The sequence below is a fragment of the Buteo buteo genome, chromosome 4 (genome assembly GCF_964188355.1).
Source record: "Buteo buteo chromosome 4, bButBut1.hap1.1, whole genome shotgun sequence".
NCBI lineage: Eukaryota > Metazoa > Chordata > Aves > Accipitriformes > Accipitridae > Buteo > Buteo buteo.
Genome location: NC_134174.1, coordinates 30,345,171 through 30,881,150, shown reverse-complemented (window position 1 = coordinate 30,881,150; position 535,980 = coordinate 30,345,171). Strand labels below are relative to the sequence as shown.

At 46.9% G+C, this 535,980-nt stretch overlaps 20 protein-coding genes, 2 long non-coding RNA genes and 1 other non-coding gene across 52 annotated transcripts; 10 read left to right on the top strand and 13 right to left on the bottom strand.

Moving 5' to 3' along the window:
• Window positions 1-4,563: 4,563 nt before the first annotated feature.
• Window positions 4,564-21,269, bottom strand: NUDT13 (nudix hydrolase 13). 4 transcript variants are annotated; one of them, XM_075025432.1, is made up of 10 exons: window positions 20,929-21,269; window positions 17,620-17,672; window positions 14,685-14,765; window positions 11,994-12,133; window positions 11,235-11,342; window positions 10,757-10,863; window positions 9,712-9,837; window positions 9,377-9,488; window positions 8,584-8,738; window positions 4,564-8,018 (listed from the first exon to the last, which is right to left on the bottom strand). In XM_075025432.1, exons 5-10 carry the CDS (start codon window positions 11,338-11,340, stop codon window positions 7,824-7,826), a joined length of 801 nt encoding a protein of 266 aa, XP_074881533.1. In that variant the 5' UTR covers window positions 11,341-11,342; window positions 11,994-12,133; window positions 14,685-14,765; window positions 17,620-17,672; window positions 20,929-21,269; the 3' UTR covers window positions 4,564-7,823. The 4 variants fall into 4 exon arrangements, with proteins under 4 accessions (XP_074881533.1, XP_074881535.1, XP_074881531.1 ...); XM_075025434.1 differs by lacking the exon at window positions 14,685-14,765; XM_075025430.1 differs by lacking the exons at window positions 17,620-17,672; window positions 20,929-21,269 and adding an exon at window positions 13,030-13,141 and having other exon boundaries at window positions 14,685-15,107.
• On the top strand, window positions 20,781-58,233 carry P4HA1 (prolyl 4-hydroxylase subunit alpha 1). 4 transcript variants are annotated; one of them, XM_075025429.1, is made up of 15 exons: window positions 20,781-20,900; window positions 28,265-28,381; window positions 29,280-29,376; window positions 31,918-32,069; window positions 34,526-34,663; window positions 36,909-37,148; window positions 38,355-38,545; window positions 39,085-39,261; window positions 41,953-42,023; window positions 49,315-49,414; window positions 51,013-51,066; window positions 53,130-53,195; window positions 53,736-53,804; window positions 54,524-54,620; window positions 55,092-58,233. In XM_075025429.1, the coding sequence occupies exons 2-15, from the start codon at window positions 28,294-28,296 to the stop codon at window positions 55,160-55,162; spliced, it is 1,611 nt and encodes a 536-aa protein (XP_074881530.1). In that variant the 5' UTR covers window positions 20,781-20,900; window positions 28,265-28,293; the 3' UTR covers window positions 55,163-58,233. The 4 variants fall into 4 exon arrangements, with proteins under 4 accessions (XP_074881530.1, XP_074881528.1, XP_074881529.1 ...); XM_075025427.1 differs by lacking the exon at window positions 51,013-51,066 and adding an exon at window positions 50,896-50,949; XM_075025428.1 differs by lacking the exon at window positions 41,953-42,023 and adding an exon at window positions 43,151-43,221 and having other exon boundaries at window positions 20,782-20,900.
• LOC142030038 (uncharacterized) lies at window positions 45,152-64,618 on the bottom strand. Its single transcript, XR_012650072.1, has 9 exons — window positions 64,505-64,618; window positions 63,003-63,154; window positions 59,229-59,359; window positions 57,390-57,514; window positions 55,076-55,282; window positions 54,441-54,714; window positions 53,712-53,796; window positions 51,656-51,721; window positions 45,152-45,291 (listed from the first exon to the last, which is right to left on the bottom strand). It is a non-coding gene; the product is annotated as an uncharacterized LOC142030038 (long non-coding RNA).
• PLA2G12B (phospholipase A2 group XIIB) lies at window positions 63,224-77,522 on the top strand. Of its 2 annotated transcripts, none has more exons than XM_075025437.1 (4): window positions 63,224-64,830; window positions 71,137-71,213; window positions 72,826-72,991; window positions 75,561-77,522. In XM_075025437.1, the coding sequence occupies exons 1-4, from the start codon at window positions 64,455-64,457 to the stop codon at window positions 75,677-75,679; spliced, it is 738 nt and encodes a 245-aa protein (XP_074881538.1). In that variant the 5' UTR covers window positions 63,224-64,454; the 3' UTR covers window positions 75,680-77,522. The 2 variants fall into 2 exon arrangements, with proteins under 2 accessions (XP_074881538.1, XP_074881537.1); XM_075025436.1 differs by having other exon boundaries at window positions 71,137-71,225.
• A 2,924-nt stretch (window positions 77,523-80,446) lies between these two features.
• Window positions 80,447-105,507, bottom strand: OIT3 (oncoprotein induced transcript 3). Its single transcript, XM_075025425.1, has 9 exons — window positions 104,930-105,507; window positions 100,826-101,200; window positions 100,239-100,349; window positions 96,191-96,313; window positions 93,146-93,268; window positions 88,210-88,370; window positions 87,168-87,583; window positions 82,620-82,719; window positions 80,447-81,127 (listed from the first exon to the last, which is right to left on the bottom strand). The coding sequence occupies exons 1-9, from the start codon at window positions 104,991-104,993 to the stop codon at window positions 80,939-80,941; spliced, it is 1,662 nt and encodes a 553-aa protein (XP_074881526.1). The 5' UTR covers window positions 104,994-105,507; the 3' UTR covers window positions 80,447-80,938.
• Window positions 105,508-111,210: 5,703 nt separating this feature from the next.
• MCU (mitochondrial calcium uniporter) lies at window positions 111,211-208,248 on the bottom strand. The gene is made up of 8 exons (XM_075025435.1): window positions 208,048-208,248; window positions 126,084-126,153; window positions 121,775-121,945; window positions 120,716-120,820; window positions 117,388-117,548; window positions 116,693-116,896; window positions 114,425-114,541; window positions 111,211-113,193 (listed from the first exon to the last, which is right to left on the bottom strand). Exons 1-8 carry the CDS (start codon window positions 208,177-208,179, stop codon window positions 113,116-113,118), a joined length of 1,038 nt encoding a protein of 345 aa, XP_074881536.1. The 5' UTR covers window positions 208,180-208,248; the 3' UTR covers window positions 111,211-113,115.
• Window positions 208,249-215,583: 7,335 nt separating this feature from the next.
• MICU1 (mitochondrial calcium uptake 1) lies at window positions 215,584-323,281 on the top strand. Of its 8 annotated transcripts, none has more exons than XM_075025417.1 (14): window positions 215,584-215,648; window positions 216,731-216,821; window positions 227,770-227,931; window positions 240,259-240,442; window positions 247,298-247,460; window positions 257,096-257,139; window positions 270,151-270,216; window positions 271,445-271,559; window positions 282,484-282,566; window positions 287,647-287,844; window positions 305,924-306,061; window positions 312,359-312,467; window positions 320,197-320,286; window positions 322,368-323,281. In XM_075025417.1, the coding sequence occupies exons 3-14, from the start codon at window positions 227,771-227,773 to the stop codon at window positions 322,526-322,528; spliced, it is 1,512 nt and encodes a 503-aa protein (XP_074881518.1). In that variant the 5' UTR covers window positions 215,584-215,648; window positions 216,731-216,821; window position 227,770; the 3' UTR covers window positions 322,529-323,281. The 8 variants fall into 8 exon arrangements, with proteins under 8 accessions (XP_074881518.1, XP_074881514.1, XP_074881516.1 ...); XM_075025413.1 differs by lacking the exon at window positions 270,151-270,216 and adding an exon at window positions 259,503-259,577; XM_075025415.1 differs by lacking the exon at window positions 270,151-270,216 and adding an exon at window positions 259,503-259,577 and having other exon boundaries at window positions 216,731-216,830.
• A 1,151-nt stretch (window positions 323,282-324,432) lies between these two features.
• On the top strand, window positions 324,433-343,428 carry DNAJB12 (DnaJ heat shock protein family (Hsp40) member B12). Of its 4 annotated transcripts, XR_012650071.1 has the most exons (10): window positions 324,433-324,583; window positions 328,238-328,412; window positions 329,784-329,929; window positions 333,082-333,267; window positions 335,299-335,378; window positions 336,542-336,651; window positions 339,714-339,886; window positions 340,930-341,081; window positions 342,325-342,375; window positions 342,474-343,428. XR_012650071.1 is itself a non-coding variant. In XM_075025423.1 (9 exons), the coding sequence occupies exons 1-8, from the start codon at window positions 324,451-324,453 to the stop codon at window positions 341,049-341,051; spliced, it is 1,125 nt and encodes a 374-aa protein (XP_074881524.1). In that variant the 5' UTR covers window positions 324,433-324,450; the 3' UTR covers window positions 341,052-341,075; window positions 342,474-343,428. The 4 variants fall into 4 exon arrangements, 3 of the variants coding, with proteins under 3 accessions (XP_074881524.1, XP_074881522.1, XP_074881525.1); XM_075025423.1 differs by lacking the exon at window positions 342,325-342,375 and having other exon boundaries at window positions 340,930-341,075; XM_075025421.1 differs by lacking the exon at window positions 342,325-342,375.
• Window positions 343,429-347,613: 4,185 nt separating this feature from the next.
• On the bottom strand, window positions 347,614-349,152 carry DDIT4 (DNA damage inducible transcript 4). Its single transcript, XM_075025412.1, has 2 exons — window positions 349,022-349,152; window positions 347,614-348,774 (listed from the first exon to the last, which is right to left on the bottom strand). Exons 1-2 carry the CDS (start codon window positions 349,116-349,118, stop codon window positions 348,299-348,301), a joined length of 573 nt encoding a protein of 190 aa, XP_074881513.1. The 5' UTR covers window positions 349,119-349,152; the 3' UTR covers window positions 347,614-348,298.
• Window positions 349,153-354,848: 5,696 nt separating this feature from the next.
• On the bottom strand, window positions 354,849-361,776 carry ANAPC16 (anaphase promoting complex subunit 16). 3 transcript variants are annotated; one of them, XM_075025410.1, is made up of 4 exons: window positions 361,710-361,776; window positions 359,827-359,984; window positions 357,556-357,630; window positions 354,849-355,680 (listed from the first exon to the last, which is right to left on the bottom strand). In XM_075025410.1, the coding sequence occupies exons 1-4, from the start codon at window positions 361,763-361,765 to the stop codon at window positions 355,565-355,567; spliced, it is 405 nt and encodes a 134-aa protein (XP_074881511.1). In that variant the 5' UTR covers window positions 361,766-361,776; the 3' UTR covers window positions 354,849-355,564. The 3 variants fall into 3 exon arrangements, with proteins under 3 accessions (XP_074881511.1, XP_074881512.1, XP_074881510.1); XM_075025411.1 differs by lacking the exon at window positions 361,710-361,776 and adding an exon at window positions 361,182-361,263; XM_075025409.1 differs by lacking the exon at window positions 361,710-361,776 and adding an exon at window positions 360,067-360,324.
• ASCC1 (activating signal cointegrator 1 complex subunit 1) lies at window positions 361,516-402,177 on the top strand. 6 transcript variants are annotated; one of them, XM_075025403.1, is made up of 10 exons: window positions 361,516-361,579; window positions 363,393-363,514; window positions 364,767-364,866; window positions 365,772-365,869; window positions 367,316-367,494; window positions 374,805-374,941; window positions 377,182-377,301; window positions 381,295-381,419; window positions 383,307-383,386; window positions 399,385-400,188. In XM_075025403.1, the coding sequence occupies exons 2-10, from the start codon at window positions 363,406-363,408 to the stop codon at window positions 399,499-399,501; spliced, it is 1,065 nt and encodes a 354-aa protein (XP_074881504.1). In that variant the 5' UTR covers window positions 361,516-361,579; window positions 363,393-363,405; the 3' UTR covers window positions 399,502-400,188. The 6 variants fall into 6 exon arrangements, with proteins under 6 accessions (XP_074881504.1, XP_074881508.1, XP_074881503.1 ...); XM_075025407.1 differs by lacking the exons at window positions 361,516-361,579; window positions 399,385-400,188 and adding exons at window positions 361,833-362,397; window positions 402,016-402,177; XM_075025402.1 differs by lacking the exon at window positions 361,516-361,579 and adding an exon at window positions 361,833-362,397.
• A 1,110-nt stretch (window positions 402,178-403,287) lies between these two features.
• On the top strand, window positions 403,288-409,211 carry SPOCK2 (SPARC (osteonectin), cwcv and kazal like domains proteoglycan 2). The gene is made up of 10 exons (XM_075026858.1): window positions 403,288-403,737; window positions 406,151-406,196; window positions 406,496-406,610; window positions 406,705-406,807; window positions 406,899-407,007; window positions 407,101-407,220; window positions 407,321-407,539; window positions 408,179-408,241; window positions 408,386-408,523; window positions 408,619-409,211. Exons 1-10 carry the CDS (start codon window positions 403,516-403,518, stop codon window positions 408,762-408,764), a joined length of 1,281 nt encoding a protein of 426 aa, XP_074882959.1. The 5' UTR covers window positions 403,288-403,515; the 3' UTR covers window positions 408,765-409,211.
• A 423-nt stretch (window positions 409,212-409,634) lies between these two features.
• TYSND1 (trypsin like peroxisomal matrix peptidase 1) lies at window positions 409,635-412,059 on the bottom strand. The gene is made up of 4 exons (XM_075025400.1): window positions 410,687-412,059; window positions 410,459-410,592; window positions 410,178-410,363; window positions 409,635-410,074 (listed from the first exon to the last, which is right to left on the bottom strand). Exons 1-4 carry the CDS (start codon window positions 411,958-411,960, stop codon window positions 409,863-409,865), a joined length of 1,806 nt encoding a protein of 601 aa, XP_074881501.1. The 5' UTR covers window positions 411,961-412,059; the 3' UTR covers window positions 409,635-409,862.
• A 242-nt stretch (window positions 412,060-412,301) lies between these two features.
• On the bottom strand, window positions 412,302-417,699 carry SAR1A (secretion associated Ras related GTPase 1A). Its single transcript, XM_075025401.1, has 7 exons — window positions 417,604-417,699; window positions 417,014-417,088; window positions 415,624-415,743; window positions 415,013-415,078; window positions 414,246-414,349; window positions 413,691-413,822; window positions 412,302-413,032 (listed from the first exon to the last, which is right to left on the bottom strand). Exons 2-7 carry the CDS (start codon window positions 417,069-417,071, stop codon window positions 412,916-412,918), a joined length of 597 nt encoding a protein of 198 aa, XP_074881502.1. The 5' UTR covers window positions 417,072-417,088; window positions 417,604-417,699; the 3' UTR covers window positions 412,302-412,915.
• Window positions 417,700-417,986: 287 nt separating this feature from the next.
• On the bottom strand, window positions 417,987-429,638 carry PPA1 (inorganic pyrophosphatase 1). Of its 2 annotated transcripts, XM_075025398.1 has the most exons (11): window positions 429,508-429,638; window positions 429,269-429,333; window positions 426,312-426,365; window positions 425,748-425,867; window positions 423,650-423,736; window positions 423,215-423,341; window positions 422,577-422,704; window positions 420,958-421,043; window positions 420,662-420,731; window positions 419,490-419,529; window positions 417,987-418,325 (listed from the first exon to the last, which is right to left on the bottom strand). In XM_075025398.1, exons 1-11 carry the CDS (start codon window positions 429,569-429,571, stop codon window positions 418,294-418,296), a joined length of 873 nt encoding a protein of 290 aa, XP_074881499.1. In that variant the 5' UTR covers window positions 429,572-429,638; the 3' UTR covers window positions 417,987-418,293. The 2 variants fall into 2 exon arrangements, with proteins under 2 accessions (XP_074881499.1, XP_074881500.1); XM_075025399.1 differs by lacking the exon at window positions 419,490-419,529.
• A 285-nt stretch (window positions 429,639-429,923) lies between these two features.
• Window positions 429,924-432,384, bottom strand: NPFFR1 (neuropeptide FF receptor 1). Its single transcript, XM_075026857.1, has 3 exons — window positions 432,092-432,384; window positions 431,157-431,256; window positions 429,924-430,806 (listed from the first exon to the last, which is right to left on the bottom strand). The coding sequence occupies exons 1-3, from the start codon at window positions 432,279-432,281 to the stop codon at window positions 430,035-430,037; spliced, it is 1,062 nt and encodes a 353-aa protein (XP_074882958.1). The 5' UTR covers window positions 432,282-432,384; the 3' UTR covers window positions 429,924-430,034.
• Window positions 432,385-435,355: 2,971 nt separating this feature from the next.
• Window positions 435,356-443,956, bottom strand: LRRC20 (leucine rich repeat containing 20). 2 transcript variants are annotated; one of them, XM_075025396.1, is made up of 5 exons: window positions 443,781-443,956; window positions 442,337-442,486; window positions 440,505-440,672; window positions 438,192-438,290; window positions 435,822-435,959 (listed from the first exon to the last, which is right to left on the bottom strand). In XM_075025396.1, exons 1-4 carry the CDS (start codon window positions 443,860-443,862, stop codon window positions 438,235-438,237), a joined length of 456 nt encoding a protein of 151 aa, XP_074881497.1. In that variant the 5' UTR covers window positions 443,863-443,956; the 3' UTR covers window positions 435,822-435,959; window positions 438,192-438,234. The 2 variants fall into 2 exon arrangements, with proteins under 2 accessions (XP_074881496.1, XP_074881497.1); XM_075025395.1 differs by lacking the exon at window positions 438,192-438,290 and having other exon boundaries at window positions 435,356-435,959.
• Window positions 443,957-444,505: 549 nt separating this feature from the next.
• On the bottom strand, window positions 444,506-444,577 carry TRNAE-UUC (transfer RNA glutamic acid (anticodon UUC)). The gene has a single exon. It is a non-coding gene; the product is annotated as a tRNA-Glu (tRNA).
• A 100-nt stretch (window positions 444,578-444,677) lies between these two features.
• EIF4EBP2 (eukaryotic translation initiation factor 4E binding protein 2) lies at window positions 444,678-448,323 on the top strand. Its single transcript, XM_075025397.1, has 3 exons — window positions 444,678-444,847; window positions 445,599-445,775; window positions 445,867-448,323. Exons 1-3 carry the CDS (start codon window positions 444,709-444,711, stop codon window positions 445,896-445,898), a joined length of 348 nt encoding a protein of 115 aa, XP_074881498.1. The 5' UTR covers window positions 444,678-444,708; the 3' UTR covers window positions 445,899-448,323.
• A 4,072-nt stretch (window positions 448,324-452,395) lies between these two features.
• PALD1 (phosphatase domain containing paladin 1) lies at window positions 452,396-475,062 on the top strand. Of its 2 annotated transcripts, none has more exons than XM_075025393.1 (20): window positions 452,396-452,546; window positions 460,212-460,409; window positions 460,550-460,652; window positions 460,826-461,005; window positions 461,079-461,243; window positions 461,376-461,536; window positions 461,703-461,778; window positions 462,464-462,612; window positions 462,703-462,799; window positions 462,908-463,012; window positions 465,916-466,011; window positions 466,238-466,372; window positions 466,990-467,106; window positions 467,196-467,375; window positions 468,056-468,253; window positions 468,623-468,763; window positions 469,234-469,305; window positions 469,503-469,643; window positions 473,098-473,253; window positions 474,701-475,062. In XM_075025393.1, exons 2-20 carry the CDS (start codon window positions 460,225-460,227, stop codon window positions 474,848-474,850), a joined length of 2,607 nt encoding a protein of 868 aa, XP_074881494.1. In that variant the 5' UTR covers window positions 452,396-452,546; window positions 460,212-460,224; the 3' UTR covers window positions 474,851-475,062. The 2 variants fall into 2 exon arrangements, with proteins under 2 accessions (XP_074881494.1, XP_074881495.1); XM_075025394.1 differs by lacking the exon at window positions 452,396-452,546 and adding an exon at window positions 453,278-453,348.
• A 1,611-nt stretch (window positions 475,063-476,673) lies between these two features.
• On the top strand, window positions 476,674-478,670 carry LOC142030020 (uncharacterized). Its single transcript, XR_012650069.1, has 3 exons — window positions 476,674-477,007; window positions 478,046-478,163; window positions 478,513-478,670. It is a non-coding gene; the product is annotated as an uncharacterized LOC142030020 (long non-coding RNA).
• A 9,329-nt stretch (window positions 478,671-487,999) lies between these two features.
• On the top strand, window positions 488,000-527,710 carry ADAMTS14 (ADAM metallopeptidase with thrombospondin type 1 motif 14). Of its 3 annotated transcripts, none has more exons than XM_075025390.1 (22): window positions 488,000-488,884; window positions 489,356-489,777; window positions 496,838-496,994; window positions 498,245-498,441; window positions 506,314-506,397; window positions 508,059-508,215; window positions 513,296-513,401; window positions 513,567-513,710; window positions 514,446-514,578; window positions 514,716-514,829; window positions 516,411-516,559; window positions 516,786-516,961; window positions 517,786-517,919; window positions 518,127-518,250; window positions 518,390-518,470; window positions 518,627-518,790; window positions 520,323-520,488; window positions 521,635-521,767; window positions 521,892-522,099; window positions 522,484-522,610; window positions 523,052-523,162; window positions 523,856-527,710. In XM_075025390.1, exons 1-22 carry the CDS (start codon window positions 488,812-488,814, stop codon window positions 524,212-524,214), a joined length of 3,519 nt encoding a protein of 1,172 aa, XP_074881491.1. In that variant the 5' UTR covers window positions 488,000-488,811; the 3' UTR covers window positions 524,215-527,710. The 3 variants fall into 3 exon arrangements, with proteins under 3 accessions (XP_074881491.1, XP_074881490.1, XP_074881493.1); XM_075025389.1 differs by having other exon boundaries at window positions 518,387-518,470; XM_075025392.1 differs by lacking the exons at window positions 488,000-488,884; window positions 489,356-489,777 and having other exon boundaries at window positions 496,301-496,994; window positions 518,387-518,470.
• A 1,053-nt stretch (window positions 527,711-528,763) lies between these two features.
• On the bottom strand, window positions 528,764-533,775 carry LOC142030482 (steroidogenic acute regulatory protein, mitochondrial-like). Its single transcript, XM_075026718.1, has 8 exons — window positions 533,744-533,775; window positions 532,334-532,503; window positions 531,941-532,063; window positions 531,039-531,184; window positions 530,330-530,488; window positions 529,328-529,512; window positions 529,019-529,112; window positions 528,764-528,865 (listed from the first exon to the last, which is right to left on the bottom strand). The coding sequence occupies exons 1-8, from the start codon at window positions 533,773-533,775 to the stop codon at window positions 528,764-528,766; spliced, it is 1,011 nt and encodes a 336-aa protein (XP_074882819.1).
• Between the last annotated feature and the right edge of the window lie 2,205 nt (window positions 533,776-535,980).

Genomic DNA, 535,980 nt, shown 5'->3' with positions numbered 1-535,980 from the left:
ATGCTCCAGTACAATATCATAAATATTGGAGATTCTGTACTTGAATGCATGGAATAAATGTGGATGAAGGGTATGATGGCTATGCCATGTCCACATTTGTCCTCCATTGGTGTTGTATAAGTTACTTTGTCAGAGTACTGGCAAGTTGGACAGGGATTAGAGATGGACAACAAGAATTAGGAAGTGTAAAGATGCTGCTAAAGTTCAAGGAGTTTGCACTGCAGAGGGGTGAAGTGGAATGAAATTGAGTTGGACAAATCTACACCGGAAAAATTGGGGTAACAGGAGTTCTTGAATCTAGCAGAGAAGGATAACCAGCAGGTAGCAGTGAAAAACAGGTGTACTCGAACCTTAAAAAAGGCTTATGTTTTAACAGGGAAGGTAATTAACGCTAAAGCTACATAAAATTCTCCACTGATGAGTCGTTAGATCAAGTTTAGATACTTTAAAAAATAATTCAGTTTCAAGAACATGATCACATTGAAATTCTTTTGTGGCCTATACTATACAAAAGGTCAAAACAGATCAAGGGACTCTTCTAATGTAGTATGTGAAGAAAACTTCTAAGCTAATGTTCAAAACAAAGCTGCTCTTTTGGAAACACATCAACTGATCTTGCTTCTTGGATAATGATACTTTTCCATCAATTGGACTGTTACTTCTGTGGGGCTGTACTTATTCCAACTATTTACATTTGTTTAGCAGCTTCACAGTGGAGACCTTCAAGACTCTGGAATTGCTCACAAGAGAATTTGCCATCGAAGAATAAGCATTTCCATGCTGCCTCTTCCACTGCTTTGAAGTAACATATGAGGCATTTCTGCTTTTAATTTTGAAAGAGGGTATTTTTAGTGAAGGAAGCCTGATGGAATTAATTAGGGAAGACAAGTGCAGTGTGGTTCCCTTTCAATGGATTGCTATCAAAGTTTTCATTATATTCTAAATGAGTTTAACTAGAACTGCATTCCAACACAATTTATTCACTTTGCTCACTTGAGCATCTGCCTTTCATACAGCCTTGTTCATCCTAGAACTTCTGACCCTTCCCAGAAATAAAGTTTTCTTGTTGGTGGCTTGATCCCTGTAGCCCCAGTTCTGAATGGCGTAGTTGTTGACTGGTATGTTTCAAGCAAGAAAACAAATAATGGATCTTTCATCTTCCATATATGAAATCGGAACTAAGCCCAGGGCACAGGGGAGACCTTTAACTTACTAAAACTCTTCTAAACACCTGGGCCATTTGTCTGTTGCCACTCTTTCCACCGCCCAGCTTTATGGAATAGTGAGGAGCCTAAGAAAAAGGGTCTTTATTTTCTCTGTGTTAACGGAGGGTGTAAAGTTCATCTCGGAAGTCAGCAGCCCACTGGCTAGCAATGTTTCCAGTGTGACTCCAACTTCTTTCTGGTCAGTGGGGAGGAGGTGTTGTTCGAGAGGAGTGTTATTTAAATACAGCTAGCTGTGTTCAAGTGCAGTTTGATGTCAGCGATGCTACCTGCTATTTGAAGTCCCTGTGCTTACACCGATCTCCTGCAAATAAACTGTTTTCAGTGTTCTTGCCGTGTAAGTGGATGTTAGCTTCCCCTGTTGCCATGACAGATCACCTCCCTGCACAACACTTGCCTCCTGCCTTTCCTTTCTAACACTGCATTACAGGAGTAACAGTTATCTCCAGGGCATGTGTTAGTTGCAGCGGTGGAAAAGCATTCTTTATGAAAGTTTGTGCAGCTCCTGCTGTAGCTACTTATCTAACTCATATGAGAAACTGGATTTTGTTTTTAATAGCAGTGGGAGTCAGGGCAGGCCCTTTGTACCACCTCGGGATCCCTTGGGATGCTGCAAAAGCTGCAGCAACAGCTGCCCTCCCTCTTGCCTTTTACATCTTTGGAATGGAACACAAGAGCATCTGGTCTGGCAGGTCTAAGATGGAAATGTATTTCTTTTTCCAGCTTTGTTTATTCCCCAAAGAAAATATCACCATGGAGGGCAGCTGGGGTTCTCAGCTGAAAAAGCAGAATACAGAGCTATTGAAAAAACTGGATTGCTCAAGAATACAAAAAGTCAGGGGTGTGAAGCCTAAAACATCACCTCAGTTGATATGCATCAAGTGTGTTCCTCAGCCACCAGCTGAGGAACCTGATCAACACCTCCTGAGGACAGAGAAGGTATCCTATTAAAAATTTGAGGTGCCAATAGTGGATAATTAATTCAGTAGCAAAACTGTGCTTTCAGGGCAAATAACTGAGATTGCTGTTGTGGTCGTGATTCAGTTTATCTTGTCTTTGAATTCTTACAGTAACATACAGTAGCAACCTGTCCTGTTGAAATAGGATAGAAACAACAGGCAGATGTTGCGATACGTGCTGGCTATGTTTCCAGGCTAGGACACTGTCTTGTGGAGTGCAGTGTCATGGAAAAGGGTGTCATGAACAACTCACAGGTTTCTGGTGTGAAACTGTAGCTAAGGAGCAAAGTAATTAAGGGAGGGAGAAGCATATCACACTGTGTGTTACTCCTGTGTGAAGTGTGGGTTGCTGTTTGGAACAGAGCCTGTACTTAAGTGGGTCAGCACTCCCAGATGAATATTCACAATTTTGCAAGCATACAAGGATGGGAAGTGAATAGCAAAGCTAATGTGAAGGTAAAGCTCAGTTTATTCAGAAAAAAATATGTAGTGACTTGACCAGTGTTGCAGGTAGGAGGGAGAAAATGAGGTATTTCCAGTAAAGACTTTGTAATTTGATGGGGAAAAAGGAGTAATGACATCCAATGACTGCAGTGATGTTAATCTAAATTAGTTCAGACCAAATCTTTTTTTTTTTTTTAAATTGATGAGGGTTATTAACCTTACCTGCAGTTATAAGGCCATACAGTTAGTGCTGGAATATAATCTAGTTTAATTGAGGCATTCTCCATGTTGCGTACTAACAGCAGCCATATTTAACTATCGTATTTCCTCAGATCATTACTGAGTACCCCTTGTGACTGTAGACATATTTTCTTTCACTAATAAAAGCTTCCCAGGTTTTCATTGTGCAGACAGATCACAGTTACTGAATTTTGTGCAGTATCTATTTGCTTTTGCTGTGTTCCTGTTAAACAAACTGGTCAACAATGTTTCATAGGTAAAGCTGCATAGCTGCTCTTGTCCCCATCCAACATACATTTAATTAGCACCCTGACTGCAGTGTCCACCTTTAGCATTTATGAATTTTCAGCTTCCTATTCCTTAAAAGACCTTGTTGAGATTCTTAGACTTATTAATAAAAGTGATGTATGCATTTACTTCTGTCCCTAGCCTAAACCTCATCTTTCTTCTTTTTCTGCTTCTATTAATATACTAGTAAATCTTCTGTGTCCCTTTGCATTATTTCCACTAATAGAAGTAGGGCCTTCTTTGCATTTCCTGCCATTAGAATGACCTTACTGTGTATCACTCTTTTCCCCCAATCACTTCAATTCTTATTGAAAAAAATCTCTTCCTTGCCTTGCCTTCTAACTTCTGTTATTTATCTCTGTAGCTGTATTTTCTTTAAATGTGAAGTTTTGTGGAGAATGCTATAGAAAAAGATGCTATATACAGTTGAGCATAGGGACCAGTGGAGAAGGGTGTTGTGTCAGCATTTTCTGTTCCTGTGCCAATACTGCTCTCCCTGTGAGGGAGCTGGGGAGGCTTTGTGTTTCTGTTCCTATGTTTGTGACGTGTTTGTGACAGCTGATGCCAGCTTCAGTTTCTCCATGTAATGATGATTCTGGACATCACTGAGTGAGTGCACCTGATTGTCTACAAAATACCACTGATGGGTCTTAAAGAAAATGCAAGTCACACCATTTCCAGATTAGCAACCTGGCCTCTTTGTTTTTTTAACAGAAGTAGTTTTGGAGGTGCTCAGCCACTCCCAGGTGTATGCATTGTTGCATGAATGATATCTGGCGATATTTTTTCCCTTACACAGCTGCTTGCCATCTGTTGCTAAGTTGAAAAGTGAACAAGTTTTAAATGAGAGCTGAAGGCTGGGGCTGCTGAATTCATTGCAATAGTGCTTCAGACTGAAGCACAGGAATTTTGTGTAATTACAAGTTGTTCTGACAACCTGTCCCTTGCAGCTGCCAGAGTTGAACTGCTCATGGTTACTTGAAAAATGATTACCTGAAAAATGACTTTAACACAGTCATGTTGTCAGGGCATTCCATTAAGTGCTCATGTCCTCTCAGGCTAAACATCAGATTCAGCACGTGTCCACCATGCCTCAGAGCATGTTTTAAGGTGAAGTAATTTCTTGATGTAAGAGCTTCCTCCTTGACCTGTAATGCTGAAGTCAAACTTTCTGCCATTCACAATGGATGAGCACCCCGCTGGGTAGGAAAATGCGACCTTTCCATGCAGCAGCAGAGCAGCCCAAGGTGATGGGAGAGCATGTGGTAAGTGAATTGCCAATCCACACCATTTCCAGGTAAGATTTTTCTGAGCTTCCTCAGTCAGACATAGACAAGTTGTATTATTTGGTTTGGTTACTCTAATTCTCTGCTGGCACCTGTTGGAGATAAACGTAACTTTTATGCCCTGCTGCTTTTGGCATGTAGGTAGAATGCTGCTCTGAACCTGTCTACATTGCTCTCCAAAAAGCTATTTGAAATTAATCAGATGAACATTATTATTTTATAGCTGCCCATGTATCCTGCTGACTGGTAATACTTATAAACAACCAGGTTGTAATGCCACAGGCTGACTGCTTTTCAGTGGTAGGTCTTGCTCTAAGTCCCAAGTCCTTGCAGTCTCTGAAAGCAGTGGAGTCTCAATGATTTATACAAGCCAAGTGTCCCCAAAGACGATTCATTTAATGGATGTGGTTTTGAGAGAAATATGTTGCTATGTCCCATTCTGCCTGCCTGATATCTTTTACATGGGAAAGCCCTGCTGTGTTTTGTTGAAGAAGCATCTTCAGAGGAATTGCCTCTTTCTTTTTCCAGGTCACCTGCCTTTATGGAACATGTTCTGTCTTGACTGCAGTGAGTATTAATCAGGCTTCAGCGAGGTTTCTGAGGCAAATGCAAGAGAGAACAATGTCTCTCTCGTCTTGTTTTTCTGTCCTGTTCATAGCTGTGTATCGCCTATAATCGTTCCTGCTTTCTTAACATCAGGAACAGAGGCCACCATTATTGTTTCATACCTATGTCAGAAGGGTAGGGATTAAGGATTTTATAAAACAATTAAGCTTAAAATTTAAGGCTCTTCAAAAACGTGATGAGAATATTGCCTTGTCATTGCTCTTGCTCTACCAAAATAAAGTATTTGAGTAGATTGAAAAGACTTTTTTTCTTATTGATAATTAAAAGGAACATGCAGACATTTAAAACTGTGTTTTAAAAGATGAGTCACAGAAGCAAACAAATGAGAAAATAGCTTTGCTTTTCCTCTAACATTCTTCTTGTAGAAAACGGGCAGTAACTGATGAAATCTGAAAAAGCCTGGTATAGTCAGAGTATTAGGCAAACTGTGACTCTTTTAAGTATTGCCCTGAAGTCTGTGGATATCTAGCAGCTTCAGCCTGGGCAGTGTCTGGCCCACCAGCATTGAGCAAGGGGGCAGCAGTTAACGATTGCACCCCCTGTGACCAGCCTGACTTCTGCTGTGGTGCCCACATCACCCCAAAGGGACACCCTACCAAGACAGGTCTGTATCAGCAATGTAGAAGGGACAGTTCAGGAGGAGCTGGTGTCAGTCTCCTTTCAGTTAGAGCTCACCGATAGCCTGCAGTTTGACATTAAAAAATATAATTTGATAGGCAGGGTAATCCAGTGTTTCCCAAACACAGGTGAATTTTCTCCGATGTTGAATCTGATCACACTGCCACTGGTTTGACAGACATATACACTGCAAATATGTACGGTAGAAGTACAAAAACAAAACACAGAAAGCTCAGATTACTGCAGAAATCACACAGACATTCCTCCTTTCACTCACAGGTACTACCTTTTGCTGCTTTTACTTCTTAGTCCTTTTTCTGCCACTGGGAGAACAGATCTTGTGTGGATATTAAATAGTACTAAGTACATCGAGCTAGATGTTGTACACTGGAAGCAAGCTCAGGGCACGTTAATGAACTACATAACGGTGGAGTTGGGAAGACGTTAAGGAGAAGTAGGAAAGAGGATGAGAAGCAGGAATGTCTTGCTGGCGGGTATCTAACTGTTCAATATCTTCTGCAGAGAAGGAGAAGAAGGGGGTGAGGCTGAAAATGAAAATGGCAGATTCCAGAGATGAGAGAGGAAGAGGTAAATGCTGGGGAATTAAAATGGTGTGATTGGAGTGAAAGCAGGACGAACTACTACGAAGAGAGGCAGTGAGACATGTTTCAAAGGAAACTGGATGCAGGAGTGTTGCAGGTTAGTTCAGTGGTGTGTGGGCTCCTGTGGTGTGTCTGGCTGGGCTGGAGGGGAGGAAGCAATGCCCTTAGCTGTACCAGAGCACATTCTTACCAGGATGACTGACAGATCAAGTTCACAAACATGATAAGGCATGCTCTGGCTCATGGGTTTTATTGACTGAGAGTTAGTGGGGGTGGGAGAGGTGTTTGCACATGCCGCCATGGCCTGAAAGAATCCCCTCCCAACCTCCTAAAGTAAAATTAACTCTGAGGAAACAAAGCATGTCTCAACGGTGTGAGAAAGCTGCCTTTTTTTACTTACTGCTTAGGTGTCATGACTCCAGATTTTTACCACTGCTTTTTCACCTACAGTGAATCCTAATGGTGGCAGTCAATGATACATTCCTGTTCCCCCTTCAAGTATCTGTACTGACAGCTTTGCAATCTTGGCATTTGAACTCTGACCAAGCAGGCAGAAAGGACTGTCGGCCTGAATCAGCAGGAGATTGAACATCCTTCCATCTGTCTCTTTTACTAAGCTTTCCTTGCCCAGACTGTCTCTTTGTCACTCTCCCTCTAGAGAAGTGACACCATTTCTTCAGTAAAACAAGACCAGCTCTCCAGGCAAGACTTTTGGCACACGGTAAGAGGCATTGTGCCTCTCAGGATTTTTCTCTGTCAGAAGTGCAGTCCTTGCAGCAGTTCCTCTCACCTTTGCATTATCTGGGTTCTTCTAATATGCTTATATGTAGGTTTTGCTCTTCCACTCTCTACCACCAGATAGCTCTGTTCTCTCTTCCTTGGGATGGAAGTAACACTGTCTTACTGGTGGGGAAAGTGGTGCCTCTAGAGATATTTTTAGTTGCTCAGGTATCTCAACAAAGTAGGACCCCACTTAACATTTGCAAAAAAAAAAAATAGGATGTTTTACATGAAACTGGAAGATTGAATGGGAAGGGGAACAGAAGAAGCGGAGAGTGTACAGGCAGTGGGGGTTTTTTCCATTTTTTTATAGTTCTTCCAGATCCATGTAAGTGTGAACACCGAAAGGCATCGCTGTCGCTTTTTTTTTTTTTCTGTAAAAATTGTGCATTTGAAATCTATCCAAGGTGGATAAAATGGAGGAAAATGGGACACAGGTGCCAGGGGCTCATGGTTCGGTTGCTTGCTGGGCAACAGCAGCAGCTGTTCGCAGTAAGTTTGATGTTTTGGAACTAAGAATTTTATTGTACATTTACTGCAAGTCATGGGATCTCAAAGGTGATCCACTGTACATGGAGTTGTCTGAGGATGATCAGTTTAGAAGTGGCTTTGTAGGTCTATGTGTCTGAGTGTAAGACTGCCATCAGCCTGGTGCTGTCTTCACTGTAACGCAGACTTTGGCCTTCAGTAACTTTGGAAGCTTTTCTGTCGAGCTTTTGTAGTTCTGGTAGAATCACAGACTTGATTAAGTCATGCCTAAGCCGGCTGTGAAGTTTGCTGCTTAACCCACTCACAAATCAGCTGGTGAGCAACGGCCTGTTTGGGAGGGAACCAGGGTAAAAAACTACCATCATCTTGCTTTGAAGATCCAGGCTCTCTCTTGAGACCCTCCATGATTTCCTCCAGAGCAAACCAACGGGCTTCCTCTAGTTCCAGGCTGTTCATACTGATCTGGAAAGAATTGAGAGTTCCTTAAATCAGATTTAAATGTGGGCAATGGTACCTGGCTTGTTCTTGTAACCGCAAAGATTCTATGCTAGAATGCCCACAGAGCTTTATCCATGCCTGAATTAAGTGCTGACGCCAGTACAGGAAGGGACATTACTATCCACCAGTGCTTTGTTGTCTTGGTTTCCTTAGGGAAGTCACAAATCAGGCACTGGCCTGCAAAGTACCAGTGGCTGAGCACAGTAATTAACATGGCAGAATCTGCATGTTCTGTGGCAAGTATGATATTAATACCAGAGAGCAACTCCTCTGCAAAGTTCAGAGGAAAAAAATACAGGGGTGTTGGGCTCTGGGCTTGTATATATACAGTGACCTGTGCAAAATCTGGCACGTTGCAACAGAAGATACGATTATTTTGAAGTTTTTTCTTCACTTGTAGAGAAAGCCAATAGAAAACTGCATTTAGAGAGGATCTGATGCTCTCCAAACTAAACATCTGTGGACTGAAAGAGATTTTGCTACATAAGGAGGGCAGTGAAATGCCTCAGGGAAACCCGAGTCTGCTCACCTCAGCCTGGTGTGCTCTCACCATCGCATGACAAGCTATTAGTAAGCAGCTGCTGGGAAAGGGCCAATGCTGAGAAGCTGAGTACCAGAGTGACTCCACCTCCAGGCCCACCTCTTCTGCCACCTCTCGCCGGACTGTCTCCTCCACGTTTTCACCTACAAGCAACCAAAGTTAGGTAAGGATGGCCTGGCCTCAGGGCAGCAAACCATGGCAAAGAAAATGTAGGCACACTCATTTCTGAGGTGTTCCAGCCCTGACCGCACACGCAGGAGCTCTGACTGTGCTGACCTGGAAATGCTTGTCAGCAGGATGCTTAATTAAATTCATCAACAATGCTTACCTCCCTTAAACAGAGGCATCAGAGACATTTTTAGCTTTGTCTATATACAGCTGGTGGACAGAACAATGCTGCCTCTCTCCATCATTTCCCTTTTTAAGCTATTTTCCCTCCTGTAACAAGAGGCCTGTAGTTTTTCTTCTGAGCCAGACTGCACTAGACACAAAATGGACTAAAAAAGTATCCAAAGTTCTAACCTGGGGAGTCTTATACTTCTATTTACCATCAGGGACTAGAGCAACTGCTATATACCCCGAATTCCCATTCTCTTCAGATACATTCAGCTATTTTGAATTCTGTCTGAATGGCAACACCGATCTATTTAGATCCACTATGTTTTATCCTGATACCGTCTATGTTTCCATCCTCATCTGTGAACAGGCTTGATGTCCCCCCCATTCTGCCCCCACACCCTGCATGTCTGAGGCCACCACACTGGATCAGAGATTGCCTTACCCAAGTCACAGAAGCCTGACAGACTGCTGTACATCCCCTGGGGAAATGAGGGCTGTCGTGCAAGGAGGCACCGGCTCCCATCAGACACCAGGGTGATAACCGCTGGAGACATCTAGCAAATGCATCAAAAAGCAAAGCAAGGAGTTCAGACCAAACAAGTAACTGCAAATTGTTGCTTTTCCTAGCTGGCTGGGGGTCAACTGGATGAACACTACAGAAAAAGTACCCAAAGCACTCCTGCTGCCTTTTACAGGTTCCCCTCCGTGCAACCCAGCAGCATTGGCTTGTTGCCACAGAGACCCTGTGTTGCTTACCTTTGCTGTTCACATGCTCACCTGTGGATAGTAAATTATTCCACTGGCATGGCAGACACGCTTGCTGCCAGCTATATTTTTCTGAGTGGGCTGCCCAGTTTTGCTACAATACTGGTGGGAATCGTGCCACCGAAGAAGGGACTGGGCCTGTGAACACCAAGAGAGAAACACAAATCTTATTTATACCTGGGTGAAAGAAATGATTCAGAGCAGTCTCCCTGAATGATACATTGCTGTCTTCTCCCCAGCATGCAGTCATGTGGATAAACTCTGATTATGTTTGGAAGCCTCAGAAAGGTAAACTAAGTACGGGCACTGGTTTGAAAAATGGCAGATTCTGCAGTTGATGTTTCATGCTTCTTGCTTTAGCATCCAAATTTGACCATGTTCAGGCGAGGTGGGGAAGAGTTGTTCTTTATTAGGATATAGTGGGAGTAGTAATGGGAAATGAACTATTCTAAAGAGCCTCCAACCTTGAATACCTTCTTGAAAAATAGACCAAGCACCACAAACACTATAGAGCAGGAAAGGAAACATCAGCTATTTCTACTTATGGGTCAGGACAGCTGATTTTCACACACAGGTCTTTTCTTAGGGCTTCCAAATACAGGGCATCTGCAGAGGAACAGCTTATAAGTGAGTAGTTTTAAAAGAGTAGCTCTGAGAGAAGATCTGTAAGTTCATTCTTGAAATTCAGTTCACCTAGAAGATTACAGAAAACTAGTGCCTGACAGTTATTAAGATGAGGACAAACTGGGATTGCTGTGACTACTGATAAGATCAGTATGTTTGACACTGGACATACAGCAGGTTGATGCTAAATGGCTAATTACTGCGGTCATTTTTAAGCCACTTGTCTGTTTCTGTTGCAGCTTGCTTTTGGGATTGCAAATTTGGGAAAACCGCTGTAATTTATAGTGTGTTTGTAATTTATAGTGTGTTTGTACTAGGTCAATGAAAGTGTACAGTAAGTACTTCCACAATGCATATTAAATCATAAATCAATATGGGACATGTTAGATGTTAGAAATCACAACTTCTTAAAGTAAAAAATCCTGTACAATACCGAAGCCAGCAAAGGAGAATCCTTCCCGTCCACTACGAAGAGAGCTTTCCGTAAGTCAGTAAATGATCCCTTGAGTTCAGACTCAATGACTGATTTCTCCAAGGCTCCTGTTTAAAAAAACAACAACAACAAAAAAAATCTTTGATCTAGTAAATTGCAGTTATTGTCCCAACTTTACGCCCTTCATTGTTCCGGTATACAATTTCTGGAAGTTCCCATGGAAGTGATATCACATCAGTGGTGACATTCCCAAATGTTGTGACCTGCCAACAGCCCACCTTTACTAACACACGCGCAGGAACAGCAATGCAGTTCTGTGGCCCTGACCCGCCATGCTCACAACAGCTCCTACAGAGACTCAACTGAGTCCTCTTTGGCAGTAAATGTTCACCCAGCAAGGACTAACGATGCTGCCTAGGCAGCGTCTTCATCTCAGTGCATCAAACATGATGCTGACACAGAAGAGGAGTCATCCAACCTAAATCCAGGGCAAAGAGTGGTACGTGCTCGTCTGAACAACCGATCAGCACCGACTTCTCTATCCACTGTTCAGTCTCTTTGAATTTCTCCAGGATCCTTTTCATCTCTAGACAGCAGGGGAAAGGGGAAGAAAAACCTGTGATGAAAGCAAATTCATACAACCATGATGCTCTGTCTGCATCTTCAAAGCACACGCAGTCTTGGCTTAAGGCAGGGTGCCCATGTGAGAGAGGGGACCAGACAAGCAGTCCCACCTGGATGGAGACTGAAAGTCTGGCTTTCCTTCTAGCTGTTGGAAGTGTTGACCATGTGAAGCTACAGATGCAAATATTGTAATGCTGGGGGAGCAGCTGTCCATTCTGTTTCTGTCCTACACCAGCCAATACCTTTCTCTCAAAGAAAACTTTTCCTACGTAATGCCAAATAACCTTTGTTGGTTAGACCTTGCTTGTTTTCCTGCCAGCCCTTTCTCTTCAAAAGGCATGGTCCCAAATGTTTAACACTGATCATCTCAAAGCAGATCAGGTATACATTGGTACCGTGTGCGTGTGAAGAGCATGAGCTTGTGTCTGCATGCCCAGGTTTTCACTCCAAATAGTCTTTGGTTGTTAACAAATAGTGTGCTACATATAGCAGGATGTTCCTGCACAGCTTGATAGATTTTCAACCCCCACATAAGAGGTTGCTTATTGCAAATGACTGTGTATCATTTCAGCTGTGTGATCCAGGAGGTGTTTCTTTCCGGACACCCGCTTACCTGCTGCACTGAGCTGTGGTACCAAATATTTCTTCCCAACTTGCTGCAGGAAGGGGGAGAGATTGTGAAAGAGGTAGAAAGCTCCTGAGGTCTGGGCTTGTCTACAAAGGCTATCATCTTCCTTTAGCTCATTTAAGTATCTGCAGTGAGAAAAGAATTGGGAAGATACATTCGAGATCATGTTGAGATTACCTGTGTTACGCTTATTTGGATGCATTTATGTTGCAAAGAGCAGGGGCGCTGAATGGACAATACAGATTTTATGTATTCCACACGCTTCTAGAGTTGTCAAGAGCTGAGTCTACTCTTTGGTGGGCTGTAGCCTCTAGTGAAGGTGCTCTGTGGCAGAAAATATTGCAATACTTACTACCACACAAGCAACTTCAAGTCTTGGACATCTGAGAAGATCAGTAACCCAGTCTCTTAATCCAAGAGGTCTGCTTTATAGACATGAACATTTGTGTGCAGGAAACCTTGATCTTCCCTTTTATCCCTCCAATCTGGTTGGCTCCAAGTCCTGTTCGGCAAGGCTACTGAGCAGTTCAGATGTTGAATACGCTTCCCATCAGGCTACATGCATTACTGCAGGGTACGTTCTACCTGTCACACTGACGTGAGGGGTAAAGACCCAGCTGAAGTCTTAGGGCCCAGCTGGCCGGGGCCTGTGTTAGGAAAAGCAGTCATTGGAAAAATGGTGTCAGGATGTGCTTCTTTCAGACTGTTTGAAGTAGTATTTAAAACGAGGTGAGCAGCATCACTTCAAGTCTGCCTTGTATTTTAAGAGATCTTTAGCTAGGACAGCAAGCACAGGCATTCATTAACAGAGCTTCAGCCTGAGAGAACCAGTTCTTATCAGTGGTGAAGCGAACAGAGAGATTTTGACTGTTACCAGCTTGCATAACATTACTATATTATTACTGAACTGTTAAAAGATTAAACCCTGGGTTAGATTTAGGTAGGGCTGCTTGTGACAGTGGACACAAGAGTGCCAAACTCTGGCCTTCTCACTGTACACAAGAATCAGATGAGAACTTACCTCATTTTTCTAACATAGGTAGAGTGTAACCTGCAGAAGAGAGAGGAAGCTCTTCTATACACTGCTTGATAAATCGCAGCCATAACCAACACCTACAGGTAGCCGTCTCTGCCTAAAGAGAAGCATAGAATATAATGCAGCAGCCCTACAAAGTTAAGTTTGATTTAAAAGGTGTAATAACCCACTGCCACCAGAAATCTCCCTCTCGCAGAGTCTGCAGTATGCTGGCATCTGCTTTCTAAAATTATCACTTTGGCCTTAGTCTCTAGTCACACATCAAACCCAGTTTCAGGCAATTTTTAAGACTATTTAAAGATACCTCAGTTTGTTTCCATCTGTTGAGTGTGCACAGGTCTTACAGACATTGCTATAAGACTAGGTTAAATGTTCCTGCCCTAAACTCCTGTATCCCTGGGGAAAAGAGCAGTGACGGTGGCTGCTCTCTTGTTTGTTTCCTACACTGTTGTAACGGCCTTGATCCAACTGAACATCCTATTGCAGCACACAGTAGATCTGTGGGAAAGGCACTGATGCCAGAAGAGAATGAAAGACAAAATATCAGCTGCGGAAGAGAATTCCCTGAGTTAGACGAGAGACAGCAGTTGCAGCTGAATTGGATCATCTCCAGCCATGAATGTTTTTTGTGCCAAAGGATCCTACCACATTTTCAGCTCAGGCAGTCAGAGACTGCAGTTTGAACTCAGCTTCAGGATGTCAGAAAATAGCCAGAAATGCTACCATCTCTAGCCTTCATCTGAAACAAAAATTATCTGTGATTCACAATCCTTAACGATTATTTTGAATATTTCACTTTTCAGCCACAGAACTCGAAGCCCTTTAAGGAGGGAGTTAATGTTTGCTTCAATTTACAGACATGTAAGCAGTGCCAAAGAAGAGTCTGAGAGTCCTTCCTCTCGGTAAAGGTCAGTGATGGCTCCCAAGCCTGAGTAGAGGCTCCTATCTCTACGAGGAGGCAGTTTCTGTAGCGAGCAGCGTGGAGGCTTTGCCTTGTGGCTTCTGACATCTCTGCTCTGGATTCCTCTTTCCCACTGTCTCAGCTGAGGGTGGTCTTCACCGGGATGATCCCTGGGGATAGAGGGGAGCCAAGCCCACTGTGGCAGCTGCTGGGGCAAACATCAGCGTCCCTGCTCGGCGCTTCAGCCGCAGCAGCGGGAACTCGGCACGCTGCCAGCAGGCTCAGGCAGACGCACACGAGGACGGCGACTGTCGCAGAGACCATGTCTGAAACAATTTTGTGGTGTGATGATTACGTGTCCGTCGCTTCTCCGCCCCCACGTCTCATATAGACTAGTGTGTGAAAATCTCCAGCACAGCAGCGAATGGAGGAGTTCTGCACTTTGCTCTGGAATGAGCAGCAGAATGTGACGGGGGTGGGGACAAGAGGAATAGCTTGTACCTGCAACGATGGAATGAAATGCAACATCTGCAGGCGCTTAACTCTTCCTTCCTTCCTGGGAACCACAATGCCAGATTTTGGTTAGGATCATTGAAAACGCAGAGGTGGAGACAGTAAAAACTTGATCTCAGGAGGCCAGCCCAGACTCCCCTGTCTCGCCTGTAAACCTCACCTACGCTGTACAACTGCCAGGAGTTGGACCTAGGCCAGCCATTCCCCACACGTTTTCCCCACTTACTGCGCTCTGTGCAGAAGGGAGTGGTGTCTGTCTCCAGCTATGAGAGTCCCACGATGACCTCGGTTAGAAGAAGCACTGCTCCTACAGCAAACAGCAGAGCAGCTCTCTTACTGGGTCCCAGTCGCTCTTCCCCCACTGGGAGCGCTGGGAAATGTAGTTCTGCGCAGGCTGCAGCTTGGCAAAGCTAGATGGCTGTCTGCTCCGGATTTTGATTAACTTCTGGAGTTAGTGAGGCTGCCCGAGAGTAAACTCTCTTTTTTTTTTTTCCCCTCTCCCACCACCTGCTTCATTCTATCAGAAACCCACATGCTGTATTTTGTCAAGCAGAAGTTACTATGAGAACAATCCTACTGCAGTAACTTGAGCTGTTTTTAGCAGAGGAGTCTCTTCCTGTTAGTTTCCTTCTCTTTTTTCTTTTTTTCTTCTGAGCTTCTCTGGTTTTTGTATCAGTAACATAACAGCATCGTTTAAAGTTACGGACCATTATGCCCTCAAACAGGAAAATACACCAAGAGCTGTATATATCTAAAGGATGGAGCTGTTCAGTGTTCAAGCACTCAGACCCACAGTTGAATTTGTAAGTGAATAGCTCTGATCAGAAAGCACGCTTTGCCAAAACAGATGTCAGAATAATGACAAATTATTTTCATGCCTTTGTAACTGAACAAACAGATTCCTTTCAAGTACTGAAAACATTATTCTGGGCTGGAACCTACCTGCCTATATTTAGCACAAAGAGAATTTTATAAACATATGAAAGTAAATGTTTTCAGGGCAGCCTTTTGCTTTTGGTCATGAATTGAGACATTCTAATCAAGAATTCACGTCATGTAATTTGAGAGCATAGCTTTTAAAAAATAATAAATAGAATGTGCAGGGAAATAGCACTCCTGTTACCAGCATTACTTACAAGTTCAGGTTTAATTATGCTTGACCGCTATTTGTGTGCTTCCTGAAACAGAGCAAGCCCAATTTTATTAATCCACTAGGCTAATTGGATTAATGGACAAAACACATCTTCCCTTAATAAGATAAAGGATTGAAATATAATCTCTAAGGGAAGTATCCACCCTGCTGTTAAACTAATAGACTTATTGACCCTAAGTGCCCCCAGAAATGGATCTTGCAAGAAGAGCTGGTTTTAGAGGGAAGCAGTTGGGGAAGATATTTGGGACCTCAAATCTTGGGACAGCCTTTCAACCTTCTTTAGCCCAAAGCAACCCATCATTTGGTAAGTGCACCCCCATCCACATGAAGGATTAAAAGCCAGAGCACTACGCTGCAGTGTGAAGACTACTTTGAAGGCAGTGCAGTGCTGTAGCCTCTCATTGCTATATGCAGCTGAAAAAAACCCATGGATTAGCCCAATTGTGTATAGCTGGCCTCAGTGCTATGTGAAGCTATGCAGAGAAGACAAGATTAGAGTCACTTCTGTGACTGATCTGACTGGTGGGAAGCTATGCAGTTTGCGAGAGATTCCTTGTGCCTTCTCCAAGGGTCCATACACCTGCTTGTGATTGCACATTACCCAATTAAATATTTCCACAGTATATAAGCAGGGGAGATGATTCTGAAAATAACAGAGGCTTCCTTGTCATTTATTCACATAATTATTTAATTTAAGGAGTACAAATATCAGTTGTCACTTTGGCACCAAGTTACTTCTTTGTAAGTATTTTTGAGCTGGGCTCTGAGTTGTGTGAATCGCATCTATAAAGTGTTATTTGTCCCCTGCAGATACTGTACTCCATTCGAGACGCAACCCAGTGAGCAAAGTGAAGGCCTGGCCATGCAAATGCATCTCTGACAGCTTCCTGTAGCTTACTAATTTGAGTTTTGGCAGGCCACCAGAGGAAGTGAATCCCTGAGACTCTCCTGATGCACAAAGAGCAAGCAAAAGGAGCAGGCAAGGAGGACACGAGCAGTGGGAATGAATCCTTGTGATCTCTTACATGGACAAGATTGCAAAATAGGCAAATCTTTGGTCCTATGTTGCTAAGTTTTATTTATTTTTTTTAAATCTGTGTTTGTAAAATACTCATATTGGTGTTAGCAGTTAGTAAAAGATTTTTCAAGCCAAAGAAGTGGCTGGAAAATGTAATTCTAGGCTAATAATGGTTATACTAGTAATCTTGTTTTTTCTTGCTGATCTGTTTTGTGTCTTTCCAGCTGCCCCCAATAAGCAGAAACAAGCATTAGAATTGCTGACAGCTGGCCCTTGCAAAACAACTGTTAATTGCTTTAAATACATAAAACTAGCAAACTCACATTGAAAACTTATGGTCAAGCCACAAGAAACCTCTTGGTAAAAAAATATTTCTTTTTTAGGAAGACCCCAAGGAAAGACAAACCACTTCTTTAAGGAGAAAGTTAATGAGTAGTCTTTCCCTCTATCATTAAATTTTAGATGCAAACTAACCAAATCTGGCTTTTCTCTAAAGTTAAGACTTGTAGTATATATTATGCATATGATAGACTCCTACAGTTTTCTCATACTCAGGGCGGGGACCTTGAAGGAAAGAAACCATCTAATTTGGTACTGCTGAATACATGCTGTGCTCCTAATGCTTGCCCAGTGTAGTGGAGACACTTTAACTTCATCCGAACGACGTTTTAGTAGGATTTGCTCATTTCAGCTTATTGGGGTAGCGTGTGGTTTTTTTGCCTTTTCCCCTCCCTGTTGCTGTTGGTTAGGGAAGATCCTCAAGCTCTGGCACTGATTTGCTGCACTGCACAAAATAACTTATGATAGGATCCAGCCTCTTGACTGCAGGTTATGACTTCATTTTGGGAGCAGACTAGCATCGTTTGATTAATGTGCATGAAAATATATGAGGCTTCATCCCTTTACAGAGCATAAACTTAAGTTGTTAATACACTTTAAAAAGCTAAGCAGTACTGTGAGCTAACTTGTTATGATACAAAGATGACTCACCTGTGTCTTCAAACACTGTATGCAGGTCACGGCCCGTCGTCTCCAAAAGGATACTGAAAAACAGGAAAAGGTTCAAAGAGGACAAGTATGATCAAAGAGTTGGAGCACAGCCACTGCCAGGAACTAGGTAGGCTCTGATACTTCAGCCCGTGTGAGGGACAGGTACCAACTGTTCGCTTTCTTATCCCATGCAGGATCCTGGTTAATCAAATCTAACTACCTGGACCCGCATTCCCAGTGAACAAATGGAATTGGGTGGTTTTCCACACCCTGGCTAAGGGATGGCGCAACTGCCATCCCTTAGGTAAAGGATGTTGTGGATGCAAAACAGTTCTAGCTCAAGACAGGAGAAATACTTAATGGGGAACTCCATTGAGGGTTACTAAATAGACAGACCACATCAGACTGAGAAAATCCCTAAGTTAAAAGTGTTTGGAGGCTGGGACAGTACTCCAGGCAGCACGGGTTAAATGAAGCTTTGGTGTGAGCTACTACAGTTGTGTTCTTATGAGGCCTCTCGTGCTTCATTCTTGTTTTAGATGGACCTTTCTTTTAGTATCCTTCAGCTTAGGGCCTATGGAGCACTTCTACAGGATTGCTCAGAAAAGGAAGCATGTTGTTAGGCTTGCGCTTGCTAGAAAGCAGTCAGTGTTTCTGCTAGAAAATACACGGGGCTCTGCAAATCCTAAAGAAAGTCTGAAAGCTGCTTGTTCTGCTTCGGTTCTCTCTCAGGAGGTGTTCCTGTTGCACTTGTTCTTAGAGATAGCACGTGCTTCTTAACAAGGTGTTGACGTAACAAATTGCTCTGCTAAGGCCTGCTTGAAGCTGTCCAACCCCATCAGCATTTGATAGTGGGTGATAACGCACAAGTCCAGTGACTATGCCGGAATTGAGGAAGGCAGGAGAAAATGAGTAAGTGCTCTCTACCTAACTGGCAGAAAGTATCGACAAGGGGCAGAAACAGATTCATGGAGCAACATGATGCCATGACTATTGGAAACAACTCTTGATTTGATTGCTTGGTAGATGCGAAAATCCTGGGCTCCTTTTAGCAGAAATTTCTTTGCCTTCAGCCCCATGCTGACCAGTACAAGCGAGCCCACTACTAAACATGCTAATAAACTTGTTGTTCTCCACTGTCTGCCTTACTTTCTAAAAATATCTGAAGAGTGCAAAAGATGTTGAGAAGGCAGTGAATCTCGCTAGAAAGAATCTGATTGCCTCTACAGTGTGTGAGGTTTTGCCAAATCTCTAGAAGCTGCTGTTAAATCTCTGGCTAGATATTATGGACTCTTTGGATAATAGGGCTTTAACTAGATGCCTCAGCTAGAAGCTTGGATATCATTCCAGCGTTTCCTGCTAGTTGTAGGAGTTGTATTTCTGTTGGAAGACGACCAAAACGAGAGGAAGGGAAGGCTTATTTTTTGACGGATAGTTCCACTAAAAACTGGCCTTCTTCCTGCTCTGGCGCAGCAGCGCTTGCAGTACTGCCGATGTAGTTGGCTATGTGGACACATCTGTGTCCACATCTGGATAAGAACTGACTAAATTCATTTAATGTTGTTGTTTGTTTCTCATATGAGATACATCATATCTCGTAGTCTTCCCCAAAATGGGGCATAACACCCGATGTCATGATGTTTGCTCTTCAAAAGACATTGCTGAGGGAGCTGAAGCTGAGGCAACGGTTTAGGTACAGGGAAGAAATCTTAGTTATGGATCATGCTGCAACCTCTGGTTACCTCTTAGGAATTAGGTGACTTTAAGCCAGTTGAAAGTAGCCCTGCTAAAGAATGTGCATTAGATGGGGATTTTGACCCCTGTTACGTCTTTGCCAGCACTCTTTAACTGTTGTTGTGAAAGCTTTCCAGCTAGGGGTGGCCAAAAATGTGTGTCTTAAAAGAAGGAGGATCACAGGCTGGCTAAGCAAGTAAGGAGGTGATTCTTCATTTGAAGCCCGTGTCTAAAAAGAACAGAAAAATTGCTTATGAATGTCCCCGATTCTAACTGAAATGCTGGAAGTACAACGAACAAATAACTAGTTTGTTTATGAACTCCTAGAAAACAAAGAACGGTCAGCATAGACCTGTCACAGAAAGACACATCCAAGCAGCTTAACGTCTTTCTGTGATAGCCAAGAGCTCTCGTGTGCTGGAGAGGGGTGAGAGGCGATCCGCTTCGTGCTACAGCTTTTGATACTGCCTCGCAAGATGCCTTTGGGGTCAGCCAAGTTCAGGTGGAAGCCTCAGAAAGAGGGGAGGCTGCTTCAGAAAAGGCACTTGGTGAGGGTACCGTCAATCTGGAACCATCTTCACCTGGGTTTTGCAGAAGACTAGCGAAAGTTTTGGCTACCAGCAAGGACTTGGATGATGGAACAGAACGTACGTGGTAAAATATAGCAGATGACGCTCACTGGAGAGCAGGGGGCGTGAGGTTGGTTTAGAATCAAAATTATCCGTAGAAATAGTCAGAGGTAAGTGAGATGACCCTCAGCGAGTGTTAGCTGTGACACGAGGAGAGGAGAGCTGGCTCGCTCCCAAAATGAGAATCGGGGCAGACAACACCGAATCGCGCATCCAACATGCTGGGGCTGGTGAGGCCTTGGTGGCGGCGGGGGTCCTGCCCCGGGCTCTGCCCTCCAGAAAAACCCGTCTCCTGGGGGGAGCAGGGGGATGCTGCCGGGGGTGCCTGTGGGACTCCGCCGTCCTGGCAGCAGGGCAAGGGGGCGGGCAGGGCTGCGGGCATTTTGGGGGTCTTTTCTGGGAACTTTTACTGCCAAAATGACACTTTCGGCTTAGTGTTTCTCACAGTTTTTTATCGTCCTGGCGGAGGTTCCCATTTTCGACTAATTTCTTTCCGCCTACGTGGCTAAATAAGAAAAAAACCCCGCGTTTTGGGGTGTTTTCCTTGCCGGTGGCGACCGAGCGCTGCGCTCTCCGGGCCGGGAATGGGGGGGGGGGGGACGACCCCGAGGGCCGGGCGCCCACGTGGAGCGAGGCCGGCGGCGCCTGCGCAGTGGGGCGGCCGCCGCTGTGACCAAGCTCACGTAGCGCGCCGGGCGCCCGCCCGCCCCGCCCCCCCCCCGCCTCGCGCGGGACGGGGGGCGGGGTGGGGGCGTGGCCTGGGCGCCTATAAAAGCCTCCGCGGGGCCGGCCGCGCGCGCGGTCGGTTACGCCACTGGGCAGCTCGCGGCTGGCCGTTACCGGCGCCGTCCGCTCCGCGCCCCGTCCCGTCCTGTCAGCCGCCGCCCCCCCCCCCCTCCACCCCCCTCCTTCTCTCAGGTGAGGCTCGACCGCCCGCGCTTCTTACCGGCGGCGGCGTGTGGGTGGGTCAGGGGGACGAGGCGGCGCGGCGCGGCGCGCCCTGCCCTGAGGGGAACGTCCCGGTCCGGAGGCCGCGGCGGCCGTTACGTGGGCGGGGGTGGGGGCGATACGTGGCAGTGCTCCGCCGTCCGGCCTTCCCGACGAGGGGCCGGTGCCCCGGCTCTCACGGCCGTTACGTAACGGGAGCCGGCAGCCTCCGGAGGGGGGCGGGAGGGCGCCGTCGCGCCGGCAGGCAGGGCCGAGGCGGCCCGCCCGGCTTCCCCGCGGCTGGTAGACTAAACAGTGCCGCCTCCTCCTCCTCCTCCTCCTCCTCCTCCTCTTCCTCCCGGGAGCCGCAGCCGTGCGGCCCGTTCCCTGCGCCCGGCGTTTAAACGTGGCCGCGAGCAGCTCGGACATCCCCGCCCCCCGCCTTCTCCCGCGGGGGTGCGCGGCGCAGGTGGGGTCCCACGCCGGCTTCGTGGCACTTCCCGGGGCTGCAGGGCACCCTCCGGGAAACCGGCTAGTCGGCGTCTTTCCAACCGGGGGCTGGTGCTGCTGTATAAAGGGAGCTGCGTGCCGCTGATGACCCGTTTGTTTGTGCTGCTTCGGGAGGTGAAGAGTGCTCGGGCACCGAAACCATTTCGCGCTTGGGTGGAGGGATGGATGGATGGAAAGTTGCTTCGCGTAAGCACAGAAGGGGCTGTGCTGGTTGTCACACACCGTGTTTGTAACTACGGACGCTGTGTGTAGTAATTACATCGTGAGGAATGAGGCTTATCTTGATTTCCTGCTCTCTCTACTACGTTGGGTTGGATTCAGCCAATTGCATTATGTGAAATTTTGCATCTAACTTTGCAGTAAGCTATGCCCTTGAGCAGGTATCTCGATGGGCTCTAACCTGGCTAGAAGGAAAAAGTCCCAACATGGGTTCTTGAGGATGCTGTGGAATGAAGAGAAAGTAAAAATGTCATACATGCTTAGAGTAAATCTTCCTTCTGAAAAGCTGGATGCTCTTAGAGGAAAGATTCTTCAGGGTTACAAAGAGAAGGTATCAAAAGGATAGTTTCATGCATGTTTTTTCTGCTGAATTCAGTAAGAGGAATTGCAGAGGCGCTCGAGTGCTCAAGTGTTCACCTGTTTTGGTTATGTAAAAGATTTGGTGCTCAAGGTTTTAGTAAATGAAAGAAGCTCTCAGTTTCAAGAAGTAGATAAGTGTTAAATGCAGCTTCTTACAGTGCCAGAGACTATTCAGCTAAGCATGCATACAGTACTCTGGCAGGGGTGGAAGGTAAAGGTAATGAGTTCCCAGTTTGTCTGGGGGGCGGAGGCCTGCTTTTGGGGTAAGAGATGTTCTCTGTCTTACCGTTCTGCACCCGTTACTACTTTTGGATCATTGCTGGATGCATTTGAATGTCTTGAACCATACTGCAAAGCACTTGATTTGACCTAGGGTACTCTGTGCTGCTTCTTAATTATATGCTGACAGAACCAGTACTGCTTTTTTTTTTCTTCCTGTTTCCCCCCCCCCCCCCCCCCTTCCTCCTGGGACTGAAAGTAACAGGAACGTGCCTAAGTCTTGTTATGCTAAGAGTGTTAATTCTGCCATTTAAGCACTGATTGTGGCATAGTTAGGCACATCTCTTCTAGCTGTTAGTTCACATAGAAGCTGAAGAAGCAGCCCTGTTTCATGAACTGCTGTCCAGTGGCAGTGCTGTTCTAAGCAGTTCCTGATCTGTGCTGTTCACATGGGGTGGTACATCTGATAAACTGAATCAGAAATGAGTGTATGGGGGGAAAATCACTACCTCACCTCCAAGCAGAAAATAGCTGATGTGGATTAGTTCCCTTTGCTGATTCACTGTGTCTTCCCTACACATGATGGGTCATCTACTAGCAGAGCTGAGGTGGTAGTGTGGAGACAGGAGCTGCTGCAGAAACTTTGGTTGAACAACAGGGTTAGTGTGTGCATTAGAGCTATGCATCGAGCCAGAAGAGAGAGCAGCTCTCTGACCTGCAGCGATTTAAAAATTTTTGCATAATGAATGGTTTTAAAAGCTGGCATTTAAAGCTATGTTTTTGAGGCATGCACAGAGATTAGAAAATACCCAGTACAGTTTGAAAAACATAAATGACGGATAATGAATAACACTGTGGAAGAATTGAGGATAAATAGAGGTTTATGGGAGAAAAACTCCGCCTCTGCATTGAGGTTGGTATAGATAAGGAAACTTTTTTTTTAAAGTGGTCGGAAAGAATATACTTGTTGAAAAAACCTTACTTGATAAATTGTGTCTGTTTAACTGAGGAAAGACCCTAAATAAAGTCTGTGCTGAAACAGTATCTTTGCTGTCACTTGAGCTTGTGTGTTTCTAGGCAGTGATCTTGCAATAACTTCAGAACCACTTGCTCTTCCCCTCGAGAGGAGCAGGCTTTCTGCTACTGCAGAACCACCTGCCGGGCTACAGCTTCAGCCTAAAAGAGCTTTGATCTGTTACTGTTTTTCAGCTGGTGATCATTGGGATTGTCCTGGTTTCTTTATAATTGCTCTTAATATCTGAAAACATTCTGTATATCTCTATAGATATTCTGCTAATCCTTGAGCAGAAGGATAAATAGAACGATAGCCTCCTGCTTGTTGTGTCTAATAAGATAAGTCCTCCGCTCCATCGCCAGTGTTCTTTGTCTTGGCTTAGAAAATTAAAACAGGTGGGCTCTGAGAGGGCTGTGTCCATTCAGTCTTAGTCTGGAAGAAACCAAGGTAAAACTCCCTTCAGTTCCTTGGGTACAAATCTGTGTACAGACACGCCTGCTCTATAGTCAGACTCACGAATGTTATCTTCAAGTTGGCAATAAATGATACTTAAAACACGTCACCAACTTGACTTTAAAACTGATCCTCATCTCTTGCTGGATTATATTTTATATATACAAGATTTCTTATATTACAACTTTGTCATTAAAAAGAAGCCTAAAACATGCCATGTTCTTTTGTTAGCAGCAATTCTAGAAAATGTTTCTTCTCTCCCTGCTTAGATCTTAATTTTAAAACGGCCTTTAAATATAAAGTGCTAGAGAACTCGGGGAACTGGATTCTAATGATTCTGTCAAGTGAAACTGTTAAGCAATGATGACACCTAAATGTTCTTGGTACTTAGTACTTACTCTGGGAAAGTTCTTCCCTTTTGAGTAGTATTTTCAGTCCCGTTGTGTCACGAGACTATAATGTGAGTTGTCCTTGAGACAAGAGAGGTTTAGTGCAGTGAGCAGCTATAATTTCTGGTGCTGTCCTCTTCCCCTGCTCCCTAAACTCAGCTCAGTTTAATTTTTTATTTATTTATTTTATACAGTGGGATACAGTAAGGGTTGTGAGAGTGGACCAGTATTTAAATCAAAAGGTGAGGATCTTGGTGATACAGTTTTGACTCCTGGCTTTGCAGCAGACTTAATTTTAAGTAGGTCACTTATTTCTTACCTAAATAAAGAAACTGTTTTGGAATTAAGTTAAAGCTATTCCAGAATAATTACATGTTGAAGTACCCCCTCAGTTTCCATTTTCTACCTTGTTTTCTGGATCCTGGTAAGCACCTGGGAGCTTGGAAGTGGCAGTGAGGAGACTTATATAATAAGCATCTTCAGTTAAATGCTTCAGTCTTCCGTCACCAATTAGCATGACCTTGATTGTTATGAGGTTCTATCGCTCTCTGCAGTTTGTCTTAACTTCACTTTTTCTTCTGCTTGCGTGGATGCTACAGGTACGTCTGCTCTCCTATGACTCTTGCACGTTGTTTCTACTTGTAGAGCAGAGCTGAACTCTTTAAAAGTCCTCAAAAAAAATCCGCCTCTGAGTTTCATCATTTGAAGTGGCAGTTGTTGTCTGTCCCTGCTGTTCGGGGAATTCTGTGCTGTGCTTGGCAGTATCATTTGTCTAATTGCTGCTTTGTTTTACTTGCATCTACATGTTTGTTCTTTGCTATTTTTTCCCATTCATTTTTTTTTTCTGCTCTACCATGTTTTACTGTTTCAAAGCTTAGCAAATGTACTTCTTACTGGAAGTCGGGAAGCTCCAGTGTTAAAGCTGTCAGCTGGACTCCCACTTCTGTGTGTAGGTAGTGGATTCCCTCCTCTCTGAGATGTTCAACTGCCATCTTTGTGTTTGCCTGAGGGACTCGGCTGAGGAGGAGAGTCAGACTGACAGGAGTAATGTAGAGAGGGTTTTCATCTTGTTTTACTTCATGTCACTGACAGGAAGAAATTAAGCCTACTTATTTGGCAGCTTGTGTGTCTAAGAGATTTCCAGCATCTATCTTAAGTGAGCTTTATTTTCTTTGATTTGGGAACCTGTAGCTGATCCTTCTGCAGTAGTTTTGAAAGCCGTGCTACTTAGCAACTGCTGTTAGGGCAGTGAAAGCTTGGCTGGACGCTGCCTTGGGCTTTGTTTCCAGCTCTCTGAATTCCGTCTGGGAGGGAAGTAATCTTGGGTGGCTGAAAGCTATTACAGGAGTCTGAGTCCTTGCAAATGACAGAAAATCTGGAGACTGCAAAAGGAAAGAAAAATGAAGTTGGAAGTGACCTCTGGACGTCATCTAGCCTAACCTCCTGTTTGAAGCTGGCTGAGCTTGGAGGTTAGGTTAGGCTGCACATGGGCTTGTCCCATTTAGTTTTGAAATTCTTCCAAGAATAGGAAATCCAGTTTCTCTGGGCAACCTCTTCTAGTGCCTATCTGCTGTCACTGTGAGAAACTTTTTCTTTGTACCTGCTTAGAATTTCCCTTGTTGCTATTTGTGACCATTACTGCTCACTCATTCTGCTGTATGCCTGTGAGGGTGTGAGGAGGGAGTAGGGTTGCAACTGCATTCAGAGTCAGCCCAGTATTGGAGCAGGCCATAAGGGCAGGTAGAGAAGAGGAAAAACTGTGTCCAAAACATGCTACTCAAGCAGGCTTTAAGGCATCCTTCTATCGTGTGAGATGGAATATTGTCACCAAGAGCCGTAGGTGGAGAGGAGACATAGTTTTCATCACCTTTTTGGTGGGTTTTTTGTTTTGTTTGTGTTTTAGAAAAGTTTCATAGTGATTACTAGTAAAAAGTAAACTTTCTGAATCTTTCCCTGTGTTTTACTGGGTGCAGTAAACAAATAGCTTGATGAATTCTGAGTCCTGATAATGTTGGCAAATATTTATCCTATAGTAGAACTGTTCGTGTTTTGTAATTGATTCACAGATGTATTGGCTTGAGTGCTGGATGAGCAGGAGGCACTTGGCTTTTTGCAGAACAAAATAGGAATTCAGCAGTGTTTTTAATAACAGCGCAGGTACACATCAGCATCTTGCACATATGGATACAGATTCTTTTAAGTAAAGGGTGAAAGGAAATGTGCCAGCCAGAAAACTTGATTCCAGATGTGACCCATTAATTTACAGCAATTACTCAATTGGAGTTCTTGTTTAATGAGACTGACATTAGTCACAGAAGAGGTAGGTGTGGTTGTATAGATCTTACCAGGATCCCTGGTTTATGCTGCAAACTAGGTAAGTGTTACAGGCTGGCTGCAGGGTTGTATATTTGTTCATTGTGTTTAGGGCTGGAGTTTCACAAATGAATTAAACCTGTGCTGCTACCGGAAACAATAATTTGCTTTCCTTTGCTGTCTTTGGCTGCCAGTTCCTGCTTCCAAATTTCCCTCTTCTACTGGCATGGATATTGCATGACTATATAGTGAACTGTATCAGAATTGAACTTAGGGTGAAGTGAGCTTTGGGAGGGAATTTTTTTAATTAGTTGTGTTTGAAATAGGCTGATTCAGCTTGTTGCCTGGCTGCCTGAGGAGGGGTAGAGCAAGCAAGGAGGAGGTGAGGAATGCTGCTGTGGATAGCAGGGCTGGTTTAGAGCATTGGAGAGGCTGAGGTGCCTGACTCGACTGGGGAAAAAGCAGGACTCCAGGCTTCCCTCTCCAAATTTTTACTTTACAACTTACTTTCTGCTGGTGAACGTGTCAGAATGTTTCAGCCCTTCAGTTGTGGTTGTGCAGATTTCAGATGATTTACAAGAGTTGGAGATTGTGCTGTTTTTCCAGGCTTGTACGAGTTTCCTGTTCCTGTTAGTGGCAGTGAAACTGTGCTTGCCCTGTCCAAGAGGCGGTTCACAGAGCCAGTAAATCTAACCCTGAGTACTGCTTTCTGTAGTGCTAGAGGTGGAACAGAAAGGAGGGAACTGCTTCCTGACCATTCAGGTGCAATATGAGAAGAGATCCTGACCTCTGGAGTCAAGGGAGTGTTTTCCTGTTAATACCTTCACTTGTGGATGGGATAATTTTTCTTTGGGTGTGACTTTTGCACTTCCCTGATTTTGTTTACACCTTCCGTGTGCGAATGGCACACCTGGTTTTATGTTGTTTGCTACCAGTACTGTCAACTCAATCAAAAGCATATTGCTTTCTTTGCTAAATAGGTCGAGCCACTTTGTAGCTGGACTTGCGTTGTGATTTTTTTTTTCCCTTTTCTTTTTGTTTTTCTTCATTAGTTGTCTTACCGTTAGAAGACTTGTAAAACAGTTTCTGTTAGTACATGTGGTTGTTTTCAATTTTTCTGAGCAGATGGAATACATGAGAGTTTAAGCTTTTGTGTTTGGGAAAAAGTAAATCTTGTGAATTCCAAGGCAGCATACTTTTAAAGTATGCAGTAGTGAGGAAATCCTAGTCTCTTAAAAGGGTTCAGTATCCTGAAAGCCTGAGAGCTTGGCAGCTGTTTGTGGGAGAAAGCACTGCCTGTGAGCCTGCTATGGACTTATCCAAGGGACTAACTATGAACCAGCTGACAGAAAAGCCTTTTGTATCAGGTATGGAGGCTGGCTTCATGATGGTGGCAGTTGAAGAGCGGGAGCATGCAAGTAACTTGGTGGACTGGTTGTGTAGGGTTTTCATTTAGACCTCTTCCACTGGAGCCTTTCTGACTGATCAAAGGATGCTTTTTTTTTTGTTGTTGGGTGGATGAACTCAATAATATGTATTTTAACTTGGTATTATGGTTTTTTTCAGTGTTTGATCTTGGGGATTTTGGTGCTTTTTGTGAAGCAGCTCTATCTGCAGTGTGTCTTAGGTGTCAAAAAGATGAAGAGTGCTTGTGAAGACCCTGCCTCCAAGCTATTCTTTTTTCTTTTACCACACAAGACAAAAGTATAAGAAAGTCTGCAGAAGGGCATCAGTCCTCTGTGAGAGCTGCTCAAGCTTATCAGGATTCTGCTACCTCAAGAACTAGTGGCAGCCCCAAGAGAATAAGCTGTCTGTTTTGAAGGTAGATTCAACTGTCTGGTGAGTAGGGATTTTTACCTACTTTGTTTCTTTCATAGGTACGTGGTGAGGTGACAGCTATTGAACTATGGCATTCAACAAGATTTGGTATACCGTAGCCCTTGGACTTCTGCTGCCTTTTTCTTACGCCCATACGGACTTCTTCACTTCCATTGGTGAGACATGCTTTGGTGTATATGCTGTATAGCCAAAAGAATGTCTTGACGGCTCTCAAACCTGATTCTGCAATGATGTGTTAATGGCATCCAAGGCTTTAATTGGTACAGAACTAAATCCATTTACTAGTTCTTATGACCTTATTGACTTCCTTCTTTTGGGAGAGACATGCTTTGAGTTAAGTCAGTCCAGTTAGTCTAATGACCCAGGCTAGGCTTTGTATTCATCATGTATTCTTATAGGTATTGTATTTTAAAGAAAATTTTGGTGTGGACTGTTGCACATATGTAGAAGCAAGTGAAACAGCTGTTAAGGATACATAATGATACCAGTATGTCAGTGTATTCTCTCCTGGGTTCTGATGGCCTGTGACACAGCTGAAGATGTGGACTGTATCACTTTGTGATGAACCAGTTCAGCTGCCTCTTTGCAGGAAATGAAGCAATTATTAATTAGTAACAGAGTCTGTTAGGGGACCTATTGAAGTCATGCAAGTAATCTTAAAAATAAAACACTGGATTAGTATTGTGTATCAAACATGAAGGCTTTATGTTTCTGTAGCTTTGTCTTTATTTGCTCTACATTATGTATGCTTGGATGAAAGATTACTTTCTTGCGAGCTACTTCCTTTTCCAAATGAATCCTAAATTAGTTCTAATAATAAATATGTGATATTATGTTAATTTCCATGGCAACAAGCTTGGTCCAACATGAGATTTTCTCCTTCAAAAAAAATAAAAGGCAAGAGGCAAGAAGCCTTACCTAAATTCTTCTTCAGGATTGTTTAAGCAAATGCAGAAGGACTTTGGGGAAGAAAGAGTTGAAGAGGAGAAGAAAGTAGAAGAGAGGAAGAATGCCTCTAATTCTTAGGTTTTTGGTTTTCCATTTGTTTTCTAGGTCATATGACAGACTTAATTAATACAGAAAAAGATCTGGTGGTGTCACTGAAAGATTACATCAAGGCAGAAGAAAGCAAGCTGGAACAGATCAAAAAGTAAGTAGCTTGTTTCATAATGCCAATAGTTAATAATTTGAGTCCACCCTTATGTAAAAAGTGCTTCCCAAGGCTGATTAAATTTGTGGAATTTTTCCTCTGAGGCAAGGCTTAAACCAGCAGTTTTTGCTGGGTTTTTGTCCTAAGTTATTATCTCTGAGCCATTGCTTTGTTTTATGCAGCTTTCTAACGACGAAATCTAATCAACACCCTTTCTGTATGATACCTTCACTTTGGGACTCCTGCTTGCTCGTAATTCCCAAGGGGATGTAGTTCTTTGAATGGCAGTTTGCTTAGTGGAAACTAAAACCCAAGAAGTCTCCAAATGAGCGTTACAAGGACTGCAATGATATGCTAGATGTAAAAGTGCTAAAAGGCGTTCATGTGGCCATATTGCACATGAGTGGCTAATCAATGAATAGTAATAACCCGCTACAAGAGTGGAGTCTCTTTCTATGTGCTATGTTTAGATTTAAAAGTGAAATAAAGCAAAACAAATCTTCTTTACTGCTTTTAAAAATAACAAGAGACCTGACCATTGCCATTACTGTGTTGCTCGGCTCTATAGCTGTGAGGACCAGAGCCCAATATGTCAGACTCTGTTGCAGCTAGGAATAAAAATTTTGTATCACTGAACAGGATGATTTCCTGGCCTTCAAATATGTGTATAAATCTGTCATGAGGATGTTTAAACAGTCTTAGAGAGATGCATGAATTTTATTTTAGCTGTTGTGGATTACATTCTACCATCCAGGACTTTGGTTGGACTGTATTTATTTTTATCACTTAAAATACAGAGTTGGAATTGCTGACAGGTTTGGAATGTTGTAAGTATATTCTTTACAGCTACAAATTAAGATGGGAACATGCTGACTGGATATCCAAAAGCATGTGAATACAGCTTATCATATGAGCATTGCAGCTCTGTTTTTATTATATTAGAGGTGCTCGCTGTCAGGTTAGACAAGTTAAAATAACTGTCACAGAGAGATGGAAGAACCTGGAAAAAATGCCAGCATCGTTTGAGTTTGTTGGGCTCTGTACTTTGGCTGAAGGCTATTGATAACTTGTGTTGACTTAAACTCAGTGAAAATTGGTGATTCACTGAAATGCGGAGGATGGCTCATGCCTTGTGGGTGGCTTGTGGTGGAGGCTTTTATGAAACAGAAACTACTTGAAAGAAATACGGGCCTTGCAGTTGTGGCTCATGGTTGCAGTGACTTTCAGCTGCTCGTTAGGTTTGATAGTCATGCAGTGGGAGATATATGATGGATCTGACTGTGTGCAACGTGAATGCGCAATTTGTGAAAATGGGTTTCAGTCTTCAGCTTGCTAGAAGCTGGAGTCCATGGAATCACTTTGAGTGCTCTGTTTTGGAAGGAACCCCTTCACTCACGTGGCTGCTGGCAAGAACCCAAGCAGGGGCTGTCAGAGCGCAGGAAAGCAACTAAAGACAGTGTGGAAAGAGTGAATGCAAACAGTGGCACATTTAACGGTTTTAAACCTCTACCTGTCTAAGGTAAAGCAGGCAAACTTAATTCAGGCATACTGAATTCTGGAACAAGCTGAATGCCAGCTTGTGTACGGACTTCCCTCCAGGCTATAGATTTTGTATTTGCTTTATATTGGTGTTGATGTTTGGTATTCTATGTGGGGTGTGGCTTTTTAAATGTTAATTTATCCTGTTTTCAGGGCGTTGTTACACATCTTCATGTTCTAGATCTGCATTGTTTTGGATAGAGAGGGGAAGTTTGGTTGTTTTGCAGACATGCAGTAACACAGCACCGGTGCTTATAGCATGACTGATGTGCTTCCTGACTTGAGACTGGAGCAGACTCCCTGGATGTTTCCATTAAAACCACATGTGAACAGCAGTAGTTGTTGAAAGGTGTGCTTGTTTCAGAGTGCATTGGAGTTGTGAATGGCTTGTGTCGCTGACAGTGTTAAGAGAGGTCTGTGGAGTCAGAACTGGAGCACCAGAAAGTTGATCTGGGCTCCTCATTTGGGACCGTGAGAACTACATGTTTCTCAATACAAGCTTACATTATGGAAGGCAGTTTTGTGGTGGGAGGCAAGGGACTTATCATAGATTTAAGAGTGTGTGTCTTACAGTAAAATAATTTAAGGCAAGCATTGGAATACCTTTTTGTAAACTTTAGAAAAAAGAGCATTTAAAAATAAAAGATCAAACGTGGGTGAAGTGTTGTTTTTGATTAGGCCTGCGTGAAAACTCATAATGGAGCTGCTGGCATACTGCATTTGGTATTTGTAGGAAGGAGTTCGTTCAGCAGCATTCCAACAAAGACCACAAGAGCAACGTGAGATGTAGGCTGCAGCTGAGGAAGATTTAAAAAAAAAAAAAAAAAAAAAAAAAGGCCCTTTTGTTCTTTCTAGGAGAGCTTTATATGTAGGTAATATAAAAGCTTGCAATTTGTGTTGAGTTTTGTATTAGCGAAGACTGTTGAGTAGCTTGAAATCAGTTTTATAGTGTGTTGGCAGACTTTTACAAGAGACTTTAATGAATGTATATTTTCACTATAGATGGGCAGAGAAATTGGATCAGCTGACAGATACCGCTACAAAAGACCCAGAGGGGTTTTTGGGACATCCTGTAAATGCATTCAAGTTGATGAAACGGCTTAACACAGAGTGGGGTGAGCTGGAGAGCCTGGTTCTGAAGGACATGTCAGATGGTAAGTGTGCCTATAGTAAGAACAAGGATCCCATTATAATTGCATTTACTTGTCTGTCTTTACATTGCATTACTATGTCTTTCACATGTCATGGTTTGATTAGATTTGTAAGTCTGCTCTTGAGGTGCCTTCATAAAAATTAACTCTGGAAGGCCTGCCATTTTGCTGTCGGTGTGCTATCATTTGAGCTTTATAAAAATTTCAGAAAACTGTGATGTTTAAACTGAATAATCTCCTTGGATGCTTTAAATTTTGCAAGGGATCGGGGCTTGCTTCATGTACTCTCCCACTTCCATCAAACTAGTATATTAGGAAATTTCATCTCTAAGTGTGATGACTCCATTGAACAGAAAAAAGGGGACGAAGCTCTTCTGAGTACAAGACATGTGAGGTTGTCTGTGTACGGTGAAGTGCTGTTGCTGCTGATCTGCCCAGGGTTTTTAAGGTGTGATGGTTCAAAACCTGAATGTTGGCCGAGACTGAGCATTTGTGAAACTGATCTGAATTAGTGTAAACATTTTGCTGCCTCTTTTCTTCAGTAAGAGTAGAAGCTCTTTGGTAGGGAACAGGACATTAAAAAGTTGACTGTGAAAGACACTTAGCAGCAAAGAAGCTGGGACTATATTTGACCTGTGAGAATTTGTCTCAACAATTAACTAATACCAGGTGTAGGTTTGTAGTAAGAAATAGTAAAAAAGTGGAGCTTTCATAAAAGACCCAGGGTTAGTCTGTGATAAGGATTCAGCGCATTCAGCTTCCCTGTTGCTGCTACGAGGGACTAAATATGCCAGCTGAAAAGGCTCTGCACCTGCCAGCCAGAAATCTGGACCAGTGCCTCAAGTCCTTCTTCTGAATGAGAAAAAAAGAAAGAAAAAAAAAAAGTGGACTGTTTTGTTTTAAGAAAATTGTCAGGAAAAAGGGAATTACTGGGGGAAGCATAGTGGAGTAAAAGAAAGGATGCATGGGAGTGAAAGGATATGTTATTTTTTCAGAGCAGGAACACCTTTCCATAAACTAATAGAGTTATCAGGTTTGAATAGTTAAAAAGGACTACTAGAGTGTGGCAAAACCCACAGATTTGGCCAGTTCATTATTTTTTTGATGGTTTTGCAGCTGAGTGTTGCATACTATGCTTTGTCTGGGTTTTGGTCATGCTGCTTAGTTTTCTACTGGTGGATGTTAGATGAACTTAACAAACATCCTATTGGCACTGTCCTCAGCACGGTAAAGCTTGTTGTGCTTCTGGATCTTGGGACAAAAAGAGTTTGTTGAGCAGGAATGTTACTTTTCTGAAAATGTCAGAGTGGCTGTCATTTTGTTCAAACTGAGGTCCTTAAGGTGGACTTCGTTGATGCTGTTCCTTTTGGTGACTGCGTGTACCAGGATGCTGGTGCTGCCCTCCTGGCTTTCTGGAGTCCTGTTTCCCTCATCAGTGTGAACAGCTCGCCATCCTCTTCACTGTGCAGAAGCAGAAGGAGAAAAATAGCATCAGATCTCCCACTGAAGAGAGGAGAACACACTAGCTCTACTGGAGGGCCCTTCAAGTAACAACAATAGCAGTGGTTGTGTGCGCGTTCACCAGAGAGGAGTAGGAACTTTTCGTAACAGGGGAGATGATTACATGTGACTAATGACCGGGGAACAGTTCCCAGAGAGAACGTTTTTTTACTTCATAGAACCTGCTTGTCTTCTGTTCCGTAAACATCACCCTGGTGCTTCTTTAAAAAGCCCCCAAGTTTTTCTTTTTGATTGTTCCTTTGCTTTCTTTTCACAAAAAAAAGAAAAAAAAAAAAAATGCTACCTTTTCAACACGTGCTTTGAGTTCAATTCAGTTTTGTGTGAAGATGGATCTTGAGAAACCTTTTTAACTTTGTGTGTTTCTCAAGCTTCTATGTAAATATGTTAATGCCCAAGTCTGCAGAAAGCATTTAAGTTCACAGTGGCTTCTTAGTTGCCTGAAGTCTTGTCAAAAGCTGTTTGGAGTTAAGCCATCAGCATTTTTGTTTTTTGTCTTTTTATTGACCAGCCTTAATCTTTACACTGCTATTCTTAGCACTGTTTGGTTTTTTCCTCTTCTAAATTATTTGTAAATTCCATGTTACTAAATGAAAAGCATTTTTTTTTTGGAAGGCAGATTGAGTGGAATAGTTGGAAAACTACCAATATATTATCTGTAATGTTCTCCATGTAGGGGTGGTCTTTGTGTTGTATGTAACTTTTTTTTTTTAACCTGTTAAGACAAAAATAGTTTCTGCGTGAAACCACAGGGGTACTCCTGTCCTGTAGAAACAAACCTATGGTGTTGGTTGCTGCTCTGCAGGGCTAATAGCTCTTCCTGACTTATTAGTGGCCTTTCCTGAAGTGTTAGCTTTCCCTGGAGTAGGGAGTCATTTCATGCATAGAGTTTATAGAATTCCTGGGACAAAGGAGGCCAAGTGTTTCCCTGTCTTTCCCAGGCTTTATCTCCAACATGACTATCCAGCGGCAGTTTTTCCCAAATGACGAAGATCAGACTGGTGCAGCGAAAGCCCTCTTGCGGCTTCAAGACACGTATAATTTGGACACAGACACCCTCTCAAGAGGGAATCTTCCAGGTAAGAGTCATCAACATTATTTTCAGAAGACACTGTGAGCTTTTAATAAATGTCCTGATTACAAAGCATTTAACTCTGTTCTATCTTGTTTAGCTGTGTAGTGTGAAGGTAACAATAGGAAAACATTGACCCGCTCTGGGATACTGTTGGGTCTGTTGCTGTGGTGGTTCTGTTGGAAGCTACATCCACTTGGCTTCCCTGCTTGGTGGGCTTTCTTCTGCCAGCGCACTGCCCAAGTGCGCACAGATAAAATGCACTGCACAGAACACAAGTTTCTTTCTGAATTGAGACTCTCCTTTGTCCTGTCATTCTCCTTGCTCAACTCATATGCTTATTTCTGCTTGTGCTAGAATTTGAAAATTTCGCACAATGTAATGCTTTTTAACAAAACAGTTCTATTATTTATTTTCCGTTTCCTTCTCATGGATAAGATGGACCTTTCAGGTTGAGAGTGACTGAAGTTTCTTTGAGCTTAAACTTCATGGAGTGTATAAACTGAAAAACAAAAGACAGAGCGCATACACAGACTTGAGCTTATGTGGCATTACCTGAGGTAGTCTTTAATAGGTTTATGTGCAGGAGAAGTCACACTTGTTAGAAGACTCTTTCTCTGCTGAGTTTTCCTTGTTTCCTCTGAAAATAGTACTGTGCCAACTGGCAAAAAATCAACTCTGTACAATCCATCTGTGTTTTTGCAAGCACTCATTGTGGTCAGATGCCTAATAAAATTAAGGGTAATTGGCTTTATATGTTATGATGTATAACCTTGCTTTTGGGTTTAGTTCAAGGCTGTCTCAAAGACCTACAGATTCATTCTAATACAGTAAGCAGTTATTGTTTTCTTAAAACAGCACAAAAATACAAGACGAAGTGCTTCGGATGGACTGTAGTTTACTGCTTCTTTTGAAGCAATAAGCTGTCCAGACTGTGTGTAATGAAGTGTAATTGCAGAACCTGAAAGCTCTAGAGTATAGAAGAGAATAGGTTGGTCTCTTCAGAGCTCTGGAGAAGAACATCCCATGTTGTCACTTGTTTGTGCTCCTTGTCTTCCTTCCCAGGGAATTTCTGTTTGGCCAGGTCACCAAGTTTTGATCAGAATCTTAAATTCTGTCATATCGTTTATTAATTCTCTTTCCTCCATTACAGGCTGTGCTGTTTCTTTATATTAACTATCAACCAACCCTATTCGATGATTGCTTTCTTAAGCACCCTTTTGAGTTGCCTTTTCATGTGTGGATGTTATGTTGCTTCAGAATGGACCAGGCTACGGCCCTGCAACCTGTTACTCATTCCAGGGGATATCTCTGTCTGAGAGCACTCTGCTGCCACTGCACCCAATTCCCTAATCTTTGTGTTATTTTAGAGTTTGCAGCTTCAGGCTCAGAAAACTGAAATCACTGGCCATTAGAGGATGGACCACAAGGTGTTTAATTAGTGAGCAGAAACAAAGTTGGCCTGTGGGATACTGCATTTCATGGCCTGTCACTTCAGCTATTTAATCTCTTAAGGCAGGTCTTCAACAGAAGAATTCCCTTGTTTGAATGCAGCTGTAGGAGCTGCTATTAGAAATTCAGGGTGTATTAAGATGTAAGCAGGAATGTAATTTTAGCTGTAAAACTGGCAGGTCCTGTTTCCTTTTTACAAGATTAAATCTGGTTTTTCATTGGGCCTTAATTTGCAGTGGCAAAAATAGGAATCTGTAATTTGCTTACTAGTGCTTTAATCTTTCAGAGGTCTCTTCGAATGTTTCTAAAAAAGACTGATTTCAAAAATCTTGAGCAGCTGGGCATTTACATGTTTTCTTTTTCCTCCCCCACTAAGTTGTCACTAACGAGATGTGCTTCAGTAACGTTTTGAAAGCGATAATGCAATGTCTTTGAAAACAGATTTCCGAAACTTCGTATTTGGCTTACTATTGCTCTTGCTCGAAGTGTTTGGGGCTTTGAAGCAGCAAGGTTTGTTTTATTTGATTTGATTTGATTTTCTACTAACGGTAAAGACATTTAGCTAGTTGCCGGTATTCTGGCGATGGAAAACTGCATGTAACAGCTTACGTGTTCTGCCAAGGATTTACAGGCTTTAGGTACTTAAACTGAGTCTTCAACAAATAGCCACTACTGAAGGGAGATGTTGAAGAACAGAAAGAAACTATGCTCTGAAGAATAAGAAATAACTGCATGTTACTCTGAAGACTAGTCTGGAATTCTGTGTAAATTCTGTTTGGTTTGTTTTGGTTTAAATACAGGTGTGAAGCACAAATCCTTTTTAACAGCTGAAGATTGCTTTGAGCTGGGAAAGATTGCCTACACTGAAGCTGACTACTACCACACCGAGCTCTGGATGGAACAAGCTCTGAAACAGTTGGATGAGGGAGAAGTGTCTTCTGCAGATAAAGTCTACATTCTGGACTACTTGAGTTATGCCGTGTATCAGCAGGGGGATCTGGGCAAAGCCATGATGCTCACCAAACGCCTTCTGGAACTGGGTAGGTGAAAGAGAGATCCGCAGCTCACCACGATTTAGCTCCATGTTCAAGCAGGTGCTAGCTATGGATTTGTACTGAGGAGCACAGTCTTGCTTGTGTTTGGACTTGTATATGGGTTTTTAAAATGGATTATTACTGGTGCTACCATTAACATCTTGATATGTAGTTTTCAGTAAAATAAGACTTGTACTACCATAAATCGTATTTTGCTACTGTATTTTAAGATAGACAATTATAGTCTCAACTACCGTGTCAGAAAGTGTCTTCTTTATGGACTGCTCTTTTCTATTGAAGTATTTTCTGCCTCCTGCCACTGTTGCTTTTAACCACTTACCTGTCTTAGTAATTACTGCCTGAAATTTGGTTCTCTTACTGAATCTTACTTTCCTGTGTTGAGATTACTTACCCTTAGGTACAGGCAAGAACAAAATTAATGAAATTGAAACTAAACTGGTGATACCAAAATCTCTGCACATTATTTAAATGCACATTAAGCATACTTGAGATGAAAAACTTGGAAAAAGTAAGAAATACAGAGTGCAATACAGCGAGCTAAGATTCTGCCTGGTTTATGAAATATGAAAAGTGTTTATGCTTCTGTAAATATTCCACTGATTGACTGTGTAAAGGATGCCATGGGAAGTTCAGAACTAATATAACAAAGGCTAGTGAGAACTGTTTATTAATGAACTGATGCAAATTCTTTAAGTTTAGTGATTGTTAAAAGCTTTGTCACTGGAAATCTTAATTCCCATCAGGGAAGTCTTTAGGTTTGAAGCCCGTCACGCTGTCCCAGCTCTCTCCCTGACCTGTTTCCTTGTCTCTCCCTCTCTGGTGAGATTGGCTGGAATGGCCAAACCCTTTTTCCTAGCACTTGGACTCCTGTGCCTACTGAGGATCCAGGCCTCACACTAATGAATTTCTTAACTGTGAATGGGTTGAGCTTAGCCCTGAAAGCTCATTGTGTGTTTACCTGCAGACAAGTAAGGATACGTGCGTGCCGCAGGCTAGCATCGCTTCCAGCTTAGCGTGGAGTTCTAGCTGTCCTGTGAAAGCCTTCAATCCAGGGTAGATGTTTCTGATTTCTATTTCAGAAGCAGTATTGTGCATCTGTTTTCGTTTTCTTTTTGTAAATAGCCTTATCTGGATACTTCTTCACAAGTTGGCAACTTACCAGTGATAACTTGTCTGTTTGTTTGTCAATAGATCCTGAACATCAAAGAGCAAATGGGAACATGAAATATTTTGAATATATCATGGCTAAAGAAAAAGAAGCAAATAAGTCCAGTACAGACTCAGAAGACCAGATGGAGAAGGAGACTGAGGTTAAGAAAAAGGATTACCTGCCCGAGAGAAGGAAGTACGAAATGCTGTGCCGTGGGGAGGGTCTCAAAATGGTAAAGTGGAGTAGACTGTTTTCAAATGTATGAAACCAACTGTAACAAAACAATGTCAAGAATTTGTATGTGGTGTGAAAGCAAGGAAGTCGTTAGAGCAGTTGGCTCAGTGTGTAGAACTGAGGATTAGTGTGCGTTGGATTCCTTCACCCTTTCATTCTGTCCCGTAGACAAAAAGTAATACTGCCGCAGGCACTGCTGACTAACTTGGATGCACTATGTAATTGTAATTAATTGAATAAGGATGTTGGAAGTCTAGTTTTACAAGTGGAATTGAACAAGGGTGATTTTTTTAGTGATGAAATTATTTTTAATAGGACTGTGTAGAGGACTGCTTGTCGCAGTATTACAGAGTAATATTAATGTGCTGAAAGTAGTAATTTCTCAAACTTAAAGCATCTCTTTAACTTCTAAAATAACATTAGGATAGGGGAAGTGAATTGTTCCTGTCTCTTGTTCTCAGGACATCTTCTGTTTCTTAGTGATATTAACATCCTATGCAAGTTCTCTGATTATCTCTTGCTCCACCTTGATTTCAGACTCCTCGGAGACAAAAAAGACTCTTCTGCCGCTACTACGATGGAAACAGGAATCCTAGATACATTCTGGGCCCTGTCAAACAGGAAGATGAGTGGGACAAACCTCGAATTGTTCGCTTCCTTGACATCATCTCTGATGAAGAGATCGAAACTGTGAAAGAACTAGCAAAGCCAAGGGTAAATGCCTTGCGCTTCTTTGCCTTTTGGAATCTTAAATTTCGTGGGTAGTTTTCTGTGTGAGTGTGTGTGATTCTGTCTCCTTTTGAACGCAGGTGTGTGTGCAGCGTGCTCACACGTTGCTTTTCTCACCTTGTAGCTCTTGGTGACGCTCTTTGAAGGAGACAGTGGGGAAGCTGGAAATTCTGTGTAATTAAGAGAGCCAGGTAACAGCAGTGCAGAATTGTCAGACTCTTCCAGCAGACACAATTTCAGTGCATGCTGTTTTGGATAAGGAGGAGAATGTTCTACAACAGGAAACAACCGTACTGCAGCTGGGTTGCCTTGAATTATACCTGTCATCTGGTTTTGTTTGGTTTTCTGGTTTTTGGTTTTTCTTTAAGTCTGTATTTGTCAAAGTTATGACATGGAGAAGAGTGCCGTCTAGGGAAAGGCAGCCATTCCTCTGGTCCTGGAATGCCACATTATTGTATAGACAAGAATGAATGTTGTAGTTTCCATTCAGTATAAAACTGATGTCTGTCTCCCAGGCTTTGAAGTTGCCTGCAGGTGAAGGAGCTTTAAGAGGGCAGTAGTTAACCAGTGGTACTTAGCTCCTTGTTCACACTGCCCCACTCATCAAATCCTATTTCAGAAACCGGATCCGAAGTTTTTGTTTCTGAATGCAGAATAATCCAAGGCAGCTCAGCTGTCAGAGTAAACAGGAGTGCCCAAGACAAACAGCAAATGGATCGAGTTGCCTTCAGTATCCAGTGGGCATAACTCTGCATCTCAAGATGTAGTTACATTGATTTGGTTTTCCGTCAGTTACCGGTTACTTCTACAATAAGATTTAAACTTGTAGCAATATAATTTTCCTGCTTTTTTTCTTTGTTTTTAGCCTAAGTGGCTTTTTGTCCAGAGAGAGTTGAGCAAGTGGAGGTTAGGAGGATAAGCGCATTAAGTATAGGACAAACTGTTAGCTTGGCCTGCTGCAAAGTAAACCGTCTGTGGGTTATACGTGGGCACATCAAGGATGAGGCCGTCCTTGGCTGCTGCGCTGAGTACTAGGTAGCCTGGTGGTGGTTTTAAAGCTTCCTAAAGGTTGATGCGTTGTATTGCTGAGGTAACATTCTGAACTGTCAGCAAGAAGTACCAGCAATTCTCTTTGCTTACCTGTGAAACATCTCTTCCTGCTCTCCTGTCAGGCAGCCTTGCTGCAGGTCTGAAGATCAGAGTCCTGGCTGTTTGTCTGTGGGTGATTAAGGCGCTTTGCTGCTGCAAAAGCTCTGGCAATTATGTCTGTGGAATATGACTGAATCACTTCTTTATGGAGCAGAAATAAGTCTCAGGACTGAAAATAAAAACCTGTGAATGTCGTGGTTTTCACTTCCAAACTTGCTGAGATAACTGTTTTCCTATCAAATGTTTGGCTTATGGTAAAGACTTGGAGATTCATAGTTCATTAATGTAGAAGCGTTGGTATGCGGTTAGTGTTCCGCATATTTCCTATGGCCAAGGCCTTGCAGGGCTCAGTAACGAGCGTAGCCAGAGGATTGTGGTTTTTGAGACTGAAAGGTCATCTCCTTCTTCCCGATGCTCAGGATGTTGCTGTTGCTGCCTCTCGGAAGACAGCGCTGTCTGATCTGTGCCCAGCCTTCTGCTGTGCTGGTGGCATAAGCTGGCAGGATGAAGCCACATTATTCAGCTTCGGGAGTCTTGCTGGAGTTGCAGTTTGTGCCTTGATTCTTCCATGTGTCTGTATGGGATGAGACAAGGAGAGGCAGCGTTTTAAGGGTTCCCAGTACCTTTCCTTGTTAGTAGGCACGGAGAGGCCTTGATTTATTAAGTTTATTTTAACAACAGAAAAATACTTCCTCTAATTGTTTGGGACTTGCTATGCCATTTTGTGCCTCTTCAAAATTTGGGCTCTGCAACTCAACCTTTGTGGTTATGAACAATAGAGTGTTCGATAGCAAATGAACAGAGTTAAAGGGCGCACATAAGGCTCAGAATCGGAGTATTAACATAGATGGGATGGTGTCAGTGGAGCGTAATAGAGGGAAACGAAGGCCTTGAACCAAGAGTTCTTACTCTGTGTAACTTAGGAGTATGATGTAAATGTGTCTGTGGACTGAGCAATCAGTTTGTTTTAGCAGTCAGTGTTAAAGGAATTCGGTGCTACTTTTGGTATAGAAAGAATCAAAAAGGTAGGGTTTTACTTGTGTTTTGCTTATACAAGATCACATTGCCTGGATTCAGTTTAACCATAAAACTCATCTTACGTGTGCAGGATAGAGTGCTAACAAAGGACTGTTTGTACACATGCCATAATATTGTACTGTTTTCAGCAGTTGTTGCAATATGAAGGAAATGAAAGTTTCTAGTTTACTTTATTCAGACAACTTCTTCTTGCTACAGAAATGGAAACGTTACTTCCTGGAAAACTTGATCTTCTCTAACGCTGTTTAAAAAAACAACCCCAAAACTGCTAAAAAACCTCTCTTCTAGTAAAATTGGAGACTCTTCCTCCTTCCCCATCACCGCTTTATGAATTTCCACCCCCTTTGTGAAAGAAAAAACACCTCAAAAGGTGACTGGGTGGCTTGCGTGCGGCTTGCGTGACATTTCCCCTTAGGCTTCTGAATGGTCGGATTGCTGTGATGCAGTATGTGCTTTGTAATGCAACTATTCTGATGGTTCGCTTCACAGCTGAGGCGAGCCACCATTTCAAACCCCATAACAGGAGCCTTGGAGACGGCACATTACAGAATTAGCAAAAGGTAAGAGAGCTCTATGCCAGATGTTTTGGGCCTGTAATGAGTGTGTAGATTCTGCTCATTATGGGGAAAAAAAGAGGTGGTCTAAAAAGACAACTTTAGCTTTGTAGTCCACCGCTTTATTACATGCAGATCCGTAACAGGCTGTTACTGCTGAGTTTCTCAGTCTCTTCCTTCAGCTAGAAGTTCTGGGGGCGTGTTTTGATTTCTCCTTTTTCTGGTTTGGGTCACTTTCTCAGTGTGTGTTCTCAAATGACAATCTGTACAAGAAGCAGGTCTCTACAATCGGTGTAAAAAATATGTGATGCTACAAAAGCTTCAGCAGAATCTAGATTTCTCTTTCGTTTTTTTTTAATATTCCCTTCCCCTTGCTCTTCTCACCAACCAAAAGTTGTTCTCCCTTTCCCTGTAAAATCTAGCAGACCACCTGAAGTGCCTTTACATGTGTAAGAGATGCTTCAAGTCGGTACTGTGCGTGGCATGCAAAGCCCATGTTCATTAGTCACGCAGTACTCCGTTGTCTGAGATAATCCCCTACTCCTGTCTGGGCTCTTTTACCTCCTACTGACACAAATCTGGCAGAACACAAGCTCATTTTCACTGGGCTCCTGGTTCTTTCCAGCTTGTCTACTAAGTACTACAAGTCTTGAATTTAGCCACTGTTTTCCAAAATTGGCTGGCTCTAAAACAAACGACGCGTCCCCTGCCCACCCACCCCCCCCCCACCTTCCCCCAGTTTTGGTAGCGGTGATTAAAGATTGGCCGTGCATTCCATTGGTGTTAAGCCAAACTTCTGAAAGGAGTTAAACTTCTGGATGATGAGGAATTGTCTGTGAAACTCAGCATCATAAATTACTTGCAGAAAGTCTCTAGTTTAAAACAAAAACAAAAAAGGAAAAAAAGAGAAAAAAAAAAGGAGGAAAAAAGTGAAAGGACAATCTAACCAAATTTTTCCAACCAATTTGTTTTGATTTGGACATGGCAGCTACAGCTTCTGTTGCCCTTCTAATATTGCTAATTTAAGAGCATTGCATACCATCCAGACCAATCGGAACCCTTTCAAACACCTGTGGCTTGGCAAAAAAGCAGCCTACGAGGTGGGTAAGCCCTTGTCCTTTCTCTTTTTGTAGCTGAGCCGTGCTACTGTTCATGACCCTGAGACTGGGAAACTGACCACAGCACATTACAGAGTCTCTAAGAGGTAAGGGGAATGTCTTCCAGAGGTATATCCAGTCCAAGGAAGTCTGTTCTGGGATTGTATTGCTTCATCTCTAAACGTGGGGCAAACAAGGACTTTGTGTAACCTTTATATTCCTAGCCTCTCTTTAGAAGAAAGAGAATGGCCTAAAGCAAACTGAGCTGTCATATAACAAAGCAAGGCGTCTGCTGAAATAGAGAATAGTTCTAAATGTTAGTGGTAGCCAAAGATGCAAGTGCCCTCTTTTGCTTAGCATGGCTCATCTAGTGCAACTAATGTACTAAAATGTTAGCGCAGCGCGGGGTTCTGCTTATGCTAACAAGCGGTGGGAAAGGCTGCCTGTGTAGCTCAACTCTACCACTAAACTTCAGTGTGGATACTTGCTGCTTAAAACTAGGCACTGATGAGCTGCTATAATTCATGGGAATAGTGCTAATTAACGCCAGTTGATAATTTAAAAGAATTTCCTTGTTTAAGGGATTGAACGTAGTTGCTGCTCTAATAGAAAACTAGTGTTCTTTCAGCTTCCTTGAACAAAAAACCTGAAATTAGAATGGCTAGTAGCTCAAGGGTTTTTATTTAGCTATGAATTTCTTTAAAAAGATAAAGTGCTTCAGAATACTGGATCACAAGTTGATTGATTCAGGAATGATTATAACTCTCATGAAAACTAGAAAATCATTGTAGCTGAAGTCTGATCCTTAAAGCCACGCTTGTTACAAGTAGTGGCAAGTTGAAAATGTTTATACATTGACAACTGGCTTGCACCTTCAGCAGCATGCAGATCTACTTACTCATCAGAGCGCATGCAGGTAGTGGGAGTCCTCTGGAAGTTGTCTGGGGAGCTCTGACATGTTTGCTCCTTAAAAACTACCTCCCCAGCCCCCCTCCGGAATGACTTTAGTAACATACGTCTTCCTGTTTAACGTGCGTTGCTGCATTTAATTTTTTTTTTGTTGTTTTTAGTTTTAAGGTCTGTCCATGTCTTACCTACCTCGGTTATCTGTGACTGCGTGTTTTAAAGAAAGCATTTATTCAGTCTTGGGATTTGTCCTCTGTGGCACAGACCACTCTGGGGCATTTACTTAAGAAACTTGTTAATCCATTTGAACATACCCTCAAGGTTTCTATCAAACTTGGTGTGATAATAATAAGGATTAGAGAAGGTGACCAGATCACTAATTGAAATTGAGATGCATAATTGGCCCTTATTTAAGTAGATAAGCCTTACTAAAAGAACTCTTTATTTATAGTTTTGATATTTCATTAGTGGGAAGTGTTATGCCTTGAGACTATTGCAGATGCCATAGTCAGAAAAAAATAGTACTAGAGAATACACACCCTTCATTAAAAGCTGATTCCCTTGTCAATGTGTGCAGCTGATGGTGCAGCCAGATCCTGTTTGCCATCACCTTTTCATTGGCTTTGTGACATGACAAAATAACTGTTTCTCCTAGGGCTTTAATCTGGAATTAGCCGCATGCTGTACCTTGCCTAGGGACTCTCTGATAAAGTGTAAGGGCAGCCGTTGTCTGTGAAGTGCCACTGCCTCCCTGGTGCAGTGTGCTGCGAGCCTGGAACAGAGCCTCCTGTCTAGTACCTGGTGAATGAGACCCTTAAACGTTTAAGGTTTGGAGCTCAAAAAGGTGGGACTTCCTTCCAACACGGCTAAGGAACTCACAGAATTCAATCAGAATTTACCGAGCTAAGATTTTTAATTCCATGTCTCACTGGAAGCTGGAATTAGAACTGCAAAGAAACACGCAAGTACATGGGTGGACAGCACATTGCGAAGTTAGCGCGGACAATTTTTTGAGGGTGGAGGGGACTTCCCTTCTCATGCTTCCCCTTGCCTTTGCATTCCTCCATGTGCACATTGTTTAGCCTGACACTTCACGCTATAGTGGGAGGTAAAAGCCACCCTCAAAAACCCCAAAGCCCAAGTCAGACTGCTTTTAGAAGGATCATGTTATTAATGCTGGAACGCTGAACTTGTCTCGCAGAACCACTGGTAGAAACATCTTTCTGTTAGAGCTGTTTGAGCTGGTTTGGATTCCAGATGAATCATTGCTCCTGAAAACCAAAAAATGCTTGCTTTATTTTTTCAATAGATGACTGCTTTCCCCCTTCAAACATTCTTTCCTAGCAAATGCACTTCTAAATTACAGCATTCCCCTCGTTGAGAAGACTACTGTTCGCTGTGCAGTACGTGGCAGGCTGTATAAAAGGGGGCACCTTGCCAGCAGTACGAGGAGCACCATCAAGCCAGGCTGTGTGCAGTACCAGAATAAACTCAGCCACTCTGACACTGCTTTTAAAGAAGCTGCTTTTTTTCCTCTCTCCTCCCAGCAGCCAGTCGGAGCTTGTAGTATATCATGTTAAAAGTTTCCACTTCAGAAATACCAGTCTGCGCTTTTCTTCGCTCCCTGTTGCATCTCTACTAGTTCTTTTTTACATGCTAAGTACATTTTAGAAAGGTTTTAAACATAAATGCCAGTGTTTCGTGTGACCAATGACTGTTACAAAAGCAGTTGTTGAAATACTCTGCTGCGGTGCTGGTGTAGCTGAGACTACTAAGGACATACAGCCTTTGTAATGTCTGGTCCTGGACCGACTTGTGCAGTTGGAGGAGATGAGCTTTTGGGCTATAAGCCCTTGTATATCACGTAGCTCTGGACAGTTGTCTGTTTTTTCCCCTAATATACTGCTTAGTCTAAAATTATTTTTGCATATATAACTATTGTGCTATTAAAAATTTCCAATAAGATGCCTGATAGAGAATTACAAGAGGGAGGAGTAAATGTAATTACTGCTAGCTGTTTATAATGAATATAAAAGCTGTTAAAAGCCTGACCTCGGTGTGAGGAAGAAGAAAAGCAATCCCCCAGCGTGAATTCAGCATGCTAATGAGATTCTTTCAATTTCCGTAACATACTAGTTTAGTTCATGGGTGTCTTTTTACAAAGCCACGTGGGACACCAAAATACTATGCCTTTGTAGTCAGAGAATTGGGGGTTTGGTGTGGTAGTTATTAAGGAAATATCAAATTGTCCTGTAAGTCAAGTCACCCACATCTTAAACTGCCATACTTATGACTTACTTCCCAGAAATAAGATTGTCCCTTTTTGTTAGGAAGTTTTCTGCCCCATAGTGGACTCATAGGTGTCAGCTGGTCAAAAATCTAACAGAATGCTGTCCATGCAAGTTAACTTGTCAGAGGAGCAACTTAACAAATGTACATTGAACCATGCTGAACCTTGAACTGTACATACATTAAAAGAAAAGAAGTTTGCTGAGCATAGTTTAAGGCTGTTAATTTCGCATCACATATGCCACTGGTGAGGGAGCCTTTTTTTTTTTTTTTTTTTTTTTTGGATAGAGAAGAGCAGGGAAAAAAGATTCCTTTTTGTGAAGGAATACCTGCTATAAATGGTCTTGAATGAGGCACATGCTTACTTTGTCTGCAAGGGATTGAGGCTAAGACCTAGCAACAAAAGAGGAGAAGGTAGGGACAGGTGGTTATATAGTCTGTGAAGGCCACTAGGCAAAGCCTGCAGTAACCAAAGGCCCTTGTTGTGCATCCTAAATGCAGCAGGCACAGAGATCTCCTCATGCTGGACAATTGGTGCAGGGTTCTGCAGGCCCTCCTGAGCTATCCACCCTCATGGAGGCACATTTCATGACACTCACAGGGTTAAATCATGCTGTAACCCCTTCACAGGAAACTATTCAGCACTACAGCCCCCCCCCCCCCCCCCCATTTTTGTTCAACAACCAGCAGACAGGCTGGCACTTGGAATATGGTTTCAGTTCTGTTTCCTCCACCTTTCATAGACATTCTTTGTATCCTTGGGCAATTAATTTTATTTCTAAAAAGCATATAGTACTTTCCCTTCATGAAAGGATGCAGTATTCTCCCTGTTGAAAGCATTCATTGCAATTTGACATAACCAATATAGTAAGAATGCTTGCTTTTTTCTTTCCTTGGGTTGGCGGTGGGTTTTGTGGGTTTTGGGGTTTTTTTGCTTAAAGCCTTTATGGACTGGACAGAGGTAGCTAGAGCCTATGCTTTGAAGCTGATGGCTGTGCTGGGGCTTTTCTTGTGTGTGTATGAAGTGTGAGGGCAGGATTGCTTCCGAGTGTTACCTGTTCAACACGGCTGCATATAGCATGCGGCTGCATAGCTGCGCTCTTTTTGGTGGGGGGAAATGCTTCATGTGAGTAGTCTTTGCATTCGCCTACCACTTTAAAGAAGGTTGCATTGTAACGCTTCCTTATACTAACTGTTCAGAAGTGGATGAATCTGTATGTGTTTGTGCCAGTCTGTCTTGAGAAATCTTACTTAGAGTTCATTTGTCATGTAAGGAAAAAAAAAAAATTGCTCGTAGAGATTCTGTAACCTGTGTCAGTGCCTTGTGTCATGTGTCATGCTACTGTTCCTCCCATGCAAAGTGTTTTGGTATTTCTTTTTTAAATACAAATTTTGTATTACAGACAACAACCTTCATTTAGCATAGATGTAAAAGTTCATTTGAGTAGAAATCCTATGATACTAGGCTCTGAGCACAGGTATGTCTGTCCAACAGTCTTGTAAGAGCAGCAGGAACCAATGATGAGCAAAAAAGGCCGAGTCAGATGCTAGAAAAAAGGTAGACCTAGCTGTGTCTCTTTTCCTGCAGAAAAGGGGGGAGGGTGTCCAAATCATCAATATTAGCATCCATATTAGGGACTAGCAGTGGGGCTGCCAACGTAAACAGAGAAGAGGACCAGGGAGGGTAGTGAGCATGCCAAGAGAGGGAAAAGAGGAGCAGGTCAAATGAAGGTGCAAAGGCTAGAATGGAAGGAGTAATGCAGCAAGAAAAACAAGCATCATGGAAGCAGATGAGTGGTTTTAAAAAAGACAGGGGCTAGATGAAATTGATACTTTTTTCCAAAAAAACCAAAATGTTTACCTTGTAAAGAAAGAGATGAAAAATGCCTGTGTGTTTGTTTACATGTAAGTGTTCATGGCTGGTAAGGGTCCAGCAGGGATGTGCAGAGCTGTGGTTATACTAAGCTTGTGCCCTTTTCTGCCAAACACAGCTCTTGTGGGTGTGTGGCCACTTCTGGATGATGCAGCTCCTGCCCAGTCATGCAGCTTTCGAGAACGAGCAACCACTTAGAGGAGAAAACACTACACTGGGTCCGGGTGAAGACAGGGATTGTTGTGTAGAACTGCTCCTGCACCTGTTCCTTCCTCTGCTGACTAGTTTGCCAGTTATTTTAAATGCAGTTGTTCTAGCTGAAAAGTTCTAATTTACAGTAGGAGGCAGACATTTTGAAGGTGCCTTTGGAACTGTGAGGCTGACCTTTCACCTTTCTATTTATAAAAAAGTAAATTAAAATGGGTTGGTTTGGGTTCTGCCCCCTTAAAAATCACTGTGTACCCAAAATGTGTGCTAAATACCAAATCCATAATCGGCTGTTCTGGTAGAAATTGTTCAACAGGGAAAATGGTAAAAAGAGTTTTATGCATTTGTTTGTTTAATTGTTTTCATAGCAATTTTTAGTACTGTTGCCCAGGTAAATAATGTGAAAGGAGAGATCACTGAGCATGCTTGCCTGTAAGTGCATGACATGTGGAAGAGCTGAGTTAGACTCACGTAGACTCTGTGTATGCTAAATAAACGCACCTAGTCCTTTTCCAAATGTTGTTACTTCAAAATGCATCAGATATGGGTTCTAAATTAGCTGTTTGGAATGAGTAAGAGCAAGTGTTTTGTCCACATTTTAGAAGACAGCTTGAAGCAGATTTCACCGTTTGGAACGTTTTCTTCAGTCATTTGGTAATCCAGGATGGGAATTAAGGCCCTTAGTTTCTTTAAACCAGCATTGTGCTTGTTCTTTCTAGAAAACATGTTTATTAATTAAATGCAGGCCTTCGTAACACCCTGGAAATATTTCTGATCATCCTACCAAATTCTTGAAAAGTAAAAAAAAAAAAAAAAAAAAAAAAAAAAATCAAATTTGAAGTAATTCTAAATGTCACATTTGTACTACTAGCTCACTGTCTATTACTACTGTATTTTATTTTGGGTTTTTTTTTTCCCCACTTAGTGCTTGGTTGTCTGGCTATGAAAGCCCTGTGGTATCTCGCATTAACACAAGGATACAGGACCTAACAGGACTTGATGTCTCCACAGCAGAGGAACTACAGGTAAACCCTTAGGACAAGTATGGTGGTGGTGAATGTCCATTGGCATTTCATTTTGGATGGCTTTGAGTGCAGCGCAGTGCTCACTGGGGTAGTGTTGGTGAGGTGGCCACAACAGCTCATTCAGCCCAGGGGGGCAGCTGCTGTGATGGCTGGTTTGATTCGAGGCCAGGGGAGGAATGAGTGAGTGAGGGGCTTTCGTGCAGGGAGGAGGAAACAAAGTTGTCTTTGCAGAGTAGCACTTACTTTAGTGGGAAATGGCTTTCTTTTGCTGGAGGGAAACAGTAATAGCTGAAACTCCTCATGCTTGTTGAAGTGAATGTGTAACCCTATTTTTTTTATTTTACTTTTTTTTCTCCATACTAACAAAATGTGAGTTTCATTGCTGCAGGGTCAAACCTTGCTGCTGTGGTGATAGTGAAAAGTTTAGCTTAACTGATCTGTAGGGAAAGGGGGAGACGATGGGTGTTCAAATTTGCCATCCCATCCTTGGTCCTGGCAGGCCAACAGCATGACTGGTATCTCCATAATGTGGGAAAGAAAGACTGACTGTATGTGTAACTTGAGTAAATTTTATTTTAGAAGTACTTCTGTTCATTTGCTTGAGGCTTGAGAAAGCAGGACACCTAGGAAGCAGTTCCTGAAAGCTGTTGTGCCTCTGTGCTACTCTGTCAAGACCCCGATGATAAAATGCCCAAGCAGCTGGTTGAAAAATGGGGTTATGAATACATAGAAGAGATGGCAAAAAAATAAAAATCACTTGGCAAAAAGGACAGTGGATGCTCTTTATTGATGTAGAGATCAAAAAGTGATTTAAACTTGAACAATGTTAGAAATACCATGACTATTCTTGAAGATAATATAACCTGTAAAGTTTCTATAGAAGGAAAATATTTTTCTGCCCTGGAGAAGTACCAGATTCCTTACCCCAGAGTACACTGCAACTTGCAGTGCCAGTCTCAGATGTGCTGCTGCTCTTGTGGCCAAACATCCTAGGGCTCCTTGGAGCCTGTGGCTGTCCCTCAGCTCTCCAGGAGTTTCAAAAGTTTCACAGTCAGGTTCTATGGCCTCAAAGTCATTAGATCAGACAGTAGCAGGCACTCAGAAGTGGGAGAATGTCTTTACCCATTCAGCTGGGGGCAAACAGAAGAGCTTTCAGGAAGGCTGGCCACGGGGAAGGGCAAGTTCAGCTGCAGCTTTGCAGTCAGGAACTGCAAAGGCAGGCTGAAAGGCTGAGACCCTAAAGCTCAGTGCCAGGTTCTGGCTCTTGTACACTGATGAGTAGTCTGGGTGCAGTCAGAGCCGTCTGTGTATAAAGCCAGCAGGACGTTGCTGCATACAGTACAGTTCAGCTGGCAGAGACTTGCAATTTCCTATGGCTTGATCTTTAAACTTCATCTGTCAAAAGGCTGTAAATGGCAGTCAAATTCTTGTCTGGGTAAAATACTGCTTTACTAGATTTTGTGCTTCTCCTTTCACTGTAGGTAGCCAACTACGGAGTAGGAGGCCAGTATGAGCCTCATTTTGATTTTGGAAGGGTAAGTCCTGTTTTCTGTCTCCACCTCTTTCTTCTTCACAAGCACTGTGTTTCTCTTTTTCAGGTGGCAAATTATGGAGTGGGAGGACAGTATGAACCCCACTTTGACTTTGCACGGGCAAGTAAAGAGATGGAGGAGAGATAGACACCTGGTGAAACCTGGGCCTCTTGGCTGTGGCACCATTGTTACTCTTTAATGTGTATTAAATTTTGTAGCTCTTCAACTTTTCTAATCCATGTTAGTGGAGAAAGCCCTCTAAACCACCAGCTGAACTGATACATGTTGTAGGCATTACAGAGCAACAAGGTTTTTCTTCAAAAATATAATTTAAAAAGAATTATTCTGAGATGACTGATAGTTCTTAACAGAGCACAGGGCATTAGCTTTATTCTAAAACTGAGGAAACATTTAGAAATACTCCAGCTGGCCATCGTACTGGCCCTGGAAAGCCATTTTGTTTAAAAATCACTGAAGGATATACAGCTAAACTGTATAAAAAACTTAGTGTATGTCCCATGCTCCTGACAGGTGCAGCAGATGATGGTGGCATCAACTAACGTGCATCCAGGCACTGAAGCTGGAAGCTGCCATAGCTGCAGAGCGTTGTGGAGTAAGGCAAATGCGGCTGCACGAGTGAGAGCTCAATGCCCTCTTCTTATGAAGAAGGCTTTGTAGGCAGCATAGGAAAACTTGCATTGCAGCTTACCGTGTAGGCTTGTGATGTGGAGAGAGAACTCCTTTCCCCAGGGCCAAGATGCAGGCATCTTGCATGCTGTTGAAGAAATTTTGAAAATATAAGTAAGAAGTGCTCTGTTACTGTAAGTTTACATGCTGATTGCTAGCGGACTCCCAAAACTGGAAGAAGCTTACCAAGGTCTTCTCATCTTCGCATCCTTTTTTTTTTTTTTAACTTGGTTTAAATTCCTGACCTATTTTTATTGCAGTGTAAAATGCAGACTGTTGGAAATAATGCCACTGAATTCAGTTGGTTATTTATTGGGCATACTTACATATGATTTAACACCTTCACATTCACCTTACACTGTGATTCCAAGCCACCAACTCTTAATCAGAATCTCTGCTCTGTAAGCACATGCTCAAAAGCATTGCAAAGGATTAACAGTTTTTGTTTGGAAATGAATGCATGGGTTAATTTTGGGAGCAAGGATGGCTGGAATTGTAGTGCACACAAATAGTGGTTACAGGGGCTGGGTTCTAGAAGTAAAAATAGAGGTGTGACAAAAGTTGGTATCATAACCCATCAAAAGGGGGGTTTGTTCTTTCTGTCAAGTGATAAAACCCGTTTTGGTCATGAAACAGCTCTCTTGTCTAGTTTGTTAGCCTGTTACAGGCTCTGGCTCTGCTGAGGTGCACTCGGCTTCCTCCCTCCCCCCTTCCTAGCTGTAAGGAAAGAGCAAGGGTGATGGAGTGTGGCAGGGAAGAGGACACAGTGCCAGGCTGGTGGTGTTGCAGCCCCACTACCCGCATTTTCATGTGTTTAGGCAGGGACCTACCTCACTCCTGTCGAAAGCTTCAGGAACAACTGCCACAGACACTCTGTGGATGGGATGGTGTGCTGCTTAATGAACCGCTCCTTGGATTTTTAATGGCACTCTAAAATGCCTGTGTGCCAGGGAGCCAGCTAGGTTGAGCAGTAGCCTGCCTGGCACAGCAGCTAGCACCTGCAGCTCCAGCCCAAGGTCAGAAAGGCTGGAGCAGGAAAGGGGGTGAGGGCCACAATGGCAGAACCACCCCGCAAAGGAGCTTCCCCTGGGGCATGCTTGGAGCCACCCCCGCGGTGCAGTGTGGCTGCCCTCCCTGTTGCTTATCTTGGCCAAAGACAAGATGGGGTGGGGGCAGAGGGGATAAGCGAGTGTAATTAAATAATTAACTTTGTGGCTGCAAAGAGGATTTATATACTCATTTTCAGACAGTACAGCTGTTCTTACCCATTAGCAATTTGGGCTTGTGCCCTCCCTGTCCTACAGAATTTTAAAGTGCCTGGTTTATTTAAATTAATAGATACACTGATATTGCATTCTCCCCTCCTTCCAAATAGAGGGATTGAATTAATTTTTCTGCATGAGTTTGTCTGCTGCTGGCTCTGCAGCTGTATGTCACTGGCTCCTCTCAATAATCAAAATGAAATGCTTATTAAATCTGCTTGCTTTTATTCACAGAAAGATGAGCCAGATGCTTTTAAGGAATTGGGAACAGGCAACAGAATTGCTACTTGGTTGTTTTATGTAAGTGATATATTTCTGCTATGTGCTGGTGCCAAAAATATCTATCACTGCATATTCTATACTGTTGAATGATTTCATTACGGGTTTTTTGGTTTTTTGTTTTTGTTTTGTTTTTTTTTTACTGAAGTGACTTGCAAATGAAGGCAGCCACTAACTTAGTGGTAATATATGGGGGGTATCTTCTTACCATAAGTCATGGCTCTTCCATGTGTTCTGAAGGGGTTTTTTTTCTCTAGAGTTGAGCATCAGCTTAAATTACTTGACTGTCTATTCATTTTTATATCTTCATCGGTATTTATAGCATGCCCATTGCCAAAACACTTCAGCATGTAATGTTCAGGGACGAGGCTGGCTGTTGCGCTTGGAACAAAGAGGGTGGGTTTCAGCCTTTTTTAAGGCTGTTAATCACGCAGCCTTTGCTCGCTAACTGGGAGGTAGAATTAAGTTGTTCCGTAACCTAATTCTATTTTACTAAAACGTGACGCTTAGGCATGTGTCAGCTTCCAACTTACTTACCTGTGCCTTTTCCCACCTTTCCAGATGAGCGATGTGTCAGCAGGGGGAGCTACCGTCTTTCCTGAAGTAGGAGCTAGTGTTTGGCCTAAAAAGGTAAGCAAGGTTTTTTTTTATCCAGTGTAAGCACTCCTCTCTCCACTGACTCAAAAATATAACAAACAAATGTATTAAATGTTTAAAAAGAAGCTTTGAAATGAGTGTATATAAAGAAGATGAGAGCACCATTCATGGGACCACAGAGGTACTTAAAATTAAGCAAAGCAACTGGAGCAGTACTGGTGATTGCAAGGGCCACTGATGTTCTGCGTGTTAGTGCATAGTTTACATTCTGGACTTAACAGCTTCTAATGCATAGACTTTGCAAAACATTACAATGCTTCAAAACACATTTTGAAAATACTCAAATCTGGAAGCAAGTTTAGTCTTGAGGTGGCTGTAGGGAATTCTCCCTGAAGTTGTGTGTTCCTGTTATGTTTTTTTCCCCCTCAGAAGGGTCACGAATGAGTTCTGTCTTTGCTGGCCTGCTGCTCATTTTTAGTAAATTATTATCTTGCTTGCTAAAACTGGTCAGTTGAATTAAACTGGCTTAGGGTTTAAAATAAATTAACAGCCAAGAATATATAGACACAGAATGAGTCAAAGGAGACTCACTCCTTAGGAAAGCAAACGTTAGAATATGGAAAAGAGCCTTCAGTTTAAAAGGAACGTCTGAAATACAAATACACATACCTTTGCCCTATCATTAATTAAGTTGGTGTGAAAGCACATATGGCACAGAGCACAATGCTGAGGGTTTCCGCTGCAATTTCCAGGGAACAGCTGTATTCTGGTACAATCTTTTTCCAAGTGGAGAAGGAGATTACAGCACACGGCACGCAGCCTGCCCAGTACTAGTGGGAAACAAATGGGGTAAGTATGCCTCACGTTGTTCTCACTGCCTGTGACCTGGAGGTCTGGGGCTTTGTTGGTGGGTTGTCTCGGTTTTCTTTTTCCTCTGGACTTCCTGGTGGAATAAAAAGCAGCCAGAAATTAAGTCCTTTATAAAGAAATCTACTTCATAGCTAAGCTATATCTACTGCTTATCTCTCTCTCTCCATACATTATGTTACATACACTAGCATATTTTATTTTATATATATAGAATACATGTAATACTATATCTACTTCAATAGTCTTGTGTAGTTTTGCAGCATCTGGAAGGTTTTTTCCCTCTTGGATCTATTAGACCAACTTCACATTACTTTGTGTGTGTATAAAAATACTTTAGAAAATTAAGATAATCCTGTGCTTAACTGAAAGCTGGCCAATAGCATGTATTTAGCTTAAACAGAAGCATGAGCTAACCAGGTGCAGTGATAGAACACCTTTATGTCTTTGCAGTATCCAATAAATGGCTTCATGAGCGGGGACAGGAATTCCGAAGGCCGTGCGCTTTATCAGAGTTGGAATGATGCAGACTCATCCTTTGTCTCTTCTGTATTCAGTTTGTGTAAAATGCACACATCTCCTACAGTTTACAATTGACTAACACTCCACTACAGGTTCAATCTTCAGCTACACCGGTGTTTCATCTGTGGACAAAACAAACATGCTTTTAGTTCCCTTAAAACATGCCCTTAAGGTTTTATGAACAGAGTATATTAAGGTCTATGAGTGTTACAGAAAAAAAAAAAGGACAAAATACAGATCAGGGCCACAGCTAACAGTGGTGTTGTGTGTGGTGTTCCCTTCACCATCGCCCCTCTGATCAGCATGGAAAGCCAGTGATTGTTCGCTCAGAGTCCTTCTCGCAACTGCCAGTTGGCTAAGGGTGGGATGATTTAACGGGTGGGCTCCCTTCTAAGGAAGGCTGAATTAAACCGGTTCCTATTCCTCAACTTCCAGACATTCGACTCCTTGCTTTCCCAGAGTGCCTGACCACTACTCTTGAGATCTGTGGGCATGGTTTGTGTTTCTCTGGGGAACAGGTTATTATAATGTTTTAGCCTGCTTCTCCACTTCCGCAAAGGCCCCAATTTTTAAACTGTCTTCCTTCTCCGCCTCTGTGGGGAATTTGGCTCTTAACCTTGAAAATGTGAGCCAGCAGTTACATACGCATAGATGAGATGCTTCAGCAGTGTTGCATCAAACACACCTGCATCAGAGCAGCCTGACAACAGTTGCAGCTTGTCTTCCCTCCATTTTTTTCCTTTAATATTTGTCCACATAAACAAAGGCTGCTTTTATCCTGTCTGAGTAGTCAACTCTTAGATCTGTTCCTTGGGCAGTGGGGATGGGAATGTTACCATCCTCATTAAACAAAATAATTGTGCCTTAGGACAGTGGAATTTCAAATTGGTTATGAGACTTCAGGTGATGAGGTAATACAGAGTCCTCACAAAATGCTCTCCACCCTCATCCTCCCAGTTCTCAAGGTGGTGTGAGAAATAGATGGCCTATTTCTAATCCTAAATCTTTTTTAGATGTGTATTATTTCCCAAATGTTTGTTCTTTCTGCCACAAAAGCTGCATGCAGGCCGCAGCAGCGACAGGCCGTTAGTCACGGGGTGACGGTTAGCAGAGGATGCCAGAGAAGGTGCCTGCTCTGGATGGTTTGGTGTTGCTCACCTTGCAGAGGCCGCCTCCCCTCTCCTTTAGCTGTTGCTGGCACTCGTGAGAGCCTCCAGAGGCTCTGGTGCTGCTCACTTCAGTGCTGCTCTTCCCACGAGCCAGGGCTGGAGCTGTTCCAATTCATGCCACCCCCACAGAAAAAGTGTCCCCAAAGTCAGCGGTGCCCACACTGGAAGAACCCGCTCAGGGACTTTCAGGGACCTTAGTTTGTGACAAGTCATCCATACACAGAGATGAAGGTGAGACTGGGGCTGCTGTAGCTGTTGAACTTTTGCTCTGCTCATCAGATTCCTGCAGGAGGACTAACAACTGCCATCCCCACTGCCTCACAGCACAGGAAGAGCTAAGCCGGGTGGGGAGAGTCTGCACGGGGGGGGTTCGCTTTCCTAAGCCATTTCTCTTCAGGAGTGGGATTTTTAGCAAAACGTCTAAATACTCCACTAGCATGAGGATAAGAATCAAAGTGAGCTGCACCAGATTCTGCCTAACCAGTCTGATCTTCTGGACAATGACGGTTTTACTGATTTGGGGGTCAAGCCTGAAGTCTTTACCAAGGGAAAAATTCCAATTCTAGTTAATTGGATTTTCTGCCTCAATAAAATCTTGAAAATTGAGCCAAAATGTAGATGAAACCAACTGTTAACGTGTTAGAAATACCTCTGGAATACTGAGAATGCAGTTTAAGGTACTATAGTTTGAGAAACTGCATACTTTCAGAAGACACTTTAAAACCTTTTCTGGAAAGTGCATTGTTAAATTTCTACTGAGCCTGTTAGCAATGGGACCTACGTAACTGTTTATCCTCTAGCCCTGCACCTTCTTGCATTTTGCCTGTGCTTTTGGCAGATGTGAAACCAAGTCCATCCAGCACTTAAGAAAACAAATAAAAAGAAAAACCAGAAGTAGTTCCACGTCACATCTGTACTGCTCATTTATTCAAAATAGCTGGTACACTAGAGCAGTATCTGATACAGAGTCACCAAAGAAATGGGTTAGCAGAGCATATTTTTGATCACTAAACTGTAATCATTAAAAAAAAAAAACCACACCCATAATATCTCTACTTACCTGCGTTTTTTCACATGGTGTCATTCATCTCCATTCCTAACCATGGTTTCCTCTTTCCCATCTGTTTTACTTTCTTAAGCTCCAAAAAAAGGCAACCATGGCTGCAGGTAAGTCCTGCTGCTTTCCTGCAAGTAAAAAAATTGGTGTTAGGAGCCGTACCTTTGGGACACTAATTTTTCTTGGTAGCTCCGAGGCATCTATAAATGCTGCCTAGTTACCAAGCACAAAAAGAAATCAATGTATTGCCACCACGAACACGTTTAGAAAACAGCGTCTGGTTTTGCTTTTACAGAAAAGCTGGGTTTTTTTCTGAAGGGAGCAGAGGAGTTACTTGACACATTAAAACAATTAAAAGCTAAAAACTATAGAATTTACGTAAGGTAAAAGAGAAATACTGAATAAAAAGTGTCAGTGACTGCTTTAGGTACTGCCTTAGTGGAAGAAAACACAATGGTCTCTTAGACGTTGCATGAAGAAAGGAAGGGTTGAGGCTATGAGAAATCACTGTTTTGTTACATTAAGCAATGGGGTTGGTTTGTTTTTTTGGATCTCTGTTCAGCCAACACCAAAAGATGAATGACGAGCTTGAGAGAAGTTGTGGAATGTCTGAGGAATTTGCTAAACAGTTACCTCCCTCGCCTCAACTACCATTGAGTACTTCCAGTGTTAAAGAGCATTTTAAGAACAGTCTCTTAAGAGGCATTACTTGGGGACTAAAAATGGTTTAGTGCATGACTTTTTAAAGCAGTGAACTACTCAATGACTTGCAGTTCTTTGGGGAAGAAAAATAGTTTGTCTTTTGACAGTGGAAAATTTCACTTGGTTTAAAAAAAAAAAAAAAACCCTCAAAACTAAAACTCAAGTCTGCTGAGGCACATCAGACCAAAATGTTCCAGATTATTAGAAGAGAACGGGTAAGCTTATTTTTTTAAACTGCAGACAATCTGTATTTCCTCTTTCTCCACTGCAGTAGCATTCACGCACCTAACAGTAAATGTGTAAGGGATTACACACAGGTGGTGCTGCTGCTTTCTGCCTTACCCCTTCATTTCTCAAAAGGGCTTTTGGATCAAGAGCGTGGCTCCTGTGTCAATCTAGTTTTGTATTAAAGATGATTGAAAACTGTTTGGCTCACAGTGACTGACAATTGAGAAACTGCCTTACTGTTAAATTTTTTGTAATGAAGTTTTTAATGTAAAAAAAATGGGCTTAAAATAAAAGCCACTGCCATTAGCAGTGAAAAATCCTCCACATCAATCTCTCCTCGTATATAGCTGTTTTAAATCTGACCACATAGATTTTTATCACCAGATGTGTTTCCTGGAAAATGAGCTCATTTGTTTCACTTCATAATCTAGGCAGGCAGGTGCAGAAGATGCCCATACCACAAACTGCCATTGAACACATTCTCAGACCCAAACTTTGTGTCTCAGCTGGAAACACGCAGCACTAACGGACCACAAAAGGGGAGGGCAGATGGGAATGCTGGGCTGAAAGCATGTTGTGCACAAATATTTATGAGAAGGAGCTGAACTGCTCTTGGGGAGGAGTGTGGCTCAGTCCCTTTGTCTCCCTCATGCATTAGATTTATAGCAGTAGGTGGTGTGGGACTTAATAGTGACATGGGAACCGCACGAGCTCCTGGCTTGAAACTCCAAACAGGCACAGCAAAGGGTCAGCTGCTAAGAGACCCTTTTCCAGGGATGACAAATACTTCCATTTCCTGAAGCCGAGAGGTCAAACAACTAGTCATTCTGAATAGTTCTAGGGAGGAGAAGGAAGATCAGACTCTTCCGCAAAACTGATACCAGCAGCACGATGCGGGGACGGAGCACTTACTTGCTTACTTGCAGGAAGGTCAGGTTGGTGTCTTCCTTAATCAAGACTTTTGCAGTTTATACACTACAGCTGTTCCTGTGCTTCACTCTCAAAACAGGGGAGCTCATACTTCATTTGTGGTCATTGGGAACCTGCAAAACAGCATAGCAAGGGCTGGTTAGAAGCCTTGATCCTTTTGCCTGCGGAATGGAGCCTTGCCCTGCTGATGGAGCACTTGGCTTGCATTTAGGGAACTGCTCTCCCTTCCCCATGCAGCCCACAGACACAGCTAACATGCTCACAGATTTGGCAGCCATGGGGTAGGAAATAAGTCTAAAGCGTACCAGCATTTTTTTATTTTGGAAACGTGAATTGATTCCATCCCCAGCTACTCTGTGCATGCTGCTAACTGCTCCCATGCCCCTCTCAGCATGGTGGGCCAACACCAGGAGACTGCGAGCAGCGGGATGGCTCTGTCCTTTCAGAGGATGGGGCTGCTCATGCCAACCCTCTAAGCTTTTTGGGGTGGTTGTGGGCTGCCTTCCAGCCTCTTGGCCTGGGGCCACCGCTTCCTTACCCCAGGCCGGTAATGGCTGAAGCGGGGCTGCCCCTTTGCGAGTAGGTGTGAGGCTCGTGCCACCAGCCTGGCCACCAAGCTGCTGTTACCAAGCCAGCAGCGCAGGGGCTTCAGCGCAGGAGCCTCATGGGGCGAGATGCAGCTCACAGCCTGCCCTTCCGAGACAAGAGAGGGGCTGCCCTACCTTCTGCATGTGGCCTGAGGCACCTGCCCAGGATTTGGGGGGGGGCCCTAGGTGGCCTTTGCCCCCTCCCATGGAGGAAGGGCAGGATTGTGGTTCAGCCCCACGCTACCCATGACCAGTGCTTACGCACTGTGGCTTCCCACCACCCTACCTGGCTATCCAGGGCTCTTCCAGCACAGCTGCAACTGGACCACGACCACGGGGGATCATGACCATCAACCCCGCTTGGGTAAGAACTAAAGCAGTTGCAGCTAAACAAGGCAGGCTAGGGACAGGGGTGGGCAAAAAGGCCTGCAGATTGCCACAGGGCAGGACAAGAGGAAGAGAAAAGAAAGGGTCTGACAGTATCGGCACCTACAGATGGGGGAAGGCAGCACAAGGCTGACGTGATCTGTCCCAGGACTCCTGGAGAGACTGGATCAGACCACAAACTTGAGCACAGTCCCCCTGAGGGAGAGTCTTTAACCACCCACCCATCCTCCTCCAGCTGCTGGACTCTGACCTGACCCTGTGAGGGACTCGGACATTTCATCACCAAGCTACATTTCTCGTTCCGATAATCAGTGGCTCATCTGGCTCCTGAGCCAGGCTTTGAACCAACCACAGATTACCCACTAACCTCAACCACCAGCTGCCTATTTCCCTTGCTTAGGCTGTGCCTAAACATCGACCAGCAACTCATTGAGCTGGCCAAAACGGACAGAAAAAGGGCTCAGTCCCTCAATCCTCTGTCCTCCCCCATGTCCCCAGCAGAACACAAAGGGAAGGATCCTGGCAAAGCGCGTGACCACGCATCTCTGCCTATGACAGCGTGCTCTGAAAAAGAAATGCGCAAAAGGAGCTGGACCAGCCCTTGCGCTTCCCTCCCAGAAGCCGAGCCCAGGATGCAAGGGTCAGCGTTTGCTTTGGTGTGGCTGGTAATGCAAAGCCAAGAGGGTTTCCAGCTTCATCTGGGACGGGGTTTGCTGCCATTAGTGTGGGGGACACAGGCACACACGTCCAGCTGTGTTGCTGCAGGATGGGTGTCTGCCTGCGCAGTCAGCTCTACCTCCCGTTTGACAGGAGCACGCTGCCAACAGTCTGATAGTGTCATTAGGAGTGAGTGACTCATCACAGCCCGAGGGCTGCTCTATATTTAAGCATTACCGAGTCAGAAATGAATGCACAGAGTCAGGAGCTGCTTATCCTGAGGTCAAGACGAAGTTCAGAAACCAGTTGTCAGAGTTCACCATCATGGCAAACATCATCTGTATCTCTCAAATCTTTAGAGAGACAAAAATTGGCATAGGGAGGGGATATTTGCAGCCACAGTGGGTCAAAGCAAGGTCAGACAGCCTGCAGGTACCTGCTGTGCTCATCCACTTCAGGAAGTCCTCACTTCTCCAGCTGTTGAGCCTGAGCAGCAATTCGTTGAGATAACTCTGTGTGTGGGGAGGTGGTGTGTAGCTTTTGTTAGTTTCACTCAATCCTACATTTTTCCTGGTCTTCAGATCTTAAAGTTTGGGTGAAACCAAGCTATTTGGAGCTGGACTGAAAACATCTCGAGAGACCGGGGTGGTGGTGGGAGGAATGAAGGAGAGTGACTCATCCCTGGTGCAGGGCAAAGGGGCTGCCACGTTTTGGGAAAGCAGTTAGACTGCTTTTTTATTCACAAACTTTTGCTTCAGGTCCACAAGTGACGAACTAGCAGGGAAGTTTCCAACTCCTCTTTTCCCAGGCTCTGCACTTTGCCAGCTGCTCCCCCCGCCCTGTTCATCTTTCCTAACTAATTCCGATTGATTTTGCAAACAGCCTGGGCTCCACGCTCTGGCCAGAGCCACCCCCTCCAGGCTGCATGTCCTGCAAGGCACAGCATGGACAGCTCATGCAACAGTCACTGTGTTTTGCATCCTCTGCAGTCCTGCTGGCATTTTTTCCCTCTCTGTTTGCATTCAGCAGCACATGGATCAGCCACCAGGGACTAGGGATGACGAAGAAAGCCATGTTCTGGAATTGCCTCCAGAGCAACCCTATAAGGCTCCACATAAAAGCACAGCACCAAGCACAGCCACCCAGGGGCTCTACACAATGTTTCCAAGCTATTCCTAAATATCTATTTTGCTCTTTTTTACATTAACTTTTGCCAGGCTGTTTCTAAGGGCGGGGAGCACTAGGGCTGCAAACTGGCACGTCACACAGGACAGTGATTCAGCCAACAGACGCACAAACGGCTCCACTCAGTGCAAGACACAGCGTGGGACTGCTGAAGCCGGTCTTCCCTTCGCTGCGGTTCCTTGACAACAAATTCCAGGGACAGCAGCCCATTTCCACCCATGACTGACAGACCAGTACCCAGCACAGTCTGCACAGCAGGACAGGCCTGAGCTCTCCAGTCCTGCCCTGCAAAGTGCTCCTGCAGGGGAGTCCTCGCTTCACGAGTGTCCCTGCTGCTTTGTGCCAGTGATGACACCCTGTTCTAGAAAGGCTCACTAGAGGCAGGGACTTGCTGGTTCCCAGGCTCCAGGCGACAGACCATCTAGTAGCAGCCTGGCACCTCTAGCTCAACCCAAAACATCACCCTAATTTCTCACCAGGCATTACAGTGCTCCCCCTCCTCATCTGCAGCTTGGACACTGCCAACCTCCTTTCCTAATGCTCTCTGCCTCTCTCCTTGGGTTCATCTTCCAAAAGAAAAAGCTGGTTTGAGTTTTCCTTGGGACCTCCTGCACACCTTACATGTCCCCTCATCCAGTAACTCAGCCAAGCTTCCTCCCACAGGCTGGGACAGCGGTGCGCAGCTCTGGCTGTGTAACAGCATTCAGAGAGGCACCATGCAGGTATCAGCTGAGGCTGTACAACTGAATTGCCTCCAGCTGCTGATTTGAGGGAACCCTCACACCCCCTTCTGAGGGGCACTGAGCATGAATGCAGTCAGTGGTGGGCACCAGAACAGATGCAACAAGAAGGCAGGAGCTGGCTCCAGCTCCACACCATTTCACAGGAAAGGGACTAACCAGCTCGTTTGCTCCTCTTCCCCACTTCTTCTCTGACTTACCTGTCTGAGAAACCAAGGCTTGGTCTGTGGTCCCTCCTCTTTATCCCATGTCTAGAGCACATAACGCACGGCCGAATACAGAAAGAGGCTGGCAGACAGGCGCCACAGAGCTCTGGCGCTTTGGAAGTAACAATGCAGTAGGGCCGAGTCTCCTGCAAAACAACAAAATGTCAGAATTTGCACTTATGTTTGCCATATATTTGACAGACCCACTGCCCAGCTCCCCCTTGCCCTCTCGAGAGTCTCCACTTGACAGCCTGGCCACTCAAACGACTGCTGAAGTTTGCCGTTGGAGTCCAGCCAACAGAGACCAGCAAATCTGCCGATCAGCTGCAGAGCAGCTGTTTCTGAGAAGCACTGCTGTGCTGGGACACATCCGAAAAGCTTTCCGAGAGCAGCCGGAGCCTTCCCATGCTGTCTCCCTTCCCTATTCTTTATCAGTGGTTTGTGCTGTCTTTTGCTGTTGGTGTTCGTTTGGTTGTTTTCTTTTAATGAGTAACTTCTTTGAAACCTCCACCAGCTGTGCAGGCCCCCCGGGTCCTGGCAGGCCAGTCCCACCCCAGAACCAGGACCTGCAGCTCCCCTACAAGCCAGTTACCTGCCTTGGGTTTCGGTGCCAGCCGTTCCTTGCTCTGAGCCACCTATACTACATGTTTAATTTGGCAACGCTGGCATCACGCAAAAGCCGTAACAACCAGCCACCTAACATCAGCCTTCAGGAGTCCCATCAAAGGCAAATACTCATCTATGTCATTGATCCTATAACTGGAGGGAACATGCCAAGGTATTGCCCTGAATGCGGTATTTCTAAACCCAAACTACACCTAGCCGCTGGATCAACCCCCACCAGGCCCAACAGCACCCTCTAGCCATAGCAGAGCAGGACACGGCGCTCTCTGCCACCCTTTTCTGTCCTGGACGTGCTCCTGCAAGGGAGCCTGTTCTGGGCGCGCAGGCGTGGAAAGCCTCTTCACACGACAAGCGTGTCAGCCCTGTGGTCCCACAAGTTTTTCTAGGAGCAATCCCCCACAGCAGCTAGGCTGGCTGGATGTCTCATCCCACCCCATTACGTGCCCAGGAGGCCTAGGAAAAAGACAAGAGGTGCTCCTCAGTCTGCTGCTGATCTATTACTCCTATTGCCTGAGCAGCAGAAATTTTGGACAAAGAGACACTCTTCATCTCCCAACAGGCTGGGGAGAGAGTGGGGAAGCCCATGCAGCAGTGCCTTGGTGGGGCAGGCGGAAGGTCTCCCGTGTGCCATACAACCTGGGCAGACAGACCCCGCTCAGCACCCCAGGGAGCAGTCCCTTTTGGGGAAGCTGAAGCCCTGGTGCCGCAGGGGCTGAGCCTGTTCCAGTGGGATTGTGCAAACTCAAACCCCGGTGTTTCTCTGCAAGATGAACTTGGTCCAAATCTCCATGGTGCACTTTGCACTCTCACTGTGGTGACCTCATGCCAGCTCCCTCAGCAGTGTTTAAAGTCCAGGGGAGAGGCGTGCTTACCTGCCTCCTACACACAACAGCTCGCTCGCACTCCTCCCTGCCTGCACATCTGCCTGGACAAGGGCTCCAGAGCCTGGATCGGAACTGCAGCATGCGGCTGCTTTTTGAGGCAGCGGTTTTGTGCCTGACCCTGGGCTTAGGGCAATGCACCGAGGAAACAACACAGGAGAACACCGTCCACCACGCTCCCCAAGCAGAGTCATCCTACTCAGAGTGGGGCATCGAGGCCATCCGGGACAGCTTTGAAACAGTTAACAGCTACTTCGACTCCTTCTTGGAACTGCTTGGGGGAAAAAACGGCGTTTGTCAGTACAGATGTCGATATGGTAGGTGAACCTCACTCCTGCTGGCTCCTCTCTCCTTGCCCTTTCCCCTCTTTCCCTCTCATATGGGAACTTGCAGCACTCTCCTTCCCAGAGACCACAACCAGCTCCTATCCGTGACCTGACCCCTGCTATGCTTGGCACAGAGAAGTCACTGCAGAGAGTCACAACTTCTCTGCTAGTGCCAGCACAGAGACACTGAACCCTCATCTTTCCCTCTCACCAAGAACAGTCTGATCTTGAAGCCACTGCACTGTGTGCAAGGGGACAAGAGGAGAGGACACACGGTTTACAGGAAGGGCATATATGTAACCAGGCTGCCCAGCTGCCTGGACCCCTGGAGAGAAGGACCAGGGTAGGCAGCAAGGCCCCAGAGGGAATGACAAGCAGCCCATGCAGACCTGACTCAGAAGGGGTTGTTAGTATTGCCAGTGGCCCTAATCTCAGCAACCTTCGGAGTGTCATTATCCAGCAGTTGCGAGTTGGCTAATAACGCGGGCTGGAGGAAGGGAGATAACAGGAAGGTAAACGAGACCTGCTGTCACCATGGAGGAACCTTTAGTACTCAAGGCAGAATAAGGCAGCTGCCCCTTGCCTTGGACTTTAGAGTGATTTACCAAAAAGGAAGAGTTTGGTTTGTCCTAGGGGCAGGACAAAAGGGGTGACATCTCAGGGAGAGCAGGGCAGGAGGAGCACAGGCAGGGCAGGGGACTGGGCATGCAGAGGTGCGGCAGGGCAGGCCTCTATGGTGCAGGTCTGTGGGGCGCTGGGCAGGTGGAGGTACAGGCAGCACCAGCCATCAGCAGGGTACCTGCTGAAACAACCTGTTTGGGAACAGCAAGGAGGTTTCCTACAGACTGTGTCCTCTCCCCAGCCTCCTACAACAGTCCCCACAGCAATAACTGTCCTCTGTCACCTCAGCCTGCTCATCCGCAACTGCCCATCAAGCGCTTTTCCCACAGCTTCATCCCACGTCCCTAGTGACCACCTGGGCAAGATGCTTGTGAGCACAGTAATGATTTCAACCCCTCTCTGTCCCTGAGCATTGGTTTTCACAGACACAGACTCAACGTTTTGGAGACATCCCACCGACTCAGTTTCATTCGGCATGCATCCCATTTCTTCCAGAACATGGGCTGCATGCTGCGCCTCTCCAGCCTGCGCAGGGTGGTCTGTAATGCTCCCCCACAGATGCAGCTGGACAGAAGCAACTCCTGCTCCTCCCAGGCCAGCAGCGAGGGTGCCGACAAGAAACAGATGCCGCAGGGCTGGGACCCGAGCTCCCTGTCAGGGTGAGAGGGAAGATGGGCCACCCTTAGCCAAAACGGGGCCACAAGGAGAGTTTAAAATCAGCCTTAAAGTTGTTGGGGTTTTTTTGTTTTGTTTTTAAATAATGTGTATATATCTGTCCTCCCGTTCCCGGTAGCTCTGCTCCCAGGGCCCCATGCTAACAGCAAACAGGGAGCAGCAAGCCAAGCACCTTAGCCCCACAGACCTGCAGGGAGCCAGGCATCTTGGCCCATCACCTCAGTCCCACAGTGGCCCTGGTCCCTCAGCCCAGGGTCCCATGTCACTCCCCAGCTAGGGCTGCCTCTCTGCAACAGCTCAGGAGGGCCACGGCTGCTCTGTGGGGCCCACTGGTGGCAGCGTGCGCCTTGGGGTGCAGCATCTGGAGGAGGAGACATCCATGCACACCATAGCATCCACAGGATGAGGCCATTTGTCCATCAGGCAGCCTGTCCTCAGGCCCACAGTGTGGCAGCCCCCCGCTGTGTGCAACAACCTCCCTTTAGGTCCACACCACGCTTCAAATTCAGAGCGGAAAGGGACTGGCCCTTCTTAATGTGAAAACCCCTGGCAGTGGGTATAACGTGGCTGGGACTGCAGTGTGCCTGGGCCAAGGTTTGCGAAGGTTGATATTCAGAGCTCATTTCAAGGAGCCTCAGGACTCACCAAGTCCTGGAGAAGTTGTCGCTCTTGGGCGCATCCCAAGGTTAGGGCTTTCCCTGCCCCTGACCGCGCTGGGCAGGGGGAAGAGCATCTCCACAGAGCGGCACAAATGCCTGCCTGCTCCCTGAGACCATCCTGCATCTTACTGGAGAAATGTTTTACCTAGAAAGGAAAACAAACAAGCACATCGTTAGCCCTGTTCTCGTCCTCTGCTGAACAACTCATTGATCACCGGCTGAAGGAGGAAACTATTGAAACGCTGCCTGTGCGCCTCCAAGGGTCTTGCTGGACCCTTCCGGGACCATTTGTCCATGCTGGTCTCTGGCACGGACATTGCAAACTGCAAGGGGAGGGGATGCAGGGATGATCCCAAACCAGTGAGACCCAGTCTGTGCCCAGAGGAATGAAAACAAACCATCTTTACCATCTTCCTGCTGAATTGGGGCCCGGTTGCTTCTTCCCCAGGCACGAAGCAAAAATTATGCCTTCTACTTTCTTTCATTTCAGCCAAGAGACACCAATAATAGCTTATTTTGCCACGATAAGAGGTCAGGACTCACCTGTGATTGCCACATCCATCTTCAGCTGAGCATGTAGCACTTGGCTGTTCTGGCTGTAAGACACTCCTCTTGATTTTTCAGCTGCTAGTGAGGTCTGAAAACAAACAACTTGATGGATTACTCCCTCAAATCAGGACATTAGGGTTACACCAGCATTTGCTGGCAAATATCTCCTCCTACTACAAAATCTCTCTGGGCATCTCAGGAGGGGAAACAGCCTGAACTGGGGGTAAATCCTTCAGCTGATGGCTTCCTTCAGCTGCCTGGCCAGGCAGGACTTCAATGTTTTGCTTTGGTCCTGAGGGGCTTAAGATGAGGAGGCACATCCACGCTGTGGGAACAGAACCTTCAAAGTCAGGCTCTCCAACGCAGTGCTAAAAGGCTGTGGTAAGCATGGGCAACGTCTGTTCAAAGCCTGCTTGCCTGGGGCAGAGAAATAACAATGGACCACTCAAAACAGCAAGGACCCCCAGGACCATCTATTCACCCAGAAATACATTCACTTCCCCCTGCCAGTGTACCAGTACTGCAGTGTCTGAGACCTCCTGCATTGCCAGCAGCTGTTCTAGCCAGCTGGCTGTTTTTCCAGTCTCTTGGCATGGCTATAACAGCCGGGAGATATTAAAGTGCATCAGGGAAATTCGCTTCCCATTAGAAACTCAACTTCAGTTCTCCTCTAAGGCCGTGCCAACAAAGCAGTGCCCTGAAATATATCTTTTTCCAAAGAACAGGCTTCCTCAGCAATGCTGTACTTCTATACATCAGCATCGCTCTTCAGCACGTGGCTGTGCAGGTCCTGCTTTTCTTGTAACTGTATTCTGGTATCCCTCCCCAGTGATGCCCTGCAGCCAAGCAGACGGACCGCAACAGGCCCCTGTTGAAACACAGCTAGCAAAATAGCCAGTGTGACCCACCAAGTCCCTTCCCCCCATCACAGATGTGCCTATAAGGATGGGCAAGCAATAAATGATAACAAGAGCACTGAGTTGATGCTCATGTAGAGCCAGGAACACCTGTTATTTCCGCTTTGCTTTCGTTTTCCTGTTAGCTAGAAAACAAGATGTGGGAGAGAGGTTAACTGTGGCATCTTGGACTTTATCTAGCTGAGGAAGAGTTCATAAAGGGGCACTTTACAAATGATTAAGCTTTGTTTTTCAGAGAGGAGGGGGGCAGGTTTCCTACAAGGGCTCATCTTGGAGGCAGTTCAATGTTTTGTTGATCACCACAATTCTCATGTGAGATTTTTTTTTTTTCATCAGGACAACTTTCTAAGACATTGTCACAGTAACTTCAGCTTTGTGGAACGTTTTCTCTGGAAACACAATTATCTCCATATCCCCAAACAGTCTCACTCCTACTCTGACTTGCCACCTTATCCCACTAATTGACATGTGCTGCAGAAACATAACTTGTCATCAACGTTACAAGCAAGTCATTAAAATTTGACCCCATCCTGCAAAATCCACCTTGGATTTTGAACTTTCCTCTGTCTCCTACCTCAGTTTGAATTCCGAGTCCCAATTCTTATCCCCTGCCAAAAGGGCTGCTAGGCTGTGAATTGCATGGAGACCTGGGTACAGCCCTCCTCTCGTTATATTGCTTGGGAGCCTTGGGTTATAGATTCAGCCCATATATAGCCACAATTCCTTCTCTCAATAGCATAACCACCAAAATAGCGTAATGTGCAATGTGTCATGAACTCAGAAGTTACTTTGTGTCAGCATACCTCAACTGACTTGAGTTATGTTTTGGTGCAAAGATAATCCTATAATGACAGTGTGCTGCAACCAGCTGATTTGTGCTCTTTGCCTACTGTTAGCTCTACCTGCTCAAAATAACAATGCCTTCTGCACTAGAAAATTACATCTGGAGCATGAAGCAGATGTGGCCTATTCAAAAGGGGCCTAAAAAGGTAGAAACACAGTAGTAACTGCTCTACTGAGAAATACCTTCCCACACAAATGCCCTCACCTGGTGGTAATGTCAGCTTGAGAGCTTTATCTTGGCTTGCAGACAGCTAAATCCTTGGTGCATACTGCATTTCTGTAGGGTTGGAGAAAATTGGCTATTGGCGTTTCACAGCTGGACAGGATTTCAGTTTGTTGTTTATTTGTTGCAAATCTGTTGTTTAAACAAAACCACTCTGGCAATTTTTAATTTAGAAGGTGCTGGGAACATTCCTACATAAGACCTTTTGAGGCATTTGGCTGTGACATCTTCTCAAGAGCACAGCAGATTTATGGTATTTTAGGTACCTTGACAGAAAAAGGGGGAAAGCGTCTTAAACGATTATCAGTGCTGACAAGAAGAAAGCAGTGAAAATGGAGTTTAAAAGAACCCAACCCTGCCTGAAGGGCTAAATCAGATCTATTTTATGTCTATAAAAATTCTCTAGAGGTGCTCAGGGAAGCAGAAACTTAACCCTAGAGGTGATGGACTTACAGAAGGCTCAGCTCGCACATGTTTTTGCTGGAGCATTCACATGGCTTACAAAGTTTTCCCAGAGCAGGGGTCAAATACCTTAACACCTCACTCTGCATTTGAGATTTCCCTTTTATAAACCCAGCTGGGACAGAAACAAAACAAGCACTGAACACACATCAAGGGGACAGTACAGAGAAACCCGACTCCATGAGGGGCAGTCGCCACAACTCCTCCAGGGGAGAATCCTCTCCCACCTTTAAACAAGCCCCTTGCACAGTGGGCTCAAGGCATACAAGCAGCCTGGTGACTCATCCTCCCCAAACAGGACGTGTAAGGTTAGATGGAGATGGGGGTTGAGATAGGGATGAGAGAAAGAGTATCAGACAGGGCAGAGAATAGATGGATCTCCTTTCCACGTGGACAGTTTCCAGCTCAACCCTGGGCACCCACCCCTCACACCCACAGCACTCTGTCAGCCATACACAAAGCCCCAGGACAGGCTGGCAGGCAGACAGGAGGGCTTGCGCACCTTCAAAGCAAAGTAAAATAGATTAAAGAGCTGCTGAAGCTACTGTTAGTCCATTGTCTGCTGGACTCTTTCTACATCAGGTAAATAATTATTCATGGAAGAAATTCTTGCTCCTCTACGCATATTAAGAAGTATACTAAGGGAAGGCAGAGATAAAGGAAGAGAAACTACTGGCAAAATGTGGCAGTGCGTCACCGCATGCAGAAAATGGACCAAGCAGATCTCCTCCTCAGAGCAAGATCAGACATGCAAGGTCTAGCACAATTTTGCAGAGATCCATAGCACACCAACACTCCGAGAATGAACTGAGGGTGGAAAGCAATCCCCTTGCTAAGCTAGTAGTTCAGCTAGTAATTTCTTGGAGGAGTTAAAAACCCAGCTGTGCAGAGCTCTCGGGAAGCACGTGAAAAATCTCCTAGGAGATTTGGGAGGTCTGAGGCACTAGCTCCAGCATGGAGTGCTGCTCAACTGCAAAACCCCACACTGCAAAGGGGGACTTGCCCATGTGTAAGAGCTGGGGAGAGTCTCAGACCTAGGGACTGGACTCAGACCAGCTTAAACATTTGAGAAGCATCTGGGACCCGGTGCACATATAACACAGTGCTCCAGTAGCCATGCCAGAGGAGTTGCAAGCTAAGCCAGGCTGTAGAGCCTCGATAGGACTGAGCTGAGAGCAGAGCCAGCGTCTCAGCCAGCTCTGGTACCTATCCTTCACTCCTTGCAGCTCCTGGAGGAGAATGAAGTGTTTGGGGATGCAGACCGAAAGGGAGATGCCTGTCACTCCTTGCTTTTTAGTGCTACTCTTGGGAAGATCGGCTTTCCTAACATTCTTCCTTTCTTTCTCAGGGAAGGCTCCAATGCCGCGACCTCACTACAAACCCCAGGAACCCAATGGCTGTAGCTCCTATTTTCTGGGGCTCAAGGTACCCGAAAGTGTATGTACTGCCATACCCACCATTCACAAATGATGCAATTCTCTAATCACAGTAACCAACTAATAATACTGGGGAGGGAAAAGGCTTAGCTGTGCTATACAGCTACTGTGCGATGGCTTCTCTTCGCAGATGAAGCCAGAACTCGGGAAAAGGGAGAAAATACCACTTATGTGGTGTTAGGGGACATGCTGTCTGCCTGGGACTACCATGAGTCATGGTTGCCTACTGACGGCAAGCAAGGCAAACATGTCAGTCTCAGCACTGTCTAACTGTCAGTCAGGGAGGTATTAAGATCTCAAGTGCTAGTGGCAGTGAGACAGGAATCATGTAGACAGGAGTTACATTTATGATAGACTGGCCTGTTGCTCTGGTTGTCTCAATAGGTACCAAAAGAGAAAGTTTCCTGAGCAGGTTAGCACTAAGAGAAGAAAAGGGGATACCTGGCCAAGCAGAGCACCAGTGTGGAGAAAAGTATTTTTATCAAGGCCCTGAACAATCCCATGCCCTTGTGATAGGACAAGGAACACGTTCAATGCCGGGCAGCTCAGTGACATAGCATAATGTTCAAACAGCAATACTCTAATGCATTCTCCGTACCTGGCCCTTTGTCCCCCTCCCATGGTTTTTGCCTCTGCCAAGCACTGAAAGAAACCTGTGGGCTTTAATGCTGCACCCACTTGTTAGTTTAAAGGCAATTAATGAAATCATATTGGAATCACCAGGAAAAGCACTCCCAGGAGGCTCTAAGAGCAGGAATTACTATTCAGCTCATGCATTACTGCTGCCCATGGAGTCTGCAGCAATTAGGCAGATTCCTGCTCTGAAAAACCCTCTCTTTACAGCCCATTTTTCCTATTAGATTAGTTCCTTAAACTACACTTCATTGCAAACCTTGTGGGCATTTCTGCAGTACCTCCTTCTTATACAGGCAATCATGAGCGCTGAGTGCAATGAAGAAACAATTAATCTCCTAAATATTACATGAGGAAGGCCAAAAAGAGGAAGAATTTATAACAAGCTAATGAGTCCAGTCTCTCCGGAAGACAGGCCTTCTGCCACATCACCCCCATTGTTATTAGCTAAGCTTGCTGTTTACCTGCGAGTAGAACTCCCCTGACCAAGCATTTGCTTTGTCCTTGGCCTCACTCGTGTACCTCTGAGAAATAAGGCATTAATAATACTTAGAGCAGATTTATTAGGCCAAGAAACAGGACTTGTCAGATTGTAGGAAAAGGAAGAAAGAGAAAAGGAGCCTTTGCCACTGCTAGCAAGGACAGGAAGCTCTCCGATGAGCTCTGACAAATGAGAACTAGCAAATGATTGTGGAGGAGCTGTTTCCCACCTCTCTACCAGAGGTTAATCCCCGGCAACAGAGAGAAAATAAGGGAATGTCGTCTCCCCTGCATTGGACCTGCACTACTGTTGCCACTTTCTTCAGACAGTGAGGGAGAAGCATGTGTTCCCTCCTGGTGCCCCAGCTATCAGGGATAGCTTCTGGAAAAGGAGCCAGCTGGGCTCTGCAACACCTCACCCATTTGCAGCTATTTGAGTCTGAGGCCAGGACGCAGCTAAGCGACATTTCTTTTCTCTCTTTCCTCAGCTAGATTTGGGCATCCCTGCCATGACCAAGTGCTGTAACCAGCTAGACATTTGTTACGACACCTGCGGGGCCAACAAATACCGCTGCGACGCCAAATTCCGCTGGTGCCTCCACTCCATCTGCTCCGACCTCAAGCGCAGCCTTGGGTTCGTCTCCAAGGTGGAAGGTAGGCTTCCCGGCTCACATCCCCTATGGAGGGAAAGAGCAATGGCGGGGGGAAGGATATGGGCAGGGATCCCTTTCCTTGCCAAAAGAAGCAAAAATCGGCAGCAGGGAGCAGCACATCTGTCCTGTGCTTGTCACAGATGGGTCAAACGTGAGAACACCGAGATCTGCCCCCTCCACACACACTTCTGTCCCAAGACTAGACTCCTAAAATTATTTACATTTGGAAAACATTAAAAACACGCATAGAAAGAAAAACAGCTAAATAACAAAAAAACCCTAGAAGCAATTCCTTCAACACTTGGATGCCCTCCCTGAGAGTTCAGACACCTTCATGGGAGACCAAAAAGCCTTTCAGAGCCAATAAGCCACACACTGCAACCTGTACATGGCCAAGGACCAACAAACTGGGAGACCCAAAGACAGGGGCTCTTCAGGATGTGGTTCACAGGTAAGAGATGACAATAGCACCAGGGACACACCACAGCGTGGGTGGTGGCTGAGCCAGCGCGGGGAGACCTGGATTGCTCAGAAGTCCCCCATGCTAACAAAGTTCTAGTGACCTGTCAGCAGCTCAAGAGCTGACCTGGTTTTGCCTAATTTTAAAAGCCTCAGTCTGCAAGTTTGAGAAGAGCTTTTTATTAAAGGCTATATTGGTAACCTCTGTGAAGGTTACACATGTGATAGCCTAAGCCTGCCTCTTGATCCTCTGTGCCAACATCAAGCACCTCTGCACTGTGTGAGGAAGAGGAAACATCTACCCTGCCACTACCAGAGGCCAGCCATGGCAGGAAAGCCTCCCTCAGACTGCTCCTCCTGAGACCATTTCAGAGCATCCCCATCCTCTGTAAGGCAGGTATCCATCTCTTGCACAGGAGCTGTATAACAGTAATGCAGGACAGGCAGAGATAAGACCTTCCAACAGGAGATGACACTGAAACACTCAAAGCTATTTACAGGACCTCTGGTCTGAAAAACTGGCAGAGTCTTTGAGAACAGCCCATTCCCAAAGCCGAATAAAACTGGTGGTGCTGCTAAGTTTATCACAGCTAATTGCAGCCAGCCCCTCTTAGTTCATCCCCACTGCCAATACCCTGCTGTAAGGTATAGTTAAATATGCATTTGTTTTCCAAAGGTGCAGCCTGATTAGGACATGTGGACAAGTCTGCATGATACCAGTACTAGTGCAGATGGCTTTCTGCCTCATCACAGATAAGTGTTTGGAAAGAGTGTCCAGGCCAGCAAGAGAAATCAAAGATGTGGACTGAGCTAGAAGTGCTACAGGCCAAGTACAGCCAATCTTTCATGGTCACCCTTATCTACAGGTCCTTGTGCAGCCATCCTCTTCCTATCTCTTCAGCTTTTTCCCTGCCAATTTTTCAGATCCCTCCTTTTTCCTTTCTGCCTGCAGCAGTGAAGCAAACAGATAGATCCTAGGGAATTAAGGTGGAGCAGAGCCAAGCCACCTCTGCCTATAGTCAAGTAGTACTAGATTCCTCCAGCATCTCTGTCCTGGTTGCCGCAAGAGGCACAAGTAGTCGCTAACGTGAACGAACTTCTGAGCCATCCTCTCCTCCCCTTGCTCTGATTCCTCTTGCCTTGTGCTCTATACCTCCCATTCCCTGTCCTCAGGGCTGCTCAGAACAGCTCCTGTCACACAGTCCTCCTCCTCCACTGCCATCCCTGCTCTTATCTGAGATCCTTTCCACTGAGTCACCAGGAGTTCAGAGAAAGCAGGCAGGGAAGAGCAGCTACACTCCCTTCATGTGGGCACAAACATCCCAGCTGCAGCAGTGCCAGTTAAGCCTCAGTTTTCCCACTGACTCACTACAGCCTCTCCAACCAAGCAGACTCCTAAAGTAGCAGGAGCAGAGCGGGGTGCTCAGAGAGACTGAGACGGGAGGAGACAGTCCTGAAGGCAAGGCTTTCCCAAATCTATTTTGCATACAGCAATCAACGTTAATTGTAATGTTGGTAGTGAGTAAACCCTAAAAGACCTGATATTTAACGTATTTATTTATTGACATAGCAGTTGACAAGCAGTTTCGGGCTTGTTTCTTGGGAAGAAGAGGGACTAGTAGTCACGCAAACAGCTCTGCTGTTGCAACTGCAGTAGGATTTTTCATGCTGGCTAGCAGCTAGCATTATAACTCCCAAAAGTAGAAAAGGTTGGTTAGTAGTGGCCATAGGCAAAACTGAGGAAAGACAGAAACAGGAAAGACAATACTGTAGATGTCTTCTGGGAAATCTGCTTGGTAAACAGTCTACTTGCAGTGCCCCAAATGATCCATCAACCAGAAAAGTCTAAGAGAGACAAGGAAGGAGAGGGTTAGAGGGGAGAGAAGTTAGTGCCAGATTAGTGCCACCCTAGGGAGAAAAGAGCCCCCAGTTCAGCAGAAAGGAGCCTTCGGATTTATAAAAATGCAATACCCAGAGAGATGACAGCCCATGCTTCTAACTGCAAATAACACATAACTCAGTGCTGGGCTTAGGGTAGGGTGCTTCTACCCAGCCCTCAGATATCCTAGAGTGCCTGTTACTTACCTGCCTGATCTCTTCCTTCTCCACAGCTTGTGAATCCATCGCAGACACAGTGTTCAATGCTGTCTGGACCCTGGGCTGCCGGCCCTTCATGAACAGCCAGAGGAGTGCCTGCATTTGCAACGAGGAAGAACGAGATGAATTGTGAGGAAGAGCAGATGCCCGGCCTCCATGAGCCTGCTGCCAAGCATCCCCTCTCTGATACCACACTTCAGCGCAGTGATTTCTATCAGCTCTCTGGCCTAGCCCAGGATGGGGGGACCTGCGCCAAGCAATACACATCAACTACAGCTTTTGGACAGAGGGCTATGAAAGGGGAGACAGCCTGTGAATATAGGGCAGTGATGCCTGCTGTCCACCACAGATGCAGTTCAAGAGCCCTACCCCTTTCCAAGTCCATCAGCCTGAATGATCCAATGCCAATTTTCTCTGCAGACTGATCAGGAGAGGCAAGCAGGATGTAGCACTGGTTATAAACAAGGGGCTTTACTTGTTTGTTTGCCTTAGACACACAGGTATTAGCTCCCCCCGCCCCTTAACTCTCTAATTTGTGGCGCAAGGCATTATGTTTCTGCAACCCCTGAAAATCCCAGTCCATGGACACACTATTTACATTTTTCTACCACCGGTGACAGACCAAAGAGGAGGGGTAATTTGCTTTCAGTATGTTGCTCACACCCATCCCTGACATTTTCCATCCTACCGTTACACAGCCTGACAACTCTGTTTATTTAAATACTTGATGGATCCTAAACTGATTTAAAACATCCGGGGATTTGATAAGCACGAGAAGGACTTTTAAGTGTTTGTGATACAGGCACAATTCATATTTGGGCAGAAAGGTGCCAAAGCCCATTACATCTGACATGAAATCACAGCACTCTCCCACAGTCTCAGGAGGGGGAGCTGCTTTTCTTTTACAGCGTCATCCCGATCTATTTCATTATTTTCCTCCTATATCATTTAACAAAGTTTTTCCCTTAGGATCCCTTTTTACACAAAATGGCTGGATATCCACCTCCATCTTTTGCATGAGGGAAACAGGAGGCTCACATTTGCCTTGGATGAGAGATTCAAAATCCCAGAGGCTTATCTGTCAAGGTGGCAGAGCTTACATGCTACCTCTGTGGGGCAGAAACACTGCCAGCTGAGGAACGATCAGCAGCCTCAGACAGCATTCTTCCCAAAATATGGTTAATACTTCCATCTGTCATCAGGAGCTTTTATTGCATGCAAAATTAGAATTTAAAGTGCTATATGGAATTTCATCTACATATAACATTTGCAGACAGCTTTCATCTGTGCTTCTTGTTGAAAGGAAGTTGCTACTGGGTGCGCGTGCCACGCCACGTAAATACTTCAGCGTCTTCTGCAAACATATTTATGGTTATGTTCTTCCATCTGCCACAGAAAAGTTAAGGCTACAGAAGGATGATTTAACAAGAATGGAAAGAGCCTGTCTTAGTTACTTTTCTTCTAGTTTGCGTTTAAATGTATGCGCGGAGCTATGAATTATTTAAGCCCAGTATTCCCGTTCTTGTCAGTTATCTTTGCTTCACAGTGAACAGCAATGAGACATTTATCTGGCCCCAAACAGACTGAAACAACAAGACCCCACTGGTATTAAGACCAGGAAAATGGAAGTGACCGCATGAGGTGTACTGGGATGTTTTCCATTAAGGAAGACCTTAATTTACACTGATCAGATGCAATGACATTCTTTCCTACCTGTTCTAATACCACTGGAGAGTGAATACTGCATTGCCAAGGTTTATTGCAGTGTGTGTCTATCAGAGCATGAGACTCGACAGACAATCTTTACTACCCATCTAAGAAACACGTATTTTTGGCCAGGGATGGGAAGGAAATATTCCTCATTCCAGACACTTCCCAAACTGTGTTTCATTGGTGAAACGGTGGCCATTGCCAGTTTTAAATGTGAGCATACTCTTATGATTAAATGTCAAAATAAAAAAAAAATAAAAAAAAAACCCAAAAAACAACCAAACAAAAAAGTATCTTGTCTAAGCTCCATAGCCAACTGGCTGGCAAATGTCTTAAAGCATTTTATAGTTCAAGTGATACCAGATTAAAGCCAGGCCAAGCAACTGACAACAGATGATGCTATATGCTGGAGAAATTGAAGAATTCTGAACAAAAGCTCTCTATCCAGATGCTGATGCATTGGAGACACCGCTAATATAAATCATAATTTCTTCATGCTTTCAGACCACCATTCATCCCAAAACACTACAGACTGCTGCACACAGGGCAGCTACTGAATAAGTACATTTTTCACTATGAAGTTAGGCTGTGGTAATCTGAAAAACCTCACGAGCAGCTCTGCAAGGAAACTTTTGAACCTTCAAGAAGTGGCAGTGACTCAAGAAAACCACCGGATAACCCTGCGTAGGAGAAAACCAGTGCATGAACTACAGTAAAACTTCTGCATCCAAACTAAAAATTGCATCCCCTCCATGCTGCTCCTGCTACCCAGTGGTATACAGCCACTAAAGCAGCTGATCATGGGATTCTCACGGTCAATGCACAAACCTTGGGTCATCTTCACTTCCACCCTGCTCGGAACAGGAAGATGACACTGTGCTTACCTGATGGCTTCCTGTTGACTTTGTGCTTTGGCAGGATTATTTGCAACTTTTGCTGATATCAAACTCATTCGGCCAGCGTGCCCTCTCCTAGTAATGGTTCCCCAAACAGCAATCTCTGTGTTTCTACTGAGAACATAAAAGCAGGGACTAGGATGGCAGGTAATAGGTGTTCATTCCTGTCAAACATTTACTTTACATCCTAATAGAAAATGAGGTGGCACCAGCCAGAACATACAAACCACACACATTGGGCAGCACTGATGCAGCTTGGACTTTGAACTATGGTTGGCAGTGCTGGTCGGACCTTCAGGAGCACTGGTTGGGTACGTTGCCTTCTTGCACACACAGTGCCTGCTTGTGCAGTGTGTTTTGCTTCCACTCTATGGCGTGGCAGATTAAATTAAACGTACAAATCCCTCGACTCTCTGATGAGTTTGGCCTTTGATTTCATGTCCAGGGTGTAATGCTGACAAGGATGACAGATGGAAACAAGAGGTAAACTAGGGAGAGCTAAAAGACTTTGAAAAATGGTTTTGTTTGTGCCTAGGAGCCATCCTCTCTACATCAGAGGAGGAATGGCCACTGGACAGTGGCAGATAGTAGACCATCCTGCTTGGAGGGCAAACTGAACACCTTCCCAAACTGCTCCATTCACATGGCCACACAAACCAGTGTTTCCTCCTCATTATTCTTCCATATTATTTAACTAAAATGCTGCAGAGCAGAAAGGCTGCTTCATATGGATTTGTCAGGAAGAACCAAATAATGTGCACAATATCTGAAATAAGCCAGAAAATTAACCTCTCTGTCCACCACTCCCCCATGTCCCTTTCACACAAACAGAAAACACCAGTTGCGTCTCCAGAAGGCACCAGCTAATTAATTTCATTTTCCAGCTCTTGTTTTATCAAAACAAGTATATTTAGCAGGGGCTGCCTGAACAAAGAAGTGACAGTGGGAAATTGTCCATGTGGTCCTAATGCAGACGTGAATCAGCAGAACCAGGAGACGCATAGCAATGCAAGAAGGCGGCTTTTTCATTCCTTTTTCTTTCACATATGGTTAGATAACACATGAAAAGTGTCTTTCCATTTACACCTACTTATCAGAGAAACATTTTCATTTATTGTAACACACACACACATGCATATTCCCAAACAGGAAAAGCAGCCATGAAGCTATTTAGAAAAATCATGAAACTCCCAGCCCATCAAATGCCCACTCCTCACTGGAATCTCACTCACCAGAAGAAATAAATCTGTGAAATGGAATATTGCTGAGGTGATTTGTGACTCCCTTCTAAATGGTCCCTTCAAACGGACTCCCCATCCATTTGAGAGCAGCAACAAATTTTGCTTTGGCAGCAATTTGGCTGCTTCCAACCAAAGTAGAAAATGGCTGCAGGCTAGGGGGACTTCCAGCACACCTCCAAACACACAGGACAGAGCTGCACACTGTGAAGCTTCTTGCAGAAAACCTCATAAACACACTGCAGTGCCACAGCCAACAGTGGAGACTAATCCTTCCTTTCTCACCCTCCAGCCCTGCCTCTCCTATTTGTCCTTCACTGCTCGCTGAGCCTCCTTCCTTTCACCCCACATTTCTAATCCTTTACCACACAAGCACTCTTGCTCCTGAATGAAGCCCAGAGGAGCCTGAGCTAATCATCCGTTATATTTCCTTTGGAAGGAACTTGACGGCCCAAAGGGATTCCTGACAACCATGATGCCACCACCATCACCAGTAATTGCGTCCCTAGCCAGCTCCAACCCACCAGGAGACTGTGAATGCACAGTCACTCAAACAACGCTGCCACGTCTCCTGTCACCAGGCTCACTGGGGACAACCCTGTCCCGAGAACTATCCACATTACAAATGATTGCTATAAATACTTAATGTGCGTTCCTCTAATCCCTTTGTCAGAGTCATAGCCTCTCTAGACCAGGGTAACTTTCAAACAAAGACTGAGTAGCAGCACACTTGCGAGGGAGTGGTGATGGGGGGGGCAGGGAATGTATTTATAGATGTATAATGGTCTTTTTCTTACAATCAAGGTGCTATAGCACTTACAAAAGGCACCGCATTTTTGGTGGGGGGAGAAGAAGGAGAAAAATAATGATACACTAAATGCAAGAGAAAACACTTAAACTGCATGCATTATGAAAAGACACTAAAAAAATTTGAGTTTTATTAAATACCTTTTACTATTTAAAAATAACATTTAAATGTGCCTGTGATAGATCTGAGCTTTAGCTGCCTGTAATGACAACTGTTTTATAGCTCCAAGGAACTTACACATTGAGACATATATTTTTATACATGTTTTTATTAACAGTCATCCAAAATCTCAGCACATCCAAATGCTTCAGCATCATTCACAGAACTGCGTAGCAAACACGTTCAGCTATGATACTATTTGTATTGTCTGATGAAAGAAGAGCTTGAATAACATTTGTTTAGTCAAGGACAAACAGTCCTGTGGAGCCTGCAGGTGGATGTAGGGAAAGACAAAGTTGGGTAACACTTCAGGCCTGCAAAGCAACAGGATCCCTTCAACTGAAGGACTGTTTGGAAGAAATGCAGGTAAAACCAAACTGTTCTGCGGTCCAGGTTGCACTCAGAGGGCTGCCTTGTGTGCCCAACATACTTCACAAATAATCATCACACGGTTAGAGAAACAAGTCCTGAGGTTCAAGTGGGGCTTTACCAAATACCTCTTGTTTCTCAAACCACCACGAAAGGCGGCATTGATAAGGAAGGTCGGTCTCAGGTGGAGATGCTGTTCCAGTGGGTGGGTGTTAGTCATCAAAATCGATTCTGATGGGGCCACCTGTCAGGATGTGGTTTGCCATGTGAACAGATTCCTCCTCCTCCTCCTCTTCCTCCGTCTCAGCCGACCTGCGCACCCGTCTCCGGCAGCCCTGGGCACAGCGAGAGCTCTCATCCAGCGCCCCGCACACGAGGATGCGGCAATGCAAGAACACCTCCTGGAGGGTGGTGAGACAGCAGGCCAAGTCAATGCGCAGCTCTGGGAATCAGACTGGCAGTGCTGCCAGCTCTCACAGAGCATGAGTGACACCATTCCCACAGCACAGCCATTTCTGTCCCTGCACCAACAAGGTCCATATCCACCATTGCCATCCACAGCCAAACTGGCTGCTCCATCTGTTCTCTTATCTGCCCAGGAGATGGCACATTTTCCAAAGTGCCTGGCTGAGATCTCAGAGTATGGCGTCTGTCTGTTAGCCAAGGGCTAGACAGGGAGTATGAAGGCATGAAATGATCCTCCAGAAGAAGGGATGAAAATGCCAGGATTAAGCTTGGAAGAGCTCGCATGGACTGGTAGGAGGAGGCCAAGAATGCATGAACCCTTACAAGGAGATGGACTGATAGAAACGTGAAAGAGAATTTGACGTGAGCTGAGAAAACATAAAGCTAGGAGACTGAGGGGCAAAGGAGGAAAACGCAGGTTGATGAGGGACTAAGACTAGTAGTTGATGGGAAAAGTAGAACACAAAAGGCAGGGAGACAGCTGCCTTTTCTTTCTGCACAGTAAGGGCAGTGACAGGATTGCTGCTCCCTGCCTCTAAATGACAAGGACAGTAAGCAAGATCCCTGCAAGCAGCAATTCGGAAAGCAAATATTTGTGACTGTTTAGTCAATGGTGAGGTTTGAAGCAAAATCCATTGCACAGGCTGGGAGGATGCAGGTTGGAGGCAGCAGTGGCAATCAGACAGCCGAGTAAAATCTCTGAATTTTGAAAGATCTCATCCGTTTTAACCCTATTGAGGCTTTCCAGGAGCTGGAGCGGCACCTTTATGCCTTCTGGAGCAAGCAGCACTGGCTGAGCATAACAACAGTGACTGAAAGACCTGATTTCTTCTAGCACCGACAAGGAAAGCTATTTGGATTAGGAAAATGGCATTATCCTTCAACTGTCCTCCCACTACAAAGCTTCTGTCCCAGAGTGCCACCAGCCTGGATGGCCTGGTTTCACATTGAATTAAACAGTATGGTGGCCTTGTATCTGGAAAGCAGGCATCTGTACTCACAAGAGCTAGAGAAGATATAAGGTTGAAGAGATTCAAAACTATAGACTGTCTTGTTTTAAAGATAGGACACTGTGTAACCTGCCTAACTCCCCAGGTTTCTGTTTGGTGACTAGGAACACTTTTCTCGCCCAGCATACAAGGGTCCACTAAGACTACCCTGGAAAAAACAATGCTTTTAACCTGCTATGGCACTGATGTTCCACAACTGTCCTTCATATTGTATTTAATTTGAGTTGTTTTTATCACTTTCTCCTAAAGTAGCTGTGTCAGGCTTCTGAAAGACACAACTGCTGGAATAGGCACAAGCAGCATCTGCCTTGGGCCAACCATTCCTCCCCTTCGCACTCTAATACAGTCAACTCTGCACTGAGACTCCTCGGTCAGATCAGAGCTGATGCAATACCAAAGAGGTGTGTTTTGAGCTTACCTTGTTGTCTTTGCCCACAAACTTGAACACGGGAACCTGGAAATGCTTGGCAAGATGATCCTTTGACGTGTACTGCTTCACAGAATCATCAGAAACGCAACTGAGGAAAGCAGAGGAATAGGCCTTTAATGGTTTTCCCAGAAATGGAAAAAAAGAGAAAAAACATCCCAGCCTATTTAACCAGAGAAAGGAAAGGAGGGCTTGGCTCTCTCAAGCTAAGCTACCATGCATGTTACTTCCTCTTTGGCCACCAGAGAAAATTCGGGAATGATGGGGAAAAACAACTGCAATGATAATAGCATCTCCAGACAAAGAACAGCTCAGCAGCAGAGAGCTGGCAGGATGCGGTCCAGTCCCCTCGGCAGAGGGACTGCCAGAGAGCTGCAGGCAAGTTTGTCCTCATTTCACCTTCCTGTGCAACAGTCTGCAGTGATCAACAGAACTGTTATACAGCATATAATGTATTATGTACTTTCCATATACACGTATATATGCACATAAATCATGTGAAAATGAAGAAGCCTGTACCCACATTACTAAAATATCACAGATGATGAAAACCACAACAATCCAGGTTTACTTTGCTTTACATCATTTACATTTTTCTTCTTGCTGGACTTGGTCAGACAGCTCAAATTCACTACGCTAAAATTCATAATTTCAATTTCTCCATCACTAGCAACTATATGATCATGCAAAAGGTCTTGGAACTGCAAGAAAATAAACTACTTGTATAAAAAGTTACATTGCAGGTGCAGTCAATTTATAAACTATTACAGCCTGTTTAGAGTTTGACAGAGAAACAGCAAGACAGTAAGTTATGGTGACTTGATAATTACTGCTGCCTGTTGCAAAGCCTTAGGCATTTTGAGAGGCCCAAATGCTGCTGTTATGTTGCATTACAATGCAGCATGTCCTTTCTAGCAAGTTAATTCCAGAAACGTGGACTTTGCAAGATATTAAAAAAAAAAAAAGTGGTGGTGGAAGAGACAAGAGGTAACGGTGTGACAGCTGAAAGTCCTACTCTTGCAGCAACCTTTAGCTTCCATCTTTACATCAGAAATATGTAAGCATTATTAGAAATGCTAACATTTGACATGTTCAGCTATCAAACAGCAGCAAACTCCCCACCTATATGTAGCTCCGCTTTCACTAGAATGTATTTTTGGAAATCTCTATGCTGTTCAGCTGAGTTTGTTCCATGGGCAGCAGCCCACTGCAATCCCTCCCAGAATCGCCCTTCTGCTACATACAGTAGAGCAGTGTATGTTCATGCCAGCACGAAGCATTGGTCTGACCCTAGCATTATTTTCACCACCATGTATTTCTGTAGCTTTTCTCAGCCAGTGGAGGTCATGGTCTGAAGGGATATCCCTGTCTGCAGCGTTGTCTAGTTAACTCGCCTGGGAGGCAAGTACAAAAAACCATCTGAGGGGAGCTAATAAATTAACATTGTGCATCCAAAAAAAATTGACACAGATTCCTCCCCCTTGAGGCCAAACACTAGACTTTACTAACTTGTTTAGGATAAAATTGCTTTTAGAAGTAGCATTCCTGAAAGCATCTTATTGTAAAGATTGACAGTTAAAGACTTCCCGTAAGTGACTGGCCAAGCTTTGGGGCCATAAGGTCAACTCAGGCATGTCCTCATTTGTGAGCATACGAACTGTCATGATTCTTGGATACTGGCTCAAAACTGACTCCTAAATCCCAGATTCTCCAAAGGTCCTCCACACCAGTGGCAGGAAACCTACTGGTTTGGGGCTAGGGAGAAGGAAAATGGAGTAACAACAAGGAGGAACCAGGGATAAATGGAGCACCTACCATGGCCCTAAGCATGCTTTACAGAGGGTTCCAACAAATGCATTACAGCATGACAAAAAGAGCTCGGAAACCTCCTGAGTGACAGGGATGAGCCTGTTTGCATTGTGTGTGGGGCCATACCATGTCCCACCTTCCTAGGAAACCCCTGACCCTGCTTCCTACCTTAGAAAGGTGAGAAAGGGCAGGGAGTACAGATATAAAAGGAAAAAGGGTGACCCTGGTTGGGACAGAGGGAAAATAACCCTTTCCTGTGCATAATGTGCTTAAGTTAGGGGAGAATACAGTGGCTGTGCCATGGGAGCTATGCTCTGACTCTCTTACTGAGGGGTTGCAAAGTAGAAAGGATGGCTTGGAGAATAAAATAACCACCTCAGCCTACAAACAAGGGGCAGCCTGAGGTGTAACAAGAAGAGCCTTGCAATGGAACTACCTTAACCACACCATGCTCAGATAAATTGCAGCTCCTCACACATCAGATTACAACAGATTGCCCTCAGTGACACGACCTTGCTCTGGATGCCCCATAGAGCTGCAACGTTTATCTCCTGTGTAATAGGTCAAAGCCTTTTATTTATTTTTGTTTTGAGAAAAGGAAGAACAAGATCAGGAGCAGGAGAGCTGCTTTGAGGCTGGCTGGCTGGGCTAGCAGCAGTAGCAGCACTACAGTGTATTGCAGAGACAGCGGGGGGGATCTGGGAATATCCTGATTTCCAGCATGGTCACATCAGCATAGGGAGAGGGCTGAGGAGTCCCACAGAAGGTGACTCCCACCTCTTGCCAACTGGAGATGGCAGGGGATTTACAAGGAAGAAAGCAGGAGAGAGAATTTTCCCATCCCTCCATCTAAGGTATATCCCCTCAAATTTACACAGTGTTTCCCTCTGGAAGCTGCAGTTAACTCCTGCAGGTCTGATCCTACATAATCAAACTGATTTAAAAATCTCATCTTTATTGCCTTGGGCTTTTGGGGCTGGGTTGATGGAAGGAAACTGGGTTATTACAGTTCCCTGTTTGGAGCAGGGACAAATCAGCAGTGTATTCAACTAATTTTACTTTTTAATTGCTGCAAGCACACAGAGACACAAAGAACTCCAGTTAGCTCAATAGCTCATCATTAGCCTTTGGTCTAAGTGAGTGCTTCAATTTAAATACAGCACAGGGCACAGGGGTTGGCATGTCTGGGGACACTGGGGCCTGCAGTGACTGGCTGGAGAGTGGAGCAGGCTGGATAAGGCTCCAGTCAGCCAGCTCCAGCCCACTTTTCCTTTCAGTGAAGTTTTAATGCCCTCTGCAGGATAACAGTACCAAAGGGGCTGCTAGTGCCGTAAATCCTCCAGCTAGTGCTGTGGTGAATTCAAGAGATGACATTTTCTGCCTTCTCCCTTCTCTATTTGGCTCAGATTTTGGCCACTGTTTTGAATCCCATCATTTTCACTCATGATGAGAAATGAATGAATGTTTGGAGCCTTGACTCTGTGAAGGGTCCACAGAAACAGCCAAAACAGGGAGTCAATAAATCAATCCTTCCATTCCAAATCCGCCCAAACCCCAGAAATGTCAGGCACAGAAGGACTGCAGCCTAGGATGGAGGGAGAGCAAGCTAATGCTGAAACCTTTGTCAGAAGGAAATTCAAACAGTATTTTTGTGTACTGTACACTGCAGAACGCTTTTGCTACAAGACAATCACATGGGACTTCTTGTCACCAGCTGTAACGGTGGATGATTTAGCCTGGCAGCTGAGGAAATAATTGTTGTCCTCATTAGATGGTTTGGCAGACAGAATACAGGACTTATATGAGCACAGTCCCTTGACTGTCAGGCTATGACACTTGGGTACATCTTAGATATTACTTTGGCTGGACTTTCCTCCCTAGAGGATAGCAGACTGGTTCCCAACTGTGACATTTCCACAGCATTGTCTGGTTAAGCTCCCAGGCACTGCTGGATACAAACACTCCACGCTGTCATGTTAGCGCCCAAACAAGTGTCTGAAAACAGGGGTCATCTTAGGAGCCACAGCAGAGCCCACAGCAACATTCTCCAAATCTCTGATGCAAAACCCATTACAGTGAACCCACAGATCTGCCCTGAGTTTTTTACTAGCATATCCTAGAAGATTACTAACCCCAAACACCTCAGAAAATTACAGCCAAACTGAGAGACCCTAAGCTTACTGCACTGACAGGCGTCAGAGAGAGCAAAGCAAGAAGTGCTCCTGGAGCTCCAACCAGGACCAGCCATGGAGTCTTCTGGCTTCCACAGTCTTCTGGCTCACGCTACAATAAGGCCATTATGGGAAAATTAAGAAACTTGCTCCAGTTGCTGTGGTAGCTGTGTGGCAGTGGCACACAGCCATTGGGAGGTTCTGCCGATTGGTTTGGCACTCTACAGGCTGGCAGAGAGAGGATATCAGGAAGGATATCTTTTGTACAAGAGCCAACTCAATTATCCACAAGGCTAGTTACAGGGAAATATGTCCTGTAAAGGCTGCACTTGGAGTAACCTCTTTCACTGCCTCCCACTGTTTCTCCCAATCACTTTTTATGGGACAGGTGGTTTCAGCTTGATGGCTGAAAGGCCTGGCTGCTGGTCATTGCCAGGAACACAGCAGACAGGCTGCTGTGGAGAAGTGATAGCATTTCCTGCATCACACAGGCAATGCAACTTAGTCCCACTGCCAATGCCCATCTAATAGCTAGCAAGAGCGGGAACAGTGAACTCACCCATCTTGAATCAGGTAGTACTTCAGGATCTCATCAATTTTTGAGGTGGGAGTGGCAAAGCAGCTCTCTACCAGTGTCTCTAGTCCATTGACATGTACCAAGGGTTCAATCCCAAAGTACAGAGAGTCCCGAAGCTTGAGGGTGGGAAGAGCACCCCTGTAGGGTTCATCAAAGTCTTTGTCTTTGAAGATCTCAAGAGTGAAGGGAAAGATGCCCTGGTTGCGGCTCATGATTTCCAAGGGAGAGTTCTTGAGGTTGGGCACATAACCTTCAGAGATGGTGTACCGGCGTGGGAACTCACAGGTCACCGGGATCAGCAGCTTGCTGGTGCGGACAATGATGTCCCCATTGCTTCCTGGAGTCTGCTTTGGCAAGCCGGTCACTAGATTGGTGGCAATGATTTTATCATTTATTACCTGCAGCAAAGAAAGGAGTTGAAGGGAAAGAGGACATTATTGAGAAGGACCTCTCTGAGTTCAGACTAGCAGCTGAGTTTACCTTTTTCAGGGAACTCAGACATAAACTAGCCACTGAAAGTCCAGCTTGTGAATTTATATGCTGCAACCTGAAAGATGTTCATCCTTACCTATGAACTAAGGGCCTCTATGAGTTTGCTGTCAACTTTGATGCACTGTACTTCTACATGAAGCAGAAGAATTTGCTTCCAGTTGCTACCCATCTGCTAATATGAGCTTTCTGGTTCCTTACCACTGCCAGCATAACCTTTGAAACATTATTGAGGGACCAGATTCTGTCTCAACAGGAGGGTGAAGAGTGACACCACTTGCACTTTCTGCACCAGAATGATGGTTAAGCTGCCTCTGTGAAGTGCTAGGTGAGTGGAAAGCAGTATCTGTGCTGACAGACAAGCTCCATCCTACTTTAGGATGCCACCCCAGGTCTAGTCTGAGGCCAGCTGCACAGCAACACAGTAAAGTGTTCTGATGGTAGAGTTAAATCAACTTTATTCCCCAAGTAAGCCATAGCCAAGTCCCTGAATCTGAGAGATCTCAAGAGACAGGAGAGCAATGGGTATACATACGTCTACAACAGTGCCGCAGGACTTCAAGGAGAAATGGATGTTGACGTGAGTGCCATTGGATACTCCTTTGCACGAAGTGTTGATGAGGGAAAGGTCCAGGCCTCCAACCAGATCCTTCGGGATGCTCACCTCAATAGAGCTGGACTTGCACAGCACTGGAACTACAAGGAAAGTCCCCAGAATAACAGTCTGCACAACACGTCTACCAGGGAGCTGGGGAAGGGCTATACCAATTATTATTGGGCAAAAAAAAGGGGGATCATATGCTGCATTTATGATTACTATCGTAAGATAGTAATCTAACTACCTATCTTGTATTCCTACCTACACAACAAAAACCTCCTGAGCTACCACTGCCCCAAATTCTCCTGGCGCAGCAATACCACAAAAGATGACGAAGGTGACCGTGACACTTGCAGCAGAGACTTAGCTATGCAGTATTTCCAGCTATACTTAATACTCAGCACAGGTTTGATTGATATCTTCTGCACTGCTACGTCCTGGGAAGAGCGTTTCCCAGATATGGATATCAAATTCACAACACCCCAGGCAAAGCCATTTTTTAAGACCCTTAATCAGATTTTACATCAAACCCAGAACATGTCAAAACAAGGCAGAGTAATTCCATACAGATGCCGAGCTAAAATGGAAGCACCTCAAAACGCCATAATATTTTTATAAGCAATAAATGCAGCTCTGACAAACAAACCCAGTTAGCTCACTCATTCTACCTCCTTCCAACCTTTGAATTTTAATGCAGATCTCCATGTGAACTTTTTTCAATTAAAATTCCATTACATAAGAAGCAGGAGAAAACATAGAGATTGGACAAAATGAAAAAGGAATAAGAGGCAATAATCTTCAATAAAAAAAGTAATTGCTATATATATATTCCTTGGGTGTATACACATCTATTTAGTGAGATACAGGACAAGCGTACTGGTGCATATATTCTGGTCTCTTCTCAGCCAGAAAAACAAACCCCTTGCAGAATTTCCATTTATCATATTTTAAAATTAGATGACAAAACTTTTTGCAAACATAGTAGTTCCTCAAGCTTTTTCCTAAAGTTAATTACAGTCCCAATCCTTGACATTCATCTGATCTGCCTTCCCTTAATTTTGATCATTAATTATATAATCCCAGATTCTGGATCTTGCATACAATGCACACTGCTAAAATAATGCCTTTTGCCCTCCTTAAAAAAATTCTCCTGTCCCAGCTAAGGTACTTGTAACAGCTACTGAGTAACTGCAGGGAATATTTTTTTATTAAAAGTTGATCTTTTCAAGGTGATATGCTAAAATGTATGCAGTGTGCCCAAAGCAATATGCTCTCATAATGACATTGCTGGTTTAGAACAGAAAATTAAAGAACTAAGCGTTACCTTAACTTTTCCTCCATCCACAGGAGGCGGCAAGCAGGAATAACAGAGCATGTCAAATGGCAAACCTCACAAGGAGACAAAGGGACTTTGAGAACACAGTGCAATGCAGATGGAGATGAGCATCCTTTGGAGAACCAACTGGCTCATTTTGGATTTAAAGCTTCACTGTTCTAGTGACTCCTTGATGAATAAGAAAATGTAATGGTTTTATAATGGTGTAATTCAGGGCAAGATAGTTTGGATCCTAACTGCAGTTCTCCAAAGTTCAGGACCAATTTGGTTCAGGCTATCTCTGTTTCTAAATGTCTTTGGCACAAAGGGGAAGAAAGAGGACACACCCATTTAACCTCTGCTCTGGCATTGCAGGAATTGTCTGTGTGCACTCCACCACCTGGGCACAGAAACAAGTGAATGAAACCTGTGAGCAGATCCACTTTTGATTCAAGCCAAATCATTACTATTTGGGAAAACACTCTGGGAAACTCTTAAACTATCTCAGAGCAACTGGTAATTCAAACCACCCTAGACATTTGTACGCAGAAGAGTAATCAATACTGAGAACAGTGTTTCAGTTCTACCAATTTAACAGTGGTGCTGCAAGCAGAGAGACTGCATGCATCAGCATGATTCAGCTCTAAGCAAGCCTGATTCCCCCCAAGACAGACTGCCAGCAACAGCATCATAGGGGGACCTGAAAAGGAGCTGGCAAGGTAGTCATGACTATATGTAGACATGTTGTTCCAGGGCAAGCTGTGAGGTCCCGACTGCCAGGACTGAGATGGCCAGCAGAAACGAGTTATCCTGGGTGCCAAAGAATCCACTTTTATTCACAACTTCTTGCAGCCGTTCAGAGACCTGCACTCTCCTGACTTGCTGTCCACATCCATCTCTTGCATCCCTGCCCTGGGCTCACCCCACCCTGTGAGGCTCCCAAGAGCCTCACCCAGTCATTGCCAGTCAAACATTTCAGTCCTTCACCCTCATACACTGCAGAGCATCTCTAAGTACTGGGAACGCCTCCCCATTACCGCTTTAAACTCCGCTTTGCACCAACAACCACCAAGTACCCTGACCCTGGTAGGAAGCTTCTGTGGTGATTGCAACGCTCATTTTGCTGTCTGGTATCATTGGCACCATGATCCTTGCCCAGCCGGTGGCTCCTTCCTTGGCTTTTTAAAGTACAGCTGCTTGGAGCAGAGGTTATCTTTTTGCTCAGACTGCTCAGTAGAATAGGCTCCCTAGTGCTGGGAAACCCTGAACCACTGCTACAAACACAAATAAACTACACCACTGTACCCTGCATAGCTGCACACAAGGCTTGGGCATAGGAGATGGGAGAAAAGCATTTCACCACCACACTTCAGAAAGAGCTGGGGTACAGGATGGTCTGCAAAATTCCAAATACTTCATTGGCTGGTATCTTTGTGGGAAAATTGTAACCAAGACTGTGATTTCTGTGCAAGATTATTAATGTTTGTTTTGAATGTAGAGACAGTGCACAGGAGGCTGCAGATCCAATTGCTTCCGGCAACTGTGCCTGCCCTGCACTGTTAATTGTACCACTATAAACCTGATTAGATGCCATAAAAAAAATTGTGTTGTACAGTTCCAGATATATTCTGTCATATCTGCTCAAAATTGCAGACCACTGCATGGGGACATAAATTCATGAAATGCAAAAGAACAAGCAATTTTGCTTTATTAGATGCTGTATCCTGAGCCCCAGCTTGGCACCCGGCAGTGCTGCTGCTCTCATTAGCAGCCTCAGAAGAAGGAGAAACACTGGCTGAGAAATGCGTGGCCTTCTAACCCTGCTGGGGTTGCCTCAGGGAGCCAGGATTGAAGAACATTGCTCTTTTCTGGCCTGTATCCATCAATCAGACCTTCAATCAGGAAGTATAATCACAGCTCTTGGAAATCCCCATCTCCTCCTCTCTACCTGGCTCTGCTGGAGCAGTTAAGCACTACTGAATCCCAAGTGTGCAGTGCTCACCCTTGAAAACAGTGCCCCACATTTCTAAAAAGCTTAAAAAGAAGAAATTTCGTCAAGTAGAACCATTCCAACTTACTCTCTGAGGCATACCTGCCCTGTTGGCTACCTTGAAGTCTGGATCTGTTCCTCTCACTGATGTCTGGGCACTTTGTAATACATCAGACTACAGGAGATTCTGAGCACACCAGGTAACACCAGCTCACTCGTATTACCTAAAGCCCAAGTGAATTAGCCCATGACAGTCTCCCTTTCACTGCATTTTAGATCCTGCCCTGGCTGTGGCCTGAGTCCAGCCCATTAGCAAATTCCCATGGAAATGTCTGAAAGCAACCACACAGGTTCTTCATGGGCCCACCAAGGCAAAACACATGCAGAGAGCTGTGAGGTCTGTCTCTACCAGGGCAGTAGTGTACCTTCTCCAGCTTTGTGCTGAGCCTGAGAGGTCCGAGAAGTGACCATGCAAGTCAGATGAGGCGCACCAGAGAGCATTACCTCTGTCTGCCTTTCACATGCCCACACAGCTCTCCTTAACACGCAGTTTTGACCAAATGTCCCTTCAGCAGCGGATCATAGTAGACATCTCTGTAAGACACACAGGCTGTTCGATGCTTTCAGCACCTCAGGGGCTCAGCTAGCTGTGGGATTATGAGAACCAGAAGAATCCTGGGTACAAGTCCTGGATTGTAAAAAGTCATTGCATGAGGAACTACAGACCCCTCTGCTTAATTCTCAATGCCCTCAGGAACTTCTCCCTGATCCTCTGCTCCTTGCACTCACTGCTTGCAGAGCTAAATTGAGCCCTGGAAGCCCAGATGTATTTGGAAAGGAAATCTCACTCAGCTCTTGCAACCCAAACCAGGAAACATGTTTATTCCATATGCATGCTATAGGTGCGAGTCGGCAAGGAGGACTCCCTGTGTACAGGAATGGAGTAAAGTTCAGATGAAAGGTCTTCCAAGGATAACATTGCCCTTGCCTCTATGCAGCAGAAACAACAGTCAACTTTCAGATGCTATCTTGGGCACTTTTCCAAGGGACAGCAGAAACACCTAGTATCAGAACTAGCACCCTGCTTCAAGACATCAGAATGCTTACTGGAATGGCTACCAAGATACTTGGGCAAAAAAAATGCCTCTCTCTTTAACCCCGTTCTTGGAAGGGACTGAACCACTTTAGCTGAAATTTCAAAAGCTTAGTTTGAAGCATGGAAAATTTCAGCTCTAATAGCATAAATTTGTCAAAGGCATACACAGCTGAAGCAGAGCAATATAATAGGAGATGTTAAGCAATCTTAATTGTAAGTGAACACTGCCAAAACCACTTGTGATGCAAGATGCACCCAGCTGGGTCCTGCATCTCTGTTCTCCTGCCTGGTAAAAAGAGCAGTATCTCCAGGCTCTCAGTTTTGGATGATCTGTCATTAACAACAAAGCTCCATTAACCAAACTGGAAAGGACAGACTAAGAGAACATGACAAAAAAAAGAAGAAAAGTTCTTTCAGACATACTTTTGGCATCCAGGGAACAGAGGCTGTCGGGGACATTTTGTTGACCTACCCTGGCAAGTGTGGTTGTCTTCTGACAGAACAAGACCCCTCGGACATTCACATTGGTATGTGTCTTCCACCTCAATACAGGTATGGCTGCATCCTCCATTGTTATTGTGACAGCCTTCGATTTCTGCAAAAGCAAGAAAAATCAGCACACCCTGCTCCTCAGGCAGCTGTGTGGCAGCTATGTAGGCCCCAACATATACTCCTGGCTGACCAACAAACAGTATGACCAACACAGAGCTCAAAGGCAACAGCACGGTGAGAACTTGCTTCCAAGAAAATGCGGTGGAAACCTATTTTTAATTGTACAATTTCCTGTGTTTGTCATTTCACCATGAAGTTAACGAGGAATTCTGTGGAAAAGCTTACCAAATTAAATCACATGCTATAACTGGCATACATAAGAAGGCTGAATAGGCAACCTTCAGCTTGGCCCTTTCTAACTTCTGAGACATCCTCTTAAACTAAATTTTTATGTTGTTTCGTACTTCAAAAAGGTGGGAGGAAAACTTCTGCCATGTGGAATCATACTCACTCCATTAGTCATCACCAGAATAAAAGCCCTGAGATTAGCAGGGGAGGTGCCTTGGGGAGGACATGAGTCGCAGGTAGCCAGCTCCTATTCCCATCAGGGAACACCAGAGACATGATGTGCTCTTTGCCTGGGGGTTTCCCAGCTGTGATAGAGGTGGGCATACCGGATTCCTGCATCCCCTTTGTAGGCTGAGGATGAAAATATGCTCATATGAGTTTGTTCAGCAGGAATTCTGCTAGTTTGTGAGTTTTAGGCTTAGAGGTTGGCTACCCTGAGGTGCATTATGACAAAGAAAGAACACAAGTTCATGGTGTAAGGTCAATTCCCCTCCTAATTTTCCCCTATTTTAAAGTGCAGAGTTGAGAGGGCAGCACAGCTAATTGGAGGATTTTTTCATGTCTTTTCTTACACCTTTTCTGTTCAGCTGAGGCAATTCTATGAAGATCTGAGTTTTCATGTAAAACATATTCCTAGGCACTACAGCTGCAGAAAAGAGCCTGAAAGGTCATCCAAATACATTCTGAAGATTTGAAAAGCTAAGACAAGTAAGGCCATTTCCAGTTGTTATTGACTTCCTATTATAAAGAAAATAACAGAGTATCATGATTAAAAAAAAATATTTACTGCTTGATTTTTTTAACCCTTTGGGATGAATACTGCTAGATGTTCTCAGTAAAACGATAGTACACATAATATAAACAAATCATAAATACAAAATATTTCTGCCAAAGCCTGCCATCGGAAATGATTGTGTGGTTTTCACTGAGATGTAAAGAAAAGAATGAAAATCCCATACTCAGTCCTACACATTGCATGGAAAACAACAGCCTGAACACTCCACATGAGTCAAAGTAATGGGTAAAGCATTATAATGGAAATTTTGAGGTACTCTTAACCTTACTCAGCCTCACCAGCTCATGTCATCAAGCTAAATCTTTTGCATTTGTTCTTTCTAGCAACAGCTGTGAGGTGGCTCACAAGTAAATCACATACTCTAACAGCTCACAAAGCTGAGGGCACCTCTTTAGAAATAAAACTCACTAACAAGACTGTAAAAATCCCTAGCAGCGGTGTTAAACTCTTGAAAAGCACCATCCTTCTTAAAGAAGGGGAAATTAAATGATATATCAAAGGCCCTAAAATCCAACACTGGGAACAGCAGAAACAAATGAGTTTCCAAGCACAGACTATTCCAGCCCTGGCAGAAGACTGCAGTGCTCAGGAATAAAAACTGCCACATAGCACAGCCGGTTTATGTGACACCCCACCAGCCCTGTGCTGGATGTGGAAGAGATAAAGCCCACAGACCACTTTTGGCCCCACACAGCTTAACAAGTACTTAAAGAGCACGCTGCTCAGCAGCTTTCCCCGGGGAAGTGTCATAGTCTGGATGAGGCATGTTTTAGTAACAGAGCTGAGAGAAGAGATTTTCACAGAAGTGAGATGAAATGTGCTTTGGTATCAAAGAGGGGGAAAACAGGGACAAAAACTGCAGCTTGGCGCCATCTGTAAGTGAACCATAAAGGGTGGAGTCCAGCCCAAAAATACAATGGCAATCCCTCTCTCTCCCTGCACCACAGATGTCTGCCACACAGCAGCAAACGTAAGGTTGCATGCAGGCTGCAGATATATGCAGTTCTGGCAATCAGATAGCTCAAAAGTGAGGCACATCTGTAGCTGTTATTCTTGTCTGAGGCCCCACAGTATCTGTGAACATACAACACTGCAGCTTTGCCTGCGAGGGGGCACAGTGATCTTCACAGCTGACCACAGAAAACATCAGGCACAAGTCAATTTTTGCTGGGTTTTCATATTTCTGTTCAAAGATGTTTGTACATTGTTAGTGACAACAGATCAAACTTACAATTTGGTGTCTAAGCCCCTGTTACGCTACCAGTCTAAACTTATAAAGGGTTTTCAACCTGGATGTGCCACCACTGGGAAGTAACTGTAGCAGCTGCACACAGCAGAGCCCGCAACTAACCAGCTAGAAAAATCAAACAGTCAAAATGCAGCCCTAATCTCAAAACTAGCTTCTGTTTACAGACTGGCACCCCCCCCTCCTCATCTTTATCCTGGGAGGCTAAGTGACCCTCATGGTCTAGTCTAATGTCATGACATTACCCCATACCTAATGCTAGCTGTCAAAAACCAGCAATGCTAAATCTGCCCCTGCACAATTATCATACAAATCTCCAGAGCCAAATCCCAGCATCTTCAGCAATAACTAGTTCTGTCTGGACAACAAATCTTCCACATTCACTGCTGCCTCTCCCCCCCACGGAGATAAATACAAGCAAATCCTAACAGAAATGAACAAGGCAGGGAGAACAACGAGGAGACTCCTCTCCGCTTGATTAGAAGAATATTTCAGTAACAACCCCACTGGCAAGCACAGAAGTGATATGAATGACATTTAATCCCAGCTGCAAGGAGCCAAGAGAGAACTAGCACTGCAAAGGAAGGGGAATGATTTATATCGTTTCCAACAGACTGCGATAGCTGAAACCTCACCTTCACAGGTTTTTCCATCACTTCCCAGTGTGCGCCCGATCCCACACTCACAGCGGTAGGAGTTCTTCAGGTTAACACAAAATTCGCTGCAGCCTCCGTTGTTCTGCTCACATTCATTTTCATCTGAAAAAAAACCCCCCACTGTCATAATATGCCCCCTGGTAAACACACAGCTGGCAAAAAGGGGCTGCTACATGGGAACACTGGTCAGACTGTGGACTGGCTTTCCTGACCTCGTGACCTGGATCAGGGCAACAGAGATGAGTAATCCCACTCAATGCTGAAGACCGCTGTCTACTGACAGTAGCAGAGTGTTTTGCCATGCTGTGTCTACCTCAGGAACAAAGTAGACCTGGAGGGAAAAGTCACATGCACACAGCAGTCCTTTCGGAGTGAAGATGGACACAGTCCCGCTGGGAAACTTCCAAACTGATTCCACACGCTGGGGAGTTCACGTTTTCATTTATCTTCTCATCGTAAACTATTCTCCACTCCACTCACAAAGACAGTAAAATGGAGTTAATGTGACTTCACTGCACGGTAAAATTAGGTGAGGACCAGAATCAGTCGAAAATAAACCATGTCTAGTTTTGTATCACACCTGCCACTGCTACACATGGCCAACTATCCTACAGCAATTTTAAATGGTTCACCCCTTATTTCAAAATAAACACACAAGAATGAAAACCAACTGTAAACACATAAACAAAGCTGAAATCAAACCACAACATTTTCATGAACCCCATGAAGCTTCACCAAGAAGAGACATGTCATGAGAAATTTCATCATTTTGTCTTCTTGCCCCAGCTCTGGCTGCTCCCTGCAGCAGGCAGCTCAGGTGTTCTTGCTGAACAGAAATGTCAGCTTACCATGGTGAGACCTAACCAGGGCATTGGTGCCACACAGGCCATCACAACCATTAGCTGCTCAGACTCTCTGTACTGAAGATGAGATGAAGAGCTCAGTTCTGAGCTACTCCCCCTGGGGACTCAGCTCCTCACTGCCCCATGACAGCCCTCCCTGCTCGCTCCTCTGCAGCGTTCCACAGAGCTGTGGCTCCTACCTTTACAGCTCAGAAGAAAGGGAAGTGCCTGAGCCGGCATCTCACAATTTCTGGAGCAAACTCTGGATAAAGGTTGCAGAATAACCTTGTAATAGGACCAGACTGAGTTTTTATAACCTAAAGGAACATACCCATGAACAGTACCTGTGTCACATTTCTGTGCTGGCTGCATTCAGCTCTAGATTAGAGCCCTCCAGGGTACTGAGGGTATTTATTGAGGAAAAAGCACAGCAGATGCTTTTGAATCTCTTGGTAAAGCTCTGAAAACTCCTCCTAATTTTCCGTTTTAAAGGGTAAAGCTCCTCTATGTCTGTCTGCCTTTTTTTTGTTTTTTTTTAAGGTACTTTGTTCTCTGAGATTCTCATTCTTCAACCTGATTTAATCTCTGTGCAAAAAGTGAAGAAAACAGAGAAAGGGGGACAGTCATTGCTATTGCTGAGCCACAAAACTAATGATTTCTCTTAGGCAGGCCAGAATGCTAAGGTTATCAATCAAGGTTCACATGGGGTTTCACCAAAACAGTTTTGAAGTTACCATTTACTAGATGTCAGAAGCTTAAAACCAATAAAAAAGAAAAATACCATTTTAAGAGACATGTCAGAGATGAGGTTTCTTAGGTATAAGTGGTCCCACACATACACAGTACCCACAGCTTGCAGCTAGTGGTGGTGTCTCCTTCCGCAAGCAACGTGAATTGAATATTTCTAGCCAAAGAATTGGCTGGTACCCTGCTTTGGGAGACAGGAAGCATGTCCAGGAGACACACAGACACTTCCCTTTTCACATATGTGACAGGCTCCACACTTTGCCTTCTAACAATGAAACTAATGCTGCTTAAAAACAGAGGGTGAAAAGGGAAAGGGCTACTGGCAAAGGCATAGAGATGCTGTTAGAAAGTTTTAGAGCTTGGCTTGGTCAAGGGCTGTACCCAGAAATTCACCTTGCCGGTCCTCAAAGTCCTACAACACAGAGCAGATCTGTCCCTGCTCTTCCACACCAGTGACAACCAGCACTTCTGGGATACAGGCTGGTTTTCTTGAGACTGGGAGAGCACTAAAGTGATTTTAACCATGGCTTAGTACAACATGGATCCAGGTATTCAAGAGGTCAAAGGCAATGCACGAGTTGATGGGTCCATGACGGAAAGTCTAAGACCTCATCAAACCCCTAAGTAAGTTTGCAAATGAAAATATAACTTAGGATCAGCGGTTTTACTCTGGGATTCAAAGCATATGATGTACTGAAGGGAAGTCAGCCTAGCACAGGGAGGTTCACAGACAAGACCTGCTTAGCGTTATTGCAGCATCTTCAGCCCCCGTCTTAGGGTGAGCTGGGAAAGGAAGAATATTCTCCATATAGGAAAGGCTAATACAGATTTGTTTGGTTTCTTGAGAAGGCTGGCACAGTTACTCCCACAGATGTGATTGTGCAATTACTCAGTACAACAGAAAGTCATTAGAAAGATGAGCAAGCCATACAACAAGTGAGGCTGCAGATAGGTAAACCAGTGTGATTATTACAGCCGAAATGTTGTGCCATCTGGTTATCATGAAGAGAAACAGCAGTACAGAAATCCTGCCTGGCCTGGCCATGGGGGGATGAAGGCAGCTGCAGCACCTGCAGACAGGCTCAGGACTCCTGCATGCCTCCCTGCTGCAGGAAATCCCTACCTGTGAGCCTGCCACACATTTATTGAGTGCTGGTGCTTGTCAAAGATGCTTCTGTGACTAGAAATCTCACGCAGAAGCAGCCAATAAATGCTTTTAGTTAGCTGAGACAGCTAAATCAGCCAGTTGGCTGCAGAGATGTGGAGCAGCTTAAGCAAAACCCTTCTGTAGAATCGGTGTGAGCAAGTGTAAACCTGCAGCAGGGCCAGGCTGCTCTCTCCACAGATTGTAATGACTGTGGCCCCTACCCTGACGCCCACAGACACAAGGAACATGAAGAAAGAAACCACCCATGCTCACTTTGTCAGCTGTAGTCTGTATGGAAGAAACTAATCTGCCACACAGTCTCCTGGACGAACTCTGCTTTCAACTTCTCCACCAAATGAAGTCACAAGGACAAAGATAAGATCCCACTTCCCCCAAACACTAGCACCCCTTCCTCCCTCTACATCACTTCTTCCTATCCATCACTGTGGCTCTGCAGCTCCCCAGCAGCCACCCCTTCCCAGCCCCTTGCATTGCCCCACAGACCATCTTCTTCCTAAGACCTCGCAGTCCAGGTGCTCTCCTCCCAGCACCACACGAACTGCCACAGCCATCCCCTCCTCAGAGGTTCATGGGGATTCCCTCACAAATCCCTGAAGCCCTCATTCCCTGATCTGCTCTCACTTCCAGCCCTCCACCTCCTTCCTGGTCTTCCTAGTCTCTGCCAGTGCAATCACCAAGTGCCAGCCCCCTGAATACCACCTTGTCATGCTGCCTAAAGCCACTGAGGCTGTGCTGCAACTTACAATCCCTTGGCTCTCCTCAAGCCACAGGCCCTGGACAATGCCCTACAAGGGCAGTACGTACAGTGAAGCTTAGTGTGTAGCCCCACACCAGCCAGCAAAACTTTTATTGGAGAAAAGAGACATTCAACAGAGTGGGTGAGAAAAAATCTCTAATGACAGACTGCACAGCCATTCCTGAATACCAATGAGACTGTACCGTGATCTTGGAAAGAGACTCTGCTACTGACAGCAAAGCTGCTGCCTCCAGTGGCTGGACCATGCAGAAAGCAAATCCAGTCTCTGTACATGCATAGCTCCAGGGGCACCAGAATGTATTCAGTCATAGGATGTCATATCTCACCCTGTGGGGAGAGATGGGGAACCACTTACAGAATCAAAGATCTGTTCTAGGCAGCAAGGGGAAAAAAACTCCTCTCAGAATACTTTTCCTTTTTTGTACTGCTTTGTAAGACAATAGATTGACACATGAGCAACGAAACAAAGGGGAAGGAAAGCATCAGTAGCTGACAAATTATTTCCACCCTTACCAAGACATGTCTGTCCATCAGGTCCTAGTGTCGTCCCTGGGGAACATGTGCAGTCACCGGTGTCCAGGCAGGAGCCCTGGCAATCCACCACATCACAGATGTCATAAAAATCTAGGGCATGACAAGAATGTTGTCAGCACAAGCCATTGAACATGCAAACAAAAATACTGTATTTGTACCATCAGGTTCACGCCCTGCGTCTAGTCCATCAGTTACAGACCTAGCCCACATTAGTAAAGCTGAAAAGAAACAATCTAGCTTAATTACTGTAAGTCAGAGATGCAAATTTTGGCTTTGGTAGCATGCCAAGACAAACCACAGGGCCCACAGAGAGCATTAAATCACCGCAGCCAGGTCAGCTATGGAAGAGTTCCGCTAGCTGAACAAAGGCTAGAATTCACAGAGATGAAACTGTCTAATTGATTTCATATAGACAGGCCACCATCTGCACTGCATCACCTGACATGCTTCTGGGTGAGAAAGCCAGAAACCAGCCACCACCTCTCTCAGGGATATGGATGCTCACTACCGCTCCTGCATCGCAGGGATGAAGGGATTTCAGAAAAGCAATCTCGGCAGTTACTTACGCCCACAGTATGCATGGAAACAAACGCTAGGCTTGGTTAAGTGATACACGTAGTACCCGCCCGGACACGCCTTGACATCAATTGTGGTATTCCAAAGGCAGCAGTTCCCATTGAAGCTGGCACAGGCTTGGCGTGGGACAATGCCATCCGACTCTCGCGGGTGGCTGCCGTTCAGCCAAATGGGAGCATGGGTGCCACAGTGGTTCTCCGGGATGCAGAAGGTAGGCATAGCATCGCCAGCCATGCCAGTGAAGCGATACCACTCCCCATCAATCTGACTGTCACATGTCGGCTGGCCGTGGGAACCATTTATCTGATGATCTGTGTTCCTCCAGGGCTCATTCAGGCTGATGTAGGCAGAGCAGGGGTCCAGGGCTGAGACATGCAGCAAGAGACAAGAGAGAACATCTGGTAGATATCAAATCAAGTTGTTACACTGATAATTGCAATGAATGCAAAATAATTTCTTTTTCTATTCCTGACTGAACAGAATCCTTGTGATAGATAGAGATCCCTGGGGAGAAACAGCGATACCAGCTAACTAACCGTCTTATAGAAAATTCTGACAGCTCAGCTTAAATGTCTTGGAAGAAAACATAAATTAACAAAGCTCTCACAACATTATGCAAGTCTGTTTTGCTGTTCAGCTGCTGTAGTGTATGACAAAGGGAAAAAAAAAAATCTGAAATCTGAAGTCCAGACAGCAATTTTGCCATAGGAAATACAGCCTGGGAGCACTTGATCTAGCCTAGGACATCCACCCTTTGTTCAAGTACCAACTGAGCATCTGCACGCCCCTCCTGAAGTCACTGGTAACTCTACCACATGCCTGGAGAAAAGGACCAGACTTCAAACAGGTTATGCAGTGTCTCTCAAAATCCATCCACAGCCAGTGTCAGCCCTCACAGTTGAGTTGCCATAACCACAAGTCAGAGATCACCTTGCAAAGCATCAGTTACAGGTGAACTGCAAGATATGCAACAGGAATGCTACATTTAAGGTGTACAGAAAGAAAATACTCCATTTCAATTATCAGACCCCTATATAATTGTAAGCAACCTCTAAGAATAATTTATCAGCTCCTACTCATTTCAGGGTACAATTTTAAACAGCTAAATGTAAAAACTGCTCTCCCAGATGACAGTGAAGTTGATCTATAACCCAGCAGGCCATCTCTAACCAACAGTGTATGCTTAGAGAGGTAATGTAGGAGAAAGAGACCCTGCTCCATTTACCTGTGGCTTTGTTCTCCACTCTCTGCCCTACAACTATGTACATTTATGCCAAGGTGAGTTGAAACAGCTGTAACTCAAATCTGTGTAACCTGTAAAATTCTGCAGCAGGGTGAAAGAGGTAGCGGCCCCCTGTATTTAAAGATCCACTTAGATGTGCCCTGGTCTCCTTCAGAGACTCTGTCCCCCACTTCCCTCTCTACCAAATGCTAACCACCTCTACGATTCACAGTATCTAGTGTGGTTTTGTGTGATGTTGCCACCTCCCCGCATCTCAAATAGCTTCCCCATATCTTTTTATTTTTTACCTTAAAATCTAGAGAACATGAAGGTTTGAATCAGGACCTTCTGGGGAGCAAAATGTTCAACTCTACACAGTCATGTTCCTTGCAAGCCCACAAACCCTCTTGATCTCCACAGGAGATCTTTTGTTTGTGAGTGTAGTGAGTGTTTGTGAGGGCAAGATATAAACACATGGACCTCCTGGTATGTGCGTGTCTGTTCATGCAGTGCTCAAGGAGCATATCCTTTTTCAGATGCCTTTCTGAACCATCTGCAAACAATTAAAACCTAAGAATACCATAGGGAGAAAAAAAATGAAGAATTGAAGCGTTCATTACACTTTCAGTCTTCTCCCAATTAACCCTGATTTGGCAGCTTCCTCACTGAAAGTCCAGAGGTTTCATTTTCACTTACATTTAATACCTGATTAAGCACTACTTACCCATGACTAGCTATTCCCTATTAAGCAAAATGAATGTTAATAATGTCTTGAGTAAGGAAAATTGATTACCATTTCCTAGAATTCGGCTAATAAAACCAATCATTCTGATTAAATGCATCTCAGACTGGAATACTTTCTACTTGCCACATCACATTTCTTTTTAAGTTCTAACATTGCTCTCCATTTTGTTTTGTTTAAACAATAGGGTGATGCAATTTTGGGGGGGGAGACATTATATTGTTTCTATTAGAATGCTCTGGATGCAGACAAACTTTCTTGGTTCATTATTTTGATTTGCTTTATTGACTTTAAAGTGGGAACTACAAGTGCTTCAGCGAATGGACTTCAAGTCACCCTTATTTAGCTGCATCCGCTGTAAATATCCGTCCCATTGACATGCGATCTCATACCTTCTCACAAATGTAACATCTCTCTTGACAAACATCCTCACACCTTCCTCAGCCATAGACATATTTTGTTTGGCCTCAAATCTAGCATAAAAGGCAGGAACAGCTGCCATAGTCATGAGAGTGCTGCAGAGCTGCAAGCTGGCACAGGGAGTGCAGGTCTGGGTTACAAAGGGAATCTCTAGTGCCATAATTCATGGGATATGCAGAGGAGCAGACTCACTCCCACCACAACCAGCCTAGTTCTCCTGAGCAGCAGAGGGGGAACGCAGCAGGAAATCTCTGATGAGATTCACCAGGCAATCCCTCATGAGCTCTTGATTTCACCTGCCTCTCCTTGCCTCCCCTCACCCACAGACAGCAGCAGCACTGTTAAATCCCATCCTCCAAAAGCTTTCTTGACTTCTTGCAATAGGAAAAGATAGATCATACCTTTTCTCTGCACGCAGCTGAACAGAGCTTCCTCTGAGCTTCCTCAGTGTAACTCACTTGGTTTCCACAAGATGATTTGGTGTGGCCTTAGGGTGAGCCACTGACTAAGATTAAAAGGTTTTTGTGCTGTTAAAAGCCAAATGAGGTGAAGCGAGGAATGCCCTGTCAGCTTCCCAGCTGGGCAGCACCAAAAATACACACTCTTATTAGCTGTCATATAGTATAATTAACTTTATGAAATATCCTTTGTAGATACACTCTGAAAACACCCATCTAGAGAGATCACATTTTCTCCTAAACATTCAGAAGATAATTTAAAGACAAAATTTACTGAGATGAACATGCAGTGGCTCAGAGGGAGCCAGAAGGCGGCATTTCAGGGGGATGGGGTAGCGCACCCTCACATCTTTCATTTGTCCGAGAGCTTCAGACAGGAGTGAAGGGGAGGCAAACAAGTAGAAAAAGCAGACAGTGCTCTTCCAGACACCACACTCTCATGGCCACCCTCAAACTGCCAGCACTGCCCCAAGCCAACCTCCTCACAGACACCAAGCAGTCTTTAACAGCACAGTTTATTGAAAACTAATTTAAGTTCTTAAGAAAAAAACTCCACAAAGACATAGAAGCAACCAATCGACCTCTCATCTCCTCCCCAAACAACGAAAGCATTTGAGTTATGTACAAGACATATAACTCTCTCCAGCTTGCTCCGGTTTTCATTTTTCTTGGCTCAATTTTTTCCTCCCCAACATTTCTTGCGTGGCCTGAGCAATTCAGCCTAACAAGCGTTAGCTATGAAGTAAAGCTTTTCAATTTGTAATCTTGATGATATCATTAGTTCTCTAACTGACATGCTAGCATATATATTAGATGACAAATCAGACTCTGGCGAGCATTCATAAGCCCACCATTCTGCAGAAAGATTAATCCCGTGTGTATTGTGTAACTGGAGGTCTCTGCTCTGGCACGACTAAGCAATGAAATGAGTAGCACTGCATTATGACACTAAATTCAGTTAAGATTTGTCAAAGGAGCAGGTGAAAAAGTGGCATAATATCCACTCAGAGTCTCTCCTCCTAAGGAAGAGCAAAATCCCACAGTGCTTTGGCAGTAGAGATTCTCCCAGTATGGGAGGCTTCACGCTCTGTGACAGAAAGATCTTTCCAATTGGAAGGAATTTCACACCACCTTCAAAGAAAAACGGTATTTCTCACATCTTCCAGTCTTTCACCTAAGAACACCAAGGCTCAGCACAAACCTTAAAGATGGCAAACAGAAATAAGCTTGAAGGCAATGCTTCTTTACTCACCCATCAAAGACACTGGCTGCAACTGGATGACAAAACAGATAGAGAAAAACAAATACTGGAACATCCCACTCAGCCAAGGAACAGTTACCACTCAAGTAACAGAGGCTTGAAAGCCCTTGCACACGCTGTGGGTCTTGCAGTCCTCCTCTCAGTGGAGCTTCTGACCTCAAGCTTTCTGAAGAGCAAGTGTGATAGCTCTCCTAGAAGTTTATCAGAGGAAGAAGCTGAAGGGATGTGGGGTACAGCTCCAGCCTTGACCTCCACAGAGCAGCTCTGCCCCTTATTGACAACAGAGATGTACTTACTGATCAATCTTGTTTTTTGGACTCAACCCGCTATTGTTTTCTAGCTTGACTGCCCCACAGTGACACCTCCACTATCTTATCTGGAGAAGAATTCTAACCAGGGACACCCAGACATCCTGAAGGGATGGAAAAGAAGAACAGATGGGTGCTTGTTGTTATCTCCACTCCTTCCACAAGTCATACGACTTCATGACTCCCCACAGGCAGAAAACACCAGCTAAAGAGCCTTAACTGCAGGAAATAGTGGCCAAAGGAGGAGAACTGACCCTTCCGAGCAAAGATTGCAGATGAGTGCTTGGAGCAAAGCTACAATGGAAACATCAGTCAAAGTGAAAGACTGGTGTCCCACAGGGAAATAAGCTGTTCCTATGCTACACAAAGGCCCCTTTCACTCCTGATCACACAACCTGACCACTGCAGCAAGATTATCAAACAAAGCAAATAAAGATGTTTTCTGCAGCAGTCTAATGTTCCTGTCTTTAAAAAACACAAAACCAAACCAACAATCAAGAAACCCGACGTTACTGAGTTAACTTCCATGCAAAACTGAGTAATTGAGAAGCTCTGTCTTACTGGTTCAAACCAAGGTTTTGGGTTGAGTTGCAGGTCATAATCACAAGCTCTGGCTATAGACAAGATGTAGCACACTGAAATCTGTTCTCTACTAATGCAAACCAAGCACTATGACTGGCAGTGATGTATACCAAGAACAACACGAATAAGCAGAAAGGGATCTTCCCTCTCATCCCACTAGCTGTAAGTCTTATTATAAAGAATAGATTTAAAGCTCCGTTTTTAACATATACATACGTATACACATCTACAGTCCCTCCCTGCTTATGAACAATGATCATACAGTTCTCCTACAGGAAATAATTTTCAGGCACAAAGTTCTTCATCAGCAAAGAGTACAGCTAAGCCTGCAGTAATTGCACAATCAAGTGAAGGCATTTCCCTATTTCCTTTGCACCTTGCATTTCTGCAGCAGACTGGCATAACAAATAACGTCAAGGCTGACATGCTAGCTTCAAACCCCAGTAGGAAAACCATGACTCTGTTATTTTCATATTGAGTTTGCAAGAGACAAGGAGTTGGGTATTTGCCTGCTTTGTAGAGATTGTACATCACAGAAAGATCTCGAGAGTCTCTCTCTGTCTGGGTGTTCCCCTGGCAGGGAAGTACAATATGGTGCTCTGCTCCACCCCAGCAGAGGAGTCTTTTTCAGTGGTGAATGACTCTAAAGAAAAAAAAAAAAGAAGCTTTATAAATGACTGTCATTGCTCCCACAAAAAAAAAAAAAAAAAAATCTCTGTGGCTATATTGTGCTGACAGCTGTGCAGTACCAGAAAAGTTTTTTCAACAACAGGAAAGGAGAACAAATTCACTATGCAAAGCTAGCAAGGCAGATAACCCTCAAAAGGCGATTATCTGAATTCCCAGAAGAGAAACTAAAATTGAACGGAAAATAATACAGCAAGCCACAGGAAGTTATATTTTGCCATTTTCATTGAGAGGTTGATTCATACTTAAGATCCTGGGTAAATAAAACTGACAAGCTTGAATTGAATTTTCTGTTTGTGTTAGATGTGTATATTTCTCTGAACCATTTCATTACCAGCTACTTTTTTTTCCTGTAGGTGGTATATTAGGCCTCACACTAGTAATGTTTTAACAGTCATATGTAAGTGACTGACAGCTGACAACTAACAAAGGGAAATTAACTACATCATAGCAGTTTTGAGCCTCAAAGACATCACAAACAGGCCCTATCAAGTTCTCCAAAATGGATTAAAACAGGAGATGCCCCAGCATTCCCAGACGTGACACTATACCAAATCACTGTAATAGCTAGTTCAAGGAAACAGTCTAAGGCTGGAAAAGATTCCATGTGCTGCCTCTAAACATTTTTGGGATCCACAGGAAAGACAAAGGCCATCTCAGTCTTCCAGAAGAAGCACCAGCAGAGGCAAGTCTTGTATCAGGACTTTCTCTTTGCTTTGCAAGTTATTTCAGGTGACATATATAGCTCCAGTTCCCCCACAAACAATAGTAGCCTGTATCAGCATAGGCCACTACAAATCTATGCCTCAAGGAGCTAGAGGGGAAAGAGGGAAAAAAACCCCAAACAAAAACCCCTCCTCCAAACAGGCCCTCTAGAAGAAAGGATACAATTCTAATAGAGTACTCCAGATGCTGTAGTGTTATCAATTAACATGTATAATATGACTGAAATAACCAGGGAGCTGCTAAAGTCCTGTGTACAGCTCTCATCAGTTAATCTTTAAAATAGGGAAACAGTAACTAGACATGATTTAGGGTTTAGGAACTAACTATCAGACAATGGGGCTTTATGTTTATATCAGAAAAGATAATGGATTGTGGTCTGGTCAATAAACCTTGAAGAACCACTTGGAACTGCCAAGAGTAGGGAAGAAGTAGGTAAAAGGTAATTCCTACAGGCGGAGATTGCAACCACTGACTCATTGACCACCTACTCAAAAGATGACAATGAAGAAAGAAGACAGAGTAGCATGCTAATTTACATGAGGGGCGAAGAAGAAAGAACCAATAATTAAGGAAAATAACAATGAATATAGTTAAGTATATGAATGTGAGGATTTTTGAGACAAGGGTGTGCTGTTTTGGGACAGGCACCCATTCATGCACATCAATGAAATCAATTTGCAAATACCTCAACTCTGTGTGTTATTGGCTTGCACACCAGGTAAATGGACCCCATTTGTGGGACAACAGTAGGGCCTGAACTTCCCAGGCAGATCTGGTAACTCTGTTGTTCCTGACCTCCACTTCCCCACGCTGAAGATGAGCGAGCCTGACTTCCCAAGAAGAATCAGGATCAGGTTAGTATTTCTTCAAAGTAGTCATCAGTATGGGTTAAAAGATAGGAAGAAGGAAAGCAATATTAAAATAGAGGTCTGGGATTTTATTTTGGTACCCAAGAGACAGGATCTTCTAAACCTGCTGCTGTCTAAGTCTGGGTACGTCTATTGTTAATGCAAGAAAGGATGCTAATTTTGCAGGTAGCAACCACACTTCTTGCCCCTCCCAGAGATTTGGAGGGCTTTACCACCTTTAGACAAGGAACTAATTCTTCAAAGCATTAGCTAAGCTGGAAAGTCTCATAGTGTTAGTAATGTACTAAAGATGCTTTGGTGTTTGCTGAAGCTGGTTTTGTCTTTGTCAGAGCCTTCTCTCAAGACACACTAATGTCTGATGAAAGCCAGGTGTGTGAAGAACAGCTCTTGGTGCAGGAGTAATTCCTGCAGCCTGCCTAGAAGGAACAGGCAGAAGAGCTAATCAGCACTTCCTGCCACTGAGAGAGAGGAGAACCCGACACACACAACAGGATCCCTGTCTGCAATTGATTTGAGGATGTATGTTCACAATAAGCCTTGACAAGCTGCTGAGATGAATTGCACATATGTCAAGGACTTAGAGATAGGCCTTGTTGCTGTAAACAACTTGTCCCAGGACACAGTGCCAAGGGAAGGGCTGTTGAGATCAGGGAGTGTACACAAGTTTGGTGAAGTATGAGCAAACTCAACACAAGAAATAGTAAAGCACCAAGACCCCACTGAAATCAGACAAGTACATAACTCCTAGTGAAGAGCAGCAGTTATTTCCTTTCCCTTAGCGGAGCCCTGTGATGCAGAACTTGGGTGTTCTGAGAGTGTCTTTTCACAGGTCTTACAGAACACAGTGTATTTTCCATGATCCTTAATTTCTACATGGAGGAATTAGGGCATAGACAGCATACACACAATTGCTAAATTAGTCAGGGGCAGAAACAGGAGTAGGACCCATCTTTTACAGATCCACAGAGCCACAATGACACAGCATAACATCAGCTTCTCCCATACTTCAGGGCTTAAATAGACTGCAAGTTTAATTTCCATTCCTGTATTTTACTTTTCACACCTTTAATGTCAGTATAGAAATAAAACTGATTTTTTTTAAAAGGGAGTAATTGGAATCTGTTGGGATAGGTAGAAAACCACTTAAGATATAAAAATCTCCTTCCTATGTGAAAATAAAGTCATACAATCTGGCACAAGGCAGTTTGCATTTACAACTCCACAAAAAAACCACAGAGGAGATCAAAGAAATCGTTCCACTGGCTCAGAAAGACAGGGCAACTTGGCCAGCTTCACTTGACTGACATAGTGCCAAGGTCTGACAGCCAACAGCAGCTTCAGAGCATCATGCAAGCCCTCTTACACATGGAAGTGTAAGAACTTGCAGCAAGGTGATCATCATCACTGCCTGCCAGGTAGGAAGGGTTACAAGGAAAAAGAAAAAGGGTTTCTTATTTGCTCTTCAGGAAAAAGGAGCCATGAAGACCTGCCCTGCAGAGGCTTGCAAGGTAGACCCTCACAGACATGGCAAAAAGGGAACCTAACACATTTCTCCAGACAATTCTGAACTTGATATGTATTTATTTGAAAGCTCCCTCACAGAAAAAGAGGGAAAAGATATTAACCAAATGAATAACAAAATTGGTAGAAAAAACAGCATCTGAACACTGCAATGCACACTGCTGTTTATCCTTTATAGGGTCTAAAGAATGCAGTGTCACATTAAGATTCAAGCAGCACTGCCTGCTCTTAAAGTGCTGTCCAGTGGGACAGGACCCTATTACCTGCTTGGCTCCTAGGCATGAAATAGCTGCTGCAGGAGAGTTTGTTGATGTTCATATAACAACAGTGTATATCAGGAGAGCAAACAAACATCACCATTCCCTTCAATGTTGCCATTCAAAGGCAACAAAAGCTGAAGCACTGAGATTTGAGTTTGAGGTTTGTGGCATGTCATCCATGCCCAGCAGAGACCATGTGTGCACTGGTGGTGCAGAGAGAAGTAAGCAACCTTCCAGGGGTACAGACTAACAAGATCCAATGGACAGCCCATATTTCAGGGTACAGTTTTAGACTCATATTTTACTCCTTTTCCCACATAGTCTCTAGAACAACATTAAAGCATGTGCAGGAACAATTCTGTCACAGCATTTTCTTGCTTTCAAAACAGGGATTGTGGCACTAGATATCAAAGTTTCCAGTTCTTCTGGATGCCAAAATGGATGACTTCTTATGCAACTGACCGAAGTAATTTGTCTAGGGAGGGCAGCAGCTTGTCTGTACACAGCAACAGACTAAGGGCTGCTTGGAGGAAGAGGGTTTTGTCAGCACTGCTGAACTAAATTTCAACAGTGATTAAAGGTAGGTCACATAACTAGCAGCTTCCAGCCCCTCCTCTCAGACTTCAAAAATCACAAGAGTTGGCTGTTTTAAAAACTGGCCAGTCATGGATTTTTTCAATTTTTCTTTTTTTAAGAGTCAGTGGACATGAAAAAAACCTTCTGGCACCAAACATCTCATCCTAACATCCCATAAAAGTTAGGACAAAGTACAGTCTGGCAATTCCTAAAGTTAATAAACAAACCATACATCACCATGACAAATCAGGCCACAGCCATTCAGAGGCCCAGAAAGAAGGTAACAAAAGCTCAAAACATCAGTTCTCCTCTGAAACAGCTCTTGAATGCAATACAGAAATACACTGACACCACTTGGTACCTTTTAGGTTGCTGGGCATTACACACCCATACATATTCTTATCCTGCAAGCTGCCGCGTATCTCCAGATTTTGTCAGCCTCCACATGGAGCTACTATGCTGGCCAAACAAAGGCAGATCTTTGTTAGACCAAATATCTCTACCTCTACCTCACCACCTCAACTGCTCCCAAGATCCCTGTGTTACGCAGCTAGGCATGGCAGCAAGATCTCCATCCGAGCTTCTTCAGGAAAGCTATTATCTGCATCACCATGGCCTCAGTGATGTAAGGTCAAGAAGAAACAACCTAAACAAAAAGAAATGGAGGAAACTCAGGAGACAGCTGCTACACATAGAATATTCTCCTCTCAGCTGGGGAAAATAACCTTATTCAAGAGCACCGATTCAAAAATTGAATAGTTATTTATTGTTCCAGAAGTACATTGCTCTTTTATACATATTTCATAAATGATACAGGATTTTACACATGTTCAGGTTTTGTTTTTGTTTTTTTCTTTTTTTCTTTTTTTTAAAGAAGGACTTTTCTCCATGCTCCCTCCCTCATCCCAAACACACACCAAGGATTCAGCTACAGGATGGTGTTCATTTTTTTCCCTTTAAAACTTACCACACAAACAGGATAAACCAGATAAAAAATAATCACACAATGTAATTAAATTGAAAGACAGAGGAAAAGGGGAAGGGGAAAAAAAAAAAACAAACTAGAAACATGCACCCATTCGGTCCAACATGCCATTGAGTGAGAAGAGGCAGCAATCCCAGCTATGTTTCCACATCCACAAGGCACCTGGCATCTAATTAATACTGATTTGGTTTTTTTTTTCCTATTTGTTTTAAAACATGGTTCTCCAAAAAAACAGAAGCCTCTTTCCATGACACAGTGAGGAGTAGTAGTGAAACATCAAAAAAGCAGCCAGCCTTTTTGTATATAAAGCTTAGTGCCTTTCTCCCACCTTCATCCTGTCTCCACAGTATTTATCAGCAGGATGCTAAAACAGACTGACATGCTTTGAATGAAGAGATGTTTTATCTGCTTAGAAATCAGCCAACCTTGGCTAGAAGAGAGGGCAATGGGTTGACCTTCCTTCCTCTATTTCTTTTAGCTAAGAACAAAAGATGTCATTAGCCACTCCTAAGAAATTCTGACCTGGGGATGCAAAGTTCATTTAAAGCTACTTAATTAGGGGAAAGTGCTAGAGAACTGAAGTAGTTCTGTGTCTTGCACTGTAAGAGCCCCAGGCTTTCAAAAAGCCTCTGGGCAAGGAAAATGCTTTGACCATATATGAGACCTTTTATCCCATTACACAAGCAGTCAAATATCAAGTTTAATTAATCCATGTTCCAAAAATGTTCATTTAGAAGCAGGAGTCGTGATTCTGTGACAGTTTCATAATCCTGTAAACCTTCATAATTTCATAGTCCAGGTGGCTATCAGATTTGGGGTAGGAAGAGGGGAATGTCCCTCCCTTAAGACTGAATATAAAAAATCTCTCATGCAATGCTGCCATTGATTTCTAAAAGGAGCTCAAGGGCATTGGGACGCAAAGTTTATATAGTTATTATGGAATAATCCAAAATATCAATTATCAAATGTTCAGAAGAAAACTCATTCCTTCTCTCACTTGGCTACAACCAATCTGTGCTACAAATAAGCAAAGGAGGAAGTCAGTGGAGCACATGGGGTGGGCTGGGAAGGGGAAGCTCACGGTTTTCCAGTAGAAAGCAGTCTTGTAGTAACTTTATAAAAGAGACCAGGTTTGATCAGAAGTGTGCGTGTTAATGGCGGTGGAGTGCAAGTTCTGATCACCAGCCATAGCTCCAGGTGGCTTGGATTCTTTGTTCTTTTTTTTTTTTCTCCCTTTTTTTTTTTTTTTTTTGAGAGAGAGAGAGAGAGAGAAAGAGATCTGAATCAGGTAAAGGAAAATTTAAAAAGCTAAGCAGGCTGCTGGTGCCTTATCAAGAGGCAGACCCTGCAAAGCTGGAAGAAGACAACCCTACATCCCAGCACTACATCCTTTTCATGAACACCCCCAATCCTGTATTTGTACACAATCGCCATTCAGACAGTTTTTTAAAGGTGACTGTTTGCCAAGCCCTTTTCAGAACTAACATTCCACAATGTCCCATCTTCAGATTTAAGAGATTCCCCCCCTGCAGTCCTTTGTCTTGATTAAAGGTAAAAACCCTCCACCCCCACACTACCTCCCAGCTTCCACCTGCAATGCTTTAATTAAAAAGGCAAGAGCTATGAACAGGTTTTTTGCCGGGGTTCAGAGCTTCTTTGCTGATCAGTCCTTTTCATCAATTTGCTGGATGGGCAGGTGAACCTGCAGTGGATCTCGAAGCCTCTTAAGGTCCAATTCTGCCTAAAAGTAAAAGACACATTATAAAGAACAAGCTCCTGATACACCTTCCCCAATACTGCTCCCCTTGACAGAATGGAAAGCTTTTCTGCATTTCCTTGTTTTTCCTGTACAGAAGTGTTCAAGAAGTAAAATGAAGTCACAGGCTTATCTTTGGAAAAACCATTCTCGGCAGTTAGACATTTGCTCTGTACTTCTCTAAACTTGCCTATGTGCAGCCACTTATAAGGAATATGGTAGGAAAGATTTGGTCCACAAACTCACTGGAACCAGGTTGGGGTTGTTTCATTTTGTTGGGTTTCGTTTTGTTTGTTTAAAAAAAAAAAAAACAACAAAAAACAAAACCAAAACCAGCCAGATTAATGGGAATGGTTAATTCTAGAAGAAAAACTCCATGAAGATACCATCCAAGGGTACCTGTATTCAACATGGCATGAGAAAACCCAGAGATCTTTCTTGGTTTTCTCATGAAACCAAAAGAGCCTAGCCCTGACCTCCCTCTACTCCTTGTGCAGCTCCTTCTCCAAGGCAGGGGGAGAATACATCTTACCCTGGATATCCTACACTGTCATTTCCAGAGTCTGGGAATAAACAGACAATGATACGGAGCAGTGAAAAAGAATGTGGTAGCTCTGCTTTTTTTGCTCATGCCATCCTTCTGCCAAAAGGCTCTCAGAAACACAAGGAAAGATCTCTACCCGACTCCTTTGTTGAACAGATTCCACAATGTGGACAGTCTGCCAAAAGTGTGCCTCCAGAATATGAGAAATCTGTCCCCATCGCCTCTAACAATACAGCTAAATTTTTTGAACATTATTTTCCAGAAATGCAATGCAGTGCACTGAAGTGCTATGTCAGGAAGACATGAACTGAATGGATGCAAGTCTTCATTCCTTACTAAATCCATCTGGTGTGTAGGAGCTGAGAAGAAAGGAAATCTTGAATTAGGCTTCTCTGAGGCATGAAGTGCCTGAAGCAACTCAAGATTTACCAGCAGTTTCTAAAAGGCCCTTACAGATAGATATAGGCAACTGTTTCATGTTAATTTACGCATCCAGCAGTTCTATTCCTGGACATATCAAAGCCAATTCAGTGATTGCACTGGGGCTGTAACAAGAAAATGGGCTGAAAACTTAAGATACATCCATTCTTGTTTGAGGTGCTTCTATTAATAGCAGCTAAGAGCTAACAAGCAATAATTTCTTTGTCTTATTTCTGGAAAAACTCTTGTTACCTGAGCAATTGCATCCTTAAGTTGATTGTATTTCTCTAGATCAAATCGTGTCTTTTTGGCTCCTTTATGGAAAAATAGTAAGTACTGTCTGTCTCTGGCATCTGGATAAACATATTCCTAAAAAGAAAAAAGGAGAAAAGATAGGAACAAAGCCACAACAGGATGCAACACAGGATACCATTAGCACAGTATTTATCAGGTGTGTTTTGGGACGACAACTAGTTTCTGTTAGTGAAGGCACAAGACCAGACAGCATTGTCTAAGCTCACCCAGTGTGGTGGGGTGACTCCAGCCAGCATCTAAGCCCCCACTTAGTCAGTCAGTCACTCCCCCACAGCCAGATGGGGGAAGACAATCAAAAGGGCAAAAAAACCCTAGAAAAAAAGCCAACCTTAAAAGCCAAGATAAAGACAGTTTAATAAGTGAAGAAAAAAAACCAAAAAAACCAACCAACCAACCATAAGAGTGATGCAAAAGCAATCACTCACCACCTCCCACCAGCAGACCAATGCCCAGCCAGTCTCCGAGCAACAGCTACTTTGGAGAAAATAATTTCCCCACCCCCATTTATTGCTGAACATGACATTATATGGTATGAAATATCTCTTTGGGCAGTTCAGGTCAGCTTCCCAGCTGTGTCCCCTTACAACACCTCACCCACCCCCAGCCTACTCCTGGGGGGTGGGTCAGGGAGGAACAAGAAACAGAGAAGGCCTTGATGCTGTGCAAGCACTGTTCAGCAATAGCAAAAACTTTGGTGTGTTACAAGACTGTTGTGGTCACAAATCCAAAACACAACACCATACCAGCTGCTATGAAGAACATTAACTCTGTCCCAGCTAGACCCAGTACAGTCAGGCATTTGCTTCTCTACTAGTATGTTATGCTCCAGCAGTGAGTTACCATCACCTCCCTCCTGTCCTGAATGTGTGAATCCTTCCATGCAGAGAGAACAAAAACTAACACATTTCAGGGTTCCGATACTGACAACTTTGTGGGGAAAAAAAAAAAGCTTTAAATACTGGAAAAAGCCCTTCTAAGATGGCCCTTGCTCTCTTTTTCTTAAGGTCATAAACATGCAATGGCTAATTAAAGCAACAATAGATGTGAGAACAAGAACCCAATACCACAGCTTTTGCCAAGGATACTCTACTGCAAAAAAGTCACAGCTCTTTAAAGCGTGCAGATAACTCTGAGCAGAAGAGCTGTTAACACCAAATCCCACATAGCCTCTACAAAGCACACAGGTCTGCCTGCTGAAGTTAACTCTCCCTCGCACTGGAACATCACATAGCCTCTGTGCCTGGTATACATCCAACAATTAGGGCTGTCAGGTGGAGAAAAAACCTGCATTCAGAGCCATACCACCCCTGAAACAGAGAATTTAAGGTGTGGCAGAAGAGGCACTAATTGATACAGACGATGATTAAAACATCAAATCTGAGTTCAAACATGGCAGAAGTTCCAACAGCACTTGGCAGAAACTACTGAGCATCCCTGACAGGGGCACGCCTCAGGCCCTGAAACGATGCAGCTGACAGACCCCTGGGACACCACACTGGAACACCTGCAGCATCTGTCCTGATGGTCTTGTGACAGCAGAGACTCTTTGAGCAGTCCCTCTCTCCCTCATTATTTAGATGGGATTATGAAGTTTAAATGGCAGTGATGAAACAAACCATGTACTAGAAAATCCACACAGAGTCTGTCACAACTACAAGGATCCAGAGAAGGATCCTTCATCTGCATGGGAGGCCAGATCCACGAAACACCTAAACGAAAGTATTTCCAACAAGATCCCTTAACCTTTGTCCCTTTAAAAAGGCCAGCATCTCCTGTCAGAGAGATGGGCTTCTTTGAAATGCAGATGGTACCTCATGCACCCACAGTTTATTTGGGTTCATATATCACAGCACTTGGGAGGCCTCCGGTGCAAGTCAAAGTGTGTGAAGCTGCACAGGTGTGCATGCAGAAACCATTACCTGTCAGTAGATGAACCTGTATAGCTAAAGCAGTCAACCACCCAACATACACATAAGCGTTTATGGTAAGAGAACCATGAAATCAGCAATGACCACCACCAGAAAACCCACAGCTATACACCACCATCCTGGACAGCACTAATTAAATCAAGCCTCATCTAGGTTCTGACAGGATAAGGAAAAGGCAAAGCTACATCTAACAGGCACAATTTTGCTATTTTTCTAGGGAGTAGAGCTCAAAGAAAGTCTTCTACTGAAGTGTCAACGTCAGCACAACAAGTCCTACCTGGCGAGTCATTACGAAATAAGCATACATTGCCATGGCACTACCATAGGTGATGAAATAGGTGACTGGTTCCATAATGTCCCAAGAATACTCCCACCAGGTGAGGCGGGCCAGAATCCCAAACTGAGTGGCCATGTAGGCCAGGCCTCCCCACAACACCAAGGTTGTCCTCTTCTCTGCTTTCCTGCTGAGCTCCATCCTTACCTGCCAAAGACAGAAGCACACACCTTGTATTCTCAAAAATAATTATGTTAATATCATTAAGAGATAATGTAAAAATAGCACCTTGTATTTATATTAATATTAAGAGGTTTGAAATTATTAGAGTGGTTTGATATGATTAGAGTCTAGATTATGCAGACAAATCTAGACTTTTCCACCAGTACCTTGCCATCAACCATATTTTACTCTGAACATGCTCTGAATGCCTCACAAATATGTTTATTTCTCTATGTTCACAGATGTTCTGTTGCATTAGTCCCAGTCTTTATTTACTACCAAGTTCATTTCCAACTATATAAAGCAAGGAAACAAAATACTTCCACTGAAACCAGAAACAGACCTGGCTGAGTACACACTCAGCACATCTTCTGCTTCGATGATCTTAAAACTATTTGGAGCATGCCAATTAAAACCTTGAAATAAATTTAGGCTGCATTTGGAGGATAAGTAAAATACAATGAGAAACTTCTCACTTTTTCTAGTGGTGCTAGTTGCTCCTTCAATTCCTCTAGTCTCCCTATCAGCTCCTTCTCTTTGTTCAGCTGGTGCTCCTCAATGCACAAGGCGGTATACAACTGCTGAACCAATGTCTTGACATCATTCAGCGTTGTTGCATTTTCATGGCTTAAAAGCTCTAGAAAAAAAAAGAGACTGCTTTATATGCATGTATCCACATAACTTCTCATATACTCTTCAGAAACTTCTATTAGTCTGCACAGGAAATGTATGAAACTATCTTTTCAACAAAGAAGCCTTTGGAAGAGCTCCAGCACACTAAGACAATATGATTTCTTCAAAAGATAACCAGGCTTTATTATTGGATATTCCTAAAATTTGATAAGAACAAGGAAAAGAGATACATACTGTTAAGCTTGCCAAATATCAACAGCCACTTCTGATCCATATTTATATACAAGACTCAACAAAGACAAATGAACAACTAAACTAGTATGATCCATCACACCAGCTGTCAAGAAACAGCCAGAATTCAGACTACAGACCATCAGCAACCATAGTTATTCATGACAGCAACCAAACATCTTGGGTTAGTGGTCCAAGAACATGCAGTCTTATGATAATTATTTTGAGTACCAATGCCAGGAATTGTTTCCCAACACTTTGTGGGCAACCCCCTGCTGTACTGCCTACAAGGCAATGAAATTCTCCCTCACAGTATTTAAATAGAGACAGTAACAGGGCCACTAACTGAAACTGCCTTTGTCCCCACATTTCAACACAAAAAGGTTTCCTAAAGGAAATCAATTTGTAAGAGAGTTGTGACTACCAGTACTGTATCACACACTTTGTATGGAAAAAAACAAGTTTCATGTTAAAGCAAAAGAACTTGACATTAGCCGAAATAAGAATTTTTTTAAAAAAATAATTTTTGTAGCATCCTGGGCTCATACCTTAGGTTATCTTCTCAAAATATGATTTTACCAATGCATAAAAAGCTGTGGACAGCTTAAGTTTTAACACTAGCAGCTCAAGGGAAAGAAGTGACTCAGTTGTCCATGCCAAGGCACACAAAGCACACCATATCCCCCTCCTGGCTAAAGGGCTCCTGTTCCATAGGAACACATGGATTTATTTTTTTTTCTTCATAGGGGAAGTGACAATCAAAAAGTACTTGCTGTTTAAGATTACAGTGTTCTGGCATTTCCATTTCAAAATACCCAGGGTGATTTTGTAAAAATGGAAAAGCAATAGCTAAAAAGTTTAACAGAACTAACCTCAGTGCCTATTTACGAGCACATTCATTTTAATACGAACTAACTATAGAAATCTCCTCGGCAAATGAATCAGAGGCAGCAATTTCACGTAACCTAGGTGATCCTAGAGCTCACCTACCAACACACAATGGGTATATCATACAAGCAACCTAACCAAAAAAACATACTGACTCACTGACACAGACTTTGCTTTCTCAAACATTAGGTAAGCGGGATGTATGAATTGCCTTACCTTGGGACAGCAGTTTCTCCAGTGCAGAAATGGACACCATGTTTGCATTCTCATTTAGTTGTATTAAAAATTACAGACTAGACCAGCTAGGCTGGATAGCATCACCTGCTCTCAGGCACTAATAGTTAGAAGAGATACCTTGTTAAAATCCTTACTCCACTTCTCTGGCCTATGATGCCTTACAAGTGTGTGAAAACACCACATTCAGGACACAGAGAAGTGGGGTGACAGAGCAGAGAGTAACTTTTTTGTGTGTGTGATATCCAGTGATTTAGATACCCAATCTTAATGGAGAGTTTTCTGTTTAGGTGCTTTTAAGGAGTTTGGAAAAAAACATCTCTAGGGGAGGTCAGTCTAACCCACAGATAGGGGACAAAAAGCACCTCACCCAATGCTGTACTCCCAGTTCCAGAGCCTCCCACATACTAAGGACGGGTGCCTGCACAAAGTTCCCCAAGTAAGAAATATCTTTTTTACGTGGTATTTTTATACTGTGAATAGTAAAATGCTAGAATACATTTTTATTATTTTCCTTGCAAAAAGGTCCTTGGAAGCGAACTACATCTACAAAGGAAGATGGCATATATCAGCAGATCTTCCTAGAATTCAGCCACCCAGGGTAGTCTCAGACCCAAAAGATGTGGTCAGTCTCCTGAATTTTGATAGATCAACTTGCTTTAACATGTTGCCTTATTCAGACTGGTCAAGACAGTAAAAGGAACATTAACAGTTCCCTCACAGCTTTTGCCTTATGAACGATTTTGTTCATTATCTACTGCTTGAAGAGAGGCATAAGAGAGGAAGGCCCAAACGCTAGGGAAAACATCCAGACAAATCATGGATGGTATTTCCACCATCTGACTTCAACTGAACATACAAGACAAGTTATAAATCCTTCCTAATCTGTTTGCCTGTCTACAGGGCTAAAGATTCTTTTTAGAAAAATACCGCTTGCAAAGTTCACATTATTGCCTGCAACAATAACAGAACAGTAAGGTAGACAAAAATCCTCCACTGTGAACCAAGCAACAAGCAGATCAACATTTCCATATCTGGTCCTTTTGGTTAAGTCCTCAGAAGGAAGTATAGGCGTGCAAGAACCTGGTGCTTTATGAAGCCTATAATGTTGCCTAGGATAAAGAGTAGACAGTAGATGAAAATACCAAGTTCCTGGCTCTGCCAGTAACCCTGGAGCATCTCAAAAGCTTCTTGCAAATTTTCACATCTTGAAAGTTACACAACTGTCCAAAGCCCATTATTTAAAAAGATTTTCTTATTAATTCAAAATAGGTTGGTTTCCCTTCCTATTTGATTCTTAGTCATCTAACTTTCTAAGAGCACAGTCTCATTTATTTCACTGTTTGTCAGCTAACAAAGTTTCAAGGTTTATTTGCAATTTTCAAAGTATCACACTTAAAAGGAAACAATGTTAACTATCAAGTGAGGGAATCATTTATTCTTCCAAATCAGATAATGTTAAGTTTCAATCTAATTCCCATTTTGTATTGTACTCCTTCAGAATGAGTTATATTAAATTACTTTTCAGTAATTAGAAGAAAATTTATAAAAATTTAGAAATTAAAAGAAATTACATTTCTTCATTTATTCTTCTTACAGGGGCTTTGAGCAGAATGAATATTTGCTTTTCATCACTGACTACTCTGATTACTTGGATATCACTAAATTGGACTCCAAGAGCAGGATTAGAAACTGCATGGTTTCCTTTAGAAATAACTCTTCACATTCTTGAACAAGTTAATAAAGCATGCTGCAATTGAACAGGGAACTGCATACTGAAATTTATTTCTGACGTTTACCAGAACCAGGCTGGTTTACCTCTCTTTGGTGGTCTAACATGGTACGTGACATCATTAATGATCAGTTTGAAGTCATCCAGCAGAAGCAAATCTATGCCTGTGGAGGAGGCGACACGTGTGCCATCTGTAAGGCAAAGAGACAACTATTAAACAGTAGAAACAAAGTACCTAAACATGCTGTGGTTAAGTTGTAATGCCATTCCAAATCCAGTTGTTGGACTTCTACACTTTCCCACAGACAATACTCTTTGTCAAGATGGAGATATATAGATATAGATAGATAGATAGATAGATATACTGGGAGACCTTATACGGCAAAGACTAGCTGAGCTACGTATGCAGCAGCTTTTCTACATCTGTGATATTTGGGGTCATCTTATAAAAAGCAGTTCCTTTCATCCCACACACTTTTAATATTTTACTATGTTTTGCAAAACAATCCACTTAAGTGACCTTCATCTCTCTCCACTGGCATTAGAAATTATTTCAATCTCTGGTATTGGACAGCATTGACATCACTAACCTAGCGAACACCTCCCTCCAAGGCCAAGACTTAAGAAAATAACTGGCTTTGATGGCACTTCCATAAGACATCCTAACAATGTTTCAGAGCTTTGGTGGCTAGCAGACACAAAGCAATTGAGCACAACAGTGAAGTAAGACATTAAGTGAAACATGACTGAGTTTTCATAGCTAAGCAAGATACCATTTCCCTTGTACCACCTTTTACAGCCAATTCCTTATAAATCAATTAGAACCTCTACATCAGTTGCATAGCTTGCATCTTCCCTACTAAATAATAGGAAACTCACCAAAATCACCTCCATTAGGACTGAAGTCTGTAAGCTAAGCATCAGGAATGTTTTCCTGCTCCTTCACTACAGTCAGATTTACTTGACAGACCTAACAACACAGGGATAGCTAACAATAGTCTTACCCTAGGAATGCCATTTCTACCTTCTACTTTTTCAGGAATGTCAAAGAACTCACACCATAGCAAACCTTTACTTGAAAAGCAAAAAGCTGGATGAAAATAGCTGGAAAGCAAGTAAATCAATTAGTTTGTAAACAACAGTACCTGCTGAGTAGATTGCAACCCGATCTATTCCTCGGTCCTCTGCTTGCAGCTGTTGCAAGAACACACCAACAGAGTCTGAGATAGGTTTAAGCGTGAATTGGCAACGTTCACGCCGGGATGGAAGATTCACAGAAATCACAGGTAACCCGTTTTGGTAAACCACTGTTACTTCTACAAAGAAAACAAAAACACAAGTTTATCATTAAAAATTAACAGATCTTCTCATAATAGCTCTATATTTGTCCCATGGAGAAAGAGGTAAACATGGTTATGAGCTGAACATAAAACAGACTTAACTTTTGGTTCATCTTTTATCAAGAGATATGTCCACCAAAGAAAAACTGAGTGATGTCTGAGGTTTTCACTCTCGTTAACTTGGCAGTATCTATTAAACTTTCTGTGCTTTGTGGAAAAGTAAAAGATACTTACTCTAAGCACAATCATATTTATACTAAAGGCAACACGGTATCTAAGAGCCACAACATGGCAGCACAGTACATTTTGGTTAGTTTTTGAGAATAGCAGTATTTTGGACCATATAAGACAAAACACTGTGCAATGTATCAGGATTTATAGCCCAGAAGACAAAGGCAGACTGTGTGTATTAGGAAACATCAAGGAAGGACCGACTCAAACCTTTTTATTCTTGTTTAGTTCTGGTTTCCTCCTCTTTGTCCTCAGGCAACAAATATTTAAGGGAGCAGTCAGGAGTATGAGGCTGTAGGAACAACACTCTGAGTTTAAGCTTCAAGGTCATTTCATCTAAAATTCATGGGATTAATACACTTTGTACTTCAGAAGATAGACATTACTTCTTAGGTGTAGATAAAACAACATTTTCCATTTCTTTAGTGCTGTCAGGAGCTTTTTGAAGAGCATTCCTAAGGATTTCAGCACACCTTTCTAAAATTTATGGTAGTAACCTGTATGAACTGTAAGCTAGCTATTATTTTACTGCCAGAAGGACAGCCCACTCTGTGTGCTTCAGGATATCCATACATAGAAAAGAGAAGTTAAAAGTTCGTATTCCCTAAGCCATCTATTGAGCCACAAACAGTCAAAATTTCCCCCAAATGCAGCAGTTGCTAAGATATAGCAACACACCTAAAAATGATTCACTTTGGATTGCTACGTATTTTTCTTATGTAAAAATGTAAGGTGGTCTTTATTGCACAGAGCATTTGCCATGTCTCAAGGATTGTGCAGTCGCACCCACCCACACTGCATCTGGCTTAGTGTTCCCGCCTGTTGTAGCTTTGGCCAACTACATGAACCACACTGTCTACTTAAACTCATCTAACTCATGTATTGACATGCCAAGTCAATTTAAGGAGCTACCATCAAAATTAGTTCGTTAAAGTAGCCTATGCAAGTTAGAAATAGAAACAAATAACGTAATTTCAACTACTGAAGGGAACTATTTCTCAGCATGCCACTATTCAGAAAGTTTTGCCACCAACAGCCTTTATACCTCCCTTTTCAGTGGTTGCTGCCAGATGATGAACCCATGTAAATCACAGGATCATTTGCATATTAGGACAAGTCTTGGGGCAACATGCCATTCTTAAAAGGGATGTTCATGTATGTTGAGAAAGGATGTACCAAGTACACTTTTACAAAGCCAGAAGAGTTCTCTCAGGCTGGTGAGTTGACTGTCACATGCCTTCATAAATTGAATCAAGCATACACAAAGGTTTTTTCCCCTCTTCCAGGGGATTGCTATCCAGTGCTGACAGGGGTCCTCGTGTCATCTTTAAAGACTAGGTGGAAGCAACCAAGTACGGATATCTAAAAATGACTAAAGCATCCCAAGAGGCCCCAGTATTCGGAAGCCTATAAATGCCTATTCTCAAGACTCAGACACCTGACAGGACTTCAGTAGGTTTAGTGTTTCAAAGATTAAAACTCAGAGACAACAGTTAGATATTTACTGAAAAAAAATAAAGCAAACTGCCTATTTGTTTGGACAGTTAGACAGAATTTCATGCCCCTTATCAGCAGCTATTATGACACCAGCTATCAGATTTCTGCATTCTTTCACTCAAGTATTTGAACAAGAGACTGCTAAAAAATAGATTAGCATTACCTACACTTATGATAGCAGGCTCAAAAGGAATGATCAACATGTTTAGAAGCTTAAAATAGCCACTTAAGTATTGAATTCATTAGTTCTGTGAGCAGCATATACAACATTAACTTTTGTTCTGCTTACATAACCACAAGACATGAAAAACATTCTTTACTTAAAATGCTACCTTGATCATACAGGCAGTAAAACAGTTTATCGTTGAGCAGAAGAGATAGCAATATTTACACCAACACTTTTCCATGTATCCCCATTGGTACAACACAACAACCAAAGCTCCACAACTGCCAGCTTTGGAGGAAGTGCCTACCAGCACCAGCCCTGCCACATTTTAACCCTCCACAGACCAGATGGAGACCAGTGATAAAGGCAATAGGTCAGGCTGCACTAAGAGTCATCAGCATTGATAGCACACACAAAACCTTTCTCAAGGATTTCCAGCTTAGGTGAAGTGTTAAAAGACCAAATTATTTCCCTTCGGAAGACCGGCTCAGTAAATCTGGAATTACAACTGGTTTATGTTTTCCTTACAAAAAGCTTGCACAAGTAATTTTCTAGCCTAATTCACCAGTGGGGAAAGTCCATAATTCCAGTTTGATCTCATCACCTCCCACACAAGTAATGTCTGGTCAGATTTTTACTGCATTAGCAAGGGAAGAGCTCAGAGGCAATTAAAAAAAAAAAAAAAGAAGGAAAAATCCAAAGGACATGTCAATAACACAAACCTAACAGACAGCAACAGACAGCTCCAGTAAAAGTTATTAACACAACACTGCAATACGGCTGTCTGCCTTGCTCTTGTCTGCTCTGACAGCCCCATGGATTGCCTGCATGAGGGCAACTACAAGTTACTAAGTGCGCAAAGCATTTTAGCATTTCACTAGTTATAGAACTAACATTTTGGCTAATCTTCACTGATTAAAGTTTAAGCCAGTATTTAAATACACAGGACAAATAAAAGAAAACAATTGTATAGAAGTGTATTTCACTTTACAGACACCTACAACCCGGCCAGGGATGCTGCTAAATAAGACCATGGAGGATTTTAAAAGCTTTACATGCTATATTAAGCATGAGGTTGCTTTGAGGTATGAATTCCATCCAAGCACCACAAAGTTTTGACTCAACCATATGTGCACCAGTAACACTAGTCATAAGTATTTTCTAAAGATTTCTGTTCTTGCATTAGAACACCTTAAGCAATACCTTAGGCCAAAACAAAATAAAGTAAAAAAAAAAAAAAAAAAGGGAGTGGCCAAAGAAGTCAGTGTTGAACATTTACTACTGGTAAAGGTGAAGTTATTGGAAGAAAGAATGAGAGAAATATTCAAGCACAATATGAGGAAAGATAAAAATCAAATCAGGCAAGTAGCTACGCACTTACACCATCCTCTCAACCTTACATGTGTCCTCTACACTTCTATCTATTCAAGCCTTCAGGTTTTTGTTTCGAATTCTCCACAGCAGTCATGTCCTCTTTGTGTTTGCACACACTCACTATCCTGGCAGGGGAAGCAATTGTGCCAGAACCTTTTACTTTATTAGCTTTCAGGCTTTATTAACAAGCCTTAACGAGGAGAGGATCCACTAACCACTTGTCAGTCAGCATAAGTGCTCTAGTCTTTGAGCACAGCACGCAGATGTTAAGCAGGCAGTGATCTCAAAGCTGCTTGTTTCCTCTTTGCATTCTAGCATACTGAGATTTTAGAATTTCCACCAGTGCATTCTTTTGCTCTATGACAACCTTTTCAAAAAAGCTTAATGTCTGAGCTGTCCCAGAACTTAAATTAAAGAACAAAATTGCCTTGGCTTCACAGCTTATTCACTGCAGCAAACAGTGCTTTCAACCGTTTGAGCAAGTAGCTGGTATGAACTGCACTTTTGTTACATAAATAAAGTTAACAGGGAACACAGTACCCTGAAAGGTAGGCATCACACAGACCTCACGGCTACATCAGGCAAAAGCCTGGCAAAAAAATTTGGACAGTTGCACGCAATTACATCTTTCTTTATAAAGCCTGTCCAGTTTTGTAAGGACAATTATTAGAAAAGTTGACCATGTCCTTAGTTATTCTTGACTGACTTTGTTCTCTGTCACTTCCTTAGTTCAAAACTGCATTACCTCCTAGCCAAAAAAGCCTCAACCGCAAAAGGGGTCAGGGAACCTGATTTAAGTTAGTGAATTCCAAAGTGAGCCAAGAGTTTCTCCGTGTCAATACTCACCATCAGAGGGCACTACCGTACTGCAATAGACCACTCTCACACTCTGCCAAGGAGAAAGCCTCTGATGCACCTAGGAAAGACAAGCACAGCAAAAAGGACAAATGTTCAGTGCCGCTCGTCTGGCAGAATCACACCCCAGTGCCACCTCCTGTGTCCCGTCCCCGTCCCCCGTCGTCCCCCCCCCGCCATCAGCTACCCCAATGCCTGCGCTAGGCATTTCCTCCCATCCGCCGCAGGGGTAACCACAAACCAGGAGCGCCTGTCAAGAACAGCCTCTTCTCTTACCATCTGCCACCCAGTAGGGTTTCCCCCCTCAGCCAAGTTCACCTCTACACACCTCACTCTTAACGCACGTAGTTTAAAGTGAGACTGTATAACAGAACAGCTGTGATTTTATTTTTTTTTCTTCCTTAATGTAAAATGTATTTTTAAAGCCACATGGAGTTAATCGGTTTTAAGAAATCAATTTAGATTACTACACAGGCATGAAAAGTGGAAATCACATGAAAGCATCAGTCTTTAAAGGTTAAAAAAAGTTTTAGCCTAACAGTGGGAAAGGGTTAAGGAGTTGTGGATTAAGATGTTCATTCTCTTAGGTCGTTTCCTGTGCTGACGCTTTTTTTTTTCCTGTCTTTGCAGAGCGATGGAAGCCAAACTCTATGATACAAGTAGTAAACGTGCCTGCTCATAGAAGAACAAACAGTTCAAAATAAAAAAAAAAAAACTGTGATACTGAGCTATTTAAAAAAAGAGCCCAATAAGAAGAAAGTGCATGAATGGTTTATATGTTCTGCAACCTTGTCAAAGGACTAATTTGTCAATGAAAATCTAGAATCAGACTGATTTAAAGTCTGGCTACAGTTAGTTACATACTAGTCCACTTACATACTAACCTCCCCCCCAGCACTGAAATTACAATTCTGGCACAAAAAAGCCCAAATTTAAAAAATAAGGCACAACACCACCTCTCATCTGTCTACAGTGGTATATATTTCAGTGACTAGCACTCAGATTTTTTAACAGTTGCAGTCCAATATGAGCATTCCTATGGTCTTGGATTTTTTTTGTTTGTTGATTTCTAAAACACAGCTGTCAAACCTGCATTTCTGTAAAGGTATCTCACAGGTAACACTTGTTTTTTTATGTAAATTTCTAATGAAGTTTGCAAACAAAACCCAGGCTGTTGATTATTTCTCTGCCAAATTGTCCAGACCTCCATATTTGGCGAGGTTGCCTTCAATAATCTACTTAAAATAGCTTTATCTGCTAACTTCACTTTTCTTCTGAAGTGGGCTATGCAAATCGAGGATAGTTTCAACTACAGTAGTCTTTCTTGAAAGCAGGACCTATATGGCCCAGGTGGCCAGTGCATTGACAGCTCTGGTAATTCACTCTCATTTGTGCTGTATTTACACTCCATTTTTCTCAGTCTTGACAATGAAAATAAGTCAAGTCATTTTCAAGTTTTCTTCCTTGCAACTGCATTTTCAGCTTCCCACAGTCAAGTCAAACAGGCAGCTAACAGGAAAAGAGAACCAGGCATTAAACCACTGTAAGTGAACTTAAGTGGGAAGAAGCTGCGTGTTTCGGCAAAAGTAATGTTTAAAAAAAAAAACAAAACAACACACAACCCTATGTGTTGGGAACCAAAGGGCAAATTTGCCTATTTACATTTGAAAAACGGCAAGTCTTCCAGACTGACAAACATCCATGTGCTACTGCTGAGCAACCAGGAACTGGCTCCCCCCCCCCCGAAGAAAAACAGGTTTTAAACTCAAAAACGCCCAAGCAAAACACAGATACAAACTCACATACTTGACAAATCAGGTTCTGCTGTCTTGGCATCACTTATATTATGAAACAAGTCAGAAGCTTCAATGATCAGGAGCCATACCACATGTAAGCCAGTTTTCAGAACCAAATTTTCCCTGAGAAGGGGAAGCCTTTATAGGAAGTTTAAAAAAAGACCTTTTCCTATTTGAAAGCAGCAACTTCAATTTTAATCCTTCTAAAAATAGCATCAGACCAGATACAATAGTGAGTGGGCAGAATTTACACAGCAAGACACAAAACCTTCTGTAAGAGAGCACTACCACAAAGCACTGTTTATATACTTACTTTACCCGATCCAATGGCAGAGCTGGCACTTTCAGATAGGTACATTTCACTGCTTTACTCTTCCCTTTTACATGGCATTAATCACCTATTTTTTAAATATTGCACATCAAGTGACTACCTTTCTACTAGATTTGCACGGCAGCCTAAAAATTTAGTAGCAGTTTTTAGAAAATCCTAAAACCCACTAAACCCAGAGTTATCTCATTGCAAAATGGCTATATAACTGAAAGATATTATCAGCTAGCATCTGCAAAGACTCTACCTTAAGGCCATGAGTATTTCACAGGTATAAGCTAACTCCAGAAGCCTCCTGCCCTCATACAACACAGGCAAGAACAGGGGAAAAGGTAAAATGGGTTGAAAAAGAGGGCACGTTAGGTGACTCATCAAAAAGCTAAGGTGTCCCCAGATTCAACCTCTTTGACAATTCTTTCATCCTGATTCAGGTCTGAACCAACTATTTCATTAACCCCACAGCAGTATGCTGCCATTACATTTACAGGAATAGACACTGGTTAACCTTTACATATCTGTCACTCTTGCAGTTCTGAACTGCGCCTTGTGATACATGCTGCTGTTAGAAATTTCTTATCTAAGAAAACAGTCTCTACTAGTTGGCAAAAGAAGAAAGGAACAAATGCACTAAAAGTCAGCAGAGACCTAAATCCCATCTTCTGCCATCCAAGGTTAGCGAGAGCTTAAGGAATCATCAATCATTTTTATTCTTGAAGGGCCGCTGTTGTTTTAAAATTGAGATGGACACAGACATCTGAACCCTTTACCCAACGTCTGCAATTCAACAGCTTTATGTAGATATGTGCCAGCAGGCTGAAGCTCAGGACTGAAGCAGTGTGGGACAGAGAAGAAAAACTTATCTCAAGCTTTGCTGACCAGATCTCATGGTTGTTTGCCTGCAGACAGTCAACAGCTCACCACTTCAGCAGCAAACGCTGAATAACTACATCCAGGTTTCAGTTGAGTCAGACTTGTCCACTACTTACAAAATAAACGATACTTGGAGTGTGAAAAGCACCTAAGCCAAACCACTGAGATCAAACGCTTTAAGCATCAGAGTAACTTTCCGGGTCTCAAGAGAATATATGCAGGAATTCACTTTTCACATTCATTTGATCCTTCGTTTCCCACCTTTGCAGTAAGATGCACGTTAAGAGGCTTGGCGTTATGCAGCAGCTTCGCTCCCAGAATGATTAAAAGAGCAAGAGAAAAAAAAAAAATCCCAGTCCTTTGTCTAAAACACTTCCTCCAGCCTTGTCAAGGTCTATATTGGACAATCCAAAAGTAACAATAACAGCATCTCTGTAGGTCCTAACGTAGCTATCTCTGTTCTACATGGGTGACAAAGTTAATCAAAGCCGTACTGGAAGAAACAGCCTTTTAGCTACCAGCAAGTGCTCTCTGATGGGAAAAGAGGGAGCAATCTGGTAGAGCTCATGTTCTGCACTTTATGTAATTATCAATAATAGAATGGTAAAAACTTTTGGGTACCAAGTCTCCAAACGCTAATTAAAACCAGAAAAAAAGTTGTACAGAAAAAAAAAAAACACCTCAAGCATGGAAAAGGTGAATATCTTAATCTACAACACACATAAAACACGCTGCTAACTCATTACCTGGAGTACCAGTGCAGCAAAAGCTGCAGAGCTTTTGTGAAAAACAGAGCATTCTCCATGTAAAAATTTCCCACCATGAGTGAAATCTTTAACAGATACATTTGCAAGTGCCAGCTGCAACATCTATTTTACAATTTCTGAAGGGCCTCCTCCTTTAAATGAGGCTGCTTTAAGTCACACATGAAGCAGCTCACCTTTTCCAACAAGCAACCACTATTTTCCTTTCTATCCCAGCTTTCACAGCATGAAAAACTGAATGTCTTTCCTGGCTCTAACACTGGTTATCCTAAAAACTCCTGGCCAGCATCTCAGTGACAAAAATTGCTGTGAGCTTTCCTGAGCAATCACAGTAACCCAAACCACCCACCTCAAAAGTGCTGAAGAGCTCCATTTATCAATCTTTCCCTCACTTCAGGGCTCCAACTACTTCTGCTCCTGTACTCAGCCTGCTACATTTTGATCTCTCTGAAACAGTACTTTCATCATAAGTCATTGGATCCCCTTTCGTCCTCCAATTTTTGCTTACCCCTCACACCAGCTGTATGTGCAAAGCAGAAAGACATAGAGCAAAACAGTGTCCTGGCCAGAAATCTGCTGTCCAAGCTCCATGATGTGTAACTTATCAAAACAACTAATATTTTTGCACCAGTGCGTAAGCTCCTACTGGATTTAAGTACATAACAGTAACTGTGGTGGATTGACTATGGCCAGCTGTCCAGCCAGCTGCTCTCTCGCTCCTCTCCTCAACAGTATGGGAAGATGCAAGATGAAAAAGCTCATGGGTCAGGATAAAGGCATGGAGATGTCTCACCGGTCACCCTCACTGGCATAACAGATTTGACTAGAGGAAAGTTGATTTACTGCCAATTAAAGGAGATAACAGTAAGATACAGACAGAAATTAACACACCTTCCCCCCACCCCACCCCTTTTTGCAGGATCCAACTGACCCCTTCATTGTCAACTCCATCCCCCACGTTGAGGGGTGCAGGAGAATGGAGGATACTTCTAGAAACATCCATGCCACAGCCCATGAATAGCCCATGCTGGAACACAGGCAGCAGGGGAGCCTCTGCCTCGACACCTGGAGCGCCTCTCCTCCTCCCACCTCCATGCTTGCAGGGCTGTTCCTCACACTATTTTCCTCATTCCTCCCCTTTTTCCAGCATCTTTCCCCTTTCTTACCTCAGATTCTCCAAGGCACCACCAGCAGGGCTGAGGGGCTGGGCTGTGCCCTGCCAGAGCCTAGCCAGAACCTGCCCGGAACCGGCCAGAACCAGTCTGAGGCAGCCCCAGCCTCTCCTCAGAGACCCCTCAGTCCCTGGGCACCCAATATAGCAACTATTAAAGCAAATTTTGCAAATCAAGTCATTCACATATGAACCAATGCAGGGGTCTGAGCGCAGACAGGACCTTTTCAGTCTTCCAGCATGAAGGATGCCTACAGCAGTCCCTCATGTGGGTGTGAGGACAGCAAGGAGACGGGGAGAAGACATGATGGCGGCCCTTATGCCCACAATACCAGCAAAGAGGGATCCTGCTGCTGCCAGCACCCAGGCACAGCCCTGCTAATTTCAGATGCCTTCTTCAGCATCCTCCCTGGCTTCCTCAGAAACCTCCGAAGAGATAAAAATGGGCTAATCTGGCATCAGAGATCTCTGCCTGCATCTCTCACCCCCTTCTTCACCACCTCCATTTGAGACATCTGGACACCCTGGCCTGCTTCCAGGATCATCCTTTAAAAAAAAAATATTCTCAATCTTCCTCTGAAATTAAATCCAACTCTACCAGGGATTTGTTCAACAGATCAGTAACCCTGTATGGAAGACCTTCTCCAACTTCTTGCTACAGTCTCTAGATACATTCACATAGTTAATATTACGTGAAGTGTTTCCTTCAAGGCACACACCGTGCTTCTGTTTGAGAGCCTGGTACGCAATAAAACAGCATTTGCTCTTGCAAGGGTAGCATTCATACCACACCGCTTTGCTGCCCTGCAGCACGCTGGCTTGCAAACCCCCCAAACATTTGACCAGAGAGGGAAGCATAGCGGGGAAAGCCCTTGTACCTGGGAGCCATGCTCCTGCAACATGCCTGCAGTGAAGGCAGGAGGAGCCCCACACCCGAGCACAATTTTCTCCCCAGTTTCCAACAAGTCCAAACTGCTGCCTTTTTAAACCATACACTTTGACTCCCAGGACCTGAGCACTTGCCTCATTAAATATCACTGGCTTGAACTCATTTCTTTCTCTCTTTGCCAGTATGCCCTTGCTCACATCCCACTTGAGAGGTCAGATTTTGCCCTGAAAAGAACATTTCACACCTGCTGCCTCCATGGGGCAATGTTTCTGTGGATGAAGGTCAAGCAAACAAGAACCTGTCTGAACTATAGTGCTCTTCTACTCCTCTTTGGTTTTGTTTTTCCTTTTTTTCTTTTAAAATCAGGCTGAGGAGATGGACACAGAAAAGGCAGTGCCAGTAAGAAGTGGGAAGTGTTCATCTTGGCATTTGGAAGCACTTTGTACGACCTACACATTAGCAAATGGTCTTCATTTGTCACACTTCTCCTTCCTGCCTGAATTCTCTCTTCTTCCAGCATTAGTACAGAGCTTCATCACATCTGCTAGGAAAGGAACATAAACAGGAGGTAAGCTATAAATATTCCCTTCTCATCCTGCTTCCTTTGCCCATCTGGCTAAAAAGAAACAGGTAATCCACAGTGTCCAGGAAGAGGTAGGGGCAAGAGCAAGGAGATTCATTCTTGACAGAAAATGGAAAGAAGAAAAAAAAAAAAAGATTAAGCAACTGCTCATTGTTCATTGTGCCTTTCTCTCACGTGTTACTGCTGCTGTGGAGATGCTACAATGATGAGTCTTATAACAGGAACATCGCTGCTTTTGATGGCTTTGATAGAGGCTCTTGGGGGCAAGAGAGGGAAGAGGAGGTAACCAACGGGAAAAAGTTTAACAGACATTTTAAGCACATTGGTCAAGCAGTCTCTACTGCCTTAAACAGGTGCTTCCCTTGACACCATCCACATGACTTTTCCCCCAACAAAAAACCCTCCAAACAACCACCCCCCGCACCTAAAACCTTTTCTCAGTCTATATTCTTAATTTTATTGCAAATGTCAACAGCTTACAGGGAATTACACTATTCCTACTTTACCTGAAACATGTGACAGCCGCAGTACATCAGACTGTCACACTCCCTCTTTCATCCAAACTTCTCCCAGTCCTTCCTACCTCGAGCAGGCAACTCAAAGTGGGGCTGTAACATCTCCCCTGCAGTTTATGATGCCAGATCACAGTTTCACTATGAAAACATTTTTGCTTTACTGGAGCAGGATGGTTTGAATTCTATTTCTTTAATACAGCCCTCATGGTTACTAAAAAAAAGCTGAGAATTTTAACTCCCTTACATTCTTAAGGCTTGAAAAACAAAACCCAAACAAAATAGCATGACACATTTAAGCCTGTGTCAGCTTTGAAACCAGGGCACAAAACCAAGGCAGAGCTGAATTCCTTACCCTAATTTCCAGATTCGTTACTTAAATCTTCCTGAAAATGATGGTACCTCCCTTCTAAAATTAAAGGGGCTGCCAATCCTGGTTTAAAAAGCAGTTTGAAGAATTTAGTGAGTTCTGATTCCACCGATTTCAGGGTTCATGATTTTGTCTCCCTCAGCCACTCACAACTGAAAACTCTATAACCAGAGAGAAGAAATCAGATGGATTCCCCTCAGTGTTTCCCCCAGGGCAGTTTGCTGTTGTTCTGTTGTTTAAGTTTCTTTGTTCTTCTTTCTCTAGCACTTACTAACCCCATTAGGCAATTCCTTTTGTCTTTGTTATAGCCAGTTTAAAAGAAGAGCTCTTACCCCTCTTCTCCCACCTTGCCACCATACTGCATAAAGAGCTTTCTGGTGAGGAAAGAGCAGCTTGCTGACACATCCCTGGCACTTAGAACACCAAGAATGAAACAATAAGCAAAGTTATGAAGTGAGATTTCCACAAGTGCAAGGAAATTCCTTCTACCACAGTATGTGCTGGGGAGCAGCCAACTCTCACTGGTTTTCCAGGGAAATAGAAACGAGGAACCTTGCTTTCAGCTCTTAAAAAGAAACAGCAGGCTACTGCAGACTTTGGAGTCAGCATCAGCATACGTACAGCTTCAGAGAAGCTGCACACTCAGAAATACAAAGAGGTACAACATTCTGCAAGCCACAGCAGCCCAGTACATCCCAGTACTGGGGGAGTCCTACACCATCAATTCCCTCCTCATTTTCCTGCAGGAAAGAACACCACGAAAAAAAAATCTCATCTCTCTATCTAACCTTACCTGGGTTTGGTCCAAAAAGGGAACTGGTGGAGCAAAACTGTAAGTTGACTTTGTGGAGGAGTGCGTGAGACAGTACGAGGTAGTTCTTTTGTACCCATAAAAATCACATCAAGTCAGTCCAAGCACTAAAAAGAAAGAGTAGTTCCTTCTCTCAGATTATGAGCCTTACAGGGTAAACCTGGAGACTGAATTAGCTTTAGAATTTAACCCTTTATGAGGCCCTTATTTGGGAAGTTTAAAAGTATTGGCCAGAAGTGTCAGATAAGTTTTACATATACTCTCCCATTCAGACGTTCAGGTCCTAAGACAAAACACATAGGTTTGCTAAATGACTACAAATACCTGTGGCCAATTAACATTGGCCAGGTTTCTTCTGTAAGAAATACTAAAATGTAGGACATTCAACTTGGCATACTTCCTTGCTTTCTACATTCAGTTTGCATCAGTTCACTATGAGGTGTGATTAGTACAGTAAAGATTAATCCTTTTGCTAGTCCAACACAAGTCTTATCGTGAAGCCCTAGAAAAATCTCCATTTGATTAAGGGTGGATGCCTGACATTTTTCCCCTAGACATGCTATCTTCCATAAGGATTGTTACTGTGCAACTCTGGCTTATAAATTACTTATGTTCCCTGGCAAATCATCGCCATACAAGAACAACAAAATAAAACAAAAAAAACCTCCAAAAAAACTATGAGTATTTTAAAACCATTAAAAAGCATTGTTTCATTGTGCTACCAGACCACAGATCACGGAAACTTACACGCAAACTTAATATCCCTATATGTTAATGTTTAATATCCTTTACTTAACGATGTACCTTGTACCTGACCATTTCACAGGATGGCCTCCCACCTCCACCCTGAGAGAGGAAATGGTGCAATGCTCACCTACCGTGTGCCAGAGATACATGTCTAGAGAAGGCAACTCAGCAGCAGTCAAATGCAAGTGAAAGGCAGCACTCTGCAGACATATCTTTATTGACATACTAATGAAGTGCAGTAAGAACACAAATATGCTTATTGTGAACCTAATGTTTAAATGGCATGTTAAATTCAGTTTTGAAGGTTTCCCAGTTCAGCTTTCCTCAGCTCATCTCACCTGGCCTCTCTACGAGAGGAGGAATAGGAAATGGGGGTTGGCCCCTTCCATACAGCACAAGGAACAGCCACATGGTACCCTGTAGCATTCTGTGTAATGGTTTGAGAAACACAAACTTGGCAGTATCTCCCAAGGTCCTCAGCACTGTTGTGTTACAGTTCCACCCAGGCTAGCGAACGCACAGAAGAGCCACTTTGGTCCTGCTCCTCTGGAAGAGGCAAGCATTTATTATTTGTGGGACTGCCTCCCAAAACCCCGTGTTCCCAACCCCGGCAGCAAGTGGGTCTGACTGGAACTCCAGTGCCTGCACTGACCACTTCATCATCAGTCATCTCTGGGAAGATAAAGAAGAGACACCAGAGATCAAAAGGTTTTTATTTAATTGACCATTGATAAAGGGAATGACTGTTCCCGCATCTCCTAGTAGCACTCACTAGCTCAGAGCTATTCATTTCAGCATCTCCTGCACAGAATTACTGTGCTATGAAACTGAACAACATAATTATATTTAAATGCATGAAAGCACAACAGAGGCACTAACAGCTAATCAAAATTTCAGGAAAGCTAATAACTGGAGTCGATCATTTCATCTGACAGCTAGTGCTGTCCTCAGAGCAAGCTCAGTCATGTCCATCACCCCTTCAAGCTGAGCACCGTGGGAAGAAAGGCTGAACACCCTAATAAAGGGCTGCTTCTCCCCATTTGGTGCCACCTCACAGCCTGCAGCCAGGCCCTCGTCAGCACCAATTAATTCTGTCACTTGCTGGACCTCCCTCCTCTATCTTGGGGAAACTAGTTGAAACTGGGTTTATGGGCACATGCACCATGCACAAACACACCTTTAGTTTATATAATGATTAAGTCAATGCATCTAAGTTAAATCACTAGTCAAAGAACCTTAAAGAAAAACAGACCAAAAAAACTCTCCTACACATTTTCAATGGTTGTCAAGTTATCCACTGCCAGTATATGCAATAAACTAGAATTATAGGGGAGCATTACGAAAGGAGTTCCCAAACATTTGGTTCCTTTTTGGTTTAAGTATACTTTTTTCTACTAATTCTATATCATCCAGATCACAAGGATTGTTTTTGTAGAATTTTAATTGATTCTTTTATTATTATTTCAGCTCAAGTATTTTTCTTTTGTTTCAAAAATCCAGAACGTGACATTTACTGTGTTTATACCTCTAACCATCTAAAAATTTCTCTCACAGAAACTGTTGCAGCTTCATCCAAAGAATAAGACACAAGAAAGATCCAACACAAAACAAATCAGTTTTCAACGGCCAGTCCTGAAAAGCTGATTTGAACTGCTTGCCCAATTATAATCCATAAACCACACATCAGATATATGCTTGCAACAAACGGTTTGCAGTTCACACTTCTTTGTAATATGAACACTGAGGCTTAATTCATATTAAGAGACTGAGAAGCCTTGGAAACAAACCACTAGAAAATGACCATTTTTCTAATCATTAAGACCATTTAAGAATCAACAGCCCTGGGAAAAGAGATTATCCTGGGAGAAGGGGATTTGGAAGGGAAAGTAATGGGATTTCTTTGGCTAGGTCACTTACTTAGAGCTTTTCCAAATCAAACTGGGTTTAGTATATTGTGATAGGTGTTCAGTGGCCCAGAAGGCAGCAATTTACAATTTGGCTCTGAATTATACAAGCTGTCAGAGACACCTTTTACAGTTTGTATTTTCATTGACAGTCTCAGCTAGTTAATGAAAACTGAATCATTCTTCTAAAGGAAATTAAATATACACGAAACAGAGCAAAAAAGCCTCCGTGGAAAAACCACAAAGGGCCAGGCATCAAGGTAAGGACTTCAAACATACGTTTTCAATCCAAGCAAGGAGACTGGCTCCACTCACGCAGAATAGGATACTCTCCATGCCTTCTTTCCAAGAACCTTTTAAATGTTTTTTCACTGCAGCAAATAGGCCTGGGAACCAGGACTTTTCCTTTGATCCAATGCTAATTATTACTTAAAGTTCTTTCAACCTTGAATCCCAGGTTTTTTCTCCTCTATGGGGATAGTCTTAAGAGGCCAAAGAGCCCCCATCTGCCACCACACAACTGTACCACCTCACACACACGTCCACAGCCTGTGCTAATGCAAGTTGGGTAAAGGCCCCTCAATCTCCCAGATACATACACTTCCTTCAACAACTTCACCCCCTGCCTTGGTGTCAGATGGTGAGCAAAGAGACAAAAACCATCCTGCCCACGACCACCCAGGCAGTACAAATTGTTACAGAATAGCCACAGCACTGGAGACGAGTTACACTTTTACTTGGTCATGCTGTCTGAATTACAGGGACTTCAGGTGTGCAAGTGAGAAGAGGCTAAACACACCAGAAGAGTTATCAAGACCTTCACCAGAACCAGTCAGTCAGTTTGGGTCATTTCTTAACAAAAAAAAGCTGAAGTCTTATACACTGAGGCCACTTCCCACTTTAAGAAGCAATCATCTTAAAGCAGTTTCCATCCGAGTCTTGCTGTAATCTTATTTTAGCTGTACTGAGTGAACAAACAGTGGACAGAACAAGTTTCCACAGCCGACGTACTGTTAGGACTCTGCTTTGTTCTCAAAGCTTATGAAATCTGCTGGGTTCACAGTTCTGCAGCCTTGTACTTGCACCGAGGCACAGCTTGCAACCATCTCCAAAATACATATTGGCAGACTTAGAAGATCCATACATAAAGGAAAGGTGATTCAGGGTTAGGACTCCATTACAATCAGTTTCTTTCATCTCTGCCTGCTTATGCTACTTTGCTGATGGGTGAACTGGATCAAAACAACTTGTAAGTGAACCACAATTAGCTGTCACAGCTGCCAGAGTCATGATTATTTCTAACTGTATCTGCTAAAAGCTTGCATGACCAGAAATATTCTCATGAGACATTGAAAGCAGATTCCCCTTTTCACAGTATTTTGGTTTTTTACTATAGACAAAGCTTATTACTAAACCAAGACAGAAAGCAGAGAGGCATTACCAGTTAGGAGTTCAGGTATGAGGCCCAGACACTTCCAACTAAATAGTTTATATTTGCAGAGACCAAGTCCCCTGATAGCACTCTCAAACTGATTTAGATAGCACGCAAAGCTTCAGCTTTCTCAGCACAGCAGTGAGAACACATTAGCCTTTGAGAAGGCATTAAGAGAAGTACTAAAATAGCTGGCTGTAAGCAGTGCAAGTGGCTGTCCAGCTGAATGCTACAGGCAATTCCATAAAAGAGCTCTAGATGCAAAAAACAGAAAAAGCAGTAGGAAAGCAGACCACTGTTTTAGACACACAAACCAGTAATACTTACATCAACCCCAGATTAAATGTAAAAAATCGCTAATTTCTGAGGGAACACCATCATGATGGAAACCAAAAACATGCACAAAGCACGGCTTGAAAAGCAGTAGAGCTAGCAAAACTAGGAACACAGGTCATGGCCTTGCTACAACACTGCATGGCAAAACAGGACACTGCACCAACTGCAAACGGTATTATTTCAGAAATATTAAAACATAGCAAATCCACTCAGCCAGAGTACATCTCACATGAATGACAAGAAGAGGTGGTTTATCCACAGACAAGCATGATTTCTGTGGTGGCATTTGGAATAACTTTGTGCTATTATCAAACAAAAATCCTTTTACCTTGCCCTCTCCTATAGTGGTCACAGTCTATTTCAATTTAAAAAGGCAAGAAAGCCATCTCAACATTGCACTCCTGTAATTCAAGAACATAACTATTATCTTGGGGGGGGGGGGGGGGAATGCATGGGAAAAAATTAAGACCAAGTTACAACTGCAAGTGTTTGAATGCAGTCCGTGAAATCACACATGGGTGGTGGGCAACTGGCCACACCCTTCTCATCTTAGGACAAATGTCTTCTCCCCATTAGAAACCAAGGAAGATTCATTCCAATATGTCTACAGACAAGAGCAACAGAACTAACTTAAGTTCACTGGATATTTTGGGAGCACTGAGAGCTTCTCAGCATGCAACAGCTCAGAAGGTATTTATGAAGTTAAGCTGCACTGGCAAGACTGGGAAAACACTGGCCTGCTCCAGCCTTTCTGAACCAGACCTTCACCAATTTTAAGTTGTCATGAGCCCCTACTTGCACCAGGGGGCTGCTACCATCATATACAAAACACATTTTAACTCTTTAATCACAACAAAGAGATACAGTAACAGTTTTACAGGCCACAATGTAGTCTGATAGCAGTCATTGGTTTGGAAACATTTGTAAGTCAGACCTATTCATCATGGCAGGCCCAATTTGTTATTAATATATACAGTATATTTAATAATAAAGAAGCAAGTTTGACAGACCAATATCACACAGTAATAAGTCTAATCAGTAATAACTGCTGTTCTCCTCGCCTTCTTCCTTGCCTATTGTAGAAAGGAAAGATGGGTTTAAATTTAGAGCATTTAATTTAATGAGTTTGACACCACAACCCTTTGGATTACCAAAGGCTTGCTAAAACCTTCACCCTCCAAACCACTAAAAAAAGTCAAAAATACATTATCTCCAAGACTAGTGAACAACCACCACCCTTTTGGTTTTGGGAGCTGGTGGGAAAGCCCATTGACAAGTTGGTTGGAAAGCACATGGCAGTTGAGGGGACTTCTGGGAGAGAGAGTTTTGACACACACATTTATTATTCTTAACTAGGCTAATCTGAAACTCTTGTTTTGGAACTCTGCATCTTCCAGACAGAAACTCTTGCCTAAGGAATAAAGAAAGATTAAACACCTGGTTTCACCAAAGGAGCAATATCACTAGAAAAGCACCCTGTACAAATCACTCCTCTTACCAAAGTATCAGATGTCTATGTAATTTCCTTGGACAGAGGCAGCTTCTATGATGTTTAAAACCCCTGAAGCCCCCAGAAATCACAGCAAAAAGTTAGAGGACTCCTCGTTCCTGGTGGCTGAAAGCCATGAGCACGCAAAGCCAACTCAACTTCACGCTGTGGTACTGTTACTTCGCTGATCTGCACTACAGATATCATCAGCATCACAGTCCCTTGCTGCGTACCAGGAAGTTGGTATTAGCTGCAGGAGCCCCTGCGGACATTTCTTTCACAGCCACCTCAATTTTACCAGGTCACAAACATGCCCCTGCAGCTTTGTAGAGGTCCACCTCGTTCCCTTTTGGGTACTGGGAGATTTACAGCAAGGTGCTGTATGACTGCCCTACTACCTCCCATTTAAAATAATTAACGGGAGAATCAACACCTCTGTCACTTGCTAGTTTCGGCAGTGGCTTATATCTAGGTAAGAAAAACAAGTACTTGTGGACTTCGTATAAAAGGAATTTCAAATGATAAACAGAAAGAAAGCCTGCAGAGCCAATAACAGATTTCAGTAAGCTTTCCCCACACCATTTTCAGCCCAGCAAGAGGCTTAAAATGCTCATTCTGGTCTGGCTAGAGGTAACTCCCACAAGTGCCATGCTCACCTTAATGGGGTGACATGAACTTCCTTTTATGTCCCAAACCTTCCTAGAATTGCATTTAAATGCAATCTCTTTCCCTGTTTTCCTTCTCCCCCCATGAGCCAGGATTTCTTTGATTCTCAATGTAATTAGGAGATAATTTTAACTCTGCCACTAGATTGATTGCACTGGTGCTTAACCACACTATATAAGCAAATCATTAGCTGACATGTGGTGTCTTTTCCATCCAACAGAGCAATGCTCAGTTTTAGCAGGGGGGCGGGAGGCACAGGACTCCAGAGAAACAACCACCACTGATCCTTAGATAGCATAGGCATAAAACTACAGCTGTTAAAGCACTGCTTGGGGAACCATATACACTTCATCATTAACAATGGAGGCAAGACAAGCAGCTGTAACTTTAGTCCAACTTGCTTGGCATACCACTTCCAAGGTCACCTGTGAAGGACAATACAACAGCTGGACATTGGAACCACCACTGGGTAACTTCAGCAGGACTAGCATACATAGGAGTTCTAACAGCCAAGTAGAAGACCATCAATTTTCTGTACTTGAGCACTGACTCTGCAAAGAGCCTTCCTACTTCATTTTTACAACCCTGAAGTCTGACACTTCCTGTGACATGTTCTAGTCAAGGGTATTAGCGCCCATCAGCTCCAACTCTGAAATGCTGCTTTACACGTTTATCACATTAGGAGCAAATATAGCACATTCAGTCATTCACTGTACCTCACATCTATTTGGAAGCAGACTAATTCAAATGAATACAAAGTTAGACAGTACAGTGTCTAGCGAGAAGCTTATTTCAAAAACCACATGACAGCTGGCTAAGTTCTATGAAGGGAATGTTTTTCCACCTGTTCCACCTGGCAAGTCCTTCAAGGATCCCAAATTAAGTAGTTAAGTCAACAGTAAGAAATCATTTAACAAGTCATTGTGCCCAAATTAATTGTCAGAGCATCAAGGAGTCATAAACAGGCAAGTTCAAAACAGCTGTTTTCTCCTTCCAGGAAAACCTTCTGTCCAAAACACAAGTGCGCACAGAGGAACCATTTTGCAAGTCTGTGACACCAAGGCCTTCTGCAACAGCAGCCACAGCTACTAGCTTTGCCAACTACCTGCTCAGCAGCTGCTTCAGCAACTCATTCCCTCCACACCTTGTCTCCAAACCACTAAGACTTTCTTCTTTGTTGGTGTGAGAATGAAAGACAGTTACAAAGTCCGGATTTTGTAGCAGTGGATTTATAACGACAACAGCAGACATTTTACAGTCCGGCCCATGACTGAAAAGCACCTGAAAATATAGAGCCATTTCTGAGCTGTGAGTATCTTCTTTCAATCAGATCCTGTTTGCTCAGCTGAGCTTCCTCAAAATTCATGTCTACTTTGTTCTACATGAAATTTCACCTAGTTAACCTGGTTTGATTCTCACTACATACGTTGCAACCTAAGAGTCTAATGCTATACAGAAAGAGCAGACATGCAAGCCTCCATTTCAAAGAAAGATGGGCCTGTGGAGTTCTTGGCTGACAGTGGAAACAAAAGCTAAGCAAACATATATACCTGAACACACACACCTGCACAGCATCTGTACAGCAGCAGGGCTGACCAGCTTTCTGTCTTTACCAACTGCCAGAGTGACACAAAATTTCTTTTTAATGGTGGACCATGTGAGAAGAGCTGGAAACATAAGTTCACTCAAGCAGACAAGGGTCCCTAATTAGCTGCCTTCTGTGCAGTAACTGGCTTTGTCTGGACCTCGAGAACAGTAAGAAAAAAGCAAAGATCTTGCTTATAGTGAAGGCTGAGATAATAATGGAGACTAAACTAGTGTTTGCTCTTCACAGAAGGCACATTTCACAACAGCCATTTGGGTGACTGGCACCTTTTCTTTTCCTCTCCTATGTGCTACAACACCTGGGAACAAGAGGAATCTGATACAGAGATCAAGCAAAGATATGCCATATCCCTTAAAAGGAATCTCATGTGATAGAAATCACTAAAGTATTAACACAATGAACACTTCTTATACTATTTTACCACAATGCAAGAAAAAACCCTCCAATGTCTCTTGCAAGCCAACCCTGGGAATCTTTTTTTCCCTACTTTTGCCACAATAGCAGAGTTTACAGTCCTAGACCATGGAGAAGCAGCTAACCTGGTACAGCTAGGGTACCTAAATCAAACTCCAGATGGGCTTTTAAAGGCCTCCTTTACTGACCTGACCTTAAAATACAACACAGACTGTCAGCACTTTGCTGATCATTGCAGCAGCTATTTGCCTTAATATGTCGGCTAAGTACAGTTACCAGCACTTCACAGGGCAGGGTGTTTGAGCATCTCTGTAGAAGTCACCATGGCTATCTTAGAAGTGACCACTACAGCCATGGAACAAACTGCATGAATAAGAAAGCATACAAAATCAACTCGCTTATTTTAAAACTGTTGCTGACAGCACATATGATTTGTGTAGTTACAACAACATTTTGCAAGAGTGGTAGCGTTTCGAGCTTCTGCCACCATCATTTCTGCAGCCATCATCTGGTAGCGGCATTAATAGCTATCAACAAGGACAAGATGAATAGCAAATTCATGAGCTACCAAAGATTGTACTATTAGGGCAGCTTATAGATGTCCAGTGCCCTTAAAACTTGAAAAATTTTGTAGAACCCTCCCACAAGCTGAAAAAGCAAAGTTTTGGTTTTTTGGCATTTTTTTAATTATTAAAGAAAAATTAGGGGCTTCAGGTAACCTTAAAGCATTATAAACAGTAATACAGCAAACCAAAAAAATCCAAAGATGAGCGAGAGGACTATTTTACTATAAGTTTATTTTTTCTGAACCAGTGCATTTGTACTCCTGATTTTTTTTCCCCCTTAAGGAGAACACTGTTCAGTTTATTACATGTAGCAAGCAACTGATACAAGTCATGCACACATACAGGACAAGAGAGATTTTATTCAACCAGTTCATACATATTTCAGATTGTAATTTTCCAGTACTTTTTCCTGTTTTTCAAACATATGTTGCAAACAAGCAGCAAAGACTTCAGTACAAATTAAACAAATCTTTACAGTTTGTGTGGCATCCACACCTGACACACAAGGTGTCTAAAGTTGTAGTCATACAGCAGTTCTGAACAACAGGCCCACTAGTGACCAACATAAAGTGGGGGGTAATTACACTTTCAGATCAGTAGCCCATTTCATTGCAAAATAAAACAGTGACAAGCACCTTCAAAGCACCCATACATGTCTATGGGGTACAGGCAGCCCAGCAGAAGGGGTCAGTTCCTACCAGCACTGGCTCTGTTGTCACCCTGAACACTTCCACAAGCTCTCTGTAGCCGAAGCTAGCAGAAAGCAAAGATCTTTACGGAGTGCTTCCATCGCATCACAAAACCCCAGCTGAGTCCTTAAACCCAACAACATAACCATCTTTGAAAGGCAGCGAGCGAGCAAGTTTTGAACTTGACTAATAAAGCACTGTCATCAGGATTTATTCATCATATCTTTTCAGAGCAAACCTAAAATACAAGTGATACATGGCTGGGCTATGTCACATACCAGGCAACCTCACACATTACATTTGCAGCTGTTTCATCAGCTGTCACCAGTCATCTATCACTTCACATGTACAAGGGAGGCTGCCCTTACCCTGTTTACCAGCTTTCCCCACCCACACTTCTGGCCTCAGCATCTTCAAAACACAGTTCATGACACCATGTACTGTACATACCCTACTAACATAAGCACTTCATGCAGTCCTCCATACGGACCGGGAGAAACAAAAAAACTAAAGCTTTCTCTTTATAAGTGCACAACTGGTGAAGAGTTACAGTGTTAGCATCAAAGTGAAAACCTATGTAGTTTTGTCAAAGATTAACAGTTTTGGCTTAAAATTTGAGTGGAACGTGCCTCTGCTAGTCACGAGTTTACAGAATAACATATTTAAGAGCTCAAATCACAATGCACAGGGAAAACAAACTGCACTCCTGGAAAAGAAAGAAGACAGAAGAGGAAAGGGAGTTACTTACATGCAGAAATACTAAGGCGCTCTGAAGCAAAAGGCTCAGGCACTTCATTTTGTCTTTTGAGGATTTTGTTTGTTTGGGGTTTTTTTAAAGCTTTTGGGAGAAAAAAAACCAAAGCAGTGGAAAAAAATTTTCCATACTGCTATGTCAGAAGTGGTGGCTTAGCTGCAGTTCTCCAGGAGCAAACTCATGGTGGTGAAGCATGTGGAAGGAAGCAGATCCACAACACCAGACTCAGTAGTATGAAGTGAGTATGAGACACAAGGATCAAAACCAAACTCAAAATGGAATCAATTACTAAATCTCAGGTACAAACTTGAAACCCATTTTTTATATGGCATTGAAAATATTCATTTGACCCTTAGCACACCTCATTTCAGCATTTTTTTAATGCAAAAACATGTGTAAATATCACCCCCATCCTCTTGCACAGAGCATACGGCTTGAATGCTTTAAGGAACGCAGCAAGGGAACCTGGAACCCATCCTCTGGGAGCAGACAACAGATCACCGATAAGCAGCTTCAGCATTTCTTTTTCACTAGCACATTTGCACATCCTCAGCAAGTGAAAACCTCCCCTTCCAGCAGGCTGTCTTCTGACAGCCTTGCCAGTTATTTTATTCATGTTAAGCTTTTCCTTTTCTCAGATACCAGCCATACAGTATTTTAACATTTTAGAACTGCAAGTCAAATTTACCAGAGGAGAGAAACCAATATCATCTTCCACTGTCCCAAGTCTCCAGTCATCTGGACTGTACTGTGTTGTTATCAGCCCAGTACATCCCACAGCAAGGTGCCACACACCAGTATCACACACAGTGTGATGCTCTTGACAGGGTTTCATAACATCCACCCTCTTCAGGTGTCCTTGCTGCCTGCCATCCGACCGCTCATTGCTCTTTATTGCAATCCAGGGAAACTTCCACAACCATTTCCTTATAGCAGCAAGGCTGAGAAAAATATTTTACTGAGCTGTGCAACCTTCATTAGCTTCTTGGCTCACAGACATAAGAAAAGTTATCACTGGCTCATACAAAGATATCCAAGGGTATTTAATGCAGTTAAATATTTCTGGCACAGAAACAAGAAAAAAAATTGAAGCGTTTCAATGCTTGGCTAAATTTGCTACAATAGTTGACAAAGAACTTTCTAAGCAAGTTCATCCGTGAGATCGCTGCTTTGTGATGTACATCAACAGTTTGATTAATCACAAAACTATTTTCAAGGGCTTGCCAAAAATGGAGAACTAATAGAACAGACACTGCAGAACAGTTCCCTAACACAGGCACACAAACGTAAACGCACACTCATGTTCTGCATCCTCCTGCATAAAGAGCCACTCAAGTGTGATCTCTGAATTGAAAACAATTTTTTTCCTATTTGAAGTAACTTACAAGTGTAAACTAGCTGTGTCATTTCTCAAGTGGTCACTGACTTACTCTCTACAAGCCCCTGTTTACACAGCACTTAAACTACTCATAAGGTTCTTTCAGATAAAAGATTTAATGTAGGAAAGAAGAAAAAGAGGTAATTCAGGTAAAAAGCAAGTGATTTATCCATGCACCTGCACATGGAAAGTGTTCCTCCTCCAGTCAATAAACTTCATTCCTCCTTAGGAAGGATTTGACACACATATCAAGACAAATAGATTATCCAACTCTGAAAGCAGGAAGTACATAGGTCAAAATACACTATCCAGCTTCAAATCACCATTTTTATTGTTGCCTTGCTCCCTATAAAATAAACTTCCATTTTATACTAAGGGGGAATTCTCAGTGCTACCAGCTCTTGCTTTATTCCCCCAAACTCCTCATTCACCCTTAGCCATCCTACTACCCACCGTACAAGGGTATGCTGCCAGGACATCGCTATTACTTATGTTAAACCTTCCAATATTTATATATTCTGTTCTATATGATTTAGGTTTAAGCTCTACATGTAGCACTCCTTGGGGCACAGCCCCTCAGGCTGTTGCATAGGCCATGTGCATAGGAGGCAAGCAACTGCTGTACTAAGCAGGATAAATTGCAGGGACAAACTTCTTAAAGCAGTTCTATTGCCAAAAAGCATAGTATAATAACCTCAGATATTAGATAGTCTTATAGTATCAAAGAGATGACTCATCAGGATAAGCCTAAAAGGAACTGGTTTTCTAATATTGCCAGGAAAAAAAAAAAGGGCTGTGAAAGAGACAACTTATAATCCTCAAATATAAGTTCTTCTTGGTTTGCTTTCCCATCAAAACATTGCATTTTGATGCATCAGTGGATGCTAGATCAATGCAATCCTACTCTTCATGTCTTCAAGAAGTTATCTTCCAAATCTGTCTGGGAATTGTTTAAATATTACACAGGCTGAAGAAAGAATAAATCAAACCTAACTATTGAAAACAGAGGTCATTTATCTCTCAAGATGAGAACAGAGACAATAGGCTATGAATAATGCAAAAGAGGTAAGATGGAAAATATTCAGTTCAGTCTATTACCTGCAGCCTGAAAGGGGTACAAAATAGTTGATTAAATTGGAGAGCAAACACTCTTCAACCCAATTACTGAATAAATATTATAGAGCAATTTTTCTGTTAAACTTTTGGAATTCATCTCCTAGCCTGCATTTCACCCAAGGACACTAGGGGAGGGCAGCAGGCTATAAGCTTGTGCTTGCATTAGAGAAAGGCTAAAGCTAACAGGATGTTTTGAGCAAAGACTTCTAAAAGAATGTGTGCCCTTTCAAAGGCAGTAGTCTGAGAGGGTGCACAAGGTGAGGGATAAGCATTCATAGGATATACTGGCAAGCTGCTGGTCATGCTTCTAACAATTGCTGTGAGGCTACAGATTTAAGGAAAAGCAAAAGCTCAGGTTTTTCCATAGCTATGACACCAGCAGCAATTTGCCACCCCTCTGTGCTATACGCTGCATGTTGGTACTGCTGAAAACAAGGCTAACACCCAGATGCATTTCAGTGCTATGTGTTTACAGCCCCTCTTCCCATAACCAGAGCTAAAACAGACACATCCTGAAAGCTGACAGTAATTTTCTACTCACTTCCCCTGGCAAGTTTGCTCTTTGCCAAGGCCATAATCCTCCCCAGCAGTTACCACCCTTTCGCCTAGCCTTCAACCGCGGTGTCATTTCACCTTGCTGTGTTCACCAATACAGGCTTACAAAAACCTAGTTAAAATTGGCACACTACTTAGCAAGTTAATTTCTTACATGTAGCTTCAGACATCTGTTGAAGAGAAAACCTGAAGTTAATAATTCTGATTGTGAAGGTGTGATTTCAGGTGCTGATTTGGGAAAGCATCCTCTCCCCCCCCTCCCCTTTTAGCTGTTGAATAAAATTAGAGCCCAGAGAATGGATATCACAGATCATTTAACCTGCATTTGTCCACCTCATTTAATCTCATCACTGTACTCTCCAGCCATTCCAGTGAGTATAATGGGTACCACAACAGAACTGACACCTGATAATGCCAAGCTAAATCACTTAAACTATGATCCATGTTATTTTCATGCAATTTGTTTCAGAGAAGGATTGGGCACATAGTTAGCTGAGCAACTTGAAATTCTGGAAAAGTATTCTTAATTGCTATTTGAACTGTAAAGGAGGTATTTCTCAGCACCCACAGGAAAAAAGAGCAGAATTCGTGCAAAGACAGAACCTAGCCTGGATCAGCAGGTGATCCCTGCCAGTGCCTCTATACACTGCCCGGGATTATGGTACTATCAAGACTTTAGGTATTTTTCCTTGAAAGACCTATACCTATGAGGACCTTCACAGTAACTCTCAGCCTACATTTAGAAGGGGAGGGAAATAAATATGTTCATTAAAGCTGATCTTCGCTCTTACAAAACAGTTTCAAATTACGACTTCTTAGCCCCATCTTTCACCCCAGCCCCAATACTTAGAAGCAGCAAAGATATATCTGGAAACTGAAAAAACTCCAATCTACATGAACTCAGTTACCTTCAAAGGCATGACCATGATAAAAATTAAAACATGTTGAAGTGTGAAAAGCACAGAAAGGAAAAGGAATAAAGCTTCAGTGTAGGAGTTTGGGAACAGCAATTGATGTTTGGGTCAAAGTTTTAGTTGGAGTTCTTAAAGATTAAACAATCAAGAGCAGAAAGGTTAGTTATATCCACTTTTAACCAAGGAAAAAGTAAATGTTAGTGGATTTAATCAAACCTGGCAAAAACTGCTTACCTATTCTTTGTGGTTGGTTTAGCCATACTGCAACACAAAAATTAGTTTGGGGATGTATGACTTCAAGCAATTTCAAGAATCTCTAGTCTCTAGCTTCAGCGAGTCCAGTCACCAAGCAGGAAAACTCATATAAAATAGTCAACCCTAAATACATTCACCACTTCTACTTTATGTTCCTGAAATGCCCCTCATGTCCAGTGACATGAGGTTTACCTACACTGAGGTGCATCTATCCAACTGTGTAATCATTGCTCCCAGTTTAGTACTGTGCTTATTATCTCAGAAAATACACAGCATGTAAATAGCTATGTAGTTCATATACTTTCAGATATATTTAAATGAAAGAGATTTACTAAATATGACATTTTTATGACTAATTCAAATTGAAGTTGAAATATAAATATCCAAGTCAAATGTAGCTACCTTAAGGGTACTTTATAGATCAATACTCTGAACACACATTATTCACAGCATTTAGGTTAAGAAATATGAAGCTACTGCTAACTGTAATAATAAATAGACATAAAAATTTAGCATATGTAGGCTAAAAATCCCACAACCAGGTATTTCTGAAACTTCCAGGATACAGGAAGTCTCATGTCTGACTTCCACTGAAATTGAAAAGGAGCAAAAATCAACATAAGTAAACCTATTTGCCTTTTAGATGTCTAAGTATCTAAAAACCTAGTCCAATATACCCCCTGATTTTTACAGGCAGTGTTAGTTTAACAGTTGGACTTGATCTTAAAGGTCCTTTCCAAACTAAATGATTCTATGATTATTAAGTTTAATTTTCATACACCAGCAAAAAAAAAAAAAAAAAACAACCCAAAACTAAAAACCAAAAACAACCAAAAACCCCAAATGGACCTAAAGAATCAGGAAAGCTTTCTTGCACAAGAGAAAAGAAAAGCACATACACCTGGGAAAAACTATGGAATATCTGCATTTCCTGCTGCAAGTACAGAAAATATATTTAACATAATATACGCAATTCTGACTTTCACAGACTGGAGAGTGATCTTAATGATGAAATATAATCCCTTCTCCCAGTCTGTATTTTAAAAGCAGCTCCCCTTTAAAACATTAACATTTCAAGGTTTATGAGCATATAGTAATTAAAATAGACTTTGGCATACTTAAGGCTATGCTTATATTCCATCAAGAAAGAAATTCAATAAAGTTAACATGCACAAAAAGAGATCTTAGGCATCCTTATCACAAAATATTCAAAGCCTAAGACCTGACTTCTGATTTTGACAGTCAATATCTTGCATTTGGCTTTACCTGCCTTGTGATCAAAAAATAGAGCTGTTACTGCCCAAAACTAAAGAAAAAGAAAGACATTTCACTCTGGCAGAAGAATTCTCTTGTGAGAAAAAAAAATAGTCATTGCCTGTTTAATTCCACAGAAATCAGCTCTTTCGATTTGGTACCCTCCCAAACTTTAATAAGCAAGCTGACATCTTTCAGTAGACCCATTATCCCATCTATCCCACACTTCAGACGGTGACTTTAAATTTAATGTCTGCAAATCCTGTGCAAAATCTGCCAGCGATTATGCTAAAAGAATGATTTAGAGGTTATTATTATTATGCTAACTGCATCAGCATTAAGCATGCTCTCAAAGCCAGCCACCCCATTCATGCTTTGCTTAGAGCAAGCAGCATGCCACTCTCTATGCCCAGTACTTTCTCCTTTTGGTTGCTTTCAGCAGTGCTAGAGACCCATAAATAAAGAGCAGGGAATCCCAGTAATACTTCGGGCTCTGTGATTGCCTTTTCTGCCAGTGAGGCTGATAACTGGAACAAACGTTTTCGACTCAAGGCTACCTCCTCCCTGCTACCAGCACATGAAGGGATGCAAGCAGGAGAAGCCCAAAAGGAAGACACTTTATTTCTACATTACAGTTTGGAGCAATGTCTTTCTTGGGGGAATGACTCACCACTCAGATTTCATTCATACTGAGTGCCCGTCACTGGTTTTATTTCATCAAGGACAAGCAGTGCACGTACAAAGCAGAGGCTTCCCCCACTCTGAGCTGTGCCCTGGGGAGAGCTTGTCCAAAATGCTCAGGGAAACTTTCTGCCTGTGCTAGCAGCATCACAGGAAGCACGAGGAGCCCACCCTTGTGTGCTGCCAGCCAGCTCAGCAGCCTTGCTCACCCAGGCAACGCTGACCCATGGTTAAGGCTACTCAAAGAACCCATTTTCTTCCCAACTTGGCACCAGACTGACAAATCCATTAAAATAGTTTTGGATTCTGTCAAGAGATGCCACTTGAAAAGCATTACTGTAGTTACAGTGGTCAGCAGGTACAAAGATCTTGGTGAGTGGACTGAGAAACACAAGGTTTTGAACAAACAAGACTTAAGTTTTTGGGGTTTTAAATATTAGTTATCTAATAGTGATTCTAGAGACTGAATCTCTCATTTTTTCATCTCAACATAGAACAGTCTTAGAGATACAGAAATTTCTAAATGGGCTAGCTTCATAAACAGCAGCAGCACTGCTCCCAAAAATTCACGACCTGTCCTTACACCAGAAGAGCAAGGACCCAGTAACAAGGACCTGCCCAGTCCAATGAGCTTCCATTCACAGTATAGGTGGCTCTGACAGCAGAGAATGAATAAATACTGTAGCATGATAGTTCAGGCATTCACCTGAAGACAAATTTGTTTGGATCCTATCTATAAACAAGCTGAAATTTCTTGGGGTTTTGTTGTGGTTTTTTTTTCTTTTAAAGCCACAGGTGTCTTGCACCCTGGAAAACTAATCGAACTGCTTCACTACAGGAAAAATCAGAAGTACAAGATGGCCTCAGTCTCTCCAAAAGGCTCAAAGCACTGTACCTGAACTGCTGCAGTGAAGCATTTTTTGCAAGTATTTCCTGAACCAAGCCAACTCTGTCAACAGGTTGGCAACTTTTTTTTTAGATTAACATTGTTTCCAAAAGAAAACACAGTCAAGGGGTGTAAGAATCAGAACTAGACTCCCACCCTCAAGACACTTCCACCCCAAGTCCTGCTTTTTGCCCATACTGCTCCCAGGTTGAAAAATACAGCTTCACTGTTAAGAGAAATCACAAAACTTTCCTAATGCTGCTGGTGGGTGGCAGTTACACCAGCAGCACTGGTCTTCCATGGCAAGGTACCTTCCAAACGTTAGAGTCCAAAACCTCAGATTGTACACCACCACCTAACTCTGCCCTTGGGAAATACTCTTCATTTGGTACTTTATTATTACATCTGATATGTCAGCGTCATTTTGATCTTTACTTGCTTACATCTCACATAACCCACAGTTCTTCTCCCTTCACATTAATTTCCAAGACACTTACCTTGGTGTTCTGCAAGATAAGCAAGTTCAACCCAGAATCATGCCCAACAGTGCAGCCAATAGGAAATCCAGGGAATCCACACTTCATCTGCCTCTTGGGGCTGCATTTTAAACAAGACTAAGCTTTGGTATCGACGCGTCCCCTGCATCCCTTTCCGAGTCTCCGCTGCCTGCTTGCCAACACATTCCCCACAGGCTGTCAGCATGTACCATCCATCTCGCATCAGTCTTAAGAGTCTGCACAGCATTTTACTTTCAAGGAAGCTTTAGGGGAGAAGTTTCCTTGGACCAGACAATGCTAACAAAAGCAGATTACAAGTCCCGAGTATTGTTACTATAAAAATATACCTTAATTTACTATTCAGATGAAGCCTTGTGACTACCAGAGTGTGATCTGTTGCACTACCTTAATTAAGGGAACCCCAGACTGTGCTGCTGCTGAAAGGGACTGCCTTCCCAACTCCTGCCCACGATGGTGCTCTGCTATCCTCTTGTTTACTCAAGCTCAACCATTTTTTTTTTCCTGCAGGGACAGTTATCAGCTGGATAAGAGAATCAATAAAACTTGCTGCCTAGCCACGCAACCTGCTGTTTTTCCTGCTTGTAGCATTTGCAACTGGAAGATGAGAAATACCCCATCATCCTTGCTTGCATCTGGAGCTGACGTTTTCTTTCTAAATAGAAATTAAGGCTAGCGTTACCAGAAGCTTAACCTTATTAAGCACTGTACCACTTGTTGGCAGATCTTTCTTTACAATCATCCTCGTTCCCCAGTGAAAACCACAGAAGCATCGCCAAAAGTGGCAGCTGAAGCTTTGATGGCTTCAGCTGAATAAAGCTAAGAAAACTTAAAGCCCCAAATACAGTGTTAAGGAACCAGAAGTACTCTCTTCTCCAGGAGGGGAGGACATGAGCTCCTCAGATGAATTTTCTAACTTTACTTCCATAAAAGCACAGTGGTAACTTTCAGCCCCCACAAGGACACTGCCACATGGCTGGGTCAGACCTTTGTTTTCTCATACTTAGAGAAGACCCCTGTACTAATCAGCTATAAACATCCATTTCAATAAAAGCTCAACTATTAATTTGGGGGGTTTAAACTCACTCTGGAGTCCAGGCAATACACAGCACTAAGACACACAGAGAAAAGCTTATTGGTTCTCATGGAGTCCAACATCACTTTGTAATAAACCCAAGTCTGCAGCCAAATTCATCTTTCTTCAGAAAGACACACACATTTTCTGTGAGCATCTAACTCTCTTACACAGAAGGAGACTTGTCAATGCTGCAATCATCTAATCGAAATCTACATTAAGTAGCCCCTTCAGCTTGCTTCCCCCTCCAAGTTCAGGGTTACCTTGACACAAAATTAACCCCACACCCTTCCCCTCTTTCCCCAATCCAATTTCCCACTGTTCAGTGGGCAGGAAATGCAAATCACCTGTCTTTCGGAGGAACTGAAGTAAGGTTATCTGAAAAAGCTACTGAATTTCTACTGAAGAGATGTGTTCTGTCCCATTTCAGCTGTCTCCCAAGGCTCATCTCCCCCTCGGCTAACGTTGTAGTTATGTGCTTTATAATAGCTATAAAAGGCAGAAGGTCTTCACATCCAGATGCTGGGACTCAGTGCTTCAGGAAAAGAAGAAAGTAGGATTTGAAAGACTGCTAAATCTGCTGGCAGCCAAGTAATGTAACTCATTACTTATGCCTACTCATTTCTGTCTGCAGGTGCGCACTAAGATACCAGTTTACCATAAACCTCTGAGGAAAACGCAATTGAAAGATACCCAGCACTTAAGCACTGACACATGAAAAGTCAAGTAATTTTCCTGTGCCTCTGCTTTTCACATCAGCTATAAGACTCAAGTTTTCCAGTAGGACAAAACACCTCAAATAATTGTGGACTCAGTGCCATCATTTGAAAGTCAGTGCAGAGTCTGCTCCTGAACAAGAACAGAGATGAAGTCATTTGTACAGCCACCATATATCCATCAAAGTAGCCTCAGTCTGCATATGTATTACCATGTCCCAAGACAGTCAACCTACATCTATTATTTACAGCTGTGTTCCACACCAACAGCTGCAAGACTCACCCACTACAGATTCTCCTGCTTTGTAGCAAATGTTCTTCTCTGTTTTCTTGAAGCCCTCTGCTATAGAAGGGGGAGAGCAAGAACCACAGCACACATTCCACATCTCTCCAGCCTTCTCAACTTACAGTGAAGTCATCCATTTGCACACCACTCCAGCTTTAAGATCCAGGCTGCAGTACCATGCCAGTCCTTCCACCAAAGCAGGGCTGCTCCTGCCAGCATGCTCATCACCTAATGAACCCTTCGTGCTGTTGAACTTAGGGCATTTTACTTTGGGGAAAAGAGCATGCCAGCATGACAGTTGACCCCAAGTAACTAGCTCGGGCTTGTGCTTTTAGAAGCCAGATTTCTAGAGGAACAACGTTCTAAGGTCTCAAATTCTCACTGTGCTTACAATAAATTAAGAATGCTTTCAGTACGCCTCCAAGTGGCTTGCTTGCAGGGTGAGCCAAGGGCACATTTCTTCTGCCTCATTTCCTCTTTCAGGTCACAAGCTGAGAAACTCTGTTAAAGCCAAAGAAGTTAAGAAATTTTGATAAACTTCAATCTGAAACACCAATGCAAATACATACAAACCTCTGGCTAGCAGCCTATCCTCCAGTGCAAGACTCACCCAAACTGTTCAAAGCTTTTTGTAAGTAACCCTTTGAAAACAACCGAGTCCAGCAATTGTTACACTGTGCGCTACAGTAAGGCAACAGACTGGCTTTGGGATCCTCAAGCCAAAAGCAGACCTTCTTTCATTTGCCATGATTTGGTGCATCTGACAGATTTTGCTCAGTAAAATCTGAGGAGAGGTGGAGGACACCTGACCTCTATTTCTTCCTGGCAAGCAGACCATGTAGAATGCATAACACAAACTGCACTCAACCATTTAAATACCAGAGAAGGAAGAAGTCTGTTTTTATTAAACTAGAGTATCCATTCCATCCAAAAGGAACCTGTTGAAGACAAATAATGTTTCTTTTAGTAAGAAAAATGGTAAGCGCAGCTTGTATATAGTCCATACAATAAATCACCCAACCCACGTCCCTGCTAGCCATTTACCCGCTTTGGTACTATACACATTCTTGGTATCTGCTGGAGGCAGGAGGCAGAGTACTGCAGCTTTTAGCAAAGTATAAGAGTACTGGTTCAGTCAGCATGGACTGAAGCACACCACCTTTCATATGCTGCACGGACAAAAGTTAAAGTTGTAGTCCTAAGGACAAAAGAGCAGAAAAATCTTTCTCACTCTCTGCTTCCCTGATTCCATCCTAGCAGCTGTAAGCACCATAGATTTTTTTCAATGTGTTTTTGGCAACATTTATTTAGAAATTAGTGCCTTGTTTGGAAAATAAGGCTCATGAAAGTCCTTAACAGGACCTTTCTTAGATTTCTAGCTGCAGAGAACTGAAGTTCAAACTGGTGACGTGTTTCTCACCCCTGCCAGTAACTACCAGAGAACCAATACCACGCCACCTCACTCAGCATGCCTACTGTGCAACCGTAGCACTGGTTTACTTTTACCACCAAATTTCACAGGCTTGAAAACACACAGACCAACCTTCTCTTCCGCATATGGGGCAAGCATCCACGCTATGCTTAACCTACATCCCTCATCACCAATAGCTGTTCCTGCACTCAGCGCAGCAAGCCCAGACAGCTGACGCACAGAAAGCCCACCTCCAGGATCTCCAGAAGGATTCCCTCCTGCCCAGGACTGTTCCTTCACTGCCTGTAGCTCTGCCTGACCACAGCAGCAGGAGTTACCCTCTTCCTTGGGAAGGGGAACAAACTCTCCTCCTGTCCCAGGTTATCATTCCTTTGCAGTTTGCACTTCTGGGCCCTGGGAAGATGCTCAGGAGTTGATCCATGCTGCAGTCACATCTTGCTTGATATTTCACAGCTCGGAGAACTAGTTCCAACTTTATGTACAGAGCAACCTGCATACAGCTTTGTGTTTCAGGAAAAAGCATGAAGAACTTAGAAAAAGATGCAAGTAGAAATATTCTTACTAGCAGGGATTGTACCGATTAACCTGCATCTCACGTCCAAGAATATTTGGCCACAGTGTGTAGAAATATGTAGCACATTTCAGAGAAGCTGGTTTCCTCAAGTGTACAGCAGTTAAATTTACATTGCAAATGCCTATACACATGCCTAAATTTCCAGCATAAGTTTTTCATACATGGTCTATCTGAAAACACAACTAGAAGCTTCCCTATATAAATTGAGCATTTTTTTGGTTAAAAATCAATTTTCCTAGTTTTGTTTAGAGGGCTGACAGTCTACATAACTTTCAGTGTTGTCATACTGAACTCCCTCTTGACTGGATTAGAAAAGATATTTTTCTTTTTGTATACCAATGCCTTCAGCAAAGCCAGTAGGAAACACACAGGTATTGATGGTTACATCGGAACCATCAAGAGCTGAATCTGAACACAGTAGGGCTTGGCAGAATCACTAAGACCTGGGCTGATGTTCAGAACACCTGAAAATTCATACGCAGAGGAACTGAACTGAAATCTCAATATATTCTATACAACAAGGTTAGTCTGAAAACAGTCCCACACCAATTCTGATATTTCTAGAGTAATTTTTCAGTGCAGATGCTGTAATTTAGTATCTGCATAAGTGATACTGGTTCATTCCTACAACCTCTGTTTGACACTTCGATTTGTGTTTCAGGTAGTCTAAAATCATACACAATCATATTTTGTCTGCAGAGAATAGAACTGAAGTCTAGCTAAGCAAAGGGCTACAGAAAAATTATCTAATTTCTACAACACATCATCAGTAACACACAGGACAATAGCCAAGACAGTGATGCTAACATGCAGGTGGGCAATAATCTAATTAACACTGACCTGTTCTTGTCTTGCATTGCCTACAGGTCAAAATATTTGACTCGCTTTGAAAAGCAAGGTGATCTAAAAAACGGCTGTTCCGGGAAATCCCTACATATAATTGCTTTAACCAGCCAAGTCACACAGCAAGGTTTGCATCTCAAAATGAAGAATACTTGAATGAATACAAAGGGATTTCCATTTAATGCGCACTGCACAGGAAGCAAGTCTTCATGATTAAATGCCTCCCTTCTCTCCCTGCTCCACAGACTCCCAGGATAATTAACCCTCTGGGACAAGAGCACTCAAATCGCATTGTTCCTAAATTCACTGATCAAACTAAACACACTGAGACCATCTCTTTCAGTCTCCTTATCACATATGTATTCCCTCTTTTAAGAAAGGAAGCTACTTGTTAGCAGGAGGCTTTCTAGTACAAATTTTGCTACTCCAGGAGCAACATTTTCAACAGTGGTTTCTAAAAGCAAAGCATAATCCTCTCTTTTTATACTATTCAAAGGGGGCTTGCTTTAGAGACAAAGGACACCCCAGAGGACCCAACATGGGAAATTAAGTCATAGCTTTCAGCTGACACAGCCAACAACCTTGCCGCAGGAGCCTGAAGGTTATTAGTAGAGCATCAGCAGCAGGGGCTGCCTGTGTCCACTGCCACTTGCTTTGCTGAGCAGGAGACAGAGATGGGAGACACCCTTGCTGGATGATGCAGCTCTCTCCCTGCATACTAAGTGGGAAGGTGGGGGACGAGTGATGTGGTACAAGGAATCCCAGCTCCCCCGGCAACGAGATGCCTTTGCTGAACACAATTCAATAAAGCAGAATAACAGAAGGCTTTGAAATTAAGTTAAACTTAATCTCCATCTCTTCCGTTTCCTTCCTCTCAACACTGCTAGCAACTGCCGCTTTGGGGAATTACCTTTGCTGCAGGGAACTCCCACATTAAGCATCAGAAGCACAAGGCAGTTCCGCAGTCTCATTTTCAATAGGCTGCGCTCTGTGTGTGTGTGTTAGGGGTTCCCCTGATGCTTTGAAATGAGAACCTTATCTCTGTATTGCATTTACAGCCATAAGCAACTGCAGAGAGGTACAGATGTACAAGAGCAGATCAGAATATTTTTATCATCAACTCCCCCAGTTCTTAGCGTACTACAGCAGGCAATACCAGCAGATAAATTAGTATGTTTTTACACTCCTACCTCACCGATTTTCTGTTTGGAAATTTGCTCCCAGAAGTAATTACACTGCTCTAAGAGCAAAAGCAAGAAAATCAACAGAATACCAGAAAATTAGCGTATAGAAGAGATAGTGTTGAAAAAGCAGTCGAGCTATTTGAGACTGCAACAAATTACCCACCCAAAACTATGCAGAAATTCTTCATGTAGAAGTAGTTTGCATATTTATATAGCATAGATAAACTTTGCAAAATTAGCCTAAAAATGTTAACCCTTCAAGATCCTTTGCATTCACCCACCTTGCTAAACAGAGTAATTTTTCTCTGTGAAGGATATGTATTTACCTAAGTGCAAGCACAGTCCAGAGTTGCATTAATACGACGAGTTATTCCTGCAGAAATCATTCAGCTCTTCTATGGCAGCCCAATGCTTCTACTGTAGCTACTGCCGCAGAACGAAATCTTTGTAATACGCTACAGTATTTGCTGAAACTAAGAACTAATTCTTTTTTGTCTGGTGCACCTATCAGTATAACATCTTCTATCCACGTGTAATGCTAAGCAGTGGAACTAATTATGGAGACTACATGAAAGAACCAACACAGGTTTTTTTCTGTTCTAACAGATGTCTTGTCCTTCAAAAACCTAAAATAATCAGGCTTGAGAAATGAGAGTGTTTTTAACTACAATCAGAAATTGGGATTGGTGGGCAGAGTGCTTTAATTCTGAGACACCAACAGGGATTTTAACTAAAAAAAAAACAACCAAAAACAAACTTACACACCACAATCTTTGCAGTAAATAGAGAGTTCCTTGAGTTTTTACTTTCTGTTGAACATTCATGCTCCCCTCAGAAGCTCATTTCTCCAACAGGAGAACTGAACAAGCATTACTTTTCCTACAGTTGCTGCTTCACCAGCCACAAGAGTGCCCGAGACCTACACCAGAATCCCCTGGTCAGGGAAAGAGTGAGTCATGCCCCAGACCGTGTGCTCAGCTCCAGGCAGAACACAGCGACACGACATGAGTCCACGAGATTGCATCAATGGCTGGTCTACTGCATAGCAACATATTGTACTCTGCAATTAATTCATTCTGTATTATTACTTTTAATTATATTTGAGATGGCTATCTGTTTCAACTAAGTGAAGATGCTAACATACACAATAGGTAAGGGTTTATGTTTACAGAATAACTCAAGATTTTCAGCAAATCCAAACAGAGAAGTCCAGATTTCCCACCCCTGCACACCGTCTGCTTTTGTAATTTTTTTGCAGCAGATGAATATTCTTAATATCAGAAGTTTGGTTCCACTTCTCACGCTCAGAGGAACTTCACCGCCTGCCCAAGCTAGCAGCTACATTACACCTGGTACCTGAACTTTCCCACTGAATTTCATAGGGCTGAAGTGTTTGTTGCAGACCCACCCAGGGTGTTCACACTTGAACTGCACAGCTCAGCACTTCTCTCAGTAAGCTCTGTGCAGGAAGGCAGCTGTGATGGGGAACCTGAGCAGTTAAAGGGAAGGAAACTGAGAATGCAACTTCTTATCCATATTCCAGCTGCAGCAGAGCGCAACAGGAAAAGCAGAGGTGAAATCACATCTTAAACAAAGATGCAACATCAGTCATTTGGACTGTTATTTCAGTAAACTTATCTGGAAAAAATCAGCCCTTCCGTGTATCACACCTACAACAAGCCCAGGAAGTATGTAGCCATGCAGCCCCTGCACCTCACCAAATCAAGCAATGCAGCCAAGAAGGTCTCTGCATTTAGAGGGTGCTTTTCCTTGGCACTTCCCCTTTAGGCCAGAATCCCCATCTTCAAGGAGGACAAACCTCTATCTTTATCACTTGCTGCATTTAAGACAGAAAAGGCGCAAGAATGGACAAACTTGAAGACCCACACAGAGTCTGTGTGTACAGCAAATACAGTACATGAGACCACTAACTCTCCTCTCCCAAGAGCTAAATGCATAAACCTGTAGGAACTGTCTGGATCTAGTACTCACTCTCTCCCAAAGTCCTCAACTCATTTAACTAAAGTACCATTTCTTGAACAACAAGCACCGATATTAATTAAACAATTTACCACACTTAACACCTCTCCCTATGCAACACAAGAAAAATGTAGGCAATAGAACATAGTGTGTTATGACGCACAAAGTTTCTACCTGTCAAGCACTAAGCAGCATCCCTCTACAGGGGTGCTCAGCACCTCAGAGACAAGGAGAACAACAGGACACAAAAGGAAAAGCTGCAGACAAACCACAAAATTTACATTTTATAACTTAAACTTGGTTGTTTATTAGATACAGGAATATTCTGCTCAGTGTATTTATCCAATATCCTGTTACATACTTAGTTTTAGGGACACCCGGGAAGAACGGCAGCATGACACTGATGAATGGGTAGATGTCAGCCACATTTTTGATACCACACATGCAAAAAATAACTTGAGAGGCAGGAGAAAAGTAGAACGCTTCTAATCATTCTTCACAAGAAATAACGTGTCTCTTTAGTCAGCTGTGGTACCACTATGAAGAGTGGATAATACATATGCACAGTATCAATGAGTTAAAGAAAAATGCATATGCTCCATGATGAGTTCACTTCTGTCTATATTAAGTAATTTTATAAACCAGAGAAAAAGTAACCACAGTCTTGCCCTCACTCTTCCTCCAAGGCTCTGCTATATGATTCCCCTAAGGACAGCAGCTTGCTGGCTATTATGTAGCAGGGGGAGCACATTTGCAACAAAACACTTCGTCTGTATCAGAGGAACATTAATATCACGCAAGTAGAGGGAAAAACTCATGTATTTCAGTCTGAAGGTTGCATGACAGGCAGCAAACATCTGAGTGACACTATATGTTGTATCTCCCTAGCTCTGTTCCCTTGCTTACAAGCTGTTTTCATCGTTCTTGCACGTTCATGAGAGCGCCGCCACCGAGCTCTAAAGCGCATGAGAGCGCAGATAGATCTGCTGCTAGCCTTGTGTTCACAATTTCACTCCCATTCTGATAGCAGCGAGCCATGTTTTTAGGTTATGGAGGTGGCAGGGCTTGTAAGTGCAGACAAAAATAAACTCATATTCACAAGCTCATAGCAACCGACAATGCAAAAGTTTTATTGAAGCTGCTGTCAAAACATTCAGTCCTACGTGGCCTATGAATGAAAACACAGCCCCTCTCTTCCTTATTAAAGAGTGGTATGGCAAGAAATCTAAGACTCCCGAGCCTCAGAACAAGACATTTCAGTGTGCAGATGTGCAAAAATGGGAAGCACAAGCTATAGCCTCTTGTGACATTTAATAAAATATTTTCTTCCTCATATCTTCAAGACCATTTATGAAGCAGAAATTGATTTAAAGAATCACCTACCTCTTCAACTACTAATTTTGATATGCATTTAGGAAAATCTATGCCAGTACTGAACAACCTCAACCACCACTATCCTTTCGCTTAGCAAACACACAGCCACAAGACCTGCAGCACAATGCTATTTAATAACTTAACAGACCTGAGTCTAAAACACTTTCCTTCCAACCTCAGAGGTGTTTCCACAGTCCACCTGGCAGAAAACACTGGATCTTCCATGCAATCTCAGGGAGAGGAAAAACCACATTCATTACTCCAAGTCTACACCACTTTTGCTATAATTGTCTCTGAAGTTGACAATTACATGCCACTGTTTTGAACTTCTTTTTATCCTGAAGTTACAGATTTTCAGGAATGATGTGCAAACAGAAGTATAATGAAGAAAAGGAGACCCCATGACACCTACCCTACCTGAGCAGGGACTCTTTTGCACTAGGTAACATACCTCAAGGGTATGCTGCTCTTTCTCCCACAGGCAAATTGCGATGAGATCAGTGTACTCCACCAGCATTAGAAAAAAAAGCATTTTCCCTTATAGAGTAGAATTGAACTCATAGTGCCACTGGAGAAAGATTTCAAACACAACAAAGGGCTAAAAAATCCCATCCAACATAGTTATTAGAGACCTTGCGGGTTTTTGCAAGATCTTCACGGGTTTTTTGCTCAACTCCAAATTCTAATGAGCAGGCAAGAAAGACATCTCTTCTTTGTTCCCATCTCCTATGACTATTTTTACATCACACGAGTTCCTAGCTTTGCTGTATCAGAAGCTTGCACTGTTTTATTATCCCATCAGGGCATCTGTATTTCAGGCAAGAAGCAGCCTCTGAATTTATCTCACTCCCTGTTGCGAGACTTAACTAACCTCAGTTCCTTATCATCAGGAAGAAGACTCATGAAAGCATCGTTCCTAATATTAAAGCTTTTTTTTTCTATAATAAAATGAGGGGGTAGACATGTTTTCCACTTAAAGCGATGCTTTCCACAGCAACAGGCACCTCCTTTGACAATGAAGGCTGTGAAGTAGAAGTGACAGTGAATCTCACCAATTCATTTCCATGATGTTTGAGACCCTAGACATCATATGTCCCTAATGCTAAATAGGGAAAGCCCTACTACCATGAGAGCCAGCCAGGGCTTATCTCCAGTGAAACCAGCTGAGGTTTCAGGTATTAGCATAATAAAAGTTTCTTGAGTCATTTCACTGATCGAAGGTTGTTTTATCTTCTCCAGGAAAGCGTCTAAAATGCAACATGAACACCTTCATGGGAAGGGGTGGGGGAAATGCAGGTATTTATTTCCAGAATACTCAGAGTCATCTTCAGGGCTTCACTTAGCTGAGTGAGTATATTTAAATGCCACCTGCTCATCCTGTAGTGTTGATGGACCTCTTCTGTCACAGAGATTGTGATTGCCCAACAGATACTCCCATTGCAAGCTGGCAGCCTTCTAAGGCAAAACTACAGGGCACAGAGGAAAACGGAGATCAGGACTCCACACACACAGTACCAGCTTCGTCATCTTCCTGTGCAAGTGCAGCCATGTCAACCACAAGTTTTTTTAGCTCCATGCCAACAAAATTCAGAAGTCAGTCACAAAAAACAGTCAAGAATTTGTCTTAAAAATAATCCCCAAAGAGCCATTTGGACAAAGGTCAGGTAATCAGGATAATAGGAACAAGATGACTACGGGATATCTCTGAGGATTATAAACTGCTAGCCTTTTTATAACTCCTTAGATAGTGACTAACTATCACCTGGAGCTGGCACTATTCTTTCAATCAAATCCAATTCAGCTACAGCTCTGATGTGAAATTTTCCTGGGTAGGCAGTTCAGAACAAACAAGGAACAAGCAGCTTTTTTTAAGCATTATTTCTAGCATCTTTTTACTATGGCTTTAAATGGAATATCAAAGATACCAAAATATTTCAATCAATAGCTGTGAAAAGGAACATAGCATTTTGCGATACAGCTAAAAGGGAAGAACAAAAGCATGATTTTTTTGGAGAAATATTTACAAGAGAAATCTGTCCAAATAGATCTCCACACGGCTAAGTATTCTAGGCAATTAAACCTTCTTGTTAACCAAATTGTATGCCAAGTTAACTTGGACAACACTGCTGTAAAGCTTGATTGAACAACGGGTTTTATATCCATCATTATAGAAAGCCTAGCTCTATTTAAGTGTCTTTTGCAGGAGGCACTTCAATTTGACTTCCCAACATGCATGCAAGTCAAAGCAGAGGCATTTCACACAAATTGATGCCAGCTGCTATCAGCTGTCTTACACAGACATTATAAGTGAAACCATTTTCAATGCCTTACAAATCACCTTATAGACATTTCTAGCCCTCTAGAGAAAGGGCTAGTTTAATACTAGTGACTTGCATTAACAAAGTAACCACCCCCATACGAGATTTTGGTTTCACTTAAAGATGGCGTAACAGATACATAGCTAAAAGATGATGATATACTCAAAAAAAAAAAGAGACAGACTGCTTTATAGCTGTAGTCTCCCATCTCAGCCAAATTTGAAGGATTAGCTCCGGGGGGAGGGGGGTGGGGGGGTGGGGGGAGAAGGAAAGTGTTCAGCACTTTTCCTCTTGCATACATCCACAGTTGTCTGTGCCATACTGCCTTTATCCTTCTAGGAAGAGACACTCCATCCACTTCACGTGCTCCGTATGACTTGCACACGCACCAGAAGTGGTTTCCATTAGATCTGCTCTGAAAGCACGTTAAGCATCTGCTCTGTGCAAGCTGTGTTAGCATGACTACAGACTGTACCAACACACTTCCCGCTGCTGCACTGGCAACCTCTCCGAGCACCTGGGGACCTATTACTCTTCAGGTCAACCCCATGTACTTTGAGACAGGCACACACAACACACAGCAGTGCCAAAACAATGTCTTTCAAGATAGTTATAAAACAAGCTGTGTAGAACGGCAAACGCCAGAACACACCCTGAATTATTTTGGTGTGGGTTTGTAGACTATTTTTAGCAGCATACTTGATAAACATTGTACATTCACATTAAAACCATCTCAACTTAATTCCCCCATCTTGTGATACCCAAGGGATGACTTTCAGAAAACAAAATTCTCTTGTCATGCATTTATGTAGGGCAACTTCACAACATATGATATGATCCATTATGCTGGCTACAATGTAGTCAACATCTTCAGTTCTTCTACAAATATCCAGATTTTAAGGCAGTTTTTCCAGCTCGTACAGGAATGTCAACTTTCAGCTCAAACAGTAAAGCAACAGTTTTCAGTTCTTGTACTAGTACAAACAAAATATTCAAGTCAGCTCGATAAGAATGATTCTTATGTCATCCATTTGTTCCTCATTACTACAATCCCCACAAATCAGGCAGTTATACTCGAGCCATCAGCACCATGGTGGAGTCCCAGCACCCCATGTCTACCATTTCTTTCCTCCTTTGTAAGGGAAAGCCATTGCTTTTTATGAGGCTGTCAGATGAAGATGAAAACTGTTCAGTGTCAAGTGACCTCTGGAAAGCTTGAAAAAATGGTCTTGACTTTGGTGGAGATTCACTTCAACCCTGGAAAACACCGAGTCTTCTCAATGCTTATTAAAATACATGGAAAATAACAACACCCACACATGGCATGACTGTGCCCTAAAGCCAAGGGATTTTAGACTGCTCATCTTACTTGGATATTATTTTGGGGGGGAGGTAGTATCTAATTGTGCAGTTAAAATTGCCAGCAATAATCTAGCAACTACCTTATTTCCACTAGTTATGTACAAATAAAATCTCTGAAAGGACAGTGGAAATTCATTTATGGCAGTAAGTTGTTATCATAAATACTTGGGAAGCAAAATCTTAGGCCAGGACTGTTTTGTTAAGCAAATAAAGCTGAAGTAACGCTCTCCTCCAAAGACCTGACATTCCATGTTTGCAGGGTGACCAGCCTCACTCTTTCGCATTTCAGGAGCTGAAGGACTATCTTGATGTTGGGAAAAACAACACCGTGATGCCAGTTTTTGAGCTGATGAATTTGAGGAGTACTTGACTGCACTTTCAATATCTCCAAGCACTTTGTGCCTTCAGGCTCAGCCTCAGGTGACATGAGCAGGTTAAAAATAATCTTTTGTGAACTTGTTTTCTTCTTTTAATAATGCCTGTGATATGCAGGAGAGCAGCAGCAGGCTATGTGTACACATCCTGTTATGTTTGGGGCAGGAAACAGCATTGGGCAGAGTACAGATTATTCCCTTCTACTGTACTCTCCCCTTCTTCACACCAGCCATGGAACATGAGGATCCATACCTTCAGATACACAGCAACATGTGTATACATTACAGACCATAAACTTCAAAACACATAATATACTGCAGTTAACTCCTAGGCAAGATCTGTCATTATGTGAGCAAAAGCTCTTTCTCTGGCTTGCTTTCTTAGACTGTTTGATCACTCTAATGGTCTCATATTATGAGGTAATGTCAGCAAAACTGCAATTTTACTTTTCTTTTCATTAAAGCTTAGAAAGCCATCCAAGTCCTTACCACGTGATATTCTTTGGCTCCCCAGTGGCTCAGCTCAATACTGAAAGCCAAGCTTAAAACTATCTAGTACCATTAAAAAAGTTCCCATCAGAAGGCATTCCCAATTTCCAGAATGACTCGCCCATCACTCTTCAAGCACACTGCTAGCATGGAAAAGCCAGCCACAGTCCAAGACAAATTCCTACAGGGTCAAAGATACTAGAAGCCAAATTTCTATGCTGGGCAGCTGCCTGCCGAGCCAGATAATGATCTTTCTTTTAACATACTTTATTATATCTCCTATTACAGTCACTTTCTCCCTCTGCAAGGATTCATATGAAGCTATTTGTCTCAGCTAGCCATTTCCTTCCAAGCATGAATATACTTCTCCAAAGACAGCCTTTTAAAGAGAATATTTTTTAATTCTATATAAGGGCCAATAGCAAGTAACACACCAGAGAAGCTGTATATGGCAAAATATAAAGAATGCATTTAGCCCCTCAGTTTTGTCTTTTATGTAAGCAGCTTATAAAGAAGCAAGTCTTTACGTCTCCTCTCATAGCAACGAGGACGGGTTATCAGATCTATTGTTTTCTGGGCTGTCCAGGATAAAAAGCCCTGCCCTGAATATCCTACAGTTTAAAGCTACAGTCAATTCCAGTACAGCTTGCAAAATACATACCGTGGTTATTTATACTAAATATACTTGATGGAGCTCACTTCAGGTAAGCTGTTCCTGTCAACCCTGTAAATTAAGCCATCTATAAATCAGATTACAAGCAGTATTAGTGCCATCCTCACTCAGTATATCTTTAAGGAGGAGAGTTGTGTCATGCTTTAATCATTTTCACTGCAGACACAGAAGTAGGAAACTAACATTTTAAGAGACTGAAGTATTTCCATATGCAATTTGTGAACCCTGGGGTTTAGCAAAATAAACTGCATGTAACAAAACTTAGAATAAACAGATTCAGAAACAGTACTAGCATTTCATTTTGCATTTGGAGCTCAAAGTTTACCCTTACTGTGGTAGTGTTGTTGCTTTAAGACAGAAATAGAAAAACAGGCCTGATTACGCATTTTCTTCAATAAATAATGCAAAATGCCTACGCAGTTCTGTGAACAGAGATTCAAACCCAGGTCACTTAGGTAAGCATCCCACCTACTACAGATACACTATAGAAACAGCTCTTCCAACAAATAGCCATACCTGCTTTGCAAAACCAAGACCCAGTAAATCTCAACTTTACCTTACCATCATTACTATCAGCATTTATAATTAATGACATGCAAAAAGAACTTACTATGCAAGTCATTATGGAAAAAAAAGCGTACGTTTGGAAAGCATAGCACATCAATTCCACTGTTAGCAGAACTGATTGCATCTTTGTTTTTACTACACCCAGTTTTATGTACCTATGCCTAAAAGAAATCTTTGTCCACTGATAAAGCTGCAGAGAATTATAAATTTTGGCTGCAGGAAGAGAAAGTGAAAAATTTTTTTCAAGGGAAGGGGGACAATATGCCTCTGAAGAATTCATAAGCCAGTTACACAAAGTTACAGCTGCTGCTCTTCTATGCTTGCTACTCCACATCCTCAGGGGAGACAGAGGATTACTGCAGGATGTTTTGATGAGCTAAATATTAGTCAGCATAAGTATTTAACAGCTCTAACATATGAAATCAATAGCTTGACCTGTATTCTAAGCCACACTAGTCTTGCACGTTGTCAGATGTGCAAGCCAAAACCATCACATTTCCACAGAGCCCCTTTACACCAATTCAACAGCACGCCTGAAGCACAAATGCAGCAGCGTTTGCATTGCTTCCCTCTTCACAGCGAGCACGAAAAGGTACATGCACACCTTTCTCTGCTAAAATGGCTGGAAAGGCGTCTTGCCACTGGTGTGTTGATGGGCGAGACAAGCAAACTGCTAGACCAGGACAGCGAGGCATCTATTTTTACTGACAGCCTCATCTTTATTAACTACACATTAAACACCAAGCATTTTCCTACTCTGTCATCAAGGAGAAACAGCCAAAACAGAGAGTAGGCAGACTTCCAGCAGCCCAATTTCAGTGACCAAAGACTTCTTGCTAGGTATCTTCAAGACACACAGAGCCAAGAATATAATGCATAAAGCCCATCTTAGCAGCATTTATGGCACACAGCTAAAACACTCCCTCCACAATGCTGCGTGCAATAGTTTTAGAAGAGGGAAACAGATATTTTTTTTTTTTTTTAATTTGGTCAGGTTACTGACAACCATAGGAGGGCATGGCAAGAAAGTAGTTTTCTGTTTGGTTAACCACCATCTAATACCATTAAAATTTAAGAATTCGGTGATGCCTTTAGTTAACAGGACTTAAGCTTTTTTATAAGTAATGCTCAGGTTACTTGTTTCCTCCTAGTTTCATAGTAGAATCCCGAAGTCTCCACTTTTTCTTGTAAATGATTCTTTATAGCCTCAGCTGTTCTGGGTAGTAGCATATAATCCAACAAGTTAAAGAAAAAAAATAATATAACATCAAAAAATCAAGTCTGCTAAAACACATGATTTTTAGGATGACACCATGGAAAAAAAGTCACCTCCCTTTTCCTCTCACATTCCAGCAGTTTTTGATCTCTATTTCAGGCAGTCTTGGTACCTCAACTGACCTGCATTTTCAAGTGCAACAAATTTATTCCAAAACAGTTCAGGGATCCAAGATTCCAGCTAATTAGATTTTTTTTTTCTTCCCCTACACAGAAAAAGGCTTTCTTCTTGTCTCTCAGGAGTAAGAGATCATATCTAGATTTGTCCCCAGGAGTATTCTTCCAGCATATGCTTGTTTCAAAGCAGTAGAAATGATGAAATAGCAAGACGCATTATAGAAAAAGCAACTAATATGAGAACTGGACATTACACCAACTATTAGACTCTGCTGCGTTTCTCACATGGCACATCAGTTCAGGAGCTGAAGACAGTCAAAACCATAGCTTGGAGGCAATGCAGACAGCTGCTAACCTGAATTTGAAGTCTTGGATGCAGTACCTAAAGCTGGAACATTTTTATACCTTTTTCACTGCAGCATGCCAACCAGTTTCTTAACAACAAACTCTGAAAGCAGGAGACAAAATAACTGATATGCTGAAGGCATTTCTACCGTCTGTCTATTTTCTCAGTGTACAGAGCCCTGTAACGGAACTAAATACATTAAGGTCTCAATTTGCTACACAGCTAAAGTGTCATAACAGACCTTTAATAGAATGTTAACTCACAGTATACTATTATTTGTTCCTCAGCATTCTACATCACAATTCATGGTTTTCAGGGTACAATTTATTATTCCATTTATTCAATGTAATCAAAGCCTCATGGTATGTTGCAAACCTGTACCACCTTTTTTTTTTTTATACAAACAGAGAGTAAGTTTGTAGACAATCTGTTGACCCAAGTTAAACATTTCGGTTCCTACAGTATTTTACCTCGTTTTTTAATAGAAATTTTTGTTTTAAACAGCTGCAGACATTTTTCACAGGATTAGAATGTTACGTGCTTTATTTTAGAAAGCATTACACTAAATTAGCCACTGCACATTCAGCAATGCCACAACATCTTAATTTTTGTTCACATCTGCTGATGCAGCAACAGGTGTGGGGCAGTGCCCAGGCAATACTATCTACTACTACTTGCACAATCCATGTCACTCCCAGAGCCACGATAAGCCTCTCAAACTCCTGCCAGCACAGTGCATTATTCATCAGAAGACAGATCTTTTTATAGATACATTATCTGAACAACCAAAATTCCACACACTCAACTCTTCCCGTGGAACTTTTGCTAGATGATTTTAAACCAAGATGTACAAAATTGTGAAGCTTGACTAAAAATACTTATTATGTACAGTACTGTATAAGAACTTAAAAGCCACAAGAAAGTGTAGTATTCACAAAAATCAGTATAGCATCAGGAAAGCAGTTTAAGAAATGAAACAGAAACATTCCCTAGACATGCACCAAAGGATGCACAGGTAAAGAAACAGTTCTCCATTGTTATTCTACTAAGTTCTGCACAGCCATTTTTTAAATGCATAGAGGCTTACTGCTTCAATTCCTCTGCAGAACCTCCAACTTTCCACTGATAGCCCAGTAATAAAAAAGACCTTGGCAATATTGCTTCTCATCCCCACCCTTTCCCTGCAGGAAGATGACAAGCTTCCAAAGGATAGCAAGCCTCCTGTGTCAGCCAGAAGCAAAGTCTAGGGACTAAAGAATCAGCTATCATCTCTGAAGTACAGTTCATCGTAAGTCATCCGAGCAAAAAAACTTCACAGCAGAAGGACTGGGCGAAGCTCTAGGAATGCAAAAAGCCTTTCCCATCCTTTTGATCTGTGCATAGAAGGCCAAAATGACTTCAGAATCTTGTTAGATTGTAAAACTAAAAAATAAAAGATGTTCCTTCAAGTATGGATTATATACACTCAATTTAGAAAAACCTATGTTATCAGCCAAACAAAATTCCTTTCTGTCCTCAGGAGAAGAGAATAAAGTGACTCACCTTTGCTCACAAAACACAAATAAGAACATTCTCTACTTTTTGGGAAAACCTGTCTGACTCCTCATCACTTACCTCAGTGTTCCAAACTTTGAAATTATTTAAGTCTGAATTGGGGAATACCACCATATGGGCGGAGAAATAAACAACAAAAGCAACAGAGAGCAGCACTTGAAAAAGCTGCCACCTCTCACAAACACAAGACACACCAACAATTACATGGAGAGGAAGGAAACAGAAGTGTTATCTCTCGTGAAGATAAACATTTTCTCCAAAAAAGTGATGCATCCTTGCTCTCCAATCAAGAGAGTAATCATACTGGGAAACAGAAGGATGGAAACAGTGGTTACAGTCTGAACAAGAATTTACAGTCTAGCACAACAGGTATAATATCCAAAGGCTAAGTATCTCTGGATTAAAGCACTTACCAAGCAACAACATAAATAAAAACCTTGAGAGACTATAGAGTTACATTTGAGAAAAAGGGTAGAGGGTCAGGGCTACTCCCAATTCACACAGTTTTCTTTAACACCAACAGGCCAAACCTGTGCTCATGCCATGATGCTGAGCCCAAACAAAGTTGCTTTGACAAAGCAAGCAGGGCACACCAAAGGCCGCCCTGCAAACCTCCTGTGTAGGATCCCATGTGAGGCTGACTGCCACTGCTGACACGCCTCTGACCTGAAGTGCTTTAACACCCTCCCCAAGGTTCAAATCTGCCAAGGAAAAAAAAAAAAAAGATGTAATAACACAGCTATTTCTACATGTTCCTAGAAATAACCCAACCTGGTGTATTACACCAAGGCTTTCAAGGCAGCCAGTGGAAGATGCAATTCCAGGGGAGTTCAAAGTCTCAATTCACAAGTCCTCCTTTAAAGATCAAAGATATTTACTGTTGATACCAGAGCATCGTTAAGGTGCCAACTCTCATCTCAGGCAACACTCAAGGATCCTTCATCACTTCAAATTAGAGTAGTGCTGCATGATTGACTCCAACTTTTAAGATGCTGAAATTCATGACGACTCTTACAGAGTCCTACTGGAAATACTGACCTTGTTTCTCTCCTTAAAACCTTTCCTCAGCAGAATCATTATTTAAATTCAGAACTGGCATGAAACTAGAAAATTCTCCACTCTTCAGTGTTGACAGGAGCTCTGTTTGTCTAAACAAGTCTACCATACACAAGGGTTTATTACCTGACTTACCAGCACACTATCAAATGACCTGGCAGTCATCAGGTTGTACGGATGTTTCCATTCTCTTTAGAAAGGTGGAAGCACAGCAACATTAAGATTTTTCAGTAAGATTAGACTAGGTTACAGTGTCAACAGAAACTAGAAGGCATCATATCAGAGAAGTAGTGATGACCTGGAAGGAGAGGGGGAGAAAAGCATTACTATTATCACATCCAACACAAAGGCTATAGAAACACAGGTCAGGGAAAATGAGTGGGAAAATCACCACTGAGGGACAAGGACACCAGTGATTGGGACTGAAAGAACAGCACCTGTCACCCACAGCAGCCTCTTCCCCAAACTGCAACCATTCTCCAGAAATCCAACACTTAAGGGATGGACGGTTCCTCAGAGGCACTCATCATAGCATCTGGCTAGCAGGTTTCTTAATTTCATCCTACTTATTCACCTGCTGCAAAAACCTTTCCTTGGCAAGTTTTTCCTTATGCAGAGACCATACAAGAGCTAAACAAACCAGTCTCAATCCTTGAAGATGACTAACCCCCATTTTCAATATAGCAAAGACAACTCCTGTCACAGTATAGAGACTGAAAAGACCAAGATTTACTTCAATGCAGTAGTTATTATTTGGCACAGCTATAGAGAAACAATAAAGACTGCTACTAAAACTAAGGCACACTAGCACAGCTCAAACAATTGAGAGGTTTCTGTTCCTGCTGCTATGGTGAAGTAAACAGATTAAAAGGTTTGAGAGTTATTGAATGTGCATATTGAAGATAACTACACAGAGCAAAATGTACAGTTAGTTACTAACATGAGTGTTTTCCACTTGCCAAAGTATTCTCATATAAATAGCACTACAGGATTTTCCAAGTAACTATTATTATGAGCTGAAACTGGCTTTGGCTCCTATCTTCCTACCTGAGCACATGCATATATCAACAACTTCTATAGTAATTTGCATGGAATAAACCACTTCAAAGGACTTAAACACGGGCCCAGGAGAAATTCCTTGTGAAGAAATGAAGTGGAAGTTGTTATTAACATATCTTTAACCCAGGAAACATAGAAAGTGAGAACCAAAAGGAAAGAAAGCAGCGGGGTGATATCGTGACTAAATATTATTTGTTTGTTGCCCTGTAAGCACCTTGCTCCAGCACAGTGCTTCTCAAAAGCCACCCCACTGGTTCCACTGCTCTGTTTTGCCACAGTCATAAGCATCCATCCTAGTTAGGATGGGACAGGCCCAGCAACAGTTTGCTGCTTCATTAAAAGTCTAAGCAACAACAGAAATGACTGGATCAAGTTAGACTTTTTTTCCAATAAAGTCTCTTTAGAAATATGCAGTGCTAAAAGTCACTGAAGACTAGACATTCAACTTCCTTGAGTATAAAGCCTCGCTAGCTCCCCATCTCCCTCCCTCGCATGCTAACATGCAAAGGGATAAAGGGCTCAAAGATAGGGGGACGTAATTTGCTTAAGAGCCAGAGGGGGGTGGCTTACTAAGGCATGGTTTACCAATTAGTAGATGTTCTGGAGTACTACCTAAAGCATGTATGTCATTTCAGGCTATTCACAATACCTGGCAAGACTCTCCCCACAGCAAGAAAAGTTATATGCAAATGTCTTTTTGATTCAAAGCTCAGCCACCAATTAAGCTTCTAATACACAATGCAGTGCCTCTATAAAAACCTCAGTATCCAAGACTGCAGAGTTAAGTCAGCATTTAGCTCCACAACTCATTGCAAGTATATTCCAGCTGGTAAAACTCCTGACAGTCAGATTAGGATGACTAGAAAAAAATTAACCCAAGGGTTTTCTACATGGGGACACAAGCAAGAAAGTTAACCAACTTAGGGCCATTTTGGTTTAGAGCACCTTAATTGAAGAATTACATCAGGCTTAGTAACACTGAAAATTCCAGAGGCTTAAATTCCTGTTCAGACACCACAGTTTAATCCTCACTCAAAATTATTTCAAAGTTACCTTTCACCAAGCAGCTCATTAGAGACAAGTACTTAGATGATCAGCTGCCATAAGACATGAAAAACTCCTTGCTATACACAATAGGAACTGGATGCTGCAGAACTGAATTGAATCTCTTCTTCAGGAGGTTTTTCCTCCAGGAGACAGAAGCTCAAGTTGCAAGATTAGTCATGCCTACATAAGCACAGGGACAGTTACATACACACTACTGAAGTGGAAAGCCCAAGATACACAGGGACAGTGTTCCAGGCTCCCCTAGAGAGGAAAAAGCCTTCCTCTCAGCAAAGAGGAGAAAACAGGATTTTTGAAACCCTTTGGATATAGCTGAACCATTAATAACATTATTTCTGCTATCGGATACCTTTGAATCAACAGGTTTTTTCTTACTCTTTTTTTTGGGGGGGGGGGGTAGACATTAATGTTTTACAAGAAGCACCCCAAATCCCAGGCAAATTACCATTCAGAACACCCACTGTGTGTGTGTGTGTCTGTATATACATATAAGCTTGCTATTTTGAAATGAAGGCTGGAAACTTGCAAGCACCTTTGTCACCATGGTTATCTGCTCAGAAAAAAAGAACTCCCTTCACCACGAGTTTATGTTAAGGTGAATTTGTCCCAAGGGAAAGCGAGAGTGGGTTTTGGTAGGTCTTCTAACATTTGTTTTCTTAATCACTCAAGTGTTCCCGAGGCTTTGTGGAAGAGGCACTGCATTCATTTCCAAATGCTGCAGCCCTCCGGCTACAATGGGAAGAAAGAGTGCACAACAACTTGAAAAAGATTTCAAGCTCAAACACGGAAAGACAACACTGAATACATGTACGCTGCTATTTTATCAAGCCTCAGGTCTCCCACTGCCTGTCGTCTCTTCTGCTTCACTGTTACCTCAAAAGAAAGGGAAATTAATTACTCAAAGCAAGGAAGACTAGATACATAAGAGCTCCTAATGATATCCAGATACCTTCCACACTACCATCCTCACAGACAAGTCATCTCACAGTGAAGGGGGGGTGGGGAGTAATATACCCAATTAAGATAAGATGAGGGTACTTGTCTTTAAGTAGGTGTAGTTCACTTCCCAATTACCTAATGCATTGCACCTTTAGGTGCCCAAAGCACTAATATTTACCATCTCACTAGATCTCTTCCTGCAGTGCATTTATTTTGGCAGCTCCATCCATTTACACCAGTGGTCTAATATTTACAGTTCTGGGACATGCACTGTGTTTTTCTGAGTGCGGGGGATTGCAGGAGACAAGGCCCTCACATTGCTGTTTTAAGGCTAATTCTGTTGGAGTGGGGTTAGGGCTTGTGGTTGGCAACACCGTGAAGATTCTTCACTACAGCAGGCAGTTTACATTGGTTTAAAACTAGTGGGCCATTGCAATCAGTAATTGCCTGCAACACTAGCCTCCCTTCAATAAAAGGGCTGTCTTTGCCAGAAACACAAATGCAGTCTTTAAACAAACAAGCACTTCGATCCCCATTTCAGATACGGCCATCAGGTGCGCGCTGAAGCAGAGATACCACTAGCAACAGCTCCAGTTAGTAACATTTCTATCCTACAGCCTAAACTGGTGCCTTCTGCAAGGTTGAACATGGCAAAACACTTGCCAGACACTGGAGAGAAAAGAAAAACAAAACAAAACCCCCCACACAGGTAAGTGTATAGATATTTGTTATTTTTAGACTTAACTTCCTTGCCTGTGGGACACCATTAGCTATTAGAGTTTGTCACATGCATGGAGAAGTGCTACTGGTCTTACACCAAAGGATGGGGTTAAGAGCTCAATGGCCAGCTCAGGTCTAGCAGGGGAACAGGAGATGAACCAGCAGAAATCCAGGGCACAAGAGACCCGCACAAGTCCTTTTTTGCTGAGCCTGGCCTGGTGAGCACCAGAATTGCAGAGTGCCACCACGACTCAGCCAGAAAATTCTCCACTCAAGTTGCTCACAAAGCAGAGGAGCTCGTCACTGGCCTTGACTTCAACCTTTTGACAGTTCAAAAAAACTCCCAAACAGGATATTCAGGTAGGGCTGAGCAGACGATCACAGGAAATTAATTTTATATTCTGCTAGAGGGAGTGAAGCAGCTTCTTTCCAGCTGAGAGCATATAATTATTTGGCACCAATTGGCTACATCTCAGAAGCTACGACAGCAGCCGAACAGTCCATTTTAATAGGGTAAGCCTATTTTCCCTTTGTCTCAACTCTGTTGGTTTTCAAATCCCAACTGCCTGGAAAAATGTAAGTTGGTGGGATGATCTGGGGCCACGATGACCAACACGACATTCTCTTCTGTAGAAACAATTTTGCAATGCACCAACTACAGCTGGGCCAGGCAAGCCACCAAGGACTTAGTAGGGCAAGAACCACAGCACAGCCCAGGCTGGAAGGGACCTCAGAGACCCCTGAAGTTATTTTGCTGGTTTACTACAGCATGAACACTGAGTGTAACAGCTCAAAACACATCTAGCAGACTCTGAAAGGAAGAGTGTTTGTCCTTATCTGAGGATATGAAAAGTGAATGGTGACCGCAGCTTTTATCTCCCAAAAGCAGTACAACTAAGTGTGTGGATTGTCCGGCTCATGGTTCACAAATGAGTTTCACCATGTCTAGTGCACACAGGTGACTCATGGGGGGTTACAAAAGTGACCCAGCCTTGGGTTGCCTTGAGGCCCTGTCTCTCTGCAGAGACAACTCACGGGGAGCGGTGTAGACCACTTAGCCCTGGGTTGTCTGATAAACCCTAAAGTAAACAGGGCAATGGCTGCACCATTCAAAGAACCAAAACCTGAACTGAGCCTTGAAATCCCTTAACAGATAGTATGCCCTGAGTCTCAATCCAACCACTATCCAGTTGCTGAGGAAGCAAGGTAAAAAACAACCCAAAACCTGGAGGGTTTCAGCTTCAGTTTCAAATGACAACCTTGTGTATTCAATCACAAACCAATGAAGGAAAGATAAGGGGAAACTCCACTCAGATATACATAATTCATTTAGGCCTATATCATAATCCACTCAGACACAGTCATACACACCATTCCACAAGTCAGGGGATAAAAACTCTAAGATTCAGGTTGGAAATGGGGGAGTCACTTCTCTAACTATGCAGTTGGCTTGCAAAGGAAACCATTCCCCCCCTTGATCAGGACCCCAATCAAGGTAACTTCCCTGAGATTGAGAGCCCATACCTGGAGGGGTAAGCAAGTATTGTTTATGCTTTAAGTTTGTAAATGCGTTTGTGGTTGTAATAATGTACTACTCTTGCCTTAAGAAATTGCAATAGTGCATTCCTCCATTGTATCTGTAAAACCTGCGATAGTGGCGTGTTAAGTCTGTAAGTGAAGTTCAAATAAGTTATTTGCTTGAACGTTGCAGTTAAGTCTGTGAGTGAAGTTCAAGTTTTCTGCTTGAACCTGGCAGTTAAGTCATTTTCCATCACACTAAATTAAAAACCCAAAGCACCCCATTCTTAACTGTGCAGTGAAGCTCAATTGAATCTACACCTAACTGCTTTTACAAAAAACATTGTTACACTGCACTAGAAAAGACTTACACTTCTAATAAATGCATCAAGGTGTTCAGAAGAGATTTTTTTAACAAGGATTATCCCAACTACTACACTTGACTCAACTGCTAGACCTGATATGGCCAATGACAGTGACATCCCGTTAGGCCACATATTTATATTATTTCTGGGGCCATGGGACCCTACAGATTTACCATGCAGGCAGCTACCATAGAACAGCCAACAGCAGCATTTCTTCTGCCTTGCACTACATAAAATGTCATTCACCATTTTCAAATGTTGAGATGGTGCAATTCATACCCTCCCATTTGTTTCAGAGCCCAGCAGATAAGAATGAGAGCTTGTATCATCACTCACAACAAAGCAGCTGCCTAGTCACTGGTCTGCAGTAACACAGCCCAGCTGCACCAGTTTCAGTTGGTACTGTTGAACTTTTCATCCTAATACTCAAATAGAAGGAAAAACTGGATAATTGGTCATTGGGACATATACAAAAAAATTGCTATAATTACATAAACTCTTCCCCCATACACATCTATAGGTGGAATTTTAGCTTCTGGCCAACACTATTTAACCAGGGACAAATTTCAAAGCAAAGTCTGACACTAACCCTTTTTCTTTTCAAGATGAGGAGTCTCAAATAAGGTTTCCTGTCCAATATATTTAGAGATGTCATTGTTTTTCCAAGCTGTTTCTAATGAGTAATTTGAGGGGGAGGTTGTTTTGGGGTTTTGTTTTTTGGTTTTTTTTTAGAATCATAACTAGTTATGGCCTCTCTATAAAGGGGAAAGAGGAATTCAGAGCAAGTAGCTCTCATGCCAGTATTTCAAAAATAACCAACTTGCATAGTCCCAAAAGCATTCTTATGGAAGCTCTCCTTCAGAAAAAGGCCTTTAAAGATCACTGCTGTTTTGACAGCAAGATCCTTATAAGGATTCAAACCACACAAAACATTTTATACCAAGTGTTAATTGTAACATAAATCACTAAGACCGTGTTGAATGAATGAAAGACAGAACCGAAAAATTCAGGGAGGCTTTGGGATCGCTAACTTTCAAGCTTCATACCAGAGATACCAGGGGATTTTGGCAGAGCTTTTGTTTTTACCTAGACACACACAGTTTTTGTAAGAACAAGCTCTGTGCCCAACGAGCTCCCAGACAGGGATGCAGCCAGTGCCTGGGAGATCAGCAAGGAGTGACCAAGATAAGGGGTCTCTGCTATTCTTCAGAAGCTGGACACCAACCTCCAGATACATGTACTGCAGCACACATGTTTCCTGAGTATTTATAATGGAAGCAAAATAAAGAAGCATCATTTCTAAGAAGTGACATTAGTGTGAACAGAGCGCTACATCAACGGGAATGCTTATTGCAAAGTTAACCAGGCTGCACAGTTCTTTGACAGTTTGACAGAGAGCTTGAACTCTTCACCTATTAAAGCCACTCAGCACATATAACTGCACCTAATTTTTCCTTTCCCCTAAAGCCTCATATCCATAACAGGCAAGATGGGTCGTCCCTGTACCTTTACATGGCTAAGAACCAGCATACATACGCTACGCAGTGTTAAGGGCAACGATGCTTTTAGCAACAAACTCTAGACAGCCTCCCTAATATTTCTATTTCTCTGCAGCTTTACGAGGAAAACACTATGTGGTGTATTTATTGCATTCCAGTTCTGCTTCCCAAACCTCTAAGGAGAAAACTGGCTGGAGAACAGAAAAGCACAGGCACTATGAAAACACCCTATGTGCCCATACAGTTATGTACTGTAGTCACTTGCGCACCCCAGACGGTCCTCATGATAGGAAATAAAACAGCATTCCCCTTGTTCCAAAGGGCTCAGAGCTCCCATGCCAGACATCGTGTAACCCAACTATCCAGCAAAGGGTTCCTGTAAGGAGCACTGAGGAAAAATGAAATCTCAATGCATGTTTTGACAGGCTCTTAACACAAGCTAGCAGGAATATATTAGAGCAATATTACTCATTCTGTCATCAGTGGAGCACTTCTGATCCAGAAAGAAGTGAAAAGCGGTTGACTGCAGTATTACAGATGATCACCCCCACAATTTCCCCATGAAGTAGCAGCATCCCAGTAGGTATAGCTGGAGCCCGCCAAAAGTGTCTAGTTTTACTAGAGTGACATTTTATCAAGCAAAAGAGTTTGCTTGAGCAATGCATGGTTTATAACACCAACTCTGAGGTATTGGTAAGAAACAAGATTATCTACAGATGTCACCTGGTCATTTCCTCAAAAAAAAGATTACCTGGTCCTTCCATTTCAAAGGAAAGCTAAGGGAAGACAATCTTTAAGCAGCAAAGACAGACCAAAGCATCACAAAAGAAAGTAGCATCACATGCAGACACGGTCACCACAGCTTGCTTGTAGAAGACAAACCAACATCATAGCAGTCCCCTACCAACCAAGGGGCTAAAAACAGTGAGAGGGAGTAGGGACAGACTTCTGAAAAGCCAATGAAGGACCGCAAACTGGGTTAGAAAAAAGCCGCAGCTTTCATTTTAAACCAAGAATCTACTTTCATTATGATTTTAAACACTTAATGGGAAAAGGACACAACTCATTAAATGGTCAAAAACTAGATAAAAAACTGTATTCAGACCGACAATCTTTTGCTGGAGTTCCAGACTTCCATTACATTTTTGTGCAACACTACATTAAGCTCTACCAAATACCACAGCAAGGCACGTAATAACTCATTTCACTTGTCAACAGTTACATTTGGACATATCCTATCTTGCTAGAATGAGAAACGTAGTAACTTGCATTTCCTTTGTCACCTGTTATTTCAGAGACAAAGCATTAAGCAGGATTAAATTATGTCATTTTTGCCAAAAGTAACAGCGCGATTATAGCCACAGGGATTCACAGAGGAAATCCATTCTCCACAGGATTTTTCTGTGAAAAAGATGTTAAGCATTTAAAAATTATCTGTAATACGTAGGTGTTTCGCACAAAGTTCCACACTTGGGTACCGAATTTGAATTGGAAAGCTCCAACAGCGCTCAGTAGTAAAATCTGAAAAAGCCTCTCTGCTTGTCTTTTAGGAAAATATTTTTATGTATGCAACTTAATGCTACAAAAGACTTCATTTTGTCTCTCAAAAATATGTTTAAGAATAACACTTGCCCTTTGCTCCCCCCCCAAACCTGAAGACCACATCAGTTAAGGAGCTTTTAGGAGCAATGGAGGAGGAGGAAGGAGGAAGGAGAGAGAGGAGCTGATCCACAAGGTTCATGTCAACAGGATCCTCAAGGCTGCAAGCATCTACAACGTTCATGGATGTGCCAGGCCTTTTATTTACAGCCGCTGCAGGACGTCTGGAGAGGGACAAGAGAAGTACTGATATTTCTGCCTTAGAAACCCAAATAGCAGCTGATCTACAGCAAAAGGCAAAAATTAGTCAGGAGACTGCTCCATCAACAAGCCAGGAACAAAACTGAGGGGGTGTACGCAGCTGTGGTTCAGGTACTATATAGTACTATCATGTCAGCACAACTCTTCTGTCTCTTAGATGACTTCCTTACTCAGAAGAGAAGTCTGGATCCATCTGTTCCCATTAGAGTGTAAAACAGCTTGGTGTGACCCCTCTACAGCTCTTTATTGCAATGCACATCTGTTCTTCCTCTATTCGGCCTTCCCATCACTCCAGCACTGTAACACCCCCCCCACACACACCCCATGCTACCAATAAAATCTATATATCAAAAGAAGAAAAACACTTTCCAGCTGGCAACCATAGCCTTACCATTTAGTCCACGTGAAGTTCTAGGAAAACACATAAAGCACAAGTGTTTGAAATAGCTTTCCTATTTCACAGGTGCTGCAAAAAAAATCCCTCTCCCACACAACTCTTCTGGCTACTGCAAAATCCTGCTAAACCTGAATTAGACAGCAATTTGCAGACAGCCATAGAGCACTGACAAGTCCTGCACTGCTCCCAGGCTGCTGCATCAGCTCTCAAAGTGCTCTCTGGCAAGCAGGTCTGCCTTTGCTTCTTGAGGACACCTCTTGGAACATCCAGCAGATAAACAGCTTGCCTCTACTCCTCTGCCCATCACAGCATCCTCAGACATAATACCTTGCCACTAACCACTTCCAAAAAACTGGAGACATCAAAGAGGGAGGAAAACCAAAAAGATCTGGGATAGGACAGGTCTCATCGGTACAGGGGACAAATAAGCAGGCGAATAACCCACCTGGAAGCATCAGCTTAGCTGGTCAAAATCTGTTACAGCCAGGGATTCCATAGCACTGCTCACTCCCTGATTGTCTGTGATTTTTTTAAGCTCAAAATAACACTCAGTCGCTAGGTAAATCATGAAGCTGCAGAATTCATATTCCATGTACAACCCTGTGTCCAACATCATCTGGCTCTGCATTTATGAGAGACAGACTTGTTTGAACAGAGCCAGATTCATATGCTTCACTTGTGACAGTCTGCAAACTAAGCTTGGTACTGAGTTCAAGATGGCTCTAGCAGTTGTGACCCTCGCCCAAGTAGGGCATCTCTACAAGTAGAATTTATCAAAAAGATTATATTAATGGTAGGGGAGAAAAATCAACAGCAGCACTGAAAAACAGAGATCATGGTCAAGTATTACTACAGTTGCACCAAAACTCTTACACAGTACATGAGTAAAGTACATTTTTTATCCCGTCTTGTATTTCAGGAACCCCTCTACTGTAGCAAGGTTTACAGACCTTGCTAGAACCACCAACAAAAGCTGGAGACAAGAGCCTATGGAAAAGCTTCTCTCAACTCACATCATCAATACCTACAATCCTGCCATCTGCTCAAAGTACACAAGAGGAAGCACCATGAGCTAACATCGACCTGGAAAAAAACCCAAACCCACACAGGTCTAAACAGCCTCACACTATATACATACACACAAATCTCTCTACCCATTGATAAAGGTCTCTGCTTTTGGTAAATTCGCAAAAGGATAGGGCTATAGAGGGATGAGGCAGGATACATCCTGCCTGCTTATCCTGACCCAGCCAGTAGCCCTAAGGAGATGCCCAGGCACACCTGTGATCACTGCTACTATTATAGATGTCTAATCTTGATTCTCATTAAAAAAAACACTAAGAAATCCATTTGTAGTACATGCAGTTTTATACATGCTTTCAGGGGCAGAAAAAAAAAAAAAGACCAGACAATGCCTTCCAGGAACTAACATCCTGACCAAGATTAGCAAGATCTACAGATAATACCAGTTCTCTCATCCCAAAGAATAATATACTCTGTAAATTATGTAGTCATAACGAGCACACAACCACAAGTGTTTACCATCACCTTCCTCCACACATTTATCTGAAGACAAGTTTAGCATTGAAATAAAAGTATGGAGTAAGCAAGGTTAGTTCAATCAGCTATAGAACAGGTATTTAGAATCTGTTTTTGAGAGCATGGCTGCCAAGTTCATGTATGCATTTAGCATTAAAATCTCACAGCAATGCCAAATTGGTCCTTTGCATATGAAGTTACAGAACCGGTTCTCACAAGTTTAGCCTTGAAGGAAATGAACTCAGGGTAGCCTAGAGGAACTAAGTGAACTTATTCGAAAACCACTCCATCTGCTTCCTGTTAAAAAACTTCCCTCTCAAGCCATTGGTATGCGAACTACGTGTATTACTTGAAAAATCACGTTTTGCTTCAATTTTGAACAGGTCTCATATAGCGGGGGGGGGCACCAAAACCAAACCAAAACACTCAGCACAGACTGTCAAACTGAGCACAGTGCTTACTTTGACCTGAATAAAGCAAAACAGAATCACAGCTGAAAGTCAAAATTTCTTTCCTGCACTTATCCCACTGTCCTGCCCCCAACCCTATCAACTGTATTGGGGATTCTGACCTGAAACATCTCAGTAAGGAAAGATAACAGGAGAGAAAGAAGAAAACCTTCTATATTTGTAAACTATGCATTATCCATTTAAAATACAAATGCTTTGTTATTTGTGCTGAAACCAGACTAACTAAAAAGAAAATGATTTTGCATCTGTAACATCAAAACCCAGTCTAACATTAGGACACCACCTTGCAGTTTGGTATCAAGAACATTTATTTTAATCGAACTCATGCTTTCATAACCCCATCTACTGCCAAAATCTACCACAAAAGCAAGGTAGAGAACAGACAATTCTCTAAAACATGTTTATTTGGGTTTTTGTGGAAAAATCATTCAAAACAAGTTCACTGAATAGAAGCTGACCCAGGCACTTGACCTGCTACAGAATATCAGCCAAGTCACTTGTTAATCATGGTAGTCCACTAGCCTTCAAGAAATAAATCTACCTTATATGAAACAAAAGCATTAAGTCCATCAGATATCTGAGAATATTTCTTGCAATCTAAGACAGGAACAGACACAAGCCATAAGAGACCTGAAAGTCTTGTTCATGAATTCCATCACTAACATTTGAACTGGTTAGAAAAAAAATAGGTTGCAGGTTCATGCTACAGATTTTGCATGTTTTCAGACTGAAATGGTTGCATGAATGGTTTTGCATGTTTCTGCTCAGCTGCATGGCACAGAACAGAGCAAGAGACTCATAGTTATCCGAAATACACAACTGATGTATAAATACAGGCCCAACCTACAACTTCAGGCTATCAACAAAATGTCAGCACACTCCCTGTGCTTTAACCATTCATGATAAGCACATAACAGATGTCACAACGGCAAAGGCTGCTGTAAGGCAGTACTGAAGGATGTATGTAGGGCATATTGAGTTAATCATCACAGTACTCAAAGGTTCTACAAGTTTGCCAGATAAATACACATCAAATAATGCCAAGAATGTACATTCATCCTTCAGCACCGGTCCTCCTGCTCTTGCTGTTTATAGACTTCAGCAGATGTGATAAAGCTATAAAAGAATTCCCTCATTACCACCTGCTCAGCCTTCAGTATACTGCATATCTTCAAAAGAGGAAAAAAACACCCCAAGAACATACATTTGCCAAACCGGCTCTAGCTGATGCGTGCGACATTCTTCTAACAAAATAGTCTTCTTACCACATAGTATGCGACTGTGCCCACACTAAAGCCATAGGAAGGAAATCAAGAGTCAGGCACAGTTACAGCTAAACTAGAAAAGCCAGTTTTAGCTGCCATTTCATCATTTTTCTTTGAAAAATGTGGACAGTCAATTTGTTTTAAATCACCTATCAGGTCAAACATTAGGAAGGTGAATAACTTGATTGTTAAGACCCACCATGCTGTAACACAAGATGTTTTTCTGCCCAGCAAACACTGCTATCTCAGAAAAAACCCAATGACTTCCTTCCATTTGGTTGCCTGTATTGGAAAAAAAGTGGGGTTTTGACAGGCCTCAGGAGGAACATACTACCACCTCCTTTCAGCATTCAGAAGCTCAACAGCCATCTAAGGCAGTATTACAACCCGGAGAAAGACAATTATGGCGACAACAATTCCCCTAAATCTGTCTAAATACCTGCAAAATTATGCCAACAGCTAAGAATGAAGACTTTAAATAAAAGCTTGCACTTGGTCGAATACCCAGTCAGCTCACCAGCAAGACAAGAAAGCACATGCTCAAGATGCAGCGAGTAGTTTCTAAATGAATGCAGTTATTCAGCTGTAAGCTCATTTCTGCAACAACGGTAAGGTAATACAGTAACCACTACATATTACAGCTCTGACCACTGCACCCATCAGTTCCTGAGTCACAGGTATTCACCACCTCATCCTCAGCTTTAAGCTGAAGGGAACTCCTACATATGGCTACATTCATGGGGAAATGGGATTAAAAGATTCAGTCACTGAATTAATAACAGTGTTGACTTAGTAGTTGTATTAATCATCCTGTTGACTTCAGTGGGTCTCAAAATACTGCACCATGCTGAATAGAGACTTTCTCATTCTATACCTTTCACTGACTTGACTGCCTGTGAACAGCATCAGAGCTCTAAAACACAATTCAATGATAAATATGCTTTATTAGACTTAGAAGTGTTCATATACTGTTAAACTCTCATCAGAAAAAAGTCAGAGGCATATGATGAAATGAAAAGACTGGTCTCCATATCAACCTCATTCAGAAACAGTATGGCAATTTCCCTCACGAGCAAATAATGAAAACCTACAAAATCACATCTTAACCATAATAATTCACATCCCATTCTGTATTACTACTCAAAAATTCATCAGTCATTGCTAACCTCAAACAAATAGAGATTAATGTCACTTTTTGAACAAATCCCATCTAGTTCCTCCCAAATTATTTTTTGGTCAGTATTCCCGATAAATAGGAGGATATATCCAATGTAGTCAAAACCCTATTGGACCTCCAAATACAAGGTGCAGTTTTTTAAGGTATTCTCAAAGCACATTAACAGTTGCACCTTGAACAAAACTTTTAAGACCAGCACACAGAGAACAAAGATTTTTCTTTCTGCCTTTTACATGTTATGTAAAAAGCCTCAGAAGTTCATTGCCATTAACAGACACTGAAACTTAAATCAATGATCATATTCAACACCCCTCAACATACTTCTAAGAACTGAAACCTATACAAGACTTTCAGGTTTTTACTTTCATGCTGGTAGCCAAAAGCATGAAGATCAAAATGGTAAAATACTGAAGAGATGAACAAAAAGATAGCAGTAGAGGACAAGTAATGTGGCAGGGGTGGAAAGGATGTGGTGAAGAACCTCCCTAGCAAGGCAAGAGTTTAATTAAAGCGTAGAAAGAACAGTATTGCCAAATTCCAAAATTAAATTATTTTTGAATAGAAGTATACAGTCCCAGAACACAGGCAGTTCAAGACAATTGAAGATTTTGTGCAGTGGCATTAAAATAGGACACAGGAAAGCAAAAGCAGAGCTGTACATTGAGATTTGTTTTGTTTGAAGTCCTAAATCCACGCGTGAACCAGATAATATTGGGGCAACACTAGTACCTTCCTCACTGACCTAGGCGAGGGCAGAGAATTCACTCAGCACATTTAAAGACCACATCAAATAAGGGGAATGTCTGATACACTAAAGGGCAAGGCTATCACCTTGGGCATCTCAGTAGGTCAGATGAATGGGCAAGCAAGCAGCTCAGGAGGTTCAAATCCAAATGTGATTATAACCACACCTTATGCTGCATTAACAACTGCAAAACTGCTTCCCTCTGCCTGCAGGTTATTTGCCTTGCGAGGCCACACCTGGATAGCACAGTTCAGATGAGCACATCCACAGTATAGCAGAGAAGTCTGAAACTGGAGAGAGCCCAGGAGAAGGTCCACCACACAGTCAGGAGTCTAGAGCATTGGATGTATAAGAGACTATGGTAGAGGTACATATAAAGAGAGGCTAGAGGCTGTTCAGTTTGGAAAAGAGACTGCTACATGATCCAATCCATCTCCTACTACCTAAAGAGGACCTGCAGGCCAGATGGAGCTGGACTCTGCTGGGGGTTGCATAGCAGAATCTCAAGATACAAATTGTTTTAACAGACTCCTCGTTGGCACAAAAAAATGGTAGAAAAATTACCAAGTGAGCTGTGCAGGACCAGAAAAAGGAAGCCCAAAGAGGCAGTCAAATTTCCATATTTGTAGGTTTTTCAGAGCACACTCAGACAAGGCCTTATGCAACATGATGTAGCACCAAATCTAGCCATGCTCCAAGTAGGTTAAAGTTGCCAACCTGCAGAGGTCCCCTCCAATCAAAACTACCCAGCCATTTTCACCAACCATTTAGGTTCACTGCTGATTGACATTCATAGGGAAAACACGCAAAAGGTGACCTTCTTCCGACTTGAACACTGACAAAGCCATGGTAAGTATAATTCAAAATATCTTAACATCCTTCAAGATGATAAAATTGTCAATTCTAGATATTCCTAATGTAAAAACCCCCAAAATTTTGTATTCAGACACCTACACATTGCAAGCAAAACCACCACCCACCTGTGAACACTAGTTTTTTTTACCTAACAGGTGTGATTAGTTGATAATTTCTTTGCCTATCAGAAGATCAGCTGCATCTGAAGGTCCTAACTGGATGCAATTTCAGCTAAGCAGCTGCCTATGGTTTAAAAACCACAGTACCACCCCACTGATATTTGGATTTATCCCAGTGCCTTTTAAACTGTTAATAATCTGCCTGCACATTTTACTTCAGTTTTCATTCCCTCTAACATTGAAGTGGTCACACTGCTACCAAAATCTCCTAACATCATTCAAATGCTGTGTCCCATGCTCAACATCCACAGCTTCCATGCTCTGCTTGGCAGAAAAAGAAGAAAAAGGAAACCCAATTTCATGTGCCCATTTTGGAGAGGGAGTATCTACATTCCTAAGTTAAATCATCTGAGATGAGCAAACATGTACACCTGCAGTAAGCTATCAACACTACCTGTTGCTAACTCAATCCCAGTGGGTCATGCAGTTATTAAACCCTGGGCTTTTGTTGGCATTACTTAATCAGAAACTTCCAAGAAATCCCGCCCATGTATATCTTGTAAAAAACTTAATTTTACCAGGCAGTGCTGAAACAGGCAACATTACTACTAGCTCTAACAATAGGGAGGACTCCTCATCAGTTCTTGTTAAGGTGATTAAATTTGTATGTAAATTAATTTACTCTTTCTATACAAGATTAATGTTCAGTGTAAGGCAAGCTCATGGAAGACCTGGATTTTTAGATTTCTGCTAATACTTATTCCTGCAGAAGCTGCGTTCCTTTGTACTCCTGGTTATGCCTGGATGGTATATACTTTCTTAATGCCCCACAGACTGGCATGATCTTGTTCCCATTGGAAAAAACAAGACACATAAACCTTCAGGTTATTTAATTGACTTGAATTTTGTCATTAAAAAAGCAATTTAAAATTTTTAATAAAGACTTACCCAAAACATTTGCTCACAACATTTGTTTAGACTTCTGTCTCTAGGAAAATCCAGATAATCATGCCTACACAATTTTGTTGAAGAGTTGACTGCAGAATTATTTAATATTGACCTATTTGGTAGCTTGAAAACAAAAAATAAAACTGACTTTCTAAACAAGAGGGAGGAATTTATAATTTTGGATCAGATACTCAGGGGTTTGGAACAAAAAAATACTAAACAATGAGCGTTTATCTGTTTATCAGTGGAGGACTTTTTACTTCTGCAAGAGCTATAGATGATATTTCCCATCACACATCCAGGAAACATCAATCAAATGCAAGGAAGAAAGAAGGGAAAGAGGCTAAGTTTTTCCTCCCACAACCCTTCCGCACACATAGGCTTACTGGGAAAAAGATTCTTTAGCCAGAGTTACTTGATATATGCTAGAAAAAGCCATTATACATGAGCAACAGAAGCAGAATATTCACCCAGTTGCTAAATAAGAATTAAAAAGTGACTATTATGTTAGTAAGCCACAGACCCTTTGCCTCTGTGGGAACACGTGGCTTCAGCCATGGCAAGTCCCAGCAGAAGATAAAACAAAACTTTGTTAGCCGTGTGTATAGTATACATATATTCATTTAAACTCCTTGTCATTTCTTTAGGAAGCACAACTCCCAAGATAAGTTACAAGAGAAAGCACCAGCTTTTTTTACTCAAAACTCCACCCAGAACCAATTCCACCATGGGCAGACGCATTAGAAAGCAGTCCTACAGCCTACCCCATACAGAGGGCACAGCTAGGGATTTACAGCATGTGCTCAGAGACCTGTCTGTCTACCTTCGCACACTCAACATGGCCTTAACACTCAGCTTTCCTTTATTACAAGTTCGATATAATTCTCTGTTTTACCCTAGCAGATAGGATGAACATCCATGTTCTGACAATTTTTTTTAAATTTTTTAACACCATACCCACCAACTATCACACACAATCCAACGAGCAGATAGAAATTGGTTGGCATTACCTTTACTTACTTCAACCAACCACTTGCATTCTTGAAAAAGCTATCCTTTGTCCCTTGCCCTGCCAATATAAAAGGCTTATTCTGATCTAAGCACACACATAACCACCAAGACATCAAGTATTGGTTGTAAAGCTTCCAAATGTTTTCTCCTGAATTAGAGATTTTTCATGAAGTTATTATAAACAAGGATAAGAGGCACTGAAAATACCCATGCCACAGTTCTCAAGTTCGTCATACACTCGCTTTGAGGTCTGGGGAAAGGCTGGAGGAGAAAACAAGGCTTGCAAGCCAAAACATTGTTTCCCTCAGGCAAAAGTCCTGGTGGTAAACGGTACTTTTTCCTCTACAAAGAATTTCTTCCTTCCCCCAGCCACTGAGCATTCATAACACCCCAAGCACTGGCCCAACACTCCCAACATATAAAGATTAGAGGACTTAAAATGCCAGATCATTACAACACAACACATTAAATAACTCGGAAGGCTAATTCAAGCAGAAGCCCAAAACCCTCTAGTCAGAAATAACACACATTACTCACCACACGCTCCATACTGAGGAAGGGGAAAACCAACACAACACCGGGCAAGATGGTAGTGTTCTTGCAGCCTTTTTGCTCTGCTCAGCCTGTGCCCGCTGCCATCCCCCAGACTCATCGGGGGAGCCAGGGTCCCTTCCACAGCTGCTCCTCGTCAGGCTGTTGCACACACAGCTGTTCCTCATGCACCTAACGGGCACTAAGCCCCTCCAACCACTACAGGGGGAGAGGAACCCTCTGGGCCAGGTAGGACTCATCCCTCCAAACCCACCAAGGTCAGTCTGCCACTCTCTCTCCAGCTGGTTTTGCTTTGAGCACCCAGCAAAGCTGCTCCAGGGACAGAAAAATCCCCCTATTAGGAAAGGCAGACAATGGGTAACAGAAGGGATTGCACTGTGTTCCCCCCCCTTGTTATTTGTATTTATTTCTAAAAACCAATCCCCTTGATAGATTAGCCAAGTTCTTAACTGGTTTAATCTCCATCCTAACAGTTTGTGGATTTTTGCCATAAAACATAGAAACTTACTAAGAAAAGGTTTACTAGACATTGCATGGAGAAAATACCCAGTTAAATGCTGCAGTGGTAGAAGAGGCATACAATTTTGGAAGCAATATAAACTTACTTCCTTGTAGGTGCTGGAAAAGAGGGATAGCTTCCCCAGCTGGTAGGCAGTTCTGCCCTTCAAGCTTCCTGCACTTTTCTGACGCGCACACAAATTGCCTACTTTCTGCAGCAGCAACCACCCTGGCATAACTACGTTGCATACAAATCAAGCTCTAACCCTCGTGCTACCGCAGACACAAGTACAGATTTGACACCAGAAAGATACTTCCTAAAGCACAACAATGCTAATAGTATATTTGAAGGGGTGATTTTTTTTTATTGCCATGCTGCAGAAGCAGGCATGCCATCAGTTCAAGGAAAATCAACTGCTGATACAATCTCTGGAAAATACCATTATATATCATGTACTATACATCTATAACTAGTAAACTTAATGCTAATTACATTTTTTTCATTTTGTGGTATTAAATAAAAATCCATTTCTGCTTATGCCTGGCAAGCCATGAGAGCTGCATAAAAAAGCCCCGTACCAAATTAGCCTGGCATTGGTCTGTTTGTGCACTCCCATAGTCAGGGATGCTCACCGACACCAGTCTGATTTATGATAAATTTCCTTCTTTCCAGCTCATGCTTGCAACACGAACTACTCCGCATCCCAAAGGCAGTTTTAAAATCAGAACAAACAACCAGTTTAACATCATAGGTCAAGTTTCCTTCAAGAGGTCCAAGAAGCATGCCATTTACTTAAGTAATGGCTCAAAGGTCGCCAATCAAAGGGCAGAGATTCTTAGAAACTAAATATTTACTTACGGAAAACCTGAGAGAATCCCCACAGCCGCTTCAGCCTTCTCCGAAAAGCTCTTTTGCATCCAGACAAGGAAGGATTCATAAAGGTAAAACATCTGCCTGCACAGGAACTGCAGAAATTCCTTCCTTTAAGGCCTCTCTGCCAGCAACAGCTACCGAGCCAACGTGAAATAAGTTACACCAGCCTCTTCCAGGCAGGGTCACCCTGCAGCCGGTGCCTTTTAACCCACACTTACTCATCCTAACAACCTGGAGAACAGGCAGTTGGTCATTCTGCATGCTTTTACTGACAGAGGAATATGCAGATGCCAGTTTTTGCTAATGAAAAGCAGATATGAATGCCTTCACACCTCTAACTCAAAAAGGGAGATCAGAGCCATCCTCCAATCCAAACATTAACATCCCCACAGTAAAAAGATACAAATCAGAGTGTACTATAACTGTAACCACAAAATTGGTGAGGTTGTGTACAGCCCAACATTTCCAGCTTCATGAGGGATGCCTTGCAAAACAGTTCTTTGCCAAAAAACGCTTTCAAAGAAACCAAGAGAGGACAAAAAATTCATGATGGCCCTAAAACTCAAAAAATACAAGTCATTTTCCACTTGCTTGACTGTGGAGTCAGCAAACTGTAAAGAAACTTGCACTTAAACTTCCCACTGTACCAGTAGAGACGGGGCATTTGATCTCATCTGAATTTACAAAACAACAAGCAAGCCAGAAATATTTGATGCTGAACCTCTGCTCAGTTCACTGCAAGAGATTTGTGAGCAATACTGATGGTGTATCCATTTAAATCTGTATTGCAGCAGTCTGACGGATTACTGTTTTACTGACAGTAATTCAATGTTATTTTCCTAAACTAGGATAATCTTAACATAAGTACAGTAAGATAAGATGTTTGGAAGTGCATATCTTCAACTTTGTGTTCTGAATGAAAACTGCCCCAGAAGTTTTAGGCTCCCCAAAAATCTCTCAGTAGTGCTCTAAGAATTAGAGTGGAAGTAACAGTCCTTTCCTAAAATTATCATCTGTGTAAAGTCTGAACAAGATGAGTCAACAAACAATGCTCTAAAACATAGTTGTTCTGGGTTTGGGATTTTTTTTTTTTTTTTGCTATTTCACATGTATTCTTTTACAGCTTTTTCTAATTATTAATCAAAACTTAATTTATAGACATGTAAGACTGGTAGTAACCAGCATGCAAAGACAGATTATGGCTTGTGCTGGATTAAGTGGACATTTTATACCACTATGTACTCTGTCTGGGTTTGTGTTGTAAAAACTATACTTGGTAGAAGACAGAAGAAAAGTGAGAGGACAGGGAGAGGTGCAAGTAAGACACATTCATCATTGGAGGCTCTAGAGTGGCAAGTCAGCACGTTATATAAAATTAATCTTTCCAGCTACTGGTACTTAGCTTTTTCAGCAAAGAAGGCATTAGTCACAGTCAGTAGCTCTACAGAGAGGCACAGCATCTCAGAAACACCAGAACAAGCACTAAAAAGAAAGAAGGACTGATGTACAAGGTGAGATTGTACCTCGTTAGATACGCACCCATTTGAAGATACAATAGAGGGCACACCAGTGCCAGTAACAGCAGCAGTAAGGGTAACTCCAGCATCACAGGGGCTGGAAGGAGCTCTTAGCAATCAAAAGAAATGGTGCTCAGTCGACTAAATAAGTCACAAGGAACATTCAGGGGCCTGTTTCAGAGATCCAAAGGCAATTTTAATTTAAGTAGCAGCTTAAGAGGAAAAAAACCTCCATATGCAATAGTTAATTCTGTTCCACAGGATCTGTGGAGATTCCTTGGAGTGCTACTCCAAAGGGAGGAGGTCCTGTACTCCAAAGAAAGCACTGGACACTAGATTACGACTACAAAAACTAATGCTAACATTCATATGGTCCACACTGCAACATAAAGGTGTTTCTGATAAAACCTCTTGCCCTGGCAGCAGAATTCACAGTTGAGGAACTCACGATGTTTCCTATGCAACTAATAAGAAAAAAAGAAAACGAGCAGCTTTAGTAGGAAAGTGTCACACTGCTTTGTCACGTGTTTTATTCAACTTTATTATTCTAAATTCTACCTGAATATTACTTAAAAGCTGTTCATAAAGCAAATATTTTTATGAACACCAGCTAAAGCTGACAGAAAAGCATATCAACTGCTCTGTCACTCCAGTCACAGGAGGGCATCACGAAGGCATACCTTCCTGTCTCCTCTCTTGAGGGCACAAGGGTTAATATACTACGTTCAACTTTTGAGCTTCATAGCTCAATCCTAATTACTTCGGAGAGGGAAAGATAATTAATGGCTGATCAGAGCTGTGAGCAGAACAGAAACACGTGTCTAGTCAGAGACTGGCTATTTTTCTCCTATCAGATTATTTACCTGCAAAAGCCACATCACAATTAAGCCTGCAAACAGCAATTATAACTGTTAAAAGTTAAGACTTACGTTGGGTCATGTGTAAGGCTGTGCTTCTTCAGACTCTTTTGAAAAAGTGCAACTAATAGACCCACAATAACTTGGTAGTCTTATTCTCATGGCAAGGATGAAGAAAAAAAAAACCACTTATTGTTAGATAAAAGCCTTAGCACAAGGGAAAAAAAAAAAGTTTATCATTATGAGTACCCTATTAAGCAAGGGGGAAAAAATAACGTTGCAGCAACAGCACTAGAAAGACCAAGTGGTGAGGAAGAACAGCATCTTTGCACCAAAGGTACCAGAATATAAATCAGGAATATAAAAGAAGTCACTGAAGTGCTTTGATGTGCCATCAAATTCCTGTACTTATAATAATAATGATAGATGGCAAAATGGAATTGGAACAGATGACAATAGTTCAACTGCATCCTATTCTTCATCTACTTCCCCCCCCCCCCCCATTATTTTTTATTTTCTGCCTGGAACTCTCCTTCCCCTCTAGCTTGGAAAACAACTAGCTTCCCAGTGAGTCAGTGAGATTTATTTATACGGATCAGCAAGTTATCAAGTTGACTTTCAATACTGCTCAACTTGAACTTCATTAGCTGATTTTAAAAAGATGAAGTTATTATACTTAAAATGTCCTTTCAACATGTCTAATATTTTTCAGTTCTGCAATGAATTATGTAGATATTTTTCATGGTGAGAGCTGGAAGGATTTTACATTCAGTAATATACAATAAATCAAAATTTCTTTACCAAGAAGTTGGACAGATTTCTAGTGCTTCTCTCATGTTTATGTACTAGCTCTTCATGCATCTCAGTCTACAGTAGAGGTTGAGGGACTCTGCAAAATAGCATTGAAGTAAGAGAGAAGATACAGTAACAACAACAACAAAACATCTTTTCTTCTGTTTTGACTAGTTATATTTCTTCAGACAACAGACAAGCTAGGGGTAGATCTGTTCATTTGTACAAGCTTCAGGCTGGAAAGCTTGCAGAGACTGCTAATGAGGACAGGAGAAGCCTCACGTAACTCAGTGATTGCCATGACTGACAATTAATATTAAGGTGCAAGCTTCATCTCAGTGCAGAGATAAAGCCAGAGCTGAAGAGCTACAGCTGTAAACACAACTCGTAAAATGTGAATTCTAATTGCTTTAAATTAAACAAGTTTCATGTGTATTACTTCCAGTGCTGGTAAGCCAAGCCTGTCACTAGCAGGTAAGTTTAAGTGTCTTCAAGTGAAGCATTTCAGAGAATGCTTTTTCCAAGGCAACTCATTGCCAAAATAACTCATTTAGAAGTGTTTTAAACTACCCCATGCATACAAATGGAGAAAAAGGGAAATACTTTTGAGAACTAAATTAGCCTAACCTAAAACCAAGATTCATGGGATACTAGTTAACATTATAAAAATGAAAGAGCCCTAAACTTGGAAAGTATGACAATAAACGGTTGAAAGCTTTTTTTTCTTTTCTTTGTTTTCTTTAGAAAAACCTTGAAGGAGGCAGAGTAACAGAGCTGGAGTGCACTAAAAAAAGTTACCAGAAAACAATCAAGGGGTTTTTTTGGTGTGTATTCAGTGGAAAGGAGGTAATGGCTTACTTGTTAGCAAAGGCAATTCAGTAATGATAGACTTGAGTACTGATATGCATCCCTAGCGAGACACAGGTTGCCAGTCAGCTTACTCAAATACCTATATAGTAGGGTGCCCACGTACTTTAGGGTGTCTTGCAGCACTACAATAGCGATTCAGCTTTCTTCATGTGCCTGCAAGCCATGTATTTCCACATTCCCAAGACTGTACAAAAGCTTGTAAGTGTTTATGAGTCAGAATCCTGCTTGAGGCATCATCAGCTCTAACTTGTGGCTAGAAAGATCACATCCTGAAGGAGGCAAATAGAGCTCTGTACTGCCATCAAACCCGTATATTAACTAGTTCGGAAACACCGTGAACATGAAGATACACTTATTAATTGCTCATAGCATGGCAATGCGGATTCCATCTAGTGTAGAAATCCACACAAATGATGTAAATACTACCTTGAAAAGTACCATGGTACTTCGACATTGTAATTCCGAGAACAAACAGCCCTCAATGGTGTACTCTATTATACAAAATATAAGGCTAATCATAGCAATTCAGCTTTATGAGTGTTGCCAAATCTCCTAAATGTAAGTAAAAACATGGATAAAAGTGTTTAGGATGAGTCAATTACACACCTACATCTCTTCGAAGGACAAACCAAGAAATTAATTACATCTGACTGACCACAATGACAAACAATTCCTTTGGAGAAAAGAGTGCTTGTTTTAAATCCTGAAAGCAACACTGTTCTATGCTTATGTGTCCTTGTCTATTCTTCTCCTCTTCACCAAGACTTGAGTAATTCAGGGGACACTCAATTCCTAACCTTGAGGAGTAAGACTGTATCAAACTGGAGTCTGATTAATTTTCAGTCCAAGACAAAAAAAGCCTGAATCTCTCATCTGAGCCACCAAGAACAGTTTTTACTTCCATGCTTGCCCAAGAAGTAGGTCATGAAAACAGCAGCTCCACCAAACTCATTGCCCTAGATCCAAAGCTCTGGGTGCTCCACTCAAACTGAAGTTATGTGTTACCAGCATGTTGGGACAGGAGAGAGAAGGATGTCCTGAAGCAGATATAATGTGTGCATCATTGACTGCAAAAGGGAAAAAGCATGATGCTATAATTACAAGCAGACATTCAGCACAAGAAAAGGAGCTGCTATGTAGAGAAAAACTGAATGGTGTGCAGGAACAGTCAACAGAAACAACCCACCTTTGGAGAAAGATAAAAAACAACATCTGTTCAAAACGCTATTTACAAAACAATTCATTTCACAAGTGCCTGTGTGGTATTAATGCTTTTTGCAAAATCCTTACTTAAAGCATCCTTGCCAACTCAAAAAAACATATCTGCATAGTCTCATATCCTGCCCTACTCAATCTAGCTAAATAATGAAGAGGAGTACTTTGTGAAACTGTTTGTTTAAAATTACTCTCTTGAGCATTAAATGCCAAAAGGAAATATGGAAATGGTCACTCCTACACACAAGAGTGACTAGCTGATTCAAAATTGTGATTTATTTTTAATGAGTACGTGTGCAAATCTGAGTCATGTTCTTTATCTTTGGACAAAATTATTCTTAAGATAAAATTAATCTTGGACACCATCACTCTATTCAACTTTGTGGTCAGAGAAATCCGTGGCTTTTTGGCTTCAAACCAAAGCTCTGTTTTGCAGCATCAGCTTCTTGTTCCTTAGCAATCAGACTCGCATCACCCCACCAAGCAACTAGGAATGGATATTTCAACATGTGTAGCAGTTTCTCCCCTCAACACCACTTTTCCAGGTGTCAAAAAAAAAACCTTTAACAAAACAAAAGCACAAAACATGTCTGCAGTGAGACTCTAACTGGAAATGTTTCAAAAGCACTCTCCTTTCAGAGCCTTGCTTCATCTGTCTGGCCAGTAAATTCTGTGGACAATATGGCATTGTAACACGTTTTTGAAGAGCACAAGAAGTTCTAGCAACAACCCTTTTAAATGACAAAAAAACCCTCTATTAATGAAAAAGCTTTTCAGGAAGAAAATTGCTGCCTCAAAGCAGCAAAGTTACCTCCGATTAACCAACCTGGTATTTTGCAGCAGGAAAGCTGCAAGTACACCAGGACGTTCGATCTCATGTGATGCTGCAGCCAAAATGGAGTCTGGATATTCACGTAATACTCCTACTGCCTTCACTTGCCTGGAAATAGGCTCAAGCAACATACCCTCTGCTCCCTCAGTCCTTCCACGTGATGCACGGCACTGACCGTAGCCTGAATGAAGGCCAAACAGCACTCCTCCATAAGTTTTCCAGGCAGTTCATAAAGCACAAGAGTGGCTCATCTGGAACTTGCCACAGGAAGGGAAAATCCTTTAATATATTCTTTTAATTCAAAGGGGAGTATTTGGAGCTTTTTTCATTACTAGCAGTATACATTGCTCGTAATACAACTCTTCTTTCTTATAAAAGTGACTAGATTTGGTTCTCTTGAATCCCTTACACCCAAGTCCAAGTGAAGAATCCTACTCTCCTCTTAAATGCAACATCCTCAAACTTGGAGGAAACCATACAGCACTGTGCTAGTGTAATTTTCAAATCTACTAAATATTTAGGCAATGGAATTTCTGTTATCACTACCTTAGAAACAAGTCCCTTGATAACAGGAATAGCCAAGCAGCAGTCTCCCTTGGGAGCTCTTTATGCAGCAGATGTTGTTATGCATCACAAACATGCCATGCTCCGTTATCTGATGAAATGTTCAACTACCCCTTTCCCCTCCGCAGGAAGCCAAGAGGATTTCCCAAGTCACATGATAAATTAGAGCACTTTCATTCCAAAAAAGGAACCACATTCCCCCCCTCCCCCCCCCCCCCAGGAAATCTCTGCACTTTTTCAGTTCACTGTTATTTCAGGGAGAAATTACTTTCTCTGCCAGCCTTTCTTCCCATCTATCCCACACTCAAGAATCTGTGATGTTTCAGACAGGTTCCCAATTAATTTAAATGGCTTTAAAAAGGTTACTGCTGCATTGCATAGTGACTGTGTCTCAGTTTTGTCTAGAACCAGAAAACATGAATGGGACATGGTATATCAATTAGTTCTCAGTGTTAAGCATTACATACATAATAATATAGTAATCATACAGGAAAAGTTCTATACAAAAACCATCATCCAGTCCCCAGCTATTGCTTTCTAACACACAAGTTGAAAAATTCCTGTGTCATTCTTGGGCTATCTTGGAGAGCCCATTTTCTCTTAAAAATCTTCGTCAGAGTAGTATTTAAAATTGTCACTTTTGGAGGTACTTTGGCCCTGCAGAAAACTCACTATCACTTAAGTCCAAACATCTAAGAAAAATGACATGGGTAAACTATGAGGATGTATTGTAAAAAATTGGTTTAAGTGGAGAGAATAACTCTATTTCCTCTTACAATACTCTGTCACAACCAGTGTCTTTAATTGAGACATACCTTAGAATCCACTATTCCGATTAAATTTCACAACCTGCATTCTGGCTGATGAATATCCATTTGCTATTCATTCTACAGATTTCAGCTGCAAATCAGAAAGAACGCAGCATCACTAGAAGTAATTTTTGGCAGAAGAAAACCAGGGCTTAAGACAGTTATCACCATGCCTTAACAAGGGGGTCTACAATACATAAGTCAAATGACAGGTAGGCGTACAGATGAAGGAAACCATGTAGAAGCGAACAGCAGCTGACAAGGAATAGAGTCACGGTTCAGCAGACACCGCCAATTCACGTTTCAGCTGACAGTGAGCAAGCCCATATGTCAGGAGAGTACCTCCTGCTCATCGGAAGCTATACCTTGTACAAATCATTGACAAAGCCATGAATTTACAAGGACCATATGTCAGGTTCTAACTGAACGGTTCTTAAAGCTGCTCTTCCAGCCATTTCCAAAACACACAAGTCTCAAATGTAGAAACATGCCATATCCATTACTACATTTACGGAACACATTCTTCCTTAGCAGCTCCAAGGTACAGTAATAATTGACATGAGCTCCTCTGAATAAACTCACTGTGCAGCTTAAGGAAATATGACATTCTTTGTAACAAAATAAAACAAGGAAAGCTTTGCCTAGCTTGGTGCTTTTCAAGGTAATATGGTGATGCAGAACAGGGAAAACATGGAGTAACTTCAGACTCTTTTCCAGCAACTGACCTAGAAAATTGGAGGATGAGCTGGGAACTCCCCTCACAATCTGGAAGGAAAGGATAACGTTTGCCAGCCACTGACCCTACAATCACATTATACATGAACCACTCAGTGAGCTTCCCCACCTGAAATTGCATGCACATTGATCCAAGAAATCCAGTTATTTTGCATTCCTCCTTCCAACTCATCAACTAAGATAAATCCAGCAGCAAAGGTGTCCTCACCTAACTCCACGCTCAGGTGCTCTGCAGTGAGCAGCTCTGTGCGGTACCCATCTGACAGAGTGCTCTGGTGTCCCCAGCTCCGGCAGACATACAGAGGAATAGATGCTGCTCCGAGGTACATTGCAAAGCCAAGGCTTACCACTTTTGCCTGGCAACCATTCTCCCTCACCCCATTTCTACAACCTCACACCACTTTAGTCTACGCAAACTTTGGATAACAGAAGGCGCAGCAAGCTACATATATGTCTTGGGACCTGAGTGATGAAAGCAATCAAAATTGTTACCATAGCATTATTCCAAAATCCTCTCAAAACAGCAATACTTTCCACAAAGCTTTTCTTAAACCCTATAAAACTTCTCAGGCTATGACCTCAGAATGAATTATTTTATTCCCAGCAGGCTGCAGGAGAGAACACGAGACTGACAATCACCCAGAGGGGTTTTTTTATGGTGGTTGCCCCCTGGTAGAGTCTTCCTAAGTTACATACCCAGGTGAAATTCAATTTTTAATTATTCCAATAAACATTTTCAGAGATTTGAGAGTTTTCTTGTTGCATAGCAGTCCTTTCCTCCTGGGGAAGGCAACAGAAGCAAATCGCTGAAGCAAGCTTGTTTGCCACGTTTCTTCCCTCTCCTGCTTATGCAAGTTGTTCTACATTTCCTAATTCCTTAAGAGCTGCCAAGAATGCAGAAAAAGATAGCGGACATGCCTCGTATTTTACATGAGACATAAGCAATACCCCATAGGCTTGCCCTACTGGAAAATAATTCCACATCGCATTCAAGTGCTGCATATTTTCATCTTCATTAAAATGACATCTCATTTTGATGACCAATTGAGACCTTAATAACAGGAAGAAAACCCTTTGCCAAAGCTTTAATAGAAAAGGGACAAGTCATTTTCTTTTCATCATTAAATACTCAAGGACAAAACAGTCCTTAAAGCCAGATCGCTCTAGTTCGCCCTCGATAAGTAAGTACCGAAATATGATGAAAACCACATCAGCAGTATCACAGGTGGTCTCTCACCCAGAGAGCACTTCAGAGGTTAGAAGTATTTCTCCATGGCGAGCAGAGAGCACACAGTTTCATCTAGCAAAATTTGTCAAGGACAGTTCCTCATCCCACACAGGGCTATCAGAGGCCATGGGAGCAGAGAGAAGCAGTTGAGATCTCAGGAAAAGTGACCAACAGCTGACACTGCAATAAATAAATAAGGAAATTAAAAAAAAACAACAACAAAACAAAAAAAAACCAAAACCCAACAAAACTAAAGCCACACAAAATCTAAAACCATTTCTACATTTCCATGGACCTACAAATAGGACAATAATTTAAATTACAGATTTGTGTCATCTCAATGCTATTTTATAGAACGGCAAACAAGTGACTCATCGCACAAATCTGAAATGAAGTCATAAAAGTTACGTTTTACCCTCATGACTGGATGGGACCTAATCTCACAGAAAGTTTCATCTTTAAGATTAGTATAAAAACAGCTTTAGCAAATAAAGAACAACAAAAAAATTTTTTTTTTATTCTCTTTCTCAGTCTTGACTCTGGTAAGGAGAGCTATACCTATCCTGTCTAAGCACAGCTGAGAAACACTCCCTGTATTGGAAAAGAGCTGTCCTGAAATGTTTATATTAATGACTGGATCAACCTTAGCATGACTGTAACTTCTTTTCCCATCACAGACCCTACATACAAAGTCTTGATTATTGCCACAGGCTGAGTTATAAATTAAAAAAAAAAAAAAAAAAAAAGAATTATCATCAAATAATTGTAAAAAAAACGCAAACAAACAAAAAACCCAACCCACCCCAACATCTACTCCTTTCCATATAGTGCTCCCCTTTCACGAAAAGAGAGGCCCGGAAGGGTGTTCTCTGCACACTACAAAGTAAAGCTTTTTTCCTATTCACTGAACGAACGGGCACATCAAAAGCTACAAAATGCCTTTTTTTTTTTTTTTAATTCAGCCTCCCTTCAAAACCTCTTTTGCTTTGTAAGAATAAGTACGATCAAAAGAAAGTTTTAGCCACTTTCATACATCAAAAAATGCTCACTGGTGATCCCCCTCTAAGTTTTTGTTCGTGCAAAAAAAAACCCCAACACAATTTAACCAAAAAAAAAAAGCTAAAAAGCACAAATTTTTCAAATTAATACTAGTATTCCACTGCCCTATAATTAGTTAAGGGCAGATTTCCTCCTCTCATTTGAAGCAAAAACATTGAAAAAGTTCTCTTTCCTCCTGAACCTTTCAAAATCGCATTGAGCCATAGCCTTCCTTGTGACAGTAAATCCGGTATGAGGCAACAGACCTTGCTTCGCCTTGCATTTTAATCAATTTAGCCAGCACTGGAGTGGGCAAGTAGCAATAACCGCTACAAGAAATTGTTATGTTTTTGCCACCCTTTGCCAGGGCAAGGCAAGCAAGGAGTCAGCGCGACAGCAAGTGTGTGCACATGGGAAGGTGGTGAGGGGAAGAAGCAGTAGAAAAAGGAGATTTGGTGAAGAGACCCATCTTTATGGTTAAATCAACTCTTCTAGGGCTCCCTCAACATTATAAATGTTCTGCTGGGTTGGTATTTACTTATGCTGCAGGTCAAGCCACGCCTCATCTTGACTTCAAAAGTGACACCAGATGCATTTCTTCCCAGCGTGCAGCATGCATGTCGCTGCTCCTATGCATGTCCCAGCATGGGAAACATTACAGGTCAGGGTAGGCAACAAGTGCAGCCAAAGATCTGGCAAGAAGGACCATTTTATGCCCCTTCAAACCACTGGACAGCCACCAGTTCTTCAGCTTTTTAATCATTTATTTGAAAATTACAATCAGCAGTATGCAAGGTCATGAAAAGAGAAGTTCAGTTAATAAAGCAGTCTGCCAGTTTCCATCCTCAGCAAAAATACAGACACCATACCAAAATATTCTTCCAAGTCTCACCATCCTTGCAGCCAGTCATTGCTGCTACCTGAGTTTTGTAAGCCCCCAAGCTTCACCTTTTAAATAAATTTGTTTCAAGAGATGGGCAACAGTAGGGCAATAAACCATCGCTTGTGACAGCAAGGGCTTGAAGTGGTTACTGGGGCCCACCAGGGAAATTACTACCACACTACTGAGCAACAGCTTCTCTGGAAGTTGATGCTGCAACAGTTTCAACCATAGCATAGAAAAAAAAATAATCACCAAGTACACCTTGTATCTGTGCCAAATAAAGGACAGCTTCAGCACAAAGTCCACTGCATCCTCCTCCTGAGGTTTCTCACATCCCAGGACACCTTTCCTCAGCACAGAGTCCTCTCGTCTTTGCGGGATAGACTCTCTACTGCATCCTCAATACAGGGCTACCTGCACCAAAATCCTACCCGGCTGAGAGGACCGATTGACACAGGTAATCCTGGTCCTCATCTGGAGCAGAGATAAAAACCTGCAGGTTGTCTGATACCTACTTGACATTTGGCTGCAGTTCAGTTAGGTTCAGTTTTTCCTTCTTAGGCTTAGAAGTCATCACTAGGAGTCATTATTCCTGATCTACCCAGAATTGCCAGGATTAACTGCCATAGGGATGCCACATACAGCCGAACCCTTGATTTTCTACAGGTATTTTTTCCAGATCTGAACCAGCTGATTATATTCCAATCCAACACAACTCAACCACCAGCTACATGCACTAAGAAACACAATAACAAGAGACTCTAATCTTTGTAGGAAGAAAGCAATAAAGATTAGGCATTCAACATGCAAAAACGAAGCATTTTAAGTCCTTTATCTACCACCACATATTTGAAAAACGTTCATAGCTTACTTCTTTGTGAACCTTTTTCGCAAAGAACTGCTTCCCAGTCCCACCGCATCTCAGCGGTGCAGAGCTCTCGCCTTTGGCAGCTTACCCACAGCACCCAGAACAAGTAGGAGTCAAAGAAGAGGCTTCCCTTGCTTCATAAGGAAGTTTCCTCCAAGGAACATCCACTTTAATTCTCTCTCCACACTCCTCTGATGGCAAGCTGTCTAACAGGAAAATAGCAGCAATTGTTGTATTAAGCACTAAAAATTGCTGCAGGACAAAGGCCTTAATTAATAGGTAGCACCGTGATTTATGGCTGGTGTGCTTCCCACCAGTGGATATCCTAGCAAACACTGCTAGACTGAGAAGTGCCACCTAATTGCCCACCAGGGGCCCCATCCCCATCCCACTCCTGTTGCTTAAGAAGTCACTGCATGGGGTTCGTACCCCCACAGCACACCTTGTAACAGTCCCTGCCAACCAGCACCAGCCACTTCTACTGCTTCTCCGTCCTTTGCCACTTCTTGCATGTAGCTAGTGTATCAAGAAACCACACACAATGCTTTTATTCCACCCCATCTTACTTGCTGATACCAACTTTTGCCATTTCTGGTCTTCCCACCAGCAGAAGTTACCTTGACCCAATTAACCAAACTGCCGCTCTCATCTCCCGTCTTCACGTGTGACCTCCCAGCAGCGCATCAGATCTCCACAGTTCCCTCCCAACGAGGGAGCACATACAGCATCCATTTAAAACAAACACCAATACTACTGATGTTTCGCTCTACGAACTATTCAGCCATACTCATCTCCAAAGCTGTAGCCACCCACTCATTCTCCCTACATTACAACACCCCCCCCCAGCGTACTTCAGCAGTTTCTCCACTGCAAACGTGCTTGCTAACTCTCTCCCCTCTCCTCCTCTACAAGGCTTCTTCCACTCTCACATACGTGTAACAGACTGGGAGAGTGGAAAGAGATGCAACCCCTGATACTTCTGCTATAAGCCCATTTATTCAGCTCTGTCATATTCTTCCAACACTACGGACTCTTCAGCCCCACTTTCTACATGGTTACACCAACTCTCTCTCCTTACCCTGCACAGTCATCCTGTGAGGCACAACATCATCACTTTCAGAGGGGAAATTCACAAATATCAGTAAACACTTCCTCCTGCCTGCTTCTTCCTATTCTGAAATCAATAAGTGAATTTCTCATTCAAACTTTCTGCATGCTCGTCCCAAGATCTTTCACACCCTGTGATAGTGTTCAGCTAGGACACAACATGAAGACTCATTGTCTCCTCCATAACCCCACATCTACCCGCTGAGCCCACCGACCTTTCCCAACTCTCAGCTTTCAAAACTCTTAAGCAAGCTATGAATGCTTCATTCAAGCCCTATGTCTCCCAGTATTATTGTATTCCCATCCAAGCCCTCATAAACCAAGTCTTTATTCAAAAGTTCAGACCTCCTTGCCCCCTCTACTGTTTGACGTTATTACAGTGTCATTCTTCACACTTTACCCATCTGGATGGGGGTTTTTTGTTTGTTTTAAAGTACTGTTCTCTCACAGTAGTCTGGTCAATTGGTCCAGCCTCTTCCAGCATATTTTATATCTCTTTTGAAAGAGCTCATCCATAAGACCATTTAACATTTCCACCCTATTTCAAGAAAGCCCATTTAATTTATCACCTCTGCTAAAAACCAGCCATCCTGAGAAGCGACCAAGTAGAATTTATTGTACTAAAAACAATACCGCACAGACATACCTCATATAATCACTTTATTAATTACATCTATGTTACACAAACTCTTCCTACCTATTTTCTAATATAATCTATAGACTCAGGAAGCTTATACAGTCTGGTTCCATCAGAGAGCAGGATCAATTCTTCATCAGTCATAACTGATTGATGCAAGTCAAACCTGTCCTAACCACTTCCAATAATGAAGATTGAACAGCTTTCCCAGGAAATAATTCAGCATTTCACTACACTTAGTGTCAGTAAAAAGATTCCCAGCACCTAACCAAATCCCTCTTCTCACACTGTAAGCCCATTAGTTCTTCTCCTACCCAACACAAATTTTCTGTTTCCTCTTTGCAGCAACCTCCTTTCATTTTTCTCTTTATTATGAAGAGCTCCAGTTCCTGTAATTTCTCCTTGGAGATAATTTATTCTAGGATTCGGCAGCTCTCCGGTCTCTACTCTCTCCCAGTGGTCCACATAGTTTCTCAAGTGCAGCGTGATGGAAAGGATAACTCATGTTTTCTGTGAGGAGATAAATAGGCACATTACAGATGCTGTCAAAAGGAACAGTTAGGATACTGGGTCCCGACCTGCTCACAGCAAGCTTTCACTTGATCGCTAGGTTCACAGGGACACTTCACCATTCAACACCTACTGAACTGACTTGTGTACAACCTCCCTATTTGAAAAGAAGAAAACCCCCAAAACTAATCACTGCAACACCACAAGTGGCCAACAGCCAAGCTGCCAAAAATCAAACAGCATAACCCAACCGGTACTAAAGCCAGAAGAGCTTTCTAATCATCAGTCCATGGGACAGAAGCAAAATCTTGCTCCTTCCCCAAGCACCTGAAGGAGCTGACTTTGACAATACAATTTTAGCGTGCTCCTGTGCATGCCAGCATTTCAGCAATGTCCGCTCAGCTAGGGCTGCAGCAGCAGCAAAGTATCCCAGACGAACAGAAGGATTTGGGATATTTTTTAATGGTTGTTTTTAATCTTCTTGCATGTTTACTGCTACACTCAGCCCGATCAGCTGAATCGGACATGAATCTGCATCTCTATTTAATTAAACACAAAGGTCAACTTAAATTTAGATAAATAATTTATTATTTTCTGGGCCAGAGTGCTAAAAGAGACAACTTAAATGATAATTATGAAAACTGAAAAGGCTGTCCCACACCCAACCAAAATCCAGGGTACCGGTGGCCTCACTTGTCAGGTTGGTATTTACAAAGTCAGAAGTCAACGCTGCAGAAAGTCACACTTCACACATGTGAATGACCGCACTGCAAATATGGGACTGATGCAATTGAGACACTCGATACCGACAGAACCTCTGGCATCCCATCGCTGTGAAAACATACCGACACCGTTAGAGAAACTATAGGCACCCTGAAGATACAAGGCACAAATGCTTAGCTGCTTTTTAAACAGTACCCTAGGGACCCAGTGTTTCATCTGCTATTCCAATGGAACGCAGAGCCCCACTCCATCACCCGATTAATACACGATTTTGGTGGCTTTACGTAGTTTCGTGATTAGTTGCTTCAGCAAAACAACAAGTGAGCGACAGGTGCACACCTCCAACAGCAGCTTTTTTTATAGGCAGCAATAAAACAGATTGTGGCAAAAGCTAGAAGAATATCCCACAGTTACATACTGTTCCCTTAGTTTAAAAAGAAAAAAACTCCCGGTATTTTTAGCAAATCTCTCGAGCTCCACGACGCAACCTGCTGCCTTTACAGTTTTTTTCCACCCTAACACACATAGTAAGCAACGCATGTGCTGCGAGTCTTCTCTTTTCTGGCAAAGCCATTAAGCACGCTGCTTCTGCAGGGGAAGCAAACAAAAACTGGCGCTTTTTTGTTTTGGTTCCCTCCCCCCCCCTCTCCTACAAGCCACACCAACCTGGATGACACCGCCTCGGAGAGAATTTGGGGAGCCCCCCCCCAGAGCGCCTCTCCCCTGGCTGACCTTGGAGGAGGGGAGGGGGAGCAGCCAAAAAAAAAAAAAAAAAAGGAAAAAAATAATAAAAAAAAAAAGGTGGAAATCCGCTGGGCACTACCGCTCGCCCTCTCCCCTCCGTGTCCCGGTGGTCCCGGGAGATGCTCGCCCTCTCCTCCTCCCCGGCGGGGGCTGCCGGTGTCCCGTGTGTGTCGTCGTGTCCCCCCGCCGCCGCCTCCTCTCGGCGGCCCCGCGCGCCACCTGGCGGCCGCGCCCCGCCGGGACCCGACCCCCGCCCCGGGAGCCCGTCCCCGGTACGGCGGGCTGCGCCGGGCCGCTCCCGCGCCTTCCGGAAAGGAGAGGGGGGGTGGCGGTGGGAAGAGCCGGCACGGCGCAGGGCGGAGGGAGGGCCCTTGTTCCCGGGGAAGAGCGGCGGCGGAAGGGCCGGGGAGCTGCGCCGCCGACGGAGCGGGGCCGGGGGGCTCGGCTGCCGCCCGCCCGCCCCGCTCAAGTTTCGTCCGGCGACGGAGCTAAGAATAACGCGCAGCTGCCGGGGCCGGGGCCGGGGGCCGCCGGCGGCTCCCGGGGAACGAGAAAGGGGGAAGCGGGCGGGTGTGTGTGTGTGTGGGGGGAAGCTGGACACCCCCCACCAACACCCCCCCTCCCCGCCGCCGCCCGCGGTTTGCCGGCACCGCGCCCGCCTCAGCCGGCCGCCGCCTGAAGGGCACCGGCTCCCGCCTCACTCACCGTCCGGTGTCGCTGCTGTTGCTGCTGTTGGCGGCGCCGCCCCAACGCCGGGAAACAACCGGCCGCCGTCAGCGTGGCGGGGCGGCGGCGGCAGAGGAGGAGCGGCAGCGATCTGCCCGCCGTGGCCGCCATCGCGCCGCTGGAGCCGCCTCACGCTGCGGCGGCGGCGGCGGCGGTTGCTGCTGCCGCCCGGGCGGGTGGGGGAGAGAGGGGAGGGGTGGGAGCGGCGGGGCGGGGCCGGCCGTCGCCGGAGGCCAATCGGAGCGCCTCGTTCGCCGGCCCGGGGCTCGTCAAGCCAGGCCGGGGCCGCCAATCGGCGCCGCGCGGATGCCCTGCCCGGAGAAGGGATTGGTCGCTGCTTTCCCTCCCCTGCCGGCGGTGGGCGGGGCCGCGCTAGGGCTAGAGGGCAGGGAAACTCCTCAGCAGGGGCGCCGCGGGGCGGGGCCGGCGGGGCGGGGCCGGCGGGGAGGGGCGGAGTCTCAGCCCGGGGGCGGGGCCAGGGCGGGGAGAGGGTGCAGGGAGACGGGGAGCAGCCGGGAGGGGGTGCGTTAGGGGAGGGGGTGCAGGGGGGAGTTGGGGTCCACCGGGGAGAGGGTGAGCTAGGGTGAGGGGTGCACTGGGGAGAGAGTACGCTAGGGTAGAGGGAGCAGGGAGACGGGGGCACCGGGGAGAGGGTGCACTAGGGGAGGGGGTGCAGCGGGGAGGGGGTGGGGGGTGACAGGGTGCAGCGGGAAGGGGGTACGGGGTGACGGGGGGTGGGGGGTGACAAGGTGCAGCGGGAAGGGGGTACGGGGTGACGGGGTGCAGCGGGGAGGGCGTGCAGGGTGACAGGGTGCAGCAAGAAAGGCCATGGAGGCACCACCGTGGCCCTGGGGATGCAGCGTGGGGGAGGCACAGGGATTTGGGGTGCCCAGCCAAACCGGCATCCCACCCCTGTGGCAGTTTTGATGAATGGTATAAAAAGTGGGTGATCAAAAAGAAAATATGTTGCAGAGAGAGAGAGGTACGTGCATACATGGTGGGCAGGCCGCCAGCGCAGACCTTGCAGCATCTGGGCTAAGTAAGCAATATGTGCTCAGTTGTTTCTTGAAAGGTGATTTACTTGGATTATTTTTCTTAGAAAAGACTTTTCCCTTCGGCCTGGGAGTTGTCACAATACTGCCAGCGGCTCCTTTTTAATTCCTGGGAAGGAATAGTCCAGAAGAGAAACAAGCCTATTGCTTTTAATATTGGAAGTGGCCCCAGAATTGCTCCTTAGAAAATGGAGCTTTAAAAAATAATGCACAAGGAGTTCCCATGTGCAGCAATACTGTTAGGGCTGGGACTGAAACAAAGTGCCTTGGCTTGAAAGCAGCTGGGATCTTGTATTATTATTATTATTTTTTGAAGTTGAGGAGCCTGGGTCCTTGCTGCATGGAGCCATCAGGACACCTTCTCCTGGGAAGTGAGGAGAGGAGGATGCTCAGGAAAGGAGAGTCACTGGAAATTAATGGGGAGAAAACTGTGACGAGGCTGGAACTTGCTAAAATCATCAGGAACACATGGGCTGAGAGACTCTGGCTATTATTTACCACCCCTGTTTGCCACCAAGACCTTCTAAAAATACGGAGAGGAGCACAACCAGGTGGTGGGGTGACACGGATGTGCTTCAGCCATCACCCACACCATGGTGGCATGCCGGTGCCTTCCTCCTTCCATCCCCACCTCCCTCCAGCTGCCTTCTCCTTCCCCTTCCCTTTCCCTTTTCCCTTCCCCTTCCCTTTCTTTTCCCAAGTGCTGCCTTCATATCTGCTCAGATGCTGAAGGGTCATTCTCGGCTTTTCCCCAAGCAACGTAATTTTGGAGCCACACATCTCATCCCTGAGTAATCCTCCACCCAAAGCCTCCTGAGCCAATTTGCAAGGCTTTGGGCTCCTTTCTGGCTGGGTTTTCCTGCAGCAATGGGTTTTCCTTTCCTTCTCTTTGTCGATTGGGAAAACGTGGTTGAAGCCGTCCTGTCTCAACTGTGTCTTTCTGGAAGTATTTACCTGTGGTCTTTCCAGTGTAGTGTATTTAGCACTTCAATAATTATTGCTTTTTCTTGCAAGATCAAGGATACCTATTACAGCAGCTGCTCTGAGCTCCACTGCTGGAGGGCAAGCAGCAAAACCCACCTCTGAGGGCTTCACAGGTCAAAAAGTGCAAATGATGGAGGAAAGCCGTTTGCTTTCAAGACATCAGTGCTCCTGAGATGGGCAGGAGAGACCAGTCCTGAGGGCACGCAGCCTAAGCACCTGCGAAAACAAATTCGGATCGAACCTTTGTTCAGCCCCTGCTCATGGTATTTCCCTCTCCTTCCACATTCAAAATTGACAGCAGGAGGAAAAATACCTTAAAATAAGTTTTTTGTGCAGCACAGCCCTCTGCAACGATCCCGGGAACATCTGCACTGGAAGATGCTCCCACGCACATCTCGCCTGAAGAGCTGCTCATAGACCACAGTCGGGGTGTCCCTCGCCGGGTCCATCTGCCTCTCCCTGGTATGGTTTGCAGTGTCCCCACACAATGGGATTAAAAGTCTCAAAATGGCAAAAAAATGGGGTTAATGCAGTCTGGAGGAGCTAGAAAAGGGCGATTAGAAAGTCAGGAAAGGGGGAGGAAGGAATCCCTAGGATGGGGGAGGTCTCGGGGAGGGCAGTGGATGCAGCCCCAGCAGCGCTTTGGGGCAGAGCCACCTATTCTCATCATAAAGTACCCCACTCAATGCTGTTTTTTTGGCTGGGTGAGCAGATATGTGTTTAGGATGAGCCCGTGCTGCCCCCCCCCCCCCCCATGGGGCTTCTTTCGGGGGCTCAGTGCTGGCAGCTCCAGGGGAGGGGAGGGATGGGCAGGGATGGGCACATCCATCAGATCCTGGGCTGCCAGACCTGCCCCAACTGCTCTCTCCTATTTCCTACTCCTCCAGCCATTCATATTATATGTATAGATTTTTATTTCTATTTAAAGAAGAGCTGGAAGTGTTCACCTGAAGTCCTATTTTAGGCAAAGTTTAAACATTTCCAGGGAGTATTTGACAGAGGTGGGGGAAGACAGGCTGTGAGCAAAGGCTGAGGGCAGCAGAAAGGCCGATAATTCCTTAGCAAACCCGTGCTGAGCACGCGGGCACTCATTACAACACATAGAAATGGGAATTAAACACGAGCCCTGAGATCAATAACCCATGCAATTAAACAAGCCAGCAAGGAACGGCTTCTCACGAGTGCAGGGGGCAAAAGGGGTGAGGATACCGGCACCAAAATGAAACCTTGTCTTTTTAGGTCAAATAGTTCCCAGTACCCTGCTAGAAGCATCTTCTGCTCTTGGAAAACCTAAATAAAATAATGTATTTAATGAGGCTTTCTCTTGGTGCTTATAATTACAGATGGCTGTATATCGGAAAGCTGCTCCTGAGAAGAATTGATGGGGAAAAGCGCGCCAACATTTGCAATTAATATTATTGCCGTGGGAAAGACTGAAGTGGAAAGCTAAAGCCTCAAAACCCCATCAACCATCTCAACACTGCCGACGGAGGCATGGATGCTGTCCTCCTGCAAATAAAATGCTGATTTAAGAGAAAGCAAGTGTGTGATGAGCCATAGGCAAGCCCAACACTTTGGCTCAGACCTGAGCAAGCCCCAAAGTGCTTAGATTAAATAAGCCAGCTAGGAAGAAAAAAAAACACATAGCCTCTTACTCCAAGGGCTCATCACTTTCTTCGTGTTATTTAAAAATAGGATTTACCCTATTTTATTCCTACAGATGTCCAGGGCTGTGATACTTGCAAAATGATGGTCCCTGTCCCATCGCAGGACCTCAGCCATAAACCCCAAATTACCCAAACATGCCAGCATTTGCTCGCTGCGACATGTTCTCCTCCCATCTCCTTTTGGGGTTCAGCGTCTCTGTCGCAGATGGCCAGATCTCTGCATGCCGCTGCACTCCAGCCCTGCAGCAACCCCTCCAAGTCTCTGGCATCACCTTAAGCCTCATCAAAAGGTTCATCCCAGAAACCCCTGCAGCGTTTTCACTGCAGGAGGGCAGTGGCAAGATTCAGCAGCCTCCCATGTTCCTGAAGAGCAATTGCTGTCTATTTATGCCTCCAGAAAATGTATTTTTTAATGGGGGATTCATTAAAGCCTGAAGAGAGCCAACCTAAGAGGCATCTGGAAGCAACTAAAATTAAAATACCTAAAATTAGCCTCGTCAGCAGCGAATCCTCCCTCTGATCTAGATGCCGAGGCGCACATGACCCAGGCGTGCCTTTCTCATTTTCTCTTCCCGCTGCCATCCCATTCCTGAGCCGCCGGGCACGGCCACAGCAGCCCACGCGCCCACCCACAACCCCGGAGAAAATAGCATCCCTCCATTGGGTTTGCTGGGGTCCCTCCCTCGGTTCAAAAATTAGCCTCCAAGTTTACATTTTGGGACTGTCCCACCTCAGAGATGGCTAAAAAATACGAAGTTCCCCCATTGCCACAGGAACCGTTTGGGATGGGGACTCCTAGACATTGGTCTGTCCTGGGGGACCAAATCCCAGCAGCTGATGACACCGGGCCACATTTATTTTCAAGGTGTCTTATTTCCTTCCCAGCTCCTCTGCCGTACAAAAAAGCCCCTTTTGGGTGAGGTGCTCAGGCACACGCTTTCCTGATGTTTAAATCTTATTAGTGCATGAGATTAATTGAAATGACAGCACTGCTGGGCTGGTGTGATTCCCTTGGTGCTGCTTTCCTCTCTGATAAATCCTGCATAGAAAGGCTTATCGTGTTTAGCATCTCTGGGCAACACCCGTGGCTGTTAAAAGGTGGGTGCTGTGGAAGGGATGCACTCCTGCCGGACCCCCCCATGTTGTTGCAGGGTCTCCCCGAGCTTGTGGAGGCAAAGCCCCCAGAAGGAGGAATAAAACCATGGCTGCCTTGCCACCTGCTTCTTCTCAGAGGCAGGAGCATTTACCATTGCCCTCTTTCTCATAAAAAGGAGATGCCAAATTTCCTGGGGTGCTAAAGCACCCCAAAATAAGAAATTAAGGCGTTTTCAAAGACAGGGTTGAAACAGCAACATGAGCCTCCCAGGGATTTTTGATGTCGAAATCACCACCAGCCTGCAGCTGCTGCTGCTCCACCGTAACGTCCCCTCTGCCCCCGCACCCCCTCCCAGCTGGGCTGCCAGTGCTGGTTTGGGCACCAGATTCAGGCAATGCAGGACAGGATGCTGCATCCAGGATCCAGGCGTCTTCATATTCACTGGTAGAGGATGAAACCACTCTGGGAGTGTTTCCATGTGGAAATGTGCTGCACATCATTTTCCTTCCTTCCTTCCTCTTTTTCTCTTTTCCCTTTCCTTTCCTTTCCTTTCCTTTCCTTTCCTTTCCTTTCCTTTCCTTTCCTTTCCTTTCCTTTCCTTTCCTTTCCTTTCCTTTCCTTTCCTTTCCTTTCCTTTCCTTTCCTTTCCTTTCCTTTCCTTTCCTTTCCTTTCCTTTCCTTTCCTTTCCTTTCCTTGTTTTCTTTTCCTTTCATTTAGTTTAGTTTTGTTTCTTTTTGTTTCTTTCCTTCTCTCTTCTCTTCTCTTCTCTTCTCTTTCACAGAATCATAGGTTGGAAAAGACCTTTAAGATCACTGAGTCCAACTGTAAACCTAGCACTGCCAAGTCCACCACTAAACCATGTCCCTAAGCACCACATCTACACATCTTTTAAATACCTCCAGGGATGGTGACTCCACCACTTCCCTGGACATCCTGTTCCAATGCTTGACAACCTTTTTAGTGAAGAAATGTTTCTAAATATCCAATATACATCTCTACTGGCTCAACTCCAGGCCGTTTCCTCTTGTCCTATTGCTTGCTACTTGTTTCCCTTCCTTCTTCCTTCCTTCCTTCCTTCCTTCCTTCCTTCTTTCCTCTCTTCCTCTCATTCCTCTCTTCTTCTCATTCCTCTCTCTCTCCTCTTCTGATGCTTTTCTCCACCCAGGTTCCATGTCCGTCTGTCCGTCCGTGCATGCACCTCCCATTTGGGCAGGAGCGCTGCAGGCAGTATGAAGGATGTGCTGTCTGGCAGCAGTGGGGCACAGATATTTTTCCTGACTTGATTAAGGAGAGAATTTCCTACCTGTGGGCATCATCCTGAGCCCTTCCCCACCATCCCCAGTATGTGAGAAGTTTGTGGTGGTGGGAGGTGTCAAGCTGGTAGCTCAGTGGAAGTATTTGCCCTAGTGTTTTGTAAATATTATGGTCAATGGGAAAAACAAGCCCTCCCATGAAGATTTTGTTTGTAAATTTGACAGCCTAGGGAGGAAACCCATGCAGAAAGAGGAGGACATGGTTAATACTGCCTGGCCAGGCTCACGGGCGCAGCTCAGAGGGTGAGGGATAGTTATAACAGGCTAATATTTCTATATTATTATTAATTAAATATTATTAATATTAATTATATTGAATACTATCAATTATATTAAATATTATTATTAATTAAAAATTATATAGTATTTCTATTTCATTGCTAATTCAGCCTGTGCTGTGCTACAGCAGTGGCAGCTCTGCTTGCTGCAGGTCTGGAGCCAGCAACTGTTCTGGACCCCGCAGAATTACCTGCTCAAGAGACACATTTCTCATGAGATAATCCCTTCGTTTCTTAAAGTGACTTGTTATCGGAAATGCATGGAAATGCTCAGCCCGATATGCCAGGGTGGAGGAGGGGTAAAAGCAAGAGAAAGCAGTTCAGTTCATATACTAGTAAAGAACTTGCAGTTTAGGTGATCACACCTGAAAAATCAAATTTTCTGCATTTCTGCAGTGACAGAAGAGCTCCCTTCTTCTTGTGCTGGGTGTGTAGATCTCTTGGAACATTTTTCAGTGCCGAGGGCACCTCCGTCACCCATCTGCTCCAGGTACTCGAGCAGGAGGCCCCTCTGGCATCTGAAGTGTTTGCCCGGAGGGAGGGAATTACCTCTTGCAGAAATAAAACTGGGAAGATTCAATAGGGTATGGCAGAAACGGCCAAGGGCTTGCAGCTCCCGCAGACCCTATAGACGGCTACCTTAGCCCCTGGACATTTTACACCGGTGCCCTAAACCTATACATAGGTACCTCAGACCCTGCATATAGACCCCTCAAACCCTGTGTATAGACCATTTCAGGCCCGGTTTATATAGGCTCTTCAGACCCTAAAAACACATACCCCTGCGACGCCTTTCAGGACTTATGTATAAGCCCCTGAGCCCTTACATACAAGCCCCTCAGGACCTATAGCTCTGCTCCTCATACCCTACACATAAGCCTCTCAGGACCTCTACCTATGTGCCCTGAGACCCTATACACAGACCCTTCAGAACTTACATACACAAGCCCCTGAGACCCTTCCCGGGGCCCTTCCACGACACCGACAGACGCCTCAGACCCCCCCCAACACCGGCACCCGAGCGCCACAGAGGCCCCGCCCCGCCCGGCTCCAGGCCCCGCCCCGCCGGCACCAGACCCCGCCCCGGTCCCCGCCCCGTCCGCCCAGACCCCGCCCAGACCCCGCCCCCTCCCGGCGTGTCACCGCCCGCGGAAGCGCGGCGGCGGCGGCGGCGGCCGGCGGGGCTGAGGTGAGCGCGGTCGGGGCGGGGAGAGCGGGGGGGGGTCCTGTTCGTTTCTCCGCTTGGGCCGGCCCGGTCCTTCCTTTCCTTCCTCGCGCCCCGGCGGGAGCGGGCTGTGGGCACGTAGGCGGGTGCTCAGCGTGAAACGGGCTGAGAGGGGGCGGCCCGGGCCTCGGAGCTGGGGGAGGACAAGGCCTCGGAGCTGAGGGAGAGCTGCTGCCCGGGGAAACCGGGCTTTCCGGGGCTCGGGGTGCCGTGCTACGGCTTCTCCATTCTGCAGTAATACTATAATTTCTTCCTTGCGAAATATGCTTCAGGGGTTGTGCCTCCACGACGGCGTTCAGCTTTTCCTGCTGGGAAAGCAGGAGGAGAAGGAAGGATCGATCCCCCTCGGCGTGCCTGGGCCGAGGGGGGCCTGCGAGGAGTGTTTTTGGGGAGCTCTCGGGCGGGGCAAGGAGTTGAGTCTCGGCTCCCCCGTTTTGGTTTATTTTTGTTGTTGTAGGGGCTGGCTGGTGGCGTTGCCAAGGCTGGGTGAATTATTGCTGCGCGTTATAGCTAATGTAAAAGCAATTTTTTTTAATAGCGGTTCGTTAACCAGCTTTAACTTCAACTGTATTTGATGTGCAGTTTGTCTTTGGGAAAACCTTTAGGGTGAATTTGGGTTAATAAACTGCTGAGAGTATAGAAAGGCCTGATCTTTATCACAACATGATTTATGTATAGTGTATTTGTCTTTAGTTTAATGAGCTGCATGGGAAAGATAGTAAATCTGAGTGTTTAGTGGGGCCTACTGACTAGGGGTGGGAAGGTCAAGCAAGGCAGGGCTTTTTGAGGCTTTCTCCTCTAGAAACTGGAGTGCCAGCTCAGACTTCAGTTAAAGTAAAGGCCTGGCTGGCTCTTCCTTTTCATCAGTGGCGTGACCATTTTTCCCCTCCTGGCTTTATTTGGCGGGCAGTCTGAGATGCAATTACTGAGGTCGATATGTGTGAGCGCTAATATGCAGAGCATGATTGCCAGGAGGTAAATTGTGTGCAGCATGTTTCTGGCAGCAAAGAGTTATAATCTTTATTGTGTTTCTTTCTTGTTGATAGAACACAGCCCTGCAATTGCTGAGAAATAATTCCCAGTGTTCTTCATGACTGCTTGACCTGCAAGCTGAGGGTGAAGACACTTGAGCTACAAGTGAGGATGGTATTGCTGCCTGCAGGGGCGTGCAACTCATAGCATGCTGTGGCCCTGCTCTCAGGTTTAATTCTGCTGAACTAATCATCTGACTGATATTTACCCTTAAATCTGCCCTGCTTGGAATTTTTCTTGTTCTGAAGCATTCACCCAGGATATTTCCTACAGCTGTAGCAAAATGGGTTGCCTTTTTGCAATTTGATAAGTTGTGCTGACTTTTCTGTTGGAACGCTCAGGTAGTGTGTCCTGTGATTTGGTAGGAGGAGTGAAGCAGGCATGGTATGAGCTGTGGAAAAAGTCTGTTGCCTGGACCTTCCTGTCAACCCAACCTCAGCTGTCCACTTTCATAAAATATTGAAAAAACCCAAGAAAAACCCAATGCAACTCACTATTTCTATGCACTCAGTAAAAATGTATTTGAACATAGGGAGGGATCTTAAAAATAAAATTATACAAGCAACCAAAACTAACTAAAGATGCTTAAACTGTGTGTGCTTGTCCATCTGGAGCAGCAAAGAGTTTCTTGGCCAGCCTGGGGTGCAAGGAAATGTGTTCTAGTGTTATCACTGCCTGCTTCTCTGGGACTCTGGAGTGGGTTGTGGTGGCCAGCACTTTGAGGCAGCAGCTTCTTTAGCCCATGTAGCTGCTGCCAGAAGAGAGCATGGAGGGTTCTGTGGCTTATAACCATCCTCTTAAATTTTCTGGTGTTCAGTGGTATGTTAGAAAGAGTATAAGGCATGTATTTGGCAGTGTATCATAAGTTCATGTAGCCTCAGTTCGTTGTTTGCTCGTGGAAATGGCTTGTTCTCCAAATGACCCGTTTTCTGCAGAAACTTTTGTGGTATTCATTATGCTTCCTGAACTAAAGAAATTGAAATTTTATGATCTGGAGGAAAAAGAATGGTGTGCCTTGCTTAGACGATTAATGTCTGCCTACTGGGGGCTCTCCGGAGCTCCCTGTGCCTTACTAGTCTTCGTGTAACTTCTCTGTATAGGTTCCTGTTGTGCCTCTCAGGCTGAGAAGTCAGGTTCCCGGGTAAGCTCGCAGTAGTGTTTTCAGAGGAGAGATTGTACTCTTGTCCTCAGGCAGTTTAACAGGACAAACTGCAAGACTTGCAAATCATTTGAAGTCTCAGAAGGGCTTTGAAACAGTGTCCCATAAGCATTACACTTTTCAGGTGATATTTGAGGGAGTCATCAGTCATTTTTAAATCCAGAATGTGGAAACAACCATTTTTGCATTTCTTCAGCAAAGTAAGAGTTCTGTAGCAGTCATGTTAGGTTTATTATAAAAACACGTTGCTGTGTGCTGTTCCTTTTGCTGCAGTAACGGTTCTTGAAATGGACTGAGCTGGGACATAGAAATACTTGTTTTATTCTTCCCAAGTTGCCAGAGGCCTTGCTGGTGCACAGTATTTTAACAGTATTCAGTGCAGTAGAGCTGAGGATGCTTGTGCACAATAACAAAAAACCTTATTTGTTAATTTTCCAGGTGCTGTGTGTTCCTGCTGGGACATTGCAGGGGTGTTAGTGAAAAAGTGTTCAGTATAGATGTGACTTTGGGTGTGATGATGCTGTTTGAGATAATTCAGTAGGAAACAGTTACCCAGGGTTGTTGAGTATTGTAGCTAGCGTTATATGCCTTTGAGAAGGATGTTTTTACTTTTTTTAAAGCAGAACAGTTTTAAGAAAGGTGTGTTGCAAATGGTATGGCTCTCTCTTAATGAGGAGGATGGCTATGTATCTTTAGGGTGAGGTGTTTGACACTTTTAGTAAGAAACGCAAGGACTCCTAGTAAAATCTGAGACGAAATGCACTTTGTCTGCCTAAGCACATACCATCCAAAAGTCTTTGGCAGGCTTGCCCCTGAGTGAAAGATTTAAGATACTATAAAACAGAAAAAATAGACAGCTTGACTGTTGAGATCATGCTTTGTTTTACTGTGGCTTCCGTAGCGTTATCCGAAAAGTCCTTGGCTAGTAAATTCTGGGTTATCTTTGTCTGCTACCTTGTCTGTGAGTGCAGTGACTACTTTTTTTTTCCCCAGAGAAACCTGCCACGGGATTTCCTTTCATGCATTCTAGATTTAACCTCTGTCGAGAGCAGCTTTTAATTGCAGTCCCCCCATTGCTTGTTGCTGGCGGTACCATGGCGTGAAGAGATCCTCTTGTCTGGGCTGGCACTACTGTGGATGTGGGGTAGGAAAAGGTAGAGCGGACCAAAGTGCTGATCCTTGTAACTGGGAATTTTGTGCTTGGGCCGGCACAAGGAGGGAATGTGCAGCTTGGGGCAGGCCAGCTGCTTGTGCTCGTTTATAATAGCAGTGAATGTGTGGTCTTAAATGCATTGCATAAACAGCCTTTGATTCATGACAGGGTTTCCTTTCTGTCCCTGCAGCCTGTGGCAACTTGTCACCCTTCCTCCACCCCCACAACAAAACAAATCAGTGGCTTAAAGTAATTGTTCTCTGGTTGTGTTTTTTAAATAGAAAATAGTTGGCTTCTCTGGGGTGGTGTTTTTTCTTTTAAGTCACCAGGGTCTCTCAAGCTTAAATTCTTGAGATTTTCTGTTACTGTCAGAGTTTATAGCTCTTTGAAATGAAACCCAGGAATCTCTTGTAGACGGCAAGAAAGAAGATCGTGGTTTGATATGAGCAATGCTGCAGCTGACCTGTGCTTGAAATAGGAGACCTGTGAATCCTTGTGGCTTCATAATTTGCAGTGTGTCAGTCCATGATGCAGACAAAGCCAGTGTATGACAGCATTGCAATCAGACCCAGTATCTGTATAGACTAGCTGTGTTATGTACCACCACTTTAACATCTGTGTTTTCATTAGTTTGATGCAAACTTTCCATCTTTGGCATTTTTGCTTCAAGAGCTAGAGGAGTAGTTGTATTTTTTTTTTTCACTAAAATCTTAGCTATGATAAAACCACAAGGAAGATCTGCAAGAACTGATGCCTGCCTTATGCCAGTCAGTGTTAAAGAATACAGGAGGATTGTCACTGTATTAGATGTGCTGTGTGTGTGCACCAGGCTTGCTGTCCATTGGAATTGCCCAGGAGTTTGATGCCCCCACCCTTCTAACACTGATATGAGGAGGTGGGGTTTTTTAACACCTCTTCTTACAGTCTTGAACTATGGCTTTTATCATGTGCTCTTAAGGTTGCTGTTTCCATTAATATAATCCCCTTCTTTTCTGTTGGCTGAACTTTTGGTGGACTGCAAAGTAAAACTCCTCCATCCGCTGATGGATATTTTGCTTTTTGGTTTCATGGCTGCAGGGAGGGAGGTGGTTGGTGTTAGTGGTCAGAGACTGTGATTCTACTGTTCCTCTGCTTGGTGGGGTGTTTGCTCCAGATCAGCACATGAGCATACGTGTGCAATCCGCCTGGGCACCCTGGATGGAGCCAAGTATTTGTTGCCGGCTTTTTCATGCTGAAAGTGAACTCCTCAGGTCGTGTTCTAAAATCACAAGGCACTAGCCAGGCTTATCCGTATTCTTTATTCTCTCTGAAGATCAAGCTAATCTAATAATGTGTTGCTGGAAAAGCAACTGCAACGGTTCGGACTTACTTTTCCTTTTTTGGGGGGAACTAGTGCTCTTCTCCTGAGTTCCCAGTAGATGAAATGCAGATGCTGTAACTTTGTTTATTTCAGTAAGATTTTTATTTAAAATTTCTTTGGATATGTGCCATCAAAGTGTGGCTCTTGGGCAGGAAAGGCATTTTTCTAAAGAAGCAAGTGGCCGTGGCTGGATTAGATGATGTTTCTGTTTAAAAGACAGAACAGGAAAGGGGGAAATTACCATATGGTGATACTCAAATTCAAGTTCTCCGTGGGTTCACAAATCTTCTTCCTCCTTGTTGGAGAGAAAAAGAGGTACAGACTTCACCATGTCAAATTCTGAGGTGATCCGCTGTCTGTGTACCTCCAAAAAGAAATTTGTGTTTTTCTGGAGCTGGATGTATATCTGCAGATAATTTAAGCCTGTTGAATTGTCACCTTCACAGCCTAGTGAGGCTTTTGCTTTCTCCTCGGACTACTTATATTTTTCTCTTCCAGCATTATTTTCTTGTGAAACACATGTTTGTTCAGTAAGAATTAACACCAGTTTTCTTGGAGCCAAGTAAGCCATAAACACCTCTTAAATCTGCTTTAACTGCTGTGGGATTTTTTTGTTTGTTATTGTAAGGTACACTCAGGTAGGTGGCCATTGGCTGGAGAAAGGGCAGGAGCTTCAAGGACGGTCTTTCAATTTGATGCGAAAGTTAGGAATTCTCAGAAAAAGCACATCCCATTGACACACATTATGCAAGGCAAGTTAAATGGCTTGGGCCATTAAGCAGCCGTTTTCTTGCTGGCCATTACTTTCTACAGAAAAAGGCAGAAGCGTTATGTTTTCTACTCCTCTGCCAACAGTTCTCTGACAAACCTTTGCTCCTCAAATTGGTGTCATTTTCTCCTCCTGCAAAAATGTCTCTGCTCTGGTGTGCCAGCTCATGTGGCTGGTTTGCAAAGACAGCCTGATTATTTGGGAATAGTTATTGGAAAAAGAAAATTTCACATTGAACTGATTAAGGTAAAAGTAGCTCATGAAACAGGGTCATTATCTTTAATAAAGGATGAGAAGTTTTTTGTTTAGTTTTTGTTTTTACAGCTTTATTAGTTAACTCTGGCTTCTCTGGAGATGCTACTAAGGAGTTTGTCAGTGCTGGGCTTTACTGTAATGTTTTCTAGGTGGAAAAGCCCAAGCAATAAGCTGCATTTTGTGGGGAGGAGGGGAAAAGAAAACTTTAACCAGGAAAAAGCAGCATTTAGGATTAATTTCTGTGAGGTATTATAGTTGCCCCTTAAAAACTTACTGTGCATTGCTTGAGACTGACTGTCTGAAGTAGCAAGCAAATATCCTTGCTGAAGGCACTATTTTCACTGCCGCAGCAACAGATGTAACCAGCTTATTTTGTTTGGGTACACTCATTTTTCATGTGTTTCTCAAAAGCTGCAGTTTGTGGTGACTGCATCAACTCACAAGTCCCCTAGTGACTCAGCTAGCAGGTAAGATTTGGGGTTGCTGTTGAGCTTGCCAAGTGATGTTTCTGCCATTTTAATTGTCACCAAAGACTTTATCCTAAGTAGACTTTAAATGTTCGAGGGTGGGCAAAGATCTTTCCCCAGTGAAACACTCCTGCCTCCCTTTCAAGGGAAGACCAAGACCAAGCTAGCTACTGACGTACACTCTTATAAATAATTCGGTTGCAATTACTAATAATGCTTTATTAAGGCTAAATCAAAAGTCTTGTGTGTGTCTTCACAATGCATTGTCTTTTCTACTTAGCACTGAAGATCAGTAAAATTATTTTCAGTCTTGTTGGTTTTAATCTAGGCTGTGTGCAGCAGCGTTTGGGGTTCGTGACTCTTCTTTGGCCAGTCTGCTTGAGTCTAAGGCGAAGCTCCTGGGGCAGCAGACTTGGCAGAGGTCAGCATGGGAGACTTGAACAGCCCAAGGAGAGGTGGTTATTTCTTCTGTACAGTACTTGCTATCTCAGGATGATCTGCAGTTCCTAGGAAACTATTTGTTTGCAAGCAGTGAGAACCCAGGTGTAGGTTTGTGGAGCTTAAAAATAGGGGAGGGATTAGAGCAACTGAAGAGAGAGTAGGAGAAACCTACTTTTCCTTAATTTAAATATAGCTAATAGTAAGGATGTTTGCATTAAACTGAGGAGAACAACACCTGTGTGTGAAAGTGGTAGTTTAACAAGTTGGATTCCAACTAGCCATGGTTTTGCTGTTTTATTTTCACTTTGTGTCTTATGATGCTAAATGATCAATTTGGCACAATAAAGCAACTTGTGAGATAAGGATGGCATAAATAATGGAGTCTTAATGGATATCATCCCGGTAAATCATTATACTGAATAAGCCACATTAATGGTGAGGTGATTACAGAATGCCAAAACATGTTGGTAGGCAATATTAGACTGAATTTTAAAGCATATTATGAAATGCAATAGTATGACTTTAATAGCAGCTGCATTCAAAGCAGAATGAAGGTTAATACAAAATTCTGCCTATTTGAGGGATGGCCCTGATCATCCCCAAGGGGAGGACGAGTGATGGTTGGGTATAGTTACAGAGCTGTAGTGTTGGGAAGTGCTTTTTCAGGGCTGAGGATTTTACGAAGAGGTGAACCCTTACTGCAGTGGCAGTTAAAAAGAAATTGCAAGACTATGGTTTAGGTTTCTGCTGAAGACCTAGCAGCATGTTATTGACTAATGCTTCATAGACTCTCCATCAGTTTAAATTGTGCTCTGAAACAAATGTGGTTCCCTTCTCTAGCAAAATGAATGTGATCAAATATTGCCCCAATCTCATACCTGAGAAGAAATTACTTTTGCTGCTAGATTTCATTTTCATTCTCAAAACTGATTTATGCGTCTTGGTGAGCTAATAACTTAAGTAATGTGAGTAATTCTTTATCTGAAAATTGCACTGGGTAAGGTGAAAATTTGGAGTTACAGGAGGGGGAAAGAGCAGGAGCGGCTCTGTCTCTTTTGGGGATGGGGGAAGGAGTGGATCCAGATGCCTCAGTAGTTGGAGTCCACCTCTGGGCACCCTTTCTATGAATTACCCTCGTACAAATCTCTCTCACTGGTTCCAGTTTGTAAATGGAAAGTATGGAGGACTGGGGGGAGGAGAAGTCAAAATTAATAACTTAATTTTGGTGGGGGCAGGTTTGAGGCTAAGAGGTTTTTTTGCCCGGTTTATATATTTAAGATTATTTTAAGTATCTCTATATCAGTGTTTATGGTGAAACTTCTGTCCCAATTGCTTTGCCCTTTCCTTTGTGTCTTGACTTTTCCTTTCCATTGGATTTACTTGTGCCATCGAGGCCAGCTTCAACGTCAAAAAGCTGCTCTAAGTGTGTTTCATCTTAAAAACTGAAGCTGTTCTGGATTGCCAAAAAGGACTACAAAAAGTTCAGTGCTGTGGGGTACCCAAGAGTGAAGTCCCTTTTTACCTGGGCTGGGTTGGGCTACTTTGTGCTTTCAGTCTTGAAGCCATCAGCTAATTAGGGTGCTGGGAAAAATGGGAGCAAGTCTTTTCGTTCTTTTCTTTTGGTATCTGAAAAAGGATGCAAGAGAGTGGGAATCTGCCAATTCTTATGTGCACCGAAAAAATTCAGGGCTGGGCTGCTGATGCTTTGGACATGGCAGGGGGGAGAAGCAGAGAGCCTGTCTGAATTTCTTTGCCAAACAGGTTAGCAGACAGAGGATTGTTGTTTGGGGAAATAAAATATCCACATCAAGCCAGAAGGTATATAGCTGTTGAAATAATTTTGCATTTCTTCTTTTAAAGCACTCTGGATGTCCTCAGTTTGAATAATGCCTGTTGTTTCTTGGATCAGAAGTGGTACTTTCCTAATGGGTTTGTGGATTTCCTGGATGTCAAAGACGCTAACACATTTAATGCTAAATTATAAATACATGAGGCTCTATGTTGTTCCATCCTGCCAGCTGCATGTACCCATAGAACAGGGCCCTGCGTGCTTACCTGATGGCCATGAGAGCTGCTGCAGCAGCTGGGGCAGAAACACAGCTTAAACCACGCAGCTGGGGCAGAGAATCGTGGTGCCAAAGTGGACAGAGAGAGACAGGTACCAGGATGGGCTGTCAGATCTCTTTTGGTGGGGGTTTGGGGTGACGTGGATTTTAAGTTGGGGTTTTTAGGGTTTTTTGAATGTTTGAGCTCTGAGGATTGGGTTTTGGTGGAGCAGCTCATATTTAATGGTGGAGCAGACAGTCAACAAAACTTTTGGTTTTAAACCTTCAAGTGTGTCGGTTGACTCTTCTGCTAAAAAAACCCCACAAACCTTTGTCTTGTGGCGTAAATAAAAGGCATGTCATTCTTTTCTGGAAAAAAACCCCAACTATTTCTTTTGTCCAAGGATATTATTGCAACCTCTGAAAGTAACTGTAGAGCTGTTCAGAGCAAGAATTTAAGATAAGAGTGTCTTATTTCTTAGAAACAAAAATACAATCTACAGATTCCTTGTAGCTGTAATGCTAGAACGTCACGATAACTTTTATGTTTGATCCTTATTTTCAGTATGTTGAAGTTAATGTTTTTTTTCGCTGAGCTACTTTGTTGTATTCTGTAAAAAAAAAAAATAATTTTATTGTATTAAGTCATGCAAGAATTGAGGTTTTTTCTTATTGTAGGCTGTAATCGCATCAGTTCTTGGGATTTTTATACTTTATCTCAGTTTTATTCCTTATCCTACTGCAGATCGTGGTGTTAAGCTTTTCATTGCTGAGTTAGGGCAAGATGCATATTTTAATCTTTTTAAAAGTGAGCACCAGCTTTCTCAAGTGATCTTGACTTAAATGCCTGGAGCTTTTAACAAAACATACCAAATATCATGGTGGTTTTGATTTAAAAAAAAAAAAAAAGGGGGGGGGAGAGAGAGATTGTAAAACTGCAGATGGAAAGCATGGAAAATTCAGCTTCTGAAGTGCCTTTTTTTTTTTTTCCTGAGATAAGGATACTCTTTATTTTAGGGTTATTATGGGAACTGCCTGCTTTCAGCTCTCTCGAGCAATTGCTACCAAGTGAGCACTGTCTGGGTGAATGTCCCAGCACCATCAAGGATGGAGATTATTTGGACAAAGTGGATAATCTAGTGTTTCTTAGGGCTCAGACAGAGCAAACATTTATGCAGTACTAAAGCCAACAATCTGAAATGTTGTAAAAATCTCTTCAAGCTCAGAAGTAAGCTCTGTGGGGCTTGATTTTCGTTTTGACTCATTAAATGATACTGGCAACACTTCCTTTATCCATTACATCTTATGCATATAAAGCTGTAATTAGGATGGGGAGCCCAAGTATGGGTGACATTAGCTTCTTAGTGAAAATTACACTTGCTGATTTTTTAATTTTTTTTTTTAAGTTGTTGTTGTTGTTGTTGTTGTTGTTCTCTGCATATGTAACAGAAATTCATCCCTGGAGATGAAATGGGAACATCAGGTTTGTGTAGGATAGAAATAATTTTAAATTTGAAATAAGAGCTGTTTTTCATAACAAAATCTTCTATTGTTCCAAGCTGGAGAAGATTGGAGAATAAGCGCTGTTGGCTGGCTGTATTCCATTAAAACTTTAATTTTAAGCCTATTTATTTTTAAAGGAATAAACAAAATGGTAATGCTGACTGCAAACTTGATTTGTAATATGTGCACAGATGAATATAAAATGGATGCTATTCAGATGCACTAGCTGGGAGCAGCAGAGTTCGTTGTATTTGCCCATAAACCAGGGTGGTGAGGGATAGACACCCTGTGGCTTTGCCCTGCCCAGCAAGAGCAGTATTGGTGCCTCTGTCCCACCCTGCCGTTGCCTGTTGGTGCTCCATCCCACCTCTTTTGTCCCAGGACCATGCAAAAACCTTAGATCTGATATGAAAAATCATCGATAAGGGATTTGTAATGATTTTTCATTATCTGTGCTTTCCTTCGCCTCGTCACGTATTTCTTGATTGTGCTGTGAAGTCTTCAGATGCACCTCTACCACTCTTGCCTTAAAAGATATTGAGCGCTGGCACTCAAAATTATCTGCTGAATATTTTATGTGCGTCTTCCCTCCCTCTTCCTCTCTTCCCCTCTCGAAGTTCGCATCACTGGTTCACATTATGAAATCCTGAGCTGCGTCTTGCTTTGATCGGTGGAAAAGGGCAGTAATATATTCAACTCTTTATAGCTGAAATGGGATGACACGCCACACATGTAAGGTGTGTTTGCACAAAACGGTCCCAAGATTCTCATTGTTGGAAGTTAATGGTTTAGCAGAATGGAGCGATGGCATCTTGTGTTGCAAATAGAAACCAATAGATGTGACTTTATTTTTATATTCTGTGGTTATTTGCTGGCTGGGAATAATTGAATAGAACAGCAAGAATGGGGAACAAAAGGAAAAAATTGGGCCACTGCCCCCCTGCTCTCCAATTCCAGTGTTTTTGCTGGCCTGGGGAATTCTTTTACCATTCTGTTCCCTATTTCTTTTTTTAAGGCTGACCCTGCAATTGGAAAATTGAATTTGCATCAGTTAGAAATAAAAATCTTTATTGCACTAAAAGATGCAGCACCTTTTCTTTTCAAAGGCAACATTTACCCTTCACCTTCAATTTTGTGAGCTAGTAAAAATTGCATTGTCTTCTCTAGCTGGTATGTATGATGAGGTGACATTTTTGTGGTTCAGATTTCTCTGTTATAATAATGTTTAGAACTCTAGCTCTGGCTTCCCATTTTTCTGTATACTGTTGTGTGTGTAACCGGGTATAGATTGTATTTTACGAATTTTGACACTTTGAAACTTGTCTTATACTTAGAGTTGAATATAAATGTTTTGCTCCAGGCCAGCTAAAAAAAGTGATTCAAGAACAGTAGGGTTTTCTTGGGGAAATTTAAAATGACTGGGTTGGGTGCTGTTTGGTAGGTTTGCTTGTTATTTGGTTTAATTTGCCTTTTAAAATCCAGCTGTGTCTTTCCCTCTGGCCAAATGGCTCTTATTTGCTGTAGCTGCTTCTAAGATCTACTTGCATCTTCTGTGCCTTGGAACTTGAGTGGGAGAGTGCAAATATTTCCTCTTAATGAAGTGTGCTGGGGAAGGGCTGAAGAGGAATTTGAATAATGCTATAAGAGCAGCTGAGTAGTTGGGATGTGACAGCAAGGTGTGTCAGCCAGGTCTATGCCAATATGTAATACTTGTAATTTGCTATTTATTAGGCAGGTTACGTGCCTATTTCAGAACAGCTAATAAACATCTGTGACAGTTTTGTTCTGTAACTTTTACTATTTTAGAAAAAATGTGAGCAAATCTCTGGTTGAGGGTCAGTGTGAGAGTCCGCAACTGGAAACGGTTTGTTGCTTTACTAATTGTTGTTCTTACTTGACAGGATGTTTCGCCTTCGATTTCTTCCCATTGCAGCAGGGCTGTCTGCTGTTTCGCGGCGTTACCATGGAATGTCATATCACCCGAGGACCAGGCGTAGGCTCGTGGTGGCGGCTTTCATAGGGACGACTGCAGCGACAGCAAGTGCCAGATTCCTTTGGCAGAGGTAATAGATATTTTTGGGTTTTTTTATTTTTTGCCTAAGACCTCATGCTGCTTTAGTCCTGTGGTAAGTACCTGCAGATGGGTTTAAGATCTGCGGGAGACTTTGTAAAGCATTATTGCTTGTTCTGCTTCTGCTGCATGGAAGAAATGGCTGTTGGTGACTCCCTGTGGAGCTTCTTTACTGCTGTGAGTAGTCAGAGATGTGAAAAAGCTCAGGGCTGAAGAGTTTTCCTCTGTAGCCGTCCTCACACAGGCTGTTTGCCCTTGGTGGGGTTTGCTGCCTGGCTTCCCCCTGTGTGGTGATGCTACATGGGTCTGTGGTGTTGTGCAAAGAGAAACTGGTTGAGTCAACCAAGTTGGGTGAAAACATCATGGTCTCAGCTTCTGGGAGGGCTGCTAGGACAGCATGCTTGGCCAGGGGATGTTGCTCTCATTTTCTTTGTGTTCTGCTGACTGCTTCATATATAAAACGTAGCAGGGGAGCAGAAGGGCACAGTCTGTCTTTTGGTGGCAAGTTAGCTGCGCACAGGATTTATGTGGTTTTTAAGGGCCAGAGTCTGAGCACACCTACTCCTGGGCTGTGAGATTCAAAGCTTGTTTCCGTAACTGTGGGGAGAAAGGGGATATTTGTGCTTGCCTGAGGTGACCCTCACTGAACCCTGGGCCTGTGCCACGCTTGAAATAAATGAAGGACTCCCTTCTCTTCCCTCAAAATATGGGAGCAGTGTGGCACCAGCAGTGTTGCTCCAGCTTGTTGCTGCAATTAGAGTCTGAAAATAAAGTCTTTGCTGAAAACCTGTCTTATTTTCATCCCAATATTTAGGGGATGTATTGCTGGCTCTCTGCTCGCCTGTGTTGTGGCTAGAAGGCTCTAGTTTTAATGCAGTGGGAGGAAGATGATGGTAATTGTTCTGGCTGTGCCTAGAGCTGTCAAACCCTGATATCTGCTAAAAGGAGTTGCTCAGGCTGAGGAAGAACACTGTGATCCTGCACAGTGTTGTCTTCTGCTGCATTTTGCTAATGATCTGCCCTTGTGTAGTGCCTCTTTATCCACAGGACCTGAATGCCTCTGTGGGGATGGCCAGGATAACACCCTTTTTCAGGCAGGGAAGGGAGCACATTTGTTTCCCACTTAAAACATCCTCAGCATGATAGCAAAGTAGGCAGGAGGACATCATGTCCTATGTAAAGCTGTCCCAAAGACACTGAGTTAATATCTCGCCTGCTTTTAAAAACAGCCAAATTGTCAGTTGTTAGCTTTGCCTTTTATCAGGAGGAAGGTGCTTCCTGCAAGCAAAGAGCTGCTAATGGTATGTGGTGTGCTAGGTCGGGGGTGTTTTCAGGGAGTGATTTTTGGCTCCTGGAGTACTTGGCTGTTCCTTGGAGGCCCCTGTGCACTGTGGCCAGGCTTGACCTTGCTCTGCTGAGAGCACTGATAGAAATCAGATAAAGGAGAGGGACAGCCTCTTTGGAGTAGCATGGTCTGTGATCTCCCTAGTCCTCATCAATCTGGAGAGACTGACTTGCTGTTACTATTTGGGTTTTTTCTTTCCTTGCTCTGTCTCCTTTGTCTTACATAAATTTGTGAAGCGCTACATAAAATTGTACAGACTTTGAAGTATTCTTTTCCTATATGAACGATGTAATAAATCCACGATGTCAGTAACTGTAAAATAGAAGTACATCCAGGCTTATGATATTAAATTAATTACTTGCCATACAGCTGTTGAATGAGAGGAACATGGTATGTGTGGTATAGAAAATACTTCATACTGACACCTGTAGAAGTTTTCAACAGTCTTTCAAATAGGCATTTTAGCACCATGTTTAAATGAGTGATGAGGAACTGCAAATTTCCTTTGTCTTTCACAATATATAAATTGGGTGATTAGTGGAGTTTAACCATAGGTGAATACAAAATGTTTGTGATGACTTCTTGGGTTATTCAGGTAGTTACATCCTGAGTTATTACAGTAAGTAGCAGTAAGTATAATGAATTAGTTATAAAACGTAAACATGTAATACATGTAGCCAGGACACAGGGATCAAATAAGCCAAGTGTCACTGAAAAAGTAATTTATAGACTACAGAGAGAAATGTCCATGTGCATCTGAGTATTTACACTTAGCAGTAAGCAATTTTGATATATTAAATGTTGCAGTGGTATTTAAATGGGAAGCAGGTTAGGGAGATCCTTTGTGTAACCAGTTCTGTTGGTGCAGTTAGTCTCTCTTAGGGATGACCTACGATGCTTGTTTACCTTTGGTTAGTGAAGCAACCATGCTTTTGTTGTGCTGTGAAACTCCTGTGCCACACAGTCTCTGAGGGGTCCAGCAGGTCCTAAGTGTGGCTCTCTTAGCATTGCAAAGAATTGCTGTCCCTTCGATGGCAGATGACTCTAATGAGGAATGTGTGCCTGCTAATATTCTGGTGAGACACTTCATTGCCCTTTGAGTAGGGAATGCAGTAATGGATGCTCTTCTGCAGGCTGTCAGTGAAGTTTTCTTTTAAGATGAGGGATGCCCTCCTCTTTGTTTTCTTAGAATTATTTTTCTCTGTGGTTAAGGCATTAAGAATGTAATAGGCTGAATCAAGAAGCAGTTGAAAATCTTATGCTTCTTGGGTGAGGTAAGTAGATGATGCAGTGTTAGAGTAAGAGCAGTAATAAAAGGAAAAAAATATCTGACTTGTATTTCTTTTTTGTTATCTGCATAAAGCCTTGTGTAAATGCCCCAATTCTTCTCTACTGCCATGTGGGGAGCAGTGATGCATCTCTCATCAGTACTTAACACCCCCACCCCCCCCCCAAACTTTGATTTCAAAACAAATTGCTTATACTTCTGATGATGGTGAACACTGCTAAAAGGGATTAATATGGTGGTACCTGTATGTGAACTTACCTTTTCCACTACTTAGCATAAAGAAAGACAGGACTTCTCAGGTGGTTTCTGCCTGTCACGTGCAGCCTGAAAGCAGTGTATTTCAGATTAATTCTGTACAATATGCTTTGAACAGCAGCAGAAGCCAGCGCTGGGATAAGGAAGCCCACACAAAGATAGAGGAGAAGTCAAGGATTGAAAAGATATATATAAAAAAACTCCAGCGATTGTATGATGCAAGATAGGAAAGATTTACTTTGTGTCTTCCTAAGATGGGAGGTGGGATCTTCATGTTTGATCTGCATCTGCGTGTAGCCTTCTGCATAGCCATCTGTTGCAGGCAAGTGTTGGTCTTCTTGCCTTCGCTGTCTTCCGGGAGTTCCTGCTGCCTGTTTGTGGTGGAATATATCTCATCTAAGTAATTAGATGACAGGAGTAGCTAATGCTGCTCTGTTCTGCTGTGGTGAAGAATACTTCAGGAATGCAAATAACTGAGCTTAGAAGACTAATGAAGTTTACCCTTTCTAAGCAATGACTTAAACTCTGAGGATTTCCAGCTGGCAACAGATGCAATTAAGTATCTGGGCATTGGTATAATGAACTAAATTAATTAATTGAAGTAAATCTTGGCACAGTCATTGGCTAATCTAAATGAGGCATTAATGTGTGAGAAGTACTGAACCTCACAGTTTGCAGCAAGCTTAATGTTTATAAAAAATATTCTGTTACTGATAGTCATGTAAAACTTGTATTCTGTATTTGTAGTTGCAAATATCCATTTGGAGTGTTATTAAATGGCCACGGATATGTTCTGTACGTCACAAACCTTCCTGGCTGAATCTGTGGGCAGTGGGCGTCTGAAAGCACTTAAATTGGTGTTTTGGTGCTGAAGCTTGTCACTCAATCAGCCTAGTATTGAATGAAACAAGGGAGCGAATGTACCTTTGGGGAGCACAGAAGGATCTCTGTAAGCAGAGTCTTACCAGTGCTCTTCCTGATTGACCGGAAATATTTAGTTATGCTTAATTTCTTCTGCAAGTGTATTAGCAATAAGAATAAAGGCAAGATGTCTGTGTTGCTCTGGAAGTTGCTTAACAACAAGATCCTTTGCTTACCAGCGTGTTTGTGTCCAATGCGGTACCCAGGCTTATTTTGCTGCATCCCCTTGGCCTTATTCTGTGCTCTTACTCCTTTTGCCCCATCCTGCATGTAAGTTGAAGCAATTAAGCTTGAGATAGCCATCTCCCAGCCCTGGTGGTATTTTCTCATTCTGTTACAAGCTCTTCTTTTTCAGGCTCCACTCCTCACCAGCAAGCTGAGCTGTTTAGGTGCTGGCTGCCAGTTCTGCAGATTTCATTCCCTCTTTACCACTTCTTCTTCTCTTCCTCCACCCTTTTGTCCTTTGGCCATCCTGTATCAAGTGCCCAGTTGCTTTACTGGAAGATCCTCTTTAGGAAAGACCCTTTGTCTTCCTTGCTCTGCTGACTTTCACTGCTTTTTGTTTGGCTTTTCTCCATCAGTGCTTCTGGAATTAATTTTGAAGCCTAGATCAGCCCTTAGCTAGCTCTGTTTAAGAGTGCATTGCTTTTTTGCATCAGTGTCTTAGGGGCTTTAGAGTAATTTGCTTAGAATATGTTTTTAATGGCAGAATTGCTGGAAACACCTTATGCCAGCTGAAACTGAGACTTTAAAAATCTTTCTTCTAGTAAAACAAAGGAAACCACATAAATCATGGTCAAGAGGGGAGAAACCTGTGTTATAGCTATAGATGTGTCAGGTACTACTTAACCTGATGTAGGAGAGGAAAGATGAAAAAATGTAGTTGTTTTTTTTTTTTATTTTGAGAGCTCTGCTCCATTTTTTTAATTCTTTGAGAGAGATGGCAGACTGAAGAGACTATCCTTGGGATTGCTGTGCTGAGGGTTTTCTCCTAAGGCTTGAAGACACATTGATCTATGTGTGGTGTCTTGGAAGAGCACTGTGTCCTTTCAGGTGGCTTTTGGCTTCATATTATTTTTACCCATGAGCATCAGAGGAAGGAAAGAATCTGATGCCAGGGAATGAGTCAAAGTCAAAACTGAAGTCAATTAGGAAAACCTCTCAACTGCCCTGGGGGAGAGTGACCTCAGCTGACCTGCAGAGCTTAAAGCACAGTTATAGCCCTAAGCCTGCAGAGCTCTGGAGTTTGATCAGTGCGTGTTCATAATATCTTAATTAAAAGTTGCATAGCAAATCAGAGCTGGGATTTGTGCAGAGAAGCCAGGTGGAAATGCAAGAAACCGATTCCTGAATCGTCTTGGTTGGCTGCAACTTTATGGGGACTACACTTCGAATTCTCTGTCTCTTAAAAGGATAAGCTTTCTTTGAACCCTGGGTCTTTAATGTCGCTGGAAATGGCACTTTTTAATCCTTTCATAAAAATACGGGTGCCCTCTGGTGGCCAAGTTCATGCCTGCTGCCTCCCCTTTGCACCAAATAACTAAAAATACCTGCTCACCTGGCCCTTATTCCTGAAAGTGCATTGGCTGTCCTCCAGTAGCTATCTGGAAAGCAACATCTCTCCAAGAGGCCATATCATTTGGGAGTGGAATAGGGGGAATAATTTCCTGGCTTAATAGAGGAAGTGCAGAAATTGTAAATATTGCTTAGTTTTGATTAGTTCCTGATTTGGAAGTGAAGTTCCAATGCAGTCATTAAATGTCACCCCTTTCTGGTCTAGTCTTGTCACGGCTGTCACTTTCTTATGACATTCAGTGTCCACTACCACCCGATGGCCCAGCTGCCTTCTGGGCTGTACTAAAGGTTGGATCTGTGGGGAAGAAGCAAGGGAGAAAACTAGGGATGAGCATCATGTTCATGAATTAACGCTTTAAAACAGAAGTTAGCCTAACCTTGGGGTTTTTTTATCACTTTTTGCTTTGGCAAACTTCTACGGCTTCAGCTGTCTCCTGCAGTTGGCTGTTGCTGAGACTTGCTGGTGGAAGCTATATGCTCTTTTTTGGGTTTTTTTTTGGTGTCTAGGCCACATATGGGATAATGTGTTATTGCTGCTCATGGGGCCAGCTGAAGAGACCAAAAGGCTTGTGAGGTTGAGGAGGCTTCATTTAATGTGATGCAGCTCATCTGTTTTCAGTCTGCCAAAATGACTGAGGGATTGCATGAGGTACTGGCTGGGAAGGGAATAATGCTATTAAATACTCTAGAGTTAATGTTAGAGCAGAAGAGGTTTTAATTGGTATTAATATAGATACAGCAGGGAACTGCTCCCTGCTCGACTTGCAGCTGAATTCATTGGGACTTCTGTCCCAAGAGCATGAGGCCAAATTATCAGAAGCATGCAGCTGTGTGAATGCATCCCAGCCTGGAGAGCAAAAAGCGGTGCCAGGAATGACCTTCTCTGGTCTTCCAGTTGTGAATAGCAGGATGGCTTGAAAGCTGTGATGTGTTAGCCCTGCCTCTGACTGACCTCCCGTGATGTTCCCCTGCTGTCTGCTTTTAGCTAAAGACCAGGTTTCATGGGAATTAAAGAATCTGAAGGGATGTTGTTTTGCCCCCAGGGGATCTTGTAGCCCACATACCTTTTCAATTTGTATGGAGTACATTTAACTTCCCATCTTTTCTGTTCCCTTATTTCTACAGGGCTTGCTTTCTTCTGAACTACAGTTGTGAGTTTTTTCATTTGTATTTTTTAGCATTTATGGCATCCTTCTCACCCTTGGGTATAAGCTTTGAATACCCAGTAAAACAATCTTCAGCAGTTGGTAGTTGTCATTCTAAGTCAGACTTACTTGTACCCGTTGATCTGGTTAATAATTTCAAACTGATAAAGCCAGGCTCATACAAATGCTCAAGTATTGTAAAAAATAGTAATAAAAAGGGGGAAAGAAAAGCTGTTCTGTGTTTGAGGGCACCTTAAAAAGCTTGTGGCATTGCAAACTTTGCTTTGCCTCCCTTATTCTTCCAACCTAAGATTCTTTTTCTTTTGAAAAGAAATGCTGGTGAATGACAGCAGTGAGCTTGCTGTCTTTTGGGGGGGACCAGGGATGCCAGCTGTGATCTTTCTGGGTTCAAGTGGTCATCCTACCTCTTATCTCTGCCAGCCTTATGGTTTTATTCAGTTACCTTGTCTTGCTGGACTGCCTGTGTGCCCAGGAGCAAATACAAGGGGAGCTGCAGCTGTGACTGCAAGCAACTGCCATTTTCTCAGGGGGAAAAAAAGGCTATTGAGCCTGTCAGCCTTCAAAGTACGGTTCGGATCCAGAGAAGTTCAAGTGAGCAGTGCATTTGGGAGGTAAGGAGCGTGAGTTTATGTCTCTCTGCTCAGTTCTTTCTATGCATGGCAGATGTAGCTGAGTCGCAGCTGCGTTCATCCGTCAGGGCTGCAGCTCAGGGGTGTGGTCCCATACCCCACTAGGGGTGAGCTCTGTTTGGAATGTAAGCAGTATCTCCTGGATTAAGAAATTAACAGATTTATAGTTTACGAGGATATTAGGATAATGTCAGTAGGATGCCTCCAGTGTGTGTCACTAGGTGCTGATGGCCTTCGTTGCAGCAGTTGTTTTCTTCTACAGGTTATCAGGGAGTCATCTCTAAGGAGCAACATGTTATTCCACATGATCCAAGTTAGCTGGTGAGACTAACCTAAAACTGTTCAGGTTCATCTTCAGAGCAGTCCCCTTCAAGGGGCTTGAAGCAGAGGTCCTCACGCTCTGGCCTGTCCATCTGCGCCCACGTGCTGGTGCCTAAACTGGGCTGCGGCAGAAGAGAGTGGGAGGGAGCGTGAGAAATCAGCTAGTCTGCTGCCAAGGCAGGGCTGTGTGCCTCCAAGCTAGTCCTGACAGGCAGCTGTCTCATCTATTTTTAGCAATTTGCTGGTGATGGAGAGCAGTGATGGTATAAATCCTCCCCGGCAGCTGATTCCAGTGTTCACCTGTCCTTAACATTAAATGCTTTCTGTGTATGTATACCTATGTATGCGCAGGTTTCTCCTTTCTCCAGTGTGTAAGTCTCTTCCCTTGTGATGTCCTTAAGCACATCCTGCATCTTGTCCTGTCCTCGCTGGATCAAGAGAACAGTCCTGCAGCAGCTGTTTTATATAAATTACAGTTATCTCATTCTCCTCTTTTCCATCTTATAGCAATGTGACTTATTTAGGTCAGTTTTTCCCACAGTGTGTTCTGGACCCTTAAACATTCCAGCTGCTCCCTGTCAGATCTCCTCCAGTTGGTCCAGCTCTTCCTTGGAGTGCACTGTCAGTAGCTGAAGGCACTTTCTGTGGGGATGTTCCTGCTGCTGGCTGGGATGGAAGGAAGGATGTGTGCATCTTGCGGACTACGCTGCTGTGTCCTTATGTTCTTGGACCTATTTTAGGCAGTGGCTGTTATCCAGAGCTGTCTCCTCAATCTAATCGTTCACATTCATCTCTGGAATCTGTCTTAATTTTGGTGTGTTCATTGCATTTCTTGCACAAATTCATTGTGCTAATTTATGTCAGTGTCAGGTACCATGAGAGATGAGCAAGGAAGCAAAGTAGTAAGAAGTCCTGTGAGTGGGGTGACATCCTGAAAAATTGGGTTGTGGATCTTCATCATTTCTGGTTAATTTCTTATTAAATCTCAGCTAACTAATTTAGTCGCTGAATATGGTTGAGCTGAGGATGAGACAGCTCCTCACTGAAAGTACTCCCAATCCCTGGAGGTTGCCTGTTTTTATGGATGTTGTGTCCAAGCTTGCTTTTGCATTTCAATATGAAAGCCTGAAGTTTTAAGTGGCTTTTAAACCTCACCTGGATGCCTCCAGGTGTTTTGCATACAGAGAGAGTGGCAACTCTAGTCAACTGAATAACACATCTGTCAGGCAGGATTCCTCTCTCCTGCTTCTTGTTCAGTGGCAAGGTCTTTGCTGACTCCTGAGTGCTCAAATTCTTGTTAGATCTCCTACATTTCCTTCTGAGCCTAAATAGCATCTGATAGCTAGGTACTTTGTTGCTGCCTTCAGGATTAGAATAACTGAGCACTGTTATCTCTGGCATAAAGCTTTGTTATTTTAGCACACTGTTCTGCTTCTGTCACTCAAAGAAGAAAAATACTTTAAAGTGAGGGGTTGTGATTCCTCTAATTGGAAGACCTGCAACTGTGGAGTATCATGCCAATGCCTGGTGTGAGTCCCAGGATCCTTCATGGATGTATATCCTATGGTTGCATGTGTTTGGCTTTCTCAAAGAATGATGTACTAAGTGAGAATTTAGCACTGAGTAGTCCTCTGTGGTAGGTAGGTGGTTTTCTTTGGGGATGACGAACCTAATCTTATGCTTGATTGTTGGCTTTCTCCAAGGATTAAAAGAAGACATTACTAAATAGATAGGAAATACAATCTTTGCCTCAAATTCAGTTCACTGCAGGGGGGGGAGAAACCTGAAGAGATTGGGAGGGTTGAAGCATGGCAGCTAGGATCCAGGGCAGGCATGCTCCTTGGAGAGAGGCTGGCAGCTAGCCTTGGCGCACAGTGAAGGGAGTCTTTGTATTTTCCTTTTCCTCTTGTGCAGAAACTGTAGCAACAGGGATGCCATTGGAAAGTCAGTCTCATCAAAAAATTCACTTGCTGATGGCAGTCCAGCAGGGTGGATATTTCTGGAGCTATGGGTTTTTTCCAGCCTTACTCTGACATCTGCATTGAAAGACTCCTTTATGTGGGCGCAGTATAGAAGTTGCAGTTGTTGGAAGCCAGGGATTTCAGAAGAGGATGGTTGTGCAGGATGTAAAATAGACAGAGAGTAGGTGTACGTAGAGAGCAGATCCTTCAGTGGTTAATTCAGTGAGTAGTTTGGAGGTGAGGTGAGGAATAACAGGTACTGTTTAAAGCCTTGCTTGAGAAGTAGACTACAGACTCTGCTTTTATTCTCATAGCTCATTTTGCTTGTATGCTGGGATGGTGATCTAAATGTAGAGCAGAGTTAATTACCTGGATAAACTAGAGTGGGGGAGGGGAAAGCCGACTGTATTCAAACAGCCTATGTCTGTATTGCTGTAGCTGGCTTGACAGCATGATGGATTGAAGGAATGCGTAGGATCTGCTGAAAATGTTTGATTTTGAATTTCATCTATCTCTTCCCTAGTTTGCTAGCTGTCAGTCAAGCATTACAGGAGCAAATCTTCACTGATAAAGCTATTCTCTGGCATGTTTCATGTGGAATAGCTTAGCTGTGTAGATAAGCAATCAATTGTCTACTGCTTTTCTGTCCCCAGGACCTTTTCCCAAGAGATTCTATCAGAGCTACTTAAGACTGGTGTCCTGCCTACACAAGGGCTTTCCTTGTTGCCGGCTGAAGCTACACCAGCAGTGCTGACAGCTTGTTCTAGCAAACTGCATATCAGCCAATACTATAACTCCACAAGGATGTGCCAGTGCTGATTAAACTTTCAGGAAGGGCTTCAGTAGAGGTGCCAGTGTGGACTTCATGCTCCAAGAGACAGATTGGCATCTGGCTTTTTTGGGGAAATAATTTCCCTATCTTAAGATGCTTGTGGAGGACTCGGATCCTGTTTGTGACAGTTTGGTTCAGTGGAGGTCTTAAAGATGGTGCTTTGCTATAAGACTTACGAAAATTTATTGGCAAATAAAGGCTCAGGACCTTTTCAGAAAGGAGAGGCTGGCATGTTAGACTCCATTTTGCATGAAAAGGCATGATTAGTGCTGCTCTTCACCAAGCACTTGTGTATTTTATTAAATCAAACCCTTGCAATGGAGTTGTATTCTGTCCCAGGGTGGACTAGAAGCCTCTGAACTGCTTTAACCCAGTCATAGTGCCATGGGTTATTGCATTTCAAAGCAATGCTAGGATCTTGGTGGTTGTTCAAGTGCTTTTGGTACTTTGCTGAAGTATTTGTCACAATATGAACAAAAGTTAATTTGCTTTTGTCATGTTTCACTCTTGGGAGTTTATGCTAGAATAATAAAATTTTTGCTTCCCACCAGTACTGTGGAAGGACTTGAGTTCTTTAGCCCTTCCCCATCTATCCTGTACTGTGACTGTTAGTGAATTGTTGGATGCTGGTAAGGAGTGAGTTGTCTATTTATTTTGATAGCATTTAAATTAATTGAAGGAGCACCTACCCTCATTTCTTCTTCTTTGGAAGGTGGCGCACTGAGATTGCTGCCAAGCTGTGTATTGCTGGGGAGACAGGCATAGACTCTTCTCTGCTAGTTTTACATACCACATCTGTGTTTTCCAGGAAACTGGTAGGATGAAATATGTGTAGCCTTTTGCTTAAAGCTTGGGAAACTAAAAAAATCTTGGTTTGTTTTTGTTTTTCTCCCAAGGCAGACTTCTTTGAATAAACTCATGCAGCTGTAAATGACCATGTTCATAGTTACAGGGAGTAGCAAAGTACCAGCTTTCATCCGAAGGCTGCTGGCTAATGAGTGGCACCTAACTGTGTGCAAGCCCTGCACCCTGTGCTTAATCCAAAATAAATCACCAGGAATGCAAAGTAGAGGCAGCTTCCCTTCGTTACAGGCAGGCTAGGATGTTTGCCTGAGCTGTTTGTGTCCTTTAGAAAGAGAAATAATTTTGTCAAACCGTTCACTTTGTTGCTTGTGACATGTTAACATATCCTTAAGAGATTATAATTTCACTGATGTTAATGTGGTCTGAGCTCTGTCTGATTATGAACTGCTTTACAAATAAAGCATAGGAAAGCCATAGCACTGCTTGGCTTATGGATTTATCCTGCTTTTTATTTAACTACCCTATTGCCAGTTGCAATTCTGTGAGTTGCTCATGGCTTAGACTGAGTGATTTTGAGTATTGAGTCTTGGTCTAGAAACAGGGGAAAGGGGTCCTTTGCTCTGCCAGAGTTGTATTTTGAGCTCGAGGATAAACAACTCCAGTTTTTGTTGTCACAAATCCTGTAACACTGGAGTTTAGAAGAGTCATTGGTGGAAGAGGGAAATAAAACAGCCTGTCACCTGCTGGAGATAGAAAATAAATCAGTTGAGCTGAAACAAATAGGCTATTCTTTCTGAATCCTGCAGTGCTGATGGTAAAACACATTTCTATCACTTCATATAAATCTTTTTTGGGGACCAGGCGTGGAGTTTAGCACTAGAGGAGGTATGGTATGCCCTTCCCAATCTTTCTTGCATTTGTAGTTTTTGGGAGAGGGTACGATAAATCCCTGAGTGATTTGCTCTGGCGTTCTTGGACTAGAAAATCTTCCTGTGATTATTAGTTTGGGTTTTAGGGTGGGGGTGGTAGAAATTTGATTACAGCAGGGAAAAGTACGCAGTATTCCGAGGAGACTGATCACTTCTTTGTTTTTGCTTTGCAGTGCTCCATGGTGAACTGTAACAGGAGTTTCATTCAGGGAGACCCTTGCAGGGCCATCTTTGTAGCCTTAGCACTCCTTCCGATAATTTCCTAAACCAGTGTTTTCTTTTCCCTTGTACAGGGCCTACGCAGAAGACTCGTCCTCTGTAAAACAGGATCCGAGGACAGAGCCAAGTGAGAAGGTGAAGCATGAGGAGGAGGAGGAGAGCAGCGGCAGTGAGGGCAGAAAGGCCGTTGCATCGGGCGACGAGGAAGCTCAGCCAGAAGGGAAGAAGAAAAAGCGTTCTGGGTTCAGGGACCGTAAGGTATTAAACTTGGGCGTGTTACACCTGCAGCCGTTGCACTGCAGTGGAGAAAGGGAGAAGACTTGCAGAACATCTTATTCAAATTGTGGTTCAGCACGTGTATAGAATCTGGCTTTGCTCTGTACTTGTCTTTATTTTCTAAGGGACCTTACTGTTTTGGGAACCTCCTTTCTTGGCATGCTACCTTGATTTCTTTAGGTTGAAACTTGTTTATTTGGAAACCATAGTACACTGATCCTCTGAAGTAAAGACCTCTCTTCCCATCTCCAGCTGGATGTCTGAGAAATGGCTCGCTGAGAAATCGAGGCTCCTGCCTTGATGGCTGTTAGGATGGTGCGTGCAGAGTAGGGAATCAGTGCAAAAGCTTTAAAACCATGTAGGGCATCCAGCATGTGTGTCTCTGAGTCTATCCAGTTTTGCCTGTGAACATAAACAATGTATGTAGGAGGAAGTAAAGGATGAATGTGGAAGGGAGGGTTATAGGAAAGGCGTACTTTAATTTTTTTCTTTAATTATTCTTTGTAAATGTAGTTGTTGAAATACAGCCTCGCTCCCTGTTCATGGTTAGTCATCTGTCCCTCTTGATGCTTATGCCTATTTCATTTTCATATCAGACACATTTTCAAGAGGAGGAAAGCTTGAGTAATGAACTACATTGTCAGCTTGTGACCTGCCTTCACTGTTGGGCAATCCTGAGAGCTTTGGGCTCCTCAGAACTGTCTGACAGCTAGTTTGGTACTATCTATAACCACTGTTATTGCAAGATGTACGATTTGGTCTGATGGAGAAGCCTGTAACTGAGAGTTGGCAGACAGCAGTATTTTATTTTTTTAAACCTGTCTGGATGTTGGTTTTATGGGGCTGTGTTGGATGATTTAATATCTTTGCAGTGCCAAAGAAGAGAACGGGAGTATATGCTCTTCACAATTCCTTTCTGTATGATTTGCCTCTGATAATTATTTTTAAATCCGTATCCTGGAGGCTGCATCTCATTAGCTGTTAAATTGTGGATGGTTGTATATAGTGGCTTAACAGCTTTTCATAAAAAATTAAGAGCTGTTCTGTTTGAAGTTGCTGAATCGTATTCTGTTCTTGGTTAGAGTAGATTACACAACTTGAAATTTCAAGTGCCTTGTGGTATGTGGGGCTCCAAGCTCTCCCTGTTGTGCCACACTGGTGGTAGCTCAGTGAAGTTATGTTGTAAGATACTACACTGAGATATTCAGAATTGTCCAGGAATATGGGTTCTCAGCTTCTGCTGCTTTACTTGGCAACTGGGTGTCAGGTACTCTGGCAGCTTCAGCAAAACTTTGACTCTTGCCAGCACCACTCAAGAAAAGCGGGTTATTTTGTCCAGTGTCAGCAGATGGAGGCAGGTTGCAAAGAGCAAAGAAATGATCCACCTTCATCCACAGGCTTATATTTAAAAAAGAACAGTTGTTGATACAGTAAATGTAATGATTGATTTTTGCCTTATGTGGCTGGTTGCTTCTGGCAAGGGAGCCAGAGAAAGTTTGTTTGCCAGCAAGGACTTTTATTCCAGTTGTTAGGAGCCATGCCTGCGTTGGCCAGCTCTTTCCTTCCCATACTAGGCAGGGGAAGAATGTGGCCGCGCTTTCCAAATAAGACGTGAGCCAGGTGTGGAGGGTGCCCAACAGGTCCGGTGGGAACAACATGTAGCCTGGATCCCTTCTCAGTCCATGGTCTTCCTTCTTCCTACAGCCTTCTACTCAGGAGCAGCAATTTCAGCAGGGAGAACACTGTTTAAAACAGACCTCACAATCTTTTTGCCAACATAAGCCCTTTTCTCCCCAGCCTTAAGACAGAGTGTATCTTCTGTGCCCTGAATGCCACTGTTGCTTTTGCTTCGTTTAATGCAGGATGTAACTGGTAGTCTCCCAGGTGCTAGGTTCCATGTTTGTGTTTGAGCGGCTCCATTGTGGGCTTGGTGTTTGATCAGCAGTTGCCCTAGTGAGTCAGCTCAGGAGGTATGTCTGAATGTTTCCAGCTCAGATGACAGAGGAAGGTGTGCCCTGGCTCCCAACTCAAAATCAGGGCTGCTCCCAGGATGCGCTGCTCCTCTGATGAGTTGTATAGCACCTAGTGAATTCCTGACCCTTCTGTATGTTTTTAAAAAAACAACCACCACCACCCACAGTAAAAACCCTTTCCAACTCTTCCCATAATTAATTGAAAATAGTGTGGCGTTTTCCTTGAGAAAAAAATAAGCTTAACTGAAAGTGTTTAACACTTGTTTGTTATCCCAATGTTGCTTTTAATGAAGTTGATGATTAGTGGTGAAATAATAAAGTAGGCTTGACATTGCTATTTTGGGAAGTGATTCAGTGAAGAGGAAGTTGAAATACAAATCATTCTGCATCTGCTGGGGCTGGTGCTGGGGTTGCATGTGGTGGATGGTCACTGGGCACGTGCTGTCTTGCAGGCTATGCGATGTATCGCTCCTGACTCTGTAAGGCAGAAAAGGAAAAGATAGCTTCTATAGCTGCTGTAGTTTGAAGGCGGATGAGCGGTGGGTGGGCTGATGTGTTAATTAACTTGCTAGAAGTGTTTGCATGCAGCATTACCACTGCTTTATCAAGATCCCCTTACAGTGTTTTCCGAGTCCTGCAGGCATGCTGCCTTAGGAGTGTTAGTCGTGCTGAGACTTCATTTTGGTGTGCATTACAGTAGGAAACACAAAGAAAGTGAATCCTAATTAATATACCCTGCTAAGATACATGCACTTTCACATGGTCAGGGAGGCCCCAGTGATGCTCTGGAAGTGAATTAAGATGTTAATTTAGAGCTTTATTTTCATGTCTGCACAGGATTTAATTTTTTTTCCTTTTAACCTGAGGCTTAGCGTAAACATTGACTGTCTCAACAGCAGCTTTGCTCTTGTAGAGCAATAGGGATTACTTGCTCATCTTTCTCTTCCAGTACATATTCTATTAATAAATGCCAAAAAGGGCCTTTTTCCTTCTGGTCACGTAATGTCTTTCTGGAGGCCCCTGATTACATGAGGCTGCAGTTCTGGGGACAGGATGAGAATTTTTGGCTGCTCTCCACTGCATCGAGGGCTGGTGCATACTGGGGGAAGGCAGCCGCCTGGGTGCACGCTTTGCCAGCAAAGTATTTTGGAGTATTTCCTAGGTGAGACGTCATGAGAGGAGAGACTTGCCTGGGATGATTTTATGTCCAGATTGTTTTGAAGCAGTATAAAAAACACCTCACAAATGGTGGTGTGTATACCCAAATATATACACGTGTGCTTTTATTTTCACATTTGTATAGCGAGATCAGGGCGCCCATATTATCACCCGCTTTGTATTTAGCACTCGGTCTTGAATAAGTGAGTTGTTCCCATTTGCAGGGTTTTGGCTGTTCCTTCCTTGACCTAGCTTCATGTTCAATCCAGTCTTGAAGTCAGAGGGATGGGTTATAGTGTATTTGTCAGCTTTTGCCAGCTGATTAGACCATGTTAGCAAAAATGAGGCAATTGTGAGTTCAGCTGCAGGCAAAAGGGAAGAAGTGTTGCTGCATTTGCTCAGTTCTTGTAGGAAAGTTTGAGGAAGAAGTGCGATTTCAGTTGTGATGAAAACAGCCTGTGAGATACTAAACAAGTATTTTAGATTCTACTTTTTTGGTCTGCATTGTGACTTATTCAAGACTGTTGTCCCTCATAATTTTTCAGGAATGTATTTGTCCAGAAAAATTCTGGTTCCATGTATGTCACAGCTAATTGTTGGAACTCAAATGGGTGCAGATAATTAAAACTAACCGTAGCTTCCCATGAAACTGAGTAGCTGTACATAATCATTTTCCCTTTCGGATCTGAAACTCAAATCGCTTAACAGGTAGCACACATTTCTTATACTGCAGTGGGCGTTAGAGAGGCTGCTTTGAGACTTCATGGAGGCGGTAGGCCAGCTCAGCTCTCTTTAGCCAGACGTGGCAAACTTTGCATCAGAAGATGATGGTCATTGAAAATCCTTATTTTCCTGCTTTGCTGTCTGATGCTGCTCTGAGACCTAATGCAAAATGAGACCGGCAGCTCTCCACCTGCTGCACACTGAGGTCCTATTTTTGTAAAGGCATTCAGCTGCCTTTGTTCGATGAGGGGAAGCCCAAAACCACTTATATATTTCTTATGAAACCACAGACCGCATGGGGACAAACCTCTGGGTTTGCAGATCTGTGTGGGGTTGTTGTGCTGCACGCAGAGACAGGAGACCTTTTTTTAGCCTGTGTCGGTAGTAAGCTTTTGTGAGCCACGCCACGTTGCTTTGGGAGCCGCACATGGCTTTTGAGCAACAAACTGACCCTTCCTGTTCTTGAGTCGTGTATTCAAAATCACATCCTCATGAGGGCCTGGCAATCATCCGATGAAGCTCTTCATTTAGCAGTACGCGTGGATAGAAGACGGAATGGCAAATGATCTAGGAAGGAACCACGTAGTAAATGGACGCTTTGCTTCTGTTGCAAGTGATGATCGTGGTGGTCTGAGCATGCAGCATGGATCTGAATGGGGTGTGGGAAAATTGCTGTGCCCAAAGTTGAAGCAAAATGTAGACAGCTTAACATCAATAAGGCAGGTACCTTGAGGATTACCCTGAGCTTGGAATAAGAAAGAGTTGGCAGTGAAGTTGTTGGACTGGTAAGGAGGAATCTCTGTAAAGATGTCAGGCGAGGCAATGCCCATACTCCAAAAATGAGAAGGAAAGCACCTGACAGCAACAGGCCTATCAGTAGCATCTTAGCAAGATCTTAAAACAGATATAGAGGAAAGATCCGCTGCAGATGTGAAGTCAAATGGGATAAAATGAAACATGGTTTTACTAGCAGAAGTGTCAGGAGTAATGTCTTTTGTGCAGGAATGGAGTTGTTGAGTAAGAGGTGTGAGTTACCTAGTTGGGTTGAAAGAAAGCATTTGATAGTCCCTTGCAAAAAATTTTTCCACAAGCTTGGAGAATTGGGAGTAATGTAAATCTCAGGCAGACAAGTGTTTTAACTGGAAAGCGGGCTGTGTTGAAAGGGTGTCATGAGTGGAGGGAGCTGCTGGTCATGGTCTGTGGTGTCTGCTCTTGGCTCCAGTCCTGGGCTTGATACTGTAGTTGGTTTTAGTTGTCTTGCTCAAAGGTAAAAATAGTTAACTATGGTTTTGGCTGGCCAACTTGGGTGGGGTATTATTCATGATACCAGGTCACACTACAGGAAGGAGTGAGATATGTGCCTGCAATCATGAGTCAAAAGATAACTTTGGCATAACAAGTTACTGCCTGCCAGGTGGGAGCTCTAGACAAAGATGTGCAGCTTGGCAGCTGGAAAGAGCCAGGAAAGTGTGTGTTGTCGTTTACCAGGGTTCGGCTGATAAATGATGACTTGCAACTTTGCAATAAAATAATTGTTCTCCATCCAGTGCCCTTATCTTTGGTGGACCTTGTGGACTGAAGCAATAAAAATGGGATTAGGTTTGATTATAGGTGCAAAGTCTAGTAGCAAAAGGGCCAAGGTAAAAAAATTTTCTTCTGTGCTGGTGACTGCAGGAAAGAGGGAGCTGGTTGTAGTGGTTGATGCAAGGACATTTCTGAATTATGAAAAAGCTGTGGTGATGCTAAGAAGAGTGGGGAGAATGCTTTAGATATTGTCATTATAGATAATGTCAGCTCTGGCTGCATTTGCTGGAGATATGAACTGGAACAAATGTAGAGGAGAGAGGCTTTGCTTTCCCCTAGTTGCTTTTCTGAAGCCTGGCTTGGGGGATTAAAAGCTTTGGCTTGTTTTATCCTAGAAGTATGAAAAAGTGGAGAGGGTGTTTTCTGTCTGATAAACATCAGGGTGGAGAAGTTGTTTGAGTTAAAGGACAAGGCTGAAACAGGACCAAAGCCGTAAATGATCTACAGCCACCTTGGCAATACCCTTGATCTTGCCTGTTCTCTTCCAGCAGATCGTTGGTTGTTTTTTTTTTCTCCTGTGGCTCTTGGCCAGAAGTACTGAAGGTTTCAAGTACATTATGGATTGTTAAACATGGCATGTAATGCAGGAATAAAAAGCTGAACTAAGAAGGAAAGTTTTCTGCTGTAATACATAATGAAGTGTAGGTCTTTGCGCCTTTTTCCTCCCTTGTGGCCTTATGTTGTGATTTTGTTTATAAAAGCTTTCTGTTCTCTTTGATTAATTCCAGTTGTGTGTTGGGGAAAATGGTTCTAGGTACAAAATAATTGCTGCTGGCAGAGTTAGCAAGTGGCAGATTGGTGGGGAGAAGAGGACTGACTAAGGAATGCTTCTGCAGTACTTTGCCAATGTGATAGAAAAGAGGAAAAAATGAGGTTGGGTGACTGAGCAACCAGCTGCGGCTCCAAGTAGTTTTTTACAAGGCTCGGCTTGAAAGTGAAGGTCTCTCCCAGCTCTCCAAGACTTTTTTTCTTTTACTTCATTTATTAATCACAAATCAGTCCCTTCAACACTATGGTTAAAATGTTGGGCTGCTTTAGATTCATGAATGTGATACTAGTGCTGTTTTATGTTCATGTTTAAAAGCGCCTTCAGGGATTTTGTTAATTTGTTTTTCCTCTGCCATCGTGAACAGTCAAAACGTACTGATAGTGAAGACTCTTAGTGTTTGCTCGTAATCCTGGGACATCAGGAACTGATATTTCCAATTTTCCTGGTAGTTCAAAGGCTGAGGCTAGGAGGGGGGGTTGACCCTTTCAGCATTTTTTTCTCAAGTGTTGTGTTGCTGCACACAGCTTTGTTGTCCTGTGGCAAAACCTTCAGAGGACTAAGGGTGGCTGCTAGTGTAGGTGTTGGGGGAGGAACCATGCACATCTAATGCTGGTTAAATTTCATTTCCAGGTCATGGAATATGAGAACAGGATCAGAGCCTACTCCACACCGGACAAAATCTTCAGATACTTTGCCACTTTGAAAGTCATAAACGAGCATGGTGAATCAGAGGTTTTTATGACACCGCAGGATTTCGTGAGATCGATAACACCTAATGAAAAACAACCAGAAAGTAAGTGATGTGTGTGTAGTAATGGGAGGAACTAATACAGTGAATGAAATAAACTCTCCAGTCTCTACTTACCTGATCTTTAAACTTTCCATCAAACAGTTATATTGTCTGGTATCGTTCTCGTTATGTTGAGAGGTACAGCACAAAAGGGGGGTTGCTGTCTGATTAGGGTGCTGCCACAGTGAAAAAAAGTGATGCTCTAAACCCATACGTGATGGCAATGCTATGATGTGTGGCAGGATAATGGAGATACAACAGATGCAGGAGTGAAGCATAAAGCTACCAGTGCAGCTGTGCAGGAGCCACACTCGTGTCTCCAGCAGAGCCTGCAGCGTGTTCATGCTGGCTTGAACCTGGCTGACTGGCAGCAGTGCAGTACTGCCAAATAATGGTGATCATTCAGGTTCAGAAGTTTTGGTCGTGGTATGCTTCTTGGGAGCTTTGAACCTGGGATTGCTAGGGCTGGAAAGCACCTCCTGAAGCTATCTATTCCATCTCCACGCTCCAAACCCAAAATTAGCCTGATGCCTTCCATGTTGCCTAGAGTGTTATTGCAGCATAGCAGAGCTCATGAGCCCTTGAAGAGCAGATGAGATTACTTTCTTACATATTTAATCGTGAAAGATTACCTTCAATGGAAACATTTTCAGAACTGTTCATAGACCTACAAAAGGAGGTTGCTTTGGCAAGGAAACCTTAGCAATAAAGGGGTCCAGGCAGCCCCATGTGCCTGGCTGAGCTGCGATGCTGCTGGCCAGGGTGGGACTCACCTCTGCTGGCTTCAAATTCCCTGTGGATTGCAGGGAAGCATGTTAGCTGTGGTACCTCTGGGGGTTTAGCTGGCAACAAGCAGGAGAGCAGACACTTTTTTTCTGGTCTGAAAAGCTGTGTCCTGAGCATTTGGTAAGAGGTTGGTTTTTGTGGGGTAGCAGGAGGATTTTGCTTGTCTTCTGTTTTGGAGAAGATTTGTCTTTTGGATGAGACATGGGAAATCAGGTTTCTTGGGCTCCCACAGTGTATCTGAAAGAATGAAACAGGCTCTTCTCTCTGCAGGCATTAATCAAGAACCTCAGTCCCCAAATGTTAACTTTTTGAGAGTGGGGTTTATGTACAAAGTGTGAAACTGCTTTGATGTCTTGCATGACAGCTGCTAAATAAATACCATGTACGCTTGTGCTTAGAAAACAACAATATGAAGTGTGTGCAGGAGGGACGAAAAAATAATCCTGGCATTAGTGTTAAAAGAATGTTGGTGAATTGATATTTATTATCAAGTCCTGAAAATGGCTGCCGTTTTCATATGAATTACATGGTTTCATCTTCAGTGAAGAAGTAGTTTGAGCAATAAACAGACGATAGTGTTCCTAGATGCTGAAATTGTGTGTTACCGTCTTTATCTAAAGCTCCTTGAACTGGTAATTTGAAAAGCACTAGCACCTGGTTGAGTGTGAGTCTTCCCATGCAAGTAATTATTTTTTTTGTCAACCAGCTTAAAAATAGAAAACATTCTGTTTAATTTGAACGCATCTGATCCTCTTTTACTTCTTCCATACAACGTATGTGCTTGGTGCATTTTAAAGTGTGTGCAGAAAATAGGTGGAAGAGAGCTCAGAAAATACCTACTTCGGAGACAAGCAAAGGTGACTAATGGGAAATAATTTGTCAGTCTTAGCCACTAACTTCCTGCTGTAACTATTATTATCCTGGCTAGGTGAGCTGCTTAAATGGCTCTGTGAAGCCTGTCGCTGCCTTTAAGTGCCTGTAAATGCTGCCAGTCAGTGACACAAAGCAGCCTATAAGGGAAGAAAATTGCCTTAGTGATACTTAGAGGTGCTCTTGGAAAGTTGAATGGGATGGAAATTGAGCTTTGGGTGCCCATCAGCAGGCAAAGCAGGAGCATGGGCATCTTCTGTCTTGTTGGTTTGAAAATCCATCTTGAAGAACATTACTGTCATGGACTTGCTTCTAGATGAAGCTGCTGCTAGGATGGTTGTTCCTTACGAGCACTGTACATCATGGCAATCACAATAAATGTTTTTTTAATACATAATAAACAGTAGAAGAGTAAAACACTTAATGCTACAGTAAAGTCAAACCAGCCATAACCTTGTTCCCAAATGTTTTAAAAGCTGGTAGTGGGGAAAAAAAAAAAAAGTAGTTCTGATTTAAAACCAGGAATTGAAGACAAAGACTGCTACCTGCTGGCTGGTTTATTTCCATACTTTACATCCATTTGGTACTTTTGACTCATAGGATAATCTAGATAATATATTAGTAGGGAAATGCCAGGGCTGCTTTCTCCGTTAGTCACGACTCGGGTGTGTCCTCCACCAGGGCTGGAGCATCCCGCCTTCGTACCAGGACGCTCCTTTGGGTAGTGATGTAGCCCTGAGCACGCTTTGGAAATCTCCTTCAGGTAGCGTTGTAGCCTGCTGCAATCATACTAGCTCGGTAGGTTAATGCTTGAACTGAACTACAGGTTACTTTCTGCAGTCCTGCTGATCCCAAGGTTTTCCGTGAGCGGTATTTGTTGGTAGGTTTGTGTGGCGAAGCAATCGCCTGCTGGTCCTGCATAAGCAGGCCAAAACATGAGCAGTGCAGGGGATGCTCTGAATGCTTAAGATGCTGGTCCTAATGTCAGTAAGTAACTTCTTGTTAATGTATCTGCTATTTTATGGAGAGAAAATACTATGGAATATAAGTGATATGGAGTAATGAGGTATCTGAGTATCTGTTGTACTTATTTTAAAACTGCTAATCTACTGTGAGGTATCTTATGCCTGATTCATTTTTATGGATTACGTAGGGGAAAGTTTGATTTATTGTCAATAAAGTGTCAACTTAATTCTAGACTGTGTTTTGCTAGCCTGGGGGAAATGAATGCCAGTTCATTAGCTCCTGTGGGTTGCTTTCTCTTAATAGTTCAGTAAAACTTTGTGCTGTAGCTTTTCCAAGTAAACAAGATGTGCTTAAGGTGTGACACACTCTTGCTGAGCTTGCAAGTGTCTGTCAGAGTAAGCCAGAGAGTGGCATTAAACTTGGAAGCTGCTTTAAAAAGAAGAAAAAAAAAAAAAAATCTTTATCTGCTATCTCAAAAGTCCAAGTGCTAACAGAAGCGTGGGCAGTGATATCTGCTCCCTGCAGTCCTGTGTTGTTTTTTTCCTTCCACCTCCTCTGGTAGCTGAGAGGTTGCTCGGCTCCAAGGCTGGATGAGCAGGGATGGTTGCTTCGTACCTGGCACTTGCTTGGTACCCCAGCCCAAAATCAACTGAAAATGATGTCTCGGTCTCTGGGTTAGGGTTTGCAAAACCCTCCATTTTAGATGTTGCAGCTCTTTGAAGACAGAGTGGGCTTTTGCTGGAAAAGGTGTATGAAGCCATGACTCGAGCTGTAACCGTGCCCGATACTTGCAGGTCATTGCTGGCGCATTCTCTGTAGTCCTACGTAGCTGTTGGCCTGCATTAATGTTTCTAAGTGCTTGGACCTGCTTGGTGGTGGCCTGCCCAGTCCTCCTCTCTTTCCTAGTCTGTGAGTTTCCTCAATTTCCCCAGCTTTCTCTGTTTCCATTCTGCATTGCTTGTTTTCCTGGGGAAAGTGAGTATTTTGGGGCATCCTGGACTAAAAAGGAGCTGTGACATACTCGGCCAGTACTAGGTTTTTTTGGTCTTTGCAATAAGGATTGACAGAAATAAAAAAAGGCTTTGTATCTCATCACAGCTTGCTGTAATGAAGACAGGTTAGACCTAACCAGTTCCAGTGTTAGCCTCCCTGGTTAACCCAAATTCCTGCTGCATGCAAGACACTTTTCATGATCCACCATGCTCTGCAGCAGCTCAAATAGCTGAACTCTTGGAAATGCTCTGGAAGGTTTTTCTATTTTTTTCTTTTCTTTTTTTTTTTTTTTTGTTGTCTGCAAGAAACCACGAACATGCTGTTGAAGCTCAGCCAGAAGCAGCAGCTGTGCCCCTGCAGCCTCTGTGCGCAGGATGGTGTTGGAGGAAAGGAGCTGTGAAAGATGGAGCCGATGTCTGGTGACTTGATCTGACTGTATAGCTTGATTCTCGGTTTTGAAACGGTTTGTTTTTCATGTCTGGACTTCATGAGCAGCTGAGCACAAGCTGGCTTCCGGATTGTTGCAGTGCTTGGGTGATGATTTGTTATGTTGTGTTAAGTTTGTAAAATAGGAACCTGATCTTCTGTAGAACCAGCAGTCATGAGCTGTGACAAGCACTCACCTGGTCTGGTGGGGATGGGGAGGACTCCCTAGGCTTGTACAGATCGCTGAAGTTACGCAAAGTGTTCAACCGGGATATTTAAGACCCAGAAGGAAACTAGAGATGCTGAACTTGCCTTCTGGTTTGTTCATGGGGACTTCTGTGTTCTCCCCCAAATACATCTGCTGGAGAGGTGTTCAGGGAAAGGATGTGAGCGAGAGGGAGAGCTAACTCAGTGGTTATCTCCTGAACTAGAAGGGTGAATAGATGTGGGTGTTTTTTCTGTGAAAATACATCATTCCTAGGCAAGAATAATTTCCGAGTCTGTAATGCCTGATACGAGACCCCAGGAACCTAGCCAAGGAGGAGCAAGTGAGAGGTGCATTTACATGCATGTTTATGTGATATTCATCAGAAGAAACAAATAATTAGGGCTTCCAGTATTGATGATGGGTTGGTATGGCTGATCAGTTGTGTTATGAATGTACATATCGTAGGGAGACTTGACGTGCCTGGTGGAGGAGAGGGAGATAGATGAGAGCAAAGTAGTTCTTTGAACAAAGCAGTTCTGGACTTCAACACAAACCTGAGAGTGTTGCCCCCTGAGAAATCTCAGGCAGCTCATTGTTTGCTTGCAGATTACATTTTAAATTCAGGGGAAAATACGCATACAAACATCAGAAGCTGGATTACAGCTCTGGAGGGGAAAACTTGGTCCAGCATTTTCTCTTCCCATAACGTAGTGTGTTGCATGCATGGTTAGCAGGCTCTTCTTCAGTCTTGGTAATTGGCCCTTTTGCTCATCTACTTGGAAGAAAAAGAGTCCATGTTATATATCAAGCAACAGTGAAGGAAAAGCAGATGATGAGTAAATGTTACCCAAATAATGTGAAAAATCTGACAAGGATATAAAGACTGGAAGGAGTTGAAAAGGTTTTTCTATCAGTGGAAAACTGCTGGCATCCCAGAGGAAATCATGATGGTTTCTAATTGACCCTAACTGTGTTCTTGGCATAATATAATCATTCTTCCGGATGCTAGTTTGTTAAATATTTTTTAACATTGCAATCTAACATCTGCTGCCCATGGCTTTGTTTTTTTTAAATGGGATAACATGAAGAGCTTAGTAATTGTTTAGATATTTATCAAGTGTGGTAATTAGCTAGCTTTGAGTGAATCTGTGGAATGTATGTTTTTGTTAATGGAAATATAATAAGCATTTAACTTTTAGATTTGATTAGAGCTGAACAAGAGTAATAGCAGGTTATCCTGTGGGTTTTTTTCCTTTACATAAATAATTCCTTCTCTATTAAAACATCCTCCCCAGCCCAAAAAGAAAGAAGTAAATGCAGAGAATATGGGTTTCCTGTTGAACACCCTCTTTTCCTCATTGTGCAGGCAGTGAGTGTAAGTAATTTGGATTTATTTTGAAACGTTTTTTATTTTCAGTGTACTGTGAAAGTACCATCATGTGGATAAGAGTGGATGCCTATATTCTTAGTATTGATGAGTAAGTGGTGTCAGTCTAACCTGAAATAACACATCTAGTGATGGTACTTGCTTAGGTACTCCACAGCAATGCTGCTGTTGCCCTTGGTCCCCTGGTAGTACTTCAGGTAGTATCAGAATTTGTAAGAGTAATACATAGCAGTACTTAACGATAACAAGCAAGCTGGCTATGGTGAGCAAATTTGGAAATCGTTGCAGGTCACCATTGGCGCTGCTGAAAGCGCGTGGCTGGTGCAGAACCCTTGGCTGGGGGAGCAAAAGGGGCTTTGATAATCCAGATGTGTAGTGAAAGGTGAGGTTATGTACAGTGTTCCATGTAAATAAAAGGTCTGTTCTGGGGCAGGTCATGATGAAAGCTCTGGGTTTGAGCAGAAACAAGCACCAAAGCCCAGCTACTCTGGGTGGTCTCTATGCAATCTGGAGTAGCTGTGGCGCGCATCGCGCTGCCGTCGGTCGCAGGGAGACTTCATGAAGCAGCCAGGTATTCTCCTGAAACTATTTCTGGATTTGATTGCTGTCTCTCTTGAAGTCCTTTAATCCATTTCTGGAAAACAGTGTTTCAGCCCCGGCTTTTCAGTGAAAGGTGGAAAAGCTCTTTTTTACTGTTAAATGTGCCTATTAGCTTGTGTTCCTGCAGCTCGTCGGCAATAGCCCAGCCAGGGGATATTTGTTTTATGAGAGTATCACTTCCAGATAATCCTGCGGTAGCTTTAACTTAGCACACTGCCTTTTGAATAACAGAGATGTAATAACTAACATTATTTCCTTTCCTTGTTCAGATGTGATTGTCCTCATTTGTGCAGTGTTTCCGTTAGCTCTCCAGCCTACACAAATGCTGAATTCCTATTGTAATGTCTTGGAGGAAAGGCCTTTCAGGTTTTTTATGTAATGTAAAGAAAAAAGAAAGCAGGCATCAGGCAACAGTCCCACTTTGTTTCTTGGTTTCCTTTTGTCAACTGTTAAGATTAAAGACTTGTGGAAAAACACATAGCTAAGTCCATAAAAAAGAAAATAAAGTGTATTGGGAAAGGGAAAATGTATCGAGTAAAACTGTGTGCTTTGAACATATAAATGCCCTTTTTCAGCTTTTGAATTGGCTTATTCTGTTGGGAGCTATGGTAAGGAGAATTTTATAGAGGGACTGAAGCATGCAGTGTAGTTAATCCAGCAGAACAGAGGGGATATTGTTGTGCATGGCTGGGAGAAAGGGTGAGCATAAAACACTGATGTGAACCAACATGCTTGTGCTTGCAATAGGTGATGCAAGCTGGTACAGAGACATGAAAAAAGGTGGTAGCAGAAGTGACAAATTTTTGTGTTGCATTTTCATATAAATGTCTCTCTTCCTGATCTCCAAGACATGCATAAACCAAGGTTATATATTTGCTTCTCGTCGGAAGCGATTGTGTCGAAGGAGGCTGACATGATATGGGTAATAACTACATTTCTGTAACTGCTGTGGTGTTGTAAGCGGTTTCTTCAGCAAATAATGAAATGCTCAAAGCTCTGAAATGTGAGGACAGACCTGGTAACTTCTACACCTGGCATGAGGGTTTGGATGCAGTTACCAAAAAGCTGTAAGTCAGTCAAGGTCCATCGCTCTGTCCCTTGCAGGAGTAGTCTCAGGTTACCCAGATGCTTTGTTTTTCTGTGTCTTTTCATTAGGTGCCACAGGAATTGAGTAAACACGTGGAAACAAACATTTCCATGCTTAGGTGAATGAGGCTGGACCAAACCTTAGTCTGGAGGCAAATTACCTTGTATTCAAAACTCCTGATTTCGTCAGTGTGTTCTTCTTTTGCTGACTACATCATTGTTGAAATTTATTGCTGTTAACTTTGTGGTGCTTTTTAGTACCCTGCAGTCATACCCCCCATCACCTCCCCTTTTGCCCATCTCACGTTACATCTGTGGAGAGCACAAAGTTTGTAACACTAGCCTCTTCGTTTAGTATAGGTACTGGTATTTTGCCTTTTAGGTATCATTTGGCTGTTTTGAATAACTTTTCTATATGTACATACAGACTTGTGTGTATATATATAATTATTTATTGTATATTATACAAATATTTATTATCTATAAGTATATATGATTTTTTTAATATATCTATATAAAATAGTTGTTAGTTCATCTTTCCTTGCTGTTTATCTACACAAACATCCATTCATTTTGGGTCTGCTTTGAAACCTGTTTGCTTTCCCGATGGTAGTGTCCAGTTGTTGGGGGAGGGGGGATGCCCTTAAGACATACTTTCACTTCCTATTTTTAACCCATCTCTTTTTTTAGCTTTCTGTGAGTACGTGTATAATGTCGGGCTGTCAGGAATATGTCTTACAGCACTATTTCCTGGCATGGGAACAGGAGGTGTGATTGAGAAATTACTTTATTATGACACATGGACATAAGCTAAGCTCAGCTTAGTGGTCAGCATCTAGATGGATGGTCAGGGGTGAGCTCTGACCAGATAACATGTCTCTAGTAAAATAAACGCATTTATTTAATGAATCTTGCCTTTAAATGTGACAATACTTACTGTACTGCGTTTATACCCACAACTTTGAGGACAAAATTCTTCAGAAGAAGATTAAAGTCTGCAAATGCATGTGAACATGCAATTTTCACTCTGTTGTCAGGCCCACAAAATATTGAGAAGGTGCTTTCTGGCTTGAATATTCACAAATCCAGAAAGCCCTCTGAAAATTACCTTGGCATTTGCAATTGGTGACAGAGGAGTCTTAGCTGCTTTGGTTCAGAAAGGTTGAGGAGGTCGCCCTGGAGCGATTAATAACTCCATTTTCTGCACCGTAAACATGAACTTTTTCAGTAGACGGGAAGGGTTTTACTATCCTCCACGAGCAGGTGATGCAGCAGGCGTGGGAGAGGTTTTCTTTTGTTTTTTCCATCTTTTTTCTAATTTAAATTGAAATGAGGATGTGATAATTATAAACAGTGGCAGAAAATGCAGGGGACATCGCTCTGCTGAGGGGTTTTATTCTTCAGAGAACTGAAAATTGGCCTGTGCTCTCCCAGATTACTGGAAGTGCTCAATTTGAGTTCTGCTTAATCTCCTCTCAGGGCACATCTTCCCGACTTTGGATTGCAAAGCTCAGATAATTAATCTTCCTGAATATTTTTGTCATCTTGCTTGTATGTGCATTCATCAGTGTACATATAACCTGCCAGGCATTGCAGGTTAGATTGAGAGCTCTGTGCCTTGACTCTGCAAATGCTAAGGGTTTTTTTTCTCCCCCTCTTCAAGATAGAAAAAACATTTTGTGATGGTATGAGAGATAGAATTTACTAGTATAAACAACCTGTCTCCCTGCCTTTCTTCAAGATGTCCTTCTGCCTAAAGTACTTGCCTTCTTACGAATGTAGCTGCAGCTTATCTCCTTCAAAATCTATTTACGAGCAATTTTATACTAAAATATGAACAAGTTTTGGATTTATTTGGGAATATCCCAATTAACTATGGGAACAATTCTTTGTTTTCCCATTTGTGAGCCATTCAAAAGGTGTTACTGAAAACAATAAGAGTTTTATGAAAATGCATTTACATAGGGCATCAGGGTTGAAATGTTTGCCTGGTAATAGTGCAGAAATCTTCTACTTTGGGGTGGGTATTTCAGGCTCTTGATAGGTGCTGGGAGCTGTGCTCCTACTGTTCCTGCTAGAAGGAGGCTGTCTCCTCTGATGCCATGAGTTTGTTGTCTTTCATGATCAAAATACGAAGTACAAAATGCATGAAGCCAAACAAATTTTCCTTCTGTTCTGGTACTTTCTACTGATGTTACTCGGTGCATTTTACTTTCTAATCCTCAGTCAAACAGAAAACCCAAGAAATGCTTACTTTTACACTCTAAAAGCATTTTTCTTTTTAAGTATTCTTTTTTTTTTTTCTCTCTCTTTCAGACCTGGGCCTGGATCAGTTTATAGTGAAACGCTATGATGGGAAGGTGAGTACATTAGACTATTAAGTGTATATTATTCAATGGCTTTTTTAACCTAGAGCCCTTTAGTTATTACCTGCATGTGGGTGTAAGTTAAATGAAGTCTTTGAAGTATTCTCTTCTGAGCTTTATATTGTTTAGTAGCATTGCAGTGCTTTTTCTGTAATGACAGAAAGATTATTTTTTTCTAAAGGGGTCTTATTTTAATGTTTACAGACAGAATATTACCTCTTCTTATATCCTGTTAGGCAAGGAAATTACAGGTTGTAATGACATTTCCTTGCTGCTTCTTTATAACTGCATGAGAGCCCCACAAGTTATGCTGTTTCAGGGGAAACTTGCTTGACCTTTCCCTTCCAGACTCATCTCCAGATTCCTAAAGGAAGGAGACACTTTTGTGTTTTTATCTGCATCTTGAGTATGTATTTCCCCCGCTATCAAACAGCCTTACTCCATTCCCCTTTTGAACCTTAGGTCCTTTCTGCAGCAGTGCACAACTGTTCTGGACGTTTGCGCTGTCCTGATACGTGTTGGTAAAATGTTGAGCGTGCTGTGATCTAGTTTTGTCTGCCTGCTTAAGTGGAGCTGCGTAGCATCCTACCTGTTTTTATGGAAATCAGAGACCCAATTAATCACACCATAAATCCCATTGGTATGGAGGAGTACGGTAAAGGCAGTTCATATCGACTTCTTGATGCAGATAACTGCAGGTTAGTTAACCTTCCATTATATCACTATGGGCACATAATGGTACTCCAGCTTTTAGCAATATTTTCATTTCATCAGCATCATCTGAAAATAAAGGTTCTGTTTGTTCCAAAGGGAAGTCAGAATCTGATGCCTTCATTGCTGAGTGATGTACCTGATACATAGTGTCAGGCATTTCCAGAAAGCCTCAACACTGAAAAAAATGCATGTGAGGCTTTATTCGGCAGGTTTGTTTATTTCATTCAGCACCTTCATTGCTTGAACACGTGCAGTTCCCTGTCTTGTTTTGTGTTTAGTGAGGAAAGGTAAAGACAGAAGGTGATCAAATAGCTGGGGTCCCTGTCATCAGCGGTGTACAAGTGCTCTGGTTACCCAGACAGCAGAGCAGGATTTTGTTTGAAAACAGGCAATTGGAAGGTAGTATTTTGGCAGTTAGTTTTGACGCATAAAACTATGACGCATGTTGTGAACACTTGTTTTCTTCTCCCCCTGCTACAAAACCAATGTCTGCTTTTCATAATTAAAAAAAAAAAAAAAAAAGTACATATATCCTTTGCAAAATATCAAATGTTTCTCCCTCTGGTTTATGACAGTCTATTATGCATCCACTCACTTTCATCATTTTATCTTGTCAAGCTATCACATTCATCCCTTAGGCTTTACATAAACAAGATTTGTTTGTAGAGAAGAAATGCCGAATCCCACACTATTTTTGCTAATCGTTACTCTGTTCCCGAGCACTCCACAGTCGGTTCCTGTCACATTGGATAAAAGATCCAAAGGCAATCTCTTTGCTGAACTCAACTTTCTGGTCCTTTGGTCCTCAGCACTGAGGGCTTGAATTGCAGTGCATTTGGATGCGATGGACACAGTCGCCACGCAGGGGTGTTGAAAACCCACTGTCAGTGTTTGAGGTACTGTGCTCGACTGTGCATCGTCATCCATGCTTTTAGGATCTTGCCTTTCAGTGGGTTGAACATCTGTGCTGGCTGAAGGGTGGAGAACAGGTAGCCTTTGCCTTGTGCCCTACCCACCTTTCGCTCTGACCTGTAGCAGAGTGAAATTGCTTTTTATGTAAGTTACAGATGTTGGTGCTGCACTTGGATGTCCACGTGCTGTGGTTTGGATAGTCTGAAAGTGAGGCAGCAGATTTAGGGTACTGCAATAGACTTTTCTTCATTGTTATCTTCTCTTGGGACCTATTTTTTTTTTTTTTGCCACAGTCTAATAACATCCTAGAAGCAGTTTGCTCTGTTGAAAATGAAGAAATAGAGGTTCTTGTTTGCTTGGCTGTCTGCTTAAAGACACCTTGGGACTAGCTAAATCTGGCTGTGGCTATTAGGGTAGCGGTAATGTCCAGGTGAGAGGATAATTCAAGGAGAGTATAAAATAAGTGGGCCTTGGCTCTCCCTTGGTAATGAAAGAAGCTGATGGTAGACTGATCTGTCTGATAGCATCTTGTTCTCATTTTATTGCTTGCTTTGGGTTTTAGTTTAAAAAACAACACTGTCTTTACTCGGTCAAGCACCAGCTGAGGTGCTGCAGAGCTGACCTTACTCATTCGAGTTTCACTTGCATAGTAGCACCCGAGGGATAAAACCTTTTTGCATCTCTTCCTCCTTGCCTGTTTCTAACTATGTATTCCTCTTGGGTTATCAAAGCATCCTCTACCTGGAGACAACTTTCTGGCGCTTTCCCTTTGTGCATTGGCGGAGCTGATGAGCTCAAGTGGAAGGGTAAGAGGTCCATCGTTCCCCTAAGCATCCTTAGGAATGTCACGCAGAGGTAATGGGACTTGCAGTATAGGTGTGTGCTCAAAAAGTAATAGGCCTCTTTACTGGAAATTTCCTCTTCATTTTTAAGGTGAAAGGAGTATTTGGGCAGTCAGACACAAGCAAGCTGTTGTACTAAAAAGTACTGACAATCTGCAGGCTAGGTTCCTGGTTGAAGAGTAGAAAAGAGAATTAATTTTAGTTCCAAGCAAAGATGTATACTCAGGGTTGCATGCAAGTAATAATTTAGAAAGAGATTTAGTTAAAAGAATAGAACCAGCTGTGCAGTCAGTTGCATTTTAATTATATACTACAGGACAATGTTTAAAGTATCGGTGTGAATTTTGAGCATATATGTTTGAGATTTAAATGCTACAGCATTAGTAAGCAGATGTATGAGCTGCTCTTTTCACAGAACCAATTTTATTTACATAAAACTACCATCAAAACAACTAATTGGCTGTCATGCAGTGATGGGGACTGGCCTTGCCAAAAGATTTTGTGGAGTGATGTGCCTCTGTATTGTAGTTGTGTCAAGTTTCTGAAGCATCTTGCTGTGCATGTGACTGAATGCTATGGTGAGAAGACAATACCCTCTTTTTTCTTCTTCCTGCCCCTCCTTCTTCCTAGTGATAATTTATAGAGTTGATGGGGAGGGAGGTAAATGTTACTGCCTTATTAATGGGAACAATGCTCCTGTAATTTGAGCCTAAATGCTTTTTCACTGACTGAGACCAAAAACCCTGGAGACACTCATCCAGCAAAAACCCTTGGTCAGATCTGTTTGCCAACATGAACTTGTACTTTTCTTTGACCTGCTGCTGGGCTGAGTGTGTAGGGATGCAACTCTGTCCCTGGCTCCATTTTTGTTTAAGTAGTTTTTCCCCCAGGGGAGCAAGCTCTGGAAAGCAGAGGAAAAGAGGCATTGATTACTATTCATTCAGAGTAGGAAAAAAGTATTAATCAGTCTGCAAACATTTCAAAGTGTTTATATTGAGCTTGAACAAAAGGCTCATGTGAGAATAGACACAATCTAATGTGTAGCTCACGGTGCTGTGGCGTGAAGGTATCCAGACCACAACTGTTCATCTGCTCCATTTCCACTGTGTCTCTTTCCTCCTCTTGCATTTTGGCGGTGGGAAAGTAAATGCTTTTTTAACCCATCTGTAGGAGAATTATCTCCTGTTGTCCCTTCTCTTGTCCTACCGTCTTGAAAAGCATGCCTCTGGTTAGGAGGAGTGAAGTCCTATTTAATTTAGGATGTGCTGTTCCCCTGCTGCATAATGTTCGTTAGGGCTTAAGAAAGGGCGCTTTTGAGGATAATGTGGAGATGTTCTTTGCATGTCTGATTTTCAAGCTGAGGTATTGTGCTGTTTCGTCACTCGCTACTTGCATCTTGCTTAGCAAGATGATAGTGATGAGTAAGTTCTCGCTAAGTAGAATTATATATCTCAGCACGTGTAATGTGGTGTGAGCTTTGTTAATGTTACATAAGTTGTAATATGGATTTTGTTTAAAATTTTATTTTTCGTGCCCTGCTTACTTGATGGTTTGGGGTTTTTTTTATGCATTGATTGACAAGGTTAATCTCTCAAATTAAAAAAGAAGTGATGCTGTTAGTGGTGTTCCTCTAAAGTGTGAGCTGCATATCCACCCTGCTGAGAGCAAAATTATGCCCTGTCGCCTGGGTCCTTTGGTGTGGTCCCCATCCTGGTGAGCCACCACAGGGGAGCTCCCAGGCATCGTGCAGCTGAGCTTTCATCAGTGCAGCCTGGTGGAAAGGTGTGAGCAGAGGCAGAAAATGGATGTGGTAGGTGTGCATAGCATAGATCTGTATTTGTGCAGCTGGGTGCTCACACTGAAGGCGAGATGTAGTGCTTTTAAGAGACGTCTAGCCTATTTAGGCAAAAAAAACCACCTTAGATGGCTTATTAGTTTAATACAGAATACACTTGACTTGCTCTTTTTTGTTCTCCTGTGGGGAAAATTTCTTGCAGCTGCTTACTATGAACAAAAGCCTTCAAGCTACCAGCAACAGCTTACCCTCCTGCTACCCTTGCTGCAGTAAGTAATTACAGAGGCTTTCAATGCCTTCTAATTAAATTTATGAATTAAGTATTTCCTGCCAGCATTTATATTTACATCTCCAGATGTTTGGGAATGCCGTAGAGTAATGCAGAGCAATAGCAAAATGAAGGAAAAGGAAAATACTTCAGATGGTTTCTGTAAGGGCCAGTAAAAAATCTGAAATATGCTTCCACCGTACAATGCAGGCTTGTATCATGGGCCAGTACAATGGTTAGCTTAAACTACTCTTACCTGCCAAGGCCCTGTAACTGGAGGTGTGTGTTCATTAAAGAGGAGTTGCTGGGAGTCAGCTCAGGAGGAATATTTCTTGCCAGATGATTTAAACAACATCTCGGGAGCAGAGGAGCCTGAAAAATGTACTCAGGAAGGATCCCCATGGAAAGGACTGGAGGTAGATGGACCATCCTTTTCTGGTGGACTGAAGGATCTTGCTGCCAGGTTGAAAGAGGGGGGGAAAGGAGCTTTTGTTTATTATCCTCAATTTCTGGGGTCCTTTGCTTTGTGTGTGAGCCAAGGCTGGAGCGTGAGACTTCCATCAGAGTGGTGTAAGCTGCTGTAGACCCAAGCTTGCAGCGAGACAAGTTCAAAGTCCTGTTGTCATTCAGAAGCCAAACACTGGATCAGAGCTCTGAGCTCCTGTGATGTTTAAGTGCCTCTGAAAGGATTTGAAAGGATGCAACTCTAAATGATACCTAAATAAAGGCAAGGTATTGCAGTTCGGTAAATAGCAGTGTAAGTGCGTGTGCAGTTGATTTACTGAGCCTGTTAACTGAGAAGGATACTCGGTACTTTCTCTGGCTTAGATGCAATGAAAACAGGTGAGGAGTCCTCTAAATCCAACTGTATGAGGTTTTGCCAATGTCTGTTGTAAGACTGTTTGAAATAAATGAGTCCCCAGTGTCAGCAGTTTGAGCTGCTGAGTCTAGGTTGTGGCTTGCTTGGAGATACCTTGAAGCATTCAGCTATCCCAGTCCATAATATGTGTAAAACATCACTGTCCAATTTCAGATTTCCCACTTTTAAATTCCTTCACCTTCTGATCTCAGTGCAGGTAATATTTACATAATAACCAGGAGGCACCCTCTTACATAGATAATAACCTTATGCTTGTTTATATGAAAGTTCCTCTGTCATCCCCAAAAGCGTCATAACAAACTGGTGGGAGGTAATTCTTGCCTGTGACCCTTTGTGGAGCCAAGCAGAGATGCAGTTTATTGCAGATAATCAGCAAATCTGAGCTGAGCTAACACAATTTTTCTCTTCTTGACTTTCTTTGCTGACATCACTGTCCATGTTTGTGGGTTTCTTTGCTTGCTAGCTTTCTCCTCCTGGCCAAACTTGGCCCTCCCATCTGCTCTGGTTAGCAGTTTTGAGTTACTCTTGTGTTCCTCACCGCTTTTCCCTGTTCGCTGGGACCTGTGCAGATACTGAACTGCAAGTTCGTCTCTTGGCTTGTTTTTAATAAAAACAAATTTCATCAAAGAAAATACTTAATTGCTTCTAACACAGGTAAATGCATGGTGCACAAACATCTCTGTGGACACCTTGGTTGCTTTATGTCCACATACAGAACACGCTTCATCCTTTCCTGCCTCCTCTACCAAACGTTCGTGGTGTATTTCAGTTTTGACAGAGCTCTACTTGCTGTTATCTTTTTGTACCATTAATTCTGTTGCTCGTTTTCACAGGGCTTGTTTGGCAGATACTACTAAAATGCTCTGGTTGCTGTATGTCCTCTTTTATTCTGGTTTCTAGGTACCTGGTGGGTGTTTCTTCCAGCTACTAATGTCTCTGATAGTTGTGTCTTTATTCTAATTACGGTTTGCTTTTTTTGGTGTAACCAAGCATTCCCTCATTTTCTTCCCTTTTCTAACCCTCTCCCCTTCCACCAGGATTTCTGGCAGGTACAAAGCAGATAGCATGTGCTTTGATTAGTTTGTGCTTCAGACCTCATAATATGCACTTTTCGTGTAAAAGGGACAGTGTACGCTCACCCTTTCTCCCTGCTCCTTCAATAAATAATCCTGAATCCTCTCCTTGATCCTCAGCCTAAAGGATTTATTTCAGAATACTTGAATTTGGCTTGCTAAGAGTAAAGTCCTCAGGGTAACCATTAATACATGGCTTTATTAATGGGGACATATTTGAGCAAAGCTCAAATGTGTATCTCCCTGTCCTCCTGTTTTCATGGTGTCTTTTGAGGCTTTTGACTTACTTTGCAGCTTGATGAGGCTGCAATAGAGCTGGCTCTGGAAAATGGCTTTTTCTGCTCGAGACCATAAAGTTAGTTTTATTCTGTCAGAAAGGACAGGTGTCTCTGGCCAAATGCTGTGGGGAAACATAATGTATTTGAAGGTGTGTAGGTTTGGGGAAGAGTTAGTTTTGAAAACTTTCTTGAGTTTTGCAAGTCACAGAACTATGTAGAATGAACTATATTAAAGACTATTTTAGGAAGAAGATACTTGAATGCTATAGTTCATAAGATGGTTTCTAAGAAAAGGAACTACAAAGCAGAGGGAGGTTCGTTCAGTATTACTAAGTAAAGAGGGACATGTACTCAATGCTTTCAGTTTGGCCTTTTGCTTTGTGACCTTAATGAAATTCACAGGGGAAGTTAGCAAAAAACCAAGCAACTTGGTGATAAAGTGCTCTTAGTGGGCGTATGCAGTCTTGTAATCAAAAAGTGGTTTATGGGATCATTTTTGGCTTTAATTTCTTTGATAGTTTTGCTGGCGTTAGATTAATGCTTAATACTTGAGGGATACAAAACTGAGCTCTGAAAACTCTGTCCTTGGGTAACATGGAGTTAGTAGGGAGAAGGGCAGAGGGAAGGAGGGTGGATGGAGCAGGGTGGGAGGGAATGTTTTAGGAGGTGCTTGACCTCCCTGACTACAGAAAGAGGGGAGGTCTGGATGGGAGAAGCAAGTGAAGAAGAAAGGAGGTGTGAGAGAGGGGAAGGGAATGGTAAGATTTTTAGTTGTATCTTAATTCGGTTCCTTACACCGTTTGCAATTGCGAAGACAATCTCTAATTATGTGATTACATGTGTTTTTTCCCCAACCCCCTTTCTCATTTGGTGGGTGATAAGTACTGAGTGTATGGCCCCAACCTCATCATCTGAGCCAATGTTTAATACTTGCTTTCTATACAGAATTATAATTTTCCTTGTGTACTTTCACACTGGAATTTTTATCTGAGAAAACTAGCAGTGTGCATTATCAACATAATGAGTTCATCTTGGTAATGCAGGCTGAGATGAGGGAAGGCAGTATCCTGATTTCCATCTGGAGGCCTAAGCAGCCATTTAAATTCAAAGGTGTCAAAAGTCAACTCATTTTAGAAGCATGATTTGGGACATCAAGGACCTAATTTTAATCCTCCCCCATCAAATTTCCATGATGAATGCTGCTGTGGTCCTACAGATTGTGATTTCATTACCCTGCAGAGGAGTGAGTTCAATGGAGGGGAGCAGAAGCGTAGACTGTCCCTTTTCCGAGGCATTTCCTATTTGCTTTTCCAGCAGGGGTTTCTCCCTTGCATGAGTGGGTCTGCTGCCTGTGAAAGGTCGGGAAAGTCTGTGTCATTTTTTTTTTCTTGGTCGTACAGAATGCTGGCCTTGCGTTTCAGGTGCTGTTTGTTTTAAAGGTGATGAATATTTACAGCCTTGCTGGAAGGAGGGAATGCAGATTTCTCTTTCCAGTCTCAGGAGACCACCTGTAGTAATAATTGTTACCTAATTTTTGATTCTCTGTACGTGTCCAAATTCAAACTTGGAGGGAGAGAGCATGCAGAACAACTTCATGTCCCGCTCTGTATTTTTGTCCCACTGTGTATATATACAGATAAAATAACCTCCAAATCAAAGGTTTTAAAAAAATCTATATCAAAATATACTCTTGAAAGGTCATAAGCTGCAGTATTTGTCTGCCAACAGTAAATTTTAAGCATTTTCCTATGCTAACACTCACCCACCATGATTTGCCATGCAGAATCTGTTTGTGTTTGCCTGTGTTAGTATGTAGACTTCATAGTAAATTATTTAGAGCCACTAGGAGTGATGCTGTGAACTTTCCACTGCAAAAAGAGGTTTATGACTTCTAGAAAGTCCTTGTGCTGTTTCCATCATAACCTTAAACACTCTTTTATTTAGTGATATAGAAAAAGTGATATAAAAAATCCCAGCCAGTGCACCTAAAATGACTTATTTTGCATCCACATTATAAAGGTAGCTTTCAAAACTCTAAAGCCCTCAATTCTCCCCCAAGTCCTTTTTTTTTTTTTTTTTTTTTTTGTCTTTGTTTCATAACACAGAGGGACCTCCCCTATCTCTTTTTCCTTAAAGGGCTTTTGAACATCTGGGCTGAAAGGCTCAATTTTTAAATCTGATTCTGAAAGCCTTTTTAATTCTTTATTTCAGTTTTCTTAACGTAGGTAGCGAGGTGCCAACATGAGTTGTCATGAAATCTCTGAATACATGGCTTTGATTCTTTAAAGTTTGTATCTTCAAAAAAAATGAGCAAAAATTAAAAATTTCTCTTCTTTCAGAGCCTCCAGTTGAGCATTTTGATGCAGACGGAGTTCAAAGCATTAATATTTTTAGTTAGCATAGCAGGCTGCATTGCCTGCAGTTTTCACTGGCATTTCTTAAGGGTTTTCCCTTATCTATCTTGTGTGATAGACTAATGCAGAGCATCTGCTGCAAACCCATTAGTCAGTGAGCGGCTTGGTATCTATCTTCCCAGATTTTAAACAGCCTTGCTCGGGAAGGAGCACAGGAGTCCGTGCCAACACAGTGCTGTCCTGCAGGCTCTGCTGGACCAGGCAAATAGGAGCCACGTCACTGCACACTTAAATGTTGCATAGCACTAATGAGATGGCAGGTGCTAGCTAATATTTTTAAAGATGTCAAACAATCTGTGTGGTAGGTGCTAAAGAGTGTTTAAAATGCATTAATTAAATGGATTGACCAATAAATTTTGTGAAAAGATTTGTTTTCCCATCCTTAGAAGGATTCCTAATAGTTTTTTATTTATAAGGGTGCTGTCTACTGATTTAAGCCCAAGGTATCAAGCCATGTGCAAGCAGGAAGGACTAATAGTGCATCATGTCTATGCGTACTGCTTAATGTTATGGGCACAAGTCCTAACGTGGGGTTCTTTTCCTCTTGTTAAAGAGATTTCATTTGTAAAGAGACATGTATACAAAATTGCAATAATACAGAAAGTCATCTTTACCTTATAAAGCCAGAAAACTGAGAAACAAGGATTGTCTATATTAGGCCAACTTATAACACAGATTTTTTGGAAACTCCTACTGTGGAAAAGAGAGTATTTCTTTTTAACGCTGAACATAGAGCATTTTAACTTATTTTCCTATATGCCTACAGCTAACTGTAAAAGAAATACATTAATAGATGTCTTCTAAATGGTTTGCATAACCGAAGGTGGTCAGTTGGGACTGAAAGAGAAATGCTTTGCAGCAAGGTGACTTCCCTGAAACATTCATGGTTTTGTATTTGCTTACACAATATTGGTAACCTTAAAGTATTTCTTTTAAAAAGGAACAAACTGAGTATGATGACATTTGTCAATAAAAGATGGTTATGCTTCATCTAAATTTCCTTATTAATTTGCAAATTTACTTTCTGGTTTTGGATAAATACTCGTTATCTTGCATGCACTTTGATATTTATTGTCATTTTGGAAGGCATAAGTCACTGTGGAGTGGTCGCATAAGGCTGATATATGAACCAAAGCTTCAGGAATTTAAGTAAAAAGGTGATGTTGAAACCTACACAAGTTATTTGAATAAATGTGCCAAAAGTGTAGTTTCTTCTCCAGATTGAAACACAGACTGTCAACTCTTAAGTGACTTACCGAGAATGTGTTCTTCCCAAAGTGGCAAATTAAGTGCTGCACAATAAGTAGTTTCTGAAATGCAAAATGAAGTGGAGCTGCAAGGATTTAGCTGATAAGGCTTTTCTAAATGTGAGTTAGGAATGCAGAGCAAACACCAGCACTGCACCTTGGCATCTGTCTCTGCCTTTGCAGAGAAGGCATCCCTTAATTTGCAAAAATACATCTTTTTTTTCAGACTTGCATAATTACGTATTAACATGTTTCACTCTTCACTCAGCCCTGAGAAAATAATTTTTAAATCCAAAGTAAAGGTAATATTTGGCAAGGAATGGAAGGGATTAATGGGGGTTTTTTTTCCCCCAAATTCTGTTACCTGAGAGCTGTACCATATGCTTGGCTTGAGGGAGGCTCCAGCAGTAGATCAGTATTGGGCTAGAATGTGAAGTCTGTGATATATCTTTGGGTGCTTTGCTTGCTTGCAGCCAGCCTGTAACACAAGTCTGGAGAGTTGTCTGCATATGGCATGCAACCAGGTTTTCTACAGCACACGGGTTTGAGGGAGGCTGGTCACTGTTATTGATATGTTCAACCCATGTTCTGGTGCTGTTTGTTGGGCTTGGAGCCTGAGCTGGAAAGGGCAAACCAAGCTTTGTATTTTGAAATACAATTACTTTTTTTTTTTTTTTTTTACCTGTTGTCAATGTCTGGTATTGTAAGAAAATCTGCCTGAATGCCTGTAATAAGTTTTAGTCCACTAAGACTGGACTGGCGGCTTTTCACTGAACTTACACAGCCACGCTTGTGCTGAAAGCAATGGTATATTTAGGTGTCTTTTTACTTGTGAATTTGGATGTTTGCTCATTTGTGTGCTTGTTTAATATGAATCTACTGCTCGATTAAAAAATACATCATAATTGTAAGCTGTTTCCCCGTGGCTTGCTCACTTGTGAATGCTCAGTTTTGAATGTTTTTTGGGTGTGCTGAATGATCTTAACCAATTACTCTGTTTTTGGAAATGGATTTAATACAGAAAAAAAGTCTTACATGGAAGACATTTGACTGTTTTAACTGAGCTTTTTGAGAATCAGCTTGTGTTCAGATACAAAAGGGTATGAAATGTGAAAGTTGTCCTGAAATTGTGTGGATAACTAATTGTGAAGGTGACATGTCCCTAAAAGAGGATGGAGGCTTGGAAAGGGTTTTTTCCCTACATTTTCTGATTGCATGCATTATCTTTCTGGCTAGAAAAGATGGTAGAGTATGCTGGAAGGAAAGTAGCGTGTGGAAAAGAAGCTCAAGGTCTACAGACAGTGGTTTTAGATGTGCGTTCTGACTATGGGTTTTTCCACCTTGAGCTTTGAGGGATCACAACAGTCCACATTGTGCTTTGTAAAGTAGGTAGATTGATTTTTTTTTTTTAATTTATTTTGTTTTTTTTTTTCCTGGGGTTTATGATATAATTCTGTAGAATATAATGTTTCATGGTGAGGAGCAACCCCTGAGAAGGATGCTTGCATCCTTTCTCATAGCAGGGTGAGCTTCCCACATACTTCATGGAAAGCAATCAAACATGCAGCTTTTCAGTGAGCCAGAAGAAAATAAAGGGGAGAGTTGTGAATTTTTTTTTAACTTATGTTCTCCCAGTGCTAGGAGCCTGAAAATCTTACCAATCAGGTCAGTTGTTATTTTCTTCTATTAAGGTCAGTGGGGGAAATCCCTTTCCTATTAGCTGTAGGCAGGCTGAACACCATGGTCACAGCGTATGTTCCCCTTCCCCAGGTTTCTGACAAGTAGATGCTTGTTTAAAATAAATAAAAATTTTTACTTTGCTTGCTTGAAGTAAGATGCAAATGAGTAAGTTCTTCTCCCTCCCATCTGTCTACACCTTTGTATTTCAGAGAGCAGCTATCTTAATAACTTCTTTTATTGTTACTCTATGGATGTGGTTTGCCTCTTATGAGGAATATTTTGAGCAGTTTGATGTTGACTATGAATTTTAAGTGCAGAAAAAAAAGCCATAAAAAATAATAAACCAACCTCTGGAACTTTTTCATGGGATCCTTTGAGCAGGTGAAGTAGGATGCTAATAGCTAGTTTATGATAAACGCTGCTGAAGACAGGCAATCAGAGGAAGAGGCAATAAATCACACGAGCAGGTGAGATGCTACTGGCAACACTGCCGGCAGCAATTGCAGAAAACTACTTTCTCCACAAATACTCCCTTCAGTTTAAAGGAAAACCAGACATTGTTTATCTGTCCTTACCATAAGCATCAGTGTAATTTTGCTTTGGATCCATCTTGATGGGAAGGGAAGCAAAAACGTTTTTTTTTTCAGTAAATGATACTTCAACCTGGTATCCCATAAGCATAAATAGCAGTTATCTTGCATGAAATGAATGCCATTAGCGTGTTGTCTGCTGTTAGTGATTTGCCTCTTATTAAATTCCTGACTCTCTCCAGATGGTAAAGGCAGAGCTACTCAGAAGAGTTTTATTTGATCAATAGAGCTGAACTTCTTTTCTTTGGAAACTGTATTTTTTGGTGATCTATATGATTATTTTTGTCTCTTTTCTTGTGGTTTCCGAGCCAGATACGGGTTAAATTTTCATCTAAATTATTAGCTGAGCTCATCCCCACTCTGCAGTCACATACAATGGTGAGTTCTCTCAAAAAAAAAAAAAAAAAAAAAAAAAAACCAAACAAAGAACAAACCTGAGGTGGATGAGAGACATCAGCTACAGACAGTGGATCTGACCCAGAGAGGCTACATGCTAACTCTTGCTGGGATGTCTTAGGCTTCTTAATGGTGCCCAGTCAAAGCAACGACCTGGTTGCTTCAAAACTTTCTTGCTCTTCGCAAGTCTAACCATTCAACTTGATGTTATGTTTTGCCTGCTTATTTTATTGTTGGTTAACCAGTTTTCTTTCCTTTATCTTGTATATGATGGGATCTCCGCTAGACAGAGGTAACAGTGGGGGACAGTTGTGTAGCTGGACCCCCATGTGGTGGTGTTTGTCAGTGGTTTTTCCTAAAACTGTTCCTAAATTCAGCCTTGCTTTCACCATGCTTCTGTGCTTGCATGACCTGGTTTCTGTGGAATAACCTCATCCATGCCTACTTTTCTTTATATTAATTTCATATTCTTGTGTGTGTGTGTGTGTCTACCTTCTCCTGCTATGTTCTTAAAATGGATCACCAGTGTGGATTTCAGTGTGTATCTCCTAACAGTTTTATGGATCCTTTTCAGTCTTTGAAGCTTCAGCAGATCAAAGGGACTTGGATTTTTAGTTTAGTAAGGGAGATTAGCTGATAAGACACAAGGTTTTGAACTGGTGCAAGAGAGAGAGATTGAGATTGATATCAGTCCTGGTCCTCCTAGTGAGCTCCTGAATCGTGTGCTTCTGATAACTACACATTTTTGATAACTTTGATCATACTTTATATTAATGTGAAATAGTTCTTTCTTGGCTATTGCTACAACAGAGTATAACTAAAATGCTCTTAGTGAAATACGATGATTTCCTTTTTGAATCCTGTATTAAAAAATCTGATTTCCATAACACTAATATCTCAAAGATTCAGACAAGCTTAAGCAAAATGGACATAGTTTCATTTATCTATATTTCAGCTAGGCTAAACCAACTAATTAATATTGTGCAAGTCCTTATCCCTCATCTGAGATGGAGAAGCACTGATCTTTGCAGAGCATTTCTGACAGATTTGAAGGCTGGAAAAGGTCCACTGAATACGAATGGAGATAGTAGGGGTGTGTGTATGTGGAATGGCTTATTGGTGGTAAGGTTACAAATAAAGCCTTCTGTTTCTCTATTTAATCAATTGCTTTATTTTCTCTTTTTGGGGTGTGGGTTGGATGAATAAATAGAAACTGTCCCAGGAGCGAGAGAAGTTTGCCGATGAGGACAGCATATTTTATGCGCTTGGAGAATGTGGACTCATTTCTTTTTCCGACTACATCTTCCTCACCACAGTCCTTTCCAGTAAGTACAGTGGGTTTTTTTTCTTCTGCAATTACTGATTTATTTTTTTTTAAGTTTTGACAAGCAATGAGTTTGCTATTGTTGTCTACGTACATTTCCCTAAAAGGAATTCTTGATTGCTTGAAACTCGAGCTAAGTGAATAATTGCTATTGCTTCATCTGGTTTAGACTTAGCTTCGAGTGGTTCAGAAAGATAAGCAGATCAATGACTTTTGAAGATTTATTTCTCATTTTAATATGTGGCTTTTTTTTTTTTGAATGAGTCATTTGACCTGCTGTTCAAAACTGAAATGGAGATGTGTTCTTGAGTTGTGTTCATATGATATTCGTGTGTTTGGATTAACATTGCTTTCCAGCTCTTCACTGGTTACAAGACTGTACAAACTCTCTTCTCCAGCTATATTTTCACTTGGGTAAGTTCAGGCTTGTGCATGATGTAATCCAATGAGGAGAGAAGCTAAGCCATTTACGTTTCAACAAGTATCATTAGATACCTTCTGTCTTTTCATCCTGCTGCACTTGACTTGCATTTGTGATATTTCTGTGATCTGCTAATCTGTTCCAGCAAAGTCTTCTGCACTTGGAGTGCTGGCACTTAAAAGTTTGCTTTGTTGGCAAGAAACAGTGAAACTGAAGCCTTTGGTGGTGTCAAATGGCATTTCTAGACTTTCTTTATGGGAAAAGCAAGTTAAAAACCTTATTTGCAGAGCTTCTCTAGCTGCTTGGAAGGTGCTTGTCGCAAACAGGGAAGTCGTCAGAAATTCCAGTTATTTTTTAGCCCCATTAGAAACTGTGGGGTGAGGGGGAACATGCTGCTGTCCAAATGAACTTGAGACATTTTATTTTCAGACCTTAAAAAAAAAAAAAAAAAAAAAGAAGAAAGAGAGAAAATTTGGCCATCTAATCTTGTAAGTATGTGTTTCATGATGACCTATTTACAGGAATTAAAAAGGCTGGACACTTCCCAGTTTACTGTAGATCGCCATTGCTACCTGCTCTGTGCTGTTCAGGGAGTCAGCTGGGTAATTCACTGATATTTTGTAAAAGCAACAGGTGCTTTATTTTTTTTCCCCTTATTCTTGCATGCTGTAACATGGACAAATGAAAGAGGCAGTTTGTCATTTACTGAACATGGCATTTCAGAGGATCTATTACCAGGGAGAAGCCCTGTTCGAGGTCTTGTTTGTTGTCAAATGGACATGGTGGGGAAAGACATGTATGTGACCTTCATGTTGTGGAAGCAAACACTGAGAGATAAAGCTAGTTCAAGCCAGGGAATTTGTTTTATGATTTTAATCTGCTTTTTTGTTTGACTGAGTCTCAGAACTGACTCTTAAGACTTTTGCCGTTCCTTTCTTAAATTAGTCTTGCCTGTGCCAAAATTATCTAAGGTATTTTCACTTGTGTAGCAGGGCCTTTTCATCTGAGTCTCCATAGATGACAATGAACTCTCAAACCTGTTGTATCACATTACTGAATGCAGTTTAGAAAATGCTCATACCCTTGGCTTTATGGCTGTGCTGGTGGTGAACAACCCCCTAATCAGGTACATGGGGCGCAAAATTAATTTCATGTGCTTCTGCAGGCAGCAGTAAGAGAAATTGTTCTGGCTTCCGTTTAATTTCTTTGTTGTGAGAATAGAAGAAAAGGGACCACCTTCTGTTAGACTAGCAGCCAGCCTTGTTTTGGAGGGCTGTGTGGGAGGGACAGGGGTTTTTGCTCTTGGTTTTGGGCTTTTAAACGTGTTTGCAGTCACTGGGGAATCAGACTAATGACAGGAGACAGAATTGGGTGGTGTGTGCTCTGAGGAACAATGTGAAGGATGGGCAAGGCAGGAGCTGTCAAAAAGGGAAAAAAAAAAAAAGAGGAGAAAAAAAGTGTTCCAGGACTTTTAGTCTGACTTTGAGGTATTTGGGGAGGTTGCTGAATGGTTATTGAGGATGGAGTAATGTCTCTGAAGCTACTGTCAAACAGTCATTCCCCAGAGGAAGAGTTTTGGTTTCATTTTTAAAGCATTTGCTTTTATAAAAATAAAACTCTCAAACAAACTTTGCCCTGTGGCTAGATGGCAAATTCACGGTTATGCCATGCTAGTTTACTCTCTTACTAGTAAACACTACCTTGCAGGAATCCAGTAGTGTCTGATTTTTATTTTTTTTTTTCCCTGGGAAATAAAAAAAAATAGAATGAGGAAAATACATCTTAAACCTGAGTGTTCAATATTGGTTTTCTCACTGTTGTTTAAATAACCAAAACATTAAGACAGTGTCTGGACAAGAGCAATCTGCAGATTACATCAAATAGCTAAAAGCCGCTAAACAGTTGAGAAGGAAGGTGGTGGATTGAGCACTACAGCAGGAATCAGAAGGGGAGTGTGAGATTGGGTCTGGGGGTGGGAGGCGGCAGGAGGGAGAGCTCCTCTGCTGTGCTCAGAAGTGATGGAGAGAGATCAGTCGTGGTCTGGGCTGGCTTATTGAACTCAAAACTGATCAACGATAATGTCTGAAAACAAGAAACCCCAAGGGCTTTGCGTTACTGTGCTCCTCAGGAGCATCGTGTCCAGCAAGTCTGCTGAAGGAGGCTCCTGCCAATCTCCCTGGCTCTACTGAAAGCACTGCCAGGCTTTGAGAGCACTTTACCAAAGCATTCAATTTAATTTGTCTCTGCAGCTTCAGCTCGCTTTAGTTGTATCCTCTGAAACGCGGACTGCGTGGCAGCTGCCAGGGAGGGAGAGGAGGAGAGAGGACTGGAGGCTTCATCTGTATGTTGCTCGCAGAGAGCTGTTTGCATATTGCACAGAAAATGAAGTCTGTCACCATATTTTATTTACAACTGATTTCTCGCTCTAGCACTGTCTGTTCTCATCGGTTGCCGAGTTTCTGTGAAAATGTATTTTTAAAACAACTAATAAAATAGCAGTTAACTGCTTCAGAAAGTCGGCCTTCTATTAAAGGCAGTAAGAGCTGAGTGGCCTTGAGGATGCCCCACGGTTTCTGGTCCTTCAGCCATTCCCCATGTTTTGGGGTAGAGGTAGAAAGATGAGCAAAACACAGGGTAAGCAAAATGCCAATGGGATTTCCCCTGGGTCCTTCAACTGTCATAGGAAAGCAAACACATTTCTTCCCCAGCCAAAGAGGTTTTTGCTTTTGGACTTGTAGAACAGGTGAAGGAAGGCAAGAAAGAGCTTTTCCATCATCAGTGACTGCAATTTCAGAGCAAATGTGGCCTGTTGTCCAGGCGTGCTAATGCCTACTTGATTAGCAGGTACTGAAGGGAGCTGGGCATTAAAAGAATAAGTCGGTGTTGTTCCCGTAATTGGACTGTCGCTGTGTCTGGATTTACTCCTCCTGGAGGAAAGCTAAATAGCATTGGCTCAAGCCAAAGTAATTACTCTCTTGCCAGGGCTCTTGTAGCAGGCCTGCAGCTCCTTCTCCCATCTCCTGGGGGTTCTTTCTAGAGCGTGATGTGCTGCCATCCCTTAGGTGTACTGGCCTGCAAGAGGCCTCTTGCCTAGGATAGAGTCACTTTTTCTTCTTTTTTTTTTTTTTTCCCTCTCTCCCCTGTGTAAGAAATAAACCCCAAGCCATCTAGCTCTGGAAGGTATTTTCTGGCCAGTTATTGAGTGCTGTGCAGGTCCTTGCAATGGAGGTGCCATGGTGTGCTCTCCTGCACTGCTGCATGCAGGCGACATGATCTCCAGGATCTGTTTGCACTGTGGCTATTTTGAATATGTATTCCTGGCTGACACAAATGTCTTCAGCCTCCTTCCCTGCCACGAGTGAGATCTGTTATCTTACCAGTGGTGTTTTAATCCTGCAAAACAGCACTAAGTGCCATAGGGCTCATGCCTACAAGAAAAGGAGACAGAAGGTTGCTTTGAGTTTATAGGAATATTTTTGTTTGTGGTCCTGTTCATGTTAATTTTATCTTTACTGTAAACTTTCAAGACCGTCCATTTACCTACATGGATAAACATGGGACATCTCATCCACACTGTATGATGCAGGGATGTCTTCAATACCTTTCTGCCAGCCCAGTTGCTGCTTTGTGGGTTTTCCAAGATGTGTCCGAGCAACACAGAGATCCTCTTCCAAGGGATGTCCCAACTTCCAAATGTAAGCCTGGTCGCTTCATGTCAGACCGAGGCCTCTCTGGCTCAGCATCCCACTTCCGCCCTGGGCTGGTAGCCATGCTGAAGGACAGGACAGAAACGGGATGGATTTCTCGCAATTGGCAGTTTGAGATCTTCCTAAGCAGAGCTTGATCTCTCCAGTTTGAAAACTGACACTAGGGCATGGGATGCTCTATCAGCCTCTCTGCCTGCAGTCTTCATTTGGTCTTTCTCTGTTCATCTCTTCATCCCTTGTATTTGCATGGTGTGATGGGCTGATGGATCTCCAACAACCTCCTGTATCACAGAGGACGGTAAATTTGCAGCAGAGAAGGACTACTCTGCGTGCAGCACTTGTTAGTCTGATGAAGAAGTTCCAGAAACTTACTCATGATTATCTCTGTAGAACTAGGAAATAGAGTAATTTTGTGTCGCTCAAAGCAATATCACAGAACCTGCAGATGTTTGGGGTGTCCTCTTTCTCCAGGGGTTCCCTGGAGAGCACAACTTCAATGGCCTTTGTCTAGAGCTGCCATTTCAACAGCTTGTTTCCACATCCTTATTTCAGAGAGGCATTTAAGAGGGAATCTTGATTTCCAGCAATGCTCTGTGAGTCATGTGGTAACTGAAGAGAAGCTGTTGAAAGTAAGTCTCGTATGCTGGCCGAGGCGCTGTCACATTCTTTCAAATGTCTCAAACTGAGGCGTACGTTTGTCATTGACGTTAAAACCAAAATACAAAATTTGGTATCAAAATTACACAGTTGCTTTGGTTCACAAGCTAACAAACAAAATAGAAAAGTGAAACAGCAATATTTTTTCTTTAATTTTTTTAATTGATTAAATAGAAGAAAGATTAAAAATGGCGTTATCTGGGACATCGCTCCAAGGAAAAGTATACTGCATGCTTGGTGTGAATTTTTGTATCTGAAGGTAGCGCACTGTCATGGTACAGCTTTCTAAAGGGTGGATTGGAGCATCCGTTCACATGCCAGATCCTTTAGCTCTTCCCGACGCATGTGTCCAATCCATGTTTTTCTGTACAACAGGACAGTTTATTTAGGATTTTACCTGTCAACTGTACTAGTTAACCCCTTCTTTGCTTTCTGTTGGGCACCTCTCACTGTCAGTGGTGGCAGTGTGAGCATGTGCAGCTCAGTAACCTTGGAGCTTGGTACTCAAGTAGGGCTTGAAACCATGTGCCTGGGTTCAGGCATGTGAACCTCCAGCGTGGATTTAGAGTGTAGAACTAACAAAAACTTCATTTCTCTTGGTCTAGGTTGTTTAGGGCTTTTCTTACTATTAGTAACAGTGGTATTTTTACTTTGCATGGCAGCAGGTTCCTTGTGAGCCACTTCCTACCCCTTTCCCCACGTGTGGAGCTGCACCGGTGAGCCAGGAGTGACAGTCCAGCCGCTGCAATCTGGCTCGTGCTGTTAGGAAGTAACACCTACCCCAAACGTGTGCCAGTAATAGAATAGGGTGTACTTCTACCAGGCATGAAAGACCTGTTTCCCACTTGTGAAAGCAGCATTAGATTTTAGATTTTAACTGGAATTTGAAAATCAAATGAAAACTTGATTTTCTGGGTGTTAGACTGCTTTAAAGCTTCAGTCTGTATTTTAGTGGGATTTGTATATTTAGGTTTTAAAATGATGCATTTGTATTATTTCAGAGGTAATTCTGATTCTTTATTGCGGTAAGAAATAGTCCTTAGCTATTTAAAGGTATTTTCCCTTTAGAACCAATGATATTGTGGCTCAGTCTCCATGCTGTGGACTAGGTTATTTTAGCTCTCTGTTATTTACAGTTCTGACTTAATAAACATTAAAAAAAAAAAAAAGTTGGTGGGATTTGGATTCATTTTCTGAAATAGTGAAATAATTTGAAAGGAAAATATCTGCACTGTTAGGACATTTTAATGTTTGAGGGGTTTTTTCCCATATCTATTGCAGCTAGGGCTCAGCCATCTATATTCTATGGATAGTTGCTTCCTTATAAGGCTGTAACTCTGTTCTAAAAAAGAAAAATATTACAGCATTTGGAGATGCATTATGTGAAAGTGTATCATCTAGCTCTTCCCTATTACCAGTGCAGTGGCTTACAATGAACTAGATGCCGGTGCTGGTCTGTGGTCTTGTAAGGGTGAGATCATCTGTGACCTCAATTCTTTCCTTCAGACAGAAATGTTCCAATTCAAACACGTACAGAAAAATTTCTCCACTGTGTGGAGTCAGACAGAATAATGACCATGCTGATTCATGTAACTTGAGGGGGGGGGGGGGGGGGGGAATAATCTTGAGGAATAAGGTAAGCTTTTTTTTTAATAATGTGGCCTGAAAAAAGTAAAGAAAAAAAATATTAAAGCTGCAAGGCTTCAAGAGCCATCTCTCTAGATGAAAATCTGTCTTTACCTTAGGAAGACTGTGTTAATTTTGGATCGATTATGAAGATATATTTTTTCAGCTTCAGAGTACAGTGGCCTTTGTACACATATATTTTTCTTAATTTTGGGATAGATGGGGAAGAAGCAATCATAGGATATTTAACTCCTAATGACTAATTTTTCTTCAAGTAACTCCCCAGCTGAATTCTCGATCTTTTGTTCCATACTGGAGTTGCCTGGGGAGTTACTAGGCTTCAGGATGGATATTGAAGTCCTGAGCTGCTTTGTGTTTAAATTCAGACAAAGAAATTTTCAACTACATCTGAAGGGAACCATGTTTATTTTCCAAAAGTGTGTTCAAAATAGTTTTCCTAAAATGTGGTACCTCTGCTTGAGTTGGATGCTCTACAGACACTTAATTTTTGTGACTGTAGCCATGTACTGTGTGAGTTGCAACAGGAGTCAGAGGGAAAGACTTGTTGAGAGGTATCTCTTCGAGTGTGGAGTATTGAGTTTGGGGGAAAGAGAAAATCAAATGAGCACAAAAATAGTAAGATGTGGCCTTTCTCCTCATCAGTGAGCATTTATTGTCTTTCAGAATGCATTGCTTCTGGTGAGAGTAAATGGCAATAAAGAGCAATTGAGTGCTCCAAATTGGTCTGTTGAATAATTGAAAATAGTTAAAAATTACATAATTGGCTTAAAGATGCCTTATCAGCCCATCTAATGCCTCGGAGGTTCCCTGGGGCTTTATGCTGACTGATCGGGTGGGTTTTTCAATGTGGTCAATGCTGCTGCTTATCATCTGTTTGTCTGGAGGAGGTTGCTCATCTTTAATGCTACTGCCTGTGGCTTTTGGTTTTCTTACTGCCTTTCTGTTCCCAAATAATTGATTTGAACAAATGAGTCAAGAAAAATGTTAATTGCCCTTTGCACTAACTCCCAGGTTAGTTGAAAAAACAACTTGGTGTGTAGATCTGGTCAGCTATGGATCTACAGAACAATTTCAACCTGTTCTTTCAAGATATAGTTATATATATCTCAAAGCTAAGAATAAGGTAACTCATGAATTGGTATTGGTGTGGGCTCCAGTACCATGGTTTTATTTGTGTTAATGATTTGGAGGAATCATTAGGAAGTCATTGTATCCTCCTGAACACCTAAAGAGTGGAAATAAAGCTAGAAAAGAAACTGCAATTGTCCTGACCAGTTCCTGCGTTGTTGCCCAAGGGAAATTAGTTACAATGAAAAATTCTTGATTCTTAATAATGTCAAAAAGGATGGCAAGGAGATAGCTCACAAAATCAACAAGAGGTAGAAATGCAGCAGAGCAGTTGGGGAAAATCCAGAAATGTTTTTCTCTTGTAAAGACAGGCATTGCACCTTATTAAAAGCAAACAGTCCTTTAAATGGTTTTGATAACCATTGCAGGAGGAATATTGCATTCATTTGAGTCATCTTAATTAAGGAGGCAGTGGGGAAATTTAGAGGAGCTGCAGTCAAGAATGGTAAAATTGGGGGGCAGAATAAAAGAGGGGGGAAAAAGAAAGGCTAAGTTTAGCTAGGCAAACTGGTATCTGCTGCCTTTATGGTCTGAAAGTTTCTGAAAGATCTAAGTACAAGAGAAAAAAGTGAAGTGGAGGTTGTACAGGCTGATGTAACCACGAAGAACGGGGCAGAGTGAGCAAGGGGGGGTCAGCTGCCGTCAGGATGACTCTTCCCCAATAAATCCTGGTCAGAAACATCACACCCAAGAGGAGAGGCAGAAATAATCTCACTCGGGACCAATAAATTCAGGCTGCCTGGAGATCAGGGACATAGATCTTAATGAACATTTCTTCCTGAGCAGGAGCAGGGTGAGCTAATTGTCTTCGGTGCCCTCTGGTTTCCCTGGCTTGGATTCATGTTTGTTGGATTTAAGTGTCGTTACAAGTAATCAGAGTTAGATGCGGATCAGAGGAAGAAATGGGCTGAGTCGCTCATTAGCTAAAGGAATGAAGTAATTAAATTTGCCGATTTAAAGCCACTTTCATCCCCTGTCTTTAAAAAATACTGACCCTGCAGATTTTTGATGTGGAACAGTTCATTTTAATTTTGCAAGTGATGTTCTCCTCTGAGACTTTGATAAACTGCTCTTGAAAATGTATATTTAGAGAAGGGAAAGAAAGGAAACAGCCTTTGTGAGGGGTAAGTTAAGTATCTTGCTTTCTCTGGGCACCCTGTGTCTGTGCAAATCGGACACAGTGGTATATGTTTCCTTAAAGAAAAGAGGGGGGGCAACAAACCCCAAACCCCAATTTTTAACAAGGAGTAACAAATTTTCCAATCTCAGAATATACGTCATTGTACCCTGGCAGAGAAAATGGGGGAAGAAAGATGAGATGTGTAAATTGCTATTTTTCTAGCATCTTGTAACGAGATTATTTTGTATATTCCTCCTTTGCCTCATAGAGGAAACAACTCTTTCCATGCAGTGCTAGATTTTGGGGCTAATAAGAAGAAATTGCATCCAGTCTTTCATGCAGTACTTGCAATTAAAGTGAATAAAATTGGATGTCTTGTTTAAACATTAAGAGGGTAGTTGGAAGGTGCTTAATATTGTTGCTCTTCAAGGAAATGGGGAATTAATCACTGGAAATGATGGATGGACACAGAGGAGGCTTTTTCTATAAATCCCTTTAATTAGATTGCCGCATTGGAGAGATTATGAAGTTGGTGTTGGGGACAGCTGCTCCCCCTGATTACAGCTCAGCTAATGCAGAATTAATGAGGGACAGTGAGCAAAGGTCTCCTCGTCCCAGCAGGCAGGACAGAGAAGCTGGGTAGAGGCACGGCTTCTGCTGCAGCGTTGCGTATGGAAGGGAAGGAAGATAACCCACCATGTGCTGCAGGAGATCGCCGTGGTTATAGGAGACACGGCTTATGCACGTGGTGTTTGGAATTTAAAGCCTGAATAATTGGTGTGAGGAAATTGGAAATCCAGAGATGATAACAGCAGGACTGTATGTGCTGTATATATCAAGAGGCTAGTGACAGGCTATTCCTGCTGTTGAGTTTAATGTTGTTATACATCTGTTTAAGGCACAAAGTGATTGGAAAAGTGATCTCATTAACATGTTTGCTGAATCTTTTTAGTGATAAAGTGCTACAGTTTATTATAGCAAGGGGAGAACACGATGTAAAAGTCTCCTGGCTTTAAATTGAAGCTGTAACTAATGTACAAAATCCAGTTCAGTTAATTCCATATTAATTTCTTTTTGTCAGAGTGCTTCCTCTTTGTGTCCTCTGCTCCTACCCCTGTCTGGGAGTTGCCTTAACATAGAAGGGCAGTTGCAGAAACTCATTACTTTTTAAGCATCTGCAAGAAATATTAAAAGTTGATTGCAACAGATGAGGTTAAAGAGGGTGAGCCTCACCAGTGATCTACATCCTGCTGCCAGATTTTGGTGGGGAAGAGCCATCTTCAGAACAAAACAAGGGGCTAAGTTTTAATTGATCACTTAAGATGACAACCTAAGCACTAGTTATAGCCTAGAGGATTCCCTAGAAATGCCAGCAAACACCAAAATTCCTGTAGGTGGTATGCAGAGCAAGATAAATTCTCATATATTAGCTTAATTTGGAAAACAAATTGTGGCACTATGTTGTAGCTTTAAATGGTGATGGGTTACAGATCCCAAAATGGAAACATACTGAAATTCTTTGATGGGATGCAGGGGAAAGAGTGTGGTTTTGCTGTGATAGGTGGCTGTGAAGTGATGCTTTTGCAGAGTTCTGGCTAAATAAACCATGACAACATAGACTAAATGCAATGAAAAATAAGGTACCACGCCGTCTTGGGTGCATCTCAACTGGTGAGCTCCAGTATTATCTCAATGTTATAACTGGACTGAGACAGAGTTAGTAATGATTTGTTTAAATTTGTACGGTGAGACAAGAGCTGAGTCTGGAAGAGAATTACCCAAAGTCTAGGTCTGCTCATCACCCACAGGCTGCTTCACAAAGCATGGAGAGTCCTCTGCAGTGCTGGAGGAATGTCCTCTGGCCAAATTGGTATTGTACTGTATGGAGCAGGCTGGAGGTCTTGCTACAGTGTCATTTTCTGTTGATTGTCATTAGACATATCAGATAGTGTCTTGATTTTGTGCTTTTTCCACCTGTAAATGGAATAAATTTTGTTCAAGCAACATCTCCTCCTCCCAACCTCCTTGCTGAGACCTTTGGTAAAAGGAGCACTATGAAGCTCGTAGGTAGAAGTTCCCAAGACCTGCATTTTCTTATTAAAATTGCAAGAATTATGGAAAATTGCTTTTGGATAAAATCTTTCTGAATTTGTGCCTTTTTTTTTTTTTTGTTGAGCTTTAGTATCTTCATTAACTGGTCTTTGTTTTTTATTGTTTCTTTCTTTCTTTCTTTCTTTTAATGTAGCTCCCCAGAGGAATTTTGAAATCGCCTTTAAGATGTTTGATCTGAATGGTGATGGCGAGGTGGACATGGAAGAGTTTGAGCAGGCAAGTTGAATGACAGGTTGACTTCTTAATGCTATGGCATCTTAGTCGTAAGTGCAGCACTCCTCTATGATGTTATTGTAATTTATATTTGTGGTTAGTGCTGGTTTATGTCTTTTCCTTCTATGCTCTGCCATGTTGCCTCAGTGCCTGCTTGCTTGTGTTTGTTTTTTTTTTTTAACTGGATATTTCAAGACATAATTTTTCGTTCAACCCAGACAGCTGTAAGTATAAACTCTGATTTCCTGTGACTTTGTCACTGAGGTGTCTTTACAAGACGTCACCTCCAAAGTAGATAAGGAATTTTTTTCACTCTACTGATGTCATAGGATTTTGATCCTGTTTTCTTCCACACTTTTCACTGCATTCCTTAATTTTGTTTGTCTTCAGAGAATAATCAGGGTGAGTCTGCTTAGAAGAATTTAGCCACTTATTTCAACGTAATGTAAAAACGTGTTTGACAGCGTATTTTCATTTAGTTTCTTTCCCCTCCTTCTTACAAGGTTTCATCAACAGGGAGTTTGATGCAGGCTTTTTAATGAGCTTCACCTACATGTCTAATACTGGTGAGGTCTTCCTGTAAGCTACAGTGTATGATTGTGTTAGAGTGAAAATAGATTGAAGAGTCAAGGTGTCAGTGGGGAAAAGATCTGACCTCCCTAGGTAGAAGTGTATGGTTTTCTTGCCTATGTAGAAAACAGCCTTAAGGCTTTGGAAACTCATAAACATCCTGAAGTCACTGTATATTAGCTAAGCTCCATGTGTGTGCTACTTGTGAAAGGAAAAGTAAATGTCTTTGCAAAAAAGGGAACTGGCTGGTTGGATGAGTTGTCACCATCTCTGTTATCAAAGAACAAGGTAGAGGAGATACAACTAATGTACCTAATATTCATGTGGCCCCTGGCACTTCTGTGACCCCATGTCCCTCAGGGCTGTACGTGTAATGGGCAGATGGAAGCTGCTGCTTCTGGGCAAAGGAAACAAGACTCTCTGGTCAAACAAATAACTTGCCCTTTCGGTTTTTTTTTATGTTGGAGGACATCTGTATTTGGAGAAGGTGAAAAGCTGTATACTGACATCTGAGAACAAAGCAGCCCTGAATAATCTAGTTACAAATTCTTACTCATCGGCTGATTGAATGACTAGTTAACTTCAGAAGAGTCTCTGAGAGGTCATGCTTGGGACACTTACTATAAATGGGAAGAACTAGTGACAAAGCAGGTCTGTTAAATTAATCCTACACCCCCCCACACTCCCTCTTCTAATCTTTTGCTGTCATCCTTCTTAAGTTATTACCTGTGGGTATGATGTTGTTGTTATGAGTTTGCTCCAGAGCTGTGTAATATATCTGGTTAACTGTACGTTTTTAGATGCAAACTTTGGACTATGAGGAGACTGGAGTATGTTTATCTCCAATAGGATATCCCTTCATGTGACAGCTTGTAATGTAAACCCAGGAGTTTGTTCATTTTCCTTCGAGTGGAAATTTGAATACACAGTTTTGTCCAGGTTATTGTGCTGTTTGGCGCTGCCTCCCTACAAACTACAGATTTAGCTATGAAAAATTCCGAGTTTCCTGTTTTCTCAAGTAAAAAATACTGTTCTTCCTTCTATTTGTATAGTGCATGAATATAGCGCTCCACTGCAGCTATCTGATAATATTTAACAATTCAAAAGGTGTTTAACAGTAGTTACTAATGTTCTAGAGTGAAATCAACTATGGAGATAAATGAATTTAAGAGAAGTGGAGAATGGTTAACCACCTACTAAAAATGCAGCGATGCCGAGGTACTAACGCAGGTGTCGTGTTTGGCTTTTTTATTAGCCATGTAAAGTAAGAAAGAATGTTTCATGAGGATGAATGTTTCAGAAGCACTATGAAGATGAAGGTACAAAATTGAATTAAATGATCTCAAATCATCCGGTAAGCAAAGGGAAGTTATATGTACATTAAGTCATATAAAAATCCTTAGGAAAGGGAACGTATTTTTGTTAAGCTTGTTACATGCGTCACTGCCTCTATATAAAGGAATAAAATTCCTGGTTAGTATCAGAATATTTTGGTGAAGACTGATCTTCCAGAGCTTTCAAGTCAGAGGATGAAGGAGCTGTTTTGGAAGGTGAGAAGAAACTGGCAATATCTTCGCAGATATCACTGTAACTGATTTGCTGCACTTCCCAAACAGAACTAAAGCAAACACATAGCTTCAGTGGGAGGCACATATATAACATCATACACATATATAGTATAACACACAGAATAATTTATATGATAAATAATCTTTTTCACTCCTTATGGAAATGCCTCAGTAAGAGCATGAAGGATGGCAGGGTTTGCAGATCTGTCCTTTAAACACCTTACCTGGCAGGGACAGCTGGAGCTGGCCCTTCCAGGGGATTATGCCACTAGAGGTGGCATCAGTTTAAAAGAGCAACATCGTTTTGGGGAGAACGGGAAGAAAAAGAAGGGCAAGAAAAGGCTCCTCACAGAAGCATTGTACCATCCCTGCTGGCTGTGAACCTGTGGGAAAGAATTTCATACTCCTTTTTCAGATGTCATCCTTGGAGATAGCTAACAGCAGGCCTCTCTTCTCATTAATGTCTGAAAAACCTTAAGAGTATTCATCAAGAAAGAAAATTACTTGCAGTAACTTAGCTAATATGCAAGTAAGTTGGAGGCTTTAACTACCTATAAGAAAATACTGAATTTCTTTAGGCTGCACTGAAGAGCCTCAGATTTCTTTTTCTAGTTGATGCATATGGTTAGTGAATAGTGCTGAACAGTTTGGTGCTTGCATCAGTATCATCTTCAACTTTTCATCCTTCAGCATGTAAATGGTTAGTTTACTCTCCTATTTTTAATTAAAAAGTTGGATGAAAAGTAGTAAACTCGTAGGCAGTGTTAGTTTTTGATTTCTCTTCAAACTATTAACTATTTTCATTGATTTTTTTTTTTTCCTCCCCCCCCCCCCCCCCCGTCTGGTGCAAAAGATAAAACGGATCACAAACACTTAGGCTTTAATAGGTACAAAGACAGTGAAGCATCTCTGTGCTTCAAGGATTCTTGTACGATCGATGAGCTATGGGGGAGGACAGCACTGGTTGGGCTGGAGGACAACTTCTTGCAGTGGTTGCCTGCCTTTCTGGTTATTAGAAGGATTACTCAAAATAGGGACCAGCCAAATAAATTTTGGCTCCAGTGCCCACAGATGGATTTTCAAACTGTCCGACACTTGTTATAGATGGGGAGAGAAAAAGAGGGGCGTAGGATGCTGTATAAATCACACCCGGGAAAAGATGCTCTATCAAACAGTCTGCAGTGTGGTAAATACTCGCTTCTGCAGAAACAGGGGCAATTTTCCAAGCTGGTCATAAACTGCATTGCTTCAGACAGTTTATAAATATTTGTCTCCAAAATGTGTATGCAGAGCTCGCAGTTAAAGTGGAGCACAAAGCAAAATAAGGAATTGCTATTTACAGTGCAAAAATCCTTCCTCGCATCACAGTGCATGCTTAAAAAAAAAAAAACCAAAAACAAAAAAACAGCCCTAAACCCTTTTTTCTGTATTTTTTTCCTCTGACTTGACTTGATCTTCTTTGTAGTGGAAGAATAGCCAATAGTCTGTGTTTGGAGGCAGTGTTTCAAGTGAGGTGAGCCTGGCGGCAATATGTGGCATTCTCCAGAGCTTCCCCTTTGGGATTGTTCCAGCCCTTGTTCTCTTGTTAGGAAAAAATTGAACACCCCATATACCACGATAACGAGGTTCTGGCATCCTTTTGACAGCTGGAGCTCTTGGCAGCTGTTTTCCTTCCTCCCTTCCAACTTTTGTCAGCAAGAGGAAGAGGCTGAAGGCAAAGCAGCAGTGTTTGCTGGAGCTTTGGGAAGCCTGTGCTGTTGAAGCTGAGTGCCGGGCAGCACATCGGGTGGCTTCCCCCCCCACTTCTCACACTCATTATCCTTAATATGAATCCTCTGCCTTGTTGGAAGAGATTGGCTATTATGCAAAGAGTAACACTGGCTTCTCATATCACTGCAATAGTCATCCAGACGGGCAAGTGCTGGGAAGGGGTAGCGGGATATTTGGGGATGGAGAGAGAAGGGGAGTGTGCATTTGGTTTGGCTGCCCCCTTAAATTAGCCACAGGACCCTTAAAATAACAAACTGTTGGATTTTTCAGGCTGTCGCATCCTTCAACTTCAACCTTTTGCCATATCGTAGAGGGTAGGGAAGTTGTCCTGCATGTCCTTGCCCTGTCCCTTTGAGAAGGTACAGGGTGCTGCTGAGAGCTCAGGGAAGGATGATGCTGTTTGCCTGCATAGTTTGTTAAAAATGCTGCTGTTTATAATATGTGCTTTCACACTTGGCTGTCTTCGTGCAAATACCCTGGTCTGCTGGTAACTCAGACGCTTCTGCATTACTTGTTATTCTGCTGGTGCTGCCACTGGAGTTGTATTTGGGCTGATGCAGCTTGTGGGACTTTTGGAGAGCCCTTTGCTCTGGGTGGGTCAGCCCCTGCCTGCAGCTCAGCTTGCCATACAGCCCCAGTCGGAGGAGCTTCCAGCCATGGAAGAGAGCAGCAGGCAGCAAGGAGAAGGTGCCCTTGGGTGGAAAAACCCTGGGTTTGTGCGCAAGGGGAAAGGAGATGCGATGGGAGCTAACTGGGTTTGGTGTGAGCTAACATGGATGTGCAGTAAAGTAGGAGTGCAGGCTCCAAAACGTGTGCAGGCTTTTTTTTCTTCCCCGCGGTTGCCTCAGCTTTCTCTTCTCCTGCAACTTTGCTGGGAACGAGCTGCTCTCTGCTGACCACGAGTAGGATCAGCGTTAGAATGCTTATATGCAAACGGGGTGAATTTTTTCTTAAAATTCATTTCAAGCATTTCATACTCTCTTTAAAGAGGACTGAAAAAAACAAAGCCTAAGTTCAGCCAAATTTTTGAATTGTCATATCTTTTAAGAATTATTTCAGACAAAAAAAATTAACAGAGGATGACATGGCTGAGCTTGGAGTACTTCGTACTGATACTTGACTAGTCTAAGTCCCAGTGGTGTTTTTGATGCTAACATCCTCCCTCTTACTTTTAGGTCCAGAGCATCATTCGTTCCCAAACCAGCATGGGCATGCGCCACAGAGACCGGTCTACAACAGGGAACACCCTGAAAACTGGCTTCAACTCTGCACTGACAACATACTTCTTTGGGGCAGATCTGAAGGGGAAGCTGACCATCTCCCACTTCCTCGACTTCCAGCGCAAACTGCAGCACGATATTCTGAAGCTTGAGGTTTGGGTTATTTTTACATATGGGGAGGGCAGCGCAGCACGGACTGTGCTGCATGATGTGGTTTCTGGAGGAAGAGCAAGAGTGTGGGAAGAGTTCAGAGGGAATTACTACAGCTGTGGCTCATAGCACTCAGGGATCAAACATGTTGTTAAATTTCTGATGAGCATTTCAGTGCCTGTGGCACTCCCCAGGAATGTATCCAGCCTTTGGCAGTTGCTGCTCTTGTGGAGTTGCAGCAGCAGCCAGCATGTCCCGGGTGTGTGTCCCTCCACCTGGTGCTTGCCTTGCTGTTGCTTTGGCACTGCCAATGGAGGTGATGGAGATGCTTTAGAAAAAAACAAAAAACAATAGAGTTTGTGAGTGGTCTGTTGCTACCTTACTAAGGAAGGTTTGTCTCGGTCCTAATGAGTGAGGTGTGCCCTAAAGGACCAGGGTTTATAACATTGCCAAAACTCTTCCATCTCTGCTTCTGTCCTCTCCTTGTTTGCTTCACTATTCTGAATATTTCTGCTATGTAAGTGTTCAAGCCTTGTTTGAATACTGCTAAATAGGTGCTCTCTGTTATGTGACCTCCATTATTTACTCCTGTATTGATGTGCTTTATAAGAAATGTTGTCCACCTCTTCTGAGTTTATTACCTTTCAGTTGAATTGAAGGCCTCCTTTTTTCTTTGCTATTACCATGAGTTAACAGCAGTTCCCAGTCTCCTGCTCCTAGTCACATAGCTTGAATTTAAGCATCAAGCTTCAAAATTTGGTTTTTCTAAATAAAGTGAGTACGGGACTCCTTGGTCTGTGTCTTGTCTCCCAAATGGAATTGACTCAGTTAGAAATAGTGCCCTTCTCTGCAGTAGGCTCAAAGGTTTCACCTGGCTTGAGCAAAACCAGGCTTTTATTTGCATCAGAAATGAGGATTTGTGTACAAGAAGATCCCACCACAACCATAACCTGTTAAGACAACAGTATTCAGAGCTTACTGCTGCCTCAGTCTGATCTATAAATGTCCATGTGCTCAGGTTGTGTGATCCAGCTAATGAACAGCATTTTATTAAGTTCCTCTTAAGTCAGTCATTGCAAACTTAACCTGAATTTATTCCCTTTTTTATTTGGAGTTTTATGAATCTAAGTAAGAAACTGACCCAAGGACTAATTTTTTTTTTATGAAGGTAATTGTCCAGTTCACTGACTTTATTTAACTGGTCATTAAAGCAGGTGGTGTGGCTCTGCATTTGCAGGGGGAATAGGCTGGTTGAAGGTAATGTTCTTTGTGAACTGGAAAGTGTCGATTCCTCAGTGCCTCTACAAATTGAAACGAATTAAATACTTTTTAAGGTTAAGAAACATAAGCTGAAACTCGAACGCAAAGGGAAGAGAAATAGAGATTATTCTATCCTCGTTTGCTGTCCTGCTCCAGTTTCCCCCGCCACGATCGCTCCAGGGACAGGCAACAAGGAGGCACCGAAGTATTTCTGACCCTGTGCTGGAGTCCTGTGCTCCCTCCACAGGTCCCCACTTACCTCATTAAGAAGCAATGGGTTTTTTTCAGTTTCATGGTACTTGTTCTTCTTTTCCTCCTGCAACAGTTTAATATTAATTTAGTTTTTAGTGTTTTCAGTCAATTGTGGGTCTTCTTGGTGAATGTTAGTTGCCCTTCTAACAAGTTAGTTAATTGGGGACAGTGCAAGATATTTATGACTTGGTAAGCTAATGAGTATCATAAACGCATCGTTACTGAATTCCTGACAGCACCCTTGAGCACAGTACCGTGCTGTGCTTAGCATTACTGATACTCATTTTAACTGAAAAATTGACCTATGCAACAGTAACAGTTCTGTTCTGCGAAACTTATTTTTTTCCTGAGTTCATGATACTTAAGTACCTGATTTTTCTGTTCATAGTTCTCATCAATTTAGGCAATGCAGGCCTATTTCTGTTCTCAGTGTTACATAACGTGGCATGTCTTGACTTCTGCTTTTATCTCTTTTGACATGATCTCCCACCTTCTACCCTTGCTTCACATTTGATGTGTTTGTTCACGGTTAAGCAGCTTTTCACGCAAGCGTCTAGTGGGTTTGCATTGCTCCTTTTCCAGGGAGTGCTCTAATGAACTCTGCCACATAAAAAATGTGGTAATTCAGAGAAGAGACATTCCTCAAGTATTTAGCTTGACCTGTTCAAATCAGAAGAACATGAGAAGTGGCATTAGGAAATGCTGTATTACAGAGCATCAGGTAACTCATGTAGCTGATTTTTAATGGCTTCCCTTGTTTTATGCGTCTGTTTGGGTAAGGAGCCTGTGAGCACAGTGGTCCTTTGTCACAGATGGTGCTTCACTGCCCATGCAGGTCATCTCTGGACCCTTCTCTTGGTGTGGCTGATGTTACCGGTGGACAAGAAGGAGCAGAAAAGAGCTGGTGACAGATCTGCTAGGGGCTCAGCTGAACTCTTGTACCCTCATATGCTCATCCTTTGCTGGCTTAGCAAAATTAGTACATGGTCTGAAGTTGGGGTGTTAATTTGAAAACTAGTTTTTGTTCACATTCGGTGTCAAAACCCCAGAAGAGGCTTTGGGGAAATGCACTGTGAGCAGGTCTGAATAATATCTCCTGGCGCTGGTGCAGCCCCCAAGTGACACAGTGCCTCTGTTCTCAAAGTGGGATTCTTGCTTTCTCTCTTCTGAAAGAAATCTACTTTAAGTAAGACCTTTTTTAAAGCTCTTTTCCCTTCAGCTCAGGATCCAGGCATATCTGCAGTTAATACGCTTGAGAGCCAGTTTCTGACTGTGAAAGTGGAACAATAGTTTCTGACCGTCTGAATCCACTTTCCTCTTACTGATTTTGGTTCATTTTTTTTCTTACCAAAATATTCATGCATATTCCATGTTAAGATCAAGCAGAAACTTTCTCAGAGGAATTAAATCAGACAAAGCCCTGAACATGTCAATTTTCCTTATGGCTGAAGTGCTGACAGCATGCTTAAGTAACCGTGGCCTGGTGTTTTCTTCTTGCATTCTGCTTATTTTTTTGATGAAAGTACATTTTCCATCATTTTATGGAAACTCGGCAATCAGCTCAGTTGCGGGAAAGGAAGGATGAGAAAAGTAACCACAGCCAGAGGGAGAGGAGACACTTTTAATGGCTTATTACAACTTTTTGTGGTTTGGCTATTTAGAGGAAGCCATGGCCTTCTTGTTGCATTGCAGGGTGGCCTGGCTTAGCTAAGGCTGAGCCACAGGAACCAACCTACTGAATGGGGTAGGCTCCTGGCAAAGTCCTTGCTGTTTTCTTACTGCGTTCACGCTGCCTTGCATTAGCGTCTATGGAAGGACTTGCTTTCTTCTTGTCGCTTAGTGTGACAAACGGTGACAAGTTTGTCTGGACAGGCTCTGCAGCTATAATGTGTCCTGTTAGGACAGGCGGTATTGGGGTCGAACGGTGTTGGGTTTTTTTGAGTGAAAGTACTCTGTGAGTTAGGAAGGTGGATAGGGCTTGACATAATTGTTTATGCTATTTCTGCTTGTTAATGTCTGTCCTAGGTACTCCTGTGCCCTTGGTGGACCACGAGGAGTCCCAGCCAGCCTGTGGGTCTCTTCCAGCCTAAGTTTTTCTATGATTCTATAAGTGCGTGTAGAAAAGATGTGTTAGCCCTTTGTTCTCCACATCTGTGTCACCCCTGAAAGGCAACAAAAAACCTGCTAATAGGAGTGATTTAATCTCCGTATTTAGTCGTCTTTTATTTCCCAAGGTCTTGTTCTGCCAGCAGTGGGATATGTGCCTATGGTATAAAACCTTAGTAAAGAATTTTTTTTTTAATTTTCAATTTGCCTGCAGTGAGATTTCTATAGCACATTGTTTCCCTGACAGTTATTCATGGAGGGCATTTGTTCTCAGCTGAATTGGCGAAGCAGGTACTAATCCAGCCCTGCGCCTTGTAGGTGTGGGGCTGTCTTCCTGGCAGGAGATGCCATGGTTGGAGAGGCAAAGTTATGCTCCATGGCTTTGAGCAACCCCATGTCTCAGTCTGGTGTGATCTGGGGTCTGTGCTTTGAGGTGGTGGGTTGCAGGTTCCCATGGAGGAGCTTGCCAGATCGGTTGAAGAGTCAGATCCTTGTGCAGATGTGTATCCTTATGCTTAAACATTGGGATCTTTGAAATTTCTTGTTTACTAAAGGATCAAGGATGCCCCAATAGCAGTAGCTCCCAAGCAAAAGATCTTTTGAGCACTGGAGCAAATAGCTCATTGCTGCCATCCGGAAAATCACTTATTTTATGTGTCTGTTCTGTGACAGGTGATGTGAGAGTAACTTCTTTACCCTGGAAACTCCTGTTTTCATGACCAATGCCAATACGATTGCTGTTTTAGGTTTTTTTTTTTATGAAGAAGGGCTGATGGGTGCTCTTCCATCTGCACATATCTCATTAGAAAGTCTTAGATCTTTTTGGGTCTCAACCCTGTCTTAATGAATATTGTGGTTTCAGAAGGTATTTCTATTGCTTCGCAATCTGGTTTTAGGGTAATAGCTTGAGTCTGTAAGTGCCTTTCTGTTCTGAGTCACAGTGATGGGGTAGTTAGTACCTGAGTAATCCTGTGCCAAGTTTTAAAAACTACTGTGATGTTTCCAGCTTACTCAAGATTTTTTGGGTTCTGCCTTGTTTTTATATGGGCTTGCAGACTGATACAGATTTTCAGTGATTTATTAACACAGGCAACAAAGTTTGTAGCAATGAGTCGTGTGTCTTTGTATCTGCTGCAGTGATTTAGGTGAAAGAAAAAAGTAACTTCAGTTGTTTTCACTGGCCTGAAAAATGAAATCTGGCAGTGTCAGACTGGATAAGCTTTGTAAGAAAGGGCCCCAAACTCAGACTTTTTGGAGGTCAATTTGCTATTCAAGTTAGACAAGGCATTTTTATTTTAAGTCACCCTTATGGCAGTCTCTGTCATGGTTTGCTGTGTTGTGTCACAAAGTTGTCCTTCACCTGCTGATCTGCTCACTGTCAACTTCACTGCTGTCCTGGCCACTGTGGGAATAATGATGGGGGTTGTGATGTTTTCCCTTTTTTCATATTAATTTCTCCTTCTCTGTGTCCTGTAATGGATTTTGTATACTTACATAGTTTTGTCAGTTCTATATCTAGATCTGTATCCTCTATATCTCCTTCTTTAGTCCCCTGCTTGCTTTCTTTTCCTTCACATGGTCCTTACATACGAAAAGCCAAACCAGCACTTGTGAAGTTGTCTCTCTTATCTGCCATTAATTGCCCCATTACAAAAATTGCTTGGTTTTTTTGTTAGTGATTTCCTAACCTGGTTGCAGCACTCAGCTGAGGTGTCTGTCACTGTGGCATCTCTGATGTGCAAACATATTGAGGAATGGTTTGAGTCACCTGGGATGCGCCAGTAAGTCTGCAGTATGAGGTATTAAAAGATATGTTTTGAAACCATTCATTATGCTATGGGGAAGGAGGGAAGGATGGGCCGATCATTAAATACAGAAAGCCTCAAGTGCACCTCATAGGTCCTCTGTTTATCCCAGAGGATGAGTGATGCAATGAGAAGGTGAGGTGGGGATGCAGCACTGGGAGTATGCGGGCTCGGTGGTGTGTAGTGCACAGCTTGAGAGCTCCTGCCCAGTGAGCACAATGCTGTAGCTGGGTTGTGAGCAGTGGGAGGGAGGCAGTCCAAGCCCTGTGGTTGTGAAGGGCAAACAATGGCTGCTGTGAGAGGAAGTAGGTAAAGCACAGAAGTAGAGATGGGAGAGGAATATTAATAAGCTGAAAATACAATTAAAAAGCAGCCACTTTTTAGGCAACCAAAGAAGAACCCAGAGCAGCTTCACTTTTATGTTTGTATTCTGATGTGTTGCCTAGGAGCTGCTTCTCTGCTAAGACAACAGACCAAATGTGCGCTTACGGACTGCCTGTGCAGCTGCAGGATGAATACTATGAAGCCGAGAGACATGGGAGACAGCAGTGGAGGATCAGATCTGTTTACGGAGGGGACACCTCCTGCGGTGATCCTCTGCTACCCAGCTGCCCTTTTGTGCTGTTACATACCAAGTTCAGTCTGAACCTCTTTCTCTTGGTCAAACCCAGCTAGCAGTGGCAGATTGGGTGTGAAGGGATCAGCGGATGGGACATCTTGGAGAACGTACCTGCCTCCATCAGAGTCTGAGCGCCCCACGCTCTGGGGCTGTGTCAGTTTTGTCATCCCCTAATTCTAGATTCAAGGTATGTTGATAGCCAGTAACCTTTAAACAACAACTCTGGAAGGAAAGAGGACTTCGTCCTTAAGGCTTTTTCCACCCAGAAGTGCTCACTAGAGTCAGGGATGGATAAAGCCGTGATGAGTTTAGTGAAAGTAGAGAGGAGTTACCAGGTTTATTCCCACAGATCTATATACTCCCTCTTCTGTGTTTAATGTGTTAGAAGTTTTAGGCTATAGAAATAAGACTGATAACCATGACTTTGTGATGGATGACCATGAAGGTGTTATGGATGACAATTTTGTGACATCTACAGTTAAAAATGGGATCAAGTGACCACTGTGATTAGGTTCATATCAGGGAACTCTGTAGCTAAGGAGTCACAGCCCAGCGTATACATGTGTAAGCTGGGAATTTCTAGGCCGGCAGTTGAAATCATCTGGACGGGTCCTCATGTTTTTGATGGCATTCAAAGCTTCTGGCAGCCTGCTTTTGTCTTGGCGTGTGAATGGAAAGGGTCACGTGAAGCTTCCAGGTTGACTGTACTGTCTTGGTTAGGGTTTGGGGAAAAGCTGACATTCAGGTTTTGTCCAATGTTGGCCAAAGATTTGGTAACAATTCCGAGTGGGATGTTATTACGAAAAAAAACTCTGAAAAATAGGAATAAGTTACAAGGCCATGCCACGTACAGCCTAAAGGAAAGACAGAAGGGAGATATAACTGTCTCAGTAAACGTGAGGAGTCACTATAAAGAAGACTGAGGCAAGTAATTTTCATCAATCAATAATGGCAGAGCAGGTAATGAAAGGCTTAAATGTGCACCAGGGAAAATTTAGTTTAAATACAAGACAGGTTGAATTTCAGTCCCTTTTTTCATTAAGAAGGGAGAGCGCCGGTGGGTGGGTGGCTCACCGTCACGGGTGAGGTAGCAAAAACTGTGCTTCATGCCTCTAGGAAGATGCCATAAACACTATTCCTAACTAATTCCTCCCCAGTACAGGCTGTGAAAACAGGTGGGGAAATAGTCCATGCCAGAGAAATCAAACCCAGTGCCTCACTCTGAAAGGTGGAGAAAGAGTCAAGTATCATGTGTGGGGTGGTTATGGGGGGCTCAGGATCATAAGAGCACATCAAGCATCTGCATGTCAGCTGTGAAATGCTTGGTGGGACATCCTGGGGGTGCTAACCAGTGTGCTTCAAGAAGTGATGGGTGCACCGGCCCTTGGACTCTGCTTCAGTCAACTCTGTACTCAGCCTAGTGAGCATGGGAAGACCATGTCTGGCTGTGTGGTCATCTTCAACATACCTGTTGGATCAAAATCAAATAAAAGCACTCAGGCTGCCACTTCTTAAATTGTGTCTTAGCTGTAACTTGGGTCCGCTTCATCAGCAGTGACAAGTGAACAGTTGCAACGCTACAGCTGGTGTTGACGCACTGAGGTTAAGGGCAGTAATGCCAAGCAGGCACCCAGTGTCAAGCTGAGAATGTTCTGTGGTCAGCAGACCGAAATAGTCAATGGTCCAGAAACGTGCTAGTGAAGCTGGGCATGGGTGTGATAATACATGTGCATTGAGGTGCTGCAGCTACTGGTGAGCATTGCTGGGACATTGCTCAAATGCACAGGAGCAGCTTTGTCACCTTCTCGTTTGGGATGGGTGCTTCATGGACTGATTAAAGCAACCATTGCAATGCCTGGTGAGAAAGCACCCGTTATGGTATATGCTGCTGCTTTGCTTTTATTTGAACTGGGAGACTTAAATGTGGTTAATGCAGCGGCTCTGCAGGGGAAGCCGTTTGAGGATTTTATTGGAATTTCTATTTATTGCATCGTTAGTAGCAGTAGAGGGTTTTGCTCTGTAACAACAGGCTCCTTTGGTTTATGAAGTGTGTGTAAATCCACTCCCAGGCTCCCGCAGTGCAGCACGCTGAGCCCTGCGCTCGTGCAGGCAGCAGAGCCTTTTGTAGGACCCCTGCACATAAAATCCCAAGAGTGGTATTTTGATTAATTACATTGCCACGAGAGTGTGTGTAGAGGTTTGTATGGCCAAGTCCGTACAGTAGAAGGGATCAGCTAGTTTAGCATAGATGCTTTTGTTCATGTGTGCACAATTCAGTTAACCGAGAGCCAGGTAGTCCCAAAAGTTGTTGGGCAAGAGGCCGGGACGTCTGCGTGAACATGTTGGGACTTCAGCCGTACAGCTGCGGTGGTTGGATGATGTACCTGGGCGCATAAACCCCGTACAGAGGAAGGCTTCAGACCAACACTAGCTTGTGCCCAGCAAGCTCAACACATATGTACAGGATTTTGTGCTCGTGCTGGGTTTCATGCTGTTAGTGAGATGGGAAAGGCAGGAACTGTCTTGGAAGCTTCCGCAGCTTTGTTTTGTTACTGCGGAGCTGTTGCTGAGGCATTTGCAATGTTCGGTTAGCTGACAAAAATCAAAGCAGATGTTTAGGGCTGTGTGTTTTCTGTCTTCCTGTGGACCCTCAAATACTCTGACTACAGGAACATGGGCAGTGTGTTTTATTAATCACAGAAAAAACCCAAAGTGTTTATCACACAACAGGCTTGCTGTGCTTCCTTGGGTGAGAATGTCTGCCAGCTTCTTAAGCATGACCCAAAATAAATAGAAACAGAGTCCCGCATGATAACGGCATGCTAAAATCACTGGTTGGGAAGTTTACGATGAGCAATTCTTGTAGCAGGTATCTGACCTCTGCCTTGTCCTTCTGCAATATGAACAAATGCTTTAGTCCTCTTGCTCTTTTGCTCCTTTCAAGCTCTGAAGACAGAGCTGTTCTGCACCTTCACACGTTGCTGTCTGTGCTTCAGCTCCTGACTTTGCCTCTGTTGGTGCATTAAGGACATGGGAGCAGGACACAGGGACTCCCTTTTCCCTGTTAGGCTGAATCAAACTGCTGCAAACTTATTATTCTTCGCAAATTGAGTGCCAAGGTCAAGCAGGAACAGCATAAATTCTAACAGGCAGTAAGAGAGCTATATTTCTTAATAAAATTGTGTATATCAGTTCCATGGAGATTTTTATTTGTGTTTTTCAGAGTAACAGTTTGGCTCTGGTACTTGTGGCTCCACCATCCCGTGGGTATCCCTGCCGGTGGGCTGGGAACTCATACTGCTTCTGAACTTTGCTCTTTTCTCATTCAGTGAGCATGTAGGATGGAAAAGTTCCTCTGTTCCTTGCACGAAGGTACCAGGAGCATTGTCAAGGGCAGGAATGGCAGGAATGGGGGCAGGAATGGCAGTAATGCAGGCAGGTCTGGAGAGAAGCAGTGGAAGGTGGCTGCTCATCTCTTCCGCCTCTCCATCCCAGCAGTGCTTCCCTGTAATTGTCAGACATGTCCTTTCCCCTTTCAGTATTACTGATTCCTCTCCTTTACATTTCCTTCCTTTCATTCCTCCAACTCATGAAATTACAAAATGCAGATCTTTTCAGAGCTGGCAAGAAGTTATTTTGATTCAGGAGGATGAATTTCAGGTGTGGCTGTCTTTACATAACCTTTTTTAATTGCTTGTTAAAGCATAACAAGTTGCTGGTGATTGGAATTAATTTTTTCCCCTTGCAGGCAGCAGTGGCATGCCAAGGTCAATGAAACCTCAAAAGCATCTATCAAACACCTGGTCTGCTGGGATTGCACTGCCACTGACAGATGTACTTTTTTAACCTGGCTGCTACATATTCACTTAAGCTGCTCTCAGAGAGCAGAGGGAAAGCGTTTGGAAGATTGGATTTTTCTTGTGTGAAAATAGCTGCCTTTTCTTTCATATGTTTTTTTTAAGATAAAAAAGAGCAGCAGGCTGCCGCTGGTAGCATTGGGAGCATTTTTCCTGACCTGATCCAGCTGTACAACCCACACTTGAGTCTAGGGAATCAGCTAAGGGAAGGAGTTAATGGGCAATTAAATAATTCGGATGCTCTGGCTAGTTTTTATGAGGCTCAGAAGTGGTTTCCGAACCTGGGGACTTTGTGGTGCTATCTGCCTATCCCTGGTGGAGCAGGAACCGCCATCAGCAGTAGGCAGCGTGCCAGCTCGGCGCAGCCAGCGTTGCAGCATGCCGGGGCAGGAGCTGCTGCAGCGCTGCAGGCAAGGAGCCTCTCAGCCCGCTCTGGGCATTGGAGGTGGGTTATGGTGGTCGTGGTTTGCTTCTGTGTATGGGTTATCCAGCTCTGGACCGACTTCCTTGGGCAGCCTGGGTTTGCACTGCCAGCATTGCAGAGTGGTGTCCAGAACAGCCTGTGCATGATGGTTCAAGCTGGGTTTGGCATTTCCTCCTTCGCATCCTTCCCATTTGCATTTCTCCCACTGTTGGTAGCTCTTATCTTTAGAGCTGTTTCTTTGGCTGGTTTTTACCAAATAATGTAATTGGTCTTTGATCCCATCCAGTGACAATTTGCAGGCTGCCAGCACAGTACACTAGGTTGTATCTGGAGCAGGCTGGGTTTCGCTTTGCAAAACCCAGCGTTTTAGATCCATGTGCACTGGAACCTTTCAGCATAATTAACACCACCACCCCCCACCAGCCCCCACCCCCAAAAAAAATATTTTGAGACCTTTGATCTTTCCAAATAAAAAGCCTTTAGAAACTTTTGCACCACTAATCTGGTGCCTGGGCAAACACTGGGTGGAGGAGGTTGCTGGGGCTTAGGAAGATGTACAGTGTTATCCCCTTTTTTTCTTCCTCTGTCATAGTTGTATATGCAACTTGACAAGAGATCCTGGCAGCCTGCTTCTCCAGAACAGTAAACAGAGCCAGTGCTGCAGCAGTTTGCAGATAAATAATGTATTACAGCCTGTCAAATAAAACTTTGAGCAAATACCACTTTAAAGGGTCGTATATTGTGAATCTGAATATTACCCTACAAATCATTATTTCACAGACCCTTTTGATTCCTTATTACGCACACCGCGGCACTCTGAACAGGTCACCTTTTTCAACTACCCTTAAACCTGACAGTATTAGCAATATTTCTGCTATTGATGTTTGTTTAACCAGCATAAATAAGCTCAAAAATTATCCCTCAACACTTTTTTCTCCATCCAAAAGGCCTTGTAATTTTTTTTTTTTTTTGCTATCTCAGTTGGATATGTGGCACACACACATTTATTTTTTAGATGCTTGCTTTGAGATTTTAGGGAATATATAGTTTGATTGGGTTTTAGGAGAAGTCTTCCTAGAAATTTAAGACCCTGTTAAAATACAGCTAGATATTTTGCTAATACGAGTATTTGAAGAGGGTAGAAGCTATATTGCTGGGATGCCTGGTTGCAGCTAGTTTGAAGTTCAAGAATATTTACATCAAATTTACAGAAGATGGGTTTAGAAGTATCCCTCCACACCGAACCTGAACTGGAAGGGGCAATTCAGCCCTTACCCCATGACATATGGGGCACCAGGGCTGCAGGTCTGTGCTCATAGAGACACGATGCTGTTTGCTCCCTAAACCTTCGGTTTAAATGGCAATATCCTGGTTTCCCCATTGTTTCTCAGATCCAAAAAGTCTACATTAATGAGGTGAATGGTCTGAGTCTATGGCCCATCTCCACAGTCAAGGAGGACGCAGAGGAGGTCCTCCTGCCCGTGCCAGATGGTTCCTTAGCCATCAGACCTGCTTGATTTCCCAGCAGTGACCCTTGCAGCTGGTGGTGGCAGAAGGAGAGCTGAAAGGAAGCCAATGACTGTGTTTAAGAAGTTCCAGTGGATTTATTTTTTATTTTTTTTTAATAAAGATGTTTCTTATGGTGGTGTCTCTGAATTGGTTCAGGCTGGATGCTTCTCAGAAGCTGGCATTTGGTTTCCCACAGGAGAAGGTGGATTGAGTTAGTGGGGGAAAAAAATAGTGAAGTCTGGAAGCAGAGGAATTATGGGTCTGTTGTGTTATGGTGGATCCTTGCATTGCCCTTCCATAAAGTTACGCCATTAAGGGGATGTGGAAGCAGAGAAAACTGTTTATTTGCCTTCTGTTCTCCTCATGTGATGAAGCCTTTTCTCCATGCATTGAGGAAGAGAGAGTAGGGTTATTTATTCAGACAGAAAACTAAGCTAGAAGGAAGCTTACCCACATTTCAGCTTCTAGAGGAAGATGAAGATGTTCCTCCTGTCTGACAGGGGTTTTCCGGGGGGGAGGTGGGAATATTTAACACTTTTAAGATTATGGATAGTCTTTTAAATGATGGTAGAAAGTATCCTAATGTGGTATATGGATTGGCTACTGGGACTGGGCTAGCAAAGCTGGGTCAGGTTAGCAGTGGGAGAGTGAAGTGCCGTGCCTCATTTCTCCTGCCTTCTTACCCACTCATAAACACATTTGATTTCCTTGCACGTCATGTTGGCTTTTAATGAATTTCAGAATACTGCCTATTATATTTTAGGCTAATTTCTTCAGCATCTCAGGTGTCCTGGCTTGCGGGAAGAGCTCTGGAGAGTGTTTATATTTCATTATTTACTGTATTCTTGCTGGTGTGCAGATGCAGAATCCGCTGCTGGCACCAAGTGGCTGTGGGTGGAAGCTGTTCCGGAGGTGTTGGACTCGCCGGCCATCTGTGTTGTATGTGAGATTTTTGGGGCTGCAGTTTGGAAGTGGGTAGGACTCCCCTCTTTCCAGTTTCCTCGATGGTGTGTCACATGTGGGAGCTGCTCTGTCCCACAGCAGCTGGTGCCCTGCAATGCCGGCTGAGCGATTGCCTTGGCCATGCTTTTCCTTTCTTTAAGATATATGAAAGAGGAAAAGGCTGTCAGAGGACTTGTTTGCTTGTAGTAAATCTTACTGTGCTCTGCCCTGCATCCCATCCTTGTAGGGTTTGTTGTGTTTTCCTCCCCAAGTGACTAGAAAAATAACTTGTACAGTAATGTCACATGCATGAAGGCAGAGGATCGTGATTACCTGAGAAAGGACACTATTTTTCCTGCCTTTTCAAAAATCTGGGGGATTTTAACACTGTTCATAGACTGTGTATTGAGTACTGAAAGAAAAATTACTGTAGGATTTGCATCCTCCTTCATTTTCAAGTAGATACAATGGGTGAGCTGTGTTCGGTTGGCCAGAAGACATTCAAGAAGGCAGGAGAGAACAGATGTAGTACCTCTGCTCCCAGACAGGGAGGTGGGAAAGGGCATGTCAGGAGTAGATAGTTTTGGTTTGGTTTTTTTGTTGTTTTTTTAGAAGCTGAAATCAAAGTTTTTCCACTCACAAATCATTTGTAGCCAAGTTTCTCTCTGAACATGATTTTCTTGCTTTTTCTCAGTTCAGTGGTGATTATATTTGATTTTGGAAACTGGTTGTTGACCAGCTCTCGGTTGCCAGCCCCTTTCTAGGCTTGACTTTGCAACGAACACCACTGTGTGCCTGTGTATGGGAAAGCATGACACTTGGCTGCCAGGAACTGACTTTTGGCATCTGTGAGTGTTTCAGTTTAATGTTAGAGGTGTTCATTTTAAAGCAAGATAAACCCAGAATAAGAAGAGTTAATTCCATGGTTTACAGCCTTTTTTATTTTTTGTGAATAATACTTGTATGGTGTTTTGACTCATCACTGTACCTGATGACCACCTGCAGAAATTAAAAATCGGAACCAGTTTTGGAGCCCACAGGGAGGGGGAATGAGTTGATTTATTCACAGGGTCTCGGGACCATTTTGTGCTTTAAAGAGATTTGTATAAATAAGTTATTTTAGTTTCTACATCTTAGATTTGTTTTATCTTTATTTTGTCCTTTAACACAACCTCCCAACTGTGTGATAAGAGACTAAAGCTGTTTCGTCTCATGCGGTGGGTCTGCTGCAGGTGAGGCTCTTGCTACTGCCATGATCGAGACTCAGGTTATGGCAGTCGGATGGGCGCTTGTCATGGTTTAACCCAAGCCGGCAACTAAGCCCCACACTGCCCCTCACTCACTGCCCCCTCGGGTGGGATGGAGGAGAGAATCAGAAGACCAAAAGTGAGGAAACCCTTGGACTGAGATAAGGACAGTTTAATGGGGAAAGCAAAAGCCGTGTGTGCCAGCAGAGCAAAACAATGAATTCATTCACCACTTCCCATCAGCAGGCAGGTGTTCAGCCATCTCCAGGAAAGCAGGGCTCCATCACGTGTTAATGGTTAATTGGGAAGACAAATGCCATCACTCCGAACATACCTTCCTTCCTTCCTCCCCCAGCTTCATGTGCTGAGCATGACATCCTATGGTCTGGAATATCCCTTGGGTCAGTTGGGGTCAGCTGTCCTGGCTGTGTCCCCTCCCAGCTCCTTTTGTCCCCCCAGCCTGCTCCTGGTGGGGTGAGGTGAGAAGCAGAAAAGCCCTTGGCTCTGTGCAAGCACTGCTCAGCAATAACAAAAACATCTCTGTATTATCAACACTGTTTTCAGCACAATTCAAAACATAGCCCTATATCAGCTACTATGAAGAAAATTAACTCTATCCCAGCCCAAACCAGCACAGCACTCTACTTCATTTTCGATAGATTTTGCAAGATGCCAAAAATACTGCAAGCATCAGCACGTTCGTTGTGTTCCATGCTTTGATACTGCTGCTCAGAGCTGGTGAGATCCTTGTACTTGAATATTGGAGTTATTTTCGACAGATACCTTAGGTAGGTTTGCTTCCAGAATGGCTTTGCCCACCTGCCTTGGCTCGTGTCTTTGATGGCCAATGCAACAGCACTTGTTGATTTTTATTTTCCCTGTAGTACAGAGGAATCCCTGGTGTGTGGTCTAGACCAGGTTGCCCAAACCGAGAGTTTGCACGTTTTGCTACGCTTCTGTCCATCTTTGCCTTGCTTGAGTGATGGTTGAAAGCATGCCAGTACTACCTGCCAGGAAACTTTTGGGCCAGTATGCTTTGTTTTTGTAATGTAAAAGGGTTAGCAGGTGCCAAGTGGCATCAGGCAACCTCTTGGGGGGGGAAATTTGTCATGTGGCTATTAGACATATTGGTCCAGCTGCAGCTTCCCACCAAGGAAATGCCTAAAACCCTGAAGACCAGAACCTGAGAAGGTGAATCACAGGAGGAATAAACATTTTTTCCCCATTGCTTATTCTGTAGCTGTAAACATTTAGTAATGGGTGCTATTAAATAACTTAGTTTATCAGTTTTCTATAGTGACATTTGAGATGCAGAAGTTTGCATTGAATTTTACAAGTAATCCTGCTTAAGGCATGCTTGTCTGTCTTTCTCCCAGCTGCATGGCTGCAAACATTGATTGCAAATTACAGCATTATTCTTAATGTACCAACTCTCCCCAGGTAATCCTTAAACCATAGGTGTGTTTATATCTTCTTTTCTTTGTGAAAGCCTAAGCAAGGGGAGCTGAAGGGCTTGCTGAGACCCTCAGCAGCAGTAGTGGGGCAATGGCTTTGAGTATCTCAGGGTCATGGCTGAAAATGGGAAATAAAGAGGAAAGCTGGACTGAAATGATGTGTTTCATCATTGTGCTGTTGTTAAGACTTCTTCAGTGTGGCATTTGGAGAATAATCCTGGGTTTTTTTTATCTTAAAGTTGGCACCAAAAGGGTTTGTGTGAAACACATCAGGAGAAAAATGAAGATGAAAAGGGGTTTTAATTATTTTTTTCTGGTTATTTTTGCACCCAGTAGTGCAAATCTGGCCACTATCTGAATGCTTAGTTACACAACAACTGTGAGGAGTTGGTTCTTTTTTATTTCCCCATCTGCAAGACTGCAGGGAGCTGTGCTGCTTGTGTTACCCCATGGAGCTGCACAATACCTGCTTCTTAATGCAGGGTGGGGGAGAGAACCGACAGGCTCTTAGACGCTGATTCAAGACTTTTCTAGGCATATTCACCACTTATGAGGTTGATTTGAGATATTCAGACCCGTTTCTTATCCTTTAATAAAAGATGCTATCTTATGCTCTGCTAAAACTGGGGATATTTGAAGGCAGTTGGTAGAAAAATACTAGTTTGTGTCTTCTGGGCTGAAATTAGCAATATTATAGTAGAAGAAAGCATTGGTGCTGCTTTTGAAACAGTACTGACTGCAAATTTTTGCGTCTCTTGGGTATTGTAAAACTTTTTTGCATTCTTCAAACATGGCAGAAAGGACTACCTCTGCTTTTTAATGAAGAACACATACTTTTCCTCTAAATGAGTTTTCCCTCTCCTTTCCCCAGCACACGACAAGGAGAGAGGCTGATGTTTTGCATCTTGAGTAACCCCCAAAGTCTGTATCAGAGGACAGTAAAAAGTGCCATCTTTTTCCCAATTACTGCCTGGGCCACTCAAGCAAAAGCACAAGGTGCTAAGAAACAGAATTTGTCTACCTGGGAGCTGTCTCCTGCCAGCGTAGTCCATCCAAACCCCTCCAGCCCTGGCACTTTATGCATTTCAAATGCAGTAGGAATCCCTTAGTGTCCCACTGGGAAAAGCAGCCAAAATCTGGCTTATATGCCAATAATTAAAAAATATTTACCCCTAAATTGGCATAAGCATGGAAATTGTAATAGCTTGTTTGCCAGCAGCCTAGTTGCTATATAGCGTAGCTGAAGAGTGCTGTATATTAAAAGAAGTGTCTGGAGCTCTGCCTACACAAGGATTGAAAGCAAGGCTGGTGGAGCTGCCGGCTTTCATCTCCCCACCTTGATCTTGGTTGGGTGCCTTGCTGGCTTTTGTGTTATCTGTGTAATTAAGCACAGAAGAGCGGTTGAGGCAGAAATGGTTAACTCACTGAGCAATACGATGTCAAGTCAGTGGTACTAAGTTGTTCCATAGGAGTTTAAAAATTAATTTTGTTGTTAAATGTCATCTTCTGGCTTGTGATCAGCTGTAGTGTAGGTCATATGTTTTCTGATAAATTTGAAGGAAATCAAATAAGGGATCCTGAACGCTGAGATCTGTGAAACCAAAGTCGGTTGAAGTCTAATGCTGATGTTTGTAGAGGTACAGAGAGTTGGGGAAAAAAAAGAGAAGATGAAATCTGCAGTATTCAGCTAGCAGAAACCTAGTGCTGCAGCCCAGCACCCTCCCAAGTCGGGAAATTGCTCTTCCCTTCTCCCCTGCAGCAAAAGCCAGGAGGACATAAACTAATGCTGGAGAGGTGGATTAATGGAGAAAACTGTTCTTTGCTGAAGGGCTTGTGGGAAGTTCTGCAGGGGCCTCGCAGCAGCTTTTGTAAGGGTCAGGGACTGGAAGGGGCTGAGGGTGAGGAGAACTTTCTGGGACTGGGGAAGGGGAACTCTGGAGACCTCCATGAACCTTCCCTTGCTGGGACACTGGTACAGGACTTGGAGCAGAGAAGAGCTAAAATGAGACATAGTTTTTGCAAGACTTTTCTTTCCTGGTTTATTAACCACCGTTCCCCTTTATAACAATCATGGAAGCACTCCTACGTGTGCTTCTTTTGGAGCATGTACTTGCATGTTAGCTCAGTCCTGCACAGATCTTTGACCAATCAGAAAAGGTCACTGCAGCAGCCAAATTCTCTGGATGCTAATTCAGATCTCAAAGCTGGAAGTGCGTATGAAGAACACCTTAGTATTTCTTCTTGCTTTCCACCCGTTTGGACACCTGTGGACACTAGCTTGGTTTCAAGTTAAGGTAATCATCCTGCCTTTTCAAGTCCAGCTCTACAAATGCTGTCCCCTTGCAAGATAAAACTAGGAAGGCGAGATACAAAGACTTCTTCCAGAAGTTGTCCAAGGCATAGCACGTAGGGAAGATGTTGACTTATTGATGGAGACAGTCCTGGAGAAAGCAAATATTCAAGTGCATTAGGATTTCTTCTTCATGAGTGTTTCCTGCAATGTTCATTTTTTGTTATAGTGCCTTCGTATGCGCTTACTCTGGATGGAGCTTTCTGCTGCATGGTCTTGTTTTCACTTCCCCCTTTCTTTTTTTTCCCCCCTTCCAGTTTGAGCGGCATGACCCAGTGGAAGGGCGGATCACGGAGCGGCAGTTCGGCAGCATGCTGCTGGCCTACAGTGGGGTGCAGTCCAAGAAACTTACTGTCATGCTGAAGCAGCTCAAGAAGCACTTCCAAGATGGAGAGGTCAGTGGCATCGGTGGCAAATTTGGGAAGTTGCAGTGGGGGCAGTTGTCCTTCACCATGCTGAGAAATGAGTAAGCAATCTCCATCTTAAGAAAAGCACCTGCACCTTGTCAAGCAGTGTAGGGAGATATGCTGACTTTGCAGGTGATAAATATTTTGCCAGCAGCAGGGCGATGGAAGAGGTGGGAGTGCAGTGGTCAGTGTCCAGCTCAGTGTATAGGCTTGTCCCTGTTAAAATGGATGCTGTAATTTTCAAGATTTAAATTCGCTGAATGGCACCCTGGGTCTGGAGCCAGAATAAACATTGAAGACGTGTTCCTAGTTACTGGCTTGACCTTAGATTAATCGGCTGCTGCAACTGGGCAGTTTATTATTTAGTTAGGAACTTATGTGAAAAATTATTTTAATTACTCATGATTTAGAGAGGCATAAGGTTGCAGATCTTATACTCGTTAATTTAGTGAGAGACCTTGGAATAAGACATCCCTGCTGAAAGGATGTGTTTTATCAGGTAAAGCAAGTATGGGCTGCTAAATTACTTCAGTATTAGAATTTCACGTCTGCTTCTATAAAGATGGATTGTTCTTTTATTAGCTAGGTTATAAACAAGTGATTCGTCAAATGAGAATGGATGGAAAGTCTTTGGCTGCATATCGGGTCAGTCTGAGTGTTTTAGAGCTGCTTCTTCCTGACATCAGAACTGGCGTTTATTTCTTAACTGGTTTAGATGCAAAGTGTGTTATAAAACACAATTGTTGGCCAGGATCTAGTCCTTTTTTGTCTCTTTTTGGTGCCTTAACTGGCCTCCTGTGATGTGCAGGAATTGTCAGTTCATGTGAAGGTGCTCCAGTGACTTTTCCCCCTGTTTTCTCCCTCTTTCACTGGTGCTGGAGGAGAATTTGGGGATACTGAAGCAGTGGGGCACATAGACTGATAGACTTCTCTATTAACTGCAAATAATGCCAAAAAGTTAAAAACTGGAGGAAAACGTAAGCGAGCCAAAAGGCTGTGCTCAGAGTTGCATTCCTGCCAGAGGAGTTGCGGTACCTGCAGCTTCTCATGGCCTTGGGGTGCCAGAAAGAGTGCGCTTTTTTTTTTTTTTTTTTTTTTTTTTTTTTCAGATTCCCTCATGTTTTGTAAGAAAATAGACTCAATATTTAATAGGCTGTTATCAATAGATGGTGTCAACATGTCATGGGAGCTGAGATACGTTGCATTTTAATATTTGGAAATCTCACTTCTTAAGCTCTTTGTCACTGGTTTAAATAAGACCATTGATGTTTCCAAGGCTGTGTCCATTTATTTTATCTTTGAGCGAGACACTGCAGATTTAGCTTTTCCAATACCTCTGCTCCCCTTGAGTTTTAACAGGAATCATTTGATTTCTCGTGGAAAAAATAATTTAACTGTGATATGTGTCTAACAGAAAATATCAGCTCTGGTTTTTATGTTCCCAAACTGTGGATTCTTTTGCTGTGATTTGGGGTTTTATTGTACGTATATATACACACGCACACACATATATATTATTGAACGGTAGCTGGGTGTATGAGAAATTAGGCAAAGGGAGTTATTTTGGAAGGTTTCTTACAGCAGATGTTTTCTTCCTTTCATGTTTAAGCCAAGACCCTGACATCTGTGACAGAGGAAGAACTTTTTGGTTTTACCTTATTCCTCATTCCTAAATCAGCCAGATTGTGTTTCTATTTGTAGCTAACTGGATTCAGAGGAAGTCTTTTTCTTTCTTTATTCCAAGGACTTTCAAGGAGAGGAATTGAGGAGCAGGACAAAAAAATGACATTTGCAAGAAACAGAGTTGGGGGAAAACACATGATTCCTTAGACCGGAGGGAATGAAACACCTAAAATCCTAAAACAAGATGGTGTCTCTGTTAACAAGTACAAGATATTTAATGGTTTAAGGAGGTGTAAAGGATACAAGAAGCACCAGCCACTTCGCACTGGAGGCAGATAAGCCTTTTTTGCAGCCAGGGCAGCTCAAAGTCAATGTTTATGCAGAGCTAGAGAAATCAGGTACTGAAACCCTCCACTTCAGCCGGTTCTGGCTCATGGAAGATCCAGCCAGGTGCCTAACTTTGCATTGTCTTTTATACAAGAGAACTTTTTCTTGGAAATTTGTGGTTTGGTTTTTTGTCCCCTGGGGTATTGTAGAAGACCATATTCCTTGTAGATTTGTGTGCAGCACTTTGTACCTAGGTACACTTATGTACTTCCATTGGACCACCCTGGTATAGCTGTCAGTGTTTTTACATAGCTTAACTTTCCCCATCTCTTTAGAAACAGGACTGCTGTAACCACAATCATGTTAACCACCTTTCAAGCTTTCTGGATAACTTATTCAGCAATGCGCTTGCAAAGTTTTCCTTGTAAATGAATGGAGTATTAAGCCAGAGAGCGTTCTCCCACTTGAAACTGCAGAAGCTCGACACTGGCATTGCTTCTTCCTCTGCATTTGTAACCCAGACACATGCAGAGCAAGCAGCTGCTTTGGTTGGGCTCTGCTTTACTCCTATCCTATAAAAAGGGACTGGAGCCGGTGCTATCCACTGCTCTCCCTTTGGCTCCCAGACCTCACAGAGCTGTTAAAGCCACCCAGCCGCTTCATTTATCCTGCAATACTCTGCAGTCACAGAACACCTTGTAGGTCAGAAAGGTCTATGATGCAAACACGTTTTACAGGAAGAATTTTTCCCCAAATCCCTTCTTTTTCACACTTCACTAGCCCACTTTTATAGCAGCTTAGTATCACTATCTGCACAGTTTACTAACCTGCTGTAAGTCGCTTCTACACTGAAAGCAGTAGGGGCTTGGGCTTGCCATTGCTTTCCAAAGAAAGTGGGAGTAAAATATTTTTAATAGTGTGATGCTGGGAGAGGAATGGCAGTAATTGTACCAAACCTACCTGGCAAGCTTTACCTTGGGAATGCAACTGATCCTTGTGAGTGCTTTCTTATGAAATCTGTCAAACATCATCTTCATTGTCTGATGCAATTACCTTTTCTGCACAAGGCAACCCTGACAGCCTCCAAAATGTTAAAGCTCTGGTTTTAATCTAATCTTTAGCCATTTTCCAACATCACTATTCTACACTCCTGCTTTTGTGAATGGCATATTTTCTTGTATTAATTGATAGTCTTTCATTTTTATTTTTCTTGAGGAAAAAATCCCATCTTACCCTGGATACATGAACTCCTGCATATTCAGTGGAGCTGCCACAGTCTACTTTGTTTAAAATTACTTACGATCCTCCCCCTCAAGTTACACTTACACAGCTGCTTTTCTCCTAGTAAAAAGGACTTGACTTGTCAGTAGTATTTACAAGCAAGGTATTTGGTTTGTCTCCCTAACAGCTAGAAAACCAAGCTGACTCTTCAGGAACTAATGATTTCAGGTCATCTTCTACACATGCTTTGGGGGCTGTGTAGCGTATTTTCTATTGAGATGGCAGAAGGTGGGACTGAGATGTAATTCTCCCTGGCTGAAACCTGGGTTCCTAGGTGAAAAGCCCTAACTTTTGCAGAAGGTGTTTGAGCTTTGGTAAGATACATGTTGCAAGCAGGTATGCATTTCTGGAGTCTGCCTGCTTATGTATCACTAGTATTACTTAAGTGATGAAAGGATTCAGGCTTATGAATCAACAGCTAGATGTACAAATGCCTTGAAAGAAGTGATCATCCAGATCCCATAATCGCTACCCTAGGGCTCTCCAGATATGCAATTTCTTGTGATTCCAAATTAACACGAGTCTCTATTATATAATGGAAACATCTATTGGTCTTCCAATGGAGACATGAATAACCTACAAAGAGCCGAGCAGCACTGACAAACACATCGACAGGGAATAGGTAAGTTCCCATACTCAGACTTCTGACTGGTGAAGGTGATCATTCATCTGTTGACTTGTTGGTGTAAGCCTGAGGCTGTCCCAGTCTCTGATTTTATTTTTATTTTGGTAGCTGGAAAGGAGTTAATGCTGATGCCAGCCTCAGCAATGGGATTCATCAATAAAATACTAAATTTCATAATACTGATGGCATTTTTGCTGCAGAGATTCAGTATTTCTGTCCACATGAAAGCCCAGATTTGTAGGATACCCCCGTACACCATTGCTTTTGCTTTTTCAGCTGGTAAAAGACCACAAGTTTACATACGTAAGCATATAAACGTTCCCTGTTACCCGCTGAAACAATAGCAACTGCAGTGTTTAGTGCACTAAACAAGGGTCTGTTTTGCACAGACAGCAATGCTGTTTGGCCTTGACATCTGCTTTTCATGGTGGAAAATTCCAGGAAAATGCAAAGCTGGGGCTCTTTGCGTGGAATAGCTGCCGGGATGCCTTGTAGCCGCTACTGCAAACCTCAGATGTCCCAAACAGAGCAGCTAAACCACAGAACAGTGTCTTCTGCTGGCCTGAAAGTGGCCACATGCCTCCTGATTCCTGCAGGCTTTCCACATTTTTAGTGCTCTGCTCCCAGGCAGGAGCACGTCAGTCAGGAAACACATAGCAGGGAGGCATCCAGATGGGTATCTGAATTGCAAAAATCTTTTCTCCTCTAGATCTATTGTACAAAACAGAGGGTCTTTGCAGTACTTCCTGCAGAAGTACCTGATTTTTTTTTTTTTTTTTTTTTTTTTTTTTGCTAGGACAGTGTTTTATTTAATTCTGTCGTACATCTTTTAGCATGCCACTTGGGAAGCAGAGCAGGTATACATTTAAAGAAAGATCCTTGTACAGTAACTGGGGATTTTTTTTTTTAGATCCGTTGTCCACATGTGCATTTTGTTACCTCATCCTTGTTGGTCTGGATTCACAAATCCAGCACTGACGGAGACTGCTGTTTCACTTGTTGCTGTACACGCTGTGCAACATGCATCAGTGGTGCATTGCCGCTTGCTCAGTTATAGCAAAGATAGGAACAGGCTGCAGATTTTCTGTAATTCTTCTGCTTACAGTTCTAGAGACCCCATGTCTGTAGGAGAAGATGGTAAAAAATGTGCTTTTTCTTTCAAAAAAAGATAGATGGCTTCTTCTTTGATTAGAAGTTGTTGGGAAGAGTTTGAGCAGGGTTACAATGGATCATATAAATTTATATTTGACAGTACCTGCTGAACATGTGCTTTTCCATCCAGACCATGAAACCATGCTGTGTTATGCAGTTGGGATTTTTAGTATCTTGCTGTATCAGTTTGTCGTGCTAGACAGGATAGGAAGAGCCTGAACCTGAACTCCTCTTGACAAGCTGATTTATCTCTTCCAGAGAGGAAGGCTGAGTGGTTATTACTGTGGTGGTGATGTACCTCCTCCATTGGCTCTGGGCCATGGCTGTGGTGGGGGAGTTTGGAGGCTGCAGCCCTTGTCCCAGCTCTGATGCAGTCGTGCTGATGCTAAATGGGTCCATAAAATTGGGCGCTGTGTTGTGTAGTGTAACTGGGTGGGGGTCCCAGAGCTGCGCTCATCAGCAGTTGCTCTCCTGGCACACTCCTTGCCAGTCAGATCGGTGCAGAGAGGAGCATGTTGCTTATCCCCTGCCTGTACATCAGCTGTGCTGGGATGCAGCGGTGCCAGTGCTGGGGAATCTTAGGATGCCTTTCCGTGACTATCCGAATATGTGGCTGTAGGCACTCACTGAGCACACGCTTAGTCGTCCCGGGGTAAGCCAAGTCCTGGGTGACTGTGCTGGTAGGTAGAGCAGACAGTGATCCAGCCCCGCAGCCATCCTGCAACCAGCAGCAAAGCTAACTGGGGCACATCTATATGTGCTGTGATTTGCAGTGTCACCTTCTGCGACACTGGGTAAGATGTGGATCCCCACAAGGATCCCTGAATCTCTTGGGAGAGACCTTGCAGCATGTGAACTATTTCATTATTGTCATTGCAAGTGTGCCAGCTTTAAAAAATATATATAAATGAATCCTCTTGCTGCAGTCTCCTGCATCCCAACCACAGGCTCATGGTGTGTCTGCTCTTCTGGGCAAGAGCTGGCTGCATAGCAAGGGCCAGAGAAATGCTTTTTGGTCTCTGCCACTGCTGACCATGCATGACAAAGTCCTTTCCAGTTGCACAACTGGTGGGGCTGGGAGGGGAGCAGAGGTGGTTAACAAAAGTACAGGTTGCAAACCATATCCTCAAGGGCCAAAGTAGGGTTATTTTGAGTGTGCAGATAAATTCCCCTCTGGCTACACCTTTGGACTGATGAGTCACTTTGTCGTCCATAATCCAGGTAGTGTCACAATCTCCTTTTCCCATCGCTGTAAGACTATCTTTTCTCTGTCCTAGGGGCTGACGTTTGAGGAGGTGGAGAACTTCTTCACTTTTCTGAAGAACATAAACGATGTGGACACAGCTTTGAGCTTCTACCACATGGCTGGAGCTTCGCTTGATAAAGGTATTAAAACTTGCGAGATGTACAGGCACTGAAAGCTTGAGGGAGCACAACTCATGCCATGTCTTTGGTGTTGGGAAGGTGTCAAATGAGCCCAGGCTGACATTAAAAATGTTACAGGGAAGAACCGTGATTTCGGTACAAGAGGTTTAACTTGCTATGTTCTTGGATAAAGAGGGATTTCAATTTTTATACTTCCCCAGTTTTAGATATAGACGGGGAAAAAAGGGCTGAAATATATAGCCTGAATAGATTAGGAAGCAGTGATTTCATGGTGACCAATTAGTAAGCGGTGATATCTTCAGCAGGACTATTCAGGCCTGATGTGCGCAGAGGCAAGATGACCTAGTGAGTGTATCACAGGCTCTCGTAGCAGATCCCGAGCACCCCAATGTTTCTTCTTCTTCATCCCCGTCTTCTGAATTGACATCTTTTCTCCTTTTACAAAGTACTTGAAAATTTATTGTTGGCAAAGACAAACAGAATTATAATAAGTTATTCTTGCAAACTGTATCTTCTGTAGAGGTGTCCATGATTGAGGCAGCAGAGGCACTAATCAGCAGTGGAGCTTGTAGTAGGAACTGTTCAACCCTTGTTTTGTTTCAGCTTTGCTTAAAAATATGAGGCTTTGCATAGAAATGAGAGCTGTATGGCCAGATGCTGCATTTCTCATCTGAAATCCAAGTAATGGCAAGCACCTTTGGAGCTCCCAGGCGTGCTGGAGGAAAGGAGGGGGAGCACTGGAGCCCCACTCAGGTCCCAGAGTGAGCATTAAAGTCTGTCCAGAGCGGGCTCTCTCCAGATAACCCCACAGTCCAGAGGCTGTGCGTGGCCAGAGGAGCTGGCTGAATAAACCTCAGAGCTCGTGTTTCCTGGGCAGCTTGGTAATAGTGTGCTTTATCAATCAGAGCAATCCATATCCTTCTTCATCTCATCGTGTGTTTCCTTTTCTGAGCTAATCCATATCAGATATGTCTCAGTTCTGACACTGATTTAAAAAAAAAAAGGGGGGGAAAAAAACCCTATACCATACATTTAAAAAAAAGAAAGTCCATCTCTCTGCTGCCAGCATCTGTCACAAGTGTGTGCTTTTCTTTTCTAGATCTTTTTCTAAGAGTTGTTTTTTAAAAGCACTTAGACTGGGAATATAAAAAAACAATGGCAAACTCATTAAAAGTTTTTTAGGCTAAGTGGAAACTCTTGTCTACTAGAAAGTTAAAGCTGATGTATTTAGGCAGCTGCAAAATTAAATGTTTCGGAAGTAAGGTATTCTTCCAACCACTGCTGTTGTGGGAATATTAAGACACTAATAGGTTTTTGGGCAGTGGAATTACTAAGGGAGTCATACATGTCACATCTCGTCTTGTGTGTGTCAGCAGCCCTCCTCATCTTCAATTTTCGGGGGTAAATCATCTGTACTCTTTGTTTTAGATCACCATTATCTTAAGACTTAAAAGAACCTGATAGGATTATCTTTCATTTAAAAGTAAAAATATGAAGTACGGATGTTCTGCTGCTGCACAGAGCCCTTTCTGCAGCGTCCCACAAGGAGGTAATAGCCCAGCAAATCCAGTTTACTCAGTGTCTACAGTAAATTAGCAATTGCTGAGTCATGGAATATGTATTTTTGGAGTATTTAGGTCCCTGTGCAGTTGGTAAATCAGTGTGATTGCTGTTTAATTATGTGCAATTAATGAGCTTGTGCTGGAGCCACAGCCATTGAGCTTGGGAGTATTTGGCTGGAGTAAGTAAACCTTGGGGAGGGTTGGTGGTCTGCAGGGCATGGCTTCAAACCACTCACAGGCTCGACTGTCCCCAGATCCCCATCCCTGCCTGCGAGGTCCCGGCTGTTGGGAGAGATTTCCTCAGGCTCAGGCAGAAGAGGAGGGTCCTGCAAATTTCCTCTTCATGTGTGTCTGTTAGCTGACACGAATTGTCCCTCGCATCCTTCTGTGCTGCTCAACCCGGAGATGCTCTGGGCAGGAGGCACGAAGACAGCACTTTGCTGTGGTCCTAATGAGGGCGCAAAGCAAGCTGCAGCGATACACCTGGGTTTTGCAGCAGGGATCTGCGTGCTCCCATGTCTAAATTGTCTATGCATTACCCATTTCCATATGCGTGCACTCCGCAGTCTGGATATTGCACCCACAAATCAAATAAGAAATAAATGGGGTGTACTCTTCCAAAAATCAAGCTTTCGCAAGGTTGCTTGTTAAAAACCAACAAATATAAAAATTACTCATCATATGGGGAGGAGGAAGAGGATAGTTTGTGTATCAAATAAATTGCTGCTAACCTAATGCAGCAAATGTTACTATAATTTTAGAAGGGCTGTTTAAAATTTAAGAGGGAAAAAAAATGGATGGCACCAAACAGCCGTAGCTTGACAACCTGTTTTCTGTGTTGAATTAAAGTAGCCTCTTCTAAAAAGGATCATAAACCTGTATTTTAATGACCCATAGAATAACACACAGATTATTCATTAGTCCATCTTTCATTTTACCGGAAACGTAATATCTGTCATTCTCTTAAATCATAAGCATTACTTAGAAAACTTTCCCAGTCTGGGCTTACAGCCGGCAGCAGGACAGGAGCCGAATTCACCTCTTATTCCCCTTTCAAGGCGAGGGTGTGAATTGCACTTTTTTTTTGGCACCGTCTGCGGCCCGACTTTTGAAGCAGCCGTTCTGCTGGCACCGGCAGAGAGCCACGGTATAACTCCTTTGTGTTTTAAGGCAAGGCACAGATGCGCTTTGCTAGAGGTGGGCCAAAGCGAGGGGAGACAGCTGAGCCCACTGCTCACTCTGGTGGCTCGGAGCGGGGCTGGAGCCCAGGAGGGGTTAATGCAAGATCATTTTATTTGATATGTGGAGCTTGAAACGGCTGCAGACTTGACAGGGAATTTGGAAGGAGGTAGAGGTGAGATTTGAGAGCAGCATGTATTTGTCATCGGATTGCTGCTTGCTTTAATCTGCCTTGGGAGATGGATGAAAGAAGTCAGTCCCCCATGGAGGCACAGCTCAGATTGCTCCTCTGGAGTAATGGCATGTAGTCAACGCTGGTAGTTGAGTGGGGAGGACTTCTGTAGGGTGGGTGAGGTTGGCAGGGATCTCTAAAGAACTGACAGGGTCACCTACGGCAGCTCGCCCAGGGCCACCTCCAGTCAGGTTTTGGATATCTCCAAGGGTGGAGATGCCACAGCCTCTCTGGGCACGTAAGAAAGCCTGGATGAGTATTTGCAATAATTTGTAAGAAAGAGAAGAGTCAAATGATTAAATCTGGTGTCCTGCAGAGGCAAGTCAGGGTCATGGATTGTCACCTTTGCTGCCCTCACACCAGTGTGTTGATGTGTGTATGTGTGCGTCCTGATGGAGTGGGACAGTGGAAGTGCTTGGCACCGTGTCCTCAAGCAGGAGGGGTCTGGAGCTCACCTGCCCTTAGGTTTTAGTACATGTACAATTACGGTGCGGTGTTTGCTCAGCACTGATGCAACAAGTAGTTGGGCAAAGCTCCATCACAGCAGAGGACACCTGTCCACAAGGCTTTAAGAAATCAGCTCGGTAACCTAAGGACAAGCTCTCCGTAGACCAACAGCCCCTGAAAGGTGCTGAATACCTTTCAGTTTAGGAACCATTTTCTGTGTTGGAATCTCCTTTCTTATTTATGACTGCAAATATTACATAAACAGTGCATCGACTCTGCCTTTGGTCTGGTAGCTCTGCTTTTTTCCCAGAAGCATGATCTCCATGACTTCCCATCATGCTCCCTTTGATGTCAAAACAGTTTCTGCTCAGCTGCAGGGCTGCAGCTTCGCATTTTGAGAAGAAAAAGAAAAATATGTTGGGCCACAGGATTGTGTAGGGTTTGTGCATCTCTTCTGGATAGACATTACGGTATGTACACAGGCAAATGATTTGAAAAAAGTTAAATAGACTTTTGCTAGCTATATTGTGAATGATGGCATCCAAGGTTTCCAGCTAGAATGCTTAAAATGAAACGTGAATATCAATGTGAGACTCTATGTAGCCTGATTCCTGGGAACCCAAAATACATGTGTCCTGCCTCTGCAGCCTGGGACCGCCCAGGGCAGGGACCCCTGCTCCCATCACCCTGGGTGCCATTCAGGAAATGAAGGCAGCAGCCCAACTGCCCATTATTTTGGCCAAATGCATGACTATTCTCAAGACGGAGGAAAAAAGTGAAGTTTGCCATCTGGCTAGGCTCTCGCCCATAGAAAAGCCCTGTTTGTAAGCACTTGGTGAGGCATTACTCACAGTGTGGTTCTGGGAATTGGAGTGAAAAAAAAAAAAAAACCAAACAACTGTGTCAGACACTAAACTGGCATAAAATAACTCAGAAGGCTCACTAAAGGACTAGTGGGAGACACTAACACTTGACATTTTAAAAGCCACGTAGCATTTCAAGATAGAAACATGGAACTCATTTTCGGTGGTATAAAATCCAGGAGACTTGCCTGTGTAGAGATGGATGCAGCCATCCCAAAACCCCAAATCTGGACAAAGCTCTGTTTTAGGAGATGTTGCCCCTGACAGCACCTACTTTGTTTTGCGAAATGGTAAAGAATTGACACTGGGAGGCTTACTTCAAGTTTATTTGCCTCACCAAGATACCTTGTAGTCTGGAGTGTGTGCATCAAAGTGGAAAGCAGAAACACTTTCCCCTTCCTTATGACTCCTTAAAAACCAACAGAATCATTACCGAGCACAGCACAGTCATGCAGCCCCTGTGAAATAACGTTTTTGCAGAATTCTTGCATTGAGCAAGAACAATGTGATGGAGGTGACAGTTGCGCAGTTGGGTTAGTAAGAGAGGAAGCAGTAACCAGCAGCTGTAAGTACAAATTACAGCTGGTAAAACCGCGTCCGTGAAAAATAAATAAGCACACGTCAAAAAGGAGGGAGGGATCAGGTGACACCCTGTAGAGAGGGAAGGAGGGGGGTGAAAACTCAACAGAAAAACATGACTTACAATTAAACAAATAATTCTAACTTTTTTTCTTTTCCATATAAGGCTATAGCAAATAACTTCTTCATTAGGGTACCTGGGGCACCAGGAGGAGAGGATGGTATCAAAGCTTGGTTGAGCATCTTTAAAGATTTCCATTTCAAAGGAGTTAAATGAAATTCTCAGTGTTGCTGCCTGAGGAAATACAGATTTGCTTTTGCTGTCTGAAGGTCTGGGTCTTGGGTGAGAGATGGCTTACAGCGCTTAAAACCTCTGCCGTTGCCAAAGTTGAGGTGTTTTAAAGTCCCTCCCCAGCAGAAGGACTTTCTGGAGAAAAAAAATAAGCTGAGAAATAAGTTTAGATAAACTTTCTTTTACTTAAACTTCCTCTTTTTCCTTGAGCTTTACACGTTACTGAAGTCCCCCGCCAGCGCGTGTGGCAGGTAGGAGTTACAGTGCATGTTTTGCAGCTGTCTGGAGCCAGGACTGTATATAGGGAACGAGCATCACCTAACTGGGGAAGAGAAAGGTGCCATTTACAAAGGCATATATAAAATCCAGAGGCAGGGCATTTAACTTGGTAAAAAGGCCTATGCCATCCACTGTTCGGCTCCAGCGTTTCCTGCCACTTCATGTTCATGGCATTTGATCAAAGAGGACCTGTAAGTACTGCATTATACCTATGCAACTTATAGTCACCCTCTCCTCTGGTTTGGGGTATGTGTGATGCTGGCCGTCAGTCCCTCCCTCTCGGATCAAGGGGCAAAGCTGAAGGCAGCGTTATTTCATTTGTGAATGTTTGATGTCGATGTAAGTTAATTAAATGGTGGACCATTAAAGCCCTTTTTGGAGGGCTGCTGCCATCTAATGCACCTGCTCACTTGTGTTGCAGTTCATTCACTCGAAGGTGTTACATCTTGCAGGCTAATTTGTATGTATTGTGCCGCGTGCATGGCATGGTATATTCTGCAGCCTGGTTGGCATGGGTGGGCTGGGAGAGACGTCTGGTCTCCCCGCAGCTTGGTTGGCAAGGTTCGGGCATAAGGCTGGGAACAAATTAATTCAAGTTTTCTTTAATGATTACATTGCCTCTGCCCTCCCTAAAGCAGGCTCTGGCTGCCAGCAGGACACACACAGAAGTAACGGCCATATCCTGACTTGTGGTGACAGAACTGAAATATATAGTAGTTACTGCAGACCACAGTTACATCGCTCATGTGGGAAAGGATTTTAACTCAAAAAGAATAATTACAAGGAAGCAGTGGATGCCTACTTGAGATTATATATATTTTAATCCACCTTCTGTTTAATTTCAGTTTTCTCCTGCGTTATTTAGTAAAAGAAGGGATTTTATAGGGAAATCCCTCCCTGAAAACCCCAAACCTCACTCAGGGGAGCAGAAATGGGGTGGAAGGAACCACTAATCTGAACATTCATGAAAAAAAATCCTATTAGAAACACTTTATGTGGTTTCTAATTAATCTGGTTATGGTATAGATTGGGTGCTTATTTTTTCCTTTCTGACACATAACTCTGCAAAATTTCTGAAGGGCCAGTAGCTCTGCAAAGGGACCAGCGTGCATGAACCCAGAAGGATGCTGTGGATGAAAGCAGAGGCTTTTTTTTTGGTTTCAATCTGATTTTGTGTCGCACCGTTTCCCTGTTTTGCCTCGCTGAAGGGAAGCACCGCAGCTAAACGTTCATCCCAGTTGCTGCGGGCTTGCTGCTGCAGTGCAAAGTCTCTCTGGAAGGGTTTTCCTTGGGTCAGACTTTGTAGGGAAGCAATTTAACTTAAAATACGCTCACATTCATGCAAAGCCCTTCTGTTTTATTGAGTATCTGGAAGGGAGCAGGGTGTTTCAGCCCTGACAGTGACAACTGAGCTGCTCTTACCTCCCCTCCTTCCTTTAATTAGCAGCCGTCAAAGGGAGACTAGAGGGCAGCCAGACGCACATGAATACATGTAGGGAAACAGCTAAACCAGCCGGGGGGGGGGGGCGTGGGGGGTGGTGGTGTTCCCTTTATGCAGCAAAATCTACTGCATAACTCTGCCAGATTGATAGCTCTGGAGATTGCTCTTTTCTAGAGGTGTGAATAAAACTACCACTCGCTTCTCTGCTGATGAGCTCAGCTGCCAGTGGCTGGGGGGGGGAAGTGAAATAATTCATTACAACTCTTTATTTTATTGCAAGGTTAACCTTGGCTGCTCGCTGCAGAGCTTGTCAGAAGGAGAGGGTAGATGGGTTTGTTCTACAACTATTGGCCCTGGGTTGCTTAACAGGAAAACTGGTTTTTATTATTCCCAGCCTGTTGGAATAGTTGGTTCATAGAGTATCATCTTTGCAACACTGTCAGAAGGAGCTGCCTTATTGATCAAGCCCATCAGGAGAGGTTTCCCACCTGGTGTTTGATGTAGTGCTGACACTTCTTCCAATTTTTATAACCAAAGTGGGGAAAAAACATCTCATCTCAGTGTTTTTAATGTTCATCTTGAACACAGGTATCAGCACATCAGTGTTCACCAGCAGCCTCCCTGCACCCCATGCAGTGTTGCTGTAGGAAGGCAAAGGCTTTGAGGAGCATGGTTTTTGAGGCATGTGTTGAACGGGCTGGGGATGAAGCTTATTTCAAGCCTCTTTGAACATAACACGTTTTCATAAAGGCAGTTTTCCATGGAGGAACAAGAGTCTTCTGCTCCTCTGCCTGCGTTCGCTGCGGTTGGCAGATCATGACATCTCGCTAACCCTGTGCCCTCCCTCCGTTGCAGTGACGATGCAGCAAGTGGCCAGGACGGTGGCCAAGGTGGAGCTCTCCGACCACGTGTGCGACGTGGTGTTCGCACTCTTCGACTGCGACGGTGAGTGACCCCAACCTCGCCCCATTCCTCTTAGCCAGGCTGGGTGAGAGTTGATCTGGGGGAAGAAATATAAAGGGAAAAAATGCCAGCCATGAAAGCTTGCCATGGCCTTGGATCTTCTTGCCATGCTACCATCTGCTTTTTGGCCGTGGATCTGTACTGATGCTCCTGCCCTTCTAGGAATGGTACCTGATGGTACGCAGCTTCTGAGATGTTGATCTTAAAGCACTGGATGCAAGCGTTTGGCACGCACAGCTTGCTACACAGCTTCCCCCCCAAACTCTATTTTGTTTAACAAAATGAGCTATTGTGCTCCAGTGTTGGAAACAAGCCTATCTGGTACTTTGTTATCTCCAAAGTCCTGGACAAATATCAGCTTAATTAATTAATGGCAGCTCTGTGCCCTGCTGGGAAGCTCATTGCTTTGCTGGCCTGCAGAGGATGCGAGCACTTTGGGGTAGCTTGTTGCCACACTGAAGCAGTCTCGGGTTGATTTAATGAGAATTAGTGGAGTCTTTGCTACCAGGGGATGATGGCAGCAATGCAGGCTTGGAAAGTAGCAAAATTCTGCATTTGCCCAAAATTGTCAAGCCAAAACCAGAGACCTTTCTGGCGCCCTGCTTCTCCAGGACAGTCACCAGGATCTGGCAGCTCTGAGCGGCAGCACTGATGCATAAATAGACAGTTGTTTGCTTTCCAATATAAATAGGAACATTAAAAAAAAATCTTTAATTATTTTCTTCCTTGTCCCTCTTGGTTTCAGCCCCAGCTGCTTATTTGTGCCTTTCTAAGGTTGCATCTCTTGTTTTATTTTAATGTGTGCTTCAGTGCCACTTTCTGATATGATCCTCAAGCCAGATAATCAGGCTGGAGATTAGAGTGAACCAAAGTGTAGCTGAATATTCTGTTTGCATCCTCTCATAGGAGAATCTGCTAAATATTTTGATAGCAAACCTGGGGGGAAAGACTGTGGTTGCCAGAAGAGTCCCTGAAAAGAAGGAATCAAGTGGAAAAGCAGGCGCAGACTTTTTTTTTTATGTGTGTGTGTTTTCACTCTGTCAGTGTTTATAGACATTACCATGCACACATCAAAAACCTGCAGCACCAGAGGGAATTTTACTCACCCCTTGATAGTTTGCTGGGATTTTGCTGTCCAGATTTGCATTTATATGTAAGGCAGGAAAAAAAGCTCTCAAATCAAGAAACTCGTTCATGAAATATAATGATGTAGTTCCCTCTATCAGCCGGAGAGATTCTCTCTCTTTTGATCTGGGGAACTGACGGCACTGGCAGGTTCGTTTCTTGAGGGCTGATGTCCCTCATCTTTCTTTGTGCCCAGAGGTGGGTTGCTTTCCTGTGCTGCTTCCCAGAAGCTAAAACCAGTGCTGTGAGCTGTGTGCCATAGGCAGGGGAGCAAAACAGGCAACCAGATACGTGTGGCATCGTGGCAGAAGGCATCAGCCCCTCAGCAGACAGGCGTCAGGCTGTTGGTCGCACCCTGGCTTGCTGCTGTCCCCTCCGATCAACCAGTGCCCTAAATAAAAATCCCAGAGGTTTTAATTTACTGGTGGTTAAGCAACTACAGAATAAAATTTGTCCCAATTTACTATAATCTTATTTTTAACATGAATTTAATTGACATAATTCTCAATAACCTCACTAGATTACTATAATGAATCTTCCTTTCTACTCCATTAAGAAAAATCTGCACTCTGTTACCCTGTCCTCCTGTAATTTCCTATATCACTTAAAGCGGAGAGTTTCCTGCGGGTGCACGGGCATTTGCTTTGCATTTGCTTTGCATTTGCTTTTCTGTCCTCAAGCTCCAGCACTCCAGGCCCTGCAAGACATGGTGGTGCCAGGCTAAGCAGGGCAGCGTCCTTAGGGTTGGGATTTAAATGCTGTGGTTCGGCAACCTTTGCTCAGCAGGCTGTTTTGGAAGGTTGAAGCCAAACATGATTTTGGTCTCTGCAAGAAATGATGCTTGTGGCTGCTGCCCTTTAAAGTTAGTGCATGTGGGGAGGAGGTTGTTGGTGGGTTTTAGTGTTTCTAATTTTTTTTTTTTTTTCTTCTTCTCACAGGGAACGGTGAGCTGAGCAACAAGGAGTTTGTTGCCATAATGAAGCAGCGTCTTATGAGAGGCTTGGAGAAGCCCAAGGATATGGGTTTCACACGACTCATGCGGGCGATGTGGAAATGTGCCCAGGAGACGGCGTGGGACTTCACCATGCCCAAGGCGTAGCGGGGTCGGGGAGGAGCACCCAGCTTCCTTGTCTCAGCCCTGCCACCACCGCCTGCAGCTGTGAACACCTGTGGGATGGCACCAGGTTCTGGCGAGCCCAGACTGTTCATAACAGGAGACTTTTGTAAATCGAAGTTAGAAATCAAAGCCTGTTGTATCTGCAGCTTCTGCTTGCCACTAGCCCCTTAATATTCCTCTCAGGAAAAGGAAAAGGACTTTTCTTACTGCTGCCACCTCTGCTTCGTGATGTGCCCTGCCTGCAGAGCTGGGCATCGAGCGAGCTGGTGGGGCTGCACCCAAATCACTTTTGTTTAGTGTTATTACAAAATGGCATGGGGTTTATTTCAATTCTTAGATTTCTCCTAAGAAAGAAGCTGTGAGATTCCTGGATAGATTGTACCAGTGGGACCTAGGAGCAGAGCCTGGAGCAGCCAGGTGGTGAGAGCACCCCAGCATTTCGGTTGGCCAAATGCTCCGTGCTCCCCCAGGCTGTCTCAGGAGGTGGATGGGATGGGTGCACCTGCAGAGAGGCTGCTTGAGCCGAGGTGCTGCCTCTGGTGTCAGAGCAGTTAAAAGCAGTGGAGCAACTGGCTCTCCTGCATATCCTACCCTGTGTAAGCAACCTTCTGCAGGAGGTCTCTATTTTTTTTTTCTTAAATGGGGAGCCCTCTCCATGGGGAACAGGCTGAAAAATGTTGTTTGCTGAGTGGTGTTCTCTCTGTAAAGTATCATGTAAAGGTGTTGCTCACAACAGTGTGGCTCGTGGCTCATCTCTTTCGATTGCTTCAGGTCTTCATCTAAGGCTGGTGGCGAGTCACTGGAGATAGGGTGTTTTGGAAGGGAGAGAAAAAAACGTGTTGACTTTCAGAGCTGGAAAGACAAAGCCCAGAAGTCAGCACTGGAAAGGCCAGAGCTGCCATGTTTGCTGTCCCCCATTGCCAGCCAGCCCTAGACAAGCGGTCTGGTTTGGGATTGCCCTGTAGTCGATCTGCCGTGGCCTCTGTATTGCAGAGACGAGCCCTTTCTGTGGGTGTTTAAAGGACAGCCATGAGCTCTAGGCTTTCTTTGAGGGGATAAAACACTTTTAGAATATTTTCATACTGGGATATTGATCCTGCTATTGGGGATCACTCCATCTACTGTCATCTCTGTCCTCTCCTCTCCTGTAGTCTGCCTGCTGGTAGCATGCTCTGTTCAGGTGTTTGTCCTTGTGTAACATGTCACACACGTTACATTGAGCAGCAAGGACACTGGGGTGCAGGTTTTGCCCATCCTGCCTGTAGTGACAGTTGATTTTGCTGCCTGTCCTACCTCCTCCCCGCGAGCCCAGGGGCAGCTGAGAACCCTCCACGGAAATGCCACCCGTCTCGAAATTCTCTCTTTTGAAACAAAATGAAGCCTGTAGGACTGCATCTATCGAACAGCCTCTGCTAAGCAAACCGAGATCGATGGGATGAAGTCTTAATTGCAGAGTACCTCGTCCCTCGTTAGCGCTGCTCTTGGGCCAGCATCTCCCTTCAGCCCTTTCCGGGCGCAGTCCCGGGTTCAAGGAGCTGTTTAAAAGGCAGGAACCTCTAGGATACCATTTAATTACTTTTTTGTCTTAATGTGACACAACTCCTGAAGGGGTGTTATCTCCCCTCGTGAGAGCGACGCGCGGCCGGTTACCGCTTTTTTTAGGGGCAGCCCTAAATTTGGGGGGTTTTTGGTGCCGAGGCAGCGATGGGAGGGGAAGGGAACCCTGAAAGCCGAACAGCGGCCTCAAACGGCCCAACGGGCCTTTCCGCCATCTTGGTTGCGGCGGGGGTGGGGGGGTGTCCGCGCCACTGCAGGCGGGGGCGGGGCGCCCGTGACGCCATCAGGCCGCGCGCGGCCCCGCCCCCTCCCCCCACCCCACCCACCCCCCCCGCCCGGCCGCCGCCATGGAGTCGAACAGGGACGAGGCGGAGCGGTGCATCGGTATCGCGCTGGCCGCCGCCAAAGCTAACCAGCCCGACAAGGCCCGCCGGTTCCTGGAGAAGGCGCAGCGCTTGTACCCCTCGCCGCGGGTCCGCGGTGAGAGACGGGGCGGGGGCGGCGGCGGGAGGGGGGGGGGATGCCGGGGTTGGCGGGGGGGGGGGGGGAAGCCGGGGAAGCGGGGCCTGCGCCGCCGCCGCGCCTGACCTCTCACCCCCACTGCGCCTGCGCCCTGAGCCCTGCGGGGGGGGGCGCCGCCGCCGCCGCGCGGGGCATGCCGGGCAGGCGAGTCCGCCACGGGAGGGGGGGCGGGGGGCGCGCGGCCGTTCCCAGCGGGCTTTGCGGCGGGATGGCCCCCGCCGCCATGAGGGGCTTTGCCGGGTCCGGGCCTCCGCCGTGCGTGTGCCACACACCCGCTTCCCCCCCGCCGGAGCCGGGGCTGACCCGGTGGGTCTCTGTGCCGCCCCCCCCCCCCCCCCCCGGGGCTGCTGTTCACCGGCTGTAACCTGTTACCGGTGGCGTGTCTCCCCGGTGCTGCCCCTCACCCACTCAGGACCCTTTTCTTTAACGTGGGGGGCTGTGAGGAGAGGGTCTCTGTCCAGAGAGGAGGGCGGGAAGAGGTACGCTAGGAGCAGAGCGCGGTGGTTCTAGTAGCTCCCTAAATTCTCGCTGGTTTTTTGCCCCTGGCCGGTGGGCAGGCTGTGGGCCTGCGGTCACGGCTGCTCGCAGGAGCAGCGCTGGCTGCGGGGGGAGAAGGGGCTTGGCAAGGCCGAGAAGTTCTCCGTGGGGCTGGCCAAACCCTCCTTCCTTTTCTCTCCTGTTATTTGGGCTGTCCTGGAGCTCCAATCCTTCCCGCAGAGTTGTGACGGTGCTGGGCCTGGGCTTAGCTGCAGAATCCCCTCCTTGAGCAGCTTTCACATAGTTTGCCAGCAGGTAGAGACACTTTGTTTGAGCTTACGTGGTGGAGCGGGCTTGTTTTCCCTGGCTGTTCCGCTCAGCGAGTGTTGCTTCTCGTTTCCTACGCCCCCATCAATTGCCACAGCACAGCTACTGTGGTTCATTTCAGCACGCGTAGAAAATAAGCTGCTTTCTTTGAAAACCTGCCGGTTTTATGAGTTCTGAGGAATGATCTCGTTTCCTGGAAGCCTTATGGCATCCATAATTGACGTGTCACAAAAGCAACTGGGAAGTGGTTTGTAGAAGCAGCCAAACACAATTCTTTCTCTACGTGTTCTTAAGTTGCAGAAATTTATGCAAAGGTCTGTAGGGGCTTGGGGGGTTTTTTACTTTTTTTCTTTGACAGACCTTATCCAAGTTTTGATTCTCCAGCTGCGTTTTGCAGCTTGTCTGTCCCATGGAGAGCCCAAGGTGTCCTGTAATCCTCTTTTTGGTTGCACGAGGCCTCCTCCCGTTCCCTCAAACACAGTGTATCAGCCTGTCGTACATGTGGTGTGATTTTCCTTCCCATTCAGAGTTTACACTTTTGCAAAATTACTGGGTAAGAAAAGTGACTTTTAGAGGAAAAAGCGTGGTATAGCACATAGAAAGGCCCACTCTGACAAGGATTGCTCTTCGTGTGGAGCTTTGCTAGGGCATGCACCAGAAAAGTAGATCTGGGTGACAGCAAGCACCAGCTCGCAATGTGAAGCAGTCATGTTTTGCCTTAATCCTGTGGCCTGGGACAGGCAGAGTAAAAGGTGGGTTATGTACTGTTAGAGAACTGGAGCATAGGGGAGGAAAGCAGAGGAAAGGGGGGCAGCAAGGCAGGTTAATGTTAAAATACAGCATGCTAATTTGTGGCCAGACCCAACCAAGCTGCTGGTACAAGTTTCACGGCTGAGGTGCTGTCCAAGGACCCTTTGCTTGGTGTCCTGCTGGTTGCTCGCCTGTGCACTTTGGGTCTGTAGTTGGGAAATGTTGCTAAAGATCCTGCAGTTACACGGTGGTCATTGAGTCTTTACGTAGTTCATGTGCCCCTGGGAAATCTCTTTCTCATGAGTTACATTGGGTTTGGCAACAATCAGCGACGTGGATCTTGCGCAGTATGGCTTTGGGATGCAGAAGCAATACAGCTGGAGCTGTGGAGTGAAATAGAAGTGAGCTGTGGCCGTACGTGGACTTCTGTGGTTGGTTTGGGGAACCACGCTACCAAAAATCTCTTGCCAAGCTGTAGGGAACTGAGCCCTAAACAGGAAGAGTGGGGTGGGAGGGACTGCCTCGTGAGATGAGGTTTAAAAGTGACTGGCAGTTTGCTTCAGGTTTGAAAGGAACAAAAGTAAAGACTGTAATTTTGTGAACACTCTTGTGGTATAAATATGAGCAAAGGAGGGATTTATTTTTCCAAAAGCTGAAATCCGTGAAGCCCCCAAGCTCAGAAGCTCATCCAGTGAGTTGCTACTCCTTAGCCTGCTGTCATTTTTATCCTTCATCCTGTAACAATTGCTTGTATTGGCTGTTGGATTACCAAGCGGTTTTTTCTTGCCCCTACAAACTCTGTGGGTCAGATAGGATATCTTGGCTCATCTCTTGGCCTGCAAGCGTTGTTTGCACTTGCATAAAGAACGTGATACCCCCATAGTGCAAGGTCTGTAATGTGCAATCTGCAGGAGGAGACGAAACGTCCTTCTCAGTTCTAGGCTCTGGATAAAGGACTGCAAGCTCGTCAAGTTACTGATGCCTTTGTAAATAACATCGTCTGGTTTTAATCGTATTACGTGTGCCTGTTCTTTTTAATGGGGATGCAATATATAAACTTCAGAAACTACAGGCATGAAGAGATCAGTCTGATACTTGGTTTAAAAAAGACAAAAGTAGTTTAAAAAGATGGTGCTATCCAGCTGCCAGGGAAACGCAAGATGGAAAGATACTTCTGTGCTTGGAGGAATCTCACTTGGTTTCACAGTATTGTCACCTGTGCGGTTAGGCCAGGCCTGAATGTTTGTCCCCTCTTGGCTGCAAAGGATGGAGGTCGGTGTCTGAGCCTTGCAAGGAGGAGACAATAGTCCGCAGCACTTTACCCAATACACATGTGCACCCCACCTAAGAAAAGGAAAACTAAATTTATGCAATTCATATTTGGTAATTGAGAGAGAAGGTGGTTTTCACAGCTGCTTCTACCTGCATCAAATACGTAGGTAAGACAGCACAAGAGAACAAAGCACCCTTCTGACTCATGTGTTATGGGTCCTATCGTGCTGCCAACAATCAGTGCTGTAGTTCTCTGTCCCTGAAAGGGGAGTATCCCCATGTGACTGGCATCCCACAGTTATTATTTTCTAAGCTTTCTAAAGATGTGACATTGTCACATAATTTACCTAGCACAGTAGACTTGCAAAGGCAGGAGATAAAGAAGAATAATATGCTTTATAATATGCTAGAGAACAAATGTGGAAATGCTTTGCTGTTAAGGAGAGACATGGAAAAAAAAAAGGAGAGGACAAGGATGTGCTGCTTTGGTGATCCACTGTGGCTCCCAGACTGTCCAGCTGGGTAGGCCCGGGGTTTTGATGGAGGTTGCATGCATTGGGAGAAGCAGGCAGTATGTTTAGCAGTAGCCCTCACATCTGGGCAAGAAGCAGCAGGAGCTCAAGGGTTCCTTGAATGAAAAGGTGAATATCTTTCTGATGAAGGGTGGGGGGTCTTAGGGCAGTGGCAAGATGAAGAGGGGTCTCTTTATGGGAGAGTTGGAAGGGCAGATTGAGCTTGGCGGTCTCTTAACTTCTTTTTTTTCTTTTCATCTTTTTCTTATTTCAGTTCTGCTTGAATCACTTAACAAGAACGAGCAATCAGCCAATGGCCAGTCCCAATCCAGGGAGTCCACAAACTCTCAGTTCAAGAAAATGAGCAGAGACTTCCCATCGGCCAACGGAGAGGCTGGTGGGGAGGCCCCCAAGGGCTACACTCAGGACCAGGTGGATGCAGTGAAGAGGTGTGTGCACAGCTCTCCATGGCTTCAACCCGCAGCTTGTTTGAGTTTATCATGTGATACCAGTCTGTTTTTCACAGTGTTTTAAAGATTCCGGCTTTGAACCCCATTGAGTGGTTTTTAACTGGCTGGCCACTAAAAGCATACCTAGGAAGATTTGTAGCTACGGCAGCCCTGGGAGGCAGCTGGATTGGGAAAACAAGGGATGAGATTTTCCCCCAAAGGCATGCACAAGGGCTAGAACTGTAGGCACGCAGGCCTTTTCCTGGCTGAGGACCAAAGAGACATTTTGGATGCATTCATCTCATGGACTTCACATGTCACAGTCAGTAATGCTGTGAAAAATCCCATATGCTCCTGAGATCCTGTAGGTAGAAGTCATGGCTCATAGCTTGCAGTAGGCAGCCCTCCTGCTCTTAAGCTTTGGTCTAGTAGCAAATGACAGGGCTTCCTCTCTCCTGATGATATTCTGCTCATGGCCTCTCTTAGAGCCCGATAAAGTAGAAATACACTGCAGGACACTTGACTCTGTTAGCACTTCTAAAGCTCCTGCTGGAAAGTCCCAGGACATGTTTATCCAGTCACCTGTTTCCCAAACCCTGTTTCAAGCTGTTCTTTGTTCCTTTCTACCATTTGCAAATACTGGAAGTTGAAGGACTGAACTGCAGGCACAGTCACTTGGTAAACTTTGTTTAAGGTTATGGGCATGGTCTGAATTGCACAAGAACTGCTCTGGCTAATGGACTTAGAGGGATGCTTGTTACGTCATCCCATTTCTCCAAAAACCCAGCCTGCTGTATTCTGTCTCATCAAAGTCATATGAGAAGGAGAAACCATCACTGGGCTGTGAGTGTACCCAGAATGAACTGGGCTGCGCATACAGGCCTGGGCAGCTCCCTCTTTCTTCCTCTAGAATTCAGCTGATGTTATTTTTAGGTCTGTGAATTAACTGAGTCTGAGGAGAGGGGGGAGAAAAAAGCCAATAGCCCCATCTATCCTTCAGATCCTGGCCTGCCATTTGTAGTCCCTCCCAAATAGCCTCCAAAACGTGAGCATGACGAATCTGAAACTTATTTGTCAATCACATTCCTTTGCGGGTGATATCCTTGCCTGAGGAGAGGCCGTTCTACCACTACTGGCTTGACTTGCTCTGTGAGACTGTTTGTGTGCTAGTAATGCAGGCACAGCGGGAATGAGTCTGTGACAAAAATTGGGTCACCCTCTGAGGAATTAGTGCTGAGTAAACCAGAGTTCACTGAACAACATCGATCGAAACTGTGATGTGTGAGACGTTGCAGAGTTGGCCTATTCAATGCAAAGTGATTTTCACAGCTGAAACTGCCTGTCTGTGTTTTCTCCCCTCTCTACGGGCAGGGTAAAGCAGTGCAAAGATTACTATGAAATTCTGGGAGTAAACAGAGAAGCTTCTGATGAGGACCTGAAAAAGGCCTACCGGAAACTTGCGCTGAAGTTTCACCCAGATAAGAACCACGCACCAGGGGCTACAGAGGCATTTAAAGGTAAAGAATATTTCCAACTTTGTGATTTGCCCTCGATTATCAGGCAATGGTGCTGAGTTGGGCTAGCAAGGACCCTTAAAAACAACCTTATGCGTCAGGTAGAGTGAAATAAAGCTTTTCCTTGTAAAGTTGTCTCTCTTCTGAGCTGGTTGTGTTATGAACAAAGCATAAGCTTAAAATAACAAACACAGGTTGGCACAGGTAGGATTCACCTCTGCTAGTTGGACAAGGAGAAGCCTTCCTTCCCTTTCTCCTAGCAGCCCTACCTGTGTGTTGCTCCAGCCTCCTGCCACACTGCTCGGGAGGTAATTCCCTCGGGATGTTAAACAACCCCTTTTTTGGAGAGGTACAGGAGCATTCACCTAGCAGGGAGAAGCTCCAACTCCTGCAGCCATCCAGCATGGGGCAGGTGCTGTGGTGCATCCCTCTCTACTGACAAATCCAGTAGAGACCCAGTAAGTTGTGCAGCACCAGAGGCAGCTGTTGGGTTCACGAATCCCTCGAGAGAAACATTACTGGGCAGGCCCAATGGCAGGAAACTCATCTTCTTCAGAACTAGTATTTAGACTCTTCCACTCATTGAGCATTTCAGGCAGCCAGTAGGCCTTCAGGTTTCTAAGCAAGCACTCAGCACCTGACCGTTGCGAAGGGCTGCGGGTGGAATTGGTGGATAGAAACCTCAGGTGAAAATTTCTAGGGTGAAAATGCACCAGCCATACAACTGAGGCTATCCAGGGCTCAAATAGGTCACCAGGAGCTTCAGTTCTGCTGCAAAGAGCCCAATTCTCAGGGCATCTCTACAAATGCAGCAGGGATGTTTCCTGGGTAATAAGATATCTTAAAACCGGAGTAATTTTCCAAGAGAAATGCTATTGCTTGGAACATATAACCCCATTTTCCCTTGCAAGCTGCGGAAGTTTGATTATTATTGTTGAGCTAAACGCAGAACTTCTTGATGCCGGTTGTACAGCGCTGGTTTTGCAGTGTTAAGCCATTTAAATGGTGTGGTTTGATTCTGGCCATCTTGGGAATGAAATGCATGAGACTTCTGCTGGAGCAGGGAGCAAGGCTAGCCTGGTGTGAGTGTATTGATATAGTACTCGGGTAAGCTTCTAGTAGACATGAATTTAGCAGTAAAAGTCTTATGTAAGGTTTGTTCAAGCCTTTTAAGACTTAAATCCATAACTGATAAGTGTGTTGCTGTTAGCAAATAATGAACTGACCCCCAGCTACTTGGGAGAGCCTGTTTTAGTATGGGGACCAGATTAAAGAGTGAGCCTCTGCAGACATCTAGCTACGCCGCATGTGCAGTAAGCCACAGTTTGATAGTTTATCCTTCAATCCTTGCTAAGTGGCGAAAGGCAGGTTTCTTCACTTGTAATCTTAAATAATGATGTTTGCCAAAGGCTTTGACAAGAGTTACGTGCCAGAAGTCGTGCGTTAAGCAAGGTGCCCTTTATCCTCCACTGCAGAGCTATCTGCTCTCGGGTTATCTCTCCTCCAAGCCTTGCCTCATTGGCTCTCCTCTCCTTCAGCCTGAGCTGAGCTCCTAGTTTGCAGGGCTTGCTGAAGTCCAGCTGTTTGGTTCCAGAAGGTGAAGGGGGAAATATGTACTGCTATGAGGATTTTAGTTAATTTTTTCTTATGTTGATGTATTAGCTGAAGTTTTGGCATTCATCTTCCCAGTGACAGCTGATAAAGCATCAGGTCTTGTCCTGAGACCTTGTCTCAGTCCATAGTTGCAGTTGGCTGCAGTCTGTCTTGTGGCAGATTTGCATCACTGCCTTTGGCTGACGTTGGAAAAAGAGTTGAACCTGCCTAGTTTGAGTTAAAATCCTGATTTGGAATGAGGTGTTTCTTGGGCTTTGTCAGCAGAAGGACAGCGAATAAAACCCTGAACCGCTCCATTTTTGTTGCTTAACTGCACAATTTGAAAGAACAAGCTAATATGCTAAGAGTCAGTCCTTGTCATCCAGCTTCCTTGCCTGGCTGTAGAAATGTTTGCTCTGTGTGCACTAATTATAACCAAGGAGGAGAACAAGAGTATTGACATTACATCCTCCACACTCCAAATCTCTAGTCCAAGCAGAAACCGTACACCTCGATCTAACTACTGGGAAAATGTTGAATCTTGGAGTTAATCTCCTCCAAAGGGCAGGTATCTCCCTTTTCTATCACTTCTGCCCCTGCCTTTTATACACCAGTCAACTACTACCATGAACGTTTTTCCTTCCTTGTGACACGGGGAGGAGAGAGGATAGGCTCTGCAGTCATGTGGGGAGGCTCTTGAGTCAGTTGGTAGAGAGGGGAAGCGATAAGTTGGAACGTGCAGAGAGACAAGTACAGAAATAGGAGGGTGGCAGGCAGACATTGTGGTAGAAAGCCTCAAACATGCTGAGGTTGGAAGGAGAGTGACCTGGGAAACTGGCAGGGGTTTAGTTCCAGTACATTTCCACCATCACAGGCACTGGTTAATAGTCCTTGTAATTACATGCCTTACTTCTGGCATCTGGGAATTTTGAAATTCATAGCTGACAGACACAACTTCTAGCCAAGTTTCTTGTTCTTGTTGTAAGGAAACTTCTAGTTCCTTACTAGCTGTGGTGGGAGGTTTTAAAGTCTCTTCTAGAGATCTAGCCTGTATTTAAGTTCTTTGCAGTTCTGGTTTTAGGCTATGATATTGAATTCCCTCAATGCCACTTTTGAATAAAATTTGTCAGCTAAAATCGTATTTTCCTATGCAGTTGCTTACAGCTGAAGGATTTGAGCATTAGTTGTTCAAAAGGAATAACAAGTTTAATTAAGTGAAACGGGTAGCTGCTCTACTACCAGTATTTCCTTCGCAATTCATAATTTCATTCATCTGAGAGGGTTTCTCTAGGGACATATACCAAATCCATACCAGTCATATCATTGAATTAATTAAGGCCTTTTTCATTGAATCTCTTGGTGTGTTTTCCTTCTGTCTGCGTTTGCCAGAGAAGTGTGCCAGGTGCTAGTGCTGCACTGCTGAAGTAGCCAAGTTGACAAGACGTGGGTAGTTGAGAACCTCATTTGAGTAATGAGAGAGGCAAGTCCTGGCAGTTTGCAGGGCGAAATGTATTATCTGTAGAAGAAAGAAGCTAATTGCTTCCTTGTTGTCAATATTTCAGCCATTGGTAATGCATACGCGGTATTGAGTAACCCAGAGAAGAGGAAGCAATATGACCAGTTTGGAGATGAGAAACTCAACCCTGCTCGGCACGGACACAGTCACTCGGACTTCCACCGTGGGTTTGAGGCCGACATCTCACCCGAGGACCTCTTCAACATGTTTTTTGGTGGTGGTTTTCCTTCTAGTAAGCACGTTAAACCTTTATCTCTTGAATGGGACCCGATCCTTTTGACAGAGCAACAGTGCAGTAGTGATTTCTTTGGCCGTGCAAGGATTGCTGAGTTTGATGAGAGAGTGTTCTCCTTCACACATGACCTAAACACCTAGAGTTTTCTAAATTGTTCAGACGGGTACTTGGAGAACTCAGCATCCAGCAGGTAATGCCATCAGAGCTGGACTTCTTCCCAACTTCAGGTATTTGTTTGCATGCTGGCAACATTAGCTGTTATTAGGTTGGGTTGAATGTTAGAACAAAAAATGACTTGTTTTAAGGCTAGTTGTAAAAACAATCCTATTTTGAAGAAGGCTTTTCTGCCTGGTGTTTTTAGAAGTTAAATCTTCTCATCAGAACAAACTTTGGTAACACCTGAGCCTTGTTCTTGATCCGTATCTGCTCTGCCACGCAGCTGAAGCAGTTTCTTCGAGATCAGTGTCCACTTCCTTCTTTCCACTGTGTCCCATAAAAAAGAGGAAAGTGTTATTTCTAGAGCATAATTTAAACCTCTTGAATTGAAAATTAAATCTGTATCCTGTCTATCCACAGTGCTGGTCATGGTTTGGGTAGCAGGAAAGAACTGAGTGACTGTTCCTTCACTTGGTCAGTTCTGATCAAAAAGACACAGATTTAATATAAGGATAAGGGTATTTTAGAAGACTCCCTTGTATTTACTCTAGTCATATTTGACTGGCAGTGAAGGCAGTGGTTATTTGACCTCTGTTGACCAACTTGGAAAAAATAAATATTTTTGTTTCAATTGAGAAGATTTACTCTGGTAGCTCTTTCCTATCTGGTATGTAAGAATTAACACACTAATGTCAAGTACTTGCAAAGGCATCTTGAAGCCTTTTGCAGCATTCATGTTCTGCCTGTCAGAGAGGTAAAGCTATGCCAGTAAAAACAGCAGATTGCTGTTTTAGCTCAGTCTTTTTTTCCTTTCCTCAGTGTCCCAAGAGAATTCAGGACCGCTTTCTCAGCCAGTCTCCTTTTTCAACTGTAGCTTTGACATTTAAAACAAGACATGGAAGAGCTCTGTTTTTAGGGTGAAAAAAAATGCCAAAATTATTTCTTTTTGTAATTGGTTTTAATCTAAAGTAAATTCAATTAGAAGCAAGGAGGCCTGTACAAGATATTCTCTTTACATAGCTGACCCTGCTTTGAGCGAGAGGTTGGACCTCCTGAGGTCACTTCCAACCTGAATTTTCATGTGATCCTGCAAAATCCTATAGATGGATCTCTGTGCCCACCACCAGTTCACCTTCAGACATTATGCACTGAGTACGGCTTAGGAATACTCCTTTTTCAGCTGTGGCTTATATAACTGATTTTGTAAGTGTTGGCTTCAGGTGATGAATAGAATTTTTTTTATTAATTCTTCTATCCATCTCCTGTGGAGTCCCATATCTACTTTGCTCTAAAGCTACAGCCATATCTGTCAAGACAGCATGATGGAGTGGCTTGAGTCAGGGGCTTCGGCCATGTGGCCTGCTGACCAAAACCATGGACATGCACCTTGAGCACTGGGACATATGCAGACATCTCAGGCACAGCCCAACTCTCTCAAATCACCATTTCACTGAGACATCCCAGCTCCAGCCTGGAAGCAGCCCAGCCGGGCAGATGTGCTGTCCTTCTTCCAGCTCTGAACTGGCTGGCATGCTGCCGGCTATGTGAAGTAGACTGAACTGAGAGCAGTGGTAACGGCAGACCAGATCTAGGTGGGAGCGCAGCGTGGATTCCTTTACAATTATATGTCCTTACATCTTTGCTGAGTATGGCCCGAACCAAAGAAACAGATCAAGCCCATTCTGACAATGTTCAAGGTTAAAATTCCTGAATTTGCTGTTGTCAGCACCCAGTCTACTTTTTCCTACTGTGTTTTTATTGGTGAGGCTGACATGGAACTTGACCACCTTTTATGGTTCCTTCCCGGCCAGCCAGCACCATCTTACACCGTCTTACTGTGACTTTTGTGTAACACTTTTCTTTTGCTTATAGGTAACGTTCACGTATACAGCAATGGCAGGATGCGATATACCTACCATCAGAGGCAGGACAGACGAGAACATCAGGGTGACGTAAGTGGACAACAGGCAGGGGGCTGAGAGTCTAAAGGTTTTTCCAATACAAGAATTGCAAGCTAGTTGGTGTGGCCATCTTGTGAAATGGGCCTGCTTGTTTCCACCACCCTGAACAGAAAGCTGGAGTCGTGGGAAGTGAGCTGCCTTTGGAATTTACACCAGGTTGCGGTTTAATTTACTGGTGGTTGTTCTCCAGGGACTCTCATAGCTGTCATCCAGTGGGAAAAACACTGGTGTATCTTGAAGCAGTGCCGCTTTGAAATAAGATTGCACCAGTAAAATGTCCCTGTCTTTATTACAGAATAAGCATTTCCTTTCTGATTTAATTCTGTAATTTCTAAAGGTAAATCCACTTTTCAGATAATGTGAATACTCATGGCTCCTCCCAACATGAACTCATTCTCCCTTTTATTCCAGTATTGAAGATGGGGTGTTTCTAATCTGTGATGCTTAAAGGAAGACACTTTATGGCACAAGCTATTTTTATGTTTTCCCATCACAGAAAATCTAAGTATATCTCCAGCACTCCAAGTCCTCTGGTCTAGAGAAGTGAGAATGAGGGACTTACTATTTAAGAGACCAGGGTTATGTACTGAAGATTACTATTTTCTGGAGATAGCCAATTTTTTTTTTTTAACCCAAACAAACAAACAACAAGAACTTCCTGAATATTTTTTCTCAAGCTTAAAGGGGAAAGTGGACTCTGCTGGAACTGGAGAGAGCTCAAGACGTGGAGGGGGGGGTGGTGGAATTACTTTAATCTGACACTGAAGAAAGGAGAAGACTTTCCATAAAACCAGTTCTGCTCACTAGCACAAGCAGGACAGAAACCACATATGCTCTGGAAAAAAACAAAATATGAGCATGAGGCTTTTGAAATTCACTTACAAGGTTCCCCCTGCCAGTCCCCTCTGCCCTTTGTCACGTCTGGAGAAGGGGCAGTGGGTTGGGACCTTCGGAGTCATGCTGCCCTTCCTGGAGAGGAACTGTGCACTGCTGGGTTCCCCCCAGTTATTTTGGGGTGCCTCCTAAGCCAAATGTCTGCAAAAAGCAGGAGAATCAAGGTTGTGCTAGGGCTGGGAGGGAGGGAGAGCAATGCTATGGGATCCTTGCATACAAGTGTATGGGTGGCACTCCACTGTGTGTTTCTGTTCCTTCAGGGTGGCCTTGGGTTGTTTGTCCAGCTGATGCCTATCCTCATCCTGATCATTGTGTCTGCTCTCAGCCAGATGATGGTCTCCAGCCCACCCTACAGTTTGAGCCAGAGGCCGTTAGTACCTGTTACTCTAAAACTTATCCAGCTGGGGAGGCGGTTGGTTTCTGGAGGGCATGGTGGTGTGAGGGGGCAGGGATCTAGGCTCTCTGTTTTTCCTGTTTGGGGTTTTTTTTTTTGCTTTATTTCATCACACCATTGCTTTTGCTGCCAGATGTCTTACACATCATTGAAGGCCTCCTGGTTCTCAAATAGGTCTTGAGATGGAAGGTGTGGGGAAGGTTGGAGGGTGCTCACTTGCCTAAGGGAGGGTATTCTTTGACAGGGACCTTCTGCAGCCCGTACCCACAGCTGGGTGTGTCTGTCCTGGAAAGGGACAGACAAAATGACTCTGAGAGACTGCAGCCCAGCACTGTGATCCCATATTCAGAATTAATTGAGATGTAGAGTTAAACTGGGGTGTGAAAAACAAAGAAGGCCTCAGTTTATGCCTAGTAAAAAGCAGTAGAGGAAGAAAAGAAGGAGTAAAAGACACTCCCAGAGAAATCCCCTATTTTTGAACTCTAATCTTGCCATGAAACAGCTACGGCCAGACATTTACTGTGAGAAAGTGAAGCTGTTTCATTCTAGATCCTGTGGAAATGCCCCGATCTGCTCACTTGGCTGACAAATGAAATGAGTCTTCATTCTTACTCACTTTGCAGTGCCAACAAAGAATGGGAAAACAGGCTTGATTTCTGGCTGCTTGCATCATTCTTGACAAAAGCTTAATGTATTTTCAGTGGAAGTTCCTTGTGTGTATTTCAAGAGGGTAGGTGGACTTGGTTACAGCCAGTGGGCCCTGTTTAGTTTCACAGGTGACAACATTTGCCACTGATGATGTTAAATACTATAAAACCCAGCTTAGCTTTTGAGTCCAAGGTAAAGACTGTGACATTAGTGCTTGGAGCTGAAAGATGGAGCGGTTTTGAAGAGGGCACAGTTAAAGGTTATTCTGAGAGGCTAAAGAGTATTGAGGTGTGATTTCTGCAGTTGATATTAGGACTATAAAATTAAGCATTATACATGTATACCAGTTTGTTTTATACTGGTGAAGAGGCAGTTTATGGGCTGAGAAGACATTCAGTGGAGGGCAGCTTTTAAGTGGGCAGAGATTTGCTTCCAGCCTTGTGAGCTGTCAAAGGAAAGCCATCCCCGAGCCCCAGGTGTTTCTCTGCTGCTCAGTTCCTTGTTCCCTGTACTGTCCCTGTCTCTGCGTGCTTGGATAGCGGCAAGCAAACCGATTTCCAAGTTTGGATTTGGACAAGAGCAGCAAATGAGCTGATCCCGTCCTCCGTTATCCTTTCTGAGTGACCAAGGCACTTCAAATGAAGCTAGCTCGGGAGCAAAAGGCATGCTGTGCCGGCAGGCGGTGCTGCTCGCTCGCTTGCTTGCACAGGCAGCCAGGCTCCTTCTGCTGCCCGATGTAAAGGGAAATGCCGTGCTTGGCTGTCGTTTGGCAGAAAGCTGGAGCTTGCTGCACTGAACTCAGTGAGCAGGAGGCGAGAAGCTTTTGAACCTGGTGAGGTTTCAGTGGCACATGGAGATTTTAATGCCACTTCTTGGTAGTGAAGCTGTCTCTGAGAAAGGTAGAGTCCTAAAGAACCATTTGTCACTCCATTACCTTTGTAAATCTCTTCCAAATACTAGCTTTCTGCTGAATGTCCTGTCTGGCTGTGGGCCTGACTCTGCCACCCTGCTCTTCAGTAACACCTCATCAAATTTGCCTGATTTAATTGCATGTCTGACTTCAGGTGGCAGGTTTCTTGCACCAGGTCCTGCCCTTATTTTCATGCTTTACACTCAGGCACGCTGCTGGAGCTCTGCAAACTCAAATACTTCTCCTTTGAGGGCACGCTTTGTAGCCTCCCTAGTTGATCTTTATACAGAAGAGGAGTATGGACTATGGGAGAGCTTAAGGCTCTGTCTTGACAGGTAAAATAGTGAGCTGAGCTTCTTCCAGACTGCATCTCTGCCAGCAGACACTGCAGGAGATGCATTGGCCTTTCTCTCGAAAAATGCCAAGAGAGGTTTTTGGTCATGTTCAGTCTATCCGGTTATCCACCCCTCGTCCCTGAGTGCTGGACCTTGATGAAACGTGCAGGAGTCTTTGAATCACTCCTGTAAACCCTGATAACAGACTGAAGGGTGAGCCGGATGAGTTAATGTTTATACCTGGCTTAAGAATCAGGCTTGCTTTTAATGCAGCAGCCAGCTGGTATTTATTATGGGAAACTTTGGGCATGTCTCCAGATGGAGCTGTTCCTGATGAATCCAGCATTTGGGCACAGGTCCTGTGTTACAGCTTGCAAACACGCCCTAGTGAGTATCTCTAGGTTTGCTGGAGTGTTGGGGAAAGTAAGTACAGGGCTCCGTCTGAAATGCAAATCCATGGGGGTAGGGTAAGAAGAGATTTCCTTCTAGAAAGTGCTCTCTGTGCTAGTTGGTGCAGGCTCGAGTGCAGAGCGGGTCTAATTTTGTTCTTGCAGCAACAGTGTTCGTTGCAGCATGTGATGTGGTAGAGGAAGCTGACGCTCTTGGGGTTAGCAGATATCTTAGCAGAGGGTACTGAGTTTGACTGACGGGTGGCCTTGCTGAGCGAGGGGGGGTTGCTGGGGAGCTGTGACAGCTGTTCTGCCTCGCTGGCTGCTCTTACCCTGCACCGCACAAACATCGGCCTCTGAGCTTTGTAACCATCCTTGGGGCTCACTGCCAAAAACAGATGATGGTGTCGTCAGCAAGGAAATTGCAGAGAGGTTTAATTAGTGCTGAAAATGCTAATGAACACTTTATTTTAAGTGGGTTTAGGCCTTGGGCAATGTGCCTCAAAGTTACGTCTGTATTCAGAGCTCTGCCCACCTAGCTAGAGGCCTGGCAGGTTTTCTCTCCCTGTGTTGGCGTTTCATTTCCACTAGAAATGCTTCTCCTTTCCAAACCTTCAAGTCTGTGGATGCATAGGAGTGATGTATGTTTTCAGCGGTTTGGTATCATGGCATGTTGTGCTTTATAAAGAGCTGGGAGCTTTTTGCTCTGCCCTTCAAGCGTGTCCTACACTGTTCTGCCTTTTCTCCCTGAACTAGGTCTGTGGGTCACATACACAGGAGAGTGACAGAGCACTTGAAAGTCAGCTACTACGTATCTGAGAACTTTGCAGATGAATTTACAGGCACAAACCTGAAAAACGTTGAAAGGAGCGTGGAGGACGACTATATTGCAAACCTTCGAAATAACTGCTGGAAAGAGAAGCAGCAGAGTGAGTAGTGTGGGGTCAGGAGTGGAGGGTCTTGGCTGTTGCATGAGGTCAGCTTCGGAAAGGTCTTTATCTAGGGACTGAGTTATGCTAAAGTTATACTTTAACATGATGTGAGCACATTTCCTCTTTTGTTGGCTTTTTTTGCTATATGTGACTTTGTGACAAATCCAGTATGTGGGTTTTTTTGTTTTGTTTTGTTTTTTAATGCTGCTGTAGAACTGGTCAGACAGGAGTTGTGCCCTGGAGCTTCCCTGTCGTGTCAGTAGGATATCTCTTGATTTCCAATGGAGGGAGAAGGTTGCAGCCATCTGATTTTCAGGAAGCCCCTGATAGCTCTGTGTAATATTTCAGTTGCTCAAGGACTGTGTCTGAAAGCGTACCGCCCACGGTGCCGTCCATCCTGCATCACATCCCTGCTCAGAAAGCTGTGGCAGCAGCACTGACATCGCCTTGTGTGCTGCTGAAGGCATGCAGGGTTAGGAGGGATGGCTACCCAGCCAGACAGCGCGAGGGATGATCTGGCCATCTAGCCAGGCAGCAGAGTGTGGCAAGGGCAGCAAACTGTTTGCCAAGTCCCAGGGGTGACGTGACTTTTCTGCCTGGCTGTTCCCAGCACATGATGATCACAGCTCTTAGAGCAGTGGCCAGGGTAGAATTTGAGCACCTGGGACGCAGGAGGGGCTGTTAGAGCCCCAAGTGGTGCCAGGTGAGGTCAATGCAGTGAGTTCTGAGCCTCTGCGTTTCTTCTTCCCCGTGCTGCTGGGGTAGCCTTTGTGTAGGCTGCTTCATGTGCGTTCTGGGACTAGAGGCAGGTCCCTTCAGGTTCCCAAGGCTTTCCCTGGGATGGATGAGCTGTCAGCAGATGTTACGCCCATCCTGTCCTAAAGGGCACAGGGCATTTCCTCAGCCTCATCCTGTGCTTCATCTTGCCTTAAAGAACTTGAGGTGCCTCCTGTTCCCAGCAGAGCCCGTGGTGGGACGTGGCCTGGTGGGTGGGTCTCCTTCCACATCGCATTCGTAACACTGGGCTTTTCCCTTTGCAGAGGAAGGCTTGTTGTACCGGGCACGCTACTTCGGAGACTCGGATCTGTACCAGCGAGCACAGAAGATGGGCACCCCCAGCTGTAGCAGACTGTCAGATGTTCAAGCCTCTCTGCACGGATAGTCACCGCCTGCCCGCTCAGCAGAGGTCTAAGTACGAGCTGGTGGTGCTTCCCCTGGCAGCGAAGCAGGGCACGATAGTGCTTTTCATACTTACTTAAATCTCTGTTTGCGACACAGATCTTCACCACTCTCCTCTGGATGCACCCCCATCACGGGGGGAGCACCCCCCTCTGTCAAGCGTACACTCATTAATCGGGAAATTGATTTTGTTTAGTTTGCATGTCGGCACCCTCAGCTCCTCTCTCCAAGCTCACTGTTTTCTCTGGCACTGTCAGTGTTGGGTCTCTAGGAACAGAGCAAACGCTCCAGGCATGTTAGCGACTCAGCAGAAGTCTTGTCAACTGCACATTTGATACAGCAGCCGTGCGTGCCTCAGCTGATTGGAAGTTTTTTACTGGCCATGGCAGCCAGCCGCCAGGTTTTAATGAAACTTTTTTTGGTTGCTTTATTGTCTGTTTTACTGAAAAAGCTGTTATCCCCTGGCACTTGGAGCAGTATGATGACAGGGAACGGACTCTTACCAAACAGATGTTCCTTGCCCCCCTGTTGCCTTCCCATGACACTCAAGGAGAACAAAGCAAATGGCCAGAGTTCACAGCAGGTTGTAGAAATATCTTACTGCGTTAAACTGGGAATCAAAGTAAAAACAGCTGAGGGGGATTCTGGAAGACTCGGGGGTTGAAGAGCTTGAATTAAGGCGAGCCCAGATAGCACGCATGAGACCGGGTGTGCTGGGTCATGGGAGAACTGCACAAAAATAATGAAAAAAATTGGCACGGAGTTTGGAGTCCTTTTTCTGCTTAATTATCTGGGCTGATTTTGCCTACCAGATACTGCTGGGATGGCTGTAAAACATACAGGTCCCTCCTGCCACAAAATTATTTGAAAACAGGGTTTCTACAGAAAATAAATTGGAGGTGAAGCTTGCACCAAGTGTTAGTTGTACAGACACCATTTAGGCTTGCAAAGACTTCTTGGGAACGTTGGGCATCTAGCTGCTTGATTTGTGGACACAAGTAAGGAGGTTTGGCAGGGGAGGTTTTGTTCGGTTTTTGTTTTTCTTGGCAAAGGGAGCGCGTCTGAAAGTTTGGCCTTTAAAGCAGATCCTCTGGGTTGCATTTGGCCTTTTTTTGGGTGTATCCTGTTTTTGGAACTGTTCTTATCTTGATACGCCCACTCTCTTATTTTGATAACTGCACCTCTTCTTTCACGATAGACCGGCATTAATTACCTGCTTTTCTTTAATTCTCTCTCTCTACCCGTGGTCTGAAAAGAGAGCTGCTCTTAGGCAGAGGGCCCGCTGCGGACTGAGATAGTGCAATTGAGTAAGCTGCTGCCTGTAATTTGGGGGGGGGAAGGAAGGGGGAGGTACGGTGACGTGTGATTGTCCGGAGACTGACACCACTACCGCTTTTGTTCCCAGACTCATGAAATGCCTGAAGACTTTTGGTGAAGTGCACTGAGCCGAGGTGACAGACTTGATATTTAAAAGAATCAAACCTTATCTTAAAAATGGAATTGGAGAATTAGCAACGCACAACTGCCCTTTTTCTTCTCTCTGCCTGTCTCCGCTGTTCGACCTACGTCTCAGGCAGCGATTAGGACAGGAAATCAAGCTGCCCGTCTTCCTCCTTCCCTTCTGACACCGCTAGTGTGCGACAGTCTCCTTGCTCCTGGGCTCCTACAACCCCGAGAACAGACGCGTAGAGTGTAAAATAACACAAACTAACTGCAGAAGCCGTGAAGCAGAAGGAGATCCTTTGCGACTGCGCTGGTCACTGCCGACGGAGAGAGAAATTGGACGATTTGGTGATAAAAGAAAACTTTGAAAAAAAGAAAATATAATCTATTTAGAATTAATTTATAGCTGTATATATGTTGTACTTTTAAACTATGCAGGGGTTGGATGATTAAATTATTTTGTTTTCTGCCCGGTTTGGTAAACAAGGAAGCGGGAAGTCTTTTCCCAGGGTGTCTTGCTCTGCAGTGCTTTCCTGCCTGACACACTAAAAGAAGAATCACTTTGCTGTTACTGTATTTTGCTTTCTGGAGGACAGCGGCGTTCTGCGGCTTGGGATGTCGATACCTGCCTTTTGGGTTTTAATAAAAGAAATTCCAAATCTGTAGGGGGTAACAAAGAAATCGGGGAAACTGTCCAGATTTGTGGTGTGGTTTTGCAGCGTGGGCAGAAGCTGCAGCGGGTCAGCTGAGCCCCCACGTCGCACTCGGTGACGGGAAGGATTGTCCTGGATGGTTTTTGCTCATCAGTCGTTGGGTTTATTTGTGCACGTAACTTCTTTTTTTGCAGAGTCTGCTTTAATTTTGCCTCGTCATCAGCGTGCGGCGTTCGTTCTGTAAAGAGGGCTTTCCACAAGCCATCTCCCTTTGTTGTTGGGTTTTTTTTTTGTGTGTGTCCTACACTTGGGGTTCCTCACCCACCAGGACTCCCGTTTGCAACATGGCTGTGGCCTTGACACCCTATCTCTAACGTTTCCTAGAGGAGACCCGTAAAATACTGCTAATTCATAAGAAATTGAGCTTTCTATTGCTTCTGTTGAAAGAAGTTTTGCCGGGGGAGATTACAGGGTGCGCCTGAGCTCTCCTCGGACCCTGCCTGAGCTCTGCAGCATGTCTCTCACTCGATCACCGACAGGCAGGACTGGCAGGAGGGTGCTCGAGGTTAGGAGCCATCTCTTCAAAGCAAAGCCGGCATGAGCGGAGCTCTCTTCCATCAAATAAACTGGATTTTTTTTTTTTTTTTGGTACTTTGCAGTTCATTTTTGTCTAAAGACATTTCCAGTGAGAACGGTCCCCCAACACTCTCGGGGGAATGAATCAAAAGCACGGTGGCTTCCAGGTGAGGTGGCAGGGGCTGGAAGAGGCGAGAGGTAAGGTGGTTTTATTTCTTTGTCATTAGGAATCCACGTGCTCTGTCTTCAGCTATTTATTTATTTTGCAAAATATCAGCCCTCCCGTTAACTGCAAGCCTTACTATTCCACAGCCACCATGACTTGGACCTGATTTTAAGGGGTTTTCTTCTTTTTGTTTCTTTAAATTCCTCCACCTTTGGAAGGAATTGGGTGGAAGTACAGCATTTGGAAATAGCTCTTAGTAGCGGCACAGGCTAGCTGGCGTGAGGAGATCATGGGGAGGGGGTTAAACAAAAACCACGTACGCAGAAGGTGCTGAATGTCTTGCACAACAGCATTCCTTGCCCAGAGCCTGCCCGCCAAAACCTTTTGATTATTTTTCTTCAAGTAGATACCCATGGATAATAACGAGTGAGAAGGCATAGATCCTAACGGATGCTCACAGAGGCTGTATCTCTCGATTTAGAATTAATTATACAATTGTACATCTATAAATAAATGTTTATAACATGAAAGGCTGCAGCTGTGTTAGTGTCCTGTGGATCCTTGCCCCAGCCAGCTCCGGTTTTACAGCTCCTTCTTCACGCCGCCTTCCTCGCATCCGCACAGGCTCGGTAAATGAAATTCGGCATCTTTGCTGTCAGGGCAAGCCCCAGCGGCTGAGAGCTCCAGCGCTGCAGGGGCCTGCCCGGCGCGGGAGAGGGAAGGACAGGGAGAAGATGGAGAGGAGGGGGTGCCCCCGAGTTAGCCGTGGGTCCTGGCAAGGTGACAGTGGCCGCTCAGCAGGACATCTTTGCGTCCAACTGGTTCTGGGGCCGGGGAGACCTCACTTTCCTCCCCTCCCATCGAAGCACCGCTGTGTTAGCCGGGTCGCCCAGCATCTTCCGGCTGAGCTCTTTTGGGAGATGCTTTATTCTCATCCCAGAACACCACCATCCCGGTGGCATCATCCTGGCATTTTAAGGTGCCCTGTGGATGGGTCCCCATCCAGGGAGGGCAGCAGGCAGGAAGGCTCGGGCTGCCTTTGTCCTGGGCAGAAAGGCTAGCTCGGACACGCTTCCCGACAGTGGCGGCTTGGAAACTGCCAGCTCCTGCCCCGAAACGGGGCAACACCTGCCCCCGGGGTCAGATTTAGGGTCCATGGTCCCAAATGGGACTCTCCCAAATCTCCCCTCCCCAGGGCAGCAAAAGGCTTTTCCTGCAGCACTCAAAGCAGGCTTGACCCTGCTAGCACTCCCCTCCTCCTCCTGAGCCCCACGCACCAGAGGGCTGGAAGTTTGGGGTTGTTTGGGTTTTTTTTCCCCTTTTCCCTTTTTTCTCAGAGGTCACGTCACTTCCATTTCCCCTCTGTGCCGTGTTCCTGGCAGCAGCAGTGAGTCAGCCCTGCCAGCCTCTTGCAATGCCCACACCAGCACATCGGCCAGGAGAGTCCAGCACGGACCAATGCAACACCCGGCGAAACCCCCTGGTACCACCAACACAGACCCTGCTTCGTTTTTTAAAAATCCACGATCAGGTACATCCATGGTCCAGTTTTTGGGGTGGTTTTACTGTATTTTGGGTCATTCCCAGCTCATAGCAATGGGAGATGCTCTGTGTTTCGGTGCGCTGGTCCCTGCCCGCTCATCAAAGGTGCGGGCGATTTGGGCTCCCCATTAGCTCCTTCCCCACGCAGCGGCTCATTAACCCAAGCTTTTAATTGTGTCAGCAGCCAGAGGAAGGGAGGCAGCAGGGGAAGGCAGGTGCCCCGCAAGCATCCTCCTCCAGCAGGTAGAGAGCGAAAGGGACCCCGCTTCTTGCCACCATCCTTTTTCGCAGCAGAACATGAGGGTTTAGCATTACCCTGGGATTTAAATTCTTGTTTGCCTTGTTGCTGCTGATGCCCCCCAAAATCTCCCTTTCCCCACCACCGTGACAGCATCTGGGACCCCCAGGCTGATGCTGGTGCCACAAATAGCCCCATCACTGCCTCCCAGGTCCCAAAATATCTCTCTGCCTGCCCCCCATCCCGAGAGAGGCTAAATACAGCCTCGCTGGAAGCTCCTGGAACCTTCCAGGGAGCTGGCAAACCCCGGGGACCTTGACATCCCCCCCAAATTTGTCATGGAAAGGCCATTTTACTATAAATAGAAGCAAAGCTTCACCTGCCGTGGCTCGTGGCTGTGACTATGGGGCATTTCAGGAGCACGTGGATCTGCACAGAGGGTTTTGCCAGGTACCTCCCCAGCAAAGAGGCTGTCCTGTCGCTCTGCGTTTGCTTTTGTGAGTTTCGACGGGGTTTTGTTCATTTTCTCGGCATTTTCTGCAAAGCCTTGATTGCTGCTTGTAATAATAATGTAAAAAAAATGCGATGTGGAGTCCTTTGCCCACCCTCAGAAAGGCTGGCAGGGGATGAGCTGGGGCCATGCTGCTGCTGGCAGCACGGCAAGACACGGGGCCATCCCCTCTGTGCGCTTAGGAGCTCAGTATATAAAAATACATATATTTATAGAGCTATAGATATAGCTTCAAGACACAATATACCTCAGCAAGGGATGACAGCACAGACTGAGCTGCCGGTGTCGCTGCCATCACCACGCCACAAATCTCTCACTGCGGCTGGGGAGCAACGCGCCGTTTCCGCCCTGTGCCGGCAGTGCCAAAACCTGCTCTTCTTGCAATTTTGCCAAAAAACTTTGGGTTTGAAGTTTCCTTTCCAACCCTCTCAGTGGCTTCTGGGCTGGTTTGACAGCGGTTTTGCTGCCGGACAACACCGCAGGGCACCGTGCTGCTGGACCCTGGCATGGGGATGCCCGTCATGTGAGGCAGGGATGCTCTGGCACGTGACGCTTTGAGAAACACCTCAGTCCCCAAGATTTTAGGAGAACCCCCCCACACTTTACACAATGTGGGTTTGTAAGGGCACCGTTCCAGCTGTACCTGCCCAGCTCTGCTTGTTGCTGATTGCTCCTAGGTGGTACTTACATGGGTGAGCAACCTCAGCTCCCAACACTCTGGTCATGGGTTGTCATTTTCAGAAACAACTTTTTTGGTGAAAATTCTCATCGCAAAGTTACTGTTTGTCCGGGGTGGGGGCACCAAACAACTACCAAACCAACAACAGAAGCCTGAGCCAGAACAAACTCACATTTGAATGGAATTTTTTTTTTCCAGGCTGATTTTATTCCCCACACCTTCTAAGGGCTCTTCCTTTGCCAAGCAGCTTAATTACCCTTTAGTGAAAGCCTTTTCTCTGAGTGCCTCTAATTGCAGGCTTGGGTAATTGGTCTCATTTTTGCAGAGTGTGTTTGGAGCTGGGGAGCACTCCCGCTGGCAGGTGTGACCCTCCCTGTCCCCCTCCCTCTCAATTTTAGCCAATTCTCCTGGTTTTCTGCCCAAACTCCCCTCCGTAGCTCCCAGTGGAGGAGCAGCAGCCCCTTGCTGGGGTGCCAGGGTGCTCCCCCCCAGGCACAAGCAAGCACCTGGCTGGCTTGGGGCCCTGACTCAGCTCCCCCTGAGTCACAGCCCCATGGCCTGCAATTAGGACCAGCCACAGTGGTATTCCCCCCACCATTCCCAAACCTTCAGCTCCCACCACAGGGGCTGCCCTGCCAGAGAAAGGCTTCCTGGGGACGCCAGTGGGGATTTCAGACCATCAGGGAGTGGTTGCATCATCCCTCTCCAGACCAGAGTGACAACAGGGAGACAGCAGGTTATCAATTAAGACAAGTTTTATTAGAAAAGTAAAAAAAACCCCACCCCAACACGATTGCATAGGAAGTTCTTGCACTTGAACATCAAGTGTACGAGTGTAAACTGTAACCAATGAAGCACCCACAGCATGTCACAGTGAGGGGTCCTGCCCTCCGTCCCTGCGTCACCTCACACACCCCACTCGTGATCAAAGACACAACACGATTCCAAACCCCATCTCTTGCCTTACTGGGAGCCTGCACAGAGCCGCCCAAGTGCCAGCAGTGGGGTTTTATCTTTGATCCAGACCTACAGCCCAGCCATCCCTCACTCCCACACACATGCCCTCCCCCAGAAACCCCATTGATTACAATCCTTGTTACAAAAAAGCCATGATTAATCAGCCAACAGGAGGAGACTGTCTGCCCCCCCAGCAGCCCCGCTGCTGCATCTGGGAGCGCAGTCACCGCAATCATCCCACAATCATCGACAGTGTGAAGCAACCTCCGCCTGGGTCCCAGTCTGCTCCGCGTCAGGGATGCCCCGGCACAGGCAGGCACCCCGCAGGGACCTCTGCCTGCCCAAACTACTTCCACCTACAGCCCTACTCCAGCCTAACCTAAACTACAGCGGCTGCCGGGAGCCGCCACGCTCTAACCGGCTCTTCCAAAGCACTTGGGTAAGTCGCTTCTCCAGCACAGCCCATCAGCACTCCTCTATGAGCAGCTGCTCGGAGCTGTACAGCTTCTTCTTGATGACCCTGAAGCCCGTGCTCAGCTTCAGCGGCGTGAAAGCTGGCCCCGAGGTGAAGAGTCCCTGGATCTTGGGCCAGAGGCGCGAGTCCAGCCGGAGCACCAGGGTGAGCTGGAAGGTGGGTACCACGGCTGGGTCCACGGCGATGTGCCCCACGTCGTGGCAGGCCTTGCCGTGCTCCACGCAGAGGTCGAGGAGGGCCCCGCGCAGCCCGCAGGGCTCGCTGCAGGCCAGGCGCAGCAGCTCCGTCCTCACCTGCGCCAGGAGCTGGGCCGGCATGAGGAGCCGGGAGCAGCGCTTGGCACCCAGCGGGGCTCGGCCCAGCGTGGCCTGGACCAGGTCCATCAGGTTGGCGCACAGCAGCTCGTCCTCGGGGTCGTGCAGCAGGTCCAGGTCCGGCAGGGAGGCCCCCTCGGCGTACTCGGCATCTGCGGAGGGGACAAGCAGCCAGATCAGCTTGGGGTCTCAGAGTTGTGGGGGCACACCGACCCCAGGGGTTTTGGGGGGTGGTTTATCTGGGGCACAGGGGCTTGGCTCAGCACCCCTCCCGCCCTCGGGGACCCTCATCCACCACCCAGCCCCTCAGGGACAGCCCCGTCCCTCAGAGGGACCGGGGCCCCTCAGGGATGTCCCCCAGGAGGCCTCCCGCCCCCTCCTCGGGGGACCCCCGCTCACCTCCCTCCGAGCCGGAGGCGCTGCCCAACGACTCGCAGTCGGAGGTCTCCAGCCGGCCCAGCTCTCCGCCCGCCAGCCGCTCCCACAGCCCCGGCATTCCGCCGCCTCCGCCGCCCGCTCTGCCCCGCCGGCCGCCGGCCCTCCGCCTTATATAGAGGGCCTCTGCGGGAGTCCCCGCCCCCTCCAGCTGACGCCCGCCAATGGGAGCGCGGGGCACGTCCGCGGCGTCTCTCCTGCCCGGTGACAGCGGGAGGCCCCGCCCTCTCCCCCCTTCCCCCCTCAGCGCTCGGCTCCGCTCGGCTGCGCTCGGCTCCGCTCGGCTCGGCCCCGATCCGACCCGGCCCTGGGCCCTGCAAACGGCGCCGGGGGTTGCATCAGGAGGGGCCGGGCCGGGCCGGGGCGATCCGCCGCCCGCTCTGGGCAGCGCCCGCCGGGCTTCCCCGGCCTCCTGCCACCCTTTCAGGGCCCGGGCATGGGCCCTGGGCACCTCTTGAGGTCTCGGCTTGGGCCTGGGCCTCACCCCGGCCCTTACCTCAGCGCCCGGCCCTCAGCGCAGGCAACCCCGCGGGGCCAGAGCCCACCCCGGGCCTCGCCTCAGTCCCCGGGTTGTGAAGCGGGCCCCGGCTGGCACGAAACCGGACGGCGGGTGACGAGGCCGTGAGGGTTTTCCTACCCGGCCTTGCTTTTTGAGGCCGATGGCCCTTCGTCTTCCAGGCGGTGTTTGCCCGCTGAGCACCGGCGGGGCCTGATCCTGCTTGCGAGCGGCAGGGGCGGCCCGGGCACGCGACATGGCGGACTCCGGTTCGCTCCTGCCCGAAGCGAGAGCCCGAGGCGCTGACAGTGTCCCATTAGGCAGAGTTGTCCGGGTGTCTTAAGAAAATAAGGGCTGTCGGAGTGAAACAGCGTTAAAAATCGGAGGGTGCTGAGGGGGGGGCAAGAAGAGGGCACAGCCGGGTCAGGGGATTTTGTTTGGTGCCAGGCGTCTGCCTCACCCAGCAGTCTCCTAAAATGGGGGCCAGACGCTGTCCTCCTCTGAGCCCTCTGCTCTGGAAGCGTGTGTCCTCCCCAGGTCCGTGCGTGCCTGCCCCTGCGTACGTGACCTTTCCGAAGCCAGACCCTGAGGAGTGCGGGGAGCCAAATGAAGGCTCATTAATTGGCGATAAAGGGCTTTGTTTGTCCTCCCGCGCTGCCTGTGGCTTTATCGGAGGAGCTGAGCAGGCTCTGAAGTCACTCCGGGACTTATCTTGGGTACTGTCCTTCTTGAGCAGAGATTGATAACAACGTGGCGGTAAATGCTGCAGAGAGCGAACGCTGGCCGGGAGCAAGGGGGACAGCGCCCGCCGCCTGTGACCTCTGCCGTGGGGAGGACGGGGACAAATCCTTCCACCCAAGAGCTGCAGGGTGGTGGGTGTGGAGGGTCCGGGCACCCCACCAGCAGCTGTAGCGGTGGGGAAATTGCTTTTTAGGGGTCAAAGGAGAAGTGGGGCTTGAATCTGTCACCATTTTGGGAGCAGAGGTCCAAGCCAGAGGAGCAGGTAGCATCCCAGGGAGTGGTGGGGTGGAGGGGATGTGCGGGGAGCTGGGAACAAGCCCTGGCTCATGCCCACAGCACACAAGGCTACTGCTCTGCTTTTTGGGACAAAAAATGAACAAACCCCAACCCCAGCTGTTAAAAATACACACCGATACTTGTGCACTCGCCATGCAATACAGTGAAATATACACACATGCACTCAGAAATGGTTGGATTGTGCTTGGGATCCTGTTTTTAACAAAATCCAGCTCATGGGTTTTTTCTCCCCACAATCACCAAGTCATTGGTACGAATGTTCGCTGGGCGAGGCTGAAAATAGATGAGGAACTGCTGGCTTTGGGGTCAAACCAGGGGGAAAACGGCAAATAAACAAAAAAGAGGTAAAGGACCACAGGGAAGGCGCCTTGCTAAAAATAAGCTTGAATTCTGAAGCCGAGCATAAATATTTTTCTTTCTTTGCCATAACATTGCCTGATAGGCAGGGGAGCAGGCAGCCTCTGGTGTGACAGCAAGTTTTAAAGTGAAAGGTGACTTCTGATCTCCGAAATAAAATAATCCTAACCTGATGCTGCGCACTCGCGCTTCTGCTGGGAGGGGAGGCGTTGTGGGGCTTGCAGCTCATTTTCCTTCCCAAAAGAGACTGCGACCCGGGCTGCTCTTCTGCAGCGGAGCCTCTAGAAATGGTTTGGGGCTAGAAAGCAAACTTTTCACTACAGTATTAGTAATCCTTGCGCTTCCCCCTCCCGGGTACTGCTGCTGGCGTAAACCTAGCGTGATTTTTGTGGCTGAGCGGCGCGTCTTTCCCCCCAGCCTGCCGTCCTTTCTGGGGAGAGCAGAGGGGGCTTCGGGATGATGGATGAAACTTTCTGGGCAGCCTGTTCCCGGCCGGCTGCACCCTGTGGGACACCCCCCCCCTCCGGCCCCTCGCCCCATGATGAAATTTGTTTGCTCGATCCCTCTGATTTCCAGCCTGACCGGCTTTGCAAAGGGTTAAGCGGGAGCTGGCGGGGGTGGCTGGCTTTGGGGAGGGTCCTGGCTGGGCCCCTGCCCGGGATGTGCTGAGCTCAGCGGTTTTGCAGGACTGCAGGGGGAGGGGGCTGGGGAGAAGGAGGAGGAGGAGGAGGAGGAGGAGGAGGAAGGGAGGAGATGTACCGGGTGTGTGGGGGGGTGTGCTCAGTGAGTGCCTTGGCGCACGTCGGGTGCAAACAGTACCCCCGTGTATGCCGGGGTGTGGGGGGGCAAATTCCTGCCCCATGGTGTGGCTCCCACTGCGCATGGTGTCGTCTTCATCTTCACGTTGGTTCCCAGCAGTTCCGTGGCCCCAAAAGCTGCTTTTAGGTAGATTTACACATTATTTCGGCACACGATGGCTGGCCAGGGTTGGCGCAGAGGCTGGTGTGACCCTTTGTGTCCAAACATTCACCTGGGGAATGTAACGAAAGGGCTGAGCTGGGGGCGGGGGGAGGCCACGGTTTTTGGGGTGTCCTGCAGGGTGGGTGTCCTTTGCACCCTTTCTGCCTCTGTCCTTGGTCACCGGGTCCCTGGTGGTGGCAGGGGGTGACGGGCACACCAGGGGTGACCCCACGCATCCTTCGCCACTGCGCCAAGCCCACGGCTGTCTCTAACAGGCAAGCTGAAGGCTGCGGGCTGGGTGGGATTCCGCAGCAGGTCCCGGCGTGCCGCCGGCCGGGCAGGTCTCTGCCACAGCCAAACCTTTCGGGCCCATCTCTCCCCCCCCCAGGACAAGCAGCTGCAGGCAGGCTGCCTACCCGCGATGTGCGGGAGTCGGGCATAGAAACAAGGAACGTGCGTCCGCGGAGGTCAGTGGACGGGTTTTTGGCAGCTGAGACACCGAGTGCCGGGTTGGCACCGTGCCATTTGCAGGGTGGGAAGGGGGATGTGAAATTCATCTCCCCTTGGATGCTTTCGCCCCGTCCCAGGCAAAAGCCGGGAGCCGGTGTTTTGGTGGAGGGCTGCCGAGGTGCTGCCCCACACTCCTGCATCCTTGGCGTGGGGAGGGGGAGAGGCCCTCCCCGGCCCGGTGTTTTGGCCAGGCGGCAAGGCGAGCGCGTGCCTTGGCACCGTCCCCGCACTGGGGCCACGGCCAGCAGCGCGAGGAGCCAGAGAAGGGAGGCGCGAGTGGGACTTGCACGCCGGTACATAACGTTCTGCTGCGAGCACCCACAGGAAAACCAACCAGCAGCCCTGAACGGAGCTCTTTGTTCAGCTTTTTTTTTTTTATTTTTTTTATTTTCCCTCCCCTCCCCACATCAACTTTTGCTCGCAGCTGACAGGCTCCCTTCCCCCTGCCGCTCTGCTCCCAGCTGCAGTCTCAAAGAGCCCCCCGAGCTGCTCGCCGAGCCCCTGGCGATGCTGCAGAGACACCCACCCCCCCGAGCTTTGGGGAACGGTGCTTCAAAACCCCGAGGAGGAATAGTTAACCGCCAGCTCTGCCCCACAGATCTGCAAAGCAGAAATAGGGCAGCTGAGGAGTTTCCAGCTGCCAGGGAAAGCCTGCGTTTGGAGGAGGGGGAGCGCAGGTTGTTTTTTTCTATTTTGCCATGCAGCAATCCCTCTGGTTTTCGCCGCCTTACATAAAGTGTTTACTGAGCAGGAGGAGGGAACAGCCAACAACATGTTTTTGCATTTGTAGTACTGTACAGGGTGAACTTTTCACTTCCTCTGAATGGCTCTCACACATGTGTCTATTTTGGTGCTGGGCACACATACAAACAAGCCATGTACGGCACGGAGCTGGGGCCGTTCCCTGCTCCTGCTCCATCCAGCCATGAGCCCGGCACACCGCCGAGAAATGGCTGGAAAACAAGGAATGGGAGGAGGGCGAAGGGGGGGGCTGCTCCGGAGAAATCTCAGCCCCGCCATGTTTCGGACCCTTCGGCACAAGCCGGTCTCATGGGGAGATGTGGGCAACGCTTGGGCACTGCATCCCGTCGGCAGAGCCACAGGCGCCGATCCCCTGGCGTCCCCGGAGGGCTGGCGGAGTGGAAAAGTTTCCCGTCGAGCAGTAAAAAGGAAAAGCTCTTTCTGCATCTGATTACGCCGGTTGCAGCACGTAGGGTCGGCGAGTGGGTGGGACTCGGTGCGAGCGAGGGGGGTTTGGGGCGCTGCTGCGTGGTCGGCAGCAGAAGGCGCAGGGCTCTGCTCCCAAACCCCACGACGTTGTCTTGATATGGGGGGGGTATTTTTGGCAAGTTTGGCCAAGGTAAGTTTAGGTGGCTGGAGTAAGCAGGATTAAAAATAGATGATGTAAAACAAACAAACAAGTCAACGATTGAAACGCTCCCTTCTTTTCAAAATAACCCCATCTGGGATGGCGTTTTAATACCAAATGCCGTCACGTTTAAAGCAATACTGGCCGAGGAGCTGCTTACTGTGCAGGAGGCCCCTGCAGATCAGGGGCTGGCGGCCCTCCAGGACCAGGGAGGAGGTTTTCCGGGCCGTGCACGGGGGAGGCGGTATGGGACACGTCTCAGCTGAGCTGTAGCCTTACGTGAGAACACCCGTACACGGTTTTGGAAACCGTAGAGCAAATTTCCAGGGGTGCGGAGCTGGGACTGGGGCTGCATCTGCAGATCGGGGCTAGCTTTTGGGTGGCATGTGGCTCTGGATCACAAAAAGCTGACTCTGATACTAGAACTAATCTATAAACAGAAACGAACACAGAACTTTTTCCCCTTAGTTTTAGCTAACACAAATTGCTGGTGATATAGCTCAGATGGGGATGGATTCAAATGAGTCTCAGTCCAGATGTGGCTGGACTGAAAAAGTGAGTAAAAATAAAATCGCCTCATAAATAAGATGCTGAAAGTGGAAGAATTAGGCATTGGGAGCATTAAGTTGTACAACTGCTTAAATACTGTGCAGAGCCTATCCCCCTGCTGGCTAGCAAAAACATGGTGTTAAGGCTCTAATCAATGGAAAATTAACATGTTGAAATGGTTATGCCAGAAAATGGAAATCCTGTTCCCCTCAAGAACAGAAGTGAAGTACAAATGAAAAACAAGATGATTAAAATGGATGGATTTAAATAAGGGTTTTCTGCTGGCCGAGTTAAACCAGGATTAAAATCTGATTTAAATCAATCCACTTTGGAGCATAAAGCAAGTGTGGTTTGGCTCCTCTCAGAGGATTTTTTTTAAATTGAACTTAAGCTGACCATCGTAACAGCCAAGCTGCCTCTGAGCTTCATTAAACCTCCTGTTACCTACCGAATGGTGGATTGTTTCTTTCATCAGCCCCCCCCCACACCCCAAGCTTTGAAAAGATAAACGGTTTCAAAGACAGAATTATTTTATTATCACAGAGCAATCTAATATATAATAAAGAGGAAAAAAAGAGTTTCAGGGTATTAAAGATACACCTTCTGCATTAGAGAGCAGTGTCCTACCAGCACTCGCTATGCAGACACAAGAGAAACAGCAACGGAGAGAAAACAGCTTCAGTGATACATGAGGTACCTCTGGAGAAAGTGTCACCGCTTGCCCCCTCTCCACTGACCCGGGACAGTTCTTGTCCTGTTCATCCCCCAAAACAACGGCTAGGGCTGAAGAGCGTTTTTGGCAGGGCGTTGTACTTCCGCTCTACAGAGGCCTGGCTTGAGTGGCAAAGATGCAGGCTTCCCAGCCCGCCGATCACCCGGCCCTTCGGCCACGCACTGGGGAAAGGCCAGGCTGAGTTACTGGGTTGCTTTCCCCTGCCACCACCTCTGTAAACAATAAGGTGATTCTCTTGAGTTCTGTAAAACTGATCCTACCTTCTAAGTTACAGAAACTGAGCCCTGCCAGCCTGTAACGCTGCAGAGGACTTGAAGAATCCCATCATTTCCATTTACTGGCACCTTTGCGGGGGATCCCCACTCTCAACTTAAAAAAAAAAAAGCCCAGTCCTGCTGATGCAGCTGTCAGGATCCTGATAAATGGGGGTGTGTTTTGAAGCCAGGCCAGAGAATGTTTTTCTTCTGCTCCCTGACAGCAGCGATCCAGCCACGCTTAGCCCGAGGAGGGAGTGAATCCCAGGAGCTGCTCTATTGGCTTGTACCTCCACTCATCTGCCTCCAGCTCTTCCACCAGACCGGCTAGTTTTTCCATCCGTGTGACTTGTTGATCTGCGAGAAGTTCAAAGGTAACTGTGGTTTGCAATGACAGCGCAATGAAACCTTTCAATTAGATGCAAATTCCCAGCTGTCAATGGGGAACAGAGTAGAATAAAACCCACCGAGCCAATTTGAATGCAAACCCACTCTACGCGACGCCCTATGCAAACGGTGAGACCTCGCCAGATCACAGGAGAAAGCAGGGACAGGCTTTTCTGCCTCGTCCAGCACTGAATGTGTATTTACCCATCCCTGCCCGTGCCATGTAAATTCAAGTCCTAACAGGGAAACACAAGGCCAATTAGTGCATGGGGGTGAAAATAGGATGAAGCTCATTTCTTTAGCGTAAATATTTATAGTGCAAAAGAACAGAGAAGTTCAGAGACGGCTTGGTCAGCCCACGGTAAAGCTAGGTGCAGTGTGAGGAGCTCCTCATTTTAATGAGGGTCCTTTGAACGGGACCTGGATGACTGTAGCAGAAAGGCTCTGCAATCAGAGCACGCTAATGACACAAAGGTCCCCGCGGAGAGACAGGCTGCCTCCCTGGGGATCCTCAAGACAACTTGTTCCTCTCAGTTTTATTTAAAACCAGTTGTGCATCGGGCACGCAGGCTCCATTTTCAGTTGCATTAGCTGCAGTGGTAGAGAGATGAGAACAGCCCTTCTCTTGGCTCTGCTGGAGGTTTAAGAGAGCAGCGGCCTCTTGGAAAAACGGCCTGCTACAGGCCGACTTAGTAGCAAGAGGCGTAACACAAAATGTACGTGATTTATGCTGACTGCAGCAGTGGGTGCTTTTAAGAGGGACTGTTCTCACTCCACCTCCTGCAAGCGAGTGCTTTTGGGAACTGTCAAACAAACAAGCCAAAAAATGATGACCTTGATCTTTTTTTAAGCCTTTCCCCTTTCTTACAGGGAGGCAACCGGTGCTCCACAAACCAGTTTCAAAGGCTGGTGCTTATCAGAGTGCCAGTCTGTGCAGCAGCCCCCAGCAGCTACAGCCACAGCCACAGTAGCGCCGGAGCTGTGGAAACAATGGCTCTGGGGTTCGGCTTTGTGCTTTGGTTCAGAAATAGAGGATCACAGCCTTGCAAGCTGCTGCACACCCCCAGACCTCCTCCTCACAACCTCCCTCGCCGGCGATGCACAGGAAACCTCGCCGGTCTGAGACAACACGTGGAAGTGTTCTAGCTGACAAGAGGCGGGGACCAGAAAGGATGTGACCCTCGAGCAGCAGATATGGTCTGGTGCTGAGCTCTACCCAATGTCTTAAGAATGAAAGCTGCCGTGCAGTCAAGCCCATCGTACAGTTACAGGCACCTGGGTGGCGGGCAAAGGCCCCAGGAGGGAAGCTGAAGTTCAAACAAGATGTAAGGCTCTTTCTTGGGGAGGGTAGGGAGTGGAGTCAGCCCCATCACGCCACGCCAGGCACCTGCGTGTCCGTCTCCTGAGCACCTTTGAAAACCTCGCTTGACCCTGCCAGTGTCACGAGGGCTCAGCAGAGAAACAAAGGTGGAATCAAGTGTCTCTTTGCCCGAGGCCAGAGAGACAGTCAGCGCTGGGCCAAGATCAGAGCATGGGCGTTTCCTGCCCATAACCTCCTCTTCTGGCCTCACCTCTCGTGAAGGCAGCACAGCACACAGCGATGGAAAAACAAGCTTCGAAAGGCACAGCCTTTTCCCACCCAGGCTGTGTGGGTTCCCGTCGCTTTGCATAGGGCTTGCAAAAGGACTCGATGATGGTCTGACTTAGCGTTAATTCGCCAACTTAAAAGGCTATTCTGCTTTTTTTGTGGTCGGCTCCCGAGAACATGTCAGCCTTTTCTCCGTGCTCCCCTGCCATCTTCCCCCATCAATGTGCAGTTAAAATAGATGGTGCTTCGGTGCTTACCGTGTTTCACTTGCTTTAATGTAGATGCAACCTGATAGCTGAAGACAGATTCACAGAGGAATCTTTCGGAGCCATCTGTAAACAGAAAAAGGGACATAGTTTTATCTGAGATTTTAAAGACTGAGCAGCCTTAACCGAGTGCCACCAACCTTCTAATTTTATGTTCAAGGTGTGGGTTTCCCCACTTGCCTTGTTCCGACACTTTCCCCTGCACCAAGGGTGCAGCGCTCCGGTTTCTGGCCCGTACAGCCCCACGGTCAAATCCTGTGCGGGGCTTTGGCTGGCTCCCGGTGCTGCTGGGGAATGGCTGTGCTACCTGGGAGACACCCCGGCTGACACTCTGTTACATACCCTCTGTCAAGCAATTTTCGTCCATTTTAAATAGAAGGTAAGCTAAGGAGAAGCCAGCTAATATTATGGCAGTCTCCAATTCCCTCGGGGCTCAGACACTTGTGTCCTTATAATGCTTTATGATTTCCCACAGGCTTAGACCATAACCCCACATAAAGGATTTCAAATAATGTGGATCTTGCCATCTAAGTCAGTAATGGATCACACAACTGTCTCAGAAATAAAGCAATGTAGAATACATAGCTAACTGTGTGCCAGGCACTGACATAGTTTGTACTACTTCATTCTGAAAAACACCAAAACACCTACAGGTTTATTTAAAACCAAGCGAGATAGATAAAGTAACAATAAAAATCAGTCAGTTAGTGGGGATTTTTGAAGAGGAAACTGGTATGCAGCTACCCCACTAGTACCTGCCTGACGAAAGAATGGGTGTATCACCTTTTATCTCAGAAATTAAAAAGCTAACCTAAAGCTTCCTGCCACAGGGAGAGTGTTTAGTTGTTGCTGCTACCCAGAGCAGACAAACTGCCATGTTACTGGTAAAGAGGTCAGCCCAACACAAAATCAATTAAAAGCTCCGAGCCATAAAAATGAGGAGAGAAGCAATTTCAAAGACTAAGCGTAGAAACAGACCCCTGGCCCTGGAAAATCTAATCCAAAGCTGAACCCCAGGTAAGAGGGAAGAGTCGGGAGTTTTGCTGTGCTCAGAGCATCCTCTTGCAAAGCTGCTGAAATGGTGTGTTGGTACTGCACTGTGCTATTTCCAAACATACCCTTCCCTTTCTTCCGACTCCCCAGCCCAGCTGTCCTGCCGAGTGGCTCTTGGGAGGAACAGCTGCCTGTCTGTTTGGTAACATGAAGTGCTTCATCATTTTAATTTGTTTTGAGGGCTCGTTAAGTTCTGTGAGCAAGCCTTTAGTCATAATTACTTCAACAGACCGGCATATGGGCTCTAATGTGTAATAAAAACAGTCCTTGAATGATAGAGTGATCAGTTCCCAGCTGCCCTGCGCTGCCGTGTCACTTCTGAACTGCAGGGCCACCCAAGCCTTGGTCCCAGCCACCCCAATGAATTTCAGGCTCACACAGTCAAGTGTGCAGCATGGTGACATGGGAAGTTCAAGGGGAACAGACAGACAAACAGACAGACCGACCCTGGCTTAACCCTGTCATCTGGAGGACCTGCCCTTCCTCCCTCACCCAGAGCAGGGGCAGGGATGTGCAGCTGTGACGCGCCTGGGTCCTCCTTCAGGCAACCCTGACGAAGCGGGTGGCAGGACTTGGGCACCCAAACGCAAGACACGGTGCTGGATCAGAGCCCCGACCCTCTTCAGGCAGCCCTGGAGAAACGCCCCAACAACAGTGAGCCCAAAAGGATCCTTTAAGCCTCGAAGGATTAAAAGAGAGGTCTAGTCCTGATTTATCCTCTTGCAGACCTCTGTGGCAAGGTTTTAATTTGGGTCGAGGGCAAAAGCAAGCCTTACGTTTCCTGGCCAGCAGGGATACAAGCTGCCTCCTGTACTAGCCCAGTCAAATCCAACCCCAGAATGCATTTTGCCAAGAAAAATATTCCTGCCTCAGCTATCTTTACAGTAATTCCTGCCCGACATCAAAAGATTAGCTAACAATGAGCAATTAACACCGTCATGTTCCCTTTCAGGTAGATTGTTTCCTCATCTGAAGTGTTGTCACGGAGCTAAAAAAGAGGTGACTGCCAGAAAAATCACTTCCTCATGAACAACTGGTGGGAGAGCCGGGGCTGCTTGGGACCTACCCGAGACCTTGTGCTTCCTTCCTCCCTCCAGCTTTTGCCAGCTAAAGTCCAAAAAGGCAGTGGGGTGCCAAGCTCGGCAACTCCCTTGTAGGGCTGCCTGCATACCAGGAGGAGCAGGGAAGGAGAAGGGCAGGAGCAATCACCTTCCAGCATCTCCCCGGCTCCTTTGGGGTAAGTGAAGAGGGCTTTTCGGGGTGGCGCCAGGTCCGAAACGCTGAACCCCGATCCTGTTACAGAGCTGCCGCTGACTCCACCAGCTGAAGAGGATGAGGAAGAGGCTGCCATTTCACCCCGTCCCAGCCTGGAAGAACAAAAAGGGAGCAAAGCGGAGTTAGGAAGGGCGTCTTGGAGCTTCCCAGGGCACGAAGCCAGTGACCACGCACATATCTGACGGCAGATGACGGCGGCGAGGTCCAGGAAGAGCCAGCGAGTGGAGTTTTGGGCTGCCGCCCCTGCTCCATGGCTCTGCAGGCTCAAAGCGCTGGTGATTTGAGGCTGCCCTGCATGCGTGGGAGAGGCTGCCTGTGCCTGCTGCGGGCATGGGTGCAGTTAGCCGTTGCACCACGCGGTGGCACCCAGAAACTGAAGGTAACCCACGCTCTGACCCCTCGGACAACAGGGGCCTGGGAATTCAGCGGGAGGATCGGAGAGTTCGTAAAAATAACCTGGCACAGGTCACTGGCCCGAATTCACTGGCCTTCAGCTGTCTAGTGCTTTTTCCGCTCCCCAGGGTCATAAAAAGACTTTTTTTTTTTTTCTTTCCTTTTTTGCCTTGTTTCCAGGAGCACAAACACAGAAAAAGTCCTGCTGCCTCATAAAACCTGGAAGCCCGCAGGACTGCCAGTTCCAGTGTCACATCCTGCACGAAGCCACGCCAGGCCTAATTTGCAGCAACTGCCCTCTGCATTGCTCCAGATGTGCTTTTGCTTTTAAAACCCTGTGTTTGACCTAAACTGGCAACGGCTGAGCATCCATCTGCCTGTACAGCGCAAGCCCGATTGCATCTTGCGCACCCTTTTCTCAGCCTTGTTTTTAAGAGGTATTGGCTGTATGATTGCCGTGAAGGAGCACTTAAAACTTGTCACATACCTCTCCGATAGTAAAAAAGCTGTCACTCAGCACGTGTAAGTGACAGCACTTGCTACTCCTCCAAACCGCTTATAAGGACTTCCCAATTATTCTGCCCATTTAACACATTTCTGTTATCCTACCTATTTAATACACTTCTGCAGGCTCTTTAGGCTGGGCAGGCAGCGCCTTTGGAAAGCACTCAAGGATTTAGGGGAGAAAATGGGTTTTTAAAAGGCTGTCACAACTAGAAATTGTATGCTCTTTCACCGTTAAAACTCAAGGTTGTTTCATTTACTGCAAGTAATACGAAACGGCACGGCAGCTCGCAGAGGAGCCTGGGCGCTTACGGGCTGTGAGGGAAAATGCCTGGATAAAAGAAAGCTTTAATTTGGCTACGAGACGCCCAGGAACACCTTCCTCCACAAACCTGGGCAGGCCCAGCTCCCCGCTCCTGAGGGAAGCGACGGTTTGCGCGGAAACGACACCGACCGGGGCTCGCAAACCTGGCGGACTCCTAGGCACAGCTGCAGGATTTTTATTTTAAACAGGCTGAGGCAAGCACAGAGGAGGGGGACGGCGGGCCAGGACGATGCCTCCGCGGCCATCGCGCCAGGCGCCGGCCATCTTGCGAGGGGAGGGGGGGACCGCTGGGGCGGCCGGCACTGCGCATGCGCCGCGGTGCCTCTTGCCCACACACCCCCGCCGGGGGCAGCAGCCTCGGTAGCGCCACTGCGCCTGCGCCGCGCCGAGCCCCGCCCCGCCCCGCCCCTCCCCGCCCTCTCTCGCCGTAGCCCCTCCCCGGCTTCCGTAGCAAGCTGCTTCCCGGTGAGTGAGGCCTCCGGCGCCAGCTTCTCCCCCTCCCCCCGCTCCCCGTTCCCGTTCAACCGAGCGCCCTTCTCCTCCCGCGCCGCTTTCCCTCCCGCTCCCGGGGGGCGCCGGCTCCTCCGAACCTTACCTGGGTGCCCGGACGGCTTGGCGCAAGCGGCGCGCGTGATCGCGCTCGCGGTGCATGCTGGGGCGGGCGGGCGCCCTTCCTACTTCCGGCCTGGGGGGGAAGTGGCGGCGGGGGGGCGGGAAGGGCTGCGGCGGCCATTGCCCCGCGGGGGGCCGGGCGCGGGGAACCCCGCTGCTCCCGGGCTCTGCCTCAGGGCTGTCGTGCCCTGTCTGCCGCTCAGCCCCGCGGCTCCGGCAGGAGCCTGGCCCAATCCCTCTTCCTGCGTGCGTGGAGAGACAAGGCCCCCCCCCAGGCAGGCAGGCAGGCAGGCAGGCATTGCTGGTGCGGTGGGGTGTGGTCGCTCCTGAGTGTTTTTTAAAAGTCCTGTATCAAGAAATTGTGACACCGGCTGTGCAATTTGGGGAGAGGAAAATAAAAAAGCCAAAACCACTGAGCTTTTTCATGGCTTACTCTGTCTTCCTCTGTGCACAGTTCACATCTGCGCTTCTTCCCTTCAACTACAGGAATGCCTTTTTATTTAAGTTCGGGTGGTTGTAAGTCATTTCAGAAGGTGGGGCTTTAATTGAGGGGAAGAGCATTAACCTTCTGAACCTCGTGTCACCCCATACAGTAAATCCAGTTTAGGATAAATGCATCTTCAAAGGCAAGCTCTTCGATTTTTCCTGTCTGGTTCTGTTGTAGCGGCCAGGTAAACCGTCTGACGAAGGTGAATTTTTTGGTGGAGACTTTGTCTTATGAGTAACAGAAATTTCTTTTTTAAAAAACAAGGCAAACTGAGATACCCAATGTTAACAATTTCAGTGAATGTAGAAATTAAAGTACTGAAGATGTAAAGTCTTTGATAGATGACTGCCAGTTCTTTGCTTTTGCACCATTAAATGTTTTCCACCATAAAAAGTTTAACTCTGTGTCCTGTATTTCTAATATTGTTTGGAATATTGTGGGGTAGCGTAAGACTTTTATGTGTATACCTCAAACTTACGATGGTGCTCTGAGGTGGAGGGCAGGAGGTGTAACAGCTTACACCACCCAGCGCCAACCCCTTGGAGCGCTTTGTTTCCCTTCCCCAGCCGCCTCCCGAGCAGATCCAGGGAACTGGGTTTGCTTTTGAAAAGCTCCTTAGGCCTTTGAGAATCTAATGGAGGGTGACAGGTGTTTTGAGAGAGATCAGTGCTGTAGGGGAATCCTTGCAAGAGGTTGGGGTCTCTTTGGTCTGCAGCTATGGAAAATAATGAGGTGAAACTGTTCAGAATCCTGAACAGTGCTGAAACGGCACATTGACTGAGGCTGCAGTGAGTTTTAGCTGAAACCTGTGAGTTTCAGGGACAGCGGTGATCAGCTGCTGACCTCCTTGCAGGGGCAAAAAACCTGATGCTTCATTACGTATCTTACCACTGCTTAAATTTCCCGGTTTTACTTGATTGTGCTTTACGAGTATACTCATAAGTTCTCATAAAATTAGTCTTTGAATGAGTGACCTGAGGTTTGAGAAGGTACTGCCTTTCTGAAGTCTTTCCTGCATATGCACAGGAGTTATAGCTCTTGTGGAGGTACAGACTTCACTGTTTACCTCAGAGCCCCTCAGAGCTCCCCCAGTGCCTCTTACAAATTATTCACAAGGAAACTTTCAAATTTAGCTCTCCTTGGCATAAGTTATCAAAGCCATCTTTGTTTTTGCATTAGGAGGAGGAGCAAGATGGACATTCTGCGACCCACCCTGATAAGGATTGGGGGGCGAGTATACAGGAAGAATCTCATTCAAGAGCAGGCCTACCAGCACGAGGAGGAGGAGGATTTCTGTGCAGGTAGAGTGCTGTGTGAGGGGTGACTGTGGTGCTGTCAGGACGTGCTACAGGCGAAAGCATCGACACTGAGGACCTAGGGAGCTCTTGGTGTTGTCTCTGACATCTTTATGTGCACAAGGACCTGCCTGTGTGGTGGAGTGAGGTGTTCAAGAGGGGGAAAAATGCTTTGGGTTGGTCCCTGATGATCCTGCTGACCAAAGAGTGGATGTTATCCCAGTTACCTAATGGGGGGTTTGGGTAGCTGTGCTGCTGACTGTCGGTTATGTTTGCTGGTTGTGAAAGATCTCCAATAAAGAGGGAAAAAAAATGAGCTCCATAGATCTGTTTTCCCCAGGTTCCTGAAGTGCCTTTCTTTTTGGTAGTGTGATAATTTGCAGATATGGCAGGAGTAAAAGCTGCTCGCTAAAGATCCTTTGTCCTTGCAATGTTTGCCCCTTGAAGAACTGGCCTCTTACAATGTGTTTTTTGGAAGGTGTTACCTCTTTGGGGTGCAAAATTCTTCCTGTTCTGATGTATTATACTTTATCTTTCTGCCTGTTTGTTTGTTGTAGTTCTGCGTGAGTTGTTGTGGGCACAGAAAAGCTCAGCTGTTATTTCTCAAGTGGAAAGGGTTGTGGCTGTTTGTGTCCTGTTTCTCCCTCCACCCTGCCTTTCAGCAGATTGGACAAAGCTTTAATAACCTGCTTGCCACCCAAATTAGTCCCTGTATGTGTTGGAGAGGAGATGGAAACCATGGCCTCTTTCTGGAAGTCATGTTTGGTCCTAACAGGCACGACTGAATGGCCCACAGATGAAAGGTGCATCTATTCTTCTGTGCTGAGGGTGTGAGAATTTCTCTGCTTTTCCAAAACACTGTACTTGAACCCTTGAACCAAAACTATCCTCACCTTTTATTTGTATTCTTCTGTGACTTTAAATTCCTGCTGGGATCTCTGAATGGGCTGGTGGCCTCCACTGTGCCAGGAGAAGAGACCATTCCCACTGGGTAGTTGCACAGCTTCCAGCTGAGAGAAAACCTGGGTGTAACTACTGCTTTCCTACGCCTCCCAGCCCGGTGGATTTAGAAGCAGTCATTATGTTTTCCGGAGCTGGTAGTAAGGTAAAATAACAAGCAGTTAGCCACAATGGAGGGGAGTCCATTTTTTTCCTTTATTTAACCTTGGGAGAAGGCAGCTGTGAGACTATTGTCCTACATAAAGCGCTGCCAAACTTTACAGAGGTTGTACAAGGTCTGTTGTTTTTTTTCTGGTAGGCCCCAGTGACTGCGCAGACGAACCCTGTGATGCCTTTGTGGTGGAAGAGACTGGGAAAGGCTTCCAGTGTAAAGTGGACGTTCCCAGCCCATTATACAAGTGAGCCTGTGTGTTTCTGGTTTATTTGACTTGCCACTGGCTGAGGAAGCAGTTGAGCACAGAATATTTTTTTGAGGTCGGGGTAAGCGCCAGATCTCTGAAATGTATTCCGTGATGTGGATTTTAGCGTTTGGGAAGGGAAAATTGGCAATGCCTTTCTAGTGCAGTTGTGCCACGCTTGACTCCTAGCCTTCCCTGTGACAGAGACAGCAGGTGGTGCTTTCTTGCTGGCAGGAGAGTTTTTGAGCATCTCTTCCCTTGAACATAAAAGGAGAAGGGGAGGAAGAACTGGGGCAAGCAGCCTGGCAGGGGGAGTTTGTAAAAGCTTTGAGAGAAAGTACACACGACTGGAATTGACTATTGACTCCAATCTGATGTTTACTGGGAAGCCTGTAGTGTTCAAAGCTTTATCTAGTTATTTTTGACAGTAATGTAGAGAAGGAAAAGTGTTCTGTTGTGTATTTGGATGCTGGCAAATGACTACCTCGAGCAAAGCAAAAAGCAGAAAAAGAGCCCTTAGTTCTTCATCAGCTGAAGTAATGGGAAAAAGGGATAACCCAGCTGACGATTAAGCTGTGGCAGGATGTGCTGTGTAGAGCTATCATGGACCGACTGACTTATATTAGCTTAAGCCAGTTGTGAGCCACAGGTCAACATCGTCCGGTGGTCCTGGGCTGGTCACGTGTGGAGTCCCGGAGTAGCCTCTGTGCCTGGACCTGCTGGTGGAGCTGGGTGCCTGCATCTCTCTAGCACAAAGATACCGAGTCCAGGGGCACCCAGCTGCCTGGAGCCACCTCGGAGCCTGGTTGATCTGTGACACGGTTAATCTGCTAGCTGGACAGACGTGATGGAGAGTGGCCCAGCGACACTGTGTGGGTGACTCTCTTGGACTTTTATGCCTCCAGGTACATCATTGGGAAGAAAGGGGAAACCAAGAAGAGACTAGAAACAGAGACTCGAACCTCCATCAGCATTCCCAAGCCTGGAGTGGAAGGAGAAATTGGTGAGTTTAACAAGCACAAAATGGGTGTTCTCTCATTAGCTCTTGCACAGACATGATCTGAGCGGGGAGGGGGTATAGGAGGTGTTTTTCCTTTAATTCCTGCTTCTGACATGGCACTGACTCACTTTATGGCCCTGGGAAAATCACTTCACTTTTCTCTTGAGTTTATTTTTTCTTTCTATAAATGCTTATAAATCAGTGTAAGTTTTTTTGGGGGGAAAAAAAATTAATACGAAGAATAGAATAGTCTCACTGAAGTCACTTCTGGGCCTTAAATGACTGGCTTGAGAACTTTGGGCCTGAATGTGTTGGATTTGTTTTGTTTTTAAAATAATACCATTTCCATTACTAAGAAACTGTAATATACATCCAGAAAAAGTTACTGTGTTGTATATTTATGCATGAAATAAACTTCAGCATCTGCTTTAATATGAGAAGTGTGTTGATGATGTTGCTGCCTTTCTGGTGTTGTCACTTCACTTGATCCTGATAGTGAGAGCAGGCTTTCTTGTACTGTATGTTCCTTCTCATCACTTCCAGTGACTTAAAAAGAAAGAAGGTGTTGCTCATAAGGGCTGGCCCATGTGGGTTTCTGCCTGAATGGATATCCGGAGGGCCCCTTACGCACACTCCGGTGATAATTGGCACGGTGTGCAGTTACGTTCGTGGTAGAGCTGTGAGGAGTAAGTGATGGGGGGATCCAACTGTGGTGCTGCAGAGGAATGTGGCAGTACTTCTCAAGAAGTGGATCTTGACTTCTTCCTGAGAACCGTGAAGGACTATTAGGAAGGTTGAGAGATGTTGAAAACATGTAGTAAGAGGAAGCCAAGAAAATTTTGCTTCTTGCAGTTCTTTCCTTTCAAGCTCAAGTGTTCTCTGTTTGGTGCCTTGAAGTGCATGCACAAACAATATAGGCCATCTTGATCTTTGATAGATTTTCTTTTCTTTTTTGCTGTGACTGCCTTTATGAAAACTTGAAATAATGCTCTAGAAATCTGAAGAGCTACTGAAATGATAGACTCTTGGTTATTGTGTAGGCACTCAGAGCTGACTTTCTTGAGAGCAGGGGGATACTTTTGATGCCATCATCCTGTCTTTACAGAGGAAAGCACAGCCGTGTCAGGCATTTTAAGTCAAGCATGGAGTCTGGCAATATTTCTCTGTGCAGGGTTGGGGGTTTTAATTCCTAACACTTCTTCAGTGAGCCCAGGGCTAACAGTAGAGAGGTGCTGTTGTGCAGGTTTTTCTAATTCCTCCTGTCATCTCCTGGGTGAAATGTTCTTACCTTCACAATATCCTCCAATATTGATATTTTAAAATGGATGGATAAGCATCATGTAAAATCACGATCCATTTAATTACTCTTTGTTTTGCTTGGACATGGGTGTCAGTAGTCTCACTGTAGCTTCACGGAAACCAGACAGGTATTGTTTTGTTTCCTTGTAGTGATTACAGGGCAGCATCGCAGCGGTGTCATCTCTGCCCGAACACGGATCGATGTTCTCCTGGACAGCTTCCGTAAGAAGCAGCCCTTCACACACTTCCTGTCCTTCGCTCTCAACCAGCCTGCCATCCAGGAAAAGTTCCTGCAGTTCAAGGAGGAAGTGTTGGAGAAATGCTCAAAGGTAAGGATCCACAGGAGAATTAAAATCAAGTGGAAGCCCTTCGGCAGAGTACCATTTCATTTATTGAGATAGCTTTTTGGCGTTTACCTTGAAGGCCTTATTCTATTCTATTTCCTAGGAATGTATTTTTAACAGCCTTTTACTTAAGTTGGCGGATCTGCTGTGAATTTGTTGAGTGCTGTTGTGAAAACTTCTGGAAAGTAGAATGGCTTACTTAGTAAATTGTTAGTAAAATACTTTGTTCTCCTTAGAGATTTTCCTAGGTGGGAGGATATCTAAGATTCAAAAGAGGGTTGGAGTTGGTTTTGGTGGGGTTTTTTGTTTTTAATAGGAAACCCACAAAATAATGTAGTGGACCTTTCTACATTTTATACAATTTCTACAGAACTGTGAAACCATGTAGGAATTCACAAGTCTGCTGCTGCTTCTGTTTCACTTTTCTTTTGGTTACTGAGAGTAAAGGAAGATGTGTGTCATTACTGGAGCTGAGCAAGAAATGACTTGGTAGCACATGCCATCCTGCAAATCTAATCGCTTCCCTTCTTCCCCATGAGACTTTGTGCTGACAGTCCCTCCTACTTGCCTTCAGATCTTGCACTGAGAGCAGCAGGAAATAGTTAGGCATAGGGAAATGAGGAACAGAACGACGTGAAAGCTGTGTATTCCCTGGTCTATTTTAGCATGCTTCTAGTTTGACAGAAGTGGCACGTCAATGCACAGGGCCAGGCTGAGGAGAAGGAACAGTATTATTAAATTGCTGTGTTCTCTGAGTCTGCTGGGAGGACATCTCTAGACAAGAGAGAAGGGTTCCTCTCTGTGGCCGCTGCAGGTTAGATTGCATACACGCAGCAGGATTTTGTGGGCTGATATTCTTACCTTCTTGTCCATCACTTCTGCTTGTGCCTTTCAAGGGGGAAAATATAGTCTTGCAGATAGCACAGCTTAAGAAGTTTAGTCTCCTATGTCTTCATGCCGTGGGTGTGAATTATCTGCTATCTGAGGAAATACGAGTTCTTGCTCAAGTTTTCGTGGTCACTTGCATGTCACTTGTCTCATCTCTGAGAGCAGAACTGAGCTGGCTTTGCAGTCTTGTCTTTTCTGGCAGTTCTGATTTAAGTCCCTCTTCTACACCCAGCTGCCTATTTCCATGACATCTTAGGAGCTTTCTATCACTCGTGTTTCCACCTGATGTTAAATACAACTGAAACCGGCCAACAGATCCAGGGATTAGCAACCAGTGCAATGCCATGAGCACTCTTTCCTTGGGCTAGGAGGGTATCACTGGCTTGATAGTCTATCCCCATTAGCCAGCGGCAGCTACCTTTATTAAAGCTTACCTTTGTTAAAGGAAAGCCCTGAAGACAGGGGGATGGAAACATTAGCCTAAGAAAGTGTTGGTTGGACAGAGTGCTGGAGCTCTGGCTGGCGTCAGTGGTGGCCTGGCTCCCTCTGTTGGTTTCTAGTTCTAGTCCTTGTGTGGAAGCACACCAAAGTTAGAGGGAGAGAAGCGGCTCTTTGGGGGGCCGGTAACTTCAGCATGGGGCTCTGGTAGTGGCTGTTTATGCCGTTGGCCCTGGACTGAGACCGCTGCTTTCAGGCTGGTGCTTCTCTTGCCCTTTATCCCCTTCTACCTGGGCTTATGGCTGTTAAAGTCCTTTCACTTGATCTCCCTCGGGGTCTGGCCCTGCTCTGCTTGAAGTCTTGGCATTCTGGACTCCACTTATCTGATCCTTCTCCTCCCTCTAGCTGTCTGCCAGCAAATCCTTTGGATCTCTTTTGTCCCTCTCCATGGACAGCAAACCCAGACCTGCCTGCTGTACAGGGCAGTAACCTCAGGGTCATCCCATATGTCTTGCTGGGTTCTGGCTTCCAGGCTGCCTCGGTGTCAGGCGAATCCTTTCAGTGTCACATCTCCAAGATGTGGCCATTTTATTCACCTTTGCGGCTAATGCAGTTGTTCATGCTCTCATCCTGTGTCTTTAATCCTGCAACACACTGGCCTTACACAGGACTAGCTCTTCTCCTTGCAGAGCACTCATTTTTCCTGCCTGCTGGTTTGGTTGCATCTCTGCAGCCCTCCATTGGCCCAGCCTCGGCTGGTGATCTTACTTGCTCTCCAGACCCCTCCTGATGTGTCTCTGCCACATTGTTTGTCTCTTGCTCACTCTTAAGTATCGGTTTGCATCTCTGGGTAGGCAGGGAGGTCTGGCATCCACTTAGAAACATGTTCATCAATTTACCTTGGTGCTTTCCCCAGTGTCATTCCGAAGGAGCTGGCTGGGAACATCAGCAAACCTTCATGTGCTCCTTGCCCTAGAAAGCTGCAGAAACCCAAGCTTTGTCAGAGATGTGCTGACACCACTGCTGACCAGGCTAGTCATGTTAATTTTTCCTCCTCTTGCCTGACCTTCTCTCTTCCTGCAGTTTTTGTTCTGTGTCTGGACAGCACTGAGTCCTGTAAGGCTCTGCTTCATGGTCAGGGACCCTGCAGCACAGGCGTGCATGTGGGATCACATTTCAGCCTAACAGCTACTTCTGGCTTTTAGTAACCTCAGACTTGAACTGTACTCAGAACCAGCACCGAGGCATGAATCCTCCTAATACCAGTAATAGCAATATCTCCGAGAGAGTGTGGCACTCAGGACATGGTGTGCCTTTTGCTGCTGCCGAGTCATCAAGGTGCTTTTGGGCAATCTCCCAAAACGGTGGCAGCTGAAGCTGCCCTATGTCAGGACACATCTATATGGGTGGAGGCAGAAGGTCTGGGGCTGTAGTTCCTGCTCTCCGTGCTGCGTGACCACAAGGTGCCCTGGCCTGGAAGCTGCGGGGGTGTGTTAGCACTGCTTGGTGTCCTGTGCCTCTCAGGAGGGCCTGAAATGTTCCTGTTACTGCTTACATCAGCTCTAGAGTTTCCATTTTTAGTTTGAAATATAGAATTCGGTCAGTAGCAGGTATTTGGGGGTTTGCATATGTATAGCCTAGGAATATATGGTGCTTTATTTTTCTGCCCTTCCTTCTGGTATTAGGAAAAGGGTTTCCAGATATATTGCTGCCTGTTAGTTCAAGGAGTATATTGCAGCCCCGTATGTCTCTCAATCACTCCACCAGCCGGTAATGCCACTCTAATACCACTTTATCTCACAGCAGGGTCTGGTAGAAAGCACATCAGTAATGAAAAACAGTAATTCAAAACTGTGCCTCACAGAGCAATAAGAGAGCTTATAGATTTGTCCAAAGCAACAGGATTTCTCAGGATACTTGGAGAAATCTGAATAGGTTTCAGTGACAGAAGTGATGCGCTTCTCTTCCTGGTGCAATTTGCTGGTGCGAAACATTGCAGAATTAGGTAAACTCCAGGCTTTGAATGAAGCTTGGTAATAACGGTAAGGAAGGGAAAGGACCAGGTGTGCGTATGTGAGGATTTCTTCTGGCCATAGAGCGTTTGTGAGGGACTCTGTTTCTCTCTGAAGCAGTTACCATGACAACCATTCATTTATATTTTATAGCATAGGGTTATGTTGGTGCGTATATGCTTTCTAACTTTTTTTTTGTGTGTGTCTTTAAGACCTTTTATAAGATGAGCCTTGTGTTGAAATATGGAACACTTCAGATGTCATTCACACTGTTGTATGGTCAGGGCTGCCAGGCAATGAAGCAGGGCCGAGGGGAGGCTCTTATGAGGCTAATTTAATATAAATATGGGGAGGTGGCTCGCCTGGACAGCCTCATTACTGATGTGGTGCAGTGGGAAGTCGGGATGACTGGATGACCTTGGAATTCTCCTCGCACAGTCATGTAAGTGTCAGAGTGAGGAGGACTGAAACGTCTGTCTGAGCGTGCAGGTGGAAAAGGGAAGAGATTTTGCAGTAATATTGCCGTGAAAAATCACAGTTGGGTCTTTCAGAGCTGTGCAAGCACAGCATTTGCAGTCTTAACAGGCTGCAGATGTAGCATGGAAAAGAAATATGATTGCTGTAATATATGGCAACCTGTAAATATCAAACATTGCTAATGAGATATTATATCTCAGAGTGGAAGGGACAGAAAATGGGAGGGGTTTATCAGGCTGCAGCTCTTCAGTCACTTCTGAGGAAATGCTGTTTTTCTGGCTTGCTCCTTTGTTTGTGGATCAGAGTGGGAGAGGGCATATAGCTGGCATGCAGTATCCTGCTATTAAGAAAAAAACCAAAACCATAAAGCTGTCTGCAAACATTGGAAGCTCTTAAGACAGTAGAGAGAATGCAGCCAGGGAGGAAGAGCTAAGGAGTTTGATCCTTTGCCTTGTCATGTAGAAGGCCTGAGGTGTGTTGTGGTCTATGGTTTCCCTACTACAGGGCCTTAGATTTGGAGGAACAACATGCTTGGGCTTTACAAAGAGAGGTGGAGACTCCAGATAAAACCCTTTCTGTGTTCATTCTAAAGGGGAAGAGCAAAGGTGGAAGTCTAAGTAGCAGGAGGGAGAAGAAAAATTAATTTTTAAGGCTGAGTGGAAATGAGTTGGTTTTTTCATCATGACAGGGCAGTTGGCAGGGAGAGGCATAAGCTGGAATGGACAGTCATCACATAAGGATGGTGCATAAAGGGGATATTCTTCCTGCCTCTCAGTACAGAACCCAAGTTTGAACAGTACATTTTTAGAGGGATGATAGAGTCTGTTTTATGTGTTTGTATCTGCCAGCAAGTTCTTGCAAATATGCTGCTTTTGGATTCCCCTGTAGAATATAGGGATTCCCTGCTGTGACACCTTGCTTTCCCTAATCTGGTGCTCTGCTTTCATTAGGGCTGGAAGCCGCCACTTGCCACAAGCCACTGCGACTTGTGCTATGAAGGAGTGCCCAACTTCCACTGCATGGGAGAGGAAACTGGTGAAAGAGGAGCTTGTCACCGAGAAGCACTCAGAGAGCAGGGCTTAGATCCTGGTGGATCCCTCTGCCCATCTCTGATGCTGAATCTCACTCCTCACTCCTGCTTTTATGGTTGTAGGTTACCTTGAGAAGGTTCCTTAGGTATTTGGAGGATGTCCATAAAGTCCCAAAATCACAGTGTTGACAGGATCACTTCTCTTGGGCTTGTTCTCCCTGGAGGAGGAGGGTTTTTTTTTCCTTAGCAGTAGTTATGAACACATATTTCTAGGCACTGCGTTGCTGTTGTCTGACCCTGCTGGTCAGTTTGCAGAGGCCTGATACCACTGGACAGGACAGCTTCCTGTGAGGCGACACAGCGGTCGCTGATAGCGTATCATAATCTGGGATTAGAATAAGTGGGTTCAACCTTTTTTGCATCTTGGCGAGAAGCATCCAGCCATGAAGGGCTGCTAAGACGCCCGCAGAAATGTTGCCTGTTCCAAGGAGAGCTACCTCTGACGTAGCATCTATTTTGTGTGTGGGAGAGGTGGGATCTGCTGGCCTGTGAAAGAGTAGGGGTGTAAGCAGGGTTTTTAGGAGCTGTCTGAAATACTAGGGAGTAAACCAGGAAGATTATCTAGGTCTTGGCCTGCTCACTGTGCACTGCCCTTGCCTGCTAATCTCCCCAGCAGTGGTAGCGTGGCTTGTGGAGGTGACGTGCCATCACTTTGTCAGCTACCAGCCCACACTCAGGTGTTGGAAAGCTCAGGGGAAAATGGTGCTTTTGGGGCAGGTTGATGTTTACAGTACAAATAGTGCTGGGGCAGAAAATGAGGGTAGGGCTGTTGCTTTCTGACCTGTGAACTACTTTCTCATTACTGTACATCATCTGTGCACACTGTGGGAGTGACTCGTTGGCCATGGCAAGGATAAATTGAACTTTCTCTCAGTTTCTGTTACCTGAGCTATTGTTTTGTGATAGGCCAAATATTCTCTGGCTACTGATACCATTGGAGAAAAACGGCTGGTGGAGAGATGTCATGTCCTGTCATGCATGTTAACAGCAGGATGAATTCAAGGAAGCCACAAGGCTTTTATCGCAGTGAGGGGAAGGTGGGGGGAAGTGAGGTGGAGCCCTCCCTCTTTCCTTTGCTCCTGATGCGCCTGACATAGTTAGTCTGTGCTTGTTTCAGGCTGCTGCACAGTGCTGAGGTTTGCAACATGCTTTGCCACTACTAGCATGATATGATTTGGGGTTTCAATTAGCAGTAAAGTAATTAGCAGCAGTGGAAGGTACATACATGCTCTCTTTTTTCTGGGGACAACCACGCTTTGCCAGCCTGCAGCTGCTGGAGCAAGCCCCAGGCCTCCATGTTGCAGGCTGGCTCATCTCTAGTCCAGCCCATAAGCACCACCGTAAAGAAGAGTATGGATGTTGTCATTAGACATGAAAAATGCTGAGTGAGATGTGGGGCATTAAACTCTGACGGGCTGAGATACTGCAGTATTTAAACATATGAAAGGTTTTATTTCAAACTCTGAAGCACAGCTAGAAACTTCAAAGCTGTCATTCTCAGTCAGTGAACTTTATTCAGACAGAGAAAGGCTTTAGTGGCCTGGCAAGTTGGCTTCTTCTGGAGTTAAAAGTGGAGGTTACTTAATGTGCTGATGGGAAATGGTCACTAAGTGGAAATAATTGTTTTAATATGGGTGTGTTAACCGTCCTCGAGGTATTTTTATAAATATCCTAGAACAAAAGAGCGTGTTTTTTAAAGCTGAATGTAACCACTGCTCCACCTGGGAACAGTTCTTCCCCAGCAACAACACGTAGCTCTTCTTATAAAGGGAATTTAAACTTAATTCATCTCGGCAAACTATAGGGCACATGGGAACGAGAAAAATGTAATTATCAGAGCTGGTATTAGCTGTGCTTGTGTTGTGAGGTGCAACCTGTGTTTAGACAGGATTTAGAGACGATTTAGAGCTTGTCACTACAGCTGGTTCCAGCTTTATTGCACAAAAAATGGACTTAACTCAAGTTTTAAATCTGTGCTAACTTGTGTTGAGTTCATTGCTGATGGCAGCTGCCACTTTGACAGCTGTGGAAGTCTCTCAAAATCCTGTACGAGTGAGTGCTGCTGTTCCTGGGTCCTGAGTTAGAGCCTGTCGTAACGAGCTTCCAGGCTGCCATTCAGCAGCTCTGATGAAAAGGCAGGCAGGGAGCGTCTGTGCGGTGGGGGGCTGCACCTCGCCTGTCAGGCTGAGCTCGCTTGCTTGCAAAGCCTGTGAAATTTTGTTTCTCATTTCAACTTCGAGTCACTACCAACCTGACCAGTGATGCAGAGATAAAAGGTTCCGTGCCAGTGGGTTGGTACCTGTTGTCTGTAGTATTTATCCCTCTGATGGAGGGGGTGTGGGTGTGTGTGAGGTAAGACACCTGTATATGATTGATTGACTGATTTGTAGGATCATGGGGTCAGCAGCAGCCTGTTCCAGAACCCTGCAAAGCTTCACCTGACTCTTGGGACGCTGGTACTTCTGAACGAGCAAGAGATCCAGAAAGCGTGTGACCTCCTAGAGCGATGCAAAGAGGACTTTGTGGAGTAAGTGATAAAAATGGGATGTCATCACCAAGGATATGAGTGGGGGGAAAAGCAGCAAGCTGTCTTTGACAGGGAGAGCGAAGAGAAAAGCAGCTCAATAGTCTATTTCAACTCTAGAAATTTAGAAAAAGGCTGAAGCGTTTCAAGTGGGAGCAGAAGAAATCACCCAGTGGTCACAAAGAGTCTTACAGCATCTTGCAGCTCAGCTCAAACCCTCAGCATTCCCTGAGAACCTGCTCTACTCATTTCTTTTTCTCGCATGTGTCCCCATTATTTTTTGCGTGAGCAATTTTTGCTGTTGTCCGCTGCCTGCTGCAGAGGGAGGGACAAGCTCTATTACCTTCGCACATTGCCTGCAGTGGGCTCTGGCACGCTGCTTCCCTCCTGCCTCAGAGCAGATGCTGAGGTGTCCTTGACATGCATTTCTTGATGCGGGGAGCTGTGTGCAGGGAAGCCAGCATGAGCCGTGTGAGTAATCAGTCTGAAGCGTTCAGTGCTGCTCCAGGACCGGGGCTTTCTCACTGCCTGTTAACACTTGAGCTGCAGATGTTACGGCTTTAACTGTAAATGTGGTTGAATGACACTGTAATTAGCTTATCTCTGTTCAGCTTAGAAATTGGAGATGGCCTGAGGGATTGGTTTATTTATTTATTTCTGCAAAGCCTTTGCACATGGAGCATAGATCCTTCATATTTATTTATTTATTTATTGCCTTGGTGCGTGGAGAATTAGCCATGCTGTGCCAGCTAATATCTGTGGGAATTAATGCATGGCCAAAATTCATACCTCTGCCTTTAAAATGACAGCACCAGTTGTTCAGCTGTTGAACAGAAATGCAAGTGCGTTTCCAGAGGGAGGCTCTGCCCACAGTATTTGGAAAGTGCCAGCTTCCTCATAAGTGGATTGAACTGAGGCAGAGAAAATCTTTACTCTCTATTTCCTTTAGTGGAGGGGGAATCAACACTTGAATGTAACCTTTAGGTTATTTCCCCTGCCACACCCAAATCAATATACTTTGAAAATTAATTTAGGCTCCCTTCCACCCACATAAACTTTCATTGGCGTTCATTTACTTTTCTAAATGCAGGTAGTGCCATGTGAGGGTAGATGTGCCCTTTTTGACCCTTTTTAGAATATGTGGCCTTTAGCACTCTCGGTGTGATGTGCCTGACAGTACACTCGCGCTGTTTTCCTCCCAGTAAACGTACTGGAAGGGGAAATCGCGCTCTCCTTGTTCCACCTGGGAAGCTTTGCTGAGAATCTCAAAGGCGGTCTCTCGGGTGAGCTGAACAGAAGTGAGCAAGGTTAGAGCAAAGTCACGCTCACATTGTTAACTCGTGTTTATTACTTCTGCCTGCCCAGACACTCCCTGTACTTTTCACGAGACCTCGGCGTTAAATGAGACAACGGCACTTACTCACAGGGAGCTTTTGCTGCGGTGCCCTGCCTCCCTGTGATGTTCTGGTGGTAAAGGCAAGGAGGCGGCATGTTTGGAAGCAGATACGCTTCACAGTGTGTTTGCAGGTGTGGGAGTGCATATTACATCCTGCACGCGTTTTTGGTTTTGCCTTCCTGCAGGAGTAGCTGGAGCTGATTTTAAAACAGCTCTATTTACTTCCAGCATTTGTAAGTGGATGTTGAAGTGTACTTAAAACTGCATTCTGTATCGAGTACTTTTCCCAGCGAAAATCAACGAGCTGGAGACTTTGTGTCACGATCGCTCTCTTCACAGGGAAGGCAGGAGCTTCTTTGGAATGAGAACTTGTACCATTTTACTGCTGATGGGTTTTCTGAGATGTAAATGGAGATCTTCGTGTTGAGATGGCCTGCGAACACTGACAAGTTGACTTAATGTGTGTCTAAAACACTGAACGTATGAGTTTAAATGTTTTTACAGTATTTCTTGAGATGATGAGACAATAGCAGCTGTAGCCTTTTAAGCTTTAGAAATTAGGGAACCTTTTTTGTGTTTGGGTTTTTTCAGTGCAAACAACCTGAAAGATACGGGAAAGAAAAGATCTCCTCAGTGGAGTTCACTGCCCCATATGGTCTGTATAGCATCTAAGTACACAAAGCATAGCATCCACAAAGTTGTGTTTAACTGTAGCAAAAAATGTATTTTATGTCATTCCCTTAGTAAAACCAAATATTTAGTGTGTGCATGAGGAGTACTATGTGTTGCATTTCAAAAGCAGGTGTCTTGTTTCACTTTTTAACATAAGGGATTTCTTGCATTTTAGCCAAATTGCTGGAGGCAAGCCCCTGACCGTGGAGGTGGCAGGAGTGGAGTACATGAACGATGACCCTGCCATGACGGATGTCCTTTACGCCAAAGTCCACATGAAGGATGGCTCTGACAGGTGAGTTCCCCATGCTCCTTTCTTTCATTCCTCCTTGATGTGCTGCAGCAGCAGTAGCAGTGTGCCAGAGAAACCCTGTGCCGTCTGAAGCTATTGGGTACTGCTAGCAGTCCTTGGGTCAGCAGTCAGGAAGATGAAGTCATTCTTGCCTCCTAAACCGGTTAAGGCAGTGATGTGTTTGCTCTTTAAATCAGTCACTGGTGGTGCGGCTGAAAGATGTCATTTGTTTCTGTAGCAGTCTGTCAGATTGAATAATGGTGTCGTGGCTCGTGTGGTGATAAGATGGCCAAGGAGATACTCCTGAGATGACTTAGAAGGCAGGACAACTTGGCCTCTGCTGTCTAGTTCCCAACCTGCAATCCAGATTAATCTAGACAGCCTGGCATATTCTGCAGCACTTAATTACTCTTAAGACCCAGTTACACCAGAAGGTCCTCAGAAAAGCATGATTTGATTACAGAGTCCGTTTTTGTGTCTGTGAGCAGCCCAGAACAGGCACTGGGTGTGAAACGTCTGTCTTCTGAGCTGCTGGTGTGAAATCTCGAAGCCTGATTGGTGTCAGTGCATGTGTTTATGCTGTTCGCCACTGTGGCTGATGGCTTTAGCTCTACAAACAGTGCTGCCTGGGATGTGGCTGTGTCTGGTCAGCCTTCCTCTGTCTCGTTTTTGACAAGTACGTCACCAGTGGCAGCACCGTCTTTTCTCTTAGTGCTTTCTGGAAGACTAGGGAAATGTAAGAGCTGTTGTATTCCATGCTGCCAGTTGTGAGATGGGTGTGGAAGGGGGTAGGGGAGTAGCCAAAAGAGCTTTAGCCTTCTCTCCCTGAGCCTTAGCCTTCTCTTTTTCTGGCAGTGCTGCCATTTTGTGTCTGTTCCCATTGCTAGAGGACAGCAGGAGCTAGCAGAGGAGCATGAAGCAGTGCAGCTGGAGGATGGAGTCTGTAAGCAGGGACTGGCTCAGGGAAGAAAGGACATGTTCTGGCATCTCCTTTCCCTGAGGGCTGAGGAGACAAGGCGGGGGGGGGGGGGGGGGGGGGCCCTGCTTAAAACCGCACTTTGGAGGCTGGGTCGAAGTAAGAGATCGGAAGTGGGATAAGGAAATGGGTGGGAAAATGAAAATGTAAGAATTGCTGGGAGGCAGCAGGAATTGAAATCTTTTCCTCTTCTTGGCTCTTCCACTTTGAAGTCTGTTCTACCCTGAAAGAAGTGAGATTAAAACAAACAGGGCGGGTGGAGAACCAGGACAAGCTAGAGATCAGCCAGAAGGCAGAAGAGAAGGACAGGGAGAAACAAGGCAGAAGCCCTCAGAAAGACGAGACGGAGGCAGACACTGGATGACCCAAATGCCCTTCAGTGGGTTTGTTATGGAAAGCGTCTGAAGTGTCAGCTCTCAGAGCTGAGGTATGGCCCTCTTTTCTCCTGAGTCACCCCGAGCTCTGGATCATCTCTGAGGTGCAGTGCTTGCGAGTCTGCTTGCATCTGAAAATAAGTCTGTGACCTGAGGAGCTGGTAGAAAAATCCTGTAGAGCGTAAGTAGGGCCTAAAGTGGACAGTGATGTCTGCCTGTGTCTGGGAACAGCTTGAATTGTCGGTACTAGTACTGTGGTCTGCTTCAGATACCAGCTGTATCCGTTTTGCTGAGAAGCCACTTAGCCGTAATGCTAGCAGAAAATGCTGATGTGCATTAGGGGTGGCAGAGCTGCTTTTGGCAGGGGAGAGAAATGAGTTCTTCAAATCCACCTTGCCTTGAAACTGAAAATGACCTGTACCTGCCCTCCTAAGAAAGGGCTGATATCTCCTCTGTCCTTCACAGAGATCTGTTAGCTGAGGTTTTGACCAAACCCAGATCTCTTGCTTTGCATGGCACCTGCAGGCTGCCAGACTTCTCTTCTGCAACACCTTTTTTGCTTTTTGCATAGCAGCGTGCTCAGAAAGGGCTAAGTGATTTTAAATTTTTATCCTTGGTCCAGGCTGGTCCTGCCCTCACCTGCAAATTAATTCATCTGGCTGTTTTCCCCTAATATAGTTCCTAAAATGCTAGTGAGCATTCAGAAAACATCTATCTTCGCAGAGGGGAAAGAAGATATTTTTGTGTTGATGGAGAGCAGTGAATGCTTCTTTTGCTTCCTTTGAGGTTCCAGCAGACACAGTGTTGGACAAACAGTGATTATAAAGACGGGACAAATGGTGTTCCCTCCAGAAAACTCTGCTTCGTTTTCTCGTCTGCTAGATGAATCATTGCTGAGCAGCTCCGTGCACCTCATGCCTGCTAAAACATGCTGTGCTTTGCTTAGGAAAATGGGGAAAGCAGGTAGAAAACAGAGTTTCTCAGCTTCAAGGCCAATACTAGAGGAGAGCGGCAGCCACGTGGCTTGCTGTGCTGGATCAGACTGCTGCAGCCCGCATTTAAGAGAGGTGTGTGCCTTCCTGTCTCATGCAAGACGTCTTGCTAGCTCTGTGTAGTTCCTGGCATAGCTGAGGGGTGGAGTTCCTTCCTGGTCTTTGGATGATCTTGATCAGCTTAAGCTATAAAGCAGGAGATTTGATTTACCCTGAGTTAGCTTGCATAACTGCAGACAGAACTGGGGGTTGGCAAGCCCTTCTGCACATATAATGGCTCAGACTGAGAGAGGGATCATGCTCTGATGCCTCCCACATGGAAAATAATTTTCGTTATAATTCATTCTAATTTGTTTTATTTCCTTGATTAACTTTATAACGTAATAAAGCACCATTTTCACTTGAACTATTCTCTGTTAATTTGTTTTAGTATTGTCTGTAATGATATTCATTTAATCTTTGTCGTTGCTAATTCTAAAAATCACTGAAGTAAAGCCAGAAAGTGGTAGAAAACCATGACAATTGGTAGTTTGAGAGTCTTGAAATCGTCACATGGAGGCTGGCAGCCCGTGAGGGCAGTACAAAACCAGCAGTGGGGTAGGAGCTGGCATCTGGAGCGTGGCAGCCCCAGGCTCTGGGGGCCAGCCTCAGAGAGGCCACACTCTGCCTCTCCCACTGCAGCAGAGACACCAAAGTGGTGGCACCTGGTGGAGCAGAGAGCTGTCTCGGACACCTCAAACACGGTGAGAGAAGCCCAAATTCTTCTGCACAGAGTAATACCCTCTTGCCTTGTTTTCAGGGACAGGAAGCTCTCGTTCTAGCACATCCTTGCTGCTTTTGGTAAGGCTAGGGCACTGCAGAAATTTTGTGGGGGCAGCAGCAGCCTTGAAGTTCCTTCAGGTCTTTAGACGTAGGCTACATGAGTGCATTGCTCTGATCAGCTGTCTGGTCCTGCTGCCTATCCTAGGACAAGTCTGCCTGCAGATCCCGGCAGCCACGGCCACTTTCATCACAGATCAAGGGCAGACAAAAAGGTGGCAGTAAGTCCTTTGATTCTGCTTGCTCACTAGCTCCGAAGCTGGAGCGCTCACTAGGATGTGCTGTCTGCGTTTGTGCCCTCAGTCACTACGTTCTGGGCTCTCCCAGAAATTAAGCCCCCTGACTGGGTTGCTTCTTTGGGACAGAGAGGGTCTGAGCTCCAGCCTGGTGCACTGTACAGATCACGGTCCCTGAGCAGAGCAGGTCCTCCAACAGTCAAGGTGCCTAAGTCCCCTGGGGGTCCACAGATTTTAGCATTTGTAAGGAGAGTCACATTGTGTTCCCTGGCAGTAGAAAGATGCATCCTTCAAGTCCCAATAACATCTGTCACTGTGAACAGGCTCTCTGCTATGCTAAATCTGCCCTTCTTCATGGAATATTTTCAGCAGAAGTGATCACCGGGGAAGCTTTGCAAAACAGCCAGAACTTTTTCCATTAGAACTGAATCCTGATGGCTCTGTTCGCTTTCCATCAGAGACTAGCTCCCTTTCCTCATGTGCGTGCAGAGACTTCATTTCACACATGCTGCCCTCCCTGGCTGAAAACCAAAAGCTGACGATGCAGGAGTTTCTCCTTGGTTTGCACGGCTCTGTTCTTTCTCTTTTTGCCTTCCCAGACTGCAGGTGATCGCTGATCAACTGGTGGAGCGGTTTGTGGCCTCCGGCCTGATGCTTAAAGAATGGGATAGGGTGAAACTGCATGCTACAGTCATGAACACTCTCTTCAGGAAAGATCCAAGTGGTGTGTAATCTTCATCCTTACTGATAAATGCATTTAAAGTAGTCCCACTGGTCAGGAAATAGTTTTGTTGGCTTTTATGTTTGCTTTTTTAATTTTGTGATTTTTCTTAATCTCAAGAATGCCTACAAGGCTGTGGGGGGATGTCAGTAGATAAAATGTAGAAGCAAATGAAAAAGCGATCAGCAGAGCTGGAGAAGGCAGGCATTCTTTGAGCACTTTCCGGATCTTTTCTAAGGTTCTTCATCATAGCTTCAAAAACTGTATTGACCAGTAGCACTCATAAGATCTGGGCCAGAGAGGAATGCGTTCAAGTACCATGTGAAGTCTTGGGCTCTCTGTGCCCCAACATTAAATTGAAATTCAGTAACAACTTGATGTGCTTTACTGACCTTTAAACAAGACAAAAACATGATCCTCTTCGGTCAAGTTAAAGATTGCCTGTTGGTTTAGGAACATGATTCCAGTCTCTTTCTCGTTAAATCAGATTCAGACGGCTATGAGGCTGCATATGAGCTATTATTGAGTGTATAGTGTCTGCCGTCTCTGCCAAAAGATTGTCTGCTCTAGCAGTCTGTAGCATTGTTCTTATCACATTACTTTATAAAGCAGCCTCGGATGCATTGCCTTTAGGGAGGGGCAGTATATTACAGCCTTGTTCTCCGTGTGTAAACATGCATATGCTCTGGCACTGGTGTGTTGTTTGCAAGCCTTAAGAGCATTGCACTAAAGATTTTCGTAGCTTTCTCTGGTGCAGTGGCCTCTGTGCAATGCCGATAGGTTGTGTGGAGTATTCTCCAGTTACTGCCTCTCTGAGTCTCTGTGTGGACAGTGATAACAGCAGATGGTTTGTGTTACTATTTTCTGGGCACCCAGCAGCAGACTTTGGGGATGACTGCTACTGAATTCAGGTAAGCGTACTCCAGTGGTAGAAATCCTGAAAAGAAGAGGCTTAGCTCTCAAATTGAGCCCTGAAAACTGGTGAAAATGTGAGCCCAAAGTGCTGATGTGGCTCTCTGTTAGGGGAGGCACATGGGCAGCTGCGTCTGGCATTATGAGTCTATATTCTGAACAACTCCATGAGGCATGTGAGGCATTGAGACACAATGGTGAGAGCATTACACAGATAGCCATAGAAGTCACTTTATATTCCATACAGGATTTGAATAGCATGCTGGATGTGAGAGGGACTTCATAGTTAATGCTGGAGATGAAAAAGAAATATTGAATATATTCATTGAGTGAGGCAGAGGTCCTGTGGAAAGAACAGATCATGTACTTAGGGATTATATAAAAATCCAGACATGCTCTGGGGAAATGGATCTAAGACGTAGGCATTTGGCAGTTGCTATAGGCCTAGGTTGCTATTCTTAAAGTCTGTGTGTGTGGCTGCGTGCCCACCCTGCCGAAGCATACATACCACATATATGTACTTCCCGGAGCAGGCAGCAGAGGTTTGTATAGGTGCCGTCCAGATCGCGTCTGGCATTATGCTTGCATGCTCAGTCTGGTATTTGGTGCCGTTCCAGGCGATGCAAGCGCTCACAGTGCTGACTCTCACCCTGGCAGGATGTGGGATTAAAATCAGCCAGAGAGAAGCAGATGTGTTGCACTGAGCCATCAGCCCTACAGAATCACCCTAGCAGTAGCTGTGTTTTAGGGTCTTTCCTCCAGGTAACGTAGGTGATCCTGATCAAGACACCATTTCCTGCATATTCAGCCTTGTTTTCTTTAAAATCAAAGTGGAAGTGGTTTTTTGCACAAAGAACTGGGCAAAGATGGTTTATTAGCTGGCAGCTGACTTTGGGAGGGAGAGAGTGGGGGGCAAAGTACAACGCACACAGTTCTCCCATCTAAAGCTCATTCTGGTTGTGACTTTTCTCTTTACAGCTGAAGAGCGAAACTATACAATGACTGGTAAATCATCTTTCAAGGAACGGGAGTCGTTTAATGGCCAAAATATCCTCAAGGTCAGTATGAAACAATTAGGGAAATCGAGCCAGCTGTGGATATTGTATAGCCAAAAGAGGTTGAAACACCTCTTCAGGACTGCTTTTGTCTTAGGCTTATGGGATTTCCCGAGGGGGGTAAATCTGTTTAGAAAATAAACAATCCAGATCACTTGTAATTGGGAGCATTACAGGGAGCATTACAGTATTTAACAGAAGCGTTCTTAAAGCTGGTGAGGCTCAGATCAGGAGTATGTAGCACGAATGCTAAGTGGGTGTTCGTGTTGTCGTTTACTTCGCTCGTGTTTTACCCTGGAGACTCAGGCTCGTGTGGATTCTCAGCCCACCAGAAAGGAGTACTTTGTTGCTCTTGTTCTACTCACTCATACATATTTATGAAACTAAAACCGACTGCCATTTCACTTACTCTTTTCTTCTTTTTTTAAAATCTCTGCTATTGATTTGCATGGTTTTGCTCCAGAAAAATAGCAGATAGCAGTAGGGAGTCCCACCAGCCAGGATCTGAGGGCTTTGGCAGCAATCAGAGGGTAGGAAGCAAGATCCCCCAGACCGTGGAGGTGGGTAAGGCTCGAAGGGGAGCATCCTGCAGCCTCCCAGGCTTTGCCAGCCAGGGTTGAGACTGCAGGCAGCTTCTGCTGCTCATCCAGATGGCAGTGTCAGACTGATGCTGTGGTGCTTGGCCCCTGCAAGGGTCCAGAGAGAAAAGACAAGCACACAGAGAAGTAGAAATGGAAAACAACACTGGGTTGTAAGCAAATTTGCAGTCCTCGTTATGTGAAGGGATTTGTTGCAGGCAGCTATGATAAGAGGGAGGTGGGACAATGCTTAAATAATTTGGGAACCGATAGAAGATATTCTGGCAACAAAGAGATATGGGAGAGGATGCAGGCATGGTGGGAGTTGGACAGCCCAGAGGGACTTAGGGCACCAGAGGAGGGAAAGGGTGTGCTTTATTTGTGTTTACAGTTTTGCTATATAATGTATTAGACACTTGATGCACCGGGATGTGAAAGCAGGGAGTGGAACTGATTGATCTCCTCTGTGCAGAGGACAAACAAAGGGACAAAATTAGGTTAAGCTCTCATTGTCCTCAAACGGTCTGTGCAAGCGCAGCGTTATGACTCAGCATCGCCACATGTTGAGTGTTCGGTGTGAGACTGCAGTATTGCAAACTGAAGCAGGAAAGCCACAGACGTGGTCCCTTTCTTAATGTGATCTGCGAGTTTTGGTTAGCTCCCGGTGTCTGGGAGCTAGGCTCCAGAAGGGAATGGTGGTATGTGTTGGGAGCCCTGAGCGCCTGCAGGGACTCAGCTTTCAAGGCGCACGCCCACGCTTCACTTTGCCCTTTGCTCCTTTCTCTTACATCTGTTAAACTTGTCCTCAGACTTTAGAGAAGCATAAAATCAAACCGTCAGTCTTCCTTAATGCTCCTCATCCAAAAACATTGACGATTGGGAAGTCATTAACGATACTCCCTCTACTGGTCACACCGTTTGTGGACCGCACTGCGGGGTCTGAGGATCTGTGGGTCTGGTAGTGTGTGGCACTTAGAAATGCAACTGCCCTACCTCAGATGGCTACTTCTTATTCTTGATGCTGTCTGAAATATGAGCCGATGCATTTTTAAAGCTCCTAATTGATTTTCTACTGATGTAGCCAAAAGAGCTGCTGGCTGTTTGGACTGTTTATAATTACTTCAAAGCATGTCTTGCCGCAAGAAATGTCATCCTTCTCCCCCACCTCCACTACATTTCCTAACCTGCTCGCTTCGTATTTCCCTTTGGTCTCCCACGTGCCTGCAGCAGAACGCCCGTTGGCATTAATTAATTACATGAGTCATAAATAGCTCCAGGCTTCTAACCAGAGGAGCCCAGCCTCAGCCAGCCAGTGATGCATTCTAGCATGACCTTGCAAGGATGCGCCAGTTCCCTCCCAGCCCCCTTTTATATACATTATTTATCTTCTGCTCAGGGAAGCTGCCCTCTCGCAAAGTGGCTTCATTAACTTTTGCAATAGGATCTAAACGACGGGCTGTTAATGAATATGGCTGCAGTTAGGCAGGCTGGCTTGCAGGCGCCATCCCCTTGTAGGGAGAGCGATGTGCCCTGTGTGCGTTTCCAGGTGGTGGGACTCTGCGATAGTTGTGCTGGGCGGCAGTGTTCCCACTTGGAAAGCCGAAAAAGCACGGCTACTGGTAGGAGGGCATCAAGTCAGGAAACTCGGGTTTCGTCATTCTCGTTCCCGTTGTGCAGCTACGACCGGTGCTGTCGGGCCAAAGGCTTTGCCTAGCGGAGGGCAGGACCTGAGCTGTCAGAGCACAGAGCACGATGGAGATGCCTTGGTTATGCTGTTCCAGTCCGAGGTCCCCTGTGGTCAGAGGTGGTGTGTGTGTGCAGATGCGCTGGCAGCACACGTTTGCTGATAGCATGCCTGCGTTACCCCAGGCTCCAGCTGGTATTTTGCTTTCAGCCGAACTAATCAGAATTTTATTTAATAATCCTTTGTTCTACCCGTTCCACAGAGTTAAACATACACTCCTATTTGTGCTAATAAGTGGTTGTGCAGGCCGGTACCTTCCCACACTGCTCAGAAAATAGATCCTGTAGGATGAGTTGCGTTGAGGAGTTTAAATTACTTCTGTCTTGAAGAATATCCATGAAAAAGGCTCCCTGGCCTAGCTGGTACTGAAAGCCCAAGGGAGCGTGTGACCCAACAGCTGAGGGATTTGTGTCTCCCACAAAAGCGCTAGATGCTTTAGCTTTGTGCTTATCTAGTCCCAGGAAGCTGGGGATGCTTTATGCACCACTTCATATGGAGCAATATGTATTTCTTCTAGGGTGGCTAGCTGCTAGCTGATCGCCTCCTTAGAACATCTGAGTCGCGTACCAAAATCTTGCTCCGGTTGGGAGCAAAGTGACTCGTCTCTTTGGAGAGTGGAGGGAGGGAGCAGCAATTCACAGCTGAAAGACAGCGACAGCTCCTTCCCCTTGAGAGCAGGGTCGGGCCAGGCAGGCAGCTGGGCCTCAGAGAGATGCTGGTTTGGCAGCCCCTCTGCCTTGCCTCCTCCTGTGTCCCGGGCAGTGGCTACGTGCCCTGCATCGCAGCTGGCCAAGCAGCACAGCGCTGGCACAGAGGCAGCTGGGGCAGCTGCCTGCATCTCCGGAGACGAGGCTTGGCTGCCTCCGGGCTTTTATTTATTTCGCTTACTGAAAAAACGAAGGCTGTGGTGAATAAATAAAAATGTGAAGAAATGCAAAGGTACCGCCTGACCAAAATTTTCTATTATGCTTTTGAAGAAAAGCAAGGCTTGCAGCAGGAAGAAACCCACCTGGACTCTCACTGGGTTAAAATTGAGTGATTTTTGACCTGAGGTCTGAGGAGCGGCATTTGCCACGTTCAAAAAAGGGAGAAGCAAATTTTGAGCACAGAATAAGATGAATCCCGTCGCTTAGCACAGATCTGTGCATTAACAGCTTACAAGATTAAATATTGAGGGAACAGCTACTGAGGTACAACAGCAGAAAGCTGCACATCTTATGTCTGAGAGCATTAGGGGAGACTTTAAGCTGGGATTCGAGACTGGGAACTGGATCAGTCAAGGCAGTGACATGCTGCTGTGCCCTGGTCCAGCAGCAGGACCAGAGCGGCCAGGCTGCAGGACTGCTTTGGGAGGGCTTCTAGGTCAGACAAGGCATAATTTGATGAGGCTCCTTCTCTTTTGAGGCCTGCATACAGGGTATTAAATTATGGGACTGTATGTGCTTTCACTTGGAGCAGAGGAAAAGTACATTTACTGACTGATGTACCAGGACTACTGGAGAGCCGATCATAGCAAGCAAATCTGGTAGTGTTCTCTGTTATCATTTCTGTCTTGCTGGGTAAGAATAGTGCAGTGGCTGTGGTATGCAGTAGTTCAGTTTAAGACACCTGATGCAGTGCCACAGAGAGCGCTACAGTGAAAAAGAAAAATCTTGTCCTGGATAAGCCCCCTAACCCCTCAAAATACCACAAACTCACCAAGCGCTAAACAAATTAACATCTGCCCCTGTGTAGAGCCACCATTACCAACTGGACTTGCAGATGAGGAGTGCTTCTGGTATTCTGCAGCCATCGGTACTCGGGCCTTTTCTGTGTAACTTTTGTTAGTCAATTTAAGGAGATGGAGTCTTTTCCCGATATATTTTTAAGCTAAGGTGAAATCAAAGGGCCAAAGAACCCGCATTAGGTGAGATCAAGACTGCCCAGTGTTCAGAAAGGGTAAGAACATCTTCTTATCCTCAGTGAGGTGGTATAGGTATATATCTGAAGTAGGACTGGCAACTGGAACAAGTACCTAACAGGAGGTGGCCGCTTGGAAAATTTAGAGTTAAACATACCAAACAAAAATCCACTGGGGTGAGAACAGACAGAGTAAGAGATTGTGGTGCAACATCACTGTATCAGAAATAAGCCAGTGCTTTCCTCGCCTCGGTTTTAGGGAAGAATCAAAAGCAGAAATGAAAGGCTGTAATGCCACTTTGCAGAAGAGAGGATTTTTGCCTTCAGTTCTGATCAAGCCATTATCGAGGGATACTGAAATGATCGAGGGGGCTCAGCAGTGAGCAATTAGAGCAACAGTGGGATGGGAGGATGTGACAGTTGAGCAGATGAGTCTGGAGATCAGCATTGGTATGATCTTGGGGAAAAAAAAGGAGATTAAATTGGGGTTGCCGTGAAAACACTTTCCTACAAATTATATTCTTCAGGGGGAAAAAAAGGCATATTCACGTTATTTGCATTCGGTGAAACAGGAATCTGATGTGGCATTTGGAAAACCAGACTAGACAATAGAGGAAAATATCTTTGCTGGAGCGTTTGGGCCTTGGAGCAGAGTGACGAGGCGGCGTTGGAGGTATTGAGAGAAGGCTGAGATGCCGCACTGAGGGGAACGCAGTGCAAGAAGTGCAGAAGGTTTGTGCTAACTTGCCCGCATGTGACAGAGATCCGTTTGGTGACCTTACCATAAAGGGGAGAAGCCTCTTTTTTTTTTTGCAGAGGTGCTCAGTGCCTCTCTGACTAATTTTAGCAGGAACTGTGAGTGCTGGAAGAGGGAGGATTTGCTGAGAGGGTTATAAAGTTTCTGAATCCTCTTGCCCCTTCCAGGCAGGGCTGCCTGCACCGCCACAGTCCCCTCCAGCCTGGCAGCTCAGCCGTTTTGGAGGTGCTCTGGGTGCCTCTGCCTTTGGAGATCACGCTGTGGGTGCCTGTGCCTCCCATCCAGCAGGCATACTGCCTACTCATTTCCCTGAGATCGCTGTTCTGCCACCAGCCAGCCAAGACAGCATCACTTCTTTGATCTTAAGAGGACAGTTTTTCTCAGTGGAGCTGGCAGGGGTTGAATTACAGAGGCGCATTAATAGAAGACAGGGACCCAGCACATTAAGTGCAAAAAAACCCAACCAACCCAACAACCAACCCGACACATTGATTAGTAAAAGTAGGCAGTTCATCCCAAAGGTGCCGTGACCCTTCTGCTGGATAATTTCCCGGGTCTGCCCGAATTAATCTACTGGCTCCATAGCTGGGCTCCTCCTCTTGGTGGTTTGGTGAGCATAGCGAGTAGGTCACATTGATGGGAGCTCCTTGTCCTAGTATTCCCGGATGCGTCCCAAGCCTCCTGGTATCTCTGCAGCAAAGCTGAAGCCCAGCTCTTAAAAACTGTTGCTGCATTTGCTATAATAGGCAGTGCTAGGAGCCACGGGGATGAGGCTTCTTTGGAGAAATGCAGTGCTTGATTATTAATTTCCTTAAACAAGTTGTACTGTAAATCCCTCACGTTTGAGGCATAACAGGGTCTGGGAAGTTAGCGGAGCCTTTAATGTGCTGGAGGTTTTTTTTATTCTTGTCTGAAAGATGTGCAAAAATCCGGTAACCTCCAAATGTCCCACTTGTATTTGTTTCTTAGTTTGCAGAACGCCTTTCACCATAGCAACTAGGGTTTGATTTCCTCAAGCGCATGAATTTTCATGGATTTGTGGCGGGGGGGAACGGACCCAAAACCCTGAGCTAAAGCGTGGCAGTGGCAGGAGCACCGCTAGATTTGGCTTGTGAAGGAGGGGGACCCTGGAGGGAGAGGATCTCAGCTGAACAAAGGCCTGCACCTGGCCCCAAAATAGTTTTATTTGCAAAAAAACAGGCCTGACAGATTAATTTAGACTATTGCTGAATGTCACCCTCCCCACTGCTGCATCACCCTCTGGCAGCTGAGGTGGCTTTGCTCCAGTTTTATGAAGAGCTGAGGTTTCGCATGGCAGCAGTCAGAGGAGAAGGATCGGCTGCTTCCATGCTCGCAGAGCTCAGCTGGAAACCTTGTACCCTTCCCACCTGCGGAGGTCGGAAGGGTGTTATGGGTGGTGTGAAGCACGCTCCTCTTAGGTCTGCAGATGAAACGCAGCTGGGGAGAGGCAGGAAAATTGCACACATTAGTAGGGGGGAACAGAGCTCCAAATGATCTTGAGAAATCGGGCAGAAACAAATGGACTGCTGTGAACGAAGGCAGGTGCAGAAGGGAGTGGTGGCATCGGTGCGGGATGGAGAACTGCCTCCATACCAGCCCCACGAACTGGGGTTTGGGTTATGGGGGACTGCTCCAGAGCACAAGCCAGCTGAGTCCGTCTGTGGAAATAAAAGAAAGAGGCAAATGTCTGTAAAGTAAACCTTTGACCACACTTAGCACTCAGCCCCTAGCTGAAGTATTTGTCCAGTTTTGGGCACCATGGAGGGGTGCAAAGAGCCCCGAAGGCAACAATAACATAATTGGAGGGCTAGAAAACGTCTATGAGCTGAGTCTGAAAGACATAGCGTTGTTTTGAGGCTAATAAAGGGAAGGAGGAGGACAACAGGTAGGAAAAAAACTTTAAGCCTGTGAAAGCTTTTGCCAGTAGTGGATACTCTGTCCTCCGTGCTCTGATGGTAGGGCAATAAATAATGGGCTTAAATTGCAGTGAGAGATTAGGTGTTAGGAAAATCTTTGTCACGGGAAGGATAGTGAAGCACTTGCTGCTCTAGGGGAGCTGGAAAAATGGGCATCCCAGTTGTTTTGAGGGAGCAGAGACGTTAGTCCAGGATCTGCCACCAATGAGCTCTTCCTGCCTTGGGGAAGGAGAGGATGGTGGAGCCGAAGACCTCTTTTGGTCCTTTCTTCAGCTTGTTGCTTTATTATTACTACGTGAAATATATGCAAAACACCCATGAAGTGGCATTTGTGAACGTACCAAAAGCTTCTTGGCATTTATGTGGCATTTACTTCGGCTCAGCAAAATAAAAATATAAAAAAGAAACCTCCCATCATATACACCTAGGATCTTTCTCCTTGAACTCCATACATGCTTCTTGCTCGTACACTGGTGGTACTTTTCCAGATGGGGATTGTTATACTGTTATTGCTTTCTGAGGGATGGCACCGGTGATTTAATCAGAAGGGCTTTTCCTGTGTCATGGAGGAGATACGCCTGACTTAACATCCCGTGTTGGGCTTGTGCTAACCCAAGATGCTCACTTGTTTGTAATTTCAGGTCTTGGTGGTTCATGGCAAAGCTTATGGATATCAATGACTTGAGAAGTAGCAAGCTGAATGCGAACGATAAAGGAGTTAGTGCTTTGCTTATGATAGAGATCAGCTGTGCTCCCAAAAGATAGGCCGCTGGGACTTTTATGACCAGATTTTCTCTCTCCTGAAGTCTACATGCTTTATTCTTCCTAAGGGGAATGAGGTGAAAGGGCCTCTGCTGCCACCTTTTAAAATTTGCCAGAGGTTGAAAGAAAACGAGAGGGGAAGGGCCGTTCCTCGCATTATCTGGGTGGAAGGACTCGATGCTATATTGGTGATGGAGAGACACTCCAGAGCCAGCTGCGCACTTGGAGAACAAAACAAACAATCGATCTGCGTACGCCCGCCGAGCTTTGTGGCTGATGCTTGGAGGCCTTGGCACAGGCAGCGTGCTCGTGGTGACGGCCCAGATGACAACCACCTTCTCTGTCCTTCCTAGCCCTCTCTTCCACCCTTGCCTTGCGACTCTGCACAACGTCTTAATCCCGTAATGCCTGTGCAGTAATGGAAACCGTTGGATGCCTGGCCAGTGGTCCTTTAAAAAGCCATGAAAAGGAAGCAGCTGCTAATTTAGAGAGGAGGTGGGGAACACCGGGAAGAGCCGCTTCTCTGGATGAGTGCCTGTCTACCTGCTTTTCCTGCACTTCTCATGCATTACTGCTGGCAAGCTTCCAAGCACAATTAAACCTCTGACAGATAATCATTGGCAGAGTGGTGTCCACAGTGAATAATACAGGAATCAAATATTTCTTTTTTGGCACCAAACTGTTTCAGAAAACATATTTTGAAAGTTGAAAATAGAAGAAAAAAAATCTATTAACTGGACAAACTCCCCAGATCTTGATGCATTGCCTGGTTGAGTCTCATCTTCTGGGAGCCACCAGGGGCTTTGGTTTGGAGTTTGTCTGTCATAGTTTGGGGGAGTTTAGGTCGCAAATGGAAAGGGTTTTGGTGCATTTCTCAGGACAAGGAAGAAGGAGCTCTTCGAGCACATACTGCAGCCTGGGAACTGGGACAGCTTCTGCCATTTCGTGCTGTGGAGGTAACAGCCTTCTGTAGACCATTGGGGTGGTCAACAGGGACATGTTGGTAGCATAAATCTGCAAAGGCGAAATGGGCCACAGGCAGGCTGGCCCTTGAGGTCCTTCTTCTACCAACAGCTTTTCATTACTGAACTGTGTTCATGAGTCAGCCTGCCAAGGAGTGACAGAGGTGCTGCTCAGACCTGAGAGGCCCCGACAGGTCTCCATGGGAGGTCGCATGAGTGAGGCACGTTAAGCGGGTAGGTGGGATCCCAAAAGCAGGATAAGAGGCTGTGGTTTGTGCAGCAGAGGAGGTTAATCAGAAAAGATCTGATGGACAGCATTTGCTGGAGTTCCATAGACTCTTCTTAGAGTCCATCAGTGTTTCTGAGTCTTACTTTCACATTTCTAAATCTTTTTAATTTTTAATCCATCCGTGTTTCTTGCCATCAGTAACTTTTCCTCTGTCGGTCCTTTTTGCTTAATGCTGGTATCAGCTCTGTAACACAGCAGTTTGCTGAAGAGTCGGCGCCTTCCCTGCTGTAGCTGGCATGGGTACCGCAGTTGTGCTTTAGCCAGGTGATTTGGAAGAGTGATTGTTCTCTGCTCTTCTGTAGTGTTTTCCATCCCAAGCTACGGATGCATTATACAAGTGTTAATTCAAATGTAATATCCCTTATGAGATGGAAAAATAGCCTGATGTTTATTTGGGCAAGTCACAGCCCGTGGTCTGATTCTGTTTGAGCCCCTCTCATCCCTTTTAGTGTAAGATGATGCTTGAAGGGTTTGGGGTGTTGGGGTCATGCTCTGCTGTGAGTACCGCCGGGAATATCCAGGGTAGAGTGCGGAGAATCTGAAAACAAACAGCTTTCATTGCTCCATGTTGAGGCACCTCTTCAGAAATGCCACTTAATTTTTCTTCCATGCTTGTCAGCGGGTGCCTGGGATTTTGTTTGCTGCTTTCCTTCCCCGAAGGGGATAACAGCACTGTAGCATGCTGATTTCTCATGGAAAGCAACCGCCCGTCCCTCCCGGCTTTCCGAGTTTGTTCCTTCATTCACCGCTGCTCCCAATCAGGACACACAGGGGGTAGTGGCTGCTGCCAGGCGAGCTGGTGACTATTGTCACTGTGTGCAGAGCAGATGAAGCTGTAAAGCCTGTGGCTCCTCTGAAGCTTGAGTTTAATCTCCTGGTTTGAGCTCTCTCCGCACTGCTGTCTGCTACTGATTGCCAGCGTGATCTTGCGTGGCCACAGCGCTGGGTTACCTGTCAAAAGCGATCCTCCTGCCCATGTTCTTCCATGGAGGCAGAGGAGAGTGGCTTTCAGCCTGTTCACTTGCCTTCCTGGAAAAGATCCTTTGGATGAACGCTTTCAACCCGGGCAAAACAGAGGAGAAGGGATTGCTGGTGTCCCGTCCTCAGCGTGGACTGCACAGCAGGAATGATGGTGTGAGCTCATCCGCAGCTGTAGGTTCCCGGAGCTGTGAGCCTCTTCCTCCTTGCATCTCAGAAGTTGCTAATTGCTGTGTTTGTTCCAGATACGGAAAACAGGACCCCCCCCCTCAGCTCCCTGCCGAGGGCAGCCGGGTTTCTTAGGCTGATTGGTCACAGGCTAATGACATTACATGCCTCTGCTCGCCCACAGCGCTGATTCACCGGGGACAGTTTTGTACTGTTAATCTATAATACCCCTACCCTAAGGCACTGCTTTCTGTGGCTGGAGTTCACAACAAAGCGAGCTCCCTGCAGACTAGGGGGTTATGTGTGTGTGTGTGTATGCATTTTATCCTGTGATAATGCTGCTCTTTGGTGGTAGTTTTTAATTGCAAGGCATTACAGTGAATTGTTGTTCCCCCAGCATTTCTGAGCACCAAGGCTCTCAGCAGAGCTGCTTGGACTTTTTATTAATTCAGGATGGGTCCTTTTTGGCTGAACTACGGTAGACGACGTAAGGCTTTAAAAACTGATCAATAATCCTGATGGTAGCAGCAAAATCCAGGCCAGGCAGCATGAGTGCAAGCCAGAGATTACGTGAAGGAAGTTTTAAATACCTCTTACTCCCTTCCCTTGTCTGGACTTATTTTGTCCTCCCGCTGCCCGGTGCCTCTCCAGGCGAATCCATTAATATTTCTCATGCTTGTTGAGCCCATGACAGGTGATTTAAAAGCACCAGTTTGTGTTGGCGTCTCCGCTCTTCATAACCGAAGCTGAAACGCGTTGCTGCTGTCCTTATGTGGATTAGCGCCCTGATTTATTACTGTTGTTTCCAGGTTTGAACACAAAGGTGCTGTCTCATTCTGGGAGGGTTGTCTGTGGGAAGCGAGCCCCCGAGGATGCCTGCTTGACAAATGCCCACGCTCAGGAACACAGCATCATTTAGACACACGTTTTAACTGCTTCATCGAGGAATCGTCCTCCTTTGCATTTGTTTCTACAGTGCTTCGGTAAAACCTACTTTACAGGCTTAGGCAAAAGGGGGAAAAAAATGCGGAAAAGAGGCATCCTGGTTTTGATCTATTGCTCTGCCTTTGATAAGGAAGTTGTTGTGGTTTGGGGGCTGAAGTTTGTACTAGCATTTTTGGCTCAGGTTTGCAAGGAGCAAGCCGTTTGATGTGTGATTCTTTCTCTCCCCAAACAAGTCTTCAGCCTCTGTCTTCCTTTAGAAAATGATTGTCGCACCCCAAGGGAGCCCTGCTTTGTAATTTGTGGGTAATAGAGGGGAACGGACCTTGGAGGAAGAAGGGTTTCCAACGTCTGAATGGAATTGTCTTAAATGAGAGAAATTGGGGTGTTAGAAATGACAGGCATGCTGCTGGCTCTTCCTGGCTCAGAATAAATTACTTTGGGGGAGAAATGGAGAAAAGCTTGCTTTCTGGGAGCTACCGCGGGGCTGCCTGCCTTTCATCGTTACCTGTGCGGTTGTGTCCTTGGACCCAGCCCCCCAGAAGGGAGAGGAAGAAGGAGGAGTGGTGGCACACGTGGCCTTACAGTAGTTTGCAGGCTGATGTGAAATATAGGTTATCCATGGATCAGTATGCTCCCTCTCTTGGGGGCTTATGGCTTTTGGGGAAGGTGGCACAGCTGCAGTCCCCGCCATCCCCTGCAGGTCCTGGGATGCTGCTCCCAGGAGGATGCTGTGCCGCTCTCTAGGCACCCGCTTCTTCCCTCTGGGAGATGCCCTGTCCTTCTAGGCATCCTCGCTGAGTGGTTTCTGAGTCTGTGGCTGTGAAAGATAGGGCACATCTCTGACACGTTTGCTGAGAGGTGCTGGGTCTGGGGTTAAAAGTTAACAATGCTCTTTCCTCATTCGGTTTTAATTTAATTTGGGAAGGCAGCAGGAAGACAGAGGGCACTTAGTCTGTTAAGTGCTATTCCCTTGATGGGAGTTAGTAGCTTGCACGGCATGCGTGGTGTTGACTTCGTAAGCTGACCTTTACCTCCATCAGGTTGATTTTCATTTATAATATTTAAAAAAAAAAAAATCCCAACCCCCAACCTCTTATTTATTCTTTAGGCAGTGAGGATGTAAATCCTTCAGTGTGTTCGGATTTATAGAATTACTGTGCTTTTGCTGAGCCTTGTGTCCCTCTCCAATCAAATGACATGGCTTTCGGTAACCGTGCGCGGGTGATTGCGTTTTTCCTCCCCCCGCCTCCCTCCTAGCTGCTCCTGATCCGTGCTCCCTGCAGCCTTTTTGGGGAAAGGTGGGCCCTTGGCACCCAGGGGAAGGGACAGGAGGGGGACTAGGCAAGTCTTAGGGTTATCGGCATTTGCATATGAAGCGTAACAACCTCCAGGTATCTTCTTTCCTGGCCCAGAATAAAAGAGGGTAAAATGCTTTTATAGGAGGCGTTTCATCAGCTGTGCTACTGGCCTCCTCCAAAACCGGAGCGTTTCCGTGGTGGCTGGGGAGAGGGGGGAGATATAAATATCTTTCTCGGCTCTGCTTGGCTTCTCCCCAAGATAAATAGAAGTGAAAGTCAAAAGGAGAGGCTTGGCCTTCTGCAATCTCTTCCTGAGCCCCCCGGGACCCGAGCGCAGGATGCTTTCATGACGGGAAGCCAGCTCCTGGTGTTTTGGGGGTCTCGGAGGATGATGTTTGAGGGGCCTTCCTCCGCACTGCCGGAGGCAGATCTCGACTGTACAGTGGCTCGGCTGTGATCCCCACGCCTGGCGTCCAGTGGCTTCTGTCGTGGGAAGCCGCAGGGAGCAAAGAAGCATCGGTGAGAAGCCAGCTTGAAACGAGAGCAGAAAAAAATGTCTGTGGTTGTCCTCTAAATCTTGTAGCATGTTTACTCTCAGAAAGTACAGCTACATTACCAAAAATCAATAGTTCTAGCAGCGTTCTCCCTGGGAAACATGCGCACGCTCGGACACACGAGAGGTGGTAGGTCTTAAAAAAAGCCAAGGGAATACAAAGTGCTTTGGTACAAAGGGTTTGCTTCACTTTTAGCAGTGTACAAATGGAGGGTCCTTGACCTGGGCAGTGTCTTCTGGGACTTCCTGATTGTCTTTCTGGTCCGATGTGCCTGAGGCTGTGCGAGGCAAGAGGGGCTGGGGGGGAGAGTTTGTCTCAATAACTCATTTTTGCTTTCAAGTACATGTATTTTGTAAAAAAAAAAAAAACAAAAAAAAAACCAAAACCAAACAAAAAAACAAACCAAAACCAAAAACGGGTTGTGGTGTGCAGAGATAATATAAACAAGTATTTGAAAGACTTTTCCTTTGGCTGTTTTGTGTAAAGGTTTGACTTCCAGGGCTGCTGATGGGACCAGCGCATCCCAGCATTTCATTTGTTTTCTTCATGTTTGCAAAGACTTTATTCTACAGAAATAAAGCATCTCATCCGCCTTCTCTTTTAAAAAAATACTTTACAAATCCTAGTATCTCCTTGCTTACCAATGCACCTACTGCTCCCTCCGTTAGGAATGGAGAGAAATTATTTCCATTTTTCCTGGGTGGAGAATGCTCTTGGAAGGAAAGGAGTGTTGATATGAACAACCATTTTGACAGAGATGGGTGTTAAGGTTTGGGGTGAGTGGGCAAGCTGGCGGCAAGCACTGCAGCAAGCCCTGGAGAGCTGGAAATCATTCTTCCTTCTCAGATCAGCCAAAACAGAAAGAGAAAGGAGACCAACCCCTTTTTACTACCATCACTTATTAATGAGACATTTTATCCTAAGTCCTCTAACATGAACTACGCAGGCTTTTGGGAACATAATTAATCTTTAATTGTATAAATCTTTAATTATATAAAATGGAGTTTATATGGCTGTAGTCATTTCTTGTCTCTCTTTTCCGCCTCTCCCTGTTTGAGACGCTCCCTTAGCACAACTACTTTTCAACAGGGTGCCTCACTTTAGGGCAGCAGCTGCATGGAGCCCCACACACAGAGTGTCCCTTGAAGCCAGGCTGTTGCGGCGGGGCCTCTTGCTGGGACGGGGACCTGCGTGACCCCCGTGGCGGGGCGCCTGGCTCCTGCCGAGTACACACGCGGACGAACGGACAGCAAGTTGTGGCTTTATATGAGTTTGAGCGATTAGCGGCGAACTACTTCAGGCCCTGTGCCAAGTAAGTCCTTGTGCCGGGGTCTTAAGGGACAAGCGTCACCCCAAAGGCAGGATGAGGTGCAGGTGAGCCGGAGGCTGCCCACCGCCTTTCCTAGGCAGGCATGCTGTGACTAAATGTTCCGGCGCAGAGAAACCCAGTTGTTCGCGGCGTTTGTGCTAACCCAGATGTTTTTTGCAGGAGCAGCTTGGGGGGGGGGTCAACTGCTGGTGCTGCCACGCAGGCAGGTCCGGGGAGGAGGAGGTGGTCCCTGGCAGGTGGGCTGCTGGCGGCAAGCACTCTGCAGCACGTCTGACTGCAGCTGCAGCCGTTTCAAACTGAAGCGGGGGCTTAGCAATCGCTGAGAGCTGGCTCGGCACGCATAAATACCCCTTCTCTTCAGAGATGCCGGTCTGACTGTCGTGTGTTGATGAGGAATTGCTGGCCTCGGCCAAATCCTGAGTGGAGAGTTGTCCGGATGAGCTGGCAGTCTGGAGCAGGGGCTGGCTTCGTCCTGGTGCCTGGCATCTGGTCTGTGGCCCATGTACCTCGGTGGTGCTCCCTGGACGAAGCCTTGCTTGCTGTGCCCTGAAGATGGACAGGGAATCGCTTTCCCTAAGGCATTTTTCCTTTGTGGAGGAGTGACAGCAAAACCAGGAATCGTGCTGAAAGAAACCTAGCTTGGTCACCTTGTGAAAAAGGGGTATTTGCAGAGTAGAATGCCCTTGGGAGAACCAACAAAAGAGCAGTTGTGCCCAGATCAGTGCCAGGCAGAGCCAAATGCCTTTTTGGAGGAGGCAAAGTGCAGCCTTTCAGATGCTAACTAGGTATTTGGGGTTTCGATCATTGGCTGTATGGAGGAATTGATGCACCATTGGCTCTAGGAGGATGTGTTGTAATTAATGCATCAGCTTATGCTGGCCGTTAGCATTTGTGCCTTCTGTAATGGGAGGAAGGGGTGTGCAAAAAATTCAATAGGAGACAGATGGAATGGACGTTTCGGAGATCTCTGTGGTGGGGAGATGTCACTGCTCAGGCCCCCGGTGACTCACAGCGCTCCCGTTAAGCAGAGTTTTGAAATTAGCATCTCCGCTGAAAAGCTTTTCCGAAGGCACAATTGATGTTTCCAGGTAGAGCAATTTCCTGCGTCATAATGGAACAGGAGGAGCACTTTACGCTTGGACACGATGCCTTTCCAGCAATATTGCTGAACTTCCCTGTAAGAAATTCTGATGTCATTTTTTTGGTCTGCTTCATAGACTGGATTAATCAGCAGAGACACACCCTCAGGGTCCCAGAGTTGGCTTGCTTTCATTAATTTGCACTCAAGTCTTTGCCGAACAAAGAAGGATTTGTTGAACAAAGCGGGGTCAGTGCTGGGATGAAGAGCCTTGCGCCTCTAGCCTGCTAGTTTGAATTAGGACTGAGCTGTAACTGTTAAATCCTACGTCCTGTGGCCTGGATTGGTAAAAACGTCCTGGCCTCAATCCTCGCTCCTGCGGAGCCTGCAACCTCAAGAGCCACCCCGGGGTGGTGGCCTTCGGGGCGGTGAATAGACTCCCCAAGCTCCCTAAATGAGACACAGTCAGAAAGCAGAGTAAGGAAGGTTTGGGCAACTGCTGCTATACATAAAAAGAGGTGTTCATTCTATACCCTGTTTGCTTTAAAGGCTAAGTGTGGTCACTAGGGGGAAAAATAATTTAAAGAATAGTTTCATTAAAGGCGAAACAAGTCTATGAGTAGAGGCTCTTTGCAGGGCCTGCTCTTGCGAGAGATCCATGGACCAGCTGAAGGCTGCATTTCTCTAGGTGCCCATCAAATGGTTTTTCTCCTTTCTTTCAGCTCTTCGAGAACTTCTACTTCGGAGAGGTGCAGCTGGACTCGGTGCGTCTTTCCCAGAGGTTCTCCTCGGATGCCTCTGGCTACTACGCGACGTCTGGGCAGCTGACTTTCTCCTGAAGCGGCAACACGGCTGCCGCAGCAGGTCCGCTCTGTGCGCAGAGGGACGCGACTCATTGGTCAAATGTTTTTATAAAACACGAATTTTGGATGGGAACCTGGGAATTCCAAGCAGGGATGCCTCGTGACTCCTCGAAAGCACATTGCAGCCGGGAACCGTGGCATTTCCCTGCAGCTTTTCCTACACGTATTGTCTTCTGGCAGAACCGGGGTCCTTCTGCTTCCTTTCCCCGTTGGTAACCTAAATGTCACAAAGTTGCCTGTCTGATGTCTGTTGCCTGTTTGTTTTCCAAGAAAACAACTAGAAAAACTGGTGCAGGTGGCTTTTGGGGCATCGCTGATGTTTAAGCGTGGCTTTATTTCAGAAGAAGGAAGTTTGTCTTAAAATAAGTATTTAAAATCCAAGAGAGCTCCCCAGAGCATGATTTAACGATATTGAGGTCAGGCTTTGCTTGGATCTCCAGCAGTGTGCCTGTGTGATGTAGATCTCCAAATAAATTAATTCCCTTCAAAAGCAAAGTGTTTATCTCCTGTTGCATTGATAGTTTCTGTAATTAAACTTCCAGCATGCAACTACGTTAATAAGAAAGCATTTATGGTAAGAGCTTTTTCCAGTGACCGTTTTGGAGCGTGTCAAAAAACATATGCCTTGTAGGTGTTTTCTCCATTAAAAGAAGTGCAAAACTCTTTGATACCATTGTGAATCCTTCAGAGATCTGAAGACAACTGTCTTTCTTGTAAATCTCCGCGTTTGGTAAGAATAGCGACACAGGCTTTCAACTCACCCGAGGATGAACCCTTTGAAAAATGGAGGATGCTGGTGTTTAGTTGTTTTGCAACGACCTGACGGCGGCTGCTGCTGCCCGTTCCTAGTTGCTGCCATGAACGTGGAATCGTGCTGTCATCGAGGTGGAGAGTGCGTTAGCTAGGGACGGGGCTGCTCCAGCAGCACCTGCTCATACTAGTAATCATTTTTTTTAAGAGGTTTTCATCCCTTTTCCTCCCTCCTGAAGTGAGCCGGCTGTGTGGCCGTGCTCTGACTGCATGCGCAAACGGCGGTGGGAGGCAGTCAGGATTCGGGGTGGCTTTTCTTTTTCCCCCAAAATGCGTTGCTGGTTGTGTTTCCAAGACCAAATTGCCTATCTCTGCTTTCAGGCTTTCTTGCCAGGGAATCAAATCATCTGTGGTTTTGCCGGTTGCCCTTTACCCTGGAGTCCGTGCTTGTCCCCAGTTACAACCGTTGGGCTTTTTGTCTCTGCTTTTCCTTGCAGCCAAATGCTTTTGTGGTCTCTAAACAGAGGAGGAAGGGCTGCCTTCGAAACTGTTTGCTCAGCAAGCAAAGCACCGGCACGCTCACTAGCCGCCCGATGCAGGGAGGTGCTGAGAGCACTTAACACCGGTTGCTGTCATCTTTCTGCCTGCTTGAAGAGGTGCTTGGCAAATCTCATCAGCTGCCCAAAGAACAGACCTGGGAGCTGCTCACACAGCTCAAAAGGGGATGCACCTTGGAAAGCTTCTGCCTGCTGGGGTTTTGACAACTCGCACCAAGAAGCTGAGCGCTACAGGACATGGGGGGTGCTGTTTGCGCTCGAGTTTTGCTTAACGGGGCATTGGTGGCATTTCTATCACACCTGCTTTCCTCCATTGTCACCCAATACTGGCAATTTTGAGTTCTTCACTGCTGTGGCCTCGTAGCGCAGCTGGCTTTGGGACTGAGCCTTAAACATCAGCTTAAACATCACCTCCCTAACGTGGGACTAGCTTTGACCTTGCAAACAGCCCCTCGGCGTGGAGGCAAACACGGCTTTTCTACAAAGAAGGGCCGATCTGAGGATACGCCTCCTCTTCCCACTAGTGTAGACATGTTTTAATGACTATTATTTCTGTGACCGTTTGGAAGTTGGTTGAATTTCGGCAGTAAGCGGCTTATCCCGCTGCTCTAGCCTGGCACGGCTAAATTCGTTTCACACCTCCGTCCCCAGGCAGAATTAAGGGATCTGGTCTGTTCCTCTCATCTGCGGAGTCATAGGTTAGGCTGTGATCCAGCAAGCCGTTGTGTGTGTACTTAAATTTACACCTCGCTTGATCCCTTTGTATAATGTTAAGCACACACGTGAGTCTGGTGGAGTGGCAGCTCTGCTTTGCCGGTAGCGCTTATTCTACAGACGAGAGGGGCAGAATTGGGTGTTACATCCCCTTACCCTTACGCAAGGGAGCTACTCACGTAAATAAAACACGCCTACTGCTTTTCCGGGGGGATCAGGGCCAGAAGAAAATGTACCGTGATGGATTTACCAAGGGTTTTCCCTTTTCTATCATTATTCATAGATATAATTAGAACAGTTTCATGCTGAGCACAATAAAACTGTTTTATGCATGGTCCTGCACTGATGAATGGAAACCCTGTTAAACCTGGCAGTGTTACGGATTTGCAAGATACAACCTAATACTTTAGAATTTGCCTAAAACTTGTTAAAACTGAAATCTGCAGCTCTGCTTCTTTCCCCCATCCAGGTTGCGCTGGAGGCTGGCCACCACACTTGCAGATCACCGTGTCCTTATTGCACAGAGGAAGAAGAAAGTTGTTTTATGCCATTGTTTTGCTCAGTAGCAAGCCTCACTAGAGCCCAGGTCATGAATGCGGCTCATCGTTAACTGTGAAGTTGAAACCCAACTCTGTTTTCTTAAACGCAGTGCCTGGAAGATGTATTTCCAACCGCAGCAGCCTCGCTTAGGGTCAGCGTCGCTGCTTCAGAGATGGTGCGTGCACCTGCCGTGGGCCGTAGCTGCTGGTTTTCCCGTAAGGAAATGCAGCCCTGTGTTTTCTCTCCACCCTGAAATCCTCGCAGGGAGAAGAAAAGCCACGTGTGTGTGCTGGGAGCTCCCTGGCTGCAGCTGCGAAGGAGCAGTGGGGACACGGAGCCCCGTGCCCGCACTGCTCCTTCGCAGGTGCAGCCGGGGTGAGTTGTCACTGTCCTTCCTTGCCAAACCTAAGGGGATGGCGATGTCTGGAGGTGACGGTTTGGAAGATGGGGGGATAGGGATGTAGGATAGAGTTTTGGTGGAGATGGAGGAGGTGGGAGGGAAGCGTGGCAGGGTCACGGGCTGCAGGATGGGGACATGGCAGGGACAGGGCTGGTGCGGTATGGGGATGTGGTAGGGACCAGGGATAGGGGATGCAGGATGGGGGTGTGGCAGGGATGCAGGATGGGGACCTGGTAGGGACCGGGGATACAGGATAAGGGATGCAGGATGGGGGTGTGGCAGGGATGCAACATGGGGACGTGGTAGGGACCAGGGATGCAGGATGGGGACGTGGTAGGGACCGGAGATGTGGGATAAGGGATGCAGGATGGGGGTGTGGCAGGGATGCAGCATGGGGACGTGGTAGGGACCAGGGATGCAGGATAGGGACCTGGTAGGGACCAAGGATGTGGGATAAGGGATGCAGGACGGGGACCTGGTAGGGACCAGGGATGCAGGATGGGGACCTGGTAGGGACCAGGGATGCGGGATAAGGGATGCAGGATGGGGGTGTGGCAGGGATGCAGCATGGGGACGTGGTAGGGACCAGGGATGCGGGATGGGGACCTGGTAGGGACCAAGGATGCGGGATGGGGGTGTGGCAGGGGCAGGGGAAGCGGGACGGGGAGGTGGTCGGGACCGGGGCTGCAGGGTGGGGACAGGGGAGGGACCGGGGCTGCGGCCGCGCCGTGCCGTGCCGTGCCGCGCCGTGCCGTGCCGTGCCGCGCCGCGCCGTGCCGCGCCGTGCCGTGCCGTGCCGTGCCGTGCCGTGCCGCGCCGTGCCGTGCCGTGCCGGCGGCTCCCCCGCCCCGGTGCCGGCGCGCAGGTGCGGCGGGCGCGGCGGAGGCCCCGCCCCGCCCCTCCCGCCGGTGCCGCCCGGTGCCGCCCCGCGGCCGCACTCGCCGCCGGCGCCTCCCCGTGCGCACCGCACCGCTCCGCACCGCTCCGCTCCGCTCCGCTCCGCTCCGCTCCCCCCGGCGCTGCGGCAGCATGCGGGGCCGCGGCGGGCACCGCGCCCTCCTGGCCCTCCTGGCCCTGCTCCTGCCCGCCGCCGCCGCCGCCGGCCCCGGGCCCGCCGCCACCGGCCCCGCCACCGGCCCCGGGCCCGCCGCGGCGGGGGAGAGCCCCGGTAATTTCATGGAGGACGAGCAATGGCTCTCCTCCATCTCCCAGTACGGCGGCAGGATCAAGCACTGGAACCGCTTCCGAGACGTGAGTCCGAGCCGGCAGCGGGGGCGGGGAGGCGGGGGGGGGGGGGGGGAACGGGGACACGGCGGGAGGACGGGGAACGGGGGGTCGGGACGCGCCGCCGGGCACCGGGAGCCCCCCTCCCCGCCTTCCCCGCCCCGCCGCTGCGGCTGCCGCAGCGCTACCCGTTCCCCGGTTGCCGGTGGCCGGCCCCGCGGCGGGCGGCCGGGGATGCTCGGCGCTGCCCGCATCCCGCCGGCCCCGGGACCCGGGGGATGCTCCCCGGCTTCGGCAGAGCCGACGCTAAAGGACCACCGTTCCCGACGTGGGCATCGAAGTCAAAACCGGCGTGGCCGACGCCAAGGCCACCCCGGGCAGGGCCGGGGGGGAGGGGGTGCGCTGTCCCCTGCGCCCTCCCGTGTCCCCCCCCGTGCCCCCCGTGGGGGCCCAGGCAGAGGTGCAGGCAGGGTCCCGCCTGCCCTTCGTGGGCAGCGGCGAGGGCAGCGCCCGTGGCCTCGGCCCCTCGGTGACAGCTCGCCGTGGGGCAGGCGGGGAGGGCGCCGGTGTGCCGCAGCCGGAGGCGGCCCTGGCTCGGTGGGGTGGTGGTCCCTGGGCTCGGGGGGGGGACACACGGCAGGGAGGATGCAGACACTGCTGGAGCGACGGCAGGTGACCCGGCACATTCGGGGAGGGGGGGGTCCTCTAACCCCTTGCTTTTACGCAGCCTTTAGTAACAGCCCTGATGGCATTTTGTTCCAGCCCTTCATTTTTTTTGGGGGGGGAATGCAATTGGAGATTTCTCCTGGGCTCGTTTTACACCCCTGCCCTCACGTTACCCCCAGGGCGAGGACATGGTGCTGCAGCCCCATCCCGGGGGGGGACCCGGGGGACCTGCGGCAGCCCAGCGGGGTGGGGGCACACCCCAAGCCAACACCCCCCCTCCCCACCCCGAGACGGCCCCTCCGGTCTTTGTTCAGATGTGCACTCAGGTTCACCTTGGCAGCAAGGATGCGCTGCTGGGAGATGTGCCCCACCACTGGGCAGGGGGCACCCCCCCCAAATAAACCAGTTAGGGGGACAGAGCATGGATAAGGGTGCAAGTAAACACCACCCCCCCCCCCCCCGGAGACCCCCACCAGCAATGTACCCGGCTGGCCAACACCAGCGCTGGGCGTCTGGAACCTTGACCGGCTGCAGATGCTCGAGGGGGACCATGTGTGGCTGTGCCCCCACCACGCTGGGCATCCCCGGGGGGGTTTGGGGCCTAGAGACCCCCATCCCCAGGCACTAAGAGCACATGCGGGGCCTGCCCAGCTGTGCCGGGGCTGCCAGGCCGGGGGGGGCTGCGGCCCTGCCGGCGGTTAGCAGGGATTAATAACCAAATCCCATGGATTTGTGGGGTTTTCGGCCGAGCAGCACCGGTGGCGGGGACGGTGACCCACGGCGTGGCGGGGAGGAGGCCGGCGGCCGTGTGCCGAAAGCCGCGCCGCAGGGAGCTGCCGGGCGCCGCAGTGTTACTAATCACGGCACAGGAACGCAGGCTATCGATTGCGGTGCAAACGCCGCTGCGCCGGAGCGAGAGACATCCCCTCCGGAGCTGCCTCCTGCGCCTCTGCTTCGAGCTGCCATCCAAAACCCTGCCTTGTCCTCCCCGGGGCCGCAAGGATGCTCCTGCCTTACCACGAAACCCGCCTCGGAGCATCCCGTGGGGCGAGCGATGCTGCCTGCCGGGAGGATTTGAGTCCCCGCTGCCCCCCCCACCCCCCAGCATGCTTTCGGGGCCCCGGGGGAGCAGCTCTGCCTCCCCAGGCGGCGACGTCCATCTTAGCCTGCTCCTTCTGGGCTTGCTATTGTAAAACTGGGGCAGCAGCACCAGGACTGTCACCCCACGGGGGTCCCAGAGGGGCCTCGCTGGGCTCCCGGGGGCTTCCTCCACTCGATGCCTTTTCCATCCCTCTTCCTTGCCTTTCCCGGCCAGCCAAGGGATGATGGGGAAAGGTTTTATCCTGTATAAAGGCTCTCCAGGATTACGGGTCTAGAGCCAGAGGGACCATATTGGGGGTGGGCGCTGGTGACATCTGGGGCTGGTGACAAGAGCTGTGGGCACCTTGGACGGTCGGGGTGCCAGCGTGCTTGTCACCGTGGGCCGGGGCCAGGGACTTTGGGCTGCCCCAGGACTGAGGGTGAGCACTCTCGCTCTCTGTTTCTTTCTTCTTTTTTTCGGTGTCGGCCGGGCCATCTCCACCACTGCGCTGCCAGGAGGTAGAGGTGAGCATCGAGGGGCTGCTGGTGCTGCCTTGCCCTGGCGGCACCCCACTTTTTGGGGGTGGGGGACCTCGCCAGACCGGTGGTCCTGAGTGGGATGGTGGCACGCCTGGCCCGGCGTCACCTCTCCCGCCACCTACCCTCACCCAGGCTCTCCCCCAATTAATTGCAGGATGACTACATCAAGAGCTGGGAGGACAACCAGCCCGGGGATGAAGGTACCACTGGGATGGGTTTGGGATGCGGCACAAGGGGACTCCATGCCAGCCAGCACGGGGAGGGGGGACACACACGCTTTCTGCCCGTACACCCCCCCCGGGGGCTTTTCCCTTCCGCTGGGAGCTGCGGCGGGGCCGGTGCGTGCTGGGAAGCGGCAGCTGGTGCCGAGGCGGCCGCCCAGCTGCAGCCTGAATGGCGCTTTGTGCCGGGCCGGCTGGTGGCCAGCGCTGCCGGGGCTCCCCCGGGGGGTCCCCACCTGCCCCGGCCTCTCTCTGCCCCCCCCCCGCTACCCCCCCAGGCCTGGACACCACCAAGGACCCCTGCCAGAAGGTGAAGTGCAGCCGGCACAAGGTGTGCGTGGCGCAGGGCTACCAGCGCGCCATGTGCATTAGCCGCAAGAAGCTGGAGCACAGGTAGGAGGACGGCGGGGCCGGGACTGAGCCGGCGGCGAGGAGCGAGGGGAAAACCGAGCCAGGGGCTCAGCACCGTCCCTTCTCCCCCGTACAGGATCAAGCCGCTGGGCACCAAGGGGCACGGGGGCTGCAAGCCCTGCCACGCCGCCCCGCTCGCCGCCGTCTGCGGCTCCGACGGCCACACTTACAGCTCGGCGGTAAGGACGGCGGCACCTCACCGCGGGGAGGGGGACACTGTGCCGTGTGTGTATGTCCCCCCCCCGCCAACGTCCCGCTGCCGCCCCACAGTGCAAGCTGGAGCAGCAGGCGTGCCTGGCCAGCAAGCAGCTGACGGTGCGGTGCGAGGGGCAGTGCCCCTGCCCGACCCCGCACGGTCCCGCCGGCGACGGCAAGCAAGGTGAGCGGGACTGGGCTGGGGGGGCATCTGGGGGGGAGCGTGTCCCTGAATCCTACCCGGCCTGACGCCACTCCCCCCCTACCCCCTCCATAGAACCGTGCACCGGGCAGGACCTGGCCGACCTGGGCGACCGCCTGCGCGACTGGTTCCAGCTCCTGCGGGAGAACGCCAAGCAGAACGGCTCCGGCGGCCTCCCCGCCAGCCCCGCCACCGGTAGGTTTCCCCCCCACCCCGCCACAAGAGGAGGGGGCACGGGGTGCTGTCCCCAGGGGGGGGTGTCCTGGGCAGCCACGGGCCCCATCCTGCCCCGCAGCGCTGGAGAGGAGCGTGGCGGCCAGCTGCAAGGAGGCGGTGGGGTGGATGTTCGCCCGGCTGGACACGAGCGGGGATCTTTTCCTGGAGGCGGCCGAGCTGGCCGCCATCAACCTGGACAAGTACGAGGTGTGCATCCGCGCCTTCTTCAACTCCTGCGACACCTCCAAGGACGGCCGCGTCTCCGCTCCCGAGTGGTGCTTCTGCTTCTGGAGGGAAAGTGCGTCATGCCGGGGCTGGGGGGGGGTGTGTGCGCTGGGGGGGTGTCCATCAGAGGGTTGGGGGGGGGGGTGCACGCCGTGGGTTTATGGGGAATCCGTGCTTTGGGGTGGGGGGTGCTTGACGTGGGCAGATGTACACCATGGGGTCTGGGATGCAAACCTTGGCGGGGGGATGCATGCCACGGGATGCACATCATGGGGTTGGGGGGTGCGCGCACCACTGGGGGGATGCATACCATGGGATTTTGGGAGGATGCACGTTGTGGGGTCATGGGGATTGCATGCTATGGGGTTGGGGGGGAATGCAGGTCATGGGAGGATGTGTGCTGGGGGGTCGGGGGGGGGCTGCACATTGTGGGGCCATGGGGAAGCACACCATGGGTGGATGCACACCACATTGGGGGGGGTCCACACCATGGGGGATGCATGCTGCAGGGTTTGGGGGGATGCAGACCGTGGGGGATGCATGCTGTGGGGCCAGGGGATGCACATCACAGGGCTGGGGGATGCGCACCATAGGGGAACACATGCTGCAGCAATTGGGGGGGGGAGTGCATGCCGTGGGGTCATGGGAGGCACACCATGGGGCTGGGGGGTGCCCACCGACCCTAAGGGCGGCATGTGGGGGGGTGCTGCAGAGCCGCCCTGTCTCAGGGAGCTGGAGAAGATTCAGATCCAAGAAGCAGCCAAAAAAAAGCCGGGTGAGTGGGGTGGGGGTCCCAGGGCCCTCGTCCCCTGGCAGGGCCCCACACGGCCAGGCTGGGGATGAGGATGGGGGGGGGGGGGGCGGCTCTTGCACTGCATGTCTTTGGGTGTGTGGGGGGGGTCTTATCGCTTCCCCGCAGGCACCTTCATCCCCAGCTGCGACGAGGACGGGTACTACCGGCGGGCGCAGTGTGAGCCGGGCGGCGGGGAGTGCTGGTGCGTGGACCAGCACGGGGCCGAGCTGACGGGCACCCGTGGCCGCGGCAGCCCCGACTGCGGTGAGTGCCGGGGAGGGGGGGAAGCCCCCTGCCCCGGGGAGAGGGGCTGCAGCCCCAGGACCCGGCCACGAACCTCTGCCCCTTGCCCCCCACAGAGGAGGCGGCGGGGTTTTCGGGCGACTTCGGGAGCAGCGTGGGCTGGGAGGACGAGGAGGAGAAGGAGCCGGAGGAGGCGGGCGAGGAAGGCGAGGAAGAGGAGGGCGAAGCGGGCGAGGGCGACGATGGCGGCTACATCTGGTAGAGGAGCAGGAGAGCCCGGCGAGCGGCACGGCGGGGCAGCAGCCCCCCAGCCGGGGGTCCCCGTGACCCCCTCCCTGTTGCCAGTGTGGCATGGGGTGGGTGCATCCCCCCCGGGCCCCGTGTGGGATGGGGCATCGGGGTGCTTGCCCAGGGAAGGGGTGAGCGGGGCGGGGGGGGGGCCACGCTTGTGCGAATTTGAGCTTTTTTTTTTTTTTTTTTTTTTTTTTGGGTAGAGCCTTGTAGGCCTAGTGTGCTGCTGCGTGGTCTTCAACCGGGCAAACGGCGCTAATAAAAGTGGGAAAAAAGGAAAAAAACAAAAATACCCCCATAGAAAAGCTGCCCCCCCCCGCATCCCCCCCCCCCCCCCCCGTGCTGTGCTTGCGCGGCCGCCCCGGCCCCCCTGGCGTTGTGTAGCGGCTGTGAAATAAATACCCCGTGCTGTGTCAAACGCTCGCCCTCCCGTTCCTCCCCCTTGACATCCCCCCCCATGCCCCACCTGTACCCGCGCACCCTGTGTGGGGTGCTGGGTCTGCTGGTGGGACTGGGTCTGCTGGTGGTGCCCTGCTGCTGTCCCCTGGGGGGGGTCAGGGGGCTGCCCCCCCCCACCAGTGCCCCTGGGTTTTGTCCCCGCATTCAGCTGACGTGGGGCTGGAGCTGACCTTCCTCCACAGGCTCCCAGCCCCAAATATGCCCCCCCCCCATAGCCGACCCTGACCGTCTCCAGGACCCCAGCCCCAAACTAACCCCCTTCCCTACCTGAGAACATCCCTTACAGGACCCCCACCCCCAAATCCAACCCACACCCCAGCCAGGACCCCCCCCCACCCCCCCCCAACCCCCCGGTTGCTCAGCACCATGGGACACCAGGGCCTCAACTCAGCGTTTATGGCTCCAGGGAGAAAAGAAAACAAAGCCCAAACTCTCCCCCCAGTTTGGAGGTGCCAGCACCTGGCAAAGGCATCGTGCCACATCCCCCACCCCAGGACCCCCAGCCTCCACCGGCCCCCCCGGGGACCAGGGGCTCGGCTTCACTGCCGCCGGGGCCAAAGGGGGGATGTGGCAGCCCCGTCCCCGGCACGACCCCCCCCCGGCAGGTGGGTCAGAGCTTGCTGGGGGGTCCCGGCTGCCGCTGGAGCCGCCATGCCGCCCGCACCCCCTCGCTCGCCCGGTTGAGGACGGCGAAGGCGTTGGGGTTGCCAGTGCGGTGGTAGCGCATGACGGGGGGCTGCAGGACGGTGGCGGGGATGCAGAAGTTGAGGTGGGGGTAGGTGGTCCCCACGCCGGTGTCCCGGGTGTTGCTGGCCACGATCCCTGGTGGGGAGAGAGGCATCGCCCAGGTCACCGGGGCCGGCTGGGGGGACACACAGACCCGTGGGACCCCCTCCCCAAACCCGTGGGGGACCCTCTGACTTACCCAGGAGGCATCCGCTGCGGGAGGAGACGAGGGGGCCGCCGCTGGAGCCCCCGTGGACGGCGCAGGTCGTCTGCAGCATGACGGGGCGCCCGGCCACCGCCACCACGGCCGAGAGGACCCCCGCCGTCACCGAGGGGCCGCACGCCCGCCCCAGCGCCCCGAAGCCCACCACGCTCACCTCCTCTCCTGGGGGTGGGGAGAGGCGGGAGGTGGGTGCAAGGGGGTGACGCACCCCCCCCCCAGCACCCCACATGTCCCCCCCACCCACCGCGGCCGCTTACCGGGGAGGAAGGTGTCCGCCAGGCACGGGGGGACGAAGCCCGGCACGCTCTCCTCCAGCTCCACCGCCGCCACGTCGAAGGGGGACGACTCCTCGGTGGCGAACACCACGCGTCCCCCGAGGATGGCGGCAGCCCTAAGGACACGGCCCATGAGATGTCACGGTGGTGGCAGCAGGGGGGGTGGTTGGGGATCAAGGCGGGGGGACGGGGACGCGCGGCCGCACTCACCGGCCAGGTCCGGGCGCCGGCGTCACCCGGAGCGGGCCACCCGCCTCCACCACGTGCCGGCAGGTGAGGAGCAGCCGCGGGGCCAGCAGCACCCCCGAGCCCCAGGCCGCCCCGCACTCCACCAGCGCCGTCCAGCCCAGGGGGTCTCGCCCGCCTCCCGCCTGCGCCGCCACCGCCCGCCCCGGCACCGGCGGCACCGCCACCCCGGCTTCGTCCAGCACGCCGGCGCTGCCGCGCAAGATGGCGGCGAGGGAGCAGAGCAGGGTGAGCCCGACCCACTCGGCGCCTTTCCAGCAGAAAGAGGCGGCGATGACGGCCACCAGAAGGGGCCCGGCGGGCGAGGGCAGGAAAGCGCCGCCGCCCTCGGTGCCGGGCAGGCAGCGCGCGTCGGTCAGGATGAGGGCGTTCTCCTCCCCGGCCAGGTTGCTCACCACCCCTCTGCTCAGGGTGTTGAGGAAGAGGTCGGGGCAGAGGGCGCCGAAGGGGGAACCGCAGGCCAGCAGCCCCTCGCCCTTCCGCAGGCAGCCGGCGCCGACCCGCGCCGTCCAGCCGCCCCCGGGGGCGTCGAGGCCGGGCGCCCGCAGCCAGGCGAACCAGTGGAGGGCCCGCGGGTCGCCGTCCCCCGCCGCCGCCTCCCCGCCGAAGCGCCAGCGGTCCGCCGGGCCGAAGGCCCGCGCCAGCGCCCGCCGGAAAGCGCCGCAGGGCACCAGGGCCAGGAGCCGGGCCTCGTGCCGCCGCAGCGGCGTCGCCGGGGCGTCGAGGCCGAGGGCCGGGGGCTGCAGGACGAAGAGGCGCAGGCCGGGTCGGAGGGCGTCGGGCGTCAGGGCGCGGGGTCGCGCCCAGGCGTCGGGGCCGTCCCGCAGGAAGGGGGCGAAGACGGCGCCTTGGCACAGCACCAGCCCGGGCCCGCGGCTCAGGACCACCCCGCTGCAGCTCCAGGGGCCGGCGGGCGGCTGCTGGGAGTCGGACGGGCCGGAGACGCTGACCACGCAGCAGGCCTGCTCCTCCGCCATGGCGGCGGCGGAGGCCGCGGGGGGGGGCGGCCCGCGGGCAGCGGTGGGAGGCGATGCAACGCGCTGCAACGCGCTGCAACGGATGCAACTCGATGCAACGCGCTGCAACCGAATGCAAGGCAGCGCAACGCAACGCCCCGCGCGCAGACCGCGGCGCCCCCGGGGGCTCTCCCCGCCTGCCGCCCGGCCCCGCCCCCTCTGTCTCTTCCCCCCACGCCCCCTTCGCCCATTGGCTGAGGCGGGGGCTTGCGCCCTCCCCATTGGCGGGAGGGGGGTGGTGGGGGCGGAGCGCTCGAAGAGGCGGTGACCGGCCCCGCCCCGCCCCCCCCCCGGGGCCAGAGGTGACGGCGGGTTTCCAGCGTGGGCCCAGCGCGCGCGTTGACGTCAGGCCTTCGTCACTCCCAGGGGAAAAGGCGTCACAGCGAGCCTGGCCTTGGCTGTACATGGGGGGGAGGGGTAGCGCCCGGCCGCCCCCCAAAAAGCGGGCGCTCCGGAAAAATCCGGGTGAAGGGGAAAGCCGCTGGGATGGCACCTGCCGCCTCCTCCTCTTCCTCCTCCTCGTCGTCATCGGTCAGCGTGAGACAGCACAGCCACCCCGCAGCTCAGTTAAGCCCAAACGCTACGTTTATTGAGGACTTCTAATAGCGTGATACCTCGGTTCAGTAATTTGTGAAATACCTAAATACTGTTAAATATATTTTTAAAAAAACCCTAGCCGGACTCTGGACTAAACAAGATGAACGTTCAACTAAAAAGTTAGAAGGGACGCTGTTTACATTAACGCTTTCTTTAAAAAATATAATTGCTTTTTCTTTTTCTTTCTTTTTTTTTTTTTCCTTTTTTTTGTTTGTTTTCTTTTTTTTCCTTTTAAGTCAATTAACCACAGTGGTGAGACGTGCTCTCTTTTTCAGCTGTTAACAGCGCAGCCTGCAGAGTTTGTTTTTTCTTTTTTTTTTTTTTTTTTTACTTCCCGCTGTAACCCAACCGAAAGGGACAACTCGCACCCGCGTGCAGAACGGCGGCGCTGTCTCCCCGCCACGTGGAAAAGAGTTGTGTCACCACTGTGCGATAAGGGTGGCCGAAAACCAGGAGTGTCTCTTGGTCAATGCCAGTAAGCGGTTGGAAAAACCTTCCGCGTTCGAATAGAAAAGTCCACAGGGAAGCTGTGAACAGGATCAGTCCAGAGGAGTAAAACTCTTTTACGTCCGTCCAAGTGTCAGTCGATGTACTGCGATAGCCAGCGGAAGCCCTCGCCGTAGCCTTGCCTCTTCAGCACGCTGCACATGAACACCTCCATGGGGCGGGCGTTCAGGTCTTTCAGTGGCACGTTTCCCTAGGGAAACCCAAAAAGAAGTCAGAACCGCACCCCTGCCCGCCTTGTGAAGCAGCGACTGGGTCTAGGGAAACCCCGCTGGGCCCCGGGAGCCTCCTCTCCCAGCGGCGCGCCATCCCCTTGGCGAGAAGGACCTGGCCACTGGAATTTTGGGAGCCAGCAGCGCAGGAGAACGGGTGCTAGGAACGCTGAAGCGCGCCCTTTTTGAGGCACGGCCCCAACGTACCCGCGATACTTGGCGGCACGATGCAAGAAGCAACCGTCGCTGCGCGGATAAGCCAGCGCCCAGAGTAGCCTTGCTGTCTTTTGCTACCGTCACCTGGCATTTCTGATCAATTCCCTCTAACTGGGCTGTTTTTTAAACGCTGAAAAAAAATGATTAGACGGGTAATGGGATGGAAACGCAGCGTAATGAAAGCAGAAGAGCCAGACAACGCGTTAAAATACCAGCTCGATGCCCAATTCCCCAACTGTTGTAGAGGTACCACCGTGTTTTGCACAATTCTGGCAGTTTCACAACTATTCGTTTTAAAGATTCGCCTTGGTCAACACTGTGGACAAATTCACGGCGGCAGCTCAGTTAGTTTCTGGATGGCGCAAGGAAACAGGCAAGCCCTCCCTGGCTTGCGGACAACCCGAGATTTGGATGCCCCCCTACCTTTCCTGTGGTCTGTCCGTAGAGTCCAAAGACCTCCCGCAGTTTCTCCTCACTGATGGCCTCTGGTCTGTCGATTTTGTTACCCAAGATAAGGATTGGCACATTGGATATTGTTTCATCTGTCATTAGTGCCTGCGTGCAAGACAGAAGGAGAGTTAAGTTTGAGGAAAAACATTTTGTTGAGGCTCTGTGACCGCCGAGAGCTATTTTTTGGTGCTACAGTACTCCTGCGGAAGAGGAGTCTCTCCAGAAAGGTTTCACAGAAGCAGCTCCTATCTAAACGCATGGGCCGTTTCAAAACTTCTTCAGCTCTGGGAGAGCATACTGATAAATCCATACCGATCCGGTCCCTGCATAAAGTAACGTGCAAATTCCTACAAGCACACGCTTTGGACACCGCACGGCTGTCCCGAAAGGTGCACTGGAAGTGCAAATCGAAAGCACAAGACTCTCAAAGCGCGCTGTGCACAAGTCCCAGCCCCAAAAAGAAGAGTATTATTTATAAATTTAGCTATTCAGAGGTCTTGGGGAAAAAAACCCAACAACTATATTTACATTAAGCTCAACTTTGGATTCCATAAGACGTGAGTGATCTGCACAGTCCACCAGGAAGACGATCCCGTTGATGGCCGGCAGGTAGTTCTTCCAGACCCGGCGAGCTGGAAGACACAGAAGCGACAAACACCACTCCGTGAAAACGCTACCGGAAGCAAGGGGAAAACTACACCCACAAAGGAGCCACCCTCTTCATTATGATTTCCTCAAGGCAAGAGAAGACCTTCTGGTGAAGGGACTGGCTGAGGCTGCGAGCCAGGTGGTTCGGAGAGCCAGTTACGCTCGCTCAATTTTCGTTAAGTAAGCCTCTGCAACCACGGCTGCCTTTTCAGCCGGCGTGTCTTTCTTCTGGTATTTTTGTGTATTTAAAAAAAAAAAAGGGCAGAAAAACTTTGCTTAGAACTTCTAGAAAGTCTAAAAATAAAAATTCAGCAATTATTCAAAATAATAAGCCTATGACATTCAAGTCTTCCATGGTTAAAAGTATTTCAGGCAGCAGAGCAGGAACTGGCCGCATTTTTTTCCAAACTGCCAGAACTAAGCAGAAGTATCGAACCACTGAAACAACAGGTATCCTAGAGCCAGGAGGTTATTTCCCCGTATTGCTCCGTAAATAATTTCAGGCAACAAATAATTAGGTGCTGCTAATTGCTATCACTTTTCAGTATCGCTTTTTGGTAGATTTTTCTCAAGGTGGCTGGAGAACATCACAGGAATCAGAAAATTAACCTCATTCGGTGTCTCCCACTCAGCAGCTTCAGTTTTACCTTGTTCATGTCCACCCAGATCAAAAGTCGTAAAGGTCATTCCAGCAATCGTCAGCTCCTCTGATGCTGAAAAGTAAAAATACAGGCTGCATTTCAGGAAAATAAAGAAGCTGCCACGGCCAGAATTTCTCGGGGACTCGCGTTAACATCACACACGCTCACGCTATCCGATATACTGCAGAATTCAGGAATTCCCTGACTTTCCTGTAGAATTCAGTCACTGAAATGGAGTCGTTTCACAAAACCACAAGCGGGAGAAAATAATTTCTCCCACCTCCCCACTTAACCACATGCATATTAGTCTGCAATTATTACACTCTACTACACTTTTCGTTAGAAACCCACTCCCTCCCCAAGAGAGGCACCTCATATTAATTGAGCCACGCCACTTCTCGGGCTCTCCGTTTTCTATTTGAGAGGAAAACGCAAATCCGCTTCAGCTTGGGCAACCGATGTGCAGCTGCATCCTCAGGTGCAGTTTTAAGACTCTTAAAGTCTGCCGCCCCAACGCACAGCTATCACCGAGGCATCTTTTGAGACCGTGTCCCCAAAATTAAAGGGGAAAAAACGAGACCACGAGGCAGGCAGGGCTCAGTCGCTGGCAGACTCACTGGGATGTAGCGTCGGGACATGCTGACCCAGCCTGTCGTCTTTGAGCATGTGCAGCAGAGTGGTTTTGCCTGCGTTATCCAAGCCCAGGAACACAAGTTTTCCCGACTTCTTGTACAAACCTGGAAGGAAAACAAACAAGCAAGAAAAACTCCAGCAGGCTTATCTCGGCGGGTGAGCAGAAGTGCTGCGACGCTTGCTGCTGTGTTTATATGAGCCCCTTGCCCAGAGCTACACTGCTACCTGTGCATTTACAGTCCTTCCAGCATGGACACAGAACAGCAGGGAAAAAAACCCTACAGCTGGAACTGGCTTTTACCAAGACAATGCAAGGTAACATCTACAACAACGGACATTTTCTAAGCTTGTGTTTCTACGAGGAACGTGTTCATTTCTCAGATACATCCCAGCAGAAGAGCGTGCAGCAAAGCACTGCTTACGTGCAATGGGTTACGGATCAATCTGTCACACCCAAAGGAGTATTTAAACGTGAAAATTGAATAAACTCATAAAAGAGAGCAGCAAGTTGTTGGAAAAAACGTGCAAAGCGTGAAACAACGCATCATTTTCTTTAGATAAACTGACTTTTTTTCCACTTCCAGGTATGCATCTGCCATGTGAAAGTTCCCTTAGGTGTCCAACAGGACTTTTTCTCATCACTCCTTAGCCCTCATGAGGCGATCCAGACAGAGACCATCCCGTCCTCCAGCCAGGACCTCCGCTGGAATTCACAACTCTGGCAGGAGAAGCTTTGCCAGCACCCGCACCTCAGGAAAGGGCTGCTCACACCACGGTAAAGCAGCCAGCCCAGCTGCGCAGGTCGCCCCAGATTAGGCAATGTTTTGGCCAGCACCTCCGCAAAGAGCCTCCAACCCGCATCACGCAGAGGGCGTTAGTGGCCAGCAGCTCCCCTCAGGCATGCCACGGTGAGTAGCTTGGTGTAAGAAGTGATAATTTGAGGAGAAGCAAGCCAGTGAGCTGCAGCTGCGAGACATAAGGGTCAGCTCTGGTGGAGCTGGTGAGTTCAGATACCAGGAGGAGGAAGATGGGGTTCCCTCCCTGGCTAGGCAGCATGTCTGCCTGGGGCAGGGTGCCGAGCTAAATGGGCCCTTGGCATCAGCCCAGCTGCTCTCGTGCTTCTAAAGGGCAAGAGAAAGATCGAGTAGAAGCCAAACGCCTCCAAATTACTCTCAGAGTTCTTCCCCCTCCTGGTGTAAAAAACCAGCTTTCTCGCCGGACTCTACCCCAGTCAGAGCTATCGCACGCTCCAAAAGAGACGCGCTTTAATCGCTAACTTTTAAGCTATCTTGGCAACGGGCACAAGCCAAACTGACCTCGGGGCAGCTGCCGCAGCCTGAGCCGAGCTGTTTAACTAACGTAACACGGCATTACCTAGAAACTGCAGCACACTGCTGAAGCCGTTGTAGATCCATTCGAAAATGAAAGACATCGCTGAAGATTAATCTCCTGCGGGGACAAAACCAGAGTTAAAGGCGGCAGTGCTCGATGGAAGCCAGCTGCCTGCCCCCCCCGCCGCCCCCGCGGGATGCTGCCACTCAGGAGCGGGTCCCGCTCCCCTCCCTCCCGCGGGCAGCCGGGCAGGAGGAGAAGCGTTTCCCCCAGGAGATGACTAATCCCCCCCCGCCCCCCCACGCCCCGGGACCAGTTCCCCGAGGGACCGGCCGCCGGACCACCCCGGCCGCCTCCTGCCGTCGCCTCAGCGGCCGCTGGGACGGCGGCGGGAGGCGGTGAGGGAAGGGAGAGAAGGGGAGGGAGGGTCGGGGGGTAGGAGGCGGCCCCGGTGGCGGCCTCAAGGGCGGGCGGTGCGGCCTAGCCCCCGCCCCGCCCCCACCCTGCCTGCGTGTCACCCCCCGCCGCCGCCACCGCCCCGCGCCCGGCCCCCGCCGCCCCTCCCCACCGCTCCCACCACCCCCGGGGCCCGGCCAACCCTCTCCCCAGCCCCTCCTTCCGCCGCCGCTCACCCCCGGCTGCCCCCGGGCCGCCGCGCCACCGACTCCCCTCCTCGGCAGCCGCCAGCTCCCCGCCGGAAATACGTCGCCCCGCGCGCGCCCCGCCCACTTCCGGCCCGGCGGCTTCGCCGCGCTGGCTCCTTTACGTCGGCCGTGCGTCTGACGCCACGCCGGCGCGCGGGTTCGAGGTCGCCCCGCCCCGCCCCTCCAGGACCCGGGTTCGAGGCCGGCCCCGGCCGCCCCACGTCAGAGTCCCCTCTCTTTGAGGGACACGATACCGCATTACCCGATAAATCCTGCCCGAATCCCCCCCAGCACGGACCCGTCTAAGGGCTGCTGTTCACACCTTGGCTCCAGTGCTTCGTTAGAGGGAGGGAAAGGAGAGGGAGCCAGCATTCAGTTTCAGTAGTTTTTATTTCTAGCGTCCATACACGTACCGGGTGAGCGATCTTCTGTCGCCATTTACAAAGTACACTGTACGACCATGCACAAGCAGGGTGTTTTGGTTTTATAAATTATGTCCTCTAGCCTCCACAAGACCTCGATGCAGCAGACACATCACTGCTAGATACGTAATTCTAATCGGCAAAGTTACAGGCAAGGTCTTCTTGTTGACACTGAAGCTATTTTTCTGCTCTATTCCTGCACGTGGCAACTCCTCGGTGGGAAGGACACAGCTGTCTTGCCACCTATCCTCAGGCCTTAGTTCTTCTGGTAGTAGAACCACTTGTCAACTGGGGGACAAAAGAAAAAAAAAAAAAAAAAAAAAAAGAGGGGCTTAGTCCTCTGTTAGCCACCCACTGAATTAGGTAGTCACAGAGCACTGCACGAGTCGCCTCCAGCACAGGGGCTTCCTCCTGCTCCCGTCAACACCACCGCCACCACACACCCAACAGGTTCTTGCGCAGCTACGTGTACGTGTTTTCCTGAAGAAGTCACCCTTGCTCAGCCTACACGTGACTCAGTTCAGGTGAGGAGAGCAAGCCACGGCTAGCTCGGCTTCCCTCTGGCTCAGCTGACTCAGAGCTAAAGTCATTTTACCTCCAACTCCTGTGCCCATGCAGAAGACATCAATTTCTTCATAGATTTATTACCCATGAAGAGATTGGAGATGACAGCCTAGCTCCTCCTTCTGCCACGCAGCTGTGGGTTCTCAACATCACCATTACCTCACGCTTGCCCTCGGGTCTCGTCCCTGCTACAGCAACATACAGATTTCATGTGCAAGGTGCCCATCGCTGCCTCGCACGGAAGGAAAAGGTGACAGCTGAGCACAGATTCCTCCCACAGCCATCCTTTTCTTACAGAGTCGTGCTCCGTGTGATGGATCAAGTCCCGAGGCCTCTAAAGGCTCGTCACCAGCTTGCAGCAGACAGTTGTTCAGTGACAGATCTCTGCTCAACAGGTCCAATGGCAACCGAAGCACCGAACATGCAACTGATTTCTGCCTCTGCTCTGTGTGGGTAAGGAGTAATTCCCTTCCTTGGCTTGCCTGCACTGAGGATACTGATGGAAGCCTTGTTTCAGAGGAACTAAAATCCCTCTCTGGCTATCACTGCACTTCAGTCCTCCGCAGTGCTCTTCTTGCAGGACCTGCTACAACTCGAATCCCTTCTGGAGCAAACTATGGCACCGCAGGTCTCCTACTTACTGCTCATTTACCCACCTTGCATACCCAAACAAGAAAGTAAGGCAACAACAGAAGTTATTCAGGAATCAAACAGTATTACTGACACAAGTTAGGTCTAACAAGGTCCTTAATTTCTCCTGGTCCTTCATTTCTCCTAGTGCTAGAGCCATACCTAGCTATCAGTTAAGACCCCCATTTTCTTATTGATAATTCCTTTGAGGAAGTCTCCACTCAGCATTGGAATGTTTCCATGGGTTTTGAGACTCACCTTCGGGTGGGATTGGGTTAGCAGCCTTACACGGCGGTGCCTGAAAGGAGAAGCTTATTAGAAGACAGCAGCTGTTGACGGAGGTTGACCTTAAACCTGAAGCTCACCAGACATTATTTAGAGCTGCACAAGTCTTGACTGAGCACAGTTTAAGATCTACGCCGCATGAACTGGTCTGTGGCAAACAGTGCTGGTCAGCCGTGAGGGAATAAATGAGCTCACGTGCAGTGTGAGTCTTGTCATCCCCACAGCCTCCTCGAGGTGCTCTGCTTTAAGCACAGGCTGCAGTGCCACCTGCTTCTCACCACAAGCAGTTACTGCTCCAGCGCCTATAGAGTTGCAGGTAGCCTGCTTTTTTTAAAGCTACAACGTGATGGTGGAATAGGAATACAAAGGACTCTCGGAAAACTTCTCCACGGAGCTCCCACCTGATATTTAACAGCCAAAGATAGACAAGGATCCCCGTCTGGTGACACATCCTACGCGAGGGTTGCACTTTTAAAAACTTACAAAGTAACTCGGATACCACCAGAGGATACAAGCACTTTTAAAACCAAGACAGAGGTTTTAAAAGTCTCTCCAAGCCTACAGAGAGACTCTGGTTTCCAGTCACATTTCCATATACTGAGGCAGCATCTCCGTTTTGATTTTCCTGACCCATTCCTCTAATCCCTTTCAAGTTGCCAACAGCAGTACTTCACAAGCCTAGGAAGATGCAGTTAAGTCCTGAAACTGGATAGGAGTACCACACTGGGAACTTCATGCTTTTCACTGCAAAGGATGCACGGTCCCTGGCTGCGAGGCTGTCATGAATTAGACTTTGTTTTCTCAAAGGGTGATCTGTACTGTGAAGCTCTTGGAAAGCCAAGTACTTAAACACTCTCTGAACAGCTGACAGCCAAGCTACAGTTCAGAAGTTTAGCCCTTCACACAAACTCTGTTTCGGTTTCCATCTCCCAGATGACTAAGGGCAAGGAGAAGCCTCTGGAGGAATGTCTGGCTTGCTCCACATTCATCCTATTTAACCAGAAACAGGTGTGGTGGTGTCATCCAAAAAATTCTGAGCATACAATGCGCTATTCACACAGAGAGGACAGTTTACGGTACCACACAAATCGTGCCATTTTGCCCAATACTAATGTTGGGGTTAGGATATGCAAATTTGTACTCACTGCATCCACAGTAGCTTTTGCACACTCTTGACTACAGCAGAAAGGGCTGTCGGACACTGTCAGATTTGTGCTAGAATAGATAGATCACTTGTGAGAACATGAAAGCCAAGTCTCGCCCCCAAGAGTATTAAATAATGGAATATTAAGAAGCATTGTTATAGTTGCCAAGTTGAAGGGGAAGGCCTGTGGAGACAGCCAGCAGCTAAGAGAAAGCACGGCACAACTCAGGAAAGGAAGTTTCAGGGTTATTTGTTTAGGGGAAAGGAACATGCACAGCACCACAAGCATTAACCTACCAGTTGATCTCCCCTCCGTCAGTTTTCTTCGCTATTAAAGCTTTCCAGTGTTCATGAGTACATTTGATGACGTTCACAGCAAAATCCTAAAGTTGAAGATGAGAACAAACATCATGTTACATGCAAGCAGTAGACCATCTTCTCCAGACTATCAGTTATATGGAACGAGAGGCCAGTATTTATAGGCTGATTTTAGAAAGTTTCTGACTCTGGAAGGGACTCAGAGAGACCTCTTCCCTTACTGCGCCTTTCAGGAACAACAGCAACCTCCCAGTGCACAACAGCTGAAACAAGGGGGATTTTACAACACAATTTGCCTTGTTTTCAAGATGGGAGGATACACCAAGGTCACCTAGTGAGTCCAAAAGAAACTGAATGCAGATATTCTAGTCTCACGCCAGTGCTGTATTATAAAAGCACCTCCGCCCTGCTGCTCGTCCCACTCAGTTTGTCTCCAGCAGCTAGCTGATCCTGACCAATCTGTGAGCTTTCTTCCACTCCAGGCAAATCACTCAACTGCTGCGCAGATCAACAGGAAGAGACATGCACCTAATCTAGCTTTGCAACTATTTAAAAATTAATCTGCTTCCAAGCATATCACAGCTTTTTTCCTTAAAAAAAAAGGTAGTATATGCTCAAGCATTAACCTGGCAGCTGCAGAAGGAAACACACACAATTCTTTGTTAGCGTGAACACCAGCAATAAATATCCTGGTTTGATACCACACAGAGCCAAATAAAACACTGCAGCAACATGCGCGAGGTTCTTTGACCCTATTTTCTGCCTTGGCCTTGATTCCGTTTTCACCCATCCTGAGGGGCAGCAGATGTCCCAGCCCACCCAACCTAGTGCTGTGCTACAGCCGAAGGGGGCAAGTCCACTCCAACGTGACTTCCATTTTAGCCCCCCTTACCCTTTCCTCCCCACACCAGGTTTTGCAGGCCTTCCCACTCTCTGCACCGACTCTGGAGCTCTGGGAGTTGAGTCACCTCACTAAGCCACTCACAGCACACCAGGACTGGCAGGAGGAAGGGCACAGAAGCAGGATTTCACCCGTTCAGGAGCAGTAGATTATCTGACCCAACCCAGAGAAGAGGCAGGGGAATAACGCTGCCAAGGCAGAACCTTACTCAAAGGGCGTGAGGGAACACTTTATGCCTGAAGGAAGAAGCATTTTAACTCCTGAGTTAACTTCAACTTGCATCAGGCTGCAGTGGAACAAGGCTGGTGAGCAAGGGAGGCAAAGGGTGATGTCAAGCACGCTTGGCTCCACAGCAGGAGCAAATAAACCTGGTGTTTTCCATCCTGGTTCTGACACAGAGGCTCCCAACCCTGAAGCGATCCCACATGAATGTCATCTAGAAGAAAAACTGATAATATCCAACAGCAGCTGGGTGATAACCCTATGCTTTTTCTCCTAGTATTCCTGCAAGCGCTGGGCTGGAAACAAGCAGAACAGTAGGCTGGAAAAACAGCAGGAGGAACGCAGTCAGCTATCAGCAGCCCTGTAGAAATCCATTCTCTGAGCAACTACTCATTTGTGTCCCCATGCACCTTGAGCTCATTTTTTAGACAGCGTGCCTTTGCATGCTCACAGTAATGCAGAAAGGCGATCCTACCCTGTCTTTAAATTCACCATTAAAAGCAAACTGGTTTTCTGGCTTTCCATCAGGTACTTTGTATCTTCTGAACCAGTCCACCGTAGCTTCTAAGTATCCAGGTTTCATCCTTCTGACATCATTGATATCTAGCCAGGGAGAAAAGGTTTGTTAGCCAGATCTAGTAACAGAAGTTACTTAGCTACTACCCCGCTCTTCTGAGCTGCCCCTCCTCAAGTAGCCTTAGCAACATTTCAGACTGGTTACGGTGAAGACACAAAGTGGATATCTGCACAGGAAAGTTAGTGTTTCATCTTCACAGTATATCCTGATTGCCCCCAGGAGCATGGATGCATTTAAACAGCTTTGACTAGAGACCTGCTGGACAACCCCTTTCCTTCCACTCAGAGGACAGGCTGTATAGCCACCCTCTTCTTTGAGATGCCAGGCTGTGCAGAAGACTGACAATTTGCAATAAACGGTGGTAAAATGTTTTGCTACAGGATTGAGAACACCCTGCTCTGCTGTCCTTCCAGTATCACATCTGATTAATACCATGGCATAGAAGCAGCAAGCCCACGTCCTGACTTGAAAGTTTCCTGCAGGCTCTCAACAGAGAGAGGGAAGTAGGCAGCCTGGTCCTCCCTCCTGTTACTTACCATTATAGTTGTCTGCTTCAGGGTCTTCAACATTGATAGCAATTATCTTCCAGTCTGTCTCTCCCTCATCAATCAGTGCCAGTGTGCCCAGCACCTTCACTTTGATGACTTCTCCTCGAGAGCAGACCTGCAAGGACAAGGACCTTGTTGTCTGTACTGATGCATCCAAGGAATGCACAACAGGAGACTGCAAGCTGTGAGAGTTCAGCAAGCAGTCGGGTACCACAAAATTAGCTATCGCTTATCAGCGGTTCACAAACCTTGGCTCACAAGGCTGCCGCTGTAAGATCTCATCAACAATCTCCAGAGGCAGAGGAGGGAAACATCACATTCTTAAGGTAGAGGAGGTAGGAACTGAATAATGTCTCTGGGTAATTGACTTCAGAGACATTAATTACATGTTTCAAAAGACAGTTACCCTTTAGAGTGCATTACCTTGCTTCCGATTTCACACACATCAATTGGATCGTTATCTCCACAGCAGCCAGTATTTTCATCTTTGTGACCTGGGTCTTCCCAAGTCTGAAAAAAAACCCCAAAAACCAAAAAACCCACACAAATAAGAACTCTCAGGTTTCAAGAGGAAACAAAAAGCAGGTTTATTTCAGGCATGCAATTGCCTCGAAAATACAAATGATGGCTCACTTCACGCTGGCTTTCAGGTCTAGAGGTTGGGCTACTATTTCAGTTGTGCCTGCAAATGCAGTTTGAATCCAAGTTAAAAGGTCTTATCTTGAAAAGGGTAAGCTGCTCCCTCCCACTTACAAGCCTTTTTTCAACAACTTTCCAGACTTCCTCCTCCGTTCCACAGCTGCATAAAGGTGAAGTTCACATCTATAAAGAACATTCATTGATTTGGCTGCCTGCCTGTTCCTCTCCCTATTCATTTCTTAACAGAAGTTTCCTGAACTCCAGATAGCAGTCCAACAGAGATGGAAGACAGACAGGGTGTATTGTTTCCTTTTAATTAAACAATTAAAGACACATTGTTACACTAGAGCAGTGACAAGAATGCAGAGTCCCATTGCCTGTGCTACCCAGAGTCCTAGTGCATCTCACCTAAAGCGGTGAATACAAGTTGAAAGACAGGACTCCAGAAGGCATTGGAGCTATGCCTCCAAAAATAACAGCTGCCTAAAACATGCTTCTCATCAGGAGCGAAAGGACACCATGCCCACTTGCATCATAAGGAGCAACTACCTCTAAGGTTGTTGAGATATAAAAAGAAGGAATGCTCTTCCCAAATCTCTGCATGCCAGGACATGACAAGTATAGTCAAGACCTCGTGATGCATCCAGAGCATTCAGGAAGATGTACTGAAACCTGGGTGGTGCTGAAGGACTCTTCACAATCGCTATCATGCTTCCCTACAAGGGAGTGTTAAGTTCGGTCCCTTGACCTTGATGTGCAAAACCACCTTTGATCCACTAACATATGACTGAGCAAAGGCTTCAAAAGCTGTCATTCTGTACAAAGAAACCAGCTCCAGAATCCATCCAAATACAAAACAATTCACCTTTGAAACACTGTCTCAAGCCACTTGGAGAAAGCACTCGACAGGCACTGCTACCAAGACGAGAATTACAAAATTCAGTGTGTTTCCCTGTGAACTGCCACTGACAATTTATTTCTCTAAAGGAAACACAAACCTTAGAGAACATCAGAGGCAAACAGCCTTGCTCAAAGTTCCTCTTCACCTAGCAGTCACCAGCCAGCTAAGAGCATGTGTCTAGGTGTCACGACCTAGGTTGGTCCTCCCTTGCCAGCTGTTTCAGAGAAAGTGTGTCTGTGCAGCTGCAGACGTCTGCCTCACCCAGTCTCTGGTCTTCTGAGTGCCTTTCTGCCACTCAGATCCAACACTGAGAACAGGTCATCTACGGCCATCCAACAGGTCAATACAATAGCCTAGCTGTGTGTTTTAGACCCTGAACAATAAGATGGGTAGAAACGGGAAAGATACAGCCCTTCAGATCTATTCGGATTTTCAGTGCCCACATCCAAAGTCTAAAACAATCAGCTAATTCATTGCAAGAAGAATCTTCTGTAAAGATTCAGCCTAAGGGCTGTACACCAAGATCCTGTACCATTATTAGCTTAAAACTTCAGCTTTTTATGCTTCACCAGGCAGGAACTGAGGGCACTGCATTGCCAGACACCCAGTTCCTTGTGTAGTGACAGCTTCCTTCATCCAAAGACAAGGACCTGCCAGCTACTGTCCAGCCAAACTGCCGAGAGGCCACGGAGAGGAGCAACACAGCAGGTACCTCACTAGCAGCAGCTGCGCATCCTCAAATAGCTTGTTTACAGCATTAGCTACAAGTCTACCTCTTGAGACTTCTACTTAAAAGTACCCCTGCTTTCTTGACAGGTCCCCTTCATTAGCAAGATTATATATGGAGATGCAAATGCTGTGTTCCAGATCAGACCCTCAGCTGATCTTTTGCTCATTAATACAGCAGTAGCGAGAGACACACACAGGCATCCTCCCTCCTCCCCACCAGAATGGGTGAGCCACCGAGATAAGTTACAGTACCTGTGGGATAGCACCGTAATTCCAGATATAACCCTTGTGGGGAAACACGTTAGCTACGTAGCGTAGTTTTCCTTTCTTCACGTCTTGCTTAATTGGGTTTAAGGGATCCTTTGTGGCAATCTGAAAGAAAAGTTACATAAATCTCTCTACTTTGCTCTCTAAGAAAAGCCAAGCGATTTTTTTTTTTTCTTTAATGAAGCTGGCTGTTAACTGACAAGCCAAGAGACCCTGAAGCCCACAGCACATATTGGACAACTCCATTTCCTGTTGCATTGCCATCTCCTGGGATATAGTTTTCAGCAGACTTACAAACTCAGAACCACATGGGGCTGACAGCCACAAGACGCTGCTTTAATCAGAAGCCACGGAAGAATTTTAAGTTAATTCAACTTCTGCAAGGCTCAGCCTCCATACCAGACCTCTAGCATTAAGCAAGTATTTACACGAGAAGTTAGAAACCACTCTGATTCAGGAAGTGGAACTGAGGAGGAGAGAATCAGCAAAGCCAAAGATTAATAGACTAGTCAGCTCAAGCACTTAAGCTAGGAACTGTAATATAGTTACCTCCATTTTAGCATTTGTCCATCGAGGTACTTCCACAACCATGTTGAACACATTCTGAAGAAAGCAAAATATCAGTGAATGGGAAGGAATCTGAAGATCACACTTTAAACTAGGGAACACATATAAGTAAGCATAAAAGCCAGCCAGTTCGCATGAAAACCATAACTTTTTTTTCTCTGTTTTTTTCCAGCACCAGTTTTGATACCGTTGAGTCCTGTAGTCCAGCCAGTCACATGGCATCACTCAAAGCTGAATCCCATTAAAGACACCAGCAAAAGCTAGATTGAGGTTACCCACACATTCTCCATCAGTTGCCACCTACAAACATCTCCATCATGTTCCTAGGTTACAGAATGGTTAGGTTTAAATGAATCAAAGACAGCTGCGTACAAACTATCCTGGACATAACAAAATGAGATTTATTAAATACAAAGAACTTAATGCTACAGCAAGAGCCACCCTGGGAATCTAGAAGAGGCAAGACTTACAGGAGTAAGCCATCTATTTAATAACGTGGGTACCTAGGTACTATCCTGAACGACTGAGAATATCGCTCCCAAATATTCTAGCCTGTCTTGAAGTAGTGAAAGATGTCCGAGCTCCCCCTCTCCAAGCTGACACTCCTGTAAAAGCAGACCTTGTTAGTGGCATGGTGCAAGCATAAAGATGTGGGGGAGAAACGCAGAACCACATTTTGCAGTATCTCGTTTACAGATAACACTTGAAAACATCTCCTGTTGACTCCAGCTGGGCTGAGTGGACTCTTGAGAGTTCAATGTCAGACTCCTCTTCAAGAAAACAAGCTTTTCCACACTTGAACCTTAACATTTGCTGTTTGAAGAGATTATGGCTTTTAACAAAAAAGTCAAACCTTGCTCCCTAGCATCGACAAGGTTTCTAATCCCCATGTTAAGCAGTATTAGCATTGCAAAATCCCTCACACCTGTACTGCACCATAATTAGACTGCTATTGTGCAATGAGTGCTGTTACATCATTGACTTTGCCCACACCCTTCCCTAAGGGAATCTTATTACATCCCCTTAATTGCAGGGGGTCACTGCTCTTTTGCAATTTATATGTAAAAAGTTATATAGTATTTTTATTTATAAGTAACTTAAGGAAAGGAATGAGGCAAGGCAGGGTGCTTATGGCTTTGCAGGCAAAGAAAGACGACTCAGGGGTGTATTGTTGTTAGGCTCCCAGATTCCCCACAGTCCAACTGACAGATCTGCCTTGGTCTAAGACACCCAGTGAGTAGCCCAAGGTCATTCCTTCGCAATGCCAAGGTACACAGGTACAGATAAGGTCATCACATCCCAGCCCTAGACTGAAAAAAACACTCTGCAATCCTCTCAGTGTCTTAGAAGTCTAAGGATAAAGATCAAGGAGCCCAGAGACAGACAACCTTTTGCTCCAAGCTGGGCTCCCTACCATAGCTGGTAATGAATCTGCTAAGTAACGGGTAAAATCTCTGTGGAGAGGCACTCCAGCAACAGAAGGAGGTCTAAAGTGGTCAGGACTATTGTGTAACTTTGGGGATTGTGACCTTCTGTGATACCTTCTTCTCTTAATGACTTGGCACAAGAAAGCAGCATTAGCTGCACAGGGACTCTGGCAAGCAGCACTACGCGCCTGAAGGCAGGTGAGCAGTCCAGTTTCCCTTGTTAATCATTACCAGGCCACGGAAACCCTCCTCACCCCTATACACACCCCTCTGCTCTTTCCTCCCCTGTTCTGCAAGCATCTGCAAAGCGTACCATTACCTGGGTTTTCCTTGTCTGAGTTATCTTTCAGACACCTGCTTTTTAAAACTGCTTTCCCAGTCGGCCACAGAAACTGCTTTGCCACTGTCCTTGATGACTACAATCCATCTTTTTCCTTCTGAGCAGGCAAAAGCCACCTCAGACTTCCCAGAGCACATTCTGACACCACCTGCACCTCAAAGTTCCATCAGCTACTTTTTAGAGATTCATCTCTCAATTCTGCATACTCTTTTCCTTTCCAATAACCACTCCCTACCTCCAAATTATACCTCTCTATCACGAACTTTAGAACAGTTCATGTACTACGTTTCTTAAGCTGCACAGCTTTTTAGTGTGTGTTAAAAGAAGAAACGAGTTATAAAGGTAAGGAACGCAGTCAGAGAACCCAAGTTACCACTGAAAAAGCATTTAGTGAAAACTGAAGCACAGCTGTTTTGGTTTCCTAGAGCTGGGGCATTTTAGACAGTGATTTGGAACAGCCTAATTTGACCAACTGCCGGAAGGATGTAAAAGCCCTGCAGCACTGCATGCGGCAGGTTCCCCACCTGCACTTTTTGTGAGGCAAGAGGTCCCCAGGAGCTGCTACAGCAAGAATTTAACATCCTCACCTTCTGTTCAGCAGCTGATTATACTGCGGGCATAAAGTGGCCTTACTGCAGTCAAAACCCAAGCCTGAAACATCATGCAGCATGAGCATATACCTCCATAGGAGCGGATGCAGATATTTAGTTAAACAGAAAACTGCTTCTTTTAACCCAAAACGCTTTCATGAGACCTCACGGGCAAGTTCAAGACAACCACTCCTATCTCAGACGCAAATGTGAGAATGGGATCATCCGTTCTCTTGTCTTACGTCACTCTACCCGAAACTGTGAGAAAAGGGCACCCATTCTTTGCAACACTGGGCGATGCTTCCATTAGGCGCTCCTCACTCTACCCGAAACTGCAAGAAAAGGGCACCCATTCTTTGCAACACCTGGCGATGCTTCCATTAGACGCTCCTGCCGAGAACCACCGTAAAGAATTGGGAGCCTCCCTCGGGTATTTCAGGCCTGCAGGACCTTGCTCCCTGACCCACTCAATGCTCACACCCAGAGCTCCAGCCGTCGCTCATGTCGCTGGCCGCAGGCCAACGAGGCCACACCAGCCACCTGGCCTGCTGCTCCTTGTCTGCGGCCCCTCTCCCTCCTTACCTTGCCAGGGTCCGCGTAAATGGGGATATCATGGAAGGGGGAGATGTAACGCCCGGCGGCATCCTCTGCAAGGCAAAGGGGGGGGGGGGGGAAGAAGTCAGGCCCGGCCTGAGAGGACGCCTCAGGTTGGGGGGGTGTCACCTCAGGCCGCGGGGGCTCCCTCAGAGGAGCTCACCCCAACCCCCGAGCTGGTAGGATGAAGGGGAGGAGGAAGAGGAGGAAGAGGGCAAAGCACTCACTGAAGAAAAGCCGGTACTCCAAGCTGTGAGGCGCGGCCCGCTCCTCCACGCTGTAACCGGCCATCGCGCCGCGCTCAGCCCCGCCGGCTGCCGCACTGCGCAGGCGCGACGCGCCACGCCCCTCGAGGGGGCGTGTCCAACGAGGGGAGCACTGCGCAGGCGCGGAGCTCGCTCCTCCTGTGCCGTTCCCCCCTCCCCCCCCGCGCCCCCGCCACGCCACGCAGTGGCGTGGCGGGGGGCGGGGGGGCAGGGGGGGCGGCGAGGGGTGTGGAAAAGTCACCACGGTTTTAGGTAGCCCAGCAACACGGCGTGGCGTGGCCACAGCGCTGTGGTATGGCTTGGTCCGCCATATGTCATGTGTGTCGTCCCCCCCCATTCCCCAACGACGCTGAGGCAGGGACATGGCGTCAGCGTGACGCGCTTTTATTTCAGCGACCCGCGAACGTGGCGATAACCCCGTTTTCCCCCCCCAACCCCCGGTCAAGCCTCGCGGTCCGGAGGCACCCCCCCGGTCGCCGCGTAGGTGGTCAACCGTCCCAGGCGGGGACGCGTCGCGGCGCCGATGGCCCCGACTCGGAGGCGGGGGGCGAGTCGCTGGCCGGCGGCTGGGCGGAGACGCGGTTGCGGGTGCCGAAGAGGATGGGGCGACGGCCGTCGCGATGGCGGCGGGGAGAGCAGAAAGGGGCCCGGAAGGCCTCCTGGAAGCCCCGTCGGAAGTTCTCGTTGAAGTAGCCGTAGATGATGGGGTTGGCGCTGCTGTTGAAGAAGGCCAACCAGTGGGCGAAGGGGAAGACGTAGGCGGTGACCAGGCGGAGCTGGCCCTCGCTCAGCCGCCCGTAGTCCGTCAACAGCATCAACGTCCAGAGGGGCAGCCAGGAGAGGGTGAAGAAGAGGGCAACGATGATGAGCATGTTGATGACCTTGGCCTTCCTCCGGGAGACCTTCCTCCCCTCCAGCTCCTCTCGGCCGCCGGCGGGCGCCGCCGACTTGAAGAGCTTGAAGGCTATGCGGGTGTACATGACGATGATGAGGGCGAGGGGGGCCACGTAGATGTGGGAGAAGAGGACGGTGGTGTAGATCCTCCTCATCCCCGTCTCGGGCCAGGCCTCCCAACAGGAGTAGAGGGGGTAGGAGTTGTTGTAGGTGTCCACCATGAAGTGGTGCTCCTCCCTGGTGACGGTCAGGGTGATGGCAGCGGGGCACATGATGAGCAGGGCCAGCACCCAGATGAGAGTGATGGTCACCAGGGCTTTCCTCAGTGTCAGCTTCTGCCGGAAGGGGTGGACGATGCAGCGAAACCTGTGGGAAAGCAGACGGTGGTGGCTTTGGGCACCTGATGGGACGTCCCTGGGGAAGGAGGGTGGTCAGGACCCGGGGGTGGGAAGGGAGGGTAAGGTGGGTTGCTTTTTACAGATGGCTTTTGGTGGCGGAGATAGGTTGGGATCTCTCCAATTCTGGTGTTTTCAGCCCAAGGTGGGGAAGGACACCTTGCTGGGTTGCCCCATGGACAGATCTGTGGGCCTCCTGGAGAGCTGGGACACACTCCTGACATCCCCAGGAGCTCTCCCGTGATGGAAATGGCACGGGACACCTGAACACGCTGGGGGTGGCTTGGTGCCCACGTCCCCCCCATGCCCGCGCCAACGTACCTCTCCACGGCGATGGCCACCAGCGTGAAAACGGAGGCGGAGACCGACATGCCCTGCACCAGGCCACTCATTTTGCACATGGTGTTGTCAAAGGGCCAACCTGCGAGGGGACACCATGGAGGTTGTAGGTGCCTTTGGCTCAGCCAGGTCCATCAGCAGCTCCCTCTAGATGTCCCCATCCGCCGTGTCATTGCTGGGGGATGCTAAATCCTGCTCCCAAGGGGGGGCTGCATTTTTTACTTGTACAGAGATGGCCTTTAGCAGTACAGATGCTTGGAGAAAAAAACCCAGATTGGTAAAAAAGATGCATATTGCACTGCTTAGAAACTCAAGGAACACGGTGGTTGTCATTTCTCCTACCCTTGCATAGGGCTTGAGCTGTTATCACGGGGACTGACCTTGGGATCCTCAACCAGAAGGGCTTTCATCTTGTTTCTTGACCCCAGTGCTAAGGGGTTGGCAATAAATAAATCACGCCCCGTAATAAATACAGACTCTGCCCCGTGCCCTGGCTACTGCTGTGGCTAAACCCTGCCAACTGTACCAGTGTCGCCTTTTATCTTTGGAAAGGTCAACAGGCAGAGCTGAGCCAGCATGGGAGAAGATCGATGCAAGAAGAGGAGGGGTTTATTCAGTGTTGCTTGATGGAGAATGGCTGAACATAAATATGTAAATGCAGCATTAAGGTCATACTTATTTTCCCAAAAATGTCCCAAACCTGAAAACCGAAAGGCCTTTACCCCCCTAAGGTAGTGGCTCTAAATGAAATGATACCTTTCATCAGATGTGGTTGAGTGGCCACCACCTGCCCTCCTCCTCCTCAGCAGAAAAATCACCCATGGAGTGGCCTTATGGGTGGGGGGCAGAAGGTGGGTGATGTTCCCCACCACTTTGTCTCCCTGCCTTGCATCTCACCCCTCCACTGCCCCGCTCACCCGTGATGAGGTTGTCCACCAAGGTGGTGGGCATGCAGAAGATGCCCACCAGCAGGTCGCTGATGGCCAGGTTGAGGATGAACATGTTGGTGACCGTCCGCATCTGGCGGTTCTTCACCACGATGAAGCACACCAGGATGTTGCCGATCATGCACATGAGGAAGATGAAGGTGTAGGCCAGGATGAACATGGCTGCCACGGGGGAGGAGTGCTGGTAGTATGCTGAGAAGGTGTAGTTCTCCCTCAGGAGGTGGCTCTCGCTTGCGGTAGAGTTGGGCCAGCTGCCATTGGAAGGACCTGGGGAAGGGAAGGCAGGAAAGTGAAGGTGGGAGAGGATAAAGCGATTATTCCCTTCATTTCTTAATGCCCTCGGAGGTGGGTTTTCGTATTTATACCAGTGCCCAGCCTGGCTGGGATGTGTCCTGCTGGGATCATCTCGGTGCCCCAACAAGTCTCCTCCTCCTTGGGTTGTTCAGCCCAAGGTACTGTAGCGCCTGGGCTGAATTATTATTTTATACTACTATTATTTTATATAATTATAATTGTATATCATTATTATTTAATATCATTATTATTTCATATCATTATTTTGGTGAGGAATTAAAGCAGCCCAGAAGACAGCCTGTTCTCATGGGATTTTTTTTAGGGGTGAGCAAGGAAGAGAAATCCATGTCCCGACACCGCAACGCTCCGGCCATGCGGGAGCTGTGTCTGTGTGGTCCCCAGCACGGCCAGCCTGGGAATGTCTCTGCTTCTCAGGTGTCTGCTGCTGCTTCTCCTTGAGGTTGAGGTTTGCAGTCTGAGGTTGCCTAAAACGTTCTCCCCGGCAAAGCCACAGTACCCAAGGGAGATGGGCTGGGGCAGAAGAGACCCTGCCCTCCCTTTACATATAAAGTGATAATTATACATAATGATGATCGTTATCTGGGACCCTGAGAGCTTCTGATGGAGGGGTGGAGGGCGTTTTGTCGCTACAGATTTAACAGGAGGAGCAGCTCTGTGCAGCACCCACCCTTGGGTTTCCCCAGCTTTACGCAGGCAGAGATGCGAGAGGATGCCAGGGGCAGGCAGGAGCTGCCTGCAGCGGTGACGGGATTTACTCTGGGCAAACCCAGGCTGCGATTTTAAGGCAAGCAAAGGCATATTTTTGCTTCGAGGCTCAGCCTAACCGCCTGCAGGTCAGCCCTGCTCTGAGAAAGCACTGCAAAGCTGCTGCGTGGGGGGTGGCCGTATCATCCCCCCACCCCTGTGCCGGTGCCCAGCTCACGAGCCAAGATCCTTTTCCCAACCGCCGGACCACCAGCTTCCCCGAGGCTCCGGCATGCAAGGAGGCCCTCTCCAGCCTCTGTACCCCTGTCCTGGGTGCAGGATTCGGCCAACACGTTGCCAGCGGGGCTTCAGAAAGGGGGGGTTTGCAGGCATGGGAGAAGGAGCCTCTCAGAGAGGCAAGGAAGCATCGGGACTGCTGGGGCAAGGTGCTGCGGCCAGTCGGCATCAGGTACACCCACACGAACCACCTTCGTTAGCAGAAGCGATAGCAAAGACTGTAATGAGGTTGCCCGAAACCTGCGATATTAAGCCCGAAACTTTGCCGGACTTTACCTCTTTGGGCTGCAGTGTCTTGCAGCATTAAGCGGGAGGTGGGTGTCCTATGGGTGAAGAATGACAGGCGGTTTCAAAAGTGAGGCGGAAGACGAGGAAAGGAAAATAAGGGGGTGCCGAGCACCTGGCTCGGTGCTGGATGGATGGAGACATCCTCCGTTCAGCGCTGACATCTTGGACGCCGTGATAAGGGACATGGGGGGGCCAGCAGCCGGGGGGGGGGGGGGGGGCAATGGACCACCCACCACCCTGCCTGGCTGGGGGAAACCACTGCGGGGAAAGGCTGGGCTGATGGAATAGGGGCTTGGGGGGGTGGGTAGACACCTTTTTTTAGGGATAAAATAAAATAAATCAGGTCTTGGTACTCACCTCCGCCGGCCCGACCTGGCTCCGGGGGCTGCATCGCCGGCATGCGGGCGCGGGGGGGGGGGACGGGGGGACGGGGACCAGTTTGTCCCCGTCCCTCCTCCGGTCCCCCCTTCCCGGGGCTGAGCCCCGGTGCCGGTACCGCGATGCCGGTGCCGCCGCACCGGTTGCGGCTGCTCGGCGGCTGCAGCGGAGGTGGTGGTGGGGGGGGAGGTGGGATGGCGTGGGGGGGGTGGACAGCCTCCCATCGCCATGGATACCGGGGTATGCACAGGCACCCCCCCCTCCCCACGCCTGAGGTGGGGGGACAGCCCACGGGGGGGGCAAGGAAAGAGCCGGAGCAGGTTTGCTCCCTGGGGGGGGTCGGGCTCTGCGTCCCCCTCGCCACCCCCGAGGTCCCCACGCTAACGGTGGCACTTGGTGGGTCTCTCTCCTCCAGCTGATGGCCGGTGTCCCCAGCAGCGCTTCTGCCCGTCCCTGGGGGGATGTGGGGGAACATGCCGGGAACCCCAACACAAGTGGGTGAGGACCCCAGTCCTCCCCCCACCATGTAAATGACCCATGCGGTGGGGAAAAGCAGCAGGGTCCTTAGGGATGCTGGTCCTGGCCCAAAGCTGCATCCCTCAACTCCGGCTCCTCCACCATTGCCGACATTAACAAACCCCCTTTTACCATGGTCTTTTACCAAAGTTTGGCTTTGGCAAGTCTAGAAGTCAAATATTTCCAGGATTAACCATTCCTGGCTGCCCCCAGCCAGCCCACACCATTGGGAAGCGTTTGTCCCTTAAAAACGCAAAGGAGCAAACACAGGAGATGTTTAAACAAGGAATTTTGAGATAACGCCTGGGATTTTTCCCAGGAGTTTATTTGCAGGCAGCCAGCTGCCAAGGGACACCAATGTGCCTAGCAGTGGCCTCCCTGCCACCAAGGACCCACATTCCCTGGGCCGTATCCTGACCCCCACAGCCCTTTTCTTCCTGGAAGAGAAAACAGCACGTCCTGAAGACCCACAGCACCCAGGAGGTAGGTGTACGCCTCTGGGGACACCCATGCGGTGAGCAGCATGCGGGCACCCACTGACACTGGGTTGCTTTGATTTCCATGATGAAAAACCATGGGGAAAAAAAAATTTCCCTGGGGAAATCCAGAGAAATACTGCTCGGGCAGAATCCAGCCAGAGGCGTCAGCCTGAGCTGCAGCCAGCAGCTGTGGGGATCTGCAAAGGGGCTTCTTTAAGGAGAAGACAACTGGTAACTCAGATTTAGCAAATACAAAAAAACAAAAAACCCCTCCACATGTAACAGGAAAATATTTAATCAGGCACATGGCACATTGCCATATCAGGAGTTCAAGGGGGAACCTTATGGCTGCAGGGACATCCCCCACCACCCAGCCCTGGACTACGACAGCAGATGCTCCTCATCACTGGCCAGGCAGGATGGATGCAGCCAAGCATCCAACTCCCCCAATTTTACCCAAACCTTGCCCCGCGCACATTTCGGCTCCACTTCCTCCCCAAGCGCTTGGCAAAACACAAAGCGGGTGATTCCCCAGCTCGGGAGCTGGCAGAGCCATCCCCTTCACGGAGGAGCCCCGCTGCTTGCTTTTTATTAAGGAAAAAAAGGGACTGGCTGCCTCACTGCAGGTTTGGGACAGAAACAGCGGCGTAGCAGGGACTGACCTAAACCAAACCACTCTTGCAGGCAGTCGCCCCTCGGGAGAGCTCGCCTGGGCACCCCGAGACCCTCTCAGGCTTTGGGGACAGGCTCCTCCGGTGACAGCAGCAGGTCGAAGGGGACGAGGGGACGGACGAGGAGCCGCACCTCGGGGCCGACGGGGTTTGCCCGCAGGTTGAGGCTCCGCAATGATGCCATGGAGGCCAGTTTCTCCACCGGCACCTCTGCAAAAGAAAGCACCGAGAGGTGAACGTCCACCCCAGCGTCAGCCGCCAGGGAGGGAATTCAGAGCAGCAAAGTGGGAGAAAGCCGTGGCTCGATGGGCAGCCCCAGAGCAAACCCTGCTCCCGCCGGTCTCCAGGCTTTTATCGAACCAGAAACATCATCAAATAATGCTAAATTATATGACAATTCAAACATCTTGGTAAGGTGCCAACACCACGATATTAAATGTGGACCCTGCCCTCCAGTTCTCCCAGTCCTAAAAAAAACCTGCTGGGGTGCTAAACCAGTATTCAAAGACTTATTCCCTTATTTTATTCCCAGTGTTGCAATGCCCAGGAGCCCTGGCCAGGGTAATGTGAGAGCACATGCTGTTTGCCCTGGCTGGACAGGCTGCAAAATGGCTGTCGGCCATTGTCAGACACCCTCCCATTTTGCAATTTCCATAAATTTGGATGTTTTCCTTTAGAAAGGGTTTCTAAAGGAAACCCTTTTTATGTGAAAAAAAAGGTGCAGGTCTCATGGATGGTCCCAACGTGAATCCACTGAGAGCAGAGGAACGAGATCAATACGAAAACCTAACCATTAAGATCATTAGAAGATGATAGATTTTGGTTTTTGTTACAAATCACAATGTTTTGGGCTTGAAAAGCCCACCCACCTGACTTCACCAAGAACAGTTTCTGTTTAATTTGGCCACCAAAATGACAAGAGCCCTTTATATCCCCAGCGCCTTTTTTTTTTTTCCTGCTAATATTTGGAGCAGAATTGCAGTGTTGTGATTATACAACTTTTAAACCATGAAACTTATTTTATGCTGGAAAAAGATTCAAACACCTTGATGGCTTTTTTTCTCTCCCTTCCAGAGAGCAGTGTTATTTTCTGTAATACACATTTTTTAGCAGCGCATCTCTCTCATAAGGCACATTTTTTAGCAGCGCATCTCTCTCGTAAGGCTAAGCTTCACATGGATTTTTTTTATACCTCTTCTTTATGGTGGATTTGTTCACCACCACTCCTCTGTATCATGTTGCATTCCCCCCCCCCGCCTTGATGCACAAAAATCTTTTTTTTTATAGATTGTCCTGTTTAATGAGCTTCTAAGGCTATGCAGAGTGATAAACCCCCACTTTGCTTAAATTTAGGGAGTGAAGGAAAGTATTTCAGGGAGCAAGCCTTGCCCAGGGTGGGAGCAGCCCAGGTCTGCAGCTTAATTCAAGGTAAGGAGCGGTGACTCACCCCGGCATGAAGCGACAGGCAGGGCACGCAGTACAGCCTATAGCTATACAGCTGTGCCGGGGGAACCACAAACGCCTCTATAAGCAACCCAAAGCATCACTTGCCGGCTCCCCAATGGATAAGGCACTTGTGTTTGAGCCTGAATTATTTATGCTGGCTTTACCAGTTAGGCAAAAAAGGGGGGGAAAAAAAGGCTTCTTCATAATTAAAGCAAACAGTAATTTTCTCAGATCAGGATATGATAATAAGTGAGTGAAAAACCTAGCTCCTTCAGATGAAAGGGCTGCCAAGGCATCTGAGGAGATGGATATGAAAGGGCTGCTGAGGCATCTGAGGAGCTGGGTAATGAACACTAACAGCCCCGAAGGTCTCGCAGCCACGTACAGCTGCAAATTGAAGGGGGAAGGACCCTGCTCAGATCAGCGGAGCTGCTTCCCAGTCACCTTTCAGCATTACCTGCATCCTTTGGTGGCCACCAGCTCCTGCCAGCCTCCTCCTAAGCCACGGGTGGAAACCCACTCACTGGCTCCTCTGTGGCTATTAACAAAGATGAATTTTCCATGCCATTATCCCAAATTAAGAGTGGTTTTCTTTGATGCTCATAAGGACAAAATTAGCCACAGTTGCCCCCAGCAGTGACCTGCCCAGCCTCAGTAGTGATCTCCAGCATCCCCCTTGCTGTCTCAACATCTTCTGCATTAAGCCATTCATCGAGGAATAAGAGGAAGGGAAACCAAAGCTTCAGGCACCAAAAAATCCCCATAGACTTGGGAGCCGAAAATGCTAATTTGATATAACTCTGATTAGCAGGGAAAGAGTTAAAAGCACTGACATTAATATATACATAATTACACTCCATAGTTAAGAGCTCATTGAGATGAAAAGGGCAGCTCATGGCACTAAATGTCTCCTTTTACAGAGCCCACAGACTCCAGGCAGCCATTAATTAATCTCCTTTTACTCCTGTTTCCCTTCAGCTGGAAAACATTACCTACCATCTCCAGTTCAATATGTCTTAGTAGGTGACTCAGTCTTCTTTCAGCAGGTGCTTTTAAATGCAGTTTGCAGCCCTGCTATCAGCTCCTTCAGCATCCCTGAGAGAGCAGAGGACAGGCAGGACCAGCACCACAAACCAGACCTTCTGCAACATTTATGCTGATGGAGAAAGCCCCAGTCCTTCCCCAACCTCCATCTCCCACCCCTAATCTGTAAACCATCCTTTTCTTGCCTACTGGTCTTTTATCTGCAGCAGGGTCCTCAACTCGTTATTGGGCTAAGTGGGGTAACCTGGGTCCCAAATTATAAAAGGCAGCTTTTGTGCTACTGGGGTAGCTCCTTCTCATGCTGGGCTGGCTGGAGGTGTGCAGGTATTGTTGCTGGAGAATGGCACCTGGGTGAACTTTCAGCTATCTCAAGAGCTTCTCCAAGGATGTGCTAGTAGTTCCTTGTCAGACCCTGCTGCCAAAACAGGCTCCTCAGCCTGCTGTAGTGGGTGAGCCATATAAGCATGCAGCGGGAGAAAAGAGAAGATGCCATCTCCTCCAGCCTGGCCCAAGATCTTCTGGAGTAAAATGAGTGTGAAGGGCTCAAATCCTACTTGGCTGTTACAGAAAAACAAAATTTGTGCCAGTTAAGTTCAAGCTGATGCACTCTCCTCAACTCTCCTTCCCCTGTTGTGCCAGGCTAGCATGGGGGGAAAAGATGTGTATATAAATACAAGCTTGCAGATAATATAGAAGGGGAAAAGGTGTATATATAAATATAAGCTTGCAGATAATATAGAAAAATGCATATATCTATAAATGCAAACTCCTGTGCAGATGAGCCTGGGGGTATTTGGGAAGGGCTGGCAGGAGTGATGTGATCGCCCAGATTGTTTCCTTGGAAAAATGGGCTGCAACACCCCGGCTTTCTAATATCTACCTCTTTTCAGAAAGTGCACAAAATAGGCTAATCTTACTTATTTCTGCAGCCAGACAGCACCATGCTTGTTACTAAGATATGGCCCTAACACATTTAACTTGAAATTGTTAATTTTGTCCCTGTTGTTATTTTTCCTGAGTCTAATAACTGCAGCTAAGGGGAGCCTGGTGGGAGGTGACTGAGCCTGGCAGCTGGGTGTTCTAGCTGCCCTCTCCTCCAGGATTAAGCCAGCTGGGTATAACCCCTGATGCATCCTTTCCTCCCTGCATTTAAGCAGGGGAAAAAAAGCAACAGAAACTGTATTCTGTTCTTGCAGCAGCCTGCTTGCGTAAAACAAGTGGGAAATATGCTGTTTGGAGACCAGGTCCGATTGAAGTTGGCCAATTAAGCTCAAAAAATGATGGAGGGAACTAAGAGTGAGACAGCTCTCTCCGGGAGGTGGGAGAGAAAAAAGGGGTGAGGAAAAACCACATCTTCTGCTGACTCTCATGGAAGCAGTATTTAATATCTTGTGTTTCTACACGCATGGCCAGGGAGCAGCTGATGCTGTTAATAAAACTTGTGGTGCAGGGAGCAGCTTTCCCAGCAGCAGCTGAAGCTATCCCAGATAAAACAGCAAAATTGAGTGGACTTGATATTCGCCTCCCCAGGGATCTGCATGGGCTGTGGGATGCTCCAGCCTGGGCTCTTTGAAAGATCGCTCCTAAATAAATCCCCTTTTATCTATGTGCAACAGCTGCCCCTTTTGCCCAGCTTTCAGGGACTCCAAAGGCTTCAGCTTTGCGTATGAAAGATTTTCCTCCTGCTGCAGGGTCAAGGGATGGGTGGCTCTTACCATTCCTTTAATTTCTTTTTTTTTTAGGGGATTTTGTAGTGTTACGGCTCCTATTTGCTCTGGGAATTTTCAGGTAGGCTTGTGCCCTTGCTTTGCCTGGCAGCAAACATCCCAGCTCAGCATCCCTGGGGCCGAGTTCTGCAGTCAGGTCTATTTTTTATTAAATCTGGTGATTTTGAGTCACAGCTGGAGTTGCCTTTGAGAAGCATGGTGGATAGGGCGGCTCGAATGGGGCTTGATTTCCGCCTACGCCTGCAACAGCTTCATCCTGGGAGGCATTAGCAAGAGCAAGTGGCTAATGAGGTTCTGTCTATTTAGCATCTCCTCGGCACTCATGTGTCCCTCCCCCTGCCAAACTCATGCTCCTTTTGCTGGATCACTAAGCCATCCCTTGGCCCGGCTGCATCCGCAGGGGATGGTGGACCACAAGCAAAACTTCAAGCCAGCATCCCTCCCTGCCCAGGGATGTGGATCGGCATCGCCCGTGGGAAGTGCGATTGCCTCGGGGTGATGCTCATCCTCCCCTCCAGTGGAAAAAGCTCCTTCTCACCTGCGATCTCATTCTCTTCCAGGTCGATGGTCTCCAGGGTTGCGACGGTGGCCAGGGGCTCAGGGAAACGTTGAAACCTGTTGCGGGAGAGGTTGATGGCCCGGAGATGCAGCAGGGAGGTGACCTCCTCGGGCAGGCGGTGCAGGTAGTTGCCTGCCAGGTTGAGCTCTGTGGTTTGGGGAAGAGAGGAGAGAGGTGGTGGCATGGGGGGGTAAAAGACGGGAAAATAATTAATGCATAGCTTAATTTACAGCTTCTCTCCCCCATGGGCTACCAGGTTCAGCAATGGGATTCCAAGTCCAAAAATGGGATTTCTTGCTCATCTCTATGGTTTGCCATTGTAATTTTGCCTGCTGTGAATACTGCTCTTAGAAGCGATATGGTTCTTGGCTTCCTCAGGCTTTCCTAATGAAACCTGTGCAGCATTTTGCAAGCAGGGGCTGTAGAAATAAGCAATATTTCTTAGTGGAGTCAGTGCAATTCTCTCCCCGATGGATATTTGTCATGGCTTAAGGCTAGTTTACTATCTTCATGTGCCTGAACCCCTTCTGAGGTATAAACAGAGTGGTGGAAGAAATGTATTTATATGTGAAAAATAATCTGTTCTACAGAGTTTAACCCTCTGTGATACATTCCCCTCCCCAGAAATGAGCTCCTGTGGGGCCAGGAGCAGTGCTCCTGCATGAGAGGCCATTAGCCATGGGAACAGGAACCCAAATCCTGCTGTCCCAGCACACTTCTCCAGTGACACAGGGCTTTCTGCTCTATAAATATCCATGCAAGCTGCCCTGCCCCTGCTAATACCTGGTATTTATAGGTCCTGCCTTATTCAGGCTGGTGCAAGGCTGTCCCCAGCCCCAGGACATCTCTCGCCTGCAACAGCCCTGCTGAGGCCCAGCATGTTCATCATCAGAGTGATTTGTTCACTGGCGAAGTAAAATCCCTGATGGGAAATGAGACCTTTTTTTTCTCCTCGGGGCTTGCTGTGCTGTCTAGAAAAAGAAAATTGATTTCCTTTGCTCGACATGTTTCTTTTCTCCAGCCTAGGGGAGTTTTCACGGATGATGCTCCAAGACAACACGGGAAGCCTCCCCGGACCCCTACCACAGCAGCACTCGTGCAGTACATTGTATGAGCAAAATATTTGCTTTAAAAAGCTGCCAGAGCCCCTGGTGCTGCTGCAGGCAGGCAAAGCCCTGGTGCAGCCCCCAGTGTTCAAAACCACGGCTCTGGATGCTTGCATGAGCATGTTTTAGCAGATTAGCTTCTAGCTGCTTTCACTGGGCTCCACAGAGATGTGTCCCCGTGGCACCGTCCATGCACTGATGACCGTCCCCATCTCCTGCAGTGAGTGGAGAGTGAGCAGCTATCACTGATGTCTCATGATGGGGGCTAATTAGCCAGCAGCAAGCCAGCATGCCTTCTGCAGCCTGAAATGCCCCATCTCTGCCATGCACCATTATGCCCAGGCTGCCTTTCCTGTCTTCTTTCATCCCCAGCCCCGTTCTTGGAGAGAGCCGGAGGATGATGAGTGACCCTGCAGCAGCCTGGCCACTACTGAAAGCAGCTGGAAGGTGGCAGGGCACGAGTTTGGGAGGGTGGGTGAGAGCAAAACCAGTGCCCCCTTCCTGCAAGGACCAGAAAGGGTAAAGAAAAATGGATTTTGGGGGGTCTGAACCTAGTGCTTGGAATGAGGTGCGAGCACAGAGGAGCAAACACTGCGGTGGGGAAACTCTCCGGTGCTGTGCTCCCTCTGCAGCCACATTAGGGCTCTTTGCTGGGTCCCAGGGGTTTGGAAGTGGCTGTTGTGAAGCAGTGGGGCTGTCCCTTACCTCTCAGCTGGCTGAAGGTGGTGACGAATCGGCTGGTGAGGGACTTCAGCTCGTTGTTCGCCAGGGAGATGCGGTGGATCCCCTCGGTGACGCTCCTCATGGCTTTGTAGATGCCGACTGGGAAGGTCATCAGCTTGCAGTTGGCCAGATCTGCCCCCGGAGAGACCCAGGCACCTTACAACGCACCCCAGTGGGGAAGGAGCAATGCTTGCCATCTTCTTTTCTACCCCTTAATGCTCGATTTTCCTGTCTGGGTGCTGCCACCCATGGCTGCCGCCACCCATGGCTGCCATTAATCATAGAACCATATAGGTTGGAAAAGACCTTCAAGATCGAGTCCAACCATCAACCATACCCACTAAACCATGTTCATCTGCCATACTTCTCTCCATTGCAGGGATCTTTGCAGTCACCTCTGCAAGCACCAAGAGTCTGTTCCCATCAGCAATGCTAAGGCTGTTCTGCCTTAGGCGTGTTCAACCCTAAATCACATTGCAAATACTTCCATGCTGCAATGTCCTTTTGAAAACCCTCAGTCAGCCTGTCCGTGCCTAATAACTTCACAACTTAACTTAACTTAGGGGTAATCCCCTTCCCCTGTGTCCCTAAGCCCCTGGGGATGGTCGAGCAGCGCAGGGATGCCTCCTCCACCGCTGACTGGGATGGGCATGGAGCAAGGCTTTTCCTGGGCATGCTCCTGGCTGGATTTCCCATGGTGATGGGTGCTTGCCCCGTGGCAAGCAGCGGGGAGGGGAAAAGGATTCGACTCTGCTTCTCACCTGTCGGCATTTTTGTTTTGCTCTGAGTTGTCTCTGTTTCCCCTCCCAGGACGTGCCAGGGGATGGAAAACCTGTATCCTGGCCCCGTGATGCTCAGCCCGGGCTCTGCTGCCTGCTCCCTTCCCACAGCCACGGTGGGGGCTGCATAAGCTCGGTCCTCCCCTGCTTATCGTCTCACTCAGGAGGACATCAAGAGGCTGAGCAATGAAGCTCTGACTCTCAGCGTACGCCGATTTAATACCCCAGGGTCGGGAATCCAGCATGAATAAAAATGAGCAGCTTTCATCTCTCTCTTTTGATGAACCATGCGTGGGTCTTGAATATTAGCTAGAAACGGGGAAAATGCAGAAAAACACAAATCTGACAAGGCAATGCAGGGAAAGGTGTGGCTCCTGCCATCGCTTGCAAGGAAAGACTTTATCCCTGGGGCATGTCCCGTGGGATTATGTGCCATCGCTGGGAACCCACTCAAGCTTTGGGGAGGCTGAGAGCCCTTTGGGGGAGCCTTTCCCTTCCCCGGGGCTGCGGGAGCCCTGGGTGCAGCACCCAGAAGGGTGCCCAACAGCTTTTTTTAGACCACAGCAGCAAAAAATAGAGCCCTGCTCCCGGATACCTGATCCTTCTCTGGGCCCCAAGCGGGAGCCAAGCCGGAGTGCTGGGCTTACCAAGGGAATCCGTTTTGTTCTCCACCGTGTCGTTCACCTTCCTGGCCACCCGGGCCACCGCCTCGCCCATCTTTTTCTGCATGCGGGCGCCCGGTCCCGCCGGGGACGCGCTTCGACCGGGGGGATCCACGGCTGGAGGAAGAAACCAGCCGCTCCGGCCTCTCAGGAGAGGGATGCTAAAAATAACCAGCGGGATCAGCGTTCCCGAGGGAGGGAGGGAGGGAGGGAGGCTGTGCTGTGGCTGGCATGGCCCTCAGGGTATGAGATTCCCAAATTTCCAGGATGGTATGTTTGGGATATGGGGATATATCCCCTTTCCTGGTATGGGATATGAGGATACATTCCCTTTCCTGGTACGGGGTATGAGGATACATCCCCTTTCCTGGTGATGTGGAGCACAGGATTCCCAACTTTCTGGGTTGGTACTTTGGCATTTGGGGATGCGTCCCCTTTCCTGATGATCTGGGGATGGCGTAGCCCTTGGGGCACGGGATTCCCAACTTTTTGGGTTGGTGCATTTGGGATACGGGGATGCGTCCCTTTTTTCTGGTGGTGACTTTGATCAGCTCGTCCCCTTCCCTGGTGACTTTGATCAGCTCGGCTCAGCCAAAAATGTTTTGGCGGAAGGACTCCTGGGCACGACGACCCGCCTGCACGGGAGGGGGGGGAAGACAAGATACCCCCCCCCCCCAAAAAAACCCCACCAAACCCAAAACTAACGTCTCTTCCCACGCCGGGAGTCGAACCCGGGCCGCCTGGGTGAAAGCCAGGAATCCTCACCGCTAGACCACGTGGGAGGGCGCGGGCAGCGGCCCCCGCGCCTGCCCCCTGCCGGCGGCGGCGGCGGAGGAGGCGGCGGCGGGGGGGGGGGGCCGGGGGGGGCGGCGCCCGCTCCGCGCCGCCTCCGCGGGGACAATAGCGCGGGGCCATGTCGTCCGCCGGCGGCCGCCAGCCCAGCCAGAGCCGGGCCATCCCCACCCGCACCGTGACCCTCAGCGACGCGGCTCAGCTCCCCCCGGACTACTGCACCACCCCCGGCGGCACCCTCTTCTCCACCACCCCGGGGGGTGAGTACCGGGACGGGGGGGAACGGACGGACGGACGGACGGACGGACGGGACGGGGCCTGCGGGGCGGCGGCCGCGGGGCCGCGCTGGGGGAGCGCTCCCGCCCCCCCCGCCTCTCTAAACGCCGCCTATCGCGCCTCTATCGCGCCTCTATCGCGCCCCTATCGCGCCCCTATCGCGGCTGTATATCGCGCCTGTCTAGCGCCTGCCGCCCGTTGTCCTTAAGGCTAAGCCGTTTGAGCCAGTGTTTATTATTTTCCCCGGGGTATAACGGAGGGGGCAGGGGGGCCCGGTGGGAGCCGATACGGGGCGGCGGGCACCGGGGGCTCGACGCCCCGCGAGGTGTCAATGGCGGGGGGGGACGGGCTCCGCTTTGACACCCAAGGGTCGGAGCATCCCTCATCCCCGGCAGATGGGGAACGTTTTGGGGTGCCGCATCCGTCACCCTGCCCGGGGATGCGTTCCCACCCCTGCCGTGAGTTGGCCAGGCCTCTGCGCCCCGGGGGACGGCAGCGAGCGCCCGGGGGCAGCTGGTACCCGGGTGCTGCCGGGGGTGTTTATCCAGCGCCGAATTATCGCCCGCCGGGCCCAGATAAGAGCGGGCGGAGTGGCGGCACGCAACCCTCCTCGCCTCTCCTTGGGCAGTGGCGGAGATCCTTGGCCGTCCCGCTGGGAATACTTCGGCAAACGAGCGCTGCCGGGCAGGATCTCCCCCCGTTTTCCTCTCATTTCCCCCCCAACTCCTTCCCCAGGCACCCGGATCATCTATGACCGCAAGTTCCTGCTGGACCGCCGCAACTCCCCCATGGCCCAGACCCCGCCTTGTCACCTCCCCAATATTCCCGGTGTCACCAGCCCCGGCTCGGCCGGCGAGGAGCCCAAAGCGGACGCCAACAGCCTGAATCACCAGGAGGGGAAGCCGTCCATGGGTAAGAGACCCCTGGGGTGGGGGATTGGGGTGGGATTTGGGGTGGGGGGTGACCCCCCCCGCTAACGCTTCTCTCCTTTGCCTCTCGCCAGGGGATGATGCTCAGTTCGAGATGGATATCTGAGCGGGAACCACGGAGAGGCAGCAACTCCCCAGACCTGTGCACACCCCATTCGGCTTAGCAGGATCCGTCCCGGCGAGTCGGAGGCGGCAGCGGTCCCCACCGGCGTCCCCTTCCCCATCTGCCTCCCCCCCCCCCCTCTTTCCAGGGAGTGTGGCTCTGGCGTCACCCCCTTTATGGGTGACCGGTCCCAGCATGTGCCAGCCGGAGCATCCCTCCCGGATCCAGCCCTATTCCTCCTCCTCCACCCGCTGGCAGCCTGATCTCCGCCGGACTCCTTTGTAAAACATCCCTTTGCCTCTTCTGCCGCCTCATGCTCCTCACCCTTCCCCCCCCAAAAAAACCCTCCTCTTGTTACCCCAAAACCTCCCATTGCCGGCAGCTTGGTGGTCCGGAGCTGCATCACCCCCTTTGCCCCTTCTCCCAGAAAATTTGGGCAGCCTCTCGGGAGGAGGGGGAAAGCATTGCTCCCAAAACCGAGCGCCCACTTGCACTCCGGGGAGGGGTTTTTTTCAGTTCCCCCGGGACCTGCTGGCATTCGGTGGAGGACAACGTTGGCAGTCCATTCCCTTCGGTGCTCTGGGGGTCCGCGTTAGCCCCCGATGGCGTCGGGCAGTGCGCCCGCATCTCTCTCCTACCCGGATTTCTTCTGTCTTGGCCCTTCGACCGGGGGCTGCATACCTGACCCATCCGCCAGGATTCAAAGCGACATAGCCATGTTTTACAAAAAAACCCTGGCTTTTTATTTTTTTTGGTACTAAAAAGGGGCACTTTACCGGCAACGCTTCTTTTATCGGGCTGGGGACGAGCGCCTCTGGGAAAGTGCTTTCTAGTTCTTTTTTTTTTTTTTTTTTAAATCCTCCCTCCCCTTTTAAAATGTGAATAATACAGGAGTGAAATCCCTCGGTGCCGCTGGATGTCTCAGGAATAGCTGGGCGCCCCGGGGGGGGCTGCAAGCTGAGACGCCGCAGGGATGTGACGGCTGCGGCCGGGAGCATCGCGGCTGCACCCAGGGCGCTCCGGTTGCAGGGTGCCGGCATCGCTGCCATCCTCTGCTCACTTTTCATGGCAGGGCTTCCCCCGGCTGGGTTTTGCTGCTGTAGATAAAGGGTTTCCGTGTTCAACTCCCCACCGGCGGCAGCTTTGCCAGCCTGGCACGTTGTGGCCATCCTGCCTGTGCCCGGCATCTTGAAACCCCCCCCAGAGATGGGATTTATTTTTTTCTCCTCTCTTGGTGCGACTCTCGCCTTGAAGAGCAGCGTTGGGTGAGGGCGTGCGTGGTGGGGGATGCCGCGGCGGTGCCGTGCTGTGCCCCCCGAGCCCACCAGCCCCCCTTATGTGGTTTTTTTTTTTTTTTTTTTACTGCCTGTTGGGAGCCGTCAACAGCTTCGCAACCTTCTCAAGTGCCATTTTATCAGCCCCCACCTGAGTGCCTGCTCCATCCATCCTCCCTCCCTCGCCGGGGTCATCCCCCCCACCCCGGTACCCAGCCCCAGGGACCCGTCGCCTGCCGGGGCGGTGGCTCTGCTTGCCAGGGACGGGTACGTCCCGCACCGGCATTCGTGCTGCAGGTTTTGTGCACTTTCCGTCCGGTAATTTATTTCTCTAGGTGTGTTTGGCGCGGGTCGGCGCGGCGGCTGGTTGCGAGCTCCCATCTTCCAGGTGCTTTTCTCGCGAGGGGGTGGGCTGCCGCTCGTTTTAGGGGGAAAAAGCAAAAAAAAAACCAAACCCCAAGGGAATGGGATATCTCTCCCGTCCTTTCCCTTGCGTGGGTAGCGCTTGGTGGGATGCGATGTGAACGTGTAGCCGGCCGTTGTAGGCGCACGAGTGAGTGAGTGCAAGTAGAAATATGTATATGCGTGTGGGTGGGTGGTGATAAGACACACACAAATATATATATTATATATAAATAAATATATTTTCCTTAAAGTGAAGATCCTAGGAGGTCTCTTAGGCCCTCAGATCGAGGGAGCGGCAGGGGCAGGGGGCGAGGACATCCTTTGCGGAGCGGGGACGGCCACTGCGGATGCAGGGACCCGGCGCCCTCGGCACAGCCACTCGTTTTGGGAAACCTGCTCTCCAAGCCAAAAAAATAATAAAAAAATAGAAGATATCCGAGGACAACTTAGCTTATGGACAGGAGCCGGAGGGAAAACACTTTTTTTTCTAAAGGCCCCCTTTCCTGACCTCCTTTCGTCTCCGTTTCCCATCCCAGCGACTTTCTCCCGGTTCTCTTTTATAACCAGGCTTGGGGCTGAAGAGCAGGGAGGGAGTGCCTGGCCTCGCCGGGACAGCTCCTCTGCTAGTCAGGGTATAGATTTGGGTTTTGTTTTTTTACCGTCTCTTCAAGCAGGTGTTTGGGAGGAGAAAAGCTCTCGCCAGTGGTTGCTGTTACAGTGAGATCAATAAAGATCTTGGTTCTATTAAATCGAGGTGCTGGAGGTTTCTTCTGACTGTGACTCGGGGTGTGGGAGGGATTTTTCCTTCCCTTCAGAGCAAATGCTGCCTGGGCTTCACCCCCCTTGCAGGTCAACCCTCCTTCCTTTATATTTTAGCTTTTTGTTTTGTTTTGTTTTGTTTCCCCCTCCCAAATTCTTTAGGTGAGTTGCTTTCCAAGCTTCCAATTTGAAAAAAAGGCAGATCTGGGCCAAGGACAGTAAATCTGGAGAGAGAGTCCCCGCCTCTCGCTGGGCATAACTCTTAAAAAGAGCAGGGGTCGGTCAAACCCAGAACCAAAAGCCAACGGTTAAGCAGGGGGGTCTTGATTGCAAAATTTCCTGTACAGAAAAATCTGATTTTACCATAGAAAGGTCTCCTGTGTACAAAATTGCTGCAAATTGGTCATTTATCCTGCACCACCAGGTGCAAAAACCTATATAGACCTGGGCATCAAACTAGAGAGGTGCCAAAGAAAGTCCTGCTCGGGACATGTCCGAGCCAGACTCCGAACGTGCAAATAAACTCCTGAACTTAAGCTGAGCTTAAATTGCAACCCCCCAGCAATTTCCCACATTGCTGCTAAATGTGTTTTTGCACCAGGCCGGGGGTACACCCCCCTCCCATAACCCCTTCCAGCTGATGCCAAAAGGAGCATAGACCTGCATGCTGCACCCATCCCTGCCTTGCGAGCGCTGGGCGAGTCCCCAAAATGTCAGCTGTGCTGCTAAGGCTGCCGTATAAACTGGGTTTTAGCTGCCAGAGGCTACAGAGCTGTTGCAAAGCCAAAGCTGGTTTGCACATCAGTGCTGGCCAAGGAGAGCAGGTGGATATGGGAGTGGGGGTACGGCCACCCCAACCCAGGCTCATCTTTGAGGGGGCTCTGATGGACCTTAACACCCCCCGAGCAGGCTCACCATGCCCAGGAGTACGTTTAAGCCCAGCCCCTGGCCTGACTGCATCATATTTAAGTTTTAAACCAAGTAGCAGCAAAGTCAGCCTTTTTTTATACCGTCCGCTCTGTACGGGTGGGGGCTCTGAGCAGCAAAAGCCTTTTCCCCCCGGTAGGAAGGGTGCTGCGGGGTGGGTGGGTGCAGGGTGTCCCCTCCCTCCGGCTGCAGCAGCCAGATCCTGGGGTGTCCCCCCAATTTTTTGTGGGTGTCTCAGCAAACTACCAGCAATCCCCCTCCCCACACCCTGGCGCCGTGACACCCCCGAAAGCGCATCGCTTGGGGATGCAGAGTCCCCGTGTGAAATACCGCAGCGGCACGCCGTATTTCCAAACCACCCACGCTCGCTCGGGTCCCACGGGTGAAGCCGGGAGGGTGGCACCAAGGGTGCCGCTGAACCTGGGTTTTGGAGGGGGGGGGTTCCTTGCGCACCCCTCGTTTGGCCGTACCCGGCGTGGTCCTGCTGTGACCTCCCGTGGATGTGGGCGCATATTGCAGCAGCGGTGCCTCCGCTCCGCCGGGAGCCCAGGGAAGGGCTGTCACATCATGCTGTTACCCGGGTTATTATTAAATTATTGTTATTCAATTATTTTTATTACTATACTCTTGCTTCTCGCGCTCCTCTCCAGCCTGATCCTGAGTTAAAAAGTGAGATGTAGGAGGGGGGGGTGGAGAAGGCAGCGAGGAAACGTCCTCCTTTGGAGCAGGCACCACTGTTGGTGCAGAGCATGCGTGTTGCACGGCTGCTCCCTCCCGCAGTTTCTCCCCGAAATCTGGCTCTGCGGGTTGTTTCTGACCTGAAGTCTCTATTAAGGAGTGTCTAAAGCCTGGCGGGCAAAAAAATCCAGAGGAAAGCTGGGCTCTTGGAAACAGGCAGCAAGACTTTTGAAAAAAATAAAAGAAAATCAAAATAAGAGATTTTTCCTTCCACCACCGAATGGGAGCGGTGGATCGCGGGTTGCTCTTTTTTAGTTCTGCAATGTTAGCCAATTTTGAGGCGTGTGTACGGAGGAGAAGAGCAAGACACAAAATACCACTCATGAGGCATTTGGGAGCTCCCCTCTTCTGGGTTTGGCTTTGCCTATGCGATGCCAAACTTAGGGGAGCGACAACTGTTTTCCTCCCCAATTTTGGGGTGCTTTTTTTTTTTTTTAAACCTGGCTTCCGAAGCCCCTGCAGTGAGGTGCATGTGTGGGGGGAGCCGCGGCTTTTGGTGCGCTCCTTAGGACAGGGGGAGTTTCTAGATGCTGATTTGGGAGCTAAAAATGGAGAATTTAAAAAAAAAAAAATTGGTAAAATTTCAATCTAGCACTGAAGCTCTGAATTGATAGCGAGCTGTAAACGAGCTAAACTGGGGTAATTTCATGTGCAGCAGGGTGAATGAAACCTTGGTTTGATTTATAGCTCTTGGCTGGAGTTTTAAACCAGCGGAGTTGCCGTCTGTGTGTGCGACTGCTGGGGTCTGCCCTGTGGCGTTCGGCTGTAAAATTCAGCAGAGCGGCTCAGGAAAGGGTATTTTGGCTGAGCCGAAGGCTGGGAGCCTGGCTAGTATCTAGGATCCTGATTAACAAACTTTCCAGCCCTGCTTTCCAGCCGTTACCATTTTCGGACTCCCTCTGGGCTCCGTTTACATTCCTGGCCCTCCTTTCCAGCACCGGCGAATGTGTTAATGCCGTTCTTCTTTTCCTTCGACCTGTTGGTGTCCTATAAAGATTTATTTGACGGTGCGGCAGCCGTGGCTGGTGCTGGCTACGAGCAAGGCTGAGGTGCCAGGACGTTGGGGTTCTCTGAGGGAGGTGGGGCTGGGGTCCTCCTAGATGGGACCCTCTGAGAGCTCAGACATCAACCCAAATGGAATGGGGGAAGGCAGCTAGGAGCTGAAGGAATTGGGTTTTTAATGGATTAGCTAAAATAGCGCCTTTCCGCGGCAGGAGAATAAGTGCAATGCCTGTTGGCAACGAGGGAGACCCGAAGTCATCTCATGGCTTGACTCTGTGCTGTGATGGAAACCAGCAGAAGATGAGCAGACCTTGATGCTGGCCCTGCTGATCCTGGCAGAGCTGTCGCAGGAACCCACCACGGTACCTGTACGTGGTGGGGAGCAGCCGGGTGGGCAGCAGCCTTACTTCCCCAGGCGTTTGAGTGGCCCAAACGAGAAGGGATTGCTCCAAACCTTGGGGTCCTGGAGCCACCCTGACGGTTCAGAAGATACCTCCAGGTCTGAAAGCCTCCCACAGGGTGGGAAGACCAAGCGTGGAGGCTCTGCAGATGGCTTGCTCTTAGGCCAGGCTGCTGTAACCAGCTGCGCGTGGGTCTGTGAAAGGGATGCCACGTATCCCGCTCCGTTTAGGGCGGCCGCTTCCCGCCCTGCCTGTGGTCCAGAGCCCTGGGACCTGCCCGTCCAACGGCGTGGGGGAGAGGAGATGGGCAGCATCCCTCACCCTGGCCCCCATCGCACAGGCACACCCCCCCCCCCCCTTCCATTTCTGGGAAGAGAAAGGGCATTTTGGCTTTGAGACGTGCAGGCCGTGCCTTGATGCTCCCAAAACTGCTCTTGTCCTGAACCTGGCTGGGGCGGTGGCATCTGCCGGTCCCCAATTTTGTCCGGGGGGGATGACACCAGGAGGGGATGTGAAGGATCAGGGTGGCTGGGGGGTGCTGCCTGCCAGGGGGTCCCCTCAGGGGTGGGTGCTGTGGGGGAGGGGATGTAATGTGGCAGGGGGTCCCCTCAGGGATGGGTGCTGTGGGGGGGGATGTAATGTGCCAGGGGTCCCCTCAGGGATGGGTGCTGTGGGGGTGGATGCTGCATGCTGGGGGGTCCCCTCAGGGATGGGTGCTGTGGGGGGGATGTAATGTGTCGGGGGGTCCCCTCAGGGGTGGGTGCTGTGTGGGGGGGATGTAATGTGCCGGGGGTCCCCTCAGGGATGGGTGCTGCGTTCCAGGGGTTCCCTGAGGGGTCCGGCGCTGTGGCCGGGGGGTGCCCGCGGGGCTGGGGGGTGTGGGGGGTGTCGCACCCCCCGGTGCCCCCCGGCGGGGCGGGCCCGGTGTGCGTCCCGGGGCGGGGGGCGGTGCTCGGCGTGGGGCCGGCCCGAGCGGCGGGGCTGCCCCTCCTCCGGTCCCGCCTCCGCCTCCTCCCCCCGCCGAGGCTCCGGCGGTCGGGGCGGCCGCGGGGCTCCGCTCCCGCCACCCCGCTCCCGCCGCCCCCATGGGGCGCCCGACGGCGCGGCCAGCCCGGCGAGGGAGCTGAGCCCGGAGCCGCCGCCAGGTACCGCATTCCCCCCCCCCCCCAAACCCCCCCGGGACCGGGCGTCTCCCCCCGAAACCGGGCATCTCCTCCCCCCACCGGGACCGGGCGTCCCCCCCCCACCTCCGGGACCGAGCATCTTCTCCCCCCCCCCGGGACCGAGCATCTTCTCCCCCCACCTCCGGGACCGAGCATCTTCCCCCCCCGGGACCGAGCATCCCCAGTTCCCCCGGGGGGAGACGGGGGGGGGCTTCATTTCCCCGTCGGGTGCGTGGGGAAGGGGATGGAGGGAGCAGGCTCAGCCGTGGGGTATCGGCTTGGAGCCGGGTGGCACATTGGGGGTGCTCCCCCCTCCCAAACTTTCCACCCACCCACCCCACCATCGAAAGGGGGGGGGGCAGGTGCTGCTGCTGGGAGCAGCCTTCCTCCCGTGGGGGCCGGGGTGCTTGTTGGGCTTGGGTGCTCTCACCCCAGAGCCATGGGGAGGGCGGTGGGGGGAAGCTTTATTTTGCCCCAGGAACACCCCCACCCCCCAGGGTGGGCGTGAGGTTCCCAAACCCCAGCGAGCAAGGTTTATCCGCAGCCAGCGCTGCGCTTCAAACCTCTAGAAAATAGATGGATAACAAGTTTTGAGGCCCAGCGTCCACCCCGCAGCGTCCTCCCGGCTCTTGTGCCTTTGCAGTCCCGTTTTCTATTTAAAAGGGGCTTTTCTCTCCCTCTTGCTGCCTGGAAGCCAGCCCCGCAGGAGACTGACCCAGACGGGGAGCCCACCGCGGCTGTCTGCCGGTGCCAGCTGTGCCTGCTGCGGTTAGAGTGCCCCAAAGTGAGTTTTGGGGTTTGCGTCCCTCGGCTGCCTCCCTTACACCCCCCAAAAACCGTCTGGGGAGCAGGCTTTGAAATGGGGAGCTGTGGGATGGCTCCCTGCTGGAGGATGAAGACGGAGGAGGAAGAGGAGCAGATGTAACCACAGTCCCTTCCCTGCTCGGGGAGCATCCCGGTCTGCGGTTTGGCTCCACAGCCTTCCATTTGGGAAGCACACGAGGGGCAGGAAACCTGGGATCACTCAGCAATAGGTTTCCCACCGGCACGTATGTTGCAGAGCCCGGTGGGCTCCCACCCCCCATCTAGGACAGGGTCACCCTCACTGCCGTGTCGCCTGGGTAGAGCCGGAACACGGAGAATATCCTAGGAGGAAAGGCTGCCCGCTCTCGCTGAGCTCCTGCCCGGCATCTGTAGCTGTCGGAGCTGAAAACTTCCAGAAACCGCATCCAGGCTGCGTTTCCGATGGCTGCCGGACTTTTCCGGACTCCTTCCTCGGTGCATTGCTCCTCTTAGCACCGGGGTGTGTGTGAACAACCACCTCTTCTCCCCGCAGCACTCCGGACCGTGGCACTCGTGACATCCCAAGCTGTGTCCTGGTTGTTCCCCCCCACCTCCCCCGGATGGGGGGGCAGTGGGTTTTGGGGTGGCTGGGCTGGGAGCGGGCAGGCATTGCCTGAGGAGGGAGCAGGCAGGCAGCGGTGGTGGGACATTTCCTTCCTGGAAGGCAGGAAGTGATTATGTCTTTGCACGAATGACACGGAGCCTAAAAATAACCGGCAGGTCTCTGTTGTGAGCAAAATACCCCCTGGGATTTGCTCGGTTTCGCTTTATTTAAGAGAGCGGGCTGGGGGAGAGCGAGCTCCCGCGCGCTACCGCGCTCGAAACCACCAAGCGCGCGACGGTGCGCGCGACAGCGGGTGCTGGCGTGCAAGAAGGTGCCGCTGGTCTTGCAAAAGGTGTGGGCTGCAGCAGCCCGGCTTTGGAAAGCGACCCCGTGTAAATGGAGCCAGCCCAGCCTTCCTCCCCCCCCGCCCCGTCGGGAAGGGAGCCGGTGGTTAGCTATGAATAGCACAAAATCATAGCCCTCGCCTTCCCGAAACGCCCTGGCCGGGCTTCTCGTGGCGCTGAGCTGCCCGGGGTTTGGAAGCGGGGTGCTGCGGCGTGGGTGCCACCCCGGGCTCCCCACCCTCGGGGTGAAAAATTTTGGGGGAGCGGGTTTGGGTGTAGGGCCGTGGTGCTTCTTGGTGAGTCGGGGAGTATTTGGTGTCAGAGGAAAGCTCCTCCGCAGGACGGTCGTCTCTTTGGAGATGCCCCCGGTCTTTTTCTCCATCCTTTATGGCTTTTTTTTTTTCTTTGCACTATTGAAAGGAAACTCTTCAGTAAGCATGCTCGCAGACCTTGAAACCGCTGGCAGCGGGCTGACGGCACAACCGGCAGTGCTGGCGCTTGCAAATTAGGGCTTTGTTCCTCTTTCCATTGACGCTCATTGATAAAACCCCTCACTTCGACGTCGGGCAGCCTGAGCATCTCCCGCCTGTCCGTGAGCCGCCTCTTGGCCCCGCAAAGCAGCACCCCAGGGAGCGGCGTGATGTGCGAGGGGACCTGGTGGGGGTCTTTAAAAAATGCGGTAAAGGAGTTTTGTGGAGGGGAGAGGGTGCGTGCGGTAGCTGCTCACCCAAAGGGCATCCTGCGCCTGGGCTGCTGTTGGCCGTTACAGGTGGGTTCTGTGCAAAGTTGAGGCAGCTCAGCCAAAAAAGCCACGTCTGCTTTGTATCCTGCTAACGAGATACTGGCGTTTATATCTTAAGTCCTCCCGTGCATCGCCCAGGCTTTGCTTAGCGAGGAAAGTTTGACATTGATGATTAATTATTCACTGTAAACCAGGTTTGGGAGTGGGGGCTGCAGCCCGGGTACCTCCCAACGGGTACCAGCATCCTCCCCATCGGTGGCCGCGTCCGTGGCGGGGTGCAGAGTCGCACCCACATTTCTGGGGTGATGTGCCTGGATGTGTTCTTTTTCCCTCCCTTCCTTCCAGTCTGAAACAGCTTTCTCTGACTTCAGGGTAAGGACTTTTACGTTGGAGGACGGGGATGTGGCGCTCAGTTTCCTGCCAAAAGGCAGGAGCGTGTCAGGGAGGGGGGTGTGAAACACCGGGGTCCTCGTTATCCCAGTGGTCCCGCTTGGATTTGGGGGAAGGCATCCCACTGATGCTTTCCCGTCCTCCTTGGCAAATGCCGGTGGTGGAGCACAGGGCGCGGGGGATCGGCAGCACTGATCTTGGCCCGATTGAGAAATACCTCTGTACTTTCTAGGAAATGCTGCTTATTTAGTTATATTTTTGGCCATCGGCGCTGGCTCTCTGAGAAGCCCGTAGCCCATGAGGATGGAGGGCGGTTGCTTTTGCTTGTTTAAAAATAATAATGAAACAATCAAAGCTTGTAAGATCAGAGCTGTCTGCTGCAAAGTTGGCTTTCCAGAGCTTTTTCCTCCCTGTTGCAAAGCGCTTTTGGGTTGGTTTAAGGCATTTTGGGTCACATTGCTTCCTTGCCTTATTTCACCCTTGCAGCTCGGCAGGTGAAGGACACGTTTCAAATAAACCATGGCTTAATTTGTTATTTCTCACCTTTCTTTTTTGTTTTATTATGTTTTTTTAATAAGCCAAGCTGCTTCCTTCCGGCATCACCTGGAACAACAGGAGCCCGGTTCCCACGCAGCCTCTGCTCCGGGATATCTCCCGACACACACGGGCTCCACTGGCAAAGGGCTTGCCATTTGTGGGTTATTTTATTTTCACTGTTTTTTGAAAAAGAAGGTTAAAGAGCACGCCAGGGCGGGGGGCTTGGCTCCAGCGCTTCCTCCGGGGTTCGGTGATGCCCCTCTGGCAGCGCCGGGGCTTCCTGCCGGCCGCCGCGGTGTTTCCTGCCTCCCTGCTTGGGTCGCCGGTGCTGGGTGCCCCCCGGTCCCTCACGGATGCATCCGTACCGGCTCGACGCTGAAAAGCTGCTAGGGCTGCCCCGCACCCAGGGGAGGGATGGATGTGTTAGGAGGATGCTGCAATTGCCGCTGCTTCCCAAAGGGCTTTGCACTTTATTTAAAAAAACCCAAACTGTAAAATAACCTGAGGATGCACGGAGGGACATTTATTTGATTTATTTCCTGCTGACAATGAGGCGGCCAGGCAAGTGCATGCTTCCTCCTCATCGCGGCGGCCGGGGCAGATGCATCCTGCAGCTGCAGCCCGGCCGCCCCCCGCTATATTTAGTCCATTGTTTGCTCCGGCTTTGAGTCCTCGCCAGGTCCCTGGCCACGGGAATAACCCCCGTGCCGGGCGGCGGGGGAGAGTTGCTGCTCTGCGAGGCGGGGAGGTGGGGGGCTGAGCACCGTACGTCGTCGTGACTTATGTGGGAGAGGCCGCAGAGCCCGTGCGCCGTCTCTTGGGATGCTCAAGCAGCATCCCGGTGCCGTCCTCCGGTGTTCCCAGGCTCGGCGGGACTGGCCATATTGGGAGAATGTCTGTAGGGGAAGGGAAGCATCTGTACGTTGCCTGCCCGGAGGCTCCGTTTTCTCTTTAGACAGGAGGAATAATTAACCGGTGGCCGCTGGAGCTTTGAATTTAGGCAAAACACCTGGAGAAGAACAGTGCCGGTTTGTTCGGGCGGGATGCCCTCTCGCAGGGTGTCGGTCTTTTTTGCGGCTGGGGAGAAAAAGGGCTCTTTGTTAAGGAGCCATGGCCACGATTTATCTCAGGCTTGGCTTTTAGGTCCCTGAGATTAGGGCTGCGAGTGCTGGCGAGGGGATGAGCTGGCTGGGTGAGTATTTCTGGGGTTTGTCCCTGCGCCCCTCGCCCTGTGGAGAAGATGTAGGCAGGAGGCAAGGATGCTGCGCAGGGGGGTTTGTCTCCGCAACCTCTCTCTCCTAGAAAGGAAACCCCTAAATACAGCATCGTGCAAGGGAAGGGATGCTCAGAACCGGCTCGCCCCGGCTAATGGCTAACACCGTCGTAACATCCACGCGGTTTGCATCTGAGCCTCCTAGCTTCTTAGAGTGGCATGAAAACAGAGCAAAGCCCCACCAGCTCGGCTGATTTTTAAGGAATAATTCAGATCTTAACATTCCAGGCTGAGATGTCGGATGCAGCGGGGTTCTTTTAACTATAGGTAAAATAGTAAAACTACTTTTTTTTTTTTTTACAGGTAAGTTGCCTGCCTAAGCACCTACTTAGTGTTTGCTAATTGTGTTCAACTGTTGGGGAAAAAACCCTGATATTTGGGCTAATCCAGAGCCCTTTGGTGGGCTGGTCCCCCCCGGGCTGGTGCCTGGGCTCCTGCCTGCCTTGGCTGGCCCGTGATGCTGGCTCTTGTTGCATCTCTTCTCCTTGCAGCCACCAGCGGTATTTGGGAGAGTTTTCAGGCAAGATCATTTTATCAAGTTTCCTGCATTTGGGTTTTGCTTCCCAGCCTGTCCCATTTTGTGTCCCAGCTTGCAGGTTGGGCACTGGGAGGCTGCAAGCCCTCCGGCTCCCATCAGATGCAGCAGTACCAGTAAATAGCTGCTCCCATACAGACAACACCAGCACTCCCCTCTTCCTGTGGCTTTTTAGAGCAGTTCCCGCGGTTGCCCAGAGCACCCATTTTGGGTAATTTCGGTACTTTTCTAGAAGATGCTTGCTTTTGCTGCCCAGCCAAGGGGGGGGAAGGAAGCTGAAATGTGATTTCCTCTCTCCATTCATTTTGTGGTTTGCAAAACCATTTCCAAATCTGCCCGGCGTCTTTTATGTCTGTTATTCGCCGATGTGGTTTGTCAGGCAAAAAATAATCCCTGGGGGATTTATGGTGAAGGTGGGTGACTGCAGTGGGGGGAGAAGGATGAAGGAAATAGAGAAGCTGCCTGCATCTGCCTGCAAGTTGGGGGGTGAGTGTCCATCCCCCAGCATGGGAATGCTGGAGCAAATCCAGAGGGATCAGTACAGCTCGTTGGGCTGCGCTGGCTGCTTTTGAAAAGATGCACCAATTCTGAGCAAAATAAGGAAAAAAAGTGTCCTGGCTGAATGCCTCCCTCCTGCTTGCTGGCTGAGCTCTCCAAAGCCACGAGTGCCTGCTCTGAAACACTCAAACCCTCCCTATATATATATATTTATTTTGCTTTATTTTTGCCCCAACAGTGTTTATGTGGAAGAAAAGCGTAAGGGGACTTGGAGAAATGGCACTGGCTTGAAAGAGCTGTTTTGTTGTTTTTGGTTTTTTTTACTCCCCTTCTCTCACATGTAAAAGAAACCAGGCTGCCTACTGGTGCAGAAAATTCACGGTAGAGCAACAAGTTTTCTGCAGAGCAGGGAAGGAAGATGGGGAGGAGGGGAAAATCTGTGCCGGGGCACAGCCGTCTCGAAATAGCACATTTTCCGGAGGCTTTCCCCCTCCTTGAAGCATTTGCAGCTGCTGGGGGCATCGTATTCCCTGGGATTGCAGTCGGGGACTGATCCTGTACTGCTTGCAAGGCAGCAGAAGCAGCTGCAAAAGCATTTGTAGGGCTCAGTTAAAGCCACCCCGGGTTTCCCAGCGCTGTGCATCGCCACCGAGCAGGTACCGTCCCCCTTCGGATGCTGCCGGGGTTATTCCCCGTGCAGCATCAGTAAGTACAAAGGAGATTTTATTGGGAACCGTCTCGTTAGGGGTGGGCAGGGTTTTATTTTTTTATTTTTTTTCCGGGCTACCCCCTTGCCATCTCTCGCTTCATTTGGTTACCAGGATCCGGCCCTGGCTGGCGCAGACAGTCAGCGCATTGTCCTGGACCGGTCGAGTGTGGCAGGATGCTCCTGGCCGTCGCCAGCCCCCCCCCCGCCCCGGGCTGGCTCTTTTGCTTTCATCCTTGTTTAGGGATGAGCTCCCTGGGGATCAGGGCAGGGGGGGTGTCTGCTTTTGGGGTCTCCCACCTGCGCTGGGGAAGAGGGTGCCCCTCTGGTATGGGAATAACGAGCTACATTAAAGGCAGCTTTCAGATTTGCTCATTAGTAGCTGGAGGAAATCCTGCATCCCGCTGCCTCGAGGTTCCCGATGTCTCCGGTGCAATCCAGGGCGTTTCTCGGCACTGCAGGATTATTTATGGCTGCGTGGGGGGCACCTTTCCTCCTTGCTGCCTCCCGCAACTTCTGAGGCTGTAAAATCACGTGCGGGAACTTCACAACCCGTCCCCCCCGGCTCCTCCTCTGCTTGCACGTGCATCGACACGCGTGTGTGCACGCACATGCATGCACAGCCTGGACCGGGGAGCAAACTCCCTGAGCCTCGCTCGCTGCTCCAGCCACGCTGGGCACCTCCTAAATCCTAAATTTAGTAATATTTACTCGCTGTTCAAGTGTTTTCTGCCTGGGGAGGGACCCCGGAGTGGTTTATGGGCCCTGGGAAAGCGAAGGATGAGGCTAAGGGCTGTGCCGCTGTGTCCTTCTGCAGTGCCATCTGCTGACTCAGCAGATTTGGAGGGGGGGGTTGGATCCAGCAGCGTTTTGCCTTTTTTTTTTTTTTTCTTTTTTTTTTTTCTTCTCCCCTCCTCAGCCCCACTGTCGGTTGCTCCGGGTCCAGACGCTCCCTGATGGGGGGAGCCGCATGGCGGGCAGGCAGGGAGGAAGAAAGCCCTTTGCGGGAGCGGGAGGGAAAAAGCTGGCTTAGCGTTTCTTCCCAAATGGGCCTCTCCTTGCCGGCTGTCCGTGGCAGGGGGGCTGCCCTGCACCCACCCGGGATTCTTCCTTCCTAAAACGGGAGTGGCTGGAAAAAAAAAAAAAAAAAAAAAAATTTCCTCCTCCCTCTCTCTCTCTGTCCTTGTTTCCCCCCCCCACCCCGCGGTCACTGCTGCCTCCCCATCCCGGCGCAGCCGCCTGCGGATTATGGGTACTACCGCCAGCGCGGCGCAGCAGGCAGTTTCGGCATCCCCCCTGGAGAGCGGGGCTCCGGGCGACGGCAGCATGGAGGACCAGCGCTCCCTCAGCATCCACTCCTTCCAGACCCTGGGGCTTCACAACAGCAAGGCTAAGTCCATCATCACCAACAAAGTGGCGCCCGTGGTCATCACGTAAGTCCTCGGCAGCCTCTTGCAGCTCCGCACCTCTCTTTTTCCGCAGCCTCTTCCCTAAATATTGCTGCTTTTTAGTCTTTACCTATGCCGTTATTTTTTTTTTTTTTCCTTCGCCCACCCGCATGTGGCTTTTGCAGGTACAACTGCAGGGAGGAGTTTCAGATCCACGACGACCTGCTGAAGGCCAACTACACGGTGGGACGTATTTCTGAGGCCACGCTGGAACACTACCTTGTGCAGGTGAGCATCGCCGCCACCCCACGCCGAACCCATTTCAGCCTGGCGTTTGGGGTTTTTGGGGACTAATGTTGAAGATCACCAAGAAAAAGCCACTTGTCTTCCCAGCTGCGTTCAAGCCTGCTTGCTCCAATCCACTTATTCCCCGTCTTCTCTCTGCCCATCTTATTTTGCAGGGGAAATATTTCATGGTCAGGGACGTATATGGCAAATTAGATGTCTTGAACACTACCGGCAGCTGCGGCGCTCCCAATTTCCGACAAGCCAAAGGAGGTTACGCCGTGTTCGGCATGGGGCAACCGAGCCTCAACGGCTTCAAGCTCGTGCTGCAGAAGCTGCAGAGAGAGGGCCACAAGGTTGGTGGGAGGGTGGAAATGGGGTTGGAAGAGGGCAGGAGAACTTTTGGGCAGCCTCTCCAACTCTTTGCAGGAGTGCGTCTTCTTCTGTGTCCGTGAGGAACCCGTGGTCTTCCTGCGGTTGGAGGGGGACTTCGTGTCCTACACCCCCCGGGGCAAGGAGAACCTTCATGAGAACCTCCAGCGCCTGCAGCGGGGGCTGCGGGCGGAAAGCCTGGAGCTGGCCGTCCGCAAAGAGGTGAGGTGGGACGGGAGGGGGTCATCACTGCACACCCCCCCCCCCCGCCACCGGCTCGAAGATGAGCGGGGGGGGTTGTTGGAGGTGGTGGGCGCCCCACGGGTTTTGATGAGGGGTCCTCATCTCCGCTAGATCCATGACTTCGCGCAGCTGAGCGAGAGCGTCTACTACGTCTACAACGACATCGAGCGCTTGCGGGATGAGCCCCACGCCGTGCGGGTGCAGTGCGAGGAGGACATCCAGGTGACGGAGGAGGTCTATCGCAGACCCGTCTTCCTCCTGCCTTCCTACAGGTGCTGCCCTTCCTCCTCCTCCTCCTCCTCCCATGCGGCCGGTGGCTTTGCTTTTGCAAGCCGGGCTCTTGATACCCTCTGAAGCCACGTGTCCTCCACCGTGGTGGGGACAAAGCCCCCGCCATGGCCCTGGCCTCCTGACAAGGGCTGTCCCCGTGTCCGGCAGGTACCACCGGCTGCCCCTGCCCGCCGAGGGAGCCCCTTTGGAGGAGCAGTTTGACGCTTTCATCCGCTTCCTCAGGGTGAGCCGAGGAAAAGCGCCTGGTCTGCGGGGCCACATTGGGTTGGGATTTGCTCCGGTGCCTGAGCAAGCGTGCCACGTTGGGGAGCATCTTCTGGTTTTGGCTTTACGCTGCCTGTTAGAGGATGCCTGTGCCTGCGGTTGCATCCCATTCCTGTTGCTGTAGACCTTGCTGGAGAAGTCCATGTTGTCCAGCTGCTTGTCCCTACCGCTGGCTGGAGGTGACCATCCCTCGCCACCTCCCAGCATCCCTGCGCAGTTGGCTTTTCCCTAAATGGGTTTGGGAGAAATGATCTGGATTTGGTGCAAAGGCTTTCAATGGCACAGCTTCTCTCTTTTTTTTTTTTTTTTTTCTTTTCTTATTTTTTTTGATTTTATTTTTTTTTTTAGCCTGGGAGATGAAATCTCAGCAGCTTGGGGACTGGTGGTGGGAACATCTCCGGTGGGGTGGACAGGCCAACGTCCGCCGGCAGCTGGAGAGGGCAGGGGGCAGGGGAATGCAGTGGATGGACCACCCGTTGGGCTGTCCTGGTCCATCCACACCACCCCCTGAGCAAAGGGGAGATGCCACCCACCCCTCCGCGCCTGGGCAGGGCCGTCGTCACCTCCACCCCGGTCATTGCGGTGGCAGACCCGGCTCTCCTGGAAGCCTCTGTGGTCCCCATCCCTCTGTCCCTCCCTCCTAGGAGAGCCCCAGCCTGCTGCTGCGGGACCCCGGCAGACCCCCGCCGGCACTGCTCTTCGGCTGCCAGACCGGTGTGGGCAGGACCAACTTGGCCATGGCCATGGGCACGCTCGTCCTCCACCACCACCGAGGAGCTGCCCAGAAGCCTGAGTAAGCGGGGCAACCCCTGGGGCCGGTGGGGTTGGGGGGGGATGCCCCGTGCCCCCGTGCCCGGTTTGATCTCCTTCTTCTCCACCCCAGCCTCCCCCACCCACCTAAAACATCTCCCAGGGACAGGCTTCGGGTCATCCAGACCTTCATCGAGATGGTCCCCAAAGGCCAACAGATAGTTGAGGAGGTAAGGGGGTGCCGGTGAAACCCCCGGTGGGGTGGGTGGGAGGGGGCGAGGTCGGTCCCTGTCCCAATTCGGGGGTCGCTGAGCCGCTTTCCGCTTGCTCCTCGCAAGGTGGACAGTGCCATCGCCTCCTGCTCGGAGATGCACGATATGAAGGAAGCCATCTACGAGTACAAGAAGAAGCTGGAAGGGATCGGGGAGGACTATCAGATCCAGGTACATTAATTAGAGGATTGCTTGGATGCAAGCCGCCTGCAAGGAGTAATTTATCAAGCTGTTTTTGCGTGGCGATGAGAAGAATGTAAATTCTGGAAATCTGAAGCTTCCTGTGAGCTGGAAATTTCCCAGGAATGTGAAACCTGGAAGGTTGTGGAGCTTTTCTCTTTTCTTTTTTTTTTTTTAACAATTGTTGAAGAGCCATAACATTGAGCAGGCTGGGATTTGGGGGGAAGCTGGCTGTTTTGGGCTTCACCGCTGCTTCTGGTAGATGACCTCGGGGCCAAATAATATTCTGTGCCCTGGTTTTGTCAGCTCTAAAATCAGAAAATCCATACCAGCCTGGGTGGTAAAAGTCCTCGGGAGTTGGGAGGGATTGTTGCTTGGAGGTTTTCCTGCAAATATAGTTACTCAAGGTCAAGCTTTTCTATCTGTAGATTTTTTTTTTCCCTTTTGTTTTGAAAAGCCATCAGGGTGGTTTTCCACACTGGAAAGCCATGGTCTCCCCTGTCTGACCAGGGGGCTCCGCACCAGGCGATGGAGGGAGGGAGGCAGGGAGAAAGGATGCTCAGATGGAAGTGCTGCCCCGATCCCAGCCTCTTTGGAGATTCAATTTTCCCATTTAAATGCTGAACGTGGAGTGGAAGTGCTGGGGCCGGTTGCAAAGGGCAATCTAAAAACAGGTGCTGTGTGGCCAAAGCAAATAGGCTGGAGCAGAAAAACACCATGAAAATGATTAAGCCATGGGAAAAGAAAGCATTTACTGTCACTTTTTCAGTGTTTAGTGGCAAACACCAAATTTTAGGCCCCCCCTGCCACTTTTAGGGCAGATTTGGGTATGTTTGGTGCTGCTCATGTGATGGTGAATACTCTCTTGTATGGTGGGGGAAGCTTGGGCACGGGGCAGGGGATTTTCCCGCTGCCTCGAAGCCTTTCCCTGACTTTTCTCTACTGGGGCAAACTGGTCTATGTCATCCTCGACGCCGGGGAAACAAACGGCTGGGGGACTGCGGTAAAATAGCTACAAGGAGTGTTTATTTGAAGTCTGCGTGGAGGGAGAGCAGGTTTAAACAATGGCGAGGGGCCAGGAAAATGTGCTGGAGGGGGGAGAGAGGATGAGGAGGGAAGAGGGGCTGATGCTCAGCCCTTGAGAAACAAGCCTGGGCTTGGGAGGGCTGGAGGGGCTGCGGGTGGTACCGGGGGGCTTTGCTGGGTGAGCTTGATTTTGGGGAGAGGTAGGGCTTTTCTGGGCACAGAGGAATGATGTCATGCTGGACTGTGGGTTTCTGCCCTGTGTTGGGGGGCCAAAAATGGAGATTTAGGTCCTCAAGCGATGGTGATGCAGGGGGAGGTGCATCCCAGCGTGGGATGCTGAGCTGCAGATGGATGCCCGCGGTACCCAGCTCTCCACAGCTGGAACGCCAGCGGATCATCCCCCTTTTCATCAAAAGCCTATTTAAGGGGAATATTAAAGAGATTTACCTTGGGTGAGAGCGCAGGACTCAGGAACCCAAGCACTCGGGGAGAAGCGCTGCTCTGTCAGCAGTGCCGCCGGCAAACCCCGGCATGGCTGCATCCTCGCAGGCTTTGTTTTGAGTTTCCAGAGCAAAGCCTGCTGCCCTGCCTCTTGATGAATGACAGCGGGCCAGACTTCTCTTGCGCAGAACAAGTAAATATTCATAAGTAAGTAAATATTCAGCCACGTAATGTTAGAGATGCGCAAGCCCCGCTCGCCAAGCCGACCCCCGTACATACACAGCCCCATCTTAGAAGATTTTCCATCATACCCTGGGGAGGGGATCCCAACGGGCTCTCCAGGGATGCTCCTGGATCCCGTGCTGGGTGCTCCTTCGCTGGCACCAGCGTTGCGGGTTAGTTTGTTGGATGGGATGCTCAGCTGTACAAACCCTGTCCCGAGGCAGCGTGGGGGTGGTTTCCAAATTATGGAAGATCCTGAGGGCTTGAGCTTGTGCCGCTGGGAGGAGAGAGCTGTGCTGGGACACGTGCCTGGTTTGGGTAATGATGAAGATGAGGAGGAGGAGAGCACGCTTGAAGACGTCTACATAGGCATTGTGATGCTTCTGGGGATGAAGGGAAAGAGCAGGTGCTTGGAAATGGAGGATATTACAGGGTGTGTGGCTTATGTCTCTTATTTAATAAGCTCGTCTTGCTCTTAAGTTCATCTAGCGTCACCCATCATTTTGGGGTCTGCCACCCCCCGAGATGCTGACCCCGGAGTGGGTCTGGGGTGTCCTGCTGGGCTCTGAAGGCAGACGGGGGGGGTCCCCGAGAGTTCCTTGACCATTCCTCACGTTACCCGGAGCATGGGGCTGGGAGGTGTTAATCAACACCCTCCCCTTGTGTTGGAGTCTCCCGTTAGCATCTGGACAGTGTATCCCCCCCAGGACAGCACTGCCCCTTGGGACCAGTTGGAACCGCTCCCGGTGTGTCCTTGGGCTAAAGGGAAGGTTTTGTTTGACCTGAAATGCAAATTTATGTCTTTAAGCATCATTTAATATGGAAAACTAGAAATGTTTCATTAAAAAAAAACCAAACAACAAAAAACATCAAAAAACTATATTCAAAGTTGGATTTTGTAGGTTCTCTGCCACGTTCTCATTTGGAAGTGGTTTCTTTCTAAACAAACAGCTTGGTGAAGTTAGCATGAACATACCAAAAACATTCTGAGTGGCTTAAATGGCATTTCTGCCCCTTTTTCCCCCCAAAAAAACTGCTCCATAAAAAAAATGCCTCGGGCCTGTTTACTACTTGCTTGTCTCTCTTCTAAGCCAGCCGCAAACAAGCATGTGTAGAGGTTTTTTCCCCCCAGCTTCCCAGTCTGCTCCGGGTTGCAGGACGGGTCAGCGTTGGGCATCACGAATCCCACCTGCCTTTGCTTTTAGGGGAGCAGCACCAAAGAGTATTTCCTCCAGAGGACTTTGCAGAGCCTTGAACGCTATTTCTACTTGATTGCTTTCAACTACTACCTTCATGAGCAGGTAAAAAAAAAAAAAAAAAAAAAAAAGCCAAACAACCCAACAACCCAAAACCCCCTCTTTTGCTTTTTTTTTTTTTTTTTTTTTGTCTTCCCTGTGTAGCGGGAGGGAAGGGGTCCCCACCTTGGAGTTTCCCAAGCAAATGCAAGTGTTTTTTTTGGTGGGGTCGGGGATGCGAGCCCAGGCTGATGGCACGTCCCCCCCCTCCTCCCCGGCCCCCCGCCGGCAGTACCCCCTGGGCTTTGCCCTCAGCTTCAGCAGGTGGATGTGCCGGCACCCCGAGCTCTACCGGCTGCAGGCGGAGATGAACGCGTCGGAGCTCACCGTCACCGGGGACCTCGTCACCAAGGGGACGCGAGTGCTGGTGAGTACCCGTCCTGGATGTAGGGATTCGGCTGGTGGCTCCTCGTCGTCCCCTGGAAATGGCACCTTCCCGGGATGCTCGCCCTCAAAGAGCTTTGATGGGGTGGGAGAAGCAAGGGGTTGCCCTTTTGTAGGGCAGGTGCTGAGTCTTGGGGTCTCTAGGTCTGTGCTGGGGTCTCGGGTCCATGTCCTGCTGGCATCCTCAGCAAGGATGGGCATGTGGCCAGAGACCCCCCATACGCACGGATGTGTCCGGCCCCGCAGACCCAGGGTACCGGGATGCTGGAGCACCCCGTGACGTGAGCCTAAGCTGCTAGCCTGGCTGCAGCTTCCTATTTCTTGGTGGTCCTCGGCTGCGGCGGGGTGAGGGGAGGCCGGAGCTGTTGCTTTGGCACGGTCTTGCTGCAAGAAGAGCATCTCCCACCTTTGAAATGCAGCCGCGTGGCTTCGAGCCCCGGCTGGCTGGTGTCGCAAGGGTTTGGGGGCTTCTCCTGAGCGGGGACCACGGGTGAGAGGTTGTGGTGCGCTGGGAACCCCCTCTGCAAACCCGTGGGTGGGAGGGGGCGGCTGCAATGGCCCGGGGGGTGCACCCCTTGCCCGGGCTTTGCTCCGCTGCAGGTGGCGGATGAGCGCTTCTGCCCGGACGTGCTGAGCACCGCCAAGGAGATGAGCGTGGCCAACTTCCGACGGGTGCCCAAAATGCCCGTCTACGGGACGGCACAGCCCAGCTCCAAGGTGAGGGGGGCACGCACAGCCACGGTGGGCAGGGTTGCCCGCAACGGGCTCCCAGCCCTCCCATCACCCTTGCCCACCCCTTCCCCTAGACCCTGGGGAGCGTCCTGCGGTACCTGACGGATGCCAAGAGGAAGCACGCCCGCATCGTCTGGATCAACCTCCGGGAAGAAGTGGTCCTGGAGGGGAACGAACAGATCTATACGCTGCGGGAGCCCGGGCACCTGGAGGAGCTGATCCCTGTGCCCGCCGCCTCGCCCCAGCAGCTGGAGGTGAGCTCATGCCCCTCGCAGGAGCCTTCATAGGTGATGTCCGCAGGTTTTGATAGTCCCTCACTCTCTGGAGCTGTTTGTTTTGGGTTTTTTCTTTTGTTGTTTTTTTTTTTTTCCCCTGTTTTGGCAATGAGGGGCAGCGGTGGTATTGGGTGCCGTGCTTGGCTCGTGCCCTTCGTGTCTGCTGGAGGCTGGGGACAGCCCAGTTGATGCAAAACCAGGTGGTCGACCTGCTCTTTATCGTACTGTAAAAATAAAGGAGTCCTCCTGACTTCCCTGTCACTATGTAAGAGTTTGCAAAGGCAGAGCAAAGCGGAGATCCTCCCCTGAAGAATTTATAGTGTGGCTTGAAAGCGAGGGTAAAAGGCACCCGGGGAAAGGAGAGCAGATGTTCCCAGCTGGGTTTCCAGAGGGGATAGGCAGTGGAGGAGCTTGGCTGCCAGCACGGCTGCGCAGAGAAGCTGTCTGGGGTGGTGGGAGATGATGCTCCTGAGGCTCCCATAGAGCATGGTGGGGACCGTGGTCCTGGGCAGAAGCGGTGGCCAGGACCTGGTGTGGGGTTTTGAGTTGACTGCGGGGTGTTTGAGAGGGATCAGCCTGCATCTGAAAAACCAGATTAAAATCCTGAAAATAATTAAGAGGAGTGGGTCTTACGGTGAGGGTTTCTCCATCCTCTACAGAAGCTAGAGGCTACCCTGAAGGGTGACCTGCTGAAGTGCCAGAAGTGGCTGGAGGTGTACCTGGAGGCGGAGAAGCAGATGAAGATGTTCAAGAGCTGCCTGACCACACAGGAGATCTTCAGCCAGCAGAAGAACGCCTGCCAGGGGCTGACCTACCGCCGTATCCCCATCCCCGACTTCTGTGCTCCCAAGGAGCAGGTACCCTGCGGACGGGACGGTGCTGCTGCCTCCTTTCCCAAGCCATCCCTGCTGCTGCGGGGTGAATGTCACTTGGGTGTCGGTGCCACCCAGCCCTGGGACTACGGTGGTGTGCCCAGGCTCGGTGCGGGATGCTTGCTGGGGCAGGGAGGATCCCCCAGGAGATGCTGCACTGAGACCCTGGGTGCCTTCAGCCGGTCAGGGATAGAGGGGAGGCTGCCGGGCTGGATCCGGCAGCAAGGAGCCAGGGATTTCAGCCTGGAGGCTGTAGGACAAGGGGGATCCCATGGTGGGGGAGGGAGGTGGGCAGCCTGTGCTGACCCATGGTGGGCTGCACCCGTAAAAACCCACCGGCTTTGCCCCCGGCAGGATTTTGACCGGCTGCTGGAGGCGATGAAGAGCGCCCTGGCCGAGGACTCACGGACAGCCTTTGTGTTCAACTGCTCCAGCGGCCGGGGCAGGACCACCACGGCCATGGTCATCGCTGTCCTCACCCTCTGGCACTTCAACGTGGGTACTGGGGTCCGCAGCTCTCCCTGGGGGTCGGGCCAGAGTGGGGGCTCCTGGGGGAGCTCGGTACAGCCGGCAGCAGCCGTTGCACAATGGGAGAACTAAAAGGAGCGTGGGGAGGGCCAGGGTGGGCTGCGGGGGGGCAGATGCCTGTACATTGGCGTCTTGCTCTGCCTAGCCCCCAGTGAGCTCCAGCAGAAGTGTGGGTGCATCCCTGGTGAGCTTTTATCCCGTTCCTGAGAGCTCCCACCCCAGGACGAAGGGTTAAGGGCAGGAGAGATGTGGTTCCCTCCTTGCAGAGCGAATGGTGGGGGTAAAATTTCGGTCTTCTCTGCCCAGGCAGAGGGGAGGTGGAGGATGCCGGGGGTCCTGGTGGGTTGGGTGCTGGGTCTGCATTTCTGCTCAGCTGTTGGGCAGCGGGGACGGGGCCGCGCAGCCCCTAATGGCACGGCCCTCTCTGACCACCCCAGGGCATCCCTGAGATGAGCGAGGAGGAAATCGTGAGCGTGCCTGATGCCAAGTACACCAAAGGAGAGTTCGAGGTGAGTCCTTGGGCCTGACTGTGTTTTAGGAGTCCTCCTCTGGGTTTTAGGAGTCCTCCTCTGAGCAGACTCTTTGCTACCTTAGCCACAGCTCTTTGTTTGGAGGGGTCGGGTCCTCTCCCGGGCAGGGACAGAGCAGTGGGGTCAAGGTGAGGAGGCACCTGGTGAAGCCCCTGCTGCTTCTGCCCATGCTCCAGGTGGTGATGAAGGTGGTCCAGCTCCTGCCCGACGGTCACCGGATGAAGAAGGAGGTGGACATGGCCCTGGACACTGTCAGCGAGACCATGACGCCCATGCACTACCACCTCCGAGAAATCATCATCTGCACCTACCGGCAGGTGAGCGTGTCCTCTTCCCCATTGGCACAGCGCTGCCCAGGTCCATTGCACCCCATCCCAGGGGGTGCAGCCAGGCTCCGGGACCAGCCCTGCTGAAGCTGGATGCTCTCTTGGGCTGAAGCTTTCTGGCATGTCACCAGAGAGGTGCCAGGGCTCTTTTGGTCATGGTCACCCAGGGCCGTCTTGCATCCCGTGCTGTCCCGCATCCGACCTGTCTGATGCTGTCCTGCATCCCAGCCAGCATCCGGCCTGTCTGGCACTGTCCCACATCCCGCCCAGCATCCCACCTGTCTGGCGCAGTCCCACATCCCTGCACCATCCCGGATCCCAACCAGCATTTTGCCCGTCTGGTGCCATCCTGCCTCCCACGCAGCATCCCGCCTATCTGGCACCAGCCTGCATCCCATCCCGCATCCCACCCAGCATGCTACCTCTCCAGTGGCATCCGGCATCCTGCCCAGCATCCCATATCCCACCCAGCATGCCACCCATCTGGTGCTATCCCGCATCCCAGCCAGCACCCTGCCCATCTGGCATCATCCTGCATCCCATCCCGCATCCCACCTAGCATCCTGCCCATCTGGTGCCATCCTGTATCCCACCCAGCATCCCGCATCCCACCCAGCATCCCGCCTGTCTGGTGCTATCCCACATCCCAGCCAGCATCCCGCCCATCTGGCACCATCCTGCATCCCATCCCACATCCCAGCCAGCATCCCTCCCATCCAGCGGCGCACAGCCGGCAGAGGGCAGGGCCGATCCGTTCCGCTCCGCTCCCAGCCCCGAAGGCTCCTCCGGCTCCTCCAAGCACAGGAGGGGACCCATCCTTGGGAGGGGACCCATCCGTACCCACGCAGGAGGCATCCCGTAGCCAGCCGAGCCTGGGGGCCACGGCCCGGTTTTACGTGGGAGCTTCTGTGGAGCTGATGAAGGGGAGAAAGGATAATTTTTATTAGATTTGGTTGTTTTTTTTTAAGCTATGCAACTGTTTCATGGGGTCTTGGAAGGGCTGAGCTTGGGGCTCAGCAATGTCCCTGCCTGGGCTGGATTGACCCACGTCCCCACCAGTGACGGCTGCCATTGACTCATGTTTTCAATTAATGGCCACAGATGATTGACTGGGGGAAGAAAAAACGAAGCATTTACTCACCTGGTAACATCTGCAGCTCCCTGAGCGTTTGCCTCACGGTTTGTGGGGTCCTCTGCTTTTTTTTGGGACTGGGAGGGAAAACCTGAGCTCTGTGGGCTGAACCACTGGGGACTTGGCTGTTTGCAGCAATAGCTAGTGTGAAATTATTGGGGATAAGTTATTTTATTTTATTTTTCCCCCCCTTTATGTATTACGGGGAGGCAGCCACGTGGCCGGCGGGAAGTCTCACCTATTTTATTGTGTGCTTTGCTGCTGCAAGAGCAAAAAACCTCCCGTGCTAAATGAGCGGCTGCCTGCTTATGGATTTAATTATGCTCTCCGGTGACCCCGAATGATCCCCTGCCTTGCTGCCGACTCCTGCCTCTAGACTCAGCCTTTGGGGGCTCCCAGGAGGAAGAATCCTCGCAGAGCAGTCTCACCCGCCTGCTCCCGGTGTGGTTTTTTTGTTGTTTTTTTTTCACAAGACAATTCCCGTGACCTCCTTGCCCCTCTTCCCGGTGCTTGGTGGTCAGACCAGCATGTCGGTGTTCCTGGGCCGTATCCTGTTTCCGGGCCGGCCGTATCCAACTTGTCCTGGTGGGAAAGCGAGATAAGGAGGGAGTCATCCGCTCCCCCTGCACCCTCTGCCCCAGGAAAAGCCTTTTTGTCACTGCCTGCATTTTGCGTTTCCCTCTTGGCTGCTCCATCCATCCCGTTGGATTTGGCTGCGCCGGGAGGGAGGCACATGCAAATGCTTTAATTTTTAATTATTTTTATTTTTTCCCCAGTGATGGGCAGCTTGAAGAAGAGGAATTACAGGAATTGTATATTCTAGGCGTTGCCCTAATCGACTTTTAATTAAGCCGTGGTTAGTGTTGAGAGAAACGTGGGGTTTGGGTGAACCAGCAGTGTCACGAGATGAATGCTGTGCACCCAGGGCTGACGCTGCTTTGTAGTCTGGGGTGCCTGCTGGGAGATGCTTTGCAGGGTTATAGGACAAGCAGGAGGGAAGGAAAAGGTGCTCTGGTAATTGCTTTGGTTTTTTCCTACCCCTTCCCACCCCTAACTGGGAGGAAAAAATAGGAGGATGTAAGAAAATGCTAAATAATAGGATAATAGAGAAATTATAGGATAAAAATTGATAAATAATAGGATAATAGAATAAAATTAAATAGGAGAATACAATAAAATGATAAATAATAGGATAACAGAATAAAAAAATAAAAAGGATAAATAAATAACATGATAAATAATAGGATCTGCTCTCTGCAAATACTGGCACACACGTGCAGAGGAGACACCTTATCCAAGGGCAGAACCCCTTGCCTGGTGCTGCCACGAATAGGGGTGCAAGTGGGTTGAACAAACTGTGATTTTCAAAGCCCAGGCGTGGAAATTGTTTGTGTGCCGTGGCAACGGAAGTCCAGGGAAGGACCTAGAGAAAGTGGAGCTGGCTCATGCCCGAGGGTGGGTTGGTGCTGACACCAGAGCGAGGAATTGCTGCTCTTTGGGGTGGTCTGTGGGATACGCAGCGGGATTGCCTGTGGGATTAGGGCTCTTATGCCGGCTGGCTGTTTAACCCTTATTTATTATTTATTAATTCCTGGAGGGGGCATCACTGCAGGGCTCATCTGCTCTTAAAATAACGGCTATAATAATAATAATATAATAATATATGTAATAATACAATAATGGGAGGTGTGATGGCCACCAGCCTTGGAGTAGGGCACTGGGGGGCTGCCGTGGCCTCCTCTCCTCCAGCAGCAGAGGCTGAAGCCAACTGGGGGATGCTGGAACGGGACATGTTTTCCCCTGGGGAAATGCTTTGCAGGCCAGGAGCTCATGGTTTCGGGTACGGTTTGCACCTGGGCATCTATTCCTGGCTCCTGGGCACACACCCCATACATTTAGCAATGCCTCATCTATTTTTTGAGGGCTGCACAGTGAAGGGGAAGTTTTTATATGCTGGAAACCACAAGGTAATGGGGGTCTGGGCTGCCAAGCCGCAGCGGGAGCGGGCTGGAAGGATGCGCTTATTTTTATCCTCAGAGTGGTCCTCCCTCCTCGGCTGGAGGCGAGGTGGGAGCTGCAGGCTGGGCTGGGCTCCTCGGGGTGGGGGGATAACGGGGTCGGAGGGCTGGCGCGCAGCAGCGTATATGGCTTTTTTACCCAGTGTGAGAGGTCCTCGTGGGTCCTTCACCACCAAACTTCACACGTGGGATGGAGAGCAGGACCGTGGATGAGGACTGGGGCAGGAGCTGCCTCTCGGATGCTCTCCCAGAGTGGGTACCACAGGCATCTCAGCCGCTTTCTTGCTTCTTCCAGGGGAAATCTGGCAAGGACGAGGAGGAGACGCGGACGCTGCAGCTGAGGAGCCTGCAGTACCTGGAGCGCTACATCTACCTGATCCTCTTCAACGCCTACCTGCATCTGGAGAAGAAGGACTCCTGGCAGCGGCCCTTCAGCCTCTGGATGCGCGAGGTGAGGCTCTCCCTGCCTCCACCTTGTATTTAGAGGGCGCTGGGAAGCAGACCTCCGTCTTTATTTTATATGTGATTTCTGTATGGTTGTTGGGGGCATCGTATATGGTCCCTTCGCTCTGGGTGAGCTCCCGTATCACCGGGCTGGTGGCTCTCCTTGGAAAGCCGGGTGGGTCACTGGAGATGGGTGACATCCCACTACGTGGATGGGGTGCTCCTCCCACCCCAAACCTGCCCTTTTTTCCTCTTTTGAGTTTCCCAGGGTTTTATTTTGATCTGGCTGTGATTGCAGCATCTGGGCCTGGGAGGCCACCAGCCAACCCCCCCCCACGTACCTCTGCTTGGCTTGGTTACCTTGGCTGGCTCTCCTTGCACCCAAACCCACCTCTGGTCTCTTTGCAGTGTATTAAAAATAAAATATCCCGGCCAAGTGGATCGGGGGAGTGAAAGGAAAGAATAATTAAAAGCAGACCTGCTTTGCCTTGCCTGGCTGGGGCAGGCAGCGCAGGGGATGGAGGGCCTGGGAGGATGGGGATGGTGCTGGGCATCCGAGAGAATTGGGACCCAGCTGAAAAAATGAAATGGGAGGTGGGTGAGAGACCCCAAATCATCTATATTTCCATCTTTTTATTATTTTTTGAATTTTTATTATGCAGAGATCAGTTTTTCTCTCCTGGGTGTGCATGGTGCTAAGTGGGCAGCGCCTGCCTTTGTGGGGAAAAAAACCCTCATCCCTCCGCCTGCCTTTGCCAGTGCCGCTAATTCATATTGGCATGTTTGATCCGCCAGGCGGGAGATGAAAGCGGTGGCTGCCAGCTCTGCTCACCGTCCCCCCTGCCCCATCTTGCTGGACGGGGCCGCAGCGAGGAGGGGGGGGGGGATGGCCGGTGCCCACCCCGGCGTGGCATCCCGGTTATGCCGGTGTTTGCATTGCCTGGCGGAAGGCGGTGGCTGGACCATCTTTTAGTGGAGATGTGTGATGCTTGCTGTTGGCTGGATGTGGGATGCATGGGTTTAAATGCATCTCTAATGCTGCATCTCTAATGCTGCATCTCTAATGCTGCATCTCTAATGCTTGCATTTATATCTGCCCTGTCCCCCCCGTTTGCTGGAGGGGGGGGAAAATTACACCCAACCTGTGGCTACAAGGAGCCCTTGACCCCAAAAGCGTCCCTTCCTGCTGCATAATCCCTGCATTTTTAGCAAAAACAAGGCGCCATTGTAGCTTTTTGGCAGAAGGGTGCCAAAGCCAACAAACCCTGCAAAGGCTGACCCCAGCAGCGAGGAAGCAGCTTATAAAATGTTAGAGCTGGAGGAAAGCTGGGGGGGCTGCGGGAGGCGGGTGGGTACCTGGATGCGGGGAGATGCTGGGGACCTTCCCTGCGCATCTTCACCTGGGAGGATGCTGTGGGGGGGGGGTTAAATCTCTCTTCTCCCTCTGTTTTCAGGTGGCGGCGGTGGCTGGCATCTACGAGGTCCTGAACCAGCTCGGTTTCCCTGAGCTGGAGAGCCTGGAGGGCAAACCCCTGTGCACGCTGCGGGGCCGCTGGCAGGCGCAGGGGGGCACCTCCCGCCCTTTCCGTGGGGACTTCGTGTAGGGTCGGGTTGTGGGGGGACCCCCCTGTGGCTTTCTCCTGGCGCGGGGAGAGGAAAAAGACTGTTTTCCCAAAATCTGGGGGTGTGGGGAGGGAGGGGTGAGCCCCGAAACTGCCTTAGAACGTGGGAATTTCTGGGGTTCTTTTGGATGCAATAAAAATATTGTAAATTAAAAATCAATCCTTTTAGGCAGGTGCTTAAGTGCGAGCTGGTGTGATTTGAAAAGCGGCTCTGAAATGCTGGGATGCCATCGCTTGAATTTGGTGGATGCACAGAATCATGCCAGATTTTTCGAGACCATCCCCACTTTCTCCCTAAACCAGTGCAGCATACATGCACAAGTATCATACATGCATATATATGCATACACATAAATATATATATAAATATATAGCCATATATTTATGGCTCCGTGTGTGCATATATATCTATATCTATCTGGAGCCATATACACTTGTAGCCTGGATTAGGGCTCACAGAGATCCCGGTCACTGGAGACCTGGGTGTTTTTAAGGTTTAGGCATCTTTGTTGGTTCTTCCCAACTTTTTTAGTCATGGATGCAGCTGGGGGAAAGGCGGCCACGGCCCCAGGCTTGGGGGCCCCGCTGACCCCCAGACCTGCCTTTTCATTGCCAAGGTGATGCTGGGGGGGGTTTAGCTGCTCAGCAAAGAGGAGACTTAAAAGCATAATTAATGTAGGGATTTACTTATTTCAGGAAAGGAGAAAGGGAAGAGTGAAAAAAAATAAAGTTAATCAAAAGAAGATGCAAAGAAGGGCTCCAATGCCCCCCCTTCCCTCCCAGCAGGGGGAAGAGGAGGCTGGAGGGCGATGGGGAGGTCACTGGTACAGGCGGCAGCCCGGATGGAGGGATGATAAAACAGGACGGGGAGCACAAAAGCAGGAGCACACGCTCCATCTCTCCCAGCAGCTGCTTTCATCTGCTGCCAGTGGCAGGAGGCGCAGGCGGCAGAAATTCAAATGTAGAGGGTGGAAAGAAAAATATCATTTTTCAATAGCAAGGGATGCTTTTTCTTAAACATTGGGATGGTTCCTGCTGTGGCTGCAAGAGCCCCGATTCCCAAGGGGTCCCTTGTTCTTTTTGACTTAACCATGCATTTTGGTTTTACTTTTTTTTTTTTTTTTTTTAAAATGTAGAAATACCTGCCTGAATATTTTGTCCCTTGTTGAGTATTTCAGTGTTTGGATAATTTGCTGCTGATGTAGTAGTACAGTTGACTTAGCGATTTGCAAGAGGCTGTTGATGCTATTTTTTCCTCTTCTTTTTCAATGGAGCACGTGCTTTCCATCTTTGCCGAGCCACAGTACATCTCCATTTATTCTGCCTTACTAAAGAAATTACCTGCAGGCTCCTTTGCTTTCAGCCAGGCTGCAGATGCAGACCCTTCTCCTGCCCCCGCCAGCAACCCTTGGAAGTCCTGCCTAATAGCCCTGACTTAATTAGGCAGGGTTTTTAATTGCTTAGGAAATCCCAGCCCCTTTAATCTTGGTAATGAAGGCTGGAGCTTTGCATCACCTGGACTGCGGGGCTCAAAGGCTTCTTTCCGCTTTCCCACCATCCTAACAAGTGATTTCCAATGTGGGGTAAAAGCAATTGCCTGGGAAAAAAAACCCCACCAAACCCTTGGAGATGGGAATGTGTTTGAACGTGAAAAATCAACCGTGCTGTATTTATTTCTTCTTTTCCCCAGGCTGGGAAGGCAGAAACCTAGCTCCCTCTCCCAGATGATAAGTTAAACCTGGCTCTGAATGGGTTTTTGAGGGATTTGCTCAAGCTGAAGCTCTCAGTGCAAGGTGGGGGGAGCCAGTGGGGGGGGATGGCTGGGAGACTGGGCACAGCATCCTCAAGGGTGCTGGGTGACCTGGTCCCCATCAATTCTCCCGTCCTGATTACTGCAGCAGATTGCTTTTCTGCAAATTCAGTTCATGGTTTCCCTTCTTCCCACCGTTCCAACTCAGCCGTGGTCGCACCACTGAGCTCTGCTGAGATATTCGGGCGTGCATCTCCATCCCGACCTGCAGGACTTTCCTACCCTCAGCACCCTCCGCGGGCTCAGCCCATGTCCTCTGAGTTACGGTTTTGCCGCTCACCGGTGGCAAAAGGCTCTGAAAGCGTTCAGCTGGAGACAAAGCAAACAGGGTGGGGATATATATCATATATAGAGAATATAGAATAATTATAGAATTTATATTATATATTATTATATGCTATATTGTATATAGTATACATTGTATATTATATATTGTGTATATATTGTATATATATTATATAGATCTTATGTACTATATAGAACACAATTATACAATAATATAAAACAATTATTCTATATAATATAACGTAGAGAATATATTCTATATAATAACACACATATATAATATATAAAATATAAAGATATATTTAAAAAGCAGCTATTAGTAAGATGGGGTTAATGAGCTGACCTCCAGCCTCAATGGGGTATATTCCCTGCCAGAAGCAGCATTTCAACCCAGGGAGGCATCAGTAAGGGGGTCTGTGGGCAAAAATACTTACAAAAAAGAACTCCAAAGGGTGGTTTTATATTTAAAAAAAAATGCTATTTTCCATTGGCTGGGTCTGCTAGCTGACCTTTTCACTAGAAATTGCGTAGTGTGAGGTTCAGGGAGTGAAACAAGCCTTTATTTTTTTCACCTCTGTATTACTCCTGCCTCCTACTCTGCCCCGTTTTTTCAGAGCCGGTTTTGCTCAGCCAAGGAAAGCCCATGGAAAGAGCGGTCATTGATTGATTTAATTGATTTTCATGAAAACTGGTTTTCTGCAGGTTTCTGACCCTCGGTTAACCATGTTATACTCCTATTTCTCTGCTCTCCCCATCTTATTGTTCGGGGCTTTGAGTGTGGGAATACAGCCAAGGGGATCCGAGGTTATTTTGGGGCACATAATTAAATATTTAAATCCCAGCCAGCAGTCCTAAGGGATTGATTTCAGAGCAGGAAACACAGATTCCTGGCTGTTTTTTTGCTATACCGGCCCAATGGTATAGCATCCATCCATATGGCCGATGGTATAACATCACCGTGTTCTTCCCGGGTCTGCATCTCATTTCCACGGGGCACCCAGGGCATCCCTACAGCTCTGGGTGTCATTGCCCATTTATTGGGCTTTGCTTTATTTACAAGCTCTTTTTTCCCAAACCCACAGGCTCCTGGGAAAATGGGAAATTGCCGGCTCTGCAGCCGCGGGAGCCAGCATGCCGTCTTTAGGGATGTGACGTCCGGGCTGCCTAAGGATGCGAAGCCGGGCTCCGTGTTATGGCGAGGTAAGGGGAGAAGCCAACACCCCCCAAAATCGCCCGGCGTCCTGCCTTGCACCCATGTTTGTACACACAGGCTGGGGTGGGTCATGGAAACTCTGAACATCATGTAAAAAAAAAAACCCAAACCAAACCCCACCCCTTATTCTGCCTATGGAAAAAGTTATTTGCAGCATTGAAAATGGTCTTTGTGGCAACAGCCCTGATGGAGCTTGAAAGAGATGAGATGCGGGGCTGGAGAATTTTGAAAAGGGGCCCACAGCTGCCTTAACAAATAGTGTTAGCCGGCCTTTTACCTGTGCCAGAGAAAATATATATATTTGATATATATTTTTACATATATATATTGCTGTAGGGAGCGAATTTAAAGGCTGCCATGCCAACAGAGCCTTGCCCACGTGCACCAGGCTGGACCGCATCATTTTCCCAGAGAAATCCGGGTGCTGCATCGCTGTCGGTGCCTCCCTCCCTGCAGGGCTGGGACATACAGCCTTAAGGGCATCTTAAGGGTAAATTGTCCTCAGGTGGGACCTGCCTTACACTCCCCCCCCCTCCCCAGGAGCTGGAACCCAAACCTGGGGACACCAGAAGCCCCCCCCCCAATTTCTGCTTGCGCAGCAGTGATGTTTGCATTTCTCCCCACGTTGCTCAGGAAGTCTTGAGCACAGAGCAAAGGAGGGACTTTGCTTGCTCCTGCACGCCAAAATACCCTGGATCATCATCAAAGAGGGGTTTTTTTTGGCCAGTTTTGGAGTCCAGCTCCATTGTCGTAAAAGCAGTGAGTGATTTTATTACTTTTTTCCTTCTTTCTGGCTGCAGCGTGGGGGTAACGTGGCAACGGTGACTTTTCTAGCTGTGCTCTGCTACTGGCTAACGAGATTATTTTTTAAATGGATAAGCATGTAGTTATTAATGCTCCTATTTGCCTTCCCGTCCCTGAGGGTTTGGTGTATGCCGATGTACCCTCGCCAGGTTTTTCACTGCAGTGCTGCACGCGTGCTCTTCTCTCATAGCAAAGTCACAAATAAGGGTAGAATTAAAAAACTCACCTATATGTAATGAGACGTGATTAACCGGTAACCATTGGCAGTGCTAAATGGTATTCACTATCCATGCAGGGGTAAAAGCTGTGTCTTACATCCCTACTAAAACATACATTAATATAAACCACTTCTTTAAATTAAAAAAAAAAAAAAAAAGAGGAAAACCTTTTTGGAACTGCCTAAAAACCCTGTGACTTCATCTGTGGGAAGTTCGAGGTCAAAAGCTGCCTGGTAAGTGGAGGTACACCCTAATTCTGTGCATGGGCGAGGGCATCAGCGCTATGTGATGGGTACAGATGTGCTTTCTCACTGCTCAGCCTTCGCGTTCAGATGACGCTTGTTTGTCATAAGCAATATTTTAGTGGAGAGTTGCACTGTGTTCATCCACGTGTACCCTTAGATCAGCTGCCTCCCTCCAGAGAAAGAAAAGCTTTCTGCCAGAAACTATTTTCTGGCAGAATAATAATCCATATAATAAATATGTGTAGGAAATAAATACATCAATTCACTGCACAGGGGGTGAAAAGGTGGCAAGGGTCCACATCGCAGCTCCGCCATTCCCCGTGAAACTCCCCCTGAATAAGCCAGCCTGCGGGACCCCCTTTATTTTGGTAAGATTATCGATAGGCTTCTTTTTTTTAAACGCAAAAATGTGCAAAAATGCAGCTGGTCCCGGCCAGATTCTCCCTTTCTGCATCTTTGCATCAGATGGGGGCCCTGGCAAAGGGACCTCTCTTCGGGCTTAACAGAGGTAAAAGGAACGAGGCTCCTCTTACCTTGGCCAGGGTTCCCCCCCCTCTTCTGGGTGAGCAGAAATCCTTGGAAGCTTAAGTTCACGTGTCTTTATGTTTTTTCGTACATCGAAAGGGGAAAATACACCGAGGAGCCAATATTCCACTGGCACATGGGACTGCAAGGGGAAAGCTGCCGCAGCCCCAGATAATCACTGCAGCTATCAGGGGCTTCAGGGCTGTGGTTTTTTTAAAGAAAACCCCCCTTTTTCCTATGTTCTCCACCCAGCTGTGGCAGTTCTGCTTAATATAAAATGTCAGATGTACCCAAGTCCCATGGACATCAGCTTTTCAAGTACCAACTCAGGAGTATTCCCTAAGCATTGGTGAAAATAAAGCCTGTTTTGGGGCTGGGGGATGATATAATTTCTATTTAATGAAGCAGGCGAGGGTGCGTGGGAAGAGGCTGAGCTCAGGGGAGCTGCTGGCGGGCTGGGGTGAATGCGGTGCTGGGGAGGCATGTGCTGGCACAGGGCCACCGCGAATAGCTCTGACATAACGGCTCTTAAAATAATAATAATAATAATTTCCATGTTTTTCTTTCTATGATGTACCTCTCTAGCAGAACCCCCCGACGAAACCATTGGACCTCTGCAAAGAGAGCGCATCTGTGTTTCATTTTATAGCTGAAGAATAGTAATTAAGATGCTTTTGCAGAGCCAGGGCTTGGAAAACTAAAAATAAAAGCCATATAGGCACAATACCAGACCTCCGAGCACCATAAACTTGCCTTTCCCCCCCGTTTTCACCCTCCCAGACCCATCAGACACCCGAGCATGGCTCATTTCGGAGCCAAGCCCCCCATCATTTCGGGGAGAGAAGCGGCAGGTCCGGGGTGTGCTGTGGAGGCAGGAATAAATAGCGGGCTGAAAGGGGATGGTGCAGAGAAGGGGGATTTTTGGCTAAATCCAGAGGAGCCATGCAAACGCTGTCCTACATGGAGGGGAAAGCATCCCTGCAGGTATCAAGGGGAGGTTTTCCAAAGCCTGAAAAATTGGGGGTATCATGCAAAGCATCAGGGCTGCCTCTTTTCTTGCAGCAAAATGTGTACAAACCGTGGTCCCCAGGCCTGAAATGACTTTTCTCCCCTCTTTCTCACATTTGAGCTGTGACTATTGCAGGGAAAAAAAAAAAAAAAGAAAAAGCTGTTTTCTGGCTCTCCACCACCCCAGGGTGCTTCTAGCCCCATGCAAATGAAAAATTAATTTTCCCGAGCTCGAGCTGAAAGCACTGAAAGAGGAGATGGAGCTCAATGAGATTCACTCGAAAGCGCTCGCTGGCTGGCAGGAGTTGTGCCGCAATGATAACTCGGCCGAGGGGATGAGTGAGGCCCCGGGGGACTGGGAAATGCTCGGTAGCTAGCTCGAAGAGGCAAAAAAAAAAAATAGATTTGGGTTTTACACGCCAGTAAGCTTAATTTTAGCAGGAGGATGATTAAAAATTAATAAGGTAGTCAATGTGTAGAGAGGGATAGGCGCATCTGGAGGGATGCTGGGCAAGGCTAACCCAGTTTGTGTTGGGCCTCGATGGGAAAAATATTGCCTTAAATAAAGGAAAGGGCTAGGGATGATGAGATAGTGGGCAGGGATGGATGTCTCCCATGCCAGCCCCATGGCGTGGGTGCATATTTTGGCAGGGACAGCTCGTCTCCCGCATGGAGCCCCAGAGACGAAGCGATGCTGGTGGGATGCGGGTGATGCTGGTGGGATGCGGGCGATGCTGCCTTTAGCATCATGCCCCCCCGAGTAGTAGGTGGTCCGAGCCACGGCGGCTCGCCGGCACGGAGAGGCTTTAACAGCCGTCTGGGTCCCGAGGATACGGCATATATATTTCTTTTGGATGCCGCAGTGATCAGGCGGCTTTAAGCCTCTATGTAGGCACTGTGTTTTTGGGAAGGAGCGGTTAAATAGGTTTCCGCCCATGACAGCGGGGAGCCCCTCACCCAGGCGTCTGGGCTGGCTGGGCAGCTGGCTTATTTAAACTGAGGTGGTGCTGAACGCCTGAACTCCTCTGCGGTCCCGCTGACCCGGAGTTCAACATCTGCCGTGGCTGGGCTCCGTGTTGCATTACAGTTGGAAAACAAGGGGGTTTGGGGGCTTATTTTTTGCTTTCCCATCGGCAGGACCCAGCCACGGCGGTGGAGATTTCTCCGCAAACCTTGCAGCGCGGTTCCTAGAAGGAGAGCAACTTTTTCCCTCCTCTTTTCCAAGCCTTCGCCGCTGACAGTAGGGGCTGGAAGCCATCCAAGGCTGTCGGTGTAAATCTCACTGACCTTGTTTCACCATCCCTTAACTTGCAGTTCAGCATCTCCCATCAGCCGAGGCCGGCGTCGATTTCCACTTTCTGGCTCATTTATTCCTTTTTCAGCTTTACGGTTTCGTTTCCCGTGCTTGCTTGTTCATCCCTGGGTGGGCAGGGAGCTGAGGGGGGGCTCCTGGCCCCTAAAAACCTCCCGGGTTTGTCCCTGTGAGGTTGCCAAGATGAATATCTTGCAGGAATTTGGAGACGCAGCCGTAATCGAGTGCTCTGCAAGGAGATGTGCTTTAGGGATGAGCCTGAGCCTGGCCCGCGGGAGAAGCGATGCTCAGAGGCGCAGCGTGATGCGGTTAGGTGGGATGAGCGGGAGATGCTTCCCCTCGGATTGGGCTGGGTGCAGGGCTCTGATCCCAGCAAAGGCTGCCCGGGTGCCATCAGGAGGACCTGTGCCCCGGGAGGGTTTGTGCTCTGTCCCCGTCTTGGTGCAGGGTATGCATCTGTATGGGAATTTGTCACTCTCTGGGGGATTCTTGCTGTCATCCTTCATGCATTATCCCCACCTTCCTGCGATAACTTGATGATGCGTTTGCTGGCCAGCTGCTTCCAGGGGTCGTTGACTGCAGGGGAATGGCCTCATGCCACATGTTTGTGGGATGCTGGCCTCGCCGAGGAAGCAAAGAGGCTGGGAGCCTTTGGAGATGTGGGCTGCAGAGCGGCCGGTGATGGGAAGAGGGTAGGACCTTGCACCGCAGGAGTTCACTGCGGTTTCCCATCCTGGCTAGCTTACCCGCTCCGGAGACCCGCCTCTCCCTTCTGATCTTGGAAAAGGGCATTGGGAGCCTGAGTCCTCCTGAAAACCCACAGCATCCTGTGCTACTTGCTTCCTAGGTGCTAAATCCATACAAAGAACTTGGTTTTCCAGCTGCGGTGAAGTCTCACCTTCAAAATTGTGATGATGGCAGCGTGTTTGGGGCCTCACGGGAGAACGTTGCCAGGCGCTGCCGTCGTCGCTTGGCTTTGTAATAGCATCCAGCATCTTTGGTATGTTAGCAGAAGCAGTTTGGTGGCAGGCTGTATCAGACGTGCGTATTTGCATTAGTATTTCCCCTGAACAAAGCTGAGTTCGTGCACGGGTGTTGCGGGTGCTTGTGTGCAAGGGACCCAAGGGGTGTGCGAGGCAGATGGGCATGGCTTTGCTTTTGCACTTCTGGAGGAAAAGCCCAGAAGCCTTTAAGTCGTATCCCCGGACCTTTGTGGAGGATTAGGACAGCTAATTGGATTTTATTCAGGGTGTACCGAGAGCTCAGCGTCGTGGCTAGGGAAAGCGCTGGCCTGAATAGGGAGAGGTCAGGGGAGATCAGAGGAGGCTGCGGAGGGGCACGGCAGCTATCTTTGTGTAGGGAAAGTGCTGTAGGAAAGGCGAGAAAATCCAAGTAAATGGCACAAAACCTCCTTGGTGTAATCAGCTGCAAGAAATATTCAGATTAAACAGGAGCAAAAAGTTTCCAAGATAAGAAAAGCAAGACACAGAAAAAAAAAAAAAAAAGTCCTGGGGGCTTGTGGAGGCTCCCTCCATCTTTGGAGGTCTTAAAGCAGGGATTAGGGAGAGATCTGCCAGGAATGATCCTGCCTCGGGCAGCCGGAGACCAGATGATGTGCCTGTCAGCTCCCTGCCTCCGAGAGCAGGGCTTGCGCTTTTCCTCCTCTTCTCCTGGATGAGTGTGGCATCTTTGTGACCCTCCTTGGTGGTCTTCTAGCAGCACTCCTAAAAAATCCCCCCCGGGAAAGAGCTGCAATCCTGGAAAAGGGGTGTCTTTCCCCGCTTCGGCCGGGGGCTGCTTTAGAGAGGGAGGGAAAGATGCTCAGGGGGCTTTTCTCCCCCAGGAGCGAGGCTCCCCTTCTGCCACCGGCGCGGCGGCAGTGACTATTTTCTGGTTTAATCTCATGGCGGCTCTGCGTGTCTGAGGGATGAGGTCATGCTTGCTCACCCCCAGCCTGCTGGTGCTTTTGCTTCGGTCCCTCTAGTTTGGGTGGGATTGCAGTCCCTGCAGAGGCTCCGGGTCCCTGCACGCTGGGGTTTTGGATGGCTCCCTAACTGCCAAAAACCGCTGCAGACCTTTGTCCTTCTTTGGGCATCGATGTGTGTTGCACCCGGGATGGGGATAGGCGTCGGGTAAAAACCCTGGCCGTGCCCCCCTGCCCATCTTACCTGTGGCCAGGATGCTAGTCCAGCTCTCCCAGGCCTCCTGCTTTCTTCTTGCATCTGCTTTTAAAAACACGAACGAAACTAAATGGCTGGAGAAATGATTTTTTTCCTTCTTCTTCTTTCTCTTACATTTTTTTGCTGGTTTTACCGCTTCTTGCCAGAAATCAGCCCATCGTGAGGATGAGGCTGGTAGTTACTCAGTCCGAGTGCAGGGGCAGCTGTTTCATAGCCTTTAGGATTAACAAACAGAAGGTTTACATCTCTGGGAGGAAGAAATGTGGTGACTGATGGCTGGAAATACAGCCCTCGCTTCTTGCTCCGGTAGATCCCGAGCTCCTGGCTCCTCAACTCATGATATTACGGGTAGAAAAGCCAGTCTAGGTAATTGGTGGAGATTGCTATGATTTTATTAGACCTAATGCCCTCCCCTCCAGGAGGTTTGCATGGCTAAGTAAAAAGACCAGTGCCCATAAAGACACAAAAAATAGACCTAATTAAGTATTTTATTTTTTTTTTTTTAAGAAATACTTCCAGCCTGGTGTGGAGGTTTCCCCAGCCCTCAAATTCAAGATTAATTGGACTTAGGGGCCAATAGCCACATCTACTACCAGTGGGGACACACACACCACCCTGCGCGGAGGTTTGGGGCACACTGCCTGTGCTCTGGCTCCGAGTGGTACCTGGCCGGGATGGGCAGAGCTTGGGTGCCGCCAGATAAAAATCAGGCTTTGGGAATACACACTGGAGTCTCCCAGAGGGAAAACAATCTGATTTGGGGTTTTAAAAGCAGCAGCTGTTGTCGGCTTTCTTTGCTGGAAGCTGGAAAGAAAAATTGCTCCTCCCCAGACCTAGAGGTCACTTAGTAAATGGGAAAGTCCCCAAAAAGATGTCACTGGCAAATCTCAGGGCTGAAGAGAGGAGGCCCCATTGAATCAGAAAGCAGAATTACAGAGTGTATTATCGGTGGAGGAAGCGGGGGCTCGAGATAAACTAGCACTCGAGGAGGGGAAAACAGGAAAAGGCTCCATTTGAACTCAAAAATGGAAAGGAAAAGGTTAAGCCTAAAGTCAAGGAGAAGGGTCAGGCAGAGTTATAGGCCAGGAGGGGAAAGGCGAAGTGAGGAGACAAAGAGGAGGATAGAGGGGCCAAAGCAAAGGGGAAGGACAGGAGGGAAAGGACAAACGGGGAAGAAAAGAAAAGGACAAAACGGGGGGCAGAGGGGCTGGGGGTCACTGCAGGTCTTGTTCTCTTCAGCTGCAGCTGAAATGGGGTGTTGTGGGGCTTTTGAGGGGGCAAAAGTGAGTGCGTTGATGGGGAAAAGGAGCTGGGGTGTCCAGGTACCCGCCCTGCTGCCTTGGCCAAGTCCCCTCCGGGGTGTGAGGGACCCCCGGGGTCTCCTCTGCGTGGCTTCTGCCCAGCTTGGGGCGATGCTACGACGCAGTCGCTGTCTCTCCCCTCCATTGTTAATTTATTATCAAAAGATTAAATTGTTGCAGGTCTCGATTTGGCCTTCCCAGCAAGAAATATCCCATAGTTGCCTTTTTTTTTCACTCTTCCCATCCTCTCTTTATGCTGGGAATTGGGAGGAAGAAGGCTGGAAAGAACAACAACTTTTTCTTTTTAAATGATGGGGTATTGGTAGAGAGAACACAAACATCCACTTGTGGTGGTTGATCGTTCTAATATTTCAGGCAGGTAAGACCAACGGGTAGGGCTGATGCCACTGTGAGGGTGACAAATTAACATCTCAGCACCTGGGAGCTCAAGAGATCCCCTTCGGGTTCGTCTTCCCACCACGCACAGCAAGTTATAGGATCGGTACCCAAACCCATTTCTTTATGGACCTTCAGAAGGTCCACGTGTGGAGGGAGTTGCATGTCGGTTCACGGCCATCGTTGTTCAGCCAGATTTATGCTGCCGAAGCCAATGGTTTGGTAACGTCGGGGAAGTGTTAATGGTCTAGAGGGACTGGATGAGTTCATGGATCTTGTGGATGAAGCAATAGTTTCTGCCTCTGCAAAAAAAGTAATTAAATGATGTTTTGCGGAGCTGCTCTTCACAAGTAAAGTATGCTCTTTATTACGTGTTTCATCATAAATCTAGTCATAATGAGGGCTTGTTCCAGCTTTAATGCTCTAACGGGTGCGTATCTGCCTAAATCACCTAAAATGCTTGGAGCACAAATTCTTTTTCTATCTTTCATGCAAAGAATTTCTTACATATCACTTCTTCTGTTTAATTATGTATTGCACTAAGCAACAGAAGCATGCGAAGACTTAGACCGGGAAATAAAGTCTGTTTTTCCCACTTGAAATTCTCTTTCCCTAGTTGAAGTAAGCTTGTTCATCTCTTTTTCTGGAGGCATCTTGAGGCTTTGCCTACAGGGATTTTTCGGTTGGATCTCGATCACTGAGACCTCAGTCTCCTCTCCTCTCTCCAAAACCCAACCCAATCACCCAGCTAGAAGGCAAAGCTCTTCACCCTCATCTACAGCTCTGGAGCGATGCTTTGGCAGCATCCGTTCTGCATTAACACGACCGGAGAGTGCTGAAGTACCGCTTCCCTCAGCGCTGCAGCAGAAACGGCTGCAGCAGGACCATCTCCGAGGGGTTCCCTGTCCCCACGTGTGGATCCTTCTTCTGGCACCCAAGCAGCCTCACCATCCACCCACGTCCGCAGCGGAGGTAAGCAGGGCTTTTCCACAGGTGGCTTTTCTCCAATGGTGGTCCTCGCCGTGCTGCTGGGCTGGGAGCAAAGCTCCAACCGAGGTCCTACCAAGGAGATCCAAAATAATAATCCTAATGGTCGAGCTGATGTGAAGTTTGCAGCCTGGCTCGGTGTTTTTCCCTGCTCGCCTTTCCCATTGCGCTCCGGCTCCTGCAGCGGCTTAGACGACAAGGTCTTCAAGGCAGGGATTACCTCTTTAGGACAGGCTTTGGGTTGCTCAGCGTAACCCGAACTGCCCCTGAGGCCCCAGGTAAGTACAATCCACGCACAACCAGCACAACTGGTATTACCGGTGCTGCAGCACAGCCCCCTCCCTGGAACCGGCCTTAAGAGTCCTGTCCAGAATGTGATTCAGAAGCAAAAAAAACCAAACCAAACCAACATAGCTGGACCCAGCAAAATGCAAACGGTCCCAGAAGGCGTGTTCCTCTGCGTTGATGGAGGTCAGGTTTGGGCAAGAGCTGACGAGAGGCCCTGCTCTAGAGGATTCTGGTGGCTGCTCGTCCTCTGCCCTGCGCTTCAAGCATTTGCGCCGTTGGGCGTCTTCCGCAATGACAAGAAGCGTTGAGGGAAGCCCCTTTCTTGTGGTGTTGGGTTTGTTGACATGCTGTTTATTTTTTTGAGGGGACAACCTAATTTTTTTGCCCCTTGTAAGGGCGGTGGGGAGGAGCCCGATGAAGCGCAGGGTGTACCGAACCGCGCGGTCCCGGCCGCAGCGCTTCGGCGATGGATGCCCGTCGGAAAACCCAAGCGGCGGGTGGCCTTGGAGAACCGGCAACCCGGCATCCAGAAACGAGGTGCTTCTCCCCATCGTATCTCTTCCTAATAACTGAAGGGAGGAGTAAAAAAAAGGAAGAAATAATCATCCCAGCTGGTTCTAACCGGGATGTTTACCTACACCCCACGAGGCGGCAGCGGTCGAAGCGCTGGGAGACGATTCGGCTCTCCTTAAGGAGTTCCTCTGGGCTGGGGTCCCGCTCCAGCGTGGGGCCAGGGGTGGGTTTTGGGGAGAACCCCAAGGCAGAGAGAGAAGGGGCAGAGCCGGGAGGGGCGAGGGGGGGCGCTCCCGCCGCGCTTCGCCTTTGTTCGGGCAGGGCTGGAGCCGAGCGGCCGCGGGGCGGGGAAGGGAGGGCTGGCAGGAGCCGGCTGCCCGAAACGGCTTTTTTTTTAAAAAATCTCCGAGAAAAAGAACCATCCAAACGCACCCCGAGAACTTTTTAACATGAAAAAGTAAAGGAAAAAAAGAATTTAAATTATTAAAAAAAAAAAAATGAAGGAAAAGAATACTACTACTAAAAAAAAAAAAAACCCAACCCCACAAACCCCATAACTCCCACCCCTTCCCTCAAACCCTGCCCCCGGCCCGCCCCACGCCGCGCACGGGGGGCCGCGGGCGCGTAGCGCGGCGCCGCCCGCCCCCCCCCCCCCGTTCCCCCCTTCCCCCCCTTTCCCCTCCCTTCCCTCCCTCAGAGGCGGCGGCAGCGGCCCCGGCCCCGGCCCCGGCCCCGGTGGCCCCGGCAGCGGCGGCGGCGGCGGCGGCGGGGGGAGAGGCGGGCGCCGGGCGCCGCCCGCCCCGCAACCCGCCCGCCCGCCCCGCAGCCCGCCGCGCCGCGCCGCGCCGCCGGCCCCAAATGGATTATCTGCGGCTGGTGCTCTCCTGCCTCGTCCCCCTGCACGGCTGCCTGGCCGCCGGCAGTGCCCCAGGTACGGCCCCTTCCCACCCCCCCCCCCCACGCCGTGGGGTGTGTGTGGTTTTTTTTTTATTTTTTTATATTTTTTTTTTTGTGGCGTTTTTTTCCTCGGGGGTTGTTTTGACAGGTGGCTCGGACCTCGGAGGATGGGGAGAAAGGAGAGGGTTGGGGTTGAGAGGGGGGGAGTGTGTGTGTTTGGGTTCGGTGGGAAACTGGGGGGGAGATGGAGGTTGGGCGAGAAATAGTTGGCGTGCTTGGCGTGCGAGGGGCACGTCAGCCCGAGTTTATTCTGCTACGGTTGACGCGCTCGGTTAAAACTACAAAGCGGGGCTGCGTCGGGAGGGGAAAAGTAGCTCTTGGGCTTATCGAGCTTCGGCGGGGCTCGCCAATGGCTCCCCGAGTTGGGTTGGCCACCGAAATCCCGACGCGCGGGATGCTCCGTGCCCGTCGTCGAACCCTTTTTCCCTCCGTCTTGTCTCCGCAGAGCTGCTCCTGTCCGGCAAACTCAGCGAGTATGGTGTGATCGTTCCCTTCAGCGCCGATTGCCGGGGTCGCTTCCTCTCGCACGTGGTGTCCGGTGAGGCGGCGGCGGGGATCGGCGAAGCCGCCTGTCCCCCGTCCCTGCGCCCGTCCCGCCGCCGCGTCCCGCGCAGCCCCCCGGATGAGTCCCCCCAGCGCCGCGGGGCCAGCGGCCGCTTGCTCTACTTCAACGTCACGGTTTTCGGGAAGGAGCTGCACCTCCGGCTGAGGCCCAACCGGCGGTTGGTGCCGGTGGGCGCCGTGGCCGAATGGCAGGAGGATTTTGAGGTGCTTTTCCGGGAACCCCTCCAACAGCGGTGCCTTTTCACCGGCGACATCTCCGGCATGCCCGGAGCCGCCGTGGCCATCAGCAACTGCGACGGACTGGTAAGCTCCTTGAGGCCTCATGCGCGCTGCCCAGGTTTTGGTGTGGTTTTCTCTTACGAGGTGTCCCGAAACCTGATTTTTTTGGCGATGCGTTAGGTGTCTGCACTGTACATTGCCCTTTACCGGCTGGCTGCTGCGGGTTCCCTTTCCCCACGTGGCTTGTGGCATAAGCAGGGCAGGGTACTACACGTGCGAGCGCTCTGTCCTTCTGCGCTATGTGCAGCTATGTTTAATTAAAGGGGTTGAAAAAATTGCCTGTCCCATGCCTGAGCTGCCTTCTACCCGGAGGGGAACTGTGTCGGATGCCGTAACGCCTATGGGTACCCACGCTGCCGGTGATGCTGCTGCATCCTCGCTCACCCGTGTTTTACCTTGGGACTGCTTCAGGAACTTTTCCTCTGCGTTTCCCACCTCTTCAATGAGGCCGAGTGAGCTCGAGCATCTCCCGAAATCACTGTTAGCATGTGGTCTTCTTCCCGCTAAGCATCTTTTTTCAGGAAGGACCTCTTTTTTTTTTTTTGTTACTAATAGCTGACGTGCTCAGAGCCTTTTGGCTTTCCGACTGCAGGGTGAGCGCAGATCAGCATCGGTAACTTACTGCTACAGCGCGTTAATTACTTAAATGGCTCTGTTACCTCCTTATCCCCAGCGTCTGGTCTGCCTGTGGGTTTCCTACCTTTGATACGCTGGAGGAATAGCTTCTAATTTTTTTATACCATTGGCCCATTGCCCTTCAAACTTCCTTTGAGCCAATTTAATTCTTGTTGTAGGTGTGAGCATTTGCTGTTTTCTCCCAGTACCAGTTGCGTTAGTGCTGGGTTGCAGTAAACGTCTTATTTTGCCTTTTTTTTTATATATTTCTTTTTTGGTCGTTTTATTCTGGGAGTTCCTTAGCCAATTTAGGTGCTAGCACAAACAATTTGGCATTCCTTTCTTTTTATACAGCGCCTGGTGTTACTATACGAGCAGAAATGATAGAGCAGCACAGTTAGAAATACATATTTCGCCTACATATAGTAGTTTATTTTTTTTTGCCAACAATTTTAGCACATAATCCACACCTTTTGAAGCATCTTTTCTGGAATCGGCTGAGGCTGTGAATTTGCAGAAATTTCCCTGTAATGTGGATCGTGCTGGGGCGGGTGAATTTGGGGCAGGCTTGAAAGCTTTAGAGGTATTTCCAATAGCTCTAGCAAACAACTAGTAGTGCTGCGTCCCAATTGAAAACCTGTTTTTTAAGTGTGCAGGTTGCATTGCAGATAGAATTCCCGGTTGGCATCACGAGCGAAGGGATGCTGGAAGCGGTCAGCAGCCGAGTCTGTGTCTGGGAAGCAGCGAGGACGGTGTTGGGGGGTTTCTCTTCCCCAGAGCCCACTGTACTGTTAGGGTCCAGCTCAGGTAGGCTCTAGTTTAACTTTTCCAGGCTTTTCTAGGCTTTAGCCCCAAGTTCTCCCATCTCAGCCCCTCGCGCATCTTCTCAGGCGGCGGTTGTTGTTATTTTTGCCCTTGTTCCAGCCATCCTTTGGCCGCAGGTAGTAGCAGCGATGCCGGTTTAGGATGTAGCTTGTACTGCGGGATGCTTTTGCATGTGGATTTATGCAGCCATACCTGTCTTGCCATCCCTGCTAACCCCAAGCCCACTCTTTTAAGCTCATGTAAAGGAAGAAGTGGCTCTTCCCCCAGGATCAGCAGCTCAGGGTGCTCACTTCGTCCCTTTTTACCTTCATTAGCCCCCCATGCAGCCAGCTCTGCCTTGCAGGGTGGGATTAGCCGAGCCGCGTTGTGCTGATGCACGGGGCTTTGGTGGTTTGCAAACGCCGAGGGCTTCTGCAGGGCAGTTTTGGTGCACCCCCATTTCCGAAGCTATCATGGGACACGCTATTGGCATCGTGGTTGCCGATGTGTTGTCTCGCAGATGTTTTATTTCTTCATGTAGAGCTCCAGCAGCACTAAGGGAAGAGAAAAAAAATATACTTTTTTTTTTTTCTTCCTGCAATGTATTTATTGCTCCATGGCCAACAAATAAGTGCCCTGGCCTCAAGCAGCAATTTCCCATCATCCAGCGAAGCACATGTGATTGCAGGCTGGGGGAAGAGGTCAGGAGGACAGAGCCCGAGCAGGGGCTCTGCTCCTGCCCTGGTAAAGAGGATTTTGTGATAAGGTCAACATTGCGGTTGGTTTTTCTCTTTCATGGGTTTTCTGGCTGGTGTAAATTGCGGTATGGTCCTCTGGCTTAGGTAAATCTGACAGCTTATATGTCCCCTTTGGAGGTGCTGTGAGTTCAAGAGGACCCAAAAAAACCCTCCAAAAAGTGGTAAAAAGAACTTGAGGTAGCAAATGGACCAAGAAACAGAACTGGAATGTGGCGATAGGTGAGGATGGGATGGGAGGATGGTATTTATGACCACGGTCTACCTCCAGCATGACCCAGCAGAGAAGCAGCAGAGCATCTGGGAGGGATGTACATGATGGGGACTGTTGTTAACCTCACGCTAAATAAGGACTGACTTAACGTGGGGAGCACCGGCTGTAGGTAGCTTTGTTGCTCTTCAGTCTGCACGTACCCTGGAATTACTGTGGACTTTTGCTGGATGTTCTCCACCAGCTTCAAAAGGGGCTTGCGGCTTTTGCGTCCCAGTATAGCGTGCGTGGGAGGCGCAGGACCGCGCTTGGCCGCTCGTTTCTGGTCAGAGGAAGCGTTCCGGGATGCTGCGGATGAAGGCTGTGTACACAAAGAGATTACACTGTGTATAAATGGAGACTGAGATTATAAATAATGAGGAAAAAAAACCCAACCCAGTTCTTGAAACAGAGAGTACACATTAAGTCTTTCCTAAATCCTTATTTAGCCATGTAAGTGAGCTGATTTTTTTTTTTTCACAGATGCCAAACCCATGGCACCTTCCACATGGGTTATTTGCTGCAGGCATCCACGCGTGAAAATCTGGCCTTTTTTTTTTTTTTTTTTTTTTTGCAAGAGTGTCTCGTACCAGGGTGGGAAGATGCTGTCGGCCATAACATAATTTCAAAGCTGATCCAAGCCACCAAATTCCTAACTGGTAAAGTAGCGTTAGGCGGAAATCTCCCCCGGCGGACACATCTCGCTGCAGTGAAGGCATCCCATCTTTCCACGCCAGCTTTAGCAGCGTGTGGTCGATCTTGCTTCCTTCGTGCTTCGCTGGTTGCAGAGATGGGTGAAGAGTTATCATCTGTAGGTGCCCTGTTTGCTTTTCATGGCTGACTTTTCCCTGCTGCTCTCCGGGGTTATTTGCACCAAACGCTAACGTGCTGCAAACCGTAGAGCCAGCGTTTTCCATCCCTGTTGCCCTGGCTTGCTTCAGATGGGTGGCAGCAGATAAGCAGAGCACAAAAGCCCTCAGGAACAGTAATTAATAGGGAACGAAGGGAGAAACAGTCCCCATAACGATGCCCCTGCGCAAAAAAAGTATGGATTTGTCTTCCGGGATTTTCCTTGCAGCTCCTCAACTGTGGGGTTCATTTCGGCAAGAAAAAAGGTGCTGGTTTAAATGCCTGGAGTGTGAGATGTCTCAGGATGTTGCTCTCAATGGGAATGGAGCAAAAGTGTCCGAAGGTGCACTGAAAGTGGTATTTTACCCCCCAATTTCACCAGTGGAAAGCTCTCTCTGCGTCCTGCTTAGCATCTTGCCCGAGTTTGCAATACTAGACCACGTGCCCAGTAAAGAGCGTGGGGTAAAAGTCTCAGTGGTTAATTATCTCCCTTAATTTCATGTTCCCCCGTGATGCTAATGAGCTTGCAGGTGAAGAGGTACGAAAATAGTGACCGAGCACCTCTGGGCTGTGCCCCGGTGCCATGCAAACCGTGCTGCTGCCAGCCGTGGTCCAGCTCCGCGCGGGGCGGATGCATCCCTCTCCAAATCCCTCCGATGCCCTCGCTGGGCAGTCTTGGGATGAATGGGGAGCGGTGGCTAGCGACAGTGCCTGCGTTCACACACAGCCCAGCTTTCTGGGACTTTTTGTCCAAATTAAGTGTGAATCGTGTAGGAAAAATACATACTATGCACGCAGCTGGATTTCCCCCTCCTCGGTGCTGTTTGCTTCTCTGGCTGAGTGGAGCAGCTTTATTAATTTTTCCACATTTCAGCTGCGTTGAAGTGTCAGAATTTCCTGAATTCCTGTGGGAGTTGGAGCTTTTTACCCAGTGGTGATGGAGGAGTCGCTTACCCGGGGTGGTGGTGGTGGGGGGGATCCCCCTTAGCGAGGCTGGTGCCGGGCCAGCGAGCCCAGGTCATCTCTCCCATAGCCTGGGGAGACGCAGGAGAGCTGGAAAAGAGATTTTACCCTCTGTGAGCTGGCAGAAAAGAGTGTGATGTTTTCCTTAAAAGAAAAAAAAAAAGAAGTGTATTTTCCTTTTTTCCAGTGGAATTGTCTCTAAAGGGCCATTTTCTTACTTTGGGAATTACCTTCATTGAGAGCTGCAGACAGCATCGCGTGTTAGAAATATCAGTACTGATAGTCCCACCTTACCAGATTTCATTTGATTTGGTATTATTAAACCAAATAAAATTAGGGGGTGGGAAGCACATGATAAATGGATCGCTGAGGATGGGATCGATCTCTTGGCAAGTGCCCAAGGAATGCTTATTGGGGCTTTTTGGGTGGCGTCTGGCCTCTCTTGCTGCCTCCCTACGGTTATGACCTACCCAAAATGCTGAAATACAACCCGAGCTGCTCCTTTTTAAGACTGAGCAGGTTCATGCATGCCTCTTGCAATGGTGTTTTTGGGTTGGTTTTTTTATTTTTGTAAATGGCAAGGTGACTGCTGCGGATTCTGTTTCATTTATGAGGGTGCTCTGATCAGACGTGTGCACGAGTTCTTGCGATATCCACTTTGCCCGTCGGTCATCGCTGGAGTCAGCAGTGTGTTGCATCCTGCCTTTGGGAGAAAGCATGGGCGAGAAAGCCTGGGCTGCTTTATTTCTTGAGCCATATATAATTAGTCACGAGCTGTAGAGCAGCGCAAACCCAAGTGGGCTGTGGCTTGGGACCAGGCTCTTTCATATTTTAATCCAGCCTTGCCCCGGCGCGGCGGCGTGGCTTTCCTCCGGCCGCCTGACTCAGCAAGTCCCAGCTTTCGCCGTAAACCCATAAACCGGCTTTGGGATGCCTTGTCCCGGGTGAAACGCCCCGTGGCAGGGTTGCGAGGGGGCAGCGATGTCCTAGCAGACCTCCTCCTGGGGCGGGGGTTGCTTTTTCCGCTGCCAAGCTAAAATAGGATGCTGGCAGGGGTACCGCACCGGGTGCTTTCGGGTAACAGGAGTGACGCTCCAGCCCAAATTTGTAGCGATGGGGAAGCTGGAAGCATGTTAGTTGGGGGGAAATCAGCGTAATTCGTGCGTGTAAAATCCAAGTGTGTTTGCGATGCCTGTGTCGGATGCCCACCCAGCTACTCGTTTTTGTGCTAAGCAATGGATGCCCACCTTCTCTTATCATATAACAAAGAGCAGCAACAGCTTGGACCTGCCCCGTCATCACGGACTTGTCCAACCATCGCTGGATCTGATCTGTAGGTTGACTCCCTGGCTTGATCTCTGCCTCATCGCCGCCACCTTGCCTGGTGCTCCAAACTCTTGGTTGAACCTGGCTGGGATCTTCATCGCCTTGGCTGGGGGTGGTGGGAAAAGCCCTGGCTGGAGAGGTCCTGCCCTGGTGACCTGAACGTCTCCTGTGGGAAGGACCCGAGATACGTGTGTCGGGCAAGTTGATCCTAGCACAACTGCCCATACTTAGATTCCTTGGGAAGGAGGTGAAACAAAACCAGCCAAAAACCTGCCTTCCAGAGGAGTTAAGCAGCTAATAAAACCCAAGTGGAGCAGGAAATTTGATGAAGTCTAGCAGAGCCGGGTTGGCTGATGCCATGACGAATGCAACAGTACGTGAACGTGAAGGTGATCCGATGACCCAGGTGGGCTTGGAAGACCCTTAGCTTCGCCTGGCTGTTTACAGAGCCCAGGTCATGTCTTCATACCGCTCTGTGCAAAATATATGTATATTTTATTGTATTTTATTTGACGAAAACAGTTCCAGTACCCCAGCCCTGATGAGGACTCCAGTAGGTGCACGCTGTCGAACAGCTATAAGAACAGATCCATATGTTCCACTCGCGCTTTCCAGGCAGCTATTCAACAGCAGGCAACGGCGGGCAGTGCCGGAGGAAGGAGCGCGCACGTGCGCGATGGAGGGAGCCGTGAAAAATGCCAGGCTGGGTGCGGGGGGGGGCTGCCCGTGGGATGGAAGCCAAATCCTGGCGATCCTTTTTCTTGCCCAAGGTCCGAGCCGGCTGGCGCTGCGGGGCATGAGCGCTCGGGTTGATGTAAGCGGGATTTGGTGGGAGCTTGGTGTTAATTAGGAGCAGGTCGGTAGCCAGGGCAACATTTCCAGTGACGATTGCCCTCTCATTCATCTTCCCCGTTTTTGGGAGGTGGAGTCGTAATGCTTTCCAGCTTCTCCTCCAAAGGGATTCCCCTGCGTTAATTCTCAAGCACTTCACGGGGCAGAGGTGATAGTTTCTTTTTCCTTCCTTTGGGCTGTGATCGCAGCTCGTAGCGTCGGTGAAATGGCACGTTTCCTCCCCGGCACCACGGGCATGGGGATGGGGACGCTGCAGGGAGGTGACGTGGCGTGGAAGCCTGTGCAGCCTGTATCCCCTGATCCGCAGGGTTAGGCAGAAAAACTTGTCGCTGATGAGAAGGAATGGAGTTTCCTAACCATATAAAGACATAAGTTGAATTATGGCCTGGTTTTTTTTTGGTTGGTTGTTTTTTGCCCCCTTTTTTGTTTTTTTTTCCATCTACAGGAGAAGTTAAGGGTCATCATACATGAACATGGTAACGGATCCATCCCAGTGTCATGGAGTAGCAACAAGACACCCGTTTTATTTGGGATGCTTTTCCCCCTTGCATTCATGCATGCTGCACATCAATCTTTAATGAGTATATTGAGTGTGTATGTACATGTATGCATATATAAAAACATGCCCTTTTTTTTTTTCCCCTTTTCTTTATCTCTTTGTGGAGTCCAGGCTGGCCTGATTCGGACAGACAGCAACGAGTTCTTCATCGAGCCCCTGGAGAGGGGGCAGCAGGAGACGGAGGAGCACGGGAGGGCACACGTGGTGTACCGCCGGTCGGCCATCCGGCAGGACGGCGCTGAGCCCCGCCAGGACCTCCACCCCGAAGGTAGGGGCTCCTTGATTCTAGTGTGTTTCCCAGCAATTTAGAATAACTATTTCTTGTGGGGAGAGGATTTCTCCTTCCACTTGCCCTCTGGGTCATAAGTCTAGCCCTATGGCTTTAGGCTGGCTTTAATTGCCATTGGGTCATCAGCGAGAAGAAAGGAAAGAAAATGCCAGGCTTTTGCTGGGAACTCTGAAATTCTTCCAAATTTCGTTAAAATTGGATGAGTTATATAGGAGTTATTCTTCCTCTTCTTCAAAGAGGAAGAATCTCCTAGATGGGTGTGATCAGGCCCGTGGATGGTCACATCAGGCTTGGGATGGGAAGCAGAGTTGGGACTCATGAGTGAAGGGGTCGGGAAGAGCCGGACTTGGTCCGACACCTTGGAGATGTAGGTGCTGCAGTCTTGTTTTAATCACCTATACATTGTGAAATGTGGCCTTGATTTGACTTTTTAACAGACAACAGAAGCTCTTCCTTTTCCCAGTGTCCATAATTCATTTGGCTTTTCTAGTGCCTTGTCCTTTTTCTTTCTTCTTCTTTGCCTTGAAGGAGAAAACGTGGCTTTTTTTTTTTTTTATAGCATCACATAGCCATGCGCTGCACTCTGTGCGCATAAATCACCTGCTGACATCCCCTCTCACCCGCACAAAGCCGAGCGCACCCAGAAGTGTTTACAAGCGTGGGGTCAATGTTGTGCAAAAGCACTCTATAAACCTGTTTATATTTACGCAGAGACATTAGCCTTCCCCAGCGTTTATTCACCTCTTGTGGCATCGTAATCAGCTCCCTGATTTTTAAAAAAGTTTGAAAGTTTTCCAGGGTGTGCTCGTTGCTTTTGTAGCATCGCTAATGGGATCGAGATTGAGAGCTTTGAAGGCGCTGCTGGGTGATGGGGTGAAGGATGGGATGAAGGGTGAAGGATTCTGTGAAGGATAGAGGATGCTCTGGCTACGGCTGCCCACTCTCAAAGAGCAGCCCGCACTTTTGCACGTGTTCTCCCCACCTCCCTGGTGTCCCACCACCACCCAGCGGACAATGTAGGACCATCGTCACGTAGATGTGTCTTTTGATGCTGTTCGCTCCCAATTCAGAGCCCTTTCCCCACCGTACAGCAAGCTGGACCAGCGACCGGGTTGGAGTTAAACATCCTATTTATTTTTCCTGCTTAATTTACATTTTTTTGGAGCGTGACCGTGGTGTCAGGTCCCCTCAACGGCTCTTTCTTCTTCTGCCCCCCATGCCTTGCCCAGCGCCCGGCGTGCGGGTGGGCGATCTCCCCAACTCCCTGGAGCTGATGACGGAGCGGCTGGGGGACACGGAGCGCAAGAGGCGTCACGCCAGGAAGGACGACTACAACATCGAGGTCTTGCTGGCGGTGGACGACTCGGTCGTACGCTTCCACGGGAAGGAGCATGTCCAGAACTACGTCCTCACCCTCATGAATATAGTAAGACTTGGCTTTGGGGGGGGCCGTGGCTCCCACCCCTCCCTTGGTTTGCTGCTTTTCTGGTGCTGCAAATCTGTTATCCTGGAAAAAAAATGGGTTTGGGGAGGGGAAAGTGCTGCAGGAAGGGCTGTTCCTTCGCACAGCCGGCTCTGGCATTTAATAGCTGTGGCAATCGGAGTGGAAATGGAAAGCAGAGCCCTTTTATGTTCATCTCCGTCACGTTCCCCTGGCCAATGGCAGGGTCTGGCGTGTTGGTTGCCATCACTATCACCTGAGTCCAAGAGCCTCTTCTGTTTCTCCTGGCCAAGACCGTCTCCTCCTCATGGCTGAAACCTCAGCAAATGCTAGGAAAGAGAATGGTTGTTGATTATTTGGTTTGAAATAGTGATATTTATTACTTATTTTGTAATTATGATGTTTATTATTTATTTTGAGTAGTATTTGTTGATGGGGGAAGATTTTTATAGATTTTTCAGAAGTTTTTTCACATTCCTCGGAAAACCTGTGCACCTATAGCAGCTTTACAGCAGCCCTGCTTCTGCGTCTCTCCTTGCCCGGTGGCGCGGGGCAGCTTGTGCCGATTCCCTACACTGCTTTTCTTTCATTTTTAAGATAAAAATGTGCGTATTCCCCAAGTCCTGAGAGATGTGGAAGGATCAATATTTATTCAGCTATTCATCTTGCAGGAGATTTGCTCTGCTAGCACCTGAACGTCTGCAAATAGGGTCAGCGTTCAAAGATCTCTTTTGCGCGCTGTCCCATTTTTGTTTTGTTTTCCATGCTTTATCCTTGCCACTATTTATTTATTTTTATTTCAGTACTATTTTGCATGGTGACAGAAAATGTTCGTAAGGCGCAACCAGCTCAGAAATAACCAAGCTATAAAGATGCTTTTGCTTTTTGGTTGCTTGTTCGCTTGTTTGGGCATTATTTCTGCCCTGGCAGGCAGGCTCAGAGCCATATTGCCAGTAATGAAGGGGAAACGATCAACATAAGGGGTAAGGATTTGCAGGATTAGAGGCCAAGTGTAATATGGCCGGTCCCAAACGGGGAAGATGTTGGTTTTAAAAAGCAAATGCCTTCACTATGATGTTTTATTTTCCGGTGCGTTATCCTGATGCCTGTGGTAGGATGCTCTCAGCATCACTTAAATTCCCTCTCTGAAAGTTTCTCCCCTTTGCTTATTAAATCCTTCTGCAAGCGGGAAGCCGCAGGGTTCCCCATTCTGACCCCAGGGCTCTTCCCACGTTACGGGGGTCGGAGATGATGTCATTTTTCCTTTCCGATCGGGGAGGACAGACGGTTTGAGCGCCTGGGGATTGTCAGCTCTAATCAAAAGGTTGGTTTTCAGGCGCATTTCATGGTTTATACCCCGCGGGCAGGACTTTTCAGGGAGTGAATGCGCGGGATGCTGTGCTGGGAGAAGGGCGGACCACTGTCTATTCAAATAAAGGCAGCGCTGGAGACTTTAATGAATTAAATGAAGAGGGGAGAAAAGCAGCATCAATAAAAGGGGGGGAAAAACCCAGGATAATGCACGCAACAAATACTTCCCCAAGTATTATTTCCTTCTATACGTTCTTCCCCCACCCCCTTCCCCTTCTTTCTTTCTGCTTTTTAGTGCGTTTTCTTTCCGGCTTTGCCGTGACCTCCGTCTGCCTCCTCTTCCCTTGGCGCTGCCTCGTTTCCTTACCGGCTCGGATTGCCTTAAAATACCCGATTCAGCAGAAAAAACCATGCTTTCTGGCCTGGATGGCAGAGGGAGAGAGCAAGAGAGAGGAGGGTGCCGGGGGCTGGCGGGGAGGAGCGTGCTGGGACCACACAGCCGAACGCTAATCCCATTAGTTGGAGGCAAGGGGAAGGAGGAGAGGCTTGGCCAGCCCTCTAACGAGGAACGGACTTAATGAGCTGGGCTGGAGTATGCTGGGGAGATGGTGCATGGGAGCCGGCTGGGAAAGCCTCCAGGAGTTTTCCTATCAACATCTGTCCCAAGAAAAGGGGGCAGCGAGCTTGGAAGTTCATCAAAAACTTTCCTGGCCTTTTCTGGGGTCCCCTTTGGGTGCCAAGGGGGTGGTGGGAGACGTACCCCTTCCCGGTGCTGCGCGGGCTTGGCTTAACGCAGCGCTGCTGTAGGTAGGGTCCTGGGGCTCTCCCCGAGACACAAACCCTTTTATTAGGAACTCGGTGTCGGCCGAAGCTCGGTGGTAAGTGATTCGTCACAGAGAACTTTTTTTTTTTTTTTTAATAAAAAAAAAAAACCACCCTTATTTTGTTGCCAGAAGTAGGGTTGCCAGGCTTTTCATTAAACGGCACTGTGTCCATCCTAGGAAGCTGACATGAGGATGACTGCTCCTTTTGTGCACTTAAGAGCTTCCCTGCAGGCTGCCGTCCCTCCTAGCTCCCAGCCTGCATTCCCAGCCTGCCATTCCCTTCTTGGCTTGGAGGCTACGCGAGGATTTTGGGTCAGGTTGGAGTGGGTGGGAAACGCATCCTTCTCAATCCCTTGCTGTGCATGCTGGAGAAGACTCATCTGAGCATCTCTCGTAACTCTGAGCTGTGTCCACCCTAGCAAAACCTGGCCCCCTCCCTGATGCTGGGCTCTCAGGATGAATATTGGGTGATGTGGTAGCTGGGGAAAGCCGTTCCCCTGTCTTGCTGCCCGTGGCAGGGATTGCGATGCTACTGAAGCGTAATTAGCATCCCCCAGCTGCAGTGATTGCTGCGTTCGAGGGCTGAAGGGTGGGGAGAAGGGCTGGGAACCAGGAGGGGATCCAGCACCCCGTAAGGGAAAGAGGAGAGAAAACGTTTTGTGTCCTGCTTTGCTTTTTTTCAGCCCCTTGTTGTTCAGTTGGGCTCCTTGGTTTTCTCCTCCTGACTTCCCACCGCTCGCCCCTGATGCTCTCAAGGCTGCGGCTGGTGCCGCTCGGAGGAGACAAGACAAGCTATGGGCTCAGTTAAGCCTGGCCCTGGTGTCAGCTGGTTTGCTGGGTTTTTGTAGGATATTGCCCATGATTTGGTTAAAGATGCAAAGGTACTTGGTGTTTTCCGATTGTTTCGGGTTACTAGGGAAACCCCGTGAGTCAGAGCCTTCTCCAGGCTAGGACTTGCCCGGCTCCCCTCCGGCACATTGGCCGAATTATTGTTCCCAAGGGCTGAGTGACAAAGAATGCTACTGAGACCCTGCAGAGGAGAGGGTTAGGGGAAAAAAAAAAAAAAAAATCAAACCTCCGGCTTTAATTTTAACCTGGGATTATCTGAAAAGCCAAGCCGGAGCGTGAATTGCTCGAGACACTGATTTGCTAAGCTTGGTGCCATTTCAGGAGGGAGGCTGATCTAAGATAACAGGCAACTCGTAGTCCTTCTGCTGTATGGGGTTTTTTTAGTGGTTCACGAGCCATCTCCTTACCAACTGATAATAACAAAAAATACCTCTGATGTCTCTCTTAAGGCATGCATGTGTTTTTTCGCACCCCCTATATAGGCTCATGTGTTTGTTGCTATGTTTTTGGGACAACATAGCCTGTTGCGTAGAGAGCTGTGATAAAATCTAGAGTCTTGCTCTGCAGAGCAAACCTCCCCTTTCCTCCACTCCTCTGCACTGAAAACATAGATAACGTGGGTCAGCCCTCGCAAAGGCGTTCACAGCGGTGTGCATCCCTGCAGGGGATGCAAGTGCACGTAGCAAGCCCGATAATGTGGTCAGGAGGACTTTTGCTTCTGTTCCTAGCCCCTCAGCCCCAGAAAACAGGCTTGGGGTGAATCCACCGGCATGAAAATTGAGCGAGGGAATAAAAGAAAGGAGCTTAAGGATGACTTGGCTGTTCTGAGTAAGCGATCTGGGGTTTTGAAATGTCAGCTATTCTGCTGGTTTGGCAAATTCTTCTCGTGTCTCTCTCTTTGTTTTCCTTCCCTGAAGAACGGCGAGGTCTAGACGTTGCCAGTGCGGTTTGCTGTCGAGAGCTTGTGTCTGGGGCTGCAGGCTCAGGGCTGGCCAGAGGCTTGCAGGGATTTCGGTAGGCAGCCTTGCTCACTCCCAGCGCCAGTGAGCGTCTGGGCAGGGGGTCCTATGCACTTGGCGAATTCATCGAGCTTTTCGGAGAGGATGCACAGGGTTTTAATGTTCCTTTCATTCTTTGGAAAGCATTAACGTCGTCCCCTTGGCATTGCAGGGCTGGGGGCTTTGGAGTTGCTTTGCTGGTTTGCCCTTAACATGCAGTTAACCTGAAGGGCTGCTCTGTTTTAGGCAAAAAAAATCCTCTTTCAAATGAAATAAGAGAATGTTTCTTGCCAGGTGACAGTATTAAAAAGGCTGGGCATCTAACCACATGGGCGAGAGGGATAAGAAGATCTTTATCCCATCTCTCTTCAGGAAGGTGGGTCCCTTTACCAGAGCCCTTTGCTGAGCAGGTATTTTCGGGGTGGATCTTCTCTGAAGACATTGACTCACTTAATGGCATCCGCAGAGGGCAGGGGGAGTTGTGCCAAGCCTGCAAACTGCTCTCTGGGCCAATTTCCATCCCCTCTGCTGGCGTGAACCAACTCCAGGGCGGGTTGATGGGGAGCGGGGAGGTGATGCTTGGCCCCCAGCAGCTCCATCCCCACTTCTCCTTCCACAGGCACCGTGGCACTGGGGGGGTGCTGGCCCTGCTGATGCTCACCCCTCCCGAAACTTGGGGACCGTGGGGTTGCAGCCTCCATGGCAGTGAGTGCCGAGCCCTTTTGATTTGTTTTTAAATTTTTTTTCTCGATCAATTATTTATATCTGGCTATTAAGGGAAGTCCGTAGCCTTGGGCATTCTGGTTCCACATCTGCTTTCTCAATTAACCGTAAAGGTCACTGCTGCCGAGCTGGTATCTGTTAGGTACAGATCCCCGCCTAAATGCTGCCCTCCCCTAGACAAAACAGGGGCTGGGGTTTAGGGTTAACTCTTTGGTTCAGAGGCTGGAGGGAGACCTAGTCCCTGTTAGCTGGAGGAGAGTGGGATTTAGCACTACTTTAAAAGGAAGATTTAGGGGATTAAATCCCATCTTGGAATAATACAGTTTCTTGCCTCTTAGTCCCTTAATGAGCTGTTTCTAAGCTGCTCGTGGTCCTGCTGCTGTCCGTAGCCGCTTTTCTAGCAAGGCTGAGGAAGGATGCGCAGTGCCAGGAGGGCGTTGATGAGTTTATTTGTCAGTGCCTGTGAAAAGTGTTGCTGTTCCCCAATTTTTTTTTTTCTCCCAGGGTAGCTAATAATGTTGCCTACGGGTGCACAGTTTGGGGCAGGGAGCTCTTCTCAGACCTGGGGACTGTTTGCAGGCACCGCTGGTGGGAAAAGGCATTACTGAGAGGAGAGCTGCTGGGTAGGTAAGCTGGCACGGAGCAAAGATCTTGCCCCGACAGCTCCTTTGCTCGTGCTCCTTCCTCCTCTGGATGCGACCCTCCTCTACACTCCCTGGCTGGGGCTGCGGTGCGGCAGGCTGTCACGGAGCATCCTTTCCCGCTGCCTGCGGGGTCTGCCGAGCATCCTGCCAAAATATCCTGTGCAGCCGGGAAGGGAGAGGTCCATGCTACTCCCTTGGGTGCTTTGAGTCATGGCAAGGTTGGGCAGTGGCTTGTCCCGGAGCTCCAGCTGGCAGACAGGTCCCTAAGGCAGGAACGCCGTTCATCCCAATGGATCGAGGGGTCCTCGGGAGCGGGGAGCAAGCAGCAGAGTGCCAGTGGGTGATGCTGAGGCGCTGACTTAATGGTGCTCCAGCTCCCCACAGGCGCTGGCGGTGAAGGAAAACGCATAAAGATTTGGGAAAGTGAAGGAAATGGCTGTGTTTTTCCTCCTTGTTCCCCTCAACTGTTCCCCAGGTCCAGCTCTCCAGTTCTTCAGGGCCACAGCATATTTTTCATTTCTCCCTCTCTCCCCTCCGTTTTCTTGCCCTTTTATATTACTTCTCATATGACACGCATTAAGACTGAAATATTTTTGTAAAAGGTCAAACTCCTGACATGGGACTTCTCGGATCCGCTAACGTTTTCTCCAGGATGCCAAAGCCTCCTACATCCCAAAACCCAGGGCTGAGTGTGACCCCCCCGGGGTGTTGCAGCTCCTTGCTGGGACGGGTGCTTCGTGCTTTGGTGGGAATGTAGGTATGAGTAATGTTTGCAAGCGGGAGCCCAGCTGCAGCTCTGCACGACCTTCCTCCCATCTGTGCGCATCTCCCCCCCCAAAAAAAAATTACCATTGGAAGAAATCTATCATATTCTCATTATTCTTACAAAATGCCTTTAAAATGTACTGGTGTAGCGTGAAGGAGCATCCCAACCACGACAAGCAGGGGTGAGCTGAGGATGGATTGTGCCACGTTATCTTTCCACACTGATGAAGAAATGACCCCGCAGGGCTTACAGCTTGTGCATCCAGAGGGATGCATTAATGGGGATGGACTGGCGATTTATTTATTGATTGATTTATTTTTTTTAATCAATTTTGCTGCGTTCAAGACATGGCAGGTTCAGGACGTGCATTACCTCTCTGTAAAGCTCGAAGCCGCTCCACGGGAGTATTAGTTGCCATGGGGAAATGTTAACGCTGGGTCTTTGGGTTTAAAAATGGCCCGAGTGAGTATTTCAAATGGATACACAGCCTATAAATCGGGTGGCTCACAAGGCACAAGGCAGGCTGGGAAATGGCTCACTTGGATTTGGGCAGCGGTAAAGGGGTAGTTGTCATCCAACCCTCGAGTTCAAATGTAAGCTTAAAAAAACCAACAAAACAAGGAATGGGGAAAAGAATAGAAAAGTTCCAGAAATCTGGCTTTATAATATCCATCTAGTCTGGAAAGCTATGATAGAGCTGAGGTGAATTATTTCTCTCTTGGACAAAGCTGAAAAAGTATATTTTAATTTAAACGTTAATTCTAGTCAATATTAAAAATGGTTTTAGTTTGACTTCCTTGACTTCTGCAGTGAACCCCCATCTGTGGCAGCGTTCGTTTTGGAGACTTCTGGGGAATAAGAAAGTCCTGTTCACTAAAAATCAGGTTTTTTTCCTGGGCTGTGTTTTCACAGGTGGGTGAAGGCTGGTACGGGATCTCCTGCGCTTGCATGGGTTTAGGGCTGCCTGCTCAGTGCCTCTCTCGGCGGCCGGCTGTCACCGTGCTCAGCTCGCAGGAACCTTTCTCGTCTGGGTGTCTTCTTCTGTTGGTAGCACTTAGGAGTAGAATTTGTTTATTTGTCCTAGAAACGCAGAAGGAAAAGGTTATAGCTCATTATTTCCTTTGCGAAGTCATTTTTAATAGCCGTTGTTGATAGATATCTTATTGACTCACAAGCCCTCCCTGTTCTTTTCCTTGTGTTGTCTTCTCCTGGGGTTTCGGAAGCAGTAGGTCAAATTTGACTCACTGGTATAACTGAGTAATGCCCTTGCTTTGATACGATCTCTCACCTCTTCCCAAAAAGCCAGTTTTTCTTTCCACCAAATGAAAGGATGCTGGAGTCTGAAGCATTTCCTTCCATCTGAGGAATTCATACTCCGAAGGGGGCAATGGCTCATTGCGAGATGCTCGACGGCGGAGGCATCCCCTGTGGGAAACACAGCTCTCCTCCGCTCCCTTGATGGGACGGGTGATGTCATGATGTCATTGACCATCTGAGCCACCCATCCTGGGGAAATTTGGCTTATTCCAGCTTGGCTTTTTGACTTCATGGTTTTTACACAGGGGAAAATAAAAAAAAAAAAGCTGGGGGTGGGAGGAGGGAGATGAGATCTTTGCACCTGGTCTTGTGTGGTCTTGGAAGGCGGGGTAGAATGCTGAACGTGGGAGCGTGGAGGACAGGAGGGGCTTGAGACCTGGGATGGTCTTAACTTCTTCTCTGTTTTATTTCCCTCCCTTCTTCAGGTGGATGAAATTTATCACGACGAGTCCCTGGGTGTTCACATCAACATCGTGCTGGTCAGGATGATCATGGTGGGATACCGCCAGGTAAATACGGCACTCAGACGTGGCGAGAAGGAGATGCTATTCAGGCTGGCGCCTGCTTTTCGGCTGCTTTCCCGGCTTGAGCCCTGCCCCGTGAGGGAAGGAGGGTCACTGAAATGCAATATAGACACAGCAGGCAGCTGCCGCTTCTCCCAAGGCGAGCAAGCGTGCGGCGGCACCGTGGCTTAGCATCTCATCACCATAATAGTTAGCGGTTAGGTAAGCCCCAGCTTGGAAAAACGTGGCTGTTCAGGTCAGCCGTCAAAGCCCAAGTGACAACTGCGCTGAGCAAAGATGAATTTGAACCCTCATCCAGCGGGTTTCTGGAGCCTGAAGGTCTGGAGAGCCCCACAGCTGTCCCTGGAGAGATGGCAGGTGACTGCGATCAGCCTTTATCTGCTCGCTCTGGGGTGCGGGAAAGACCACGAAGAGGTTTCCTCAGAAGCTCTAGGGTGGCAGTAGGTGATGGGACAAATGTGGCTTCCCAAATTGGCAGAAGCTGGATATTCGCGAGGAGAAGCCAAGACCTGGATCTGCTACGTCCCAGGCTTGACTCAGCAGCCCTGGAAGGCTTCGCTGGCTGTCCCACAGCTCTCGGGTGGCTTGGGCACAGACAGAAAAAGCACGGGAAGGTTTCCTGCGGTTTCTCAAGTTGCATTTATTTTTTTAAGGCTCGTCTGAGCGCGGCAGCCAAAAGATTTTCTTTAAAACAATGTGATTTGCTATACTTTTGGCGGCAAGCCCCTATCCTACATGAAGTGTTCTAGCAAGGGTATTAATGACCCAACACGGTGATGTCTGTGTGTGTGGTCCACAAATAAGCCCCATTAAGTCTTGGAAAATACCCTGCTTGTTACACAAATCCGTTTGGCTGGCAGAAACCCAATGCCTCCTTGAGACTCAGGGATGATCAGATGTTTGAATCCAGGCGATATCTTAGCACACCACTGTTAATGTCTGATGCTTCCTCAGTGAGTCCTCCTGTGGCTTCTTGTCTCCCGTCTTGTACTTTGTAGGATAAAACCTCCGTGGCTTCCACTTAAGGGCCAGGGGAAGGGCAATATTTCTTACCTTTCTTCCCACCACTGTGGCTCAGCAAGTACCTGCCTGGAAGCATCAATTATTTTATAGAGCAGCATTTATTTTATAGAGCACAATTTTGCAAAATGCTAATCTTGAACCAAAAAAAATAAGATGAAGGGTAAGGTGACTGCTATAAAACAGTCCTGGACACCTCCACCTGTTTCCTGTTGGGGTCTTGGTCTCTGTGGGTCAAGTTTTACAGGGGAGCATTGCACTGCTCATCGTCACGAGATGCTGATGCTCAGCATCTTGATGAGGAGCCTGTGCAGGATCTGGGAATCTGAATCCTCTTTGCTTCCCTTTTATCTACTGCTGCCCTGAGCACTTGTGTGACCAAAGAGGGTCATATAGTCTCTTGTACCAGACCACGTCCATTTGTGGGAGTGATTTCTTAGCTGTTTTTAAATAAAAAAGTGCAAGATGCTTTGCAGATGCAAAGTGGGGTGTGGTTGCTTCTAATGATGGAGAAGCACTGCTTTGGAATCATTCCAACCCCAAAACTCTTGGAAGGTTCCTTCTCCTCCACTAACTTACCCATCTTTTTATTTATTTTTTCTTTTATTTTTTAATTCTTCACCCAGTCAGTCAGCCTGATAGAGCGAGGGAACCCGTCTCGGAGCTTGGAACAGGTCTGCCGCTGGGCTCATTCGCAGCAGCGCTCCGACCCGGAGCACGCCGAGTACCATGACCACGCTGTATTCCTCACCAGGCAAGATTTTGGTCCCGCAGGTATGCAAGGTACTGTATTTATCTCGATCAGGTACGTGCAGTTTGCTGGGGGAAAGCCAGCGAGGGGAGAGGATTTCTTGCAAACACAGTCTGTTTCTTGGCCAGCAAGGTCCAGAAAAAGGTTATAAAAATTGGTATTTGTTTTATGTGAACTAGAAGAAAGACAGAATTCATCCAGAGCATCAACTTGAATGGATTAAAAAGTCATATTTATTCATTCTGCCCTTACTTTGGTTTCATGCACCAATCCTCCCTTTGTCCCAAAGTGCCTTTAAAAGTTTAAAAATAACTTGAAAAAGATGGAATACCACAGGGAGCTTCACGGGGCCAGTCAATCCTTTCCATCCTCTGGAGGACCTTTAAAATGTGGTTTTATGTGGGTCGGTTTCTTGGTCCTCTTAGGACTTGGACATGGGAGCATTGAGTAAATCCTGGACCAAAGAGGAGGTCTTACAGCAGTCTGCAGGGGCGATGGCAATGGTCCTCTCACCCCCTTGGTGCAGAAGCTGTGCTGACGTGGTCTGAGAAGTTAGAGAACTAGGCAAAAAATTTAAAAAATTTGCAGGAAAAGCTTCTGGTGTTTCATGGCTCCATTAGAAAAGCAGATGCTTTGGTGTCATCACGAGAGGTGACTTCTCCCAGTTCTCCTGAGCCCGCTGCCTCCAGATTACCATCTCCTCCTTCCCACACTGGTGATAAGGTCTGAATTTCCCATCAGGAGGCTCCATCTGATGCCATGGACATGCTGGTAATGTCACACTGATTTGTAGCACGAGTCCTTCTGGCGTGCATGAGAGGAAGGAGAGATGGAGAAGGAGTCCTGTCCTCACCTTGATTACCTCCCTGAAAAGGGTCTTCCTGCAGCAGCTGATGAACCACAGGAGATATCCAGCTGGAAGCCCTCTTGAATGTGCTCTTGGCCATCAAAGAGCAGAGCTGGGGTTGTGCCAACAGCCTTCCCATTGAGCTGTTGACCTGGGTGAACAGCGTGGGTGAAATACCAGGTTTTGTTTCATTTTTCTAGACCCTTCCTGGCAAAGCGACTGTGTCCAAAGGCATTGAGGAGAGGACCTTTTTTGGCATGTTGGCAGAAGGGGAAGCCTCATAGACTCCCCGTTGGTGGGAAGGAGTTGTGAGATCAGTGGAGTAGCCCTGCTCTAGGGGTGCTTGTTCCAACTCCTTCCCCTTTTTCCCTGTGGATCTGGCTCCCTGCTTTTCACACATCTCTGGGACGGACATTTGCTTTCTACAGAAGTCCCTGTGGCTGCTGTGTCCTTGCCTGGCTGTGTTGCATGGCACAAAGTGCGGGTGCTCCTCACCCAGCGGGAACTGCCCTCTCATTGGGCTGCTGGAATAGTAACACTTCACTTACTCTTGCCTCTTTTCCTCAAAACAAAGTCCTTTTAGATCCCTATCACCCCTCTTCAGCTCAGGGCTACATGCGATGAAGGACCAGACTGTGGCACCTCCAATACTTGCTGATGGCGTGTGTTCACTGATGGTATCTGAGCGGCTTGCTGAGGTGATGACAAATACCTGCTGGCTTCTTTAGCTACTGCTGTAGGATGTATGTGCAGGTTGGGAAGAATTAGTATTAGGATTAGAATTAGAATTAGAATCATTAAGTTTGGAAAAGACCTCTAAGATCATCAAGTCCAACCACCAACCCAACACCACCATGCCCACTAAACCATGTCCTAAAGTGCTATCTGCTGTGCTCATATGTGCTCTGAAGCCGAGCTGAAGGCAGAGGTGGTCCTGCCCCAAAAAGACCCTTCAGCCTAAATCAACAAGCCAGGAGAAAGGAAGCCTTTGAGGATGAAGTTCTCCAAGTCACAGGGACCTGGGAATGGAGCCTAACCATCAAGACAGTGCTTAGCTTGATGCCACATCACTCCTTACAGTTGTATGCCTGATTAGCAACAGAGATGGGGCTGAATCTGACTTGTTAACCCGCGCAGTCATCTTAGCCGAGGCTATTTCCATGCTGGCAAGCCAACCATGGTCCATCACCGCATTGCCACCAGACATGGCTCATACCTCCCCGTGTCCTGTCACCTCCCCTTGGCCAGTAAACCAGACTGGTGTCTGGTCTGCCATGGCACCGGTTGTGGTCTTGTGCCGTAGCTGTTCTCCACTGCAGGTCCAAGCCGAGCCCTAAGGAGGTTTACGAAAACTTCTTGGTGCTGGCAACAGCCCTGTTCATGGCATCTCTTGATGGGGATGGGAGCAGTCATGGCCAACGCGGAGAAATTTTGGAAAACCGATGCAATTGTTGCTTTGGGAATTGAGGGAAGCTGGAAGGTGTGAAGGGGAAGGGCCCGGAGGGACAGCTGAGGTACGCTACCCTCGCACGTGGGTTGTAAATAAACCTCTGCCCTTCAAAGAGAAATGCCTCTCAGCGGTGGACAGATGGGTTGTAAATTATTAATTGCTGCTGCTGAAGCCCTGTCTAAACCAGAAGAGAGTGCCATGTCCCTCTGTAGCGGTGGGCATGGAGGGCTTTCTGGTGCAGGCTGAAGGATGCTTTTGCTTAGATTTTAATTTGTTGCCCTGTAATCATCTATGGTTGGCCTTTGGGCAGGCTGGTGGTCCATGTAGAAAGTCAGAGAGGCTGAAAGCCGGTAGGAAGTGTCCATAAAAAAGAATAAAGTGCATTTGGAGGAAGCAAGGGACTGGCTGGTGTCTTGCCGGTATGGTGAGGACATGCCGCTTCTTCTACGTGTGTGTCCGGTAAGTGTTGGCAGGCTAATCTGGTCTTTACCAATTAAGCGTTTTCCAGGTAGTTACTTCTTGCCATCATTCTCCCATGGAGAACCCTTTATACTTCTTCCAGTTCTCACTGGGGTCTTAATTATGAGAGACCAGTGTCTGCCTTCCTGAGCATCCGCCTTTTCATACTCCTTTGTCCCATCTCCCATCCAGAGCCTCTTTGGTTGGGAATTTGTAATTCATCGTAGACAAAATATATTTGCTCTACTGTTGTACAGAAAACTTTCCACATCTTTACTCTTTCTTGTGGAAAGTTTCAGGGCAGGGGGGGGAACTTTTAAAATGATTTATCCAGGATTTGGCTCAGTACTGTATGGTTAAACCCAATTATCTGATTCTCTCTCTCAAGCTCTTAGTTTGGCCTGTTACCTTTTGCTTTCCTTTTGACGGCAGCAGCCACTGAGCATGTCATTTCTCTGCTCTCTTTCTTAAGGCGTTTTAGTTTATTTGTTCGTTGGATTAAGTCTTGTTGCCCACTTGAATGTGGGGAAGACGAAAACCCAAACACTTCCCCGTTAAATAAAACCCCAAGTGTATTTACTGCTTTGAGAAGATCCTTGCCGTTGCAGGGCTTTCCCTGAGGTTATGTGGTATTTTGCAGGCAGAAGTGAACTTGCTCTGCATGTAATGAGAATCGGGTATTTATTTAATCTCGGGCTTTTTGCTCAGCAGCTTGGGTTCATCCAACTTCTCCTTCACTTGGAGCACAGGCAAAAATGCATCCATCACTTCCCACAAAATACCATGTGAGTGAGCCCTTCAAAGGTTCGTGTCTGGGCTTGTTCTGAAAAATTAAGTTAGGATGATGACAGAAGTTTCCTTTAGAAGTTCCATTGCAGGTGGACACCCTGGAAAATCTGCTGAGCTGATAAAAAGAAATACTGAGGGAAATGCTCACCCCAAACCCCCTTGGTTTTGCCTTGTGCCTTGGGGCCATGGTAACTTCTGGGTGTCCAACAGTACAGCAGCAACCCATCCCTTCTCCCATCAGGCATCCAGTCCGCTCAGCGTGCCCATAAAGTCAACTGCTGTTGACTTTAGGGCAGAGCTGTAGGAAACTTTGTATTTTTTGCTTTAATCTCTTGTCCTGGGCCAGCTGCGTGGTGCCGAGACCCAGTTCATTCAGCTTGGGAATTAAGCTGAGCGCAACCGCGTCCTTCCCTCTCCACCCTCTTCCAGGACAATTAGTCACGAGTCGCTGGCTCGGTGCGGAGCAAGTGGCCCGTGAGGGCGGTGGCACGTGGGCTCTGTGGACCCCCTGTTTTGGCGGGGGTGTGTGCAAGAGGGCAGGTGTAGGGGTGTGCATCCACCCTCAGCTCATTGGCATCCCTCTCCTGCTGCAGCTCAGCCTCCTTCTTGGCTCACTGAGCTTTCCTCTTCAAGCATCCCTATCCCCAGGGCAAAGTTATCCAGCATGGTCCTGCCTTGCTTTTGCCTCTCGGACCTTTAAGTCCTTCCTTCACTAACTTCCTTCCCCTTGATGCCAAAAAGGGTCAGTCTTTAAAAAAAAAACACCCCCCCCATATATATATACATATATATATATATATAAAAAAAATTTGGAAAGTAAATTTTAGAAGGTGCCAAGGAATTAATTGGGCAGAAATAATGTGAGGAAAAAAAGGAAAATAAACCAAAATCGAGATGATGCCTTGCTGAATGGGTGGGGGGAAGGCTTCCCTGCCCGCAGCTGCCCCACTGCACTGCACTTGATCGAGGGCTGGGGGCTGGGGAGGTGCATGGTCCTCCCTGGCTCTGTCTGGCGGGGGGGTGCCCCCGTGCCTGGGGTGCATGTGAGGGTGCATGGCAGGGGTCCTCCATAGCCGACGGTGAGCAAGGCTGTATTTTTGGTGGGGCTCTGGGGGACACCTCACACCTTTCGTTCTCTCTCTTCCTTTCTTTTTATTTTTTTTTTAATAAAGAAGAATGCGGGGGATGCCATTTCTGGGCTGGGAGGCAGTGGTCACCGACACCGATAAAGCACCCGTGGGTCCCTTTGCTGCCCTCTCGCCAGCCCAGGTGCATTGGCACAAGGGCAGAGAGATGCTGGCGAGACTCAGCATAACCTCAGCCTGCTTTTGGCACTGGCAGCCAGGATGGTCGTGCTGGTGAGCAAGTCCTTGGGCTGCCATCCAAGTGACCTGGGCGGCTCCTCTTCTTCAGCGCCTTCCTCTTCATTTTCTCCTCCTCTTGCAGTAAAGCCAGGCTGCAGGGGTTTGTGGTTTTTGGTTTTTTTAAATTTTTCACTTTTTCACCCCTCTCTCAAAAGTTTTCTCTCTCCTCTCTTCCCCTGTCTTTCCCTTCTCTCTTGCCCCAGGCTACGCACCGGTGACGGGGATGTGCCACCCGCTCCGCAGCTGCACCCTCAACCATGAAGACGGCTTCTCCTCGGCGTTCGTTGTCGCCCATGAAACTGGCCACGTGTAAGTCACGGGGGCAGAGCTGGCTGTCCCCTTCGGTGGGGGGGACAAGCGCGGTGGTGCCCCTTTCTTCGCAAAAGAGACTTTCTGCTGGTGCGGGCCCATGGCATGCAATGGGCTGGCGTAAATCCCCCGGGAACCCGACTTTACACTGGATTTTCCCACCAGGTTAGGCATGGAGCACGACGGCCAGGGCAACCGCTGCGCCGATGAGACCAGCATGGGGAGCATCATGGCACCGCTGGTCCAGGCTGCCTTCCACCGCTACCACTGGTCCCGCTGCAGCAAGCAGGAGCTCAACCGCTACATTCAGTAAGTCAATTTTAATGAGGAGGGGATGTTCTCCCTTCAGACGGCATGACTGCCTGCATTTTGTACCCAGCAGCTCCTGCGTGAAGCAAGCAGTGGACAGGTCCCCATTGGGAATGCTTGTTTTGCCTGGAATAGCAAAAATGGGTCCTTGGGAGGTTATTTTCCCTTTTTTCTTCTACTGACAGCTTTGGTTCCTTGCACAAGTCTGAACTGGTTTTGGGCTGCAGAGGCTGGAGGCAAATAGGAGCCTGATAAAAGCTGGAGATGTCAACAGAGCAATAGCATGCAGAAGCTCCGTGCTGGTGGAGCCCAGATCCAGATCTCAAATATTTTTGTCGTTTGCTTTGGGCAGCCTGTGTGGTTTCCCCTTTAGGCTATAAAATCTTCTGTGCCACATAATAAAAAGGTGTAGAAACAGGCCAGCAGCTTTCTGTGCATCGGGGCCAAGAAGAGTAGCGGGAAAGCAGGTGGCAGTGGTGGCACCCGCTAGCACCAAGGTGCTCCGTGCCCTAGGGAGCTGCAGGCAGCGGAGGGATGCTTGTCTTTGGGTGACTCTGCACAGTTGGTCTTTGCTGGAAACAAGTTTTCCAGCAGCGGGTAGTTGGCATCAGCACCAAGAGAATTCAGATTTCTCAATATCTGAATTTGGAGAGAGGGCTGGAGGTACGGGAAGGGGCGAAGGAGGGAAATCCTCCGTGTCTGACTCTTCTTTGCCTCTGCCTTGCACCTCTGCAGCTCCTACGACTGCCTCCTGGACGACCCCTTCGAGCACCAGTGGCCCACGTTACCCGAGCTGCCGGGCATTAACTACTCCATGGACGAGCAGTGCCGCTTCGACTTCGGGGTGGGCTACAAAACGTGCACGGCGGTGAGTAGGGGTTGCACGGCCTCGTTGCCCCCCCACCCCGGGATGCCCAGATGGGGGCTGCGGGGGTGAGGAGGGGTGCCCTCAGCCCGCCGAGACTCCCCGCTGCCGTCCCAGCCCAGCTCCTCTGTGCTCCCCAGTTCCGCACCTTCGACCCCTGCAAGCAGCTGTGGTGCAGCCACCCGGACAACCCTTACTTCTGCAAAACCAAGAAGGGGCCACCCTTGGACGGGACCGAGTGCTCTCTGGGCAAGGTAGGGGCTGGTCCTGCCTGCCCCCTCCTTGGGGGGGGACAGGGACACCCTCGAGGGCAGCAGTCGATGGGTACCCCGGTTTTCGGCTGGCGTTACTCCTTCTTTTCCCCAGTTTGTGCTCAGATGAGGACTTTGTTTTTCTTCTGATCTGCCCGCTTCTGCGGAGAAGTGGGACTCGTTTTGTCACCTGGCAAAAGAGCGATGACGTCATTGCACATCCAACCTCATGATGTCATCAGGCTTTTACTTTAGGGTCTCTTAGCATGCCCATTAGCATAGTATGAAAGTGTGGATACGTTGGAAAAGCTGCTGGCCCGTGTAGGTTCTGGGTGGTTCTTTGCCGGAGAATGGTTGGGTGTAAAGCATCCAACAACTTTTGATGAGTTTCTGTATAAATCCCAGCAATCTTGCTGAAAATGCAGCCTCCTTGAGTGCTTGAATGACAGTTTGCCAGAAGCTTCCAAAACGAGGCTTTCTGCAACGCATACAGATGTGTTACACATCGTGCTGGCACGTGGCTCCAGGGGACTGCAACATCTGGACTGGGGACGTCCACGGGCTGGTCAGTGTTTTGCCCCTTCAGGGACCTTCCCCGCGTCTGTCACATTGGCCACCGAAGGCGCCGTTGGCTTTTCCCTAGGGCTGGAGTTAAACCCAGCTTCACGCCAGACATATATGTGTGTGGGGAGCTCTGGATTTCATTTACCAAAATGCCCAGCAGCTTGCTGCTCTGGTCTATGCAAAAGTTGGGGTTCATCCCCGCTGTGCCAGCAAGGAGACATCCCCAGGGCTGGTCCAGTCCCGGACCCAGGTGTAATTCAGTGCCTGCCCGAGGATCTGCATGGGTAGAGAGAGGCAGCTTGGCTGGAGAGAGAAAACCAGTCCAGGAACTCAAAAATACAGTGTTATGGGAAGAAACCCAAAGGGATTTTTTTTGCAGAGGGATCTTTGCATGTGCCAGCCTTGTGCCTTCAGTAGCCTTTTGCACGGGTTTGTCCTTCCACATCGTGATCTCTCCGTGTCTGCAGCCGTGCAGCTTGTGTATCGTGTCTGGAGCAAATCACACCTCCTCTGTTGCCCGCTCTTCCAGCTATGATTTAAAAAACCAAAACACTTGCAAACAAGTAAACCCTGGAGAAAACACGTAACCCAGCTGCCAGCTTCCCAGCTGATGTAAATCACCACTGTGCAGGCTCTTCTGTACCAGATTCAAGCACAGATGTGTCAGGAACCTGCCCTGCTTATCCCTGCTCCTCTGCTGTATTTTCTGCTGCAAGTCCCATCCGTGGAGCTGTGCTGGGCTCTCGGAGCGAAGCCACGGGCCGCTCGTGCTCCTTTGTTGGTCCTGAAATGATGCAGCTTGCTCGTCCCCGGGCTCGCATGCCCAGGGGCCCGCTCCTAATCCTGCTTCCAATGGAAGGGATATGCCCGAGGGTGTGATGAAGGGCACCTTCCTCCCGTGCTTTGCAAACCACGAGCCATTTTTTTAGCACTGTGGGTGCAGGAGGGCTCTCTTTAGTGGTGCCGAGCGCTTTGGAAGAGGCAGGCGTGGAGCTCGCCCTTCTTTCTCCTCCCTTCCAGTGGTGCTTCAAGGGTCACTGCATCTGGAAGACGTCGGAGCAGCCTTACAGCCAGGACGGCAGCTGGAGCTCCTGGTCCAAGTTCGGCTCGTGCTCCAGGACCTGCGGGGGAGGCGTGCGCTCGCGCAGCCGGAGCTGCGACAACCCGCCGTACGTTTGGCCTTCACCTCCTTCCCTCCCTTTTAACGGGGTAAAACTGGAAGTGGCCGAGAGCCAGAAGTTCCTCGCTCTTCCCCTTGCGCACTCGGTCGGCAGGGATGGGGACATCTGCTCCTGCGTGAGCTGTGCCACGCGTCCGGGTGCTGAGCTGCGTCGCCTTTCGACAGCATCCCCCTCCTCCCCGATGCTCTTTTAACCCACCCGTTTTATTTTCCAGCCCGGCGTACGGCGGGCGCCACTGCCCGGGAGCCACCTACGAGTACCAAGTGTGCAACGCCGAGGAGTGCCCGGGGCCCTACCAGGATTTCCGTGCCCAGCAGTGCTCCAAGCGCAACTCCTACTACACCCACCAGAACAGCAAGCACGCCTGGCTTCCCTACGAGCATCACGACGGTGAGCGGCGGCGGGTCCTAGCAAAGGAGCAGGAGCCCCGTTGCCTTCTCTCCCAAGAGGAGGGCGCGCCGGTGGCCGTCACCGTGGGATGGAGACTGTGCCAGCTGCACAGAGGTTGTTGGGTTGTGGAAAGCTCCTGAGCTGGAAATGAGAGTGCAATAAGCCAGCCTCAAGCAGCCGGGTCGTTAAAAATCAATCTCTTGTGCTTGCCTTCAGGTGTCACGTAGAGAAACCCAGACGTTGCTCTGGTTCCTGTTGTCTCAAAGCGCGGCAGAGGTGGGCTGAGAAGATCAGCCTGTGTTGAAACCTCTCCCTGCTCCTCCTGCGCTAGCAAGAGGAGAGCCCCTTGTAATGGTAGCCAGAGATTAATCCGTTTGCGCTGCTTTAAAAGTTTTATCTCCTCTTTCCACGTGCCAAAGCACGCAGAGGTCTTGTTTTCCTTGGAGACGGTGGGGTGACGGTGCTGCCTCCTCGCTCCCGGAGCCGCAGTGGGGAGCGTGCCACTCCGGGCTGGGATGGGAGCCAGGTCCGCCTGCCTGCCTTGGTATTCCTCATGCACGCAGCCAAGCGTCTTGCATTGCAGTGTCACGTAGCGTGTCCCTTCCAGTTGCCTTCTCTTAATTTCCCGAGTGTGCTGGGCAAAAGCGCAGGCTCTTGAGCAGCAAACGGACGCGGCAAAATAAGGCACGTGAATAGCCTGGGCTTTGGAAGTCTGGCTGTGCTTAGGGGTACAAGCTGAGATGGATCTTCAATCACCCTAACGTATTTCCACAACCCCTTTTTTTCCCCCCCCTTTTTCCCCTTTACTTTTTATTTTGCCGCAGATGCTCAGAAGTGTGAGCTGATCTGCCAGTCCGAGGGAACGGGGGACGTGGTGTTCATGAATCAGGTTGTTCACGACGGTACCCGGTGCAGCTACCGAGACCCCTACAGCATCTGCGTCCGGGGCGAGTGCGTGGTGAGGAGCTGACGGCTGCTGCGCAACTGTCCCTGTCCTTTGCCTGTCCAGGAGAGAGCTCATGCATCCCCTTGACCCGCTGCCCCTTGGGGACGCATGTTTTAGCCCGGGGACCGACCCCGTGTGCAGCAAAGGGGATGGCGGACCGATGGGATGGGCTGCAGGGATGTAACCCCGTGCTTGTCTTCTCTTCCCCACGGGTGACAGCACGTCGGCTGTGACAAGGAGGTCGGCTCCCTGAAGCAGGACGACAAGTGCGGGGTCTGCGGGGGGGACAACTCCCACTGCCGGACAGTGAAGGGCACGCTGGCCAAGACCCCCAAGCAGCTGGGTGAGCGGGCTGGATGGGTTCGGGAGCGGATTCGGTCAGGGTCAGCTGGATTCACGTATGGGTACGAGTGGGTATGTGTCTGGTTGGAGCAAACCTGCTCTTTCTCTTCCCTCCATCCTTCCTCCCTCCCTTTCAGCAGGTGTTTTGAAGATGTTTGAGATTCCAGCTGGGGCGAGGCATCTTCAGATAGAAGAGATGGAGCCGGCATCCCACAGCATCGGTGAGTATGCTTTAATTCACCTCTCCCTTCACCCGCTACCTCTTTCTCAGCCCTATTGTGACAATTCCCACCCAAAGGCTCTTATTTGGGTCATTCCAGTCCTTCAAAGGCAGTTACCAGAGGAAATGACGTTGAAATACCTCCTTTCTCCTCCAGCTGTTAAGAATCAAGCCACAGGTAACTTCATCCTTAACGCCAAGGGCAAAGAAGCCAAAAGCCAAGTGTTCATTGAGATGGGCTTGGAGTGGGAATACACCATTGAACATGGCAAGGAGAGCCTGAAAACCAGCGGTCCTCTGCATGAGGCCATCAGCGTTTTGGTAAGCCTGGCTGACACATCCTCTGGGGATGTTGGGGACAACCATCACCCAGTGGTACAGAGAGGGCAGGTGGAGTGAGATGGGATGTAAGAGGTGGTGGAAGGACTTTGGTAGAGAAAGAATGTAGGGCATGCCATTAAAACCACAGGAATGAGCTAGCCAAAAGAAAGGGACAATGAGCTGCGTGCAAGAAGGGCGTAAGGACGCCTTGTTCAGGTGCTTGCCTTTGAGTCCAACTGTATTTTGCTCTGTGCAGCAATTGCTTGTGACTACACGTCTCATTTTAGTTATACTGGTATTTGGGGGAGTTAGGGATTGGGTTCCCTGTGAAGGGTAGGTTTGCACTCGCGTCGATCTCTGTGGCCGGCGCTGGCTTTGGGCGTAGACTGTGGTCCTGCAGGTCAGAGGAGAGGCCAGGGGCACGCAGCCCAAGGCTGGAGTTGGGATGTTTGGGCAGCGTTTTTCTCCACAACTGGAGAGGTACGTTCCTGAGGGGTAGACTCTGTGTTCAGAGCCCACCTACTCATAGAATCATTTAGATTGGAGAAGACCTTCAAGATCAAGTCCAACCATCAACCATGCCCACTAAACCATGTTCTGAAGTGCCTTGTCTACGCGCTTTTTGAATACTTCCAGGGATGGTGACTCAACCACTTTCCTGGACAGCCTGTTCCAAAGTCTGACAACCCTTTCAGTAAAGCAATATTTCCTAATATCCAACCTAAACCTCCCCTGCCACAACTTGAGGCCATTTCCTCTTGTCCTATCGCTTGTTACTTGGGAGAAGAGACCAGCACCCACCTCACTACAACCCCCTTTCAGGTAGTTGTAGAGAGCGATAAGGTCTCCCCTCAGCCTCCTCTTCTCCAGACTAAACAACCCCAGTTCCCTCAGCCGCTCCCCATGAGACTTGTGCTCCAGGCCCCTCACCAACTTGGTTGCCCTTCTCTGGACACACTCCAGCACCTCCATGTCTTTCCTGTAGTGAGGGGCCCAAAACTGAACACAGCACTCGAGGTGCGGCCTCACCAGTGCCCAGTACAGGGGAACAACCACCTCCCTGCTCCTGCTGGCCACACCATTTCTGATACAGGCCAGGATGCCGTTGGCCGCCTTGGCCACCTGGGCACACTGCTGGCTCATATTCAGCCGCTGTCAACCAGCACCCCCAGGTCTTTTTCCGCCACTCTTCCCCAAGCCTGTAGCGCTGCATGGGGTTGTTGTGACCCAAGTGCAGGACCCAGCACTCAGCCTTGTTGAACCTCATGCCGTTGGCCTCAGCCCATCGATCCAGCCTGTCCAGATCCCTCTATAGAGCCTTCCTACCCTCAAGCAGGTCAACCCTCCCTCCCAATTTGGTGTTGTAATCATGCTGGAGGTAGTAACGGGGTTTGTTTCTCCTACTCTTGTGTTCCGTACCATATGGCCATTGTTCACTTCTTTTTTTTCTTTGATGGCCTCGTCTTCCCTCTCCCATGGTATCACTTCTTCCTCTCCTTCCCCCTCTCCAATCGTCCTCTCTCTGCCTGCAGGTCATCCCTCAGGAGGAGGAGGCGAGGAGCAGCCTGATGTACCGGTACATCATCCATGAAGACCTGCTGCCCATGATCGGAAACAACAACGTCCTGCTTGAGGAGATGGATTCCTACGAGTGGGCCCTCAAGAGCTGGTCTCAGTGCTCCAAGGCATGCGGAGGAGGTAGTTTTCCCTTCATAGCAGCCTACAGCGCGTGTTTGGGAGGACACTTGGGTATGTTGGGCAGCGCATGAGCCCTTTGGGGCATGTCTGGCTTGGAAACACGCAGATGCTGTTTTAAAGCGTTTCTCCCTAAGATCACACATTGCAAGGCTTTAGACCTAGACCTGGTACTGCTTGGAGGCCTGGCTTTCTTCTCCATGCCCATACCCATGTTCTTTGCACCTCTGTAATTTGGGGGATCTACCACATGGGAACATGAGTGTTAAAAACCATTATTGCAGAGCAGTTTAGGTGAGCATTTTAGCCAGTTTTTTTATGAAAACAGGCTTACGTGATCATGTGTGCATACCTTTGTCTATCCATGTAGCTGCAATGACTTTTAAATTCCTTGGCTGTTTTTAGCAGGATTTGAGCCAAGGAGTAGCAATCTTGCAGATGACTGGTGGTGGCAGGGGGTGGACCAGAGTCCTCCAGAGGTCACTTCCAACCTCCCTGACCCTCAAATAATGGAGAAGACCTCACGCTTCCACCTTGTGCCGGCCAGCTCATGGCTGGAAGATTTTTGGGACTTGCAGAGCTGGAAAGCGAGCTCTCACTGGCTCCCCAGACCTTGCTGCAGCCTGGCTCCCAGCAAGGCGGCAGGCAGCTCATGGTTAAGGCTGGCTTAGCCCCGGTCTGGTCTGCTCCCAAGCAAGCGCAGCTTATTTGGCAAATTAGAGCAGTGCTTTGGCTGGGCTTGCAATGTGCTGCTTTTCCTCCCCCCCATCTGGAGCAATAAAGCTGAATTTTTAGCTTGCTAAATGCTCATGGGGCTGTGGTGGCTGTCTCCACCAAGAAACTCTGACGTTTTGACCTGGGTTTTGGGGAGAGCAGCTTGGGGGAGAGAGGTGGCGGGGGAAGGCTGAGTCTGCTTCACCCCTCTCTGTGTGTGCACCCCACGGTGGGCTGGGTGACCCCAGGGAGCCTGGGGGGTCTGGCACCCGCACGAGCATCTTCTGCAAGCCTGGGCGAAGCACCGCTTGGGTCCCACCTGAGCGGTGACATCCGAGAGCACGCGTCCCAGCGGGGATGCAGGAGGGGGCTGGGCAGGGAGCCGGTGGGACCCCTGCACCCATTGCCTCACCGCCCATGCTCTGCCCCTCCCAGGCATCCAGTACACCAAGTATGGCTGCCGGCGGAAAAGCGACAACCGGATGGTGCATAGAAACTTCTGCGACAACGGCAAGAAGCCGAAGCCGATCCGGCGGCGTTGTAACCTCCAGGAGTGCTCCCAGCCGGCGTAAGTCCTCCGCGGCTGTCCCGAGGTGCTCCCATCCCCTCTATGGGGGGGATGCCAACCGCTTCCCGGGCTGGGCATCCCCTTTTAACGCCTTCGCTGTGTCCGTCTTTCCAACCCCTGGCAGCTGGGTGGCCGAGGAATGGGGTGCCTGCAGCAGGTCCTGCGGCAAGCTGGGGGTGCAGGCGCGGGCGGTGCAGTGCGTGCAGCGCTTGCAGGACGGCACCAACCGAACCCTGCACACCAAATACTGCACCGGCCAGCGGCCTGAGACGCGCCGGCCCTGCAGCCGCCTGCCCTGCCCCGCACAGTGGAGGACGGGCGCTTGGTCGGAGGTGAGCTGGTGAAGGGGGAGGAAGCCCCCCCGAGCGCGCGGTGGGGTCGGGAGGAGGGGTATAGGAGCTGGGTGTGAAGGCCAGGTGCTTATAGAGCAGGCGGGTCTCATAGGGATGGAGATAAAGGTACGAGAGCCTGTGATTTTTTCACCAAAGTTTGTGGGGAAACTCAAAATTAGACAGGGGATATAGCATCCCTGTGCGCCCCAGCAGAGAATGTTTGGGGTTTGCTGGAGAAGGGGAGGAAAAGCCCTTATTAGAAAGCAGTATTCAGCCGAGGAGTCGTTATTTGCCAATAAATACTCCTCCGGGGTGGCTATTGGGGCATGCCAGCTCCCCCCACTCCATCCCTGACTGTCTGTCCGTCTGTCTGTCTGGGCGCAGTGCTCGGCGAGCTGCGGGGAAGGTGTCCAGCAACGGCAGGTGGTATGCAAAGGCAGCGAGAGTGGTGGGCGCTGCGAGGGGGACAAGCCGGAGGCCGTCCAGGGTTGCCACGTGGCCCTCTGTCCGGGTGAGAGGAGGAGGAGGAGGTGCGGGGAGGAGGGGTGGGGGGGCACGCACTGGTGGGGACCAACCTTCATGCATGCCTCCAGCCCACCTTGGCTTCAGGGGGATGCCAGCAAAGAAGGTCGGGTTGAAAGTCCCTGATGGTGCTGGCAGAGAAAGGGTTAAACACCAGCCCAAATATTGCACTTTTCTGTTCTTGACCCTGATATTTGCTGTAGGTGGTTTTGGGTTTTCTGGCAGCTTGGAGATGGGCACCTTGGAGTTTATCTTGGGGTTTTTTGGGTGGCTTAAGCGCTGGGTTAACTGGGTGCTCGCCAAGGGGCCTCATTTTGAAGGAGATCCCTTAAAACAAACAACCCCCCCCCCCCCAAAACCCCTCCTAAGGTATTTCAAGTGCACCCAACCTCCCGTGGCGGCTGGGCATCATGGTGCTCTCTCTCCGCAGGAAACCTCTCCGGCATCACCGCCAGCGCCGATGCCGACGACCACAGCACACCCAAAGGGCAGCGAGTGCCCCAGGACGGGGCCAAAAACCCTGTTAGCAAGATCTCCTCCAGTAAGTGGCCCTGCTGGGGTAAGGATGATGCTTCCCAGGAGAACAGGAGAACCCTCCCGAGGGCTTCTGCAGCTCCCCGTGGGAAACGGAGGCGGGTCGGAGGGAGGATGCACATCCAGCGGTGGTTTTGGGGAGTTTTGCCCTGTGTTGCTGCATCCCTGAGGCCTCTGACTGCAAAGCCTGCCGCTCGGTTGCCATCTCGTGGAGTCTGGGATCTTGCAGTTTCCACTGCCTTTGGCTGGGCACCGCGTCGCACTCCCTTTGTCTCCCGGATTTTATGCCCTTTCCTTTTTACCTCGAACTTTTTTCAGTCTCCTGTGTTTACCTGAGCAGGGAGATGGCTTCTGGTTTTTGGCCCTTGCTCCAAGCAAGGGATTGCTTAGAGCGTTTCATAGCTGGGGTGAGATGCATCACGATCTGATTTAAAGTGCTGGTTTGGAGCATCCCTTGCTCTCTGTTTTTCCTCCCGTGCACAGAAACCTCGAGCACTTTGGCTTCGTTTTCCAGCTCCTTCACCCCACCTTCCTATACAATCATTGCCAAAATTGCCGCCTCGGGGCAGAGAGCAATTATAGGTTTGGCAGCATCCTGCAACGGGGGGTTGCCTTTGGGACCACCAGCAAGGTGCAGGGGTGGGAGCCTAACGCCACCGTCACCTTGCGCGCTGTCTGACACTGCTCTGTCCCTCTGCAGGGGAGCCTTGCCTTGGGGACAAGTCCATCTTCTGCCAGATGGAGGTCCTGGCTCGCTACTGCTCCATCCCCGGCTACAACAAGCTCTGCTGCGAATCCTGCGGCAAGAAAGCCTCCTCCACCACCGGCTCGCCCCCGGCCACCGGCCCCAGCGCTCCCCCGGGAACCGACGCTCCCAGCCCCGCTCCGCCGCTCTCCCCCAACCCCACCGTCCCTGCACGGGGGGGACCCGGTGGGGACCCCACGCCGGCACCTCGGGCCGGGCCGGTTGCCGGTGGAGGAGGGATGCCCGGCAGCGGTGTTTTCCCCGGGGGGCTGCCAGCCCTGAGGGAGCCGGGCAGGGGCCACACAGCCAGGTAACCCGCCCAGGACCACCTCGCCGTGGGGCAGGGGAAGCCTTTCACCTCCCTCCCTTCCTCCCTTTCCTCCTCCTCCTCCCACTCTCTTTCCTCTCCTCTCCGCTTCCAGTGATGGTTTTCATGGGTGGCACTGCCAGGTTTGGAAATGACCTGGCTCACCCAGAAATTCCCGGGAAAACCACTTTTTTTTCTCATGATCTCCCCCGCCCTCCTAGCTGTGGCGTGGGGTTTTTTTTGACAGCACCACAGAAAAATGGTGAAAAGGAGCAAAAAAAGTGACAGCGGCTTGGCTGTGGGTAGACGGGCTGCTTCCTCCCAAGGTGCTAAAAAAAAGATTTCGGGGGGGGCTTTAATGTTGTTTTTTCCTTCCCCATGCCCCCAAGATGTGCTGGAGAGGAGGGTCCTGGCTCGGGGTTCAGCCCCAGTGCTCGGAGCTTGGGAGTAGCAATGGGAGGGTGCTGCGAATTTGGGGGGACAAGCAACTGGAGGGAGGTGGTGAGGTGGGGAGGAGGAAATGTCAGGAAATGCCCAAACTGCTGCCCTGGGCTGTCTCTGTTGGGGTAGAGGGTTTGGGAAGCATGTCTGGGGGAAGGATGGAGCGTGAAAACCAGTAGACCAGCTTCTGTCCTGCATTGCAGGATAGGCAGGAGATGTTCCAGGCAACTTTAACGTGAGCAATAAGAACAAGGTCAAAGACCAAAAATACATGTAAAAAATGCCTGTCACCTGGCGGTGACTTTTTAGCCAATACTGCCCTTGGCCAGCCTTGAGCTGATACTGATGTGCAGCCTCCCCAGGACCACCAGCCTCATCCCTGCACCCTTGTACCCAGTGCCTGTGGGGCATCGACTCCTTTCAGAGGGAAATGGGGACGACTGGGAAGCCAGCAATGGATTTTAGGGGCAGTTACAAAGAAAGGAGAGAGGAAGATTAATCTGCGTCCTTTTTGTCGCTTGGGAGGGTCTGAAAGGGAGGTGATTAATACCGTTAAAAAATATTGTGCCAAGTACTAGACGTATGCACAGCACTTTAGGAGCCTAGGGCTGCGTGCAGCTTGCTTGGTATCAGGCCAGCTCCGGGCACAGGGTCTGCCCGGAGGAGTTACAGTCCTCAAAACCTCCCCAGAGCGGGGTCAGGCAGCCTGCTGTGTCCCCGAGGGGTGTCCCCGAGGGGGCTGCTGCGGTTTCGGTGCTTAGGGGTGTGCAGCCTCCCAGCTGAGGGCATCCAGCACCTCCAGGTGCAGTGGCAGGGGAAGGTGGGCTTCCCTGGGGGATGAACGCTGGTAGGGAGGAGGTTTTGGGGGACAGAGAGGTGGAGTCCGAGGAAGGCAAGGCTTGGCAGGTAGACCAGTTTGGCATCGCAAAGCAGGATCTCTTGGGAGCACGTGCGTGGCGTGGGTGCATCCGCTGGCCCTGATGGTGCCACTGCCCTGGCCGTCCGACGAGCAGGACGGGGCATCTCGAGGGGCACTGCTTCGTAAGCTCTTCAGGTGTCCAGGGCTTGCTGGCGAGGCAGCCAGGGGTGCTCGGCACGTTGGTTTTAGGGCATGCTGCTCGATGCTGGTGCTTTCAGTGCCGGGGCAGAGCGCTGCATCGGTAGCACTTGTGTGGCTGCAAAAAACTTGAGGTCGGGGCATCTCGGGGGAGCTCACGTCAGTGTGCGAGCTCCCCTCAGCCTTCGCTGGTCCGGCGTGGGTTGCAGCAGGGGAGAGGTTGAGGTACGTGCTTTAATTGAACCGAATGGAGACCCCTGTGCATTCCCAATGTTTTACGCATTGGACTCCCTCTGCAATGCTCCCCTGGAGCTACCCAACAGTACAGAAAGGGCTGAAGAGATGTTAAGAGGGCAGCTTGTGCACCCTCCTGCCCCCGGATCGCCTTCAAGTCAAGGCTGGACGAGGAGCGTTTATGGAACTACTCTTAAAAGCACCTGAGGCTGGAGGTCCCCTGCCCTTTGGCATTAAGTGGGCTTCACGAAAGACGAAACAAAGCCACACGTCTGTCTGAGCCAAGCAACCAGCACACCTCGTGGGAGCAGACAGACGGAGGGAGGCCTATGAAACGCTGCGGCAGGGTGCCCAGGTCCGAGGCGTTGCAGGTATCGGTACCCACAGGCTCGACGAGATACTCTGGATGTACCAGGGTGGGATTCATCCCTCGGACTGCTGACACTGCCGCCGTGCCCCTTGCCAGCCTGTCCACCAGTACCGCCCTCCGCGGGAGTGCCAGCATTTATTTATTGTGCCAAAGATAACACTTTGTTTACTCTTCAAGGAGCATCTTTCCCCTGCGGCGCGGTGCACGGTGTGCCGCAGCCTTCTCCTGCTGCTGGGACAGCCCTGGGCTGGCTCAGGGCAGGGCTGAGCTTGCTTTGCCTTTCCCTGCCCCAAGCAAGTCTTTTCTCCAGCGTTCAGCCCCCTGCCCTGTAGCCTTGGAGGCATTGAATAAAAACACCCCCCCCCATCAAAAATGGGCTGTAATGTCTCCAGGGCGCAGTAGATGTGCGTGCATGCATGCGTGCTCGCTCCTTCCTCCCAAATTCTCATCTGCACCCCTCCTTTCAGTGCTGTCCTGGGTGGGCGTTAGTGCTTTATTGCATTAGGAATATTTGCAGTGGTTCCTTGCTATACCTCGGAGGAGAGCGGTGGCTCAGGACTGGCCCAGTCCCCTTGCACCCCGCAGCCGGGGTGCCCGGGGGGAGCTTCGGGGCAAGGGGGCTGCACTGCAGGTGCTAACCCCCACCTCTAGCCAAGAGAGGAGGGCGAGATTTTAAAGTAAGGTGCGATTAAACCCCCCCCTCCTTTGCCACATGTGGATGCTCTGGGGCGGTGATGCTGCAGGGCTGGGACCCAGCACTGGGTATTTATTCCAGGCGAGTGCAAGAAGCGCCTAGGGCGGGCTGAGGTTGGGCGGCTTCTCGCCGTACGGATGCCACGGTGCGTGGAAAGCTGCGGCGTGGGGATGGAACGCTGTGACAGCCCAGCTCCCAGCAGGGATTTGGCCCTGTCTTTGGGAGGAGGGGGTGCGTCTGGTCCCCCCCCATCCTCCTGAGCCAGGCAGACGCACCAAGTCATTCCTGTGATGTAACCTTGTTCAGTGTTACAATGATGTATAAAGTTTTGTACATACGAGATTCAGAGCTTTTTAACTTTTAATATTTATTAATTTTGTTGGGTTCTCTTTTTTTTTTTTTTTTGAACTCTAACATAATGTAAAAAAAAATAAATAAATCCACATCAAAATCTCTTTCTGTTGATTTATTTGGGGGATGGGTGTGTGAGGGGGGGAAATATGATTGTGACCTGTGTGTGGTTGTTGAAAGAAGTGGATTTCACGCAGTGAGCCACCACCTCTTTATTTTATTTCAACTCAGCCACTCCTCTCTATCAGCCAGAGTTTCGCATGGCTGTTTTGAGATTATTTTTTTTTCCTTTTAAATAAGACAAAGACCCAGTGAAACCCACAGATGTCTAAATTACAAGCACCTTGTGATGGCTGTAATACCATTTCATGACACCCAGCTGCTTGGCTCCGCTCTCGCAAGGCTTATTTCTAGCTACGGTCGGCAACAGCTTTCTGGCACAACGTGCTCGTTCCCAGGGTGCAGGATAATGTCGGGATCACCGCACCAGCCATCCCTCCTGCTGCAAAGGGCTGTGGCCGTGGGATGGCTGGTGATCTCCTGGGGATCCTCCTAGGACAAAGCCAACCAAGGGGTTTATCGTGCTGCAGGTCTGCAGTGACACGCTCCCCTGGATCCGTGGTCCCGGAGCGCACGATTCTGCGTTACGGGGTCATGGGGCTGAGTCTGATCCTGCTGCTGCCTGTCTCCGTTTGCTGCTTTCTCACTTGCCGTGCCACCCCCTCTCGCACTGCAGTACCCTAAGTCAGTTGAACTGATGGTGAAAAGCACATTGCTGACCCCCCGGGACATGGCTTTAGTGCCATACGCCTGCTCCAGCTGTGCCTGCTACTGTTGGCATAGCAGGAGGAAAACCTCTACGTATATACATATATGCACACAAAAAACCATCTAGCTTAGCCATTGCAAAAATAAAAGATGTGTTACTGGTTCAGGCCCAAATGAGCCCCTGAGCTTGCACTGACAACTGATACCCGCGGTCGGGTAATAAATAGAGCAATGAAACCGGGGCAGGGCTGAAGCTGCAGAACAAACCCCACCATGGGCAGCGATGCCCAATGTCGGGGTGCATTTCGGCAGCCCCCCCCTTCCCCTGTGCGTGGCGAGGAGGAGCGATGCCCAACATCAGCTACCGTTGCTGCTCACGGGCGAGGTTTGGGCAAGGGTTTTTTAGGCAGCCCCTCCTGCACGTCTCGGTGCTGCCTCGGTCGCCCCAGCTTGCAGATGCTCCGCTCCATCCCCGAAGCAGAACCACGGTGCTGGGTGAAGGGTGTCCTCCGTGCTCGGTGGGTGCTCGGTGGGTGCTCGGTGGGTGCACCGTCTCGCCCCATCGCTGGCGGCCGCAGCTCCTCGTGCTGAGCAGGGGCAGGATCGGGTCTCCAGCTCAGGCGAGCCCGTCCTCCCGCAGCTCAGGGGCACGCGGCGGCCGAGAGGTGCCGGCGGAGGTGCTCGATGAAGTCCGCTTGGGACTGCGGCAGGACGCGGTTAATGACAGACGTGGGGATCCAGCCCTTTGGGAGAGAAAACACCCCCACCCCCGAATTTGGTCCCGCTGGGTCAAAGAGAGTTGGGGGCGCCCAGCCCCACGGGGAGGAGGGCGCGTTTGCACGCAGGGGATGCGCACCCCTTGCTGTCCCACCCCAAGCGAACGCGGTGGCACTTGCCTTCAGGTCCATGCTGAGGAGCCAGGTGAAGCGGGTACGGTCGGGGTCCCCCGCCAGCGGCTGCAGGACGATGCAGCTCAGCCGGGACTCGGCCCTGCGGCGGGGCAAGGGAGCAGGCAGTGAGGGTCTGGCACGGGGGAGTGGGAAAAACGGGGTAAGGGGATCCCAGAGCAAACGCAACCGGTAGCTCTCGGCGTGCCTCCCTTGCCGTACCCGCTGCAAGCGTTCATGGCTGCAGCTGTGGTCTCCCCCCTTGCAGGGACACGATACCCCGTGACGGTCACTTTTTTTGGTGAGGGGGGGCTTTACCTGATGCACCCTTCCTGCAAGGGCAGCGGCTCGACGTGGGTGGCGGTGCCCACCAGGTAGACGGCCGTCTCCCTCCTCCCGCGGTGCCGCACGCTGACGAAGTCCCGCTGGCCCACCAGGTTGCCCGGACTGGGAGCGGTGACTTCGTGCGTCACCAGCGTGTCCGTCCCGACGCGCTGCAGGACCTACCAGAGCAAGGAGGGTCCCGGGGATTAAGTCCCCTCTGGGGACATCCCTGCCACCCCCTTACTCCTGCCCCGGGGGACGTTAAGGCGCCTTGAGGACAGCAACGTGGGGTAGGAGCAGGACCATCAGCAAAACAGGGGCTTGGGGCTGGCTCCTGGTGATAATTAAATCCCCATCCCTTGCAGGCTATTAAGGGGGGAAGTGGGTGATTTTTGCAGCCTTTTTTATCTGGGGTGGGTGTCTCTCTGTCTCTATGCTATTCTTTTTTTCTGAAGGGACAGGGAAGTGGTAGCAATATATAAGCAGAGGCTGGGTAGCATCTGAGCCAGCCCAGGTGAGTAAGGGGAGGCTGTCGGGGGCTGGCAGCTTGCTTAGGGATACGCTGTGATTCGGGAGCTGTGAAATAAGGCAGCTACTCAAAAGAAGCCCAAGACAACACATAAGCTTGCTGGGGGTGCCCCCGCAGCATGATATATTTGGTTTTGCCTCTTTTATTTGAGCTGATTCCCCTGAAGGACGTCTCCTGTGACACTAAAGTCTGAGCAACATTGGAGTCCCCCAGTGCGGAAAAACCTCTGTGAGCCGGCACCGTGCAGAAAAGAGAGCTTGGAAACAACACAGTTTCTCAGTGCCACACCAGTAAAGCACATCTTCTCTCCCTGGGGTGATATCCTGCTTTTGCAGGAGTGTGGAATTAGCTTTAATCCTTCAGAAATCTTTAAAACCTCAATAAATATGATTTTTTTGGATGCTAGCAACCCCGGCAATGCAAAGTCTCGGATGGTCTGCCCGTGATGGCATCCCTCCCCACCTTACCTTCACCCGGCTGAGGGTCGGGTTCCACTGGGGCATTTGCTCGATCCTCTCGAACAGCTCCCGGTGCAGCCGTGCCACTGGCACGGCCAGGACCACCTCTGCCCGAAACACCTTGCCCAGCCCAGGGAGGGCAGCGCTGGACACGGTGGCCCCAGCGTCCTGGGAGAGCAGAGAGCTACATCAACCCCAAATGCCCTGAGAGACATCGGCTACGCGCTGAAATGCCTTGCTAATAAATCATCCCAGTCCTCTTTTTATCACTGCTTGGTTTACAGGCAAAAGCTGTTATATCTAAATCATGACACTATGATTGCTTTTTTTTTTTAAGCTCCTTTCTAGCTAAATTAAACAATTCAGCAAACAGCTTAATGAACAAACACCATAAATAACAATAAAGTCGCAATCTGTTGGGTTTTTCTGCCGAAATGCTCCCAGCTTTCCCTGGGAACAGGATTATCTGAGTTTCCCCTTCCAAACCTTTTCCTGCTGTCTATTTACTTTGCAGATTTGCTTGCGAATGTGCTTAAGGAAGGCTTGCTTGGAAACCCTCTTTGCCGTGCATGCTTTTGCACGGCACGTCTCCTGCGCCCGCGGCTTCCCTTCAAGCAGGAGGAATAAGAGAAGCAAATCTCCCCTTCCCAGACTCATTTCTCCTCCCAAGAGCTTTTCTGGCATGAAGCAGCAAAGGCAAGAGGCGGCCGGGTTTTACCAGCATCGTTTCTGCCTGCCAGCTGGTGTGCTGCTGCAGGATGCTCAGCGCTCGCTGCAGGGCTGTTTCTCCCTGGGTGATGTAGGAGAGGTCCATGCTGGAGAACCGGCTGGGGCTGATGTCTCCGTCAGACTCTGGGCACGTGGCTGAAGGAACAAGGCAGAGCAACGTGAAAATCCACCCTCCCCCGGCTTCGCCTGCGCACGTGGTTGCACGTATAGAAGTGGAAATGGAGCTGGAGCAGAGGGTTTTGCTGACCCAAAGTCTTGGCTCTTACACCTTCATTTCCACCACGCAGCTGGTGCCCTCTTGGGCTGGGGGAATGGCTTGGTGTAGAAAACCTTGCTGTCAGGAGCATCCCTGGCATTCATTCACTGTGTCTGGGCTGACTGCTTGGAAAGCTTTTTGAATTTGCTTTCCAAATCAATTCCCGGTTACACTGTGGTACAAATTGCACGTTGCTTGGGTATTATTAACATTGCATAGGCAGCCCTTGGACCGAGCCATGCTTCAAAAAAAAACCCCAGATGAATTTGCCAATTTTCAAGTCTTTAGGTAAGTGGTGGAACTAGAGACACAGCAGACATGCAACAAAACACTTTTAAGTGCCTGTAACCTCTGCTAAAAGCTTTGCCTGCCTGTATGGTGAGCCAGTGCAATTTGCCTTCCCAGAATCTCAGGGTCTCCCCGCTAACCCACTTTGCCAGCAGTGTGGGGAATGCTTTTAAGCTATCAGAGAGCTGGAAACCAGCCCAGCAGTGAGAAGACAGTTAACTCTGTCCCTCCAAATATGGTCAAATCATATGGAGACGGGTGCGTTTTAATACGCATCCCTCCATCATGCATTGCAAGGGGGTTGTGAGCAGGGCTAGGAAATGCCCAAGCGCCTGGGCTGAGCTTACCTGTCTCCTTCCCCATCAGCCTCTGAATATAACGAGGAATTTTGGAAGGCAGGCGACGGGAGCCTTTTACCACCAGCCCTCTCACGTCCTTCTGTACTGCCGCAACGGCTGTTTTCTTCAAGCCTAGGGGAGAGACGAGCAGGCTTTGGTGAGCACGGAGCATGCAAGGAAGATGCTGTGGTGCTCCACGTCCCTGCTAGAAGTTCATTTGCAGCTGAGACCGAGACTACCCTATGCATGATACGACGCTGGAGGAAAATAGGCACATAGATGCGACATTTCCAAGGGAGCACCTCCCAAGGGGATGCCCATCAGATGCAGACTTAGCATCTCTTTTCTGCCTGTTTTTCCCAAGGTTGGGGGCTGCGGAGGGGGAAGGTGAGCGGTGCTTACCGGGCAGGCGTCGGAGGTGGTCGTGGGCGATGCCGCAGCACAGCTTGACGGTGGCCCGCAGCATGGCGTGGGAGCGGGGCTGCCTCCGGGAGCACGCCGCATCCCGGCGCGTCTTTATAGCCGGCCTGAAGGCCGGCACCTGATGATAGGACCATGCTGCCAGATAGCAGCTGGGAAGAAGGAGTACTCAAGGACAAGGCAAGCGAGAGGAGGGGCCGGAGGGAAAGGCCACGCTTCCCTCTGAATGAGCAGTCCCTGCCTTTCCTCCTGCCCTGGGCAGGCGGCTGTGAATGGACGTATCCCCGGGACACGGCTGAGATGGATGGGGCACGTTAGTGGTCCCCAGTGCCGCTCGATCGAGGACTGCGGCGGCAAACAAGCTGGCAAAGGCAACCAGGGCACTTGCACGGAGGGAAGGATGGGGTGGGAGTTGAGAGCAACGTGGCTTTGCTCTCGGGGAGCGTGGAAGCTGCTGTTAAAGCTGTGGTTGCAGAAAATGGTGCTTCTTCCTATGGGAACTCCATAGAAATTATGGTGGTAGTTGCTGCTGTTGTAACTCCTTGAGTAACTCCTTATTTTCCTCTTTTCTACTTTACTCCCTCCTAATTGTCCCCTGCAGACCTCTGTTGCTCAGGGTGGTGGTGGGATCACTACGTCTTTTGGCATGAAGTTATTCAGTCCTTCCCCTTGTGTTTTTAATTGTCCCTCTTAAAAGGTTAAACATAAAACCTACTAGGTCACTCCCTAACATACAGCCACGTTGTATTCCTTTGGCCCTTTGCAATACCTGCTTTTTCAAATGCTTTGAAAACCCTGCTTGATTTTTACTGTGGAAAGGCTCTTCCACCTGTATGTTCCAAGGGGGTTGGATGCTTTTGTCTCACTTAGCATCACTATGGCTCACTTTACCTTCAGTCTCTGAGACTGCAACAGCCAAAATACTTGGGCAAGGAGGCCAGGAGGGCTTTTTGTCTTCAAAAAGGGTAGGAGAGTCTTCAAGGCTTGCAATCTGGTGTGGTTGTGGCAAGCAGATCTCTTGCTGGGAGGGGAACAGTCCTTCCATGCACCCGTGCAAGCGCTGCAGGCAGCTGCCTGCGGACCCCTGTTCCCTGGCAGCTCTGGGGCTGTCACAGCCGTGATGGAGACAGTCTGGTGAATCTATACAGTATCGCATGTTTATTTAATACGTGTATTATTAGGAGCAGAGCAGCAAGAGAGAAGCCTGTGGATGGCTTTTGGGCATGGCAGAATAACTGCGGCGGAGGGTAATTGAGTGAGTGGGAAAAACAGCAGTAGGAAACGACTGTTTTCAGCCAAAGCTGATGGAGTTAATTACGGTTATTTGCTCTCTCTGACTCATAGTGCTGGGTCCCTCCTGGTGAGCGCTCATGCCAAGGAGCAACCCCTCACCGATGGGGTGACCCTTGCAGCCTGCCCGGCATCCCGGCAGCTGAGGAAGGCAGCAGCCCTTGCGGGGAGATGGGCCAGAGCAGGGGCTTGTCCCTGTGTCACCCTTCACTGCCTTGTCCCACACGGGAGCTGGGGGCTCCGGCTGTCCCTCCAAACGTCTGCGCTGCTAGTATCTTGTTTCCTATAGCGAGCATCGCATCCCTTCGATACTCCCACTATTGACAGGGATGGAGTGGGTGGAACAGTCTCCTAGGAAAACTTCAGCTTTTTTCCCATGGGTTTTGGCCCTGCTGTGCCAGAGAGATTTATCCCAGCCCTGGGGACTTGTTGGCTCAGCTCAGCCAGTTCCCAGGCTCCCTGCCTGATTCACCAGCCCCAGACCTGAGCTTTGGCCCCTGGCTTTTCCTGCAGGGCTAACCTCATGGCACAGCTGCTGTGGCTTGCACAGTTGTGTCCCGTTGCAGCTTCACAGCTTTCTCCCTCCATTCCTGATTGCTGGGCAGGTTATAACAGCAACCCCCTGCCAGCTGCTGCTTTTTGGATGCTCTGCTTTTGCAGTCTGCCTCAGGGTGACTTCGTATGTGGTGGTACCCAGATAAGTGCTTGTGTCCATGTCCCGTGCTCGCAGGAAAGCCTTGCAGATATGCCTGCGTGATGTGCATGGCCCAAAGCAGCCGCAAGCTTTGCAGCAGGGGCTTGGGATGTGCGCTGTAGCCCAACTGCAGCTCTGTGGGAGGTTTGCTATTGCTCTGCTCAGCACTGGGATTTATGCTGCTGCTTTGGTGAGTTGCAAATCGCTTTTTCTGGATTTTTTCATGGGGTCTGGGGAGTCACTGGGACCCAGCAGTTGGGAATTGCAATACTTTTTCAGCAGGCTGCCTAGGGAGGTCAGAGCAGTGGCTGATAAGAGATCTGCCCCAGCGCTTTAAACCTGCACCTCCGCTAGCTCCCAGAGCAAGCCGGTCCCTGCCAACGGTCTATCCTCTCACACACATTCCCCTCACTTTTGTGCACACTTTCTCATGTTAGTTTTGTCTCTGCAGAAAGCTGTAATAGACAGGCAGATAATGTTTTATCTCCCCATTGGGTGAGCGGTGTCCATATGCTCTCCTGAGGGCTGTACGAGATGTCCTGGGAATGAAGCAACTTACAGGGGAAAAGAAAATACCAAAAATTGCCTGTGATGGCAAGCCCAGAGGCCAGGAGAGGATGGCATTGCCAAACGAGACCCCAGCTCAGAGCGGTGAGGGGCTGCCGTGGGTCAGCCCTGGTCCACTGCCTGCTGAGGCAAAGGTCCCACGACCTTGGGTGCTGGTTGGCGGACACCCGTGGGTGCAGGGTGCCGTGGCCCCAGCTCCTGCGTGGCTGCAGCGGAGCGGTTTTGGCCTGACATCTCCACCAGCTTTGGCTGCAGCCACTGGAGGTCACTGCTGATCTGCAGCTCCACATGCAAAGCCACTTTTGGAGAGGCTGGTAGGAGCCCTGCTCCCAGGTGTTGGCTCTGGGCTGCTTTGCCTCTAACCCCCTGCAAAATCCCTGGGAGCTGGGTGGTTGCTGGCATGTAGGACCTCCACTAGAAATAAGATTTGGCACCTCCAACCCTCCTCGATTATCCCTGTCCCCTGCTCCTGGATGAAAGGACCCTTTGGGGACCCACCACTTCCAATTGCCCGGTTCAGTGTAGGACCTCCTGGGAGGGATGCTGGCTCCGGGAGCATCCTCCAGCTCCTGAGCAAACCGCACTGCCAAATGTGAAATGCAAGGCCTGTAACCCGCACTTCGGGAGGCAAAGGTAGAATTTCAGCAGCTAATTCTTCCCTCGTTGTTCTCGTCAAATAGTCTGTAATGAAGTTAGCTAGTAGGAATAATGTGCATTTTAAGGAAGATGCTCTTATTTGTTTCACCTCTTCTTGGTTTGGCCAGGTCCCTTTCTGCCCCCTTTGACCGAGGTGGCTCGGTGTCCCGTGTGGTGCTGCACCCCAGCTCTGTGGGTGCAATACAGTCAGCATTGGGCGTTTGGGGCTAAAAAGTCCCTTCTAGGAGGGTTTTGGAGCCATTGCCAAAGAAATGGGTGGAACCACATTTCCAGTTCCAATCCCAGCTATAGCACTCTGGCAGGACAAGTATTGTCCTTCAGGACTAGAATTTCAACTGATTTAGGGTAATGTTGTTGCTCAGCACTTAAGTAAAACCCGAACTAAAATCTTTCGGGGTTTCCACACCCCCTGAACACTGAT

What these genes read in the sequence shown, in the direction of transcription:
- NPFFR1 (XM_075026857.1), bottom strand. Translation starts at nt 432,281, where the DNA reads ATGTTCATCCTGGCCTACACCTTCATCTTCCTCATGTGCATGATCGGC. An exon ending in GGTGGACAACCTCATCACGG is followed by an intron (nt 431,257 to 432,091) that starts GTGAGCGGGGCA and finishes GTCCCCTCGCAG; the next exon opens with GTTGGCCCTTTGACAACACC. An exon ending in GTGGCCATCGCCGTGGAGAG is followed by an intron (nt 430,807 to 431,156) that starts GTACGTTGGCGC and finishes GCTTTCCCACAG; the next exon opens with GTTTCGCTGCATCGTCCACC.
- ASCC1 (XM_075025407.1), top strand. Translation starts at nt 362,339, where the DNA reads ATGCATCTTCAAAGGCAAGCTCTTCGATTTTTCCTGTCTGGTTCTGTT. An exon ending in GGAGGAGGATTTCTGTGCAG is followed by an intron (nt 363,515 to 364,766) that starts GTAGAGTGCTGT and finishes TTTTTCTGGTAG; the next exon opens with GCCCCAGTGACTGCGCAGAC. An exon ending in GTTCCCAGCCCATTATACAA is followed by an intron (nt 364,867 to 365,771) that starts GTGAGCCTGTGT and finishes TTATGCCTCCAG; the next exon opens with GTACATCATTGGGAAGAAAG.
- ADAMTS14 (XM_075025389.1), top strand. Translation starts at nt 488,812, where the DNA reads ATGGATTATCTGCGGCTGGTGCTCTCCTGCCTCGTCCCCCTGCACGGC. An exon ending in CCAGGACCTCCACCCCGAAG is followed by an intron (nt 496,995 to 498,244) that starts GTAGGGGCTCCT and finishes TGCCTTGCCCAG; the next exon opens with CGCCCGGCGTGCGGGTGGGC. An exon ending in GCGTCCGGGGCGAGTGCGTG is followed by an intron (nt 517,920 to 518,126) that starts GTGAGGAGCTGA and finishes CACGGGTGACAG; the next exon opens with CACGTCGGCTGTGACAAGGA.
- P4HA1 (XM_075025429.1), top strand. Translation starts at nt 28,294, where the DNA reads ATGGCATTCAACAAGATTTGGTATACCGTAGCCCTTGGACTTCTGCTG. An exon ending in CAAACGCCTTCTGGAACTGG is followed by an intron (nt 37,149 to 38,354) that starts GTAGGTGAAAGA and finishes GTTTGTCAATAG; the next exon opens with ATCCTGAACATCAAAGAGCA. An exon ending in CCACAGCAGAGGAACTACAG is followed by an intron (nt 49,415 to 51,012) that starts GTAAACCCTTAG and finishes TCTCTTTTTCAG; the next exon opens with GTGGCAAATTATGGAGTGGG.
- DNAJB12 (XM_075025423.1), top strand. Translation starts at nt 324,451, where the DNA reads ATGGAGTCGAACAGGGACGAGGCGGAGCGGTGCATCGGTATCGCGCTG. An exon ending in GACGAGAACATCAGGGTGAC is followed by an intron (nt 335,379 to 336,541) that starts GTAAGTGGACAA and finishes CTGTTCCTTCAG; the next exon opens with GGTGGCCTTGGGTTGTTTGT. An exon ending in TACAGTTTGAGCCAGAGGCC is followed by an intron (nt 336,652 to 339,713) that starts GTTAGTACCTGT and finishes TCCCTGAACTAG; the next exon opens with GTCTGTGGGTCACATACACA.
- NUDT13 (XM_075025430.1), bottom strand. Translation starts at nt 13,112, where the DNA reads ATGGCTGCGATTTATCAAGCAGTGTATAGAAGAGCTTCCTCTCTCTTC. An exon ending in ACCTATGTTAGAAAAATGAG is followed by an intron (nt 12,134 to 13,029) that starts GTAAGTTCTCAT and finishes TTCTCACTGCAG; the next exon opens with ATACTTAAATGAGCTAAAGG. An exon ending in GTCAGGCTTCTGTGACTTGG is followed by an intron (nt 8,739 to 9,376) that starts GTAAGGCAATCT and finishes GGTTGCTTGTAG; the next exon opens with GTGAAAACGTGGAGGAGACA.
- SAR1A (XM_075025401.1), bottom strand. Translation starts at nt 417,071, where the DNA reads ATGTCTTTCATTTTCGAATGGATCTACAACGGCTTCAGCAGTGTGCTG. An exon ending in AATCCAAAGTTGAGCTTAAT is followed by an intron (nt 413,823 to 414,245) that starts GTAAATATAGTT and finishes TCTTGCACGCAG; the next exon opens with GCACTAATGACAGATGAAAC. An exon ending in ACGGACAGACCACAGGAAAG is followed by an intron (nt 413,033 to 413,690) that starts GTAGGGGGGCAT and finishes GGGTTTCCCTAG; the next exon opens with GGAAACGTGCCACTGAAAGA.
- DDIT4 (XM_075025412.1), bottom strand. Translation starts at nt 349,118, where the DNA reads ATGCCGGGGCTGTGGGAGCGGCTGGCGGGCGGAGAGCTGGGCCGGCTG. An exon ending in CGCCTCCGGCTCGGAGGGAG is followed by an intron (nt 348,775 to 349,021) that starts GTGAGCGGGGGT and finishes TCCCCTCCGCAG; the next exon opens with ATGCCGAGTACGCCGAGGGG.
- PALD1 (XM_075025393.1), top strand. Translation starts at nt 460,225, where the DNA reads ATGGGTACTACCGCCAGCGCGGCGCAGCAGGCAGTTTCGGCATCCCCC. An exon ending in AGCTGGCCGTCCGCAAAGAG is followed by an intron (nt 461,244 to 461,375) that starts GTGAGGTGGGAC and finishes CATCTCCGCTAG; the next exon opens with ATCCATGACTTCGCGCAGCT. An exon ending in CCTCGCCCCAGCAGCTGGAG is followed by an intron (nt 467,376 to 468,055) that starts GTGAGCTCATGC and finishes CATCCTCTACAG; the next exon opens with AAGCTAGAGGCTACCCTGAA.
- TYSND1 (XM_075025400.1), bottom strand. Translation starts at nt 411,960, where the DNA reads ATGGGGAGGGCGCAAGCCCCCGCCTCAGCCAATGGGCGAAGGGGGCGT. An exon ending in GGCGGACACCTTCCTCCCCG is followed by an intron (nt 410,364 to 410,458) that starts GTAAGCGGCCGC and finishes CCCCACCCCCAG; the next exon opens with GAGAGGAGGTGAGCGTGGTG. An exon ending in CCGCAGCGGATGCCTCCTGG is followed by an intron (nt 410,075 to 410,177) that starts GTAAGTCAGAGG and finishes TCTCCCCACCAG; the next exon opens with GGATCGTGGCCAGCAACACC.
- PPA1 (XM_075025398.1), bottom strand. Translation starts at nt 429,571, where the DNA reads ATGGCCGGTTACAGCGTGGAGGAGCGGGCCGCGCCTCACAGCTTGGAG. An exon ending in TGTGTGAAATCGGAAGCAAG is followed by an intron (nt 423,342 to 423,649) that starts GTAATGCACTCT and finishes TTGTCCTTGCAG; the next exon opens with GTCTGCTCTCGAGGAGAAGT. An exon ending in CAAAAGCTACTGTGGATGCA is followed by an intron (nt 419,530 to 420,661) that starts GTGAGTACAAAT and finishes TTCTCCTTTCAG; the next exon opens with GCACCGCCGTGTAAGGCTGC.
- SPOCK2 (XM_075026858.1), top strand. Translation starts at nt 403,516, where the DNA reads ATGCGGGGCCGCGGCGGGCACCGCGCCCTCCTGGCCCTCCTGGCCCTG. An exon ending in ACTGGAACCGCTTCCGAGAC is followed by an intron (nt 403,738 to 406,150) that starts GTGAGTCCGAGC and finishes AATTAATTGCAG; the next exon opens with GATGACTACATCAAGAGCTG. An exon ending in CCGCGGCAGCCCCGACTGCG is followed by an intron (nt 408,524 to 408,618) that starts GTGAGTGCCGGG and finishes TGCCCCCCACAG; the next exon opens with AGGAGGCGGCGGGGTTTTCG.
- ANAPC16 (XM_075025409.1), bottom strand. Translation starts at nt 360,224, where the DNA reads ATGCCCGCAGCAGGCACAGGCAGCCTCTCCCACGCATGCAGGGCAGCC. An exon ending in CGTCATCTGCCGTCAGATAT is followed by an intron (nt 359,985 to 360,066) that starts GTGCGTGGTCAC and finishes TTGTTCTTCCAG; the next exon opens with GCTGGGACGGGGTGAAATGG. An exon ending in AGCCGGGGAGATGCTGGAAG is followed by an intron (nt 357,631 to 359,826) that starts GTGATTGCTCCT and finishes TTCTGTTTACAG; the next exon opens with ATGGCTCCGAAAGATTCCTC.
- LOC142030482 (XM_075026718.1), bottom strand. Translation starts at nt 533,775, where the DNA reads ATGCCGGGCAGGCTGCAAGGGTCACCCCATCG. An exon ending in TTGCAGGAAGGGTGCATCAG is followed by an intron (nt 529,113 to 529,327) that starts GTAAAGCCCCCC and finishes GCCCCGCCGCAG; the next exon opens with GGCCGAGTCCCGGCTGAGCT. An exon ending in TCCTCAGCATGGACCTGAAG is followed by an intron (nt 528,866 to 529,018) that starts GCAAGTGCCACC and finishes TCTCTCCCAAAG; the next exon opens with GGCTGGATCCCCACGTCTGT.
- EIF4EBP2 (XM_075025397.1), top strand. Translation starts at nt 444,709, where the DNA reads ATGTCGTCCGCCGGCGGCCGCCAGCCCAGCCAGAGCCGGGCCATCCCC. An exon ending in CTTCTCCACCACCCCGGGGG is followed by an intron (nt 444,848 to 445,598) that starts GTGAGTACCGGG and finishes CTCCTTCCCCAG; the next exon opens with GCACCCGGATCATCTATGAC. An exon ending in GGAGGGGAAGCCGTCCATGG is followed by an intron (nt 445,776 to 445,866) that starts GTAAGAGACCCC and finishes GCCTCTCGCCAG; the next exon opens with GGGATGATGCTCAGTTCGAG.
- LRRC20 (XM_075025395.1), bottom strand. Translation starts at nt 443,862, where the DNA reads ATGCAGAAAAAGATGGGCGAGGCGGTGGCCCGGGTGGCCAGGAAGGTG. An exon ending in CACCTTCAGCCAGCTGAGAG is followed by an intron (nt 440,673 to 442,336) that starts GTAAGGGACAGC and finishes CCCAAACCACAG; the next exon opens with AGCTCAACCTGGCAGGCAAC. An exon ending in GGAAGAGAATGAGATCGCAG is followed by an intron (nt 435,960 to 440,504) that starts GTGAGAAGGAGC and finishes TTTCTTTTGCAG; the next exon opens with AGGTGCCGGTGGAGAAACTG.
- OIT3 (XM_075025425.1), bottom strand. Translation starts at nt 104,993, where the DNA reads ATGTTCCAGTATTTGTTTTTCTCTATCTGTTTTGTCATCCAGTTGCAG. An exon ending in TTTCCATGCATACTGTGGGC is followed by an intron (nt 100,350 to 100,825) that starts GTAAGTAACTGC and finishes GTCATGCCCTAG; the next exon opens with ATTTTTATGACATCTGTGAT. An exon ending in CCTGCGGCACTGTTGTAGAC is followed by an intron (nt 87,584 to 88,209) that starts GTATGTATACCC and finishes TCTTTGCTGCAG; the next exon opens with GTAATAAATGATAAAATCAT.
- MCU (XM_075025435.1), bottom strand. Translation starts at nt 208,179, where the DNA reads ATGGCGGCCACGGCGGGCAGATCGCTGCCGCTCCTCCTCTGCCGCCGC. An exon ending in TACGGTAGTGCCCTCTGATG is followed by an intron (nt 121,946 to 126,083) that starts GTGAGTATTGAC and finishes TTTTCTTTGTAG; the next exon opens with AAGTAACAGTGGTTTACCAA. An exon ending in GGTTGCAATCTACTCAGCAG is followed by an intron (nt 120,821 to 121,774) that starts GTACTGTTGTTT and finishes TTTGCCTTACAG; the next exon opens with ATGGCACACGTGTCGCCTCC.
- MICU1 (XM_075025413.1), top strand. Translation starts at nt 227,771, where the DNA reads ATGTTTCGCCTTCGATTTCTTCCCATTGCAGCAGGGCTGTCTGCTGTT. An exon ending in TAATGAAAAACAACCAGAAA is followed by an intron (nt 247,461 to 257,095) that starts GTAAGTGATGTG and finishes TCTCTCTTTCAG; the next exon opens with ACCTGGGCCTGGATCAGTTT. An exon ending in TGAAACGCTATGATGGGAAG is followed by an intron (nt 257,140 to 259,502) that starts GTGAGTACATTA and finishes GGGTTATCAAAG; the next exon opens with CATCCTCTACCTGGAGACAA.
- PLA2G12B (XM_075025436.1), top strand. Translation starts at nt 64,455, where the DNA reads ATGCCAGCTCCCTCAGCAGTGTTTAAAGTCCAGGGGAGAGGCGTGCTT. An exon ending in GGCTCAAGGTACCCGAAAGT is followed by an intron (nt 71,226 to 72,825) that starts GTATGTACTGCC and finishes CTCTTTCCTCAG; the next exon opens with CTAGATTTGGGCATCCCTGC. An exon ending in GTTCGTCTCCAAGGTGGAAG is followed by an intron (nt 72,992 to 75,560) that starts GTAGGCTTCCCG and finishes CCTTCTCCACAG; the next exon opens with CTTGTGAATCCATCGCAGAC.